The sequence below is a fragment of the Heteronotia binoei genome, chromosome 7 (genome assembly GCF_032191835.1).
Source record: "Heteronotia binoei isolate CCM8104 ecotype False Entrance Well chromosome 7, APGP_CSIRO_Hbin_v1, whole genome shotgun sequence".
NCBI classification, from domain to species: Eukaryota; Metazoa; Chordata; class Lepidosauria; order Squamata; family Gekkonidae; genus Heteronotia; species Heteronotia binoei.
Window position 1 is genome coordinate 127,199,346 of NC_083229.1, and position 576,716 is coordinate 127,776,061.

Sequence of the window (576,716 nt, forward strand, 5' to 3'; positions counted from 1 at the left end):
TACATCATCTTAAAACAGTTTTCTTTAATACTATGACATGTTGCGAGTTTCATAGAATTCTTCCACAGATATTCCCAAGATTCCATCTTTATTTCTTTGTTTACATTAATTGCCCATTTTATCATTTGAGATTTCACTACTTCATCTTCTGTAGACCATTGTAAAAGTAATTTGTATACTTTTGAAATTAATTTCTCACTATCTCCAAGCAGAACTCTTTCCATTTCTGTTTGCTCCTTCCTTATTCCTTCGGTTTTAATATCATTCTCCACCAAACTTTTTATTTGTTGCATTTGAAACAATTATGCTTGTCACAGCCTTGATTTGGCTCTACCTCTAATGTCTCCTGGCTCCACCCCCAAAGTCCCCAGATATTTCTTAAATTGGACTTGGCAACCCTAGATGGTAGTGAACAGGGCTCTTTTTCTAGCAGGAGCTCCTCTGCATATTAGGCCATGCCCCCCTGATGTAGCCAATCCTCTGAGAGCTTAGAAAGCTTTTAGTGCAGGGCCTACTTAAGCTCCAGGAGGATTGGCTACATCCGGTGGGGGGCATGGCCTAATATGCAGAGGTAGGGTTGCCAATCCCCAGGGGGGGCAGGGGATCCCCCGGTTTGGATACCCTCCCCCCACTTCAGGGTCATCAGAAAGCAGGGGGAGGGGAGGGAAATGTCTGCTGGGAACTCTATTATTCCCTAGGGAGATTTATTCCCATAGAAAATAATGGAGAATTGATCTGCAGGTATCTGGGGCTCTGGGGGGGGCTGTTTTTTGGGATAGAGGCACCAAATTTTCAGTATAGCATCTAGTGCCTCTCCCCAAAATACCCCCCAATTTTCAAAACGATTGGAACAGGGGGTCGAATTCTATGAGCCCCAAAAGAAAGTGCCCCTACCCTTCATTATTTCCTATGGAAGGAAGGAATTGAAAAGGTGTGCTGTCCCTTTAAATGTGATGGCCAGAACTCCCTTTGGAGTTCAATTATGTTTGTCACAGCTTTGATCTTGGCTGCACCCCTAATGTGTCCTGGCTCCACCCCCAAAGTCCCTAGATATTTCTTGAATTGGACTTGGCGACCCTATGCAGAGGAGCTCCTGCTATAAAAAGTGCCCTGGTAGTGAACATAGGAGATTACCTTCTACCACATCAGAGCCCTCGGCTAATCTAGCTCTGTATTGTTTATGAAGACTAGCAACAGCTCTCCAAAGTCTCAGACAGAGAAACATCTTTCTCGGCACCTGCTATCCCACTTTCTTTAACTGAAGAAGTCAGGGATTGAACCCCAGACTTCCTCCCCATGATGCTGGTGTTCTACCACAAAGAAATGTCTTGAGCATACAACCTATGACACTTCTTTAAAAAGCATTCTGGTGCCCCATCAAGAGCCCAGGTCAATAGTTCCTATTGAAGCTGATGCAGTAATGTGTTTTAGAGCCATGTGACCTCAATATAGGCGGGAAGTGCCCCTAAATCTGCCCTAGAAATAACTCTCTGATAACAGCAGAACAAATCAGCGTGATTTAGATGCCCCTCAAATACATAAACTACCCTTTTTTATCTCTAATGCCTGGATCGTTACAAGCTGCCATGAGATTTCCCATGCAAGCACTTACCGGGTCGAACAGAGGTGATTTGTGGGGTATCGATACCAGGCATTAATATTTTAAGTTCTGCCAGACTGCTGGTTACAAACTCAAGGCCACCTCAATAATAATTTTGCAAAAGGCAATGTAACCCAGCCTCTTTGAACGGTTTTGTTTTTTGAAAGCAGGTTTGGCAGGAAACAGATTTTTTTTTTAAAAAAAAACAACACGCAGATATCTTATATATAGTTATAGCAGACGGATTATTAAACTATATTTTAATAAAAAGACATTGCTGGGCAGCATGCTCAGGAAATAATCTGTATTCTTTTTAATAAAATGAACTTCCATCACATGCATGCAATCCATCCTATTTGTGCTGTAGTGCTTTAGTTTGCAGGTATTTTATATTATAACCAAATTACGCTTTGTGTCTGCGCACATTTCTTCCTGGGGTTTCATTTTTAGTGCTTCCATACTGTATGAGCCATCTTTTTTTGCTGCTTTTATTGAGTAGTATTTCCTCTTTTTATTAGAATAATAAAGTAGACCCACTGTATATACAAAAGCCATTAGAGCTATATTTTACACTGACATTCACTTTTATTATTATTAAAATACCTTAATGGTTATTGCTGTATTAGCAAGATATATAGATTAACCTTCTAATGGTTATTCTGGTATTAATAAGATCTACGCAGCAATTGTAGAATTCCTATTGCTAATTTAATAAGATATATACAGGAGACTTCTACAAGACTTGAGAGTATTCGATATGTAACTGGCTCACAGAACCAGCTGTTATCATGCACAAAGTAATATGTGTTAATAATAATAAGATACTGAATAGCATAATGGAAATGATGCTTTGGATGTTTAAAATATTGGTGTATTATTTTATTTATTTACTTTACATTTATATTCCGCCCTCTCCGCAAGCAGAATCAGGGCGGCTAACAACAGCTAAAAAGTACATTAAACAGCTGAAAAATTACACTTGCTAACAAAGATTACATTAAAATTGATAACAGTGCCAAACTAAAACATGTTATGATACATGGTGATACATCACCATGTATCATAACTTCCATGGCGGATCACAATGTCTTCAGTAGGCCAATTGAATTTCAGTCAATGTCTTAGTTGATCTATCTGTTGGTAGTCCCATTATGTTCTTTGGTACAATATTTTATATTTGGTATACTATTTTTGGAATAGTACAGTCTTGGAAGGATTCCTTGGAGTTGAGGGAAGATAAGATGCCTTCAGCCATCCTACTTTCAAGGAAATCAAGCCATTGGGCAAGGCTTTTTTTTAAAATGGACAAGTGGAAAAATTGGGCACCAGGACACAGAGTTCCAAAGATCCAGAATGTCCATTCATTGCTGAAAAGGTAGACTATCCTCTCATTTATCTATCGCAGACCACTGGCTCCTCCCTCAGTGTTCACTGGATGGAGCATTACCATGTGATGGGGCAAATGTGCAATATTGATTGTATATGCGAGAACATTTTCCTGAGGCCCCACATAAACAGAATACGTATGTTTGACGACCATAGCAATATATTTCCAAACCTTGCCAGAGAGGATAAGATAGACACAGCTGCAAAATGGAGACAGGACCCCAGTTGTTGTTTACAAAAGGATTTAAGTCCTTTGTGGTAGGATCATGGCCAGCATGTGCAAGTAGGTGAGATAGGTGGTTTCCTGGGGCACCCCCTTGCCTACGTGGTGCCACTAGGCACCCCCTCCTGCTGCTCTCAGCTTTCCAGGTAACAAACGCAGGAAACCGAGAGCGGCTGGACGGTGCGTCAGTGGTGCTCTCCTTCAAGCTCGGAGGAGAATGTGCCCCGCCTGGGGTGTGTTCTTCTCCTCGGAGCTTGGCTTCCCTTGCAAGTGAAGCTGAGCTCAGAGGAGAATACCTGTGAGTGCGCTCTCGGAGGTGCTCCATCTTGGGTTGCTTCCAAGACTGCAGGCGCGACTTGCCCAGAGCCCGCCCTGTGCTCCCCTGCCATGCAGCCACAACTGCCCTCCCCTTGGGCAGGGTTGTGGTGGCGGGGCAGGCACGGTTGAGGAGGGTTGCAGGGGCAGGTGTCGGCTAGGAAACCCAATGCCCTGGCACCAGGCCTGGGTCGGATCCCTGGTATCACTTGCCCTTAAGAAAAAAACAAACACCCTATAGGCACCAGTTAATTGCTTTATGGGTGTAAGGTAACAGAAGAAGGGGACGGCAAAAGGTGAGATGGCTGGACAGCGTTACTGACCTAACTAACACAAATTTGAGCAGACTTCGGAGGATGGTGGACGACAGGAGGGCCTGGCGTGACTTTGTCCACGGGGTCGCAAGGAGTCAGGCTCGACTGTGCGACTGAACAACAGCAGCAATGTATGGGTGTGAAAGTTGGTCAAGACGAAAGCTGACAGGAAGGAAGTGGATTCATTTGAAATGTGGTGTCGGAGGAGAGTTTTGCACGTATCATGGACGGCCCAAAAGACAAATAGGTGGGCTCTAAATCAAATCAAGTCTGAACACCTCCCTAGAAGCTCAAATTACTAAATGGAGGCTATCATATTTTGGTCACATCATGAGAAGATCGGAGTCACTGGAAAAGACAATAATGCTACGAAAAGCTAAAGGCGGCAGGGAAAGAGGAAGACCCAACGTGAGATGATTGACCAAGGAAGTCATGCTCCTCAGTTCGCAAGAACTGAACGAGGCTGTTGACAATAGGACTTTTGGAGGACATTAATTCATAGGGGCACCATAAGTCAGAAGTGACTTGACAGCATTTAAAGCACACACACAGGCATTAGTATTTGAGAACATGTGTCAAACAAATACCTCTACCAGAGGATCTAACTGCAAGGAGGAGGGGGGAAAAACACAAAATCAAGCGTGTAATCAATATGGATTCTCTTACAGCATGATAACAAAGTGGCCTGACAGCTAGCATTACGTTGTTGAGCTGGACGTCTACAAGCCCCAGAAGTCTCTGACACTTTGTGTAATTGGTCACTGAGTGGCTGTTTATCGAAGCAGCCTCTTTGCAGTGCGTTGGCAGACGACAGTCGAACCGTCCTGGGATGACTTCCTGCTGACTGCAAATGCACAGAACACTCCTTGTGGTAACGTAACTGGATGCCCTAGGAGGAGGAACATCTTCGACCTGCTAACCCTCAGCTCTCTTAACAGCCCGTTTTTTATATCTGATTACAACTTGGTCAATTCAAGCAATCTAAAAAAGGGCTCCGAAATGTTGTATTCCAATCGCTTGCTGAGAACAAAAATGCTAGTTGCAAAAGAAGTGATGGACATTGGCACAGCAATGAATATTCAGTGAATATTTATTTGTTTATTTTTATTTATCGTATCTTCCGTTTCACAACTTGTAGCCGTCCCCCCCCCCACTGAGTCTTGCAGTTGCCTTGATTCTTTCCATGACGTAATGTAGAAACTGGAAAGGGCAGGGAGAGAGAAAGGGTGTGTTCACACACAGTCAGGGCCGGCCCTTCCACTAGGCAAATTAGGCATTTGCCTAGGGCACCGGCCCTGGGGGGGGCACCGAACTGGGCACCCCACCATGTGACTTGCAGAGGCCTTCCCTGCTCTCGTGCCGGCTTTCTCGCTCTCCTGCCAGATTTCTTGCTCTCCCGACATCTTCCTTGCTCTCACACAAGATTCCCCACTCTTGTGCTAGCTTTCTCACTCTCGTGCTGCCTTCCCCATTCTCGTGCTGGCTTTCTTGCTCTCCTGCTGCCTTTCTTGTCACCTCCCCTGCCTCCATCTCTCCTCCCTCACTGTGCAGGCACCATGGAAGGGGGCAGCACTATGGAGGAGGGGGGCAGCAGATGGCAGGCCTGCCTAGGGCACCACACACCCTAGGGCCACTCCTGTCAAGTCGGCTGAATTCACTAATGAGTCTTTGGTTGAAACAAAGTTACTAGCTTATTGGAGACAGAACTGTAGACCATGATAGAGATTGAAGGACTGGGGTACATAGACATTAACCAAGCATTTAAGGTATAGATCAAAAGGATTCCTGAGGGAGGGGCACTCTATGCAGGGTATATTCACATCAGGATGTTACTACTTCATTCCCAAGCTGAGGCCTTGGCGCCTTCACACTCCCACAGACACCCTGCCTGAGAAGGCTCCACTATCTTGTTCCCATATCACCATTTCAAAGCAGGCTACACAACAAAGGGACGGTGAGGGGGTGAGGAAAGTTAGCTAGCAGCATTCGGTGTTCAGTGTGGTTTACCCAGGACCCTTTACTTCTGAACCAAAGTTAGGATAATACAGTTTGACCAAAACACAGCAGACTTGACAACTCCTGCACACAGTAAATAACACTCTTTACAACTGGATTTTTATTGTGTAATTATAGCAAAATCCACTTGCAAGCAGTCGTCATGTGAAAGCACCCAAAGATGGTGAAAAGTTGAACCTTAAAACAGAACATGTGATTTCGGAATGTTTTATTCTGCATGCTTGTTTTTAGGAGGTGTTTTAAGTATAACATCAAAATGTTGTGTGGGGCAGGACTGTAAATATGCCTAAACTTTATAGTTTCAAAAAGCACTGGAGATATCTAGGAAATAGCGCAAAATGTTCTAAGAGTCTCCAAACAGAATTCCGTATGCATCCCTGAGATCTTGTACTGATCCCAGTCACTGGTGGTGCAATGTAGGTCACTTCTCAGGTTTTTTGAGTTTACTGGATGAGACCAGGGACTTCAGTGAAAGGGAGAAATTCCAAAACCCCACTGTTCAAGAAAGGACTCCATATTGCATCTTGGTTTTCCTGCATCTAGAATAGAGTTGCTAGGTCCAGAAAATGTCTGGGGACTTTGGGAATGGAGCCTGGAAACTTTGAGGGTGGAGCCAGGAGACTTTCCCATTCCCGAAAATAATAAAAAAGTGCAAAAGTGCAGTTCCTCTAAATATGGTCTTCCATTTCCTTGTCCCCCAGCAGCCACACTTTCACTAAATGAAAATGATCTCTCTCTCTCTCTCTCTCTCTCTCTCTCTCTCTCATACACACACACACACACACACAGCAGCCAAAATAAACACACTTAAGAAACACACTTTTGTGATCTTACTGGGGCAATTTACTCACAGGAGTTGCTGAATGCAACCATCTGCTGTATTCCAACCGACTTCTTCTGACGAACACAGGAAATGAAAGCAGAGCAACCTATGGGGTGAAGTTTCCCTCCAAACAAATGGAGGGACTCTGCTCACTTGTCTTCATATCTTACATGTGTCATGCACTCACCAGGAAGATTCACATGGCTCTGCCTGCTCACCCCACCCATTCAGCTCTCCCCTTGCTAAGATGTAAAGGCAAACACACAGTTGAAAACACAAGCAGTTTGCAGGCTTGTTTTAAGCCTGCACAGATTTAAAGGCAAATGGTGGCTGTTGGGCCAGGGCCAGCTGGCTGGCAGCAGGGAGGAGCTTGCAAAACCAGACTGGGACCTGGGGGCTGGCAAGCCTGATCTAGAATTAGGGTTGCCAAGTCCAATTCAAGAAATATCTGGGGACTTTGGGGGTGGAGCCAGGAGACATTGGGGCGGAGCCAAAAGCAAGGGTGTGGCAAGCATAATTGAACTTCAAGGGAGTTCTGGCCATCACATTTAAAGGGACTGCACATCTTTTTAAATGCCTTCCTTCCATAGGAATAATGAAAGATAGGGGCACCTTCTTTTGGGGTTCATAGAATTGGACCCCCTGGTCCAATCTTTTTGAAACTTGCAGGGTATTTTGGGGAGAGGCACTAGATGCTATAATGAAAATTTGGTGCCTCTATCTCAAAAAACAGCCCCCCCAGAGCCCCTGATACCCGCGGATCAATTCCCCATAATTCCCTATGGGAATCGTTCATGGAGGTGCATGATGGTTGTGGGGACGGGGCTTCCCCCTCCGGCCAGCTGGCTGGGGGAGGGGGGAAGCCTGTAAAACCGGGGGATCCCCCTCTGGGACCTGGGGATTGGGAAGCCTATCTAGAATCTTTGGAATTGTGGTAAAGGATGGTACAGTTAAGAAAAGGTAGATTTTTGGGAAGAGGGCAGCTGCCTTCTGGTGATATCTGGAAATTAAAAAAGGACAACAACACTGAGTTCTTGGAAGAAGATGACTGCTTGAGTTGTTGGATTAGGGCCTTTAGGCCCACGTTGTATTATATGTAAATAAAACTATTGAGTTCCTTCATGAGCAGCTGAGGTAAGATCTTTATGGAACCTGGAGGATCTTTGTAAATCCCTATTATTAAAGAGATTTGCATCTTGGGTCCCCGGGAACCAATTTCTGGGAATTATTATTATGCATTTTTGCCTTTTTTGTTTGTTTGTTTCTTCTGGAAGTTACTGTCTGTTGTAAACTGTTTCATTGCCTTTTGAGGAAACGTAATATGCAAATGACATCTGTTATGCTAAGCCCAGGAAACGTTCACCAGGTATAATGACACAAGTGGAATTGTAAATGCCTGCTCTTTACCAGACAGAGAAATGTAGAATCTGCTAACAGAAATAAATCCTTCTGACAATATTCTGACAAATGATTAGAATATAAGCAGCTTCATATGTTGGTAGCAGTAATGTCAATGTCTTTTACATATGTTTGCCATCAGAATGTCCTTGCTTTTGCTACTTCAGTATTGCACATGCTAAACAATAGAAGTTGTCATTCTTAATTGCCTAGCTAATATTTTCAGGCATCCGATGCTGTCACCTTTGGAAATGGTTCTGAGAAGGTGTGTTCCACTGTGTGGTAGTGCTGAACCCAAAGATGGGGCGCCAGGATGCTAAACATGTCGCTCTTGAGTGGTTTGCTTCACCATTTTTGAGTGAATGAACACAATCCTCTGTATGAGGTGTTAGGGAGCAAAGGTGATATCACCGGACAGCACTATTTAGCGCCCCACAGCACTAAACCTGTTGTCTACCAGGTCCAGAGGGCCTCTGGATGTGCCCTTTGAAGAGTGACCCACTCGCCAACTGATCAATGACAGTTGGCTCTTTAAAGTAGCTGCCTGGTAGAATGACAGATTACTTTAAGGTTATGGACCCTTTGTGGACTTGGCCATAGCCCTGTGGGGTCCCAACATGACTAAGTCGTTCAAAAAGCCTGACTCTGAGGGAGGGAGGGAGGGAGGAGCTCTTGATGAGAACCAGGGGAGAGAAGATCCAGTTGCGTAGCCATGTTGGTCTGAAGCAAGAGAACAAAGTAGGAATCCCGTAGCAACTTTAAGACCAACAAAGTTTTATTTAGAATGTAAGCTTTTGTATGCATGAATACCTCTTCAGACAATGGAATGGGATACAGTGAGCAGAGTTACTTATAGCTGGTGGGCAGTGGTGAAGCATGCAAAGTGACACAAAGTTAGGATCTAATGGCAAAACAGTGCAATTAACAAATTGAAAAAAAACATTTGGTCTGGATAGCATTTGCGTTGGAAACCGATAAAAGGTAATAAAAGCTCCCTGTTAATTGCTCTATTGCTACAAGTCTGGGATAAACAGAGGACATATTTTTCCCTACAGATAGATTCCTGTAGGCAGCTGTGTTGGTCTGAAGCAATAGAACAAAGCGGTAGACAAGTGCACCTTTAAGGCCAACTAAGTTTTATTTAGAATGTAAGCTTTCGTATGCTCTTAAGCAGACTTCATCAGACAAAATGGGAACGGCAAGCAGCAATTCTTAATATAAGTGGGCAGTGTGGAATCATGGGAATGTTTTTAGCAGATTAAAAGAATCACAAATAGGGATCCGTGTTTGTTAGGGTAGGACAAAACCGGGTTGAAAAAACACTGGAGGGTGATAGAAAGCAGACTGCTGCTGTAGGTGCGAAGTGCCATAAATCTAGGTAACATTCTGTCTTTGTTAGTTTAAATAGAGGGCATGGTATCAGGCTCTGTTCATTTACAATATTGCTAAACGCTGTTACTAACCATATTGATCAATGCCTAGAAACGCTCACTAACATAGAGGCCGGGATAGTAAAGAGGGAGGGGGGAAAAGTAGAGAGTAGCTTCCCAGGAATATCAAAGGTTGCCAAGGTCTCTTTGAAGTAGACAGTATGTGCCAGATTCTCACCTCCTCCTCAGAGGCGGCAAGGACATTGCCTCTGGGAAATGTAACCACCAACTGAAACGATAAGGGGGGAGCGTTGGGAAAATTCTCACATGCAAAAGCAACCTTTTGTTTTGGGAAATGAGGGGTAGATGCAATCGCTTTGATGTAGAATGTTAAATGCCAATGATTCAAACTGATCTCCATCAGTTCCAATGCCTGCCAAGTTGGAGTAACTCTGAAGTATCCAATAAATGCAACTTTGTTTCAAAATACCAAGTCTGCTTACTTGTGAGCTTCAATGAATCCCCGCCTGACACATGGGGCGTTTTCGCACAGGGCTTACCCCGGAGCGACGTCCCTCTTCACCGTACAGCATCTGCGCGGATTTTGCACCAACTGCTCCGCAGAACCAGGAAGAGCCACGAAGTGCCGCGGCTTTTGCGTCGCAAATGTAAACTGCCAAAAACCAGTTTACATTTGCGACGCAAAAGCCGCGGCTCTTTGTGGCTCTGCGGAGCAGTTGGTGCGAAATCCGCGCAGATGCTGTACGGTGAAGAGGGACGTCACTCCGGGGTAAGCCCTGTGAGAAAATGCCGATGGTTTCTCAAGTGATTATAACATCCAGATAGTTTGCCATAAGATGGGTTGGTATATGCAATAAGACAAACAGCCAATACCCCCCACCCCATTTAAGTATGTCAATCCAAAAAAACAAAACCCCCAAATATTCTGATACACTGTTCTAAAAGAGAAATAATATAAGTTAGCCTTATGTAGTGAGACAAACAGCCCACATCTCATTTGAGCATGTCAACACATTTTCCCTATTTTTTCCCTAGTGATGTTCCTGTGTTTCACATCTCTCTAAATATAATTCTGTAGTAGTGGTGGTGGTAAGTGGTAGTAGTAGTAGTAGTAGTAGTAGAAGAAGAAGAAGAAGAAGAAGAAGAAGAAGAAGAAGAAGAAGAAGAAGAAGAAGAAGAAGAAGAGGATGATATTGGATTTACGGTATACCCTGCCCTATACTCTGAGTCTCAGAGCTGTTTACAATCTCCTTTAACTTCTCCTCCAAAACAGACACCCTGTGAGGTAGATGGGGCTGAGAGAGCTCTCGCAGAAGCTGCCCTTTTCAAGGACAACTCTATGAGAGCTAGGACTAACCCAAGACCATTCCAGCAGCTGTAAGCGGAGGAAAGGGGAATCAAAGCCGGTTCTTCCGGATAAGAGTCCGTGCACTTAACCACTGCACCAAACTGGCCGAAGTCTTAACCATGCAAAAAATATACGGCATGGAAAGGAATGCTAATAAATCACAATAGAAGTGTATTTCAGAGGGCAGCCATGTTGGTCAGCGGCAGAATAGCAAGATGCAAGTCCTAGAGCACGTTAAGAGACCAGAAATCTTTTCAGGATGTCATAGAAGTTGTCACTCGTTTTAGCAATTGCAAATGCATCAATGATGCAAAGTGATCAATGAGGGGATTAATGTTAAAACTGCTCTAAATCACCTCCCCCTTTGAATTTTGTCATAGCACATCACTGTTGTGGACTCGACTTCTCTGAACTGGCATATGCTTTGAATTGGACAAAAGAGCAGACATTTGTTATGTGTGCGGTGCTAAAATAATGTAAAAATGGAGGGTAAGTACAGAATTTATGAATAGCCTGTGGTCTAGATAGGATGATGGTGCATTCCTGCTTATACAGAGGAGAGGAAGAAGGAAGGGATCTCCTAACACAGGCACAGCTTAACATATTTGCAGCCCTAAAACAGCATTTTACAAATACTACACGAATACTTTATGAGTACTATAAAGAACATTTTATCTTTGGAACCTGGAGGAATGTACTGTCAAGTTTCCATCTTTATGCTCTTGTACAGTCTATTCTGTGCCTTTCAAACGTTTTGTGTCATTGAGGAAATGCAAAGCCAAACTCTGTCCATTCAGTAAAAAAAGAAGTCCTATTTACTCCCACAGTCGAAAGAACAAATGGAGGAAGCTTAACTGAATCCCAAGGTCTGACATAAGCTGTCGTTAAGCTACCACAGACGTAAGATTAATGCTCGGGCTTCAGATGCCTAAGATCTCAAACCAATCTTTGGGGGCCATACAACAAATTTCATCAAAAGGTGGAACCAGCTTTAATTCATTCTGGCTCAAGAAAGGATTAAGCATCAAACAAAGAGCGCAATGTGAATGTCATCTCTGCCTTTCTTCATGCAGTTGATTCAGCTGGTACAGTTGAAAAGGGTGTTTATCAAGACCCATAATCTCCCGCGATGCTTTTCTCCTCCTTAATTTTAATACTGAAACTGTGTAGCTTCCAACGTGATATGAAAGGGAGAGCTGTTGCATTAACATGTACCAGGAAGCTGGCCCTTTCATACAGACCTTCTTGAGATGCACAATCATCATGTTGTCTGAACTGAGGAAATGCACATATTTGGCATGCACATATATGGCTTTGGCATGCACCAATTCGCCGTTGAGTGTTCCAGTGTTCTGGCTTGTGTGCATTGAAGTTGTATGCACATGCAAAATTCATGTGTTTTCAAACAAGATGGAAACCATGCACATTGGGAGCATTGTGTGCAGTGTGTGCTCCCAAAGCACACACGATAATTGGGATCCTGGTATGCATGAATCAAATGTCTGGAAATGACTGAGAGGAGAGTGTAATTGGAGACTTCAGCAGTTCAGGGAGAGAGTCCAAAGGGACCATATAATTACGCTGTACCAAGTTTTAATGCTAACATTAAACATGGGCTAAAGTGATTAAGAAGAGCCCCGTGGCTCAGAGTGGTAAAGCTGAAGGACTGCAGTCTGAACTCACTGCTCACAACCTGCTCACAACCTGAGTTCAATCCCGGCAGAAGCTGGGTTCAGGTTGACTCCAGGTTGACCCAGCCTTCCATCCTTCTGAGGTTGGTAAAATGAGTCCCCAGCTTGCTGGGGGGGGGGTGTAGATGACTGGGGAAGGCAATGGTAAACCACCCCGTAAAGAAGTCTGCCATGAAAACGTTGTGATGCAACGTTACCCCAGAGTCGAAAACGACTGGTGTTTGCACAGGGGACTACCTTTACCTTTTAAAGTTATTAAGCTGGATCTATCTGATGCTGTTTTACACTGAATCAGTATCACATAGACCAAAAGAACCATTCCTAGGCACTAATTATTCCCTGCTGGGAAGTTTTACTTGAACCAGCATTACAATCTCAGCCAAATACTGGACAGCACAGAGTGAGAGGGCTGTGGACGGGATACAGTTTGGTTCCCAAAATTATCAGTAAATGTGGGCTCCAGTCTCAGGGTAGGACACCATTCTAGAAACACTCGGGCCATTTAATTAATCAGTGAGGCACTCCTGTTTGGTGTAGAGCCAATTTGGTGTAGTGGTTAAGTGTGTGGACTCTTATCTGGGAGAATCGAGTTTGATTCCCCACTCCTCCACTTGCACCTGCTGGAATGGCCTTGGGTCAGCCATAGCTCTTTTATCTGGGAGAACCGGGTTTGATTCCCCACTCCTCCACTTTGTAAGCCAAAATGCCCTCAAAACGAGGTTGGGGAATTAGTCAGGTGGGAATGGCCTTGGGTCAGCCATAGCTCTGGCAGAGGTTGTCCTTGAAAGGGCAGCTGCTGTGAGAGCCCTCTCCAGCCCCACCCACCTCACAGGGTGTCTGTTGTGGGGGAGGAAGGTAAAGGAAATTGTGAGCCGCGCTGAGACTCTTCGGAGTGGAGGGCGGGATATAAATCCAATATCTTCTTCTTCTGTTTTTGTCCATCCTTATTTGAAATGATCAAACATCCCATAATCCACCTTGCTGAGTGCCTGTCCTGTCATTGACTGATCAGACAGCTGGGCCTTTGCACATGTGCATAAACAATGCCTCTGATCGGCTCGCCCGCATAGAGACTATTTTCTAGAAGCATGGACTAAATAATGATTGTGTTACTCGTGTGATTCAACCTAAAAAGAAAAAAAAAGAAAACCTGAAAAAAGAAACATTTGCAGTTGCTCAGAATGCATCTATTGTGGTGCTTAAGGCACCTGCGAGCCCCTGCCGTCTTTCACTGATTATGCCATTATGCATGTATCGCTAAGATTTTTTTTAAAAAATGGCATCCATCTAGGATGCACGTTGCAACGACTCGCTAACGCTAGTGTGATCAGACAGGGGAAATCTGTTTGTGGCCCATCAGCAAGCATTTAGGACCAGATTTTCTCCGCTATAAAAAAAAGTCCAAAAGTAAGTCGCGGCATGACGGGTTACCCGCAACTCACCGACTACTCCCAGATGTTTTCATCCGGATGTGTACTTTAAATCTGAAGGGCATCCACTGCTGTGTCAGATAAAAATGGACATCTGACTGCAGCCTCGTGCTTAACCGCATGTGATAGCAATATGGGTCTGCACACGACACTGGTTTTTATCAAGAGTTTGTTCTGGGTGCCCCCGTGTGTAACAGAATGATTTGTGGGATGGAACATTTGCATGTATTGCAAACATGTATTGGGAGCTCTACTCTGAAGAAACCTGTTGGTCTCACCCCTACCTTTGGAATATTTTGAAAGATGGAAGAGACCTCAGCAGGGTATAATGCCATAGAGTCTACACTCCAAAACAGCCCTCTTCTCCAGGCAAATTGATCCATGTCATTTGGAGGCAAGTTACAACCCCAAGAGATCCCCAGGTAGGGTTGCCAAATCCAACCCCAGAAATATCTGGGGACTTTGGGGGTGGAGTCAGGAGACTTTGGGGGTGGAGCCAGGAGACACTGGGGTGGAGCTAGGGGGAGGGGGGAAACAGCGCCGGGGAGCGTGGCGAGCCACCCCGCAGCTGCCGCCTCTTCTCCGCTCGCCGTGGCTGCTGAGATGGTCTCAGCCTGAGCCCATCTCGGAGGAGCAGCCACGGCGAGCAGAGAAGAGGCCGCCGCGCCGCTGCCGCCTCGCCCGCTCCGCCTCTGGAGTGGAAGCGGAGGGGGGGTGGAGGTGGGCCGGGAGCGTGGCGAGCCACAAGTCCGGGTCCTAGAAGGGCCCGGATTCGCGGCTCGCCATGCTCCTGGCCTGCCTCGCCCTCCCCTGCGCTGCTGCCACCTCTTGGCTGCTCCTCCGAGATGGGCTCAGCCTGGGCCCATCTTGGAGGAGAAACTGCGGTGGGCGGGGAGGGGGCGGCAGCGGTGCGGCGGCCTCGCCGGCTCCAGGATCCGGCGGCTTGGCGCCGTTTCCCCCCTGTCCCCCCGCTTCCATTTTTTGGGGGAGCGGGGGAAGAGGGTGGAAATCCTGTGGTCCCCCGCCAGGGTGGGAGGGTTGGGAAGCCTATCCCCAGGGCACACCTGGATATTGGCAACCCTAGACAGAAAGCATAGCTACTAGGCAGCCTTTGTTATGGTGAACAACTGGGGCTCTTTTTCTATCAGGAGCTCTTTTGTATATTAGGCCATGCCCCCTGATATAGCCAATCCTCCTGGAGCTTACAGTAGGCCCTGTATTAAGAGCCCTCTAAGCTCTTGGAGGATTGGCTACATGGGGGGGGGGGGAGTGTGGCCCAGAGGTGGAATTCTAGCAGAAGCTCCTTTGCATATTAGGCCACACACACCCTGATGTAGCCAGTCCTCCTGGAGCTTACAGTAGGGCCTGTAAGAAGAGCCCTGTAAGCTCTTGGAGGATTGTCTACATCGGAGTGTGTGGCCCAGGGGTGGAATTCTAGCAGAAGCTCCTTTGCATATTAGGCCACACACACACACCCCTGATATAGCCAATCCTCCTGGAGCTTACAGTAGGCCCTGTATTAAGAGCCCTCTAAGCTCTTGGAGGATTGGCTACATCAGGGGTGTGTGGCCTAATCTGCGGAGAAGCTCCTGCTAGGAAAAGAGCCCTGTAGAACAACCATGTAATTCTTGAAATAAAATCTAGATGCAATCCCCTTTCTAAGTTCCCAAGATATTTGCTTCTGAACCTATAGCTTCTTAAATATTGTTAGAGACACACATGAAGCTCCCTTATACTAAATGAGACCAATGGTCCATCAAGGTTCGAATTGTCTGCTCAGACTGGCAGCAGCTCTCCATGGTCTCAAGCAGAGATCTTTCACATCACCTAATGTGTGATTCTTTACACTGGAGATGCCAGGGATTGAACCTGGGATCTTTTACAAGCCAAGCAGATGTTCTATCTTTGAGTCACTCCCCCACTAATATATACAAATTCTATTCAGCTAGCTAGGTGTATACTTCAATAAAAATCAACATCCTGCAGTCACAGAATTTGGGTGGTGTGCAGACCCAGTGAAAAGTGAACTGCATCTAAAAAGGTAGTCCCCTGTGCAAGCACAAAGTTGTTACTGACCCATGAGGTGACGTCACAGCATGATGTTTTCTTAGCGGGCTTTTTATGCGGTGGTTTGCCATTGCCTTCCCTGGTCATCTACACTTTCCCCCCAGCAAGCTGAGTACTCATTTTAGCAACCTCAGAAGGATGGAAGGTTTAGTCAACCTCGAACCGGCTACCTGAACCCAACTTCCTCCAGGATCAAACTCAGGTCGTGAGCAGAGCTTGTATTGCAGTACTACAGTTTACCGCTCCGCGCCAAGGGGTATCTAGCAGAATGTAAAAATATTGCTTTTGTCACTCTTTTAGAACACAGTTGGATATAAAAGAACCTAACTGGCCTGCTTCACTTCTATGCTTAGATAAATATGCTGAATTAATCTTTTGACTAAATAGGTTACAAATCTTTTTTTTAAAAAAATATAACCTACTAATTGAAAACATTCATTTTCAGGGAGTTATTCATTCTGCATAGTAATAGGAGCCACTCAGTTTGTTCTGCTGTTTTGTCTTTCCTTGGTGCATCAGACAACTTATATGTTTGGCCATTATTATATATACTGAGAAAAATGCAGAGAGCCAGATTTATGGAAAAATATATTGATTAGAAATGATGAAATATGACATAGGAAACAGTAGGGGGAGGCTGATTTATATTAAAGTATTGATTTAAAATGATGAAACGGGAGAAAGCAGCCAATGCAAAAAGTTCTAGGCCTAACAGCCTTGAGTTGGATTTTTTTTTTTAATTTAGCAAGTCCCTTAAATCATTTAGATATTCGCCTCAGTCCAGCCTCTTCTGTTGTACTGTACATTAAGAAGTCCATAAAAGGAAAAGTAGTTCAGGTTGCCACAGGTGAGGGCAGGGTTTTTGGGGAAGAAAAAGCTAAGCAGGAACTCATTTGCATAGAAGAAGAAGATTATGTCCAGATCACGTGATGTGATTGGTATCTCTTTACTCTGCTCTGGTAAGAACTCACTTCGGGTATTGTATTCAGTTTTGGGCACCACATTTTAAGAAGGATATAGACAAGCTGGAACAAGTCCAGAGGAGGGTGACAAAGATAGTGAGGGGTCTGGAGACGAAGTCCTATGAGGAAAGGTTGAAGGAGCTGGGGATGTTTAGCCTGGAGAGGAGGCGGCTAAGAGGTGATATCAAGTACTTGAAGGGCTATCATCTAGAGGATGGTGTGGAATTGTTTTCTGTGACCTCGGAAGGTAGGACCAGAACCAGTGGGTTGAAATTAAATCAAAAGCGTTTCCAGCTCAACATTAGGAAGAACTTCCTGACCGTTAGAGTGATTCCTCAGTGGTACAGGCTTCCTCGGGAGATGGTGGACTCTCCTTCCTTGGAGGTTTTTCAATAGAGGCTAGATGGCCATCTGACAGCAATGAAGATCCTGTGAATTTCAGGGGGGTGGTCTTTGTGAGTTTCCTGCATTGTACAACAGGTTGGACTAGATGACCCTAGAGGTCCCTTCCAACTCTATGATTCTATGCTGATGATGAAGAATTGCAGATTTATATCCTGCCCTTTTCTCTGAATCAGAGACTCAGAATGGCTCACAATCTCCTATATCTTCTCCCCCCACAACAGACACCCTGTGAGGTGGGTGGGGCTTAGAGGGCTCTCACTTCAGCTGCCCTTTCAAGGACAACCTCTGCCAGAGCTATGGCTGACCCAAGGCCATTCCAGCAGGTGCAAGTGGAGGAGAGGGGAATCAAACCCGGTTCTCCCAGATAAGAGTCCACACACTTCATCACCACACCAAACAGGTTGGGAAACTCCTGGAGATTCAAGGATGGAGCTAGGAAGGACAGGGGACTTCAGTGGGGTACCATACCATAGAGTCCGAAGCATCCATTTTCTCTAGGGGAATCGATCTCTGTAGTCTGGAGAGGAGCTTAAATTCCAGAGAATTCCCAGTTCTCACCTGGGCACTGGCATTCCTAAGAGGAGCCCAGGGATGGCAGGTGTCATTTCAAGCATATAATTCTTTTGGTTCAAATTGATCCGCAGATCCTGGGAACTCCGCTGGCCTCTATGATGTCTACGATTGGGCTATTGAGGACTTCCCTCTAAACATGAAACATGCTTACATTCAAAACAGGGCTGGAAATTATATATGTGGGTCTGTGCACATGGACTTCAATGATTCCCAGCACTGGTTGATCACCTTTATGTGAAGGATGAAGTACAACATAGCTTCTTTCTCCCTAATGTTCCAAATCCATTCGTCTCTGGCTCAAATGTTGAGACTCAATGAGTAAAGTATGGACGAGAAAGGAATGTATCCATCTCCCTTTCTGAAGATCAGGACCATCCCTAAACTGAGGAGAGAATCAGACAATTGGGAATAAACACACAACACAACAGTTTTCTTTCTTACTTCTCTTGCTGTTCTTTTGGCCCAAAGGTCTTGAACAGATCAAGATCCAACCCGCTTACAGGCAAGGTTCGTTTTTTACTCCACGGGAAACACAACTTTGTCACTACTCACGTTGCTTGCTTTTTACAGGTTGCGATCCAAACCAGAGAGGCTTTTACTCATGCATAGCCTACTGCTATTTGATGTCATTTAACTTTTGCTGGTTTTTTCTAAGGTTTTATTATATTCTATAGTGTCACTGTTGGTTTTAAAGTATACTGTATTCTTGTATTAATGCCAATAAAGGTCTATGGAATGATGGATGAAGTACAACGTAGCTTCTTTCTCCCTAATATTCCAAATCCATTCGTCTCTGGCTCAAATGTTGAGACTCAATGAGTAAAGTATGGACGAGAAAGGAATGTATCCATCTCCCTTTCTGAAAATCAGGACCTTCCCTAAACTGAGGAGAGAATCAGACAATTGGGAATAAACACACAACACAACTGTTTACTTTCTTACTTCTCTTGCTGTTCTTTTGGCCCAAAGGTCTTGAACAGATCAAGATCCAACCCGCTTACAGGCAATCACTGCAGCTAAATATTTAGCAACTGCCAGGGCCTTTTTTTTAGAAGAAACTCATTTGCATATTAGGCCACACCCCATGATGCCAAGCCAGCCAGAACTGTAGTCCTGTGCATTCCTGCTCAAAGAAAGCCCCTGCAAACGTTAAGGTAGTTTTTCTAAAAGGAAAAACCGGATGAATTTTGAAAACAGTAAATTAACATAACCTATTAAGAAGGCGGGAAAATCAGAGGGAGGGAGGGCAAAAATATTTCAAATCAGACCAAATTTCATACTCCAATAAAATGGTCTAAGGGCTCAAGATGACCAGATCCACATTTACAAACTCTGTCTGGATACACTCTGCCTGCAAACTGGCCTTCCAGTATGGCTGAGGGGAAAGAGTTTAACTGAACAAGTGTAAATCCTCATCTACAATGAGGGATTGTTACGTCTTTTAAGTCGCTCGGAGTAACATAGAAGAAGGGAATGCCAAAGAACACAGGCGAATGTACAGGCCATGCCCTCAACTTGTTCTATCCAAATTCAGCACTAAGGGCTAGATTTGTTTTTATGATGTCCATATCCACCAAAGAAATTGTGGACTCGTGTCATTTGCGAGCACAGCATATGGTTTTGGAGTTTTACATAAAAACTGCTGAAGTGCAACTTCGCAGGTCTGGTCCCAGAGAGCCATCTGATTCTGACCTTGCCATCGTATAAAACGGTGATTATTTGACAGGTTTGTCATTTGTCTCTGGAACCTTAACAATTCACAGTTGCTTGTTGTGACATATGGACCTCTCTGACAGCTTGCTACTGACACCCAGTGCCTACGAGAACCCAACTAATGAATCGCTCAATTAGTCGCAGAATGTGCAAATATAGCCAATGAATCACTCAGACAGAGGTTTGTATGTCCGGTAATATTTAAGATATGAACGTTTAACCTGGTTTATTGATCCATAAATTCTCTCTTTCTCTCTTTTTAAAGAACTGCTTTAATATACCTTGCAAGCGCCTCTAAGAAAACACACTGGATAATGCTTTCGCCTTATTCCGAAAGGTAATTGCTTATACCGGCGGATAAATTATCCATGTGTGGCTCCTATGCATAATCTAAGAAGCGGGATTTTCTGTTTTATGGACTTCCCTGTTTTTCAAGCTGATCGATATTTTAAATATGATTTCTAAGCAAGACGAGAGATTCAGAATTAATCTTTGGAAACAATGGCCAGGGGCCAAAACAAAACAAAAAGCCTGCTGTGTACAAGTGGAAAAAAAATCTCCATGTATACTCAAGCCAAAGGGGTTCTGGCTGCCTGAATATACAACTACAAGTGGACAAAAGAAGCAGCTCCTACAGAGGCAGCAAAGGAGAAAAGCCTCTTTGACCCAGCCTGACCTGGTGAATGGATGGGGACAAGAGAGGTGATAGGAAAGCATAAGAACATAAGAGAAGCCATGTTGGATCAGGTCAATGGCCCATCCAGTCCAATACTCTGTGTCACACAGTGGCCAAAAAACCCAGGTGCCATCAGGAGGTCCATCAGTGGGGCCAGGACACTAGAAGCCCTCCCACTGTGCCCCCCCCCAAGCACCAAGAATACAGAGCATCACTTGCCCCAGACAGAGAGTTCCAACAATACGCTGTGACTAATAGCCACTGATGGACCTCTGCTCCATATGTTGAGCCAATCCCCTCTTGGAGCTGGTTATGCCTGTAGCCGCTACCACCTCCTGTGGCAGTGAATTCCATGTGTTAATCGCAGGAGGTGATGGTGGCTACAGGCATAAAAGGAGAGCAAGGAGAAATGTCACTTTTGTGCTGAGTCCATTAGAGCAGAGAGAACGTTTAACTAAGGTCTGGAGGAGGCAGGCATTATCATCTGCTGGCTGAGACAGCCGGAAGAAGCTGTAAGGTAATGGTAACCCCTGTAGAGATCTATAACTTTCTAAGCTAAGGCACCTGTTCTATATTTAACATCCAATAGGGCGTGAAAACATTGTGATGCGATGTCACCCCAGAGTCGGAAATGACTGGTGCTTGCACAGAGGACTACCTTTACCTTTACTTTAGGGCATGTAGAGCAACAGGGACAGAGGAATAGTGTTTTACCCAGAGAGGAAGAGAAACATTTAAAACTCAGAATGAAGTTTTTGCTCATTTCAAGCTTCCAAAAAAATGCAATATTTCGCAGGTGCAAAGGTCATAGTTGGTCAGCTTGCCCAACACCTCAGGCCAAGCTTTTATTTATTTATTTTTATTTAATCATATTTATATCCCACCTTCTCCTGATGGGCTCAGGGTGGCTAACAACAAATAAAAGCAAAATAAAATATTTTAAAAAACAAAAACAAAATACACAATAAAATAATTTCCATACATTTTATAGTCATTAAAAGTCCAAGATGCACATTGATGTTCTGGTTATTCTGATGTTTCTGGTTTCAATTATGTGTCACCTGACTAAATAAATTTGGACTTGTGGGGCACCATACCCAAAAAGCTTGGGAACTGCTGCTCTAGGATGCTTGGTTGTCCACTGGGTGAAACACAGATGGATTGGACCTCTGTTCTGATCCAGAGAGTCAGTTTGGTGTAGTGGTTCAGTGTGTGGACTCTTATCTGGGAGAACCGGGTTTGATTTCCCACTCCTCCATTCGCACCTGCTGGGATGTCCTGGGGTTAGCCATAGCTTTTGTAGGAGTTGTCCTTGAAAGCTCAGCTGCTATAAAAAGCTCTCTCAGCCCCACCCACCTCACAGGGTGTCTGTTGTGGGGGAGGAAGATAAAGGAGATTGTGAGCCGCTCTGAGACTCTGACATTCGGAGTGGAGGGTGAGATATAAATCCAATATCATCATAGAATCATAGAGTTGGAAGGAACCTCCAGGGCCATCTAGTCCAACCCCCTGCATCATCACCATCATCAGCATCTTCTTCTTATTTTTCTTCTTCCTCTTCGCACCTCTTAGGTTGTTAGTCACAAAATCCACCATTTGCCATGGCAAGGTCTTGTTGATTTCAGTCAGAATACTCCCAGTTAATACTCCTCAACATCCACTGGAGTGACTTTGTGACCAACACTGAAGTCCTCAAGCGGGCGGAGGTTACTAGTATCGAGGCACTGCTGCTGAAGACGCAGCTGCGCTGGGCAGGGCATATTTCTAGGATGGAAAACCACCGCCTTCCCAAGATTGCCCTGTATGGCGAACTCTCCACCGGCCATCGAAATAGAGGGGCACCAAAGAAGAGGTACAAGGACTCCTTGAAGAAATCCCTTGGCACCTGTCGCATCAACCATCACCAGTGGTCTGACCTAGCCTCAGATCGCAAAGCATGGAGACACACCATCCACCAGGCTGTCTCTTCCTTTGAGAACGCACGCATAGCTGGTCTTGAGGACAAAAGGAGATTGAGGAAGAATCGCACTGCTACAGCACCAACCCTAAATCAGACTTTTCCCTGCAGCCACTGTGGCCGGACCTGCCTGTCCCGCATTGGTCTTGTCAGCCACCAGCGAGCCTGCAGCAGACATGGACTATTGCACCCTTCTTAAATCTTCGTTCGCGAAGCCAAGCCGAGAGAGAGAGAGAGACTCCCAGTTAAGTTTAATGACAATGCTGTGGTACTATAACGTCGTGTAGGTAATTCAGTTTTCAGGGGCTGCACCCTTGTTGCCCTTATGTTTGATAGCTGTGCATTAAAACCCTTGTCCTTGATAGCTTGATACTCTCTCGAGTTGATGTATGATGCCAGAACCGTCTGTTAAATGCCAGTGGTTTTGTTTTCTACCTGAGAGGCCAGGTTAATTAAAGAAGGCGATCCTTTTTTTCCCCCTCAACCCATGTTTTTCAGCATTATCCAAATGTTCCTTTCTCGTTTAGAGTTCAAAACGAGAAGACGAGAGATCCCACCCAGACCAGTACAAGCTGTAAATCAACCTCTTGGAATGTGAATGTTTTATAGCAGGCATTTGCAAACTAAAAAGCCTGACATTTATGCAGTAATACATGCATAATCTTTCTTTCTTATATGTCACATCCTTGAGATAAAAGCAATTTAAAATACAAGGTCAGAGAAATATCTGCCAATGTCTCAAAGAGAAAGAGAGAAACCAAGTTTTTATTTAAAGAAAAACCCTAGAGACATCAATTTGAAGTTTTATCCAGTTTGAAACACATTCATTGTCTTCCGGTCGTGTCTGAAAAGCGAGTAATTCCCCCCCCCCGCCATGTTTCAAATATAAAATCAAGGTAGGTCAATTGTTTCTGCAAGTAAAACGATCGCTGCTTGCTCGTTGGCCAACTGAAGGATCGCATTTATTCTCGAGGGGCTCCCAACATCTTGCTCTAATAAATGGGATCGCCAGAACACCCTAAGTCTCGGCAGGAAAGACGCTGAACAAATTGTCAGCATGATTTACATACAAGTTGTCAACAGCATCTGGGCTGCTATGCAAAAGAATGATGGGCAACAGATGTTCCAGGAAATATTGCCATCTGCCCTCTGAATATATGTCCCCTGCGAAATAGTATGTTTGAACGGCTACAGAAGAGATAACTCTTCCGCAAAGACCATAGCCTACTTGCAACATACCCTGTTACTCTATGCTGCAGAGTCTCTTCTTAGTGTAACAGAAGGAGGAATGCTAGACATTAGAACCAGCCCTGTTCGACAGATGAGTACACCATTTCCACAGTTGACATGGATGGAGCTCCAGAACTCACCACCCTCCAGCTTCAGCAGCTTATGAAGATGATTGGTGGACTATGATGGGTTGGGTTTTATTAGGGCAATCTGGTTGGCTCAGGCTAGTCCAACCTTGATAGATCTCGAAAGCTAAGCAGGGTCAGCCCTGGTTAGTGTTTGGATGGGAGACCATCAAGGGATTTCAGGGATGCTACACAGAGGCAGACAATAGCAAGTTGCCTCTGAACTTCTATTGCCTTGAAAACTCACAGTCAAAGAACCTTTATTGGCAGAATGCCTTGAAAACTCTATGGGGTCACAGTAAATTGTGTTGTGACTTGATGGCACCTTCCATCACCATATTACGGAAGTATAGAAATTCATTTATTTCAAATTATGTTCCTTTAAAAAAAAAAACACCTTAATTTCGTTTCATTACTTTTGTTATTAGAGAGATTTGTTCTAGTTATTAAATTCAATTTCCATTTTCATTGGCTGCTGATTGTGCTTGGGGAGCGCTGCAACTGGCCTGGGGAGATCTCCATTTGTGCAGTCACCCACGATCCAGACAACATGGAGCCAAAACTCCCTCTGAGCTGTGGAGTCTTGTGAACAAAAATTCCAGTTCGTGAGCTACTGATTAAATCAGTTTGCTTTAGGGCCATTTTTTTCCTGAGCTAAGACAAAAATGTGTGAGCCAGAGCCTAAAAAACTGAGCTAGCTCACACTAACTCACCTTAGAGTTTCAAACTTACTATATCCTAAAAGATACTTGAGTAACTATCTGAAACGTTGGTTTCTTCTGAATGATTCGTTTTCGGAAATTACTAATGTTGTTGCTGAATTTCTTGTGGAAGTCCTCAACTTTCAAGGAAATTTTAGATAGTATTGTTTTATCCCATGTAAATTTTTATTTGGAATTTTACACTTGATAGATTTTATATACAGTATTATGGAATGGATATTTTATTTACTCTGTAACTGCTGATATGCCAATAAAGGTCAATGAATGAATGAACGAACTAACTCACTCACTCACTCACCTTAGATGGTCCTACTACTGCATGGAATAGCACATGTTACCATAATAGGGCAGCATGGAGGAAGTCAAGGAGATACTACTGCTTCTAGTAACGCTGTCCAGCCATCTCATCTTTTGCTGTCCCCTTCTTTTGCCTTCTGTCTTTCCCAGCATCAGGATCGTCTTCAGCAAGTGCTCCCTTCTCATTTGGGGGCCAAAGTATTTGAGCTTCAGCTTCAGCATCTAACCTTCCAGGGAACAGTCTGGGTTGATTTCCCTTAGGACTGGCTGATTGGATCTTCTTGCAGTCCAAGGGACTCTCAAGATTCTTCTCCAGCACCACAGCTCAAAAGCATCTATTCTTCTGCACTTGGCCTTCCTTATGGTCCAGCTCTCACAGCCATACATTACTACTGGGAATACCCTCTATTAAACCATATATTCGTTAAATAATTAGGTTGAAGGGAGCCAGATCTGCGTTGGCATAAAAGTTTGGGTGAGTCAAGATAGCTCCTGAAACAGAATGGCTAGTATTGGATGATGGGGGCAGCAACAAAATATTAAGAAACTGCCACAGCACAGAAATAAACAGCTTTAAAAGGATTTATGGAGGGTAAGTTTAATAATGGCTGCTAGCCATGGTGACTGAGGGCACTAAACCTCTGAATCCTGGAGCCAGGAGGCAACATCAGGAGAAGCCCTCGGCCTCTATACCCTGTTGTTGACTGTCCAGAGGAACTGATTTGTGTCTTGAATTAAAATATGTTAATCATGTTGCCTCACCCGGGTGCTCATAAGATGTGCCATGGTGCCTAACCCGGGTGCCGATCAAGATGTGCCATGGTGCCCATAAGATGTGCTATGGTGCCCATAGGAGGTGAAATCAGCTGCCTAGGAAGGTGGTGAGCTGCCCTTCATTGGTAGTCTTCAAAACATGGCTGGACGATTATTTGTCGGAGATGCTTTAGGCTGATCCTGCATGGAGCAGGGAGTTGGACTAGATGGTCTGTATGGCCCCTTCCAGCTCTATGATTCTAAGATTCTAAACTCCATGGTGACTGAGGACACTTATGATTCTAAGATTCTTATGATTCTAATATTCTAAGATTCTAAGCTCCATGGTGACTGAGGGCACTAAGCCTCTGAATCCTGGAGCCAGGAGGCAACATCAGGAGAAGCCCTCAGCCTCTATACCCTGTTGTTGACTGTCCAGAGGAACTGATTTGTGTGTCTTTAATTAAAATATGTTAATCACATTGCCTCACCCGGGCTCTTTGTGTCCATGCAGATTTGGCTCACAAATGCCTAGTCAAGGTATTTCCCCCACTTTTCCTTGCCAGAGTTTTGACAGCAGTTAACTTTAAACCAGTCAGTGAAATTCAAACTTTACCTTTGGGACCCATCAAGTTCCTGGGAAAGTGGGCTGCTATGCCTAGTTATGGAACCCTTCCCCATAAACAGACCGTCCTAACTCAGCGGAAACTGTGACGGGCTTCTTTGCTACATGGAGCAAGAGGTACTTCAAAAGAACCCAGGAGGTTAACTTGAATGCCCTTTTTGATTGAGTAAAAAAAGTGGGGGGAGGGGAGGAACTGGACATTGGTTAATGCAATTGCAACTTCCTTGGTGTGGGTAGACTCCTCTAGGATATGCCCAGATACTCCAATGTTGAGAAGTCTTTTGTTATTGAGAATGAAGTCTTATTGAGAACCCCAAGCTGGAGGAGACTGCACTTAATCCATTTGTGATGCCAGCACACCCATTCCCTCATGTCCCTGGCAATTTACAATGACATGGCAGAACCCAGGTGCCTTAGTTTCAGATCCCCTTGTCACTTAGGCTGTAAAACGGGGTGCCAATTAAAACAAGTTCAAAATGAGATAGGAACCCCACTAACTAACGTGTTCTCAGCTGGAGGAAGGGGTGGAGTCCTAACACATCAAGATGCCCCATGCTGCCCATATGAGGTTATAGCAGCGCCCGCCTCACGGCCTCACTGGATCTCCTTATTTCAGTCTCTTCGGGGTATTTTACTTGTTTTGTTCGATGGGACCACAGCAGCTTTGTTTGTTCTTCCCACAAAATATAGGCTCTTGAGAACTTTAACTTAAACCACAGATTTATTGTAACACAAAGTTCTTAACTTGGGGATATGGGAGATATTTACACAGGCTCATACGTTGTTCAGTTGTTTCAGGCTTTACATTCACTTTATCTTTTCTGTTGGGTTACTCAGTCACACAGTTCACAGTTTCCTATAACTCACTCTCCACCTCTAGCCAAGGTCTGGCCTCTTGGGATTGATGTGTCTAGTCTCACCCCTCGACTGGAGTCTCTCTCTCTCAGCCCTTCTTGGTGTCTCAGACCCACATCCACTCCCTCATCCACCTCTCTAGATCTTCAGAGTAGTCCCTAGGTGTCTGTGACCATTCAGGTCTTGACTGACTCACACACACACAGCCCTCTTGGCTGGTTTTTGTCGAGCTTGCAGCCTCTGGAAGTCTCTCCCGCCGCTGTCTCAAGCTCCTTCACAGGAACAGCTGTCCTCTCAGCCTCTCTGGTAGGCTCGAACTAACCCTCTCAGTCTCTGTCAGGCCACCACACTGACAGACCCCTCTGACAGGCCGCAACTCTGTCAAAGATCAACTGACTGAATCAAAGCCTCCTCAGCTTCTGTCTCTCACCCAAGACTTTTTTTTCTCTCCCTGAGAGTTCTGAGCACTCAGCCTCCACCCTCAGGTCACCTGACGCAGGCCCTGAACTCCCCTTCATTGGCAGTCTTCAAAACACAGCTGGATGATTATTTGTCGGAGACACTTTAGGCTGATCCTGCATGGAGCAGGGGGTTGGTCTGTATGGCCCCTTCCAGCTCTATGATTCTAAGATTCTAAGCTCCATTTTGGGGTCTGCTGATCTAGCAACTGGACACAGATGCCTAAATTTGTCCACAAAACCTAGACTCTTGTATTTGAACCCCAGGAACGAGGGTGAGCCACTGACTAGACCCAGACTTGCTTAGTTTTTGTTTTTGTTTTTTTAAACTAGAAAGTTCTTTCAGGCACAACTAGATCCTCCTGCCAAACATGGTGTCAGTAAAACAAAGCCACACGTTAGCCTGAGTATTATACTAGGTCAGCTCACAGTTAAAATAATCTTGGTGCAGTTGGAAACGTGAAGGTGAAGTTTTGCTAGGATGAAATTCGACGGTGCTAGTCACAGATCAAAGGCTACACAAGACATAGAAGAAAGGTAGTTGCTGGCGATGGGTGTTGACTGATAGACAGATTTTCGTTTTAAAACATGCATCTCAAAGATGCTACAGATGCTCAGAAAGTCACAAGTAGGTTTGATCTTATATGCCAACCTCTGCTTCAAAGATGATTTCCTCCTCCTGGCAACTGAAGTTGGAGTTTCGGGATGATCCATCTGCCTCAGCAGAACGTATGAATTAGGCTAATTACCTTTTTTTCACCTCCTAGAGGGACAGTTCCTTTGCAAGGGGGGCTCTTGCACATTCCAAAATTCAGATAAAGTGTGTGTCGGGGGGTCTCTATTAAGAATTTTTTTTAGAAGTCCTTAGCTGTCTGTTTGACAAGGAAAGAAACCGCTAAGTAACTCGACAGAATGGAAGCAAAAAATAAAAAAAGGAACTTATTGGAAAGAACATTAATTGTGAATTATAAATACTTGCGGCAAGGCTGCTTATTTGAAATATCCAAGAATTTTAACCCTGCATATTATAGTAGTAGCAGGCAAAAGGGGTAAAATTGCATTCATTGAAATATAGGTCGGTGGTTGGGGGGGGGGGGGAGAGATAGTAATCCAGTATACAAAATGATCATTCCCTGTTAAGTTGGAAGAGGTATTTAAGGGATAACTAATCACTGGAAACCAAAAGCCCCTGACATAGTCTCCAGTTTCAATATGTCAGTCAGTTCCTCAAGGAGTGATACTCCTGGATGGCTTTTGACCAAGAAAAATGGTGAGAGTAAAGGTGATAGCAGATGGGCATTTTAAGCCACCCTGGGGACGGGAGGCAGGTGAATCAAAAAAGTGTGTTCACACATGCACATCTGCCTGCCATTCTTGTCCTGACTGCAGCCCACCTGGGGCCGAATCGAAGCCACCTCAGAAAGGAACCACTTACAATTTTTGTGGCTGCTTTGAGGTGCAGCTTCAGGGCACTGTCCCACACAAAACCCACAAGACCAAAAAGAAATTGGACCAGGGGGTCCAATTCCTGGGGCACCCAAAGCCAAACCTAACTTCACACCAGATAATCTCTATAGGACCCAAATGCACTACATCCCTCTATCTACTCTATGAACCCTGCAGTGCAGGCCTGGAACCAATATAAACCCAGTTGCCAACATCACCACCACACAAAACACAATCTGCTCAAGGTCTGCTCTGCAGACCTGGCTGCAGCAAACCCAGATGCCAGCTCTCTAGCCCTGCCCCAAACAACACAGGGAGAGCTGGCCAAACACAACAAGCCTGCTGGTTCTGGGTCTCTCACCCAGGTGCCAGCTTCCCTGCCACAGAACACACAATCTACAGATGCCAGCTCTCCAGCCCTGCCCCAAACAACATGGGGAGAGCTGGCCAAGCACAGCAAGCAGCAACAAATCAAACACAGAATCCTTTTAAAACAGTAAAAACCTTAACTTTTAACAATACAGGAACTTTACCAACCCCTCCCCCCCAAAAAACCCCTTCACCCTAACCCCAAGAAATACAAGCCACCCAAATCAGGAAAAGTAAAAGCACACTGCACTTTTAAAAGTCCTCTCATTAAAGTAAGATATGGGCAAATTGGCAAAATCCCTCCCCCACCCCAGCAGAACCCCCTAACCCCAAATAAGCTAGTACCCACCACCCAAATCTGAACAAGTAAAGGGACTCTGAGTCTTAAAAAGTCCTTTTACCAACTAAAATAAAAACAAGAACCCCAAGACTGTCTTACCTTTTAGATGTGTTCTCTTACACCAAGCAAGTCTGGTAAGGCTGAGGTCAAGGGCCAGCACAGAATAATCTCTCTCACACAGAGACAAAAGAACAACATTGTTGCTGATGGCTGGAGGATCAGCTACACAAAAGCCCTTCAAAGCATGCATTTGCAAAGCATTTTGCAAATGCATGCTTTGGATTGGCTGCTGGGGCTCTTCTTCCCCCTCCCCCCCTCCCTGATCCCAGGGAGGCTATGGGAGAGGCGGGAAAAGGCTACCAAAGGCAGGAAAGGAGGCAAGCAGCTCCCCTGAGGCTGCAGAAGCCGCTTTCCCGCCTTTTGCATTGACATCTGTATACTTCCGAATATTTATATGGAAGTATATGGGGAGCTATACTCGGCTCCCGCATAATGGGCCCTAATTGGAATCGGCTGTATGCGATTCCGCATACAGCCGAATCAGGTGTGATTCGGCGGTTGATTCGGTTCGGCCAAACCAAATACACACCCCTACCGGGAAGTGCCCGGAGAGTGACCAAGAGGCACACAAGCACTCCAGAACCTTCTCTAGGGCACACACAGCCCGTCCCTGTTTTGGGGGTGGGCCATGTGCCATATGGAGGCTTCTGGTCTGCTCCTTTTCTGGCCGGCTTTTTTTTGGGGTGGCTTGATGCCACCCTGAGCCAGCCCTCTGTAATCACCCTAAAAGTTGGAAGGAAAGAAATATTTAAGGAGTTATTGAGACCCAAAGTGTAAAACAAACAAACAAAAATGATCTCCTACTTCCTAAATGTCAAATTGCTTCTAGAAACAGAACACAGCTTGAGTCCAGTGGCACCATTAAGACCAACAAAGCTTTATTCTGGGTATAAGCTTTGATGTGGACATGCACTTACTTGGATTACCACTGAATCTGATACCCACCCGAATCTGCTTCTAGATGTGATTGGATAGCCATGTGGGAGCATACCAGGTGGTAGGGGGAAAACATCACCAAACAAAAAGATAGCGAATTGGTTTTGCTTTTTAGATCAATAGCAAAAAATGTGGCCATTTCTTTTTCAAATCAATATGTGGGCTCCATGAGAACCTTCCTCCTCCTGCCCTTCTCCTATCAGCAGCACACAGCAGTCCATACTGTATGAAACCTTTCCCCCATTTCATTGCTATGTACCCTGGCTTCAAGGTTCTTAGCTACTATCTCTGTCTCTTCTTCTTCACATTCACCTTTCTGACCCTAGACATTTTCTTTGAGAATGTCAGTAACATATATTCGGTTCTTCGGTATTCTTACACAATGGAACAATAATCCCTGGCGGGGTCAGTCTGTGACTTACTCCAGAGGTGTTGCCAAAGGTCTTCCTTTATATGCTTTAGTTGCTAGCCTGACAGAACTGCTTTTCACGGTGGGGGGAGGCTAAAAGTATGCATAACAAAATCCCTGAGCCAGAGATACACACAGAAGTATGGATGAGCGTGAACCAGAAAAATGCAGTTCATGTTAGTTCATGGTTCAAACCAAATTGAACTGGGAGGTTTGGTCATGAACTGAACCAGTTTGTGGCCCTTCAAATCCCACTGAAAGAGACTGCGGAAAGCACAAGAAGCAGCTAAGTGACAGGGAGCAAACCAATGTTCCCTCTAAGCTGCAGAGTCTTGTGAGCAAAAATTCTACTTTGTGAGCTACTGTCATTAAAGTTGTGAGCTACTGCATAAATTATTGTGCTCAGGGGTCATCCTTCCTGAGCTAAGACAAAAATGTGTGAGCTGGAGGCTAAAAATTTGTTAGCTATCTCACGCTAACTCAGCTTAGAGGGAACACTGGAGCAGACCCCATCGCTCAGCTATTTTGGGCTTTGTTGTGCAGTCTCTTGAAACTTTAAAGAGACTGCACAAGAAAGTGCTCCCTACCACTCAGCTATTTTAAAAGAACTGCACAAGAAAGCACGAAACAGCTGAGTTGTGAGGAGCAAGCTGCTCCCCTGTTTTTGCAGCTTTCGCGGGAAACAGAAAGTCTCTTTAAATCCCTGCTTTCTGCTTTATCCATGAACCACCATTTACTGCTTGAAAAGTTCATGGAAGTTTGTGATGGTAGAACCTATCACGAACTTCGGTTCACATACCACGAACAGGGGGAAATTTGTGCTGAATTTTGCTTTGTGGTTCGGTTTGTGCCCATTCCTACACAGAAAATGCCGTTTTAGGTCATTACCACAACATTTTAGAATGGCATTCGAAATCTAGGTTCTTTAATAAAATGAAACTATCATCCCAAAGAAATCCATGTTGATTTAATTGATTTCAACTTTTGGTACTACTGTGCTAGCAAGCAACATGTGTGCCTGTCTTTCTTTTAGTCTACTGATTCCTTGATCAATGGCTTTTCTCCCTTCCAATTACATTTCTGCAAAGGAAGAGCATAAAGAGCTTCGAATCAATCACCATTGGAGACAAGTAACAGAGAGAGATGCAGTACTCTTCCCTTTCCTTCTTGGGGGCAGGCAGAGACCTTTTGGTCTTCTGTGGCTGCATAAATAGAGAGCTGGAGCAGAATGTACTTAAAATGAATGATAGAATTGCCCATTGAGAACAAGACGCCTGAAGGACCATTGCTTTATAATGGAAGCCAGGAATGTCAATTGACTTATATTGACTCCATTGAAATACTTTATAGCAAAAAGAAAGTTGCATCAAAAAATGCAGAACAAATGTAGAGGGACCTGCTCTGGCCGAAGAATGACAGACCCCACAGTAAAATGACGGTACTTGGACTTAGGTAGACTGGAACAATAGCCCCCAGAGTGGGAATGACAGCCCCTGGGACTGATATCAATAGTTTGGAACTGGTTTACTCTGGGGGCTGTCATTACAATCCCAGAGCATTTTATCTGAGAGCAGAGATCATTGTTTCACTCCTGGTAATGGCCATTCCACTTGGGATGCTGTCATTCCAGGCCAAGGACAGGTTTCTCATAATCTGTTCCACATTCTTATATTTTGTAAATCTCTATCAATTGTCATTTCTCCAAGCTAAAGAGCAGATGAGAGCCATGATGTTGCTTCTGGGGGAGGGGCTGTTACAGGAAATGCTTTTGGGTTTCCCTTCGGATGGGGAAATTAGCAGGAACACCCAAAAAGAGCCTTAAGAGCTGAGATCTTTTGTCAATAATACGGAAGTAAGGCGCGTTAGAAAATAACTCCACGCTTGAGTGCAATTTAAAATGTTTTACTAGAAAATGTAGGTGTTGCAATACGATCACTCTTTATATGCATACAGTTATATAGGCACACACACACACAAGACTTAAGAAATAAAGGGTTGAGGAGAGACTGGAAATCAAGGGAAGACACACAGGGCAATACTAACTTTTCTTGAAGCTTGGGACGTCCATGAATATTGGAGAAAAATAAGAGTGGAAGCAAGCACAGCCGACGTAACTTGCCTCAAAAGAGACCCAATAAAAGGGCTTACCAGGGTATTCAAACTGTCAAGGGTGCCATACAGAATGTATACCCTATGATTCCGGAACTGGGCAATTATGAGGTGGGAAAGGGGAAGTTTCATCATGGGCCTTGATGGTGGGGTGATGGGAGATGATGGCCTTATTGAGGATTTACAACAGGTGTCCGGAGGTGAAACAAAAGGTGAGAATTATACCTGTATAGCCTCTCAGGAAGGGCAGTTTGGGTGACAATTTAGTTTCGACATTCTCAGGAAACAAAGATATGACAAGGTAATGGGGTAACACATAGTGTATTGAAAGAAGACAGGGGGAAGATGAGTCATGGGGAAAAGGGAGAGATTGAAGGTATTATCTGGTCACGTAGGCACATTCCAGGATTTTTCCATTGCATCCGCTGAAGGAGAGGTGGGAGGGGAGATCAATTAGAGGCATGCCATGTCTTATGCAACCCAGTCTTCCAGTATGGAGTTTTCCTGGTCTCCCTCTTGGGGCCTTCTAGGGACACACAGGCTAGCTTGAGGGGGGCCCTATGTCTCCCTTCTTTATTCGACAGCGCTCTGGTATCAGGGCAGGAGAGAGCCATGTAAGTCACTTCTGGGAGAGGGGCAGGTTGAAAATTTATGGACCGATAATGGCTGCTGATGACAGAAAACATCTGATGTCTCACTTAAGGAAAGAAAGGAGGGTGTGCGTGCCCTTTTCTTCTCATTACTGAGGGGCTGTAGCTCGCCTCTCCATGCTGTTTCCTCCACCTGAAAATGTTCTATGGAGCTGCTCGGAGTGCCATTTGTGAAATCTTACTCACATGGCCACAATAGAGCCAAAAGTTGTTCCACAATATTTATTCATTTGCTTTATTTGTACTCCACCTTTCCTCCCAATGGGAACCTCCCAATGGCTTGCATCATTCTTCTCTCCTCTGCTTTATTCTCACAACTATACTGTGAGGTTAGTTAGGCTACGAGTGTGTGACAGTTCCAAGATCGCCCAGCAAGACTCCATGGCAGGAATGGGATTTTGAACCTGGATTTCTCAGATCCTAGTCCAGAACTTTAACCAGAACACCACTCTGGCTCTCATATGCTTAAAGGGTGAGAAAACAGTGCAGAGAAGAAGTCAGTTCCCCCTGTCCCAACCAGTGTCTTTTCCCCTGCATGATGCTTATTGATTCCCTTGGGAAAATTAAAAATGCATCCTCATAAGTAGCATGTTTTTGCAAAGGGAACCAATAATGGCTCCGTGGGCAATGTTCCCGCTAAGCTGCAGAATCTTATGAGCAAAAAATTCTACTTTGTGCATAGCTGGCATTAAAGTTGTGAGCTACTGTATTAACTATGGTGCTCTGGGGTCATCCTTCATGAGCTAAGACAAAAATGTGTGAGCTGGAGGCTAAAAATCTGTGAGCTAGCTCATGCTAACTCAGCTTGAAAGGAACACTGTCCATGGGACATTTTAAGGAGGAGAAGACAGCACAGAGCAATTTCTGCCCATGCGCCCTGGTCATGTGAAGAAAGGACATGCATGAGTCTTATTTATTTATTTATTTGATTTATATCCCGCCCTACCCCACCAAGGCGGGCTCAGGGCGGCTCACAATGCAAAGATTCTAATATAAAGTTCAAATTTAAATATAATAACAATTTACATAGTTAAGAAATTAAAACATTAAAAAACATTAAAAACAGTGCATTCGTCCAACAACATGGAGGCACAAAACTTCCCCTGTTGCGTATTTGATTCAAAGTCCTTGCAAAGTCATAAATTGGTCTTTAGATGAAAGTTACATATTCTCTATAATATTTTTTTTTGTCTTTCATTGTTATCTATAATTTTCATTCCTGCAATTTTTTTTGGGGGGGGGGGCGGGGCGGGAAAGACAGTGAAAAAGACAAAACAAACTAGCGGGCATGTAAAATCTCATTATATACACACCATCTTTTAGCACATCTGAAAAGAGTTCTTAAAGGGTTCTTAATCATCTAAGTAACTTCTACAAATTCATTAATCAGTTTAAACAACTCGAGACAGCGCGAATGCTAGCAATGACAGATGGAAAATCAAAACGGCCACCTATGAATTGAACTGCGTTCTATTTTTAATCTGAAATCAATCAGCTGGTAATTGAGTTAATTACGCTGACGGATGAGGCTCCCTTTATTGCCGGATCCCCTTATTTACTTGATTTTCTCATTCATCCCTTAGACACATTCTCATTTAAATTAACACAGATGAAAGTATACAGGAAACCAAATAGCTCAGTGGAATTATGCACATATTTTTAATGAAACGCTCTAGTCTGTAATTCTATCATTTTCAATGGCCTAATCCAGGCGACAAAGCCGGAGATAAACTACAAGTCAAAACCCCGAGGGCGATAGATGTACAAGCCAGATCCATAACAAGCTTCCACAATGGAAATTACGCATGCAGTGGAAGTTTAAATGTAAGTTCTCCAGTGAACTTGAAACAGCAGTTAAGAAGGTTCATTTCCATTTCAGTCTGTGCAGGCAGGGAAGAAAACGAGAATGGTTTCACTGCTCATGACAATATTTGCCAACTGGATAAACATGCATTCATGGAAGAAGGGGGGGGGGGAAACCCATACGCAGAGCAAAATAAATGGCAAAACAAATAAAAAATGTCTTGACCTAAACCAAAACTTTAAAAATGTTTTACAAGGAAGTCTTATCAAAGCAATGTTTACATGTTAAAAAAAATATTGGTTTGGGAACTTAAAAAAGAGGTCTTATTCCTCAGACAAATCTCTACTATTCCAAGGATATAAATAGCGGCCTGTATCTTATCTCTCTGTTCAGCAACCTTCGAAGTCATGTTCCTTCTTTTAAACTTGTGGCTCTTCCCCCGGAGGAAAATTCACTTCCGTTGGATGATGTCTCTTTAGATGAGGGTGTAATGAGGGGGAGTCTTCAAACTTCGTTTGGAAATCATCTTCTCCACCTACCTTAAAATGTGGGAACAGTGTATAACACATAAGATCTCAACCATCGTAGATCACTCTCATACCTGTTCAGCAAAAGCACGCAATAAATTTGTTTCCACATAGACCCTGTTATTAAATTACATGGCAGCACATGAATGTCTACCATCCAACAGTACATACCACTCAAGGTTACATTTCTGAAAAATACTCTTCCTACTTTTTGATTTCCTCTCTCACTTTTAATTCCCACTTCTGAGTGCATAGTTTTTGTTGGGTTTTGTGTGTGTGTGTGTGTGGGGGGGGTTAGAGATTTTTGTTGTTGTTTATTAACCCCTTTCTTTTTAGTAATAACTTCCTTATAATTCATTTTGAATTTGGCTCCCGATAGCTTACTTCCTTTATCTCCCAATAGGTTTAGTATCCTACTTGCAATATTTCAGTGTCTAGAACGCTGCATTATAACTAACTCTTCTGAAGTTTGATACTGTATTATATGTCATAAAATGCATACTTGTTGATTGTATCCAACTTTTAAGATTTAATTAAAAAAATTTGGGGGGGTGGGGGGACTTAGTTGGACTGGTAGGGAACAGGTATTGGTGGGCTGTACCGGAGTGATGGAGTCCAACTTTCTGTTTTCCACAGCAGGTAGCCTAAACCCTCAGAAAGCTCAGGAGGGATATATAAAGCTGACTAGCCCTGTTCTGCTTGCTGCAAACATCCAGTCCCAGGGCCTGCGTGCATCTTGGGCTTCTTACACAGGGTGCTGGGGAGAACCACAAAATGGCCACTAATGAAGGTGGAGCCAATCACAAAATGGCCACCATAGGAGGGGAAGCCACACACCCATACAGAGGAATCCCAAGTGCAGGGGATGAGAGAAGTAATAATAATTAAAAAAAAAACTGGAAAAGAGGAGTGAGACTGAGAATAAAGCCAATACTGTGGTGGCAGATGCCACCAAAACATTATTTTAATCTGTGCAGCCAATCAGGTCTCCACTAGCCTATCAGAAGCTTTGCTGGGGAATAGCCCACTTTGGCCCCACTCACTTTATAAAAACACCACAGGTACCAGGATACATATTGGTCGGCAATGTGGTGTCCACAGATGCCACAGTGAGGATCCCCTGAACTAGACAACTGTCCTGCTTTCTTGAAGGTGATATGTTTTTTCAGTCCAGGAGTCCACACAGCCAGGCAGGTCAAGGCATAGAGCAGCAGCAGCTGAAGCCAAGGGCCAGTTTGGTGTAGTGGTTAAGTGTGTGGACTCTTATCTGGGAGAACCGGGTTTGATTCCCCACTCCTCCTCTTACAGCCACTGGCATGGCCTTGGGTTAGCCATAGCTCTTGCAGAGGTTGTCCTTGAAAGGGCAGCTGCTGTGAGAGCCCTCTCCAGCCCCACCCACCTCACAGGGTGTCTGTTGTGGGGGAAGAAGGTAAAGGAGATTGTGAATCGCTCTAAGACTCTTCGGAGTGGAGGGCGGGATATAAATCCAATATCACCTTCTTCTTCTTCTTCTTCTTCTTCTTCTTCTTCTTCTTCTTCTTCTTCTTCTTCTTCTTCCACAATCTCTGTCAGTCAAGCAGCCAGCCAGCAATGGCATCTAGCCACTAGGCAGCAGGACTCCTTAATGCTCTCTGCCCATGCACAGAGCAATTTCAAAAAATTGGGCTCACTGTTATTGGGCAGTGAGCATTGCAACTTGCAATTCTATTTGCAAGAGTTGCAGTTCCCCCCCCCCCCCCCCCACACACACACAAACAAGGTAAGTGGTGCCAAGATTACTGGCACTGCCCAGCGGTAACACCAGCCTTGCAAAAGTGATGTTGATGATATTGGATTTATATCCTGCCCTTCACTTTGAATCTCAGAGTGGCTTACAATCTCCTTTATCTTCCTCCCCCACAACAAACACCCTGTAAGATAGGTGGGGCTGAGTGAGCTCTCACAGAAGCTGCCCTTTTCAAGGACAAGTGTTGCAAGAGCCATGGCTGACTCAAAGCCATTCCAGCAGCTGCAGGTGGAGGAGTGGGGGATCAAAACCTGGTTCTCCCAGATAAGAGTCTACACACTTAACCACTACACTAAAGAGTTTGTAAATGCATGGCTGTGACTAGCTGTTGGGGACACCTCTTCACCTCCGCCTCCTTCCTCAATCCCAGGAAAGCAAAGGAAGTGGTGAGAAAAGTTCAGAAACTGTAGAAAAGGAGGTAAGTGGCTTCTCTTTCACTTTGAAACCCCCTTTCCCATCATTATCTGACTGCCGAATACTTATTTAGTGGTATTCGGGTGACAGTATTTGGCTTCCAAATAACATCAGAGAATCTGATTCAGCTGTATTTGGCACCAAATACAGTCGAATCAGATGGTATTTGGGGTTGTACTCATTTCAGCCAAACCAAATGCACACCCCTAATTGCCATAGAAAAACTAGGAATTCTGAACGGGGGAGAGTTGAATGAACTTCTTAGGAACTATTTTCTCTTTCAGAATAAAGGGTGAAGTACTTTGAAAATGTTTATTATAAGTTTTTGATTCTTTTTAGACATTCTACATATCACGATAGCCTTCCCACATCCTCCTTGCTCCAATTTTCTTTGCATGTTCCCTTTCCCCTCAGTAAGCAAATTTTGCACCCTTGTGATTAAAACATTAAGGAACTAGTTACTCTGATAAGAAAAAAAGGGGCTGACAATGGAGAAAATAAATTAATGACTAAATAAATATTGGCTTTAAAAGCTAGAGAAAGGATAAAAGGCACAGGGAATATGATTGCTATAGTCTTACTCATGATGCCCATTTTTTAAAAAATGAAAGGTGTTAAAATACAATTAACGATCATTTACTCTTTCAAACTGCTTTGTAATAACCTTGTAAAACAAACTATGCCACAGAGTAATTAGAATTCTTGTGCACTGCAGAGCTCTAAGATTCTCTTGCTTGATTTCTTTATCTTGCGAATGAAATTGGCCTGCATTTGAAAGTATGCAAATCAAATCAAGAAGCAAGCTAGTAGGCGAAAGAACAGAGAATCCTCTTACAAGACACCTGTAATGTCAGCTTTTGGAAGAGAGAAAATCGAAAGTTCAGAAACTGATTCTAATTCAAGAAAGACACTGGAAACAGTAGCGTTTTCAAGGATTTACTTGTTGTATCAATGTCTTGCGAAGGGGTTTCACATTGCTAATTCTGCCCTCCTTTGCATCTCCTTGTTGTTGTGGATTGATTGGTGCCGTCCATGCCTGACCAATGTGAAGATGTCATTGTGATTGGTGGATGTTCATGAAGTTGCCAGGGACATGGTAGAGGGGACTATCAGTTGTTTTCTTCCTTTGCTCTAGTGCAGTGATCACACTATTGACTTCATTGTTAGAGGAACAGAGAAGAAGAAGAAGATATTGGATTTATATCCCGCCCTCCACTCCGAAGAGTCTCAGAGTGGCTCACAATCTCCTTTACCTTCCTCCCCCACAACAAACACCCTGTGAGGTGGGTGGGGCTGGAGAGGGCTCTCCCAGCAGCTGCCCTTTCAAGGACAACCTCTGCCAGAGCTATGGCTGACCCAAGGCCATGCTAGCAGGTGCAAGTGGAGGAGTGGGGAATCAAACCCGGAGGATCCTGAATCTGATATTCTAGGAGAGTACTATTAACTTATTCAGATACTATTAACTTAAACAGGGAAATGCAGAACTGCTGTCCTAAACATCACCAGATCAGTACTTGAGAAGATGATATTACATTCTGGATTTGCCACCGAATGCAAAATCAGAAATGTAAAATATATAATCACACCCAGGCCTGAAGTGCTGGTTAGGATATTCTAGGTCAATACTCTCTTCTTCTCAAAACCCTTTTCTATAGCTGGATTACTACTCAATACTAACTGTGTTTCCCATGCGGTTCTTTGCCAACCTATTAGAATTTTGCAAATCAACCTTTAATGAACAGTATTTTCTATCCGCAAATCCATCTCTGAATTGCTTGCTCCTCTAAAACCCTCCAGGCTTGGGGGGAAATGGCAAATAAGTGACACAGTTCCTGAAAATCAATCAAATCAAAATTTCACAGTAGAGTTTGTGAATGAAAGAAGTGAGGTGGGCCATAATCACTGAAGAAACAGCTGTGGAACCTGGAAACTGAGCTAGTTGTAAGAAAAATCTAAGAATAAACAGGTTCTGTCACAAGAGAGAGGTAGTGATATAGAAGAAGAAGAAGATTTTGGATTTATATCCTGCCCTATACTCTGAATCTCTGAATCTCAGAGTCTCAGAGTGGTCACAATCACTTCTACCTCCCCCCCCCACAACAAACATCCTGTGAGGTAGGTGGGGCTGAGAGCTCTTTTATAGCAGCTGCCCTTTCAAGGACAGCTTCTATGAAAGCCATGGCTGACCCAAGGCCATTCCAGCAGCTGCAAGTGGAGAAGTGGGGAATCAAACCTGGTTCTCCCAGATAAGAGAGCTATGGCTGACCCAAGGCCATTCCAGCAGCTGCAAGTGGAGGAGTGGGGAATCAAACCTGGTTCTCCCAGAGAACAGAGCTATGGCTGACCCAAGGCCATTCCAGCAGCTGCAAGTGGAGGAGTGGGGAATCAAACCTGGTTCTCCCAGATAAGAGAGCTATGGCTGACCCAAGGCCATTCCAGCAGCTGCAAGTGGAGGAGTGGGGAATCAAACCGGGTTCTCCCAGAGAAGAGAGCTATGGTTGACCCAAGGCCATTCCAGCAGCTGCAAGTGGAGGAGTGGGGAATCAAACCTGGTTCTCCCAGATAAGAGAGCTCTGGCTGAACCAAGGCCATTCCAGCAGCTGCAAGTGGAGGAGTGGGGAATCAAACCCGGTTCTCCCAGATAAGAGTCCGTGCACTTAACCACTACACTAAACTGGCTCTTGTAACTGAAGAAGGAAAGAAAGATAAATCATTCTTACAGCACATGCCAGGCTGGCTTCAGGGCTTCTGGCACCCAAGGTAAGGCTCTACTCCCTGCTCTGCCTCCCGCAGCCTTCCTCTCCCCACCCTTGCCCCCCGGGAAAGATGAGCACCACGGCAGCTGCATGGCATGGCTCCTGCAGCCCAGAGAGCATGCGCCACTTAGCTGCTGTCTCTCAACCTGGCCGCCATTGCTTCCAGAAGCTTCTAGAAGTGACAGCGGTTGGGTGGTGTGCATGCTCTGAGGTGCAGGAGCTGCACTGCCATGCTTGCCTAGTTCTCTCACGCTGAGGAAGCGAGGGTGGGCGGGAGGGCCTAAACCAGTGTCCCCCCCGGGCTGCATCCTAGGCAACTACCTAGGACTGCCTAATGGATGGGCTGGGCCTGTGCACATGCTAAAACGACTCACTCAAGTTCTCTTCCAGGGGGAAAGTGAACTTGGCCTTGTCTCATGAGGTTGGATTCACACATGCATTCCCATTTCTCAGCAACTACCACATCACTCAGTGAGCTGCACTTGCGGAACAGTTATCACTAGGGTTGCCAATCCCCAAGTGAGGGCAGGGGATCCCCCGGTTTGGAGGCCCTCCCCCTACTTCAGGGTCATCAGAAAGCGGGGGGAGGGGAGGGAAATATCTGCTGGGAACTTTATTATTCCCTATGGGGATGTACTCCATAGGAAATAATGGAGAATGGATCTGCGAGTATCTGGGGCTCTGGGGGGGGGCTGTTTTTTGAGGTAGAGGTCCCAAATTTGCAGCGTAGCATCTGGTGCCTCTCTTCAAAATACCTTCCAAGTTTCAAAAAGATCAGACTTGGGGATCCAATTCTATTTGCCGCAAAAGAAGGTGCCCCTATCCTTCATTATTTCCTATGGAAGGAAGAAATTGAAAAGGTGTGCCGTCCCTTTAAATGTGATGGCCAGAACTCCCTTTGGAGTTCAATTGTGCTTGTCACAACCTGGCTCCTGGCTCTACCCCCTATGTCTCCTGGCTCCACCCCCAAAGTCCCCAGATATTTCTTGAATTGGACTTGGCAACCCTAATTATCACAGTTCCAATGGCACAGATGAGGCTTTCATACTCTTTCATTTCGCCATAAAGATATTCATACCTTTTCACACATCACACATTCCGGGAAGGAGGCATGGCTCGATGATAGAGCATCTGCATTCCAGGTGGGATGTCCCAGGTTCTATCCTGGTATCGCCAGTTGGAAAGATCAGGAAGTTGATAAAATGATAGACCTCTGCCTAAGACCCTGAAAAGCCAATGCCCATCTGAGCAGACAATACTGACCCTGATGGCCAGAAATTTTGATTCAGTAGAAGACAGCTTCAGGTGTTCGTAACGATCCCAGGTGATAAATTATTAAGTGGTAATACACAGCATGCCATCGTGTATATAATTTGTCATCGATGTTCCCTCTAAGCTGAGTTAGCGTGAGCTAGCTCGCAATTTTTTAGCCTCCAGCTCACACATTATTGTCTCAGCTCAGGAAAAAATGGCCCCAGAGCAAACGAATTGATGCAGCAGCTCACAACTTTAATGCTAGTAGCTCACAAAGTAGAATTTTTGCCCCAAAGCTTAGAGGGAACATTCCTTGTCATTGTGTAAAGCCTTCTTGGTCTACCTTAGATCTCCAGCCTGTTTGAGCCCGCAGGCATTGGGAAAGGGACTGATGAACACCATCCCAAAATGGCTGCCACAGGAGGTGGAGCCAAACTCAAAATGACTACTGTTGTAGAACATCAACATATGAAGCTGCCGTCTACTGAATCAGACCCTCGGTCCATCAAAGTCAGTCTTGTCTACTCAGACTGGCAGAGGCTCTCCGGGGTCTCAAGCTGAGGTTTTTCACATCTATTTGCCTGGACCCCTTTTTAGTGGAGATGCCGGGGATTGAACCTGGGACCTTCTGCTTGCCAAGCAGATGCTCTACCACTGAGCCACTGTCCCTCCCCAAAGTGGCATTAAACTCAATACCTCCTTCCTCACATATCCAAATTCTGGTGTTTATTTACTTAAGAGATTTTTTTTCATCCCACCTTTTATTCAAAGGCAGATTAAATCAAAAACATGGCACGAAAAACATCAGTCTGTTGGTTTGACGAAATCAGACCAAGGGACGGTGTCTCCCAGTCTCTCATTCTCTCTTCTGCAGTGTGCCAAGATAAAGATGAAAGGGTGGATAGCAATGCAGTCTGAGGGAAAGATATATATAGACTTTGCTCTCTCTATATATGTATTTGTTTTGGGCAACTAAGGACTGTACTGATAGATGCTGAGAATGAAGGGGATTGTTGGGCCAGGTAAACAGGTGGAGATTACCTCTTTGCTCTAATTCCCAAAACTGCTCTTTTTGCTAATAGAAGGTTCCTTAGGCAAGCCAAAAGGCACCTTCAGATCCAGCCTAATCTGATTAATATTATTAATGATTATTTCAATAGCAAGTATGAAGATCTGCTGTAAGATGAATGATGATGTCCCCTCTCTCCCATAAGAGCGGTTGTTTGTTCCTTACCTGAGAAATTATCACAAGCATGTAAAATAATCGGAATCTGTTATGCATGCAAAATCCGTCAAACGATGATAAAATATCACTGTAAGTGCGCCTCATCGCAAAACTGGTAAATGTGGCAAAGTCTAGGTATGTTCTTTTGTAGGCCAAATATAGATATACCTCTGAAATAGCAGTGTGCTGATTGACTAGCTTAATTAATAGCTGATCTGGATCCATAAATTAATATAAGCTGTAACTTACAAGCTGTCCACCATGGCAACTATGGTTTTGGGCAAATCCACTTTAGCTCCAGACTACTCAAGGACCAGGCTATTATTTTATATATATCTACAGGACTGCCTCTCCCCATTTGAGCCCTCCTGGGTTCTGAGGTCTGCTTCACAACATTTTCTTGTGGTCCCCGGGCCTAAGGATGCCCGACTGGCTTCAACAAGGGTCAGGGTCTTGTCGGTCCGGGCCCCCTTTTGGTGGAATTAGCTCCCCTTGGAGATTCGAGCCCTGTGGGACTCGTCCAAGCTCCAAAGGGCTTGCAAGATGGAGCTCTTCCACCAGGCCTTCAAGTGATCCGGCGGGCATCCCTTTGAATGCCATCACTCCCCCCCACACACACACAGAGGTCCTTTGCTTGGGTCGTTGTGGCCTGGGAAGGGAAATCCCCCTACCAGTCTTTGACGGGGCGCCGTTGACAGTGGCGCACAGGGTCAAAAGTCTGGGGGTACTATTGGAGCCTTCATTGACAATGGAGGCTCAGATAGCAGCCACTGCCAAGTCTGCATTTTTCCATCTTAGGCGGGCGAGGCAGCTGGCTCCTTTCCTGGAGCACGACGACCTAGCAATGGTGATTCATGCTACGGTCACCTCGAGGATGGACTACTGTAATGCCCTCTACATGGGACTGCCCTTGTGCCGAACTCGGAAACTGCAGTTAGTGCAGAATGCCGCCGCCCGGCTGCTATTAGGGCTCCCTAGATGGGAGCACGTTCGGCCGGGGCTTCGGGATCTGCACTGGCTGCCAATAATATTCCGAGTCCGGTACAAGGTGCTGGTCATTACCTTTAAAGCCCTATATGGCCTAGGACCTGCCTACCTTAGGGACCGTCTCTCCCCACACGTTCCCCAGAGAGTACTAAGATCAGGCTCGCAAAATCTGCTAGTAATCCCCGGGCCAAAGGAGGCCCGTCTGAAATCCACCAGGGATCGGGCCTTCTTGGTAGCGCCTTACTGGTGGAACCAGCTGCCGGAAGAGGTAAGGGCCCTGCGGGACCTAGGGCAGTTCCGCAGGGCCTGAAAGGCAGTCCTCTTCCGGCTGGCCTACAACAACTAACTGACACTGAGAATCTTTGAATGGAGCTAGAATGCATTTGATAGACCGCTGCTTTTTTATGTTTTACGTTTTACTAAATTATTGTTTTAACTGTTGTTATTTAACTGTTTTTAAGCCAAACCTATGTAAGTTTTATATGTTGAAAGCCGCCCTGAGACACCTCGGTGGGAAGGGCGGGATATAAATCGAAATATAAATAAATAAATAAATAAATAAATAAATAAATAAATAAATAATTTTACATTCATGGTGCTTGTATAGAGTTGACAGCCATTGGCCATATGTGCTGTTATATGTTTGCTGCTTATGCCTGAAATAGTGTCTGTCTCTTCTGAATGTGCTGCGCTGATGTATTTGGAATTGTTTTATGATGTTTTTAATTCTGATGTTTGTTTTTACTGTTGTAAGCTGCCCTGAGTCTGCTTGTAGGATAGGGTGAGGTATTAAAAAAAACCCCATTAAATTAAATTTAATTAACACCACTCAGCCAAGATAATGGGCGTTTTTGCACTGACCTTCAAGTGGCGCGACGACCCTCTTCACACCGGAGGATCTGCGCGGATTTCGCACAAGAAGCACCGGCGCACCCAAAAGAGCCGGCTCACACGGAAACCGCCAAGAAGCAGGAAAACGTTTGAGCGGCTTTTGCGACGGAAGTCACCGGCTCTTTTGGGTGAGCCGGCGCTTCTTGTGCGAAATCCGCGCAGATCCTCCGGTGTGAAGAGGGTGGTCGCGCCACTTGAAGGTCAGTGCGAAAACGCCCAATGTGGCACATGTGAAAAAAGGCCACTTTCTATGCTACTTTGAAGACAGATCACAAAAAAATCCTGCTCGGCCCCAATGTGACCAGCAAATTCCACATTGAAGGGGTCTTCCACATTCTCATTTCCTTCACTTGTGTATCCCTCTTGCTTTTTTCCCAATTTCCACATGTATTTTGCTCCCTCCAGTGGTCAGTTTGATATTACATCACTGTATGTCCAAGGCTGACTCAGCCTTCCATCCTTCTGAGGTCGGAAAAATGAGTACCCAGCTTGTTGAGGGGAAAGTGTAGATGACTGGGGAAGGCAATGGCAAACAACCCAGTAAAAGGTCTGTCATGAAAACATCATGATGTGATGATGTGATGTTCTCCCTGCATTTTTCCCCAGCTCTTCTTGACAAAACATGACATATTTATACAGATTTGAAAACAAAGCAGGTCTTGTTGATTGGTTACAAAATTCTTGTTTTTAGACTTTCAACTTCCCTTATTGGCTCAAAGAAACCTGTCTCCATTTTGGGAGATAGGGGATCACTTCAGGATGAAATAATTCCTTTGGGATTTCTTTGATCTGTACCCTCAATTCCTGCCTTCCTGGCATCTAGCATCTGGATGGAACTCTGTGGTTATGGTGGTCCTCTAGGGATATGCAGATGATCAAGGATGTGAAGATGGCGTAGTTCACGTCCTTTGTTTTTGGCTCAGTTCCGGAAAATGTATCCATAAGCAAAATCTGTACTGTGGGGGGGGGCGTGATGACTCTTTCAGACTGGGGGGGGGGTCTCCACAGATAGGAAGAAAAGAGTTTTTTTCAAAGGATGTTTCCAAAACATGATGGAACATGATGGCCTTCTGCTAGAGGAAAAGGGCTTTGTAATATGTAATGTGCTTAGAAGAGAGTTTAATAAGAAATTGACAGAGTGTAGTGGAAACGTCCCGCAGGGGCCACTCTGGTCAGCCCAGCCTCAGCTGATGTTTTAATGAATACACACTCACAGACAGCCAGTTAACAGAATTGTACTGGGGTTTAGGCAATAGCAAAGTCAAGTTACAGTCCAGAGGTCAGTCCACTTACAGTCAGTCCAGCCAGTACAGGTACACAGAGTCCAAAAGAATAGTCAGTTACACAGTCCATCACTATCAGTCCATCCAACAATCCAACAGCATACCACTCCTCTCCGTCCGTTCTCTCCACAGTAGGTAGCATTGTGGCTGCTGCTGTTATACCCCCACCAGCCAATCACGTTCCTTATTGGCTAATGGGTTACACATGTTACTCACATGCTTTCACTTTATCACCTGTATAGCAAGTGTTACATAATCATACCAACAGTACCAAGAAGCCTTAAAGCGACGGATACTGTCAGAAATCATCTTTCTTTGTTCTCAAAGGCTTAATGCTAAGACCACTAGGGGCCTGTGTCCCATAGAGAAGGGCAACTTCATATATATTAAGGCAGGTTCTATGGTTAGAGTTAGTCCAATATATTCTGTGATCAGAATTAGTGCAAATGTATCTGGCACTCTGTGCATGTTCGAGTGCAAATCGGAATCTACATGCTACAGTAGCTTACCGGGGTCAATCAGGTGCTCGTGCCTTTCTTGAAATGTGGCCTGACATGAAACCCAGCGTTGATTGGCAGGAACAAAATTAAAGGAAAGAGCCGTGCTGCAAACTTGGTACAGAAGCTTAAGAGCGGACCTCTTACACATCTATACTGACAGCCTACAGTGTCATTATCAGAGTGCTTCCAACACCTACCTAAAACGTTCAGTTTTGCAGGAAAGAATGAGCAATGTCTTGATTTTAATGAGGCCTTTTTTTGAGGTAAAGATTAACAACTGGAGTCATATTTGCTAAATCAGGAGCTTGCCATGTATAAAATTCATATTTATCACCTCTGTTTTTAATGAAATATAATTGGAGCATTGCTGAAGATGTTATCTGGATGAATCACTAAAACGCGAATTGGAGAAAAACTGGCTAAATAAGGATACATGTACACACCTCTATCAGTGCAAAAAGTGCACTCAGGTAATAGGCAAGGATGTGTGAGTCACAAGGCAAAAGATCTTAATCCTACAATGCTCTCTGAAGCTGCCGGAGAGGTTATTTCTGACTACATCGCCATTTTCTTCTCCACTCTTTGGCCACTGTCCAAGACAGAGTTAAGCTCACTTAAGCCCGGTGATCACAGTGGGCTTAAGCACATTTAAGAACATAAGAAGAGCTCTACAAGATCAGACCAAAGGGCCATCTAGTGCCACATCATGTTTCCCATAGCAGTTTAAAGAAAACCCAGAACATAAATCTCATCCCCAACCCGCCAGCAGGGAGGAGGCCGCTGAGGGGGAGATCCCACCCCCTCCCAAATGAGTCTTGTCCAGCAATGACTCTCTATGCTGTCCTGGGAACCTAACTGACGGGGGCTGGCTTTCATTTGTGCACCTTTTTGCTTGGTGTATTATTGGTTCTGTTTGTGAGTTACAGTCCATTGCTCTGTTAAAAAAAAAAAAATAGTCCCCTGTGAAAGCACCAGTTGTTTCCAACTCTGGGGTGATGTCGCATCACAACATTTTCACAGCAGACTTTACGGCGTGGTTTGCCATTGCCTTCCCCAGTCATCTACACTCCACCCCCCCCCCCAGCAAGCTGGGTACTCATTTTACCGACCTCAGAAGGATGGAAGGCTGAGTCACCCGCTGGGATAGAACTCAGGTCGTGAGAAGAAAGCTCGACTGCAGTACTGCAGCTTTACCACTTTGCACCACTTTACCACTTTGCACTCCATTGCTCTGTACTGAATACTTTACTTTATTTGATTTATAGCCTGCCCTCCCCACTGTAGCAGGCTCAGGGCGGCTCACAACATAAACGCACAACAAACTATTAAAATTCCACAACAATTACAAAAATTTAAAATCCCAAATTTAAAAGTAAAACAATCCAAAACCAGTCTGGTGCTAGTATCCTTCAAGAGAGTTCCAATGGCTTCAGTATTTCTTAAATTTTCCCTACAGTAGCAATGACTCAGCGTCGGTTAAATGCTAACCGGAAGACTCTGGTCTTACAAACCTTGTGGAACTGGGTGAGGTCCCTCGAGGCCCTCACTTCCTCCAGTAGTTGGTTCCACCAGTAGGAGGCTGCTATCGAGAAGACTCTCTCTCCGGTGGGCTTTAATTTGGCCTCCCTCAGCCCGGGAATTGCCAATCAGTTTTGGAATCCAGATCTAAGTACCCTCTGGGGAGGTGAGGAGAGACGGTTCCTAAGGTAGGCAGGTCCTTGGCCATATAGGGCTTTAAAGGTAATAACCAGCACCTTGTAACAAATCTGGTATACTATTGGCAGCCAGTGCAGTTCCCGCAACCCCGGCTGTATGTGCTCCCACTTGGAAAGCCCCAGTAGCAGCCTGGCCGCTGCATTCTGCACTAGCCGAAGTTTCCAGATTCGAGACAGGGGCAGCCCCAAGTAGAGGCCATTAAAGTAGTCCAATCTCGAGGGGACCGTTGCATGGATCACAGTTGCCAGGTCGCTGCGGTCCAGGAAGGGGACCAACTGCCTCACACGCCTGAGATGGAGAAATGTGGATTTAGCAGTGGCTGCTATCTAGGCCTCCATTGTCAAGGCAGGCTCGAGCAGCACCCCCAAGCTTCTGACTTTGTGCACAATTGTCAGTGGTGCACCATCAAAAACTGATAGGGGGATTTCCTTGCTCAGGCTGCCGTGACTCAGGCAGAGGACCTCTGTCTTCATTGGATTCAGCTTCAATCAACTCAGCCTAAGCCATCCTGCCACGGCTTGCAGCGCCAGGTCCAAATTTTCTGGAACACAGCTAGACCGGCCATCCATCAGCAGATAGAGCTGGGTGTCATCAGTGTACTGATGGCAACCCAGTCCATACCTCCAGGCTATCTGGGCAAGGGGGCATGTGTAGATGTTGAACAACATCAGGGAGAGCACCACCCCCTGAGGCACACCACAATTAAGCACGTGCCTCCGGGACAGCTCTCCCCCAGTTGCCACCCTTTGTCCCCGACCATCTAGGAAAGAGGAAAGCCATTGCAAGGCTGACCCCTGAATCCCTGCATCAGCGAGGTGGTGGGTAAGCAACCAATGGTTGACCATATCGAATAAACTACTTAATAAACTACTGTGTCAGGCTATGTTTCATTGAAGTTACCTTTTGCTTCCTGAATTTATTAATTACTGCTTACTAACCTTATTACTGAATAAATTCTCATGCTACTAATCTTGCCCTGCAAAGAAATGTAAGGGGGGGGGGTGAGGAGGAATACTACCAAGGCTCCAGAAGCCTTTGAAGTGCAGAGTGCCCAGCTAGCCTCCCTGGTGCCTCCTGAACAGAGCAAGGACATCACCGGGGGGGGGGGGGGAGGATGTAACCATCAACGGTAAAAGATAAGCGGGCATGTGAAAGTGTTACTTGCAGGGACAACTGTAGTTTTATTATGGGAAATAGTTTAAAGCCCAAATCCTTTGAAGTGTATACATAAATGCCAATGGATCAAGCTGTCTGTTATCAGTTCCAATGAATCCATGTAGAGAGTAACATTGTTGTAATCAATAAATGAAGCTTAGCTTTTATCAAAGACGAGTCTGATCATTTTGAAACTTCATTGAACCCTTTGTTGACACTGACCATATGCACTGACTATATGACCAAAGGCACTGACTATATGCACTGAGTTAACTGGGATTGATAACTGGCAAAACCTCATATTCTTCCCAGATGGGCTCAGGGTGAGTCAGATCAGAATAAAACAGATCACACGAGTGGTAAAATAACTAACTAAAACAGAAAACCAGACATGTTTTTGGCATTAGAAGAAGGGAGCATTTAGGTCAGGGGTGTCAAACATTTGTTACGGGGGCCAGATTTCACACAAATGAGACGTTGTGGGGCCATGCATGTCATAAAATGTAAAGCCAGGTAATGGAGATATAAACGTTATACAGATAAACACAATTAAAGATATTATTTTTTTTTAACTTAAGATACAAACATGTTTAAAACTCTTGTGAAATTTTGTTTAAAATGGAAAGGTGGGGGAATAGTGGGATTTGGCAATGCGATTTTAAAAAATAACGCATGACGAAAAACACAAGGATCGCAGAAGAAACTAAAAATAGAAACTAAAAATAGAAAATGAACATGAACATGAAATGGCTCGGCATGGCAAGTTTCTCCCCCCACCGCATCTACTCAGATTGGCAATGTCTCTCCAGTGTAGTATCCCCCCCTTTGGTTGTGGGTTCCCAGGTTAGAGTACTCACTAGGCACCAGTTCATTCTGCAGAGACAAGCTGGCTCAAATCATCAACCCTTTATTTGCAAGGAGCATCAATTGGCCATAAATGCTGATATTTGTGTGTGGAAGGATTTTTTGGTGACAGTTTCAGAACCTTCTCTGGGTCAGCCCAAAGTGCCGGTCTGTAATCACCCAGTGTGTAGCCTGCACCTTGGTCATTGAGGGCTGTTCTATAGAGCTATACATCTATACTGTTAACCAGCCCTGAGACAGAGATCTGAAGAGCAGCATTTTGTGGGATGCCTTTGAAAACATGGTCAAAACCATGAAAATAATTCTAGGTTGTCACAGACCTTTGGCAATGTCGGCACTTTAAAAATCAGCTCCTCATTTGCATGTATAATCTTTCGAGAACCCGAGCTAAGCTAAAATTAAAACGACTGTCTCCGAAGAGGTGCTTCTTAAGTATGCAGAGATAACAATAGCTCCTAACAGCTTTGAAAATACAATTATATTTTATAGGGATAAGCACTTTGAGACCTCCACTTTTACACAAATGCTGCGGCAGTTGTATTTATATGGGGCAACTCTGCGAAGCCTCGATTAATATATATATATATATTTAACAATTCAAAAGGACAATGCATTTCGCACACAAAAATAGTTAAAGCAAATGTAAAATCACAAGGAGAGCTGGTAACATTTTTTTTTGGGGGGGGGGGGAGCCAAAAGATTTTCAATGAACTCCCTTCAATTTTTCTAATCATTCTGGTCTGCTTCATCACTCACTGCACATCTTAATATCCGGCATTATAAAATGGTGATGGCAACTAAAGTAAAATGCATTGCTCACAATCCAACAGAGTGAAGCTTGCAGAAACTCATTCCTTACTAGAGGGTTTTAGGTTAGAAAAAGTGGCTTGAAGGCAAGACCGGATCTACATGTCTTTTGAGGGGGGGGGCAAAATTAAAAAAAACCGGGCCATTCTATTTTATGGTCCCATAGAATACAATGGAGTCCGTACCCAATTTGGCGCCCCCCCCCCTCCGTTGGCGCCCAGGGCAAGCATCCCCCTCTGCCGCCCCCCCCCCCCAGTTCCAGCCGTGCTTGAAGGCATCCAGGACTCCACCACTGCATTCCTAAATGTTTCCATCTAACCCCATTGACTTTGATGGATGTAACTGTGCTTCGGATCTTACTGTACATTTTTCTCAATAATTAAAGCACTATTCATATCCTCGTTTTCTCAAGCACCGACTGTACATTTTTCTCAATAATTAAAGCACTATTCATATCCTCGTTTTCTCAAGCACCGATTCGTATTTCCCAATATAATTTTGAATCCTACCTCACTCACCACTTCAGCTCGAGAGCCAGTTTGGGGGGTAGTGGTTAAGTGTGCGGACTCTTATCCGGGAGAACCTGGTTTGATTCCCCACTCCTCCACTCGCACCTGCTAGCACGGCCTTGGGTCAGCCACAGCTCTGGCAGAGGTTGTCCTTGAAAGGGCAGCTGCTGTGAGAGCCCTCTCAGCCCCACCCACCTCACAGGGTGTCTGTTGTGGGGGAGGAAAATAAAGGAGATTGTGAGCCGCTCTGATTCTCTGATTCAGAGAGAAGGAAAGGAAAGATCCCCTGTACAAGCACCAGTCATTTCCGACTCTGGGGTGACGTTGCTTTCACAACGTTTTCACGGCAGACTTTTTACAGGGTGGTTTGCCATTGCCTTCCCCAGTCATCTACACTCCCCCCCCCCCAGCAAGCTGGGTACTCATTTTACCGACCTCGGAAGGATGGAAGGCTGAGTTAATCTTGAGTCAACTACCTGAAAACCCAGTTTCCGCCACGGATCGAACTTAGGTCATGAGCAGAGCTTAGGACTGCAGTACTGCAGCTTGAACACTCTGCGCCACAGGGGAGGATATAAATCTGCAATTCTTTTTTCTTCTTCTTCTTCCTGCCCCACAACATCTCTGGAGAGAAGAATATGGGTCTACAACATAAATGGTTCAGAACAGAACTACAAACAGATCTGTTTAACTTGTCTAGGTGGCATCTGCCCTGTGATAACTTTCTAAGCTGTACAAAACCCTCGAAGTATTCATAGCATCGGGCTCCTATAGAAAGGCTAACCCATGCAAGAATTTAAAAATTGAGAAATGACTAGCAAAACATGAGGTCAAGATCCTAACGAACGCATACAGGAAGATGTGCACTAGTTACCATATTGATCTTTGGGTTCATCCTTTTGCTTTGTTTCCTTTAGCGAGGAAAATGAATCTGAGTTTGCCTCTCGGTGGAGTGAGGGTGAGGGAGTAGGGAAGAAACAACCCTGGTACTTGGGTATCTGACATTAAAAATCTAGTCTAATTTAAATTTAACATTTTATATTGAAGGTTTTTTGGCTATTTCAAGTTAACTTGATATTATATAGGGGGTTCAGCCAGCTTGAGGTAAGCAAGAACATTTATTGAACAAGAGCGGAACTGAACACAAACAAGCTACACCACTCCTTATATCCATCTGGCCTGAGTTAACCACGCCCTCTTATGTGGGCAGCAATCCACCCTATTGGTCTCTCCAGGATCCTTCATTTGCATTTCCTGAGAGAAATGCCTTGCATCCTGACTGGCTGATTCTTAAACAACAGCCAATCAGAATGTAGGCATCAGGGTCCTGGAGGACGATGAAGTATGCTTCAAGGTCAACTAACAGGCACAACAAACCAGCAGTCAAAACAACCAATACACAACACTTAAAATGACATATGGACATATGAAGCTGCCTTATACTGAATCAGACCCTCGGTCCATCAAAGTCAGTATTGTCTACACAGACTGGCAGCAGCTCTCCAGAGTCTCAAGCTGAAGTTTTTCATGCCTATTTCCCCGGACGCTTTTTAGTTGGAGATGCCGGGGACTGAAACTGGGACCTTCTGCTTACCAAGCAGATGCTCTACCACTGAGCCACCGTCCCTCCCCATTTATGCCACCTACTCAAACTTTTTGGATAAAGCCAAACAGAATCAAAAGGACATTTCAGTAACTTGTGGGCTCTGCTCAAACACTTTGGGAGGAGGGGGGAAAGAACAGCGTTCTCTACAGGTACTTTCCCCCTGCGAATAATTTAACAATATTTATGGCTTTGATTAAAATAGTGACTACACCCAAACCACAGTGGAAAAATTACTAAGAGGCTTGCCTAATAGCCTAAAGCTCCGTTATTGATTGAAATACTAAAATCTACAGATGTTAGCCAATCTGTTATTTGACTTCAGGGAATATTTAAGCCTAAAGAAACGTTGGAGGATTTTAGGCTCAGTGTGTCATTCCTCCTCTCCTCCCCCTCTGCCATTGCCTCCATTTTGCTCCTGTAATGCAATTAATATTAACTTGAAATACGTTGAATTCGGCACTCCTATGAAATGGCGTTTTGTCTGTTGTGTCATTCTGGTAATTAAAAAAAACAACAACAACAAACAGAAATATAGAAGAATAAATGTTTCACATCTAGTCAGAGTTTCATAGAATTTGATCTGATAGATTTCAGCCATGGGGTAGAGTTATGTATTGTGTTGTACTGGGGTCTTGTTGCTTGAGCTTGAGACAAGAACTCCTTGCAAACCAGGATCTTGAAGCCTGGACAAACTGGCCAATCGGGATGCTAGGCATTTAACAACCTGTAACAGATGCAAATGAAAGATTCTGGAGTGAGCCAATAGGAATAACTGTTGCCTGCCAGGGGGCGTGGTTAACCATGGCCAGAGTGTATATAGTGAGTGGAGTGCCTGAGCTGATTGTGACTGTTCCTTCTTGCAATAAAGTGTTCTTGGTTGATTCAGAGCTGGTTGAACTTACATTATTTCAGGTAGTCTTGAAGTGGCTTACCTCATTTCTCCAAGCTTGGGGACAGAAGGTGATGCTGAGAGAGAGGGTATCACCCATGTACCCCTTACTATGTGGGGTCCCTCAAGGGACAATCCTCTCCCCAATGTTATTTAACATCTATATGTGCCCCCTCACCCAGCTCAGGCTGGGGTGTCACCAGTATGCTGTTGACACCCAGTTTTATCTGTTGATGGTCGGCCAACCAAACACTGTCCCAGAAAATCTGGCAGAGGGTTGGAAACAGTCGTGGGATGGTTAAAGCAGAACTGGCTGAGACTGAATCATTCTAAGATGGAAATTCTGTGGCTGGGTCAGGGGAACTCTGGTGTGTGGTGTCAGTTCCTGATTCTTGATAGGGTGCCCCTTAGACTAGCATCAACTGTTAAAAGCCTGGGTGTGATGCTGGATGCCTCTCGAACAGTGGAGGCCCAGGTCACAAATTTTACCAGACTGGCATTTTTTCAACAGCGCCAGATCAGGCGACTTGCTCCATACGTGTCCCATCCTGACCTAGCCACTGTAGTCCATGCGACTGTCACCTCTAGGCTGGGTTACTGTAACTCACTCTATGTGGGCCCAACCTTGAGCTTGACCCAGAAACTCCAACTTGTACAGAATACAGCAACGTGAGTCCTTACAGGGACACTATGTACAGAACATATCCATCCTGTGCTGTGTGAGCTGCACTGGCTTCCAGCGGAGTACCACATCAGGTTTGAGGTCTTGGTATTGACCTTTAAGGCCCTAAATGGTCTGGGAACTACATACCTTTGGGGCCACTTCTCCTGGCAGGGTTTTTTTTTTTAGCAGGAATGCACAGGAACACAGTTCTGGCTAGCTTGGTGTCAGGGGGTGTGGCTTAATATGTAAATGAATTTCTGCTGGACTTTCCCTACCAAAAAAGCCCTGTGTGAAACAATGGTGATGTTGGGGGTGTGGCCTAATATGCAAATGAGACCCTGCTGGGTTTTTTCCTCTACTTATGCTCAGACCTCATTTAACACCTGTAACTTCTGATGTAAGAAACTTGTGTAAGGATATGGTATTGAGCTAGTGCCTATTGGAAATTTCATTCAGTGGTCTTAGTCAACATCAAAAAGAAAATATTTAGCAGGTATGTTTTGTATTATTTGTATTTTATGTTCATTTTGTAGATTTTTTGATTACTAGGTGTTATGCTTTGTACAACAGATTGGCTCTTCAAGGAAACGTTTAATGCAAAACATGATCCAAGTTGATGGTCGTGTAAAGGGAACTGGGCACATCAGAGGATCACTACATCTATTACTGTGGGCAAGAGTCCCGTAGAAGAAATGGTGTGGCCTTTATAGTTAACAAGAGAGTGAGGAAGGCAGTAATGGGATACAATCTCAAAAATGACAGAATGATCTCGGTCCGTATCCAAGGCAAACCATTCAATATCACAGTAATTCAAGTTATGCCCCAACCACTGATGCAGAAGAGGCTGAAGTGGACCAGTTCTATGAAAATCTACAACACCTTCTAGAATTAACACCAAAAAAGATGTCCTCCTCATCATAGGGGACTGGAATGCCAAAGTAGGAAGTCAAAAGGTAACTGGAACAACTGACAAGTTTGGCCTTGGAGAACAAAATGAAGCCGGGCAAAGGCTAGTAGAGTTTTGACTAGAGAACAAACTGGTCATAGCGAACACCCTCTTCCAACAACCTAAAAGGTGACTCTACACATGGACATCACCTGTTGGACAACACAGAAATTAGATTGATTATAAACTCTGCAGTCAAAGATGGAGAAGCGCCTTACAGTCAGCAAAAACAAGACCTGGAGCTGACTGCGGCTCAGATCATGAGCTACTCATTGCAAAATTCAGGCTTAAACTGAAGAAAACTGGGGAAGCCATCAGGCCATTCAGGTTTGACCTTGATCACATCCCTTATGAATATACAGTGGAGGTGAAGAATAGGTTTAAGGAACTAGAGTTGATAGACAGAGTGCCAGAAGAACTATGGACGGAGGTTCATGACATTGTACAGGAGGCAGCAATCATTACCATCCCAAAGAAAAAGAAATGCAAGAAAGCAAAGTGGTTGTCTGATGAGGCTTTACAAATAGCTGAGGAAAGAAGGAAAGCGAAAGGCAAAGGTGAAAAGGAAAAATTCACCCAACTGAATGCAGATTTTCAGAGAACAGCAAGGAGAGATAAGGAGGCCTTCCTGAAATAACAATGCAAAGCAATAGAGGAAAATAATAGACTAGGAAGGACAAGAGATCTCTTCAAGAAAATTGGAGAAATCAAGGGAACGTTTTGTGCAAAGATGGCCATGATAAAGGACAAAAATGGTAGGGATCTAACAGAAGCAGAAGAGATCAGGAAGAGATGGCAATAATACACAGAAGAATAGTACAAGAAGGACCTCAATGTCCTTGACAACCATGGCAGTGAAATCGCTGATCTTGAGCCAGACATCCTGGAGTGTGAAGTCAAATGGGCCTTAGAAAGCATTACAAACAACAAAGCGAGCAGAGATGACGGTATCCCAGTTGAGCTATTCAAAGTCCTAAAAGATGATGCTGTTAAAGTGGTGCACACATTATGTCAACAAATCTGGAAAACACAACAGTGGCCACAGGATTGGAAAAGATCAGTTTATATCCCAATCCCAAAGAAGGGTAATGTCAAGGAATGTTCAAACCATTGCACTCATTTCACATGCCAGCAAGGTCATGTTAAAGATCCTACAAGCTAGGCTTCAGCAGTATGTAGATCAGAAACTAACAGAAGTTCAAGCTGGGTTTTGGAGAGGTAGAAGAACTAGAGATCAAATTGCCAACATTTGCTGGATTATGGAGAAAGCACGGGAGTATGAGAAAAACGTCTATTTCTGTTTCATTGACTATGCTAAAGTCTTTGATTGTGTGGATCACAACAAACTGTGGCAAGTCCTTAAAGAGGTGGGAGTACCAGACGACCTCACATGTCTCCTGAGAAACCTGTATAAGGGTCAAGAGGCAACTGTCAGAAGGGGATATGAAACAACTGATTTGTTTAGAATGAGTAAAGGAGTTTGACAAGGATGTATATTTTCACCCTGCTTAAATGTATATGCAGAGTACATCATGCAGAATGCTGGCCTGGATGAAGCACAAACCGGAATTAAGATTGCCGGGGAAAACATCAACAACCTCAGATATGCAGATGACACCACTCTAATGGCAGAAAGTTCACCCTCTTGTTGAGGGTGAAAGAGGAGAGCACAAAAGTAGGCTTGAAACTCAAAAAAACTAAGATCATGGCATCCGGCCCCATCACACCATGGCAAATAGAAGGGGAAGACATGGAAGTAGTGACAGACTTCGCATTTCTGGGGTCCACTGCAGATGGTGACTGTAGCCATGAAATTAAAAGATGTTTGCTCCTTGGGAGGACAGCTATGGCGAACCTGGGCAATATAATAAAAAGCAGAGACATCACCCTGCCAACAAAAGTCCGTATAGTCAAAGCGATGGTATTCCCAGTAGTAATATATGGCTGTGAGAGCTGGACCATAAGGAAGGCTGAGTGCAGAAGAATAGATGCTTTTGAGCTGTGGTGCTGGAGAAGACTCTTGAGAGTCCCTTGGACTGCAAGAAGATCCAATCAGTCAGTCCTAAGGGAAATCAACCCAGACTGTTCCCTGGAAGGTCAGATGCTGAAGCTGAAGCTCAAATACTTTGGCCTCCAAATGAGAAGGGAGCACTCCCTGGAGAAGATCCTGATGCTGGGAAAGACAGAAAGCAAAAGAAAAAGGGGACAGCAAAAGATGAGCTTTACTGATGTAACTAACACGAATTTGAGCAAACTTCGGAGGATGGTGGAAGACAGGAGGACCTGGCGTGCCTTTGTCCATGGGGTCACAAAGAGTCGGACTCGACTGTGCAGCTGAACAAGAACAAAAAAGGGAACATCACCTTTGGAGCCTGGATTTGTATGGAATTTGGATACCACACAGAACTGAACAAGAGCTGTGAAGGACTGAGTATCCTCTGGATATTTGAAGTTTTGTTGATCCTTTCTCTTTGTGAGATATTTTTGTATACTGTGTATTTGGTATTATTGAAAACAAACAGAAACAAACAAGAAAGACTATCTATCTATCTATCTATCTATCTATCTATCTATCTATCTATCTATCTATCTATCTATCTATCTATCTATCTATCTATCTATCTATCTATCTATCTATCTATGTCTTTCTGTCTGTCTGTTTATTTATCATGTTTTGTACACAGTTGTTGCTGTTTTCAGGCCTCATTTTGGGCAGAGGCTCACATGACTTGAGCTCCAGAACCTCTAAATGTTATTGTGCTCTTTCTTTCTTACCTTCCCCAAACCCTTGCTTCTGGGCTCCATTGTTCAACATCCCTCCCGCCCCCTGAAAATTTTGCTGAACTATTAAGATTTGACAAACTTCCTAATATTTTTCCCCACAAAAATGGGAAAATAACCAAAAACATATGAAGCAGACAGATGGAAATCTTCATCGTGCCACTCTGGCCACATAGAAGAAAGTCATTTAAAAAGTATGGTGGGAGAGAGGTTGTATTATGACAATGATATTTCAAGAAGCATGTTAAGGTAGATGCTGAGTTGATATAATTTAGTACACCTTCCGGTGCATATGCAAATGAGTTGTGCTAATGAGCTTTGGCACCTCTTTTCCTACTAAATGCCCCTGCTTATGCTAGGCCTTGTTACCTTGCTAGACCTTGCTACCTGGCTCATCAGTTCCCACCCACTTCAAATCTCCTGGCAGAGAGACCGTGGCCCTTCATGTAGCATGGCTCAAAGTCATGTGATGCTTCAAAGGCTAGTAAGAAGAACTCGCAAAAAGTGCTATGCACCCAGTCTGCCTACTAGACCTTGGAAAGTTGCTTTGGAAATGTTTAATGCTCGAAAAAGTGCAGACTGCAAAGCAGTATTTTATACAGGTACAGCAATTCTGCCATGTTTGTTCTCCTCAAAGCACATGAAAGAGCAGAGCTTACAATCACAGAACCACATTTTACCGTGCTCTTGAACTTCTGACCCGTCACCGACTATTTATTATCAAGAGCTAGAAGGGGGGAAAAACACATTTTCTTGAGTTGTAAGTTTCCCTTCTTCCCCGTGTTGCACTGGCTACGAGAAAAGATTAGGAGAAAGATAGTGCAAAAACCGCGCAAGCAAGAGAGAAGCTGGTGGACATTATTACTGTGTATGAGAGTGATAAAGGATTTAAATTCTTGTGGGCATGATGTGGAAAGAGATGTGAATTTCGGCCGGCTGTGAAATAGAGGGTGACGGCAACTTAATAAGAACAAGCCTGTCTGTGTAGACGAGACGGCTTGGTTTTCGGGAGCATTGTAGAGAACTGGATGCTGGATTCTGAGGCGGGGCTGTGGGTCAGAGGGAAGGCATCTTCTTTTCAAGCCGAAGGTTTGGGGATCAATGCAGGTGGGCAGCTGTGTGGGTCTGAAGCAACAGAACAAAGTGGGAGTCCAGTAGCGACTTTCAGACCAACAAAGTTCTATTCAGAATATAAGCTTTTGCACGCATGCACACGCTTGTCTGGGGAAGTGTGGATGAAGTGCGCATGCGTGCAAAAGCTTACATTCTGACTAAACCTTTGTCGGTCTTAAACGGGGCTTTGCCCCCCCCCCCCAGTCGGAATGAAGAGACTGACACAGTGTGTTGGATAAAAACCCGGGCCGCTTTATTGAAAAATAACTTGAACGAATAAGGATGGCAAGAGGTATAGGCCTACAAGAACAAGCCCTGGGGTCAAAACACAGGACCCCGCCTTGTCCTAGAAGGGCGAGCCACCCTGCCCCCAGCACACGGCCACTACCATCTGACCGGTGCTGAGCGGCCAGGCCCAAACTCCACCTCCACCTCTGTCGGCATCAATCACTCAGGAAAGATCTGCCCCGGCGAGGCTTTGTCGTGATCTGCACTCCCAGCATCGAGCCGTAAAGCCCGTCTACCGTTCATACAGACCCCTTGCACCCACTGGTGCAGAGCCATAGGTGCTCCCCTGAACAAACTGTAGCCAATACCTCATCCTGCCAAGCGACCAAATCTATCTAACTTCACCCCATACTCCCTACACTATCATGCAGTACAAGGTAGGCAAAAAACAAATTCACACAGGCCAATTCCGTGAAAATGAAAAAAAATTCCTACCTGGCCCCCAATAAGGCGACCGGTAAAACCTGTACTGCATAGGGCAGGTGGGTGGGCCGAGAGCCACGAAAGAACTGTGCTGAACGGGCGGGAGCCCGGGCTTTATAGCCCCGACTCCACGCCCACTCCTCCAACTCCCGGATGGCCGGGAAGCTGACGTCAGCCTCCCTCCTTCCGGGAGGGCAAAGCACGGCCCCCAGCCTATGACTGGCGTTGCCAGTGCGGCTGGGAAGGGGCCGATTTTGTTGAGCAGGAACAAACAGGAACGCAGTTCCGGCTGGCTTGGCCTTAAGAGGTGTAGCCTAATATGCAAATAGGTTCCTGCTGGACTTTTTCTGCCCAAAAAAGCCCTGGGTGCTACTGGACTACAACTTGGGTCTGGGGATGAGACACTGGCATTGCCAGTTTAAAGGATCAGGAAGAAGGTGAAGGGGAAGACTCAAGTTCCAGAGACTGAAGCCACTGCCATTCAAAAGAGACAATGCTGTTCTCAATAGACCAATGGTCTAAATCAATTTGGAGTAGTGGTTAAGTGTGCGGACTCTTATCTGGGAGAACCAGGTTTGATTCCCCACTCTTCCACTTGCAGCTGCTGGAATGGCCCTGGGTCAGCCATAGCTCTGGCAGAGGTTGTCCTTGAAAGGGTGGTTGAAAGAGCCAGTTTGGTGTAGTGGTTAAGTGTGTGGACTCTTATCTGGAAGAACCGGGTTTGATGCCCCACTCTTCCACTTGCAGCTGCTGGAATGGTCTTGGGTCAGCCATAGCTCTGGCAGAGGTTGTCCTTGAAAGGGTGGATGAAAGAGCCAGTTTGGTGTAGTGGTTAAGTGTGTGGACTCTTATCTGGGAGAACCGGGTTTGATGCCCCACTCTTCCACTTGCAGCTGCTGGAATGGCCTTGGGTCAGCCATAGCTCTGGCAGAGGTTGTCCTTGAAAGGGTGGTTGAAAGAGCCAGTTTGGTGTAGTGGTGAAGTGTGTGGACTCTTATCTGGGAGAACCGGGTTTGATTCCCCACTCTTCCACTTGCAGCTGCTGGAATGGCCTTGGGTCAGCCATAGCTCTGGCAGAGGTTGTCCTTGAAAGGGTGGTTGAAAGAGTCAGTTTGGTGTAGTGGTTAAGTGTGTGGACTCTTATCTGGAAGAACCGGGTTTGATGCCCCACTCTTCCACTTGCAGCTGCTGGAATGGTCTTGGGTCAGCCATAGCTCTGGCAGAGGTTGTCCTTGAAAGGGTGGATTTAAGAGCCAGTTTGGTGTAGTGGTTAAGTGTGTGGACTCTTATCTGGGAGAACCGGGTTTGATGCCCCACTCTTCCACTTGCAGTTGCTGGAATGGCCTTGGGTCAGCCATAGCTCTGGCAGAGGTTGTCCTTGAAAGGGTGGTTGAAAGAGTCAGTTTGGCGTAGTGGTCAAGTGTGTGGACTCTTATCTGGGAGAACCGGGTTTGATGCCCCACTCTTCCACTTGCAGCTGCTGGAATGGCCTTGGGTCAGCCATAGCTCTGGCAGAGGTTGTCCTTGAAAGGGTGGTTGAAAGAGCCAGTTTGGTGTAGTGGTGAAGTGTGTGGACTCTTATCTGGGAGAACCGGGTTTGATTCCCCACTCTTCCACTTGCAGCTGCTGGAATGGCCTTGGGTCAGCCATAGCTCTGGCAGAGGTTGTCCTTGAAAGGGTGGTTGAAAGAGCCAGTTTGGTGTAGTGGTGAAGTGTGTGGACTCTTATCTGGGAGAACCGGGTTTGATTCCCCACTCTTCCACTTGCAGCTGCTGGAATGGCCTTGGGTCAGCCATAGCTCTGGCAGAGGTTGTCCTTGAAAGGGTGGTTGAAAGAGTCAGTTTGGCGTAGTGGTTAAGTGTGTGGACTCTTATCTGGAAGAACCGGGTTTGATGCCCCACTCTTCCACTTGCAGCTGCTGGAATGGTCTTGGGTCAGCCATAGCTCTGGCAGAGGTTGTCCTTGAAAGGGTGGATGAAAGAGCCAGTTTGGTGTAGTGGTTAAGTGTGTGGACTCTTATCTGGGAGAACCGGGTTTGATGCCCCACTCTTCCACTTGCAGTTGCTGGAATGGCCTTGGGTCAGCCATAGCTCTGGCAGAGGTTGTCCTTGAAAGGGTGGTTGAAAGAGCCAGTTTGGTGTAGTGGTGAAGTGTGTGGACTCTTATCTGGGAGAACCGGGTTTGATGCCCCACTCTTCCACTTGCAGCTGCTGGAATGGTCTTGGGTCAGCCATAGCTCTCATAGGAGTTGTCCTCTCTCAGCCCCACCTGCCTCACAGGATGTCAGCTGTGGAAGGGGGGAGGCAAAAGGAGATTGTGACTGCTCTGAGCCTCTGAGATTCAGAGTATAGGACAGGATATAAATCCAGGGCTTTTTTTTTTTTTTTTTTTAGCAGGAATACACAGGAACGCACTTCCGACTGGCTTGGTGTCAGGGTGTGTGGCCTAATATGCAAATTCCTGCCGGGCTTTTTCTTTTTTTAAAAAGGGCCTTGATTCCATCTATATCTTGGCATTTCCAGTATTTTCCTTTGTAGTTTTTATCTGCTTTCTCGATATCTTTTGCAAGAAAGTAGGAGTCCAGTGTTACCTTTAAGACCAACAAAGTTTTATTCAGAATGTGAGCTTTTGTGTGCACGCACGCTTCAGACGAGGAATGAAACTTTGTTGGTCTCAGACGAGGAATGAAACTTTGTTGGTCTTAAAGGTACTACTGGACTCCTACTTTGTTCTATTGCTTCAGACCAACACGGCTGCCCACCTGGAAATATCCTTTGGAGTTATGTACCATATGGAAAAAAAAATATTTTATACCAATTTTATCTTGCTGTCTGTCTGTAAATTTTATATCTTTTTCCATAGTCATTACCATTGTTGCATAGATATCTGTTCTTTGAAATCTTTCATCCATTTAATGATACAGTTTTTCATTTGTTTTTCCTCTGTTTCTAGCTGGAGTAAGAGCTTGCATATCCATCATAGTCAATGTTCTTTTTATTTTATAATTAGCTGTTCAAATTCAGTTGCGCCTCTTAACACTCCACCTTCAGTGTTCATGATCCACTTTAATATTGGGGGTGATTGATAATATAGCAGACGTATGCTTATACCTTTCCTCTCTGATATCTTGCAGTGACTTAATGTTTCTCTAAGCATCATGCCATATGTTTAAAAAAATCATTTTTACTTCTAGTGGTCTTATCATTGTATGCATCTATTTGGGACATAAGAAGAAGAGAGTTTGGGGGGCTCGATAAATGTTGACATGCAAATCATATTATCAAAAGTCCACCTCTAATTATGTGACTTCTGTCTTGTGTAATAAGCTTTTTAGTTATTTTTTTTAATCCATCAGAAGGCCTCAGTTGAGGTCAGAGCGCCCCAAAGCAGTGATCCGGAAGGTCTAAACAACCAGTCCCATCTCTCCATTCTATCCTATGGGCCCACAAGATAGAATGGAGAGATCAGACCGCCTCTGTGGTGCAACTAGGGTTGCCAAGTCCAATTCAAGAAATATCTGGGGGATTTGGGGGTGGAGCTAGGAGACTTTGGGGGTAGAGCCAGGAGACATTAGGGGTGCAGCCAAAATCAAGGCTGTGACAAGCATCATTGAACTCCAAAGGGAGTTCTGGCCATCACATTTAAAGGGGCGGCACACCTTTTCAATTCCTTCCTTCCATAGGAAATAATGAAGGATAGGGGCACCTTCTTTTGGGGATCATAGAATTGGACCCCCTGGTCCAATCTCTTTCAAAATTTGGGGTTATTTTGGGGAGAGGCACTAGATGCTATACTGAAAATTTGGTGCATCTATCCCAAAAATAGCCCCCCCCCCAGAGCCCCAGATACCCGCGGATCAATCCTCCATGATTTTCTATGGGAATAAATCTCCATAGGGAATAACAGAGTTCCCAGCAGACATTTCCCTCCCCCCGCTTTCTGACGCCCCTGAAGTGGGGGGAGGGTCTCCAAACCGGGGGATCCCCTGCCCCCACCTGGGGATTGGCAACCCTAGGTGCAATCTCTGGACACAAGGGGATTGTGGTCTATTTTGGCTGATTCCATCTGGGGATCGCTTGCCCAAAGGAGCTCTCACACTTGAGCTCCACCTTGATGACCACCATCACCACATGGAGCAAACAAAGGACAGACAGCCCAGACCAAGACTCAAGGTAATGCATGACTGATAGAATACTGTAAATGTAAATAGCCAACCTAGATTAACTATGGTCAGGGCAGATATAGCAGAGGAGCAGCGGGATTTCTAGTTTGTCTCTTTTCTCAATCTGTTGCTGTGCAGAGTATGTGCATGGATGTTTTCTTTTTAATAAATGTCTTATTACTTGGAATGTTGGGAGTTTGTTTCAGCCAGAGTCAGCCACACTTGAACATGTCATTAAAAGGGAACTTGGAGGAGCAAGACATTCAGTCAATAGAGCACTAGATCCCACGAGTGCACAAGTGCTGTAAGCCATCCCAAGGGGAGCGAATTGAAGCAAGCAAGAGACACAGGCACTAAGTGGAGCATGTGGATGGTGCACTAGGAGTTCCGGCCCTCCTAGCTGGAGACGCTCTAACTAGCTGGTGGTTGCGTAGATACCTCAAGAGAAACCATGAGCCCCTCTGGGAGTCAAGTGAGCTCACCAGAGGGGTGTACAATTCGGTGGAGACCGAGGACAGAAGCTGAGTGTAATGTACTGAGAACCGGGATGGTTTGAAGGCGACATAGTTTATTCAGTAGCACATTACAAGAGAGAGAACATGCGGGCCGGGCCCCGCTTATATACATTTCCCAGAACAGCCCCCTCATCCGACCAGGCCAATCCTGGTTGGTCAAACTTCCCGCCACAGATCTTGATGGGCGGGGCGACTGGCGAGCTACATCCGGGGACCCAGGGGTCGCCTTCCGCAGCGCTCGACATGCGGCCTGATCCCTTATGTTCATAACACTGAGTGTCTTGAAAATCCTTCCTTCCTTCCTTCCTTCCTTCCTCCCTCCCATCCTTCCTCCCTTCCTTTCCCTTCCCTTCCCTTCCCTTCCCTTCCCTCCCATCCTCCCTCGCTCCCTCCTTTCCTTCCTTCCTTCCTTCCTTCCTTCCTTCCTTCCTTCCTTCCTTCCTTCCTTCCTTCCTTCCTTCCTTCCTTCCTTCCTTCCTTCCTTCCTTCGGTTTTCCTGGTCAGTCCTGCTTCATGTTGATAACCCAGATTAAGTTGGGTTGTGAAACAAAGGTCCCAAATGCCAGGCTATCAAGTACCCTTAAAATAAGCCTAAACCATGTGTGTGTGTTTAATTTCCCTACTGCCATAATAATCAAAATCTCGGCTTTCTATTTTTTCCCCTCTTGAAGAAGAATGCAGAAATAGGGAGTGTATCAATGGCCTCAATTTCAGATTAGATTTTCCCCAAAGTTTTTGCGGCTTTGCATGCCAGAAGTGCCGAACACCTTTCCTTGCGTCAATTACCAGAAGACATTTTTATAATTTTACTGCCCTCAGCAAATGGATCATGCCTGGCATGTAACTGATTTATCAGATACTAGCTGTCTTTGATCAATACTGTCTAGCCAGGTCCTTAACAAAATTATGAAAATGAAAGTAGTCTCTTCAATCAGGTGGAAGGATTTATCCTATCGCAATTTCCGGTAAACCTTTTGCAAGGTTGCACATTCCATACTTCACCTCTGAGTTGAGATCTAAATGAAGGAAGAATTATGGGAGAGCTGATGCAGTTTCCCCCCTCTCTTCAGATATTGTATTAATTCATTTGCAGTAGTGAAAGAAAATTTGGGCAGTGGTCACACATGCTAAATAATGCACTTTCCAACTGGATTGTGCCAGTTCACCCAGTAAAATCTAGTCGGAAAATGCACTGAAAGTGGATTGAAAGTGCCTTATTTAGCGTGTGTGATCACAGCCTTAGTTAAGGTTTTTTTGTTTGTTTGTTTGTCTGGAGATGAGACCTCAGCAGATGAGAGCCAGTTTGGTGTAGTGGTTAAGTGTGTGGACTCTTACCTGGGAGAACCAGGTTTGATTCCTCACTCCTCCACTTGCACCTGCTGGAATGGCCTTGGGTTAGCCCTAGCTATCACAGAGGTTGTCCTTGAAAGGGCAGCTGCTGTGAGAGCCCTCTCAGCCCCACCCACCTCACAGGGTGTCTGTTGTGGGGGAAGAAGACATGGAAGATTGTAAGCCGCTCTGAGTCTCTGATTCAGAGAGAAGAGCGGGGTATAAATCTGCAATTCTTCTTCTTCTTCAAAAGTTGCATGGTGAAGACCATTTTTGTGGAATGGTGAGAAGGATGAAAAAGAAGAGACTCCATGTTGAAGAATTACTGTTAGAGTCATTCATGGCCTCACTCGCTGACATTTTGTGATTGGCTCTACCTCTTGTGGTGGCCATTTTGTAGTTGGGCCCACCAACCTATGCCAGAATTCCAAAGAGGCCCACAGACAAAAAAAGTTGGGGACCCCCTACCCTTTACTCTCAATCCCTGCAGAATGAGTGCTTAGTTTTATCTACGTGTGAAGACCTTTGATTAAATCAATGCCTAGTTTTAGCGGCAAAGGGAAACAACTATGAGGTTTTAAGTATGCTCTAACTGCCTCTAACATCTGATGTTTGGTGCTATACAGGTATGCAATATGTTGGCAGTAGAGATGTTCAAACTCTTCTCCATTCCATTTCCTTCCATTCTTTTTGTGCATATCCCTGATTAGATGGACCAGTCTAACCACCTAAACTACTGTTGGGAATAAAAGGAGGGAGCCGGGTGGCATCCCACATGAGCTTCGCTTGTTCCTGGCCATTGGCAGGGTGGGAGACAACATCCTGTAGAGAGAGAGGGGAAGCAAGATAGTCAAGTTCTGTGGACAGCAATCCTTTCATCCATGAAAAGCCAATATATATGTGAGAACAGTGCCCCAGGAGTTATGCAAAACTCAGGAATTTTCTACTCATTTCTTTGGAACCCCATCTGGAAATGTAACTGCCTCACTTGTCAAGCATGGTGAAATTCTATTGATAATTGATTGTGTAAGGGTCCTGCCTAACCTGGTCTGTGAAACATCATGAAGGATCCAACTGTCTTAGCTTGTTATTCTCCCCCTTCCCCCTTCTTGCTTTATGGCCATTAATTAGAAGTAGTGAGAATTGAAACCAAGTAATCAGCACCTTTCCATACATTCCAGTAAGGGAGTGAGAGACATCTGGAGAAAGCAAGGACACAGTCCTGATAATGCTATGGGAATGTAGACATTTATGATAGTTTATGTGTGAATCCTACTCCGCAACCCCATCTCTTGGAATCCCTTTGAAGTAGGGCTTAAAAGTATTGTGTCAATGTGTATTTGGCATTACTCTCAAGAACCTGTTACCAAAGTATCGGTCTATCAATAAACGTAGTCTTTGTATCAACTTTGACTGTCATTGAACCCGCATGCTTGACATCACTTAGCAGCAAGACTGGTTCCAGACTAGCCTGAAGCCTAAGTTGGTTTGCCAGTCCACAGGTCCCATGAGTGTGTGAAGTTGTAGAAAGACAGAGAGCAGAGTTCCTCTGTTTTGCATTTGCTTCAGAAGTCATTTCTATAGTAAAATGAACAGGAAAGAGTTAACTGGAACATGGTTATGGGATGGAGGAAAGCTCCACCCTCCTAGGCTGCTTTTCCTGTTCCTGTCTGAAAAAGCTGGTTGAAATATAGCAAGATGGTTACATTCCGCAATTCCTGTGAGTAAATTGCCCCAATGAGATCACAAAAGTAGGGCTTGCAAATTCTGGTTTTTTGGGGTTTTTTTGGTTGCTTTCCGAATATGTACGTGTGTCCCTTAAAAAGGCCATCCAGATCAGTTTTCCTGGAGAAAATGGCTGCTTTGGAAGGTGCACTCTTTGAAATTATACCCTACCAATGTCCCTCCCCTCCGTACACCCCACTCCCAGTCTCCACCCCTGAATCTCCAAGAACTTCCCAATAAGGGCTGGCAAATTTAGGTCTATGTGATTGGAACTTTCAATAACATTTCACTATTCTTCCTAGCTAATAACATAAAAGTTTCTTAAATTCCTAATACAACAATTGCAAGATTTCACACATGTTCCTAAAGCAATTTGTGGTTAAAAAGCTAAAGGTAAAGGTAATCCCCTGTGCAAGCACCAGTTGTTTCCGACTCTGGGCTGACGTTGCTTTCACAACGTTTTCATGGCAGACTTTTTACGGGGTGGTTCACCATTGCCTTCCCCAGATATCTACACTTTTCCCCCCAGCATGCTGGGTACTCGTTTTTACCAACTCGTTTTACAGTCGGACTGGCCGCCCATCAATAGATAAAGCTGGGTGTCATCCGCATATTGATGACAACCCAGTCCATACCTCCTGACAATCTGGGCAAGGGGGCGCATATAGATATTAAATAGCATCGGGGATAGAACCGCTCCCTGTGGCACCCCACAACTAAGAGAGTGCCTCTGGGATACTTCCTCCCCGATCACCACCTTTTGTCCCCGATCTTGGAGAAAAGAGGTCAGCCACTGTGAGGCAGATCCCTGAATCCCCGCATCGGCAAGGCGGCTAGTCAGTAGCTGATGGTCAACCGTATCAAACGCGGCTGACAGATCTAATAACAACAGCACTGCTGAGCCGCCCTGATCCAGATGCAGCATGAGGTCATCTATGGCCGAAGGCCGAGTCAACCTTGAGCCGGCCACCTGAACCCAGCTTCCGCCGGGATCGAACTGAGGTCACGAGCAGAGTTTGCACTGCAGTTACCTTTATTTATATTTGCCTTTGCATTTTTTAACCGTTATTTGACAACGCATCACATACTTTCTACCTTGTATACTCTGTAACAAATTCCAGTACTTGGTACAGTCCTGGTATTTCCTTTGACAGAACACAAGACTGAACACTAAGCATTAGGAGACAGTCTGTTACTCCCTCAATTCATAATGGTAGCTTTTTATCCAATGACCCAAGGTCAATTGCATTGTCTTTGGTGAAATATATAGAGAATTTTTCCAAGCTACATTTTACTGGGCAGCAACCTGAAATCTGTTTCCTCTGATAAATGTCAATACCTTTTCAGGCTTCCACATATTTCTTTAAAAAAAAATAGGAACACAGATGAAATTGCTTTTTAAAGGAAAAGCCACTTAAAACACCTCTACAAATCATCAGGCTATATTACAAGGCCTCTGGGGGGAAAAAAGAAGAAGTGCAATGTAAATTACAATACAAGATATAATGTCTGCTGTTCATTATTGCTACCTAACCCAATCAAGTTCGTCACTGAGAAGCAATACATGGTGGGAAAAGGATCCATCAAGAATCTTCATTTTAAAAAAGAAAGAATTATACTTTCGGTCCACCTAGTTGTGGTTTTCAAAGTGTATAAAGCACCTCGTGAAGGCAGCAAGGAGATTTTATAGTGGAGGAAACGCAGAGCAAAGAAGGGAAATCAAAGGAAAGAACCTGAGCCATAACCAGAAAAATAGAATGGACGAGACAGACAAAGCCGAACCATTTTTGTTGCGCTGTTGTCGCTGGATGGAATCACAGGTAAGCATCTAGTCATCTATTTGTGATGTCAAACTCAGCTCTGGACAATTAGGCTGTGATCACACACACTAAATAATGCACTTTCAATGCACTTTCCAGCTGGATTTTACTGTGTGAACTTGCAAAAACCAGTTGGAAAGTGCATTGAAAGTGGATTGTGTGCGTGTGATCACACCCTTAGAATATTCTTTCTTGTACAGAGACAAATGAAGGATCATGTTTAAAAGTTCAGACATTTTGGTAGCTCGTTTACTTAGGGATACCAGTCTCCAGGTTGGTCCTGGGGATCCCCCGGACTAAAAAGATCAATTCCCGAAAAGAAAATGGGTGTTGTGGAGATGCTCTACAACTGAGCCACTGTCCCTCTCCAAAACCAGGCCTGATCATATGAAGCTCCCTTATACTGAAACAGACCCTCGGTCCATCAACTTCAGTATTGTCTACTCAGACTGGCAGCGGCTCTCCAGGGTCTCAAGCTGAGGTTTTTCACACCTATTTGCCTGGACTCTTTTTTAGTTGGAGATGCCGGGAATTGAACTTGGGACCTTCTGCTTACCAAGCAGATGCTCTAACACTCAGCCACCATCCCTCCTGTTCAAACATTCCTAAATTCCAACCTTTATTAAAAAGATATTGGACTGCCCTTTCTATAGCAGTCCACGAGCAAGATACCTAGATGCTCTGCTCTTTGACCATCAAGGCCTCTCTGTCAATGCCAAAGTTCGCTTTTTACTCCACGGGAAACACAATTTTGTCATTACTCACGTTGCTTGCTTTTTACAGGTTGTGATCCAAATCAGAGAGGCTTTTACTCATGCATAGCCCACAGCTATTGCTGGTTCTTTTTTAAAGTTTTATTATTTTCCATAGTGTTATTGTTGGTTTTAAAGTATACTGTACCCTAGGGTTGCCAAGTTCAATTTAAGAAATATCTGGGGACTTTGGGGGTGGAGCCAGGAGACATTAGGGGTGGAGCCAAGATTAAGGCTGTGACAAGCATAATTGAACTCCAAAGGGAGTTCTGGCCATCACATTTAAAGGGACGGCACACCTTTTCAATGCCTTCCTTTCATAGGAAATAATGAAGGATAGGAGCACCTTCTTTTGGGATTCATAGAATTGGACCCCCTGGTCCAATCATTTTGAAACTTGGGGGATATTTTGGGGAGAGGTATTAGATGCTGTACTGAAAATTTGGTGCCTCTACCTCAAAAAACAGCCCCCCCAGAGCCACAGATACCCGTGGATCAATTATTTATTATTTTCTATGGGAATAAATCTCCATAGGGAATAATAGAGTTCCCAGCAGACATTTCCCTCCCCTCTCCCCGCTTTCTGACGACCCTGAAGCGGGGGGAGGGTGTCCAAACCGGGGGATCCCCTGCCCCCACCTGGGGATTGGCAACCCTACTGAACCCTTATATTAATGCCAATAAAGATCTATGGTATGGAATATTAAAAAGATAAGAGGGAAAAAAGGACACAAGCTGCACCAACCTAAACAATTCCCCTTTTCTAAGTCAACTGACTTAAATCGGTTTAGAAATGTGCATTCAGTGCATGTGGAGTTCCAAAATGTGGCAAATGTGGCCCTCCTTTGGCTGTTTGGCTTGGGAAAAGGCTTAGGAGGGAAGGCTCCTATCTCCACATCATGCTCCTGAGTGTAACTGGACCCTGGCACATTGGCAATGCTGGTTTCCTGACCTCATGTCTCTCTGCAGAAAGGACTCAGGAATGTCATTGCACAGACAATGTGGAGGACTGCCCTGTCCGCCTGAGAGAGTGGGCAAAGGCTGGAATGCAACCTCATAAGTCAAGGCTGTGTATTGTCTCGATGCCGCTTCCTTGAGATTCATTGTGAGGGCTGCTGCACCCTTGGTGTGATGTTTGCTGGCTTCTCAAAAACATTTGGTTAGCCATTGTAGAACATGGAATGCTGGACTAGATGGATACCTAGGTCATAAGTTCTCTGTTGTTGTTCGTTGTTGTTCAGTCACACAGTCAAGTCCAATTCTTTGCGGCCTCATGGACCAAGTCACGCCAGGCCTTCCTGTCTTCCACGATCCTCTGAAGTCTGCTCAAATTTGTGTTAGTTACATCGGTAACACTGTCCTGCCATCTCATCTTTTGCCGTCCCCTTTTTCTTTTGCCTTCTGTCTTTCCCAGCATCAGGGTCTTCTCCAGGGTGTGCTCCCTTCTCATTTGGTGGCCAGAGTATTTGAGCTTCAGATTCAGCATCTGACCTTCCAGGGAACGATCAGAGTTGATTTCCCTTAGGACCGACTGATTTGATCCAAGGGACTCTCAAGAGTCTTCTCCAGCACCACAGCAAACATGTGTTGTTTTACACCAGTGAACAGATTCTGGAGACGTTTTTGGAAAGCAATGTATCCCACAATGGGTGAAAGTTAGAACCAGGGGTGGAATTCTAGCAGGAGCACCTTTGCATATTAGGCCACACACCCCTGATGTAGCCAATCCTCCAAGAGCTTGCCAAAAAAGAGCCTTGTAAGCTCTTGGGGAATTGGCTACATCAGGGGTGTGTGGCCTAATATGCAAAGGAGCTCCTGCTAGAATTCCACCCCTGGTTGGAACATAAGTGAAATAAATCAAAACAATTATTTGCACCATTAGGAATTTGGGGATATCTAAAAAAAAAAAAATCACAAACATTATCAAATTTTGCTTTTGAGATTTGACTTTAAAGGATAACTCAGAATTAGATTTAACTTTGATTAAAGTGATAACACTAAACACAATGAAGTTAAATATAAAGATGATAATGTCACATATCAAGATACAAAATGCTTCCTCCGCATGCTCTATACACACACACTACATAACCCAAGAGTTCGTTTTTTAGAAAAAATAGGTGGTGGAGCTCATCCAGGGATCGTTATGCAGCTGCACCTACTATTCAAGGGACAAGGTAAGTGGGGAGGAGGAGGGGGAACCCTCAAAAAGTTTCAGGAGCTGCGCACTTGTGATCTCTTACTGAATCCGAGGTCTGCATAAACCTAACTGCATCCCTAACCGTGTATGCTGGAAAAAGTGAGAATATAAACTGCTATACAACAATTATAAAATATAAACATTTAAATCTTTGTGAGGAAGCATAATTGTGGAGAAGTTGCTTCAGAATGCCCCTTTCCTCTCCAAAAAATTAAAAGGACAGATGGGGTCCCTATGAGATCTATTATTGTTTTCCATATTGCTTTTACTTAAGGATTTCTCAGAGTTTGAGGGCTCACAGCTAAATATGTGAACTGACTGCTTTGAAAGAATTCTGTTGGAAGTCATTTTGACTCGACATCAAAGTTCCATCTGTGACGTTTGATCTGTAATGGCTGGTTCACACATGTAAGTAATCCCCTGGCACTGTCGCCATGAAGGGTTGGGCAACTATGTCTGAACTGACCCCTACATTCTTCATAAATACATGGTTTTAATTTTATTTTATTGTGATAGCCTCTTCCTCTATCTATTCCATCAACAAGACTAATTTAGATGTTCAGAAGAATAACAAAAAATATTAATACAATTTTCATTCTGTCAGTTACTGATCTTCTCTTCCTCCTCTCTGATAATTTGTCTAAAGCATCTCGCCGACTATGATATTCTTCTTTGATGTTACCTCAAGTGAGAAAAAGATTAAAGTCGAGCTAGAATTTATTACAGGTGACACTTCCATGACTTTGGGCCATCCATCCTTTATGAAGACTGGATGTCAGAACAAAGTCATCACAAATTATATAATGTCATTTCACCCAGAGACGGAATGCCAAATGAGGTGATGAAATGTACTGCCATGGAGTCTATAGCCTTCTATAAGGTATATCAGAGGAACCTGTGATTTATGAGTGATTTTGGGATGAAGATCAGTTTTAGGAAGCACAAACCTAACTTGTGGCTACTCTGTACCTAGCCATTTACCCACACTGTCTAGGAAGTGTTGATTGCCCAAGAGCTTAGATGTTGAAACACAAAGTGGAGAGCCAGTCTGGTGTAGTGGTTAAGTGTGCGGACTCTTATCTGGGAGAACCGGGTTTGATTCCCCACTCCTCCACTTGCACCTGCTGGCATGGCCTTGGGTCAGCCATAGCTCTGGCAGAGGTTGTCCTTGAAAGGGCAGCTGATGTGAGAGCCCTCTCCAGCCCCACCCACCTCAAAGAGTGCCTGTTGTGGGGGAGGAAGGGAAAGGAGATTGTGAGCCGCTCTGAGACTCTTCGGAGCGGAGGGCGGGATATAAATCCAATATCTTCATCTACCTCACAGGGTGCCTGTTGGGAGGGAGGAAGGTAAAGGAGGTTGTGAGCCGTTCTGAGACTCTTCGGAGTGGAGGGCGGGATATAAATCCAATATCTTCAAAAAGTGTGGATGAACATGGCCTTCCTTTTCTGGTAGACATCTGCTCCTCAAAACATTTATTTACTTATATTTCTACATCATCCTCCCTCCAAAGAGCTCAGGATGGCATACCTACTTCTCTAGACTGTCTGGCACTGTAGACAAGGCTAACTTCTGCCACCCTCCTGCACTGATAGCATCACAGAGTCACTTGGGGGGGGGGGGGGCAAAAGGCCGGCAATCACCTCGTTTGCCTAGTGGCAGGGTTAGCCCTGGTTCCTTCTATTTTATCCACACAATGGCCTTATGAGGTAGGTTAGACTGCGAGAGAGAAACGTTTGGCCACCTTTTTTGGGTTCGCCTGTGTTCTGTCCCTGCGCCGGCTTAAAATGCAGATCTGGACCAATGTTACTGGAGGACTTTGGTAGTTCAACTGCTAGAGGATAACCAGTGTTCTCTTTCCAAAAGGAACAGTGTGCAGACAAAACACATTGGAATCAGGAACATTAGTACATAAGGGTCCTGTAGGGTCAAGGAGTTGTCAAGCTTCGTGACTGTCCCACTGGGGAAAAAAAATGATAGGTGACATATTTCTCAAGCCGCTACCAAGAGACAAATACCATGGCCTGTGGGACAACCTGAACCATATGAACCTTGACCAGCATAGAGAGTCAAGACAGAGTGTTGGAATGAGGGAATTCAGTGTGCCTGGACACTGGGGTGGGGAATCATGTCACTCTAAGGGTTTTATAGGTGTTATCTCCTTGAATATGATTCCTCTCTTTGTCTTAATCTGGGAGCTGCCCTCTGACCCCTTCTATAGCTTTGTCCTCTCTGTACATGACCTTCCATGGAGACACACATCTCCACAGGTTTCTCTTGTAGAGGCAATGCCCTTACACATACGATGCTGGACAAGCTGGCCAGTTGTGATAGGGAATGTGCTCTTTCGATTACTTTGGTGTCGTTGTTGTGTGGACTCCGATCTGGGAGAACCAGTTTTGAGTCCTCACTCCTTCACATACACCTATTGGAATGGCTTTGGGTCAGCCACAAGTTCTCTTAAGGCTGTTCTGCTTAAGAGCAGTTCTGGGAGAGCTCTCTCAGCCCCACCTACCTCACAGGGTGTCTGTTGTGGGGAGGAGGAGGGAAAGGAGATTTGTAAGCCGCTCTGAGACGCCTTCAGGTAGTGAAGGGCAGGGTATAAATCCAATAATCTCCTCCTCCTCCTCCTCCGCTGCTGCTGCTGCTTCTTCTTCTTCTTCTTCTTCTTCTTCTTCTTCTTCTTCTTCTTCTTCTTCTTCTTCTTCTTCTTCTTCTTCTTCTTCTTCTTCCAATCTGAATGTGAACCAGATCTACTTGAATAAATGCAAGTTTGCCTTTTTTTGCAGTATACTTAGTGGGAGATATATTTACTGAGCTCAGTGTCATGCTTCTATGACTGGGCAAACTGCTGTGTTAACCAAATATCCCTGTGTCTTCTGCATCCCCTGGAGATACCCTGCTACAGAGCCATGAGACCGACCATCTCTTCGCAGTTCACTCATCACTCAGCTCCCCTAGATAGCGGTAGGTAGGTGTGGAAAGGGGCTGCACCTATTCCGGGAATTGAAGGCAGTGTAGAAAACACACACCGGTTGCCAAATCATTCCCCCTGACACACAATCCCTTGCAGGTGTGGTGATTTGGCCTTTGTCTAGGCGAAAGAGGGGGAGACGGAAACTACAGCGAGACTGACAAGGAGAATCTTGTGACTTATGATACATTGCTTTCCCGTGAAGCCCACTCCCTATCAGAGCTGCCAAGAAAAAGAAAAACCTTCCAGGGACAGAGGGAGAAATTCTATTTCGAAATGAGCAATCAAATTATCAGAGTCTCTCCACTGGAAATCTGCGGCGGATGACTAACGGCTGGCTTCTCCTCATTACTCCTATCAAAAGATGAATGGTGCCTCTTTGTGCTCTGCGATAACTGAAGTTTCCATTTTGCCTTTTTCTATTTTTAAGAAGTAGTTACAGATCAAGAGGAAATGTTCTACATTAATAGAGCCACATCAGGACGTGTCTCCTCCCGCAACTGCCTTTTCAGCGGCAGAGCAAAATGCCGTGTATTAACATTTGCCTAGGCTCCTCGTAACATCTCTCAGTGAGACTCTGCTTCAAATGCAAATTTCTTCATTACTCTGAATTGCTTTCAATCCCATCAAGGCAGTTGCCCACACAGGAAACTTCCTACCCCGCCCCCTCCCCTCCAAAAAACAATTTACTTCGAAAATAATATAATGTGGTATGATGGCGTGCATCCATTAGTTAATACCTGAATAAAAAGCCTTATAAACATATTTCATTTTGAGTCGCAACTTAATGGCCCAGATGCAGTGGCTCCGATCGTATCTCGCTGAGCAGAAGAGCCTTCAGAGTCGGGCGCTTTATTATTTTGATTATTAGACCAAATATGATGGGAACTCAGAGGTTTATCGAACAAGATGTGTCGGGAGGAGAAGAGGAAGCTACAGGCTTTGCGGCGGCTTTCCATTCTTCTTCCCAAACTGCTTCGAGTAACCTGAGACTCAGCTCCTTGCAGATGAAGGGACTTATTAGCTGTAATTTTGGAACCAGAGGCTGATCTGTCATGGCAGTTTTAAACTTTTCTCTTTTTGCAGACGAAAAGAATGCACGCCACAAAGACTACTGGTCATTTAACATTCACTGTTGCACAATTTCCAAGAGTAAAGTGCTCAATCAATGCATGGTAGTGAAGTCCCAATTCAACTACAAGCCAGTACGCTCGACATAGATTCAATTTCCCTTTGCTTCTTTTAAAATCATTTCTGCTACTGTTGATCCATCCTTAAGGGTCATTATATTCTTCCCAAAGACAGAGAAAAAGGGCAGTTTCCCACAAAAGGTGAAGGCTTGTTTGTTTGGTTTGGTGCTCTTTCAACGATTCCCTCCTTCCTGACCGATGGTTTAATTGGTTCTCTCTCTCTCTCTCTTTTTTTTTTTGTATATATTTTTGCTCTAGATCAAGATGGGTAGCTGTGTTACTCTGTTTGGAGCAATAGAAAAGCGTAAGAGTTCAGTAGCACCTAAAGGCTGGCTCCAGACTGCCATTTTGAGCCTGAAGACAGACAGGATGCGGGCAGACCAAACGAGTGCAACCAAACCGAAGTAGTAGCTTTTTGTGGTGTGACTGGGACGGGTTGGGGGTATGAGCGGGATGGGAGGTAGATGCACACTTTTTTGGTCCGCTTGCATCCTATCCATCTACCGGCTAAAAATGCCAGTCCGGACCCAGCCATAGATTAACACATTTTACGGCAAGGCACTTTTGTGAGCCCTTCCACCCTATACGTTGGACAAATAGGCCAGTCTCTGTGACAAAGAATAAATGGACATAAGACTGACAATAAAAACCATAACATTTATTTAAAAAAATAACTGGGGGGGGGGCATTTTAACCTTCCAGGACATTCTGTTGCTGAACTAAGGGTAGCAGTTCTCTTACAAAGGGATATCAAAGAGAGATTAGAAAGAGAGGTGAATCGCAATTAATGATGACGCTCAAGACAATGCATTTTCCTGGACTGAATCAAGACCTAGGTTTCCTGTCTCATTACCAATGCTGATTTCTCCATGCCTCCTACTCTTCTGTATATCACACCTAATCCAATCGTGTCTGTTACTGTCATTCACCTGCTATTGTCATTTGGCATCTGAAATCACTCCACTTTCCAAGATATAAAAACAGATGGACTCACGTTCTAGCTGTATCTGAAGAAGTGAGCAGTGATTAACAAAAGTTCATACGCTGCCACAAATTTCATTAAGGTGCTACTGGACTCTTGGTGTAGTTTGGTGTAGTGGTTAAGTGCGTGGACTCTTATCTGGGAGAACTGATTCCCCACTCCTCCACTTGCAGCTGCTGGAATGGCCTTGGGTCAGCCATAGTGGTTAAGTGAGCCGACTCTTATCTGGGAGAACTGGGTTTGATTCCCCACTCCTCCACTTGCAGCTGCTGGAACGGCCTTGGGTCAGCCATAGATCTGGCAGAGGTTGTCCTTGAAAGGGTGCTTGAAAGAGCCGGTTTGGTGTAGTGGTGAAGTGTGTGGACTCTTATCTGGGAGAACCGGGTTGGATTCCCCACTCCTCCACTTGAAGCTGCTGGAATGGCCTTGGGTCAGCCATAGCTCTGGCAGAGGTTGTCCTTGAAAGGGTGGTTGAAAGAGTAAGTCTGGTGTAGTGGTTAAGTGTGTGGACTCTTATCTGGGAGAACTGAGTTTGATCCCCCACTCCTCCACTTGAAGCTGCTGGAATGGCCTTGGGTCAGCCATAGCTCTGGCAGAGGTTGTCCTTGAAAGGGTGGTTGAAAGAGTAAGTCTGGTGTAGTGGTTAAGTGTGTGGACTCTTATCTGGGAGAACCGGGTTGGATTCCCAACTCCTCCACTTGCAGCTGCTGGAATGGCCTAGGGTCAGCCATAGCTCTTTTAAGAGTTGTTCTTGACAGGGCAGCTGCTGGGAGAGTCCTCTCAGCCGCACCCACCTCACAGGGTATCTGTTGTGTGTTGGGTGGGGGGGGGGGAAGATAAAGGAGATTGTGAGCTGCTCTGAGAGTCAGATTTAGAGTAGAGGGTGGGATATAAATCCAATATCTTCTTATCTTTTCTATCAGTATTTTAGCACTGGATTTAATTGTTTTCATGAGTGACTGCTTGTTGGTTTTAATGGTTTTTAAGACACAATTTGATTACGCGTGTTTTGATGTGTTAGCCACCTTGGTGACCCTTATGTTGACAGAAAGATGGAATATAAATTCTGTAAAATAAATATAATCAATAAACAGTGCAACACTAAGAGCCAGTTTGGTGTAGTGGTTAAGTGTGCGGACTCTTATCTGGGAGAACCGGGTTTGATTCCCCACTCCTCCACTTGCAGCTGCTGGAATGGCCTTGGGTTAGCCGTAGCTCTGGAAGAGGTTGTCCTTGAAAGGGCAGCTGCTGTGAGAGCCCTCTCAGCCCCACCCACCTCACAGGGTGTCTGTTGTGGGGAGGGAGAAGATATAGGAGAATGTAAGCCGCTCTGAGTCTCTGATTCAGAGAGAAGGGCAGGGTATAAATCTGCAATTCTTCTTCTAAGAACGCTTTTCTAGGAGTAAAGCCCCGTTGTATTGACCATGAGTAGGACTCTGTGTAGACCTGCTTAAGATAGTACTGTCAAGGCCCAAATTCTGCTTTCTCATGTGTCAGATGGATCCATCCTGTGATCCAATTTGCAGTTTTTTATTTATTTTATTTGTCACACATATTCACTGTGAACATCTGCATCTCGCTTGCTTTCTCAGTTCACTGATTTCTTGTAATGCATTGTAATGCTATTTTAACACTATTTTTTTCCCTGAATGCCATTTCCTCCATTGGTATGTGAACAGGAAACTTTCACACAACACATTGGCATCAATTCAATGTCCATTTTACTAGTTGTTTTGTTCTCATTTTTTTGTTGTTGGGGGGAGCGAGATAATGTCAGCCTCACTCTGAGCGCTGACAAACCTTTTAATGATCTCCAGCTTTTGCTCTAACTCAAGTAGTCGCAACATTTAGCAACGTCATTACATCAGAACTTGAATTCTAGAAAGTGCTGTTCAATCAATCAATCAATCAAATAAACAAACCTTCAATGGCATAATAGCACAGAGTGGTAAAGCTGCAGTACTGCAAACCGAGCTCTCCGCTCATGACCTGAGTTCAATCCTGGTGGAAGCTGGGTTCAGGTAGCCAGCTCAAGGTAGACGCAGCCTTCCATCCTTCCGAGGTTGGTAAAATGAGTACCCAGCTTGCTGAGGAGAAGGTGTAGATTAGTGGCCCCCAAGCTTTTTTGTCCCAGGGACCGGCCCCAGGGCTGGCTGGCCCACTGTGGCCCCAGAGCCGGCGGGTCCCTGCCCCTCCGTGTTGCCTCCTCCCCCCCCATTTCCTCCTCCCTCCTCTGCCCTGCCCCCCCCCCCGCAGCTTTGCTGTCCGCCCCGGTGCAGCCTCACTGCCCTGTTTTTACCACTTTAAGTCCAGGGAAGGTGAAGCGCCTTCCAGATCGATCTCTCCCCCCACCGATCAGCTGATCCAATCGGCCGGGAAAAGCACGGCTGTTTCAGCAGTCGCTTGCCGCTGCTGCCACGGTTTTCCGCACTGATTGCATCGGCTGATCAGCAGGGGGCGGAGGAGGTCGGCCTGGAAAGTGCTTCATGGTACCTTCCCCAGCCTTAAAGTGGTATAAACAGGGGACGGCGAGGCTGGGGGGGTGAGGTGGGCGGGCGACTGCGTGGCCCACTTGGAAACAGGCCATGGACCGGTATCTGTCTGCGGCCTGGGGGTTGGGGATCCCTGGTGTAGATGACTGGGGAAGGCAATGGCAAACCACCCCATAAAAAGTCCGCCATGAAAACGTTGTGATGTGACGTCACCCCAGAGTTGGAAATGGCTGGTGCTTGCACAGGAGACTGCCTTTAAAAAAAAATACAATAAAACAGGAGTAAACAGTCAAGTGCTATTCTAAGTTAGGGCATCCCAGGCTTTAACTGGAGTAACACTGAAGGCGACAGAGTGAGTGTGAGGCAAAGCACTCCGACTCCCCTCAGGGGTTCACATGAGTTCTGCTGACATCATCCCTATCTCTTTCAAGGCTGGATCCAAGAACGTTATAATGGGTTAATTGCATTGTGTTCAACCAATGGCAACCGTGTAATCATCCCTTGCCCAAGAGCAATTTGGCTATCCTCAACCAGAGGCAAGGTCTTTTGGGCTCTGCCCCCAACCTGGTGGAACTCTCTGTCTAGTGAAAACAGGGCCCTCTGGAACTTGAAAAAAATTCTGTAGGGCCTGGAAAATGGAGCTATTCCACCAGGTATATGGTCGAGGATAGAAACAGTTAAATGAGCACCACCCCAATTCTATAATACTGTTCCTCAGACATCCTTTCAGGATAGAATTAACTGTAATTGTACACCAGTTTGGTGTAGTGGTTAAGTGCGCAGACTTATCTGGGAGAACTGGGTTTGATTCCCCACTCCTTCACTTGCAGCTGCTGGAATGGCCTTGGGTCAGCCATAGCTCTCACAGAGCTGTCCTTGAAAGGGCAGATTCCATGGGAGCCCTCTCAGCCCCACCCACCTCTCAGGGTGTCTGTTGTGGGGGAGGAAGGTAAAGGAGATTGTGAGCCGCTCTGAGATTCAGAGTGAAGGGCAGAGTATCAATCCAATATCTTCTTTTTTGAGCAGGAACACACAGGAACGTAGTTTTGGCTGGCCTGGCACCAGGGGGTGTGGCCTAATAGGCAAATGAGTTCCTGCTGGACTTTTTCTACCAAAAAAAGCCCTGATTATCCATCCAGATTCACAAGTCATTCAGGGGCAGACTCTAACCACTGTAGACTAGCTTCCCCACTGGAGATTCTCCTTAGTGTACTCCCCTTTTTGCTTTCCTCCACCTTCATGCTGGCACATCTGTCTCATTCGTGCCCCCACTGGGAGTTTCTATCAGCCATCAGCTTCACACTCTCCTCTTCTCCTTCCCAAAACTCCCCCCACCCAATGTAGGCCAGACTCCACCCTTCCCTTCTTCACCCTTCATTCCTTATGCAACATCTCCCTTTGGTAGCCACGCCCCAGCTGACACCACATGGTCTGGACTCTGGAGTCTAGCCCAGTGCTTCTGTGAAACGTGATGTTGGTGAGGAAGACGGCTTTGCTTGGCAATGGCGATAACATTCATGGACTTGACACCTGCTCTCTTGGCAGCCTGATGTTCTAAGGGTCAGCCCTCCATGACAGCCCCGCTTTTATTTCAGCCTAAGCAGTGCTGCCACCCATCCATAAAATTTCACAGTATGAAACCTCCCAATGAAAAGAAAACATAGGAAAGGAAAGGCCCCCTGTGCAAGCACCAGTCGTTTCCGACTCTGGGGTGAGGTGACGTTGCTTTCACAACGTTTTCACGGCAGACTTTTTACAGGGTGGTTTGCCATGGCCTTCCCCAGTCATCTACACTTTTCCCCCAGCAAGCTGCTCATTTTACTGACCTCAGAAGGATGGAAGGCTGAGTCAACCTCGAGCCGGTTACCTGAAAACTCAGCTTCCGCCGGGGATCGAACTCAGGTCGTGAGCAGAGCTTAGGACTGCAGTACTGAAGCTTTAACACTCTGCACCACGGGGCTCTTCATATAGCATAACACTAAGCTAAACTGAACCATGCCCACAATTTACCTCCAACACACGCACACACCCCATTTAAATGCAGGTGAATCCAACTTCTGGCATTTGAACACAGACTAAAAATTTTACCAACCTTATGATCCTTCTTGCCTTTGCTCGTGGGAATTCTCTACCCATTTCAGATTTTGGGCACTCTCACTTGGGAACATAAACTCCAATCTGGTCAGGTACAGCAAATGGTTTTCTCTCTGCAGAAATACATTCTGCTTTCTGACCTCTTGGTGCCTTTGGTGGCTCTCTTCTCTGGGAAAACAAGTGGCCGACAAGATCCCAGGAACACTCCAGGGCTTGACACTCCCAGTGACCAAAATGTTAGACAAGACTCTCTCCCATTGAAATCATTATTGGTACTTGTGAGGGGTGGAATTCTAGCAGGAGCTCCTTTGCATATTAGGCCACACATCCCTGCTGTAGCCAATCCTCCAAGGGCTTTTGTTGTTCAGTTGTACAGTCGAGTTCGACTCTTTGCAACCTCATGGGCCAAGTCACGCCAGGCCCTCCTGTCTTCCACCATCCTCTGAAGTCTGCTCAAATTCGTGTTTGTTACATCAGTAACGCTGTCCAGCCATCTCATCTTTTGCCGTCCCCTTCTTCTTTTGCCTTCTGTCTTTCCCAGCATCAGGATCTTCTCCAGTGAGTGCTCCCTTCTCATTTGGTGGCCAAAGCATTTGAGCTTCAGCGTCTGACCTTCCAGGGAACAGTCTGGGTGATTTCCCTTAGGACTGACTGATTTGCAGTTCAAGGGACTCTCAAGATTCTTCTCCAGCACCACAGCTCAAAAGCATCTCTTCTTCTGCGCTCGGCCTTCCTTATGGTCCAGCTCTCACAGCCATACATGACTACTGGGAACACCATCGCTTTGACTATACGGATTTTTGTTGGCAGGGTGATGTCTCTACTTTTTGGTAAGCTCTTGAAGGATTGGCTACATCAGGAGTGTGTGGCCTGATACGCAAAGGAGTTCCTGCTAGAATTCCATCCCTGGTACTTGTAAAATCATCATTGGTACTTGGTGAGATTGTACACAAAACTGGCACAAGTACGCAATGATTTGTTCACTACAAAGAAGACCATAAGGAATTGATGTTTGAGGTAAAAATGGTAGTCTATTTACTGAAAAAAAAATCAGTTGCTGAACTACAGCTTTTCATGACTATAGTTTATTAATTCAGCCCTTACTGTGCACAACTGAAACCTTCTCCAGCTGCTGCATGATGCAAGTATAACCAGAACCCCTAGGGGAAGTGCAGATTAATTAAGAGCCTACATCTGCATATTATGGAGTGTTATTTCCTCAGTCCTGGGAATCCTTAATGTCCAATGAAAACTGGTGAGAAGGAGAAAAAGGAGGAGGAGGAGGAGGAGATATTGGGTTTAAATTCCACCCTCCACCCTGAATCTAAGTTCTCAGAGCAGCTCACAATCTCCTTTACCTTCCTCCCCCACAACAAACACTCTGCGAGGTAGAGTGACATGATTCCCCACCCCAGTGTCCAGGCACACTGAATTCCCTCATTCCAACACTCTGTCTTGACTCTCTATGCTGGTCAAGGTTCATACGGTTCAGGTTGTCCCACAGGCCATGGTATTTGTCTCTTGGTAGCGGCTTGAGAAATATGTCACCTATCATTTTTTTTTTCCAGTGGGACAGTCACGAAGCTTGACAACTCCTTGACCCTACAGGACCCTTACGTACTAACGTTCCTGATTCCAATGTGTTTTGTCTGCACACTGTTCCTTTTGGAAAGAGAACACTGGTTATCCTCTAGCAGTTGAACTACCAAAGTCCTCCAGTAACATTGGTCCAGATCTGCATTTTAAGCCGGCGCAGGGACAGGACACAGGCGAACCCAAAAAGGTGGCTAAACGTTTCTCTCTCGCAGTCTAACCTACCTCATAAGGCCATTGTGTGGATAAAATAGAACAAGGGAAGGAACCAGGGCTAACCCTGCCACTAGGCAAACGAGGTGATTGCCGGCCTTTTGCCCCCCCCCCCGCCAAGTGACTCTGTGATGCTATCAGTGCAGGAGGGTGGCAGAAGTTAGCCTTGTCTACGGTGCCAGACAGTCTAGAGAAGTAGGTATGCCATCCTGAGCTCTTTGGAGGGAGGATGATGTAGAAATATAAGTAAATAAATGTTTTGAGGAGCAGATGTCTACCAGAAAAGGAAGGCCATGTTCATCCACACTTTTTGAAGATATTGGATTTATATCCCGCCCTCCACTCCGAAGAGTCTCAGAACGGCTCACAATCTCCTTTCCCTTCCTCCCCCACAACAGGCACTCTGTGAGGTGGGTGGGGCTGGAGAGGGCTCTCACATCAGCTGCCCTTTCAAGGACAACTCTGCAAGAGCTATGGCCGACCCAAGGCCATTTCAGCCGCTGCAAATGGAGGAGTGGGGAATCAAACCCGGTTCTCTCAGATAAGGATCTGCCCATTTAACCACTAGACCAAACCAGCTTTCCCACCCACCTACAAGAAGGAAAAACAGACTGGATACAACCAGCTTTTTCCTCTAATGGTGAAAGAAGAGAAGACTATGCCAGGGATTGTGTGACCTTTATAGGCAAAAAACAGGTGGGAGAGGGGATGTGATTTTCTGGGGAATTGGATAAGAATAAGTGAAAGTGTTGTCTGTATCCAACCCAGTATCGCTCAAGCTGCCTACCTGGTCATACCCCTATGCCTACGTGTCCAAAACCAATTAAGACACTCATTTCAAGGCATTTCTGGTAATTTTATAGTCGGGGGAAATTGGGCAACTGAGAAAACATATTTAATCCCGCTTTATTTTCGATGGCTTTGATTAAGGAACATCCACGGTGTTTAAGTGTGTACGAACTGAATTCCACAACACCGGTGATTCTACTATATGTTCTGGAAATCCCACTAAATTGATCGAAACGCAAGCAGAATGTTATAGCTGAGGTAAAGCTGATACACGTTCACTGTCGTTCCAAAAGCAGCCTCACGCAGATCCGACAATCTGATCCGACAGCGCTGTTAATGTGGAAGAAATGCAGCCGCCAGCATTTTCAGGGCTGCAAAACATCAGTGGATTTCTAAAGTAGGCACAGACACAAAACACTCCAGGGCTACCAACGGGCTCTATCGTATTCTAGGCTTGCAGATATTCAGCGTATTTCTGAGCCAGGTTGGTTTACGCCAAGAAAACAACAACAACACCTGGACCATTTGCCAAATATTGTCTACTCCAATGGCCCAGGAGAGGAAAGGATCTCCGAACACCTGAGGCTCCCATATTTGTTGGGTCTGTGGGCACTTTGGTAATTTTTGAGAACAGAGAATGCCACAAGAAAATGACTTTATGGGGGCTGGGTACTAGTCATAGAATACTGAGAAGTTCCAAGCCCAACATCTTCTTATGACAGAGGTTTCCAACACAATGGTGATGTCTCCTGGGCTCTTCTGAAGTACCTCCTGCTCCAGTGAGGTGGAGAAAAGCCAGGATTGACTCTTTACTTGAAGCAACAAGCACATAAGCACCAAGAAACATACCAGTGGGTACCATAGTACCGCACAGAAGAACCATGTTACCTGAGATACATGTTGTTGGAGATGCCAGGGAATCAATCGGCTTGTTTTTATGGCTTGTTTTTTCTTTAAATAATAAAGATAACTTTTATTGAAACTTTATCATAGATTACAAACCAACAAAGTAAAAAAAAAAACCCTAAATAAATAGATAAATAAATAAATAAAAATCCTAAGCAGAAAATAGTAGCCTTACATTAGAGGTAAACTGTATACAACATAGGCCGCTAGCCAATATACCAATCCACAGTACATTAATATAATTCAAGATCAGCATATTTGAGTGGAATTTTATAGTCTCCAGGACAAATAGAATATGTTAATTCTATTTGTCCTGAAGGCTTGTTTTAATATTTACAATTCTTATGTTGTTTATGGGCACCACATTTTAAGAAGGATATAGACAAGCTAGAACGAGTCTAGAGGAGGGCGACGAAGATGGTGAGGGGTCTGGAGACCAAGTCCTATGAGGAAAGGCTGAAGGAGCTGGGGATGTTTAGCCTGGAGGGGAGGCGGCTGAGAGGTGATAGGATCACCATCTTCAAGTACTTGAAGGGCTGTCATATAGAGGATGGTGTGGAATTGTTTTCTCAGAAAGTAGGACCAGAACTAATGGGTTGAAATTAAATCAAAAGAGTTTCCAACTCAACATCAGAAAGAACTTCCTGAGCGTTAGAGCGATTCCTCAGTGGAACAGGCTTCCTCGGGAGGTGGTGGGCTCTCCTTCCTTGGAGGTTTTTAAACAGAGGCTAGATGGCCATCTGACAGCAATGAAGATCCTGTGAATTTAGGGGGGAGGTGTTTGTGAGTTTCTTGCCTTGTGCAGGGGGTTGGACTAGATGACCCTGGAGGTCCCTCCCAACTCTATGATTCTATGAAGGCTTGTTTTAATATTTAAATTTCTTATGTCTTCTTGTAGCAATTTTATTGCATTGTTTTTGTTTTACTTTGTAAGCTGCTTGAGCTGGTTTTTGGAGGAGTGGCATATCAAATCTCTAAAGAAACAAACAATAGGGACTTCTGTTTACAAGTTCAAGGTTTACCACAGAGGTATGGGCCTTCATAAGGATGGTAGGAGCAGAATGCACCTTCTTGCACCATGCTAAACGTGTGAAGCCATCTTTCTTGTTTCAGCTCACTTATGAAGTATGTAGGTAGGTTTTCTGCCACCCTTAAATTAAGTGTCATGGAAACTAACCCCAAAGCACTACTTCCCACCTAAAAGCCTCTGCGAAGACGACAATGGACACAGAAACGACGAACAGGTAGTCACTTCTGACTCTCTCGCAAACTCTGTAATTAAAATTGAACAGAACTCAACACCTTTTCCAATCTCGTCCTTTTTAAATTTCCCCCCTTAAACTTCACTTTTCTCTAACTAAGGTTATCACTCTTTTCTTCAAGATCTGGCATTTCACCCTTGGATTCTTTAATTGGTTTTCCCGCCTTCTCATCCTAGATTATTATTTTATCCCTCCAAAAAGCCTCACCCAATTAATGATGACCTAGGTTGTATATTTTCCTGTCCGTCAATAAAAGAGCTGTAGGACTGTTTCACCAAAGAGTTTTTCTTTTACCACAGGTAGTTTAATTCTGTTTTTTCTTCTTTTTTTAAGAAAGCAGTATTGTCATCAAAAGTCATCATGTGTAGAGGTTAAGAGTGGCAGACTCTGACCTGGAGAACTGGGATTGATGCTCCACTCCTCCACATGAAGCCAGCTGGGTGACCTTGAGCCAGCCACAGTTCTGTCAGAACTCTCTCAGCCCCACCTACATCACACGGTGCCTGTTATGGGGAAGGGGAGGGAATGTGATTGCAAACGGCTTTGCGACTCATACAGGCAGAAGAACGTGGGGTGTAAAAAACCCTACTCGTCTTATTTGTTCTTTATTCTTCATGAAGCAATGTTATTATACTTAAAAGTGAACAAAAATCCAGCAAACGATGTGCAGACTCCTCTAAATAAGGTATTACTTAGCTGGCTTAAGAACATAAGAGAAGCCTTCTTGGAGCAGGCCAATGGCCCATCCAATCCAACACTCTGTGTCACACAGTGGCCAAAAAAACAACAACACCACACAGGTGCCATCAGGAGGTCCATCAGTGGGGCCAGGACACTAGAAGCCCTCCCACTGTGCCCCCCCCCCCAGCACCAGGAATACAGAGCATCACTGCCCCAGACAGAGAGTTCCAACAATACCCTATGACTAATAGCCACGGATGGACTTCTCCTCCATATGCTTATCCAATCCCCTCTTGAAGCTTGTCTTTAGTCATCCAAGACACAAGGACACTTAATTCCCCAAACGAACAGGTGGAGATTTCTGCCGATTCACTGTTTCCTGCTGAAGACCCCACTTTGCCCTGATGCTGGTGCTGAGGAGCAAAATTTCAGGAAAGTCAAGGGACTTCTGCAGGGGCAAGTGATAGGCCAATGCCAGACAAGTGGTTTAAGCCACGCCCCCCCAAGATGACAGGCGAGCAGACAAAAAAAAAGTGTGCCCAAACACACACATCTGCATGCCATCCCATTCCCGCCTTCAACCCACCCTCACCTCACCTGAAGCTGGCTCAAAAAATGGTACCTAATTGCTGGGGTGCCTCCGAGGCACCTTCCCTGGGAGCTAGGAAGCACCCAGAAATCACCCAGGGAGTGGCAGACGGGGCTCATGAGCACTTTGGACACTCCCCCAGGGTGCTTGCGGCCTATCCCTGTTCTGCAGGCTGCCTGGATGCTCCGGGATGCTCCCGTTTCTGCCAGCTCACCTCCAGGTCAGCATGCTTCTACCCTGGGCCAGCAGTCTGAATCCCAGGACCGGATCTACGTGTTTTTTGAAGGGGGGCAAAGTTAAAAAATGGCACCCCCTTATGAGCCATTCTATCTTATGGTCCCATAGAATACAATGGACTCCATACCCTAAATGGCACCCCCTTATGAGCCATTCTATCTTATGGTCCCATAGAATACAATGGACTCCATACCCTATTTGGCACCCCCCCCTCTGTCGGCGCCCAGGGCAAGAACCCCCCTCTGCCCCCTTAGATCCAGCCCTGCTGGAACCAGTCATAAAGTCTCATTGCGTGAATGAGAAGACAGCACACGATAGTGTCCAGATCACGTGAAGCGATGGTATCGCTTTACTTTGCTCTGGTAAGACCTCCCATGGAGTGTTGTGTTCAGTTTTGGGCACCACATTTTAAGAAAGACATATGCCAGGCATTCACCCTGTTCACTCAATAAACAGTCCATTAATTTCAAAGCTTGGGAACCTCTTAATGGCTTGTCACTTGACAATATAGACAAGCTGGAGCGGGTCCAGAGGAGGGCAACGAAGATGGTGAGGGGTCTGGAGACCAAGTCCTATGAAGAAAGGTTGAAGGAGCTGGGCATGTTTAGCCTGGAAAGGAGGTGGCTGAGAGATGGAATGATCACCAACTTCAAGCACTTGAAGGGCTGTCACATAGAGGATGGTATGGAATTGTTTTTTGTGGCCCCAGAAGGTCGGACCAGAACCAATGGGTTGAAATTAAATCAAAAGAGTTTCCAGCTCAACATTAGGAAGAACTTCCTGAGCGTTAGAGTGGTTCCTCAGTGGAACAGGCTTCCTCGGGAGGTGGTGGGCTCTCCTTCCTTGGAGGTTTTTAAACAGAGGCTAGATGGCCATCTGACAGCAATGAGGATCCTGTGAATTTAGGGGGAGGTATTTGTGAGTTTCCTGCCTTGTGCAGGGGGTTGGACTAGATGACCCTGGAGATCCCATCCAACTCTATTTCTGTGATATGATCATCCTTTCCAACTACCTTTGCTCCATCAGAGTTACAAAATATATTCTTCTGATATTATAGGACAAGGTCTCTCTGCGTTTCCATATGGGAGGTTCCACATCCAATCCTGCCATTTCCAAGGCGAAAAGACCTTGAATTAATAAGGTTAGGAGTATAACGGGACTCCAGAGGCATATTAAAGACTAGACTAACAAAATTTATTAAAGCATAATTTTTAATGCATCGGGACTAATGATGTGAGCTTTGACTCATAGTAACTTCTGCGGCATAAATTTTGTTAGTCTTTAAGGAGCTGTGGAATTTTTGTTTTATTTGGTTGCTGCAGACTAGCCCATCTGATAATGAGAATAAGCTCTGCCTCAGTCCATGTAGAGCAGGGGTGTCAAACATGGAGCCCGGGAGCAAATCAGGCTCCTGCGTAACTGGCTGTCATCTGCTTCCTTCTCCCTCTTGCTTCCTTCTGCTTAATGGGTTGCTTTGCAAGGCTTGCTCAATTGCACAGCAGAGCTACAGAGCAAAATCTCTATTTTCTCCATTGGCTGAGGCTGCTCTCTTGAGAGGGATAGCTTGCTTTGCCTGGCTCTCTCAATCACACAGCAGAGCTACTGAGCCAAGCCTCTCTTCCTTCTGTTGGTTGAGGCTCCTCCCCTGAGGGAAAAAAGGAAAGAGACAGAGCTTCCTTTGTCCAGCTCCCTTGATTGCACAGGAGAGATACAAAGAAAGCACCTTTAAGACCAACAAGTGCTAATGTTTTAAGCATGTTTCATTTTTATGTTTTTGTGTTTGTGTCCTTTATAAAGTTTATATCTCCGCTACCTGATCTTAAATAGGTACAGAGATGGCCTGGCCTGACATGGCCCAGCTCTCATTTATATCAGATCTGGCCCTCATGAGTTTTACACCCCTGAGCTTTTTGCCAATCAAAGATGACTGCCCTGAGCTAGAGGGACTAAAGGACCAAATCAGTACAAGAATCTTTAATCATCCATCTATCTATCCATCCATCCATCCATCCATCCATCCGTCCGTCCGTCCGTCCGTCTGTCCATTCATTTGTCTGCCTTTAATATATCACATACACTTCATTTCTATCTAGCTGTCACTTGTGTTATCTTTAAAAATTAAGATCCTGCTTCTCTCACTCATTTCGTTACATGGTAACAGAGATATTGCATCAGATATTTATTTATTATTAGATTTATGAATCGCCTGATCTGGGTGATGTACAATAATGATAAAAAAACATTAAATATAAATAATTAAAATAACATTTATATTGCAATCTACAAACAGATGTTCATTGAAACATTATTGTCTATAAAAGGAATCACATCAGATATTTATTCTATTTATTATTAGATTTATGAATTGCCTGCTCTGGGTGATGTACAATAAAGATAAAAAACATCAAATATAAATAATTAAAATAACATTTATATTGCAATCTACAAACAGATGTTCATTGAAACCTTCCTGTCTATAAAACCTTACATAGCACTGATGAAAATTATAATCAGAACTTTTAAAATGCTACTTTTCTTGATAACAATGAATTGATTCAATCCTATCATTAACCTACGTAATGTTAATTAACTATAATTTAATTTAATTATTTTATTATTTAATGATTAAGAATTAATTAATTTAATAATTTGATAATTAATAGTTAATTTAACAATTTAATACTTAATAATTTGTATTTTCTATTTTAATTATTTAATAATTAATCTTAATTAATTAATTAATTAATTAATAATGTCAGTTATTTAATGAGGGGAGGGGATGGAGGAGGAGGGAGGTAGAGGTAGAAAGAAATCAACTATAACTTTAAATTCATTCTCCAAACTTCCTGCTGGCTTGGTTTGATTAAATGATTGAAAGATAGCAATGCCTTCTCCAAGCCAGCTGACCGGGTGGTGGGGGCTTCGAGAGCCACACAATATGTGTGTGGAGAAGCCACAGGTGGGTCCCAAGCCACAGTTTGGCCATCCCGGTGCTAGGGTATCCTGATGGCTCATAATATCACTTTTGTTTTTTTTGGGGGGGCAGCAGGGGGAGTGAGACAGCTGGAGACCTGTCCCCACTTCAAGTCATTGTAAGCCATGGGGGGGGGGGAGCTGTTTGTTGATTGGGGAATGGTGGGTGGGAAGGTAAATTGTGTTCCCAAGCCCCTTTCCAAGTCAAGAAAAGCACATAAAGACTTTTTTGAGAGCCAGTTTGGTGTAGTGGTTAAGTGTGCAGAGTCTTATCTGGGAGAACCAGGTTTGATTGCCCACTCCTCCACTCGCAGCTGCTGGAACGGCCTTGGGTCAGCCATAGCTCTCATAGGGGTTGTCCTTGAAAAGGCAGCTGCTGTGAGAGCCCTCTTAGCCCCACCCACCTCACAGGGTGTCTGTTGTGGGGGAGGAAGGTAAAGGAGATTGTGAGCCACTCTGAGACTCTGCGATTCGGAGTATAAGGCAGGATATAAATCCAATATCTTCTTCTTCTTACTCCTCGTCTTCTTCTTCTTCTTCTTCTTCTTCTTCTTCTTCTTTTCCTCCTCCTCCTCTCTTGCTTGTGCTACGTGTTATGATGAGGGAAGCTAGAACTTTTGCTTCTAGTGCTTGCAACATAGAGTGCGAAGCAGGATTCCTAAGGATGTCTCTGAGAGGTATAATTCTTGAATAACTTGTGATCCAAAGTGTCCAAGTATGATGTTATATTAAACCGTTCTAATATTTCTTCATGGAATCAATCGACATTCTGTTAACTTTTGCCATTAAATTAATCCATCAGTCCTTCAAGGATACTGAACAATTACATATTGATCTCTGGGTGTCTTGTGATTTCATGACTTATATATTTGAAGGATGCCCGTGGTATTAAGCACCAGACGTTAGAGGCATCTCTTAATGTCAAACTGCCTACCTCAATCTATGCTATGTAAATGGTTTCTGTTCATTTTGTGAAATCAATGACTTTCAATGAGTCCAGGTGTGAAAGTGCAGGAACAGCAAGCTGGATTTGCGTTGTTTGCTTTTTGCCCCGCTTTCCCGTAATATTTCCTTGCATTAATCCACATGCAAAAACACGCTCAGAAAATAATCTGCAATGGCATGCATCGTAAGTAATTTTGCTCTTATTTGCATCTTATTATAGTTATAAGTTCTTTTTTAAAAATAGGTTTTTAAAAAGGTTAATGTTACCTTTTATTCTTTCTATATTTTAAGTAGAAAGCACCGGGGAAGTCACGGAAGAGGGGGGAGAGAGATGGGAAATGCAATGCAATATTCTGATGTTTATTTTTGGATAGTAATTGATTAATGTTGCTGAGTGATAACATTGTTTAAAACACAAGAAAATAATCTGCAATGTAAATAATCAATAATGCTGCCATATAGTGAATTCTAACCAAAAATGCCAAGGGACTTACAGATGATCTGCTCACAGATATATGAACACATGGTGCTGCCTTCTACTGAATCAGACCCTTGGTCCATCAAAGTCAGTATTGTCTTCTCAGACTGGCAGCGGCTCTCCAGGGTCTCAAGCTGAGGTTTTTCACGCCTATTTGCCTGGACCCTTTTTAGTTGGAGATGCCGGGGATTGAATGTGGGACCTTCTGCTTACCAAGCAGATGCTCTACCACTGAGCCACCGTCCCTCCCCAAACATATATGAACATATGAAGCTGCCTTCTACTGAATCAGACCCTCAGTCCATCAAAGTCAGTATTGTCTACTCAGACTGGCAGCGGCTCTCCAGGGTCTCAAGCTGAGGTTTTCCATGCCTACTTGCCGGGACAGTTTTGAGTTGGAGATGCCGGGGATTGAACCTGGGACCTTCTGCTTACCAAGCAGATGCTCAACCACTGAGCCACCATCCCTCCCCTTTGTGTCTTAGCTAATCTTCCTCTTTAGTACAGCCCCCATGTGGGTTTTGTTCATGTTGGTCCCATGATCTATTGTATGAGGCAAAGCACCCTGATTTCCCCCAAAAAGGTTAGTGTGAATATTATTAGGCCTTCTCCTATTAAAGAGAGCCAATTCGAGTTTGATTCCCCACTTCTTCACATGTATCTGCTGAGTGACCTCAAGTCAGTCACATTTCTTAAAAATGCTGCTTCCTCAAGAGCAGGTCTTGAAAGAGTTCTCTCAGTCCCACCTACCTCATGGGGTGTCTGTTGTGGAGAGGGGAAGGGAAAAGAGATTGTAAACTGCTCTGAGTGAAGAGTGGTATATAAATCCAGTCTCCTCTTCCTCTGTAACTGGACCTCCCTGCCTTTGTTGTTCAGTCACACAGTCGAGTTTGACTCTTTGCGACCCCATGGACAAAGTCACACCAGGCCCTCCTGTCTTCCACCGTCCTCCAAAGTCTGCTCAAATTCATGTTTGTTACATCAGTAACTCTGTCCAGCCATCTCACCTTTTGTCGTCCCCTTCTTCTTTTGCCTTCTGTCTTTCCTAGCATCAGGATCTTCACCAGTGAGTGCTCCCTTCTCATTGGGTGGCCAAAGTATTTGAGCTTCAGCTTCAGTATCTGACCTTCCAGGGAACAGTCTGGGTTGATTTCCCTCAGGACTGACTGATTGGATCTTCTTGCAGTCCAAGGGACTCTCAAGAGTCTTCTCCAGCACCACATCTCAAAAGCATCTATTCTTCTGCGCTCTGCCTTCCTTATGGTTCAGCTCCCACAGCCATACATTACTACCGGGAATACCATCGCTTTGACTATACGGACTTTTGTTGGCAGGGTGATGTCTCTACTTTTTATTATACTGCCCAGGTTTGCCATAGCTGTCCTCCCAAGGAGCAGACATCTTTTAATTTCATGGCTACAGTCACCATCTGCAGTGATCTTGGATCCCAGAAATGTGAAGTCTGTCACTACTTCCTGTCTTCCCCTTCTATTTGCCAAGGTGTGATGGGGCCGGATGCCATGATCTTAGTTTTTTTGATGTTGAGTTTCAAGCCTACTTATGTGCTCTCCTCTTTCACCCTCAACAAGAGGTTCGTTAGGTCCTCCTCACTTTCTGCCATTAGAGTAGTGTCATCTGCATATCTGAGGTTGTTGATGTTTTCCCCGGCAATCTTAATTCCAGCTTTTGCTTCATCCAGGCCAGCATTCCGCATGATGTACTCTGCATATAAATTAAATAAGCAGGGTGACAATATACATCCTTGTCGAACTCCTGTTCCTATTCTAAACGAATCAGTTGTTCCATATCCCATTCTGACAGTTGCTTCTTGACCCTTATACAGGTTTCTCAGGAGACGTGTGAGGTGGTCTGGTACTCCCATCTCTTTAAGGACTTGCCACACTCCCTGCCTACACCATCCTTAACTCTTTCGAGGTCAGATTCAAGAATGTGGTAATCGGCTCATCATGGGAAGCTGTTTTGTAGCTAGATGGGAGGGGGAAATGGGAGTGGATGCCATAATCTTCAGTGAGCTCCCTGACTGAGTTTGGGAGACCACCTGTTGCCAGAGGGCCAACGACTATAATTAAGCCATAGGCAAGAGGGAAGCCATGCTAACTATATGATTTGACTGGAGATTGGCTCTGACTATGCCAGACCCCATTGTTATGGACTGCTACATAGACAACGCTTGAGCTTCTAGCTTTGCTATTCTAAAGGGTGTGCTATCTAAGTCCAGGTACTGAAGTACTAGATAGAAAAGTTAGCTTTAAAAAAAAAAAAAAAACGATTGGGGAAAGTTTCAAAAATACATTGAAAAACAATGGAACGTCAAAGCACATTTGGTGATCTTTGACAATGGTTAATTTTTAAAGAGACGATATATGGATTACAGTTTTAAAAAAATATGATTATTGGATTATAACTCCCCCCCCCCCCCCCCCCAATGATTAAGAAGAAATACTATGAAGATGGATTATAATCATAACCTTTGGGGGGTTTTTTGGAGAAAGATTCTTTACTAGATAGAGTGTATTACCTAATAACTCAATTCCGCAGAACTCTTACTCAGTTCCGCAGGGCCTGTAAGACAACCCTCTTCCGGTTAGCCTACGCCTGACTGGATAAATGTAGTTTATTAGACTTCTGTGAATTGTATTGAATAGTTTTAATGTTAAGAATTTAAGGTTTTTAGGTTTTTAAATGCTTCGACTTTTTAAATGTAATAATTCTGTACTTTGTTTTATTGTTTTATCGTTTGCTGTGAGCCGCCCTGAGCCATTTTATGGGAAGGGCGGGATATAAGTTATAGAATAAATAAATAAATAAATAAATAAATAAATAAATAAATAAATAAATAAATAAATAAATAAATAAATAAATAAATAACAAATTAGATCAAATAGAAATATGGGGACGTTTGCTAAGGGGGTTGGCACTGCTGGGTGTCACAAAAGGGGTGGGGTGGAGAAAATGTTATATATGTGTACTGACACTCAATGACAAATGATGACACATTATTGCAACATATTACATCACAATAAAATGCCCCATTATCTATCAGACATAACCATTCCAAGTCATCGCAGGGCATTTATGTTGACTACATGCGTTTCCCTCCAAAGTTTTACAAGGGAGATATCAGCGAGTCCCTTCAGCCGACAGACTTTGCTCCTGTGGAGCGAATACTCCTGACTCCATCCAGCACATATTGCTTGATTGTTCTTTTTACCACAACCTCCGCAAAGGTTTATTTGGCAAGCTTTCTTTTCCCCCAGATTGGTCTATTCTGCCACCCTGTTATTATTTATTGAGTGATACCGAGGCGGTGGTTAGCGAGGCTGTGGCAAAATTTCTGGCTGACATCCTTAAATTTAATTCTGACCATGTTGGAACGTATCGGTAAGCTCGGTTTCATTTTGATTTTATCTCCAATGTTCAAATTTCTTATATTCTGTGTATTTGTATTTGAATCTATTATGCCATTAAAGGTTTGGTATGGTATGGACAAATGATGACACGCTGTTACAATATATTACATTACAATAAATGGTTTTAAACTAAGAAAAGTTAGCTTTTGTTATTTTCACGCTGCAGGAATCTAAAGACTGTGTTCCCTAGTGATACCTTATTTCTTGAACTGCATGTTTGATGTAAGGGTGGATCTGGAGGAGGACACAGACCTCAGTGGCATATAATGCCACAAAGTCCACCCTGCAAAACATCTCCCCCCCCCCCCCAGGAAACTGATCTCTGTAGCCTGGAGACAAGCTGTAATATCAGGGGATACCCACGCCTCACCAGCAAGCAGGCATCCCTATCAACAAGCAATCAACGGAAAGGTCAGGATAACGTCCCCTGATTCCTCTGGAGTGAAGCACTTAGGTTGGATACAGATGGGCGGCTTGGGGTGGTAGCCACCCATTGCAGAAGGAAGCTGGCATAAAGTAAAGCACTCCAGGGCAGTCAGATGGCATGCAGCCCACTGCCAGAATGGGGACAGGCCACGCACACCCCTGAGGAGTGATCATACCACTCGAGTGCTTGAACGCCACTTCCTTGGTGCTCCCTGATTGTTTAGATGGCTGGGAAAGATACCCTGGATGTGCTTCAGTGATTAGCTACCACTTCCAACTAGGGTTGCCAAGTCCAATTCAAGAAATATCTGGGGACTTTGGGGGTGGAGCCAGGAGTCATTAGGGGTGGAGACAAGATCAAGGCTGTGACAAGCATCATTGAACTCCAAAGGGAGTTCTAGTCATCACATTTAAAGGGACGGCACACCTTTTCAATTCCTTCCTTCCATAGGAAATAATGAAGGATAGGGGCACCTTCTTTTAGGGCTCATAGAATTGGACCCCCTGGTCCAATCTTTTTGAAACTTGGGGGGTATTTTGGGGAGAGGCACTAGATGCTATACTGAAAATTTGGTGCCTCTACCCCAAAAAACAGCCCCTCTGAGCCCCGGATACCCGCAGATCAATTCTCCATGATTTTCTATGGGAATAAATCTCCATAGGGAATAATAGGGTTCCCAGCAGACATTTCCCTCCCCTCCCCCTGCTTTCTGATGGCCTTGAAGCGGGGGGAGGGTCTCCAAACCGGGGGATCCCCTGCCCCCACCTGGGAATTGGCAACCCTACTTCCAGCATGGTAGGTTTCTGGAGTGGCATGGTGATGGTGGGGAATGAGGTAAGGGAGGGAGCAGAACAGGACCAAAATGTGCACATTTGAGCTCGTTTTTTTTTGTCCATACCTGGGCCGTTCCTGTTAGCCATCTGAAAGCAGCCTTAAAATATCTGTCCTATTACAAATATCTACGCTGAGCAAGTATTATATGGGGCACAGCAGCAAGCGCACGCGGCAATGTTCGTTTCAAAACGACGTCTACCTTGGAATAAAAAAGGCTGACTCGGAGCACTCGAGGTCCAATCTGTTTTGCGTGGGATCGTTTCCAAGTACAAACTTAGCTAACATTTTATGTACTGTTGTTCCTAACAGTGCAGGTTCCTGAGTGCAAAACAGAATGAGGTTTTTAAAGACTCCTTGCTCACTAATAAGATTTTTATTGCCCCAATAAACTGGCAAGTTATGGAGATTATTTCAGTATTATGTACCCATATGCAATATTTGATAGGGAAACTATTCCCTTTAAAAGGTCTGTGAGTTCCTGTTCTGGATAGGACTGTTTTAATCAATATCTCAACGGACTCACCCTTGGCTTTTGGAATTTTATGTGATGTGGGGGAGCCAACTTAAGCAGATCTAATTAGAATTGCATCCCATTTGATTTAATTGGCCGTACTCCCAGGGAAGTGTTCTTTTAAGCTTGCAGCCAAACTGATATATCTGAACCTGAAAAGAAAAAAAAAAACTCCAAAAGATTTAGAAAATGATACCGAATTCTCCCAACATTTCAGGGAAACAAGAATAATGCTCTTTAAAAAAATACGCTATGAAATTAAAACGTTTTTGAAGTTCACCCCTTTCCTGAGTGTAAGCCCTCTTGAATCAACTTGTTCTTTAAATGTAAGACAGTTTTCCGGGCTTCTTTGTAAAATAATTCCATGCTACTTTCCCCTGGCCTGACATTAAAAAAAAAAAAAACAACCCAAACAAACAAAAAATACCTCAAGCTATGTTGGTGCCATCAGGAGGTCCACCTGTGGGGTTAGAACTTCGGAAGTCCCTCCACCGTTGCCCCACAAGCACCGAGAATATAGAGCATCTATACTTTGTGGCTAAGAACGTAAGAACATAAGAGAAGACATGTTGGATCAAGCCAATGGCCCATCCAGTCCAATACTCTGTGTCACATAGTGGCAAAACCAACAAAAAACAACAACAACAGACAGGTGCCATCAGGAGGTCCACCAGTGGGGCCAGGACGTTAGAAGTCCTCCCACTGTTCCCAAAAGTACCAGGAATCTAGAGCATCACCACCCCGGACAGAGAGTCCATACCCTGTGGCTATTAGCCACTGACGGACCTCAGCTCCATATGTTTCTCCAATCCCCTCTTGAAGTTGTCTAAGCTTGTAGCCACCACCACCTCCTGTGGCAGTGAATTCCATGTGTGAATTACCCTTTAGGTGTAGAAGGACTTCCTTTTATTTGTTCTAACCCAGCTGCTCAGCAATTTCCTTGAGTGCCCACAAGTTCTTGTATTGTGAGAAAGGAAGAAAAAGAATTTTTTTCTCTATCTTCTCTATCCCATGCATAATCTTGTAAATCTCTATCATGTCACCCCTCAGTCGACGTTTCTCCAAGATAAAGTGCCCCAAGCACTTTAACCTTCCTTCATAGGGAAAGTGATCCAACCCTTGAATCATTCTAGTTGCCCTTTTCTATAGTATCTTTTTTGAGATGTGGTGACCAGAAATGTACACAGTAAAAGGCAAAGGTAGTCCCCTGCACAAGCACCAGTCATTTCTGACTCTGGGGTGACGTTGCTTTCACGTTTTCACGGCAAACTTTTTACGGGGTGGTTTGCCATTTCCTTCCCCAGTCATCTACACTTTCTCCCCAGCAAGCTGGTTACTCATTTACCAACCTCGGAAGGATGGAAGGCTGAGTCAACCTTCAGCCAGCTACCTGAATCCAGCTTCCACCGGGATCGAACTCAGCTCGTGAGCAAAGCTTAGGACTGCAGCTTTACCGCTCTGCACCACGGGGAACACGCAACACAACAGTGCTCCAATTGAGGCCACGCCATCAATTTATACAGGGGCATTATGATACTGGCTGATTTGTTTTCAATTCCCTTCCAGCATAGTGTCGGCCTTTTTTATTGCAGTCGCACACTGCATCAACATTTTCAGTGAGTGTGACTGCAATAAAAAAAAAAGGCCAATGCTATGCTGGGAGTTATTAAGAAGTGAATTGAATGCAATTCCCCTGCTCACTGGAGGATCAGCTTAGAGCTTCCTTGACAAGTGCGCATCCAGCTGCAGCTTGAAGTCTGCCAGTGAAGGGGTGCTTGTCGCCTTGCCAGGCAGTCGATTCCACTGCTGAACTACCCTTACTGTAACCCCCTCCCCCCCATATCCAGCTGGCACCATTTTGCCCGTAATTGAAACCATTTTTTGTGAGTCTTCTCCTCTGCTGCTGACAGAAACATCTCCCTGCCTTTCAAATACTTCAAGAGGGCAATCCTGTCCCACTTCAACCTCCTCTTTTCCAGACTGAACATTCCCAAGTCCCTCATCCTTTCCTCTGAGGGTTTGGTCTCCAGGCCCTGGATCATCTTCACAAAGGCTGAAAAGACTGAGAAAATATCAGAACTCCATGGACGTGTCTAAGAGCCATGCTTTAAAAATCCTGACTGGAAGGGACAGCACCTCAAGTAGGAGAAGGAATTTTCAGACAATGATGCCATTTTCCTTGGCCACATGCTGGGTCAGTGGATCTCAGACATTCAAATGCCTTCCAGTCTGGAATGGGAAAACTAACAGAGGAACTAGGGATGTAGCCTTTAAATATGAGAAGAAGAAGAAGATGGGCGATTTCCCACACAGCTTACCGAGGAGCGAAGTCCCTCCTCACCGCGCAGCGTCTGCTCGGATTTCCCACCAACTGCTCCGCGGATTCAGGAAGTGCTGGACCTTTTGCGTCTCAAATGGAAATCGCTAAAACCCTAGTTTACGTTAGCGACGCAAAAGGTCCGGCACTTCCTGAATCCGCGGAGGAGTTGGTGGGAAATCTGAGCAGATGCTGCGCGGTAAGGAGGGACTTCGCTCCTCGGTAAGCTGTGTGGGAAATTGCCCGATGATGATATTGGATTTATATCCCACCCTCCACTCCAAGTCGTAGAGTCTCAGAGCAGCTCACAATCTCCTTTATCTTCCTACCCCACAACAGACACCCTGTGAGGTGGGTGGGGCTGAAAGGACTATCATAGCAGCTGCCCTTTCAAGGACAACTCCTGCCAGAGCTATGGCTGACCCAAGGCCATTCCAGCAACTGCAAGTGGAGGAGTGGGGAATCAAACCCGGTTCTCCCAGATAAGAGTCTGCTTACACCAAACTGTAGTGTAACCACTACACCAAACAGGCTCTTAGGTATAGATGTGCCTTTAGATACGTTAGGTTTCAGCTGTCTTCATGAACATTTAAGGTATAGAGTTCTGTCAGCGCAGAACCCAGGGAGACCTCTGGCTCATACCCTAAACGCGTGAACAGATCCTCAAAAAATTATATTAAGGAAAAGATAAAAGCAAGTGAAAATGTTTGTTCCCCTTCCCTCATTTCTCATCCGTGAAAGAAGAGCTGAAATAGCTCCCTTTCTTCTGCAATATTTTTTTCAAAATTGCTCCTGACACAACAAGAATTGAGTCTCTGCCAAGCTTGATTTATTGGTATATAATCAGGAGAATAAGACACAGGATACCACCCCTCCCCAACAAAATTCAAATTCCTCACTCAAAGAACCATCACCTCAGTAACTAGGAACTCCATCTGCATAATGAAATCCCTAGATGCCTTTTAAATATCCGAGAAAGGTAATGAGGACAAACATCTCGGAATTAATAAGCAAAGCCTTCCACGCCTAGCCGTAATGTCTACTGTAGTGCCTTCAGCTAAACAATTCTATTTAGCAAAACAGAGCCCAATATTTTAAGAACCAAAATGGCATGACAGCAAACACTAATTTTTTAGCAGGAGCTGGAAGGAACCAGAAATAAGCGGGATTTGGAAACAAATTAATTCCAATTGTGCTAGATGGGAACTCTGCCGTAAGGTTGGAAAACATACTGTGTGGCTGTAATAAATAAGAAGTGATAGGAGAACCAGAATCGCCAATGGATAAGTTTGAAGTGAGTCGCTGAAGGTTTGAGAGGGGTGGTTTCTACACACGGCGTGCCTTGATGTTTTAACTGAATCTCCAGGAGACGAAGGAAACAGCGTGTTATTGAAATTTATCATTTGCTGTAACCCAGAAAAAACTGGAAATAACAAAGGCAAGGAATCGTTATTCAGGAAACAAGACAGAATAGCCACATTGACAGAAAAAAAGGTATCGGAGCAATATCTCAACTGTTAAGGGGGTAGATAATATTCTGTAAAAAGGTCATGAAAGCCATTAATGGGAATCAAATGTGTGTATAACAAGATTTCCAGTTAATGAGGCTGAGGCTCTGTTTTGCGTCAGAACCAAGCAGTAGAACTGGTCACCTCCATGATTCAGCTGTGCACCATACTGGATGACCAAGAGGGGCTGGGGTTAAGGACTGGGCTAGAGGCAACAGAAGGCTCTTTGATCCATCAGGGCATGACCAGGTAGGAGGAGGAAGAAGAAGAAGAAGAAGAAGAAGAAGAAGAAGAAGAAGAAGAAGAAGAAGAAGAAGAAGAAGAAGAAGAAGAAGAAGAAGAAGAAGAAGAAGATGATGATGATGATGATGATGATGATGATGATATTGAATTTATATCCTGCCTTCCACTCCGAATCTCACAATCACCTTTATCTTCCTCCCCCTCAACAGACAGAGGGGCTGAGAGGACTCTCACAGAAGCTACCCTTTCAAGAAGAACTCCTACGAGAGCTATGACTGACCCAAGGCCATTCCAGCAGGTGCATGTGGAGGAGTGGGGAATCAAACCCGGTTCTTCCAGATAAGAGTCCGCGCACTTAGCCACTACACCAAACTGGCTCTCAGGCTTCTTAAAGCTGCTGGAAGGGGGCTTTGTGGCACAGGGGAAGCATAGGCCTCTGAGCAAAGAGTCCTGCATGGCAAGGCAGTCTTGTGGGCCATGAAGGAAGAAGTGGGACTTGCAGAGGCTGTAGGGAACTAGTTAAGCTCCCTCAGTCAGAGGTCCAGGAGGAGTAAGGTTGCCAGGTCTGACTCAACTAATATCTGGGAACCCAAGCAAGGTTGTGACAAGCATGGTTGACGTTCTGGCCATCACATTTAAAGGGATCATGCTCCTTTTAAATGTCTTCCCTGCACTTGAAGTAATGGAAGATGTGGGCACTTTCTTTTGGGGTCCATTAAATTGGACTCTCTGGTCCAATTTTTTTTTTGAAACATGGGGGGCGGGATGTTTGAGGAGGGGCACTTGATGCTATGCTGAAAATTTGGTGCCTTTACCACAAATTAAAAGAGAGAAAAGGAAAAAAGGTTTTTTTAATGTTTGCTGGGCACCCCATAGTATAATGGATAATTGATCCGTGGATATGTGGGACTCTTGGGGAGAGGACTTTGAGATTTGGCCAGAGTGCATGTGTGCATGAACGCATGGCCACTAAAAATGTAAGGGGAAAAATAAACCCAATCTGTGCTATGGGGATGGTGTGCAACAACCATGTGAATGCGCCCATTTTAGGATGGCACAGTTTGGAGTGCCTCCAGTGCGCATGAAGATGTCCTTCTGTATCCAGCCATAGAGTCATACACAAGTATAGGTGAACTTGCCATATACTGGGTGTCTATGAACATGTGTCTCTGTGTGTAATATCCCATAATATTCCTTTGCAAAGGACACAGAAATTCACGTTTATAAGAACATAAGAGAAGCCATGTTGGATCAGGCCAGTGGCCCATCCAGTCCAACACTCTGTGTCACACAGTGGCCACCCCCCCCCGCCCAAGTGACACCAGGAAGTCCACCAGTGGGGCCAGTAGAAGCCCTCCCACTGTGCCCCCCCCACACACAAAGCACCCAGAATACAGAGCATCACTGCCCCAGACAGAGAGTTCCAATGATAAACTGTGGCTAATAGCCACTGATGAACCTCTGCTCCATATTTTTATCCAATCCCCTCTTGAAGCTGGCTATGCTCGTAGCTGCCGCCACCTCTTGTGGCAGAAGAAGTGACAGAAAAAGTCCTAGCTTTTTTATTTTATCTTCTCAGCTCCTTAATCATTCCTAAAGGGACTCCACTATGTGAATATTTACTAGTGTGATTGTATTAGAGAGCGGCACCGAAAGGTATATTCCTGTACTCCCGAGAAACAGCCTGCACAGGACAACACAAATTTGGAAGCAACGACAAAGCTATTTACCGCATTACATATTTATACTGTTTGGACTGGGATACCGCTATGAGATTTCACATCTCGAAATGTTTCAATTTTCCTACTTGCCATGTGAGTCTGAAAAAAAGATTCAATAAAAGTCACAGCGAAATGAGCATTAAATATAATCTTAAAAACCACAGACAGAAATAAATGCAGCAAAGGATCTATCAATTCCACACAAAGCTTCAGAATGGAAAGAAAAAAAAAACACCCACAAACCAAATAGGCACTGGTGACAGGAAATATAATATGTGGATGAACACGGTATGAAGATAAAACATCACACAGAAATAAGCAAGAGAATCTAAGTAAACACGGCTTAGATACTCATATTCAGAGAACATTTCTTTAGACTTTCCTGCTTTATCCATGGGGAGTTCCAGGCAAGAGACAAGCAGAGGGGGTTTGCCATTGCCTTCCTTTGCATAGCGATCCCAGTCTTCCTTGGTGATCTCCCATCCAAATACTAGGCTTCCCAATTCCCAGGTCCCGGCAGGGGATCCCCCGATTCTACAGTCTTCCCCCCTCCCCAGCCAGCTAGCTGATGAGGGGAAGCCCCGCCCCCATAGCCACCATGTACCTCTTGAGCTCAGAAGGTTTAGAAACCTGCAAACAGGTCCCGTTTTAAAACGTGTGTGTGTGCTTCTGTGTGTGTGTGCCTTTAAAGTTGAGCAGGAAGCAGGAAACAGGAAGCACTTCGTGGGGAAGGGTCAGCAGCAGGTTCGGTTTGTTATGCTTTTGTTTTCGGAGCAAGTAACCAGACCCAGTAAGTGTGTGCTAGAAAGAGGGCGGGGGAGGGCAATGTCTACTGGGCACTCTATTATTCCCTATGGAGGGAATAATGGGAAATTGATCTGCTGGTGTCTGGGGTTCTGGGGGGGGGCGGGTGTTCTTTGAGGTAGAGGCACCAGATTTGCAGCATAGCATCTGATGCCTTTCCTCAAAACACCCTCCATGTTTCAAAAGGATTGGACCGGGGGGGGGGGGCAATTCTATGAGCCACCAAAGAAGGTGCCCCTATCCTTCATTATTTCTAACCGAGGGAAGGCATTGAAAAGGTGTGTAGTCCCTTTCAATGTGATGGCCAGCACTCCCTTGGGAGTTCAATTGTAGTTGTTCCAACCTTGCTCATGGCTCCACCCCCAATGTTTTCTGCTCCACCCCCAAAGTCCCCAGATATTTCTTGAATTGGACTTGGCAACTCTAGCAAATACTGACCAGGGCTGACCCAGCTTAGATACTGCTCCTGAACCTTTCTGAGAGTTCCCCCTCCTCCTCCCCACCTGCTATGTCCATTGAATAGAAGGTGCAGCTGCATAACAGTCCCTGGATTAGGAGAACGGGCAGCCAGTCAGCCACCAAGGGCTTTGCCACACCCCTAGCTGCCCTCATTAACCCCTGAAGAAGCCCGCACCACCCTTTCGCCGCTTCTTTTGTGATTTCGGGTGGCGGGTGGCTGGGCCTTTTGACTGGGGGGAGGGGGCAGCCAAGAAGAGCCCGAGGTGAGCAAGGCCTGCTTGGGCTAGCTTTATCTCTAGCCAGCCCAAGCAGGGCTCTCTTGCCCAGGGCTCTCCTTTCTTGCGTCCGGTTGCTTTTTGATGGTGGTGGGGCGGCATATACTAATGAGTTATGCTACTGAGCTCCACCATCTATTTTCCTACAAAACACCCCCTGCAAACAATAATTAGATAATGACAAACAACAATTTAACAATATGCGAATGAACCTGAGGAAACCCGTGAGTCCATTCATGCGGCTTAATAACGCTGGACTTTTGCTTTCAAAACAAATCATGGTTCATCATTACATTTCAACTGCAAATTTTTGCCTGGTTTCCCTGCATATCAGGACTCCAAACCAGTATGGTACTTAGATTTGGATTCCTGCGTTGTAAGGAAGACTGCACATCTCAGCGAGTGGCTTCACTTTTGCAACAAAATATGGTTGCCACAAAAGTCTTGTTCACATAGTGACATATCGTCGTTCATTGAACCATAATGGAGAAATTACGAGAAGAAGAAGACTGCAGATTTATACCCCGCCCTTCTCTCTCAGTCAGAGACTCAGAGCGGCTTACAATCTCCTTTACTTTCCTTCCCCACAACAGGCACCTTGTGAGGTAAGTGGGGCTGAGAGAACTCTCCCAGAAGATGCCCTTTCAAGGACAATTCCTGCGATAGCTATGGCTAACCCAAGGCCATTCCAGCAGCTGTAAGTGGAGGAGTGGGGAATCAAAACCCAGTTCACCCAGATAAGAGTCTGCGCACTAAACCACTACACCAAACTGGCTCTGTTATGGTTTGTTTGGAGTTCTTTTCAATAAGCCCTAAATGCACGTTGCATTCCTTGTGGCTGTCCCTGACTAGGCAGAGAGGTGTGTTTGGAAATTCTGCAATTTCTAGTTATGTGTGAGGTCAATTCAGATTGGGGCCACTGTGTCAAGTCTGCTCTTAACTTTTGTCAGGCCTGCACTCAATCTTTGGTTCAGGAGAAAAGCATCCTGGGTAAAGCCATGCTGTATTCCAATGCTGCTAGCTTGAACTCTCCTCACCCCCCTCCTTTCCTTTGTTATGTAGCTTTGCTTTGAAATGGGAATATGTGAAAGAGTTTATCGGGCCTTCTCAGGCTGGGCATCGGGGGAGGTTGAAGCCAAGAGACGCTCAAGGCCAAAGCAGGCCTGAGAAAGAAATTGTAACATCCATGTGTGAATGTGCCCTGCATAGTACCCCTCCCTCAAGAATCCCTTTGAAGTACACCTTATATGATTGCATTCTACTGTATGATCTTTAGTCTTTCAATTTCACTGTAGTCGAGAACCATGATATCAATAAACTAGCTACTTTGTTATCAACAAGGACTCGTTATTGAATCTGCCGACTTGACACACTGGAGCCATTGTAACTTGGGTTTGTTACCCAAACTGCAGCTAGAGCTAGTTGCCCAGCTTCAAAAAGGGTTCCAGATAGGAATAATGAAGGACCTTGGAGTCTGTTTATATCAGGGTAGATCTTGGTGGAGATACCCCAAAATAAAATTATGAAGAGAATAATTGCACACGCATACACCAACAAGAAAGCATACTTTCTGGCCCCACTAATGGACCTCCTGATGGCACCTGAGGTTTTTTGGCCACTGTGTGACACAGAGTGTTGGACTGGATGGGCCATTGGCCTGATCCAACATGGCTTCTCTTATGTTCTTACTCAGGGATCGTTTTGTAGAAAAATAGGTGGCAGATCTCATTAGCATAACTCATTAGCATATGCCACTCTCCCTCAGCCAAAAGCAACTCGATGCAAGAAAGGAGAGTCCCAGGCGAGTGAGGCCTGCTTGGGCTGACAAGAGATGCAGCCAACCCAAGCAGTCCTCACTTGCCTGGAGCTCTCTTGTCCCACCCCCCAGTCAAAAGGCCAGCATGTCACCCACTGCCCAAAATCACATAAGAGGTGGAGAAAGGGTGGTGTGGGCTTCTCCAGGGGTTAATGAGGGCTACTGTGGAGGTGGCAAAGCCCCTGGTGGCTGGCTGGCTGCCCGCTCTCCTAATTCAGGGATTGTTATGCAGTTTCACCTACTATTCAATGGACAAGGTAGGTGGGGAGGAAGAGGGGGAACCGTCAGAAAGGTTCAGTAGCTGTGTTCCTGTGAGCTCCTGCTGAATCTGAGGCCTGTTCTTACTTATAAAAGGTAGAAAGGACAGGAGGAAATTGGGAGGTTTTAGGGTAGGGATGTACAACCTGAAATCCTGGGCTGGACAGTTCCAGGATCAGATGCTGCTGAGGTCCAAAGAGCAGATCATTGAGGAGAAAAATAAAGGAGCCAGGAGTTGCAGGGGTATTCAGGTAGCAGGAGAACTTGGCACACTTTCCACTAATGGGGTGGTCTTTTTAATGGTTCCATAGCTGGACATGGGAGCTCACTTTCCCAGGATCATGACTGGCCCAAGATATGAAGCTTAAATTTGAGTGGGCAGTTTGAAGGTTACTGCTGTCAAAATCTGGTGGGAAGATTAGTGGGGAAAGACATTCCAAGGCGGGGTACTTGTTGGATGGTTTTAGCATGTTGGCAAAGAACCAGGGAAGCATGACGGATTTGAATATCTTCCTGATGGCCCACCCTGGGTGTTAGGTGTTTATCAATAGCTAGATTGGATTAGCAATACTTAAGAAAAAAGCTTTTGCTCTGGCCAGATGCTCAGTGCTTCCCTCAGCAGTTCTCGAGGGCAGGTACAAGGGAATCCCTTTAGTGCAAAGGCGTTGCCACTGTGGCTTAGGGGAAGTTGAATCCACTATGCACATAATTCTTAGGTGTTCCTGGTATAAAGAGGCCCATGTGAAATATATAGAGCAGGGGTGGCCAACGGTAGCTCTCCAGATGTTTTTTGCCTACAACTCCCATCAGCCCCAGCCAGCATGGCCAATGGTTGGGGCTGATGGGAGTTATAGGCAAAAAACATCTGGAGAGCTACTGTTGGTCACCCCTGATATAGAGGGCAAATTCTGTGCTGCTGGAATCAGAATGTCTTAATCTCATGCTTTCAGATGAAAGCAGTTGCCAAGTTCTGTGTTGCCTGCTATAGCATCCAAAAAATTCATTTTACTGCTTCTCAGTTTTAAGATTTTCTTCTTTAGAAAAAGAAGAATTGCAGATTTATACCCCGCCCTTCTCTCTGAATCAGAGACTCAGAGCGATTTAAAATCTCCTATATTTTCTCCCCCACAACAGACACTCTGTGAGGTGGGTGGGGCTGAGAGAGCTTTCACAGAAGCTGCCCTTTCAAGAACGACTCCTGAGAGAGCGATGGCTGACCCAAGGCCATTCCGGCAGCTGCAAATGGAGGAGTGGGGAATGAAACCTGGTTCTCCTAGATAAGAGTCCATCCACTTAACCACTACACCAAACTGGCTTTTAACTTGTATATTGATATAATCTCATACTGAACCTATTAAGACAATTGTTCATCCTAAGACTTATTATAGTAGAGATTTTGTGCTGAAGCTTTTAAATTCTTGTTTTATTTTTCTTGGTCTGCGACCGTAAATAAACTGAACTGAACAATAGTTAAGGGTTTCTCAGCTGTCTGTAGCTGGACGTGCTTCACCTTGCCTTGATGACGTGTCCCTGAGAGCAAGGGATATGATTGTCATTAGGAATAACTTGGAGCTGGGCAGAAACCATAGTGTGTCAGCTAAAGCTCTCGTAGGAGTGGGTCAGTCATAGCTCTCGTAGGAGTGGGACAGCCATAGCTTCCGTAGGAGTGGGTCAGTCATAGGTCTCGTAGGAGTGGGACAGCCATAGCTTCCGTAGGAGTGGGTCAGTCATAGGTCTCGTAGGAGTGGGTCAGTCATAGCTCTCGTAGGAGTGGGTCAGTCATAGCTCTTGTAGGAGTGGGTCAGTCATAGCTCTCGTAGGAGTGTGTCAGCGATAGCTCCCGTAGGAGTGGGTCAGTCATAGCTCTCGTAGGAGTGGGACAGCCATAGCTTCCGTAGGAGTGGGTCAGTCATAGGTCTCGTAGGAGTGGGTCAGTCATAGCTCTTGTAGGAGTGAGTCAGGCATAGCTCTTGTAGGAGTGGGTCAGCCATAGCTCCCGTAGGAGTGGGTCAGTCATAGCTCTTGTAGGAGTGTGTCAGCCATACCACCCGTAGGAGTGGGTCAGCCATAGCTCTCGTAGGAGTGGGTCAGCCATAGCTCTCGTAGGAGTGGGTCAGTCTTAGCTCTCGTATGAGTGGGTCAGTCATAGCTCTCGTAGGAGTGGGTCAGTCATAGCTCTCGTAGGAGTGGGTCAGCTATAGCTCTCGTAGGAGTGGGTCAGTCATAGCTCTTGTAGGAGTGGGTCAGCTATAGCTCTCGTAGGAGTGAGTCAGTCATAGCTCTCGTAGGAGTGGGTCAGTCATAGCTCTTGTAGGAGTGGGTCAGTCATAGCTCTCGTAGGAGTGTGCCAGCCATAGCTCCCGTAGGAGTGGGTCAGTCATAGCTCTCGTAGGAGTGGGACAGCCATAGCTTCCGTAGGAGTGGGTCAGTCATAGCTCTCGTAGGAGTGTGTCAGCCATACCACCCATAGGAGTGGGTCAGCCATAGCTCTCGTAGGAGTGGGTCAGCCATAGCTCTCGTAGGAGTGGGTCAGTCATAGCTCTCGTAGGAGTGGGTCAGTCATAGCTCTCGTAGGAGTGGGTCAGTCATAGCTCTCGTAGGAGTGGGTCAGCTATAGCTCTCGTAGGAGTGGGTCAGTCATAGCTCTTGTAGGAGTGGGTCAGCTATAGCTCTCGTAGGAGTGAGTCAGTCATAGCTCTCGTAGGAGTGGGTCAGTCATAGCTCTTGTAGGAGTGGGTCAGTCATAGCTCTCGTAGGAGTGTGCCAGCCATAGCTCCCGTAGGAGTGGGTCAGTCATAGCTCCCGTAGGAGTGGGACAGCCATAGCTTCCGTAGGAGTGGGTCAGTCATAGCTCTCGTAGGAGTGTGTCAGCCATACCACCCATAGGAGTGGGTCAGCCATAGCTCTCGTAGGAGTGGGTCAGCCATAGCTCTCGTAGGAGTGGGTCAGTCATAGCTCTCGTATGAGTGGGTCAGTCATAGCTCTTGTAGGAGTGGGTCAGCTATAGCTCTTGTAGGAGTGGGTCAGTCATAGCTCTCGTAGGAGTGGGTCAGCTATAGCTCTCATAGGAGTGGGTCAGTCATAGCTCTCGTAGGAGTGGGTCAGTCATAGCTCTCGTAGGAGTGGGTCAGCTATAGCTCTCGTAGGAGTGGGTCAGTAATAGCTCTCGTAGGAGTGGGTCAGTCATAGCTCTCGTAGGAGTGGGTCAGCTATAGCTCTCGTAGGAGTGGGTCAGTCATAGCTCTTGTAGGAGTGGGTCAGCTATAGCTCTCATAGGAGTGAGTCAGTCATAGCTCTCGTAGGAGTGGGTCAGTAATAGCTCTCGTAGGAGTGGGTCAGCTATAGCTCTCGTAGGAGTGGGTCAGTCATAGCTCTCGTAGGAGTGGGTCAGTCATAGCTCTCGTAGGAGTGGGTCAGCTATAGCTCTCGTAGGAGTGGGTCAGTAATAGCTCTCGTATGAGTGGGTCAGTCATAGCTCTCGTAGGAGTGAGTCAGTCATAGCTCTCGTAGGAGTGTGTCAGCCATAGCTCCCGTAGGAGTGGGTCAGTCATAGCTCCTGTAGGAGTGGGTCAGTCATAGCTCTCGTAGGAGTGGGTCAGTCATAGCTCTCGTAGGAGTGGGTCAGTCATAGCTCTCGTAGGAGTGGGTCAGTCATAGCTCTCGTAGGAGTGTGTCAGCCATAGCTCCCGTAGGAGTGGGTCAGTCATAGCTCCCGTAGGAGTGTGTCAGCCATAGCTCCCGTAGGAGTGGGTCAGTCATAGCTCTCGTAGGAGTGGGTCAGTCATAGCTCTCGTAGGAGTGGGACAGCCATAGCTTCCGTAGGAGTGGGTCAGTCATAGGTCTCGTAGGAGTGGGTCAGTCATAGCTCTTGTAGGAGTGAGTCAGGCATAGCTCTTGTAGGAGTGGGTCAGCCATAGCTCCCGTAGGAGTGGGTCAGTCATAGCTCTTGTAGGAGTGTGTCAGCCATACCACCCATAGGAGTGGGTCAGCCATAGCTCTCGTAGGAGTGGGTCAGCCATAGCTCTCGTAGGAGTGGGTCAGTCTTAGCTCTCGTATGAGTGGGTCAGTCATAGCTCTCGTAGGAGTGGGTCAGTCATAGCTCTCGTAGGAGTGGGTCAGCTATAGCTCTCGTAGGAGTGGGTCAGTCATAGCTCTTGTAGGAGTGGGTCAGCTATAGCTCTCGTAGGAGTGAGTCAGTCATAGCTCTCGTAGGAGTGGGTCAGTCATAGCTCTTGTAGGAGTGGGTCAGTCATAGCTCTCGTAGGAGTGTGCCAGCCATAGCTCCCGTAGGAGTGGGTCAGTCATAGCTCTCGTAGGAGTGGGACAGCCATAGCTTCCGTAGGAGTGGGTCAGTCATAGCTCTCGTAGGAGTGTGTCAGCCATACCACCCATAGGAGTGGGTCAGCCATAGCTCTCGTAGGAGTGGGTCAGCCATAGCTCTCGTAGGAGTGGGTCAGTCATAGCTCTCGTAGGAGTGGGTCAGTCATAGCTCTCGTAGGAGTGGGTCAGCTATAGCTCTCGTAGGAGTGGGTCAGTCATAGCTCTTGTAGGAGTGGTTCAGCTATAGCTCTCGTAGGAGTGAGTCAGTCATAGCTCTCGTAGGAGTGGGTCAGTCATAGCTCTTGTAGGAGTGGGTCAGTCATAGCTCTCGTAGGAGTGTGCCAGCCATAGCTCCCGTAGGAGTGGGTCAGTCATAGCTCCCGTAGGAGTGGGACAGCCATAGCTTCCGTAGGAGTGGGTCAGTCATAGCTCTCGTAGGAGTGTGTCAGCCATACCACCCATAGGAGTGGGTCAGCCATAGCTCTCGTAGGAGTGGGTCAGCCATAGCTCTCGTAGGAGTGGGTCAGTCATAGCTCTCGTATGAGTGGGTCAGTCATAGCTCTTGTAGGAGTGGGTCAGCTATAGCTCTCGTAGGAGTGGGTCAGTCATAGCTCTCGTAGGAGTGGGTCAGCTATAGCTCTCGTAGGAGTGGGTCAGTCATAGCTCTCGTAGGAGTGGGTCAGTCATAGCTCTCGTAGGAGTGGGTCAGCTATAGCTCTCGTAGGAGTGGGTCAGTAATAGCTCTCGTAGGAGTGGGTCAGTCATAGCTCTCGTAGGAGTGGGTCAGCTATAGCTCTCGTAGGAGTGGGTCAGTCATAGCTCTTTTAGGAGTGCGTCAGCTATAGCTCTCATAGGAGTGAGTCAGTCATAGCTCTCGTAGGAGTGGGTCAGTAATAGCTCTCGTAGGAGTGGGTCAGCTATAGCTCTCGTAGGAGTGGGTCAGTCATAGCTCTCGTAGGAGTGGGTCAGTCATAGCTCTCGTAGGAGTGGGTCAGCTATAGCTCTCGTAGGAGTGGGTCAGTAATAGCTCTCGTATGAGTGGGTCAGTCATAGCTCTCGTAGGAGTGAGTCAGTCATAGCTCTCGTAGGAGTGTGTCAGCCATAGCTCCCGTAGGAGTGGGTCAGTCATAGCTCCTGTAGGAGTGGGTCAGTCATAGCTCTCGTAGGAGTGGGTCAGTCATAGCTCTCGTAGGAGTGGGTCAGTCATAGCTCTCGTAGGAGTGGGTCAGTCATAGCTCTCGTAGGAGTGTGTCAGCCATAGCTCCCGTAGGAGTGGGTCAGTCATAGCTCCCGTAGGAGTGTGTCAGCCATAGCTCCCGTAGGAGTGGGTCAGTCATAGCTCTCGTAGGAGTGGGTCAGTCATAGCTCTCGTAGGAGTGGGTCAGTAATAGCTCGCATAGGAGTGGGTCAGTCATAGCTCTCGTAGGAGTGGGTCAGCTATAGCTCTCGTATGAGTGGGTCAGTCATAGCTCTCGTAGGAGTGAGTCAGTCATAGCTCTCGTAGGAGTGTGTCAGCCATAGCTCCTGTAGGAGTGGGTCAGTCATAGCTCTCGTAGGAGTGGGTCAGTCATAGCTCTCGTAGGAGTGGGTCAGTCATAGCTCTCGTAGGAGTGGGTCAGTCATAGCTCTCGTAGGAGTGGGTCAGCTATAGCTCTCGTAGGAGTGGGTCAGTCATAGGTCTCGTAGGAGTCGGTCAGTCATAGCTCTTGTAGGAGTGAGTCAGGCATAGCTCCTGTAGGAGTGGGTCAGCCATAGCTCCCTTAGGAGTGGGTCAGTCATAGCTCTCGTAGGAGTGTGTCAGCCATACCACCCATAGGAGTGGGTCAGCCATAGCTCTTGTAGGAGTGGGTCAGCCATAGCTCTCGTAGGAGTGGGTCAGTCATAGCTCTCGTAGGAGTGGGTCAGTCATAGCTCTCGTAGGAGTGGGTCAGCTATAGCTCTCGTATGAGTGGGTCAGTCATAGCTCTCGTAGGAGTGAGTCAGTCATAGCTCTCGTAGGAGTGGGTCAGTCATAGCTCTCGTAGGAGTGGGTCAGTCATAGCTCTCGTAGGAGTGGGTCAGCTATAGCTCTCGTAGGAGTGGGTCAGTCATAGCTCTCGTATGAGTGGGTCAGTCATAGCTCTCGTAGGAGTGGGTCAGCTATAGCTCTCGTAGGAGTGGGTCAGTCATAGCTCTCGTAGGAGTGGGTCAGTCATAGCTCTCGTAGGAGTGGGTCAGTAATAGCTCGCATAGGAGTGGGTCAGTCATAGCTCTCGTAGGAGTGGGTCAGCCATAGCTCTCGTAGGAGTGGATCAGCCATAGCTCCCATAGGAGTGGGTCAGTCATAGCTCTCATAGGAGTGAGTCAGCCATAGCTCTCATAGGAATTGTCCTTGAAAGGGCAGCTGCTTTAAGAGCTCTCTCAGCCGCACCTACCTCACAGGATATCTGTTGTGGCGGGAGTGGAGGAGGAAGGTAAAGGAGATGGTGATGACTCTGAGACTCTAAGATTCAGTGTATAGAGCAGGATAAAAAATCCAATTTCCTCTTCTTCACAGGATTGGGTCAAAAAGGATATATTGAGGGATATCAACAGACGTATAGTGTCCAGATCACATGAAGTGATGGTATCGCTTTACTCTGCTCTGGTAAGACCTCACCTGGAGTGTTGTGTTCAGTTTTGGGCACCACATTTTAAGAAGGATATAGACAAGCTGGAACAGGTCCAGAGGAGGGTTAGTGAGGATGGTTTAGGGTCTGGAAACCAAGCCCTATGAGGAAAGGTTGAAGGAGCTGGGCATGTTTAGCCTGGAGAGGAGGTGGCTGAGATGTGATAGGATCACCATCTTCAAGTACCTGAAGGGCTGTCATGTAGAGGATGATGTGGAATTGTTTTCTGTGGCCCCGGAAGGTAGGACCAGAACCAATGGATTGAAATTGAATCGAAGGAGTTTCTGGCTCAACATTAGGAAGGACTTCCTGACAGAGTGATTCCTCAGTGGAACAGGCTTCCTCAGCAGCTAGTGGGCTCTCCTTCCTTGGAGGTTTTTAAACAGAGGCAAGGTGGTCCTCTGACAGCGATGAAGATCCTGTGAATTTAGGGGGAGGTATTTGTGAGTTTCCTGCATTGTGCAGGAGGTTGGACTGGATGACTCTGGAGGTCCCTTCCAACTCTATGATTCTATGATTTCCTCATCATCAGCAATTGTTACTCAAACCCTGTTTTCTGTGTTTAGCTTCAGCTCTTCCCATTCTCCTCCAAGTCAACTGTCCTTATTTTGATCCCTAATTCTTAGGGGCTCTGTTAAATAGTCTGGCTTCATGCCTGTTGCTAGCTTAAGTCTGCCAAAACAAATAGTTTTCATTTTTAAATTTATCATTTTTAAATTTATCACTAGCTTTGGGGGTGGGGGGAGGAGATTTTTTTTTTATCTTGTTGGAACAAAGTTTGAGACCTCTCTACTTCAAGTCAATTACTCTTGGATCGGTCTGCTACAATTGTCTCTGAATTTCTCTGCAATGTGATTAATTTCATAATCCTAGCTGCATGAATTCCCTTTAGCTCTAGTTATTTCCACCCAAGATCTCATTATCTTCTGGTTTCCAACTGCCTGGATTCATAACAGCCCTGCTTTGTTTCATGTATTTTATTCACACACAAAAATTGGAACCATATTCTTTTATTGCTTTGGGCTCATTTCGAGAGATTTAAAATATGAGAGACATTTAAATTATGCAACAAATCATCATCTGCCATTTTTTTTGAGGGAGGGTAAATTATGGGATACCAAAATAGCCCTTATTTCATGAAAAAAGGTGTTGGTGTTTCATACCATCAGTTATCCATTTTGAGACAGTGCTAATTGCCCTGTCATTTTACGGATTTTAATTTTCCCAATTAAAAATTGCCTGGGCAGATGGCCTTAAAAAAGCCCTGAGGCCTAATTCATACTAGCCAGAATCTCTTCAGGAGAATGCAACGCTGCCACCATTTTCATGCCCTGGCACTACTTCTACAGGGATGCCATTTGAGTGAATTATACACTTCTATCTGCACAACATCAGTGTGAGAACTGGTAGGGCATACCGGCTAGAATGTCAGACTAGGATCTACTTTGACTTCCCATTTCACCGTGGAAGCTCACTGGCTGTCCAAGGGCCCTAGCCCAACTAGGTTTTTAATAACCTGTGGCTGATAGCAGACAGCCGTTTTGGGGTGGCTTGAAGCCGCTCTGAATACAGATGGCCGGAAAGAGCACCCCGAAGCTTCCGGGTAGCGCTTGCAGAAAGGAGCGGGCTGTGGGCACCAGGGGAGCATCTGGAATGCTCATGCATCCCGTTAGCATCTCCTCTGGTGCTCTTCAGGCACTTCCGAGCCTTCCAGATGGCCGGAAGCCGCCTCGGAGGTGCCGCAGCGAAAAGGTACCACTTTTCACACGGTGCCTTTTTGAGGTGGGTGGAGCGGCCCAGAGGATAGGGTGAGTATGGGATCCGGATGCCCGCCAGATGTTTGCGTGTGGAGGGTTTTTTGGGTTGCCTCCTGAGGCATCCCTGGGTCAGTCCAAAGTGCCAGCCTGTTAGCAGCCTATGTGTCTCTAACTTAGGGAGTCTCAAAGTGGCTTACAATCATCCTCCGCTCAACAGGCACCGTGTGAGGCAGGTGAGACTGAGAGGGTTCTGAGAGAACTGGGACTGGCTCAAGGTCACCCAGTAGGGTTCATGTGGAGGAGTGGGGAACCTAACCTGTGGAGTCCTTGCTAGTCCAAACAGATAGTATTATACAAAATGGGCTCTTAAGCCTAAGGCAGCTGCCTATAGATTCATTGTGATGTAGTGGTAAGTGTAGTTTTAACTAATGGTATGTGTTCAGAATAAACCAGGCCAAATAAATACCCAAATAATACCTTTGTGTATTTGATGTAATCCACCCTGACCCTGCTTGGGGGGGGGAGCAGAATATAAATCTAAATACCTTATTGGTATTATTCAGGTAATTCCTAAAATGAATCAGATTTGAGAATCTGATTTGGCTACCAAATGGACAATCCTGAATAAAAACTGAAATAATTTGGCGGTTATTTGGGTGTATTTGGCAATAACGAAGAGTGGGTTTAAACTTTAAAGGGATAAACCTTTTCTGTTTTGGATTCTTTTCTGCCATTTGGTCTGAGGAAATAGTGTGTAAGGTTTCTCTGAGTTTTCCCTTGGCTTTGGAAAAAAACAAAATTACTGGGCAGGGCTTCCCTGTATTGGGCTGGCCTTAGCTAGGCACTAATAAGTTGGCACTGGCTTCTGCTGCTAGGCATTAGTACATTGCACTGGTTCTGCTGTCTTTGAAGAAACGTCCTCCCACTCAGTTTCTACTTCAGAGATTCTCACATTTGACCTTAGTCCTGTTGGATTTCTGGAGCTGCAATAGTGGCCCTGATTCTGCTGGATACATTGCATTGGTTCTGCTGCTGGCCTTGCAAACATGCCCCCTCCACACACTACTTTCTACTGCAAAGATTCTCTGGGACAATCTGCTGGGCTTGAATGCCTTGCTAATTTTCCCCCTTAGGAAACAATGGAGAACAGAGACATCCTCTTTGGTGTCCAGTGTGGTGTGGAGAGCCAGTGTGGTGTAGTGGTTAAGTGTGTGGACTCTTATCTGGGAGAACCGGGTTTGATTCCCCACTCCTCCACTTGCAGCTGCTGGAATGGCCTTGGGTCAGCCATAGCCCTGGCAGAAGTTGTCCTTGAAAGGGCAGCTGCTGTGAGAGTCCTTTCAGCCCCACCCATCTCACAGTGTGTCTGTTGTGGGGGAGGAAGGGAAAGGAGATTGTGAGCTGCTCTGAGACTCTTTGGAGTGGAGGGCAGGATATAAATCCAATATCTTCCATAGAATTGGACCCCCCAATCCATTTAAAAAAAAAAAAAAACTTTGGGAGTTCTTTTGGTGAAAGGATCCAGCAGCTACACTACAAATTTGGTGCCTCTAACTCTAAATGTGGTGCCTTTAACACCCTCCCCCCGACCACTGAATATATCCTAGGAAATATGCCATTGACTATAGTAGATCCATAGGATACAATGGACCCAAATATATCGTTTTCTTGAATATTTCCTGAATCTGAACACCATACCAATTTTGAATTTTTAAAATAATGAATACCAAATCATTTCAGGTTCAATATACCCAAATCCAGGAAAAAATATTTTTTTTCTTGCACTCTCCTAACTAGGATCAGGTTCCAGGGCTATTTTTGTAGCAGGAACTCCTCTGCATATAAGGCCACACACCTCTGATGTAGCCAATCCTTCAAGAGCTTAGGGCAGGGGCATCAAACCTGTGGGTCAAGGGCTGGATCAGACCCCCCAGAGGGCTCCTATCAGGCTCCCGAGCAACTCATTGTCATTTACTACCTTCTCTCTCCTTTGCTTCCTTCTGCATCACAGCTTGCTTTGCCAGGTTTGCTCAATTGCACAGGAGCTACAGAGCAAAGCCTCTATTTTCCCCATTGGCTGACCAGCACATGAAGCAACTTGTGAACAAAAGCTCACAATGCCCAGCCACATCAATGAACATCAATAAATCAGAAGTAGGTTTGCAGCTTACAGACACACACCTGGACAACACCTGAACAGCATACTCAAGATTGCTACAGCACAGACACTGTCTCCGGATTTTGATGCAATAATTCAGAGCAGGAGGTGTTAAATAAACAAAAAATGTTATGCCAATAAAGGTTTCTTGAATCTGGAATCTGAAATAAAGAAAATATTGCAGAAGTGCTAATCTTTTAAGCATATTTTAAGATTTGGGTTGTTTTTTTATATATCCACAAATATAACAAAATTCTACTATGCATAAAGTACTATGGTATATGTAACATTGTAGAACATCTTGTTTAGCATTTAAGATAATGTCCAGTTTGCCAGTCAATCAATTAATCAATAAATATCTTATTAAGGATAAATGAACTGATAATTGGGCTAGAATTTTTGACTCTTCAGCTAAGAACAATGCCTGGCTCCATCCCAAGCCAAACAAAAGGGGATATTTAAATTAAAAAAAGAAAGAGGGGCTGGCATAAGTTAGAAAGAATGCTAGTGAGAGAAACTGAAGGTAAGTTGTGTTAATAGGTAAGATGTTTTTAGATTCAGGCATTATATTTTATGACACCCCTGGCCTGGCCCAACAAGATTTATGTTGGATCCAGCCCTTATAACAAATGAGTTTGACACCCTTGGTTTAGGGGCTCTTAGTACAGGAGGATTAGCTACATCAGGGGGGCTTGGCTTAATATGCAAAGGAGTTCTTGCCACAAAAAAAAAAGAAAGAAGCCATGTCAGGTTCAAATCCTCATTCTGCTGTGTAGCTCAATTGGTGATCTTTGGCCACTCACTCTCTCAACCCCACATAGCCAGTTTGGGTGTAGTGGTTAAGTGTGCGGACTCTTATCTGGGAGAATCGGGTTTGATTCCCCACTCCTCCACTTGCAGCTGCTGGAATGGCCTTGGGTCAGCAGTAGCTATTGCAAGAGTTATCCTTGAAAGGGCAGCTGCTGTGAGAGCTCTCTCAGCCCCACCCACCTCATAGGGTGTCTGTTGTGGGGGGGGGAGATATGGGAGATTGTGAGCCACTCTGAGACTCTGTCCTTGAAAGGGCAGCTTCTGGGAGAGCTCTCTCAGCCTCACCAACCTCACAGGGTGTCTGTTATGGGGGGAGGAAGATAAAGGAGATTGTGAGCTGTTCTGAGATTCGGAGTGGAGGGCGGGATATCAATCCAATTTCTTCTCCATAGGGTTGCTGTAGGTATAAAACAGAAAAGTCAAGAGGATCGTGTATGCTGCCTTGAGATGTTTGGAGAATGGACAGGAATAAAAATAAAGCGTGCAAAATAAGTCGATCTCTTTTTCTTATAACCAGTATAAATCATGAATCCAGGTATGGGCATGACACTTACCTGGTTTAGGTTTAGGTTTTATTAAATTTATACCCCGCCCTCTCCATCGAGGCAGGCTCAGGGTGACTTGCAACAATCAGCATAAGACAACAGGAGACTAACATGTTATTACATCATATTAATAAAATCACTTAAATTTAAAACAATTTAAAACCGTTGGTGCTAATAACATTGCGATGTTAGTCAAGTTCGATTCTGATGTTATTAAAGTTCGATGGTGTACAGGTATAATGCCCTAAAAAAGGTAAAGGCATCTGTACAGGTAAAGTGCCCTAAAAAGGTAAAGGCATCTGTACAGGTATAATGCCTTAAAAAAGGTAAAGGCATCTGTACAGGTATAATGCCTTAAAAAGGTAAAGGCATCTGTATAGGTATAATGCCCTAAAAAAGGTAAAGGCATCTGTACAGGTATAATGCCTTAAAAAGGTAAAGACATCTGTACAGGTATAATGCCTTAAAAAGGTAAAGGCATCTGTACAGGTATAATGCCTTAAAAAAGGTAAAGGCATCTGTATAGGTAAAGTGCCCTAAAAAGGTAAAGGCATCTGTACAGGTATAATGCCTTAAAATAGGTAAAGGCATCTGTACAGGTATAATGCCTTAAAAAAAGGTAAAGGCATCTGTATAGGTATAATGCCCTATAAAGGTAAAGGCATCTGTACAGGTATAATGCCTTAAAAAAGGTAAAGGCATCTGTATAGGTATAATGCCCTAAAAAGGTAAAGGCATCTGTACAGGTATAATGCCTTAAAAAAGGTAAAGGCATCTGTATAGGTATAATGCCTTAAAAAAGGTAAAGGCATCTGTACAGGTATAATGCCCTTAAAAAGGTAAAGGTAGTCCCATGTGCAAGCACCAGTCGTTTCTGACTCTGGGGTGACGTTGCTTTCACAATGTTTTCATGGCAAACTTTTTACAGGGTGGTTTGCCATGGCCTTCCCCAGTCATCTACACTTTCTCCCTCACCAAGCTGGGTACTCATTTTACCGACCTTGGCAGGATGGAAGGCTGAGTCAACCTCAAGCCGGCTACCTGAACCCAGCTTCCGCCGGGATCAAACTCAGGTCGTGAGCAGGGAGCTCAGATTCAGTACTGCAGCTTTACCACTCTGCCTTACCTAGCAGGCCCTAATTCACACATGCCGAATAAGTGTGGAAGTTGCGAAACGCTGTGCCTGATATAGAAAGCCCTTCTGCATACTTGGCCCAAGGTTTTCCCCTTATTTAAGGTGAACATACCATATGGCAGGAGGAAGACTTATTATGCATAAAGAGAGACGGAGCTGTCAAAGGATGAGGCACCTCAAGTGCCAGACTAATATTTCCAGATGCTCCAGGGAATCAAGCAGAGACTTCAGACGCAGACCAAGGCTGTGATAAATAATTTTCTCCATCAATCACTCTTCAGGTGTCTCCCGATTCTCTTTTGTAAATTACTATTTTACCCGACAGGAAATGATGCTGCATGACTCGCCCCCCCCTTCTTTTTTTACAGCTGGGAGAAGAAAGACTCCCTGGAGAAGCCGTACGTTCGGCAGGAAAAGGAGGCTTTGAAGCTGCAGAGAGCTGCCTTTGGAATCCTGACAAAAACGAATTCGCTTTTTTCCTGTCTGCTGATTGGCACCTTGTTCCAGCTCCCAAGCTATATGGCTACACAGTCTTCCCTTCATCCATATTCTGCCCCTCAGCTTCACTTCTTGGAACGCCTTCCCCCAACAGTCTCTTTTCCATTTGGACTGAGAAAGCGGTGACTAGCCAACTCAAACACAAACAACCTACTTACCGAGTATTCGAGTAAGGGTGCAGTATCCAGACCTCAGATTGAGCAGGAGCTCACCGGAGTGCAGCCCCTGAACCTTTCTGAGGGTTCCCCCTCTTCCTCCCCACCTACCTTGTCCATTGAATTGTAGGTGCAGCTGCATAACAATCCCTGGATTAGGAGAGCGGGCAGCCAGACAGCCACCAGGGGCTCTGCCACACACCCAGCAGCCCTCAATAACCCCTGGAGAAGCCCACACCACACTTTCTCCACTTCTGATGTGATTTTGGACAGCGGATGGCTTGCTGGCCTTTTGACTGGGGGGGGGGAGAGCTCCAGGTGAGCAAAGCCTGCTTGGGCTGGCTGGATCTCTAGCCAGCCCAAGCAGGCCTCACTTGCCCAGGGGTCTCCTTTCTCACATCGGGTTGCTTTTGGCTGGGGTTGTGGTGGCATATATAATAATATAATAATAATAATTTTTTATTTCTATCACGCCCTCCCCGCCGAAGCAGGCTCAGGGCGGCTCACAACATAAAAAGCACATTACATCAATTTTACAGTATAAAAACATGGTTAAAACAGTTATAAATATTAAAATTAATTTAACAATATGGCGTTATAACATTAGTTTTTTAGTAAATTTCAAATAATTAAACCATTTCCAGCAGCATACCTAGCTTTATCATTAATTCTGTCATTAGTTATAGGCCATCTTGAAAAGGTGGGTTTTACAGGCCCTACGGAATTGATCTAAACATCTTAGGGCCCTCACCTCCTCAGGAAGTTGGTTCCACAGTGTTGGAGCGGTGACAGAGAAGGCCCGATCCCGGGTGGCCTTCAGTCTAGCCTCCCTTGGCCCAGGGATATTCAGCTGGTTTTTCCCAGATGACCTCAGTTTTTCCCAGATGACCTCAGTTTTTCCCAGATGAACTCATATGCCAATGAGTTACGCTAATGAACTCTACCAACCTATTTTTCTACATGAAGAAGAAGATATTGGATTTATATCCTGCCCTCCACTCCGAAGAGTCTCAGAGCAGCTCACAATCTCCTTTCCTTCCTCCCCCACAACAGACACCCTGTGAGGTAGAAGAAGATATTGGATTTATATCCCGCCCTCCACTCCGAAGAGTCTCAGAGCGGCTCACAATCTCCTTTACCTTCCTCCGCCACAACAGACACCCTGTGAGGTGGGTGGGGCTGGAGAAGGCTCTCACAGCAGCTGCCCTTTCAAGGACAGAGTCTCAGAGCGGCTCACAATCTCCTTTACCTTCCTCCGCCACAACAGACACCCTGTGAGGTGGGTGGGGCTGGAGAGGGCTCTCACAGCATCTGCCCTTTCAAGGACAACCTCTGCCAGAGCTATGGCTGACCCAAGGCCATGCTAGCAGGTGCAAGTGGAGGAGTGGGGAATCAAACCCGGTTCTCCCAGATAAGAGTCTGCACACTTAACCACTACACCAAACTGGATTTGTACCCCGCCCTCCACTCTGAATCTCAGTGACTCACAATCTCTTTTACCTTCCTCCCCCACAACAGACACCCTGTGAGATAGGTGGGGCTGAGAGGGCTCTCACAACAGCTGCCCTTACAAGGGCAACTCCTGCGATAGCTGTGGCTAACCCAAGGCCATTCCAGCAGGTGCAAGTGGAGGAGTGGGGAATCAAACCCGGTTCTCTCAGGTAAGAGTCCGCACACTTAACCACTACACCAAACTGGCTCTCCGTTAATAAAATGACCCCTGGCTGTATCCATTAATAAAGGTTACCTTTGTGTTGTGCAAATCAAGCACATTAATTTGTGCATTTTAAGCATTATTAAATGGAAGAAGTAGCTGCCCTGAGCCTGCTTTGGCGGAGAGGGATACAAATAATAATAATAATAATAATAATAATAATAATAATAATAATAATAATAATAATAATAATAATAATAATAATAATAATAATAATTATTATTATTATTATTATTATTATTATTATTATTATTATTATTATTATTATTAATCTCTAACCAACTTCCAGGTGGTGGCTGGAGATGTCCTGGGATCACAATTGATCTTCAGGCAAACTCCACATACCTGTGCTGCAGATGGCAAGTCAGGCGATCAGTTTTCCTAGAGAAAATGGCCTCTATGGCTTCATGCCATGCTCGGGTTGAAGCTTCATTGGATGCCCTTGATTTCTAATAGTTTGGGAGAGGGAGAAAAAGTTCTCATTGTCTACTCATTCCATATCATGCACAATTTTAGAAACCTCTACCATGTCTCCCCTTAGTTGTCTCCAGGAGTCATTTTGTAGAAAAAGAGGGGCTGGAGCTCATTAGCACAACACATTTGCACAACTCACTTGCATATGCCACAGACCCCTGACATCATCAGAAGGTGTACTAAATTATATCAGCTTAAAATACTTCTTAGAATCATAGAGTTGGATCTACGGTCATCTAGTCCAACCCCCTGTGCAATGCAGGGAACTCACAAACACCTCCCCCAAAATTCACAGGATCTTCATTGCTGTCAGATGGCCATCTAGCCTCTGTTTAAAACCCTCCAAGGAAGGAGAGCCCACCACCTCCCAAGGAAGCCTGTTCCACTGAGGAATCGCTCTAACGGTCAGGAAGTTCTTCTTAATGTGGAGCCAGAAACTCTTCTGATTTAATTTCAACCCATTGGTTCTGATCCTACCTTCCGGGGCCACAGAAAACAATTCCACACCATCCTCTATATAAGAACATAAGAACATAAGAGAAGCCATGTTAGATCAGGCCAATGGCCCATCCAGTCCAACATTCTGTGTCACACAGCGGCCAAATATATATATATACACACACACACACACACACACACACACACTGTGGCTAATAGCCACTGATGGACCTCTGCTCCATATTTTTATCTAACCCCTTCTTGAAGGTGGCTATGCTTGTGGACGCCACCACCTCCTGTGGCAGTGAATTCCACATGTTAATCACCCTTTGGGTGAAGAAGTACTTCCTTTTATCCGTTTTAACCTGTCTGCTCAGCAATTTCATCGAATGCCCACGAGTTCTTGTATTGTGAGAAAGGGAGAAAAGTACTTCTTTCTCTACTTTCTCCATCCCATGCATTATCTTGTAAACTTCTATCATGTCACCCCTCAGTCGACGTTTCTCCAAGCTAAAGAGCCCTAAGTGTTTCAACCTTTCTTCATAGGGAAGGTGTTCCAGCCCTTTAATCATTTTAGTTGCCCTTTTCTGAACTTTCTCCAATGGTTATTTTCCCATTTTTTTGTGTGGGGGAAAATATTAGAAATTTTGTCAAATCTTAAGAGTTCAGCAAAATTCTCACAGAGGGTTTGAAAAATGGAGGCCAGAAGAAAGTATTTTTTTTTTTGGGGGGGGGGGTTAAGAAAGAAAGAGAATAATAAAATTTAGAGGTTCTGGAGCTCTGCTCCTGTGAGTTCCTGCCCAAAATGAAGCCTGGTTGAGAGCCAGTTTGGTGTAGTAGTTAAGTGTGCAGATTCTTATCTGGGAGCACTGGGTTTGATTCTCCACTCCTCCACTTGCAGCTGCTGGAATGGCCTTGGGTTAGCCATAGCTCTCACAGAGGTGACCTTGAAAGGGCAACTTTTTTGAGAGCTCCCTCAGCCCCACCCACCTCACAGGGTGTCTCTTATGGGGGAAGAAGATAAAGGAGAATGTAAGCCACTCTGAGACTCTGATTCAGAGAGAAGGGTGGGGTATAACTGAAAAGTCCCAGTCTCTTCAGCCTTTCCTCATATAGAAGGTGTGTTCCAATGCGCTCTTCATTTTGGTTGCCCTCCTCTGTACTTTCTGCAATTCTGCAATGTCCATTTTGTGTTACCGTGACCAAAACTGTATAAAGTATTTGAAATGAGGCCGCACCAAAGATCTATACAGAGGCATTACAAAATAGGTGGTTTTATTCTCAATCCCCTTCCTAATAATTGCTAACAGAGTTTTTCATTGTTGCAGCACTCTGGGTCGACTCCTTCATTGAGCTCTCCGTTACGACCCCAAGATCTTTCCCCCTCTCAGTCTCAGCAAGTTCAGACCCCATGAGCCTAGACTTGAAGTTGCTTTTCTCCTAAACCTTGTACGCTTGGCAATTAGGTATTAACAAAAACAAATCCTCCACACATCTTGTGTAGCTTAATCTTAGAAGGAAGCCCCGTGTTCTCAGTAGGGCTGCTAAGTTCCCAGGCCAGGCGGGGGTTCTCCGGCTCTGGAGGTTCCCAACCCGCCGGCCCACATCCTCCCCCAACATCACAGACGTGAGGACGTCACTCAGAAGTGATGTCATCATGCAGGCAATGTCATGGGCTGGCTGCTCTAGGAGCACCTGGGAAAACTCTATGGTTTTCTCGAACACTCTAGCAATTTGGGAGGGAAACTCTATGGTACTTCCGAGTGACATCATTGCGCCACGCGCGCAAAAACAGTCCCCCACCAGAAGCCATGGGGGACTTGGCGACCCTAGTTCTCAGGGCCAATGGGTTTAGATTTACTATTAATGTCGTCATCCCTACATGGCTGTTGCTCCTGTTTCCCACTGCTGGAACCCCTGAACAACTCCCCCAACCAATTTTATCGGGGCAGGCTTCCACATAATAAACCATATTATATAAATACGCCAACAAACAAGTAAACACATAAACCATACTTTATAAAAGTGATTAAAGATTTATTTAACAAACTAAAAACAATAAACTATCAAGCACAGTCTCATCAGGTCGAGGTAATAAGAAAATTAAGAAAGCTGTCTAATACATTGCACACCTGTGTTACAGATCTCTTAGAATACAGAAATCTCTTAGAATACAGAAATCTCTTAGAATACAGCATAGAGACTCAAATCTCTTCGAATACAGCATAGAGAGTCAAGCAACAAGGCACAATAGCATAGTAGCATGCTATTCATAGCAGTCAGCCATAGCAAAGCATCTACATTACTTGCCTATAGACCCCAATTATAATCCTTTCACCCAATCCCCATGGAGTTTTATTGGTTTTTATATGACTGTATTTATTATCCAATATTGTAAATTGCCCAGAGCCCGGCACTAGCCTGGATGGGGCAATTCATCAGATTGAATACATAATAATTAATAATGAAATCAGAGACACCTGTGAACTCAAACAAACAAACAAAAAAGGGTAAAGGTAGTCCCCTGTGCAAGCACCAGTCATTTCCAACTCTGGGGTGACGTTGCAACACGACATTTTCACGGCAGACTTTTTTATGGGGTGGTTTGCCATTGCCTTCCCCAGTCATTTACACTTAACCCCCAACAAGCTGGGTACTCGGAAGGATGGAAGGCTGAGTCAACCTTAAGCTGGCTACGTGAACCCAGCTTCCGCTGGGATCGAACTTAGGTCGTGAGCAGAGAGCTCAGACTGCAGTACTGCAGCTTTACCACTCTGTGCCACGGGGCTCCTCGAACTCGAACTAGGCCTTGCGATAGTCACATTGACCCTTCCAATGGAGTGAGGGTGCTTAAGCATCACAAATGCCCACCTGAGTGATTCCCATTGGGTTTGAAGTGACTTTTTTTTTTTTTTTAGTTTCAATAAGATTTACTCCAAAGCAAATAAGAATAGGATCACAGCCTCAGAAGTCCTCAATTAGAGTTCGGCTTGCAAAGTTTTTGGCTTGCATCTTGCTCACTGGTCATAATCAGGGAGCAGATTGTTTGCTGAACTGCTTGGATGTCTCCAAATGAAGTTGGCTGTGGATGACTAAACTGTTTGCTCTCATAGCTGGACTACAATCCAACCCCGGGGCCAAAAGAGGCCAGATTATGCTTTACAAGGGCTCGGGCCTTCTCAGTGGCAGCACCAGAAATACGGAATGCCCTTCCGGAGGCCATAAGGGCCCTACAGATCTTCCTACATTCCACAGGGCCTGTGAAACTGAACTGTTTTGGCAGGCCTTTAACGTCTAAAGCGGGAGAGAACTGCCACCCGACATCGCTAAAGAGCTACTGTTATTATAGGATCACCATCAGGATAGCCCACCTATATTTGAAATGTACAGCACCACAGAATGCTTTAAAGTATAATTGTATTTTATCATTTTAATTTTATAATTACAATTGTGTTATTAAATTATAATTGTATTTTATTGATTTTAAATTGTAAGTTATAATGGTCTGAACTGAATTGATTGCCAGCTGCCCTGAGTCTGCTTGCGGAGAGGGTGGGTTAGAAATTGAAAATAATAACAATAATAATGACAACAACAACAACAACAACTATAATAATATAACAGTTTGCTCTGGAGCCATTTTTTTATGAGCTAAGACAAAACTGTCTGAGCTGGAGGCTAAAAAACCGTGAGCTATCGGGTTGCCAAGTCCAATCCCAGAAATATCTGGGGACTTTGGGGGTGGAGCCAGGAGACACTGGGGTGGAGCTAGGGGGGAGGGGGGAAACGGCGCCGGGGAGCGTGGCGAGCCACCCCGTCTTGAAGCGGGCGATGCCACTGCGCGGCTGCAGCCTCTTCTCCGCTCGCCATGGCTGCTCCTCTGAGATGGGCTCCTGGCCTGCCTTGCCCTCACCTGCGCTGCTGCCGCCACTTGGCTGCTTCTCCGAGATGGGCTCAGCCTGGGCCCATCTCGGAGGAGCAGCTGCGGTGGGTGGGGAGGGGGCGGCAGCGGCGCGGCGGCCTCGCCCGCTCCAGGATCGGGCGGCTCGCCATGCTCCCCGGTGCCGTTTCCCCCTCCCCCCGCTTCCATTTTTTGGGGGAGTGGGGGAAGAGGGTGGAAATCCTGGGGTCCCCTGCCAGGGCAGGAGGGTTGGGAAGTCTAGTGAGCTAGCTCACTCTAATTCAACTTAGAGGGAACACAGAGCGGAAGAACTTGTTTTCTGCCTGTAAAAGGGAAGGGAATGGTGCAGAGCCCTTCCCATGGCTGTTTTGGCCTTTGAGGGAGGACTCATCAGTATGAACCAAGTGACATGATATCCTGGACTTCGAATGACTCATCCAGCCCCAGCTGCTCATTACTATATCGAGCCTTTTAGAGTTTGGTGCCATTTTGAAATCTTTCTAGAGACTTCCTGTCCCGTTTGTCCATTGAGAATTCTATGTACAGTCTTTGGACACAATGAAAGAAGAACCTTGTGGGTTTTTCAGCTTTTTGCAACTGATTGATGCATCAGAAACACTTTGATATTTTTTTTCTGAGCTTTTGCCTTTGGTTGAGAGATGTGCTTGGAGCGCCCGATGCTAGAAATGGATTCAAAGCAGGAAGAATTGTCGGCTTCCTGTTCGTTGGGGCTCTGATGGAGCTGTGAAACTTTTGGGGCATTGTTATTCCTATTTAGTCTTCTACTGACCATATTTGTATGATTTTGTTTCAATACATTCTTTGTTATTTGGTCACTATAACTTTGGTTATGCCGTCTTTACTCTACTATTCAACAGCAGCCATCCCACAATGAAACTGCAATGGGTGGGTTAGAGGGTTCGAACTGGGAGATCTTCGAGGAGTCCAAATTTGGAGCTCACCTTGCACGTAATGGAGGATGTTCAATCAAGGCAAGTTTGCCGGTGAACCACGGTCATGTCAGAGTTCTCAGCTTGACTACTCAGAAGTAAATCCCAGTGGGATCTATTTCCGAGTTAGTATACTTGGCTATAGTAGCTTCAATTCCCAGCTCCCAACACTGTGGGATATTCTGACGGAGAGGCGATCTTTGTCAGCTGTTAAAAAATGAATGCAGAACTATAGAGCAGGTAGAATCCAAATGTCTAGCTTGTCAATCCAAGCCCACAGCTGGTCAGCTGCACCAGCTTTCCTATCACAGCTGTTTGGTCTTTTTCTGCAGCGTGCAGTTCCATCCTCTCAGTTCCCAGTAAATGAGGAGCTATTTAGTGATGATGAGAAATTGTGCCGCTTTACAAAATAAATACCATCCATGCAGAGACTGGATGTCTGTTCTACCTCAATGACAACGAATTTGCAATCAGTTGGCTTCTAGGAATATAATGGGCAAGAGAAAGAACAGTAACTTGACATCATCATCTGGAACTATTGATATAATTGTATGTACAAATGGTGTTCATGGTGTGTGTTTGATGTAGCCACCTTAAAATGTGGAGAAATCAAAAAATGTAGCTCCAATTATGCCCAATTATCTATCAGATCTAACCACTCCAAGTCATCGCAGGGCATTTATGTTGGCTAGACTAAACGCGTTTCCCTCCAAAGTTTTACAAGGGAGAAATCAGTGAGTCCCTTTAGCCGACAGACTTTGCTCCTGTGGAGCAAATACCCCTGACTCAATCCAGCATATATTGCTTGATTGTTCTTTTTACCATAACCTCTGTAAAGATTTATTTGGCAAGCTTTCTTTTTCTCCAGATTTGTCCATTCTGCCACCCTGTTATTATTTATTGAGTGATACTGAGGGGGTGGTTAGTGAGGCTGTGGCAAAATTTCTGGCTGACATCCTTAAATTTAATTCTGACCATGTTTGAATGCATCTGTAAGCTCGGTTTTATTTTGATTTTATCTCCAATGTTTAAATTTTTATATTCTGTGTATTTTTATCTGATTCTATTATGCCATTAAAGGTTTGGTATGGTATGGTAAAAGTACTTAAAGGGCTGTCTTGTAGAGGATGGTGTGGAATTGTTTTCTGTGGCCCCAGAAGGTAGGACCAGATCCAACAGGTTGAAATTAAATCAAAAGAGCTTCTGACTCAACATTAGGAAGAACTTCCTGACCGTTACAGCGGTTCCTCAGTGGAACAGGCTTCCTCAGGAGGTCGTGGGTTCTCCTTCCTTGGAGTTTTGAAACAGAGGCTAGATGGCCATCTGACAGCGATGAGGATCCTGTGAATTTAGGGGGAGGTATTTGTGAGTTTCCTGCATTGTGCAGGGGGTTGGACTAGATGACCTTGGAGGTACCTTCCAACTCTATGATCCTATGATTCTAGATCTTGGAAGCCATGTAGATTTGTCCCCGTTTAGTATATGTATGGGAGACAATGTTCCCTCTAAGCTGCAGAGACTTATGAGCAAAAATTCTATATTGTGAGCTACTGGCATTAAAGTTGTGAGCGAGCAATTTGGCTGCTGCATAAATTAGTTTGCTCTGCGGCCAGTTTTTCCTGAGTTAAGACAAAAATGTGTGAGCTGGAGGCTCAAAACTGTGAGGTTAGCTCACACTAACTCAGTGTAGAGGGAACACTGGAGGCCTACAAGGAATACCAGGGTCATGACACCCAGGCAAGCAATTGCAAACTGCATCTGAATATCTCTTGCATTGGAAACACTAAGGAGTCACCACAAGTCAGCTGTGACTTGATGGCACTTTTCAATCACTGCTTGTACTTTATTCGGGTCCATCCCCAACCCCCCTCCCCCCTCGTGGGGATACGCATTACTCATAGAAATCATGTTCAACCCATCAGTACATAGCCATAAACTGCTGTCCTTTTTCTTTCGGAAGAGCACGGAGGCGGCATGGGGGGACTTGGCAGGGCATATGAAACCCCGGCGTAGATTCAGTTCCAAGAATTTTTGTAGCTCTTCCCACTCCCCTTGGCTCATTGAATATAGCTTGGCTTTAAGCAATGGCTCCCCCTCCACCAGTTCAATGGCACTGTCCATATCCCGGTGGGGGGGAGCTCATCCACCTCCTGACTATCAAACACCTTTTAGAGGTCTTGATATTTTGGGGGTAGGGAGGGTGCCTCGACTCTGGTGACACACAACTTTTCCAGTTGGGGAGGGGGATGCGGGCCCCACCTTTTGACCTAGCAATGACTCTTGCACACTGTGTCTAGGAAATGTATGGCGCTCCCTCTCCATTGGATGAGCAGGTCATGGTCAGCCAACCACTCAAGGCTGAGAACGGCTTGGAACTTGGGTGCCGGGACTATGATGAAAGTGCGGGGCTCCCAGTGCTCTCCCACCCCTAGGGCGCACACCTCTGCTCTCGTGCTACACGGTTCCCCCTTCATCGGGCTCCTGTCCATCTGTTCAAATATATAGGATTCTTTAAGGGGCACCGTTCTCAGTCCTAGCGCCTCTACTAAGCTAGGTGATAGTAAGTCTTTTCAGCACCCTGAGTCCAGTAAACAGCTTTGTGACGGGGTTCACTAGAGTTATGGGCATATAATACAAAGTCCCAGATAATGTCACCCATAGTGGCATGGCCGTGGCTTGGACCTGCTGTTGCGTGATCCTCACAGCAGGTCGTTGCTGTTTCTCATCGGCTGGGCCTCTCCGTCCTCCCCCTCGGATTCTTCCAGGATCGGCTCCCTGAACTGCAGCACCGCAGACTTGGCTTTGGCAATCTGGGTCCACTACTCCCAGCTTTCTTCTTTACCTCCGGCTTGATTGGTGTGGAGGTTTGTGGTTCCCTTGGTTTGCTCAGGCACTCGCTGGCGATGTGGTTTCCCCCCACACACTTGAAGCACAATTTAAACATTGGCTCTACTGTCTTGGTCCTCTCAGGAAAGAAGCTCGGGGACCCTCTTGGGTAGGTTCCGTCTTGGGGGTTTTCTCCTTGAGGTGCCCCCCTTGCTGCTTTTTGTGGAAGGCGATCATCTTGTTATGGTCCTCTATCTCACAGGCTAGTTGGATCCAGCTGACCAGGTCTCTTGGCTCCCCCATCTTCAGGGCCTCCCCGTAAATGTGGACGTTCAGGCCCTGCTTGAATTGCTTGATCCTGGCCCCTTTGTCCCATTGGTGAGCCTTGGAATACAGCACCCTGAACTCATTGAGGTAGTCACGCACCGACCCAGTGCCCTGCTTCAGGTCTTGCAGGGCCAATATTTCATTGGTCTCCTGCAAGGGATCTTCAAAGTGGCAGCGTACAGCGCTTAGGAGGTCTGTGGCCAAGTTGAGGGCAGGGGATTGACTCTCAAATAGGGTGATATACCACTGGGCAGCAGCCCTGCAAAGGCAGCTCCCAATGTATACCACTCGCGACTGCTCCGTCGGAAAGTTGTGGGCCCACATGCTGAGGTGGCCTTGCACTGACACTATAAAGTAGGCAAGTTCCACAGGATCCCTGTTGAACCCTGCTTCGCTAACCCGCAGCCTGCCTGATACCGGGATAGGTTCCTCTGGTCTGGGTTGAGGCTGGGGACCCGATTCTCCCCCTACGGGTGGTTCTCCCCCCACTGATGGCTCTCCTCCCACTGGGGCTGCCGGTTGGCTGCCCCCACCAGGTCTTGTTGAGGGAGGGGTGCGGCTGCAACCCAATCTGCCACCGTCTGTAGCTGCCAGGCGAGGTTGCCCATCTCCTGGATCAGAAAGGCATGCATGGCTTGCATCTCCTCATGTAGCAGGCTGCGGTGGCTGACGAGGGCTTCTTGCACCCATTCGGCAACGCCATTCCCCATGCTGCTTGCACGGGAGTAGTCCCCGCCACTCTCGTCACCTTGGAATCCCCACAGGTGGTAGGACCTCTGTAGACCCGAGAGGTGGTTGCGATGCTGGGGTTCCTCTTGCAGGTCTCTGATAATACTCTCCCAGAAATCCATGGAACCCCATTCTCTCCTCTGCACCGTCACAGTGGCAGGAGTCACCCTCAGCCCTTCAGGCGTTGGTTCCTCCTCCTTGGTCGTAGTGGTTATGGTTGACACTGTAGCTTGGCCCTGTTCACCAGCAATCGTTGGTCTGGGTTCAGGCCGCTCAGGGGTGGGTACAGTTCCAACAAAATGTCCGACCCAGAGGCAAGGAAAAGACAAGTAGAGTTCAAGATCTTTATTCCAGCTTCATAGGCAGATACAGGCATTGTCAGAACTGGCTCTCCCACCAGTTCCTTGCTCTTATAACCCCTTGCCTCAGCCATTATAATTCAAGCCAAGCATGCCAAGCAAAAGCAGGGATTTTGCGTGAGTTCCCTTCTATTCAGTCATCACCCCAGGTGCTCATTATCATCCACTTGGTTACATCTCCAGCTCCCCTGACTTTGGTTACATAGTAATTAGCAAATTCCCAGACATGCCACCCTCCTTCCAGATAAGCAGCGGGGATGCTTCAAAGCTAGCATAGCAAAGCACAAGCATAAGCATTGTATATATGATACTTGTTTGGATACATATGGCAAGAGGAACAAAGATGGAGTGACTTGACAGTCTCAAGGATCTGTCCTGGGACCTGTTTTGTTCAACATCTTTATAAATTATTTGGATGAAGGAATAGAGGGAATGCTTATTAAATTTGCAGATGATATTAAATCAGGAGGGGTTGCAAATACAGTAGAAGTCAGAAACAGGATCCAGCATGATCTTGACAGGCTGGAAAACTGGGCTAAAACCAATTTTAACAGGGATAAATGTAAAGTTCTGCATATAGGTAGGAAAAATCAAGTTGGTTGCAATTTAAGGACACATTTTTCCTACCTAAATTCACAGGATCTTCATTGCTGTCAGATGGCCATCTAACCTCTGTTTAAAAACCTTTAAATGAAGGAGAGCCCACCACCTCCTGAGAAACAGGCTTTCTTAGGAGGTGTGGGGCTCTCCTTCCTTGAAGGTTTTTAAACAGAGGCTAGATGGTCATCTGACAGCAATGAAGTTCCTGTGAATTTAGGGGGTGGTATTTGTGAATTTCCTGCATTGTGCAGGGGGTTGGACTAGATGACCCTGGAGGTCCCTTCCAACTCTATGATGCTATGTTTCTATGATTCTATGATCCAAGTCGGGGCAAACAGATTCTTCAACAAAACACCAACTGTTAAGACTTTTCCCAAAAAAGAAGAAAAATGTGTCCTTAAGTTGCAACCAGTTTCTGGAGGTAGTATACATAGAAGCAACTTTGAAAGTGTCCAGTTAAAGAGCCAAAGCATTTCAAGAGAAGACAGAATCTTTTTAAGTTGATAGCAGTAATTTTCATGGAGGTGCCACAGTTTGCTAGTTACAATTCATTTGTAAATTTGAAGTTATTATACTTGGAGGCTAAATGACACCTGGAAATGCTTCTTTTAAGGCAGTAACTTGTAATTTTTGACCGCTTACTAAATCAAAAATTGCTGTACTTCACATACAGTTGAAATCTAGCTATGAAACCTATGAAATCTACCAAACCGCCAAGGCCACCCAGTGTATCCGCTACTAGACACCAGGCTTTGAGATGTCCTTACATTCATGTTCTCTTCTCCATCCAAATATGTTCATGCTAGTCTACCAAGAGATCTCATCACTGATTGCGTCATCTTTATCAACATTTATCCTGCTGATCCTCTTGCAATTTCAGCTGTTCCTGTTTTCTACAATACCTTTGGACTTTAATGCAGCAGCAATGGAATCCTAAAACACTTTCTTGGGAGTAAGTTCTACTGAATAGTCTTGAGTAGGATTCTCAGTAGACCTGTTTAGAATTGCTTCCTATGAGTTTCAAGTATTTCCTTCACTTCCTTTCTTGCTTAGAAACATGAGCAAACACCTACACACATGGCTGATCAAGTTGTTTTTCAGAGAAGGGAAGGTTATTTATTTGTTTGTTTTAGCATATTTTAATTCCACTCATTCCCCGTAGGGCTCAGGGCGGAATACAACATATGATATAAAATACAATAAAAACATTTTAAAAACAGACAACTCAACGGCACTCAGTGAAGTTTACCATATCATCCCATATTGCCCAGCCTTGTCCGTCTCACATCATGATATCTCATAGAGATGGCAGATGATAATCCATTTTATAGCTCAGGTGGGCTATAGGGGAGGCCAACCAGATCAAGAATAGATGCCTGCAGCCTCAACTAAAAGCCTGGCGTTACCATTCTTTTATGAGGTTATCATTCTTGTGAGGTTATCATTCTTTTATGCTAGGTTTATGTGATGATCTCCCCCCCCCCCTAATACTCCAGAGCCAGTTTGGTGCAGTGGTTAAGTCTGCAGACTCTTATCTGGGAGAACCAGGTTTGAATCCCCACTCCTCCACTTACACCTGCTGGAATGGCCTTGGGTCAGCCATAGCTCTCATGGAGCTGTCTTTGAAAGAGCAGCTTCTGCAAGAGCTCTCACAGCCCCATCTACCTCACAGGGTGTTTGTTGTGGGGGAGGAAGGGAAAGGAGATTGTGAGCCGCTCTGAGACTCTTCGGAGTGGAGGGCGGGATATAAATCCAATATCTTCATCTACCTCACAGGGTGTCTGTTGTGGGGGAGGAAGGGAAAGGAGATTGTGAGCCACTCTGAGACTCTTTGGAGTGGAGGGCGGGATATAAATCCAATATCTTCATCTACCTCACAGGGTGTTTGTTGTGGGGGAGGAAGGTAAAGGAGATTGTAAGCCACTGAGATTCAGAGTGAAGAGCGGGATATAAATCCAATATATTCTTCATCTTCTCTTTTACTCAATGGGTCACTGCACCATGGAATTCGCTGTGTGGCGGTAGTGATGTCCACTAGCATAAATGGCTTTAAAAGGGGATTAATTAGGTTCATGGACGATAGAAGCATCAATGGCCACTAATGATGGCTACAGGGTACCACATATCCAGAGGCAATAAATCTCTGAACACCAGTGCTAAGAGACAAAGTCAGAGGAAGACCTAGGCCTTTATGCCATCTTGGCGGGCTCTCCAGCACAACTGTATGAAACAGGCATGGACCCTGGGCTGATCTGGCATGGCTCTTGGTATCCTAAATAGTGTTACCAATCCCCAGCTGGGGCCTGGAGATCTCCTGGAATTGCAACTGCTCTCCAGATGACAGAGAGCCATAGTCCTGGAAAAAGCAGCTGCCTTGGAGGACAGACTCCGTGCCATTATATTCTGAGGTATGACTCCCCCCCCCAGCTTCACACCACAAAACCCCATGAATATCACAGTCTGGGACTTCTCTACTTCTCTCTCTAGCTCTTCTCTCACTTCCCATAAATCACATACAGGTGAATTGCGCCTGCCTGATCCCTTCTTGGCTCAAGCTCACCTCTGCCTGATGGATGGATCATGCAGGTGGTACCAATAAATACAATCCTACCCATGAAAATTTTGGATTTATATCCTGCCCTATACTCTGAATCTCAGAGTCTCAGAGTGGTCACAATCTCCTCTGCCTTCCCCCCCCCCAACAAACACCCCGTGAGGTAAGTGGGGCTGAGAGTGCTTTTACAGCAGCTGCCCTTTCAAGGACCGCTTCTATGAAAGCTCTGGCTGACCCAAGGCCATCTCAGCAGGTGCAAGTGGAGGAGGGGGGAATCAAACCCGGTTCTCCCAGATAAGAGTCCGCGCACTTAACCACTACACCAAACTGGCTCTCATGAGAGATGTGACTAAATTTTATGAAAAACTCGGGTTCAGAGTCAAAAGTTCAGGTTGCTTTTAGGAGTAGTTGCTGTTTTACGCGACCATATTAACAAGCAAACAAAAGGCCGGGGCACTCACCTAGAACCTCTTTCTAGAATCCGTTGTATTTAAGGCTTTTTTTTGTTTTAAAAAAGTCTAGAAGGAACTCATTTGAATATTAGGCCACCCCCCCTGACACCACCATTCTTTCACACGGGGCTTTTTGTAGAAAAAGCCCAGCAGGAACTCATTTGCATATTAGGTCACACCCTCTGATGCCAAGCAACCCAGAACTGCATTCCTGTGCATTTCTGCCCCCCAAAAGTGCCCTGAATTTATTCTCAGGCCATATTCCTAGTTGTTCTGTATTTATATGTGTCATTACTTAACATTTTTTTTCTTTTAGCTTTTTGTTGTGTGTATGTTGTTTTTGTGATCTTATTGATAAATGTTTAGCTGTTTCAATAAAGTTTCTCAAAAGCCAGGTATCCTTTTTCCAAACAAATCTTATTGTTAGATGTTATACAGAGCCTGCCTTTCAAGATAGGAAGAAAGAGTTCTCTTTAAAAAAGAAAATACAATACAAACATATCAATAAATAAAGTATTTTTGCGTATAAGTATAGCCACATATTGAGGCAATTGCCCAATTGTGTACTGAACACAGGAGACTTTGTGTATACATGTGTATAGCTGGGATCTTTCGCCCATTTATCAACATGTGCAGAGCACTGGTTTAACGTTCAGGCTACGGTTCAGGGCACTGAACGCAGAAATGGGTTAATTTTGCATTTCCTGGCCACTCATTGAAAGCTGGGGGCACCCATGCCTCGAAATTGTATGTCCCGATCACAAACGGTTTCAGCCATCTTTATGCTGAACTTACATGATCTGGCACGCGCATGCAAAAAATTATTTTCCGCATCTTCTGTCCACAAAGGCTGAGCAATCGCTAAGCCTACTATCTGTCTGCCATCTGGTGCTTGGAGTTTCCCTGCCAGTCGTTCCAGTCTCTGGTGGCCTTTGGGGAGACCAGAGTTTGCCAAAGAAATACACCATCATGTAGCTCTCACCCAACAAAGCTTGCCAAACAGATGGCGTTGTAGTTCCGGTGAAAAGGACAGCTGGGAGGAGTGCGCCACGAACTGCCAAGCGGGGCTGCAAAACCAGCAGTCATAAACAGTCTTGTCGAGCAATTGAGGTTCTGGTCTCTCAGAATTAATCTGCCTCATCTGTTTGCATTAATGTGATCGCCCGCCACTTCCTTAAATATACTTCCTGTAGCAGATCTATTCTCCAGATGCCGTTCCTCTTCCACTATGAAGGCCCGCATCCTAGATATGTGGGAACAGGCCAGCTGTGCAAAGTGCAACACATCAGCAAGCGATGTGCTAAGAGCATGCCCCACCACTCAGTCATCTCTGCATCTCAAGACAGACGTCACTAATTTTTTTTTTTTTTTTGTCTTCCCCTCGCTTTTCTTTCCCTTCCGTGTGCAATACTACCCAGAATCACAGGCAAAATTTCTCCCCTCTTATTTAAGCATTCAGTCTAGGAATGCAGATAGGTATTTACTGAGAGGTAACTCACGGGAGATGCAATCACGACTTGGCAGGGTGACAAATGGCCAACACAAAAGTGGCTACAGGGACGTCATGGAATGTTAGTGTTTCGTAAACAGTTGTCTGAATTTACCCAGTTTTCAATAACCTCTGGGAAGTTACTTGTAATATAGCAGTGGCATGGAGTTCTCTTTTTGCCTTTTCTACACTGTTAAGGTAACACTCGGGAATCAGAACCACATGGATAAAACTCATGTGAAAAATATCCCCAACTACTTACTGTGTACACCCCTGCAGTAATTTATGAAGAACCCATTTCTATGATCTAATACAAAGGCAGAAGGGAGGGATGATAGGACTCGGATCCATCAGCATCCATCCGATTTTTGGAGTCAATTCCCATTCATTTGCAACAGAAATTGTCTCAATTCCAGCACCAAAAAGTGTGATATACTGGGTTCAGTTCATCTTTGGAACTCATTCTGGTTCATATGGAGAAAAAAATACGACGACTCGTATTATAGCTCTGATATACCAAGAGGGGTAAAACAAGTAAATCATGTATGTATGTGCTGTCAAGTTACAGGTGACACATGGTGATCCCCAGGGGTCATTTTGTAGAAAAATAGGTGGTGGAGCTCATCCAGGGATTGTTATGCAGCTGCACCTACTATTCAATGGACAAGGAGGTGAAACTCTCAGAAAGAGGAGGAGGAACCCTCAGAAAGGTTCAGGAGCTGTGCTCCTGTGAGCTCCCACTGAATCTGAGGCCTGGTGATCCCAGTAAAGGGCTTTCAAATCAAGTAAGAATCCGAGATCGTTTGGCAGTGCCTTCTTCTTCAGAGTCTTCTTGGGGAGATCTCCCTTCAAAACGTTTAGCTTCTGATATCTGATGAGATCAGGCTATACCATACCATGCCACATCCTAAAGCAAGTTAATTTTTTTTTTTAAGGTAAAGGTAGTCCCCCTGTGCAAGCACCGAGTCATTACCAACCCACAGGATAACATCACATCATGACATTTTCTTGGCAGACTTTTTATGGGGTGGTTTGCCATTGCCTTCCCCAGTCAGGTACACTTTACCCTCAGCAAGCTGGGTTAATTAAGGGGGTACAAGTTTGGGAGAAGGATGCATTTTACCTACCTTAAAAGTAAAGGTAGTCCCCTGTGCAAGCACCGAGTCGTTACCGACCCATGAGGTGATGTCACATCGTGACGTTTTCTTGGTAGACTTTTTACGGTGTGGTTTGCCATTGCCTTCCCCAGTCATCTACGCTTTACCCCCAACAAACTGGGTTAATTAAGAGGGTACAAGTTTGGGAAAGGGTGCATTTTTTTTGTGGTTCTCTGTCCGTATTTGTTATGTTCATTAGGGCTCCCATTTAGATTAATTTTAACTGGTTTCAATAGAAAAGATGGTGAGGCTGCCTGACAGTCTCCCAGCATTCTCGGTTGCTCGAGGTTCAGCAACGGTTATTGACGTTCGTCAGCAAGGGGACTAAGTAAAGTCAGCTCAACTCATTCATTAGGAATGGTGCTAAGCAAAGGTATTTCCAAGTTTCTCCGCAGGAAGAATCCAAAAAGTGATATCCCCCCTCATTTGCAGTCTGAAGTAGTACCATCTGTTCTTCCAGCTCAGAACTCAGCATGCAGGAGTTTATGTTCTATGCATGCTGCAGAACGGACGCTGATGTGGTCAAAAGAAAATGACAGAATGGGATGCCTCTTAGGGACCTCCATTCCCATCCTGGCTTGTCCTCGTGTAAACACTTCACGGTGTAATTAGAAATGACAGATGCAGCCTGAATCAAAGTGGTATCAAAACACAGTTGAGTCATGCTAAGGCAGGAAGGGACACAGCTCTTCTATCAATCAAATACCCAGCCTAACAGAGATTCAGACAAGGGCTGTTTCACTCCTGGACCCTCTTTCCAGATAATTTGATCCTAACTAATTACCCTGATTTCCAGAAGAATAAGTAATTGGTCGATTCCAGATTTTTTTTTCCATATCAGTGACCGGACAGAAAAATTTCTGCCCTTTCCCAATCATGACAAGTTCTTGGTCATTTTGAACACCCTGAGCCTGCTTCGGCGGGGAGGGCAGGCTATAAATCCAATAAAAGAAATAAAATTAGACACTCTCCATGCAAAAGTGGAAGAAATAAAGAAAAGGACTTCTTTTCTTGCTGGCTCATCCTCAAAAGATCACATTTTTTTTTATTATTGCTACATCCTGAAGCCAACATCCCATCCTTAATGCCAGCAAAAGAAGTTACTCTTCTGCCCCATTCCTCTGCCACTTTGGGACTTATCCTGTTACTCCAACCCCTCAGTTGGCCTCTCATTTCTCTGCTTAACAGACTTGTCTTCACATCTCCACATCTGATCAGTTTCAGCACCCGACAATGCTTCTTCACCGCTGAGGAAAACCTCCCCCATTTCTCTAGGAGCAGACTCATATGTCTCTTTTTCTCACCTTAAAGTTTTGTTCCCCAGGAGGTAAGCAGTTTTTCTAGGGACAGATTTTGTGTTGTATCTACTTGATACTTTCCTTTCTGTAATTTTATTTTTGCTCTACTGTGTTGTTCAGATCCATTGGACTTTTAAATAATAATAATAAAAAACCCCTCTTCTGTTTAAGAGTCTTTTTCTCCCTCCCAAGTGTTGATCTGGTTCTGGACCTTGGTATACACAGGCTTAAGATTCCAAGTATTGAAGTAACCCAACTACATGTGTTCATGTGACCTTGACACATGAAGACCAATGCTAAGTTGTGAGTAAAAATTCTACTTGTTGAGCTACTGGCATTAAAGTTCTGAGAGCCAGTTTGGTGTAGTGGTTAAGTGTGCGGATTCTTATCTGGGAGAACCGGGTTTGATTCCCCACTCCTCCACTTGCACCTGCTGAGATGGCCTTGGGTCAGCCATAGCTCTGGCAGGAGTTGTCCTTGAAAGGGCAGCTGCTGTGAGAGCCCTCTCCAGCCCCACCCACCTCACAGGGTGTCTGTTGTGGTGGAGGAAGGTAAAGGAGATTGTGAGCCGCTCTGAGACTCTTCGGAGTGGAGGGCGGGATATAAATCCAATATCTTCATCTACCTCACAGGGTGTCTGTTGTGGGGGAGGAAGGGAAAGGAGATTGTGAGCCTCTCTGAGACTCTTCGGAGTGGAGGGCGGGATATAAATCCAATATCTTCATCTACCTCACAGGGTGTCTGTTGTGGGGGAGGAAGGGAAAGGAGATTGTGAGCCGCTCTGAGACTCTTCGGAGTGGAGGGCGGGATAGAAATCCAATATCTTCATATACCTCACAGGGTGTCTGTTGTGGGGGAGGAAGGGAAAGGAGATTGTGAGCCGCTCTGAGACTCTTCGGAGTGGAGGGAGGGATATAAATCCAATATCTTCATCTACCTCACAGGGTGTCTGTTGTGGGGGAGGAAGGGAAAGGAGATTGTGAGCCACTCTCAGACTCTTCGGAGTGGAGGGCGGGATAGAAATCCAATATCTTCATCTACCTCACAGGGTGTCTGTTGTGGGGGAGGAAGGGAAAGGAGATTGTGAGGCGCTCTGAGACTCTTCGGAGTGGAGGGCGGGATAGAAATCCAATATCTTCATCTACCTCACAGGGTGTCTGTTGTGGGGAGAGGAAGGTAGAGGAGATTGTGACCCGCTCTGAGACTCTTCGGAGTGGAGGGCGGGATAGAAATCCAATATCTTCATCTACCTCACAGGGTGTCTGTTGTGGGGGAGGAAGGTAAAGGAGATTGTGAGCCGCTCTGAGACTCTTCGGAGTGGAGGGCGGGATAGAAATCCAATATCATCTTCTTCTTCTACTGCATAAATTAGTTTGCTCCGGGCCATCTTTCTTAAAATGCGTGAGCTGGAGGTTTAAAAACTGTGAGCTAGCTCACACTAACTCAGCTTAGAGGGAACACTGGTGTAGACCTACTTGGGTAACAAGTAGTGGGAGAGAAGGTGACGCTCCCCCCCCCCCCCCCACAACCACAAAGCTTCCCTGTGTGGAAACACTCTCTTCAAACAGAAAACTCACACTCCAAGTGAAGCGGTTGAGTTAGATCCTTTATCCTTGATGGGCTAGTCTTCTGTTTTCAAAGATTTATGGGAATGAGTGGAAATCAAAACTGTCATCTCACACCCCTTCAGCACTCTACCAACTCATTCTGCTACATGTATAGATCTGGCGCTAGATCTTATTGAGAAACAGTTTGATGTAGTGGTTAAGTGCACGACTCTTATCTGGGAGAACCGGGTTTGATTCCCCACTGCTCCACTTGCAGCTGCTGGAATGGCCTTGGGTCAGCCATAGCTCTCTTATCTGGGAGAACCCGGTTTGATTCCCCACTCCTCCACTTGCAGCTGCTGGAATGGCCTTGGGTCAGCCATAGCTCTCTTATCTGGGAGAACCCGGTTGATTCCCCACTCCTCCACTTGCGCCTGCTGGAATGGCCTTGGGTGAGTCATAGCTCTGGCAGAGGTTGTCCGTGAAAGGGCGGCTGCTGCGAGAACCCTCTCAGCCCCACCCATCTCACAGGGTGTCTGTTGTGGGAGAGGACGGTAAAGGAGATTGCAAGCCACTCTGATTCAGAGTGAGAGGCAGGGTATAAATCCAATTTCTTCTTCTTCTTCCTCCTCCTCCCCCCCTGAAACTTGACTAGGTCCTTCATGGTTTTCTCAAATAAGCTGCAGTTGGTGAGGCAATTCAGCTCTCTGGCTCTTCTCTGAAAGTCACCCTCAGGCCTCCTCCTCCTTTAGCTGCCACAATCACCTGACTGAACAAAGCACCCAAGGGCTTCCTGAGTTGGCCAATGTATACCGTATTCTTTATATATTGTGTGCTGCTGTGTTCCCCCCCCCCCCCGCTCCATGGAGGGACCCAAAGCAGCTCACATTAAAAAAAAAATCAAAATAAATGAACCAATATCAACAAATAATGCAATTAAAGAAATAAAACAAATGCACCAGAGGCTGGTCCTGGTCTGAGAGTGTCTAACACAAGTGCCAGGCTACAAGTCCAGGGACAAGAGCCCCCCCTTCCCCCCCACACACACCCTTGTATGGGTCCCACCTCAGGGCTCATGATTCAGGCCCTTCTCGGACTTGCAGAGAGAAGAAATCAAAGTCTGCCACAGCAGAGCTCAGCTGCTTTCAGCTCACTGCCTACAAGTCAGCAAGATCTTCCTCAGTTCCCTTATCAGGCTTACCATGGCAGGGGGAACCAGTGTCCTGGATCTACCTAGCTTCCCCATTCTAGCTTCCTATCTTGACCAAGAAAGTGACAGTCCTGATCAGGGCTTTTTTTTTGTAGCAGGAACTCCTTTGCATATAAGGCCACGACCCCCTCGATGTAGCCAATCCTTCTGGAGCTTACAATAGGCTCTGTACGAAGAACCCTGTAAGCTCTTGCAGGATTGGCTACATCAGGGGTGTGTGGCCTAACAGGCAAAGAAAGGAGTTCCTGCTACAAAAAAAACCCAAACCAAACCCCTGGCAGCTGTGCTGCGCTTGTGGCCAAATTTCGAGGCATTTTAAAAAATTCAGTACTCAGAACAGCTCTCCCTTTTCTCATAAACAAGTCCTGTGAAGTCTTACTCAGCGGCCAACTCTTTTGGGGTTTGACAAAGTGAAGGTCAATACAAACCTCTCGGAAGTGAGGACTATGGTTTAAAAAAAAATAAGGAAAAGGAACTTAAAAAGAAAGAAATTACCGCCTGTACAGGGAGACTTAAAAGAAAAGAAACAGTTCAAAATGTCTTTCTGTGACTCCGGAGGCAGAATCACAGAAACGGGAGTGGGGGGAAGTGACAAGAAGATTTGGGAGGGGGGGGACACTTGTAATTTCTAATAGCTGAATTGATGAATCAGTTAAACACAAGACAGTTAATTGGTTCCACAGTCTATTTGTAGAAGACGCGATGTGAGCAAGTGAGAGGGGCTGTGTCTGTGTTCTTCCGCCTGTGAAACGATCCTTAATATCTACCGCTGTGTATGCTTATCCCATTAGTGTAAATGAAGTACTATTAATTACTGATGGTATGAAGTTTAAAAAAATACCTTTGCTAAGCAAATTAGTTTTATTTCATTGCACGATCTCAGAGGGTGTTTTCGCACTCACGTTTTACTGGCGCCACGACCCTCCTGACGCCGGCGAATCTGCATGGATTTCGCAACAGAAGCGCTGGCGCTCCCAGAAGCGCCGGCGCTTTCCGTCGCTAAGCCAGCGCAAACGTTTTCCTGCATCTTTGCGATTTCCGTTTGCGCTGGCTTAGCGACGGAAGTAGCCGGCGCTTCTGGGAGCGCCGGAGCTTCTGGTGCGAAAGCCATGCAGATTCGCCGGCGTCAGGATGGTCGTGGCGCCAGTAAAACGTGAGTGCGAAAACGGCCAGAGAGTTATAGGAGTGTATTTTTTAAAAAAAATTCCTACCTTCATTAGATAAAAGCAAACTTGCATCCAAATCACTGCAGCGTTATCAGGGTCTCGTTTTATCAATACTCCACAAAAAAAACCTGGTGATTGATCAAAAGTTATTAACTGGCTTTGTAATGCTTTTTGCAACAAACACCTGTGCCGATTTACAGAGTGAGCTCATAATGCTTGGTAGCATCTATCAAAAGCCTGGTTTGGACAGAGAGTAGAATAAAGAACAAAATAGGAGTCAAGTTGCACCTTTAAGATCAACTTAGTTTTATTCAGACCGTAAGTTTCCCTGTGCTCTCTAAGTACACTTCATCAGACGAGGAATCTGGTATAGTGAGCAAAGTCACAAGTAGCTGGTAGTCCGTGGCCCAGAATGCAAACTGGGCCACGGACTACCAGCTACGTGTGGCTTTGCTCACTATACCGGATTCCTCGTCTCACACATGGAATTAGAGAGCACAGGAAAGCTTACATTTTGAATAAGACTTGATTTAAACATGTAACACACATATAACATCATTCAAGTTCTCCATTTTTTTTAAAAAAATGCATTAAAATAGTGGATTAATATATGTAATGAGATAAACAGCCAATATCCCTTATTTGAGTTTTTATATGTGTGTTACATGTTTACACAATTAGGAGAGAGCCAGTTTGGTGCAGTGGTTAAGTGTGTGGACTCTTATCTGGGAGAACCAGGTTTGATTCCCCACTCCTCCACTTGCACCTGCTGGAATGGCCTTGGGTCAGCCATAGCTCTAGCAGAGGTTGTCCTTGAAAAAAACCTCACTGTACAACAGCTCAATGGACACATAAGCACCTTAGAGGGCCAGTTTGGTGCAGTGGTTAAGTGTGCAGACTCTTATCTGGGAGAACTGGGCTTGATTCCATGCTCCTCCACTTGCACCTGCTGGAATGGCCTTGGGTCAGCCATAGATATAGCAGAGGTTGTCCTTGAAAAGGCAGCTGCTGTGAGAGCCCTCTCGGCCCCACCCACCTCACAGGGTGTCTGTTGTGGGGGGGAGATGATATAGGAGATTTAAGCCGCTCAGAGTCTCTGATTCAGAGAGAAGGGCGGGGTATAAATCTGCAATTCTTATTATTATTATTAAGCTTCTGAGAACCTTATGCCCTCCTTTGAGCAGAGCAGACTCTGATTTATTGCAGGATACTTAATGGACATCAATCTGCTATTCTGACATTTATTACTGCTTTTGTTGTTTTAGCCCAGTGGACACAAGCTGGCAGTCTCTAGGCCCCAGCTTGTGATTCTTTTAATCTGCTATAAGAGACATTTCCATGATTCTGCATGTCAAGTCACTGCCCACTTTCTCTGTATTTAGGACGGCTTGCCGTTCCATCCTACGGTCTGATGAGGGGCACTTAGAGCACACCAAAGCTTCCATTCTGAATAAAACTTTGTCGGTCTTCAAGGTGCTACTTGACTCCTGCTTTGTTCTATTGCTTCAGACCCACACGGCTTAGGGTTGCCAATCCCCAGGTGTGGGCAAGGGATCCCCCGGTTTGGAGGCCCTCCCCCCGCTTCGAGGTCTTCAGAAAGCGGGGGGAGGGGAGGGAAATGTCTGCTGGGAACTCTATTATTCCCTATAGAGATTTATTCCCATAGAAAATCATGGAGAATTGATCTGCGGGTATCTGGGGCTCTGGGGGGGGGTTGTTTTTGGGGGTAGAGGCACCAAATTTTCAGTATAGCATCTAGTGCCTCTCCCCAAAATACCCCCCCCCCAAGTTTCAAAACGATTGGACCAGGGGGTCCAATTCTATGAGCCCCAAAAGAAGGTGCCCCTATCCTTCATTATTTCCTATGGAAGGAAGGCATTGAAAAGGTGTACCGTCCCTTTAAATGTGATAGCCAGAACTCCCTTTGGAGTTCAATTATGCTTGTCGCAGCCTGGATCTTGGCTCCACCCCCAAAGTCTCCTGGCTCCACCCCCAAAGTCCCCAGATATTTCTCGAATTGGACTTGGCAACCCTAACACGGCTGCCCACCTGGATCTATTCCCTGTCTGAAGTTAGCTACCCTATCAGATGCCCCCCTTTTAACAGTGCCCAGATTACTAGGGTTGGGTGTTCTCAGAGGTCATTTTGTAGAAAAAATAGATGGTGCAGCTCATCCAGGGATTGCTATGCAGCTGCACCTACTATTCAATGGGCAAGGTAGGTAGGTGGGAGGGAGGAGGGGGGCTGTCAGAAAGGTTCAGGAGCTGTGCTCCTGTGAGCTCCTGCTGAATTCAAGGCCCAGGTGTGCTGCACACGTGGATATTAAGCTGGTCCAACACTGGTGGTAGAATCACGAGCACGCCAGAGGTTTGTGCCAGAGCGTGCCAGAGGGGAGAGACAAATTTGTAATACTTCCCTTTGTAAAATTCCCTGCAAATAATTAAAAAAAAGTGTATCAGGGAGGTAGGGTCCCCAATTCACCCGCAGGTCCCATTTGCAGCTCTGTGTGGATGGAGAGAGCCAGTGGGGGTGATGGCGGCTGTGGCTGTGGCTGGCCATGTTCTGCAAAGAGGAACTGGCCACGTGGAAAGCTGGGGGGCGGGGCTACAATGGTGCAAAAATCTGGCCTGCCACCTCTCCGGATGGCCTATGAGTGGGCCTAAACTGGGCCAGGGGGAGGGGCCATGGGGGGAGGAGGTGCCAAGCTGCCCAGCCAGTTCAGGTCTTTGCGAGCTGTCTCAGTTTCTCTCACGCATGGAATTATGCACGGCACCAGTGAGACAGCCAGATGGAAAGGGGAGCAGTTGACTGAGAAGGTTGCAGGGGGTGGTTCTGTAAGCCAGAATCAGGGCTGATCTGCTGTCTCAGCCAAACATGTCAGACTGAAGACCCAGAACAGCCTTGGAGAGGGGAAAAGAACGAAGGGATAGGGCAATATAGCCTCAAGTACAGGGGTGTTGAACTCACTTGTTATGAGGACCGGATCTGACATTAATGAGATCTTTTCGGGCTGTAATGCAAGTTGGAAAGATATAAACTTTATAAAGGACACAGACAAACACAATTACAGGCTTTTAAAAACTTAAAATAAAACATGAACAATACATTAGCACTTGTTGGTCTTAACAGTGCTTTCTTTGTATCTCTCCTGTGTGATCCAGGGAACTGGCCAAGAGAAGCTCTGGCTTTTTCCTTCCTTCCCCAGGGGATCAGGAGGGGGGAGGAGCCTCAGCCAAAAGAAGGAAGAGAGGCTTGGCTCTGCAGCTCTGCTGCTCAATTGAGAGAGCTGGCAAAGCAAGCTCATCCTCCCCCCCTTGCTCCCCAAGGGAGGAGCCTCAGCCAATGGAGAAAAGAGAGGCTTTGCCCTGTAGCTCCTGTGCAATTGAGCAAGCCTGGCAAAGCAAGCAGTGATGCAGAAGGAAGCAAGAGAGAAGGAGAAGGAAGCAGATGACAGGGGGTTGCTTGGGCTGCGTGTTTGACAGCCCGGCTCTAGTAGATTAGAAACAGTATAGCTACAATATGTTGGAGAAGTGTATGAGACTGGCAGGAATCCCAATTAAAGAAATGAAGCTGTAGTTCAAAGACGAGGGAGGTTATTGGCTGGGATCCAACAGACAGACATATGTACGAGAAAATTGTAATCATTATTTTTTTTATATTCTTGGTTGTGATTAGCAGTGCCATTCTCAACCATTACACCATTCTAGAGCCATTGCCTTCAGTTGACTTAAAAGGGCATAACTGTTCAGGAATGCACTGTTAAAGTATCAAGGATACTTGATAGGCTTTTTAGAGGATGCAGAAGTATAAGTGACTTTCTGAGGTGTTTAAAGTTAGCCATAAATGGTTATCTATCAAAAACTATCAATTCAGACAGCCATTGCTGGGATATGAAGTTGAAAACACATTAAAAACAGGATCTTGACTTGGATGACCCAGCCTTGCCCAATATTGTTAGATCTCAGAAGTTAAGCAGGGTTGGCCTTGGCCCCACTGATGGACCTCCTGATGGCACCTAGTTTATTTAGCCACTGTGTGACACAGAGTGTTGGACTGGATGGGCCATTGGCCTGATCCAACAGGGCTTACCTTGTGTTCTTATGTCTAGACGGGAAGTGATGTTCTGCCTTCTTGGTGCTTGGGGGGCAAGAGTTGGAGGGCTTCTGGAGTTCTGACCCCACTGATGGACCTCCTGATGGCACCTAGTTTATTTAGCCACTGTGTGACACAGAGTGTTGGACTGGATGGGCCATTGGCCTGATCCAACAGGGCTTACCTTGTGTTCTTATGTATAGACGGGAAGTGATGTTCTGCCTTCTTGGTGCTTGGGGGGCAAGAGTTGGAGGGCTTCTGGAGTTCTGGCCCTGCTGGTGGACCTCCAGAGGGCACCTGGTGTTTTTGGCTACTGTGTGACACAGAGAGTTGGACTGATTGGGCCACTGGCCTGATCCAACATGGCTTCTCTTATGTTCTTATGGTTAGTATTTGGATGAAAAAATCACCACGGGAATCCACTGTTGCTATGCAGAGACAGGCAAGGGTAAGCTACCTCTGCCTACTCTTGCCAGGAAAAACCCTAATGGGTTGCTGTAAATTGACTGCAACTTCCCTGCACTTTCCGGCTCCATAAACCCAAGAGTATTAGCTGACCTGGAGCATCTTCTTGAAGGTGGTCCTTTACCTACTTACTTTTGGGTAAAGTCATGTCTTCAGTCTTTTTAAATTATCTATGCAGAATCAATTAATGGTATTATGCTTTTTTAAAAAAAAGTTAGTCAGTGGTTAGAACGTAAATAATTAAGTTTTTAATTCTTTTTTTAAAAAAAATTAGAGTGGAAGCAAAGAAGCCCTAGTAATATGTTTAGTTATGTACTATACCGTTACTGTAAAAAAGGTCAAGGTAGTCCCCTGTGCAAGCACCAGTCGTTTCCGACTCTGGGGTAACATCGCATCACAACATTTTCACAGCAGACTTTTCATGGGGTGGTTTGCCATTGCCTTCCCCAGTCATCTACACTCCCCCCCCCCAGCAAGCTGGGGACTCATTTTACTGACCTCGGAAGCATGGAAGGCTAAGTCAACCTCGAGCCAGCTAACTGAACCAGCTTCCACCGGGATCAAACTCAGGTTGTGAGCAGAGAGTTCGACTGTAGTACTGCAGCTTTACCACTCCGCACCTTGGGGCTCTTCGCCCTTGCTGTACAAAATGGAAAACAAAACAAAACATGATCATTGAATTGTCTCTCTTGCTAAGAGATTAATGACCTGCTATAGGAATGCTCACACACTAAGGTTTCTTAAATGCAGGGCTTTTTCCTTTATCATGAACTCACAGGAACACAGTTCCAGTGGGCTTACTGTCAGGGGGTGTGGCCTAATATGCAAATAGGTCCCTGCTGGGCTTTTTCTAAAAAGCCCTGGTTGAAACAATGGTGATATCAGGGGTGTGGCCTAATATGCAAATGAGTCCCTGCTGGGCTTTTTCTACAAAAAAATAAAAAGCCCAGCTTAAATGGGTACCTCTATCTAAATCCACTCTAACCAGAATCATCCAGAACAAATCATCCAAGCAGCTTTCCCTCTGGTGAAAATGGGAGGAGGGGGGATATCCTTTGGCCACCAAAAAGACCGAGATGAGAATCATGGGGCCTGGATATGCAAAAGCCATGTGGGATCAGAGGTTGTGGTGAGGAGGGGAATTAGGTGACTGGGATGGATTCAGCCAAGTTTTCCATTCTTACCCAACCCAGTCCACCACCTTAGCACTTCTTCTTTATTCTAAGAAGGTAAAGGTAGTCCTCTGTGCAAGCACCAGTCGTTTCTGACTCTAGGGTGGCGTCGCATCACGACATTTTCACGGCAGACTTTTTAACGGGGTGGTTTGCCGTTGCTTTCTCAGAGGCTTCATTTGTACCCACTTTCAATAATTTGAAACTTGTTGATGTTTTGAAGCTCTCATAAGTGCTGCTTGGAAATATTGATTTATTTATTTGTGTTATATTTATATCCCGCCCATTCTATACAGGCTCAGAGTGGAGGGCGGGGTACAAATCCAGTTTGGTGTAGTGGTTAAGTGTGCAGACTCTTATCTGAGAGAACCGGGTTTGATTCTCCACTCCTCCACTTGCACCTGCTAGCATGGCATTGGGTTAGCCAGAGCTCTGGCAGAGGTTGTCCTTGAAAGGGCAGCTACTGTGAGAGCCCTCTCCAGCCCTGCCCACCTCACAGGGTGTCTGTTGTGGGGGAGGAAGGTAAAGGAGATTGTGAGCCACTCTGAGACTCTTCGGAGTGGAGGGCGGGATATAAATCCAATATCATCATCTTCTTCTTCTTCTTAACAGCATAAAACAGACAGTAAACAAAAGCAATATTAAAACAATAAAACAACAACAACAACAACAATAATAATAATAATAAGGCGGCTCAGGGCGGCTGACAACATTTTATACATATACAATAAAGGATAAGAACTTTAAGTTTAACAATAAAAACATTAAACATTATAAAAACCAGTTGATATATTTAAAAATTCATGATTTAAATTAATTTAAGTTAATCTGGCAGCAATAATGGTATTCTGACGCTGGTTTCTGCCAGTTTAAATTCCATGATAATGTAGGTCCTTAAAACAGGACCGTGCTGGCGGGTCCTTAATTCACAACAATTCAGCAGTCGTATATGCTCGTTTAAAGAGGACAGTCTTGCAGGCCCTGCGGAACTGGTCAAGGTTCCGCAGGGCCCGCACCTCCTCCGGAAGCTGATTCCATAAGGCAGAGGCCGCAGCTGAAAAGGCCCATGCTCTGGTATTCTGGCACTTGACCTCTCTCGGCCCAGGGATAGTCATTTTATTTTTTCCGACTGACCTCAGTGCCCTCTGGGGTTCATATGGGGAGAGGCGGTCCCTCAGGTAGGCTGGTCCTCGGCCATACAAGGCTTTAAAGGTAATAACCAACACTTTGTACTGTCAGATAAATGACAATGGTGCTACTTCAGGCGGATCATGTAATGTTTTCTTTCTCACGCGCACAGATCCTAGGCAGTTAGTACTAAACCGCGATGGATCCAGATGTGGTGGCAGCCCTCTCCCACTAGATGTTCTATGCCATCTGAAACAGTTCAGTCTTGCAGGTCCAGCAGAACTGCGATAAATCCCGCAGGGCGCTGATGGCTTCTTGGAGGGTGCTCCAAAGTATGGGGGCCGCAACCGAGAAGGCTCTTGCTCTGGTGGAGTTGAGCCTAACCTCTTTTCTTAGCCCAGGGACAAACAAAAGATTTTGAGAGCTTCATCGCAGTGCTCTCTGGGGAACATGTGGGGCAAGGTGGTCCCACAGATAGGTAGGTCCTAGGCCATATAGGGAAAGAACTGATAGGAACAGAAGGCATTTTTCTTCGACGGAATCAGCACAAGCACTAACGCTTTAACCCATCCCAAAGGGGCAGGCGGGCGAAGTTCCTGAAGTGGACATAAGCTACTGAAGTCGGAAACTGACATGCTTACATGGGACTGAATTAATTTGGACTTTGGTTGTTATCTTATGTTTGATTGTGAGAGTTTATGAAATATATATAATATTGTATATGAATCCAATTTTGGACTGTTTCACTTTCAAGAGAGGGGTGTTTTTTTTGGAATTAGGTTTAATAGTAGCTATTTCTTCTGTATGATACATCGTTAATTTTCCACAGTTTTTCTCTTTTTTGGTGGGGGTTGTTCTTGCCTCTTTCTGTGGTTCTAGAGCCAGTTTGGTGTAGTGGTTAAGTGTGCGGACTCTTATCTGGGGGAACCGGGTTTGATTCCCCACTCCTCTGCTTGCAGCTGCTGGAATGGCCTTGGGTTAGCCATAGCTCTGGCAGAGGTTGTCCTTGAGAGGGCAGCTGCTGTGAGAGCCCTCTCCAGCCCCACCCACCTCACAGGGTGTCTGTTGTGGGGGAGGAAGGTAAAGGAGATTGTGAGCTGCTCTGAGACTCTTCGGAGTGGAGGGCAGGATATAAATCCAATATCTTCATCTTCTTTTATAGAGTGATGTAACTCCCATGGATGTTGGCAAACCTTGTTGGTAGCATGTGCACAGATGCAACTGTATGTGCATAGACATCAAACCATGCAATGTGATCTTTATGGAGAGTGTGTGCTTTTGTCTGTGAGAGGGGGAGAGAGTCCAGCAGTTGTTCCATGTCCCATCAGAATCAACATGAAGATGAAGAAGATATTGGATTTATATCTCCAAATCTCAGAGTAGCTCACAATCTCTTTTATCTTCCCCCCCACAACAGACACCCTGTGAAGTGGGTGGGGCTGAGAGGGCTCTCACAGCAGCTGCCCTTTCAAGGACAACTCCTGCGATAGCTATAGCTAACCCAAGGCCATTCCAGGAGGTGCAAGTGGAGGAGTGGGGAATCAAACCCGGTTCTCCCAGATAAGAGTACGGGCACTTAACCACTACACCAAACTGGCCAGGCCACTGTGTGAAGCTGTCCATGCAACGTTAAACGGTTATCTATTATAATGAATCCTGCACTCTTTGTGCTTTCTTGTTGTGTTTGACAGAACACCAATCTTTCCAGGGAACTATCTATCACCGTTATAAAGTTGCCGCACGTCAAGCTAAAATGATAGAACTGGAAATGACTTCAGAAACCATTCATTCAAATCCCTGAACTGTGCCATAATGCGTCTCTCTCCTCCACATACATAACACCTGTAGCATTATTTACAGAAATTAGGTGATGATCAAAACAAACTCATTGTTGGAGATTAATGAGGCTGAGCAGAACTCTGAATGGGCGGTCTATCAGCTCACTACTAATGTCCAAGTATAAACAGCGGTTACAAAATCCCTAGGGCCAACAGATATTTGAAGGACTCATCAGCATTAGGAAGTTCCTGACGGTTAGACCGGTTCCTCAGTGGAATAGGCTTCCTTGGGAGGTAGTGGGCTCTCCTTCTTTGAAGGTCTTTATAGTTCGACTGGTGGAAGCTGGGTTCAGATAGCCAGCCCAATGTTGACTCAGCCTTCCATCCTTCTGAGGTTGGTAAAATGAATACCCAGTCTGCTGGGAGTAAAGTGGAGATGACTGAGGAAGGCAATGGCAAACCACCCTGTAACAAAAAAGTCTGCCAAGAAAATGTCAAGCGCACTTATTTCTGTGACATAATGAGTTCTCAGACAAAGAGCAGGTCTCCCGCTTTTCACTGCTCCCCCCCTTATTTACAACCATTGGGCAAGTAATAAATCCATCTGGCCCAAGGATGTTTATGCTACAGCCTGGCTGGTACCACATTCAAGTCGCCTCTCCCACAGGTTCACACAGACAGCTCTTATCTTCTGCTGGAGAAGTGTGAGAATGGGAGATGTTTTTAGTAGCCTAAATTCCTTAATAGTAAAAGAGATAGTGTTTAGCAACCTTTGAACCCGTGACTCGTATGCTTCTGTAATGTAACCTTTGAAGATGCCCTATATAGCAACTGTGTAATTCTGCATACGTCATTACTCCCAAGGCTTGCGTCCTTGGTACAGCTTCTGAGTTTCTAGAATAAAACAGCTTTGATTTAAAACAAAAGACTGCTTATTGAAAAATATCGACGCTTGACAGAAAATGTCGTTATGTGATGTCACCCCATGGTTTGGTAATGACTAGGTGCTTGCACGGGGGACTACCTTTACCTTTATCTTAGATGGCCATCTGATAGCAGTGCTGATTCTTTGAATTAGGCAGATCATGAGAAGGAGGGCAGGAAGAGTTGAATCAGTGCTTAGTTCTTGTGGTTCTTCCTTGCATGCCCAGGGAAATGCCGATTGCCATTTTGGGTAGTCAGTCAGCACATTTTGTCTAGTCAAGTTTGGCAAGAGATCCTGGAGCTTCTGCCATCTTCTGGGCAGGGGTCACTGGGGATGCATGTGTGGGGGGAGGTATTTGTGAATTTTCTGCATTGTGCAGGGGCTTGGATTAGATGACCCTGGAGACCCCTTCCAGCTCTATGATTGTATAAACTAAAGCTCCTAGTCCAGTACAATTGTTAGTGGACTAGGTTTGGTGTAGTGGTTAAGTGTGTGGACTCTTATCTGGGAGAACCGGGTTTGATTCCCCACTCCTCCACTTGCACCTGCTGTCATGGCCTTGGGTTAGCCATAGCCCTGGCAGAGGATGTCCTTGAATGGGCAGCTGCTGTGAGAGCCCTCTCAGCACCCCCCCATCTCACAGGGTGTCTGTTGTAGGAGGAAAAGATATAGGAGATTGTAAGCCGCTCTGAGTCTCTGATTCAGAGAGAAGGGCAGGGTATAAATCTGCAATTCTTCTTCTTCTTCTTCTTCTTCTTCTTCTTCTTCTTCTTCTTCTTCTTCTTCTTCTTCTTCTTCTTCTTCTTCTTCTTCTTCTCTTAATGTGATCAGGATAACTGAACAGAAGATGGTACAGGTATCTCAGAAGAGAGATACAGCAGGTTTTCATACGGAGAAGACCATATCTATTGTCCAGGCATAGAAACATAAGAAGTCTGCTGAATCAGACCAACATTCCAGCTAATCCTGCATCCTGTTTCCCTCAACGGCCAACCAGCTGGTCTGGAGGGCCAACGAACAGGGATCAGAGACATGATGTCACCTCCTTTCACTGGTATTCAGAGGTTTGCTGCCTTTAAAAATGGGTGTTCCCATTGGTCAACATGGCTAGGAACCACTGATGGACTAAGCTGTCAAGATCCCTTGCCATTTTAGTGTTTTATCAATTTGCTGTTCTCCTATAAAGCACCTGCTATGTTTCCTGGGAAAGCGAAAGTATTTAAGCCCTCTAGCACTGTCTGACTGTCAAGGTCATCGCTATCTGTTAGAATGTTTTGCTAGCGACTTTTGCAGTGTGAGAATGCCCGCCTTCTAACAATTTACTGTTTTGAATTTATCTCGCGCCAGAAAGTTAGGCGCGCATGTAACGGCTAACGGCTTCTATATATATTCCCCCCACCTGCGAACCACCTTGATTCCGCCACTGGCCTTTCCAACGGCACTATCCTGTCTTGCAATGAACACTTATCCTGATGAAATGGAGAGTTGTTATTATTGAAGGTAGTCACAGGCTTGACACAAGCCTCCCGGATAAACCTCTAGGCGTCAGACTAACAAACCCCAAAATTGAATCTAACTCCACAATCGAATTGTGATTCAGCACAAGTGCACTGGTGGTTGTCCATGAAAACAACAGTGATGCACAAGTGATCAGTGCTGAACATCACACTCCGAGGTCCAGTTCACATAAGTGACGTGGCGTCGGGCTGGCTGCCTGCAAACCATCAAGAACTTTCCCCCTGGTAATCACACAGCACTTTGGCACTCAGCTTGGTCACTTGTTCCAGCTCATGGTTGCTTCAGATTGGGAGCAAGCTTAGCATTTCAGAGAAATCTCTGCCATGGGTATCTGCATGGCCTTGAAAATACAAAAGGATTCATGGCTTACAGAAGTGTTCCCTCCTATACATGGACACCTCCGACAATGGCGTTTTCATCATTTGGACCCAGGAGAAGAAGATGCTCCTTGAGACCCACCAGCAACTTTCACCCTCCCATCACCCTGAGTCTGGACCAGTTCATGCAACAGGCCTATTTTCTACACCTCATTGTACAACAGCTCAATGGACACATAAGCACCAAAGAGAGCCAGTTTGGTGCAGTGGTTAAGTGTGCAGACTCTTATCTGGGAGAACTGGGTATGATTCCCCGCTCCTCCACTTGCACCTGCTGGAATGGCCTTGGGTCAGCCAGAGCTCTGGCAGAGGTTGTCCTTGAAAGGGCAGCTGCTGTGAGAGTCCTCTCAGTCCCACCCACCTCACAGGTGTCTGTTGTGAGGGGGAGAAGATATAGGAGATTGTAAGTCGCTCTGAGTCTCTGATTCAGAGAGAAGGGTGGGGCATAAATCTGCAGTCTCTTCTTTTTACAGACAGCCCGCTGAGTGCCACACACATATGCTTCTCACTTCTAGCTGCACACTGTCAGGATGGGCCTGACATGCTATTTCTGTAACATGTCATTCCATGTGAATTCTGTAACATATTCTATAGCAAGGGTGGGGAACCTCTGTCCCGAGGGCCGTATACAGCCCTCGAGGTCACTTGGTGTGGCCCTCGGGGATTGCTGGACCGAACTGAGCCATGTGTCAACCTCCCTGGTGCAGCAGCCTTCCCAGGGCCAGGCAGGGATCACAGGGCCCAGATGTACTGTGCGGCAGCCTCCCTGGGGCCTGGCCGGCCGGCCAGAATCGCTACAGGGCCTGAAAAAGTTACTGCCACAGTTCAGTTTGCACTTGATTATCCCAGAGGGTGTGGCCTAATATGCTAATGAGTGTGTGACCTGATATGCTAATATTAGGGGATGTGGTCTAATATGCTACTGAGTTCCTACAAAAAAGCCCTGGACCTAGGCATGTGCCTAGGGCGGTAGGCCAGGTGTGTGTGTGTCTGCGCGTGCCAGATTAGGCTCTCTTCACATGACTTCAAGTAGAAAAACAATTATTTGCATTAATTTTGCTGCCCTGAATCATTGCCCCTCAGCGGAGCACTGTTTTTTAAGTTGATATATATATATTTTTATGGCCTGCAAATGATGTTATAAATATCCATATGGCCCTTGGCAGAAAAAAGGTTCCCCACCCCTGTTCTATAGGCATCCTGATTCATGGTATTTGCTAATTATGCTTTGGAACTTGGAGCTCTCTCAGTACTACTTATAGCCTGGTAGCTAGCATAACCGTGTAACCTTTAAGAAATGCGCAGGTGGACTGGGGAGGAAACTGAAATAAGACTGAACTGGAACTTATCATGTTGCTTGGTAACCCATAAGAAGGACTTGGCTGTTGACCTTGGTCCTCCAATTATCTCTATGCAGTGCCATCTGTAGGAATTAGCCCTAGGTCTAACTTTTATGTGCGTTTTTTTGACTACAACTGTCTGCTTTGTTCTTGCTTTCATTAGTCCCGGCTTTGATATTAACCTTTTTAAATTAATTTTTTGAAGTAAACAAGTAAATATCAATATTAATATGTATATGCAATTAATTAATCTTATTAAAAGCAAGTTGTAAACTAGCAGAAGTACTTAAATACATATAACAAATATCGAGGAAGGATATTAAGTTACAGAAATGTGACTAGACATGCTAACCATTCTCTATTCAAGAAGAGAGGTCAAGATGAGTATCAAGATACAATCAATCCAAAAAATACTTCTATTATTTTTTAAAAAAAAATTATGTCATATATATTAATTCCTAACTGCCTAAATATATTTTATACGTACAATGCAGGTTATTCCCCAAAAATACTATTAGGTAATTACCATTAGGTGTGATCCACGACTAGCACGGTAAGAGAAAATGAAGGTAAAGAACAAAAGAAAATAGAAAGAGAAAATAATAATTAAAAAAATAGTAATAACTTATAAGTAGAGAAGATCAAGAAATTCTGTTTTGTGCGGTTGAATGTCATTTGGTGTAATGAATTCAATAAAAGGAAACCATTTCTCCGTGAATTTTGAATGTACGTTGTCTGAATTTGATTGTTGGATATATTCAGCAATCTTTTCTATGATGAGAATTAGCCCTGGCTTTGCTTCTTTATGGCAGAAGACCTCATGCTCTGCATCTGAGCTCAATAAACCTTTTTATTTATTTATTTTTAATTTTCCAACCATTTTTATTGTTATAGTCATATAGTTACAGAAGTATTCGAAGTTGCCCTATATTACACGGTAAATAATTTTAAATTAAAACAATTCAAAAATAGATTAAACCTTTGTATACAGAGTTATGCGGAATGACATTAAATGTAAATGTAGTCCCCTGTGCAAGCACCAGTTGTTTCCGACTGTGGGGTGACATTGCTTTCACAACGTTTTCACGGCAGACTTTTTGCGGGGTGGTTTGCCATTGCCTTCCCCAGTCATCTACAGTTTTCCTCCAGTAAGCTGGGGACTCATTTTACCAGCCTTGGAAGGATGGAAAGCTCGAGTCAATCTTGAGCCGGCTACCTGAATCCAGCTCTATTACTTTTTTTTTTTTCATGTACAATGGGCAAGACATAATGGGTTGAATCAACTAGTTTACATAATATAAAATAATCCCAAATTTTCTCTCTCCAACACTTTAGGGACGGTGCGGTAGCTGATTTCCAATTAAATGCTAAGAGCATTTTTGCAATAGATAAAAGAATTGTAACAATTTTCCTTTTTACTAAGTTCTATTCCAGATTGTGTCCAATTTTTCTAGCAAAATAATTTCTGGGTCTAAAGATAAGTTTATATTCAAAATTTGATTTATCCGATGTATAATAAGTTGTCAGTAAGTATGACTATGAGGGCATGACCACCATGAAAGGATGCAAGAAGCAAGTTGCCCACATTGTTTCGTGCGATTTGGTGGTTGTGAAGCTTTGAATCTTTCCATATGAGAACTGGTGAGTTGGGTCAGAACCTGACACACACCTGAGAGCACCCCACAATCCATTGGATACAGTCAAGCACTATGTGTAGTTCAGAGGTGGAACCAGCTGCCTCGGAAGGTGGTGAGCTCTCCTTCATTGGCAGTCTTCAAAACATGGCTGGATGATTATTTGTCGGAGATGCTTTAGGCTGATCCTGTATGGGTTTTAAACAATTTTATTAATAACATATGGTAACAATTTCCGTTAATAACTTCTTTTCATCTATCCCATATGCTTCTTTCTAATCACCCCTCCCCCCGTTATTTGACTCCCGCCAGTGTTATTTACTCAAAATACTAACATTAAAAGGTACAATTGATTACTAAGAACTAAAATTAATATTCTTCTTCCTTCTAAATTTTAATCATTATCAAAAATTGTCCAAAGTCCTTTTACTTTCCACTCGTCTTCTACATAACTTCTAAATTTTTTCCGCTCCCTTTTAAAATCTTCTAAATCATAGTCTCTTAAAGTTCTTGTTAATTTGTCCATCTCACTCCATGTCATAACTTTTACAATCCAATCCCATTTCTCTGGTATTTTTTCTTGCTTCCATAACTGCGCATATAGTGTCCTAGCAGCTGAAAGCAAGTACCAAATTATAGTTCTATCTTCTTTTGGAAATTTTTCCATTTGTAATCCCAACAGAAAAGTCTCTGCAGCTTTCTTGAATTCATATCCCAAGATCCTAGAAATTTCTTGTTGGATCATCTGCCAATACTTTTTCGCTAGGCTGATCCTGCATGGAGCAGGGGGTTGGACTAGATTTGCTGTAGGGCCCCTTCCAACCCTGGGATTCTGTTACCACTGCATTAATGCCAGTTCCCTGTGTATTGACACGCAGACATACATGGAGATTACAGTATCCAACAAATGAAATGTAGAAACGGTAGACAAGACAGGCTGCTGCAGAGCAATTACCTATTTCACAATACCTCCATACCGCCAGTTCTCAACAACGGCTCCCAGCTAGGGATGTCAGCCTCCAGGTGGGACCTGTGGATTTCCAGAAATTACAATTTATCTCCAGACTACAGAGATCTGTTCTCCTGGAGAAAATGGCTGCTTTGGAAGGTAGACTCTCCAAAGACTTTCAGTCACCCAGGAGGAAACATCGATGCTGATTAGCGTTCATCAATAAACAAACTCGATAGAAGATTTTATTGCTAGAAAATAATAGGGTGGGTTAGAAATCTGACATGAACCCAAGGACTCAGCAAGAACCTGAGATTTCTCAGTTATTTCATATGTTTACTAGGTTAGCAAAATTGTGTTATCGCTAGGGTTGCCAAGTCCAATTCAAGAAATATCTGGGGACTGTGGGGGTGGGGCCAGGAGACTTTGGGCATGGAGCCAGGAGCAAGGTTGTAACAAGCATAATTGCACATGTCAAATGTCGATATTTCTCAATAAGTAGTCTTTTGCTTTAAATCAAAGCTGTTTTATTTTAGAAACTCAGAAGCTGTACCAAGGACACAAGCCTTGGGAGTAATAATGTATACAGAGTTACACAGTTGCTATATAGGATATCTTCAAAGGTTACATTACAGATGCATACCTGAGTCATGGGTTCAAAGGTTGCTAAACACTATCTCTTTTATAACTAAGGAATTTAAGTTACTAAAAACATCTCCCATTCTCACACTTCTCTAGCAGAAGATAAGAGTTGTCTGTGTGAACCTGTGGGAGAGGTGACTTGAAAGTGGTACCAGCCAGGCTGTAGCATAAACATTCTTGGGCCAGATGGATTTATTACTTGCCCCATGGTTGTAAATAAGGGGGGAAGCAGTAAAGAGCGGGAGTTCCAAAGCGAGTTCTGGCCATTATTTAAAGGGACCATGCACCTTTTGAATGACTTTCCTCCATTATAAATAATGAAAGATAGGGGCACCTTCTTCTGGGGCTCATGGGATTGGTCCAATCTTTTTGAATCTTGGAGGGTATTTTGGGGAGAGACACTGGATGCTATGCTGCAAATTTTGTTAATTTGGTTTCTCTAACTCAAAAAACAGCCCTCCTCCGAGCCCCAAATACCCACTGATCAATTCTCCATTATACCCTATGGGAATCGGTCTCCATAGGGAATAATGGAGTGTCCAGCAGACATGTCCCTCCCCCCACACTTTCTGATGACTCTGAAGTGGGGTAGGGCCTCCAACCCGGGGGATCCCCTGCTCCCACCTGGGGATTGGCAATCCTAGTTATCACCAGTGCTCTTTTGTAGGAAAAACTCAGCAAGAGCTCATCTGCATATTAGGCCACACCGTCTGGCTTGGGTGCATGTGGCTGCTGCATGGCGGGTTGGGCCAGCTGGAGCCTTGGCCAGCCCAGGTGGAGCTCCACTCCTGTGGGTTCCGGCAGAAAAATAGCCCTAGTCATCACTAATGACAGCCATTTTGAATGATCTCTGTGTTGCAAATGGCAATGATCCCCCAAATTCCCTAACTCCAGAGAAGCTAAAATATGTGGTTGCCCCAGCACCCTACCTCTCCATTTTGGAGGTTCCTGGTCAATGGAGGGCTTTCCCCTTGGCAAGATGGCAAGCCCTCCCATCTGCAGTTGTAGATGGGAGATTTAAAAAAGCTCCCATGAAGGAGAGAACCTGCCCATGTGGCACTGATGAGGTGGAATCTATAGAACATGGTACTGTTTTGTTGTCATTTCTAAGTTTGATCTAATGTAATTTCTCCTCTGCATAATAATTACATAGGTTGTTCTGATGCAGATATTTTAAGGAAGCTTTTGATGGGTGCGAATCCACAGGTCACTATTAGCTATGCAGAATTCGGCGTGAGATTTTAAGTATAGATTCTAAATTTTAGAGCTATATAATAGGTCCAGATTTTAAGTTCTTCTGCGGGGATTTTAAATGTTAAATCTTAGAGATATTCCTGTTATATTTAGATCGATTTTAAATGTTTCATTGAATAGCTTTTGCTTTTGACTTGTGCTGGTCATTGGCTGAATATATCTAATTAAAAATGGCCTTCTTAATTAATCATAATCCTGTCTCCTCTTGGACGTCCAAGTATTCCACGGCCTGTTGACAAGTTTGCAACTATTTTTCCCCCCTTAACTTTGGATATTTTTATCTTCCTAGTTTGCACAGACTACATGAATCTAAGTGGGCTTTAATCCACAAAGTTCACGCTAAAATAAAAACCTGTTACTCTTTAATATGCCGCATTTATCTCTGCTGTCACAAACTAACGTGGTTGCCCTTCTGGAATGTATAAATAACAAGCGGGGGCCCACAACAAAGCACTGCATAACATGCTGTAGTGTGTTTTAAGTTGTAATTACACATATTTGAATTATATTTGAAACTGCAGTGTAGGATTTCAAGTTACTAAATTTGTGCGCTCCTCGTGTCGAGACCCACTCAGCCTGCGATGACGCCACATTCACCAACAGCACCACAGCTGCCTTTGGCAGTGTATTTGCCTGTCAGAGTCACTACAGAACATTTTTAAAGGTAGTGTGTATAAACTGACACTGGATGGAGGAAATCCCGCCTCCTCTCCACCTACCCCCTTCCTCTCAGTCACTGGGTCCACCCGTGCATCGTTTGAGGGTGCGAATAAACCTGGGAAGTACCTGGCCTGGCAGTTGAAAAAAAAAGAAAGAAAATAAAATCATCAATAAAATTATGGTGAATGGAAAAGAAATAGTAGATCAAGACGGAATCAAAAGAGAATTTTTTAAATATTATGCAAAATTATTCAAAGGCGTGACAAATAGAAAAGAAAAAAATGGAAGAGTATTTACGAAATATTCAAATAGCGCCCCTGACTGAGTACATGAAAAAGATTTTAAATGATCCAATTGAAAAGATCGAAATTGAAGCAGCAATAAAAGCAATGAAAGAAGGTAAGGCTCCTGGGCCAGATGGATTTACATCTAAATTTTATAAAACCCTCAAAGATGAGATAACACCCAAACTGCAGAAACTGATCAATATAATAAGAGAAAAAGGGATAATTCCAAATACATGGAAAGAAGCTGTAATTTCGTTGATCCCCAAAGAAGATAAAGATGTCACAAATGTAAAGAATTATAGACGCCTCAGCTGTTCTCAGGGGTCATTTTGTAGAAAAAAAGGTGCCGGAGTTCATTAGCACAACTCATTTGCACAACTCCTTTGCATATGCCACACACCCCTGACATCACCGAAAAGGGGTACTAAATTATATCAGCTCAGCATCTACCTTAAAATGCTTCTTAAATTAGAATTGTCATAATAAAGCCTTACTCCCATCGTACTTTTTAAATTACTTTCTCCTATGTGGCCACAGGGGCAGGATGAAGATTTCCATCTGTCTGCTTTATGTTTTGGTTCTTTTCCCATTTTTCTTGTGGGGAAAAATAGTAGAAAGTTTGTCAAATCTTAGAGTTCAGCAAAATTTTCACTGGGGGTTTGAGCAACAGAACTCAGAATCAAGTATATGGGGCCGAGCAGGGAGAGGCGTTGAGAAAAAAAGAGCACAATAAAATTTAGAGGTTCCAGAGCTCCGCTCCTGTGAGCTCCTGCCCAAAATGAGGCCTGGCTGTCCTTTTGCAACTTCCTCTGACTTCTAGTCAGTCAGAAGAGAGAAGCAAAGGGAAGAAGCAGTGGCCAAGCTCTTGGGGGATGGGGGGAGAAGCAGTTAGAAGCTGGAGAGCATGATTTTTTAAAGGACTGAAAAGCCCGCAGCTACAGAGATTGGGGTGAAAATGATCCTTCTCTCTTGCTTGCAAGGCTTTGCAGTTGCAGGCTCAGATGTCCTCTTAAAACTTCCTCCTGATACTTAGTCATTCATACTTCAGGAGAAACAGTGTTGGAGATGAGTCAGTGGCAGCAAGGAATCTTCCCCAATCCCAACTCTAGTTCTACTTTGCTTTCTCTCCTCTTCCCCCACCCATTCTCTCTCTCTCACACACACACATACACACACACACACTCAACAGTCAGTCTTTCTCAAGTTTATGGAGGGGAAGAAGCAATTAGAAGCCCCCCCCCCCCTAGAAAGTTGTAAGAGGACAGTGGAGCCCACAGCAAAGAGGTAGAGGTGAGAAGCTCAGATGTCCCTTTAAAATGTCCCTCTGATATTTAGCCATTCATTCTGCTGGAAAAATCCTCCCCAATTCCAGATCCAGTTCTTTTTCTTTTTCCCCGCTTCCCCCACTCGTTATATTTCTTTCTAGCTATCAGCCAGTCTAGCTCTCACTGTCAATGTGGCAGGGCCTGGAGTAGATTCCTCTGGTGGCCATTTCAAAAGGTATTGGGTGAGAATTCAACCATTCCCAAGGTTGGTTTTTTTTTTTTTTAAAGTACTTTTTGAGTTTTTCTGCTGACTCACAGAGTTGCCAGAGTCTGTAGACAAACCTTTAGGGGGGAAAGTGCGCCCTCTGTTTGCAGAAATAAGTATCCACAGGCAGAAGGGACGATTGAGAATTAGATATATAGATTGGGAACTCAATATAATAAGTAACTATGTTGGTGATGGAAAGGGCCATCAAGTTGCAGCTGACTCATGGAGACCTCATAGCACTTTCAAAGTCAAAGATATTCAAAGGTGCTCTGCCATTGTTTACCTCTGCATCACAACCCTGGACTTCCTTGGTGGTCTCCCAACCAAGTACTAACCAGGGCCAACCACGCTTAGCTTCCAAGATATGAAAAGATGGGGCTGGCCTCGGCCATCCATTTCAGGGCTACCTCTACGATGATCACAAAGACCTTCTAACCCACCGTGGGTGTCAGAACTGGTAACTTTTCTATCTGCTGTTAGCCTATGTGACTCCATATTGTAACTAGATACTAACCCATGCAACCTTGCCCCAGCAACTAACAAACATCTCTGTGCATTTCAAACAAACGGTGATCACTTAGGGTTGCCAAGTCCAATTAAAGAAAAATCTGGGGACTTTGGGGGTGGAGCCAGGAGACTTTGGGGGTGGAGCCAGGAGACATGGGGGTGGAGCCAAAAACAAGGATGTGACAAGCATAATTGAACTCCAAGGGAGTTCTGGCCATCACATTTAAAGAGACAGCACACCTTTTAAAATGCCTTTCTTCCATAGGAAATAATTAAGGATAGGGGCACCATCTTTTGGGGCTCATAGAATTGGACCCTCTGGTCCAATCGTTTTGAAACTTGGGGGGTATTTTGGGGAGAGGCACTAGATGCTATACTGAAAATTTGGTGCCTCTACCTCAAACAATAGCCCCCCCAGAGCCCCCAATACCCACGGATCAATTTCCTATTATTCCCTATGGGAATCGTTCTCCATAGGGAATAATAGAGTGCCCAGTAGACATTTCCCTCCCCCCCACGCTTTCTAAAGGGGGGGGGAGAGGGCCTCCAAACCAGGAAATCCCCTGCTCCCTCCCTCTCACACACACACACACACACACTTACCAGATCTTCTTCCGGAGAACTCTTGCTGTGGAAACGAAAGCAAAAGAAAGGGCGGGGCCGTTCTCCCAAGCCCTTCCTGCTTCCTCCCCAGCCTTAAAGGGGCAGAAGCAGCCCTTCCTGCTTCCTCCCCAGCCTTAAAGGGGCTCAGGAGCTCTGCAACTTGAAGCCTACAGGTATGTTCTCCCCCCCCTCCACCCCCCACCCCCGCCTCCAGAGTTTTGAAGAGCGGGAGATGAGGCTGTGAAACCAGAACTCTCCCGCCAGAGCGGGAGGGTTGGGAAGCCTATGATCACTGAAGGGTGACGGAGAGCCTCTGGTCAACATCTGCAGGTGGCTCTTTGAAGCCGGCTCTCTCAGCAGGACTCCATCCTCCCTTACTGATAACAGACCCTGGGAAACAGACTGTTGTCTCTGACCGTGTGAAAGATTGTTTTATTGTTGTCACCAGAACCGCATAAAGTGTATCCAATGCTAACTTTCGATATCAGTGTTATCCTGTACCTTCAGCTCTGTAGTTCCCAATAAACGCCTATACTTTGCAACAAGTCTTGGGCCTCGTTTGGAGTTCTTCCAGTTCTGACAGTGGGTTCATCCTCTTATCCCACTCTGCCCGCCAAAACACTCACCTCTCTGTGTGCCATCACGGGTCCTTCTGTCTTCATGTCTCTGTTCGCCTTTTTCTGTGAATAGATACGAAGCTGCTTGATACAGCAGTTAGAGCACTTGCCTCTCAAGTAAGGTTGCCCAGTCCAATTTAAGAAATATCTGGGGACTTTGGGGGCTGGAGCCAGGAGACATTGGGGTGGAGCCAAGATCAAGGCTGTGACAAGCATAATTGAACTCCAAAGGGAGTTCTGGCCATCACATTTAAAGAGCCGGCACACCTTTTCAATGGCTTCCTTCCATAGGAAATAATGAAGGATAGGGGCACCTTCTTTGGGGGCTCATAGATTTGGACCCCTGGTCCAATCGTTTTGAAACTTGGGAGGTATTTTGGGGAGAGGCACTAGATGCTATACTGAAAATTTGGTGCCTCTACCTCAAAAAACAGCCCCCCCAGAGCTCCAGATACTCGCGGATCAATTCTCCATTATTTTCTATGGGCTTAAATCTCCATAGGGAATAATAGATTTCCCAGCAAACATTTCCCTCCCCTCTCCCTGCTTTCTGATGACCCTGAAGTGGGGGGACGGTCTCCAAACCACAGGATCCCCTGCCCCCACCTGGGGAATGGCAACCCTACTATCAAGATCCAAGATTGCCTTTTAGCTGGAGATGCTTGGTGAAAACCTTGGATTTTCTGTATGCCAACCATGAATTCTATCACTGAGCCACAGTGCCAACTATCTGTGGTGTTCCTCCAAGTGCTTTACTACTCATTACAGATCTATTTCCCCCATTGCAGTTACCATTTCTGCTTCCATTTCCCCAGGGCTTTTTTTTTTTTTTGGAGCAGAAACTCCTTTGCATATTAGGCCACACACCCCTGATGTAGCTTACAGGGCTCTGAGCACAGGGTCTTCTGTAAGATCCGGGAGGATTGGCTACATCATGGGGTGTATGGCCTAATACGCAAAGAAGTTCCTGCTACAAAAAGAGCCCTGCATTTTCCCACCTTCTAGAGCTTTCCACCTTCTAGAGTTTCCCATCTTCTACAGTGAGAAAAGTTTGCAAATTTTGGGGGCTGAAATTCCTGTTCAGGGCTATATTTCCTAGGGGGCAAGTTGCAATCAGTCCATGAGCTCTGTGTTGGTCAGGATCTCTGTACTGAGGTGCAGAAATACAACTCTGAGTCTCTTAGGGTTGCCAAGTCCAATTTAAGAAATATCTGGGGACTTTGGGGGTGGAGCCAGGAGACTTTGGGGGTGGAGCCAGGAGCAAGGAAGTGACATCACTTCCAAGTCAAAGGTCAAGTGATGTCACTTCCTGAACTTCACTCCTCTATATCACTTCCAGCACACTGCATCAAACCCCACCTCTAAAACCCTTCATGGGGGTTTAGGAATCCTAATTTCTACATCACTTAAATTGAATGTGTCCATCTAAAAAATTCAAACCCATGGGCAATGGCTATCCTCCTACACTTCAAAATGGGGTCTCTTCTAATACTAAATGTATATATCCCTCCCCAGCAAAAATGATCAGATATAGCAAGGTGCTGTAATTAATCTGAATTTTTTATTGAAGAACTTTTATTAGATACTCCAGCACACCTGATTCTAAAGGGGGGGGGGGGGGAGAGAGACTTTAGTGCTAGACTCAATTCAAATGATAAGATTCTAATTGACAAATTTGGATGAAAGCTTGCTAAATAATGTCACTTAATTCAAAACAGATATGGGCTTCCCTCTTAAACAGTGGAAGCCATTCCCAACCTAGTAAGACTTAGTTACTGCTGTCTTCTCAGGTCAAACACAATTACAAGCCTAAGTAGCTCTATCATACCTCTGGTAATTCTGTGGTCAGGTATTTCTCAATTGCATTCTCTTTGCCACAAAAAAGAATTTGTAGCTCTTTATGCTTCAGGAACTTGGCAATTTGGAAGCTTAAGATAATTCACACCAGAGAAAATTCTTATATGCACACTAGAGCATATTATGTCCTCCTCTATGTCTAGCAATTGGGAGTGGAGGTTTGCATATATCAACCCTACCAAAAATCCTAATAAGCAGCTCTGGTTACCATCATGTAATAGAATAGCTCTAGGGTTGCCAGGACCTGTCACTGACCAGAGGCAGGAGTAGGGTTGCCAGCTCCAGGTTGGGGTATTCCTGGAGACTTGGAGGTGGAGCCTGGGGAGGACACGGAACTCAGTGGATTACAATGCTCCCAAAGTCCACCCTCCAAAGCATCCATTTTCTCCAGCAGAAATTGACTTTGTAATCTGGAGATATGCCATAATTCCAGGAAATACTTTCAAGTATCAGTTATTCATCTTTTCATTTAGTGGGATTAGAAAAGAACACAATATCAAAACAATATCTGCAGTACTGCATTTAGAACACCTGAGACTCAGAAGCAATGTTCCCTCTAAGCTGTGGGGTCATGTGAGCAAAAAATCTACTTTGTGAGCTATTGGCATTGAAGTCATGAGCTCCTGCATAAATTAGTTTCATGTGGGGCCATTTTTCCTGAGCTAAGACCAAAATGTGTGAGCTGGAGACTAAAAACTGAACTAGCTCACACTAACTCAGCTTAGAGGAAACATTGCTCAAAAATATGTTTAAAAGTCATCTAGAACCAACATATTCATAATGCAATAAACTATATTGCTTCCTTTTCACAAAAAATACAATTCCTGTCAAACTATCTGATCTTTACCTGGAAAATCCCTCCCCCCAGTCGTTATAGGATTGGTTTGTTTGGTGTGTTTGTTGTGATAAAAAACCTGCTATATCTTAAGGGGGGGGGGGAAGGAGAGCAGGATAATTAACTCAGCAAAACAATGCTAGCAAATAAAAATAGGTTAGTTTTAACACCCATTTTCTCAAGTGAAAATGACTTCTGTAATCTGCAAATCAGTTGAATAAATATGCTTGCATATGAAAAAATATACCTTGAATTAAACTTTGTTGGTCTTAAAGGTGCCACTGGGTTCAAAGTTTTAGCAAGGTTTTAAAAATTAAGACAAATTTCTTCAGAATGTTCCAGACACCCGGGCCAGCATATACCAAAGTTAAGCTGAACATGGGGTAGCCAAAGGCAATAAAAGCAGAGGAGGCAATAAATCAGATAAGACAATGAAAAAATAAACAGTCTCCACAAGAACACAAGGCTGGGACTGCGCTTAGCCCAGCCCGGCTGAGAAGCACATAAAACGAAAACTTAAGCACTCTAAACCGATACCTTAAATCATTTAAAATCAAGCTTTAGAAAGCACCTTAGTCGCAGAGCAAAACAGCGTCAGAAGACTACTCCTTGCCTGCACTTCCTGTTCTGGAAGAGAGGCTTTTCTTCTTAAAGGCAAAACAACCCCAAAAGTTCTCAATAAGTATTCTACTGCAAAGTTCTGCAGAAGTTGCTGCTGACAGGTTGAGGGCAAGGCAGTTTATCAGTTCATGCATCATTCAAAATCTCATCAAGAACACCTCATGCCTTTCTGTTCTGCAGTGAAGGCACAGAGCAGGTTTGTGTGACGAGAAAATGTTTGCTAGATCTCCTTCTCTCTGTGCCTGGAAGGAATGTTTATTTACACACCAACCACCTCTACAAATCTTCTTTACTAACAGGACAGGACACACACACACACACCCTCCCTTCCCTTCTTTTTCGGCTCTTGCTTAGCATGCCTGGGTGAGGACTGGACTCCAGTGCCGAGCCTTCGGTGGGTGCAGGGAATCAGGCAGGCTCTCTCCGGAGAGTGGCATGAAGTTCCCCCCCTCCCCCCGCTTCTGGACTTTTGGAGACCGGGGGAGGAGGCTATAAATTCTGGAGTCCCCCGCCAGGGCGGGGGGGTTGGGAAGCCTAGAGTCTCTCCAGTCCCCAATCTTTAAATGCAGTTGTTGTTTTTTCCTTCCAGGTTTGGTTTTTGTTTTTTTGTTTTTTTGGTAGAAGGAAGGATTTAAGATTTGGCTCAGATGGAAATTTTTCACTGATAGTAAGCTCACAGATTGTTAATGGCAAGCTCTTAAATTATATTACGGAGCTACAGAAATGTTTATGGGGTACGCATCATATCTCTGGAGTTTGCATTTGCCTGGGTCTAACAGCAGCTACGAACAAATGCGTTCATAAAATTGACCATGCAAAATATACAACAGATACGCGATAGAGCTATCTTGCAAATAATAACACCAGGGGTGGGGAGCTTTGAAAAAAAGCATTCCCATGAATTAATATCAGCATGACTGATTAATCTCATGCCACTGTTTTTGTTTTATCCCGGTACAGTAAAAATAATAATAATAATATTTCCCATCTTAACGTATAGCTGCTCATCCTTCAGGCAGAAGATAATGGATTATGATCATTTCAACACAGTAGCCAATATTAAATGTGAGATTATTGACGAAGTACTACATTTTCTAATCTCTCATGTGGAAATGTTATGCAAATTATTTGTAAATGCAAAAGCCTGGGGAGCGGGACAGGCTCCTATCGCAAAGGTATGCTCAATAATTTACTACTCAGAGGTTTAATTGGATTTAAGCTGTTGTGACACGGGGCCCGGGTTTGCGAATGGGAAGAGCACCATCTTGTGGAGATCGGAGTGCACTTCCGTTGGAAAAAGCACAAGGAAAAATAATCCTTGCAAGTCGCTTTCCTGCTGCACTGACCGGAGCAAAAGCCAATTTGCATTCCGCATATTGAAAACACTTTGCAGGAAGCTACAGTTACCATCAGGGCTTCTTGGGGGGGGGTGGGGGGGCAGCAGGAAGCCCTTTGCATACTAGACCACACACCCCTGATGTAGCCAATCCTCCAAGAGCTTACAGGGCTCTCGGTACAGGGCTTACTGTATGCTCCAGGAGGATTGGCTACATCAGGGAAGTGTAGCCTAATATGCAAAGGAGTTCCTGCTACAAAAAAGGCCCTGGCTACCTAGCTGGAGAAGACCTGGGGATCAGTAGAAGAGCCTCTGTTTTCCATGCAAAAGATCCTAGGTTCAATCCCTGGCATCTCCAGTTAAAAGGGCCAGGTAGGAGGTGATACATTCCTCTTTGGAAGTTTGGCCTGAACAAAACCTTCAACTTGAGTTTTAAGATTTTCTCTCTTTTGGGCAGAAGGCTGGGGGGAGTCAAGTTAAATATCTAGCCATGCCCAAAGCAGCTTCAGAAATGCAAATGGAAGGGCTGACTGGATGCAATGAGTTGGTCAAGTCTCACACAGACACAAACAACTTCAGCTAGAAAGTTGGCATCCATAAGGGAACAGGGTTTTTTCTGTTGGGAAACCCTAGAGAAGTCTTTTCCTGGAGACTTCAGGAGACGTTTCTTTGACATGATCTGACTTTACAATGCGTGACCCAGGGCTCTTTTTGGAGCAGGGACTCCTTTGCATAGTAAGCCTCACCTCGCTGATGTAGCCAATCCTCCAAGAGCTTGCAGTGAGCCCTGTAATAACAGCCCTGTTAGCTGCAGAAAGATTGGCTACATCAGGGGTGTGTGGCCTAATATGCAAAGGAGTTCCTGCTACAAAAAAAGTCCTGGGTGGGGGAAAAGGGTTGCCAAGTCCTCTTCATCCCCCGGCGGGGGACATTCGCGTGGGCAATGTGCGTGCGATGAAATGACGCCATGCAGAAGCGACATCATCAAAATGGTGGTGCCTGTGTGGGGCCGCTCTAGGCGTTTCTGGGAAAACTCTATGGTTTTCTCAGATGCTCTATCCATTTGGGAGGTTAAAACTTTATGGTACCTTTTGTACCATAGAGTTTTACCTCCCAAATACCATAGAGTTTTACCTCCCAAATGCCTAGAGCATCCCTGCATGGGCGCCACCATTTTGATGACATCACTTCCGGGTGACATCATTGCTCCAGTGACGCAGGGGGAGGTTCCCCCCGCTGGTCCAATGTGGGCCGGCGGGTTGAGAACCTCCCGGGCGGGAGATTCCCCCCCCCCCGGACCAGGGGCTTGGCAGTCCTATGGGGAAAATAGAGATGTTAAAACTCCTCGGCATGAGGATGAGGGTCTCTTTTGGTGCTTGTTTTATTGAGACAGGTGGAGCTCTCATCCAGGGCCTGCTGAAGGTGGCTATTGTCATGTCATGGATTGTAGGCCTAAACAGGGACTCCAAGGAAACTAAGGCCTGAACGGGGACTCCTTAAATCTATTATACTTTTAAGTTAAAGAGCCTGCCTTAGATTAACTTCTAGTAGGACATGTACACAGCTAGAGACAGAGGAAGTGAGGCATTATGTGCATTTTGGATCCCTTAATCAATCTGTTGCTGTGCTGAGAGTGTGCATGTGGGCACTTCATGTGTGTTTATGTATCACAGCTTACTTACGTACCATTGCTTCCAAAGCCTTCTTTTCAGAATGTTTTGATAGAGAGTGGGAGCAGCAACACTGTCTCTGTTTCACGTGCCATTCCGGAGATTTAAGAATTACAAGGCTCCTGTGGGAGGAGCAGTTGATTGGACACCACCAATGCCAGACAATTGTTTCCCAGGAACTGTGGTGGCTCCGGCAAGATGACAAGATGCACTGCGGATTACTCCCACTTGATGTATGTCCATCAAACAATGAGTCCTTCTAACTCAACGTTGCCTACAGAGCTAGCAGCAGGCCCTCAGTTTCAGGATTGTCTTCTCAAAGACCTGCTCTTTGAGATCCTTTTCCTGGAGATGCCAGTGGTTGAAACAGAAATCTTTTTCATGCATAGATCACTTTGCCACTGAGCCATGGTCCCTCACCTAGAACACCCTCATAGTAGAGGAAGTAGTTCCATTGTAGCAGCTCCCGTGTTTCTGAAGTAGGGCTGTAAGGCCTGTGTTGGAAGATACCTGGAGACTTTGGGGGGTGGATTCATGAGGGGGTGAAGTTTGGGGAGGGGATGAGATGGGGCCTCAGCATGGTACAATGACATGTCCACCCTTCAAAGCAGCCATTTTCTCCAGGGGGTTTGATCTCTGCCAGCTGGAGATCACTTGTAAAAGTGGTAGATCTCCAGACCCCATTTTGGAGACTGGCAACCCTAGTCTGAAGTTTTGGTAGAAAAAGGGAATGCAAACAACAATGAAACGTTTTTCCAGCCCCCTCCCAACCCCTGACTGCACAATTCATTGACACCAACCACTCATCTACTTTTCCACCTATTTACTTACTTACTTTACTTAGTCTTCTTTTTCAGTGAGGTTGTGGGAGGATTCCAAGATAAATACGGGCTGGTGTTCAGAAGTGACCTGGAAGCTCTGGGACCTGAGGTGGTGTCACTTCCTGCTCCTTAAACTGTGATGGAGAATCTTCACCTCCATCCGTAGAAACTCCAAGTTCATTTAGATGGACAGCGTGAGAAATCTCCCACTGTCCTTACAAAGGACCTGTAGATCCAGTGGTGTCCAGTTTTGAACAGGACAGTCGAGTATTTCTGCTTTCTCTCCAGGAAACAGACTGAGAAAAGACTGGGCATTTCCCAATAACAAAGAGTGCCAGGGCCACCTATGGGGTAATCCAGGATTTATTTTCAATGTCAGTCTTTCCCCAAGAGCAGGGCTGGAGTAAGAATTAGGCCAAGTAGGCACTGGCCTATGGGCCCCCATGCCTTTAGGGGCCACAGGCTGGCTCCCCACCATCCAGTTTCCCTCCTGCTTGCAGCCCTCCCAGCCTGCACGCTAGGGTTTCCAAGTCCAATTCAAGAAATATCTGGGGACTTTGGGGGTGGAGCCAGGAGACATTGGGGTGGAGCCAGAAGCAAAGTTGTGACAAGCACTATTGAACTGCAAAGGGATTTCTGGCCATCACATTTAAAGGGACTGCACACTTTTTAAATGCTTCCCCTCCATTGGAAAAAATGAAAGCTAGGGGCACCTTCTTTTGGGACTCATAGAATGAGACCCCTCCGTCTAATCCTTTTGAAACTTGGAGGGCCTTTTGAGAAGAGGTGTTGGATTCTGTGCTACAAATCTGGGGCCTCTATCCCAAAAAAACAAGCCCCCCAGAGCAGGGCTGTCTTAACGCATGAGCCTGATGGGCACTTGCCCGTGGGCCCCATGAGCGTAGGGGCCCCATACCAATTTTGTTGGAAGTGCCAATAAAATAAATAAATATTTAATTTGATCAACCATTTACATTTTTATTCCGGTGAATAGCTGTGGTAGGAGCTCAGCACACCGCTTTGCCTCGGGCCCATAATGCTGTTAAGACAGCCCCAGAGCCCCAGATACCCACCAATCAATTCTTCATTATTCCCTATGGGAATCAGTCTCCATAGGGAATAATGAGTGCCCACCAGGCATTTCCTTCCCCCTGTCAAGCATGCGGGTTCAATGAAGAGTTGAAGTTGATACAAAGACTACGTTTATTGATAGACCGATACTTTGGCTCAAGCCGTTGCTTGAGAAGAATGAAACCAATACATTGATACACAACTTTTAAGACACACATCAAAGGGATTCCTACGGGAGGGGAAGCAGGGGAACGTTCACACATAGAATATCAAAACTACATACATTCCCAGGGCGTTATCAGGCATTCAGCCTTGCAATGCCCAGATGGCTCATCCTCCCGGAGGAGAATTCATGGGAAGGTGCTGATTGCTTTGTTCCCTCTAATTAACAGTCATAAAGCAAGAGAAAAGCCAGGAAAGAATAATAAACTAACAACATTTGGTTCTCTGGGATCCTACCCAGGTCTGCTTTTAGTCAGGCCCTAAAACCATTAGTTATTGATCAGAATTAGCCAAGCTTGACACCCCCACCGCCCAGTTTCTGATGACTTTGAAGTGGGGGGAGGGCCTCCAAACCCGGGGATCCCCTGCCCCCACCTGGGGATTGGCAACCCTTCCGCATGCACAGCCAGCAACTGAGTCGCTCTTTGCCTAACTTGCCTGGTGTGGCTGCTGCTGGTGTCGTCCCAAAGTTTGCCTCTCTCTGCCTTTCCCCCGTAGCTTAGTCAAAGGGGCTTTTGGGAAGCATCTGCAGGCTGCAGCGGGGGCCCAAGCAGCAGGGTGGGTGCTTAGGGTTGCCAATCCCCAGGTGGGAGCAGGGGATCCCCCGGTTTGGACGCCCTCCCCCGCTTTAGGGTCGTCAGAAAGCGGGGGGAGGGAGATGTCTGCTGGGAACTCTATTATTCCCTAGGGAGATTTATTCCCATAGAAAATCATGGAGAATTGATCCGCGGGTATCTGGGGCTCTGGAGGGGCTGTTTTTTGGGGTAGAGGCACCAATTTTCAGTATAGCATCTAGTGCCTCTCCCCAAAATACCCCCCAAGTTTCAAAACGATTGGTCCAGGGGGTCCAATTCCGTGAGCCCCAAAAGAAGGTGCCCCTATCTATTATTTCCTATGGAAGGAAGGAACTGAAAAGGTGTGCCATCCCTTTAAATGTGATGGCCAGAACTCCCTTTGGAGTTCAATTATGCTTCTCACAGCCTTGATCTTGGCTCCACCTTTAATGTCTCCTGGCTCCACCCCCAAGGTCCCCAGATATTTCTTGAATTTGACTTGGCAACCCTATGGGCGTTCCAACTTTGAGATAATTTGCAAGGGGTTAGATTTTGACTGTAGGGGCCTCCATAGGATTTAATCTGGCGCTGCTCAAGAGAGATGTTGTGGCGGAAACAGGGAGGTGCAAGTGCAAGGGGGCTCTGTTAGGCCAATGGTACAGCTCCTACCAGACTGGAGTTCTGCATTTGTAAATGACAGTGGCTTGCTAATTGGTTGCAGCTTCAAAGGATGGGAACTAATGGCAGCAGCATGTTTTTTTCTGCTCCAAATAACATTCGCTAGGGACAGAGAATCCACCGAAACAGGAGTCATTTCGATTCTCCTGTTTCCATTTAGGTCATTAGCTATACGATTAAATAAATTCTGAAATGAGCACTTTTTTGCTTGCTGTTGGAATCTGAAACGAAGATCAGAGATGTAAAAAAAACAACAAAAAAGTGTGCCATTTTAAAGAGCGACAGCTTCCCAGTTTCTTTGTGGAATAAGGAAGCTGGCTTACGGGAAGGCAGGAAGAAAAGGTGCTTTATTTAGTGATGCTGGAGAGCAGTGATAGCGTTGCAGAAAGTTGGGCTATATCACACGCCGGCTCTAAATCCTGTTGGTGGATTTTCCATCTGCCTGATTACATAGGCCTGGCTTTTTCCGAGAGGGTTGTTCTGAAAATCTCTCCCCTCGACTTTTTCTCCCTCTCTCTTACCGCAAAAACATTGCACAATAATTTGCATTTGCCTGTCACTTTACACTTTGGTGTGTTTTTAAGTCAGTTCTGCATATGAGAGTTTTGCTTCTTCTTTTCTTTTTTTAGTGGAATAAAACATTTCCCAAGAACTAGATGAATTGTTATCTTGCATGAATAGATGGGGAAAGGGCTATTAATGAGGTGTTTTTTTGGAAAGACAGGTGAAGGGTTTAGCAGTTTTGTCTCTGGATTTTGCTCTGAGAAATAATAGTATTTCCTACCTGTAGTCAGTTTTTAATATAATGTAGATTGCTGTCAAACTTCCCATATCCTGGGTGTGCAGGCCTTGAATTCACAGGAGCTCACAGGAGCACCGCTCCTGAATCTTTCTGATGCCCACCCTCCTCCTCCCCACCTATCTTGTCCATTGAATAGTAGATGCAGCTGCATAAGAATCCCTGGAACAGGAGAGTGGGCAGCCAACCAGCTACCAGGGGCTCTGCCATGCCCCCAGCAGCCCTCATTAACCCCTGGAGAAGCCCACACCACCCTTTCTCCTCTTCTTATGTGATTTTGGGCAGCGAGTAGCTTGCTGGCCTTTTGATTGTGGGGGGGTGGCGGCCAAGGAGAGTCCCAGGCTAGTGAGGCCTGCTTGGGCTGGCTGGATCTCTAGCCAGCCCATGCAGACCTTGCTTGCCTAAGGCTCTCCTTTCTTGAGTCAAGTTGCTTTTGGTTGGTGGAGGGGGCCAGCTAGGGTTACCAAGTCTAATTCAAGAAATATCTATGCTGCAAATTTGGTGCATTTACCTCAAAAAACAGGGGGGCCCCCAGAGCCCCAGACACCCACAGATCAATTCTCTGTTATTTCCTATGAGAATTAGTCTCCATAGGGAATAATAGAGTTTCCTCCCCTCCCCCTGCTTTCTGATGACCCTGAAGTGGGGGAGGGCCTCTAAACCGGTGAATCCCCTGCCCCCACCTGGGGATTGGCAACCCTACATAAACAGGTTCCTATACAAAGATTCTGAAAACCATGCAAAACAAGCACAGACACACCCTTTTTCTGGCTCTATAAAGACTTCTGTACTTCTTTCTTTTTCTCTCCCTCTCTCTCTCTCTCTCTCTCTCTCACACACACACACACACACACAGACTTAATTGTCTCTGGTGCCTCCACAACGAGGTCTGAAAGGTACAGGGGCTACAGCTGCTCTCTTTTACACACACACTCACTTGCTCTGAAACGAAAGCAAAACAAAGGGAGGAGTTGCGCTCTGACAACGTCTGCTGTTGCTGACCGTTCCCCATGAAGTACTTCCTGCTCCAATTTAAAGGCACACACACACATTTTAAAACTGGACCTGTTTGCAGGTCCTTGCCGGAGCTCTAGAGGTACATGGTGGCTGTGGGGGAGGGGCTTCCCTGTCAGCCAGCTGACTGGGGGCGGGGGGAAGCCTGTAAAACCGGGGGATCCCCCGCTGGGACCTGGGGATTGGGAAGCCTAGGGCCAGCATATGCTAATGAGTTATGCTAATGAGCTCCACCATCTATTTTTCTACAAACCGACCCCTGTGTGTGTGTATGTAGACAAATGTCTACCAAGCATGTTCAATATTTATGTTGAAGCCATCTGACAACCTTTGCAGATGCTCCAGGGGTTCCTGTACCTCCCCAGCAGGACCTGGCTCCCTCGGTCTTTAGCATGGGGCCTACTGAAGATTCCTGATCCACAAATAGCCCCATCTGCCACTCACTACTAGAGCAATGGCCTTCTTGGTGGCTGCCTCTGCCCACCAGAACTGGCTCCCCAAAGAAGTGTGTGCCCTGTGAGATTTATTAAGTTTCTATAGGACGGGAGTGGGCAAGGGTAGCTCTCCAGGTGTTTTTTGCCTACAACTCCCATCAGCCCCAGCCAGCATGTCCAATGGCTGGGGCTGATGGGAGTTGTAGGCAAAAAAATATCTGGAGAGCAACCGTTGGTCACCCCTACTATAGGACATGAGGACTGCTTTGTTTTATGCAGCATTTAATTAACTATGAGAATGGGTGAGTTTGCTGACTGTCCAGATTTGTTACAGAGCAGAGGACTGATTGAATTTTAATTAAAATGTTTTGTTGTTGTTGCGACCCCATCGACCAAGTCACGCCAGGCCCTCCTGTCTTTCACCATCCTCCGAAGTCTGCTCAAATTCGTGTTTGTTGCATCAGTAAGTAACACTGTCCAGTCATCTCATCTTTTGCTGGCCCCTTGTTTTGCCTCCTGTCTTTTCCAGCATCAGGATCTTCTCTAGTGAGTGCTCCCTTCTCATTTGGTGGCCAAAGTCTTTGAGCCTCAGCTTCAGCATCTAACCTTCCAGGGAACAGTCGGAGTTGATTTCCCTTAGGACTGACTGATTTGATCTTCTTGAAGTCCAAGGGACTCTCAAGATTCTTCTCCAACACCACAAAAGCTCAAAAGCATTTATATTATAATATATACATATTGTAATATATACATAATACATATAATATATGTATTAATTGGTCTTATTATCTGCTTTAAGTTTTAATGCTCCGTTGTGTATGTTGTGAATTGCCCAGAGTCCTCTATTGAGGAAAGGGTGTGGTTGATAAATTAAAATAAAATAAAATAAGATTTAAGAAGTAACGCATTGACAGTGAAGCTCTTCCTTTTTTCACATACCTGCTCATAGAGAAAGAACAGGAATATCTACTCCACGTTGCACTTATGTTGGCTTTATGCATTCTTTTTCCAATTCTGAAAAGAGCACTAAAAGAGAATGTAAGATGGCACTGCGAAAGAAGGATCTGGGAGATTTACAAGATGGGTGCTTTATATATATATCTGTCTATTCCAGCATAACTATTAGATAAATCTTTGGCCTTTGATTTGACATTTCTCTTTCCTGGCTGCTTCTCTCCATTTTCAGAGTGCAAGTAGGAAAGTATAACATTGGAAGAGACTGATTTTTTTTTAAAGTGTGTTTAATTGTGATCTATAATGGAAATTTCAGTGAAAAAAAATTCAAAATTTGGCATAGTTCTATATTCTGGAAGTGTTACACTGAAGCTGGAATTGAGATTTGGACTATAAAATCTCATCCTTAAGTGCTTTACGATGTCCAGTATGAAATCAGATAAGGTACTGATAGTCAAGAAGAAGAAGTAGTAAAATCTCAAATGATTAAATGGGCAATTAATGTGAACAGAGAAATACAAATGGATACATGGGAGTATCTTTGGAAGAACTTGATGAAAATATCAACATGTCAGAATATTAAAGAGAACTGTTTTAAGATGATGTATAGGTGGTATATGACTCCGAAAAAACTGGCAAAGATGAGTAAAAAGATGTTGGAAATGTAAAAACCATGAAGGTTCTTTTTTTCATATGTGGTGGACTTGTGAAAAAGCGAAAAAGTTTTGGCAGATGATACAACAAGAAATTTCTAAAATTTTAGGATACGACTTTTAAAAAGTTGCAGAGACTTTTCTGCTGGGTTTACAAATGGAAAAATTTCCAAAAGAAGATAGGACTCTAATTTGGTATTTGCTCTCAGCTGCTAGGACATTGTATGCGCAGTTGTGGAAGCAGGAAAAAATACCAGAGAAATGGAAGTGGATCGTGAAAGTTTTATTGTGGAGCGAGATGGACAAATTAACAAGAACTTTAAGAGACTATGATTTGGACGTGTTTAAAAAGGAAGAAATGTAGAGGATCTATAGAGAAAGAGTGGAATGTAAAAAGACATTGGACAATTTTTTAATATGAATATGAGAAAAGAAAGATATTGAACTTTGATTGGTTAAGGGTACCTTTATAATTGAACTTAAGTATATAACCTCGGCGGGAGTCTGGTAACGGAGGAAGGGGGGATTGGAAAATATCATATGGGTTAGAGATAGTAAGGATATAATTAGACATTGTTACCATATGTTATCAATAAAATTGTTTAAACAATTTTTTTTTTGGCATAGTTCTATATTCTGGAAGTGTTACACTGAAGCTGGAATTGAGATTTGGACTATAAAATCTCACCCTTAAGTGCTTTACAACTGATTTGGGCAGATGTCCAATATGAAATCAGATAATGTACTGATAGTCAAATGTTGTCAAAAACCATGGCAAATCTTTCAAATCTGGATTCTAAATAATATGGCATGTCATTCATCCAACAGTCAAAATACCACACGCTGAAATCAAATCTCATAGGATGCCATTATTCAGCTAAAACTCAGTAAGTAGTTGGCAAGGAAGAAAAATTTGTCAGTATAGAATCTCTCTAATTTTTATTGAAAATGGATATTGTCTAGTTTTCATGAAGCTTTTCTACCAAAGTCTTGTTGGATATTGCATGCAAGGGTAGGGCTGTCAAATCCAATTCAAGAACTATCTGGGGACATTGGAGGTGGAGCCAGGAGACTTTGGGGGTGGAACCAGGAGCAAGGTTGTGAAAAGAACAATTGAACTCCAAAAGGAGTTCAGACCATCATATTTAAATGGCTGCACACCTTTTAAATGCTTTCCCTCCCCAGGAGAGTGAAGTACTTCGAAATTGCAATCAAAGGCCACCAAAAGATCAGGCTAAAGATTAAAAAATAATTTCTAGTAAGTGTCCAATGTAAACATGGATTTAAAATTATCTATATGATGAGTGCCAAAGGCAAGCAAATAGACCACAGGGGATAGCACTGAGATGAAAAAGCTAATCTGTGTTTCACTTCAAAAAATTGCTTCCTTTGATAAATATACATCTTGGCACCTTTTTCAAACTGCAGCTGAATTTCAATTATTCACTAATTCACAACTTGCCATCCATCACTGATACAATTTATTTACTGAGAAATTTCATGAAATGCATCAAATTTGAATGACATTTCAACCCTAAATAGTTTCATTGGCCCCAGAATATCTACAGTTGCAAAAAGAAAGAACTACCCAGCATTTGAAGCTCCAGGTTTGCAGAAATCCAGAGGAAATGATATGGAAGATTCAGGTTTGCTTAAAAGGAGATTTTAATAAGCAATGATTAAGCTTACAGAAATAGCAGGCTAAGCTTGAAACTGCACAGCAACACTTAGCAAGACCTCAAGACAAGTTACATAGCTAAAACCAAGCGTCCTGTATCCTAAGTGGTGGATACTAGTCAAGAAATCATTACTTAAGCTTTCCCAAAATTTAGATGTTTGGAAACATAAGAACATAAGAGGAGCCATGTTGAATCAGGCCAATGACCCACCCAGTCCAACACTCTGTGTCACGTAAGAACATAAGAGAAGCCATGCTGGATCAGGCCAATGGCCCATCCAGTCCAACACTCTCTGTCACGTAAGAACATAAGAGTGTCAGGCGTAGGTTCATTGAAGCTCACAAGTAAGCAGACTTTGGTATTTTGAAACAAAGTTGTCTTTATTGGATACTTCAGAGTTACTCCAGCATGGCGGTTATTGGAACTGATGGAGATCAGCTCGAGCTATTGGCATTTAACCTTCTACATCAAAACAATCGTTTCTACCCCCTGATTCCCAAAACAAAAGGTTACTTTGCATGTGAGACTTTTCCCAACGCTCCCCCCCCCCCTCTTATCTTGTCCGTTGGTGGTTACAATTCCCAGAGGCAATGTCCTTGGGCCTCCAGAGAGGAGGTGAGAAGTTGGCACATACTGTATGCTTCAAAGGGATCTTGGCAACCTTTGATATTCATGGGAAGCGGCCTCTACTCTTCCCCCCTCCCTCCTGGTTGTTCCCAGCTTCTATGTTAGTTAGCATTTCTATGCAGCATTGAATATGGTCAGTAACAGCATTTCTTATTATCATAAATGAACAGAGCCTGACAAAGAGAAGCCATGCTGGATCAGGCCAATGGCCCATCCAGTCCAACACTCTGTGCCACACAGTGGCCAAAAAAAACAGGCACCATCAGGAGATCCATCAGTGGGGCCAGGATGTTAGAAGCCCTCCCACTGTGCCCCCCCCCCAAGTACCAAGAATACAGAGCATCACTGCCCCAGACAGAGAGTTCCAACAATACACTGTGGGCGTTTTCGCACTGACCTTCAAGTAGCGCGACCACCCTCTTCACACCGGAGGATCTGCCCGGATTTCGCACAAGAAGCGCCGGCGCACCCAAAAGAGCCGGCTACTTCGGTCGTGAAACCCGCTCAAACGGAAACCGCCAAGAAGCAGGAAAACGTTTGAGCGGGTTTCGCGATGGAAGTAGCCGGCTCTTTTGGGTGCGCCGGCGCTTCTTGTGCGAAATCCGGGCAGATCCTCCGGTGTGAAGAGGGTGGTCGCGCCACTTGAAGGTCAGTGCGAAAACGCCCTGTGACTAATAGCCACTGATGAATCTCTGCTCCAAAGGTTTATCCAATCCCCTCTTGAAACATCTCACACCAGGTATCTAGTGGTGAGAGGAAATAAATCAGGTATTGAAGATAAGAGTTCCAAACATGAGACAGAAGAATATTCTCTTGGAAGGGTCCTGATGGCCATCCCCTAACACAGCTCAAGGCAATTAAAAGGTCAAGCACCAGCCTGAAACAAAGATGGAGTTACAGAGGCTGTACACCCAGTAAATTTAGCAGGAAACTGTTCATTTGTTTGCTTGCTATTTCTATCATTGATTAGATGCTGCTCAGTTTCCACTCTCACACTGTGACCAGGATGACTAGCCAACATTTTTTGTCAATAGTTACTCAGTAAGTTTAAATTAATTATTGAAAAACTGGCAGTCATAATTTAGACGGAACGGTAGCTGAAATCAACAAATAGCTTCAATTTATCTCAGAATAGCTGGCCTCTTTCTCGGTGTCAGTTTGGAGCCACCAATAGCTGAAAGTATGGATTCCATCAGAATTAGGACTTGGCAAGGGGGAGGCAGATCCAGGGGATGATGGGTTGAGAGTCAAGAGTCGAATGGCTGTGATCACACACACTAAATAATAATGCACTTTCAATCCATTTTCCATGCACTTTCCAACTGGATTTTGCCAGTTCACACAGTGCAATCCAGTTGGGAAGTGCATTGAAATTGAATTGAAAGTGCATTCTTTAGTGTGTGTGATCATGGCCTCTGTGCCAGGAGATCTGAGTGAAGGAAGGATAGGTCATGGGAATTTGCATTCCAAATTCATATAAGCGAAAACTGATTAGAATATGTGTTATTTGCTAATCTTGGAAGTGCGGTGATTCCAAATGAAATCACCTCAGATGATCGATAAAGAACCTAATAAGTCAAATCTAAATGTTAGAAGCAGCGTACTATCTTCAAACGTAGTTTGCTTTCAGTTTCCATCCTTTTGGGTAGTCTTTCAGTTTTCATTTCCTAAAACTGGTAAGGGACAGGGAAAGGTTAGGGAGTGAAAGCAGAGATACAGCCAAAATGTATCTCAGAGGGGTGTTGTCCAACCAGAACTCTTAGCTCATATTGACACCAGTTACCATTATACCTAATAGATGTCTCTGTGCACAATGTCTTCTGCAGTTACTGGTGACACAGTGGCTTAGGGTAAATTCTCATTCTTTGCAATCTTTGTTGGGGCTATGCATTAGGCATTATTTCTGAATTCCTGAAGAAGTAGCAGGGGGGTGGGGAAGTCTGTAAGTTAAAAAAAAAAAAAAAGCACACATGCAAATAGGGTTGCCAGCAATACTCCCTCTGAGCTGTGGAGTCTTGTGAGCAAAACATCTACTTTGTGAGCTACTGGCATTAAAGTTGTGAGTTACTGCATAAATTAGTATGCTCTGGGGCCATTTTTTCTGAGCTAAGACAAAAATGTGTGAGCCAGAGGGTAAAAAACTGTGAGCCAGCTCACACTAACTCAGCTTAGCGGGAACACTGGTTGCCAAGTCCAATTCAATCAATGTCTGGGAACTTCAAGGGGGGAGCCAGGAGACTTTGGGGGTGGAGCCGGGATCAAAGGTGTGACAAGCATGATTGAACTCCAAAGGCAGTTCTGGCAATCACATTTACAGGGACAGCACACCTTTTAAATGCCTTCCCTCCCTTTGGAATAATGAAGGAAAGGGGCGCCTTCTTTTGGGGCTCATAGAGCTGGACCTCCTAGTCCAATCTTTTTGAGACTTGGAGGGTGTTTTGAGGAGAGGTGCTGGATATTCCATTGAAAAGGTGGTGCCTTTAACTCAAAAAGACCAGCCCCCCAGAGCTGCAGTTACTCAAAGGTCAATTCTCCATTATACTCTATAGAAATCAGTCTCCATAGGGTATAACGGAGTGCCCAGCAGACATTTCCCTCCCCCCTCCTGCTTTCTGATGACCCTGAAGTGGGGAGAGGGTGTCCAAACCACGGATTCCCTGCCCCCACCTGGGGATTGGCAACCCTACATTCATACATGCACACAGCAGGGAAAGAAAAATGTTTATAGGCACCCCTGGGGAACCTGATTATGCCCCAGTGTTCTCATTAGGGTTGCCAAGTTCAAGTCAAGAAATATCTGGGGACTTTGGGGGTGGAGCCAGGAGACATTAGGGGTGGAGCCAAGATCAAGGCTGTGACAAGCATAATTGAACTCCAAAGGGAGTTCTGGCCATCACATTTAAAGGGACGGCACACTTTTTAAAATGCCTTCCTTCCATAGGAAATAAAGAAGGACAGGGACACCTTCTTTTGGGGCTCATAGAATTGGACCCCCTAGTCCAATCTTTTTGAAACTTGGGGGGTATTTTGGGCAGAGGCACTAGATGCTATACTGAAAATTTGGTGCCTCTACCCCAAAACACAGCCCCCTAGAGCCCCAGATACCCGTGGATCAATTTTCCATGATTTTCTATGGGAATAAATCTTCATAGGGAATAATAGAGTTCCCAGCAGACATTTCCCTCCCCTCTCCCCGCTTTCTGACGACCCTGAAGCGGGGGGGGGGGGGGGGCCCTCCAAACCGGGGGACCCCCTGCTCCCACCTGGGGATTGGCAACCCTAACTCTCATTCATGTGCACAATGGGGGCGAGGGTGCTGTGTTTTTACAAAAACCGAATATGTGAATGAAGCAAGGCAGAGCCCTGGCCCTCCCACTCCGAATCTTCTTGCGCTCTGGCGTTTGAAGCATTTAATTTTCTTCAGGCAAGCCTGTCAGCAAGTTGACAGGTAGAAGGAAGTAAATTAAATTAAGTTAGGCATGCTGGGGGTGTGTGTGTGTGCGGGGAGGGACGCCGAAAAGAACAAACCTAGCGAGGGGGTTTGTGCGTACGTGCGCGCAGGTGGAACATTCTGAATCGCGTTCCTTTTTTTAAACAAAATGTCCCCCCTCCCTTCCCCTTCGGATCCCGGAGGTGGGAAAGGATAAAAATAAAATCTAATCCCACACCTCATTGCACCACCGTTTTGCAAGGCGGCATTTTAATGACCTGTAAAACCAAGATGCCATTTCCCTCCCTGTCTGCCGTTTGGCGGAGATGATTCCTTGCAAGGAGGGCACAGGCCCTTAGAATGTCTTCGCCGTCGATTGGGGAACAAGCACAGCGCAGGTGGGAATGTGTTTTCCCTCCCAAAGCATCGCTGGAATGCAATAATGGCCTTAAACATATGTCCTAATGACAGCGCACTGTCCCCATTCAATTTCGAAGCGACAAAAGAAGCCGAATCCTAATCTGAATGCCGGTCAGGCACGAATCGTTCCTAGGAAATAGCAGATAGGGTAATAGAAAACAGGGCCTGTGGAGGCCCCTAGGCAGTCAAACCTTGTGGAGGCCCCTAGGTGGTCAAAATCTTTGGGGGCCCCTCACAAATTATCTCAGAGTCTGAGTGGCCGCCCCACCACCCATGGCCCCCACTGCAGCCTTGCAGGCACCTTCTTAAAAGCCCCTTTGACAAAGCTGCAGGGGAGAGGCAGAAAGAGGCAAACTTGGCGAGGACACCAGCAGCAGCCGCAACAGGCAAGTCCGGCTCAGTTGCTGGCTGCATGTACAGGCTGGGAGTCTGCAAGCAAGGAGGAAACTGGGGTGGGGGGGGGGGAAGCTGGCCCAGGGCCCCTAAAGGCATGGGGGCCCATAGGCCATTGTTTACTTGGCCTAATTGTTAATCCGGCTCTTGGTAGAAAGCTATAAAAGCAGTGTACAGGAAAAGATGCAACAGGCTGAAGGCCAAACTTGATGGTACACTTGAGAGATGTCAAATCAAGGGTGCAACATGAATGGCAGGAAGCGTGGCACACTCGTACCTCATGAAACAGGTTTTCCAGAGGGTGGCAAACAATGGCAACGCTGTTAGGGCTTGTGATTAATAAAGGGGGCACCGGGGAAAAAACACTGTCTTAGTTCAATCAATGAAGGTTTAGAAATGTCCCACAATCAGGGCTTTCTTTGTAACAGGAACTCATTTGCATATTAGGCCACACACCCTGATGTAGCCAATCCTCCTGGAGCTTACAGTGGGCCCTGTAGAGTCAGTTTGGTGTAGTGGGAGAACCGGGTTTGATTCCCCACCCCTCCACTTGCAGCTGGTGGAATGGCCTTGGGTTAGCCATAGCTCTCATAGGAGTTGTCCTTGAAAGGGCAGCTGCTGTGAGAACCCCACCTACCTCACAGGTATCTGCTGTGGGGGGGAGGAGGAAAATGAGAGTGTGACTGTTTTGAGACTTTGAGATTCAGAGTATATAAACCCAATATCTTCTTCTTCTACTAAGAGCCTTGTAAGCTCTTGGAGGATTGGCTATGTCAAGGGTTTGTGGCCTAATAGGCAAAGGAGCTCCTACTACAAAAAGAAAATCCTGCCCTCAATTCATTTGGTAAAATTTATTTGTAATGCATTTCCCCCTATTAGGACTATTTAAATGACAGCCACCATCTCATGACATACATTCAACGTTCTCTTGCTTCTCCCATGGTTATACATCCTGCAATGCATGCGCTTTCGACAAACGGATGTATAGCTGCTTTGTTCATACACAATTTCATTGAATTAACGATATTCTCCTTTTCAGCCCGTCAGCCCGCATAAAGCAACTGGCGTAGGATTAAGATCCAAACACTCATCAAAGAAAGAAAGAAAAAATCAACAACAACAAGTCATGTCAACAAGAACAAGAAGAATCTGCAAAAAGAAAACTGGGAAAAGGAGTTGTAAAGTCTTGGTGCCACTATCAAAAAGGACCCGTCGTATGTATTCATGCACTACAGCTCCAATAGTGCAGGGACACAGAATAGATGATTGAAATGGGCATATTGTAGATGATTGAAATGGGCATATTGGCTTATGTGGTGCCCCCTGCTGGCACCACCCCCCCCCCCGGAGGGGCCTCAGCCGTGATGAAGGAGGGAGGCTTGGGGAGGTTGTGACCTCAGAAAAGCGGCTATTGGTTTCGCTCTCTCTCTCTCTCCTGGCAGCCATACCCATTTCTTCCTCCCTGGCCGTCAGTTTCCCCCCCCCCCCCGATTTACTGCCTCAGACCTCCGTCCCTAACCACTTCCTCATCACCCATTCTCCCCCTCTCCCCCGTCACTCTCTTTCCCCACTTGGTGCAGCCCTTCCCCCTCTCAGCTGGATTCCGCCTCCCTTGTGGATCCACCCTGCCTGGCCTGTCATGGGGAGTGGCTGGCCTGCGAGCCCCAACGCCCCCAGAGGCAGCTTCTGTCCTAACAGCTCAAGCTGGGCTTCTCCCCTGTGGTGGAGCCACCTGCACTGTCATCTTCCCGGCTTCCAGCTTCTCCTTGGGCGCTGCCTGTAGCTGACAAGCCTGGCTGATCGGGGGGGGGGGGGGGCTGTCTCCACTCCAGCGCACCGGGCTGGGTCGTTGGAGAGGGCCATTCACACCCCCTTCCTGGGGCCTCCGGATGCCCCACGCCAACAGGGTAGGGAACAGGGCTGGGACTTGTCGTGGGTGGGGCTGTCAGCTCATGAAGTCTGCCTCCAGCTGGCTGGGTCTCCCTGCAAGGGAAAGGGTTCACGGCGGATTGAGTTGCCGCAGGCCCGGGAGAGGTATAATCTGGAGGTCACTGTGTGTAGTGCATCCGGCCAAGGCCTTCCTAAGTAGGAAAAGGTGCTGCTGGTATGCTAACTGCTGGACGTTTCTCATAATGCTGCTGATATCCAGTAGCAGCGAAGGATGCAAAAGCACATATCCAGGCTTCAGAGCTAGGAAATGTACCCTCGTCCAGAAGACGATTTACTTTCAGATAAACTGTGTTCCTCACCCAGGGGCGGAATTCTAGCAGGAGCTCCTTTGCATATTAGGCCACACACCCTTGATGTCACCAATCCTCCAAGAGCTTACAAGATTCTTTTTGGTAAGCTCTTGGAGGATTGGCAGCATCAGGGGGTGTGGCCTAATATGCAAAGGAGCTCCTGCTAGAATTCTACCCCTGCCACTGGTACTTCCATCATGGTGGATGGAGCTTCCAGTCATCTGCCTCCATTCAGTCCATTCCTGATTCCAATTGATTACACATTTGCACTGCTTCACCAGGATCCGATAAAAAGAGAGATGTACATCTCACCAAACATAATATTCTCCCCAAAAACTGTTTTTTTTATCACGATATGCTCTATTTCTAATATGTTCTGGGCTCGCTTTCTCTCCTCTGGTCTGAATACAAAAAAATTGTGAGCTCTAAATAGTTGAGTCTGATTAACTGGATTTATTAATATAATATTGGGACAATTCTTTGTACATTCCTACAGTAGAATCAGTCAACAGAATGTATTTTCACTGGATACTCTTCAGTTTAATTGTATGACTGCTCGGTTCTCTATTTTATGGATTACTCTTTTTGTTTCTTTTTTTTTAATTGTTAATTATATCCTTATTAAGGCTGCATTCTCTGAGGTGATAGATGACAGTGTTCTTTATTGTAAACTGAAAATCTGTTAATAAAGGGCAGCTTCTGTAAGAGCTCTCTCAGCCCCACCCACCTCACAGGGTGTCTGTTGTGGGGGGAGAAGATATAGGAGGTTGTAACTGGTATGCTAACTGCTGGAAGTTTCTCATAACACTGCTGATATCCAGTAGCAGCGAAGGATGCAAAAGCACGTATTCAGATTGTAAGCCGCTCTGAGTCTCTGATTCAGAGACAAGGGCGGGGTATAAATCTGCAATTCTTCTTTTTCAAAGGGGGCACTGGTGCAGGGTGCAATGTAGAGCGCCAGAAAACCTAGCACCGGGCCTGGTAGCATTCTAGCTGTGGTAAGAGAGGAAGTGCCTACATCCATTCCTTTCTGACCATCTTCTCACCATCCCTGACTCAAAGGGACATTTGCCTTGTCTCGACCAGGGCCAGGGATTTTTCAGCCCTGGCCCGACCTGGTGGAATTAGCTTCCTATGGAGGTTCAGGCCCTTTCAGATATGTTGCCATTCCAGAGGGCCTGTAAAATGGAGCTGTTCTGCCAGGCCTTTGGCTGAGGCGGGTGGGCGTCCTTCTCTTGCTATACCATCTAACTGGCCTCTCAACACTGACTACCATCAGGACTGAAGGAAAATCGGGCCGATATAGTTGACATCTTTTGGACACCAAGCTTTGAATTTAAGTGTCCACACTATCCACGCTGCCTTAAGCCTTAAGTTAAATCTGAGTTAACAGTTTAACTGTTTGCAGTACTGCGGTCGGAGCCCTCGGCTCACGACCTGAGTTCGATCCCAGCGGAAGCTGGTTCAGGTAGCCGGCTCAAGATTGACTCAGCCTTCCCTCCTTCCGAGGTCGGTAAAATGAGTACCCAGCTTGCTGGAGGGAAAGTGTAGATGACTGGGGAAGGCAATGGCAAACCACCCCGTAAAAAGTCTGCTGTGAAAACGTTGTGAAAGTAACGTCACCCCAGAGTCAAAAATGAGTGGTGCTTGCACAGGGGACTGCCTTTACCTTTTTATGTCCTATTTGCTCGATTGTTTTACTGTTTTACTGTTTATTCATTGATTGTTGTAGTGTAATTGTTGGTTTTAGTTGTTTGACATGTTGGAATCTGCCCTGAGCCCGTTATGGGAAAGGGTGGAATATACATCCTCAGAAATGAATAAAATAAATAAATTTCTCCCTCAGTGGGGCACCTTCCTGCATCCGGAGCTGCCGAGAGCCTTGGACAAAGTTAAAACTCATGCAATTAACTGACTAAGATTCCTTTAAGTGGGTGGAGGCCCTATTGCAAGGGTGGCCAACGGTAGCTCTCCAGATGTTTTTTGCCTACAACTCCCATCAGCCCCAGCCAGCATGGCCAATGGCTGGAGCTGATGGGAATTGTAGACAAAAACATCTGGAGAGCTACCATTGGCCACCCCTGCCCTATTGTATGGCACCGCTTTGATCATTTCTAGATAGAGTCAAGTCTGCAGCTATATTTGAACAGTGTTGATTAGAATTGATTTCCTGCCAAATGTGATGTCTTAACTGAGCAAACGCTTGCTTCCCCCCCCCCCCACCTTCTCCTTCAAATGCCCCTCACTCGCTCTTTGTAAGTCTTTCTTCTCAACTGCAAAAGGCTCAGGTCGGAATTCCAAGGAGTAAAAAAAAGGTACAAACATTGACAGACGAGCACACTGCAACTTATAGCACATCACGCCGAACTCTGTTAGCATTCCAGAAGAGTTATGACAGCCATCGCAGGGTGATGTGGAAGAAACAGAATAAATCTCTTCTCTCAGGAAAACCTACTGGAAGCAATTCCAGCAGCATGGAAGCAGCTGTGTTTGTAACATGTCTCCAGCTAAGCGTTTCTTCACGTTTCAGCATGCTCGCAGTCAATGGGCTGTATTCAGCCAAGCTTTTTGTTATGTATATGAATCTATGGCTGATTACAGACCAGCACTTTGGGCCAATGTAGAGACGCCTCTGAAGTCAGCTCAAAAAATCTGTTCAGACGGCAATATCTGCCACCTGTCCCCATCCTGCACTCACCCCATCCTTCAGGCTGCTCCACCCAGCTCAAATTTTTGGGTTGGGTGCCAGGCATCTCAACATCATCTGGAAGTGAAAGGGTGTGCAGGAAGTGACATGGTAGTGTAGAAGTGCCAAGCCACCCTGAGCCGCTTCCAGCTTTTTTTTGCTTTGTAGCCCGGTGGGAGCGCTTTTGCGCATGAGCGGAGGAGCGCAGAACCCATTAGGAAAAAAAACCATAATGGCAACTTCTGAGGCGCCTTCCCGTGCGGTGGCGCCCAGCGGGATGCGAGCCAGATGTGAGTGGCATGCGGGTGATTGTGTGGAGGCTCTGGGGTGGCTCTTTTTGAACCATCCCGATTCGGGACACCTCCAAGATGCCCCAGAATGCCCATCTGTCCTCAGCCTGAGTGTACCAAATGTTGTTCCTGCCTGGCTCACTGGAGCCTGAAGGACTGAGCTTGGGGACTTAGGAACAATGGGCAGGAGGATCCAAATCTCAACTGCCCTGCTCCAATCACAGGCCCCCTGCTGGCTTGAATGACCCAATAACATGCTAGCGCGGGAACCCAGTGTTGTATATAGTTGGCCCAGCAGGCCCTGTTCTTCAGTTGAGTTAGTGCAGCCACCCACCATGCTGTACTCGATGAAGAGCTTCTTATCACTACCACCTTGCCTCTTCAGTGCCTAAGAACCCACTATATTATACTTTTCACCTAATCTTTACTAATTCTCCTCCATACTGCAGCTCCTGTCCCTCATGGCTTTTGTCCATTGAGGTCACATGAACCCCAGCGTAACTTTTTGGGTGGTCACAGGGGAAGAAGAAAAAGAAGAAGATATTTATTTATTTATTTATTTATATTTACATTTATATCCCGCCCTCCCCGCCTAGGCGGCTCAGGGCGGCTAACAACATTTCACATATTTAACAAAGATAAAACTTTAAAATTTAACAATTAAAGAAATTAAACATAAAAACCAGTTAATTAAGTTAAAATAATTAAAATACATGATTCATTACATAGAATAAATCTGGCAGCAATGAACTTGTTTGGCGCTGGTTCTGCCAGTTTAGATGGTTCCATAGTCGTATAGTAGATGGCGGCTCCTTATTCTTAGCAACTCAGCAGATATCAGCATAGGCTTGTCTAAAAAGAGCGGTCTTGCAGGCCCCGCGGAACTGGTCAAGGTTCCGCAGGGCCCGCACTTCCTCCGGAAGCTGATTCCACAGTACAGGAGCCGCGGCTGAGAAGGCCCGAGTTCTGATGTTTTGAAGTTTGACCTCTCTCGGCCCAGGGATAGTCAATTTATTTTTGCCCATCGACCTCAGTGCCCTCTGGGGTTCATATGGGGAGAGACGGTCCCTTAGGTAGGCTGGTCCTCGGCCATATAGGGCTTTAAAGGTAATAACCAACACTTTGTACTGGACTTGGTAGGTAATTGGCAGCCAGTGCAGTTCGCGCAGTCCCGGCCGTATGTGCTCCCATTTTGAGAGCCCCAATAATAGCCTGGCCGACGCGTTCTGCACCAGCTGCAGCTTCCGAGTCCGGCACAGAGGTAGCCCCAAGTAGAGGGCATTACAGTAGTCCAGTCTTGAGGTGACCGTTGCATGGATCACTGTTGCGAGGTCGCGATATTGGATTTATATCCCACCCTCCACTCCAAAGAATCTCAGAGCAGCTCACAATCTCCTGCTGGAATGGCCTTGGGTCAGCCATAGCTCTCACAGAGTTGTCCTCGAAAGGGCAGCTTCTGGGAGAGCCCTCTCAGTCCCACCCACCTCACAGGGTGTCTGTTCTGGGGGAGGAAGATAAAGGAGATTGTAAGCTGCTCTGATACTCTTGAGTGGAGGGCAGAATATAAATCCAATGTCTCCTTCTTCTTCTCTGTTTTCCCCATTGGCTGAGGTTCCTCTCCTGGGGAGGAAGTGGAGGAGAAGAAGATGAAGAAGATATTGGATTTATATCCTGCCCTCCACTCCGAAGAGTCTCAGAGCAGCTCACAATCTCCTTTACCTTCCTCCCCCACAACAGACACCCTGTGAGGTGGGTGGGGCTGGAGAGGGCTCTCACAGCAGCTGCCCTTTCAAGGACAACCTCTGCCAGAGCTATGGCTGACCCAAGGCCATTCCAGCAGGTGCAAGTGGAGGAGTGGGGAATCAAACCCAGATAAGAGTCCGCACACTTAACCACTACACCAAACCGGCTCTCCACACCAAACCGGCTCAAACCGGGACCCCTTCCACCTACTTTCACCAGTGGAAAAAACAGTTGGATCCAACCCAGGCTAATTCTGCACTAACCTTGCTTGCGTCAGGCTTCCATTTCTCTCTGGAGCAAGCTAGCGATTTTGCACCAGTTGCTCTGCACCGCCATCTTGTGCAGGGGAAACCCACAATTTGCTGCAATGCAGTGTAAACCTGTTTTTTTTTTTTCAGGTTTACACTGTGGCGTAACAAATCACGGGTTTTCCCCACGCAAAATGGTGGCGTGGAGCAACTAGAGTGAAATCGCTAGCTTGCTTTGGAGAGAAATGGAAGCCTGGCATGGAGCAAGGTTAGTGCAGAATCACCCCCAATGTATCTTCTACGCTTCTGGACTTATTGGCTGGTTTTAAGGCTTGTTGATTTTTTAAAAACAATTTGATCTTTTATGTTCTGAGATGCCTCAAGCAGGTTTAGGGTCTCCGCCGTGGAAACTTCCTGGTTGACCTTGTGCAGTCACCCACTCTCAACTGAACCTACTTACAGGGTTGTTGTGAGGATTAAATGGAACCTGGGAATTTCTCCATGTAAAGCAGTTACTCCACCACTGAGCTATGCCTCTTCCCCCTCCAGACATAGATTCCTGTAGGAAACAGGCAAATGAGAAGCAGAGGTGGTTTGCCATTACCTTTCTCTGCAACATTTTCCTTGGCAACAGGGATGGATTAACAATTATGCCAAGTAGGTACTGGCCTATAAGACAACTCTATTCCAGCAGGCCTTTAATTTGACATCAAAGGACTGATATGGGGTGACTGAGATACATCGAATAAAGACTGAATGCCATCTGAAGCGTTTATCAGAATCGTGAATACAGCCGTCTGCAGCCAACACCCAAACCGGAAGTTTTATGCACCAAACTGTTTTAATTGTTCTTAACCATTTTAATTGTTTAACTGGTTTTATTGTTTAATTGTTAAATTGTTCTGATTTTGCTGGTTGTGAACCGCCCTGAGCCTGCTTCAGTGGGGAGGGCGGGATATAAATCCAATAAACCTTAAACCTATAGGTCTCCACACCTTTAGGGGCCCCAGGACAGCTTTCTCCCCCAGTCTCCCCCCCTGATTGCAGCCCACCCAGCCTGCATGCACTGTCAGCAACTGAGCCGCTCTTTGCCCAGCTTGCCTAGTGTTGCTGCTGTTGGCATCATCACTAAGTGCTTCTCTCTGCCTCTTCCCCGAAGAAGAAGAAGATGATGATGATATTGGATTTATATCCCGCCCTCCACTCCGAAGAGTCTCAGAGCGGCTCACAATCCCCTTTCCCTTTCCTCCCCCACAACAGACACCCTGTGAGGTAGATGAAGATATTGGATTTATATCCCGCCCTCCACTCCGAAGAGTCTCAGAGCGGCTCACAATCCCCTTTCCCTTTCCTCCCCCACAACAGACACCCTGTGAGGTAGATGAAGATATTGGATTTATATCCCGCCCTCCACTCCAAAGAGTCTCAGAGCGGCTCACAATCTCTTTTACCTTCCTCCCCCACAACAGACACCCTGTGAGGTAGATGTAGATATTGGATTTATATCCCGCCCTCCACTCCAAAGAGTCTCAGAGCGGCTCACAATCTCCTTTATCTTCCTTCCCCACAACAGACACCCTGTGAGGTGGGTGGGGCTGAGGTGGCTCTCACAGCAGCTGCCCTTTCAAGGAGAACCTCTGCCAGAGCTATGGCTGACCCAAGGCTATTCCAGCAGGTGCAAGTGGAGGAGTGGGGAATCAAACCCAGTTCTCCCAGATAAGAGAGCTATGGCTGAGCCAAGGCCATTCCAGCAGGTGCAAGTGGAGGAGTGGGGAATCAAACCTGGTTCTACCAGATAAGAGAGCTATGGCTAGCCCAAGACCATTCCAGCAGGTGCAAGTGGAGGAGTGGGGAATCAAACCCGGTTCTCCCAGATAAGAGTCCGCGCACTTAACCACTACACCAAACTGGCTCTCCTTTGTCAAAGGGGCTTTTGAGAAGGTGCCTGAAGGCTGCAGCTGGTTAGGGTTAGGGACCATGGGTGGCAGGGCAGGCACTCCAACTCTGATATAATTTGCAAGGGGCCCCCCAAAATTTTGACTGCCTAGGGGCCTCCACAAGGTTTAATCCGGCACTGCTTGGGAACATCCCATCCAAGTACCAACACTGCTTAGCTTCCAAGATTGGAAGAGACTGGGATATAACCATGCCACATTTGGACACTTATGGTGTCAAAATGCCTCTTTTTCGTATCACATTGAGAAAACCTGGCTTTGTGCCAGCACTGAATGAGGCTCTGTTTCAACTTAAATAATCCTTACGTTGTATTTTAGCAATCAGTAAGTGATCCTGGGAGCTAACTCCTTTTTATGTAGGTGTAAAATCATTACAATTACAATAGGAGTGCAATAACAACGTAATGAATTCCAAGCAGGAGAAATTCAGCGAAGCAGGAAACCGTTTAGCACAATACTTATATATCCATATGGATTCTTGTTTCCCCCCTTAGAAAGGTTATTTGAGTGTAAATGTGACATTTTGAAATGTGTGGCTGGTGAAATCTAAATCAATCTAAACACGTTTTATCACTTTCTGATGAAATCCCAGCTTTATCTTCTCTTTCATTATCATTTTAAGGGATCTTGATCATGTAATTATTAGCCATTCAGCAAACTTTCCTTCAAAGTTCACCCCCCCTACCCCAAGCAATTGACTTTTTCCCTCCCATGGTCTAAATAAGGATCTGTTCACTGAGAACCAAATATATATATATATATATATATATATATATATATATATATATATATATATATATATATATATATATATATATATATATATATAGATAGATAGATAGATAGATAGATAGATAGATAGATAGATAGATAGATAGATAGATAGATAGATAGATAGATAGATAGATAGATAGATGATGGATAGATAGATAGATAGATAGATAGATGATGGATAGATAGATAGATAGATAGATAGATAGATAGATAGATAGATAGATAGATAGATAGATAGATAGATAGATAGATAGATAGATATGGATATATAGATATATAATTTTTGTGGAACAAAAATAAAAGCAAGAAGATGAAGACAGACAAGTTTCAAAATGATTTGTTTTAAACTGTCTTTCTAAATTGGCCACAATCTGAGGTCCCCTCTCTCCATCTCCATTTTAGATATCCTTTAAAATTCAAGGGTTATTAAATTAGGACGTGACAGAAATAATCCAGGACATGAATTCTAATTGAGATGAGTGAGCTAGGAGAGGAAAAGAAAGAAAAGACAGGTTGTACGTTTAAAAAATAAATTAAATTATTAAAATTGTTTTTAAAAAACAAAAACAAACTGGTGTTTTTGGTTAGAGAAATTGTGACTACCTCAGAGATCCAGTTTGGTGTAGTGGTTAAGTGCGTGGACTCTCATCTGGGAGAACCGGGTTTGATTCCCCATTCCTCCACCTGCAGCTGCTAGAATGTCCTTGAGTTAGCCATAGCTCTCGCAGGAGTTGTCCTTGAAAGGGCAGCTGCTGTGAGAGCCCTCTCAGCCCCACCCACCTCACAGGGTGTCTGTTGTGGGGGGAGAAGATATAGGAGATAGTAAGCCACTCTAGGTTTCTGATTCAGAGAGAAGGGCGGAGTATAAATCTGCAATTCTTCTTCTTACTATAAAAAATATCCATATATGATCACAGAAGCTCAAAACATCATTAATTTTTCAATTCACATTTTATTTTTTAAGCAATTTTTTTTAATTGCTGATATCCAAAGTACTAAACTGAATATTTTGCCATGATCACTCTGAATCAGCAGTACTGGATATCCTGAGAAGAATGCCAACATTCGATACCTGGACTCTAGAACCATTAAGCTGCAAGCATGTGACAGGAACATACATAGCACCAGAGTCACCTGACAGGAAATGAGGGAGCCAGAGTTATGCCCTCACCAGTGTCAAAGCCATCTAAGATTGCCAAGTCTGGGTTGGAAAATACCTGGAGACATTGGGGGTGGTTCCAGGAGAGGGTGAGGTGTGAGGAAGGTGAGGTGTGGGGAGGGGAGGGGATCCAGGAGAGGGTGAGGTGTGAGGAAGGCGAGGTGTGGGGAGGGGATCCAGGAGAGGGTGAGGTGCGAGGAAGGCGAGGTGTGGGGAGGGGACCCAGGAGAGGGTGAGGTGTGAGGAAGGCGAGGTGTGGGGAGGGGATCCAGGAGAGGGTGAGGTGCGAGAAAGGTGAGGTGTGGGGAGGGGACCCAGGAGAGGGTGAGGTGTGAGGAAGGCGAGGTGTAGGGAGGGGATCCAGGAGAGGGTGAGGTGCGAGGAAGGCGAGGTGTGGGGAGGGGATCCAGGAGAGGGTGTGGTGCGAGGAAGGCAAGGTGTGGGGAGGGGATTCAGGAGAGGGTGAGGTGTGAGGAAGGTGAGGTGTGGGGAGGGGATCCAAGAGAGGATGAGGTGCGAGGAAGGTGAGATGTGGGGAGGGGATCCAGGAGAGGGTGAGGTGCGAGGAAGGCGAGGTGTGGGGAGGGGATTCAGGAGAGGGTGAGGTGTAAGGAAGGTGAGGTGTGGGGAGGGGATCCAAGAGAGGATGAGGTGCGAGGAAGGTGAGGTGTGGGGAGGGGATCCAGGAGAGGGTGGGGTGTGAGGAAGGTGAGATGTGGGGAGGGGATCCAGGAGAGGGTGAGGTGTGGGCCTCAGCATGGTAAGATGCCCCAAGTCCACCCTTCAAAGCAGCCATTTTCTCCAGGGGAGCCAATTTCTGCCCACTGGAGATCGGCTGTAACAGCAGGAGATCTCCAGGCCCCACCTAAAGCCCCACCTCCAACCCTAAAGCCTGCACTGTGGGCAGGCAACCCCGATAGCTAGGGGACAGGAAACAAAACCTAAGCACCAGGAAGTGAACTGTAGTGGAGACCAAGCCACAAAAGTGTTCCAAATCACATTCAGCCTTGTCATGACCAGTGTGTAGGAGTAGGTGAAGTAGGCAGCCGTCTGGAGTGCCACCTCGCCTTCAGGGTACCATCAGGCATCCCCTCCCCCTGCTCCACTGCTCCCGGCTTCCCGGGTCGCAAACCCAGTAAGATGAGAGTGGTGGGACAGCGCATCAGCCTGTGCTGTCCTTTGAGCCTGGCTTCCCAGTTGGGTTTGGAGAGCAGCAGCCCCCAAGCCAGGCAAAGCAACCCTGTGTCATGGGTGCTGGGGACCCTGCAGAGGAGGTGGAGCCTGCAGAAGAAACTGTGCCCCTGCCACCTGCACCAGTGCCCCTGCCTCCTGCTGGAGAAGATCCCAGCCCCCCTGCCTCGCCCTCTCGGGTGGCTCGTGTGCGTGACCGCCTCCGTCAGGACCTCAGGGATCGGAGGAGGGCGGCACGCTCACAAGCAAGACGCTCCCTTAGCCCTGAGTTTTGAGAGGATTCTGGCCCTTCTAAGAGCAAGGATGCTGGAGTTGTAACAGGATCCTGGCTGCCTCTCTGAGCCAGCAATTAGCCCAAATGGGCAACAGCCAGCAGAGGGCTATATAGCTGTAGGCTTTGGGAGGAGGCTTTGTGGAAACAACTAGTCATCTCCGTGACGTTCTAGCATCCACTCCGGCTTGACTTTGGTTTCTGGACTCCCTGACTTTGGCTTGTGACTTCTGGACTCCCTGACCTCAGCTTCTGGACCTCGGACCTGTGATACTTGTACAGTGATTTGGATTTGGCGCCTCAGACCCTCCTGCTTACTGGCTACAGACCTCGGACTGCCCCTGGACTTTGCCTGACCCGGCCCCAGCCGTGACACCCCGCCACCCCTTTCACTTGCCGGGGACCCGGGCAGAAGATGGTCGAAATGCTGAAGATGGTAGAAGGAGCAACGGCAGTGACCTTTAATCTAAAAACTGCTGCCAATCAGCTGGTTGGCGGGCATCCTTAAATGGGAGGGGGAGGCAGATTGGCTGCTTCTGCCACCTCGCTGTCTAGCACGGAGGTGGCAAAAGCAGCCCCAGTCTCGCCCCCATTTAAAGACCCCCCAAGGGGAGCAGGGAGGGGGGCATGAGAGGGGGGGCTGCCTGAGTTGGCAAAAAAACCAGTGCCGCCCGCTGAGCCTAGTACTGCTCTTCTGCTGCTCCCTTGAGCATACATACTGTGACTTAGCTCTCACAAGTTCCATTATGCTAGGGTTGCCATGTCTGTGTCGGAAAATACCTGGAGACTTTGGAGGTGAATCCAGGAAAGGGTGGAGTTTGGAGGAGGGAGGGGCCTCAGCAAAGTACAATGCCATAAAGTCCGCATTTCAAAGCAGCCAATTTCTCCAGCGGGATGGAGCAGCTGGAGATCTAGGGTTGCCAAGTCCAATTCAAGAAATATCTGGGGACTTTGGGGGTGGAGCCAGGAGACATTGGGGTGGAGCCAAGATCAAGGCTAAATGACCTCCAAAGGGAGTTCTGGCCATCACATTTAAAGGGACGGCACACCTTTTCAATTTCTTACTTCAATAGGAAATAATGAAGGATAGGGGCACCTTTTGGGGGGGCTCATAGAATTGGACCCCCTGGTCCAATCTGTTTGAAACTTGGGAGGTATTTTGGGGAGAGGCACTAGAATCTATACTGAAATTTTGGTGCCTCTACCCCAAAAAACAGCCCCCCCCGAGCCCCAGATACCCACGGATCAATTCTCCATGATTTTCTATGGGAATAAATCTCCATAGGGAATAACAGAGTTCCCAGCAGACATTTCCCTCCCCTCCCCCTGTTTTCTGATGAGCCTGAAGCGGGGGGAGGGTCTCCAAACCGGGGGATCCCCTGCCCTCACCTGGGGATTGGCAACCCTATGGAGATCAGATGTAAAAAAAGGGAGATCTCCAGGACTCACCTGGAAGCTGGTGAACCTGTTATGCTTCTATGGGAGTGGGGGAGAAGTCAGCCTTCCTGGGTTCTTGATCAACCTGGCTCCCTTTCTTTCTCAGCCCCCTTCCCCCTTTTCTCTGAGGCTGCACCGCTAACTCTCAAAGAATATCTCCTGGTAAATGCTAGAGTTTCAGCAATCTAGGGAGGGATGGTGGCTCAGTGGTAGAGCATCTGCTTGGGAAGCAGAAGATCCCAGGTTCAATCCCCGGCATCTCCAAAAAAGGGTCCAGGCAAATAGGCGTGAAAAACCTCAGCTTGAGACCCTGGAGAACCGCTGCCAGTCTGAGAAGACAATACTGACTTTGATGGACCAAGGATCTGATTCAGTATAAGGCAGCTTTATATGTTCATATAATCTGTATTACTTTGTTATTAAAAGGCTCAACTCCAGGCCTCATTTTGGGTAGGAGCTCACAGGAGCTCCGGAACCTCTAAAGTTTATTGTGCTTCTTCCTTTCTCCCCCACCTTCCCTAAAATACTTTCTTCTGGGCTCCATTGTTCCAACCCCCTGTGAGAATTTTGCTGAACTCTCAGATTTGACAAACTGTCTAATAACCCCCCCCCCCCACACACACACACAAAAGGGAAAATAACAAAAGCATATAAAACAGACACATGGAAATCTTCCTCATGCCACTGTGGCCACACAGGAAAAAGTACGATGGGAGAAAGGTTGGTTTTTTTTTCTGCAGGAACACACAGGGACACGGTTCCGGCTGGCTTGGTGTCAGGGGGTGTGGCCTGATATGTAAATGAGTTCCTGCTGGGCTTTTTCTACCCCACAAGCCCTGGTTATGACTATTATAGTTCAAGAAGCATTTTAAGGTAGATGCTGAGCTGATATAATGCAGTACACCTTCCAGTGATGTCAGGGGTGTGTGGCATATGCAAATGAGGTATGCTAATGATGTCCGGCTCCTCCTCCTACGAAATGATCCCTGCTCAGCTCTAGCTTTGCAACCTGCAGTCAGGCAATTAGATTTCAAAGTAACCAGTCCTTGCGTTGAAACAAAGTAAGGTTTTATTTGATAATCCATATGCAGTGAACAAAGAATTGGGACTGATACTAAGTAACGTTACAGTGCATACTTAAATGTGGCACATCAAAGGTTCTCTAAACAAAGCTACAATTTCTAAACAAAGATGTCTTCACGTGTGAATATTGACATGGTACCTCCCTTGTCTTCCCCCTGTGGTTTTTCATCCTGGGACTAAGCTTGGGAGCTCGTCCCTGGAGGCACTTATCTTCAAAGAGTGAATTCTTGCATTTGTTAGTAACAGTATGAGAGGCCCAAGCAGGGCACCAACAATATTCTACTTTGATGTGCACACACACACACACACACACACACACACGTTCTTGGGATAGTCAGATCGATCTCAGCCTCCCCCACCACACTTCTTCTGGGCCAGCATGTCCCATTTCTACTGATATGGCAAATCACGCGAGGGCTGCCAAGCCCCTGGTCTGGGCGCGAGTTCTCCCGCCCCAGAGGTTCCCAACACACCGCCTCACATTGGGCCAGCGGGGAGAACCTTCCCCCAGCATTGGTGGTCCAATGACATCACCCACAAGTGACGTCATCGCGCCAGCAATGTCATGCGCCGGCTGCTCTAGACGTTTCTGGTACAATAGAATTTTTTTCCTCCCAAACTGCTAGAGCGTTTGGGAAAATCATAAGAGTTTCCCCAGAAATGCCTAGAGCAGCCGGCGTGACCTTGCTGGTGCGATGATGTCACTTGCGGGTGATGTCATCGTGCCATGTGCACAAAGTGCATGTGAAACAAGTCCACCCCCAAGGGGCTGTGGGGCACTTGGCAACCCTAAATCATGCACGATACTCTGCAGAAGCCATCAGATGAATCCCATATACCAGGGGTGGCCAACGATAGCTCTCCAGATGTTTTTGTCTATGACTCCCATCACCCCCAGCCATTGGCCATGCTGGCTGGGGCTGATGGGAGTTGGAGGCAAAAAAACATCTGGAGCGCTACCATTGGCCACCCCTGCCATATACCATTCCCTCTAGCAGCTTTTTGAGCATGGGCTAATAATAATAATAATAATAATAATAATAAATTTTATTTGTATCCCGCCCTCCTGGCCTAGGCAGGCTCAGGGCGGCTAACAACATTTCATAAAATATACAGTAATAAAAAAGGCTTTAAATTAACAATATAAAACTTTAAATTTAACATCACTAAAAACCAGTCAATATGATTAAAATGTATCACTTAGTCTGACAGTGATGATGGCATTTGATGCTCGTTCTGTCAGTGTATACAGTTTACCGAGCGGTAATCGTTAATTAGATAGCGGTAGTCCTTAATTAAGCAGCCTTGTTCAGCCGTCTGTATATACTAGCCTGAAGAGGGCGGTCTTGCAGGCCCTGCGGAACTGTTCAAGGTTCCGCAGGGCCCGCACCTCCTCAGGGAGCTGATTCCATAGGGCAGCGGCCGCGACTGAGAAAGCCCGTGCTCGGGTGTTCTGAAGTTTGATTTCTTTCAGCCCCGGGATAGTCAGTGTATTTTTCCCAGCTGACCTCAGTGCTCTCTGGGGTTCATACGGGGAGAGACGGTCCCTCAGGTAGGCTGGTCCTCGGCCATATAAGGCTTTAAAGGTGACGACCAACACTTTGTACCGGACCCGGTATGTAATCGGCAGCCAGTGCAGTCCACGTAGCCCTGGCCGTATGTGCTCCCATCTCGGGAGCCCCAACAACAGCCTGGGTTGATATAAAGGACTCTTTATTTCAAACCTGACGGTTCAGTTCCTACCCCAGTACTGCAGATGTTCCGCAACAGTGAGCAAAGAACCATACTGAAGATGGTAGAATGACCCAGCAGCACAAACAAAGAAAGATTCACTCTGTTCATCTGCAGATAGAGATCATCCATCTTGTGATGTTCCCTTTTGCTTGCAGATCAGGAACGGAGGCTCCTGCTCTTAGATGTACATAGCAGAGGCTGGTGTGTTCAAAGCAACACATCCATTTATCAGCGAGGAGATACGGAGACAGGAACAACCGGTTTCAGGAGCTCATGCAGTCTACAATTCTTCCTAACAAACAGAACCCAGCAGCAACTCCATCCTATGAGATTAAACCAACTGACACAAATAAAAGGAGGGGGGAAGCGGACTGTTCCATTGTAACATGTGCAATGAATACGCGGGGAGGGATGGCGGCTCAGTGGCAGAGCATGTGCTTGGTAAGCAGAAGGTCCCAGGTTCAATCCCCAGCATCTCCAACTAAAAAGGGTTCAGGCAAATAGGCATGAAAAACCTCAGCTTGAAACCCTGGGGAGCTGCTGCCAGTCTGAGTAGACAATATTGACTTTGATGGACCGAGGGTCTGATTCAGTATAAGGCAGCTTCATATGTTCACCACACGGCAGAGCTACCAAGACCATCCAGGCTGAAAACCAGACTGGAAGAGGTGAAGTAAGCCCAGAAACTATTCATGCAAGCCTTTCATGCATTTATATAATTATAGCTGCAGTCTTAGGCACACTGAAAAGTATATAAATCTACTTAATTCAGTGGACAGTACTTCTGAGTAAAAATGTTCAGGATCACACTGCACATTCATTCCATTATGTACACAGGTCAGAGAACATACACTGAAATATTTCCTTCTCTCCCCACCCCCCTCACCCCGGAGTACTCCATACCCTTGTCAGACATCCTGGGAAACCTTCAATTCAACAACAGAACACATGTGACGTGCAGAACCTGTGAGGACTGTGAATAATGCATTGCGACAGCACACCCCGGTGTGTCTTATTGCTGAAATGCTAAAAAGGTCAAACTTTGACGGCATATTTTCGTGTCTCAGACACACAACCACGCATCATAATTTCCTTTGCTCTGTCTTTCAGCAGAAAAGGAGACAAACCTATCAAAAGGGCTACAATGACTTATAAATGTTAAAAGCAATGAAGAGCGCCAGTAGCTTCAGCGGGCTTCGATTGGAGTAACTCTGCGTAAGAGTGCACCATCAATTAGGGTTGCCAAGTCCAATTCAAGAAATATCTGGGGACTTTGGGGGTGGAGCCAGGAGACATTAGGGGTGGAGCCAAGATCAAGGCTGTGACAAGCATAATTGAACTCCAAAGGGAGTTCTGGCCATCACGTTTAAAGGGACTGCACACCTTTTCAATGCCTTCCTTCCATAGCAAATCATAAAGAATAGGGGCACCTTCTTTTGGGGCTCATAGAATTGGACCCCCTGGTCCAATATTTTTGAAACTTGGATTGTATTTTGGGGAGAGGCACTAGATGCTACACTGAAAATTAGGTGCCTCTACCCCAAAAAACAGCCCCCCCCAGAGCCCCAGATACCTGTGGATCAATTCTCCATGATTTTCTATGGGAATAAATCTCCATAGGGAATAACAGAGTTCCCAGCAGACATTTCCCTCCCCTCCCCCCGCTTTCTGATGACCCTGAAGCGGGGGGAGGGCCTCCAAACCAGGGGATCTCCTGCCCCCCACCTGGGGATTGGCAACCCTACTAGCAACTGGCAGAACTTGTTGGGGAGCAGACTCTTATCAGGGAGAATCGGGTTTGATTCCCCAGTTCTCCACCTACAGTTGCTGGAATGGCCTTGGGTTAACTATAGCTATCGCAGAAGTTGTACTTGAAAGGGCGGATGCTGTGAGAGCCCTCTCAGCCCCACCCACTCCATAGGGTGTCAGTTGTGGGGAAAGAAGATAGAGGAGATCATAAGCTGCTCCGAGTCTCTGATTCAGAGAGAAGGGTGGGGTATAACTCTGCAGTCTTCTTCTTCTTTAGCATTTCTGATGATTTCTAGGGTGAATTTAGGGTTGCCAGCCTCCACGTGGTGGGTGGAGATCTCCCACTATTTCAACTCATTCCCAGGTGACAGAGAACAGTCCCCTGGAGAAAAAATGGCTGCTGTGGAAAGTAGACTCTGTGGCATTACACCTACTGACATCGTTTCCCTCCCCAAACCTCAGTCTCCTCAGGCACCACTCACACAATCTTCAGGTATTTCCCAACCCAGAGCTGGCAGCCCTTAGTGGATACACTCATTTCTGAGTTTTTCCTGGAAACGATGTTGTTGTGAGGATGGCTATTATTTTTTTTCAGCCATTGGAGCAAAAGCAGGAAATGGGAGCCAGGTGCAAGGAATTCCTGACCCACCCACTCTGGGGGAGAGAAAACTCGGCAAGCCTAGTGTTGTGAAGTGAACTCAGCCAGCTTAAGGTAGGCAGCAATGATTCATTGAACGAGAACAGTCACAAACGACACAGGCAACTCAACTCAATCTATACACTGTGGCCGAGTAAAACATGCCCTCTTTCGTTGGCGGCAATCCCTCCTATTGGTCTTGCCAGGGGTCGTTTTGTAGAAAAATAGGTCATGGAGCTCATCCAGGGATTGTTATGCAGCTGCACCTACTATTCAATGGACAAGGAGGTGGAACTCTCAGAAGGAGGAGGCGGAACTCTCAGAAAGGTTCAGGAGCTGCACTCCTGTGAGCTCCCACTGAATCTGAGGCCTGGGTCTCACCAGGATCCTTCATTTGCATCTCCTGGAAGGAACGCCTCATGTCCCCATTGGCCAGTTCTAAGCGAATGGCCAATTGGAATGCAGGCATCAGGATCCTGGAGAGTAATGGAAGCGTGCTACCATTACTACAAGCCTACAGAAACAGCAATACATAGCACCTAGCTGTACGTATTCAGGCATTACAAGAAAGATCACGCGATGGAGTCTTCCCTCCATGCAAAACTAGGAAAGCATGGAGAATATTTGGCTCAATGTGCTTTTTTTTTTTTTTTTTTGGTATGGAGAAGTTGTCAATCATCTGAGCTTCCACTTGCAGTCTATAGTGGTGCAGCCCAGACAAGTAGATCAAGGAAGGGCTAACCCAAGGAACTACTTTCCAAGCAAAGAGGGTAAGCTTCAAATCCCAGCAAGATGCGACACTTCATAGACAGCAAAAGAACTTTGATTAAAACGGACAAAGTGGAGGACTCGCTTAGATGGGAACTCACACAGTCCATTCACAGACACTCTAGATAAGTCTGCAATCCAGGGGTGTGTGTTTTTTTTTAAAAAAAAATAATTGAGGCTGAGCATACCTGGCAAAACGAGTGGGGACTGATCTCCCCCCTGAGATCAAAGAGTGTCCCCATTCCCCTGATGAGTTAAATGGAGCCAGCAAGTCTTAAGCTTTCTGTGTTTGTTCAAAAAAGCCCACATGAGCGATACATTTCAGCTAAAGGTTTTCTTCCTATGGCGCCTACACTCCCTCTTCCTATTTGGTGAAACTCATGGCTAAGACGGCAGTCCTTGAAAAACAAACAAAAGCCAGATTTTTCATGGACCTGTTTAGGATTGGTACCCAAATCCCTTTGGCCTTATTCTCATCTGAAAGAAAGCAAAAGTGTAGGATCCATAGTATGCCTCCTGTCGTGTGTTATTCTTCTTCCTAAAGGTTTTACATACAATCCGGGGTGTCCCTAGCGCATCTGGTGCCCTAGACAGGGCCTTGCCCCCACCCCTGCCGGCCCCACGGGCAAAGTTGGAGGGTAGGGAGGGCGTGCACAGTGGTGCAGCAAGGCCAGGCACCACTCAACCGCCATTGCTTTGCCTTCCGGAATCGAAGTGATGGCTGCTGGGTGGCGCACAGCCTCTCTGTGCAACTCAGAGCCTTGCTGCATTGCCACATGCAGCTTCCCTGCCCTTCAGCTTTTCCCACGGGCGGGGGGAAGGGGGCAGGCAGTGGGGTGGAGCAGGCGCCATGGAGTAGGCTGGGTGGCACTGTGCCTCTTCCTGGCTCTGAGTGGACTTTTTCTCCTAGGCGATATCAATTGCCTGGGAGGCAGGTGTGGGGGAGGGCCCAATTAGTCACCCCAGCCTGCACCCTAGCTAACCACCTAGGTGTCAAGTCCGCTGATTCAATAATGAGACTTTGCTGATACAAAGTTTCTAGTTTATTGTTATCATGATTCTCAACTGCAGTAAGATTGAAAGACTGGCGAGTATACAATAGAAGCAAGCATATAAGGTATACATCAAAAGGATTCTTTGGGGGGGGCACTCTATGCAGGGCACATTCACACATTGATGTTACTATTTCGTTCTCAGGCCTGGCTTGGCCTTGAGTGTCTTCCAGGCTCCAAAACTCCCCCGACACTCTGTCTGAGAAGGCACCGTAATCTCTTTCCCAAATTCCCATTTCAAAGCAACACTACATAACAAAGGAGAGGAGGGGGGTGAGGAGAATTCAAGCTAGCAGCATTGGCATACAGTATGGCTTTACCCAGGATACATTTCTCCTGAACCAAAGTTTGAACACAGGCTTGACCAGAGTTGAAGCAGACTTGACACTAGGTCTGCCTTGTGGATGGGCCACCTCTGCGTTCAATGTAACTATCACTGTCTGGTTATGGGTATATCATGAGATCGTTTTGTCTCTTACACTGAGGCCATTGGAAGCTACCTGAGACTGGAAGGCCTCCCCACTCCTTCCTTTACACCATCTGCAGAGAGAGACTGGAAAAGTGTGCACTGTGAATGGCTGCTTAAAGAATCATGTCTTTGAAGTTCAGGCAGGGGGGAGCCCGTGCTTTCCTGAGATCAGTTAATGCTGCTTGTAGGTTTTGGTTTCACTCCTGGCAAGACCTCTGTAGGGAAACGTCTGAACTAGTAACATATCAATAAAACTCCACCTATGCTTCCAGGAGTAGAAGTCTATCTGAGTGGCAAAACCTCACATTGTGTACCTGCATCTCTTCTCCCATTCATTCCTGATGTTCCTCATCTTTTTGCTTCTACCTGTCCTGCAAGTTTGACTCTTCCAGTTATCTGTACTGCTGACAATTCGTAACACTGTTTCAGCAGCTGTAGTGCTGCGGGGGGATCCAGTATGCAGATAAAAGTGGTTTTCTCATTCACATTAATAGAGGAGTGATTCTGTGAGCATTCTGGGTTGGGCTGCGGAGTGGAGACTTTCAGCTGAAGGAATAAGCTGGGGTTTAGCATTGGCATATATGTGTTGTGTTTGAATTGCTGTCGCTTGTTTTATTGTTGACATTTTAGGGAGACTGTTGCTAAACTGAATAGAATCCCAAAAAACTGAAATGAAAAGTAGGAGGGGGAGAAAAAAAAATTGAGCAGGGGGCTGTAAGAACAATTAGAGAATAACACTCTGAGCTAGGAATCTTGTGTTGTCTCCTTGTCCACACCAAACTACGCAGTACTGTGGTTCATCTGCAGGATCCAGCCCACATGCAATTCCTGTCATCTCTAGTTAGTAAAAACTAGATGCACGCTGAAGAAAAGCATGACTGACAGCAAGACAACTCAGCCTGCATCACAAGGACACAGGACTGGCTAGAAGCAATCTACATGACCTTAGGAAATCCCTTTTGGAGTGTGTGACTCAGCATGCCGGGATATTGCGGGGTGCTACATCACTCTAAGTGTGAATAGGTGTCATTTCCTTGAAGAAGAAGACTGCAGATTTATACCCCGCCCTTCTCTCTGAATCAGAGACTCAGAGCGGCTTACAATCTCCTTTCCCTTCCTCCCCCACAACAGACACCCTGTGAGGTGGGTGGGGCTGAGAGGGCTCTCACAGCAGGTGCTCTTTCAAGGACAAACTCTGCCGGAGCTATGGCTAACCCAGCAGGTGCAAGTGGAGGAGTGGGGAACCAAACCCAGTTCTCCTAGATAAGAGTCCGCACACTTAACCACTACATCAAACTGGCTCCCTTTGTTTGAATGAGATGTCTCTCTTTGTCTGAACCTGGACACTGCCCTGTGACCCCTCCTCTCTCTTGCTTTGTCCTCTCACTGTTTTCACATGGCATTCCATGCAGACATGTGTCTCTGCTGGTCTCTCCTATATATATACACTGCCCTCATACCATCATGCTCATGTAGTCAGACAAGCTGGCCCTTTGTGATAGGAAAGGGGAGGAAAGGAAACTCAGCAGACATGTAGCATCATAGAATCTACCATCTGATGCCGCCATTTTCTCCAGGGAAACTGATGTCTCTAACCTGGAGCTGAGTTGTCATTCTGGGAGGACTTGTAACCTCGCCTAGAGCTTCGCAGCTCTACTGTTGTCAAAGAAATGTATAAAGGTAAAGGTAATCCCCTGTGCAAGCACCAGTTGTTTCTGACTCTGGGGTGGTTGTTTTCACAACATTTTCACGGCAGACTTTTTACAGGGTGGTTTGCCATTGCCTTCCCCAGTCATCTACACTTCCCCCCCAAGCTGGGTACTCATTTTACCAACCTCGGAAAAATGGAAGGCTGAGTCAACCTGGAGCCAACTACCTGAACCCAGCTTCCACCGGGATCGAACTCAGGCCCTGAGCGGAGCTTGCACTGCGGTACTGCAGCTTTACCACTCTGTGCAACGGGGCAAGCAATGTATAGCAGACAGAAATAAATGAAAATGGAGTTGGAGAGGCTAGAATTCTTTGTTAAGACAGAATTAATTTCATCAATTAAACAAACCACTTAAAATCCTCAAATAAATTGGCTAAAATAAATTAAGCATGGACAAAAAATGGAAATCTTAAAATATTTCCTTATCCTCTTTTGTCACAGTGAGCAGCTCTCCCATGCAAGGTAAATATTTAAATAGAGTTAATTAGGTGATTACTTCACTTCAACTCAGCACCACCTCCCAATTCCCTGGAAAACAAAAAAAGTGCACAGAATTGAATGTCACAGACAAGGTCAGCTGAGTAAATTATTTCAGGGTAGTTTTCTATCCTTTCGTGCCCTTTATACACTCGTCTCAGTCTACCGGTTGCTTTCCCTTTTCTTCCCCCTATAATTGTGTTATGGAATTGTTCCAGAAATCATAACTAGTAAGGGGGAAAATTACAGCAAAAAAGCGTTGGACAAAATGCATTAATTTAATGTTTCATGAATAAATGTTAATATTAATAGGGGAGCACTGTCGCTTTTAAATTAACACTGAAGGCGCGGATAGACTTGGCCTTAGGAATGTCAAATGCTTGTTTTCTGAGCTTTCATGGGCCGACTGATTAATTTATTATCAGTTTACAACAAGCAGGGGGCATAATTGGGATTCCCCCCATGCCTTTCATATGAATACTAAAAGCTTGCTGCATGCATCATTGGGGCTCACATACCCACAGAGGTAAACTTCTCGTTTATGGGCTTATTTAAATCTTAGGAATATTCTGTTCAGAATCTAAGAAAGGGATCGAGTCAATTAGCTAACTGTGCTAACTGTTTTTATTTGGTTTTGTTTATGTGTGTGGCCCAGAAGGGCAGATAGGGGACTGGGGCCCATTAAAAGTCCACGGACTACATCAGAGACAGGTTCATTCAAAAGTGAGGGTCTGGCTGGCAGGGTAGGGATGCCAGCCTCCATGTTTGGAGAAGAATAATACATAGAGGGAGCCATGGAGTAAGGACTCAATAGAAAAAAGGCACATGGCAGAAATTACTGGAAAATTAGTGTACTAAAATTCCATATGAAAAAGTGTACGAAATGCATAAAATTGAAACATTCGCAAAGTGTATAAATACACATGTACAATAATCTTTGTATGACAATCAAGGCTTGTGCAAAAGCTGCAATACAGCGGACTATATATCTTTCTGTATCCCACTGTAAGCTATACAAAGACCATATCTGGAACCAGTCCACATTTTAAAGATATCAAGTGGGTAAGTTGCAGCAAACAAACCCCGATGCAAGGGCCAGATGAACTGTATCCAAGGGCTCTAAAAGAGCGTTCAGATGTAATTTCTGAGCCTCTGGCTATTATTTTTGAGAATTCTTGGAGAACAGGTGCCAGAAGATTGGAGGCGGGTGAATATTGTCAAGAAGGTGAAAAGGGAGGATCCAGGTAACTACCGACTCATCAGCTTGACGTCTATACCTGGAAAAGTTTTAGAACAAATCATCAAACACTCAGTCCTGGAACATTTAGAAAGGATGGATGTGATTACTATGAGCCAGCATGAGTTTCTCAAGAACAAGTCATGTCAGACTAACCTGATTTCATTCTTTGAGAAAGTGACTACCTTGCTGGATCAGGGGAATGCTGTAGACATCATTTATCTTGATTTCAGTAAGGCTTTTGATAAGGTTCCACATACTATCCTTGTTGACAAGTTGGTAAAATGTGGTTTGGATCTTGTTACCATTAGGTGGATCTGAAACTGGTTGACAGATTGTACCCAAAGAGTGCTTGTGAATGGTTCCTCATCCTCTTGGAGAGGAGTGACAAGTGGAGTGCCTCAAGGATCTGCCTGGGACTTGTTTTGTTCAACATCTTTATAAAGGATTTGGATGAATGAATAAAGGGAATTCTTATTAAATTAGCAGATGATATTAAATTGGGAGGGGTTGCAAATACAGTAAAAGACAGAAACAGGATGACCTTGACAGGCTGGAAAACTGGGCTAAAATCAATAAAATGATTTTTAGCACGGATAAATGTAAAGTTCTGTATTTAGGTAGGAAAAATCCAATGCATGGTTATAGGATGGGGGAGACTTGACTTAGCAGTAGTATGTGTGAAAAGGATTTAGGGGTCTTAGTGGATCATATGCTGAACATAAGTCAACAGTGTGATGTAGTGCCTAACAAGGCAAAAGCAATTTTGGGCTGTATCAACAGAAATCTAGTGTCCAGATCACGTGAAGTGATGGTATCGCTTTACTCTGCTCTGGTAAGACATCACCTGGAGTATTGTGTTCAGTTTTGGGCACCACATTTTAAAAAGGATATAGGCAAGCTGGAAAGGGTCCAGAGGAGGGCAACAAAGATGGTGAGGTGTCTGGAGACCAAGTCCTATGAAGAAAGGTTGAAAGAGCTGGACATGTTTAGCCTGGATAGGAGGTGGCTGAAAGGTGATATGATCACCATCTTCAAGTACTTGAAAGGCTGCCATCTAGAGGATGGTGCGGAATTGTTTTCTGTGGCCCCAGAATATAGGACCAGAACCAATGGGTTGAAATTAAATCAAGAGAGTTTCTGGCTGAACATTAGGAAGAATTTCCTGACCATTAAAGCAATTCCTCAGTGGAGCAGACTTCCTTGGGAGGTGGTGGGCTCTCCTTCCTTGTAGGTTTTTAAACAGAGGCTAGATGGCCATCTGACAGCAATGAAGATCCTGTGAATTTAGGGGAAGGTATTTGTGAGTTTCCTGCCTTGTGCAAGGGGTTGGACTAGATGACCCTGGAGAGCCCTTCCAGCTCTATGATTCTATGAAAGTCACAGAGTACTTACTGCAGATAACCCAAAAACATTTACAAATAATCAATAATATGAGACAACTGAACCATAAATACAATCAAATTTAGAAATAATAAAATAAAATAAAATCGTACTGAAAACCCCTGCATTTATGACCTCTAATCTCTTTGTTGCCAAAATGTACACAGTACCACAAGGAAAGGTCATTAACTATATCTGGAAAAAAGTCTTGTGAAATGAGATATTCTAGAATAGGAAACCATACAGCATAGAAGTTGGAAGAATAGAGAGGACGTTCTAGTTGGTTAATGTTGTCAGAGATTTTGGCCGTTATATAAGTGCTCCAAAGTATCTTGTGCCAGAGGTTTAGCTCAGGAGATTTAGTAGGTTTCAATCTGATGGACACCGCAGAGTGAGCAGTTGATAAAAGGAAGGAGACTGTCTCTTTTTTTATGCAATGGATGTGTAGAATCAAGCCCCCCAGTTCTCTAACATTTTATGTTGCAGAGCCAGTTTGGTGTAGTGGTTAAGTGTGTGAACTCTTATCTGGGAGAACCAAGTTTGATTCCCCATTCCTCCACTTGCACCTGCTAGCATGGCCTTGGGTCAGCCATAGCTCTGGCAGAGGTTGTCCTTGAAAGGGCAGCTGCTGGGAGAGCCCTCTCCAGCCCCACCCACCTCACAGGGTGTCTGTTGTGGGGGAGGAAGGTAAAGGAGATTGTGAGCAGCTCTAAGACTCTTCGGAGTGGAGGGCGGGATATAAATCTAATATCTTTGACTGTTTTCACACACAGCTTACCGCGCAATCACAATCCTGTTCCCTCCGCAGCATCTGTCGGATTTCCTACCATCTGCACCGGAGTTACAGGAAGTGCTGCGGCTTTTGCGTAGCAAACGTAAACTGGGTTTTAGCCGTTTACGTTTGCTACGCAAAAGTTGCGGCACTTCCTGTAACTTCGGCGCAGATGGTGGGAAATCCGACCAGACGCTGCGGAGGGAACAGGATTGTGACTGCGAGGTGAGCTGTGTGCGAAAACGGTCTTCTTCTTCTTATCCTCTCCCCCCAAACACTGGGCTTTTTGTTTTGGGGTGATCTATGTTTGACTTTGCCCACTGACTTGATGTTACTGCGCACTGTTCTTCAGTATGGTTCTCCTCCACACACAGGGGATAGATGCGGACCACATGGCAGTAAACATCGCCATGATGATAGGGAGCAGCCTGAGAGAGTGGTTGGGTGGCAGACACATCACCAGGTCACAGATGTCAGTGACAACATGTAGGCAGCAGTGAGGGGTGCACTCCTGAGGAACATCATTTGCTTGGCTGCACCTTCTGGTGAGGGATGTCCTGGGGCTGGGGAGCACTGCTAAAGGGGGACAGGATGCTGCCACCCTTGAGATTAGGGCTCTGCTGAAGAACTGACAGCATCTGTCTGGCTACCTCTCATGCAGCATCAAGGCTATGTGTCTGCTGCAAGAGAGGTAGGGGGAGGAGCATGAACACCAGGTCATCCAGGATATGGCCACCCCGTGGAACTCCACCTATACCATGATTGGTGGAGCAGAGGAGCATGATGAAAGATGTCAACTTGGTGTAGTGGACTCTTATCTGGAAGAACCAAGTATGATCCCCCCCCCCCCACATGCACCTGCTGATGTGACCTTGAGTCAGTCACAAGTTCTCACAGAGCTGTTCCTCTCAAGAAGAAAAAGAAGACGGCGACTGCAGATTTATACCCCGCCCTTTTCTCTGAATCAGAGAGTGGCTTACAGTCTCCTATATCTTCTCCCCACCCCCACCCCACAACAGACCCCCTATGAGGTGGGTGGGGCTGGGAGGGCTCTCACAAAAGCTGCTTTTTCAAGGACAATTCCTGAGACAGCTATGGCTAACCCAAGGCCATTCCAGCAGGTGCAAATGGAGGAATGGGGAATCAAACCCGGTTCTCCCAGATAAGAGTCCATGCACTTAACCACTACCCCAAACTGTCAGAGCTCTCTCAGCTCTACCTACCTCACAGGATGTCTGTTGTGAAGAGGGGAAGGGAAAGGAGATTGTAAGCCTCTCTGATGATTGTGGGTAGTGACGGGCAGGGTATAAATTCAATCTCCTCCTTCTCCTCTTCTTCTGCTACCATCCAACATGGGGAAGAAGAGCTCAGCATCAGCTCAGCAACAGGTTAACTTTCTCCCAAATGGAGCATGCCCTAAAGCTGTTCCAAGACACCACCAACATGCTCTGTGCCCACATGGTCAGCCTAAGGCAAGCCATCCCTCTTATTTGAGGGCAGAAACGGTCGCTGGACTCAGCAACGCAGCCAGGCCCCAAGGGGATGCCAGCTCTCCCGCAGGTCAGGAGAGCCAGTTTGGTGTAGTGGTTAAGTGCGTGAACTCTTATCTGGGAGAACCGAGTTTGATTCCCCACTCCTCCACTTGCACCTGCGGAAATGGCCTCGGGTCAGCCATAGTTCTGGCAGAGGTTGTCCTTGAAAGGCCAGCTGCTGTGAGAGCCCTCTCCAGCCCCACCCACCTCACAGGGTGTCTGTTGTGGGGGGAGAAGATATAGGAGATTGTAAGCCGCTTTGAGTCTGATTCAGAGAGAAGGGCGGGGTATAAATCTGCAATTCTTCTTCTTCTTGGCAGACAGGTTGCCAGTGGGTATCAATGAGAGATTGCATTCTCTCTTGGAAGAGTGGGCAGCATCACCCTCCATAATGCACAGCTCATTCAGTGGAAGCATGACCTCTGCCGCAAGGTACGTCGGTTTCAGAGCTGTGGAGGCAGCCAGAGTCAAAATGAGGCAGAAGAGGCTGGGGAGGAGCAAGAGAAGGATGGAAGAAGGGGAGGAGGATGTGCACCCCAATAAGTGACAGGCGAGACAGAATCCCCAGTTCTGGTTGTTGGTTGTGAAGTGGGAGGTCAGGAACAGCACTGGAAGGACTAGGTGTTAGGAATCAGTTCTTAAAATGGCTGAACTGACTCCATTTTAGTACTAGTAATGTTGTTTCTGCAAGTCATGCTGAGGCACGCAGCAGGTGCTTCTTGTTACTATTGTAAGGTGGTACGACATCACCTGTGATTAGGCTTTGTGCTCACTCACGAAGGCTGATGCAACCTCTGTATAGATTGCATGATTGGTGTGTGCATTAAAGGAAGGCCAGTGAGCCTGCTCTTCCTGCCTGCAAGGATTGTGGGTAATGTATTACTTACTTTCCGGGTGGCAGCACATACTGCTGGTGTTAATCTTAGCTACTGTGCTTGGGTTATTCTCTGTATCCTTGCTGATATTACTGTTATCTAGGCTTCCCAACCCCCCCCACCCTGCCGGGGGACCCCTGGATTAGCAGCCTAATCCCCCGCTCTCTAAAAATCTGATAGCGGGGTGGGGGGTGGGGTGGGGGTTTGGAACGGCATCGTGTCTCTTTCCCTGCCTGGCTTCAGGCTTCTCCCTTCCTCCAGCTCACAAAGACCCGCCCACCGCCGGCCTGCTATTCGCTCCAGTCCGGCCTCCCTTCGCGAGGTGCATGCTGGGACTTGTAGTCCTTGCATCCTCTCACTTCTGCTGAGTATTATTCTCTATGTGGAGATTGATTCTCATAGGGTATAATGGGGAATTGATCTGGAGGTTTGGGGGGCTCTGGGGGAGCTGTTTTTTGAGGTAGAGGCACCAAATTTTCAGTATAGTATCTAGTGACTCTCCCCAAAGTATCTCTCAAGTTTCAAAACGATTGCACCAGGGGGTCCCATTCTATGAGCCCCAAAAGAAGGTGCCCCTATCCTTCATTATTTCCTATGGAAGGAAGACATTTAAAAAGGTGTGCGGTTCCTTTAAATGTGATGGCCAGAACTCCCTTGGAGTTCAATTATGCTTGTCACACCCTTGTTCCTGGCTCTGCCCTGATGTCTCCTGGCTCTACCCCCAAAGTCTCCTGGCTCCACCCCCAAAGTCCCCAGATATTTCTTGAATTGGACTTGGCAACCCTACTGTTATCTGCTGTAGTTTGGACTGCTTACTGTGTATGACCCTGGCTTGGCAACGACTTTGAATATTGGATGCTGTCCTGGTAAATATATTTCACTGTAATTACAGTTGTGTCTCTTGTCTGCGAATCCCTGTGTTCCCATTCCTGTTCTTTAGCAGCCCCTTCAGAGAACTGCGTATAAATTCTCTGCCACTAGGCATGCATTGGTGGATGATTCCTGAGCTGCCGATTTTGACCCATTTGAGTACAGGGCATGCAAGAGTATCATATGGTCAGACCTTGCCAGTATGGCCATCAATCTCCTTTCCTGCCCTCCCATGAAAAATGAACCACTTTTTCCTGATTGATGCCCACCCCTAGTTATCAATAGCTGTTCCTAGCCTCCCTCCTATTGGCAGACTTATTAGAGTTTCCAGGTCCCACTTGGCCACTGGTGGGAGATGAGAAGGTAGAGTGACCAGATCCCGGCTGGGAAACTCATCTAGATTTGGGGATGGAGACTGGGGAGAATAGAAACGCCAGTGGGATACAATTGTGCACTTTATTTCTAATAGTTTGGTGTGGTAGTTAAGTGTGTGGACTCTTCTCTAGGAGATTCCCAGCTTCTCCACTTGCTGCTGCTGGAATGGCCTTGGGTCAGCCGTAGCTCTTGCAGAGTTGTCCTTGAAACAGCAGCTGCTGTGTGAGTTCTCTCAGCCCCACCCACATCACAGGGTGTCTGTTGTGGGGGAGGAAGGTAAAGGAGATTGTGAGCCGCTCTGAGACTCTGAAATCCAATGTTTTCTTATTATTATTACTACTACTACATTGTAATATATAATGAAATAATTATACAACTCATGGTCCAGTTGCTAACAGGTCACGGACCGGGGGTTGGGGACCCCTGCCCTAGAGTTCACTCTCCAAAGCTCCCAAGTTCTCCAGGGGAACTGATCTCTGTAGTCTGGAGATGAGCCATTGCTATGTCTTGAAACATAAGCTGATGTACCGCATGGCGATCGCTACAGAGGCGATCCCATGGGTCCCCAGCCCGCGTGCTCTCTCTCTTGTAATGTACCACTGAATAAAGCATGTTGCCTTCAAACCGTCTCACAACTCAGTACATTACAGCCATATTTCTGAAGGATCCCAAGGTCCCAGTAAAAAGGTAGTCCCCTGTGCAAGCCCCAGTCGTTTCTGACTCTGGGGTGATGTTGCTTTCACAACGTTTTCATGGCAGACTTTTTATGGGGTGGTTTGCCATTGCCTTCCCCAGTCATCTACACTTTCCCCCCAGCAAGCTGGGGACTCATTTGACCAACCTCGGGAGGATGGAAGGCTGAGTCAACCTCGAGCCGGCTACCTGAAGCAGCTTCTGCTGGGATCGAACTCAGGTCGTGAGCAGAGAGTTCCGACTGCAGCACTGCGGCTTTACCACTCTGCACCACGGGGCTCTTGAGGTCTCAGTACCAGGTTCCATTTTTCAGAGGGCCCGTGGCAAAATTACCCTCTCTTCCTCAAGGTAAGAGGGAAAGCAGAGAATGCATATTTTGCATGGTCAATTTAAAGCATTTATAGAAAACAGTATATTGATCACGTATCGATGATTGCGAAAAAGAAACGAAAAGAAAGACAACGAAAACCCCGAGTATTGCATACTTAAACCTGTGCAACACAGAAAAATCTCCCTCTTCTTTGTGGAACATCTTTAAAACATGAAATCCCTTTTGGTTTTTGTATTTGATCATCAATTTGGCTTTGCAAAGGATTTCAAGGGAGCTTAACCAAAGGAAGCTGGCAGCTGGGTTTGTTTGTTGTGAGCAGATTTTCTCTGCACTGCCTATTCTTTCCTAATCCTCTCCTTTTCTCAGCATGGTGTGGAATTAGGGACCCCAGAGCATCATGGGAGGGAGGGTGAAAGTTGCACAGAAAATTGGCAGTTCCCACTGCACACACAACTGGCACGGAATTTAAATATAATTAAGTTTCCCTGTCTGGAATGAAAACAGTCCTTCAGATTCCACGGCAAAAACAAGAAATACTGAAGAAAAGCAGCTCTTAGTGGGAATAAGCGTAAATTATATGTCCTGAAAGATGATTGAAGCTGGAGATAAAGATGGATAGGATTACGCAGGGGTTTCAAGGGGAAGGTTGATCACCAAGAGTTCATAGGAAAAGGATTGTCTGCTAAAGGGAACCAGGTAATTTGGGGATGGGAGAGAGGTCTTCAGTGGTTCCCGTTTGCTAAGCTTTCAAACAGCATTTGCATTGCATTTCCTGACTTTGATGTGTGATTTGCATTCATGGCTCACAGATGAGTCAGGATTTGAGCCTCAGTGTCTCAGGTTGTAGTCTGATGCTCAAACATTACACTGTTCTGTTCCCCATCTTTTAATGTATCATGCACATTGACGGTGTATAGATGTTGTATAGATCCCTGTGCAAGCACTGGGTTGTTACCGATCCGTGGGGTGACATCACATCAGGACGTTTTCATGGCAGACTTTATATGGGGTGGTTTGCCATTGCCTTCCCTAGTCATCTACACTCAGCTGCCCTGTGGTGCAGAGTAGCAATTTGCTGTACCGCACTCCAAGCTCTGCTCATAACCTGAGTTCAATCCCAGCAGAAGCTGGGTTCAGGTAGCCAGCTTAACGTTGACTCAGCCTTCCATCCTTCCGAGATCAGTAAAATAAGTACCCAGTTTGGTGTAGTGGTTAAGTCTGAGGACTCTATCTGGGAGAACCGGGTTTGATTCCCCACTCCTCCACTTGCAGCTGCTGGAATGGCCTTGGGTTAGCCATAGCTATCGCAGGAGTTGTCCTTGAAAGGGCAGCTGCTGTGAGAGCCCTCTCAGTCCCACCCACCTCACAGGGTATCTGTTGTGGGAGGAAGATAAAAGTGATTGTAAGCTGCTCTGAATCTCTGATTCAGAGAGAAGGGCAGGATATAAATCTTCAGTCTTCTTCTTCCCTAGGGGACCAGGAGGGGGAGGAGCCTCAGCCAGATTCCTCTCCATTGGCACAGGCGCTAATAGCCTTCTGTCAGGACTTGGGATCTGGATCTTCAGTCCCATCACCCCGTGAGTCAAGTACAGGACTTCCATCTTTGTAGGGCAAGCTGGCCATTTGTGATAGCGAAAGGACTTTTTAGATTAGACTTCTTTTCTTTTCTTTTGCCTACAGCCTGAAAGTGAACTGGATCTACTTGAATAAATGTGAATTTACCTTTAAAAAAAAAAAATTACCCAGGTTTAGAAATAACTTCCTTGCCATTATCCAAAAATAATACTCTCCACCCAAAATCTGCTAACTAGAGAGGACAATGATGTTAATGTGTACATTATATATTTGATACAAAATATCCCCGTGTGTTTGAAACATCCCATAATACCGATGATCAAAATCACGCCAACCCAGTCGGGACGGCAACTGCTAAGGCTAATGGCTCCCTGCGGAACCTCACAGTACACACACAAGACTCATTTGGGAGACTTCCAGCAAAAGGTCACCAGGCGATCCTCGTAAGACTTGAATGTACCAAGTGGCAGCTGCAAAGGTCTTTAGAGCCGGGGAAATCAGTTCCTTCAATCAACCTGGATCCTGCAGGCAGCCCCCTGTCCCCTTGTCCCCCATCGGCTGACTTAATTGGTCTGACTACGGAACCCTCTCTAAATGGCTTAAGGGGACCCCAACATAATGGCTGTATTTTCACTGATGATGCCAGGGTGCTAGAAAGGATATCCATTATCGATTGACTACCAGCTAGGGAAGCCACAAGGAATATCCACATTGTCTCCTGGAACATAGCTGGGTGGAAGAGTAAAGTGAATTACTCTGATTTTTTGGACTTTTTGAAATCTTTTGATTGTGTCTTCCTTCAGGAAACATGGGTGGAAGACAGTTTTAGACTGGCGGATTTTAAAGTTTTTAATCTTCCTGTTTATAGAACCCATTCTAAAGGTCACAGTAAAGCTGGCCTGGCTGCTTTGGTGAAATCCAACTAACCATTTAAGGTGATCCTCTTGGATCCTTGCCTGCCATTTGCCCAGGCTTTATTGCTGTCCTCTCCAGCACTGACTCTAATCATGATTAATGTTTATTTAGCCCCTTCTAATGGAGAGCTGGAGTTTGGTGCTGTCTAAGATAAATTTTCTGATTATGTGATGTCTTTGTCTAGAAAATTCCATACTGCTCAGCTCATGATTTTTGGTGATTTTAATGCTCAGATAGGCAGTAATAATCAGAAATGGATCTCTCATTTTGGCTTTGAAGCGACTGAATCCCTTCCACTACAATTATGTTTGCCCCGTTGTTCTAAAGATACTTTAACCAATAAGGCGGGTCTTAGATTAATTGAATTCTGCACAGCACACAATGCTATAATATTTAATGGTCTCTCCAAATTTCTGGCCACAACTGATTTTCCTTTTTTTTTCCCACACGGGGTTGCAGTGTAATAGATTTTTGTTTGGGTTCACCCAACCTTCTGTCATCTATCGATAACTTTTACATTGATTTGCGCACGGAAAGTGACCATTTGCCCCGAATTCTTTCTTTAAGTTTGGATCTGGAGGTTAATATGGTATCATCTTCCCAATCTGTGAAGGCCTCTGAGAATGTTCTAAAAAAAATCAAGTGGTCCCCGGCCCTAGAAAGGGAGTTTTCTTCCCTCTTCGACTTTGAAGCACTGTGCAGATAAAGGGAGTCAATCATAAATTCCAATTCAGATGATACAATCCTTTCAGGATTCTCATTATTAATTGATTACTGTAGTGCTAAAGCTAAACCTGTGATCTTGTCTAGGTCTAGTTTCTCTAACTGGTTTGATACAGATTGTTTAGCTTGGAAACAAGAACTGAGAGCACAATTTAAAGAGGCCTGTCACTCCAAAGACCCAACAAAAAATTACAGCCTATCTGGAGCTTATTACATCCAAAAAGAAAGTTTTATTTCAGAATAAATGGGACCAACTTTACCACTCGATAAAATCTAATGATAATAAGGCTTTCTGGAGAATCATTTTGGGTAATATAAAAATCAATTCTGTTACTGACCAAATATTTCTGCGCAAACATGGGTTGATTACTTCTCTAACATTTTTGCTGCTCCATGTGTATCCCCTCCTATCTTAGCAAACCCCACAGTTACCGATATGCCAGTCTGGCATCCAGTAACTCTAGAGGAAATCAGTGATTTATTGAAGGATTTAAAAGCGGGTAAAGCACCAGGCCCTGATGGCCTTCCCGCTGAGGTATTCACAAAGTTTGCCGATTGGTGGTTCTTGCCCCTTGCAAAATTGTTCTCTTTCATTGTTCTGCATGGCTCCATCCCAGACTCTTGGCTTGATTCTATAATTATCCCAATATACAAAAAGGGGAGGTTGGAGTTACTAGAAAATTTCCGCCCCATTAGTTTATTATCTATAGTGGGCAAATTGTATGCCAAACATTTAGAACTCCGATTAACTGACTGGATGCGCCTAGGCAACATCATTTGGCTTCTCCAAAGGCAAATCTGCTATGGACCATTGCTGCACTCTGGCCTTCCTTGCTGATAAATATATGCATACCGGGACAAAAAATTTATATGCTGCCTTCATTGATTTGAAGGGCGCTTTTGATTCAATAGATAGAGCCCAACTGTGGATTAAGCTAGGTTACCTGGGAATGGACTCTCGTCTGCTGTTTCTCTTGAGGAAACTTCATTCTAATACTTTTTGCCAAGTGAAATTTTCTTCAAGGGGTGACTTGACTAGCCAAATCCCAGTGTTAAAGGGAGTTAAACAAGGTTGCGTGCTGGGCCCTCATCTTTTAAATCTATTTTTAACTGACCTGGCACAATTTTTGAACCCTATTAATGGTCATCTGCCTAAACTAGCAGGCAGAGCGGTCCCCTTATTACTTTACGCCGATACTACCATCCGCTCTTGCACAAGTGTGGGCCTGCAAAGGTATTTGAATGCCTTCTATGACTACTGTAATTGTAATTCAGTCTCTATCAATTATGCCAAATCTAAAGTAGTTGTCTTTTCAAATTGCTGGCGCCCACAGAGATGGTTTATTGGCAACTCAACAATTGAGCAAACAACATTTTTTAAATACTTAGGGATCACTCTTAATCACAAATTAAGCTGGGTTTCATATCATAACAACACCGTCAACTTGGCTAAATGTTCGGCTGCTCAAATTAAACAGTTTTTCTTTGCAAGGGGCAACCAATTAGTTCCAGCAGCAATTAAGGTGTTCAAAGCCAGAACGTTACCCCAAATTCTCTATGGTATCCCTATATGGATCTCAGCATTTACCAGGAAAGTGGAGGGCATTCAAGCCTCATTCTTTAGACAAATTTTTGGTATGCCAAAATGTATGTCCTACTTTGCTCTCTGCTCTGAAGTGGGTCAGTCTTTGGTGGAGACAAAAGCCTGGATTGCAGTGTGTAAATTCTGGCTCAAAATTCACTTTAGAACAGATCCTAACAGCCTTCTCGATTGTATGAAAAGAGACCCATATATTTCATCCTGGACAGCCGTGCTTATATCCAAACTTAACCAGTTGGGGATAGAGGTTGATGATTTTTTTTTACTTCTGATGAGTCATATATCTTCAGATGCATTAAATTGAGACTGTGGGAGTTGGAGGAAATGAAACCATGGCCAACAGACCCTTATATTTGCTCCACAGCTTCCTTAGGTCTTTATGCTTTCTGTGGCAAAATGCCCCATTATCTATCAGACTTAACCATTCCAAGCCATCGCAGGGCATTTATGTTGGCTAGACTAAATGTGTTTCCCTCCAAAGTTTTACAAGGGAGATATCATCGAGTCCCTTTAGGCGACAGACTCTGTTCCTGTGGAGCGAATATTTCCGACTCAATTCAGCATATATTGCTTGATTGTTCCTTTTACAATAATCTCCGTAAAGATTTATTTTGTAAACGTTCTTTCTCCCCAGATTTGTCTATTCTGCCACCCTGTTATTATTTATTGAATGATACTGAGGGGGAGGTTAGCGAGGCTGTGGCAAAATTTTTGGCTGACATCCTTAAATTTAAATCTGACCATGTATGAATGCATCTGTAAGCTCGGTTTCATTTTGATTTTATCTCCAATGTTTAAATTTTTATATTCTTTGTGTTTTTATTTGCAACTGTTATGCCATTAAAGGTTTGGTATGGTATGGTGTACATTACAAATTGCTGATCCCTCATTCAAACATCATCCATTTCTTTGTCTCTTTCTAACCTGAAAATTCGGGATATTAAAAGCTACCAGTAAATCTATTAAACCTTTCGACAACACTGATCTGTTCTGTAATATATCATCACCTGCAGAAAGAGTCATAGTTACAGTAGATTAAACTTACCATATGAATGATGTACAAACAATAAAGAATATATCCTTCAAAATGCTACCATCCAATTTCTTTCTCTGATCAGAATCAGGTTTCAAAAGTTAAATCATTTTTTTTCTCTCTGTGGACTTCAGAGAACTTCATGTGCACCGACTGAAACCAGCTTCTTTACTTTCATGTTCACTGACTTCGTGATATGATGTGCTTCTAAAACAGAATCTTTTTTTTAACTTGTTGCAGACACTGAAGTAGCTCTAAGTAGGTGAGAGGATTTGAGAGTTATACATGTCAAAAGGGCTTTTTTTATTGCAGCAGGGACTCCTTTGCATATTAGGCCACTCCCCTTGATGTAGCCAATCCTCCAAGAGTTTACAGGGCCCTTCTTACAGGGCCTACTGAAAGCTCCAGGAGGATTGGCTACATCAGGGGAGTTCCTGCTACAATTTTTTTTTAAAAAAAGCCCTGCATGTCAACAATGTACAGAAACTATAATTACCTAATACAGAGCCAGTGTGTCATAGTGGTTAACAGTGGTGAACTGTAATCTGGAGAACAGGGTTCAATTCCCCACTCCTCCCCACGTCAGTCACAGTTCCCTCAGAACTCTCTCAGCCCCACCTACCTCACAAGGTGCCTATTGTGGGGAGAAGAAGGGAAAGGCAATTGTAAACTGCTTTGAGCCTCCTTCAGTTAGAAAAAAGTGGGATACAAAAACCTACTCTTCGTTTTCTTCTACCTAGTAGTGGAGCCTGTTTTTCTAAGTTATCAGAAAGCAATCCCAGGAAGTAAAGGGCTGGGAACTATGGCCAGTATGCTATCACTGCACAAAACAATGCATGACTCCTTTCTCCAGTCTGTCATCTGGCAAAATAAATACTTAAACTGGAGGATGGTTTCGTAGACTAGAGGAAAGTGTTAAGTAGCAGTCCATTCACTATTATTAAAAGTATTTCATAAGAAGGCTCTTCATTTATTCAATTTAAAAAGCTGAGGGAAAGGCCTTTGGAAAAAAAATAATGGGGGGAAATGGCGCCCCACATTTTTGCAGGGTTTCCCCCCCCCCTCGCCAAGAAAGGGGTCTTCAATGTTTTTGAGCCCGTGCACACCTTTGGAGTTCTGATACAGGGTGATGAGCGAAGCCACAAAATCACAAAATGGCCACCAGGTGTAGGAGCACTCAGAGACAGTGCAGTGGACACTAGGATTTATTTAAAAAAAACAAAACCACACATTGGGATCTTCCACTGAAACAATGTGATTTTACTCCACACAGCCAGACAGATCTCCAATCAGAAGACCTGCTAGGCAGGAGTCTCACCTGGCCCCACCCACTTTCTAGATATTGGATTTCTATCCCACCCTCCACTCTGAAGAGTCTCAGAGCGGCTCACAATCTCCTTTACCTTCCTCCCCCACAACAGACACCCTGTGAGGTGGGTGGAGCTGGAGAGGGCTCTCACAGCAGCTGCCCTTTCAAGGACAATCTCTGCCAGAGCTATGGCTGACCCAAGGCCATCTCAGCAGGTGCAAGTGGAGGAGTGGGAAATCAAACCCGGTTCTCCCAGATAAGAGTCCGTACACTTAACCACTACACCAAACTGGCTCTAGAAAACACTGTGGGCACCAGGAAAGTTATCAGGGGGTTCCATGGTTTCCATGAGCAGCACTTGGGAGGCACTGTCTTGGGGGGGGGGGACTCTATCTCTAAGTGACACAAAACATAAAGAAGTCTAGATCAGGGGTGCAAAACTCATTTGTTATAAGGATTGGAACTGGTATAAATGAGACCTTGCCGGACCATGTATGTAGCTATTTAAGATTAGGTAGCAGATATATGAACTTTTAAAATGACACAAACAAACACAATTAAAGATTTTTTAAAAAACTTAAAATAAAACATGCTTAAAACACTACCACTTGTTGGTCTTAAAAGTGCTTTCTTTGTATTTCTCCCAGGGGATCCAGGGAACTGGGCAAAGGAAGCTCTGGCTCTTTCCCTCTCTCCACAGGGGACCAGGAGAGGGAGGAGCCTCAACCAATGGAGAAAATCGAGGTTTTACTCTGTAACTATTGTGCAATTGAGCGAGCCTTGCCAAGCCAGCCGAGATGCAGAAGGAAATAAAGGAGGGGGAGAAGGAAGCAGACAAGAGCCAGTTGCTCAGGGGTGTGATAGGAGCCCTCTAGGGGCCTGATTCACCCCCCCCCGCTGCATGTTTGACACCCCTGGTCTAGATTAAGGCATGTGTGGATTTTCAAGAAGGGATCATTGTGTGCGTGTGTGTGTTTTGGTGGGGAAACAACTTTTGAGTAACAAGAAACAAACTGTGCACTTGGCAGTTATCAAAATCTCCCAGGGCATGGCATCCATCTTTCTCTTTTATCCAGACTTCCCTTTATTTATTTGCTTCATTTGTTGTCTCCCTTTCTCAGAGACCCAAGGCAAATTACACACATTAAAAGCCAATAATAAACTGATTTATCTGTGAAATGTATATGCTGCATCACGAGAGACCTGCTGGATAACAGAAACCATTTACAAAGTTTCCACAAACATCATGTAACGTACTCGAAGCGGAGACGAGAGTAGGGCAACATAGTTTATTAGGAGCACGTTGCAAGAGAGAGAACACGCGGGCCGGGTCCCACTTATATACAATTCCCGGTACAGCCTACTGGGCCGGTCAGGCCAATCCAGACCGGTTGAACTTCCCGCCACAGCTGTTGATTGGCGGGGGATTCCGCGCCCGGCGCTGGGGTGTCTGGGACAGCCCAGTTGCCCCCGCGCCTGGTCGCATGTTGTTACTGATACACTACACCCCTCCCCCCCTGGTTAATGAACATAGTCTTGCAGATACGCGGGAGGACGGCGCTCCCGGGTGGACCGTCTAGGGAGGTCCTGTGGGGGAGGCGCGGCTACCGTGGCTGGTGCTTCGGTGGGCCCTGGTGCAGACGGAGGCGGCGGGACTGGTTCTGCGGATCCTTCGGGCTCTGTCGGCTCCGGTGCTTCCTGCGCCGGCGTTATGGGTGTTGGGGCCGCGTCCTCAGGTCGGCCCCTGGTTGGCTCCTCCCCGGATCTTGCCTCTTCTGTGTCCGCCGGCTCCTCCGGTAGCGTGCGGCGCCGCAACTGGTCTATGTGCCGTCGTAGTACCTGGCCCCCCTCGGTTGATATATCGTAGTGGCGGGACCCGGTCACCCGTAGCACTCGGCCCGCCACCCAATCGGGCCCCTTTGCGTAGTTCCGGGCGTAAACCGGGTCGCCCACAAAGAAACCCCTGACTGCGTCCCGGACCTCGGGGCTCTCGCGGGTGTCTGAAGCCCGGTCGGGATGTAGTCTGTCCAATCGGGTTATGAGCTTGCGCCCCATGAGGAGCTCTGCCGGACTAACCCCTGTGACCGGGTTGGGTGTGATCCTATTATCGAAGAGGAACGCGGCCAACCTGTGGTCCCAGTCGCCCTGTACAATTCGGCTCAGGGCTTCCTTTGTTGTGCGGACCATCCGCTCTGCCTGGCCGTTGGTGGCCGGGTGGAAGGGTGCCGACCTTATGTGCCTAATCAGATATCGCTGGAGGAACGCCTGGAAGTCGGCTGAGGTGAACGCGGTCCCGTTATCGGAGACTATGGTGTCCGGGATACCGTGTGTACATAAGACCCTGCGCAGCGCCTTGATTGCGGCGGCTGACGAGGTGGACCCTACGGGAATGACCTCCAGCCATTTGGTGTAGGCGTCCACGATTATCATGAAGATCTGCCCCTGGAATGGCCCCGCGAAGTCGAGGTGGAGCCTCGACCATGGCTTCCTGGTAGACTCCCACCGTGTCGCGGGGGCGCTGGGAGGCTCGGGCCACGTTTCCTGGCATGTCTGGCACCTCCGAACCCAGGTCTCAATCTCCCCGTCCATCCCCGGCCACCAGACGTAGCTCCTGGCTAACGCCTTCATTCGGACTATGCCGGGATGGGTCTCGTGTAGGGATTCCAGGACCCGCTTCTGCAGTGGGGGCGGGACCACCGCCCTGCTTCCCCATAATAGGCACCCTTTGTGGGCTGCTAGTTCCTCCCGCCTGGTCTTATATGGCTTGAATTCTTCCCCCATGTTCCCTTCTGGCCAGCCCCTCACCACCCAGTCGAGCACCCGTGCCAGTGTCTTGTTTTTCTGTGTGGCCTTGGCTACCTCCGCTGCGTGGAGGGGCTGCTCCGGGAGGCTCTCCATCAGCATGACCTGGTGTGCAGGGGCGGGGTCTGGACCCGTTTCAGGAAGCGGCAAGCGGCTGAGCGCATCCGCGTGACCCATGGCCTTGCCGGCCCGGTGAACCAGTGTGTACATGTATGAGTTGAGGAATTGGTTCCACCTCAACACGCGCTGTGAGAGTATTTGGGGGGTTTGTCGGTCTGGGGCCAGTAGACCTAAGAGGGGCTTGTGGTCCGTGGCAATGGTGAACCTTCTCCCGTATAGATACTCATGGAACTTGCGGACTCCCGCCACGATTGCCAGGGCCTCCTTATCTATCTGCGCGTAGTTGCGCTCGGCTGGAGTGAGTGTGCGGGAGTAGTAAGCGACCGGTACCTCCCTCCCGTCCGGAAGCTGGTGCCCCAGGACTGCTCCCACCCCATAAGGTGACGCATCGCAGGCCAGGATGACGGGGAGGGCCTCGTCAAAATGGTGGAGCACCGCATTGGACACCAGGACGTCCTTGACCGCCTGAAACGCGGCGGCCTGTCGTTTGCCCCAAACCCAAGGGGCTTTTTTGTCCAGCAGCCGGTGAAGGGGCTCTGCCAGGGCTGCCTTGTGGGGGAGGAATGAATGATAAAAGTTGAGCACCCCCAAGAAGCTTTGTAGCTCCGCTTTACACGTGGGGGCCGGGGCTTGCACGATGGCTCGGGTCTTTTCTTCCGTTGGGTGGATTCCTGCCGTGTCTACGGCGAACCCCAGGAACTCCACCCGTGGGACCCCCAGCAAGCATTTCTCCCTCTTAACCTTGAGCCCCGCTGCCTGGAACCGGCGGAGCACCTCTCGAAGGCAGTTGACGAATTCTTCGGGGTCCGGGGCAGCGACTAAAACGTCATCGAAGAATGGCTGGACTCCTGGGATCCCTTTAAGGAGAGTGTCCATTATGCTCTGGAAAATCCCCGGAGCGACGCTAACCCCAAACTGTAGCCTCTTCACCCGGAAGGCCCCCCTGTGCGTCACAATCGTTTGGGCCTCCGCCGTCTTGTTGTCTACTGGGAGCTGCTGGTAGGCCTGTGCCAGGTCTAGCTTCCCAAATATCTTAGATCCCGCTAGGGCGGCCAGGACGTGGCTCACCACCGGCACTGGATAGGGGTTGTCCTGTAGTGCCTTATTAATGGTGCATTTATAATCGGCACAGATCCGCACCTCCCCGTTTGGCTTGATGGGGGTTACGATGGGGGTTTCCCAGGTGGCGTAGTCCACCGGCTTGAGGTCACCTTGGGCCATGAGGCGGTCTAGCTCTGCCTCTATTTTAGGCTTCAAGGCGAACGGGACCCGCCTCGCCTTGAGCCTAATCGGCCTGACTGTGGTGTCTAGTGGTAGGGAAATGGCTGGCCCTTTGTAGCTCCCTAGGGACCCATCGAACACGTCCGGGAACTCTCGGCATATTTCCCAGAACCCTCTGGGGGTTAGGGTTTGCCCCACCCCCTCCAAGCGGATCCCCAAGGGTTTGAACCATGCCAGTCCTAGCAGGGTGGTAAGCTGGCGCTTTACCACCAGGATGTCCAGCGGGCCATAGAAGGGCCCCCGCTCGACTTGCACCCGTGCCCACCCCATGATTTGCACCGGATTCTTCTGGAAGTCCCGGAGTATGAAGTCCGCCGGCCTTAGTTGCAGCCGTTGGCGGGGGCACAGTTTCCTCAGGGTTTCCTCCGTTATGATGGAGATGGAGGAACCCGAGTCCACCTCCATTTGGCAGGGGTTCCCTTCTATGAGGACCGCCATTTTAATTTTGTCGGGGGTGGCGAGGGGCAAGTTCAGTACCTGAAGGGACGTGGAGTCTGTGGAGTGGAACTCCGCCGACTCGTGATGCGTGGTCGGCTTCCGCCGGTTGGGCTTGGCCCGGCAGGCCCGTGCGATGTGGCCGGTCTTCCCGCAGCTCCGGCAGTCCCAGGTCCGGTACTGGCAGTCCCTCCTGTCGTGGGGGTCGCCGCAGCTGGCGCACTTGGTGGCGGGGACCCTCTCCGTCGCTGGGGGTCGTTCAGGCGCTCGGGGGCGTTGGGCTGCTCGGCTGTGTGGCCCGGCTGGGCGGCGCAGCTGGTAGGCTTCTTCCTCCTCTGGGCGGTCGTGGTCCAGCTCCTCGCGGTGGACGGCGTCTGCCCGAGCCTTGGGGAAGGTCCTCTCGGTCCTCTCGAACGCCACTGCTTCGTTGAAGGTGCTCTGGAGGGTGAGTTCTTCTTTGGCGAAGAGCTTCTGCTGGAGCCTCTCGTCGTGGAGGCCCCACGTGAAGCGATCGGCCAGGGTGTCTTCCAGCTGGGGGAAGTTGCAGTTCCCGGCGATCCTGCGGAGGGCCGCCAAGTAGTCGGCGGCCGATTCTCCGGCCGCCTGGTCCCTTCTGTGGAACAGGAACCGGCGGGCCACCCGTGAAGGCTGAGGTAAGAAGTGGCCGGTGAGGAGTCTGCTGACCTCGGCAAAGGACTTCTCCATGAGGCGGGCGGGGGCCGAGAGACCCTTGGCGATCTCGAACGTGGCCGCCCCGCAGACGCTCAGGAGAACGTCCCTCTTCATGCTGTCCTCCGTGACCTTGTTGGCCCTCAGGTAGCATTCGACCCGTTCCAGGTAGGATTCCCAGGCCTCTGGATTCGCAGGGTCGAACGGCTCGACGTGACCGGTGTTTCCGCCCTGGCTGGCCATGGTGGCTGCGGCGGCGGTCGTGGCCGGGTGGTGCCCTTGGTCTCCTTCGTAGCCGATGAGGCTAGAATCCCACCTTCGTCGCCAGTGTAACGTACTCGAAGCGGAGACGAGAGTAGGGCAACATAGTTTATTAGGAGCACGTTGCAAGAGAGAGAGAACACGCGGGCCGGGTCCCACTTATATACAATTCCCGGTACAGCCTACTGGGCCGGTCAGGCCAATCCTGACCGGTTGAACTTCCCGCCTCAGCTGTTGATTAGCGGGGGATTCCGCGCCCGGCGCTGGGGCGTCTGGGACAGCCCAGTTGCCCCCGCGCCTGGTCGCATGTTGTTACTGATACACTACACATCAAATACTACAATAACATCCCTTTATAAGAATACTCTTCTGCCCAGCCCTGGATAGCCCAGGCAAGCCTGATAGGGTTGCCAATCCCCAGGTGGGGGCAGGGGATCCCCCGGTTTGGAGGCCCTCCCCCCGCTTCAGGGTCATCAGAAAGTGGGGGGGAGGGGAGGGAAGGGAAATGTCTGCTGGGAACTCTGTTATTCCTTATGGAGATTTATTCCCATAGAAAATCATGGAGAATTGATCCATGGGTACCTGGGGCTCTGGGGAGGCTGTTTTTTGGGGTAGAGACACCAAATTTTCAGTATAGCAGCTAGTGCCTCTCCCCAGAATACCCTCCAAGTTTCAAAAAGATTGGAGCAGGGGGTCCAATTCTATGAGCCCCAAAAGAAGGTGCCCCTGTCCTTCATGATTTCCTATGGAAGGAAGGAATTGAAAAGGTCCCTTTAAATGTGATGGCCAGAACTCCCTTTGGAGTTCAATTATGATGCTTGTCATAGCCTTGATCTTTGCTCCACCCCCAAAGTCTCCTGGCTCCACCCCCAAAGTCCCCAGATATTTCTTGAATTGGACTTGGCAACCCTAAAGCCTGATCTTGTCAGATCTTGGAATCTAAGCAGGGTCAACGCTGGCAAGTACTTGAATGGGAGATCTCCTTGGAATACCCGAGCTGGAGGCAAGGGCAGGCATTATTCAGCCACCTCTCTGAATATCCCCCAGGCCCCCAGTAGGGGTCAGTCACCAAAAGGTGCCACACCATCCAGGTGTGTGCGCACGTGCACACACACACAAATACAAAAAAATACCAAAAAGAAAAAGAAAAGAATAGTCTCCTGAAAAGTTCCATTTTTCATGGTTTGAAGAATAACCGTAGTGTGGGGGAAAAAAGGTAAAGATAGTCCCCTGTGCAAGCACCAGTCCTTTCTGACTCTGGGGGTGACATTGCTTTCACAATGTTTCGTGTATGCAGACTCAAGTGAGGACTGAAATGGTGTTCCTGCCAGGCTCATTGGAGCCATTCAAACGGAGCTTGGGGACTCGGGAACAATGGGCAGCAGGATCCAAGTCCCTGCTGCCCTGCACCAATCACGGGCCCCCTGCTGGTTTGAATGACCCAATCGCGTGTTTATGCAGGAACCCTGAGTTGTATATAGTTGGCCCCATTGGCCCAGTTCCTCAGTCTCGAAGTGCAGCCTACCTAATGCTGTACCTAATAAAGAGCTGATGTTTCACTACCACCGTGCCTCTTCTATGTGTTGAACCCACTGTATTATACAATGTTTTCACGGCAGACTTTTTATGGGTTGGTTTGCCATTGCCTTCCCCAGTCATCTACACTCCCTCCTCCCCCCCAGCAAGCTGGGTACTCATTTGACCGACCTTGGAAGGAAGGAAGGCTGGGTCAACCTCGAGCCGGCTACCTGAACCCACTGGGATAGAACTCAGGTCATGAGCAGAGAGCTCGGACTGCAGTACTGCAACTTTACCACTCTGCGCCACGGGGCTTTGTGTAGTGAAGTGTGTAAGGCATCCTGATTTCCTCAGGCAAACGGGGACCAACGAGAGAGCATGCTCAGTGGCTGATCTTACCCATTTGCAGAGGGGCACCTTCAAGAAACATTGCTCAGACATCACAGTGAAACATATTGGGAGGAGCTGATAATCAGGTCTCAGGTCAAGAAGATGTTCACCAGCACCTTGAACTAAAGGCATAAACCAATTGGCAACTGATGGAACAATTGCAGAATTATATGCTCATTCCACTGAGCTCCTGATAATAATCATATAATCAATGTTCAGGACCTGCTGAAATTTCTCAGGGCAGCCACTCATGAAGCATATTGCAGTAGTCCAGCCTTGAGGTCACAATGGCATGGGTCGATGTGGCCAGATTGGGTGGGATGAGGTAGGACTAGGGTGTCATAGTTAATCACCAACTCCTGAGAACTAAAAAGAAATGATCAACAAGAGCCAAATAATGCAAACAAAACAGTCTAACTCATTGCCTATTCATGTGTCACTCACACCTTAGTTTAAATGGAACTAAGTCCTCAGGGCCAGATGAACTGCATTCAAGGGTACTAAAAGAGATTGTGGATGTAATTTCTGAACCTCTGGCCATTATTTTTGAGAATTCCTGCAGAACAGGTGAGGTGCCAGAAGACTGGAAGTAGGCAAATGTTGTCCCCGTCTCCAAGAAGGAGAGAAAGGAGGATCTGGGTAACTATTGACCCATCAGCTTGACATCTATACCTGGAAATCTTTTAGAACAAATCATCAAACAGTCAGTCCTTGAACATTTAGAAAAGATAGCTGTGATTACTAAGAGCCAGCATGGGATCCCAAGAACAAATTATGTCAGACTAATCATATCTCCCTTTTGGAGAAAGTTACTACCATGACGGATCAGGGAAATGCTGTAGACATAGTTTATCTTGATTTCAGTAAGGCTTTGTATAAGGTTCCACATACTTTTCTTGTTGACAAGTTGGTAAAATGTGACTTGGATCCTGTTACTGTTAGGTGGATCTGTAACTGGTTGATACATCATACCCAAAGAGTGTTTGTGAATGGTTCCTCATCCTCTTGGAGAGGAGACACAAGTGGAGTGCCTCAAGGATCTGACCTGGGACCTTTTTTGTTCAACATCTTTATAAATGGTTTGGATGAAGGAACACAGGGAATGCTTATTAAATTTGCAGATGATACTAAATTGGGAGGTGTTACAAATACAGTAGAAAAGACAGGATACAAGATAAATTTGACAGGCTGAAAATCATGGCTAAATAATTGTAATGGGAATAAATGTAAGGTTCTGCATTTAGGTAGGAAAATCCAATGCCCTGTTATATGATGGGGCAGACTTGTCTTGGCAGTAATATGTGTGTAAAGAATCTAGAGGTCTTAGTGGACCAGACACTGAACATGAGTCAGCAGTATGAAGCAGTAGCTAAAAAAGAAGATTTGATTTTGGACTCTATCAGCGGAAGTATAGTGTCCAGGTCACGTGAAGTGATGGTATCACTTTGCTCTGGGTAGACTTCACCTATAGTATTGTGTTCAGTTTTGAGCACCACAATTTAAGGATATAGACAAGCTGGAATGGGTCCAGAGGAGGGCAACAAAGATAGCGAGGGGGTCTGGAGACCAAGTCCTATGAGGAAAGGTTGAAGGAGCTGGGCATGTTTAGCCTGGAGAGGAGGTGGCTGAGAGATATGATCACCATCTTCAAGTACTTGAAGGCCTGTCATATAGAGGATGGCGTAAAATTGTTTTCTGTTGCCCCAGAAGGTCAGACCGGAACCAATGGGTTGAAATTAAATCCAAAGAGTTTCCGGCTAAACATTAGGAAGAACTTCCTGACAGTTAGAGCAGTTCCTCAGTGCAACAAGATTCCTCAGGAGGTGATGGGCTCTCCTTCCTTGGAGGTTTTTAAACAGAGGCTAGATGGCCATCTGACTGCAATGCAGATCCTGTGAATTTAGGCAGATGATGAGAAGAAGGGCAAGAAGGATGAATGGGGGAAGGTATTTGTGTTGTTCCATTGTGCAGGGGTTGGACTAGATGACCCTGGGAATCCCTTCCAACTCTATTATTCTATCATTCTACTGTAGAACTAGGGACAAAAGCTTGTTCTCTCAAAATAGCCAGTATTTGTTTGTGATCTTGGATGCTACAGTAATGCATCCAAAATAGGTTCACATCTGTGATTCCCACTTCATGTGTAAAGTCTAAACTTGAGGAGGGAAAGTTGATTGTCACTATACAGCAATATTCAGGGCTGCTAAGAAATACCCCTCCCTGCCCCCGGTCAAATAATCCCTCTGGTCCTTTGTTCTCCCTCCCCAGACCCAAATGAAATAATAAAAGTTGTAGTTAATACTTTTTACAAAGCAGCTACACAATGGCATACACCATCTTCCTCTTGAAGCTGCCTTCGACTGAGTCAGTTCCTTGAGCTATTAAGATCAGCATTGCCCACTGCGACCGGCAGCAGCTCTCCAGAGTGTCAAGGAGAGATCCTATTCAACTATGTCATCTTTTTAAGTGGAGAAAGGAGGAGTTGAGCAAGATTTTTTTTCTGCTTGTAAATTTCTTCCTCTACCCCTAAGCCATGGCCTTTACGTTTATGCTCAACACTTTGGGGGGGGGGGTTGATAATTATGTCCCTTTTGCATACACGAATGGGTACTAGTTGCTCCAAAGCACTATTTCTTTAGGATCAGTAAGTTCTTAGTGCAACTAAGCACCCTGTGTTGTGATTGTTGTTGCTTTTTAGGTGGGGAGATCTTGACGCTATGGTGCATGTCCAGGTAATAACTGGATTAGACTATTGCAATATGAGCTGTGTGGGTCTTCCCTTGAAGTGTCATGAAGCCGTCACTGATACAGGGTGTTGCAACCAAAATGTTGATTGGAGTGGTTTGTGGGCATTGCATCCTTCCAGTCTTGTTTCATCTACACTAGCTCCCAATTCACAGTGCTAATACTGACCATTAAAGCCCTCCATGGCTTGGATCCAATACTCCCTCTAAGCTGTAGAGTCTTGTGAGCAAAAATTCTACTTTGTGAGCTACTGGCATTGAAGTTGTGAGTTACTGCATAAATTAGTTTGTTCCGGGGCCATTTTTCTGAACTAAGACAAACATATGTGAGCCGGAGGCTAAAGAACTGTGAGCTAGCTCACACAACTCAACTTAGAGGGAACTTTGGATCCAAGATACCTTAAAGAGCTCCTACTCCCAGAAGAACCTACTCAACTCCTATGGTCAACTGGGAGGGGCCTGTGAAGCTAGATAGGTTGCAACTTGAGAAAGGCCTTCTTGGATATTACACCAAGATCATAGAATTCTCTCCCCAAGGACATTCATACCCCCCTCTCTTTCCTTTAATTTGTTAGCTTTCTTGACCAATGGTCTTAAGCTCAACACAAAACAAGACATTGAACAATAGAGCAGCAAAACAAAAGTACAAAGTAGAATACAGAAATAATTTGAAACCAAAGTAGATTAACTAAAGAGAAATAAAAGCCAGTAACCATGATCCCAAGACATAATTAAGTAACCTAAAATTAAGTAACCTAAAAAATCCCATAAAACCCCTTAACGTTATAAAAATAAATTTTAAAATCTTGGTACATGATAACAGCACAACAAATTTCAGAGGCGTTTTAGAGAGAACGCTATCGACGGATATTTTGCAACCAAATTAGTTATTTCAGGGCCTACATCTGCCAGCAATAGGGTTGTCACCCAAGATCTCACAGGATAATGTCTATATAAAATAGCAGTAATTCAGAAGGATCTGGGAATGGTCCACTGATGGCAGAATAATATAAGGTGATCTAGTGCATGTCCCCCCTCTATCATTGTCTTCTGCTGGTGGGTGAAGACTTTTCTGTTTTGTTTCGCATCCCCTACTGACTCCAACTGCCCCTCCTTCATGTTTATATTTGGTTTCTTCACCTATGTGTGTTTGTTCTGAAGCTTTTAAAATATTTTTGATGGCTCACCACCCAGAGGACCCTAAGTTGGATGGAAAGCAGGCAAGGAACATTCATGAACACATGTCATAAGAAACATCTGAGCCACCAAAAAACTCCTAGAGTCAACACTACCTCCATGTTCTTCTCCCATGTCTTGAGATAAATTGGCAGCACACTGGGTTAAACCAATGATGAAAAAAGTATCTACAGGGCTTTTTTTGTAGCAGGAACTCCCTTGCATATTAGGCCACACACCCCTGACGTAGCCAATCCTCCAAGAGCTTACAGGTCTTTTAGTACAGGGCCTACTGTTAGCTCCAGGAGGACTGGCTACATCAGGTGTGTGTGTGGCCTAATATGCAAAGAAGTTCCTGGTACAAAAAATGCCCTGAGTGTCCATATTGGGAGGAGAGGTGGCTGAATGCTATAGGAGGAAAGGCAACTGTCCTGATAATCTAAAGAAAATTGTGAGAGGGTTGCAACTAGCATACAAGCCAGAAGATGTCACTATAAAACAACTCTTCTCATCCACGTTTTTATTTTTGGATCTGTTTCCTTCAACTACAAGTAGAAAATTCTTCCCATAATTCTATAGTAACATAGCATTTCAGATACTTTATTTACTGCTGTTTTTAACCCCAGGGAATGTATTGTTATGTTAACTAATTATAATTCATGCAAGGCCAAAAAGAAGAAGAAGAAGAAGAAGAAGAAGAAGAGCAAATATTACAGGACTGCAATTCAGAAAAGCAGGGGCTAGCACTTCAGTCTTACGATGAGGCAGCAACAGCAGGTGGAAGCAGCCGTAAACCTTCATGAAAGATTACCTGACATGATGGAAAATTGTCTCTGAATAAATTATGGGATCTATGTGCCTGCACATGAAGTAATGCCGTAAGGAAAGCGATGAATTTCTTTCATCTCTCTGCTCTCTGTAGCTCCTCTATAGCAATTTCCAATAAATGTGAATGAAAAAAATACAGGCAGATATGGAATCCATCCTGGATTTCAAAAGGAAATGATCCGGAAAACAGAACCGATTCTCACCACTAGTTCCCACCCACCCCCATTTCACAGTGAGTTTTTTTTGCACTCACAGTTGGCTAGAACTCACTGAGGTCTTGTGAAGGAAGCCACTTCCCTGAGCGAACTTTACTTTTTCAAGCTTTAGATAGTGATGAATACCGGTTGAGTGAAGGTGTTTAAACCTGACATAAACCTGCAGGTGCTGACATCAGACATAAACCAGTGTAATATTGAATAGACCACTAGAGGGAGCAAAACACATGAGAAACAAAAAAAACAACAACAACCATGAACGAAACAAGTCAGGAAGTTCTTACATGAAACCTGTATGTTGATGATGGATGATGGATAATGATGAAGAAGAAGAATCAGCCAGTATCATAATGTCCCTGTAAAAATTGATGGTGCAGTCTCATTTGGAGTACTGTGTGCAATTCTGGTCGCCACACCTCAAAAAGGATATTATAGCATTGGAGAAAGTCCAGGAAAGGGCAACTAGAATGATTAAAGGGCTGGTACACTTTCCCTATGAAGAAAGGTTGAAACACTTGGGACTCTTTAGCTTGGAGAAACATCGACTGTGGGGTGACATGATAGAGGTTTACAAGATAATGCATGGGATGGAGAAAGCAGAGAAAGAAGTACTTTTCTCCCTTTCTCACAATACAAGAACTCATGGGCATTCGATGAAATTGCTGAGCAGACAGGTTAAAACAGATAAAAGGAGGTACTTCTTCACCCAAAGGGTGATTAACATGTGGAATTCACTGCCACAGGAGGTGGTGGCAGCCCCAAGCATAGCCACCTTCAAGAGGGGTTTAGATAAAAATATGGAGCAGAGGTCCATCAGTGGCTATTAGCCACAGTGTGTGTGTGTCTCTCTCTCTCTCTCTCTCTCTCTCTCTCTCTCTCTCTCTCTCTCTCTCTCTCTCTATATATATATATATATATATATATATATATATATATATATATATATATATATATATATATAAATTTTTTGCCACTGTGTGACACAGCGTGTTGGACTGGATGGGCCATTGGCCTGATCTAACATGGCTTCTCTTATGTTACGAAGAAAGAGAGAGAGAGAGAGAGAGAGAGAGATGTACTGTATATATATATATCCCAGGGTTTTTTTGTAGCAGAAATTCCTTTGCATATTAGGCTATGCCCTCTGATGTAGCCAATCCTCCAAGAGCTTACAGTAGGGCCTGTAAGAAGAGCCCTGTAAGTTCTTGGAGGATTGGCTACATCAGGGGTATGTAGCCTAATATGCAAATAAGTTCCTGCTACAAAAAAAAAAAAAAGCTCTGTACATCTCATCTTTCTTCCATCATGGAACTCAAGGGTACACAGGATCTCCAGAAGGGATGCTGCAAAGTTTGCCACAAACACGCATTTAACCATTGAACTTACCATGTTCAAGGATGGTGATCAAATATGAGCTGATTACTTGGGTTGTTTGGTCCTTGCCTTCCCCGGGCAATTGTAAAACAAAGTTTTTAAACTGTAGAACTGTGGAAAAGGATGACTTTCACAATGTACCACTCCTGGGACATGACATCCACATTGACAACTTATAGGGGGAAATGATACTGTCCCAACGGAAGATACATTTATGCAAAGAGAGGAGCCAGCTGAAAGCTAGCTGGGCTTGAAAAGCAGATTAATTTAGTGACTCAGTCATGACCCTGAGGGAAAATGTACTTACTTCACTGGTGATTTAATAAGAATGAGTTTAGCAGCTGTGCAGACGCAAAAGAGGCTGGAAGCTTCAACACAGAACTTTATGGTACTTAAGTTACTTTATGATATTTAAAAAGGCATAACCAAGGCATGGCCCTGGGCTTTCCCCAATTCTTATTTACCTCATGTGTGTGTGTTGCTGTTTCTTCTTCTTTTTCTTCTTCTTCTTTGTTCTGCATGTGTTTTGTTCACTCTAGTGGTCATTTTTTTTTCCAAATTAAGTTTTATTGAATTTCAGATACAGGAAAAGGGGAAAGGGAAGAGTCATACAGGGAGATATGGGGAAATCAGGGTTGGAGGGGGGAGAACAAATGTCTCTCTTGCTTACATTTTCTTTCTTATTACAAATATATCTAATTCTATTAATTCTCAATCTACATATCTTCCATTTTGTCTCTTATAGCGTTTTATCTCTTTATAACTCTTTCTTTGGCTTACAAATACACATTTCTTATAATTGCACCATCTTATTCAGTATAATATGCAGTACTCACTCCTTATCTTATATACAAATATGCTGCCAATTTGATATTACATGGGTTTGAACTGATTTGGACTGCAGGTTTTTATGCTGGGCGTAGAGCAATATAGGGATGGAATTCTAGCAGGAGCTCTTTTACATATTAGGCCCCACATCCCTGGAGGATTGGCTACATCAGGGGTGTGTGGCCTAATATGCAAAGGAGCTCCTGCTAGAATCCCACGCCTGGAGCAATGTAACATTGAATCAACCACTAGAGGGAGCAAAACATGCCCAGAACAGGCAGAAATCTACCAACCCCACAAGCAACAGGAATACACAAGCAAGGGAAATAGTCCCCAGACTACAGAGATCAATTCCCTGGGGGGGAAAGCCTGTTTTGGAAGGTAGACTCTGTGGCATTGCACCCCACAGAGATCCCTTCCCTCTCCAAACCCTGTCCTCTCCACCCCCCCCCCCCCGGCAATATCCAGGAATATTACAATTACAGGAATATTACAAACTACACCTGCAACCCTATTTGGGGAAAATTTAGAAGATCAACCAAAGAGTCTAAAGGCAAATGTATTTTTATGTCTCCATGGATGATAACAGATGGGCAGTTTAAGCCGCTCTGGGGATGGGAGGCAGGTGGACCAAAAAAGCGAGTCCACATGCACACATCTGCCTCCTGTCCCCATCCCAACCACAGCCTGCCCAGGGCTGAATCGAAGCCACCTCAGAAAGGCACCACTTACAAAGTGCGCCAAAAGCTCCTCCGGGGCACACGCAGCCTGTCCCTGTTCCGGAGCAGGCCAAGGGCCATCTGGAGGCTCCCGGCTGCTCCATTTCCAGCCAGCTCTCTTTGGGGTGGGTTCATGCCACCCCAAGCCAGCCATCTGTTGTTGGCCAATGATTTCTTCAATAACTGTCTTTCAATACACTTCCGCTCCCCCTCTCCAATATATGATAAAAGTCACCCTTATAAGTTTACACAGAAGCAGTGTCTACCATTAGAAGGTATGTGAAACCTATTCAGTTCCCAGGAAAGGAAAGGTCCCCTGTACAAGCACCAGTCGTTTCCGATTCTGGGGTGATGTCGCATCACAACATTTTCACAGTAGACTTTTTTACGGGGTGGTTTGCCATTGCCTTCCCCAGTCATCTACACTTTCCCCCCAGCAAGCTGGATGCTCATTTTACTGACCTCGGAAGGATGGAAGGCTGAGTCAACCTGGAGCCGGCTACCTGAGCCGGATATCCAGCTTCCGCCGGTATCGAACTCAGGTCGTGAGCAGAGCTTAGGACTGCAGTACTGCGGTTTTATCACTCTGTGCCATGGGGCTTCATCGGACAAGTGAATACTGCCGTGCGATTTTAAAATAATTTTTTTGGGGGGGCAGTGGGAACCCACAACCCTAGTATTTCACAATTTAAATCTTCCATTTACCTCTATATGATTTATGCCCTGTCTTGTAAGAAATTGGGATTGCCGGTTTTCAAGTTGCGTTTGGTGATCTTCTGAAATTATAACTACAGAGATCAGTTTCCCTGAAGCAAAATGGCTTCTCTGGAGGGTGGATTGCAGGGCTTATTTTTTTTTTTTGTAGCAGGAACTCCTTTTTATATTAGGCCACACACCCCTGATATAGCCAATCCTCCAAGAGCTTACAGTAGGCCCTCTAAGAGAGTCTGAGGCCTTCCCCAGATATTGCCTCCTGGCTCTGGATTTCAGAGGCTTAGTACCTCTGAATGTGGAAGTTCTCCTCACTCACCATGGCTAGTAGCTATTGATAGACTGATCCTCTTGCCATGATTCTGGGGAGGGGAATTTCGCTCACACGTTACCTCTGGGTCTTGCTTTGCTGCTCTCACATACTGGTCTGTTATGTCTGCAACGTATCATGCATCCTTTCCACCCTGAGAACCGAGTTCGCGTTGAGTGCCTCCAAGGCCATGAATGTTATCAGGTTCACAGAGACTTTCAAGTGTTTCATTTTCTGCTGGACTAGGGCGACCTGGGTAACTGAAAGGGAGGGGGAACTAACGATTGGTAGATTTTGGAGGGGAAGTGAAGATAACTGGGGAGGGCAATGGCAAACCACCCCATAAAAAGTCTGCCAAGAAAACTATTATGTATGCAGACCAAAATGTAGACCGTTGGAGCCATTCGGACTGAACCTTGGGGACTTGGGAACAATGGGCAGCAGGATCCAAGTCCCTGCTGCCCTGCTCCAATTGAAGAAGAAGAAGACATTGGATTTATAGTCCGCCCTCCACTCAGAGTCTCAGAGTGGCTCACAATCTCCTTTATCTTCCTCCCTCACAACAGACACCCTGGGAGGTGGGTGGGGCTGGAGAGGGCTCTCACAGCAGCTGCCCTTTCAAGGACAACCTCTGCCAGAGCTATGGCTGACCCAAGGCCATTCCAGTAGGTGCTTGTGGAGGAGAGAGGAAGCGAACCCGGTTCTCCCAGATAAGAGTCCGCACACTTAACCACCACACAAAACTGGCTCTCTTAGTCACGAGCCCCCTGCTGGTTTGAATGATCCGATAATGTGCTTGTGCGGGTTGTATATAGTTGACCCCATTGGCCCAGTAAGCGAGTCCTTTTAGTGCAGCCCTATATCATGCTGTACCTAATTAAAAGCTGATTATCGTAACTACCTGGTCTCTTCAGTGCATCAAACCCACTATATTATAAAAAAACCATTGTGATGTGACATCACCCCATGGGTCGATAACGACTCGTTGCTTGCACAGGGGGACTCCCTTTACCTTTCTAGTGAATCATACAGGAAAGACAGAACAAGACAGAACACAGGTTGTTTACCTTGACTTCCAGAAAGCTTTTGTTAAAGGCTCCTTAGTAAGCTCAATAGTCATGGAGTAAAAGGACAGGTCCTCTTGTGGATCAAAAACTGGCTAATTAATAGGAAGCAGAGAGTGAGTATAAATGGGCAGTCTTCGCAGTGGAAGACGGTAAGCAGTGGGGTGCCGCAGGACTCAGTACTGGGTCCCATGCTCTTTAACTTGTTCATTAATGATCTGGAGTTGAGACTAAGCAGTGAAGTGGCTAAGTTTACAGATGACACTAAATTGTTCAGGGTGGTGAGAACCAGAGAGGATTGTGAGGCACTCCAAAGGGATCTGTTGAGGCTGGGTGAGTGGGCGCCAACGTGGTAGATGAGGTTCAATGTGGCCGAGTGCAAAGTAATGCACATTGGGGCCAAGAATCCCAGCTACAAATACAAGTTGATGGAGTGTGAACTGGCAGAGACTGACCAAGAGAGAAATCGTGGGGTCGTGGTAGATAACTCACTGAAAATGTCAAGACAGTGTGCGACTGCAATAAAAAAAGGCCAACGCCATGCTGGGAATTATTAGGAAGGGAATTGAAAACAAATCAGCCAGTATCATAATGCCCCTGTATAAATCGATGGTGCGGTCTTATTTGGAGTACTGTGTGCAGTTCTGGTCACCGCACCTCAAAAAGGCTATTATAGCATTGGAAAAGTGCAGAAAAGGGCAACTAGAATGATTAATGGTTTGGAACACTTCCCCTATGAAGAAAGGTTAAAACGCTTGGGGCTCTTTAGTTTGGAGAAACGTCGACTGCGGAATGACATGATAGAGGTTTACAAGAGTATGCAAGGGATGGAGAAAGTAGAGAAAGAAGTCCTTTTCTCCCTTTCTCACAATACAAGAACTTGTGGGCATTCGATGAAATTGCTGAGCAGTCAGGTTAAAATGGATAAAAGGAAGTCCTTCTTCACCCAAAGGTTTATTAACATGTGAAATTCACTGCCACAGGAGGTGGTGGCAGCTACAAGCATAGCCAGCTTCAAGAGGGGATTGGATAAAAATATGGAGCAGAGCTCCCTCAGTGGCTATTAGCCACTCTGTGTGTGTGTGTATATATATATAATTTTTTTTAGCCACTGTGATACAGAGTGTTGGACTGGATGGGGCACTGGCTTGATCAAACATGGTTTCCTTATGTTCTTACAGGACTGAAGTCAGTAATTCCAAGCAGCCAACACCTCTTTCCTCCAATATGGTTGGGACTAAATATGACAGGTGGCAGCGGGGTTTAATTTTCCCAGTTTAGGTGTAAAAAAAGAAGACCTGGATGTTTATCCTGATATGCCAGGGGAAAGAATCAGGGGTTAAATGGCAATTTTACCCCCTCAGTTGCCTTGCGACACCTTGGCCTGAGCTTTTCGCATCTTTCCACAGATCTGCATCAGTCCCTCCAGTTCAGAGAGAGCCTGCCTCTTGCCTGTCTCCCCAAACTTGCAAAGACACCTGGGTCATGCAACAGCTGTTGATATCACAGCTGTTTGTCCACGCACAGAATTAAATCTCAGCGTGCAAACAGGTCCACGTTTTATTCCCTCCCCAAACATGTTTTGAAACTGCTCAAGATGAGCAAGCTTTTCTCTCTCTTTTTTAGCTTATGCACATTTTTGTGCCAAATTCTAATGAGCAGCTGGGTGCCAAAAACCAGCTGAAGCTGCAACATTTCAGAGGAGGAAACAAGGCCGAATTGCTGCTGTGACTCAGTAGCGAGTGTTCCATCCTTTGTGTGTAGAGACACTTCTTTTGTTCAATGAATCGCCCTTCCTTGGACTTGCATTTGGCATTGTTTGCTGGCATGAGCGACTCAGCATGCCTGGACATCGGGGGTGGGGGGGGTGAGGGGGATGCTACATCACTTTAAGAATGGATCTCCCTGAATGAGGTGCCCCTCTTTGTCTTAAAGTGGGAGCTGCCCTCTGACTGCTCCTATCCCGCTTTGTCCTCTCCTTTTCCTTCAAATGGCCTTCCATTGAGACACATGTCTCTGCAGGTCTCTTCTGTAGAGATGCTGCCCTCATCCTCCCACACACATGATGATGGACAAGCTGGGCAGTTTGGGATAAGGGAAGTACTCTTACGTTAGGCATCTCTCTTCCCTTTGACAGCAACCTGAATGTGAACTGGATCAACCGAATAAATGTAAGCTTTTGCCTTTGCAATATACTTCTTGGGAGATTTATTTACTGCACTCAGTATCATGCTTTTATGACTGGGTAAAACTCTGCTATATTAACTAAGTTTCCCAATATTGTTACGTGGGACATTCTTGTTCATCCATCCATCCATCCATCCATCCATCCATCCATTCATTCCTTCATTTATGGGATTTATATCCTGCCCTTCATACAAGTGGGCTCAGGTTGAAAAGTTGCTAAACATTAAAACCAGTTATTACAACAGATCCTTAAAAAGATGATTACAGGTTTGGAACACTTTCCCTATGAAGAAAGGTTGAAACGCTTGGGGCTCTTTAGCTTGGAGAAACGTCGACTGCAGGGTGACATGACAGAGGTGTACAAGATCATGCATGGGATGGAGAAGGTAGAGAAAGAAGGCCTTTTCTCCCTTTCTCACAATACAAGAACTCGTGGGCATTCAATGAAATTGCTGAGCAGTCGGGTTAGAACGGATAAAAGGAGGTACTTCTTCACCCAAAGGGTGATTAACATGTGGAATTCACTGCCACAGGAGGTGGTGGCGGCTACAAGCATAGCCAGTTTCAAGAGGGGGTTAGATAAAAATATGGAGCAGAGGTTTATCAGTGGCTATTAGCCACAGTGTGTATATATATGTGTGTATATATATATAAATTTTTGGCCACTGTGTGACACAGAGTGTTGGACTGGATGGGCCATTGGCCTGATCCAACATGGCTTCTCTTATGTTCTTATGTTCTTAAGATGGCGTAATCTACATTACATTATAACCCTACCAGCTGGATAAATGGAAAACAGGAGTCAGAAACAAATTAATAATACTAGGCACTCCTCATGGCAAATGTAATTGGGCACCTTTCAGGAGGGAGGCCAAATGAAGGTGATGATGATTTGTTTATTCATATTCTGCCCATTCCCCCGTAGGGGCTCAGAGCGGAGTGCAACATAAATGATAAAATCACAATAAAATCACAACAGCATAGTAATAAAACTCAATTACAATATCCAGTGCACAAAATGATTGGGCATCCACCACCTCAACCAAAGGCCTGGAGGAACGGTTTCATTTTACAGGCACTTTGGAACTGTAATAGGTTCCAAAGGGCCCTGGTCTCAGACAGAAGCATGTTCCACCAAGTGGGGGCCAGGACAGAAAAGGTCCTGGCCCAGGTTGAGGCTAAGCAGACATCCTTTGGGTTAGGAATAGCGGTAGATGTTGGTTAGAGGAGCATCAGGCTCTCTGGGGGCGGGGGCGGGGTATATGGGGAGAGACAGACATGTTGGTCCCAGGTCTCTCAGGGCTTTGAAGGTTAATACCATCACCTTGAAACAGATCTGGTACGCAGTTGGTAGTCAATGCAACTGGCAGAGCACCTTCCGAATACGCGCCCACAGAGATGTCTCAGTCAGCAGGCGAGGTGCCACATTTTGCACCAGCTGGCGTTTCCAGAGCAGGCTCAAAGGTAAGCCCATGTAAAGCAAGTTGCAGTACTCTAGCCTGGAAGTGACCATTGCATGGGTCACTATGGCTAGGTTCTGGGCATAGATTAGGAATCAGTTGCCTGGCCTGCCAAAGATCTTAAAAGGCAGGTCTGGCAACGCTGATGACCTGAACCTCCATAGGAAGGGAGGCACCCAGGATCATTCCCAGGTCTTTAACCCTCGGCGCTGGTACCTGATGCCCAAACCTACCCTGCCCTGATTCAAACACAGGACCTACATCTTTGATGGGTTGAGTTTCAGCTGCGTCTGTTGTAACCATCCAAAGCCCTGCTCACATTTTCAAGGATGGAGTCTGGGTTCAACAGGTAGAACTGAGTGACAAAGCAGCCTACCTTCTGTACCGACTGGGTGAGGGGAAGCAGCAGTGATGAGAGGATCACCCCTTGTGTCAAGCATAGGAGTTTCAAAAGATCCAAACAACGTTTAGAAACAAAGTATCGGTTTGTTGATAATCCATGTTGCTTATCCAAGGACCATATTGAGAGTGATACATTGTATTGTATAGCAGTTGGATTTAAGCAGTACATCAAAAGAATACGAAAGATTGCTAGGAATTCTAACATAGGTGTGTGAAGTGCTACATTCACAGGTTCAGTTATCTGTTGTGGTTAATAACATCCTGGGTCCCAGGCTGAGGCCTGAGAATCTGTCCCGGGAGGCATTATCTTCAAAGCTAGCATTCTTGCATTTGTTAAAAGAGGTGTAAACTAGAGAACGGGTTACATGGCTTTGATATGCACCAGCAAAGAGCAAGGATTAACAATACAGTTCTATACTAACAAGAATACATATGCTTGACATACTGCCCCCCCCTAAGCCTTAGCCCGGGGTTTTTCAGGGTGCGGTAGATAAAACTTCTTCAGTAATCTGGGTGCTTTTACGTTAGATGCCTCCACCCACTCGCCGTGGCTTGGGGGAAAGTGTTTCCACCTTATTAAGAAGTAGAGCACCCCCCTTTTCACCCTGGCATCCAGTATCTCTTGCACCTCATGGTGACTCTGCCCCTCCACTTGAATCGGCTGTGGCGCCGGCGGGCGAGGATGCCAATTTGTAGCCCCCGGATCTCGGCGTAAAAGGCTGCAATGAAAGACAGGGTGGATTTTACTAAACAGTTCTGGTAACTCTAACTCCACTGTCACTTTGTTGATTATCTTTTTTATCTTGAATGGCCCTAGATATTTATAAGCCAGTTTCTTAGATGTTTGAGGTAAAGGCAGGTTTTTTGTGGACAAGAACACCGTGTCCCCCACCTTAAAGTCCCATACCAGAACGTGCTTTTTATCATAATGCTTCTTGTAGGTCTCTTTAGCATTTTCTAAATTCTCTTGTATTACCTTCCAGCCTTCCCCCAGGGGTCGCCACCATTGTTCGAAGGAAGAGGGGGACTCAGTTTGCTCGCCCCCTGGTATCAGGGGAAAAGGCTTCCATTCATATCCATTCACTATTTTGAAAGGGGATGTTTTAGTGGAGGTGTGAATGCTGTTGTTATATCCATATTCAGTGAACGGTAACAATTCTACCCAATTGGATTGCTGGTGGTTAATATAGCACCGTAAATACTGTTTGAGAAGCGCATTCACTCTCTCCGTCTGTCCGTCCGTCTGCAGGTGATAGGCGGAACTCAGTCCCTGTTCCATTCCGGTTAGCTTACAAAACTCCCGCCAGAAGTTGGCAACGAATTGCGGGCACCTGTCACTTATGATCTTATGAGGGAAGGAGTGGACTTTAACCACGGGCTGGAAAAACAGATACACCAGTTTCTTTGCATTAGGTAGTGCAAGGAATGAAATGGGCTTGTTTAGAGAATGTGTCCACTACCACTAATATTACAGTCTTTCCCTGGGATAGTGGTAGTTCTACAATAAAATCCATAGAGACCATGGACCACAGCTTCCCCACTGTCTCGAGCGGTTGTAGTAGCCCAGGCTTCCCCCCCGCCTCCTTTTTGCCATGATGCACACGGGGCAAGTAGAGATGTATTCTGATATATCCTTTTTCATTTGGGGCCACCAGAACTGTCGGTTGACCAGATGTAGAGTTTTTACATAACCAAAATGTCCCGACAGTTTACTGTTGTGGCAAAATTGCAAGACTTCTTTCCGGAGGGTCTCTGGCATGTAGAGTTTCCCCTCCCGATACCAAAAACCCCCTTTGCCCTTTTTTACTCCTTCCGGCTTTGCCTTGCCTTCTGCCTCTACCTCCTCTATTAGGTGTTGCCCTCCCCATTTGTCCTCTACTTTTCCTTTCTTAGATCTGGTGGTAACTATTCCGGTCAAGTGATCGGGCGATATTATTGAATCAATTACCTCCTCCTTTTGACTGTTGTGCTGTGGCAGTCTAGAAAGAGCGTCCGCCAGAAAGTTTTTGGAGCCTGGGATGTGTTTCAAGGTGAAGTCAAATTTGGCGAAAAACCCTGCCCACCTGATTTGTTTTTCGGTCAGTTTTCTGTGTCCCGTTAAGGCTTCCAAATGTTTGTGATCAGTCCAAATTTTGAATGGGACTCTTGCCCCTTCTAACTACGATCGCCATGTTTTTAAAGCGAACGTGACGGCAAATACCTCTTTGTCCCACACAGACCAGTCCCTTTGCTCTTGTGAGAATTTTTTGGAAATGTAGGCACAGGGTCATAACCTCCCATCCTCATCTGTCTGCATTAATATTGCCCCCCACAGCCACATCGGAGGTGTCGCATTGGACCACGAAGGGTCTGAGCTCATTAGGGTGGCTCAAAATAGGCTCGCTAGTAAACAGTGTCTTTAATTTGCTGAATGCTTGCTGACACTCGGGTGTCCAGTTTAGCTTTGCCCCCAGTTTTTTCATTTCTGGACCCTTCCCCTTAGTTTTTAGGAGGTCGGTGAGGGGCAACATTGTCTGGGCGAACCCCTGGATGAAGTTGCAATAAAAATTTGTGAACCCGATAAATGATTGAATGATCGGGGGTTCCCAATCTACTACTGCTTGGATTTTGGCCGGGTCCATGGCTAGCCCTTTGCCGGACACCTGAAACCCCAAATAATCCAATTCCCTCTTATGGCATTTGGACAGTTTGGCATACAGTTTGTGTTTATAAAGGGTGGTTAGTACCTTCCTTACTAATTTCACGTGTGAGTCCATGTCATTGGAATAAATAATTATGTCATCCAGGTACACCCCCCCCCTTGTACAGGTACTCCCTTAGGACTTCATTGATAAAGTTCATGAATAACCCCAGGGCCCCTTGTAATCCAAATGGCATGACCAGATATTTGAATTGGCCCATCGGCGTGTTGAAGGCGGTTTTCCACTCGTCCCCCTCTTTTATCCGGACTCTAAAGTATGCATCCCTTAAGTCCAGTTTTGAAAAAATGTCCCCTCCTAATGTCCGGTTCATGTTTGGCTAACCAGCTGACTCCCAGGACTACATGGAAGAAGGCGGAGGGGGCAATCACAAACAATTCAATGTCCCAGTGGTCTTCTATGCCCACTGGCATCACCTGCATTTGTTCCACACAGGGCTCCCCTTTCATTATGGAACCATCCATCTGCTCAAATTGGATGGGATGGGGCAAGGGGGTTTGCGAGAGGCTAAGTGCTTCCACTAGTTTAGGAGTAATTATCTCCCTCGTACACCCAGAGTCTCGTTCTTCAATGCTCATCTGGGCAGCCCCGCATTGAATCAATATTCAGTGGTTCAGATTTGAGTTCTGCATGCTTGCTTTTAATGTGACATGTGACCACACCCTTTGTGAAATGACATAAGACAACTTACCTAGGAAGCAAGTGTCATTTCCTCAAGCTTGAAAAAGGGCCCAAGATTGTGTGAAGGAAACAGGACCACGAGGTGTATTTGCCCTGACTGGGATGGCCCAGGCTAGCCTGATGTCATCAGATCTTGGAAGCTACGCAGGGTCAGCCCTGGTCTCCAAAACGGGAAGCCACCAAGGAATACCAGGGTCATGAAGTGGAAGCAGACAATGGTTGTTCTTCAGTCACACAGTCGAGTTCAACTCTGCGACCCCATGGACAAAGTCATGCTAGGCCCTCCTGTCTTCCACCATCCTCTGAAGTATGCTCAAATTTGTGTTTGTTACATCAGTAATGCTGTCCAGCCATCTCATCTTTTGCCGTCCCCTTCTTCTTTTGCCTTCTGTCTTTCCCAGCATCAGGGTCTTCTCCAGGGAGTGCTCCCTTCTCATTTGGTGGCCAAAGTATTGGAGCTTCAGCTTCAGCATCTGACCTTCCAGGGAACAGTCAGGGTTGATTTCCCTTAGGACTGACTGATTGGATCTTCTTGCAGTCCAAGGGACTCTCAAGATTCTTCTCCAGCACCACAGCTCAAAAGCATCTATTCTTCTGCGCTCCGCCTTCCTTATGGTCCAGCTCTCACAGCCATACATTACTACTGGGAATACCATCACTTTGACTATATGGACTTTTGTTGGCAGGGTGATGTCTCTACTTTTTATTATACTGCCCAGGTTCGCCTTAGCTGTCCTTTCAAGGAGCAAACGTCTTTTAATTTCACGGCTACAGTCACCATCTGCAATGATCTTGGATCCCAGAAATGTGAAGTCTGTCACTACGTCCATTTCTTTCCCTTCTATTTGCCAAAGTGCGATAGGGCTGGATTCCATAATCTTAGCTTTTTTGATGTTGAGTTTCAAGCCTACTTTTGTGCTCTCCTCTTTCACCCTCAACAAGAGGTTCTTTAGGTCCTCCTCACTTTCTGCCATGACAATGGTAACCCACCTCTAAATGTCTCTTACCTGGAGAACACAATGGGGTCACTATAAGTTAGCTGTGACTTGACAACAACAACAAAAATGTGTAGAGGTGTGCAGAGGTCATCCAGAAATCCCACTTTTTAGCCTAAGTTAAGGAATGAACATATTTCTTGCTGTGTGATTAGAATCCGGGTTGTGTTCACGGTTGACCAGTTTTGATGCAGAGACATCTGAAAGAACAAGCAGTAAAACGGTTCCGGGAGTATTTGAAGACACTGTGCATTTCTTGCGGCTGACTTACAGTCCGTGGCAGTTGAAGGTGACTTCTGTGAGCGGTAGGGTATTAATAGTACTCCAGAGCACCATTGGCCATGAGAAGCAGAGCACAAAATATACGGAGGACTTGACAACTGTGGAGTGTATCCTGGGACAGATAAACATCTCCCAGTCTTGTGAGAGAATGGGGGGAAAAACACTTTATTGGATCCCACAAATACTCTAAGTTCAAGGAGCACAGAAAAGGCAAAGAAACTAAGACAGTGATAGGGCAGGAAGGCATAATTCAGAAGACTACATTCTCTGTTTTTTCCTATATTCACATTAACGAAAGCCACATTAACGAAAGTCGCTTCCTTCCAAAATGTGAAGCTGATTCACACATGCATATTTAAATCAGCTCTGATGAGCACAGCACCAGGTTTTTTAAAATGTGGATGTCATCACAAAACTTTCATCTCGCCTGATTCAAAACGCAATATAGTTTTCCCCCAGCCTCATTGAATCAGTTTGTCCATTCACCTGTGAAACAATAAATGATGATCGACCACGGGATTTATATGCATGAGTAAATCAGCCCTTAGAGGTCAGGCTACATAACATGTTCAGATTCCATTAATTTAGGGAATATACATATCTAGGGCACCACACACACACGCAGAAAAATTACTGTTGTATTTGAAATCATCAAGAGAAGATCTAGAACAGAGGTGTCAAACTCATTTGTTATGAGGATTGGATATGACATAAATGAGGGCTTGGCCTGTGTGTCATAAAATGTAATGCCAGGTAGCGGAGAAATAAACTTTATAAAGGACACAGATAAACACAACATGATTGCGGTCAGTATCAAAACAAGCTCTCTCCCCTCCACTTCCTCCCAGGAGAGGAACCTCAGCCAATGGGGAAAACAGAGAAGAAGAAGAAGACATTGGATTTATATTCCGCCCTCCACTCAAGAGTATCAGAGCAGCTTACAATTTCCTTTATCTTCCTCCCCCAGAACAGACACCCTGTGAGGTGGGTGGGACTGAGAGGGCTCTCCCAGAAGCTGCCCTTTCAAGGACAACTCTGCGAGAGCTATGGCTGACCCAAGGCCATTCCAGCAGGTGGAGTAGGGAATCAAACCCAGTTCTCCTAGATAAGAGTCTGCACCCTTAACCACTACACCAAACTGGCCTTTCTCTGCAGCTTCTGTGCAATTGAGAAATCCTGGCAAAGCTAGCTGAGACACAGAAAAAAGCAAGAGAGAGAAGAAGGAAGCAGACTTGCTCACGGGCCTGACAGGAGCCCTCCGGGGGTCTGATCCAGCCCTCAGGCTGCACGTTTGGTACCCCTGTAAATAATTTCTGTTGACAGCAGCAGTGGCTTGTGTTGTGGTGCGCTTGGAAGACTGAATGACTCCCAAGACTGAAAGAATCAGAAGGCAGAGTGGAATGGGTATTGGGGGACAGTGACAGACTACACATCTGCATTCTCATTTTCAGCTCTTGTGCATCCCTATTGCTTTGGGTTTCTTTTGTTTTTCTTCTTCTTGTGGTTTGCTCCTTCTAGTGGTCAATTTGATATTGCAACGCTGTATTCCTGGCATATCTCCCTGCAGATTGAAACAGTGGCTTTTTATACCAGGCCTGCAGCAATGTCCTATTGAATAGACCACAAGCGGGAACAAAGCATGTATGGAAAATGGGACAAAAGGAAATGACAGGGACACACGAATGATGAAAATGAGACTGCGGAAGAACAAAGAGATGGTGGGGCCTTGGCTTCAATATTGTGCATGCACTCAGCTACTGAATGGATGGCAGAATTCAGGGCCTATAAGCGAAACAATATCCTGCCCCGATGCCAGTTTCATCTGTCCTGCAAACAGAGCAAATGCTCGACCACTCAACCATGACCCTACTCCACTTCGAACATTTGATCTGCAAATAAAAAAAAGTATGAAATCCAGAACTATTTTCCCTTTAAGGTCTGCATAACTGGGTGACACTTAGACCTGAACTCAGCTGACCTGCTTTTGTAGTCTCAGACTGGCAGCAGAACACAAAGATTATTGACCCCATAGCGAGAAGAAGACGACATTGGATTTATATTCCACCCTCCTCTCAGAGCGGCTCACAATCTCCTTTATCTTCCTCCCCAACAGACACCCTGTGAGGTGGGTGGGGCTGAGAGGGCTCTCACAGCAGCTGCCCTTTCAAGGACAACCTCTGCCAGAGCTATGGCTGACCCAAGGCCATTCCAGCAGGTGCAAGTGGAGGAGTGGGGAATCAAGCCCGGTTCTCCCAGATAAGAGTCCTCACACTTAACCACTACACCAAACTGGCTCTATACCACACCACCATATATAGCTCATACCTCAAGTGTTAAGTTTGGTAAGTTGGGGAAGCAGTAGGGTTGGCTGGTCACCTCTGGCCACTGGAGGGGGATGTGGGGTAAGGTTAGATATTGAAGATATTGGATTTATATCCTGCTGTATACTCTGAATCTCAGAGCGGTCACGATCTCATTTACCTTCCCCCCCCCCCACAACAGAGGTAGGTGGGGATGAGGTAGGCAGGGCCAAGAGAGCTCTCACAGAAAGCTGCCCTTTCAAGGACAACTCTGCAAGAGCTATGGCTAACCCAAGGCCATTCCAGCAGCTGCAAATGGAGGAGTGGGGAATCAAACCCGGTTCTCCCAGATAAGAGTCTACACACTTTTTTTCCCAATTAAACAATTTTATTTGGTAATATATGGTAATTATATCCAATACTAATAAAATATTAATAAACACTTACTACCTTCCCCATACATTACGCTTTCCCCTCTTTCCCCCAAATCTTGACTTCTGCCGGTGCCAATTGCCTAAAATTCTAATATCAAAAGGTATCTTTAACTTTAAAAGAATCTTAATAAAAAAAGAATATATATATATCTCATTTTGCAGAGAAATAATAAAAAAAACATTTATTATACTTTATAAAGTCCCACCCAGTTATTATAGTTCATCTTCTTTCTTCTTCTAAAAACCTAAGTGGTATTCTCAGAAATCAACCAATGTCCTTTTACTTTCCATTCTTTTTCTATATATCTTCTGAATTTATCCCAATTCATTTTAAATCCCTCTAAATCATAGTCTTTCAAGATTCTTGTAAGTTTATCCATTTCACTGCATGACATAACTTTTACAATCCAGTCCCATTTTTCTGGTATTTTATCTTGCTTCCATAACTGCACATATAATGTCCTAGCAGCTGAAAGCAAGTACCAAATTACAGTTCTATCTTCTTTTGGACATTTCTCCATTTGTAATCCCAATAGGAAAGTCTCTGGAGTTCTCTTAAATTCATATCCCAAGATTCTTGAAATTTCTTGTTGAATCATTTGCCAAAACTGTTTCGCTTTTTCACAAGTCCACAACATATGGTAGAAAGAACCTTGATGCTTTTTACATTTCCAACATTTATCTGGCATCGTATTGTTCATTTTTGCTAACTTTTTAGGAGTCATATACCACCCGTACATCATTTTACAACAGTTGTCTTTAATACTATAGCATGTCGAAATTTAATACTATAGCATGTCGAAATTGTGCAAGAGTTCTTGCACAAGTATTCCCATGTTTCCATCTGTATCTCTTTATTAACATTAATTGCCCATTTTATCATTTGAGATTTTACTACTTCATCTTCAGTAGACCATTTCAGTAATAGTTTATATAGTTTTGAAATCAACTTTTCATTATCTGCAAGCAGAACATTTTCTAGTTCAGTTTGCACTTTCCTTATTCCTTCATTTTTAATATCATCTTCCACCAAGCTCTTTATTTGTTGCATTTGGAACCAGTCATTATTCAATTCTTCAGCTGTTTTCAACTCTATCTTGCCACCTTGTATTTTTAATAATTGATTATATGACAACCATCTTGCTTCACCCGTTTCCGCCGATATTTTAATTACTTCTGCTGGCACTATCCACAACGGCTTCCTGTCATCTCCATATTTTCTATATTTCATCCACGTATTCAACAAATTACTTCTTATATAGTACACTTAACCACTACACCAAACTGGCTCTCAGATCCAGGTAAGCAGACCCAGGTTGGGAAACTTCAGGAGGGGTACAATCCCACAGACTCCACCCACCAAAGTAGCCATCTTCTCCAGAGGAACTGATCTGTAGAGATGTAGCATTAATTCCAGGAGATCACGTGGAGGCTGGCAAGACTGGGAAGCATATTTTAATTGGAACGGGGACCTTTGCTTAGGCAAACTACCAAGGTTTGAGTTTCCAAATACATTGCTGTAGTAGGAGTCTATAACAAATGAGGTGACATTTTATGGTTACCGAGGCTAATGAGAGGCAACTCATCATTAGAATAGACTAGAAAACAGCTTCTTCTAGCTAGTAAATACTATCTTTAATCATGGCCTCCATGCTGGCAGACTGTTTGTCTGGGGTTCCAGAATTTTCTCGACATGCCTGCTCTTGTATTTTGGTTTAGTGGACTGAAATGCATCATCAAAATATTCGACAAAAGCCTACCGTCCATAACTGTTCTTGCCAGCCCTTTTCTCATTCAGGGGACTATTGTTTCCATCAAGGCAGGCCTTCAACCCTTGTGAGAAATAACTCCCCTCATCACCTGAGCTCATCAAAGGGGTGAAAAGCTACTGCTTTTCAAGAGGAAGAAGAAATGTCCTTCCTCAAATTTCCTCTTGAGATCATTCTTCTCTTCTAAAAAAAAAAAAGAAGAGAAAGGAGAATCAGTTTTCAGAGGTCATCAGAGGCCTAATGATTAAATCAATAGAGGCATTTAGAGACTTAATAGAACTGAAATTGAAACACACTCTACATTTTGAAAATGCTCTCTACATTTTGAAAAGCGCCTTCCAGTCTCCCCCATCATCCGGACTTGCCTATTGAACTTGTTGGCCTAAATCAGTGGAATGACATCTAAAAGATCCATAAAAAGACCCCCCCCCCCAAAAAAAAAATCCTTGGTCCTTGTAATAATTAATCTTTGGTCCCAGGGAAGCAGGGACAGGTGAGGCACCTTTAAGAGATCAATGAGAAAGCCCAGATGGAGGCTATAAGCCCATTGTCCAAGTATATTGCTAACAAAAGCTTGTTGCAGTGAAGAAAAGATACGCTTTGTTTGTTCAACTGATGTTTACACTGGGGCTCTGTGGAAATATTACATAAGAGAAGAAGAAGAAGAAGAAGAAGAAGAAGAAGAAGAAGAAGAAGAAGAAGAAGAAGAAGAAGAAGAAGAAGAAGAAGAAGAAGAAGAAGAAGAAGAAGAAGAAAATATTGGATTTTTATCCCGCCCTCCACTCCGAAGAGTCTCAGAGCAGCTCACAATCTCCTTTACCTCCCTCCCCCACAACAAACACCCTGTGAGGTGGGTGGGGCTGGAGAGGCGCTCTCACAGCAGCTGCCCTTTCAAGGACAACTTCTGCCAGAGCTATGGCTGACCCAGGGCCATTCCAGCAGGTGCAAGTGGAGGAGTGGGGAATCAAACCCGGTTCTCCCAGATAAGAGTCTTCACACTTAACCACTACACCAAACAGGCTCTCCCTACACCAAATGGGCTCTCCGTTTGAGAGAGCAGAGGAAGGCTTTGAAACCACCAGCAAGTTCTAGATGTGGCGAGTTCTCTCCTTCTCTTTTGGACTTATTTTGCCATGAGCTTTCTGTCTCCTTTCAACGTTATTGAAGCCTTTATGACTCAAAACAAGACGAATGTTCTTATCTACATAAGCTGCGGCTTGGAATGTAAAGTGAAACGGTTGGACCTTTAAAGAAGAAGAAGATATTGGATTTATATCCTGCCCTCCACTTCGAATCTCAGAGTCTCAGAGTGGCTCACAATCTCCTTTATCTTCCTCCCTCACAACAGACACCCTGTGAGGTGGGTGGGGCTGAGAGGGCTCCCACGGAAGCTAATCTTTCAAGGACAACCTCTGCCAGAGCTCTGGTTGACTCAAGGCCTTTCCAGCAGGTGCAAGTGGAGGAGTGGGGAATCAAACCCGGTTCTTCCAGATAAGAGTCTGCACACTTAACCACTGCAACAAACTGGCTCTCTAAGAGACAGAAATCCACGGAATGACAGAAGCTATCATTTGTGGACAAACTTTTTGTAGCTGCGTGTATATTATTTGTTTAACCTTGACTTCTTGGAATATAGATTTTTTTATTTTTTATTTTATTTTATTTTATTTATATCCCGCCCTACCCCACCGAGGCGGGCTCAGGGCGGCTCACAACACAGAAATTCTAACAATAGGATATAAGAATTAAAATACATAATAATGTACATAATTAAAACGACTAAAATCAATCGATCAATGTCAGCGTGCTAACAAGATGCTTTCTTATCTTTCTAAAGTGTTGTCTTATTCTGGTGATTGTTTTGCATTTACAGTACCATTGTCCAAGTATGGCCAGAAGGTCACTGGTTGGGAAGAGGGTGCATGCTAGGCAGTGGAGCCATGAAATTGGGACAGGGAGTACTCCTAGTATGGAGAGGCTGCCAGGGGTGATGCAGGCTCAAGCCCCTCCCAGGCTATCCAGGTGCAAGGCCACCATTAGGGGAGGATTCAATGATGGCTGCATGCAGGGCTGGCTCTAGACTGTCTGGCACCCTAGGCAAGGCTAACTTCTGGCACACACCCACCCACACTGATAATGTCACCGAGTTACATGGGGGCACCCAATTTGATGCCCCCAGAAGGCCAGCGCCCTAGGCAATCACCTAGTTTGCCTCGTGGCAGGGCAGACCCTGGCTGCATGGAGGAGGAAACACACAAGGAACTGTCAAGCATGCGGGTTCAATGACGAGTTGACGTTGATACAAAGACTACGTTTATTGATAGACCGATATTTTGACCGAGGCCAGTTCTTGAGAAGAATGAAACTGATACATTGATACAATACTTTTAAGAATTACTTCAAAAGGATTCCAAGGGAGGGGGTTGCGGGAAAGCATTCACACATAAACTATCAAAATGTCTACGTTCCCAGGGCGTTATCAGAACTTCGTCCTTGCTTTGCCCAGATGTCTCATCCTCCCTTAGGAGGATATATGGGAAGGTACTGATTACTTAATTCCCTTCACACTACTCTTAATTAACAGCCATAAAGAGGGATTGGAAAGAGAAAAGAATAACAAACTAACAACCTTGGGTCCTCCATGACAATTTCCAGACCAGACTTTTGTAGGACCCTAAAACAATCAATTATTCATAGCAATCAACCATGCTTGACAGGAACGAGGGGTGTCGAGTGAGGGGCAGCATTTGCACAGGACAGGCAAGGGAGCCTAAAAAGGTCAAGGTAGTCCCCTGTGCAAGCACCAGTTTTTGACTCTGGGGTGACATCACATCACAACATTTTCATGGCAGATTTTTTACAGGGTTGGTAGCAGAGAAATAAGAGCCCCGTGGCGCAGAGTGGTAAAGGTACAGTGCTGCAGTCGGAGCCCTCTGCTCATGATCTGAGTTCGATCCCAGAGGAAGCAGGTTCAGGTAGCCGGCTTGAGGTTGAGTCAGCCTTCCATCCTTCCGAGGTCGGTAAAATGAGTACCCAGCTTGCTGGGGGTGGGAGGAAGTGTAGATGACTGGGGAAGGCAATGGCAAACCACCCCGTAAAAAGTCTGCCGTGAAAACATTGTGAAAGCAATGTCACCCCACAGTCAAAAACAATTGGTGCTTGCAAAGGGGACTACCTTTACCTTTTTAAGAAAGAAAGAGGACAATAAAATTTATAGGTCCTGGAGCTCTGCTCCTGTGAGCTCCTGCCCAAAATGAGGCCTAAGGAACCATTTCAAAGGAAAGTGGAGGATATTCCCAGAGATATATTGTTAGCCTACCACCACACAGATGACTTGTAAGCAGGGGTGGAATTCTAGCAGGAGCTCCTTGGCATATTAGGCCACACATCCCTGACGTAGTCAGTCCTCCAAGAACTTACAAAAAAAAAGCCTTGGAAGCTCTTGGAGGATTGGCTACCTCAGGGGGCGTGGTCTAATATACAAAGGTGCTCCTGCTGGAATTCCACCCCTGCTTGTAAGGGAGAGGATTTGACTTCCCTGATGTGCCATTCATATCTTGGCTTTGTAGGGAATCATCCCAACATTTCTCCCCCCCTTTCCAGACTGGAGCGGTGCAGCCTGGCGTCACACTAATCCACTGATCATGTGCTGAGTTCCCAGTTGGCACAGTAGCATCCCCACCCCAAGCTCCCACTTACCTACTTTACCATAGAGTTTTCAGCAATTCCTAGGACTACTGCTGTCACTTCTGGGTTTGTCCTGAAAGTGACATCACCACGCTTGCGATGCTTCTGCCCCAGCATATTCCCTACCCCACCCCAACCCTCAAACTGGTTGCCAGGTTCTTCTATTGACAAAGTCCAAAATTCCCTCCAATGAGGCAATCAAAATAATTTTTGTTCAATCACACAGTCCAGTCTGATTCTTTGAGACCCCATGGACAAAGTCACGGCAGGCCCTCCTGTCTTCCACCATTCTCCAAAGTCTGCTCAAATTCGTGTTTGTTACATCAGTAATGCTGTCCAGCCATCTCATCTTTTGCCGTCCCCTTCTTCTTTCACCATCTGTCTTTCCCAGCATCAGTATCTTCTCCAGTGAGTGCTCCCTTCTTACTTGGTGGCCAAAGTATTTGAGCTTCAGCCTCAGCATCTGACCTTCCAGGGAACAGTCTGGGTTGATTTCCTTTAGGCCTGACTGATTTGATCTTCTTGCTCCAAGGGACTCTCAAGATTCTTCTCCAGCACCACAACTCAAAAGCATCTATTCTTCTGCACTCCGCCTTCCTTATGGTCCAGCTCTCACAGCCATACATTACTACTGGGAATACCATCGCTTTGACTATACGGACTTTTGATGTCTCTGCTTTTTATTGTACTGCCCAGGTTTGCCATAGCTGTCCTCCCAAGGAGCTACAGTCACCATCAAAGTAATTTCATGGCTACAGTCACCATCAAAATAATACACCGGCATAAACTGCTTTTGTGCTGGAGCTGCTTTTGACCTGCAACGGTTTGTTCTGTTTTGTGCTAAGATGAACAACATGGTGGTTTGAGCAGGGGGTACTTTCATGCATTTCAAAATTCTTTTGTTTTCCAGTGCGATCTGCTAGACGAAAGAGTGCATCGTGCGGTGTCTTGGCTTTGTTTATTTTTAAACACGTCTTTATGCTCCTCTTTAAAGCTCTCACTCCTATTTCTTTTCAACGAGTCTTTGGAGAAATATGTTTAGGTTTTTTGTTTTGTTTTGTTTTTATTGACAGACATGGAAAGGCTGAAAGAGGTCGAGTCTGCCGTTTTTCTCCTGCAAATTTTTTGAACACACTGAGAATCTTGTCTAAATGCCCTTAGCACATGAGGTCGTTTGGGTGGCACATTCAAGGCAAATGTTATAGGTTTTTTAAAAGCGGCAAGAACGAAAAGATTTAAGCATTCAGAAAGAGAACGATGATATTTTAATAGATAATAAAAACAAGGATTTTTTTTTAAAGCCGGTATGTATAGTGGTTAGAGCAGGGGGTGTCGTTTGTTATGAGGGCCGGACCCAGGTCCGTAGCCAGAAAATTCCGGTTGGGAGGGCCCCCCTCTGGCAGCCTCCACTCTCTCCACTGCCACTTTTCTCTCCATGGCTCTGGCGGCCCCCCTCCATGCAGCACCTCCCCCTCCTTCCCTCCCACCCACTCACCCACCGGGAGAAACTGTAAAGAGCGGGCTCCAGGGGCTCTTGCAAGGCGCCCCCCGCCAATCACGTGATCAGCTGGGAAAGCAGCTCTGAAGACGGCAGTATCTACGCTGGCTTTCCAGTGCGATCAGCAAGTTCAGTGCTGGGACGGCCAGCGCTGAACTTGCCGATCACGCAGGAAAGCCGGAGTAGGATCCTCCAGCTTCAGAGCTGCTTTCCCAGCTGATCACATGATCGACGGGGGCAAGGTAGCACCTTGCAAGAGCCCCTGGAGCCTGCTCTTTACAGTTTCTCATGGTGGGTGAGTGGGAGGGAGGGAGGGAGGGGAAGTGCTGCGCAGAGGGGGGCCGCCAGAGCCACGGGGAGAAAAGTGGCAGTGGAGAAAGCAGGGACCGGGGAAAGGAGGGGCCATAAGAGTCTGAGGGGGGTCAGGACCTGGCCGGACCTGACATAAATGAGATCTTGTCAGGCCGAGCCATGGGTGCCATAAAATGTAATCTCAGGTAGCAGAGATATAAACTTTATAAAAGGACACAAACACAATTAAAGATTTTTTATTTTAAAAACCCCCTAAAATAAAACATGCTTAAAGTATTAGCACTTTTGCAATATTGTGATCAGTTTCAAAGCTAGCTCTCTATCTCTCCCCCCCCCCGCCTCCCTAAGGGAGGAGACTCAGCCAGTGGAGAAAATAGAGGCATTGCTCTATAGCTCCTGTGCAATTCAAAAATCCTGCTTTTCAGTGATGCAGAAGGAAGCCAGAGAGGGGTGGGGAGAAGGAAGCAGAATTTCTTGCGGGCCTGATAGCAGCCCTCTGTGGGTCTGATCCAGCCCATGGATCACATGTTTGACACCCCTGGGTTAGAGCATCAGACCAGGAACAGGAAACCAAAGTTCAAAATCCCCAGTCTGTTAGGGAAACTTGCTGGGTGATTTTGGACCAGTAAGGCATTATAAGCTGAATCCAGGATTTTGGGGTTTTTTTGAGCAGGAACACACAGGAATGCAGTTCCAGCTGGCTTGGCCAGGGCTGCAGCTCAAGAAAAGGTCTCTGGCAGAGGGAAGGCACTAGGCAGTCATGTGTTCCCAGACCATGCGCAACGTCCTCTCTGCCTCCTCCAGCCTCCGATGGCCTTGTGAAGAGAGCGAGAGATATGGAGCCACACATGAGCGCCCCCTCCTGGGAGAAGCTGGATCTGTCACTGCCCGCTCTGCCACATGTGGCTCTCTCTGTCCGGCTATGTTGGGTGGGGGGAATAAGGTCTCTCATTGGGCTGTGTGAGAATACGCATCCATGAAATGCAGCTGATGGCACTGGGCTGTCCTGAGGAAATATGTGGAAAGCATCCTACTGAATGGGCGACGGCACTTCTGGCGATGCCAGAGGGTGTGGCCTAATATGCAAATGAGTCCTGCTGGGCTTTGTCTACAAAAAAAAAAGCCCTGGCTGAACCTACCTCACAGTGTCATTGTGAGGATAAAATCGGGGAGGGGGATGAGAATGGTATAAGCCACTTTGGGTCCTAAGTGAGAAGAAAAGTAGTGTACAAATGTAGCATATAAACAAATACCTTCAATTAAACAACAGTGATCAAAAGCTGGGGTATTGGTTAGGAATCCATTGGAAGAGTTATTTGAATGTGGCAGAAATGAAGCCTTCAGTTATCAGAGATAACTCTTTATTTTTTATTTTTATTTTATTGGATTTATATCCCACCCTCCCTGCTGAATCAGGCTAAGAGCAGCTTGTTAAAAATATTGATAAATATTCTAAGGGAATAATCAGGGCTTTTTTTGTAGTAGGAACTCCTTTGCATATTAGGCTGAACCTCCCTGATGTAGCCAATCCTCCTGGAGCTTATGGTAAGCCCTTGGAGGGGGTGTGGCCTAATATGCAAAAGAGTTCCTGCTGCAAAACAAGCCCCGGGAACAATTATAAAGTGAGTTCAGTCAGAGAGTCAGTTTGGCGTAGTGGTGAAGTGTGCGGACTCTTATCTGGGAGAACTGGGGTTGATTCCCCACTCCTCCACTTGCACCTGCTAGCATAACCTTGGGTCAGCCATAGCTCTGGCAGAGGTTGTCCTTGAAGGCGCAGCTACTGTGGGAGCCCTCTCCAGCCCCACCCACCTCACAGGGTGTCTGTTGCGGGGGAGGAAGGTAAAGGAGATTGTGAGCCGCTCTGAGACTCTTCGGAGTGGAGGTGTGGAGAGCCAGTTTGGTGTAATGGTTAAGTGTACGGACTCTTATCTTGGAGAACCGGGTTTGATTCCCCACTCCTCCACTTGCACCTGCTAGCATAACCTTGGGTCAGCCATAGCTCTGGCAGAGGTTGTCCTTGAAAGGGCAGCTGCTGTGAGAGCCCTCTAAGCCCCACCCACCTCACAGGGTGTCTGTTGTGGGGGAGGAAGGTAAAGGAGATTGTGAGCCGCTCTGAGACTCTTCGGAGTGGAGGGCGGGATATAAATCCAGTATCTTCATCTACCTCACAGGGTGTCTGTGGTGGGGGAGAAAGGTAAAGGAGATTGTGAGCCGCTCTGAGACTCTTCGGAGTGGAGGGCGGGATATAAATCCAATATCTTCATCTACCTCACAGGGTGTCTGTTGTGGGGGAGGAAGGTAAAGGAGATTGTGAGCCCCTCTGAGACTCTTTGGAGTGGAGGGCGGGATATAAATCCAATATCTTCATCTACCTCACAGGGTGTCTGTTGTGGGGGAGGAAGGTAAAGGAGATTGTGAGCCGCTCTGAGACTCTTTGGAGTGGAGGGCGGGATATAAATCCAATATCTTCATCTACCTCACAGGGTGTCTGTTGTGGGGGAGGAAGGTAAAGGAGATTGTGAGCCGCTCTGAGACTCTTTGGAGTGGAGGGCGGGATATAAATCCAATATCTTCATCTACCTCACAGGGTGTCTGTTGTGGGGGAGGAAGGTAAAGGAGATTGTGAGGCGCTCTGAGACTCTTTGGAGTGGAGGGCGGGATATAAATCCAATATCTTCATCTACCTCACAGGGTGTCTGTTGTGGGGGAGGAAGGTAAAGGAGATTGTGAGCCGCTCTGAGACTCTTCAGAGTGGAGGGCGGGATATAAATCCAATATCTTCTTCTTAATCCACGAGAATGCTTTATTCAGAAGAAACGGTCACAAACGAACAGACATCAATGACTAGTTATGTACAATTGGAGCAAGGGAAACCACGCCCAGTAAGCAGGCCCTCACCGATCCTGTTCTGCCCTCCAGGATCCTTCATTTGCCTTTCCTTGTGAAATGCCTTGTGTCCTGATTGGCTGTTCTCTTGGAACCAGCCAATCAGAATGTAGGCATCAGTGTCTCAGTTTGCTATGAGTGCCTGGCTCAAGCTCAGTCAACAAACTTCAGTACAAAACGGGAACACTTACACAGCTTTTTGTGCCTGTGGCATGGTAAGCATTTTCAAGATCTTTATTGTGTGTTTGCAGACTAGCGAATAAAGGAACGCATGACCCAGCCAGTGTTGAGCAATTCATGATAAGAACATAAGAGAAGCCATGTTGGATCAGGCCAGTGGCCCATCCAGTCCTAACACTGTGTCACACAGTGGCCAAAAAACTCAAGCGCCATCAGGAGGCCCATCAGTGGGGCCAGGACACTAGAAGTCCTCACACCATTGCCCCTCCCAAGTAGCAATGGCTCCCAAGATCCAATGGCCCCCTGCTGACATTACAGCGGTGTTGTGAGAGAACCACACACCCCGACGCCAAGCCAGCCAGAACTGTGTGCCTGCTCAAAGAAAGCTCTGGCAGCCCTAAAATTATCCTTCCATGGCTCTGTCTGGTGGCTTGATCCTCACTTATGTACCACCTCATGGCCACCTTCCTGGTTATCTTGGCCTGATGCCGACTGTCCTGCACTTGACACAGGAGAAAACACTGGCTGTCCTGCTTTCAGCCATGTGACTGTCATGTGCTTCCAGTTCAGCAAGTTCCCTGCTGCCATCTAGAGGTGAAAAGTAACACTAGAAATCAGAATGCTAGAAGTCCAAGGGCAGAACTAGGAATGTTGGAGACCAGGATATATTTCCAACAGAGTGTGGTTAAATACAGAGCCAGTTTGGTGTAGTGGTTAAGTGAGCGGACTCTTATCTGGGAGAACCAGGTTTGATTCCCCACTCCTCCACTTACAACTGCTGGAATGGCCTTGGATTAGCCATAGCTATTGCAGGAGTTGTCCTTGAAAGAGCAGCTGCTCTGAGAGCCCTCTCACCCACCTCACAGGGTGTCTGTTGTGCAGGGGGGGAGAAGATATATCTCTATAGGATATTGTAAGCCGCTCTGTCTCTGATTCAGAGAGAAGGGTGAGGTATAAATCTGCAGTCTTCTTCTTCCTTGAGCAGGAATACACAGGAATGTAGTTCCAGCTGGCTTGGTATTATGGGGGTGTGGCCTAATATGCAAATGAGTTCCTGATGGTTTTTTTTACAAAAAAACCCCTGTGTGGAACAATGGTAATGTCAGGGGGAGTGGCCTAATATTCAAATGAGTTTCTGCTGGGCTTTTTCTACCCCAAAGGCCCTGGTTAAATGCCGTGTGGACACATTGATGAGGAAATGTCACCAGTTCTGGCATAAACGAATACCTCACTTAATATCCCTTCAAATATTCTCGACACGGCTTCAGGGGAACAAACAGGGTCCTGATGTGAAGCTAAAAAAAGAACAGAAAACGCACCGGGTGCCCTGCCAGAGTGAAATGTGCAAATGGAATTGAAGCCGCTCGAAAGCAGAAGGACACTGAAGTGCTTTTATTCCAGCTTTAAGCACTGTGGCTGATATTCGTCTCCTTTGAGGACACGCCACTTATTATTAGGCACAATGGCTCCGTGGCATAATTCCTGCTTAAAGTAATGACAGCTCGTGGCCACCTGCCATTAGACTAATGCTTCATAGTAAGTAGAATGTGGGGGGGGGGGGAACTTAAGGAATGTATTTCCAATTCAGAAACACCTGTTGAATGTAAGCAGTGTAAGATTGGGTATAATATCATAGAATCCACCTTTCCAAGCAGCCATTTTCTCCAGGGGAGCTGATCCCTGTCGCCTGGAGAACAGTTGCAATCCAAGGAGATCCCCATCTACCGTGTGGGGGCTGGCAACCAATGCTCCCTCTAAGCTGTGGAGTTTTGAAAGCAAAACTTCTACTTTGTGAGCTACCGGCATTAAAGTTGTGAGCCACTGATTTGGCTACTGCATCGGTTAGTTTGCTCTGGGGCCATCTTTCCTGAGCTAAGACAAAAATGTGCGAGCCAGAGGCTAAAAAACTGTGATCTGGCTCACACTAATTCACCTTAGAGGAGACACTGCTGGCAGCCTACTGCTTAGCGACCTTTGGATAGTCATGTATATTATCGCGACCACCTTGGAAGAACAGTGGAATCCAGGAGGGGGGGTTGCAGAAAAAGCCCAGCTGGAACTCATTTGCATATTAGACCACACCCCCGACACCACCATTGCTTTGTCGGCAAAGCCCAGCAGGAACTCATTTGCATATTAGGCCACACCCCTTGACACCAAGCCAACCGGAACTGTGCTCCTGTGCATTCCTGCTCCAAAAAAGCCCTGGGGGAATCAAATGTAATCGATGATAGCCAGTCCCAAATCCAAAGAAAATTTGTGCCCCCAGCTAGATACTCAGTTCCATAACAAGAGACATATGGGAATTTGCACACTTAACTAGAGCGATATTAAGTCATGTGCGTCCTAAAACTGCGAACCAGTGAACATCAGCTTCCAAAACTAACATATGTGCTAAATTTGAGTCCAGTGATGCCTTTAAGGCCAACAAAGCTTTATTCAAAGTATAAGCTTTTGTGTGCCAGCACCTTCTTCAGATACAAACAATGTACACAAACCATAGTTTGTATCTGAAGAAGGGTGCCAGTTGTGCCCGGGGCGGTATTGCCGAGGGTCTAGCCGCAGGCGGTTGCGGGGCTCTTCTCGGGTCAGTCATCCTCAGGATACGGTCGACTTGCCTGTTGAATTCTCCGGCCATCATGGTGGTCATCACTTGCATCTCATCCCGCAACCCCTTGGCGACCTCTTCGACTTCCTTTCTTACCATCAGACAGAATTCTCGAGCAATCTCGTCCTCCTCATCCCCCGGGCCCGCTATTTCATGGGTCCCAGCCACCTCAACCTCTACCAAAGGTGGATCGATTTCCGTGCAGGCCGCTGCTGCTCTCCCCTCCTCTCCAGGCTCGGCCGCCTCACCTGGTCCTGTGGTCATCCTCACCCGACGCATGTGCCTGGTTAGGATGGCATCTCTGTCCACCAGGGCCTCGTCCATCGTGGTGGTCGAGGTGCGCAGCTGCCACTGGTGCGGGGTGACCGAGAATTGTTGAATGTGGAGAGGGCAGCCCTTCCCAGCGACTCTCCGGGTGTCCAGCATGTGCCATGGTGGTGTTGGTGCCCTCGCCCCTTCTTCAGATTCTGGAAGTTCACTGCTCACTGGAATCTTTTCAGCCATCTAGTTACAAAGTTGCCAGGGCTGTTAAACTTCTTATATGATCACTCTCAAAATGTCAAGCATGCGGTTTCCAATGACAAGTCAGGTTTGATACAAAACTACATTTATTGATAGACCGATACTTTCTGTGTAACAGATTCTTGAGAGCGATGCTAAAGATACATTAATACAATACTTTAAAGGCATACTTCAAAAGGATTCCAAAAGGTGGGGGTGAGGGATGCGCTCTCACACATAAACTATCATAAATGTCTACGTTCTCATAGCGTTATCAGGACTCCGTCCTTGCTTTCCCCAGATGTGCCACACTCCCTAACAGGAATGTATGGGAAGGTGCTGATTACTCTTTCTCAAGTTAGTTTCGTTTCTCTCTACTTCTGCTTCGCAAGCAATAAAGCAAGAAGGGAGAGGGGGAAAGAATAACAGAGTTAAAAGACCTTGGTCCTCTAAGATATTTCACAGGCCAGCTTTATGGAGGACCCTAAAACAATCAATTACCAGTGGAATTCTACCATGCTTGACACAGGGGATCCCTTGGTTTGGAGACCCTCCCCTCAATTCAGGGTCATCAGAAAGCGGGGGAAGGGAGGAAAATGTCTGCTGGGCACTCCATTATACTCTGTGGAGACCGATTTCCATAGGATATAATGGTGAATTGATCTGTGGGTTGCTGGGGCTCGGGGAGCTGTTTTTTTGAGGGAGAGGCGCCAAATATTCAGCATAGCATCCAGTGCCTCTCCTTAAAACACCCTCCAGGTTTCAAAAGGATTTGACCAGGGGGTCCAATTCTATGAGCCCCCAAAGAAGGTGCCCGTATCCTTCATTATTTCCAGTGGAGGGAAGGCATTTAAAAAGCATGTGGTCCCTTTAAATGTGATGGCCAGAACTCCCTTTGCAGTTCAATTATGCTTGTCACAACCTTGCTATTGGCTCCACCCCCATGTCTCCTGGTTTCACCCCCAATGTCTCCTGGCTCCACCCCCAAAGTCCCCGGATATTTCTTGAATTGGAGACCTAGTGATGCTATTCTAAGGTTCTTGATTTCAATGGCCCTCCAAGGGTGTAACTCTACTTCGTGCTGCAGAGTTAGTCTGCCAAAGCACAAGCCACGGAGAGGTCAGCATAATATACGCCAGGTAGGATTGGTGAGTCACAGGGTTACAGCACATCTGTTTTTAAAAGTCTGCTTCCTCATGAAAGGAGCATGTTGAACATGACATTGTGAGTTAGTTGATCTGGAAAGGAGCTCGTATTTCATGCACATGTTCCGAGTGGAACAAAAACTTCTCCTCCTTTCACCACCTCCTTGTGTTCCTTCTTGATGTAGAATCGATAACATTAAGACGAAACACGCGTTCTTCGGTACAAAGCTGCTTTTAGCTATTATTAAGTCTTTCCGCTGATTTGACCAGCCGGCTGAAATGCACTTCAATGATATTTCTTTGTTTCCTTGACACATAAAAAAAAAAAAATCAGCTTGTAAATTCCCATATATGTAGAAGGGTATATCTAGGAGAAAGCCATCTATTCACTTAATTAAAGTGTCTGCTATCGTACCACTGCAGATTTATGACGCACAGGGTGATATATTTTGTCAAAGATTTTTTTTTTGTTGAATTCTGACTTTTACGTTCACTGTTCCTTGGAAGATGTAGAGGACGCAAACTGCATAGGATTGGAGCAGATGCCCAAACATTCCAAAAGCCTAAAACTGGCACTTTTGTGTAGGCTCGCCGACCTCCAGGTGAGGCCTGGAGATCTCTCAGTATTACAGTTGATCTGATGAAAAAGAGCAGTTCCCCCGGAGAACATGGCTGTTTCTCGATGACAGGGGTGTCGAACCCATTTGCTATGAGGGCCAGATCTTTTCCTTGTGGGGCCAGGCCATGTGTGTCATAAAAAGTAATGCCGCATCAAAAAGCTAAAGGTAGTCCCCTGTGCACACACCAGTCATTTTCGACTCGGGGGGACGTTGCTTTCACAACGTTTTCACAGCAGACGTTTTATGGGGTGGTTTGCCATTGCCTTCCCTAGTCATCTACATTTCCCCCCCAGAAAGATGGGGACTCATTTTACTGACCTCGGAAGGATGGAAGGCTAAGTCGACCTGGGGCCGGCTACCTGAACCAGCTTCCACTGGGATCGAACTCAGGTTGTGAGCAGAGGGCTCTGACTGCATTACTGCAGCTTTACCACTCTGCGCCATGGGGCTAATGCCACATCAGGGAGATAAAGTTTATTTCTCCCAATGCTGCATCAGGGAGATGTAAACTTTATAAAGGACACAGACAAAAACACAGACAAAAAAACCACACTCAGCCTAATCTCCTAATCTCCACACTTAGCCTAATCTCCTAATTGGAGAAAGATAGTGGCAGCACAGTAGAGAACTGTAAACCAAGCAACTGTGTCAAAAAGTACTAAACGTTTAATTAAAGTAGAAAAGTATCAAAATATTTATAAGTGCATAAGCATCCGAAAATTTCTCTATTTCCTTAAAAATAGAAAGTCCCATAAAGAGTATGTCAATTTCACCGGGCGTCTCCGAAGAAATTCTCAGTCTTCAAAGGGTTATAGTCACTCCCAAATCATGTGCGGAACAGTCCATCCACAGATATCGGCTTCCAAGGAAAATTCGCCTTCACGTGATTGTCAGCTTGATACCGCATTTCACTGCATACAGCTTTTTTCATAAGCCGAACAAATATACTTGTAATGTCATCCTGACTAACTCTTGCACATACCCATTTCTAAATTCTCAAATGACGGCATTGGCTTGCTGAGCCTCAGCCAACAGAAGGAAGAGAGGATTGGCTCCGTAGCTCTGCTGTGCAATTGAGATAACCTGGCAAAGCTAACTCTCCTTCCCCCACTTTGCTCTGCAGCTCCTGTGCGATTGAGCAAACCTGAAAAAGCAAGCGGTGAAGCAGAAGGAAGCAAGAAAGGGAGGAGGAAGCAGACGGCAGTGAGTTGCTCACGGGAACAGTCCATCCACAGTCCTCTGGGGGTCTGATTCCGCCCTTGGGCCACATGTTTGACACCCCTGCTCTATGGCATTGTTCCATACCAAGCTCCTCCCCCCTCCCCAAAGCCTGTCTCCCCCAGGCTCCTCCTACAAAATCTCCACGTATTTCCCAATCCAGAGCTGGTGACTCCAACTTGTATGGAGAGAAATCTGGTCTTGCTGCAAAGTCCATGGAGACCAATGATGGGAAGTCACTCCTCTGTTCAGACAACTGCTTGGATTGCAACAGACAAGCAGTCCTCTTGAATGATCAAAAGATAGTAACTTTTTAGGAAAGAAAATCGCTCTGATTTGTATTTTATTTTAGGCTGCGTCTGGCCCAAGGTCACCCAGTGTGAGTTTCTACAGCAGATCAGAGTATTGAACCTGCGTCTCCCACATTCTAGTTCGACATTCAACTAACATTGCATATATTTTACACATACACATTTCTAAGGCTGATATTCTGTGGATGTCACTATAAATCTGGGCCCCAGGCCTGGCAGAAAGATGCCAGTATGATCACTTGCCCTCCTTCCTTCCTTCCTCCCTTCCTTCCTCCCTTCCTTCCTTCCTTCCTTCCTTCCTTCCTTCCTTCCTTCCTTCCTTCCTTCCTTCCTTCCTTCCTTCCTTCATTTCTCCCTCTCTCCCTTCCTTCATTTCTCCCTCCCTTCCTCCCTCCCTCCCTCCCTTCCTTCCAGTTTGGTGAAGTGGTTAAGTGTGTGGACTCTTATCTGGGAGAACCAGGTTTGATTCCCCACTCCTCCACTTGCAGCTGCTGGAATGGCCTTGGGTTAGCCACAGCTATCGCAGGAGTTGTCGTAAGGGCAGCTGCTGGGAAAGCTCTCAGCCCCCCCCCCACCTCACAGGGTGTCCGTTGTGGGGGAGGACGATAAAGGAGGTTGTAAGCCGCTCTGAGACTCTGATCCAGAGAGAGGGGTGGGGTATAAATCTGCAATTCTTCTTCATCTTCTCCTCCTTCCTTCCTTCCTTCCTTCCTTCCTTCCTTCCTTCCTTCCTTCCTTCCTTCCTTCCTTCCTTCCTTCCTTCCTTCCTTCCTTCCTTCCTTCCTTCCTTCCTTCCTTCCTTCCTTTGCAATTGCTAAGCAAACTGGTAGGCGAGGAGATCTGATAGGGTTGTCAGCTCCAGGTTATTAAATATCTGGAGATTTGAGGGGAGGGGGAGGATGGGGAGGATAGAGCCTGAAGAGGGTGGGGTCTGGTGAGGGGAGGAACTTCAGTGGGATATGATGCCATAAACCTGTTTTCTGCCAGGGGCCATATGGATATTTATAACATCATTTGCGGGCCATAACAAATTATCAACTTAAAAAACAGTGCTTCACCGAGGGAGAATGATTCAGGCCAGCAAAATTAATGCAAATAATTGTTTTTTTCTATTTGAAGTCATGTGAGGAAAGCCTAATCTGGCACACACACACATGCCCTGCCACCCTAGCCAAATGCCTAGGTTCAGGGCTTTTTTGCAGAAAAAGCCCAGCAGGAACTTAGTAGCATATTAGACCACATTCCCCAATATTAGCATATTAGGTCACACCCTCATTAGCATATTAGGCCACACCCTCTGGGATAATCAAGTGCAAACTGAACTGTGGAAGTAACTTTTCCAGGCCCTGCAGCGATTCTGGTCGGCCGGCCAGGCCCCAGGGAGGCTGCCGCACAGTACATCTGGGCCCTGTGATCCATACCTGGCCCTGGGGAGACTGTAGGCTTTCCAATCCCCAGGTCCCAGCAGGGGATCCCCTGGTTTTACAGGCTTCCCCCCTCCCCCAGCCAGCTGGCCGGCGGGGGAAGCCCCACCCCCACAGCCATTATGCACCTCCATGAACAATTCCCATAAGGAATGATGGGGAATTGATCCGCAGGTATCGGGGGCTCTGGGGGGGCTGTTTTTTGAGGTAGAGGTGGCAAATTTTCAGTATAGCATCTAGTGCCTCTTCCCAAAATGCCCCCCAAGTTTCAAAAGTATTGGACCAGGGGGTCCAATTCTACAAGCCCCAAAAGAAGGTGCCCCTATCCATTATTTCCTATGGAAGGAAGGCATTTTAAAAGGTGTGCTGTCCCTTTAAATGTGATGGCCAGAACTCCCTTGGCGTTCAATTCTGCTTGTCCTGTTCCTGGCTCCACCCCCCAATGTCTCCTGGCTCCACCCCCAAAGTCTCCTGGCCCCACCCCCAAAGTCCCCAGATATTTCTTGAATTGAACTTGGCAACCCTAGGAGACTGCTGCACAGCGTGGCTGGGCCCCATGATCCTCACTGGCCAGCCAGGCCCCAGGAAGGCTGCAACGTGGCTCGGTTCGGTCCAGCAATCCCCGAGTGCCACACCAAGTGACTTCAGAGACCATATATGGCCCTCGGGACAGAGCTTCCCCACCCCTGCCATAATGTCCATCTTCCAAAGCAGCCATTTTCTCCAGGAGCAATGCTTGTTGTCGCCTGCAGGTCAGTTGCAATCCTAGGAAAGCTCCAGCCACCAGCTGGGGGTTGGCAACCCTATCTCCTGACCAGGCTGTGCATGCAGTTACTGGTATTGCTCTGTCCTGGGGATTAACTGGGTTGTTCTTTGCACCTGGCGTCAGGTTCATTCTAAGTATGACGCACGTGTTGCAGAGAACAGTTGCCATCAAACACTTCTGTAGCCAGAAGCATAGTGATGCCAAGTCCAATTCAAGAAATATCAGGGGACTTTGGGGGTGGAGCCAAGATCAAGGCTGTGACAAGCATAACTGAACTCCAAAGGGAGTTCTGGCCATCACATTTAAAGGGACGGCACACCTTTTCAATTCCTTCCTTCCATAGGAAATAATGGATAGGGGCACCTTCTTTCGGACTCATAGAATTGGACCCCCTGGTCCAATCTTTTTGAAACTTGGGGGGTATTTTGGGGAGAGGCAGTAGATGCTATACTGAAAATATGGTGCCTCTATCCCAAAAAACAGCCCCCCCAGATACCCGTGGATTAATTCTCCATGATTTTCTATGGGAATAAATCTCCATAGGGAATAATTGAGTTCCCAGCAGACATTTCCCTCCCCTCCCCCTGTTTTCTGACAACTCTGAAGCGCGGGGAGGGTCTCCAAACCGGGTGATCCCCTGCCCCCACCTGGGGATTGGCAACCCTACAGAAGCTATTTAGAATAAAGGCCAGTTTCAAAGCAATCTGATACTCATCAGTGGGCCAAAACCAAGTCCAGTGCAAGCGGCAGATGCCCCAGAGGCCGCTGGTTTAATCTGAAACTTATCTGCACACATGTCTCGTGGCAGCAAGGCCATCATCAGCGGAAGGGGGGGGGGCTGCTTCCGATTTTAGAGCCACACACAAAACAGCAAGCGCCTCTGCTGTCTTCAGCATCCCGCCGTTCCCTTCCACATGCAAGAACTGTACACAGGGGGAAAAAACCCCAGAAAGCTCGAATAGCAACTAGGTTTTTTTTTTATGTGAAGCGACTTGGAAGGGAGCCATCTGGAGAGCTAAATGGTTTTGGAAGTGTTTCCGCAGCACAATCCCCGCTGCCCGCTGGCTGCTGGAGCAAAGGCGACACGGAAGTTTTTAAGAATTAATACGAATTTCACTCGGTGGTGTCTTGATCTCTGCTGCGTGTCGTTTAGATCGGCGTGTGCCAAAGCAAAGACTTCGTCTCACGGATGTCGCATTGATCCCAAAGACAATGGGGGTGCTATCGAGAGCAGAAAGTGTATTGCTACACAGAAAAGACTGTATATTTTGTTTGGGGAGTGGAGGCATGTGAAAAAAAAAAAGTTTATTAATGACTATCCACAGGGGTCATTTTGTAGAACAACTAGGTGTTGGAGCTCATTAACATATCCCCCCCCCAGCCAAAAGCAACCTGATGCAAGAAAGGAGAGCCCCAGGCAAGTGAGACCTGCTTGGACTGGCTAGAGATTCAGCCAGCCCAAGCAGGCCTCGCTTGTCTGGGGCTCTCGTGGGCCGCCCCGCTTCCAGTCAAAAGGAGAGCCAGTTTGGTGTAGTGGTTAAGTGTGTGGACTCTTATCTGGGAGAACCAGGTTTGATTCCCCACTCCTCCACTTACACCTGCTGGAATGGCCTTGGGTCAGCCATAGCTCTGGCAGAGGTTGTCCTTGAAAGGGCAGCTGCTGTGAGAGCCCTCTCCAGCCCCACCCACCTCACAGGGTGTTTGTTGTGGGGGAGGAAGGTAAAGGAGATTGTGAGCCGCTCTGAGACTCTTCGGAGTGGAGGGCGGGATATAAATCCAATATCTTCTTCTTCTTCTTCATCTTCTTCAAAAGGCCAGCAAGCCACCCGCTGCCCAAAATCACATAAGAAGTGGAGAAAGGGCAGTGCAGGCTTTTCCAGGGATTAATGAGGGCTGCTGGGGGTGTGGCAAAGCCCCTGGTGGCTGGCTGGCTGCTCTCTTAATCCAGGGATTGCTATACAGCTGCGCCAACTCTTCAATGGACAAGGTAGGTGGGGAGGAGGAGGGGGAACCCTCAGAAAGGTTCAGGAGCTGCTCTCCTGTGAGCTCCTGCTGAATCTGAGGCCTGAGACTCTGGAATAAAGCAAATGCCACGTAGTCGAAGGCAGATGAACACATGAAGCAACTGCATACGGAGTAAAAGCATTAAGCCATCTATCCTGTTATGTGAGTACTCTGTCCAGCAATGACTGTTTTAGATGTCAGAAGGTCAGGACTCAGTTTGGGCAGGACATCACAGGAATGGAACAGGGACTTCTAAATTGCATTGTACTCTTTCTTTCTCCCCCCCGCCCCCCCTCCCCCCCAAAAAAAAACTTGCTTCTGGGCTCCATTGTTCAAACCCCCTGCAAAAATTTTGCTGAGCTGGATAATTCTGACAAACTTTCTAATATTTCTCTCCCACAAAAAAAAAAAAAAATGGGGAAATAACCCAAACATATCAAACAGAGAGATGAAAATCTTCCTCATGCCACTTTGGCCACGTAGGAGAAAGGCATGTAAAAAGTATGGACATATGAAGCTGCCTTATACTGAATCAGACCCTCGGTCCATCAAAGTCAGTATTGTCTACTCAGACTGGCAGCGGCTCTCCAGGGTCTCAAGCTGAGGTTTTTCACACCTATTTGCCTGGACCCTATTTAGATGGGCCTATATTCTAAAAAGTATGATGGGAGTAAAGTTTTCTTAAGACAATTCTAATTCAAGAAGCCTTTTAAGGGAGATGCTGAGCTGACCTAATTTAGTACACCTTCCGGTGATGTCAGGGGCGTGTGGCATACGCAAATGAGTTATGCAAACGAGTTGTGCTATTGAGCTCTGGCACCTCTTTTTTCTGCCACCCTTTTGAATCCAAGTTAAACAACAACTGTGTTGGTAGACAAAGGATATAATAACCAATTAAAAAGACTCTCATAGATTTTAATGCTCAACATTTTAAAATTTGCAAACTTCCTATCATAATAAATATCCATTCACATATTTCATATTATAAATTAGGCATACTTCATATTCCAATAGAGGTCCAATATTAACATGTCCATATTGGAAAAAAAAATCATGTTTCATATTGTAAATTAGGCATGCTTCATGTTGTTAAAGAAGTCCAATATTAACATATCCATATTGCAAAAACGGTCAATGAGCACCCGGATATAGGCCCATTTCATCAATAGACTTCCTCGGGAGTAATGCCTTTCTATGTTTTTTTCAGGCGTAACAGCCATTAGTACTGATCCATGTTCACGATTCTTCTTATTACATCTTTACTCTCAATCTGGAATAAACCAAAATAATGACAGAACAAGATAGCACACGGCTGAATGGAACCCAAAATTCAAAAGTTAATATTTCAGTGAAAAACTTACCACTCCAAAGCACTTCAGTGTGTATATTTTTCATCTAGGAGCCGCAGCCAGTTCAAACTGATACATTCAACCAGATGCTACGAGCCTTCTGGAGTTTGCTGGCCTAAAGCTCCCTTGAAGCTCTGCGCCACCTTCTCCAGCAGCTCAGTTTAAACTGGGGTGCAGGAGAAGTCAAGCCAGTCCCAGGATTGTGCCGGGGTTTTTTATTGGTATATTTTGGCTCGGGTGTATTGGACCCGAAAAATTTCAGGAGTTTCCCAAAATCCCAGATCCAAATACCATATCAGTATTTGAATCCAGGATTTTTCAGGAGTCCTGATATTATTGTTGTTGTTTCATCTTTGTCATCATCGCCCCATCCCGGCTGAAGCTGGGTTGTGGGCGATTTACAGCAATAAAAAATACATTGATTTTGAAAACATTAAACTATTCCAAATAAAATATCACATCTCATGAACACTTCAGATGGATTCTTCTCAGTTCTGCTGTTTCATCATGGTGGGGAGGGGGTTGCCCAAAGGGATAGCAGAATAAGTTGCCAGCTTGGCAACCATCGCTGTCCTTACTAAGAAGAAGAATTGGAATATAAATATTAGATTTATATCCCGCCCTCCACTCCAAAAAGTCTCAGAGCGGCTCACAATTTCCTTTCCCTTCCTCCCCCACAACAGACACCCTGTGAGGTAGATGAAGATATTGGATTTATATCCCGCCCTCCACTCCGAAGAGTCTCAGAGTGGCTCACAATCTCCTTTACCTTCCTCTCCCACAACAGACACCCTGTGAGGTAGATGAAGATATTGGATTTATATCCCGCCCTCCACTCTGAAGAGTCTCAGAGCGGCTCACAATCTCCTTTCCCTTCCTCCCCCACAACAGACACCCTGTGAGGTAGATGAAGATATTGGATTTATATCCCGCCCTCCACTCCGAAGAGTCTCAGAGCGGCTCACAATCTCCTTTACCTTCCTCCCCCACAATAGACACCCTGTGAGGTGTGGTGGGGCTGGAGAGGGCTCTCACAGCAGCTGGCCTTTCAAGGACAACCTCTGCCAGAGCTATGGCTGACCCAAGGCCATGCTAGCAGGTGCAAGTGGAGGAGTGGGGAATCAAACCCGGTTCTCCCAGATGAGAGTCCACACACTTAACCACTACACCAAACTGGCTCTCACTTAGAAGCCAGGTGGAAGGTCTCTGCCTTACAGGCCCTGCAAAACTGCCAAAGTTCTGCAGGGTCCTGGTGTCAGTTGATCAGAACCAGGACTGAAGAAGCCCTGGGTTTCGCCGAGGACAGCTGGACCTCTTTAGGTCCAGGGATCACCAATAAGTTGTTACCCACAGAGCGTAACACTCTTCCAGGGATATAGCAGAGGAGGTGGTCCTGTAGATATCTAATAGACCAAAACAGAAACATCTGGGGGAGGAGGAATTCACACCGCTAGTTCTGTACTTTTGACCAGAATGGAAAGAGGTTGCAGTTTGTGGTCTCCCGCAACCCTGCAACTGGAGAACTTTTTTAAACCAGAGATTGCAGGCAGTGAACCTGGGACCTTTGGTCCGCTTGTGCTCCACCACAAAACTGAAGCCGCTTCTCGGTTCACCAGCTCACAGCCCCCTGTACAGAATGGTAATAGGCACGGCATACAGCCGCATCTCATTTTGATCCTTATTTTATGCATATATCCCATAGGGTTCAGATTCTCTATTCGTTTCCACCAACTGTTACGCCCAGTGGGAGCTCTGGAGAAGTAGACTTTAAGCATGGCAATGCATATTTTGCACAGCGTGAGGCTAGGAATGTAATGCACAACTTAAAAGGCTGCCTGAGCTCATGCAATGAAATCCGTGAAGCCTCCATGGTTCACGGAAACATTTGAAAATATTTGTAAGTACTAGCATCGGTCTCCCCCCTCCGCCACCCAGTTTATTTATTAAATTTCTATTTCCCCCTTTTCAATAGTGTGGAGGAGGAGGCTGACACAGTCCAAAGTGTGCCCCCTCCTGTACTAAATCAGTGCATACTGCTAAGGATAAAGATACAAATATAAGGAAGTGCCTTCTCTTGGGTCAGACTGTTCATCTGCCCAGAGCATCAGTTCTCCTGAGAGAAGGAAGCAGATGACAGCCAGTTGCTCTGGGGCCTGATAGGAGCCCTCTGGGGGGCTGATTCACCCCCCCCCCCCGGGCCACATGTTTGACACCCCTGCCCTATGGAGATTGATTCCCATAGGGTATAATGGAGAATTGATCTATGGGTATCTGGGGCTTGGAGGGGGGGGTGGTTTGAGATAGAGGCACCAAATTTTCAGCATAGCGCCTGGTCCCTCTCCTTAAAACACCCCCCAAAGTTTCAAAATTATTGGGCCAAGTGGTCCAAATCTACAGGCCTCAAAAGAAGGTGCTCCTATCCTTCATTATTTCCAAATAGAGGGAAGGCGTTTAAAAGAAGTGCGGTCCCTTTAAATGCGATGGCCGGAACTCCTTTTGGAGTTCCATCATGCTTGTCACACCCTTGATCCCGGCTCCACCCCCAAAGTCTCCAGATATTTCTTGAGTCAGGCCTAGCAACCCTATGTACGACACACTGGCTCTGGTCGCACACACTGAATAATGCACTTTCAATCAACTTTCGTTGCACTTTCCAACTGGATTTTACTGTGTGAACTGGCAGGAAGTGCCAGTTGGAAAGTGAAGAAGAAGAAGATATTGGATTTATATCCCGCCTTCCACTCTGGAGAGTCTCAGAGCGGCTCACAATCTCCTTTCCCTTCCTCCCTCACAACAGACATCCTGTGAGGTAGATGAAGATATTGGATTTATATCCCACCCTCCACTCCGGAGAGTCTCAGAGCGGCTCACAATCTCCTTTCCCTTCCTGCCTCACCCCCTGTGAGGTGGGTGGGGCTGGAGAGGGCCCTCACAGCAGCTGCCCTTTTAAGGACAACCTCTGCCAGAGCTATGGCTGACCCAAGGCCATGCCAGCAAGTGCAAGTGGAGGAGTGGGGAATCCAACCCGGTTCTCCCAGATAACAGTCCGCACACTTAACCACTACACCAAACTGGCTCTCCACACCAAACTGTCTCTCTGCATCGGAACAGGATTGAAAGTGCATTATTCAGTTCGAGTGACTGCAGCCATTGTATCTCAAAGAGGTACAAGGACTCCTTGAAGAAATCCCTTGGCACCTTTCGCATCAACCATCACCAGTGGTCTGACCTAGCCTCAGATCGCAAAGCATGGAGGCACACCATCCACCAGGCTGTCTCTTCCTTTGAGAACGCACGCATAGCTGGTCTTGAGGACAAAAGGAGATTGAGGAAGAATCGCACTGCTACAGCACCAACCCCAAATCAGACTTTTTCCCTGCAGCCACTGTGGCCGGACCTGCCTGTTCGGCATTGGTCTTGTCAGCCACCAGCGAGCCTGCAGCAGACGTGGACTACTGCACCCTTCTTAAATCTTCATTCGTGAAGTCAAGCTGAGAGAGAGAGAGAGCAAAGGTGTCCACAGGCTCAAAGGGCAGGGGACCCTCGTTCTATGTGCAAAGCTCCTGCTCTGCCCCTGAGCCTTCCCACCCTCCAGTTCAACACGATCAAATCCATTAGAAAAGTGAGGGTTGTTACCTGCTTAATAATGTCTACTGGTTATAGCAGGAATGATAGATAAAAGGCTAGATCCTGCTTATTCCTCAGCTGCTGCCGATGTTCCAGCAGCAGGGATGACAAATGGAGAGCTGTCCTTGAATGTCCCCCGTTGTAACAGGTACTGACCGCTGATAAGAACATGTAGCCACAGCCCAGCAAGGGGACTAATAAATGGACATTGAAAAATAAACGATATCAAATCAAAGTCTAGCTTGAACACTTATTTTTGATGTCCTATACCAGGGGTGTCAAACTTGTAATTAAGGGGCCATATCAGGGCCCCGGAGGGCTCCTATCAAGCCGCCAAGCAACTGGCTGTCATCTGCTGCCTTCTCCCTCTCTCTTGCTTCCTTCTGCAATACAGCTTGCTTTGCCAGGCTTGCTCGATTGCACAGGAGCTATAAAGCAAAACCTCTATTTTCTCCATTGGCTGAGGCATCTTCCTGTCCTGGTCCCCTGGGGAAGGAAGGAAAGAGCCAGAGCTTCCTTTGCCCAGTTCCCTGGACCCCATGGGAAAGATACAAAGAAAGCATCTTTAAGACCAATGAGTGCTAATGTTTTAAGCAGGTTTTAATTTTTTAAAATATATATTTTTGTGTTTGTGTTCTTTATAAAATTTATATCTCTGCTACCTAATCTTAAGTAGGTGCACACATATGGCCCAGCCCAACATGGTTCGGCCGAACCCAACATGACCCATCCCAACAAAGTCTAATTTATGTCTGATCCGGCCCTCATAACAAATGAGTTCAACACCCCTGTCCTAGACTGATTTCTCACTAGGCTTGGAGCCCTCACCCCCCCCCCCCAGCTCTTCTGTCTGATTTTGCACAACCTGCCACAGGGCCGTGACCTGCCCCACCTCTTTTCCATGGCAAGCAGAAACCAGTTTTCAGAGGATTGTGCTTGCCACGAGAAAGAGGCAAGGCAAGTCACCGCCCCGAGCAGGTTGTGCAAAATCAGACAGAAGAGCTGGGGGGGGGTGGATGGGCTCCAAGATCAGAACAAGCCTAGTGAGAAATGGGTCCTAGTTTTGTATTGGTGAGGAATAGTTTGTCCTTGGGGAAATATTCACATTTATAATCTCTAACCTGTTGTTTGAATGGAGCAGCTCTGTGGCATAGCTGTTAGAGTGTCAGAAAACCACTGGGGTACAAATATCCAAATAAAATAAATGAATAAAAGATTCCTCACTTACCTCAAGTGAATGCATAAACTGGTGCTAAGTGGGATATCAGCACCAGGTAGCAGAACACAAAGGGACTGTTCAGACACACAGACCGATTTCGCACACAGTTTACCCCGCGGTCACGTTCCTTTTCTCTGCGCAGCGTCCGTCCCATTTCCCACTATCTGCACTGGAGTTACAGGAAGTGCCATGGCTTTCGCATAGCAAACGTAAACTGGGTTTTAGCAGTTAATGTTTGCTACACAAAAGCCGCAACACTTCCTGTAACTCCAGCGCAGATAGTGGGAAATCCGACAGACGCTGCGCAGAAAAGAGGAATGTGACCACGGGGTAAGCTGTGTGCGAAATCAGTAACAGTTTAATCAGTTGTCACTGTTGTTCCCCATTGGATTAAAAGTGGATGATCAGACAGCAATTGTTGTGCCCCCTCCCCCAATCCTTCTTTGAACCTGATTATTTTGTTACCTGTTCTTTTGTGGTGTTTTCTGAGTTGTCCAGTTTCACCTCATAGTTTTCTTTGTCTGAATAGTTCTGGTGCTATATTAACCAACTCCCGGATGTCTGAAGGCTGTCCCACAGCAAATGGAGCCTCAAACATCCAGTTTAGAGTCACCATTTTTTTTACTAGTTAGTGATATGTGCATAATCACATATAAAATGTTTTCTGCCCTATGCGCATGCACGGAGGTAGCATTTATGCACTTATGCACATAATACTGGTGGTGGTGGGGGGGGGAACTGCACAGCACTGTTGCGTGGAAGGCAGAGGACAAATTCACCCCGGAGCGATGCAAATTGCAGTGTGGTAGTCTGATCACTAAAATCCGAAACAAAGATAGTCAGGAAAGAACCAGGTCAGTTTAACATGGACTCAACACACTGTGTGACCAAGGCCTTAGAGTGCTTTTACCTTTAATCTTACCTTTTTAGTTGCTTCCCCTCCCCCCCCCTCTGAAATTCAACTGCCCGGAACTGGATGGCCTGGGTTAGCTTCATCTTGTCAGATCTTGGAATTTAAGCAGGGTTGGCCCTGCCTAGTATTTGGATGGGAGATCACTGAGGAATACCAAGGTTGCAATGGAGAGGCAGGAGATGACAAACCACCTCTGGATGTCTCTTGCATTGAAAACCTCATTCGGGTTGTCGAAAACCAGTTTAACGGCTAATAATGAGAATCCGCGTTGAGGCGGGTCTATCATTTACAATGCTGAACCACAAAACTTGGATTTAAACATGCAGCAATAACCACAACAACCGATGTCCCAGGTAAATCTCCATTTTGACCCTTCATCAGGCCGTAATTCTATGGTAAAGCCTGGAGCACGAAGATGAGACTGAATAAAGTAGAATGCATATCAATCCAAGTTTTTGTGGTTCAACATTGTATATGCATGTATAAAAAGGTAAAGGCAGCCCCCTGTGCGAGCACCAGTCGTTTTCAGCTCTGGGGTGACGTTGCTTTCACAACGTTTTCACGGCAGAATTTTTATGGGTGCTTTCCCCCCAGAATTTACATACATATTATTTAACACTATACAGCCATTTATTTGTTACACGCTATCGCATCTTGTGGCTTTGAATTCCATAAGTTAATGGGAGGCTGAATACCAGCTGGGGGACGGAAAACAGCAGGCAATCCGCAGGTTACAACAGATTATGCTGATACTGTTAATACGGCTGCCATGAAAAAAAGATACTTCTATGGAAGTGAAGGCTGCATTAACTCTGTTACTGATCTATAATTGGTAGGCATTACTGGATACAATTTATGCCCCAGAAAAGAGTCATTAGAGCCAGATCACTGACAGGCTAATGGAAACAGTCATGTGCAAGAAAGATCACAAAGATGACAAGCGCCGCAAAGAGCACTGCGAGGTACAGCAGGCCTGTTCAATCATGCCCTTCGGTATATAAAATGTACTTAATGTTATATGGAATAGTTTAAATTCTACGGCTCAGGTTGAGCTCCTGTTCTAAAAGGTGCCAAAGCGAAGACGTCTTCCGTACATGTGACAAAGCAGAGGTTTATGAAAATGCTGTTTTGTGGCGCTAACTAAAAATGAAGTGTTTTTTCTTTAAAAAAATCTAACAAGAGGATTATTTACGAAAAAGGTGAGGACAGGAAAGCGGAGATCAATTTGTCAAAAAGTAAATTACAGCTACAGCTCATGTGAAAAACTTCTTTTTGTGGCTCACAGTAAAAAATGCGGAGGTTGTTAAAGAAACGTTGGCCTCTGTTCCTGGATCCAGGGGGTTTTATCAATACTTCTTGTCAATGTCACAAGTGAAGCTTCACAGCTTTCGGTCCCATTACTAAGGACGATGGAAGAAAATAAGCAATAAATCCGGTGTTCTCTTTACAATGTTTTCCTGGGTGCAGTCTAACATTTGGACTTTTATTGAAGGCGATTTTGTTTGTTTGTTTCCAGTTAGAACATCTGATGTGCAACTTTCCTTTCTCCCATCTCTCATCCTTCCTACAACTACTAATCAATTGTACAAACTATCCGAAACTTTAGTGAGCAAGAAAAGAAAGTAGAGACAAATAGTTAGGAGAAAGGAAAGAGGTGTCCAGAGCATCTTTCCCTCTGAGCCGAGTTAGTGTGAGCTAGCTCAGTTTTTTAGCCTCCACCTCACACATTTTTTTCTTAGCTCGGGCAGGCTGGCCCCAGAGCAAACTAATTGATGCAGTAGCTCCCAACTTCAATTCCAGTAGCTCATGAAGTAGAATTTTTGCTCACAAGACTCCACAGCTAAAAGGGAGTATTGGTCCAGAATCATAAAGCAATCAATGGAAAAGTCGAGACAAATAGTTAGGAGAAAGGAAAGAGGTGTCCAGAGCATCTTTCCCTCTGAGCCGAGTTAGTGTGAGCTAGCTCAGTTTTTTAGCCTCCACCTCACACATTTTTGTCTTAGCTCGGGCAGGCTGGCCCCAGAGCAAACTAATTGATGCAGTAGCTCCCAACTTCAATTCCAGTAGCTCATGAAGTAGCATTTTTGCTCACAAGACTCCACAGCTAAGAGGGAGTATTGGTCCAGAATCATAAAGCAATCAATGGAAAACAGGACTTATAGGTCTCACTCCCTGCTCAGTGCAGGAAATCCAAGCGGAAGCCTTTTTGATGCAATGGTTAAGAGCAGCAGACTCTGATCTGGGAGAACCAGGTTTTATTCCCTTCTCTTCCACATGCAGCCTTCTGGGTGACCTTGGGCCACTCCCAGTTCTCTCAGAACTCTCTCAACCCCACCTAGCTCACAAGGCGCCTGTTGTGGGAAGGGAAGGGGTTGTAAGCTTCTTTGGGACACCTTAAAATACAGAAGCAGAGTATAAAAACCAAGCGATGTTCTAGGTTTTGCTTGAAGACCACCACCGAGGAAAAGTTGCCCTAAGGCAGTGCCAGCCCTGGGGTACATGGCGCCCCAGACAGGCTTCCTGTTTGGCACCCCCCCCACCGCGCTCCGTCTCGCGTGCACCCCCCCGGCTGCTGCTACCACCCTCCTTCTTCTCCCTGCGATGATGCTGGACCCTGCCTGCCTTTCCCCCCCACTGCTGCCAGCCCCCCCCTTCTCTTCCCTTCCACCACTCTTCCCCACCCCAGCTGGGCCCTACCGGCTTTGAGGCAGCCGCACGTTTTTGGGAGGCAGCACTGCAGGAGCCTTCACTCCCCCTCACTTCCGGTTCCAGAAAGGAGGGGGGAGAAGCGTCCTGCAGCACTGCCTTCAAAAAACATGCGGCTGCCTCACCAGTAAGGCCCAGCATCATCGCGGCAAACTGGGCTGGGGAAGAGTGACGGAAGAGAAGGGAAGGACGGGGGCTGGTGGCGGCGGTGGCAGGAAGGCAGGCAGGCAGGCAAACTAGGTGGTTGTCTTGGGCCAATTTGGCACCCAATTTGGAGGGAGATCCCAATTTGGCGCCCCCCTTCTCGGTGCCCTAGGCAACAGCCTAGATTGCCTAGTTGGTGACCGGCCCTGCGCTAGGGAACTGGTTCCATTGTTGAACCACTCATAATGTTAGGAAGTTTCTCTGCTACCTGAAGCCCCTTTTGATCTACTTGCGGCAATCTTTGAGTATATATATTCATGAAGTGACTTGTCCATTTGGATCAGGACTCACTTGCAAGTTCTCTCTCTCTCGCCATTTCTGACTTTGTCCTTTGGCCATAGTAAAAAAAAGAAAGGCTCGTTCTTTGTTGTTTGCTCTTTGATGGAGTTTCTAACTGTTGGAGTCAGCAGGATTACAAGCCGGCATCCCAGTTGGAACTCTGTACTGAAGCAACCAAACTCCATGTATACGAGACATTTCTTTGCTTTAAATTCATTTGCTGGTAGAACACTCCAGGTTTTTATGCCAGACATACAGTGATGGGAATATCAAATCAACCACTATAGGGAGCAAAACAAAGCAACAAAAATGAGAATGCAAAAGAGTCCCATTAATGTACCTTATAGTGTATCTGGTTCCAGAGGTAAACGCTCAGTTACACAGACCTCAAACTAATCCAGTTTACGAAGCAACTGCTGGGTTTTTGGTATAAGGAGAAGGGTAATGATAATCCAAAGGAAGGCAGGGCTTTCACATCTGTTTCAAGGTTTTTTTTTATTTTTAAAGATAAGAAAAAGGGAAAAGGAAATACAAAAGTAATAATACAACTATTGTGAAAATGAGGATACATTCTGCATGTTGCCATATCATTCATATAAAAAAGTCTCATTATATTGTTATACTCTTAACTTCTCATCACAATAGACATCTAGAATTGTATTGTAAGTTTCCATTTAAGTTATCAGTTAAAGTTAAATTCCAAGCATATAAATTGAAGAATATTAACTACAATTCACACCAAAGCAGTTTAAGAGTCTAACCACACATATACTGTAACATCTCTCAATATTCTCTTGCTTCTTCCTTGGATTTCCCAGCAAGCAATATGTAGTCCATCTGGGCTTTCACATCTTGACAGTTTGGTGTAGCGGTTAAGTCTGCAGACTCTTATCTGGGAGAACCGGGTTTGATTCCCCACTCCTCCACTTGCACCTGCTGGCATGGCCTTGGGTCAGCCATAGCTCTGGCAGAGGTTGTCCTTGAAAGGGCAGCTGCTGTGAGAGTCCTCTCCAGCCCCACCCACCTCACAGGGTGTCTGTTGTGAGGGAGGAAGATAAAGGAGATTGTGAGCCGCTCTGAGACTCTTTGGAGTGGAGCGCGGGATATAAATCCAATATCTTCTTCTTCTTCTAGACATACTACTTATATAGGGTGACCATATTTCTTCTAATACCCACCCTATAATTTCACTAGATTTACCGCCAAGGGAGATATTCCTTTGGCTGTACTGGAAAGGTAGATTATCAGTCACTGAAGAATTCAGATAAAGAAGAAGAAGAAAAGAAACCCATTGCATATTTCTAGACTGGAGGACAGACCTCAGAAAACAAATGTAAAGACTCAGAGGTAGCATTTGTGATAGGAACAAGCTCTGCGGCGGATAGTTTATTACCAGAGAGCAAAATGAATACCGTATATGCCTTGCAGTAGCTTTGTGTTAAATTCAATACAACTCATGTGCATTGCAAACAGTACAAAGGGGGTATAACGATTTCACAGGAAGCTTATTTCTGATGCTCAAAGGACTGAGAAAACAGTAAATACCTGCAACTATCGTAATTCCGTAAACAAGCAGCCCCTTATCTGCCAGACTGGAGCCTGAAAGCGGCGTGCCTCAGTAGCCATCAAAACAGTTCATGGTAATAAAGTTTAATAATGCAATTGAAAGCAACGTCCGGAGGCCAAAGAAAGAAGGAATCTATAAAGCAAAGCTGGTAAGAAGTAATGTGCTCAATGTGACGGCCCTCACACACCTCATGAGAGCAGCCTGCCATACCAGGAGAAATGCTGGTAGTTCTTCCGCAAATTGTGGGATTGTTTTCTGTGGCCCCGGAAGGTAGGACCAGAACCAATGGGTTGAAATTAGATCAAAAGAGTTTCCGGCTCAACATTAGGAAGAACTTCTTGACCGTTAGAGCGATTCCTCAGTGGAACAGGCTTCCTCGGGAGGTGGTGGGCTCTCCTTCCTTGGGGTTTTTTAAACAGAGGCCATCTGACAGCAATGAGGATCCTGTGAATTTAGGGGGAGGTGTTTGTGAGTTTCCTGCATTGTGCAGGAAGTTGGACTAGATGACCCTAGAGGTCCCTTCCAACTCTATGATTCTATTATTCTTCCTTCTTCCTATAACACTGAGGATGTTGTCTCTTCCATATCAATTGAAGTGTCACTTTAAGTGAAAACTGATGGCAACTGCAGGTTGTCTCTGTGTCTCCTGCTGCCCAATGCCTGGTCACCACAGGGACAGTCCACTGCCTTGTGAGCCCCTGGAGAAATAACTACTGTTCAACTGCCTGCTTCCTGGTGCTCCTTTTAAAGTAGCATGTCCAAGAGGTTGGAGGTCTACGTGGTACAGAGAACCACCCCAGCATCCAGTTATAAAATATTTGTTTAAAAAAAATGTTTTCAAGCATAGTTTTAGTACTACTTCCATTTGACCATGGGTAGCAAGCAGTGTTCCCTCTAAGCTGAGTTAGTGTGAGCTAGCTCACAATTTATTTTTTAGTCTCTGGCTCACACACTTTTGTTTTAGCGCAGGAAAAATGGCCCTAGAGCAAACTAATGTATGCAGCTTTAATGCCAGTAGCTCACAAAGTTGAATTTTTGCTCAGGAGACTTTGCAGCTTAGAGGGAACATTGGAGCAAGGAAATATGTAAAACACAAATTCTCTTTCCCTCTCTCTCTACATACCCTATCAGTTGTTAAAATATAGGGCAAAACCCTTTAACTTAGGTGGCTACAAATACCTACAGCAATGCCATTACCTTGAATCTCCGTCCAGCTCTTTAGGCCAGCACATGGTAAAAAAGATGACTGCCTTCCCAGAGGAGAGGTCTGTATGTACTCATGGACTCAGCACCCAAGGGAAAAGAGCCCTCCCTTCCGTTGCAAGAAGTCTTTATTGTCTCCCACTTTCCCAGTCTGAATGGTGAGGTTTTGCCAAGTAATACTCAGATATACTATGAAAGAATAGGTGAAGCTTTATTGATTTGGTACTAGTTCAGACCTTTCCCTCCTGGGGCCTTGTCAGAAGTGAAAGCAAAAATCACAAACAGTCTTCAGTAACTCAGGGAAGTGTGAGCTTTCCCCCCCCCCCACCTCCCCAGACCTTGAAAGTCAGTTTGGTGTGGTGGTTAAGTGTGTGGACTGTTATCTGGGAGAACCAGGTTTGATTCTCCACTCCTCCACTTGCAGCTGCTGGAATGGCCTTGGGTCAGCCATAGTTTTGGCAGAGCTGTTCTTGATAGGGCAGCTTCTGGGAGAGCTCTCTCAGCCTCACCTTTACCTCCCAGGGTGTCTGTTGTGGAGGAGGAAGGTAAAGGAGATTGTGAGCTGCTCTGTGACTCTCATTCAGAGAGGAGAGCAGGATATAAATCCAATACTTTCTTCTTCTTAACAGATAACACTTCACAGAACCGTTCAATGGGAATGTATCTCATCTCCTGCAAAGTGAATGCTATTCCCAGCCTCCATCTCCAGACGGTGGAGAAGGAGAGAGGAACCTCTGCATTCCCAGGTGCCACCAACATCTCCACTGTGAGAGATGAAACGACCTTTTACAGACCATTCCAAGAACATTACGTGTTCAACACAGCATACCCCCCTTAATATACTGCTTAGCGAGATGGTGACAGTTACATGTAGAACCACTCATGAAGGAAGACATGACATGAGACATTGTATGGTCAAATAAGTGTTTCCGAGGACTTCTTCCTGAAGATTATTCCTGGATCTGTTCTAGGATAAAATTGTCCAATCTCTGTTCCTTGCTAGTAGAAAGGGGAAGTACACATTATCTCCCCGGCTAGATCAATTCGCACGTGTATGAAGGTGAGCTGATGCAATCTGGGAAGCTATCAAACGGACTTCCGCCTACCACCTGGACCCTACCCAGAGGAGAAAAAAACCTGCTCAAATGCAAAGTTCCTTTCAAACCTCCCAGGACAAAATGCATTTCTTCACAATATATCTAAACATTTTCAAAATGGCATAGCTGATGAAAAAGAGCATTTGCGGCTAGAAACATTTTGGGATGCATTCATCTTTCGTATTGTATTAAATATTCTCTTGCACCCGTAGGCACCCATTTGTTTTTCCCTGCATTCCCCCCTCCCGCTTCCTTGCTCGCAGCTCCCAATCTCATCTTTTATTGTATTTGCCTTTTGAATTCCTCTCCAGAGCACTTCGACAGAAGTTTAGGCTTTCTAAGGAACCCCATTGACCTATTTTTCTTTCATGGAAATAATGCATTCTTCCTGTTCGTCTTCCATTCATTGGTTCAGCTCAACTGAGCCCAGCGTGGGGGTGAAAAGCAGAAGCAAAGGGAGTTTTTAAAAATTTAATGGCTTGAGGCAGAGGGGGAAGAACATTAAAGACAAGAACATCTGGGAAAACCAAAAGCCTGTCTGAAAGCTGAGAGCCAAGACAGTGACCGCTCCAGGTGTTTGTTGAGGGGGTGTGGAGTGAGTGATCCTCAGCACTGATCAGGAAAGAAGCACCAGTGATTCACCTGTGGCTAGCAGTCGCAGTGTTGTACAAGCCACAGCCTTGTATACGCCTTGTTTGTGGTCTAAAGTAGGTGGGAAAGAAACCAGGAATTCGTAAGGGGCGGGCACTTTCCACCCTGTGAATCTTGTGGAACTAATGCATAGAGAGCTTCAAGAGGGGATTGGATAAACATCTGGAGCAGAGGTCCATCAGTGGCTATTAGCCACAGCATATGTTGGAACTCTCTGTCTGATGCTCTGTATTCTGGGTGCTTGGGAGGGGCACAGTGGCAGGGCTTCTATTCTCCTGGCCCCACTGGTGGACCTCCAGATGGCACCTGGTTTTTTGGCCACTGTGTGACACACAGACCGATTTCGCACTCAGCTCATCCCACAGTCACATTCCTCTTCTCTGCGCAGCATCTGTCGGATTTCCCACTATCTGCGCTGGAGTTACAGGAAGCGTTGTGGCTTTTATGCAGCAAACGGAAACTGGTTTTTAGTGGTTTCCGTTTGCTGCGTGAAAGCTGCAATGTTTTTTGTAACTCCGGCGCACGTAGTGAGAAATCCGACGGACGCTGCGCATAGAAGAGGAACATGACCGCAGGGTAAGCTGAGTGCGAAATCAGTCAGAGTGTTGGACTGGATGGGCCACTGGTCTGATCCAACATGGCTTCTCTTATGTTCTTATGTGGACTCACACTTGTACCATATAATATTTTCACACCACAGCTGAAAAAAAAGCCAACTGAATCCATCATAATAGCTGAGTTTAAATATACTGTTGAGGCTATTCGTTCAGAGAGTCATTGGAATGCCCTCTGCTAATTTAGAATTACTTCAGAGTCTTTTGAATGGTAGTCCACTTATTGCTTCTGGGCATATTTGCAAAAACCCACAAAGGCTGAAACCTTCCACAGGGCACCATATCATTGAAGGCAAAAGTCAGGTGTTAATGGATTAACAAAGGGATAAATCAGAGGTCCCTGTCCCTTTATTCGATAACACTTCAGTCGAGGCTTAAATTAGGGGCAAAATGAGGATCATGAAACCCTAATGGCGTTTTAAGGGATGCCATTTTGACGCGCATTTTATCATCGTAACATTGCCATTGGTCAGGCCATCTGCTTGGAGAAATTAGTCTAACTGCCGCTAAGTGGTATGAAGATAAGACTTTGAGAAGGTATAATGTCCTTGAGATTAACGAAGATGGCATAAATCTCGTTAAAACTAATGCATGGACAAGCCATGCCGACGATTCTGTCCGGAGAGATACTGCAGGAATGAAACAAAGACAAATTCCAAAGGACATTCCAAGTATGGAACTGACTAGCAGTTATTGCATATGTGCTCTGTAGAGCTCTGTAGAGTTTGTATACATCGTTTGTATCTGAAGAAATGTGCTTGCACACGAAAGCCGATACTTTGAATACTAACCCTAAGGGCCCCTTGGCAACGCAGAGCCTGTTCACAAGCTAGGTTCAATGTGCTACCATCTGCGATACTTCTTGGAAGATTCCATAAAACTCCCTATGCCAACAGACTGTGCACTTGTGTACGTCCAGAGATAGAAACTTTAAAACGTGTGTTTGTAAACTGTACTTTTTACTTTGACTTGCACTCCATACTCATTGACCCCTGTTTGAGTGAGCAAACAGCAAAGCCCGACAAATATAAAATTGTCTTTTTGTTGTCAACTCGGAACCAATTGGTAATTGAAACTGTTGCATTTTTTTTTTTTATCTAGCATCTAGGAGACGCTTAATGTATTTGCATGTTGCCATTTGATGGATGGATTGGTGCCTTGTTATGTTCGATATCATGCCAATAAAGGTTGCTGTTGTTATTATTATTACTATTGTTGATAACTGGGAGAGCCAGTTTGGTGTAGTGGTTAAGTGTGCAGACTCTTATCTGGGAGAAACGGGTTTGATTCCCCACTCCTCCACTTGCACCTGCTGGAATGGCTTTGAGTCAGCCATAGCTCTGGCAGAGGTTGTCCTTGAAAGGGCAGCTGCTGTGAGAGCCCTCTCCAGCCCCACCCACCTCACAGAGTGTCTGTTGTGGGGGAGGAAGGTAAAGGAGATTGTGAGCCGCTCTGAGACTCTTCGGAGTGGAGGGCGGGATATAAATCCAATATCTTCATCTACCTCACAGGGCGTCTGTTGTGGGGGAGGAAGGTAAAGGAGATTGTGAGCCGCTCTGAGACTCTTTGGAGTGGAGGGCGGGATATAAATCCAATATCTTATCTTCTTCTTCTACTTTGAATAAAACTTTGTTGGGCTTAAAGGTGCCACTGGATTTAAACTTTGTTCTAGTAGTTCACCAATTTGCTTTTGGCATAATGATAATAGTAAGTGAAATATTTCCATTTCTGTAATAGTTCATTAGCGAGGCTGTGGCAAGATTTTTGGCTGACATCCTTAAATTTAAATCTGACCATGTTTGAATGCATCTGTAAGCTCGGTTTCATTTTGATTTTATCTCCAATGTTTAAATTTTTATATTCTGTGTATTTTTATTTGCAACTTATGCCATTAAAGGTTTGGTATGGTATGGTATGGTATGGTATGGTATGGTATGGTATGGTATGGTATTGCATGGTATGGTATGGTATGGTATGGTATGGTATGGTATGGTATGGTATGGTATGGCATGGCATGGCATGGCATGGTATGTAATAGTTCATAAAAGTCTTTCCTTGAATGAAATAAGCTGGCTGCTGTGAGAAGCATCTGACACAGCAGTGATTCACAAAGTGCTAAATCCGGTAGGAGGAGCCGCTCTACAAACTAGTCTCCAGGCACACGAGAAAACAGGATTACAGCTTTGAGAATCTTCATCCTGCCACTGTGGCCACAGAGGAGAAAGTCATTTTAATAGTCTGCCGGGAAGAAGGTTTTATTATGACAATTAAGAACATATAAGAACATAAGAGAAGCCATGTTGGATCAGGCCAATGGTCCATCCAGTCCAACACTCTGTGTCATGCAGTGGCTAGAAAACCAAGGTGCTGTCAGGAGAAGAAGAAGAAGAAGATATTGGATTTATATCCCGCCCTCCACTCCGAAGAGTCTCAGAGCGGCTCACAATCTCCTTTACCTTCCTCCCCCACAACAGACACCCTGTGAGGTGGGTGGGGCTGGAGAGGGCTCTCACAGCAGCTGCCCTTTCAAGGACAACCTCTGCCAGAGCTATGGCTGACCCAAGGCCATTCCAGCAGGTGCAAGTGGAGGAGTGGGGAATCAAACCCGGTTCTCCCAGATAAGAGTCCGCACACTTAACCACTACACCAAACTGGCTCTCCATCAGGTGCCATCAGGAGGTCCATCAGTGGGGCCAGGACATTAGAAGCCCTCCCACTGTTGCCCCTCCCAAGCACCATGGAAGGGAAGGGAGGGAGGGAGGAAGGAACATAAGAGAAGCCATGTTGGATCAGGCCAGTGGCCCATCCAGTCCAACACTCTGTGTCACACAGTGGCCAAAATAAACCAGGTTCCATCATACGGTCCACCAGTGCGGCCAGGACACTAGAAGTGTTCCCACCATGTCCCCCCCCCCAAAAAAAGCACCAAGAATTCTAATTCAAGAAGCATTTTAAGGTAGATGCTGAGCTGACATAATTGAGTCCACCTGCCGTTGAAGTCAGGGGTATGTGATGTAAATGAGTTGTGCTAATGAACACTGGCCCTTCAGGTTGCTGTTACACTGCCATGGTGAACGATGTCGATGCGTGGCAAAGGAGGAGGAGGAGGAGATTAGATTTATACCCCACCCATCACTCGGAGTCTCAGTGGCTTACAATCTCCTTCCTTTTCCCCTCCCCACAACAGACACCTTGTGGGTAGGTGGGGCTGAGACAGCTCTCCAAAAACTGAGAGGAACAGCTCTGAGAGAGTTATGACTGACCCAAAGTCACTCCAACAGATGCAGGGGTGGAATTCTAGCTGGAGCTCCTTTGCACATTAGGCCACACAGTTTGCAAGGTTCTTTTTTATAAGCTCTTGGAGGATTGGCTACATCAGGGGTGTGTGGTCTCATATGCAAAGGAGCTCCTGCTAGAATTCCACCCCTGAGCAGATGTATGTGGAGGAGAAGGGAATCAAACCTATTTACGCAAAACTGCCTTTCAGCTTTTTTGTATCTAGGGGCTTCACTGAATACTCCCTTTATTTATATCCTCCTGCTCCTCCCGGGAGCTCCATAGTCCTCCACTTCCCCACTATCCTCACCAGGGATTCAGCTGACTGGAGGTGGCTGAGCCAAAGTAATCCAGTAAGCTTCAGGGTTAGCCACTGAGAGCCAGAATGGTAAAGTGGATAGATTGTTGGATTAGGATTATTCAGAAAAGATCAGGGATTATTAGGAAAGGGACTGAGACTCAGACAGCTGATATTGTAATGTCCCTGTACTGATCTATGGTGCAGCCTCATTTGGAATAATGTGTGCAGTTCTATTTAACTGCAAGCGCCAGTCGTTTCCAACTCTGGGGTGACGTTGCATGGCAACATTTTCACAGCAGACTTTTTACGGGGTGGTTTGCCATTGCCTTCCCCAGTCATCTACACTTTCCCCCCAGCAAGCTGGGTACTCATTTTACTGACCTCGGAAGGATGGAAGGCTGAGCCAACCTTGAGCTGGCTACCTGAACCCAGCTTCCGCCAGGATCAAACTCAGGTTGTGACTCGTGAGCAGAGAGCTTGGACTGCAGTACTGCAGCTTTACCACTCTGCGCCATGGGACTCCTATATTATTCTATTATACAGGGCTTTTTTTTTTGTAGCAGGAACTCCTTTGCATTTTAGGCCACACAGCCCTGATGTAGCCAATCCTTCTGGAGCTGACAGTAGGCCCTGTACTAAGAGCCCTGAAAGCTCTTGGAGGATTGGCTCCATCAGGGATGTGTGGCCTAATATGCAAAGGAGTTCCTGCTACAAAAAAAAAGCCTGGTTCTATACATTGCAGAGCTGTGAAAAGTACAGAGGAGGGCAACCCAGATTATTAGGGGGCTGAGGCACCTTCCCTATGAGGAAAGGCTGAAGAGCATAGGATTTTCTGGTTTAAAATTATGCATGGGGTGGGGAGAACTCTCTCTAAACACTAGAACAGGGGTGTCAAACTCATTTGTTATGAGGGCCTGATCTGACGTAAACGAGACCTTGTTGGGCCAGGCCATGTCGGGTTGGGCCGAGCCATGTTGGGCCAGGCCATGTGTGTACCTGTATAAGATTAGGTAACAGATAAATTTTATAAAGAACATAGACAAACACAAACATACACTCGTTGATCTTAAAGATGCTTTGTTTGTATTTCTCCCATGGGATCCAGGGAATGGGGAAAAGAAAGCTCTGGCTCTTTCCTTCCCCAGGGGACTGGGGGAGAGGAGCCTCAGCCAATAGAAGGAAAAGAGGCTTGGCTCAGTAGCAATTGAGAGAGCCTGGCAAAGCAAACTATTCCTTCCTCCCTCCTCAGCCAATGGAGGAATTTGATGATTTGCTCTGTAGCTCCTGTGCAAGCCTTCCAAAGCAAGCCGTTATGCAGAAGGAAGCAAGAGAGAGGGAGAAGGCAGCAGTTGACAGCCAGTTGCTCGGGGGCCTGACAGGAACCCAAGGGGGGCCTGTTGGCCCCAAAACTGCATGTTTGACACCCCTGCAGTAGAACTTGAGAGCATCCACTGAAGCTGATGGGCAGCAAATTCAAGACCGACAAAAGGAAATACTCCTTTACACAGACAGTGATTGAAATGTGGAATTCACTGCCAGAAGACGAAGAGATGGTCAATGGAATGAACAGCTTTCCGAGAGGGCTAGATAGGTTAATGGAGGATAAGTCAAATAAATCAGTGACTACTAGGCATGGTGACTGAAGAGAACCTTCACATTCAGAGGCACTAAGCCTCTGAATCCCAGAGCCAGGAGACCACATCAGGGGAAGGCCTCAGCCTCTGTGCCCTGCTGTTGACCCTCCAAAGGAACTGGTTGGCCCCTGTGTGAGACAAGAGGCTGGACTAGATGGACCACTGGTTTGATCCACAAGGGCTCTTCTGATGTTCTTAAGAAGGCCTTAGCCTCTCAGCCCTGCTGTTGGCCCTCCAAAGGAACTGGTTGGCCCCTGTGTGAGACAAGAGGCTGGACTAGATGGACCACTGGTTTGATCCACGAGGGCTCTTCTGATGTTCTTAAGAAGGCCTCAGCCTCTCTGCCCTGCTGTTGGCCCTCCAAAGGAACTGGTTGGCCCCTGTGTGAGGCAAGAGGCTGGACTAGATGGACCACTGGTTTGATCCACGAGGGCTCTTCTGATGTTCTTATGAAGGCATCAGCCTCTCTGCCCTGCTGTTGGCCCTCCAAAGGAACTGGTTGGCCCCTGTGTGAGACAAGAGGCTGGACTAGATGGACCACTGGTTTGATCCACGAGGGCTCTTCTGATATTCTTATGAAGGCATCAGCCTCTCTGCCCTGCTGTTGGCCCTCCAAAGGAACTGGTTGGCCCCTGTGTGAGACAAGAGGCTGGACTAGATGGACCACTGGTTTGATCCACGAGGGCTCTTCTGATGTTCTTATGAAGGCATCAGCCTTCTGCCCTGCTGTTGACCCTCCAAAGGAACTGGTTGGCCCCTGTGTGAGACAAGAGTCTGGACTAGATGGACCACTGGTTTGATCCACGAGGGCTCTTCTGATGTTCTTATGAAGGCATCAGCCTTTTGCCCTGCTGTTGGCCCTCCAAAGGAACTGGTTGGCCCCTGTATGAGACAAGAGGCTGGACTAGATGGACCACTGGTTTGATCCACGAGGGCTCTTCTGATGTTCTTATGAAGGCATCAGCCTTCTGCCCTGCTGTTGACCCTCCAAAGGAACTGGTTGGCCCCTGTGTGAGACAAGAGGCTGGACTAGATGAACCACTGGTCTGATCTAGCAGGGCTCTCCTGATGCTCTTATCCAGGTTCAAATTCCCACCACGTCAAGGAAGTTTGCTAAGTGACCTTTGGCCAGTGACCTTTGACACCCTCGGTGACCTTTGACACCCTCAGCCTAACCATTCTCACAGGATTGTTCTGAGGATAAAATAGGGGAGAGGAGAACCATGCAAGCTGGTTGAGGTTAACTGGGAAGCAAGGCAATGTCTAAATGAAACATTGATGATGATGATGATGATGACGACGACGATGACAATATGATGGTGGTGGTGGTGGTGGTGGTGGTGGTAGTGGTGATGATGTTTTTTTTGTAGCAGGAACTCTTTTGCATATTAGGCCACACACCCCTGATGTAGCCAATCCTCCAGGAGCTTATAGTAGGCCCTCTAAGAAGAGCTCTATAAGCTCTTGGAGAATTGGCTACATCAGAAGGTTGTGGCATAATATGCAAAGGAGTTTCTCCTACAAAAAAGCCAACAACAACAGCAATAACTATTGTTGTTGTTGTTGTTATTCTCACATTTCAACCTTCTATCTGTCCCACTACCAGCTGTGATTCCAAGTCTACGGGTTTGTGGAAAGTATTGACTATTCATAAGCTTAGAAGGAGATCAAAAAGCTTTTGGTTGAAGAAGAAATGTGGTTGCACAAATTCACTCAACAAATTGGAAAAAAAAGGGACAAATAAAGGAAAGGAAGTTAACATCAGCTTAACTTTTTAACTGCATGACTGGCGTCAGGCATAATCAAAATCTATTCATTTCCAGCAGGAAACGCCTGGTGAACCAAAGCAGCATGATGATTGGTATGAAAAGAAGAAATCAATTTTCAAAACAAAACCCTTTTTTAAAAAAAAGCAACAAATCCTAGCAATGCTCACAAAACTTGCATTTCCTCCATCTGGAATAAAAGCTTTGACAGTTCATAATAAACACCTTCCGTGCAAAGGTGTACTTTCCAGCCCCCAGAAGAACTGCCTTCCGTCTCCGTTCTGTCTTCAAGATGGCTGTGATCAGATCAGCAGGTGGCTCTTTGACAGTCCATGGAGCCCTGTTGGCTTCCCTGCCTCTTCTCCCTGCATTCTGGCACTTTGGCTGACCGCCAGGTGGTCTCAGGCTGTTGGGGATACATTTCTCCCACCCTCACCCTCCTTCCGCTATGGCTGCTGCCCTGGTTGGCTCCCAAAGTTGAGTTGCTCTTTGGTTCACCTTCAACAAGGCTGTGGCCAAAGAACATCTGTCAATCTGCAAATGATGGCCCTTCCAGGGACTGCAGGCCATAACTAGACTCAGAGCCAGTTTGGTGTAGCGGTTAAGTGTGCGGACTCTTATCTGGGAGAACCGGGTTCGATTCCCCCCTCCTCCACTGGCACTTTCTGGAATGGCCTTGGGTGAGTCATAGCTCTGGCAGAGGTTGTCCTTGAAAGGGCAGCTGCTGTGAGAGTCCTCTCAGCCCCATCCACCTCACACTGTGTCTGTTGTTGGGGAGTAAGATAAAGGAGATTGTGAGCTGCTCTGAGACTCTGAGATTCAGAGTGGAGGGTTGGATATAAATCCAATATCTTCTTCTTCTTCAGTATCAGGTTGTGCTGGGCAGCAGAGACAGCCTGGCTATCCCGCTTTCTGAGCCTGTTTTCCCTCTGCTTCTTATAGGCAGGGGTGAAATTCTAGCAGGAGCTCCTTTGCATATTAGGCCACACACCCCTGATGTAGCCAATCCTCCAAGAGCTTCCAAAAAAGAGCCTTGGAAGCTCTTGGAGGATTGGCTACACCAGGGGTTTGTGGCCTAATATACAAAGGAGCTCCTGCTAGAATTCCACCCCGGCTTATAGGTATTTAAGTCCTGGAAATGCCCAGAGTTTAGGGTTGCCAGGTCTGTGTTGGAAAATACGTGGAGACTTTGGGGGTAGATCTGGGAGAAGGCAGGGTTTGGGGAGGGGAGGGGCCTCAGCAGGGTATAATGCCATAGTGCCTACCCTTCAAAGCAGCCATTTTCTCCAGGGGAGCTGATCTGTGCCGGCTGCAGATCAGCTGTAAAAATGGGAGAACTCCAGGCCCCACCAGGAGGCTAACATACTACACAGTGCCATGATCAAACAAAGCCGCCACTCTCTTACAAATTATTATATACTGTTTATAAAACTTGACTCTACTCACATCTCACTATTTATGTTACTAATCAAAAATCGCATAATTCCTAACAATATAAAGTGGCACAATTATTATAGACTAGGAGTAAGGCCCATTGTGGGGAAAAAAATACAACAGGCTCTAGAAGGAGGCTCTGGGTGAGTGCCTGCCACCCTTGCTTTTTTCCCACCCACCCAAGTGAAGGCATTAACTTCCCCCCACCTCAAGAGGAGCTTATCTCTGCTATCTAGAGAGCAGTTGTAGATCTGAGTGATCTCCAGTGGTTCCCTAGGAGGAAATGGCATTGTACCTGTCTGAGGTTCCACCCCTCCTCAAACCCCACCCCTTAAATATCCATGGATTCCCTAACCTGGAGTTGGCAACCTATCTCTTTCCCTTTATCTGCCCCTCCGACTTCAGCTTTCCATCTCCTTCCCCCTTCCTGTAGCTTCTACATAGGTTGTTTTCTCCACGGTGAGGGGTGGGGAACCAAAGCAGCTTACATAACTATCTTCTGCCCCCTTTGATCTGAACAACAACCCTGTGAGTCAGTTTAGGCTGGATGTGTGTGACAGGTCTGAAATCAGTCAGTCAGCTTCCACAGCAAGGACCTGGGTCCAGCAGATCCCACTCTGAAGCCCTAACTCCTATGCCCTCCTCAAGTCCACCACAGAATCTCCAGGAATTTCCCAACATGGAAAGATACCAGTGAAGGCCTCTGGGCAACTGTCTGCCATCCTTGCTGTCTTTCCATCCACCCAAGTGAAGGCATTCACTCCCCACCCCCAACTCAAGGGGAGTTGATCTTTGGCATCTGGAAAGCAGTTGTAATTCTGAGTGATCTTCAGCCCTCACCTGGAGATTGGCAACAGTGGTTCTCAAGAGGAAATAGTTGGTTTGGAGTCTATGGCACTGTAACTCTCAGAGGTCCCACCCCTCCTCAAACCCTGACCTCTCCAGGCTTGGGCCGTTAAATCTCCAGGAATTTCCTAACCTGGAGTTGGCAACCTTATCTCCTTCCCTTTATCTTCCCCTCTGGCTTCAGCTTTCCATCACTTGTGCCCTCCCTGTAGCCTCTATTTAGTAAAATTAGTCTTTCTTTACAATGGGGGGTGGGGAACCAAAGCAGTTTACATCATTCTCCCCCCTCCGTGTGGTCTGAATAACAACCTTGTGAGGCATGTTACGCTGGAAGTCTGTGACTGATCTGAAATCAGTCAGTCAGCTTCCACAGCAAAGGACCTGGGTCCAGCAGACCCCACTCTGAAGCCCTAACTCCTATGCCCTCCTCAAAATCGATCACAGAATCTCTAGGAATTTCTCACCAACCTGGAACTGGCAGCCATAGTCAGCACTGGGCCCAGTGAGTTCTGCCTCAGAGGCCTGTAGTGAGACCTTTCAAACCAATAGTTTATCTCTGACAAACTGTTTAATAGTGAGGAGTCATCAGCCATTACATCAACTTGCAGCATTCCCCTCTCCTCTCCCTTTTGATCTGAACAACAACAACCCCATAAGGCAGGTTAGGCTGGTTTGAAATCACCCAGTCAGCTTCTACAGCCCTCACCTGTAGATTGGCAACAGTGGTTCTTCAGGAGGGAAGGCCTCTCCCTCAGAGTCCATTCTGTCAAACGAGCCCACTGTAGCTTGATTGGAATAGAAAGAGTGAAGAGTATTGGCAGGTGAAAATGGCCCCTCCCTGCTGTGAATGAGCATTCCTTTTGCCTCAGTTGAAGAGAAGGAACCCTACTGTTTTCTCATGAACACAGGCCCGTAGCTGGAAGAGGGGGGGGGGGGCAGGCACCACAAATCTTTCCCCTGTTTTACACCCTCACACCTCCTTGCCCGCTCTCAGACGGACTGTCCTGGACTTCCCACAACAGGCCCTGAGGAGAAGCAGTCCTGCTCAGTAAACTCCCTGTAAGCAGAGAACTGTCCCCCTCGAAGGTCAGTGGCCTTCTGCTGGGGTTCTTGCCTGATGGGGTTGGCGGTGGGCGGGGGAGAGCAGAATCAGCCAATGGCACGGCAGAGACAGTGTGAGCCAATCCTGTGCAAGTCACATCTAACGAACGAAAATCCTCAGAATTGCAACCACGGTTGGACTTTTATTTATATAACTGATTCAATGTCCCCCCAAATTCTCTTAAAGTCCAGACTCCATACTTGAAAGACAAAAAAAGGTGCTTGTACAAACATGCTTGTAACAAACAAACTTCCTTTTTTTTTTTTTACTGGATAGAGAGTCTCCTTGTTCCTCCTCCAGTAGAACTCCATTTCCAAGGAGGGGTCAGGGCTTTTTTTTGTATCAGGAGCTCCTTTGCATATTAGGCCACACCCACTCGATGCAGCCAAGCCTCCAAGAGCTTACAGGGCTCTTAGTACAGCTCCAGGAGGATTGGCTACATCAGGGGTGTGTGACCTAACATGCAAAGGAGTTCCTGCTACAAATAAAAGCCCTGGAGGGGTCAATATGTCTTATATCATTCACTATTACAAGCACCCATTCTTAGGAGGAACCAATTTTGGTCTCTAGAGATCAATTGTGAGTATGAGAGATCTCTAGTTGCTACCTGGAGATTGGCAAATCTTGAAATATGTCACGTTGGTTTCCCATTGAAGAAAAATAAGTCCCTTTAATTACCTATTGAGGAAAAATGAGTGAATGGGGGGGGGGAGAATTAAAATCATGTGAGAAGGTCTGGGTTCTGGATGCAAGTATCAAGGAATAGCCACAGCCCACTCCAGACAGACAAACTGGCCGTAGCTATTCTCCCAACCCCAAGTCTTGGCAACCTAATAGGTGTCAAAGCCATTTCCCTTGTAACTCGGAAGCGAGAATACTTTCCTCTGTCTGATCTTCATTTTGCAATACAGGGCATGTTTTGTTTCCTCATTTCTCTCCTCAGTACATCAGAGGACTTGACATTTTCCTGCAAGATTTCATCAGCCTTTTGACAGGTACATCTGATCTTGACAGGCCTTCATGCAGCTTACCTTATGAGGGGGAAAAATAGTTTTAATAGTTAGCTGAGAGGGAGAGTTACTCTTTAATCTCTTAGTTACAGGGGGAAAACTTGAGAATGTGATGTGACTCTGTGGAAGGCTCAGGCGTGGGGAGGAGGGAGAGGAGCTTACTAAATGTCAATGCATTCCAGGGACTGGAGGCTACAGATGATTAATCTTCAAGTCTGGACTTCAGACTTTCCCCGGGAAAGGAAGAGGGTCACAAAACACAACATTTGACTTCTGACTGACAAAGGTTCTTTCATCCTGGTTCAACCAGCTCCCCAAACTGACATTCTACACTACACTAGAGTTCGCCCTTGCTCTTCTCCCCCCCCCCAATTTTTATACTACACTAAGTGTCAAGCATTGTATACCCCTTCTATCTTACAGACCTTAGAATTATTATTTTTATGTTAGAGAATTCAGATTGTAGAACTGTTACTAACCCAAAGTTAAAATGTGAGCACATCAAAGTAGCAACCCCCACCTTTCTTCTTTCACTTTTACTAACAGATGCAGGAATGTCCTCTTTGAAGATAAGACCTCCTGGGACTTGTTCCCAGGCCTAGCAAGGCCTGAACCCAGGATGTGCTAGTCGCATTATAGATAAGGAGCCCAGCGTGTGAATTTCACATGTGAATGTAGAATTGTTTATAGAACCTTTGATGTGCCATTTTAAAGCTTGGATTCTAGTGTTACAAAGTATCAGTCCAAATCTTCAGCTCAAATAAGCCACATGGATTATCAATAAACCTAACTTTGTTTCAAAATCCAAGGACTGGCTATTTTGAAATCTCATGCTTGACACTAAGTTCACCCCAGTTTTGCCCCACAATTGTCCCAGGATATATGGATGCTGTTTCATCCAGTTTATTTTCTTCCCAGCAAGGTAAATGAATGAGAGTTGAACTCAGAGGAAAACCCAGGTGGAGGTCCTAGTGTAGAAAGGGCCTAAAGAAGTTTTCATTGTCAGTAAGTCCACACATGGCAAAGCCCTCCATACACATAACTTCTAAAAGAATACTGTCATAAACCTTCAAAAGATATTAGGATAGGATGCAGAAGGAAAAACCAGATCATCCAACAAGCACAGCAGTAATGAGGGGTATCAAAAATAGGGTTAGAATTGTCTTTGGTTAAGCCTGTTGAGAGGTCCCTTCACACCATCAGTCCTAGAATGAGAGAGCCAGTTTGGTGTAGTGGTTAAGTGTGCAGACTCTTATCTGGGAGAACTGGGTTTGATTCCCCACTCCTCCCCTTGCAGCTGCTGGAATGGCCTTGGGTCAGCCATAGCTATCTCAAGAGTTGTTCTTGAAAGGGCAGCTGCTTTGAGAGCCCTCTCAGTCCCACCCACCTCACAGGGTGTCTGTTGTGGGGGGAGAAGATATAGGGGATTGTAAGCTGCTCTGAGTCTCTGATTCAGAGAGACGGGTGGGGTACAAATCTGCAGTATTCTTCTTCATCAAGAGTAGAATATTGCTGAAAACATCTCAGGAAATGTTCATAATATTGAGACGGGGTCTCATCATCCCTTTGTTTACGGTCTCACCTTAGTCCAGTCTACCTTGGCAGGAAAAGCTTCAATTATTGCCACAAATTGTCACCTCAAATCTTCTAGGAGATGGGTGTATTAGTTAGGAATTGTGGGTGGCTCAAAAAGTCGGTGTGGCCATTGATTGCCCCCATGGGGTGGATGATCATTTGCCCTTCTGCAAGATTGTGCCATAAGTGTGTTACAGTCAGAGAGTTAGAGGCCTCCTCTCAGCAGTCAGTCAATGTCAGTATGGGTGATATTGAGCCATGAAGCAATCTAGTTCCTCCCTGAAACAAATGGAATCTCCATGAATGAGTGGAAAGTTGTTTTTTTTTTCCTGAATTGTGGCTGGGTCAGTAGGGAACTATGGAATATGAATGCATTGTGGCTGACTACTGGCACAATCAGGAAATATGCAGAAAGGTTACGAGCCCAGGGAATATGGAGGAAGGGGAAACCTGAACTCAATGGAACACTCCCAGACATCAGATGGGAGCACACATAATTCCTTAGGGAAGGAGTGAACTATATAGTCCAAGTTACAAAGACCCCCTGTTGCATCCTTGACTATTATTTTGACATTAGGGTAATCAGTAACTTGAATCTGAACCACCACATTTTTTTGTTTCTGTATTCAAGGTACATTGGAGAAGTTGCAGTCTTCAATGGGTTGAAATTAAATCAAGAGTTTCTGGCTCAACATTAGGAAGAACTTCCTAACCATTCGAGTGGTTCCTCAGTGGAGCAGGCTTCCTCAGGAGGTGGTGGGCTCTGCTTCCTTGGAGGTTTTAAAAGAGGCCAGATGGCCATCTGACAGCAATGAAGATCCTGTGAATTGTGGGGGAGGTATTTGTGCAGGGGGTTGGGCTGGATAGCCCTGGAGGTCCCTTTCAGCTCTATGATTCTATGATTCTACATTCAGTAAGAGGATCAGGCCAATGGTCTAACCAGTGAAAGTAGCTCAGATTTTGGGAGTAGACTGCTAGGGATGTTTGGGGCAATAGGCAAAGGGGACCAATGAGAAGGAGAAGCCACAGGAGTCAGAGTTGCCTGAGTGGGAGAAGAAATTGCAGGCGAGGTAGCAAGAGAGACAGGAGAATCAGCAAAGAGGTTAGGGGGAGAAGGAGAAGCAGCAGGGATAGGACTCATGGTGGGAGAAGGTGCTGGTGGAACCTCTTAGGCATTGGGAAGATTTGGGGGACCCATGACTTGAGGTTGTTGAGTAAAAACCCAGGGTGGTATCATTTCCAACAGGTCTTCTTCAAGTTCCTGGAGAGCTGAGGGTCCTGCTGGCAAGATAGGGAGGAAGAGCTGTTATTTGTTTCAAATATTGAGACTAGGACTCTTATTTTTTTTTTTAGCAGGATCCCCTGCCCCCACCTGGGAACTGGCAACCCTCTGATCCAGATTTTGGTTGTTTTTGTGTTTTACAGCAATCACTGACTTTCATGTGGGTAATTTAAAAAAAAAAATCATTTGTAAGATACCGGAAGAGGAGTAAGGTTTAAAGAGATAACTACAATGAATATACATTTCTGTCAAGCATGTAATTTTCAAAGTAACCAGTCCTTGAGCTGAAACAAAGTATGGTTTATTGATAATCCATGTGGCTCTATTGAGCTAGGTATTGGAACTGATACAAAGTAACAGTAGAATTACATAAAGATGGCACATCAAAGGTTTTCTAAACATAGCTACAAACTCTAAACAATCCTACATTCACGTGTGAAAATTCACAGTAACTTCCTTATCTCTCCTGTGGTTATTCTTCCTGGGCCCAGGTTTGGCCTGGGAAACTGTCCCTGGAGGCTTTGTCTTCAAAGAGCAAATTCCTGCATTTGTTAGTGAAAGAGACGCGAAAGTGGCGCCTGCTATTCTCTACCTTGATGTGCCCAAGCTTAATTCAGGGTTAGTAATATCTTTAAAACATGGCAGTTACATTCAGACAGCAGTAGACAGTCAGAGAAGGATTAAACATTGCTTGACAATTTAGCTATTAAAACTATCATGTTCTTTCTTTTTCAATCAGTCCTTATTTAATAAAGATGTTTTATTTGTGTGCTTGGAGACGTGTGCCATTTGAATGCTCTGCATGATTAATATTTTATAAATACTAACCAATAAATCCATTTGACAAAATGCAGATCTAACATTTTAAAGGCGATTCCTTCTTGAATATGTATTTTAGACGCAATCTCTTCTCTTCCACATTTCCTATCCAGACAGAGCAGTTGCAAAGTTAGCAGAGGCCCCTTAACAAGAGCGTTCAAATTTACAGAGCCCGAAAGAACATTTACAAATAAATTTATAGAGTCCAAGGGCTGTTTCTGGTGGAGGAGAGCAAGTTACACAGATAAATTGTAATATAGTCTTGGGTTAAGTTATTAGTGGAGGAGAGCGGAGGCATATTCCTGGAAGAATCATAAACTAAACCAATAACTGCAGGCAATATAAAACAAGGGAAAGTGAAATGCAAAGAAAATCAGGCAGAGTGCCTATTAACAACAGGGCAGTAAGAGTAGCAGCATTATTATTAATATTTAGCAATATTAAAGATGTTTTACAGAGTAGTGGCAAGCTCATCCGATCATGTCAGATCTCGGAAGCAGTGTTCCCTCTAAGCTGAGTTAGTGTGAGCTAGCTCAGTTTTTTTAGCCTGCAGCTCGTACATTTTTGACTTATCTCAGGGAAAATGGCCCCCAAACAAACCAATTTATGCAGTATCCAAATCTCTTCCTCACAACTTTCTTTAATGCCAGTAGCTCACAAAGTAAGATTTTTACTCACAAGACTCCACAGCTTAGAGCAGGGATGGGGAACCTTTTTTTCTGCCAAGGGCCATTTGGATATTTATAACATCATTCGCGGGCCGTACAAAATTATCAACTTAAAAAACTGTTCCGCCGAGGGAGAGCGATTCAGGCCGGCAAAATTAATGCAAATAATTGTTTTTTTTTCTATTTGAAGTCATGTGGGGAGAGCCTAATTCAGCACACAAACACACACTGGCCTGCTGCCCTAGGCAAATGCCTAGGTCCAGACATATTAGACCACATCCCCTAATATTAGCATTTTAGGTCACACACTCATTAGCATATTAGGCCACACCATCTGGGATAATCACATGAAAACTGAACTGGTGGTAGACCTCCCACCCCTGCCATCCCTTCCTCCCTCCCTTCAGCTGCTCCCAGCAGACCTCTAAAGGCACCCACATACCCCAGCAGCAGTCCTTCACAACATCCAAGAGAGGGAGGCGGACTTGGCCCAGCAATCCCTGAGGGCCAGACCAAGTGATCTCAACGGCCATAAACAGCCCTTGGGCCTGACGTTCCCCACCTCTGGCTTAGAGGGTGTATTGCTTGGAAGGTAAGCAGGATTAGTATTTGGATGGTGTCAAGAGACCTTGCCGTGAACACTCATGAACATTGTTGGTTCCTGCACTTGCTACTACTGTAGTGGGAATGTTGGGGGAGTTATGCTCTGTGATGCCTTGCTTGCTTGCTTTCATTTCCTTTGTACCGTATAGAGCAGGGGTGTCGAACTTGTTTCTTACGAGGGCCGGATCTGACATAAATGAGATGTTGTTGGGCCGGGCTGGGCTGTGTTGGGCCGGGCCATGTGTGTACCTATTTAAGATTAGGTAGCAGAGATATAAACTTTTTAAAGGACACAGGCAAACACAACTAAAGGGTTTTTTTTTTTAAACAACAACAACAACAACCTTAAAACATGCTTAAAAGATTAGCACTTGTTGGTCTTGAAGGTGCTTTCTGTGTATTGCTCCCAAGGGATTCAGGGAACTGAGCAAAGGAAGAGGCTACAAGCGGGGACTGGAGCAGAGATCCATCAGCGACTATTAGCCACAAGGGGTCCAGGAGGAGGAGGAGCCTCAACCAATGGAGAAAACAGAGGTTTTGCTCTGTAGCTCCTGTGCGATTGAGCAAGCCCGGCAAAGCAAGCTGAGATGCAGAAGGAAGCAAGAGAGAGGCAGAAGGAAGCAGACAATAGTCAGTTGCTCAGGGGCCTGATAGGAGCCCACCAGGGGCCTGATTTGGCCCCCGGGGCCACCTGTTTGACACCCCTGATATAAATTATTCTACTCAGGTGGGGAGGTTTGCTTCTGGGATGCAAGGACATGGTATCTCCTTTTCAGAGAAAGTCTTGGCACCTGCTTGCACGCTTTTCGCTCTGAATTCTGGTGCGCTTGTAACGGCCCGGGGAAGGGTCAAAGTCAGAACTGACAAAAAGAGTCACACTGCTGCATGTGTCTATCGATAAAAGTAAACCTTTTTTCTGAATACCAGAATGAGGCCTGCTTATTGAGGACTCCTCAGGAGCTGACAGGTGGGAGACCTCCAAGAAATACCAGGGTCATGGCATGGAGGCCTCCAGGATATTCTAAGGTTGCCTTACTATAGCCTCCTACAATGGCCAATCATGGCAGTACAATACTAGATAAAAGTTGAATGAAGAATCCCACTTGTTTCCGTGATCTCATCTTGCTGCTGTCCTAACAAGCAGTGGTTTTGGCACACAGCCCCATTGTATGAAGCAGAACGTCACCCTTTTCTTCTCAGAGAGAGATGGAAGGACACAGCAGGGATGGCTGCATAGCCCTCTGGAGGCAAAGCTGAAGGCTAAAAGGGACAAACCAAGCAGAGAATGCTATATTTATTTGGAATGGGAAAATCTCCAGGCTCCACCCAAAAGGTATCCCAGCGCCAGTCCCAAAGTCCCCAGATATTTCCAGAGTTTGGACCTGGCAGCCCTGTCCTCCCCAGGCTCCACCCCCCAAATCTTCAGGAGTTTCCCGTTCTGGAGCTGGCAACTCTAACCCCCTCTTCAGGAAGACGTGACAACCCTAAAGGAAGAAGAAGAAGTTAGATTGATATCCTGCCCTCCACTCCGAATCTCAGAGTCTCAGAGCGGCTCACAATCTCCTTTATCTTCCTCCCCTACAACAAAAACCCTGTGAGGTGGGTGAGGCTGAGAGGACTCTCACAGCAGCTGCCCTATCAAGGGCAACTCCTGCGAGAGCTATGGCTAACCCAAGGCCATTCCAGCAGCTTCGAGGAGTGGGGAATCAAACCCGGTTCTCCCAGATAAGAGAGCTATGACTAACCCAAGGCCATTCCAGCAGCTGCAAGTGGAGGAGTGGGGAATCAAACCCGGTTCTCCCAGATAAGAGAGCTCTGACTGACCCAAGGCCATTCCAGCAGCTGCAAGTGGAGGAGTGGGGAATCAAACCCGGTTCTCCCAGATAAGAGCCCACACACTTAACCACTACACCAAACTGGGAAAGGTGATCGTAAGCTGCTTTGAGATTCATTATATGTAGAGAAAAGCAGGGTATAAAAACCTATCCTCCTTCTTTGGCATTCCTCCCATCTGATTGTGGCTCCTTCTCCTGTCTGCTCACAAGCCGCCCATCTGCTGTGCTCACAGTTGCCTGCAGATTTCCCCCCAGTGGCACCAGACAGGGCACGCAGCAGGCAACATGAACACTGCAGTGCCAGAGAGGAAGTGGATGTGGTGGGGGGTTGGCAGAAGTTGCCCCTTCTTGAGGATATACTGCCACCACTTTGCTAGTCAAGCCTCATTTTGGGCAGGATCTCACGGGAACTGTGCTCATTCTTTCTCCCCCCCCCCCAAAAAAAAACAAAAGCCTTGCTTCTGGGCTCTGTTCACCCCCCCCATGAGAATTTTGCTGAACGCTAAGATTTGACAGCCTTTCTAACATTTTTCCCCACAAAAAATGAGAAAATAACCAAAACATATAAAGCAGACAGATGGAAATCTTCCTCATGCCATTGTGGCCACACAGGAGAAAGTAGTTTAAAAAGTATGATGGGAATAAGGTTTTAACACAAGCACATAAGAGAAGCCATGTTGGATCAGGCCAATGGCCCATCCAGTCCAACACTCTGTGTCACATAAGAACATAAGAGAAGCCATGTTAGATCAGGCCATTGGCCCATCCAGTCCAACACTCTGTGTCACATAAGAACATAAGAGAAGCCGTGTTGGATCAGGCCAATAGCCCATCCAGTCCAACACTCTGTGTCACATAAGAACATAAGAGAAGCCGTGTTGGATCATCAGGCCATTGACCCATCCAGTCCAACACTCTGTGTCACATAAGAACATAAGAGAAGCCATGTTGGATCAGGCCAATGGCCCATCCAGTCCAACACTCTGTGTCACATAAGAACATAAGAGAAGCCGTGTTGGATCAGGCCAATGGCCCATCCAGTCCAACACTCTGTGTCACATAAGAACATGAGAAGCCTTGATGGATCAGGCCAATGGCCCATTCAGTTCAACAATCTGTATCACAGAAGAACATAAAGAGAAGCTCTGTTGGATCAGGCCAGTGGCCCATCCAGTCCAACACTGTGTCACATAAGAACATAAGAGAAGCCATGTTGGATCAGGCCAATGGCCCATCCAGTCCAACACTCTGTGTCACACAGTGGCCAAAAAAATTATATATATATACACACTGTGGCTAATTGCCACTGATGGACCTCTGCTCCATATTTTTATCTAACCCCCTCTTGAAGCCGTCTATGCTTGTAGCCACCAACACCTCCTGTGGCAGTGAATTCCACATGTTAATCACCCTTTGGGTGAAGAAGTACTTCCTTTTATCCGTTTAATCCAAGAAGCATTTTTTAAGGTAGATGCTGCACTGATGTAATTTAGATCCAAATGGGCAGCCGTGTTGGTCTGAAGCAGTAGAACTGAGTAGGAGTCGAGGTGCACCTTAAAGACCAACAAAGTTTTATTCTGTTTATTGTAAGCTTTTGTATGACGAAGTATGCTTAGAGCACACGAAAGCTTACATCCTGAATAAAACTTTGTTGGTCTTAAAGGTGCAACTCGACTCCTACTTGGATATAATTGAGTCCATCATCCAGTGATGTCAGGGGTGTGTGACATATGCAAATGAGTTGTGCTAATGAGCTCCGGCACCTCTTTTTTCTACAGAATGACCCCTGTTCCTAGATGACAGCTACCCCTACTCCCTGCCCCCCCCCTCCGTGTTCAAATGGGAAAATGCAGGCATCTTTCTGTTCAAAACTCACTCGCTGCTCACCATTCGACAACCCAGCTATTGTGCGCTGCATGTTGTCTGTCCCGCATCGTTTCCTTCTCCGTTTGAGAACTTACTTCAGCTCAAAAAGTAACAAAGGATTTGGGGGATTTACGAGCAGAAAGTTGCCACGTCGCGAGAACCTCAGCCATCCCTTTAACGGCATGCTCAGATGAGCAAAAACTCCTAATGAGCCAGAAAGTCATAGATGGGTGGACATGGCAGCAGCCTCAGGATCAAATGAAGGTCGGGGGGAGGGGAGAGAAATGCCAGAGGAAACATCTTTAAGCTCAACATCCTTACAGTACAGTCGCATTCTGTACAGATTCCACCCGATACATTACAGCCTATGCATTATTAACCTGCCGCCTCCTGGGACCAATTGAGTCTTACACGCCTTGTATAAGATGCTAAAATGGCAGGCCGCTCTGGCTTTTTATGCCAGGTCATTCCAGGACATAATTAGCCCTATACAGCAAATGATTCCTCCACAGCCCAGATTTGCGTATGCCAACGCACGGCACCAGCTCTCTATAAAAAGGGCATGTATACCATTTGCCGCCAGCTGCCTCTGCTAGCTGTTCTGCAGGTTTCAGCTATCATAAAACTTTTTTGCATTAGGCAGGGGGGAAATTAGATGAAGGTCTGGATTTTTTTTTTTAATGCATTCGCCAATGCATCGTAAGAAAAGTTTGCCAAAAAACTGGCACTGCCTCGCCTGGGCAGGTTTCTTGCTACCTGCATTTCTCCCCCTTGAGCATCAGTTTTATCAGTTCGGTGTAGTGGTTAAGAGTGCAGACTCTTTTCTGGGAGAACCGGGTTTGATTCCCCATTCTTTCACTTGCACCTGCTGGAATGGCCTTGGGTCAGCCATAGCTCTGGCCAGTGTTCCCTCTAAGCTGAGTTAGTGTGAGCAAGGTCACGGATTTTTAGTCTCCGGCTCACACATTTTTGTCTTCACTCGGGAAGGATGACCCCAGAGCACACTATTTTATGCAGTAGCTCACCACTTCAATGCCAGTAGCTCACAAAGTAGAATTTTTGCTCACAAGACTCTGCCGCTGAGAAGGAATATCGACTCTGGCAAAGGTTGTCCTTGAAAGGGCAGCTGCTGTGAGAGTCCTCTCAGCCCCACCCACCTCACAGGGTGTCTGTTGTGGGGGAGGAAGATAAAGGACGTTGTGAGCTGCTCTGAGACTCTGAGATTCAGAGTGGAGCGCAGGATACAAATCCAATATCGTCGCCATCGTCATCGACATCATCATCACCATCATCATCTTCTTCTTCTTCTCACAGTGAATAATAATAGCAGAAAGATAATACTGTGATAGAAGACACACAAGAATTGGAGGGGATAATAAATCCACAAATGTCTTTTATTGGCAAGAGTTCTTAGAAAATCTTGAACTGAATATTTTGACTACCCCCAAAACTCAGAAAGAGACCAGACATGGTAATACAAATTTCAGAGATGTTTTCTTGTACCCATCTGTACCACACCAGTGCCAGGGTGTTGTTTAGGTCTAACTCCACCATGTGGTATCATATGGTTTTAGCATCTGGTCAGTCTTGGTTTTGCCTCCCGAACAGATGATGTAATCCTGAATACACAGATTCACAATTATGCCAAAGACCATAGGTTAAAACCAAGCAGACATGATGGATTTACTCAGTCTTATCTAGGCTGTTGGAAACCAACAGCCCTGTTGTCTCAGGGAGAGAGATGCAAAGGTCATCGCTAGCAGTTGGAGCTATTTGAGTTTTGGACGGGCTGCTGACTCACTGCGGCCAGTGCCAAGGAGAAAGACAACTGTGGTGACATTCACTGGGATGGCTTACAGTGTAAACTGTAGCTTGGTTACGGAGACGGGTGTGTGGTTGAACTTGTTGGTCAAATAAAGTGAAGCCCTTTATTTAATTATGGGCCCATTCAGATTTATGTAGGTATGTAGCTATGTTCAGAAGGAACCTAGGGAAGTGAGGGAGGGAGGGAGGGAGGGAGGGAGGGAGGGAGGGAGGGAGGGAGGGAGAGAGAAAGAGAGAAAGAGAGAAAGGAAGGAAGGAAGGAAGGAAGGAAGGAAGGAAGGAAGGAAGGAAGGAAGGAAGGAAGGAAGGAAGGAAGGAAGGAAGGAAGGAAGGAAGGAAGGAAGGAAGGAAGGAAGGATGTATGTGGGGGGGAGAAGCCTAACAACAGGGTGGATTCTAATGTGCTACGGTATGTTAAATGAATAAAGCTTTAACAGATCACAAATAGTAAATAGTTCAAAAATCCCATCAAAACGAAATGTGTTTTGGCCACATGACCTTCCTCAGCGGTACACATTACTATGAATTTAAATGATCAAAATACATCTGACTTAAGTTTGAAAACACGCATAGCAAGAAGGACCACTTCATTATTGGAATAAATGTAAGCAGCCTTGAGCCCTGTTTGCAGGGAAGGATGGCCAAAAAGTCTAAATAATAAATAAATAAATAAAGACCACCAAAAATCAGGGGGGGGGGGGGTTCCCTTTCAGATTCTTCTTGTTCCAAATATCCAAATATCTCTGTAAGCAAGGACATAGTGAACAGTAGCTCTATGGTGTATACGTAACCCGTTCAAGTAGTAAAATACCTCTTTTGGTTACCTGAAATTTGGGGAAGAACACTGAGTGTGTCATGGGTGCTGGGGACCCTTCAGAGGAAGTTGAGTCTGATGAGGAAACTGTGCCCCTGCCACCTGCACCAGTGCCCCTGCCTCCTGCTGGAGAAGATCCCAGCCCCCCTGCCTCGCCCTCTCGGGTGGCTCGTGTGCGTGACCGCCTCCGGCAGGACCTCAGGGATCGGAGGAGGGCGGCACGCTCACAAGCAAGACGCTCCCTGAGCCCTGAGTTCTGAGAGGATTCTGGCCCTTCTAAGAGCAAGGATGCTTGAGTGGTAACAGGATCCTGGCTGCCTCCCTGAGCCAGCAATTAGCCCAAACGGGCAACAGCCAGCAGAGGGCTATATAGCTGTGGGCTTTGGGAGGAAGCTTTGTGGAAGCAACTAGTCATCTCCCTGACATTCTAGCATCCACTCCGGCTTGACTTTGGTTCCTGACTCCCTGACTTTGGCTTTGGACTTCTGGACTCCCTGACCTCGGCTTCTGGACCTCAGACCTGCGATACTTCTACAGTGATTCGGATTTGGCGCCTCGGACCCTCCTGCTTACTGGCTACAGACCTCGGACTGCCTCTGGACTTTGCCTGACCCGGCCCCAGCCGTGACAGAGTGCACCTCAGGATATGGACCTCTGAACCACCGGTTCATTTATGTCGCATCAATGGATTTGCTTATCACGGCACTTTAAATGAGCTACATCGGTGGACTAGCCCAAAATGCCAATTACAGCATTGTTTGTTTGTTATTTCTTCTCTTTCGCTCCCCCCTGCCCCCGTTTGCTTATTTAAATTATATTTTTGGAACTAAAATGGAGTTTCTAATTTCATAATTTGTAAGTGGCTTGGTGTCCTATTTGGGTGGTGGGGGGGAGAGGGTTGAAGTGGGATAAAAATACCAAGAATAATTAAACTTGTTAAATACGCAGGGCCGTTTTTAATGCTCTGGTTGGCTTTTTATGGTTGGCTTACTGATTGTAACGATGTCGTTCTGTTCTTCTTTTTTTGCCCTGACCTGGAGAGTTCAGAGCAAAGCAAGAGTCAAGTTGCAGCTTGAAGACCAACAAAGTTTTATTCAGAATGGAAGCTTTTGTGTGCTCTAAGCACACGTCATCAGACAGCAGGATGCTATATTTAAGCAGTCCTAAATATAGAGAAAGTGGGCAGTGAGTTAGTATGCAGAGTCATGGAAATGGGTTTTTTTTAGCAGATTAAAAGAGTCACATGTTGGGGGCCTGGTGTTTGTTAGTTTATGTTAACTGGGCTGAGACTAGGGTTGCCAAGTCCAATTCAAGTAATATCTGGGGACTTTGGGGGTGGAGCCAGGAGACATTGGTGGCGGAGCCAGGAGCAAGGGTGTGACAAGCATAATGGAACTCCAAGGGAGTTCTGGTCATCACATTTAAAGGGACAGCACACCTTTTAGAATGCCTTCCTTCCATAGAAAATAATGAAAGATAGGGGCCCCTTCTTTTGGGTCTCATAGAATTGGATCCCCTGGTCCAATCCTTTTGAAATTTGGGAGGTATTTTGGGGAGAGGCACTAGATGCTATACAGAAAATTTGGCACCTCTACCTCAAAAAACAGCCTTCCCAGAGCCCCTGACACCCACAGATCAATTCCCCATCATTCCCTATGGGAATTGTTCCTGGAGGTGCATAATGGCTGTGGGGGTGGAGCTTCCCCCGCCGGCCAGCTGGCTGGGGGAGGGGGGAAGCCTGTAAAACCAGGGGATCCCCCGCTGGGACCTGGGGATTGGGAAGCCTAGCTGAGACAACAATTAAGTTGGAATAGCAGATTGATGTCCATGTACGTATCCTGGGTGTGAAGTGCAATAAATGAGAGCTCTCGGTTAAAATGAGGGCATAGCTTCCCCCAGGGGGTTGATTTAAACATATAGCACATATAGAAACATAATTCTAGTTTGCCATTAGAAAAAAGAATACATTAAAATATAGTGGAAGATGGGTTAGTATATGTTCAGGCTAGCCGTAGCTCATCAGATCTCAAAAGATAAGGAGAAGCAACCCTGGCTAGAGTTTGGGTGGGAGATCACCAAGGAGTACCAGGGGCATGAGACAGAGGAAGGCAAAGGCAAACCAAATAGCGGGCTCACTATAAGTCAGCTGGGACTTTCCATTAGTCATTCCATAAACCAGTCCTTTCCCCCATTCTGTTTTTATTGTTTTGCCATATTTTATTTCGTGTGCAGTCTCAAACAGATCGATAGAGAGGTGGCATGTTAATTGTCTAAATCAGGGGTGTCAAGCTAATTTGTCATGAGGGCCAAATCTGACATAAATGAGACCTTGTCGGGCCGAGCCATGTCAGGTTGGGCCAGGCCATTTGTGTACCTATTTATGATTAGGAAGCGGAGATATAAACTTTATAAAGGGCACAGACAAAGAAAAAGATTTTATAAAAACCTTAAAACATCCTTAAAACATTAGCACCTGGTCTTAAAGGTGCTTTTTTGTATTTCTCCCATGGGGCCCAGAGAACTGGGCAAAGCTCTGGCCCTTTCCTTCCTTCCCTGGGGAACTAGGAGGGGGAGGAGCCTCAGCCAATAGAAGAAGAAGAAGATATTGGATTTATATCCCGCCCTCCACTCCGAAGAGTCTCAGAGCGGCTCACAATCTCCTTTACCTTCCTCCCCCACAACAGACACCCTGTGAGGTGGGTGGGGCTGGAGAGGGCTCTCACAGCAGCTGCCCTTTCAAGGACAACCTCTGCCAGAGCTATGGCTGACCCAAGGCCATTCCAGCAGGTGCAAGTGGAGGAGTGGGGAATCAAACCCGGTTCTCCCAGATAAGAGTCCGCACACTTAACCACTACACCAAACTGGCTCTAGAAGGAAGAGAGGCTTGGGTCAGTAGCTCTGCTGTGCCTGTCAAAGCAAGCTCTCACTCCCCTGCTATATCCCCAAGGGAGGAGCCTCAGCCAATGAAGAAAATACAGGCTTTGCTCTGTAGCTCTTGTGCTATTGTGCAAGCCTGGCAAAGCAAGCTGTGATGCAGAAGGAAGCAAGAGAGAGAAAAAAGGAAGCAGATGATAGCCAGTTGCTCGAGGGCCTGATAGGAGCCCTCAGGTGGCCTCATTTGGCCCCCAGGCTGCATGTTTGACACCCCTGGTCTAATTGAATAAATAAATGTGAAGGACTGATTCTGATGATCGTGTTCCGCTTATCAAGAGGGGGCAGGTCTGGGCCCACCACTTCAGCCTACGCTTCAGTGGGCACAGGGGTCCCCCCCTGCCAGGCCCCATCTCTCTGCCACTGATCAGCTGGGACCTTCAGTTGTCACCTGTAGATCTCCCACTTTGACAACGGTTCTCCATCTGGCAGAGCTCAGCTCCCCTGGAGAAAATGGCAGCTTTGAATGCTGGGCTCTCTGGCCTTGTGCCCTGCTGAGACCCCTCCCCAACCCCCGCCTTCCCCAGGCAGCATAGTTTCAAAGAAGAACTTAGTTTAATAGTTAGGTTATTTCTCTGTCTGAAGCTGCAGTGACACCAGGTTCCTTTCTCCCTCTTCCTGATGGCAGCGAATCCTGGAATGGACCAAGGCAGCCTAAAACACCAGCCTGGGCTAAAGAAACAGCTTTGTCAAAATGCCACAAATGTTTTCTTAGAGAGAAGATGATGATGATGATTGGATTTATATCCTGTCCTATACTCTGAGTCGCAGAGTCTCAGAGTAGTCACAATCTCTTTTACCTTAGGGACTGTCTCTCCCCACTTGTTCCCACATGTACCCCACAAGTACCCCCTGTGAGGTAGGTGGGGCTGAGGGAGCTCTTACAGCAGATCACAGAAACTACAGTTCTCAGGGTTCCCCGAGAGAGGATGTCTAGTGAACCAACTAAGCTTCACAGTGAATATGTGTTATAATTTGGCATATCAGACCCTCATCTCCATTCTAAGTATTTATTTATTTTCACATTTATATCCCGCCCTCCCCGCCAAAGCAGGCGGCTAACAACATTAAATATCCACAATAAAACAATAAAACCATAAAACACTAAAAACAATTACAGTAAGATCAATTAAAATTAACAATTGCACTTTAAATATTGAACAATTTGTGAACAATTTGGGTGCTAAGTTCCATACCATGATGTTAAGCAGCTTTATACTTTAGTTGAAGGCCATTAGAAAAAGTGTTGCTTGACAAGCCTTGTGGAATCGGGCAAGGTCCTGCAAGGCTCTAATATCATCAGGGAGTTGGTTCCACCAATGGGGGGCCGCAATAGAGAAGGCTCGTTCTCTGGTAGTCTTCAATCTCACCTCCCTCGGCCTGGGGATTTCTAATAGATTTTGTGATCCAGATCTCAGTACCCTCTGGGGAATATATGGGGAGAGACGGTCCCTAAGGTAAACAGGACCTCGGCCATATAGGGCTTTCAAGGTAATAACCAGAACCTTGTAGCGAATCCGGAATGCTATTGGCAGCCAATGCAGTCCCCGCAGCCCCGGCTGCACATGATCCCGAATAGAGAGACCCAGTAACAGCCTGGCTGCAGCATTCTGCACCAGCTGCAGCTTCCAGATTTGAGACATGGGCAGCCCCATGTAGAGGGCATTACAGTAGTCTAGTCTCGAAGTGACTGTAGCATGAATCACTGTTGCTAAGTCGCTGTGCTCTAGGAAGGGTGCCAGCTGTCAAGCCCGCCTAAGATGGAAAAAAGCAGATCTCGCTGTGGCTGCTATCTGGGCCTCCATAGCCAATGTGGGCTCCAGTAGCACCCCCAAGCTCTTGACTTTAGGTGCTGATATCAGTGGCGCCCCATCAAAGGCTGATAAAGGGATTTCCCTTCCTAGGCCATCACGACTCAGACAAGGGACTTCTGTCTTCGTTGGGTTCAGCTTCAGATGACTCAGCCTGAGCCACCCCACCATGGCTTGTAGCACCGGGGCCAATTTTTCTGGGGCGGAGGCAGGCTGGCCATCCATCAGCAGACAAAGCTGGGTATCATCCGCATACTGATGGCAACCCAGCCCGAATCTCCTGACAATCTGGGCAAGGGGGCGCATATAGATATTAAACATCAGGGAAAGCACCGCCCCCTGAGGCACCCCAATATTAAGCGGATGCCTCTGGGATGATTGTCCCCCAATCGCCACCCTTTGTCCCCGATCATAGAGAAAGGAGGAAACCCATTTTGAGGCTAACCCCTGAATCCCCGCATCGGCGAGGTGGTGGACCAGCAACTGATGGTTGACCATGTTGAATACCGCCGACAGGTCCAACAACAACAGCACTGCTGACCCACCTCGATCCAGTTGTCGCTGGAGATCACCTACTAAGGCAACCAGCACCGTCTCCATCCCATGGCCTGGGCGAAAGCCGGACTGGTGTGGGTCTAAAAAGGAAGCATCCTCCAGGAAGCTTTGCAACTGTAACGCTACTGCCCTCTCAATAATTTTATCCAAAAAGGGTAAATTTGAGACCGGCCAATAATGCGCCAATTCGGCTGGGTCTAATGTTGGTTTTTTCAAGAGGGGATGGACTACTGTCTCTTTAAGAGGTTTTGGGAATAGCCCATCCTAGAGGGACCTATTTACCATATCCCGTACAGGATATTGAAGCTCTATCCAGCAAGTTTTAATCAGTCAGGATGGGCAAGGGTCCAAATTGCATGTTGTTGGGCATACAATTGCGAGGATTCTGTCAACTTCCTCCAAGCTGAGTGTTGCAAAATGGTCTAAAGCCGACCCCGGAAACAGGCACGGAGCCTCGAGTTCACTTACTGTTTCAATTGTGGCAGGGAGGTCACGGCGGAGCAACGAGACTTTATCCGTGAAAAATGTTGCAAAAGCCTCACAGCCTATTTCCAATTCCCTATAGTTTGGTCTGCCTTGTGGCAGAGTTGTAAGAGTCCGAATGATACTAAATAATTGTGCTGGGCATGGATTCGCGGATGCAATCTTGGCTGCAAAGTAAATTTTCTTTGTGGCCTTGACTGCCATCTCATAGGATCTCATATACTCTCTATAAGATGCTCTAGTTGCTTCATCGTGAGTCCTCCGCCATCGCCTCTCTAGTCGTCTGGGCCTCCATTTCATCGATCGCAAATCCGCATTATACCATGGTGCCATCTTTTCACAGGGGCACAGAGGACGCCGAGGAGCGATCTCATCGATGGCCATAGTGAGCCAATTTGGCCATAGCTCAACCATGTCATTGAGCGAGTCGCCAGGGGGCCAGGGATCCCTCAGTTCCCTCTGGAACCGTAGTGGGTCCATTAGGTTCCTTGGGCGAGCTAAAATACGCTCGTCACCTAGGCAGGTTTGGGGTGGAACATCCATGCGGGCCTTCAGGGCATAGTGGTCCGACCATGGCACCGCATTAGCAGTAATTCAGGTCCCTGTAACCCTTGATGCAAAGATCAAATCCAGCATGTGCCCGGCCTGGTGAGTGGGTGTGGCTATAAATTGAGAGAGTCCTAGCATCGCCATGGATGACACTCGGTCCGTCGCCCAATTGGAGTCCGTGTCATCGGCATGGACGTTGAAATCACCCAGGATTAAAAGCCTTGGGTGTTCCAACGGCCAGCCTCTTGCGGCCTCCATCAATGAAGGTAAGGCGCTAGCTGGTGTGCTAGGTGATTGGTACACCAGCCAGATCGCCAACCCCTCTCCCACATCCCACTTCAGGCCCACACATTCAATGCCGGCGATCTCTGGCGTTGGTAGCGCTCTGAAGGAGTAAGCCTCCCATATGAATAATGCCCCCCTTCTCCTCCCCACCCACTAGTCCGTGACTGGTGAAAGTCTGAGTATCCTGGGGGGGGGCTACCTGCGAGAGGGCTACCATCTCCCCTTCGCGTACCCAGGTCTCAGTCATGCATGCCAAGTCCATATCCTGTTCACACAGGAAGTCCCGAAGGATCGTGGTCTTATTGTTTATGGACATGGCATTGCATAACACTAGTGACGGAGGTGGGTAGTTCAACAGGTCCCCACCCCCTGTCACCCTCGGGATGGGACGCAGACTAGAAAGGGGCCGAGCACCAGCCTAGGACCCATATTATGCCCTCAGAGAAATCAAGGTGCAGAGGCAGATGGACAGACCAACTTGAACAAAGACTGAAGGCAACTTTAGCAACTGAGAGTGCACGAGAAGATCAAGCAGCCCTGATGGCTCCATTGCCAGGTAGTGATCTGACAATTTCTTATGACAATTTGCTCTGGATATTAAGTCCCCTATTGTTATATGAAGCTGGAACTCATTTGAACAAAACATGTAGGCTTTCAGTGCTGTGGTTTGACAAGGAATGCCTGGATGGAAAAAAAAGCCCTTCCTTTCAGTTTACTACACCTATAATTTTGCCTCTGGGACAGATCTACAGGGATTACATCACTATCTAGATTTAAAAAAGGAGAACTTATAAACAGATAGTAGCACAGAAGAAGAAAAACTGACATAAAGGCATTGTGAGACCATTTTATCATAGAGTTGGAAGGAACCCCCCAGGTCATAGTCCAACCCCTTGCTTAATGCCAAGTAGCAAAAGACAATAACTCTTTGAATTTCTGGAAATTGACATCAAAATTTTCATATAAGGATATTTCTCTCCCCCCACCCCCAGGTTCCTTAATTACAGTGGACTTCTGGGAAGAATACCTCCAGAAGCTATATGAAGGAGGCCCTTCTGAATCCCTTCTGCAGAGGACAGTCAGTCTACTCAATTGGCCCCCTGTTTTTGTCAATGAAATTAAATCATTGATTTATAAGCTTAAGAGGGGTAAAGTCCCAGGAATTGATAACACCTCCCCCCAAACCCCTTAAAAAATTAAACTGATCGGTGGGGGCCTCCTCTGGCCTTGTTACAGAGAGCCAGTTTGGTGTAGTGGTTAAGTGTGTGGACTCTTATCTGGGAGAACCAGGTTTGATTCCCCACTCCTCCACCCGCAGCTGCTGGAATGGCCTTGGGTCAGCCATAGCTATTGCAGGAATTGTCCTTGAAAGGGCAGCTGCTGTGAGAGCCCTCTCAGCCCCATCCATCTCACAGGGTGTCTGTTGTGGGGGGAGAAGATAGAGGAGATTGTAAGCCGCTCTGAGTCTCTGATTCAGAGAGAAGGGCGGGGTAGAAATCTGCAGTCTTCTTTTTCTTCTATATCAATTTCACTGGGCATATTCCAGAGGAACAGAGGCAGGCAATAATAGTTCCTTTCTTTAAGAATAGGAGGATCCATCTAATTAGAGACCAATTAACATACTCAGCACAATTGGAAAATTTTATGCAAGGCAGACAAATTTAAATCTTGGACCAAACACAAACATCTACTAGCTGAGGAGCAGGCAGGATTTTGGGAGGGTGGATATATTCTGGGACAATGTTTGATAATGCAACATCTGATAGATAAATATGCCGCTAGCACTGCGATATGCTTTTATGTTGCGTTCATAGATTTTAAAGAGACTGCCTTTGACTCCATATCTAGGAAAAGACCTTGGGGGAAATTAGAGAATACCACTGTATATAAAAGGCTTCTTCATTTAATGTGAGCATTATATCCTAATACCTCAGTGCTTCTGGGTAGGAATCGTTTGGTCACAGCCCACCAGCGCAGAGATGACTTTGGCTGCTCGTCTTTGTAGACATCTGTCGAACAGGCACTGAGCTGGAATAGAAGGCAGGGTGGCCATTTTGCCCTGGCTTATCTGCTGGAATGGTTTTGGATCAGCTATAGCTCTTGTAGAGCTGTCCATGAATGGGCAGCTTCTGGGAAAGTTCTCTCAGCCCAACCTGTTGTAGGGGAGGAAGGTAAGAACATAAGAGAAGCCATGTTGGATCAGGCCAACGGCCCATCCAGTCCAATACTCTGTATCACACAGTGGCCAATAATTTATACACACACACACACACACACACACACTGTGCTAAAAGTCACTGATAGACCTCTGCTCCATATCTTTAGCCAACCCCCTCTTGAAGCTGGCCATGCCTGTAGCCACCACCACCTCCTGTGGCAGTGAATTCCACATGTTAATCACCCTTTGGGTGAAGAAGTACCTCCTTTTATCCGTTCTAACCCGACTAAGTTAAAGGAGATTGCAGTTGCTCTGAGATTCAGAGTGAAGGGTGAGGTATAAATCCAATATCATCATCTTCTTCCTCCCTTTACCAAACTGGGAATGACACAAAAAGGGAACGTAAAAACAAACAACCCAATTTCCCCACAAAGTAGGATTATCGACCTCCAGGTGATGGCTGGAGATCTCCTGGAATTTCAACCAAACTCCAGGCAACAGAGCTTGGTCCACCTGGAGAAAACAGTCACTTTGGAAAATGGACTCTAAGATACTATACCCCACTGAAGTCCCTCCCCCCAAACCTCAATCTCCCCAGGTTCTACCCTAAAAATATCCAGATATTTCCCACCCCAGAGCTGGCAGAAAAAGGTCTTACAACGTTTTGGATAAGAAGGACTAAACCATTAAAAGAGATGGGGTATTTATGAAACATGTCCAAGCCAGGGAGGGAAGCACCATATAAGATAGGGATGAAATAATTGTGTGTGGATTTATGTTTCAATAGAAGAATACTGATGAAAAACTGAGTTTCAGAGACGCATCGCTGTACTGTGTGCAAGGCCTTGATGTGACACTGTTGCAGAAGAAGAATTGCAGATTTATACCCCGTCCTTCTCTCTGAATCAGAGACTCAGAGTGGCTTACAATCTCCTTTATCTCCTTCCCCCACAACAGACACCCTGTGAGGTGGGTGGGGCTGAGAGAGCTCTCCCAGAAGCAACCCTTTCAACGACGGCTCTATGAGAGCTATGGCTGACCCAAGGCCATTCCAGCATGTGCAAGTGGAAGAGTGGGGAATCAAACCCAGTTCTCCCAGATAAGAGTCCACGCACTTAACCACAACACCAAACTGGCTCACCATACTATAAAAGTATTATACTATAGAAGTGTAGCTTAGAAATATGGGTTCCTGTAGTATTTCCCTAATATGACATTTAACTTTCTTCCATTATCGGAGTGGTTAGATAGATGATGAGTCCCCCACCCCACCTCAGTCCACCGGTGAATGTGCGGACCCCTGAACTCGATGAAGTTATTCAGACAGTGAGTACATCACTGATTATTATCGAGAGGCGACTGCACAATTCATAAATTCCAGACAAACTCATTTTATAGCTTGTCATCTTTTGTAAATCACGAGTCATCATGGAAGAAATAGCCAGTTGCTTAAAGCATTAAAAATGAAAACAAGGCTATATTTCCCTTGCCTGTGAGTAAAAATGCACTTCCCCTGTTCTACAGATAACAGAATCATGGGCCAGAAATATGGCTTAATTTTGCGAGAAAACACTCATGCCATTGTCATTAAATAACATGGGGGGGGAAAACCCTACACAAATTATTTTTTTTTGGGGGGGAGTGACTGTTTTTTATAATGCCTAAGAATCCTGGATTCGTGTGACCGTCCTGGGAAATCATGGCAACAACCCCAAACAACATTTTTTGTGTATATTTCCAACTTGGGAATTCTGAAATGCACACCCCTTCCTCCAGCCATACTTCCCTATACCGCCTTGAAAGTTCTTACTATGCGTACCTTTTTTTGGTAGAAAAGGTCCAACAGGAACTCATTTGCATATTAGGCCACACCCCTGACACCAAGCCAGCCAGAACTGCATTCCTTTGCGTTCCTGCGCTAAAAAGCCCTGCATATCTTGCCATCAGTGTTCTTTCTAAGCTGAGTTAGCGTGAGCTAGCTCACAGATTTTTAGCCTCCATCTCACAGATTTTTGTCTTAGCTCAGGAAGGGTGACCCCAGAGCACAGTAATTTATGCAATAGCTCACAACTGTAATGCCAGTAGCTCACAAAGTAGCATTTTTCCTCACAAGACTCTGCAGCTTAGAGGGAACATTGCTTGCCATGCCATCTTAAGGAGATTAGATAGATGGAGGATAAGTATATCAGTGGCTACTAGCCATAGTGACTGAGGGGAACCTCAACATTCAGAGGCATTAATCCTTTGAATCCCAGAGCCAGGAAGCAATTTAAGGGAAGGCCTTGGCTTCTATGCCCTGTTCTTGGCCCTGTAGAAGAACTGGTTGGCCACTGTGTGAGACAGGGTGCTGGACTAAATGGAGCACTGGTCTGATCCAGCAGGCCTTTCTATGTTCTTATGAAGGCCTCGAGCCTCCATGCTGTTGACCCTCCAGAAGAACTGGTTGGCCACTGTGGGAGACAAGATGATGGATTAGAAGGACCACTGCTCTGATCCAGCAGGGATCTTATGAAGGCCTCGGCCTCTCTGCCCTGTTGTTGGCCATCCAGAGGAACTGGTTGGCCACTGCATGAGACAGGATGCTGGACAAAATGAACCACTGGTCTGATCCAGCATGACTCTTCCCATGCTCCAAACAGAGTCATCATGTGAGACTGATCAATCTCAAGGTTGCCCAGTTTGGTTGGGAAATCCTGGGGATTTGGGGTAGTGACCAGAGAGGGCAGGGAGCTCATCAGGGATATGATGTCACAATCTGTGATGTCATATCAAGGGTAAAGGTCTAGGGTTGCCAAGTCCTCTTTGGCTGCCAGCAAGGGATGCAGGGTAGGGTTGCCAGCTTCAAGCTGGGAAACTCCTGAAGATCTGGAGATGGAGAGTGGGGAGGACGGGGACCTCAGTGGAGCACAATGCCCTAGAGTCCACCCTCCAGAGCATCCCTTTTCTCCAGGGGAGCTGATCTCTGTAGTCTGGAGATGAGCTGTGATTCCAAGGGATCTCCAGGACCCACCTGGAGGCTGGCATCCCTATTTAGCTTCCCCAACTCCTCCCCTTCTTGTGAGGTCATTTTCAGCAAAATTTGTATTTGAAATTGAAATCCCTTGCCTCATAACACTCAATATAAAAACTATTCATTTTCCCAGGTTTTACCTTAGTATTAAGGTTTTTCCTTAGTGCTGAGAAGTCCCACCCTTCTCTCAATCACCAACTCGCCTTTAGCAGTCGGTGTCTTTATTTGTGTGTGTGTAAAGAGCCTTCGATTTGGTGTAATGATGAAGTGTGCAGACTCATATCTTGGAGAACTGGGTTTGATTCCCCACTCCTTCACATGCAACTGCTGATGTGACCTTTGGTGAGCCACAAGTTCTCACAAAGATATTCCTCTCAAGAGCATTCTGAATGAAACGTTGTTGGTCTTAAAGGTGCTACTGGACTCCTGCCTTGTTCTATTCCTCTCAAGAGCAGTTTCTGTTAGAGCTCTCTCAGCTCCACCTACCTCACAGGGTGTCTTTTGTTGGGCAGGGAAGGGAAAGGAGATTGTAAGCCACTCTGAGACTCTTTTAGGTAGAGAAGGGTGGGATATAAATCTGCTCCTCCTCTTCTTCTTCTTCTTGTGGCAACTGTCTTTTGGTGACCCCATAAGATTTCTAAGGCAAGTTATTAAGCAGAGATGGTTTGCCATTGCCTTCCTTTGTGAAATCATTCTTGTCTCCCATCCGAGTACTGACTGCTGAGTTTCCAAGACATGATGGGATTAGGCTATGCCATACAATTCTACATCCCCCAATGTTTTTATGGGTGACTGTTCATCAGTTTTTCTCCTACAGCATTCTCTCACATAGCCACTCTAGAACTTCCATTTCTCCCAGAGTTTCATGGTTCTTTCAGGGGAACTGGTCTCTGTTTGGAGATTAGTCATAATTCCCAGAGAACTCCAGTTCCCACCTGGATGTGGGCAACCTTGGTAGATACTAAGCGGCTTGAAATTACCAAGAGAGTGTGATGGTGAAGATCTGAATCCAAGTTGTCCTACCTAAAATCCAGCAATGCAACTCAGCTAAAGGAACTTCAAAGTAAAACGGACCATCATTTGTAGCAAAGTAAATCGATTTATTTGAGAATTCGTGGTCTGGGGTAGAAGCAAGTTGACATTGATACAGTTGACAGCGGAGCATATCATTTTAACCTCTAACATCAAAAGCTAAACAATAAAACCATTCTCACACATTTGGGAGGCAATTGCCGGTTCCCATAACTCCTTATCTCTTTCCCAAGGAAGGAACCCTGCTGGTTACCTCGGGGCATGCTATCTTCAAAGGCTTGCTACTTTTGTTAGTACTATGCAAGGAATTCCCTAGGGAGTTAGTGGCTGTTACAAGAGCCTTTGAAATGCAACCCTTTATTCTCAGAGCTAGTGACACCATTCAAGATGGAGTCAGCTAGGGCAAAGGAACAGGGAGGGCTAAAGCACATTTAGACAGTCAAGTTACAATGTCTGACAATAAGATTTCTAAGGCAAGTTGTTAAGTAGAGATGGTTTGCCATTGCCTTCCTTTGTGAAATCATTCTTGTCTCCCATCCAAGTACTGACTCTGCTGAGTTTCCAAGACATGATGGGATTAAGCTATGCCATACAATTCTACATCCCCCAATGTTTTTATGGGTGACTGTTAATCAGTTTTTCTCCCAGGGGAAAATGGAAGTCCTACAGCATTCTCTCACATAGCCACTCTAGAACTTCCATTTCTCCCAGAGTTTCATGGTTCTTTCAGGGGAACTGGTCTCTGTTTGGAGATTAGTCATAATTCCCAGAGAACTCCAGTTCCCACCTGGATGTGAGCAACCTTGGTAGATACTAAGTGGCTTGAAATTACCAAGAGAGTGTGATGGTGAAGATCTGAATCCAAGTTGTCCTACCTAAAATCCAGCAATGCAACTCAGCTAAAGGAGATTAACACCTAATCAGGCTTACATATGTGGGTATCACTTGTGGGACAGAACCCCCTGACTATAAATCAAACACACATTTACTGTATATGCTCATTGGAATGCAGAAGTAAGTGAGGCTATATCCACATTGTACATATTTGAATAGGATGCACATTAGGATGTGCCTTTGATTGAACATCAGAAGCTATGTTCTTATGTAACTATTTTTTATATATTTAAAACCTTTCACCCAGCACTTTTACCCAAGTTAGGGGCCTCCTATACAGAATTTCACAACTGACTTCAAACTCTGCTTAGGAGCGCAATGTTGGATCAGGGCTCGGCACTGTCTCCATTACACCACACTTCTAGGCAGGGGTCGTTTTGTAGAAAAATAGGTGGTGGAGCTCATCCAGGGAACTTCTATCATGCAGGGTGACATGATAGAGGTTTTCAATTGAATGCATGGGATGGAGAAAGTAGAGAAAGAAGTACTTTTCTCAGTTTCTCACAATACAAGAACTTACGGTCATTCAATGAAATTGCTGAGCAGTTGGGTTAGAATGGATAGAAGGAAGTACTTCTTCACCTAAAGGGTGATTAACATGTGGAATTCACTGCCACAGGAGGTGGTGGTGGCTACAAGCATAGTCAGCTTCAAGAGGGGATTGGATAAACCTTTGGAGCAGAGGTTCATCAGTGGCTATTAGCCACAGCATATTGCTGCAACTCTCTGTCCGGGGCAGTGATACTCTGTATTCTTGGTGCTTGGGGGGGGGGGAGCAACGTGGAAGGGCTTCTAGGCCCACTTATGAACCTCCTGATGGCACTTGTTTGGTTTTGTTTGGTTTTGGCCACTGTGTGACACAGAGTGTTGGACTGGATGGGCCATTGGCCTGATCCAACATGGCTTCTGTTATGTTCTTATGGATTGTTATGCAGCTGCACTTACTATTCCATGGGCAAGGTGGGAAGGAGGAGGCAGAACCCTCAGAAAGGTTCAGGAGCTGTGCTCCTGTGAGCTCCTGCTGAATCTGAGGCCTGCTTCTAGGAAATGCTATCAGCGCTTGTGGGAATTGCACCGCATGGACCCTGCTGAAGTTCTGCTTTACAGAACACTCCCTGTTTAATTACATGAGTCTCATGGACTTAAACTGTATTGGGGCATTTTTGTGTGCAGATTGTTTATTTGCACCTAATGGTTTAAATTAGACCTTCGTATGTTGGATATATATATATATATAATCATAGAGTTGGAAGGGACCTCCAGAGTCATCTAGTCCAACCCCCTGCACAATGCAGGAAACTCACAAACACCTCCCCCCTAAATTCACAGGATCCTCACTGCTGTCAGATGGCCATCTAGCGTCTGTTGAAAAACCTCCGAGGAAGGAGAGCCCACCACCTCCCGAGGAAGCCTGTTCCACTGAGGAATCGCTCTAACGGTCAGGAAGTTCTTCTCAATGTTGAGCCAGAAACTCTTTCATTTTATATATTTCATTTTATTATGCCTCCATTCTTTTGGTATTGGATTAGGAGCTGTGTGGAACTTGTTTTTTTCAATGTGCTCCTGAACCTTTCTATCTTCCTTGGGGGGGGGGAGGTTCTGTAAAATCTTATTGGGATTCGATAAAGCATTTTTTTGTTTTTTAAAAAATTGTATGATTTTCAATGCAGAGCTAAAGCAAACCCATGGCCTCATTTTTGTTCCTGCCACAGTTTTCCACTGAAACTAGGTGCTGCCACCTTCTCTGTGGGGTGTCCCCCAAGTCTTGCACAAGACATAAGACCAGTCAGATGCATTTCCATATCTCGCTCATTATTTTGAGAATTGTGCTGCGTTTTGACTTTTTACAAATGCCTTCTAATACAGGTCATCGCTTTTTATATGTCAAATGCAGCGAAGAAAGTTCCATAGGCTTCAATGATATTGGCTGAGGGAAAAATCAATGTCTATGATCCCTTTTCCCCTTTTCTTTTTCTTTTTATAATGCCGTGTCCATTACTTATATGGATTCCAGAAAGAAAAGTGCCAGTTCACTTAAGAACGGAAAAAGATTTTATCATCCCATTCTGTTTCTCTTGAGACTTTCTATTTGGGGCATAATTGCTAGCCTTATGGGAGGAAAAAAAAAAATCCACAGCAGAAGAAAAAAAACTTCTTAAACTTTGAACAAGCACCCGAGTTTCCATGCTTATAAGATGCAGTGCTCATCTACTTGATGAGCTATGAAGAACGGTTTGGTAGATATTGAAGTTCCTCTCACGGTGGGATTTGCAGTTCTCCTGGAATTACAGCAGATTTCCAATTTGCAGTGATCAGTTCCTCTGGAGTTGCCAAATTCTAGATGGTATTTATTTACAACAGAGAGAGGCCATTGGTAAATGAATAAACACACAACCACACATGGTTATAGTGACCAACAATTACTAAGACTATATAGCAATACAATAATGCGATAATGGTGAGAATACACAAATACATAGAAACAGAGACAAAACTCTCCAAGAGTGCATTCATGGAAGATAGTAGAGCACCAAAGTACAGGAAGTCGACTTGTAGCTTCAAGCAATGGAAAGCTCTACTCCATTTTCCTCCAATTCAAATAATCCACGAACCACAATCCATACGGCTTCACAGTTAATCAGTATCAACAACCTTTTCCATATAACACTAAAGTAATCTCACAATGTTTCATCACAGGACATAAAGTCTCAACTATTTTTCCTCCAATTCAAATAATCCACAAACCACAATCCATACAGTTCCACAGTTAATCAGTATTAACAACCATATAACACTTCCATATAACACTAAAGTAATCTTCCATATAACACTTCCATATAACACTAAAGTAATCTCACAATGTTTCATCGCAGGACATAAAGTCTCAACTAACTTCAAACAGGCACCAGCTCAGAAATGGCTCAAGGCCAGTTTCGTCTATGTCTCTATGTATTTGTGTATTGTCACCATTATCACATGGTATTGCTATATAGTCTTAGTAATTGTTGGTCACTATAACCATTTGTGGCTGTGTGTTTCTTCAAATTCTAGATGGTGGCTGGATATCTCCTGGTATCTGAAGAAGTGTGGATGATGATGATTGATGATGATGACGACAATGATGATTATGATATTGGATTTATATCCCACTCCAAATCTCAGAACGGCTCACAATCTCTTTTACCTTCCTCCCCCACAACAGACACCCTATGAGGTGAGGCTGAGAGAGTTCTCCCAGAAGCTGCCGTTTCAAGGACAGCCCCGCGAGAGCCATGGCTGACCCAAGGCCATTCCAGCAGCTGCAAGCGGAGGAGTGAGGAATCAAATCTGGTTGTCTCACGGACTTAACCACTACACCAAAATGGCTCTCAGTTTGCACTTGAAAGCTCATACCTTGAATAAAAAATTGTTGTTCTTAAAGGTGCCACTGAACTCAAACTGAGTAGAAAGAAGTGAGTCAACCTGAGCATAGCACAGCCCTTTCACAGACTGAAGACTAGAATGGCCAAGATTACCCAGGCAATCATCCTGTGTGACTGAGGCTTCCAGACGCCTGCTGGGGGCAGAGATTCCCCCAGTTTGGAGGTCCCCAACCCGCCAGCACAGAGCGGGTCACCAGGGGGGTCCCCAACCCCAAAGAGCTCCATCATTGTACGACATGCCCGGCATGATGATGTCATCCAAAAGTGATGTCATCATGCCGGGCACATTGCCGGGGGGGGGGGCGTGCTCCAGTATTTGGGGTAAAAACTCTATGGTATCATGGAGGTTTTAACCTGAATCCTAGAGCATCCCTGGTGCGACATACCCAGCGTGATGATGTCACTTCCAGGAGATGTCATCGCGCTGCACATGTTTTGCACACACAAGAAGACTCCCCCGTCATAGCCAAGGTAGGACTTGGCAACCCTATGTGTGTCACTGAGAGGTTCCAAGATGGCTGCTGAATATTGATCCAAATAATGGATCCATATTGCTTGCATTGGGAGGAAATGAACTACGCCCATGCTAATCATCAAAGGGGACTGCCAGTAACTAAGACCTAGCTAGTAACCTTCAGGGGGGCTGGATTTGACTCCAGGGGACTTAGTTCCAGACTTCTCTCCCCACACTTTAATCCAATAGAGCCAGTTGGTATGGAGTGGATGATCATCCCTCCATTTCATTTTTCAGTCCTCTGACCGAACTCATTATGTAAAGTAAACTCAAGCACATGCACAATCTCTCTTACAATCTTCTAGCGTTTATAGTTTGGAAAGCTCAGGATTGCGAGCTGAGCATTCCATCAAGATGCAATGTGTTTTAGAGGCAATGTGTATTCGCCTTGAATTTTTATGACTTGGGAAGCCTTTTAGGAAGATAGAGATCATTGATGAGTGCTGTTAAAATGTGGCCTTTTATTTCTTTGACATACAAAAACGAGTTACGGCCCGTTCCAAAAAGGATTCCCTCCCTTCTCGCTGGAGGACAAAAGTATGAAAGTGAGAAAGAGACGAGATAAACAATCTCAAGATACTGCATTTTCTGCGGGAAATGAAAGTAAGATATTGGTTATAGAACTTCCCACAAATTGAACATTAAATCATGTTTAAAATGAAGCTGAACATAGCTTGATGGTTATTGCAAATGGAGGTTTAATGAATTTGTGTCTGTTTCTGAACTAGATCTCAGCTGGCCTCCAGTGAGCGATGAAGAGAATAGAGTTGCTAGATCCAAGTTGGAAAACTCCTAGAGATCTTGGGAGGGGGGGGGGTAGAGCCAGGGGAGGACAAGGACCTCAGTGGGGTACCATTTCCCCACCCCACCCCCAGAGGAACTGTAGTCTGGAGATAAACTGTAATTCTGTGGGATCTACAAGTTCCACCTGGAGGCTGGTATACCTACTTTGAACACAGTGTACATACAATGGATAAGATCCATCCACCGTTCCACTCTGCCTTGCCCATTTTCCCTTATTACAGTCCCCACGCTGCTTGGCTTTTGCCCATGCAGGTCTTTTGATCCCAAGCATAAACTTTGTAATGGTCAAAAGGGACCCTTATTTTTGCAAGCAGGGAAGATTATGAATTAATGCAATTATGACTTAATGCAATTATGAATTATTAATGCAATTATGAATTAATGCAACCCATTTCACTTGATGCTGCTATGACATGACCCTGATTACTATTATTAATAATGTGTACTCGAGTATGCACTGCAGACGGTGATTGTAGTCATGAAATTAAAAGATGTTTGCTCCTTGGGAGGACAGCTATGGCCAGGGCCGGTGCGTGGGAGTAGGCCAAGTAGGTGACCACCTAGGGTGCCACTTGGCCTAGGGGCACCATGAGGCACCCCCTCTCTCTGCAGTCACTGCCATCCATCCCCTCCCTTTAGCCTCCCACCGCCGTTTGCTTCCCCACGGTCACCCACTGCCGTTCACCTCCCTGCCCGCTGTTTGCCTCCTCATGGCCACTCGCCACTGTCCCCTCCCTGCGGTTGCCCGCCCACCACCATTTGCTTCCCCGCCCACCTCCATTCGCCTCTCTGCCCACCGCTATTCACCTCCTTGTGGCTGCCCGCCACTGTCCCCTCCCTGCGGCTGGACACCAGCTGCCATTTACATCCCCACTCACCGCTGTTCATGCCCCCATGGCCGGCTGCCGCTCTCCCCTCCCTGTGGCAACCCACCTACCTGCCGGCACCTAAGCACCGGCCACCACCTGCTTCCCCTCAGCCACCACTGTCCAGCTGCCATCCACCCCCTGTGCCGGCTCCCAGCTCGTGGCAGTTATGTCATTATGGAAAAAAACAATGGGGCGGAGGTCGGGAGTTTGGCCTAGGGGCACAGGCACCCCTAGCCCCGGGCCTGGCTACGGCAAACCTAGTATAATAAAAAGTAGAGACATCACCCTGCCAGCAAAAGTCCATATAGTCAAACCAATGGTATTCCCAGTAGTAATGTATGGCTGTGAGAGCTGGACCATAAGGAAGGCCGAGTGCAGAAGAATAGATGCTTTTGAGCTGTGGTGCTGGAGAAGACTCCTGAGAGTCCCTTGGACTACAAGATCAAATCAGTCAGTCCTAAGGGAAATCAGCCCAGACTGTTCCCTGGAAGGTCAGATGCTGAAGCTGAAGCTCAAATACTTTGGCCAACAAATGAGATGGGAGCACAGGGCTTTTTGGAAAAAAAAAATCTGGCAGGAACTCATTTGCATATTAGGCCATCCCTTATGCCAAGCCATAACTGCATTCCTGTTTAAAAAAACCCCAAAAGCTCACAGTATACAATTTTTGTTGTTTAGTTGCACAGTCAAATCCAACTCTTTGCGACCCCATGGACAAAGTCACACCAGGCCCTCCTGTCATCCACCATCCTCCGAAGTCTGCTCAAATTCGTGTTAGTTACATCAGTAACGCTGTCCAGCCATCTCATCTTTTGCTGCCCCCTTCTTCTTTTGCCTTCTGTCTTTCCTAGCATCAGGATCTTCTCCAGGGAGTGCTTCCTTCTCATTTGGTGGTCAAAGTATTTGAGCTGCAGCTTCAGAATCTGACTTTCCAGGGAACAGTCAGGGTTGATTTCCCTTAGGACTGACTGATTGGATCTTCTTGCAGTTCAAGGGACTCTCAAGATTCTTCTCCAGCACCACATCTCAAAAGCATCTATTCTTCTGCACTCGGCCTTCCTTATGGTCCAGCTCTCACAGCCATACATTACGACTGGGAATACCATCGCTTTAACTATACGGACTTTCGTTGGCAGGATAATGTCTCTACTTTTTATTATACTGCCCAAGTTCACCATTGCTGTCCTCCCAAGGAGCAAACATCTTTTAATTTCACGGCTACAGTCACCATCTGCAGTGATCTTGGATCCCAGAAATGTGAAGTCTGTCACTACTTCCACGTCTTCCCCTTCTATTTACCAAGGTGTGATGGGGCCAGATGCCATGATCTTAGTTTTTTTTTTTTTTATGTTGAGTTTCAAGCCAACTTTTGTGCTCTCCTCTTTCACCCTCATCAAGAGGTTCTTTAGGTCCTCCTCACTTTCTGCCATTAGAGTAGTGTCATCTGCAAATCTGAGGTTGTTGATGTTTTTCCCGGCAATCTTAATTCTGGCTTGTGCTTCATCCAGGCCAGCATTCTGCATGATGTACTCTGCATATAAATTAAATAAGCAGGGTGACAATATACATCCGTGTCGAACTCCTTTTCCTATTCTAAACCAATCAGTTGTTCCATATCCCGTTCTGACAGTTGCCTCTTGACCCTTATACAGGTTTCTCAGGAGACATGTGAGGTGGTCTGGTACTCTCATCTCTTTAAGGACTTCCCACAGTTTGTTGTGATCCACACAATCAAAGGCTTTAGCATAGTCAATGAAGCAGAAATAGACGTTTTTCTGATACTCCCATGCTTTCTCCATAATCCAGCGAATGTTGACAATTTGATCTCTAGTTCCTCTACCTCTCCAAAACCCAGCTTAAACTTCTGGTAGTTCCCGATCGATATACTGCTGAAGCCTAGTTTGTAGGATCTTTAAGATGACCTTGCTGGCATGTGAAATGAGTGCAATAGTGCATTAGTTTGAACATTCCTTGGCATTACCCTTCTTTGGGATTGGAATAGGTTTCCACTATAGCAATACAGGTGAAGTTTTATTGAGTTGCTACAGATACATAATCTTCATTGTTTCAAAGGCATTGCTAGGAATGAAACTAATTGATACATGCTGTCCTAAATATCCCCAGGTTCCCCCTCCCAACCCATTTAACATAAACAGTCAAAAAGCAGTCACTTGTAAGAGAAACAAAGCAAGCTGTACTCCCAGGGCTTTTTTTGAGCAGGAACATAGTTCCAGCTGGCTTGGTGTCAGGGGGTGTGGCCTAACATGGAAATGAAGAAGAAGAAGAAGATATTGGATTTATATCCCGCCCTCCACTCCGAAGAGTCTCAGAGCGGCTCACAATCTCCTTTACCTTCCTCCCCCACAACAGACACCCTGTGAGGTGGGTGGGGCTGGAGAGGGCTCTCCCAGCAGCTGCCCTTTCAAGGACAACCTCTGCCAGAGCTATGGCTGACCCAAGGCCATGCTAGCAGGTGCAAGTGGAGGAGTGGGGAATCAAACCTGGTTCTCCCAGATAAGAGTCCGCACACTTAACTACTACACCAAACTGGCTCTCCGAGTTCCTGCTGGGCTTTTCCTACAAAAAAGCCCTGTGCGAAACAATAGTGATGCCAGTGGGTGTGACCTAATATGCAAATGAGACCCTACACAAAAGGTCCTGTGTACTCCAGAGACATTACAAAGTGCTATCTGGAAGAACAGGTCTCCCCTTTCTCTCCTGGAGCACGAGGGAGCAATTTGCACAATGGTATAGTCCCAGGTCTAGGCCCCATAGCAATTTATAAAGGAATGCTTTCTTGCTCCTTCCCAAGCACTTCCAAGGACAAAACACTTCATTTCAGAATCAAGACAACATTATATTAATCAAACACAAAGAAAAAAAATGTGGCAGAAGACATTACATGGATTCTGACAATTTGTACTAATGGGAGGGTTTGTTGTCTACAGAGCTTTATTCTCCCCTTTTCCCTCCTGCTACAGCTAAAATGTCCCCTGAAGGGCTGCGTTCGGGGAGGGGGGAGGCAGGGGACCCCTAGGATCAGCCCAAGGAAGGGGCTGGACATCTCGAACAAGATGGAGAACTGGCCAATATCACACACCTCATCTGTGGAGCTCCTCTGCTGGATCGCAGTCCATGTTTGCAACCTTGATGCGATGTGGATACACTTGGTTACATGTTTTACATTATTATATATTTACTATGTGTAAGTCTACCATACAGTGAATAAATAAAAATAAACAACTTTGATGCAAAACCAGAAATGGGCATCAGCCGGTAAGGCTTCTCAGAAGAAGTAGCGGAGCCTGAATTTCTAGTCTTACATCCCATAAGAACATAAGAAGAGCCCACTGGCTCAGATGAATGCGCCAGCTTGTCTAGCATCCTGTCTCACACAGTGGCCAAACGGGTCCTCTGGACAGCCAGCCACAGAGCAGAGAGGCCAAGACCTTCTCCTGAAGTCACCGCCTGGCTCAGAATGCGGAGGTTTAGTGCCTCTGAATGTGGAAGTCATCATGGCTTGTAGCCATTGATAGACCGATCCTCCATGAATTTATGTAATTCCCTTTGTTATTCCCATCACTACATCCTCTAGTAGTGAATTCCACATTTCAATCACTCTTTGTGTAAAGATGTAATTCCTTTTAACTGGAGATGCCAGGAATTGAGCCTCGGACCTTCAGCATGCTAAGCAGATGCTCTATCGCTGAACCATGGTCCTTTCATATTTCCAGAAACCAAAATACAGTGTGTGTGTGTGTTTGTATATACATACACAAACGGACAGCCTGCATTGCAGGTTCCCCATGGAATTTAGGAACTGCGCCCCCAGATTTCCATTCCATGGACCAACCCTGATGGGATTATTGTGTGGCAGTATCTTTCTGAGGTCGGTGAAATGAGTACCTAGCTTGCTGGGGGGAAAGTGCAGATGACTGGGGAAGGCAATGACAAACAGAGCCGGATTAAACCCTGTGGAGGCCCCTAGGCGGTCAAAATCTCACGGAGCCCCTCACAAATTATCTCAAAGTTGGAGCACCCACCCTGCCACCCACGGTCCCCACTGCAGCCCGCAGACACCTTCTCAAAAGCCCCTTTGACAAAGCTGCGGGGAAGAGGCAGAGAGGCAAACCTGGCGACGAAGCCAGCAGCAGCCACACCAGGCAAGTCTGGCAAAGAACGGCTCAGCTGCTGGCTGTGTGTGCAGGCTGGGAGGGCTGCAAGCAGGGGGGAAAGCCAGCCCGGAGCCCCTAAAGGTGTGGGGGCCCATAGGCCAGTACCTATTTGGCCTAATTGTTAATCCAGCCCTGGTGGCAAAGCACCCCATAAAAAGTTTTCCGCGAAAACGTCATGATGCGACGTTACCCCAGAGTCGGAAACGACTGGTGCTTGCACAGGGGACTACCTTTACCTTTTAAGAGAGCCGCCTTTTCTGCAAGGCGCACACATGTTCTCAAATCAACAAAAATGGTATATACTAAAAGCAGTGTTCCTCTAAGCTGAGTTGGCATGAGCTAGCTCAAATTTTTAGCCTCCAGCTCACACATTTTTGCCTTAGCTCAGGGAAAATGGCCCCAAAGCACGATAATTTATGCACTTGCTCATAACTTTAATGCCTGCAGCTCGCAATTTTCATACCAGTAGCTCATAAAGTCGAATTTTTCCTCACATAGGCTTCCCAACCCTCCTGCCCTGGCGGGGGACCCCAGAATTTACAGCCTCTTCCCCCACTCTCCAAAAAAACGGAAGCGGGGGGAGGGGGGGAAATGGCGCCAAGGAGCGTGGCAAGCCGCCCCATCTCGGAAGAGCAGCTAAGGTGAACCGGAGAAGAGGCGGCAGCAGCGCAGCGGCATTGCCCGCTCCGCTCTACCTCTGAGGTAAAATCAGAGAAGGGGAGGGTGGAGGAAGGCCAGGAGCGTGGCGAGCCACGAATCTGGGTCCTTCTAGGACCCGGACTCATGGCTCGCCATGCTCCTGGCCTGCCTCCACCCTCCCCTTCTCTGATTTCACCTCAGAGGTGGAGCGGGCGACGCTGCTGCGCTGCCACCTCTTCTCCGCTTCACCGTAGCTGCTCCTCCGAGATGGGCTCAGCCTGAGCCCATCTCGGAGGAGCAGTTACGGTGAAGCGGAGAAGAGGCAGCAGCAGCACAGCGGCGTCGCCCCCTCCATTCTGCCTCTGAGGTGAAATCAGAGAAGGGGAGGGTGGAGGGAAGGAAGACATTTAAAAAGGTGTGCCATCCCTTGAAATGCGATGGCCAAAACTCCCGTTGGGGTTCAGTGATGCTTGTCACACCCTTGCTCCTAGCTCCACCCCAGTGTCTCCTGGCTCCACCCCCAAAGTCTCCTGGCTCCACCCCCAAAGTCCCCAGAGATTTCTTGAATTGGACTTGGCAACCCTATGCTCACAAGGCTCTGCAGCTGAGAGGGAACATTGACTGGAAGTAGCCAGAACTCTGGGGTGTTAGTCCAAATAGTAAAAAAATAAATAAAAAATAAGCCAAATTACATAACACTTTTCTGTGTGATCTTTCTGTAAGTGGGAAACCCAGAAAGAGCCCCTTCTAGCATTTCCTAGCTGGTTTCCCTGTTCTGTATCTAATTCAGTTTATTGGTTGTTTAAACAAATGAACTACTTACATGTCTATTTTTATAATATACTAAATGTTATTAAAGGCCAGTGAATTTGTGGAAGGAGATTTCCTTAAACCATTATCACTTATATCTGAGATATCCTAGGGAACCTTTGAAATCCTCTGTGAAATTTTAACTACCATGGAAAGGACATTATTGCAAGTCTCAAATGCCTATTTATTCGGCATGAGATATAACTGAAACAATCAGTGCCATTAAAGAAGTGTCCTTATATCATTTCTTTCAACAAGCAAACGTTAACAGTCCATGAAATAAATGGAAGGTGAGAAATTAGTAAATGTAACGGAATAATGAGAAGGCTGTTAACACGGCTTTCATTCATATCAAAGGAACACCAGCACACTTGCCTTTCTCCCAGTCAGATGGCTTGACATAAAGGGAACGAGCTTTTGTTTCTCATATCTAGCCAATCTTCAGGGGATCAATTAACTGAGTAGTCATACAAGAAGGCCACAAGGTTTAATATGGTGACCAAAAGAATGAGTGGCAGGAGGAATCATAGAATCATAGTTGGAAGGGACCTCCAGGGTCATCTAGTCCAACCCCCTGCACTGTGCAGGAAACTCACAAATACCTCCCCTAAATTCACAGGATCTTCATCGCTATCAGATGGCCATCTAGCCTCTGTTTATAAACCTCCAAGGAGAGCCCACCACCTCTTGAGGAAGCCTCTTCCACTGAGGAACCGCTCTAACGGTCAGGAAGTTCTTCCTAACGTTGAGCTGGAAACTCTTTTGATTTAATTTCAACCCATTGTTTCTGGCCCTACCTTCTGGGGCTACTGAAAACAATTCCATCCACTCTATGACAGCCCTTCAAGTACTCGAAGATGGTGATCATATCACCTCTCAGCCGCCTCCTCTCCAGGCTAAACATCCCCAGCTCCTTCAACCTTTCTTCATAGGACTTGGTCTCCAGACACCTCACCATCTTTGTCATGCTTTACTGGACCCATTCTATATCCTCCTTAAAATGTGGGGCCCAAAAATGAACACAATACTCCAGGTGAGGTCTCACCAGAGCAGAGTGAAGTGATACCATCATACTTCTGTTGATATAGCCCAAAATTGCATTCACCTTTTTAGCCACCACATCACACTGTTGACTCATGTTCAGGGTATGGTCCACTAAGACCCCTAGATCCTTTTCACACATATTACTGCGAAAAGGATACTACTGGTTTCATGTGTTCCAGGGAACATCCTAAACTGGCTGTCTGGGGGTCACACCTCCCACTCCCACACTTACCTCCAAGGAGACGGAGGCCTCCAAACCAGGGGTGTCCAACTTATCTGTTATGAGGGCTGGATCTGACATAAATTGGTGCCTCTACCTCAAAAAATAGCCCCCCCCCAGAGCCCCCAATACCTACGGATCAATTCCCCATTATTCCCTATGGGAATCATTTTCCATAGGGAATAATGGAGTGCCCAGTAGACATTTCCCTCCCCCCCACGATTTCTAAAGGGGGGGAGGGCCTCCAAACCAGGGAATCCCCTGCCCCCTCCCTCTCTCTCACATACAAATACTTACTAGATCTTCTTCCTGCAGAACTCTACTTGCTGTGAAAATGAAAGCAAAAGAAAGGGAGGGGCCGTTCTCCATGGAAACTATTACTGACCCTTTCCAATGAACCCTTCCTGTTTCCTGCGCAGCCTTAAAGGCACACATTTTACAAACGGATCAGGAGCTCTACAACTACATGATGCCTACACGCATGTTCTCCCACCCCCCACCCCACTTCCTCATTTTTGGAGAGTGGGGGAGGAGGTTGCAAAATCTGGGGGTCCCCCACCAGGGCGGGGGGGTTGGGAATCCTACAACAGCATAATAATAATAAAAAAAACCAATTACAATATTCAGTACAACAAAATGGTCCGGCAGGACAGTATAATAAATGATGTAGCAGGACAGTACAGCAAATCAGCACAGTAGGATAGTGCAGTAGTGTGGTAGGGTAGGCCAATCGATCTAATGAATAGATACCCACTGCCTCATCCAAAGACCTGGAAGAAGGGCTCTGTTTTGCAGGACCTATGAAAGGCTAACAAGTCAGGTAGGGCCCAGATCTCCATAGGGAGCTGATTCCATCAGGTTGGGGCCAGGACCAAAAAGGATAAAACATGTTTAAAACATTTCAAGGACAACTTTGTGAGAGCTATGGCTGACCCAAGGCCATTCCAGCAGCTGCAAGTGGAGGAGTGGGGAATCAAACCTGGTTCTCCGAGATAATAGTCTGCCCTTTCAAGAACAACCTCTGCCAGAGCTATGGCTGACCCAAGGCCATTCCAGCAGCTGCAAGTGGAGGAGTGGGGAATCCAACCCAGTTCTTTCAGATAAGAGAGCTCTGGCTGACTGAAGGTCATTCCAGCAGCTGCAAGTGGAGGAGTGGGGAATCAAACCTGGTTCTCCCAGATAAGATTCCGTGCACTTAACCACTACACCCAGGTGAATTTACTGCGGCACTATTTTAAATTTGCATTTGTGTGAGCATGAAAGCTTGTACTTTTTTTTTTTTTTAAGTTTTCAAAGATTTTATTAACTATATTGACAATACAGAATAAATATAAGAAGAAACATTTTAACAACCTCCAATATAAATTATTGAACATATAAAACACAATATATCCTATATAATACAACTAGAAAAATTCAACATAATGATATCGTCAAGATGTAACCAAGTTTACTAACCAAAATAATACTCAAAATATTTTTTTCCCAAAAACTGAATCTGTGGTGCTGTCTGACTGCACTACAAATCTGATGATGATGATGATGGAAATGATAATGAAAAAAATATATAGAATGAAAAAGAATGTAAACTAAAAATAACAGAAAAAATCATAAAAGAAATAAGATATAAATAAGATTAATAATAAATCCTATTCAAAGATTCAGAGAGAAAGAATTTAGTTAGAAGTTGAGTTGCTTGGTAGGATATTGTGAGCTGAAATATCCTCCATAAATGGGAATCATTTTTCTTCAAAAGAAGGAGATTTAGGGTAAATATCCAATTGGGCTATTTGGACTGTGGTTTTTTTTCCCATAATTAATTGGTCCCATATTTTTGTGAACAATAATGAGACTGAAAGTGTTGCGTTGGACTTCCAGAGAGAAGTTATTGATGTCTTTGCTGCCATTAATAAGCTATCAATTAAGGAGCGTCTGATTGTAGGTACCACTGTATCTCTCCAGTATTGCAGAAAAAGCATCAGAGGCTGAAATGGTATGTTATAGCCAGTCATTTTAGCAATGTGTTCAAGAACTGTGTTCCAGAAAGCCACAATAAATGGACATTGCCACCAACAATGTGCAAAAGACCCAATGTCTCTACACCCTTTCCAACATAAAGAGGAGTTAGATGTTGAAAATTTAGCCAGTTGTTTGGGACTAAAATACCAGTGGGTTAACATCTTAAAATTTTGAAGTTTCATGTGTCGTGAAGATGAATTGACGAGCATAGAATGCCAAATAGCAGGTCAGTGTTCTTCCAATTGAGACATTATTACAGCGTTTATTCCAAGATGTTTGATAAGTCTTGATGGTGAGTTTTTTAGAAGCATTGCATATATTTGTGACGCAAGACCACAGTATTTCGTTTCCTTACTCTCAAGCAATTTTTCAAAGTCTGTTTGTGGGGCTTGCAATACTGAATTCAGTTTCAGTTGAGTAGTCATATGCCGAAGTTGAAGACAGAAAAACCAGGGAACACCTGCGTGTAATTTTTCGTTCCAGAAGTAGCTGAGGGAGAAGACTTTGTTTCGAAGATATGTCTATTAGACGAGTGGTTTTATCTTTCCTCCAGATTGAGAGGACATGTGGATCACAGCCCGGAAGGAACCAATCTTGCCATGCCCCCCCCCCCCCCACACACAGCTTGTACCTTGAATAAAAATTTAATCGTGATCCTTATTGCATGCTAAGAATATACCCCTTTTATTGGCAGACAAACTTGTCTTGTGCTCACAAGCAGGGAGGCATTGCTGGCTTTGAAAGTGATGCGAGTGAGCAACAGTCTTGGGCTGTCCTCTTTTATGTCAGTGATTAAATGCAGGCTCTCACTGTTTCATATAGATGTTTCAGTAGGCCATTTGAGTGGGAAATGACCCTCTAGGCCCAAGTGGGAAGCTATTATTCCCGCTATCTCTTAGAAGCCTTTGGAAGGGCCTTCGGCTTTTTTGTTCCTCTCTTAATAGCTTTTATTGTCGCAGCTGCATTTCACGCCGTCGTTTATAAGCCAATAGTGATAATGATTTCACCTTGGATTAATCTTCAGCAGTCATTTGACAATCGCCAATAAGCGGAGATATAAATTACTGATAAAAAGAAATAGAAGCCCTGCACTTGGTGGATGAGTGTGATTTGGAGACTCCATAAAACATTTAGCTCACAATAGATCTTGGCACACTGGAAATATTAACCCCCCCCGGTTTGATTGTGAACAACGAAATCGTTGCTAGATGTAAATTTGCGGCTCTATGTAACCTCACATGGAAGGGAGATTTATGAAATGTTCAGGTGGTTTGGAGTCTGTAGAAGAAATATTTAGAGTATTTATTCCTGAACAGTAAAAAAGGTCTTAAAAGTTTGGGTAAGCATTTACTTTAGGAGAAGCTGATATGGCCATTTTAGTTTCTTCATTCTTTTGAGTGTTTTCATTATCATGGGTTTGGCTTCGCTCCATCTTTTTTGCTGAGGTTGCTGATGATTCTTGCATCACTCACTGTTGACATGCCATATTTATGCCCAATGTACTTGAAGATCCCCAGGGCTTTTCTTGTAGCAGGAACTCCTTTGCATATTAGGCTACACCCCCCTGATGTAGCCAATCCTCCAAGAGCTTACAGTAGGCCCTGTTAAGAAGAGCTCTGTAAGCTCTTGGAGGATTGGCTACATCAGAGGGTGTAGCCTAATATGCAAAAGAGTCCCTGCTACAAAAAAGCCCTGAAGATTTCCCCTCCTCCTGTACTTTTCAACCCACAAGTTTTGCCTCTCAGACCTTGCTCTCAGTGAGTCTGCCTGCTGAGGTGAGGAAAGTGGTGATCAGAGACAGGGCTTTTTCAGTGGTAGCACCTACCATTTGGAATGAACTCCTCCTGGAAGATCACTTGGTGTCTACCTTACTGTCCTTTAGGCTCCAGGCCAAGATATTTGCTTTTACCTAGGTCTTTCACTCAGCGGTTCCATCTCCTCCACGTGCAGCTGCTGGGTGACGGTGGACTGGCCACAGTTCTCTCAGTGCTGCCCTCTCAAGAGCAGTTCTCATAAGAGCTCTCTCAGAAGGAGGGTGTCTGTTGTGGAGAGAGAAAAGGAAAGGCGGCTGTAAGCCGCTCTGAAACTCCAAGTGAAAGGCGGGGTATAAATCCAATCTCTTCTCTATTTTCTCCTCCTCCTCTTCTTCTTTCTTCCAAATTGTGACTGCTTATGTTTACTGCTTTGTATCCTTGAAAGTTTCCTGTAAATTTTTTTAAGCTTTGTTCTTACACCGTGATCCCAGTTTTTGTATTGACTTAAAGTTCTTGCAGTCACCAGGCAGAGATAGAAGATTCTTCTATTGATTTGTTGATGGCAGTGTAGAACATCCCTATTTGTATAGGAGAATATTGAGAAAAAGGTTGAAAAGGTAAATTTGCCCTATGGTCTAGCAACTTGATATCTGGGACTGCTGAGTAAATCCTGACTGATTTCCCGCTAGCCTTACCTCGCTCTCATTCTCCTCTTCTCCTCGGGGCTTAACATAAGAGAAGCCATGCTGGATCAGGCCAGTGGCCCATCCAGTCCAACACTCTGAGTCACATAAGAGAAGCCATGTTGGATCAGGCCAATGGCCCATCCAGTCCAACACTCTGAGTCACATAAGAGAAGCCATGTTGGATCAGGCCAATGGCCCATCCAGTCCAACACTCTGAGTCACATAAGAGAAGCCATATTGGATCAGGCCAATGGCCCATCCAGTCCAACACTCTGAGTCACATAAGAGAAGCCATATTGGATCAGGCCAATGGCCCATCCAGTCCAACACTCTGTGTCACATAAGAATATAAGAGAAGCCATGTTGGATCAGGCCAATGCCCATCCAGTCCAACACTCTGAGTCACATAAGAACATAAGAGAAGCCCTGTTGGATCAGGCCAATGGCCCATCCAGTCCAACACTCTGAGTCACATAAGAACATAAGAGAAGCCCTGTTGGATCAGGCCAATGGCCCATCCAGTCCAACACTCTGCGTCACATAAGAACATAAGAGAAGCCCTGTTGGATCAGGCCAGTGGCCCATCCAGTCCAACACTCTGAGTCACATAAGAACATAAGAGAAGCCCTGTTGGATCAGGCCAATGGCCCATCCAGTCCAACACTCTGAGTCACATAAGAACATAAGAGAAGCCCTGTTGGATCAGGCCAATGGCCCATCCAGTCCAACACTCTGCGTCACATAAGAACATAAGAGAAGCCCTGTTGGATCAGGCCAGTGGCCCATCCAGTCCAACACTCTGAGTCACATAAGAACATAAGAGAAGCCCTGTTGGATCAGGCCAATGGCCCATCCAGTCCAACACTCTGAGTCACATAAGAACATAAGAGAAGCCCTGTTGGATCAGGCCAATGGCCCATCCAGTCCAACATTCTGTGTCACATAAGAACATAAGAGAAGCCCTGTTGGATCAGGCCAATGGCCCATCCAGTCCAACACTCTGAGTCACATAAGAGAAGCCATGCTGGATCAGGCCAATGGCCCATCCAGTCCAACACTCTGAGTCACATAAGAGAAGCCATGCTGGATCAGGCCAATGGCCCATCCAGTACAACACTCTGAGTCACATAAGAACATAAGAGAAGCCATGCTGGATCAGGCCAATGGCCCATCCAGTCCAACACTCTGAGTCACATAAGAACATAAGAGACGCCATGTTGGATCAGGCCAATGGCCCATCCAGTCCAACACTCTGTGTCACATAAGAACATAAGAGAAGCCATGCTGGATCAGGCCAATGGCCCATCCAGTCCAACACTCTGAGTCACATAAGAACATAAGAGACGCCATGTTGGATCAGGCCAATGGCCCATCCAGTCCAACACTCTGTGTCACTTAAGAACATAAGAGAAGCCATGTTGGATCAGGCCAATGGCCCATCCAGTCTAAAACTCTGTGTCACACAGTGGCCAAAAAAATTATATATATACACACTGTGGCTAATAGCCACTGATGGACCTCTGCTCCATATTTTAATCTAATCCCCTCTTGAAGCTGGCTATACTTGTAGCTGCCACCACCTCCTGTGGCAGTGAATTCCACATGTTAATCATCCTTTGGGTGAAGAAGTACTTCCTTTTATCCATTCTTACCCTACTGCTCAGCAATTTCATCAAATGCCCACGAGTTCTTCTATTATGAGAAAGGAAGAAAAGGACTTCTTTCTCTACTTTCTCCATCCCATTCATAATCTTGTAAACCTCTCTCATGTCACCCTGCAGTCGACATTTCTCCAAGCTAAAGAGCCCCAAGCGTTTTAACCTTTCTTCATAGGGAAAGTGTTCCAACCCTTTAATCATTCTAGTTGGCCTTTTCTGGACTTTTTCCAATGCTATAATATCCTTTTTGAGGTGCGGCGACCAGAATTGTACACAGTATTCTAAATGAGACCGCACCATCGATTTATACAGGGGCATTATGATACTGGCTGATACTGGCTTCCATTGGATTTCACACTATTTGGCCCGGGGTTGCAACCTGCGCTGCCTCTTTCACTAGGGTTCCCAAGTCCAACCCCCAAAATATCTGGGGACTTTGGGGGTAGAGCCAGGAGACTTTGGGGGTGGAGCCAGGAGACAATGGGGTGGAGCTAGGGGGAGGGGGGAAACGGCGAGCCGCCCCTGCGCAGCTGGCGCCTCTTCTCTGCTCGCCGTGGTTGCTCCTCCGAGATGGGCTCAGCCTGAGCCCATCTCGGAGGAGCAGCCATGGGGAGCGGAGAAGAGGCCACCGCGCCGCTGCCGCCTCGCCCGCTTCGCCTCTGGGGTGGAAGCGGAGGGGGGGTGGAGGCGAGCCGGGGGCATGGCGAGCCGTGAGTCCGGGTCCTAGAACGGCCCGGATTCGCGGCTCGCCATGCTCCTGGCCTGCCTCGCCCTCTCCTGCGCTGCTGCCGCCTCTTGGCTGCTCCTCTGAGATGGGCTCAGCCTGGGCTCATCTCGGAGGAGCAGCTGCGGTGGGAGGGGAGGGGGCAGCAGCGGCGCAGCGCGGCAGCCTCGCCGGCTCCAGGATGCGGCGGCTGGCCATGCTCCCCAGCACCGTTTCCACCCCCTCCCCCCGCTTCCATTTTTTTGGGGAGCGGGGGAAGAGGGTGGAAATCCTGGGGTCCCCCGCCAGGGCGGGAGGGTTGGGAAGCCTATCTTTCACCCAGCAAACAAGATCCTCTAAAAACCAGTTTCTGTTTGCCGCATGAAAAAGACAAAGCAAGTTGCAGCCTCAGGGCAGATAGTGTGAAATCTGACAGAAGCCCCATGGAGAAGAGGAATGGGAGAGCGGCATAAGGCTAGTGAGAAATCGGTCTCTGTGTTCCCTGTCGTAAAAATGGATGTCTGCCCATTTAGACAGATGGTCCTGTTTGTGAAAAGCGGAGTGTGGCTTTTTCCTGAAATTACATTAATAGCGGGGGGCGGGGGGGGGACACTGTTGACATTATGTTCAAGTGTTAGAGAAACAGTTGGCTTTTTGGTGTCTGGATCTGACCCTTTCAGTGGCAGCAGCAAACCAAGAGGAAGAACCAAGAAATGAATTTCATAAACCAGTTTAAAAATATCTGCTAACGTAGACAAGGGGGGTCACCAAGAACTAAATCTTGAATGTGGTTGTTCCAGAGACACAATCTCTGTGGAACAGAGAAACTATTGAACTGGACAATGTTGGAGATTTGGGGTTGGAGGTTGGAAAGCGTCAGGTTTGGAGAAGGAATGGGCGTCAACATGCAGAATATAATGCCTTAAATTTCCCAAGCACCCATTTCAATCCCTGTAGATATCCTGGCCCCTCCTGGAGGTTGGGGAGGGATGGTGGCTCAGTGGTAGAGCATCTGCTTGGGAAGCAGAAGGTCCCAGATTCAATCCCTGGCATCTCCAAAAAAGGGTCCAGGCAAATAGGTGTGAAAAACCTCAGCTTGAGACCCTGGAGAGCCGCTGCCAGTCTGAGAAGACAATACTGACTTTGATGGACCAAGGGTCTGATTCAGTATAAGGCAGCTTCATATGTTCATATTAGGGGAGGGACGGTGGCTCAGTGGTAGAGCATCTGCTTGGGAAGCAGAAGATCCCTGGTTCAATCCCTGGCATCTCCAAAAAAGGGTCCAGGCAAATAGGTGTGAAAAAGCCTCAGCTTGAGACCCTGGAGAGCCGCTGCCAGTCTGAGAAGACAATACTGACTTTGATGGACCAAGGGTCTGATTCAGTATAAGGCAGCTTCATATGTTCATATTAGGGGAGGGATGGTGGCTCAGTGGCAGAGCATCTGCTTGGTAAGCAAAAGGTCCCAGGTTCAATCCCCGGCATCTCCAACTAAAAAAGGGTCCAGGCAAGTAGGTGTGAAAAACCTCAGCTTGAGACCCTGGAGAGCCGCTGCCAGTCTGAGAAGACAATACTGACTTTGATGGACCAAGGGTCTGATTCAGTATAAGGCAGCTTCATATGTTCATATGTTGGCACCCATAATTGGTAGATGGCAGTAATGCTTCCAAGCTTTATTATTCCATTCTCTTGAAATAAAGGATTGGCCATTGTGTGAAACACGATGCCGGGCTAGGTGGGCCTCTGGTCTAATTCGGCAGGATACTTCTTATGTCCTTTGAAAGCTGCTCCTTCCCATAGCTGAAGGTGATGGGTGAGATAAAAAACAATTCTGGCCTGGCCCAAGACCTGACTACCTCTTTCCAGGCCAAAGTAAAAGCAGTGCCCTGTGCAAGCACCAGTGGTTTCCGACTCTGGGGTGATGTCACATCAACAGTTTCATGGCAGACTTTTTACAGGGTGGCTTGCCATTGCCTTCCCCAGTCATCTCCACTTTCCTCCCAGCAAGCTGCGGACTCATTTTACCGACCTTGGAAGGATGGAAGGCTGAGTCACCCTTGAGCCGGCTACCTAAACCCAGCTCCTGCCGGGATCGAAGTCAGGTCGTGAGCTGAGCTTGACTTACTACAGTACTGCAGCTTTACCACTCTGCGCCATGGGGCTCCAGAAGCCAACAAAAGAGTCACAACAATGCCAGGGGTTACTAACCTCCAAACGGTGCCCAGAAATCTCCGGCTATTACAATTTATCTCCAGGCAATATTGATCAGTTCCCCTGGAGAAAATGGTTGCTTTAGAAGTTGGCCTCTATGGCATTATTCCCTTCTAAGGTCCCTCCTCTCCAGAAACCCCAGCCATCTCAGGCACCCCCTCACACAAACACAAATCTCCAGTTATTTCCAACCCAGAGGGGGGCAACCTGTCAAGAACCTTGCCATTAAAGGGTTACTGTCTTATTGTACTTATCTTTCACCTGCGTTGCGCTCTAAGACCGAGATCACGCACACTAAATAATGCAGATGGATCCAAGTGGGCAGCCGTGTTGGTCTGAAGTAGGAGAACAAAACAGGAGTCAAGTTTCACCTTTAAGATCAACTTAAGTTTTATTCAGAACGTAAGCTTTCGTGTGCTCTCTTAAGCACACTTCGTCTGACGAGGAATCCAGTACGTTTGAACTTATGAACATATGAAGCTGCCTTCTACTGAATCAGACCCTTGGTCCATCAAAGTCAGCATTCTCTTCTCAGACTGGCAGTGGCTCTCCAGGGTCTCAAGCTGAGGGTTTTCACACCTATTTGCCTGGACCTTTTTTTGGAGATGCCAGGGATTGAACCTGGGACCTTCTGCTTCCCAAGCAGATGCTCTACCACTGAGCCACCGTCCCTCCCCTGTTTGTTTGTTTATGTTTAATTTGATTTAACCCCGCCTTCCCCGCTGAGGTGGGCTCAGGGCGGCTTACATCAGAATCATAGCGTGCTATGATCACAGTCATAAAAAAGATAAAACCATTGAAATATATAAGTTAAAACACATCGATCAAAACAATATACAGCTTAGTGCTAACGCATTAGATGTTCCTCATAGTTGCAAGATGGCAGTTATTCCAGAATTCTCCTACGGTAGGTTGAAGGCTTGTTTGCTTATGTTACCTTTTGACATATTATTGTTTTATTGCTTTTGCATGCTCACGCTACTCGGATCAAAGGTTTGCTCGATTTGTTAATTTTACTATTCTGTCATTGAAGCTTAAATTTGCACCATTTTGCATTCTAAACCACTCCCTACAAGATAATTGTACTATACTGCCATCGGATCTTAAATTTGTACCAGTTTGCATGCTGAGCCACCGACTACCAGCTATATATGGCTTTGCTCACTGTACCGGATTCCTCGTCTGATGAAGTGTGCTTAGAGAGCACACGAAAGCTTACGTTCTGAATAAAACTAAGTTGGTCTTAAAGGCGCAACTTGACTCCTTTTTTGTTCTACTAAATAATGCAATTTCGATCTGCTTTCATTGCACTCTCCAACTGGATTTTACTATGGCCGTTTTCCCACTGAGCTTACCTCGGAGCGACGTCCCTCTTCACCGCACAGCGTCTGCGCGGATTTCCCACCAACTGCTCTGAGGCTGCTCCGAGGAACCAGGAAGTTCCCGACCTTTTGCGTCACAAATGGAAACGGCTAAAAACCAGTTTACATTAGCGACGCAAAAGCCACGACTCTACTTGGTTACTCGGAGCAGTTGGTGGGAAATCCGCGCAGACTCTGCGCGGTGAAGAGGGACATCGCTTCGAGGTAAGCTCAGTGGGAAAACGGCCTCTATGAACTGGCAAAATCCAGTTGGAAAATGCATTAGAACTGGATTGAAAATGCATTCTTTAGGGTGTTTGACCACAGCCTATGAATGCTATCCGCTAGTCCTTTTCCAGGCTCTCACACACCTGCTTGCTGCTAAGAGTAGCCCAGGATGTTATGTTTAGGGCTATCGCTTGGTAACTCATTGTATCAAAATTGTAACCTCGGTACCAATGGGAACAGAAAGCAAAGTTCCCAAAGAAATGCTTTGGGAGACAGTAAAGGGGGGCTTACCACTGCTTGCCATGCCATGTATTGAACCTATATTAATCCCTGACCTGTTGAGCATATTCAGTTCTCAGGCCACGTCTGAATCTCTTAATAAATGGAACTTATTGATAACCAATGGACTGTTTATTGAGTACTCAGGGGGGAAGCGTGACGCAACCCTAACAATAGCCTAATGAAATGAGTGATTTTTGCAGTTACCGGGGTTCAGAATATAAGACTCATCTCTTTTTGGGCGCAGTGACATCGGACGGTTCTTTTTGGCCTGAGGAAGTCTGGACAGGACCATCGATGTGAATGCCAAGTTAAATCTTTGCCAGACCCCTCCTGTAAGTCAAGTAAATAGCGAATTAATTCTCTTGAGCTGATAGAAAGAGATCCAAACGGCGTCCACAGCTTGACTTGCTAGCAAATCAAAAGAAAAAGCAACAGACTGATTTGCACCCCCTCTGCTGGCTGTGTTATGTAATGACATTTTGCATTGTTAAAAGGGGGAGGGAGCTGGCTTGCCGAAGAACTCTAGAGTAGCCTTGGAATCAGTAGCATTCTTCCACAAATACAGCTGAGCTTATTTTCTGTGCCAGCTGGGAACCAGCTATTGAAAAGGAAGCATGCTTTTCTATGCTGTTCCCTGTCATGTGAATATGCACCTTTGTGTGAATAGCCTTGAATTACTGGCAGATACCTATGTGAATAAAGGTATGCTGTCTACTGTAAAAACCCTCTGGTATTTTCTCTTTCAGGAGTGTCTATGAAAGGTCTTGCTTGTATCAGGGCTTCAGTTATTGCTAATGACCCTTCTGCTTAGCTGCAAGCAACTGCAATGAAATACACCTAATTGCACAGGGTCACATTCTTTCCTCTGTCCCCTCCCTCCTGTTCTAACTGGAAGGAAGGAAGGAAGGAAGGAAGGAAGGAAGGAAGGAAGGAAGGAAGGAAGGAAGGAAGGAAGGAAGGGAGGGAGGGAGGGAGGGAGGAAGGAGGGAAGGAAGGAAGGAAGGAAGGAAGGAAGGAAGGAAGGAAGGAAGGAAGGAAGGAAGGAAGGAAGGAAGGAAGGAAGGAAGGAAGGAAGGAAGGAAGGAAGGAAGGAAGGAAGGAAAAGGAGGGTTTCATACGGGATACATTTTGTAGTAATTCAGTGGCTTGTCTTCCCTTGTAGCATATGGTATGGGTGTGATCTTCATTTGTTTCACTGTGCTTTAGGGCTGAGAAAATGTTCTCTTATTTTTTGCATGCCATTACTGACATTCTGTCAGGGATTTCAGTTCTCTGCTTTTCAATGGCAGTTTTACAAACTGATATTGTGTAATGTTGTACAGGGCTTCTTGCTTGTTTGTTTGTTTCAATACTTAATGGATAATAGTTTGTGTCAGAGGTGGCCAACGGTAGCTCTCCAGAGGTTTTTTGCCTACAACTCCCATCAGCCCCAGCCAGCATGGCCAATGGCTAGGGCCGATGGGAGTTGTAGGCAAAAACATCTGGAGAGCTACCGTTGGCCACCCCTGGTATGTCATGCAGTCAGCCTACTGTAGTGAACCAAGCATAGCAGTAGGATCTGGGAAGCCTACATGAGAATCCTGATCTGCCATGGATCGGCCTGATTGACCCTGACCCCATCCTGGTGGAATCAGCTCCCAGTGGAGATACAGGCCCTACTGAAATTGTTACCTTTCCGTAGGGCCTGGAAGATGGAGCTGTTCAGCCAGGCGTTTGGTTGAGGCAGGCGGATGCCCTTTGCTTTGTTGCCAATACTACGCTATCGGCTATCCTCCCCCACAGTGATCTGCTATTGAACGACTGTATCTGGGCCACTGATTATACTCCAACCTGCACTATGAGCCCGCCCTCCTTTGTATACTGAACTGTGTTGTGTTGCTGTTTTAATTGTATTTTGTTGGTTTTATTGTAGAAGAAGATATTGGATTTATATCCCGCCCTCCACTCCGAAGAGTCTTAGAGCGGCACACAATTTCCTTTACCTTTCTCCCCCACAACAGACACCCTGTGAGGTAGATGAAGATATTGGATTTATATCCCGCCCTCCACTCCGAGGAGTCTCAGAGAGGCTCACAATCTCCTTTCCCTTCCTCTCCCACAACAGACACCCTGTGAGGTAGATGAAGATATTGGATTTATATCCCGCCCTCCACTCCGAAGAGTCTCAGAGAGGCTCACAATCTCCTTTCCCTTCCTCCCCCACAACAGACACCCTGTGAAGTAGATGAAGATATTGGATTTATATCCCGCCTTCCACTCCAAAGAGTCTCAGAGCGGCTCACAATCTCCTTTACCTTCCTCCCCCACAACAGACACCCTGTGAGGTAGATGAAGATATTGGATTTATATCCCGCCCTCCACTCCGAAGAGTCTCAGAGCGGCTCACAATCTCCTTTACCTTCCTCCCCCACAACAGACACCCTGTGAGGTAGATGAAGACATTGGATTTATATCCCGCCCTCCATTCCAAAGAGTCTCAGAGCGGCTCACAATCTCCTTTACCTTCTTCCCCCACAACAGACACCCTGTGAGGTGGGTGGGGCTGAGAGAACTCTCACAGCATCTGCCTTTTTAAGGACAACTCCTGCAAGAGCTAAGGCTGACCCAAGGCCATGCCAGCAGCTGCAAGTGGAGGAGTGGGGAATCAAACCCGGTTCTCCCAGATAAGAGTCCGCACACTTAACCACTACACCAAACTGGCTCTCCAGTTTTGTATTGTATTTGCTTGGTTTTATTTGAATGCAATCCGCCCTGAGCCCGTCTGGGAAAGGGCGGAATAGACATTAACCAAAATAAAATAAATAAATAATAAATAATAAATAATAAGATCACTCTGGGTGACTTTCTCTCAGTCTAGCCTACATTAAAAGTAGGGTTGCCAGGTCCAACTGAAGAAATATCGGGGGACTTTGGCGATGGAGCCAGGAGACTTTGGGGTGAAGCCAGGTCAAGGGCGTGATAAGCATAATTGAACAGCAAAGGGAGTTCTGGCCATCACATTTAAAGGGACCGCCCACCTTTAAATGCCTTTGCTCCATTTGGAGAAATGAAGGATAAAAGCACCTTTTGGGGGGCTCATAGAATTGGACCCCCTGGTCCAAACTTTTTTGAAACTTGGAGGGTGTATGGAGGAGAGGTGTCAGATGCTATGCTGAAAATTTGATACCTCTACCTCAAAAAGCAGTCTCCCCAGAGCCCAGGCCCATAGCTACAGTGGGGCCTTGGGAGGGCAGGCCACCCCATTCAAACACCCCTTCCCTTCCATCTCTATGGCCCTTCTATTGGAGGGCCTCCAATTGCCCCCCTTTGCTCACTGCCATTCTGATCAAGTGCAGCATGCTCCTACCAGGCCCCTGCGACTGCTGTGGCTGCTGCGGCGGCTGGCCGTGCCCCAGTGCTCATGCCCCAGGGATGGGACTCATGCCTGGGATCACCTTGCCACACCAGCGCAGAAGAGCGCCAGGAAAGAGAGAGACCCTTCAAGCGCTGGGGTGCTGAGGGAGAATAATATAGTGGGTTCAATGCAGGGCTCTTTTTCTAGCACAGGGGTGGGGAACCTTTTTTCTGCCAAGGGTCATATGGATATTTAGAACATCATTCACGGGCCATGAAAAATTATCAACTTAAAAAACAGTGCTCCGCCGAGGGAGAATGATTCAGGCCAGCGAAATTAGTGCAAATAATTGTTTTTCTATTTGAAGTCATGTGGGGAGAGCCTAATCTTGCACACACACACCTGGCTCGCCACCCTAGGCAAATGCATTTGCAGAAAAAGCCCAGCAGGAACTCAGTAGCATATTAGACCACACCCCCTAATATTAGCATATTAGGTCACACACTCATTAGCATGTTAGGCCACACCATCTGGGATAATCAAGTGCAAACTGAACTGTGGCAGTAACTTTTCCAGGCCCTGGACCGAGGACCGGCCAAGGACCGGCCTACCTGAAGGACCGTCTCTCCCCGTATGAGCCCCAGAGAGCACTGAGGTCAGTAGGAAAAAACAGACTGACTACCCCTGGGCCAAAAGAAATTAAACTACAGAACACTCGCACACGGGCCTTTTCGGCTGCGGCCCCATATCTTTGGAACCAACTCCCAGAGGGGGTGCGGGCCCTGCGGAACCTTGATCAGTTCCGCAGGGCCTGCAAGACCACCCTCTTTAAATTAGCTTTTATGAACAGCTGAATTATAATTTTACAACGAAGAAATATCCGCCATCAGCATTAACTAGAATATAGCGTCAATGATAATGTTATGGTTTGTTTTAATTAATGCACGAACTGGTTTTTAAGGTTAAATTAATGCTCAATTTTAATGTTCTTAATGTAATTGTTTTATTAATGCACCATTGGTCATTGTGTTGTTTATTACTGTTCTATTTATTAATGTACCATTGGTCATTGTGTTGTTAGCCGCCCTGAGCCTGCTTCGGCGGGGGAGGGCGGGATACAAATAAAATTTTACTTACTTTACTTACTTACTTACTGCAGCAATTCTGACCGGCCAGCCAGGCCCCAGGGAGGCTGCCGCACAGTACATCCGGGCCCTGTGATCCCTGCCTGGTCCTGGGGAGGCTGCTGCACAGTGCAGCTGGGCCCCACGATTCTCACTGGCCAGCCAGGTCCCAGGGAGGCTGCCACATGGCTCGGTTTGGCCCAGCAATCCCCTCGGGATGGAGGATCCCCACCCCTGTTCTAGCAGGAGCTTCTCTGCATATTAGGCCACACTCCCTGATGTAGCCAATCCTCCTGGAGCTTACAGTAGGCCCTGTACTAAGAGCCCTGTAAGCTCTTGGAGGATTGGCTACATCAGGGGGGCGTGGCCTAATATGCAGAGGAGCTCCTGCTAGCAAAAGAGCCCTGGTTCAACGCAATGAAGAGCTGAGGTGGTCGTGGACATCAGCTCTTTATTAGGTACAGCATAGTATAAGGCTGCACTCTAAGACTGGAGGACTGGGCCAAAGAGGCCAACTATATACAACTCAGGCTTCCCGTGCAAGCACGCGATTGGGTCATTCAAACCAGCAGGGAGCCTGTGATTGGAGCAAGGCAACAGGGATTTGGATCCTGCTGCCCATTGTTGCCAAGTCCTCAAGCTCTGTTCTAATGGCACCAATGAGCCAAGCAGGAACACCGACGTCAGTCTTCACTTGAGTCCTCATGCACAACGGAGAGGAAGCCTTCCTCAGAACAGAAACAAGCCTCTGCTAGCTGGATCCTCGGCGGCCAGAAGCAGCAGGGGTCTTGGAATCCGAGGGGGGTGGCAGTTCCTTCTGGGAGGGCAGGAAACAGGCTTGGCTTTCACCTGGCCACAGACACCAGCAGGAAATAGGCTTCCCAACCCTCCCGCCCTGGTGGGGGACCCCCAAATTTTCAGCCTCCTTCCCCGCTCTTAAAAAATCTGGGGGCAGGGGGAGAGAGAACATACCCGTAGGCATCATGTTGTTTTACAGCTTGGGATCCGTTTTTAAAATGTGTCCCTTTAAGGCTGCACAGGCAACAGGAACGGCCCCTCCCTTTCTTTTCCTGTGCAGCTTGCTTTCGTTTTCACAGCGAGCAAATTCTGCTGGAAGAAGACCAAGTATGGTAAGTATTTGTGTGTGTGTGTGTGAGAGAGAGAGAGAGAGGGAGGGGGGATTCCCTGGTATGGAGCCCCCCCTTTAGAAAGCGTGGGGGGGAGGGAAATGTCTGCTAGGCACTCTATTATTCCCTATGGAGAACGATTTCCATAGAGAATAATAGGGGATTGATCCATGGGTATTGGGGGCTCTGGGGGGGGCTATTTTTTGAATAGAGGCACCAGATTTTTAGTATAGCAGCTAGTGCCTCTCCCCAAAATACCCCCCAAGTTTCAAAAATATTGGACCAGAGGGTCCAATTCTATGAGCCCCAAAAGGTGGTGCCCCTATCCTTCATTATTTCCTATAGAAGGAAAGCATTTAAAAAGGCGTGCTGTCCCTTTAAATGTGATGGCCAGAACTCCCTTGGAGTTCAATTATGCTTGTCACATCCTTGTTCCTGGCTCCACCCCCAATGTCTCCTGGCTCCACCCCCAATGTCTCCTGGCTCCGCCCCAAAGTCTCCTGGCTCCGCCCCTAAAGTCCCCAGATTTTTCTTTAATTGGACTTGGCAACCCTAGCAGGAAAGGGCTTCAGATCGGCACTGCGGTGGGGTGGGGGGGGGGGGAGAAGCCTACTTGCATCTGGATCGTCCTGGAAGATTTACTGAGTTAGACAAATGCGGGGTGGGGTGGGGTGGGCTGTTGCTTTACTTGAGAAGCAGAGAAAGTGTTTCGCACCAAACTGCTGCGGTGGGGCCCACCAAACATGAAATCCTGGCTACCACCCTGCCAGAGCCCCAAATACCCACGGATCAATTTTCCATTATACTCTATGGGAATCAGTCTTCATATAGAATAATGGAGAGTCCAGCAGACATCCCCCCCACACACACTTTCTGATGACTCTGAAGCGGGGGGGAGGGCCTCCAAACCAGGCGATTCCCTGCCCTCATCTGGGGCTTAGCGAAACTATAGGATTTTAGCATACAGCTATAGAAATAAAAAAAACCGCTAAGAGACATACATTTTAAACAACAAAACAGTGTAATGTAGAGGTCAGTGGTGTTCTGACAAAGCTTGCACGTAGAACTCCAAGAGCATGTAGCAGAGAATTCACAGAAGACAGTTCAAAAACAGTCTTTCCAAGGAGTAACAATATTCTAATATTTAGTTCGTGGAACTACAAGAAGCCCTTCCAAAGACGTCTGTTCTAGATATCAAGACATTTCATCCGTCTTTCTTCAGTTTGGAGGCTTATTTATCACTGGAACCCAACCTTTCCAATCCACTCACAGGAGACCAACAAGGTTCAAAACATGTCTTTTAGATGAATGAATGAATGAATGAATGGAGATGTTCAGAGCCCTTGGAGGTTGCCCATCCAAATGAGAACCAGTTGAGAGCCAGTTTGGTGTAGCGGTTAAGTGTGCGGACTCTTATGTGGGAGAACAGAACCGGGTTTGATTCTCCACTTCTCCACTTGTACCTGCTGGAATGGCCTTGGGTCAGCCAGAGCTCTCCCAGAGGTTGTCCATGAAAGGGCAGCTGCTGTGGGAGCCCTCTCAGCCCCACCCACCTCACAGGGTGTCTTTTGTGGGGGAGGAAGGTAAAGGAGATTGTGAGCCGCTCTGAGTGGAGGGCAGGATATAAATCCAATATCCTCTTCATCCTCCTCTTCTCCTTCAAGTACTAGCCAGAGCCAGCCCTGCTTAGCTTTCGAAGTCTAGCCTAGTCCAGCCATCTCAGGGCTAATAATGTGTGTGATGCAGATTGATTGACACACAGATCCTGCTGAAAAAAACAAATGTGGTCTAGTCACATGGACAGCCAGTGTGATATAGTGGTTAGACATGGACTAGGCTTCTGGGAGGCCCAGGTTCAAATCCCTGCTGTGGCATGGGTTGATTATTCTATCTTGATTTAGCTGACCTCACTGTTAACTCCTCCTTCTCCTCTTCTTTCTTCTTCTTTCCCCTACAGGTAAGCATGTGCTCTATTTTAACCGATGGGCAAACGTATCTGCTGTTCTTCTCTGTGGGCAAGCGTGCCTTCCACTGCTCCCTCTGTCCAAGGATCTCATCCATTTTAAACTATGGTCAAGCGTGCCCTTCATTCTTCTTTAAGGGCAAGCATAGTCTCTATTTTAATCTATCAGTAAACCTGGCCCCATTGTGCAAACCGTTGTTCCCTGTTGGCAAGCGTGTCCTCTGTTTGTACCTATGGGCAAGTGTGAACTCTTATTTGTGAACTGTTATTTTCTGGGTAACACATAGGTCTAATCAGGGCTTTTTTGGTAGCAGGAACTAGGGATGTGCAAAAAAAAATAATTCGGAATTACACGGATTCGGAAGTATACGGGGAAAAAAATTCGGATTCCCCGTATACTACTGAATACCGTATTCGGAATAGCCGCATATACGGTAATGCGTGGCTATTTCCGAATATACGGCCCTATTGAAATCAATGGCAAATAGGGTATATTTGAAACCGCCTGGAGGGGGGGGTTGAGGGAGAGCCCCCAAATTTGCAGGGGACCTGCAGGGAACTCTCCCCTCCAACCCCCCCAAGTCCCAAAAAGATTGGGCCAGGGGATCCCATTCCAGGGGCACCCAAAGAGGGTGCCCCTATTCCATCATTATACCCTATGGGCCATTGAAATATTAAGCCACACAGCCCTGATGTAGCCCATCCTTCAAGAGCTCACAGTAGGCCCTGGACTAAGAGCCCTGTAAGCTCTTGGAGGATTGGCTACATCAGGGGTGTGGGGCCTAATATGAAAAGGAGTGCCTGCTACAAAAAAAAAAAAGCCCTGGGTCTAATTCGTTACTAAATATAGTATCAGATGTGATTTGCCGCTCTTGGCTAGGAATCTGTTTCAGAGGCCAGTAGGTGGAGCTGCAGGAGAGACATGAAGTGAGAAAATCCCCAAGATCCCTGAATTTCCACCCTTGTTTATGCACGCTGGTTCCCTTACAATATCTAGCTATACGGTGTTTTTGGTAGCCTGTGATGTTACAACAGCACGTAAGATATAAATGATTGTTTGGTACAAAACTGCGCCCTCTCAGAAACAAAATTCAATCCCGTGCAGCGTTACTTGGGTCTTGGCATGCTGAAGTCAATGGATTTAGACAGAACAGTCACTTTGCACAGGATTGCACTGTGTTGAACCTACATCTATATCCCTCCAGTATTTTCAGCTGAGCAGGGACCTCCGCATTTATCTTTGCTTGGGGGGGGGGGAATCAGGCAAGCAACGGGCTGGTAGGCTACCCCCCATCACCTTTTCTGCACATTCACTTGATTTAGGAAAGTGTTCTAGTCAAATGAGCCGTGCGTCATCACAGGAAAATACTTCTATAACATCACAAGGCAGACTCAGTTTCAGTTTATTATTATTATAGTCATTGACCAGAACATGTACGTCATTTAGAACAACCTTAAAAGTACCTTATAAAAACTCCCACAAAGAGTCTACATCAGGGATGGCCAATGGTAGCTCTCCAGACTTTTTTTGCCTACAACTCCCATCAGCCCCAGCCACGAGCCATGATGGCTGGGGCTGATGGGAATTGTAGGCAAAAAAAACGTCTGGAGAGCTACCGTTGGCCACCCCTGGTCTACATGTTAAGATTAGATGACGGAAGGGTTAAAACAGTAAAAAAAAGAATATAAAAGATTATTGTTTAACCCTGTAAACCTTTTAAAAAGTCACTTTAAAATTTGTTAAAAGATTTACAGTTTGGCCTATTTGTCTCACTTTTTGCATTCTTTATAAACCTGGGAACAGAACTTAGCCACCTGTCTTGTTGTCGGGTGGTTCCTATGAGACAGAAGATAATCTAATTTGAGTTTATTTGACCTGCCGGGGAACCCTTCCATCAGTGGGCTGATAATTTCCCTTTGGCTTGCCGTATGAAAAAAAACGATTAAAGAATATATGCTCCAGAGAATCTATTTCAGGTTGGGAACAGAACCTAAGTGCATAAGGAGCAGATTCGGGGCTGTGATCTGAAAACATCTAAGGTTGTCAGGTCCCCACCCCTCAGCCACCAGCGTAAGGGGTGGAGATAGGGTAACCACTTCCTGGATGGGAAACTGGAGATTTGGGGGTGGAGCCAGAAAAAAACTTCAGTGGGATGCCATGCCATAGAGCATCCATTTTCTCCAGGATAACTTATCCCTGGAGATTAGCTGTCATTCAGGGGGATTCCCAGGTCCCACCTGCAGTCTGGCACCCCTAAAAACACTTGAGATTCCTCCTAAAAGGTGATTTATGATCTCTAGCATCACTTATGCTATTGTTGTTGTTCAGTCGCACAGCCGAGTCCGACTCTTTGCGACCCCATGGACAAAGTCACGCCAGGCCCTCCTGTCTTCCACCATCCTCCAAAGTCTGCTCTAATTCATGTTTGTTACATCAGTAATGCTGCCCAGCCATCTCATCTTTTGCCATCCCCTTCTTCTTTTGCCTTCTGTCTTTCCCAGCATCAGGGTCTTCTCCAGTGAGTGCTCCCTTCTCATTTGGTGGCCAAAGTATTGGAGCTTCGGCTTCAGCATCTGACCTTCCAGGGAACAGTCTGGGTTGATTTCCCTTGGGACTGACTGATTTGATCTTCTTGCAGTCCCAGGGACTCTCAAGATTCTTCTCCAGCACCACAGCTCAAAAGCATCTATTTTCTGTGCTCACACAATTATTAATTTATCTACATTTGGTTGTTGTGAGCTGTACAATCAACCAGTTCTTAAAATACACCAGCTTGGGTCCACTGGGAATTTCTGCTGACAGAAGGAATTTTTGATCTGAAAACAACAAATCAGCAGAGGTGTGTGTAGAAAAGAAGGATTTTATTTACAGAGTAGGGGAATAATAGATCATATCCAACCATCTATTTTCTTGCATTTTGTTATGGAGAGCAGTAGCTAGAATGGACTTTAGCATTACAGAACTATAGAAAGTGCTTTGAAGAAAGGTCATAGGTTTCGTCTTCTGTTAGGTCCTTATTCTTTATATCTTTTAAACAAATGCCTTATGAAGTAACAATACACCACTTTAACAATTGAACCTTCGGAGTATCCACGAATGTGCTTTTGAGATCGCTGTAAATCGCTACAAATCTGAAACAGCCTTGTGATCTTCTCGGACAATACGCTACTTCAAAATTCAGAGTAAGTGACTCTTACTGTCTCTTGTGATCCACCATCTGGAACTCCCATTACTTGTGTAGATAAAACACAGTGGGTTGGCTCTCACAGTAGCTATCTGACAGAAAAGGTCAGCATTTTCACTGATTCCCTCCTTCAGTTTCAGACTTCTTCATTCTAACTTCTCTGGCCTCCAAGAGAAGCAGTTCAAGGACCATTTGGGGGCTGCAATGGGTGGAAAGGTGAGGAAGTCCCATACCACTACTTTGTGTTTCCCCTTTAAATCTTAAATCAACAGTGATCCCCTTTGAATTTTGGGAAACCTGGGACAGAATTGCAGCATACCTGAGGTCAGGCCTCAGATTCATCAGGAGCTCACAGAAGCACAGCTGCTGAACTTCTCTGATGGTTTCCCTATTCTTTCCCACCTACCTTGTCCACTGAATAGTAGGTGCAAGCTGCATAACAATCCCTGGATTAGGAAAGTAGGCAGCCAGCCAGGCACCAGGGGCTCTGCAACTTTCATTAACCTCTGGAGAAGCCTGCACCTCTTCTCCACTTATGTGATTTTGGGCCTTTTGACTGGGGTGGGGATGGCCCAGGAGAGCCCCAGGCAACTGAGGCTTGCTTGGGCTGGCTGGATTGCTAGCTGGCCCAAGCAAGCCTTGCTTACTTGGGGCTCTCCTTTCTTGAATCGTGTTGCTTTTGGCTGGGGGTGGGGACAAAATATGCTAATAAGTTTTTTGGCCACTGTGTGACACAGAGTGTTGGACTGGATGGGCCATTGGTCTAATCCAACATGGCTCCTCTTATGTTCTTATGTGACCCAGAGTGTTGGACTGGAGGGGCCATTGGCCTTATCCAACATGGCTTCTCTTATGTTCTTATGTGACACAGAGTACTGGACTGGAGGGGCCATTGGTCTAATCCAACATGGTTCCTCTTATGTTCTTATGTGACCCAGAGGGTTGGACTGGAGGGGCCATTGGCCTTATCCAACATGGCTTCTCTTATGTTCTTCTGTAACACAGAGTATTGGACTGGATGGGCCATTGGTCTAATCCAACACGGCTTCTCTTATGTTCTTCTGTGACACAGAGTGTTGGACTGGATGGGCCATTGGCCTAATCCAACATGGCTTCTCTTATGTTCTTCTGTGACACAGAGTATTGGACTGGAGGGGCCATTGGTCTAATCCAACATGGCTTCTCTTATGTTCTTCTGTGACACTGAGTGTTGGACTGGATGGGCCATTGGCCTGATCCAACAGGGCTTCTTATGTGACTCAGAGTGTTGGACTGGATGGGCCATTGGTCTAATCCAACATGGCTTCTCTTATGTTCTTATGTTCTAAGTTATGCTAATGAGCTCCACCACCTATTTTTCTACAAAACAACCCCTGGCTGAGACAGATGTTTTTGAAAAATATGCTTAGATCTTCCCTTCTTTCTCCCTATGCCAACTGCTCAAACTGACATATATGATTACCTTCTCTTGCCTGTGAGGACAGGCTGAGCTGTGATAAATATATCTCAAAAGTGATCTTAGACATTTGCAAACAGGGGCCACTATGGCCCAACACTGCCTTCTGGCCACAGAGCAACAGAGCTCAGATGGCACTAGCCAGGTCTATTTGCTGGAATGGGAGGGAAGGCAGTCTGGTATAATCCGATCTCAGAAGCTGAAGCAGGGAGACTTCCAAGAAAATCTCTGCAGAAGAAGATTGAGGTGGGTAGCAGTACTGATTTCTCCACACCTACTTCCCCCCTCCGCATATCACACCAAATCCATTCACACCTGCTATTGTTTTTCACCAGCAATGAAATCACTCCATCCACTTTCCAATATATGAACTGATGGACTCACATTCGAGCTGTATCTGAAGAAGTGAGCAGTGACTCACAAAAGCTCCTCACCTGCCACAAATTGTGTTAGCCTTTAAGATGCTGCTGGACTCTGGCTCTTTTCTGTTTCTACAGAGGAAAGGAAGGGCAATCCATTTCTGCTTCTCACTTGCCTTGAAAGCCCCTAGCCGAGATTGCCGTAAATCAGATGCGTTGTTGTTGTTGCTGTTCAGTTGCACAGTCGAGTTTGACTTTTTGCGACCCCATGGACCACATCACGCCAGGCCAGGCCCATAGCTAACCAGGGGCCTACAGGGCCTGGCCCCTCGACAGTTTTGGGGGGCCCTCATCCCCCATCCCAGGGCCACCCTCTCTCTCCCACTCCAGTGCAATTTGATTGCACAGGAGGGGCACCCTAGAGCAGCCGCTACCTGACTTCACCATTTAACGGGCAAGCCAGTCATCTTATTGGGTGACTCTAAATCACACCGTGGGGGGGGGGGGAGGAAGAGGGGTGGCCCCCAGCCTCTCCAGCTTCCTGCTCTCACCCCCTTGACTCCATCCCCCATAGCCCTCCCATGACCCCTCCCCCCGCAGCCCCTAGCTATGGGGCTGCACCGGGCCCTTCTATCTTCCACTGTCCTCCTAAGTTTTCTCAAATTTATGTTCATTGCATCAATAACACTGTCTAATCATCTCATCCTTTGCCATTCCCTTCTTCTTTTACCTTCAATCTTTCCCAGTGTCAGGGTCTTCTCCAGTGAGTGACCTGACTGCACACACGCACACTGTCAAGCATCGATATTTCGAATAACCAAGCACTTGTTTAATACAAAGACTCGTTTTGTGGATAATCCGGTACTTGCTCCAAGGTCCGAAACCTTGGAAGTGATACAGAGTTTCACACAGTATAGATTCTTAAAGACTACTTCAAAAGCAAACGGAAGAGATAGCTTCAAACCATAACATGCAGATGTGAATTGTTCCAGAGGTTCAAAGGGTACTACCAGCTACCATTATGTTACTACAATTTCTCCCGGTTCCCAGACATTCCTGTCTTTCTGATAAGACGTATGTATGGGAACAGATCAGGGAGGCACCCTTCTTCTAGCATCAAGGTTACTTGCATATTCTAAATCTTCTATCAAGAGGTGAGAAAGGAAGGAGAGGAAAAAAAGGGAGGGGGGAAGCAAGCTTTGAAATGCAACTAGGAGAGAGAAGAATTTTGAGGCAGCTAGGAAATGGCTTCCAATACTCACATTGATTCAATACAGAAATAGCATGCTTGACATACACACACAAACTGGACTTCCGCCAATCAGCTGTCAGATGGGGAGGGAGCAAGTGGGGCTGCACCTATCTCTCCCTTCCTGATGGCTGATTGATGGGATTCTAGTTTTGCTTTTTGTCCTATCAGTGCAAATTCCATTTTTCCCCCATAGAGTTCCTCCTCCAGCTGTTTACTTTTGCTTCCGTCCAGTTCTTGCCTAGATCCAGATGTCCATCCATTTAGTGAAGTCACTTGCTTTAAAATTCTTACCAAAGCAAAGAAATGTTTCAGTTGAAATCGGGGGAAAGGAAGCGAGCAAAATGCCATCTCTGGCAGCATCATTTTAAATAAACATCTCTTAATTACCGCGCTTCATTAGTATGCCAGACTCATCCGGAAACAAGCTTAGTTTAATCCCTTTCATGCTATTGTTGGCTTTAACCTGCGCACTTCTCTTGATAAATCAGCTAATCTCCTTATTTGAGGAGATTATTTCATTAATTGATGGCCTGCTGCTGAAAACAAAGGAAAACAAAAAACCAAAAATGTGTTTTGCCCCCGGTAGGGGGAGGGGGGGTTAGGACATTTTTGTCTGCATTTTGACAACGGAATCTTCTTTCTTTATGGCTCTAGCTCTTGTAAAAAAACATTCAGCATTTGGGGACGAAAACTAAAATGTCCACCACCCCGGAACAAAATGCAGTGATGTCAGAAAGAATGCCAAAAAAGCAAATTACTACCTTAATTATAGTGGAATTTTTGTTTAAGAAGAAGATATTGGATTTATATCCCGCCCTCCACTCTGAAGAGTCTCAGAGCAGCTTACAATCTCCTTTACCGTCCTCCCCCACAACAGACACCCTGTGAGGTAGATGAAGATATTGGATTTATATCCCGCCCTCCACTCTGAAGAGTCTCAGAGCGGCTTACAATCTCCTTTACCGTCCTCCCCCACAACAGACACCCTGTGAGGTAGGTGGGGCTGAGAGAGCTCTCCCAGAAGCTGCCCTTTCAAGGACAACTCCTACGAGAGCTATGGCTTAACCAAGGCCATGCTAACAGGGGCAAGTGGAGGAGTGGGGAATCAAACCCAGTTCTCCCAGATAAGAGTCCGCACACTTAACCACTACACCAAGGATGGTGCATGTGGTTACATTCTACATACACACATAGCATCTATACATATGAGATTGACATATGAGATTGTCAAGTACTGCATGTTCTTCGCCAATCAAAACTCCTTTGGTTTTACAAAGGTGTTTATTGAATAAGCAAAAGACACACAGGCAAGCAGGTCTTGCTTGAAACGAAAGGCAATGGCTCCAGCCCACCTCGATATACCTTGGGTCCGTCTGTTACGTACTTTGAAAGCTAAACCGCTAAAATCTTCCAATTGTTGTTCCTCCCATCAGTAATGCAACCGCCTCTCCCCTCCCCAACCTAGTAGAAACGAAACCATGGAAAGTCTCTGTGGACCAGACAATGCTTGTGACCTTGAAGGCTCTCAGCGCTAGTTCAGTTCTCGGGGTGGAAGGGATATATGATATGTTGCAGAGATGACAAACCAGTGTGTGAGAGCAAAGAGATATTAAGAAGATATTGAAGAAGATATTGGATTTATATCCCACCCTCCACTCCGAAGAGTCTCAGAGCGCCTCACAATCTCCTTTACCTTCCACCCCCGCAACAGACACCCTGTGAGGTAGATGAAGATATTGGATACATATCCCGCCCTCCACTCCGAAGAGTCTCAGAGCGCCTCACAATCTCCTTTCCCTTCCTCCCCCGCAACAGACACCCTGTGAGGTAGATGAATATATTGGATTTATATCCCGCTCTCCACTCTGAAGAGTCACAGAGTGCCTCACAATCTCCTTTATCTTCCTCCCCCGCAACAGACACCCTGTGAGGTGGGTGGGGCTGGAGAGAGCTCTCACAGCAGCTGCCCTTTCAAGGACAACTCCTGCAAGCAGAAGCTGGGTTCAGGTAGCCGGCTCGAGGTTGACTCAGCCTTCCATCCTTCCGAGGTTGGTAAAATGAGTACCTAGCTTGCTTGGGGAGGGGGGGCGTGTAGAAGACTGGAGAAGGCAATGACAAACCACTCCATAAAAAGTCTGCTGTGAAAACGTTGCGAAAGCAACATCACCCCGGAGTCGGAAACGACTAGTGCTTGCACAGGGGACTATCACAATACAAGAACTTGTGGGCATTCGATGAAATTGCTGAGCAGACAGGTTAAAATGGATAAAAGGAAGTACTTCTTCACCCAAAGGGTGATTAACATGTGGAATTCACTGCCACAAGAGGTGGTGGCGGCCACAAGCATGGCCACCTTCAAGAGGGGTTTAAATTGGCCACTGTGTGACACAGAGTGTTGGACTGGATGGGCCATTGGCCTGATCCAACATGGCTTCTCTTATGTTCTTCTGTGACACAGAGTGTTGGACTGGATGGGCCATTGGCCTGATCCAACATGGCTTCTCTTATGTTCTTCTGTGACACAGAGTGTTGGACTGGATGGGCCATTGGCCTGATCCAACATGGCTTCTCTTATGTTCTTATGCGACGCCAAGTGTTGGACTGGATGGGCCACTGGCGTGATCCAACAGGGCTTCTCTTATGTTCTTATGCGACACCGAGTGTCGGACTGGATGGGCCACTGGCGTGATCCAACAGGGCTTCTCTTATGTTCTTCTGTGACACAGAGTGTTGGACTGGATGGGCCATTGGCCTGATCCAACATGGCTTCTCTTATGTTCTTATATTCTTATCTTTACCTTTATAGTGGGAGACCTGGGAACCCTTCCTCGTTCATTTCATCCTAAATGGAGAAAGTGGGTCTGGGAGTACCAGTCAGGTACACCCGCTCCCCCATCAGTACAAGTATACAGAATCGAAAGTTAGCTTCTCAGGCTAAAGTGATAATGGGTGACCTTTGCAGCTGTGTTGCAGCCCCCAGGAATCCATTGCAGCCCACAGAAGGACCCTTCTGTAGCCAGGGCAGAAAGGTAGTACTTATTACATTATTTCAAAGATATAACAGTATAAATGGCAGAATTACCCCAAACACATTTGGCTAGAAGTAACTATAAGCAGTGGTTATGGATGTTATGTAGAACATGGGCAAGATGCAAGTCTTGACAGGGGGACTCTAATCTGGAGAACCAAGTCTGGTTCCTCATTTCTCTTTCATATGAAGCCTGCTGGGTGACCTTGGACCAGACCCAGCTTTCTCAGAACTCTCTCAGCTCCAGAGCCAGTGTGTGGGAGCAGGTGGGGTAGGCAGCCGCCTTGGGGAGTGCCGCTGGGTGCCCCCTCTCTCTTTTGAGCAGAGCTGAGTGTCATGAGCCCTGACGAGGAGGAGCTGGAAGGGTTAACAGATCTGGAAGAGTTGCCAGCCAGTTTCTCAGCCGAACAAACAGCAGCTGGCCCATCAATCACTCTCCAGGCACCAGTGCCAGCTGTTGATGATCAATCTCCTCCTCACATCTCAAGAGTTCAAAGCAGGCTCCGGAAACAACTTCCAGAGCAAAGACATGCGGCACACTGATGCTTCAGATCTCTCAGCCCTGAGTTCTAGCAAAGTCACTGCCATCCAGGGAGCAGGCTGATTGAGACTCCCATATATCTCCCACCCAGGACCTGGTAACCTTGTGGAAGCAACAAGCCTATTCTCTGGCTTGCATCCACGCTGCTTCTTGATCCTGACCTGCTTGATTTCCTTGGCACCCTGACCTTTTGGCTTTTGGACACTGACTTCTGATTCCAGTTTGTGATTCTGCATTGGTGACTTGGCTTCTGCTTGACTTCCTGAACTTTGACCTTGGACTGGCTTTGGGCTCCTGCCTGCCTTCACCCTGAGAATGTGACACTGGGGCCTGGGGCCAGTGCTTGCATAGCACACTCCTTGCAAGGGGCGTGGTACACATGCACTGTTTTAGTGGTGTCTAGCCACTTTTGGGTTGAAATTGGCCGAGGGATACCTGATGAGTGCAATGTAAACCTCTGAAATACATAAACCAAGTAAACCTCTGAAATACATAAAAAGGTAAAGGTAGCCCCCTGTGCAAGCACCTTTTGTTTCCGACTCTGGAGTGATATTGCATCACAACGTTTTCGCGGCATACTTTTTACAGGGTGGTTTGCCATTGCCTTCCCCAGTCATCTACACTTCCCCCCCTGCAAGCTGGGTACTCATTTTACCAACCTCAGAAGGATGGAAGGCCGAGTCAACCTCAAACCAGCTACCTGAACTCAGCTTCTGCTGGGATTGAATTCAGGTCATGAGCAGAGAGCTTGGACTGCTGTACTGCAGCTTTACCACTCTGCACCACAGGGCTCTTTCTGAAAAGCATACTGCAGGGGAAAGTGGCCGTGTCGCAGCGCTGTTGTGCACTGCCCGTCACTCCCTCGTCCCCCACTTGCCTGACCTGCACGATGACATCACTTTTGATGATGTCATCGTGCACATGCACCATTTCTCCCATAGGAGCTTGGGGGGGGGGGCAGTGCAAGGGTCTGCCTCAAGCAGAAGAACGCTTAGGGCTAGGGCTGCTCAGCTCCACCTATCTCACAAGGTGCCTGTTGTGGGAAGAGAAAGGGAAAACAATTGTAAGCCACTTTGACACCCCTGAGGGTAGAGAAAAACGAGGTCTGAAAATCAACTCTTCTCCTTCTAGTGGCTAGAATCTGTGGGAGCCTTGACGGAGTTCCACCTGCAGAACATGTCTTTCCAGGCCTGTAGTCACAGGGGGGACTGTGGGGGCACTGCTCCCAGACTTCCAGGCTAGGCCCCCTGACTCCCAGGGGACCTTCAGGGTGCAGCCATTGTTTTCTTCATAGAATCATGGAATCATAGAGTTGGAAGGGACCTCTAGGGTCATCTAGTCTAACCCCCTGCACAATGCAGGAAACTCACAAATTCCAACCCCTAAATTCAAAGGATCTTCATTGCTGTCAGATGGCCATCTAGCCTCTATTTAAAAACCTCAAAGGAAGGAGAGCCCACCACCTCCTGAGGAAGACTGTTCCACTGAGGAACCTCTAACGGTCAGGAAGTTCTTCCTAATGTTGAGCCGGAAACTCTTTTGATTTAATTTGAACCCATTGGTTCTGTTCCTACCTTCTGGGGCCACAGAAAACAATTCCTCGCCATCCTCTACATGACAGCCCTTCAAGTACTTGAAGATGGTGATCCTATCACCTCTCAGCTGCCTCCTCCCCAGGCTAAACATCCCCAACATTATGAGTTTGGAAGGGCCCTCCAGGGTCATCTAGTCCACCCCCCTGCACAATGCAGGACATGAGTGACAGCCAGAGCAGGGACAGCAGAGCTGGGCACCGTGCACTGAAGCAGCAAAAGCAGCAGGTGGAAAGGAGGGAGGTGTAGGTGTGGGAGGCAGAGGAAGCTGTGTGGGGTGGGCTGGGGAGAGGGGGGTGGATGGTGCTACTGGTCCAAAAGGTGAGAGAAAGGAAGAGATGGAAGGAGCCCCCCTGCTTGCACTCAAGGTGCAGTCTCTTCTTGACTCTAAAGTTTTAAGGCTGGCTGCCTTTAGCCACTTTCAGAGCCTCCAGCTTTTGTCCCTACCCCAGAAAGCTTCTGAGAAGCGGCAAGCCCCATAGTGGATGGGAGAGGGTGCCCCCTGACATTTAAAATCCTGGCTATGGCCCTGTGTCTTTCTTATCTCCCCCCTCTCACTGCATCCCCACATCCGCCTCCCTCAATGCTGCAAAATTTAGGGGGTGGACTGAAGGCACTTTGGGAGATGAGAAAGTTGGGCTCTTCAGGTACATATTCTTCCATCCACATAAATGCTCCAATGAATCTAAACGGATGTGTGTTAATGACAGCCCCCCTGCCCTGTATCCGTAAAGAATACATTTACAAATAGCAGTAGTATAATGCTCCCTTCGCTTGTCAAATGTGTCCTTGATTGCTGTTTTTCTTCCCCGAGCTCTCTTCCCTGTTTTTTATTGAAAGAACGTCTTTCCCTCATGTTGTGTATCTATTTTATTTCTATGGCAAACACCCTCAACCCCTTTCTTTATGTAAGGAAGACATATGGGAATAGTTAGGTTTTATCTCTTCTAGCAACCATGAGTTGTACGTGGAATTTTGCATGTATATTTCGCTTCATAAACATCAAAACCTCACCCATTCCTTTATGGGAGCAGTAGCATTTATTGCCAGTCATATTTATATGTTCGTGGAACAATGAAGAGTACTTCCCATCACTTATAGTCTGCAATTTGGGGGGCTTTACTTATTATAACAGAATTCTATTTCACATGGCTGTCTTTGTTTTATGTAGATGCTTCTCTGTCATAAGGTGACACCCCGAATGAATGGCAGGAGAGACGTGCGGAATTGCATGCTCTGTTTTTATTTCAGTTTGCAAATCTGTTGAGGCACTGAATAGCATTTTTGAGGGTGATTTCCCCCCCCCCTCTCCCTGCTTCCTCGAGATATGTAATCAAAGATTTCTAGCAGATAAATGTGACTGGTGAGATACAGCTGCAAGCAAAAGAAAGAGAGAAACGGAGAGAGTGGAAGCAGACATTTAAAAAAACCATCAGGCTGCCACCCGAAATGGTATCCCTAAAGGTGCCACTGGACTAACTTTATTTTAAGTCTCCCTATATTATGTATAATCCTGCCCACTTGTCAGTTTAGAATCAAAGTCTGGGAACAGATGAAGGTGACTAATGCAATGCATCTGTGAGCAAAAAACGTGAAGCCAAAAGTGGAAATCAACGTTAATGAAAAGCGCAGGGTCTGTGCATGGATATGTATATCCTTGCCCCTTCCACTAGCATCACTAATGCGTATCATAGGTCTAGTGCTGGTTACAGGCTATTAGCCACCCAAAGCAACCCCCCCCACCTCCCAGTCTCTCCCCCCACCCCAGCTACAGGCAAAGAGTCCCCCGCCTGCAAGTTTTTAGTTTTGAGTTTTCTCATGGTTTTAGTTTTGACATTTAAAACCTTACACGGCCTGCAACCGACATATTTATGGGACCACTTCTTCCCATATGTGCCCTGGAGATCACTACGATCCAGCACACAACATCTGCTGACCGTCCCTGGCCCGAAGGACGTCTGACTTGCCTCAATCAGGACCAGGGGCTTTTCAGCCTTGGCCCCAGCCTGATGGAATCAGCTCGCTCTAGAGATCCGGGCCCTCACCGAATTGTTATCTTTCCATAGGGCCTGTAAAACGGAGCTATTCCACAAGGCCTTTGGTTGAGGCAGTGGGCGTCCTACTCCACCAGCTGGCCCTATGTGGCGATCCATCTCTACTGTAACGTCAATTTATTTTATTCAGTATCTTCGGTTCATATGATATGTACCCAACTGAGCCATCGTTTATAATTTGTATGACCTGTCAAACTGTTTTGTCCACATTATGCTGGTTTTAACTGTTCTTTTTATACTGTTTTTAGAATGTTGTTATCCACCCTGAGCGGCTCACAATCTCCTTTACCTTCCTCCCCCACAACAGACACCCTGTGAGGCGGGTGGAGCTGAGAGGATTCTCACAGCAGCTGCCCTTTCAAGGACAACCTCTGCCATAGTGGCATCTCTAGAAAAAGAAACTAAAGCTTTTTTCCAAATAAATGACAACCAAGAGGTACAATTTCAAACGGTTTGGGATGCCTATAAGGCTGTGATGAGAGGAACATTAATTACATTGAATAATAAGGATAGAAGGGCAAATGAAAAGCAATTGTTGGACTTACAAAAGGAAATAAGTAAAAAAGAAATTGAATTAAGAAAGAGACCGAGGAAAAAGAAAATTTTGCGAGAAATTACAATTTTACAGAGTCAGTTAAATCATTTACTGAATAAAGAAGTGGAGTGGAATTTGAAAAGGCTCCAACAAAAATCTTTTGAAGGGGCAAACAAACCTGGAAAGTATTTGCCGTGGCAAATGAAGAAAAGAAGGGAAAATAAATACATAAACAAGATTAAAACCGGTGGCAAAGAAATTGTAGATCAGGAGGGCATCAAAAGAGAATTCTACAAGTACTATGCTAACTTATTTAAAGGCCAGCGAGTTGATAAAGAAAGAATAGAAGCTTATTTACAAAATGTGAAGGTAAATCCAACAACAGAAATTATGAAAGAAACATTGAATGATCCAATTGAAAAAGGTGAAATAGAAGCTGCAATCAGTTTAATGAAAATAGGGAAAGCACTAGGACCAGATGGCTTTACAAAGTTCTTATAAATATATTAGTTCTAATGCTCCAAAAATTGATGAATAATATCCATTTGGATGGGCAAGTGCCAAATACTTGGAAAGAAGCAGTTATTTCATTGTTAGCAAAAGAAGACAGAGATGCTACAAATGTGAAAAATTATAGACCAATTTCATTGCTTAAGAATGACTAAAAAATCTTTGCAAAAATTTTGGCGGAAAGGCTAAAACAATACCTGCATAGGTTTATCTGTGAGGAGCAAGCAGGCTTTCTCCCAAAGAGACAAATTAGAGACAATATCAGAATAGTGGTGGACATTGTAGAGTATTATGAAAAACATCCGGAAAAAGAAGTGGCACTCTTTTTTGCTGATGCGGAGAAAGCCTTTGACAATCTTAATTGGGACTTTTTGTTTGCTGTGATGGAAAAAGTAAGAGTTGGGAAAAGACTTTATAAGAATGGTGAAGGCGATATATACTGAATAGCGAGCTAAGCTATGTTTTAATTCAGATTTAACGGAGCAAATGGTTATCAGCAAAGGTACAAGACAAGGTTGCCCTCTATCTCCATTGCTATTTATAATGACTCTAGAGATTTTGTTGTTGCAAATAACAGAAGATAAGGAAATAGAGGGGCTAAAATTGAAAAGATGTACTTATAAATACAGAGCCTTTGCAGATGATGTGATGTTTATTACTGAAAATCCAATACAAGTATTATCATTGTTATTGGGAAAAAAATAGAGAATATGGTGACCTTGCTGGGTTTTACATAAATAAAGAAAAATTGCAAATTTTAAGTAAAAATTTATCATTGTGCAAGCAGAAAGAACTTCAAAATGCAACTGGATGTGAAGTCACCTCGAAAGTAAGATATTTGGGTGTAGAGATCATGATGAAAAATATAGATCTGTTTAAAAATAACTATGATAAACTTTGGCGTAAAATTGAAGCTGATATGTTGAAATGGAATAAACTGAACTTGTCTCTTTTGGGCAGGATAGCTGCCGTGAAAATGAATGTCTTACCCAGAATGTTGTTCCTCTTCCAAACAATTACAATTGTGAAAAATGTTAAACAATTCAATAGATAGCAAAAAAAGATTTCTGAATTTGTATGGGCGGGGAAAAAAAAACAAGAATCAAAAGGAAAATACTAATTGATGCGAAAGAACAAGGAGGTTTTCAACTGCTGGATCTTAAACTATATCATGAAGCAGTATGTTTAGTATGGCTCAAGGACTGGATAACCTTATCCAACCAGAAGTTATTGGCGATAGAAGGTCATGGAAATCTATTTGGTTGGCATGCATATTTGTATTATGGGAAGGAGAAGATGGATGGTTTCTTTTGGCATTATTTTATAAGAAATTTGTTGAATACTTGGAAAAAATATTTTAAATATGGTGATGAGAGGAAACCAATGTGGATTGTACCAATGGAAGTTATAAAATGGATTTCTGACTCACAGGAAGACAAATGGGTTACATAAAAACAATTGCTAAAAATAAGGGTGGCAAAGTAGAATTAAAAGTGGAGGAAGAACAGCAAGACAAATTTAATTGGTTCCAGATGCTACAAATTAAAAGTTTAGTGGATAAAGATATCAAGACTACAGATATAAGGCAAGATCAGACAGAAATGGAAAAAGTGCTATTAAGGGAAGACGAAAAGTTGATTGCAAAGATGTATAAATTGTTATTGAAATGGTCTACAGAAGATGAAGTAGTAAAATCTCAAATGATTAAATGGGCAATAAATATGAATAAAGAAATTTCAATGGAGACATGGGAACACCTATGGAAGAACTCTATGAAAATATCGACATGTAATAATATAAAAGAAAACTGTTTAAAAATGCAATACAGGAGGTATATGACACCTAAGAAGTTTGCAAAAATGAACAAGCAGGCATCTGATCAGTGTTGGAAATGTAAAAAGCATGAAGGCTCTTTTTACCATATGTGGTGGACATGTGAAAAAGCGACACAATTTTGGCAAATGATTCAACAAGAAATGTCGAAGATTTTGGGATATGCAGTTAAAAGGGCACCAGATACCTTTCTGGTAGGATTACAAATGGCAAGTTTTCCGAAGCAAGACAGGACTTGGTGTGGTATATGTTGTCAGCTGCAAGAACGTTGTTTGCACAAAGGTGGAAGCAAGCTGAAATACCAGATAAATGGGACTGGATTTTAAAAACTTTACATTGGAGTGAAATGGATAGACTTACTAGAATCTTGAAAGACAGTGATGCAGAAAAATTAAAGATGAATGGAAAAAGTTTCAGGACTACATTGAAAAGCAATGGAGAGTTAAGAGACATTTGGTGGTTTTTGAAAGTATAACCTGAAATTGGGGAAAATGCGGGAGATAGATGATTAGAATTTTTTGAATCAATATATGATAGCCATTTTTATTAGCAGTTAGAAAATATAGATAATTACAACAAACAATTGGTGTGATAATAGATTGATGAAAGATAAGTGTAATACTAAAAAGAATTAAATAGCTATAGCTGGTGTGATAATAGATGAAAGATAAGTGCAATACTATAGGTGAACTAAAAGGTTAAGGTGATATGATTTAGTATATTGAAATAAATAAGTTCAGGATGTGTTAACAATGTCCTGAAGGAAAGCTAGAAGACCGAATTATAAATAGAGTTATAGATATGTTATTAGACTATATGTAAGTTTTATAGAGCAAGATTCTAAAACGGATGGTTCCTTAATTGTTTTTTTCTCAACAGCTTGAAGAACGGACGGAGGTCAAAGAAAAGAGGTGGGGGAAGTGAGAAAAAAAAGAAAATGTGTAATGTATTTATAAGGATTGAATTATTATTTTTTCTTTTTTTCTTATTTGAAATGCATTTCAATATATTGCAAAAATTAATAAATTTGGTTAACATAAAAAAAGGACAACCTCTGCCAGGGCTATGGCTGACCCAAGGCCATGCTAACAGGTGCAAGTGGAGGAGTGGGGAATCAAACCCGATTCTCCCAGATAAGAGTCCGCACACTTAACCACTACACCAAACTGGCTCTCCAGTTTGGTGTAGAGATCTAGTCAGCCCAAGCAGACCTCACTCACCTGGGGCTCTCCTTGCCCCCCCTCCAGAGTCAACAGGCCAGCAAGCCACCCACCACCCAAAATCACACAAGAAGTGGATAAAGGGTGGTGTGAGCTTCTCCAGGGGTTAATGAGTGCTGTTGGGGGCGTGGAGCCCTCAGAATGGTTCAGGAGCTGCGCTCCTGTGAGCTCCTGCTGAATTCAAGGCCTGGATAGGAAGCCTGTAGATATGTGTTCTCTGATGCTGCTCCCACTTTGTGGGATGGTCTGCCCAAGTCAGTCAGGTTACTAAATTGTTGGTCCTGTTCCATTGGCTCAAGTCTATCAGCTTAGAGACATCTTAGGGTTGCCAGGTCCAACTCAAGAAATATCTGGGGACTTTGGGGTTGAAGCCAGGAGACTTTGGGAGTGGAGCCAGGAGAAAAGGCGGGACAAGCACAGTTGAACTTCAAAGAGAGTTCTGGCCATCACATTTAAAGGGACTACGCCCCTTTTAAATGCCTTCCCTCCATTTGGAAATAATGAAGGATAGGGGCACCTTCTTTTGGGGCTCATAGAATTGGACACCTTGGTTCAATCCTTTTGAAACTCAAGAGGTGTTTTGAGGAGAGGCACCAGATGGTGTGCTGCAGATCTGGTGCCTCTACCTCAAAAAACAGCTCCCCCAGAACCCCCAATACTCCCAAATTAATTCTCCTTTATACCCTATGGGAATCAGTCTCCACTCTCCATAGGGAATAATGGAGTACCCAGCAGACATTTCCCTTCCCCCCCCCCTCTACCGCCATTTTCTGACAACCCTGTAGCAGGGGGAGGACCTCCACACCAGGGGATCCCCTGCCCCCAACTGGGGTTTGGCAACCCTACTCCCATATTTCTGTCATTCTGAGAATGATGTAAAACAGCATTTTGAGGACAGCCTTGGATCAGGATGGTATTTTATATAGAAAAGATGACTGCTCATGGTATGTAGAACAAAATAGGAGTCAAGTGGCACCTTTAAGACCAACTTAGTTTTATTCAGAATGTAAGCTTTCGTGTGCTCTCTAAGCACACCTCATCAGACGAGGAATCCGGTACAGTGAGCAAAGCCACACATAGCTGGTAGTCAGTGGCTCAGAATGCAAACTGGTACAAATTTAAGATCCAATCACAGCATAGTAAAATTATGTGGTAGGGAGTGTTTTAGAATGCAAATTTAAGATTCAATGGCAGAATAGTAAAATTAACAAATTGAGCAAACCTTTGATCTGAGTAGCATGAGCATGCAAAAGCAATAAAACAGTAATACGTCAAAATGTGAGAATGTCTGTTAATGACTATATTGTATTAAGCCTGGGTCAAAAGGAAGGTATTTATATCTCAGATGATTTCCCATCCAACTAATTTACCTTTTAACTTGTAACATACATATAGTTTGCCATTAGGAGAAGAATTCTCCTTCTCTGAGGGGCACCAAAGAAGAGGTACAAGGACTCCTTGAAGAAATCCGTTGGCACCTGTCGCATCAACCATCACCAGTGGTCTGACCTAGCCTCAGACCGCAAAGCATGGAGGCACACCACCCACCAGGCTGTCTCTTCCTTTGAGAACGCACGCATAGCTGGTCTTGAGGACAAAAGGAGATTGAGGAAGAATCGCACTGCTACAGCACCAACCCCAAATCAGACTTTTCCCTGCAGCCACTGTGGCCGGATCTGCCTGTCCCGCATTGGTCTTGTCAGCCACCAGCGAGCCTGCAGCAGACGTGGACTACTGCACCCTTCTTAAATCTTCGTTCGCGAAGTCAAGCCGAGAAGAATTCATTAAAATTAGTGGGAGATGGATACAGTATATGTAATATACTGACTACTTGGATTTGTTCATGGTATGTGTTATCAGTTTCCTTGCCTCCTTTCATAACTCCATTTTCTGCGCTTTTTGACCGATTGTGTTTGATAAGTCTTTGCATTGTTTCTGGCCTGTAATCCTCATCCTGTTACATTGTGTATTAGATGTCTTGTGCTTTCAGTTTGCATTGTTTTAATCCCTCTTGAGTCTAATTGGAAAGTCAGCCTATAAATAGAGTTAATAAACAAATGGATGTCAGGGAGGAAGCTGAGAGAAGGCAATACAGAATCTCACGCGCAGAATTGTCGTTTCCCCACAACTGGGTGCATTCGTGTTATCCAGATGCAGACAAATAGACCGCCAGGTGGGGCCTGGCCCCCTTGATTGCTACCTACAAGCCAGACATGAGCTTGACCAAGAGGAAATTGAGCATTTCACCACTCAGTAGAGTTTCCAGACTCCAGATCGGCTGTAAATCAAGAAAAAAAACGTGTTCCTAAACAATACAAAATCACTCAAAAAATCTTATAAGAATTCACAATTACACTCTCTATCACAATTACACTCACTAGCTATCAAGGAATAAGTTTACTTGAAAATTAATTAAAGCTCTGCAGAGTGTGCTGAAAGCATTAAATATTCAAATAGAACTAATATTATTGCCCAAAATACATGTCAAAAGTTGAACTAATACAAAATTTGAGAGTCCATCAGTTTTAAAGTCCACCAGGACGGGCTACTCCAGTGTAGCTATGTTGACACGCAGATCTCTCCGTAGAGAAACAACATAACTGTTTAAAGATCTTCCAAAAAAGATTCAGTTGATGGAGAGAAGTATGTTTGATAATACGTTTCCTAGGTTGAATTACATGTTTTGATGCCAACTTCCTCTGATCAAAATACCTCAATGATCTGGAACCAATGCTTAAAGACAATATACATGCAGTTAGTCAATTTCTCAAAGTACCATTAGCGGTTCTAGAGAAGGTTCTTCATCAACTGAATGAAGACTGTACACTCTACAGAGCTTTAATTAATTTTTAAGTAAACTTATTCCTTGATAGATAGTGAGTGTAATTGTAAATTCTTATAAGATTTTTTGAGTGATTTTGTATTGTTTAGGAACATGTTTTTTTCTTGGTTTGCAACTTTCTAGTGTTTCGGTTTACACAGACTCCAGGTGGGTCCTGGAGATCTCCCGCTTTTACAACTGATCTCCAGCAGGCAGAGATCAGCTCCCCTGGAGAAAATGGTTGCTTTGACAGTGGGACTCTGCAGCATTGGACCATGCTGAGGCCCCTCCCACCCCAAATCCCACCCTCTCCCAGATTCAGCCCCAAAGCCTCCAGGTATTTTCCAACACAGACCTGGCAAACCTACCACTGAGAATAGGGCTACCAAGCCCCCGGTCCGGGTGGGGATTCCCCTGCTCGGGAAGTTCCCATCCCACCGGCCCACATTGGGCTAGTAAAGGAAACCTCCCCCTACATCACAGGCATGATGACGTCACCCAAAAGTGATGTCATCATGCTGGTGACATTGTGCACAGCTGCTCTAGGCATTTCTGGGGAAACTCTATGACAGGGGTGGCCAACGGTAGCTCTACAGATGTTTTTGCCTACAACTCCCATCAGTCCCAGCCAGCATGGTTGATGGCTGGGGCTGATGGGAGTTGTAGGCAAAAAAAATCTGGAGAGCTACCGTTGGTCACCCCTGCTCTATGGTTTTCCTGGATGCTCTAGCCATTTGGGAGGGGAAACTCTATGGTACCATAGAGTTTTCCCCTCCCTAATGGCTAGAGCATCTGAGAAAACCATAGAGTTTCCCCAGAAATGCCTAAAGCGACCATGCACGACATCGCCAGTGTGATGACGTAACTTCCAGGTGACGTTGTTCCCCCACTGGAGAGCATAGGGGACTTGGCAACTCTAACTGAAAATGAGGAGTGCAATAGGATTTGGCTGTATTTCCCTGTTTTAGCTCTTCAGCGTCTTGCATACATGAGTATTATATCGTTTTGAAATGTGGATTTTTCATACTGCATCTCTCTTTTCTTCTGCTAATAGATACTTTGAGAGACTGCCATTTATTTCATTTTCACAATTAAAACACTCTGTACTTCTAATACGTAAGCTATAACAGCACAATAATGTATTCATTATCTCTGAGCTAATTACATTTGCAGCAAGACAGGTCTTCAGACAAAGCTGTTAAATCTCAATAAGTATGTTTTAATAATCATTTGATGTTTAATTAATAAACAGTACCCTTCACATTAAATGCAAATTAAATGCTCTTGTGAGACGCAGAGATGAAAGTTGTAATGGGATAATAAAGGCACACTCAAAAGGAAATTGTATAGCAGCTCTGTTAATCTAAATGAAACTTTGTAAGGAATATATATATAATGGCTGCTGCCAATTCCATGTATATGCACACTTAAACTTCCTACCTAGAAATCTTTAGAACTTCCTTACTAATAAACTCAACTGAGATTCTCTTTCCAGTCTGTTCCCTACATTCCAGCTAACAGAGTTGAGGCAAGAGGCAACAAGAGCCTTTTCGGTGGTGACACCTCACCTGCCTCCGTTCCTGAGGACTGGAAGGTAGCAAATGTCACCCCCATCTTTAAAAAGGGTTCCAGAGAAGATCCAGGAAATTACAGGCCAGTCAGTCTGACTTCAATACCGGGGAAGTTGGACTTCAATACCGGGGAAGTTGGTAGAAACCATTATCAAGGACAGAATGAGTAGGCACATTGATGAACACAAGTTATTGAGGAAGACTCAGAGCCAGTTTGGTGTAGTGGTTAAGTGTGTGGACTCTTATCTGGGAGAACCGGGTTTGATTCCCCACTCCTCCACTTGCACCTGCTGGAATGGCCTTGGGTCAGCCATAGCTCTGGCAGAGGTTGTCCTTGAAAGGCACCTGCTGTAAGAGCTCTCTTAGCCCCACCCACCTCACAGGGTGTCTGTTGTGGGGGAGGAAGGTAAAGGAGATTGTGAGCCGCTCTGAGACTCTTCGGAGTGAAGGGCGGGATATAAATCCAATATCTTCTTCTTCTTCTTCTTCTTCTTCTTCTATTGAGGAAGACTCAGTTATTGAGGAAGACTCAGCATGGGTTCTGTAGGGGAAGATCATGCCTCACTAACCTGCTACATTTCTTTGAGGGGGTGAACAAACATGTGGACAAAGGAGACCCGATAGATGTTGTTTACCTTGACTTCCAGAAAGCTTTTGATAAAGTTCCTCATCAAAGGCTCCTTAGAAAGCTTGAGAGTCATGGAGTAAAAGGACAGGTCCTCTTGTGGATCAAAAACTGGCTGAGTAATAGGAAGCAGAGAGTGAGTATAAATGGGCAGTCTTCGCAGAGGAAGACGGTAAGCAGTGGGGTGCCGAAGGGTCGGTACTGGGTCCCATGCTCTTTAACTTGTTCATAAATGATTTAGAGTTGAGAGTGAGCAGTGAAGTGGCCAAGTTTGCGGATGACACAAAATTGTTCAGGGTGGTGAGAACCAGAGAGGATTGTGAGGAACTCCAAAGGGATCTGTTGAGGCTGGGTGAGTGGGCGTCAACGTGGCAGATGTGGTTCAATGTGGCCAAGTGCAAAGTAATGCACATTGGGGCCAAGAATCCCAGCTACAAATACAAGTTGATGGGGTGTGAACTGGCAGAGACTGACCATGAGAAATATCTTGGGGTCATGGTAGATAATTCACTGAAAATGTCAAGACAGTGTGCATTTGCAATAAAAAAGGCCAACGCCGTGCTGGGAATTATTAGGAAGGGAATTGAAAACAAATCAGCCAGTATCATAATGCCCCTGTATAAATCGATGTTGCGGTCTCATTTGGAGTACTGTGTGCAGTTCTGGTCGCCGCACCTCAAAAAGGATATTATAGCATTGGAGAAAGTCCAGAAAAGGGCAACTAGAATGATTAAAGGGCTGGAACACTTTCCCTATGAAGAAAGGTTGAAACGCTTAGGGCTCTTTAGCTTGGAGAAACGTCGACTGCGGGGTGACATGATAGAGGTTTACAAGATAATGCATGGGATGGAGAAAGTAGAAAAAGAAATACTTTTCTCCCTTTCTCACAATACAAGAACTCGTGGGCATTCTATGAAATTGCTGAGCAGAAAGGTTAAAACGGATAAAAGGAAGTACTTCTTCACCCAAAGGGTGATTAACATGTGGAATTCACTGCCACAGGAGGTGGTGGCGGACACAAGCATAGCCACCTTCAAGAGGAGGTTAGATAAAAATATGGAGCAGAGGTCCATCAGTGGCTATTAGCCACAGTGTGTGTGTGTGTGTATATATATATGTATATATGTATTTGGCCGCTGTGTGACACAGAATGTTGGACTGGATGGGCCATTGGCCTGATCTAACATGGCTTCTCTTATGTTCTTATGTTCTTTGAAATGCCATTTCCCTTGAGGCTCCCTTGGAGCTCACTTCATTGTCCTTCAGGTGCCAGGCCAAAATATCTCATGTTACCCAGGCTTTTAACTGAAGGGAGCTCCACCCTTTCAATTAATCTTTATAGCTTGTTTCTAACCTGAAGACTTGTTTATGGATATCATTTTGGTCTGTTGTATGCCACTTTTATGCCACTACTTTTATTTTGACAGCTTGATTTAATATTGATATTTATTATATGCAGGCTTCAGATTCAGCAGGAGCTCACAGGAACACAGCTCCTGAACCTTTCTGAGGTTTCCCCCTCTTCCTCCCCACCTACCTTGTCCATTAAATAGTAGGTGCAACTGCATAACAATCCCTGGATTTAGGAGAGCGGGCAGCCAGCCAGTCACCAGGGGCTTTGTTACACCCCCAGCAGCCCTCATTAACCCTTGGAGAAGCCCACACCACCCTTTCTCCACTTCTTATGTGATTTTGGGTGATGAGGGGGCTTGCTGACCTTTTGCCAGGGGGGGGGGGGCAGCCCAGAAGAGCCCCAGGTGAGAGAGGCCTGCTTAGACTGGCTTCACTCACCTGAGGTTCTCCTTTCTTGCATCAGGTTTTTTTTTTAGCTGGGGGCGGTGGCAAATGCTAATGAGTTATGCTAATGAGCTCCACTACCTGTTTTCCTACAAAATGACCCCTGATTATATGATTTTTTTTTTCATTTTGTGAGTAGTGCTATATTTGTTTAATATAGCAGAGTTTGTCTCAGTCATAGAAGCATGATACTGAGTGAAGTAATCTCTCAAGAAGTATATTGCAAAAGAGGAAGTAAACTGATATTTATTCAGGGGTCATTTTGTAGAAAAAGAGGTGCTGGAACTTATTAGTATAACATTTGCCTATATCACATACCCGTGACATCACCGGAAATTGTACTAAATTATATCAGCTCAGCATCTGCCTTAAAATGCTTCTTGAACTAGAATTGCCATCATAGAACCTTATTCCCATCACACTGTTCTTCTATCTTCTATGCAACCACAGTGGCGTGATGAAGATTTCCATCTGTCTCCTTTTCCCCATTTTTTTTTGCTGGGGAAAAATATTCGAAAGTTTGTCGAATCTTAGAGTTCAGGAAAATTCGCCCAGGAGGTTTGAACAATGGAGCCCAGAAGCAAGTATTTTTGGGGGCGGGGGAGGAGGGGGAGAAAGAAAAACTACAATAAAATTTAGAGGTTCCGGAGCTCCATTCTGGTGAGCTCCTTCCCAAAATGAGGCCTGCATTTATTCAAGTAGATTCAGTTCACATTCAGGTTGCAATCAGAAGGAGAGAAAGAACCCTAATCTAAAGAGTATTTTCCCTATCCCAAATGGCCAGCTTGTCCAGCATCATGTGTGTTGGAGGATGAGGGCACTGTATCTACTGGAGAGACCTGCAGAGATGTGTGTCTCCATGGAAGGCCATGTGAAGGAGAGGGAGAAGACCTTTAAAGGAGAGACAGGAGAGGGTCAGAGGGCAGCTCCCAGGTTAAGACAAAAAGAGGCATCCCATTTAAGGAGATAACTCTTATGCACCCTTAGAGTGATGTAGTACCCCATCCCTCTCCATCAAGACATTTTGAGTCACTCATTCTAACTGTGAGCCACCTTGAGCCAGTCTCTGGCATGACACCATATACATTTCCCGTTCTATATAATTGAAATGAGATTTTGCACTCTATGTAATTGAACTGAGCTTTTCTGGTAAATATTGGCATTTACAGTTCACTGATCTCACTGGACATGCACTTCAGTTTGCACAAGGGTTGCCAAGCCTCCAGGTGGTCAAAATATGAAGAAAAACTATGGTCTAATAACTTTGTTGTTGTTCAGTCGCACAGTCAAATCCCATTTGGCTTCACACTCCGGGATGTCTGGCTCAAGATCAGCGATTTCACTGTCATGGTTGTCAAGGACATTGAGATCCTTCTTGTATAATTCCTCTGTGTATTCTTGCCACCTCTTCCTGATCTTGTCTGCTTCTGTTAGGTCCCTACCATTTTTGTCCTTTATCATGGCTATCTTTGCACAAAACGTACCCTTGATTTCTCCAATTTTCTTGAAAAGATATCATGTTTTTCCCATTCTATTATTTTCCTCTATTGTTTTGTATTGTTCCTTCAGGAAGGCTTCCTTATCTCTCCTTTCTGTTCTCTGGAAATCTGCATTCAGTTGGGTGAATCTTTCCTTTTCACCTTTGCCTTTCCTTCTTCCTCAGCTATTTGTAAAGTCTCATCAGACAGTCACTTTGCTTTCTTACATTTATTTTTTTCTTTGGGATGGTACTGTTGCTGCCTTCTGTACAATGTCACGAACCTCCGTCCATAGTTCTTCAGGCACTCTGTCTATCAACTCTAGTTCCTTAAACCTATTCTTCACCTCCACTGTATATTCATAAGGGATGTGATCAAGGTCGAACCTGAATGGCCTAATGGCTTCGCCAGTTTTCTTCAGTTTAAGCCTGAATTTTGCAATGAGTAGCTCATGATCTGAGCTGCAATCAGCTCCAGGTCTTGTTTTTGCTGACTGTTTTTGCTTAAAAAAAAAAGCCCTGGAAATGTTTTCTCTAAATAATCCTTTCATTACATCCCTAAAAGCTCATAGTTCAAGGATCTTCACCGTGTGACTGAAGGTAAGCTGCAACTAAGGTTGCCAAGTCCAATTCCAGAAATATCTGGGGACTTTGGGGATGGAGCCAGGAGACTTTGGGGGTGAAGCCAGGAGACATTGGGGGTGGAGCCAGGAGCAAGGGTGTGATGAGCATAATTGAACTCCAAGGGAGTTCTGGGCATCACATTGAAAGGGACAGCACACCTTTTTAAATGCCTTCCTTCCATAGGAAATAATGAAGGATAGGGGCACCTTCTTTGGGGGCTCATAGAATTGGACCCCCTGGTCCGATTTTTTTTCAACTTGGGGGGTATTTTGGGGAGAGGCACTAGATGCTATACTGAAAATTTGGTGCCTCTGTACCTCAAGACACAGCCTCCTTAGAGCCCTTGATATCTGCTGATCAATTCCCCATTATTCCCTAAAACTGCTGGAGATCTAGAGCTGTGGGGGCTGTGGGGGTGGGGCTTCCCCCACCGGCTAGCTGGCTGGGGGTGGGGGAAAACCTGTAAAACCAGGAGATCCCTCGCTGGGACCTGGGAAGTCTAGCTGCAGCAGACCTTTTATTAGCTATTTCCACCTCCTGCAGCAGCCATTTTGTAGCAGCAGCAGAAGGGCCCATGGGCACAAAAAGGTTAGGGAGGCCTAGACTAGCCTTTATCACTCGTGCTCTTTGTTTGTTCATGGTCACTTTTACCCTGAACTCTCTTCCATATGACACTTCAGGGAGTTTCACAATCATTTCTCTGATTTTCAAAGAGAGAAAGTTACACAGGTGCTTACATCTCTTCCGGGTATGGACCGCTATCCTATGTTTACTCAACAGCAGGGCTTTTTTGTGTAGGAGGAACTCCTCTGCATATTAAGCCACACCTCCCTGATGTAGCCAGTCCTCCAAGAGCTTACAGGGTTCTTAGTGCAGGCCTACAGTAAGCTCCAGGAGCATTGGCTACATCAGGGTGTGGCCTAATATGCAAAGGAGTTCCTCCTACAAAAAAAGCCCTGCTCAACCATAAGCCCTTCAGAGTTAATGGGGCTTACTCCATGATAAGTGTGCATAGGACTGCGGCCTACAATGAAAGGTGACTGGTACTCAAAGTTGCCACTGGATAGTATGTCCCAAATTCCACTTGAAATTCAATGGAATATTCCTAAATAGGCAAGATGACAGGCCAATCCTAAAAAAGATTTACACCCTTCTGAGCCTATTTGCTTCACTGGATTCAGGAGTGCTTAAGTCTGCTTTGGATTGCACCATAAAACTGCAGTTGAGCTGGTTTGACAGCGACATAAGTACACTTTTTTATTACAGGTGGAGGTCAATCACCCTGAGTATTCAACTTTTTTTTCCCCTTGAAACATTATTTTCCTAATTAAAATCAACTTCCAGTGTAAGGTTATTACTGTGTGTGTGTGAATATATATATCCTTGGGATTTATTTCTGGGCAAGCAGGCAAGAGAGGATGTCATGCAAAATGATAGCAATAGACTCTGAGATATAATTAAGAACTGTCCCATTGTTTGCTGCATACTTCTCGGCAATTAAATGCATTGGATGGGCCATTTCCCTTGTTGCACAAATACGCTTTGCTATAGAGTGTGAAAATATATAAAAGTGGATACTTCCTACCATTCAACAAACAGGTGGTCACAGATGGAACTATCGGTGAGATGTCGTCAATGCTGGACAGATTCATAGCACTCAAAAACCAATCCCCCAGAGGCAAGCCGTAAGACCTTATGACTTGAAGGAAATAGAGTCTGTGGACAGTGAACATCTGTGCTTTTTGTGTCCTTGGACGGTGTCAGCTCTTGCTCTAGAAGGTAAAGGCTGCTTTCTCCTCTGATTTGAAAAGTTACGAGCAGCACCATAAATAATTTTTCTTCCCAGGCATGCAGCCCATCTGACCCAACTCAATCGAAAATGCCATGTCTGCTTTGGCCCTGAAGGACAACGGCACTGAAGGAATTAAATGCATTTTCTGGACACAGCTCATTTCTTTCTCTTTTTCACATGATACTGATGGTTTGAATACTATATTTATTAGTGGCCTCCAGTTGGAGAGCCAGTTTGGTGTAGTGTTTAAGTGTGTGGACTCTTATCTGGGAGAACCGAGTTTGATCCCCCACTTGCACCTGCTATCATGGCCTTGGGACAACCACAGCTCTGGCAGAGGTTGTCCTTGAAAGGGTGGTTGAAAGAGCCAGTTTGATGTAGTGGTTAAGTGTGCGGACTCTTATCTGGGAGAACCGGGTTGGATTCCCCACTCCTCCACTTGCAGCTGCTGGCATGGCCTTGGGTTAGCCATAGCTCTGGCAGAGGTTGTCCTTGAAAGGGCAGCTGCTGTGAGAGCCTTCTCCAGCCCCACCCACCTGACAGGGTGTCTGTTGTGGGGGAGGAAGGTAAAGGAGATTGTGAGCCGCTCTGAGACTCTTCGGAGTGGAGGGCGGGATATAAGTTCAATATCTTCTTCTTCTTCTCCAAGGATAGGGAAGAAACATTTGCGGCACTCACAAAATCCAGAATGCTTCACTTCGATAACATCTACATAGTCTTGCCAACCTCCAGAGAACTTTTGTTACCATTGTCAAAACTTTTTTATCGTTCAAAGTGCTTGTAATATTTTGCCTGTGGTGGGACACCTAAATTCAACCTCCCAATTTTGCTCTAAGTGAAATTTAAGCACAGATTATTGTTTGCCCTAAGAGACAAACTCTAGGCATATAGTTAGTAGACTCTATCAAAACATGATCCCCCACCCCTCAATCATATGCCATTTGTTCTAAATTTAGTTAATTATACTAAGAAACCTCGCTTCCCCTGAAATACTCAACACCGTTCTGACTAGGGAAATCACTCCTGATGCCGCCGTAATATCGTCTTAAAAAGTAAATGATTAAGTAGATGAGCACTAGGTATGTCAGTATGAAGAAGGATTATAAACTAATTAAACATTTGCCACTGGAACTTCTGTGTGATTTAATCACAACTCCTCAAATAGTTAATCACGGATATTACAACTGACAAAATTAATGAGTCTAGAGTTTTCTACTTCTCTTTGATTTCACTAGGGAAACACACAATTACCTGTCTCAGCCATAAAAAACCTGATGTCTGACAAATAAATATAAATGAGGATTCTGACTGTACACTGTTTGTTTGTTTGTATGGGTGGCCTAACAACACATTTGAGAAGAAGCAGAAGTTTTAATAATACCCTGTTTTTCTCTACCCTAAGGAGTCTCAAAGAGGCTTACCATTGCCTCCCATTCCTCTCCTCACAACAGGCACCTTGTGAGCAACGCTCCCTCTAAGCTGTGGAATTTTGTGAGCCAAAAATTCTACTTTGTGAGCTACTGGCATTCAAGTTGTGAGCGAGCGATTTGGCGGCTGCATAAATAAGTTTACTCTGGAGCAATGTTCCCTCTAAGGCAGGGGTGAGGAACGTCCGGTCTAAAGGCCGTTTACGGCCCTCAAGATCACTTGGTCTGGCCCTCGGGGATTTCTGGGCTGAGCTGAGCCATGTGGCAGCCTCCCTGGGGCCTGGCTGGGTCGGGTTGTGTGCCAAATTAGGCTCTTCTCACATGACTTCAAATAGAAAAACAATTATTAGCATTAATTTTGCCAACTTGAATCATTCTCCCTCAGCGGAGAATTATTTAAGTTGATAATTTTGTATGGCCCGCAAATGATGTTATAAATATCAAAGTGGCCCTTGGCAGAAAAAAGGTTCGCCACCCCTGCTCTAAGGTAAGCTAGTGTGAGTTAGCTCACAAATTTTTAGCCTCCAGCTCACACATATGTGTCTTAGCTCAGGAAAAATGATCCCAGAGCACAATAATTTATGCAGTAGCTCACAACTTTAATATCAATAGCTCACAAAGTAGAATTTTTGCTCACAAGACTCTATAGCTTAGAGGGAACATTTCTCTGGAGCCATCCTTCCTGACTTATGCTTCACTTTTTATGGAGGGAGAGATATATACTAAATTCCACCAGTGATTACATTTTAATGGTTTTACTCTGGAACTGATTCATTGATATTTTATTTAATTTATTGTATGCTTTAGTCTGTTGTACACTGCCCTGAGCCCTTTGGGGGAGGGTTCTTTAGACATTAAATAATGTCAATGGCAAATCACTCCGAAACAATCTCTTCAAGTCTTTAGCTTTGGATTTCAGAAAGCTTAAAACTGAATCATTTCTCATCGGGTACTGTTTGGACAACACCCTTCTTGGGACGAGCGCTTGAACGTTTACAGTTTTCCTTTCCAAAGGGCTAAAACAAATTGAGCGCACTCAAAATTCTTATCATTTGTGCAGTAAGTAATTTTAGCCTTTGTTTCAATGCCGGGGGGGGGGGGGGGTGGAGGGTTAAGATAGTAAAGTATATGTCAAACTTGGAGCACAGAATGAATATTCATCAAGAATTCATCAAGAATATTCATTCACTCCATATCTGTAGACAAGCACATTTCATAACTTGCTTCTATGCCTGGTACTCAAACATAAGTCCTGCTGTGCTCAAGAGGGCTGACTTGCTTGCATTTAGGGAGCAATCACACTAGAGATTTGAGGTGACAGTACCCCAGCTCTGAAAAAGCCGGTTCTTTTTTTATCCATGCCCTGGCATTCACACAGTCCCCACCCTGCTTCCAGGAGAGGCACAAGTGAAGAGGAGCATTCAGGCTGCTCATGCACATGCCAGGCAGATGCCAAGTGTGTGCCCAGCCATTCAGCCAGCTGGGAAATGCACCGTACATATGGTTTAGAAGTCTGCTGCTGGGAAGTCCCTGGTAGCTATTTAATCTGTTCCTTACCCAACTTCAGACGAGGTAGGTGTCAAGTCTGCAGATTCAATAACGAGTCGATGTAGATACAAAGAAGCTAGTTTATTGATACTGGATACTTGTGGCCTGAGCCAGGGTTTGAAGAAACTAAAACCATACAGTAAATACATTGCATATAAAGATCACTTCAAAAGCATTCCTACGGGCAGGGGAATTGTGCAGGGGACATTCACACATAGATGTTACTAGTACATTCTCATGTTGATTAGGCGTTGTGGCCTTGATGTTTTACCAGGCTCCTACGACTCCCACAGGCCTGGGCTGAGAAGGTTCAGATAAGACTTTTCACACATCACCATTTCAAAGCAGGGAGAGCTTCTAAAGAAAGGGAGGGGGAATAGTGGCGAGGCACTGGCAGCATTTGGTTCTACTTTGGTTCTACCCAGCATGCTCTCTGGTTGAGCCAGAGATATACTCAGACTTGACAGAAGGTATGGGCAGGACTCAAGAGGCAGATATGCGTGTGATTGAGCACATTGAATTTGGATGAGAGGTGTGGCTAGGTCGGGCTAAATCTCTTGTGTGATCACACTCTTAGAGTCTACCTGCTGAGCCATGAGTCGAGGCCCTGGACTTCCACTCAGAAGTTAAGCCATGGTGGCCACGACTGCAAAGAACACAGGACTGCTGCTGAAAATTGCAGTCCTTTGTAGCTCCCCCTGACACACACACATTGTCTCATTCAGTCTTCTTGGTGTCCTGATGTGCACTAATGCAGCAGCAGCAACCGGTGATACAGAACAATGAAGTGGAAAATGTATAAGTATTGAGATATGTGGCTGATACCACAGGATCTGCCCGCTGATAGAAGTGTGATATTTAGTGCAGTAAATAAATGTACCGAGAAGTATATTGCAAAAAAAGTAAAACTAACATTTATTCAATCAGGTTCAGTTCACATTCTGGTTTCAGTCAAAAGTGCGGAGAAAAGCATGATCTTTTCTCTATTACAAAGTGGCCAGCTACATTTGGTGTCATATGCAGAAGACTGTAAATTTTTATACTCCACCTTTCACTCTAAATCAGAGTCTCAGAGCATCTTACAATCTCTTTTATCTTCTTCCTTCACAACAAGCACCCTGTAAGGTGGTTGGGGCTGAAAGGGCTCTCACAGCAGCTGCCCTTTCAAGGACAACTCTGGTAAACCTATGGCTGACCCAAGGCCATTCCAGCAGCTGCAAGTGGAGGAGTGGGGAATCAAACCCACTTCTCCCAGATAAGTATGATTGCATTGTTTCTAGAGAGACCTGTAGAGACATAACTCCATACAGAGAATGGGGAAGAACAAAGGGTGCACAGAGAGAAAGGGTCAGAAGGCATCTCCCAAGTTAAGACAAAGAGAGAGAGATCCCAGTCAAGGAGGTAACAATAGAAAAGAGCAAAAGTCCATTGGCACCTTAAAGACAAAAAAAATTGGTAGAATATAAGCTTTTTTGTGACTCTACTCACTTCTTCATGTAAGGGGATTCAAGAGGGGTTTGGATAAATATATGGAACAGTGGTCCATCAGTGGCTATTAGCCACAGTGTATTGCTGGAACTCTATGTCTGGGGGCAGTGACACTCTGTATTCTTGGTGCTTGGGAGGGGCAACAGTGTGAGGACTTCAGGTGTCCTGGCCCCACTGATGGGCCTCCTGATGGCACCTGGGTTTTTTGGCTACTGTGTGACACAAAGTGTTGGACTGGATGGGCCATTGGCCTGATCCAACATGGCTTCTCTTTTGTTCTTATGTAAGAAGAAGCAAGTTGTGAGTAACAAAAGCTCATTGTCAGACAACGGAACTTCAAAGTAAGCAGGCTTCCATTGGTTACAATGTTAAGACTTTATTTGATAATCCAAAGGTTCTGAGCACAGGTACATTGGAACTGATACTCTGTTCCTGAAGCATAGATGTTTTAACTAGAAGCACATCAAAGGTTTTCTAAGCAAATCTACATTCCCACCCTTAGAGTGATACATTTCACACGTTTGTTTTCCCTTATCTATTGTGGTTCCCTTTCTCACAGGAACAGCTCGGCAAGCTGCCCCTGAGGCATTTTATCTTCAAAGGATTGTTGCTTTTGTTAGTACCAAGGACAGGAATTCACAGCGGGGTTAGTAACAGTTGCATTTCTACTTTGATATGCAAGGCTTCTATTTGGGGTTAGTAGCAAATGTTAGAAAATGGAGTCAGTTATGTCAAGTAACTCATTGCAGTTTGCACACAATATTATATCATAACAGTAAAGCTTTCCAGTGTCTGACATACTGCCCCCCCCTTTAAGCTCTTGCTTGGGGTTTGTCTGGGTGCAGTAGGTAAAATTTCTTCAGAAGGGAGGGGGCCCGCAGGTCTGATGACTTGACCCATTCATCGCAGCTTGGAGGGAAGTATTTCCAGCGGACTAGATAGTACAACACCCCCCTTTGTAATTTTGAGTCCAGCACCTCCTGCACCTCATGGTGACTCTGACCCTTCACTTGAATAGGACTGGGCTCTGGAGGGTGGGGGTGCCATGACGTCATTCCAGGGTCTTTCTGAAGAAGACTGCAATGGAAAACAGGATGAATTTTACTAAACATTTTAGGCAGTTCCAATTCTACTGTCACTTTATCACCCGTTTTATTTTGAAGGGTCCCAGGAATTTGTATGCCAGTTTTTTACAAGTCTGTGGTAATGGTAGGTTCTTGGTCGACAGTAACACACTCTCCCCCACCTTAAAGTCCCATTCTGGGGAGTGTTTCTTGTCAAAGTAAGCTTTATAGTCCTTTTTAGCCATCTCTAGGTTTTCTTGGATGGCTGTCCAGCCTTTTCTTATGCTTTCCCACCATTGTTGGCAGGAGGTAGGTGGCACTGTTCCCTCGGGACTAGGTAGCAAGAGAAAAGGCTTTCCTTCGTAGCCATTCACAATTTGAAACGGCGAGGCTTTGGTGGAGCTGTGCAAGCTGTTATTGTACCCGTATTCTGCAAACGAGAGCAGCTCCACCCAATTAGACTGCTGGTAGTTTACATAGCACCTTAAATACTGTTCGAGAAGACTGTTTACGCGTTCTGTCTGTCCATCCGTCTGGGGGTGGTAGGCGGAACTTAGTCCCTGTTCTATGCCTGCCATTTTGCAAAACTCCCACCAAAAGTTGGCAACGAACTGCGGTTTGCGGTCACTAGTGACCTTATCAGGGAATGAGTGTAGCTTAACCACTTGTTGGAAAAACAAGTAAGCTAGCTTTTTAGCAGTGGGAAGTTGCTTGCAGGGAATGAAGTGGGCTTGTTTTGAAAAAGTGTCCACCTCCACCAAGATCACAGTTCTCCCTTGTGAAGCCGGGAACTCCACTATAAAGTCCATTGAGACCACTGACCATGGCCTAGCGGCCGTGGGAGTGGGTTGAAGTAGTCCCGGTGGTTTCCCCCCCCCCTCCGCTTAGCCATGATACAAATAGGGCATGATCCCACAAATTCAGAAATGTCCTTTTTCATTTGTGGCCACCAGAACTGGCGATTTACTAGGTGCAGTGTCTTCACATAACCAAAGTGGCCCGCCAGCTTGCTACAGTGGCAGTGCTGCAGTACTTCGGATTGGAGGGTCTTGGGCACATATAGCTTTCCCTCATAGTACCAGAAGCCCCCTTCTCCTTTGACAATTCCCTCCGGCCTCCCCTCTCCCTCTCTTTCAGTCTCTTCAATCAGACCTCCCTCCGATTCCGTCTGCCCCGTTCTTTTCAAGGAGTGAGTGGTCACTCCACTAGCGACTGTGGAGGGAGGGATAATAGAGGCATTTTATCTTCAAAGGATTGTTGCCTTTGTTAGTACCAAGGACAGGAATTCACAGCGGGGTTAGTAACAGTTGCATTTCTACTTTGATATGCAAGGCTTCTATTTGGGGTTAGTAGCAAATGTTAGAAAATGGAGTCGGTTAGGTCAAGTAACTCATTGCAGTTTGCACACAATATTATATCATAACAGTAAAGCTTTCCAGTGTCTGACACTCATTCCCCTGCCACAAATTTTGTTAATTTTGAAGGTGTTACTGGACTTTTGTTCTTTTCTACTGCTGACAGACTAACATGGCTACCCATCTTGATCTATCTCCCAGGAGATAACACTTAACACACTCTTAGTGTGATGTAGTAGCAGTATAGAGTATGAGTCCAGTAGCATCTTAAAGGCTAACAAATTTTGTGGTAGAGTTTGAGCTTTCATGAGTCACTGCTCACTTCTTTAGATAATTTTAGAGTGGTGTAGTTTCCCCCAATATCCAGGTTTGCTGAGTTGTTCCCTCCAACAATAATTACGTCAAGGCACGGAAAAAGTGGACCATCACATAACGAAAAGAACAAGGAACTTGTCATGGGACAGCTTCTTTTTCCAGCAGCCTTGTTTTCTTTGTCACATGAAATTCCTCCCTTAATTGTCTCTTTTTGGGAGCAGTCCCCAAAAGTCAACGGTCTTATTCCACTGGAAATTGTTTCAGAAATGAAATCTAAATCCTTAGCAGAAGCAGCAACTGAGTTTGTTTGTTAAAGGAGGAGAACAAAGACAGCAGAATGTGGCAGTCTATGAGCAATGCCAGTACATAGATAATATGGCATTAGAAGAATCTTCTGCCTGGGGAGTTCTGAATACTAAGCTGCGGCTGAGCTTTGCGACTGTTGATGTGACAAAGCGGAAACAATATCCCATAACACTCTTCTAGTATTTTAAGCTGAGATGTATTTATCTGATGACTGCGTTTGACAACTGAATCTCTGCCACACAGAAAAATCCCCTGTCGTACAAGGTGAACGATCCCAACACGTTTCTATATTTGGTGGTAATTCCACCAAATCATCTGACGACAAGCTGGCTTGACATGTCGTCACCAGTATTATATCTGTCCCAGCCAAGATAACCTGCAGAGTCTCCGAAAGGATATCCTGAGACAAGGTTTTTTTTTAAAAAAAAAAATATTGCCATCTCCATTCATAAGGAATCAAAAGCTAATCCGGCCCTTAGCGGCAAAGAATAAACTTTGGCAGCAAATGTCTTTTCTGTGTAGTGGGACGGCTTTCCAATTTCCATACATTTCGAGTCGTATATCCGGTAACTTAAGCTGCACGGCCTTCTTCAAAGCACAGTGGTGTTTCCTGATAATGAGAACTTATGGGAGCAAGTCGATATACAAATAAAGCTCATTAAAGGGAGGAAGCTGAACTAATTTGATTTGGCAGGATGAGGTGGATGGAGCAGTGATCCTCACCCCACCGTTCCCTTCTCCAGTGAAAAGGTTTGTCACGGTGAGCCATGCAGTCAAGCTAAATCAGTCTCTGTATACTGAGATGCAACTTTTAAAGCACGGCATTGCATATACAGTATGCAGGGCTTTTTAAAAAATAAGAATCCCAGCAGGAACTGGGATGAACAATAAGATGCCAGACAGATGTTGGAAATGTAAAAAACATGAAGGTTCTTTTTACCACATGTGGTGGACTTGTGAAAGAGGGGGAAAGTACTGGCAGATGATTCAACAAGAGATTTCTAAGATCTTGGGATACAAATCTAACAAAGTTGAAGAGACTTTTCTGTTGGGATTACAAATGGAAAAATTTCCAAAAGAAGCTAGACCTTTAATTTGGTACTTGCTCTCAGCTGCTAGGACATTGTATGTGCAGTTGTGGAAGCAAGAAAAAATACCAGAGAAATGGGATTGGATTGTAAAAGTTATGACATGGAGTGAAATGGACAAGTTAACAAGGACCTTAAGAGACTATGATTTAGAAGTATTTAAGATGGAGTGGAAAAAGTTCAGAAGATACATAGAAAAAGAGTAGAAAATAAAAGGACATTGGACAATTTTTGATAATGACTAAGTACAAGAGGGAGGAGGATATTAATTTTGTTTCTTATTAATTAAGGGTACCTTTAATATTAAGATTTTAAGTATATAACACTGGTGGGGGTCAAGTAACGGGGGGAGGGGTGGGTAGAAAGTAATATATGGGATAGATTAAAAAAAAGGTAATTATTAATGAAGTAAGAAATTGAAATTGAATTATTTAAACAATTATTTAATTGTATTATTTAAACTTTTCTCCATGTATTTTGGGCAATAATATTAGTTCTATTTGAATATGTAATGCTTTCAGTACACTTTGCAGAGCTTTAATTAATTTTCAAGTAAACTTACTCCTTGATAGCTAGTGAGTGTAATTGTGAATTCTTATAAGATTTTTTGAGTGATTTTTGTATTGTTTAGGAACACGTTTTTTTTCTTGATTTACAGCCGACCTAGAGTCTGGAAACTCTACTGAGTGGTGAAATGCTCAATTTCCTCTTGGTCAAGCTCATGTTTGGCTTGTGGGTAGCAATTAAGGGGCCCAGACCCCACCTGGCGGTCTATTTGTCTGCATCTGGACAACACGAATGCACCCAGTTGTGGGGAAACGACAATTCTGCGCGTGAGATTTTGTATTGCCTTCTCTCAGCTTCCTCCCTGACATCCATTTGTTTATTAACTTTATTTATAGGCCTCTGTGCCTCAGCCGTTTTGGCGTCCACCGGGAGCTGCTGGTAGGCTTGTGCCAGGTCCAGGTCCAGCTTCCCGAAAATCTTTGACCCCGCCAGGGCGGCCAGGACGTGGCTGACTACTGGCACCGGGTATGGATTGTCTTGGAGCGCTTTGTTAATTGTGCACTTGTAATCTGCACATATCCGCACGTCCCCATTGGGTTTGACCGGAGTCACTATGGGGGTCTCCCACATGGCGTAATCGACCGGCTCCAGGACCCCTTGTGCTACTAGGCGGTCCAACTCTGCCTCGATCTTGGGCTTCAAGGCGAAGGGGACCCTCCTTGCCTTGAGCCGGATCGGTCTGACCGTCGGGTCGAGCGGTAGGGAGATGGCCGGGCCCTTGTAACTACCCAGCGACCCATCAAATACGTCGGGGAACTCTCCGCACACCTCCCCGAACCCTCCTGCTGTGGCCGTGCGCGCCACCTCTATTCGGATTCCCAAGGGGCCAAACCATGCAAGACCCAACAGGGTGGTAAGCGGCCGCTTGACCACCAGGATGTCTAGGGGGCCTCTGAAGGACCCCCGCTCCACCTGCACCCGTGCCCACCCCGCTATTTGGACCGGGTTTTGCTGGAAGTCCTGCAATATGAAATTTGCCGGTCGCAGCTGCAGCCCCTGGCCGGGGCGTAGCCTTCTCAGGGTCTCCTCCGCGATTATGGAGATGGAGGAGCCCGAGTCCACTTCCATGACGCAGGGGGCCCCGTCTATGAGGACCGCCATCTTAATCTTGTTGGGGGTGGTCAGGGGCAAACTCAGTACCTGAAGTGAGGTGGAGGCTGTTGAGTGGGACTCTGTGGCCTCGTGGTGCGCAGTCGGTCGTGGGCGGTTGTGCTTGGCTCGGCAAGCTCGCGCGATGTGGCCAGTCTTCCCGCAGCTCCTGCAGTCCCAGGTCCGGTACTGGCAGTCCCTCCGATCGTGGGGGTCGCCACAGCTGGCGCATTTGGCCCTTTCGTTAGTGCGCTGGTTCGGCCGTTCGCTGGCTCGGGGGCGCTATGGAGCTCGGGCAGCTGGTCCTGCGGCGCGTCTGGAAGGCTTCCCCCTCGTCCTGGTGCTCGGGGTCCAGCTCCTCGTGGTGGGCGGTCTCGGTCTTGACCCGGGGAAAGGTCCGGGCAGCCCTCTCGAACGCTACCGCCTCGCTGAAGGCGCCCTGGAGGGTGAGCTCTTCTTTGGCGAAGAGCTTCTGCTGGAGCCTTTCGTCGCGGAGGCCCCACGTGAATCGGTCGGCCAGGGTTTCCTCCAACTGGGGGAAGTTGCAGTTCCCGGCGAGTTTGCAGAGGGCCGCCAAGTAGTCCGCGGCTGACTCTCCAGCGGTCTGGTCCCTTTTGTGGAACAGGAATCTGCGAGCCACCCGTGAGGGCTGCGGCAAGAAATGGCCCGTGAGGAGCCTGATGATCTCCTCGTAGGATTTCTCCGCGAGGCAAGCGGGAGCCGAGAGACCCTTGGCGATCTCAAACGTGGCTGGCCCGCAGACGCTCAGGAGAACATCCCTCTTTGATCCGGCGTCGGTGATCTTGTTGGCCCGGAGGTAGAACTCGACCCGTTCCGAGTAGGACTCCCAGCCCTCTGGGTTTGCAGGGTCGAAGGGCTCGATGTAACCGGTGTTTCCGCTCTGGTTGGCCATGGTGGCGGCGGCGGTCGTGGCCGGTCGTTCGTTGCCCAAGATCTCCGTTGTAGCCGATGAGGCTAGGATCCCATCCTCGTCGCCACTGTAAAGTACCAGGCTTGGAGACGCACGTAGGGCAACATAGTTTATTCCATGGTACAATACAAGATGGAAGAGAGAGAGCACGCGGGCCGGGTCCCGCATATATACAGTTGCCGGACTATTCTTCCTGCTGGCTGGTCCAATGCAGACCAGCCGTATTTCCCGCCACTGGCTGTGATTGGCGGATAGTCGCGTCCAGCGCGGAGGCACCTGGATGTTTCTCAGTTACCTCCGCGGCTGGGGTGGACTGATGTTATTTCGCTGTTGTGGCCTTTATGAACTGGTTGCGTTCTGCGAACGCCATACACTACAGACACCATAAAAAGTGTCAGTGGGTGCTATGTTGCCTCAAAGGCACTGTGTAGGGGATCCCTGTTTTAGTCTTTTTAGGACAGGATAGACAGACATGTAAGTGGAGATTCGCTTCTGGAACAGTGTCAAATCCCCCTTTAGTTATGTGTTTCTTCTAGGCTTCTTTGATGTAGACGGTGGAATGTGTGAGTAAAATGCTTAGTCTGTTGCAGAAACAAGTTAACCGGCTCACCTCCTGGGCACTGGGAAACCAAGGTTGTTCTTCCCTCCCGAGGATGTTTAGTAGAAAGAAGAAGAGGAAGATATTGGATTTATATCCCACCTTCCACTCAGAATCTCAGAGAGGTCACAATCTCCTTTAACTTTCTCCCCCACAACAGACACCCTGTGAGGTGGGTGGGGCTGAGAGGACTCTCACAGCAGCTGCCCTTTCAAGGACAACCTCTGCCAGAGCTATGGCTGATCCAGGGCCATTCCAGCAGATGCAAGTGGACGAGTGAGGAATCAAACCCGGTTCTCCCAGATAAGGGTCCGCACATTTAACCACTACACCAAACAAAGCTTTGTAGAGAATGTGTGTATGTGACCTATAGCCACGAAATTTGAACTGTCTTTGCATCCTAAGATTAGGCGCACTTTTAACGACCATTGCAAGGGTATATAATCTGAACTGCAATTGTTATGGAGCGCATTGCTTTCGACACTGATTGACCCGGTCAGTGTCTATGTATCCTGCCTTACAATGAATGCTTATCCAAATACATGGAGAGTCATCTTTATTAAACGCAAAGTGGGAACTTCACAAACAGATCTTTCCTATATCCCCCTTTTTGGGTTACAATCCAGACTAGATTTTTCTGCTAATGGGTTGTATTTCTGTCGGTGAATTTCCCTGCTTCCCCCTCTCCCTGAAATGCCACTCCTTGAGGGACAAGGGACCCTGAGGTATGGCGTGCGGAGGAAACGGAGGGTCCTGAAGCAGGGAGAATTGGTGCAAATTATACCTCCCCTTCCATCACTGAAAAAAAAAAATTGTCAGTAGCTTGCAGCAACAGTTTGTCAGTAGCTCCATGAAGCCTATTTCCCTTGCAAAGTCACTGCTGAGGAGAATGGGACTCTTGGGAGCAGCATGGAGCAAGGCCCAATAGGCCTGAGGCGAGAGCTGTGGAAACTGCTGACCCACCCATCCTGCCTCCGCTTGACTGCAAATTTCTGTACATGTATGTGCTAATTTGGAGCCAATCCTAATTCCATAACCTTCTTTTAAGGTAAACCCAAGCAGCGTTGGTTGGCTGGTTGGAGTTTCAAATTAAATCGTCATCAACAGGGGTCATTTTGTAGAAAAATAGGTGGTGGAGCTCATTAGCATAACTCATTAGCATATGCTGCCCCCCCCCACCAGCCAAAAGCAACCCAGTGCAAGAAAGGAGTGCCCCGGGCGAGCGAGGCTTGCTTGAGCTGGCTAGAAATCCAGTCATCCCAAGCAGCCCTCGCTCACCTGGGGCTCTCTTTGGCCACCTTCTCCAGTCAAAAGGCCAGCAAGCCACCTGCTACCCAAATCACATAAGAAATGGAGAAAGGGTGGTGTGAGCTTCTCCAGGAGTTAATGAGGGCTGCTGGGGGAGTGGCATAGCTCCTAGTGGCTGGCTAGCTGCCCGCTCTCCTAACCCAGGGATTGTTATGCAGCTGCACCTACTATTCAATGGACAAGGTAGGTGTGGAGGAGGAAGGGGAACCCTCAGAAAGGTTCAGGAGCTCCTGCTGAATTCAAGGCCTGAGCATCACAATTTAAAAATAATTCTGTGGAACATGCAGCATCTGAACAGTAAATATTTAACCCATTCGAATATGGCTTTGGGACAAGGCAAGATCAAAAGAAACACAGTGCATGTAATCCAGAGCATAGTACAAAAATACAGCATAAGGAGGGAAAAGGCAAACATGTTTTAAAATCTGTGCATTTCAGTTCTCTTGTGCTCATCCCTGCATTGAACTCTGGTCACCATCTGTAGTAGGGTTGCCAATCCCCAGGTGGGGGCAGGGGATCCCCTGGTTTGGAGGCCCTCCCCCTGCTTCAGGGTCGTCAGAAAGTGGGGTAGGGGAAGGGAAATGTCTGCTGGGAACTCTATTATTCCCTGTGGAGATTTATTCCCTAGAAAATCATGGAGAATTGATCTGCGGGTATCTGGGGCTCTGGGGGGGACCGTTTTGGGGGGTAGATGCACCAAATTTTCAGTATAGCATCTAGTGCCTCTCCCCAAAATACCCCCCAAGTTTCAAAAAGATTGGACCAGGGGGTCCAATTCTATGAGCCCTAAAAGAAGGTGCCCCTATCCTTCATTATTTGCTATGGAAGGAAGGCATTGAAAAGGTGTGCCGTCCCTTTAAATGTGATGGCCAGAACTCCCTTTGGAGTTCAATTATGCTTGTCACAGCCTTGATCTCGGCTCCACCCCTAATGTCTCCCGGCTCCACCCCCAAAGTCCCCAGATATGTCTTGATTTGGACTTGGCAACCCTAATCTGTAGAATTCAGATATGCAAAAACGACCACCGCTTTTTCCAGTTTAAAAATGTTCTTTCTGGTCTTGCTGTTGGAATAAGCAATGTCTGGTGTACAAGAGGAAGAGAAGACGATTCTGCAAGGGGCAGCGAGAGGGGAGGCCAGATAGATAGGCTAGGAGATCAACACTTTCCGGTTAAGTGTCGCACCTTGACTGTTTCCCAGTTGCTACTCTTAGGGCAATATCCTGCATCTTCTTCACAACTCTCCATCTTCTCTTTCTCAGCTCGTGATGTTGCTAAGAAGCTGTCACCATCTCGCCTCTACAGTAAGTTTGTTAATTCCTAAATACTTTGCACCAACGCGGTGTAGTGGACAGAATGTCAGCCACGGAACCTGTGAGACTGGGGTTCGAATCTCCACTTCTTCCATGGAAGCTTGCTGAGTGACCTTGGACCAGTCATATGCTGTAAGCTCAGTCCAACCTATTTCACAGGGCTGTTGTGAGAAAATAAAGGCAAGGAGAACAAAATTTTAAATTCCTTTGATTCTTAATTGGGAAGAAAAGTAGGATATTAGGAAGCACATGCGTCTATCCCGTTTAGTTGGCGATGATGATTGATTATGATGATATTGGATTTATTTCCAGCCCTCCACTCCGAATCTCAGAGTCTCAGAGCAGCTCGCAATCTCCTTTACCTTCCTCCCCCACAACAGACACCCTGTGAGGTGGGTGGGACTGAGGCGGCTCTCACAGCAGCTGCCCTTTCAAGGACAACCTCTGCCAGAGCTATGGCTGATCCATGGGCATTCCAGCAGGTGCAAGTGGAGGAGTGAAGAATCAAACACGGTTCTCTCAGGTAAGAGTCCACACACTTAACCACTACACCCAACTGAAGAAGAAGAAGATATTGGATTTATATCCCACCCTCCACTCCAAAGAGTCTCAAAGTGGCTCACAATCTCCTTTACCTTCCTCCCCCACAACAGACACCCTGTGAGGTAGATGAAGATACTGGATTTATATCCCGCCCTCCACTCCAAAGAGTCTCAGAGCGGCTCACAATCTCTTTTACCTTCCTCCCCCACAACAGACACCCTGTGAGGTGGGTGGGGCTGAGAGGACTCTCACAGCAGCTGCCCTTTCAAGGACAACATCTTGCAGAGCTATGGCTGACCCAAGGCCATTCCAGTAGTGCAAGAAGAGTGAGGAATCAAACCCGGTTCTCCTGGATAAGAATCGACACACTTAACCACTACACCAAACTGGTGCTACATGTGCAAAACATACAGTGAGCCACAGCTTTACACATTTTTGTTTGTATACAGCATAGACAATGAATGGCTAAAAAAGACATTTTTACTGAGACTTCATTTGTCTTCCATATGAGCGTATTAGTTGATTTAAAGGACTGGCAATTGGTTAATTGATGGAAAGCAGAGAGTCAATTAAGATTTCTCAAAATGGAATGAAGTAGATAGTGGGCTTCCTTGGGAATCTGTACTATGGCTGATTTTTTTTTTTTTACGTGTTCATAAATAATCCACAATTTGTGATGAGCTTTGAAGTGGCCAGGTGATTCTAAATTAAGGATGGGCACAAAGCAGCTGATAAACTAAAATTCAGCACAAATTTTGGCTGGTTCATGAAGCAGTGTTCGTGAACTGAATAACTGCCACAAACTTTTACAAATTTTGACACCGTTTGTGGTGGTTCGTGAAGAGCAGAAAGCAGGGCTTTAGACCCCCTGCTTTCTGATCTTCACACACGCACACAAAGCTGAATGTCTGGGAACCATTTAAATCATTTCCTTCTGCTCTCCACATAAAGCCATGGGGAGCAGAAAGCAGGGGTCTAAATGACTCCAAGCCTGGGGCTGGCTGCCCAAGGAAGCCCCTTTAAACAGCTGAGCTGTACTTTGGGTGGTGTTGGCCATTGCTGCCACGGCTCAGCTGTTTAGAGCCCGAAACGATTGAGCTGTGGGAGCAGGCTGCCCGAGACACAGCTGTTTCAGGCACGAAACTCACAACTTGGTTTGTATGCAAGGTTTGTGGTTTGGTTGACGGTTTGCCCGTGATCCACAAACCATACAGAACAGCTTTTTTGTGGTTTGTGTCCATTCCTAATCCAGACCATTCAACATGATGAAAGCCAAAACTGATAGCAGAGAGTGAACCATCAGTTAGGAAGACAACTCTCATGCTAGGGATGCAGTTGGTGATTGAACATCCCCTTTGTCAACAGTCAACAGAGCCTTGTCATTGCTTTCAGTCACTGGAAGGCTTTCCAGGAACACCTTCTTAAGGGGGAAATCAGATACCCTACTAAGCTGCAAATCACCAAGAAACTGGAGTAGTTGGTTAGAATGGCCTCTAACAATGAAGTGCAGCAGAATTTGTTAGAATTCTTCCCCTGTGCCTGTTTTCTTGTACATGCTACTTAAATTAGTAAGACTTTTTTGGGACAATTCATTGTTGTAAATAATGCATTTAGCTCAACACTGGGTTAAGCAATAACCACTTGAAACTTGTGGTCTCCTTAATATCCCACAGCACATTAAATGGCCGCCACGGAAACGGAACATTGAGTATATAAAAATGCAAGACATCCAAGACAAATTTTTATTGCCTCTTTTGTTTTTTTTTAAAAAAGTACACATAGCTGAATTATACGGGGAGAGGGGCCGTTATTATTACTAACTTCCTCGTGAAATCTACACAAGTATCAGCAGCTACCAACAAACCTTAAGCAATACAATTTCAAATGCCGAAAGATTAAATTAATCTACAACTCATAAACACACTAACTTTCTCCTCAGTGTCTGCCTTGAGTAATTAAATTTTACAGCTTTTTACTCAGTAGCATCTGTTTCATATTTTTGCACTGTAGTTAAGCTATCAATTTTTTGGCACCGTAATAACGCCATTGAGTCAATAGTTCCTGTTTGCCGTGGCGTTATTGACTCAGCAGTCAGTTCCTTGTTTGTTTTTTCGTAACACATCTGCTTCCTGCGCACAGCCTATTCCTGGCTAATGCAGGATATTAATAAAAACCTGTGGCGTGAGTCTTGACAGCCAAACCTTCTCCCTTACAATTGTGGGGAACAAGTTTCAAATTGGCAAGGTGTCTGAGATCATATAATTCTAGGCAGCTCAGATCAAGCACTTTACTCATTCACTTAGCAGTAATTAAAAAAAAAAAAAAACACCCCCCCCCCCTCATTCATTTTTCTGAGTGCTTAATTAATTTGCTATCAGGACATTCAGAAATTGTTACACCTTGTTTGCATTGTATATAATAGCAATTTATTTAACATTGTTAAAGACGATTCTTTCTTTCTTTCTTTCTTTCTTTCTTTCTTTCTTTCTTTCTTTCTTTCTTTCTTTCTTTCTTTCTTTCTTTCTTTCTTTCTTTCTCTCTCTCTCTCTTTCTTTCTTTCTTCTCTCTCTCTCTCTCTCTCTTTCTCTCTCTCTCTCTCTCTTTCTTTCTTCTCTCTCTTTCTTTCTCTCTCTCTCTCTCTTTCTCTCTCTCTCTCTCTCTCTCTTTCTTTCTCTCTCTCTCTCTTTCTCTCTCTCTCTCTCTTTCTCTCTCTCTCTCTCTCTCTCTTTCTTTCTTTCTTTCTTTCTCTTCTCTCTCTCTCTTTCTTTCTTTCTTTCTTTCTTTCTTTCTTTCTTTCTTTCTTTCTTTCTTTCTTTCTTTCTTTCTTTCTTTCTTTCTTTCTTTCTTTCTTCACCCAAATTGCGATGTTACCCTGCCATCTCTGCAAAGCGACGATGCCTGCCATCTGTGGATGGCTCTGTGAATGAGAGAGAAAACCTGAGAAGGGAAATGCTCAAGGCTTTCCATGTATTTTTTTTAAAAGTCCAGAAGGGTGGCGAATGTAATGTCCTCACCTTTTTGTAACCCAGAGCTAGACAGAGAGAGAATGGTTTTAGGAGTGATAGGTAGGACTTTTTTTGTAGCAGGAACTTCTTTGCATATTAGGTTACACCCCCCTAATGTAGCCAATCCCCCAAGAGATTGCACGGCTCTTCTTACAGGGCCTATCATAAGCTCTTGGAGGATTGGCTACATCAGGGGGGTGGAGCCTAATATGCAAAGGAGTTCCTGCTACAAAAAAAGTCCTGGGATTGGATTGCCAGATCCAGGTTTAGAAGCTGCTGGAGATTTGGGGATGGCCCTGGGGGAGGACAGGGACCTCCATGGGGTACAATGCCTCAGAGCCCATCCTCCAAAAACTCCATTTTTTCCAGTGTAACAGATCTCTGTAATCTGGAGTTGATCTGTAATTCCTGGGGATCCCCAGTTCCCACCTGGAGGCTGGCATTCCTCATGCACAGCTAAATAGGCAATAATTTTGTATGCCCAGGAGCCTACTGAAAATGGCTCCTAGCAGGCCTTTTTTTGTAACAGGAACTCCTTTGCATTTTAAGCCACACACCCCCTGATGTAGCCAATCCTCCAAAAGTTTACAGGATTCTTCTTACAGGGCCTACTGTAAGTTCTTGGAGGATTGGCTGCATCAGGGGTGTGGGGTCTAATATGCAAAGGAGCTCCTGATACAAAACAAACAAACAAAAAACCCTGGCTCCTAGGCAAATTAGGGTACCATTTTGACAGCTACGCTGGTAACACTCCCTTGGTGGCGGCAGCAACAGGTGAGCCCATGTTTTTTCCTTTCCTAGTACTCTGGTTTTTAAAAAGGTTTTTTTTCCCCCTCGAGGAGAACAGGTTACAGAAGCCAAATGCCAAGACAATGACAAATGCACTCAAGCACTTAGGGAGAAATCCTCCACACGCTTGCACAGGTGTAGCTCATCACTCACTGTGAGAATGTCGCCAGTGCAGACAATGTACCCTTGTGGCTCTTTGGCATTGCGCTCAGTGGAACAGACAATGTAATAAAAACAAGTCCTTGAGCCAGGCAGCTTTCAGGCTAACTTGTTCCACGCATCTAAGCCTGCTTAATATTACAGCATCGTCCCACACAAGGCTGAAATGGGAGTATTGAGAGTTTTGCCCATATACAAGAACTCATTTATCTATTTAAGATAACTGAACAACTAATGCCGGAGATGTTATTTAAAGAAAAACGCAGCTCCGTTCTGGTATGTACAATATTGAGAAGCGGCTATTCACTGAGAATAAATCTGCGGTAAAGCATCGTGGCCAACGATATCCCTTGGCTTTGCAGCAAAAAGGCTTTAATTAATAGTGCTTGGTTTTGGAGATCCAGTTTGGCGTAGTGGTTAAGTGTGAGGATTCTTATCCGGGAGAACCGGGTTTGATTCCCCACTCCTCCACTTGCACCTGCTGGAATGGACTTGGGTCAACCATAGCTTGTCCTTGAAAGGACAGCTGCTGTGAAAGCTCTCTCCAGCCCCACCCACCTCACAGGGTGTCTGTTGTGGGGGAGGAAGGTAAAGGAGATTGTGAGCCGCTCTGAGACTCTTTGGAGTGGAGGGCGGGATATAAATCCAATATCTTCTTCTTATATGCAGGGCTTTTTTGTAGCAGGAAGTCCTTTGCATATTAGGCCACACACCCCTGATGTAGTCAATCCTCCTGGAGCTTCCAGTAGATCCTATAATAAGAGCCCTGTAAGCTCTCGGAGGATTGGCTACATCAGGAGGGTGTGGCCTAATATTCAAAGGACTTCCTGCTACTCAAAAAACCCCTATGGACAGGCATTTTTGACAGATGTCTTAATAGAACACTACTGCTTTGCAGTGCCAGATTAAACCCTGTGGAGGCCCCTAGGCAGTCAAAATCTTGGGGGCCCCCTCAAACATTATCTCAGAGTCTGAGCACCTGTCCTGCTACCTAAGGCCTCCGCTGCAACCTGCAGGCAATTTCCTAAAAGCCCCTTTGACAAAGCTGTGGGGGAGAGGCAGAGAGAGGCAAACTTGGTGATGACGCCAGCAGCAGCCGCAACAGGCAAGTCCGGCAAAGAGCGGCTCAGTTGCTGCCTTTGTGTGCAGGCTGGGAGGGCTGCAAGCAGAGGGAAAGCTGGGGTGGGGGGGGGAGCCAGCCCAAGGCCCCTAAAGGTGTGGGGGCCCATAGGCCAGTGCCTACAAAGTCTCAGAGCAGCTCACAATCTCCTTTACCTTCCTCTCCCACAACAGACACCCTGTGAGGTGGGTGGGGCTGAGAGGACTCTCCCAGCAGCTGCCCTTTCAAGGTCAACCTCTGCCAGAGCAATGGCTGACCCAAGGCCATTCCAGCAGCTGCAAGTGGAGGGTGGGGAATCAGACCAGGTTCTCCCAGATAAGAGGTCAGTAATAATCCGGTGCTTGCACAGGGGACTGCCTTTACATTTTTACAGGAGTAACATTTCAAAACGGTACCAACCTAAAGTGCTGCACCAGGTACTTTTTCTGAATATTAAGTTCTGTAAAGCGTTCATATTTCAGTGCAATCAAGAGGGCATTCAGATTGATGGGGATTGCTCACCCTACCCGAACTGTACATGTGACCGAAGGTTACAGTGCAATCCTCCCCAAACTCTGTGCGCACAGGTAGTTTTGATCAGCATGGAAGTAAACGGGCTGACGTTTTACGAGCATAGCAAATAGCCAGAGGAGGCTTCGTTGTTAGTTATGCAGGCAATGAAACTCGAATTGTCTCCTGCAGTTATTTCCTTTGATTTTTTTTTTAAACACCATTATTTTTGAACAGACAGCACAGAAGAAGAAAAACCCAACACATACAAATGAACTGATAAGATCCCTATTAGGTATAATTCTCTTTCCTATTCCATTTGCTGCATTTGAAGTTTGTTAACGGAGCAATCAGTACAGAGGTTCTCTTTTGTTTTGTTTTGTTTTCTTGACGCTGAATAATGTTCTTTTAATGTAGGAAATGTGAACTTTTTAATGTTAGCAAATATTTAATGAGAAGCGTAGACTCTGTCAAAGGCGGAAATTGATGGATTGCACATCTGAAAAAAAAAATGCATAATGTGATGAGAAGGAAAATTCCAGAGCCAGCTCTCCTATAATTAAGAGTGCTTTTCTTAGCAAAAGAGAGAGATTTGCATAACATTTGTAATGTCTGCTTACCTTGGAATTAATCAGATATGGCGAGCAAAGTGGATGATTCTCTGGAATCTGGAAAGGAGAAATTTGTCACAAATCCAGATTTTTGTGACTTCTTTAAAGAAACACTACAAATGCTACCTCATCAGCAAAAGGCAATTAATGTTAATAAAGCATACTGGAACAGACATTAATAGTAGGTTAACATGGCGGTTCCCAACTTGTTCAGTATAGTGACCCACAAGTTCAAATTTACTTGGTGTGGTGCAGTAATCCACCCAGTACTGCCACCCTAGGCAAACTCTGACTTTGCCTCTCATAGGCTGTGGTCAGACAAACAGTTTGATCCGATATTATTCATGTACATTTAAAGAACACAATCAGACATGAGTATATCCTTATATATTGTTGGTGGACTTCTAGTATATGTGACTGGAGCCTCTGGACTAAAGAGTGAGCCTAATTTTCTTCAGGGAGAATTTTTGGCATAAATTGTGGGCAGTCTCCGATTATGGAACAATGTCCTCAGGAAGGTGCACCTACCCCCCTCACTTTCGATCTTCAAGATACAGTTGAAGGGAGCTTTATTTAGGTTTGTATTTGATTAATTTAGTCTTTATTTATTGACAGTCCTAATCGGAGATTTTTACATTGTGGTCTTTTTCACTTAAAAAAAAATGTTTTATTTGCATTACAAGCTGCCTTGGGTTCCACAAAGTAGAAAGGTGGCTAACAAAAAGTTCTAAAAAAATAAAATCAAAGAAGAACCTGTTTGTGTGTGTATGTGAAAGCTTTTTGAAAGACCTTCCCCATAGTTATGTTTTTTTTTTTAATTGACACTAGCAGTTTCTGCTGCCCTGATCTGTTACTTTTTCGGCACTTGTTTCTTCACCTGAAAAATGGCCTTTTTTTCTTTCTTAGGTCACAGAAGGCAAACCTATTTCTGAGTGGACCAAAGGCCTATTCAGGAAGTGCTGTTTTCCTACTAAATTACATTACTTCGCTTGAGTGATGTCATGGTCATGAGTGGAGATTCTGAAACTGTGACAATTATTAATAAGGGACGGTCAGAGAAATAAGGGACAGTCATAGAAAACAGAAACTTGTGCCAGCAGGGAAAACCAGCCCATTTGGCCTACCTGCCAAAGGAACTGATGAATGGGCATCATAAAAACCTGATCAGGGGAGAACAGTGTGGGCTACACGCCAAGGGATCTCATTGACAGAGTTCAGAGCATCTCCCATGAGGAGTGCGATTTCTAACTCTGGATTGGGGGAGGGGGGCAGAGTTCATTAGCGTAACTCATTTGCATAACTCATTTGCATATGCCACACACCCCTGACATCACCAGAAGCGGTAGTAAATTGTATAAGTTCAGCATTTACCTTAAAGTGCTTCTTGAATTATAATTTAACTTGTTTATTAACATGCTCTTTAACTTGTTCATTAATGATCTGGAGTTGGGAGTGAGCAGTGAAGTGGCCAAGTTTGCAGATGGCACTAAATTGTTCAGGGTGGTGAGAACCAGAGAGGATTGTGAGGCACTCCAAAGGGATCTGTTGAGGCTGGGTGAGTGGGCGTCAACGTGGCAGATGAGGTTCAATGTGGCCAAGTGCAAAGTAATGCACATTGGGGCCAAGAATCCCAGCTACAAATACAAGTTGATGGGTTGTGAACTGGCAGAGACTGACCAAGAGAGAGATCTTGGGGTCATGGTAGATAACTCACTGAAAATGTCGACTGTGGGGTGACATGATAGAGGTTTACAAGATTATGCATGGGATGGAGAAAGTAGAGAAAGAAATCCTATTCTCCCTTTCTCACAATACAAGAACTCATGGGCATTCAATGAACTTGCTGAGCAGTCAGGTTAAAACGTATAAAAGGAAGTACTTCTTCACCCAAAGGATGATTAACATGTGGAATTCAGTGCCACAGGACGTGGTGGAGGCTACAAGCATAGCCAGCTTCAGGAGGGGATTGGATAAAAATATGGAGCAGAGGTCCATCAGTGGCTATTAGCCACAGTGTGTGTGTTTGTGTGTGTGAGTGTGTGTGTATATATATATATATATATATATATTGGCCACTGTGTGATACAGAGTGTTGGACTGGATGGGCCATTGGCCTGATCCAACATGGCTTCTCTTATGTTCTTAATTGTCATAATGAAACCTGATTCCCATCATACTTTTTAAATTACTTTCTCCAGTTTGGTGTAGTGGCTAAGTGTGCAGACTCTTATCTGAGAGAACCGGGTTTGATTCCCCACTCCTCCACTTACAGCTGCTGGTGTGGCCTTGGGTCAGCCATATCTATCATTGGAGTTGACCTTGAAAGGGCAGTTACTGGAGAGCCCTCTCAGCCTCACCCACCTCACAGGGTGTCTGTTGTGGGGGAGGAAGGTAAAAGAGATTGGGAGCCACTCTGAGACTCTTCGGAGTGGAGGGCGGGATATAAATCCAATATCTTCTTCTTCTTCTTCTTGAATATCAGCAATGGGGTATTTTACCAGATAGTAAATTTTTAATAACCTGCAATAGTTTGCATAGGGAACATTTAGGCAGTTAAGAATTCATAGCAATGCATAATTAATAGTTTAATGATAATACGGGTTCGATTAGATTAACTGTGTTTTGATACAGGAATTATTGTCTTAATCTTAATTTTGTTGTCATCTTGACCTCTCTTCCTTGGCTAGAAAATGGCCTACATATCTATTTACATCTTTATAACTTAAAATCCTTAATCGATATTTTATGGTATTTATGCGTGTTTACAACCTGATTCCATAAGTGTAACTAATCGTATATGAATAAAAATATTGATATTAACTTGTATATTTTTTAAAAATTCAATAAAATATAAAGGTTCGTAATGGGGTATTTGAGTAGTGCTGTTGCCTGGCAACAAGTGGGTGTCAATGCAACATGACTTTCAGGGGAAAAAATCCAGAAGTGGCATCATGCCTCTCTAGATAGGATTCCACTTCTAGCTTCTTCCTTGAAACAAGATCCTAATGGCAATTATTATTTTTTAACCACCCAATTTTTGCATTGCTGGCCAGCCATGGGAGCCAAAGACTGGACATTCCTTATCCCAGTGGAAACCTGACAGCCCTGAATACCGTACAGTCCACCCCCTGAAACTGCCATTACCTTCAGGGACACTGATCCCTATCATCTCTCTATTGGAATTCTGGGAAAACTCAGTGGCTCTATTGGAAATCTGGGAGAACAGAAGTGACTCAGCTGCAGTAGAAGCAGCTGTTTGGATCTAGAACAGAGCTGCTGGTAAGGTGAGTGAGACCTGATTTGCTTTTCTAAAACTGCTGGTTTTAGAAACATGAAGGTTCTTTCTTCCATATGTGGTGGACTTGTGAAAAGGCGAAAGAGTACTGGAAGATGATACAACAAGAAATCTCCAAAATTTTGGGTTACGATTTCAAGAAAACTGCAGAGACGTTCTTGCTTGGATTACAATTAGAAAAATTTCCAAAGGAAGACAGGACTCTGATTTGGTACTTGCTATCAGTTGCTAGGACGTTGTATGCGCAGCTTTGGAAGCAAGAAAAAATACCAGAGAAATGGGACTGGACTATGAAAGTTTTATCGTGGAGTGAAATGGACAAACTAACTAGAACGCTAAGAGACTATGATTTAGAGATATTCAAAAAGGAGTGGAAGAAATTTAAAGGATATATGGAGAAAGAGTGGAATGTAAAAAGACATTGGACAATTTTTTAGCATTAATGCGGAAATATATATATATATATATATTGAACTTTGATCAGTTAGTAGTACCTTTAGTATTGAACTTGAATCTATAACTTTGGGGAAGTCAACATTGGAGGGAGGGGGGATTGAAATGCCATATGGGTTAGTACTGAAAATTTATAATTAAGATGTGTAACCATATGTTATCAATAAATTGTTAAAACACCTGATTGCTTTTGTGTGTCTTTTGTGTAGCTGTTGCTGAGTGAGGAGAGCTTGTTTGCCTGGGAGTAATTGCTGGCCCCACCCTCTGCTGTTGCTCTGGCTGTTGAGTCAGAGGTAGGTTGGAGCTTGAGCCTTTCATTTGCAGGGTTCATCTTTGCCAGAGGCAAGAGCCAAAGGGCAAGAGGCAAAGGGCTCTTGGCCTGTGGCTCTTAGCCTGGGGGGTCTAGCCTAGGGGTTCTGTTAGGGTTGCCAAGTCCAATTAAAGAAAAATCTGGGGACTTTGGGGGCAGAGCCAGGAGACTTTGGGGGTGGAGCCAGGAGACATTGGGGGTGGAGCCAAGAACAAGGATGTGACAAGCATAATTGAACTCCAAGGGAGTTCTGGCCATCACATTTAAAGGGACAGCACACCTTTTAAAATGCCTTTCTTCCATAGGAAATAATGAAGGATAGGGGCACCATCTTTTGGGGCTCATAGAATTGGACCCTCTGGTCCAATTGTTTTGAAACTTGGGGGTATTTTGGGGAGAGGCACTAGATGCTATACGAAAATTTGGTGCCTCTACCTCAAAAAATAGACCCCCCCCAGAGCCCACAATACCCACGGATGAATTCCCTATCATTCCCTATGGGAATCGTTCTCCATAGGGAATAATAGAGTGCCCAGTAGACATTTCCCTCCCCCGCACGCTTTCTAAAGGGGGGGAGGGCCTCCAAACCAGGGAATCCCTTGCCCCCTCCCTCTCTCCCATACACAAATACTAACCAGATCTTCTTCCGGAGAACTCTTGCTGTGAAAACGAAAGCAAAAGAAAGGGAGGGGCCATTCTCCCAAGCCCTTCCTGCTTCCTGCCCAGCCTTAAAGGGGCATACATTTTACAAACGGCTCAGGAGCTCTATAATAACATGAAGCCTACAGGTATGTTCTCCCCCGCCTCCACCCCCCACCCCCTGCTTCCCGATTTTTGAAAAGCGGGAGATGAGGCTGCGAACCCAGGGGTCTCCCGCCAGAGCGGGAGGGTTGGGAAGCCTAGGTTCTGTAGAAAGGTGGGTAGTTACTCAAAAGTAGTTTCAAGTGGCAGTTGGTAGTGAGATTTAAAGAGAAGAGAAGGGAAGATAAAGAAATGTATGAAATGGATTGCAGCAGTATGGCTGGTGAGGGAGCAGAGGCAGTGATGTGTAAAGACTGTGGGATGTTTGTATTTCTACTTGAGGGTAGCACAAATTACACTTGCAGCAAGTGTAAGTTAGTGGCCCTGCTGGAGGAAAAGATACAGGGACTGGAGGCACGATTGTCCACACTGCAGTGTATAAAGGAAGGCTGAGAGGTAATATGGTCACCATCTTCAAGTACTTGAAGGGCTGTCATATAGAGGATGGTGTGGAATTGTTTTCTGTGGCCCCAGAAGGTAGGGCCAGAACCAATGGGTTGAAAATAAATCAAAAGAGTTTCTGGCTCATCATTAGGAAGAACTTTCTGACCGTTAGAGCAATTCCTCAGTGGAACAGGCTTCCTCGGGAGGTGGTGGGTTCTCCTTCCTTGGAGGTTTTTAAACAGATGCTAGATGGCCATCTGACAGCAATGAAGATCCTGTGAATTTAGGGGAAGTGTTTGTGAGTTTCCTGCATTGTGCAGGGGGTTGGACTAGATGACCCTAGAGGTCCCTTCCAACTCTATGATTCTAGGGCCTATCTGGGGGTTGTCAACCATACTGGGTAGCCTGAACTGTGATGCAGCAGCACAGCTTCTCCCTGAAATTAATTTCTTTTGGGGGGAGAAACAATGCTGAAAATAGAGTTGCCGGTCCCCCTATCTGGGTGGGGTTTCCTCCAATTTTGGGGGCTCCAATCTTCTGCTGGCCAGCTGGCTGGTGGGGGAAGCTCCACCCCTAAACAGCCCCCTCCTGCATCAGCATTGTTGGTGTGATGACATCACACATAAGTGATGTCATCACACCACTCATGTCATGCACATATGCTCTAGCATTTTGGCCAAAACTCTATGGTTACCATAGAGTTTTTAGTCAAACAGCTTAGTGTCCATTTGTGACATGTCCGACATGACATCACACCTGTGTGAGATCATTGTGACCTGCAAGCAAAGCACACATGTAGGATTATCCCAGAACGGACCCAGGAGCCCCCTGTTGGAAGTCAGTTAAGACCCAGCAACCCTAGTAGAAAAGCCCCCCCACCAAAAAAAAATAACCCCTAAAACACAGGAGTGCTTTTAGTAGGAAAAGAATCATGAAAATTGACTCACTCTAAGTGACTCACTTTAGACAGTGCATGAGTCCTTGATGTGGTTAATATGATTGTCTGAATGAGGGTGAATCCGCTATTGGTAGGAAATCAGGAAATGAAACCAGGATATAAAGCCAGTTTATTAACTATGCTGTGGAGTAATGCATTTTAATTTGGAGGTGTAGGCTGTACAACACCTCCACATTTAGCTATGCTAAAAAAAAAAAAGTCTCTCTCCTAGTAGAGGACAGTCAGGAGGGGAGAAATCAATCACTCTCAAGCCTGGCCCAAGCAGTGACATTCAATATTTTAGAAATGCTAATGGACATCCTAGCTGGAGATAATGAAAATGGTCAATGCATACCTGCGATTGGAAGCTGATACCTGGAAGGGAGACAGAGACATGGGAGTGAAGAGACCTTAAAATATATCTTCCTGGATATTTCAGGAAAGGTTTTTTTTTTTTTTTTTAAAAAAAAACAATCCATAAGGGGGCAGGAAAACAGAGATAATAAAATACTTTGGCACAGAAGAACAAGGGCCATTTGGGTTGATTCCCTCTGTAGCTTTGCCTTTCTCACATCTGAGCTCAATCTGATGGCCTCCATTGCCTCTCGGAGAAGACAAAAAGCTGACTTCATGAGCAAAAACACCAAAATAATAAGAAAGCTTTAGGAATGTTATAACATCTAAACTTAAAAGGCCTACTTTAGAACAAGACCAGCTAGGGCAAGGCTCCCCGTAGGCAACATGCTGCCTGCCAATACCTTTTCCGACACCTGCCAAGTGGGCAGGGCCAGGTAGGGTTTTTGTCCACCAGGATTTCTGATTGGGTGTGCAGATTTTTAACACATTCTGTTAAACAGAGCTTATTCCTGAAACATTAAAGAGTTAGTATTAAAGTTATACACAGTTTTGCTCACTGACGTTTTGTGGTTGGCTTCGCCTTGTGCGGCAGCCATTTGCAATTATGCCCATCACCCTCTGCCAGAATTCCAACAGATCCAGCAGGCTCAAAAAGATTGGGGGACCCCAAAACTATGGAATGTACAGCGTGAGGGGTACATGTGTTTATAGCTTTCTTTTGTATTCCTCGCTCAGTCTGTTGGTATGTGTGTGGCCATTTTACTTCAGTGTTTTGAATGTAGGTAGAAAACTCAGATGGTTGCCTTTGCCTAGGTTCCTCAGAGGGCCTAATGGATAAGTTTTGCCTCTTATTTTTATTAATTTAATGTGTCATCTTTTTTTAAAAAATGTTATGGCTAAGGGCCTCAAAAACAGGAAGCGGCCTGGCCCTCTCTGGCCCTCTGAGAGAACCTGCATGACTGTAAGTAATGTGACCAGCAAACAGGCCATGAGGTGAACTGGTGGATGTCTGAATGTTTCTCTTCTCTGCTCCTCCAACATAAAGACTTTTGACAGAGTATAACATCATAATGTCAGAACTGGAAGAACTTCAATCGAGGCCCAAGACTTCGTTACAAAAGTATAGGTGTTTATTGAGAACTACAGTACTGAAGGCACAGAATAACACTGATAACGAAGTTAGCATTGGTTACATTTTTATGTGGTCGTGGCAGCAACAATAAAACGATCTTTCACACGGCCAGAGACAACTGTCTGTTTCCCAGGGTCTGTTATCAGCAAGGGAGGATGGAGTCTTGCTGAGATGTCCTGGCCGGCCGGCTTCAAAGGGCACCTGCAGATGTTGGCCAGAGGCTATCTGCCACCCTTCAGTGATCACAGTTTGTTTGAAATGCATAGCGGTCTGGTTAGTGGCCTGGCTGAGAGCACATTGAGTTAGTATCTGGTTACAATATGGAGTCAGTCAGGCTAACAGCATATAGGAAAGTTACAAGTTCTGACACTTAATACCTTGGAAACTGGGCCAAGATTTCACACCTTTGTGCCAAGCCGCTACATGACAGAAATAACAATGAGAAGGAAAGATTTGACCTAAAAATTCAATAATATTGAATTTGAGCCACAACCTTCGTCAAGGTTAACATTTACTTTGTTACATTAAGAGGATAATTATCTCCGCTTACAATTCCCATAGAGTATTTTTGTCCCCACTCTGATGACTACATCAAACATACCTTTAATCCTTTTTGTGCTGTCATTTCTCTCCCCCCCACCCCCCAGTATAACCTGTGGTTATCCTGCATCTTAAAACAAAGCGCTAAGATGCAAACTGTCTTATTGCCAGCTTAAATCAAAAGGTTTGGGCTGCAATTCAAGGTGCTGATTCTGCTGCAGAAAAAAATATATAAGCCTTTAATCTCCCTTTAAGGTTCTAGTGTCATCATCGCCAGCACCGGATCAGCTATCATACTCTGTCCAAAAGAATGTTTTGTACGCTGGTGTAATATCTAATCCCTCTTGAAGGCATCTCTTCATTTTCTGAAATGCTATTAAATTTGAATCCATTTCCTTCACTGCACATACCGTCTTTGGATAACTGGTGGGTAATTTTGGTGCAGTGGTTTTGGTGTACTAAGTTTGGTGTAGTGGTTAAGTGTGTGGACTCTTATCTGGGAGAACCAGGTTTGATTCCCCACTTCTTCACTTGCAGCTGCTGGAATGGCCTTGGGTAAGCCATAGCTCTCACAGGAGTCGTCCTTGAAAGGGCAGCTGCTGTGAGAGCCCTCTCAGCCCCACCCACCTCACAGGGCATCTGTTGTGGGGGGAGATGATATAGGAGATTGTAAACCACTGTGAGTCTCAGATTCAGAGACAAGTGCAGGGTATAAATCTGCAGTCTTCTTCTTCAACTATTATTTTATGAACCACATGTTCCTTTTAACATGCATTCTGCTACCGTACCATTACATCGTCTCCGGGAATGCACAATGAGGATGTACGATCAGACGCCCATCCCACGGGAGCAATCAACTCCCCCTCTTTGTCAATATATTCACTTTGTAATTAGCCTGTTATAATGTAAATGTTTATGGCTCTATGTGTGGAACTTGGTGATGAGTGTGCAATAAGGGGAGGATTTATGTCCATTTTCCCACATTCAATTTGTTCCCTCGTTAACATGTTTTGCAATGAAAAAAATTAATAAATCTGTAAGGTGTGGAAGCATGACTATAATTCTGCTCCAGAAACATATAGCATCATTATAAGTACTAAAAAAAACCTGGAAAGGCATATTGGCGGTATAATTAAATATAATCACACTGACCTAGAAACCCATCTATTCTGCTGTCTTTGTATGTCATTCCCTTTGCTTTGTTGAATTAATGCATTTATTTAAATAGTGTTATCTTTTCTTTCTGCTCTCTGGGGACAAACAGTGACAGTTAAACAACTACTGTGATGAATGACAAAATTTATTATAACCATTTAAAAGCCTTCATATATTTCAATGCTCCACATTTGAAATCTTGCATAGTTCATGTTATAATAAAGGTCCAATTTAAACATCCATTCATGTATTTTAATACTTCATATTATAAATTTTGCATACTTCATGTTGTAACAGAGGTCCAATATTGACATTCCCATATTGCAAAAAAAAAAAAAAAAAAGTCTATGAGCACCCGGATATAGGTCCATTTCATCAGCAGACTTTGTCAGGAGTAATGCCTTTCTGTGTTTTTTCAGGTTTAACAGCCATTAGTACCAACCCAATGTTCATATTCTTCTTACCACATCTTTTCTCTCATTCTGGAATAAACTGAAATCATGACAGCGAAAGATAGCACAAAGCTGAATGGAACTAAAAATTCTAAAGTTTTTATTTCAGTAAAAAAAAAAAAAAACTTACCACTCCAAGACACTTAAGTGCGTATGTTTTATACAGGAGTTAGAGCCAGTTCAAACTGATTCATTAAACCAGATGCTCAAGCCTTCTGGAGTTTGCTGGCCAATAGCCCTGTATGAATACATTCAGCAAGCTGTTCTTTAGATGGCCATTAGCTCTTATTTTCTTTATAATTAATTTTAATGTCGAGCAAGCCCTTCTTTATGCAGCAATTTTAGCTCAGAACACTTAAGTGCATGATTTTAACCAGGCCGGTACTGTGCCTATACTGAATCCAAAACCTACATCAGGGGTGTGTGTGGCCTAATATGCAAAGGAGTTCCTGCTGCAAAAAGCCCCGATTAAGTACCCCCCCCCCAAAAAAAATCACCTGATGAATGTTGCTAAATCCAAACCAAAACTATAGAGGCCCCCCAATGTGGTGCTTGGGCCCACCATACTGCCCATAACACCTTTCCAAGTGCCCACCCAGAGTTTTTAGAAAGTAGACCTAGCCAGGGGAAACGTCTGCCTATCAGGGCTTCTGATTGGCAGTTTGAGATTTGATTGGCTGTGTAGATTATTATTTTTTTTAAAAAAAATGAGGCCTGGATACAAGATTTCCTACTTCAGTCTGAGGAAGGCCTCAGTATACCTATGATTTTTTATACACAAAATGCCAGAAATTGAACCCAGGATCTTCTGCTCCTCTTGTTCTCTACTATTCTAGCTGCTGCAGTAAAGCGCTTGGCGTCTCCCCTAGATGCTCTTCTCCCCTATCTGAAAATCATATTATTATATTCCATCTCCCTGAGTTTACACAACTTTACACATGCCATCTTCTACAGTTTATGCTGACACTCTGATATCGCCATTAGCTGTTACTCCATACAAGTTCAATGCTCTGGTCTTGGAACGTTTTCAGCACCTGCCGTGTTCACCAACCCAGTCTGGTCATTACAGTCTTCCGTTACTCCACAGCTCAAGGGTGGGAAAAACATTACAAAAAGGAAATGAAAGCCGAAAGGGTGCAGAAAAGGGCACAGAGGGCAGTAACTCTCTTAAATTTATAAACTGCTTTCTCCCCGTTTACAGCAAAATAATATGCCAGCAAGAATTACCAAGAGAAAATATGATACGCGGAACCCCAATTGAAACCTAATTTAAACTTCAAGCAAATGGTCTCCCTGGAATGCACAGTACTTTAGGGCAAACTACTAAAACCTCCGTAACTAAATAAGTATGCTCAGACAGCGAACAATAAAAAAAAGGAAGCCCAAGGTCACCTTTATGTTAAGGCCTGCTTTTATGCTCTCAGCTGGTGCTAGGTGTGTATGGGGGAGTAGGTCTAACAACAAAGACAAAATCCTGTGCTGAAAAATGGCACATTTTAACAGGCTGGTGGTAAAGTAACAATCCTCACCACACTCTCATCAACTTCCATTGTATTTAGAGCCGCTGTCTATCATGAGAGGTTATATTTATGTATTCCTTTGTGCAAATGAGTCAGCCCCTCATGCCTTATGGGAACACTTTGACTAGGTTTATATGTATAAAGAGGCATGTGTATGCATATCCAGTTAGCTGATACATTTTACACGCGCTTGAGATCCTATGGCATCCCTCCCAGTGTTCCCTCTAAGCTGAGTTAGCGTGAACTAGCTCACAGATTTTTAGCCTCCAGCTCATACATTTTTGTCTTGGTTCAGGAAGGATGACCCCAAAGCACAATAATTAACGCAGTAGCTCACAACTTTCATGCCAGTGGCTCACAACTTTAATACTAGTAGCTTGCAAAGTAGAATTTTGGCTCGCAAGAATCTGCAGCTTAGAGGGAACGTAACAATAACCAGGGCTTTTTTGTAGCAGGAACTCTTTTGCATATTAGGCCACACACCCCTGATGTAGCCAATCCTCCAAGAGCTTACAGGGCTCTTCTTACGGGGCCTACTGTAAGCTCCAGGAGGACTGGCTGCATCAGGGGTGTGTGGCTTGATATGCAAAGGAGTTCCTTCTACAAGAAAAGCCCTGCCTGTTACTTAGGCTACGATCACACACACTTTCAATCCACTTTCAGTGCACTTTTCAACTGGATTTTACTGTATGAACTGGCAAAATCCAGCTGGAAAGTGCATTGAAAGTGGATTGAAAGTGCATTATTTAGTGTGTGGGATCTCAGCCTTGAAGACCTGCAAAATTATCCACCATTGACATCATTGACATCACAATACAAGAATTCGTGGGCATTCGATCTCACAATACAAGAATTCGTGGGCATTCGATCTCACAATACAAGAATTCGTGGGCATTCGATCTCACAATACAAGAATTCGTGGGCATTCGATCTCACAATACAAGAATTCGTGGGCATTCGATCTCACAATACAAGAATTCGTGGGCATTCGATCTCACAATACAAGAATTCGTGGGCATTCGATCTCACAATACAAGAATTCGTGGGCATTCGATGAAATTGCTGAGCAGACAGGTTAAAACGGATAAAAGGAAGTACTTCTTCACCCAAAGGGTGATTAACATGTGGAATTCACTGCCACAGGAGGTGGTGGCGGCCACAAGCATAGCCAGCTTCAAGAGGGGTTTAGATAAAAATATGGAGCACAGGTCCATCAGTGGCTATTAGCCACAGTGTGTGTGTATATATAAAATTTTTTGCCACTGTGTGACACAGAATGTTGGACTGGATGGGCCATTGGCTTGATCTAACATGGCTTCTCTTATGTTCTTATGACAGCCTTGCTCAAGTTTTCCAGCCTGAGGGCCTCAGCTTCCTTGACGGCGTCCATCCATCTCATCTTGGGTCTTCCTCTTTTCCTGCGGCCTTCAACTTTTCCCAGCATTATTGTCCTTTCCAGTGAGTCTTGTCTTCTCGTAATGTGACCAAAGTACAATAGGCTCAGTTTAGTCATCTCAGCTTCTAAGGAGAGTTCAGACTTGATTTGATCTAGAACCCACCAACTGTCTTTTTGGCAGTCTACAGCATCCATCAGAGTCCCCTCCAACTCCACATTTCAAACGAATCAGCTTTCCTTCAAACCATTTTTTTTTATTGTCCAAATTTAACCCCCCCCCATGCATAGTAAAGGGGAATACTATGCCATGAATTATCATGATAGAGGCTCAATTGACTCTTGCTGATCAGGAGATGTTCTTGATCTCCGTGCTATTAAAAGGTCACTTGCTCTTTTCCATATTAAGCCTCTATTAAAGGGGCAATTCCCAGTAGTAATGTATGGCTGTGAGAGTTGGACCATAAGAAAGGCCGAGCACAGAAGAACGGATGCTTTTGAGCTGTGGTGCTGGAGAAGAATCTTGATAGTCCCTTGGACTGCAAGAAGATCCAATCAGTCAGTCCTAAGGGAAATCAACCCAAACTGTTCCCTGGAAGGTCAGATGCTGAAGCTGAAGCTCAAATACTTTGGCCACCAAATGAGAAGGGAGGACTCACTGGAGAAGAACCTGATGCTGGGAAAGACAGAAGGCAAAAGAAGAAAGGGATGGCAAAAGATAAGATGGCTGCACAGTGTTACAGATGTAACAAACACAAATTTGAGTGGACTTCAGAGGGTGTGGAGAACAGGAGGGCCTGGTGTGACTTGTTCCAGGGGGCTGCAAAGAGTCGGACTCAACTGTGTGACTGAACAACAACAAAAAGGGGCAAAATATTTTTCCCCTTCCAGAATGACAATCCTAACAGAGACCCAAAACAGCTGCCAGTATAATTCTCCCTCCAACTTTTTATCCTCACAACAGCCCTGTGAGGTAGGCTAGGCTGAGTGGCTGACCAAAGAGCATCCAGAGAGTTTCCAGGGCACAGTAGAGATTTGAACCTGCATCGATGAGCTGTTTCTTACAAGGAGGCTAGATCTCATAATGACTCCCCCTTCCTGGTCCCTAGCAATAGCCAAAGATACATTCTGAAGACTGGGAAATTTCATTTTTTTTTTTTACCCACTCCCTTCTCACAGTCCCCTTGGTTCTGGACAGGAATACTTCCCTTTAGATTCCTAAAGAATGCATAGTTTTACTAATCTAATTGCAATAAGAAACGGATGTGAAGTAACTAGAATGGTTCTGAGCAGGGCTTTTTTTTTTTTTGCTGAGAAAGCCCAGCAGGAACTCATTTGCATATTAGACCACACCCCTGACACCCCCCATTGTTCCACACAGCAGGGACCTATTTGCATATTAGGCCACACCCCTTAAGGCCAAGCCGGCCGGAACTGCGTTCCAGTGTATTCCTGCTCAAAAATGCCCTGGTTCTGCGTAAAGCGGTGTTAATGATACGTTGTCATGGTGTTTGTCAGGACTGACAGCTCTGGGTTGGGAAGTACCTAGAGATTTTGGGGGTGGGGCCTGGGGGGCAGGGTTTGGGAAAGGGAGGGAACATAAGCTAGGTATAATGTCATAGAGTGCATCTTGTTCTAATTGTGCCCGATATGAAGTCAATGAGATGTTGCCTCATGCTCTATCGTGAGGGACCATGGCTCAGTGACAGAGAAGGTCCTAGGTTCAAACTTCAGCATGTGCATGAAAAGAACCAGGTAGTAGGAGATGTGAAAGACATCAGCCCACGTCCTTGGAAAATCTCTGTCAATCAGAGCAGACAATATTGAGCTTGGTAAACCAATTATCTGACTCTGTATGAGGTAGCTTCATGTTATCTGGGTGTCCTTTCTGGAATTAACATAATGTTTCAGGGAGCTGTGATAGACTCCAGACTTCATTGTTATCCTATGCTTTGTAGCTGAGGCAGAAGGCAGACTGGTGGAGATGGGATTTCGTTTTTCACTCCCAGTCTCCCATCAAATTCAGTGTGGGGGGGAGAGAGATTGGATTTATACCCCGCCCTTCACTCAAGAGTCTCAGAGTGGTTGACAATCTCCTTTCCCTTCCCCTCCCCACAACAGACACCCTGTGAGATAGGTGGGGCTGAGAGAGCTCTGACAGAGACTGCTCTTGAGAGGAACAGCTCTGAGAGAACTTGTGATCAGGGGTGACCCTAGACTGTCTGGCACCCTAGGCAATGCTAACTTCTGCCCCCCCCAATAATGTTACTGAATCACATGGGGGGGTACTGAATTCAGTGACCCCAGAAGGTCGGCACTCTAGGCAATCGCCTAGTTTGCCTAGTGGAAGGGCTGGCCTGCTTGTGACTGACCCAAGGTCAAGTGCAGATGGAGAAGTGGAGAATCAAAGTGGAGAGAGCCAGTTTGGTGTAGTGGTTAAGTGAGTGGACTCTCATCTGGGAGAACCGGGTTTGATTCCCCGCTCTTCCACTTGCAGCTGCTGGAATGGCCTTGGGTCAGCCATAGCTCTGGCAGAGGTTGTCCTTGGAAGGGCAGCTGCTGTGAGAGCCCTCTGAGCCCCACCCACCTCACAGAGTGTCTGTTGTGGGGGAGGAAGATAAAGCAGATTGTGAGCCACTCTGAGTCTCTGATTCAGGGAGAAGGGCAGGGTATAAATCTGCAATTCTTCTTCTTCTTCAAGTCCAGTTCTTCCAGCTTAGAGACGATGCACTTAACCACGACACCAAACTGAAGGATTTCAGGTGTTTTTACACTGACAGTTTGTGACTTTCTGTCACTGCATTGGAAACTCACCTTTTTCACTACCTAACGTTCTCACAACTGTTTTGCATCGTTGCTGCCCGTAGCAGCATTTGTTTCGGTGAGATGGGTTCTGGTGCTGCTGCTGCAATGTTTTTCTTGAAACTAATTTTGATCCAGTCATTTTTCTACAGGCATTTCAAACTTGTATTGTAATCCGTTTTGAAAGACTCCTTGCCAACAGTAATTTGCCTGAGAACTGACAGCTCTTGAAATTCTTGCATATCATTGTTTACCTCATCTTGTAATTGAAATTTGTATTGTTTTTTGCAGTGTTGACACGATTTCCAAGCAATCGTATACTTTTAACTAAGCACTGGTCTTCCGGCTGCCCTCGGATCAGAGACACTCCCTCCCAAACTGAAACGCTTTCAGCAGGAAAGATAGAAGCTTGGCTACACAAAATGAGCAAAGCAAATCCACAAATGCAAAAGGAAAATAATGAAAGCGGAACTGTGGCAGGCGATTCGAAGACTCTACAACTCTGGATCAAACTGAATGTAAAAACACCCTTCAAGTTGCCAGGATGTAGGCTGGGGAACCAGCCAAGGCCCACTTCTCCCCCAGCATACCCCCGATCCCACTCATACCCTCTTTTTCCACTGAGGTGGCTGCACTGTAGCCAAATACTGTCAGGACACGACGCCAGCTTGATTTATTTGTATTTACTTTATTTATCCCCCAAGGAGAGCCAGTTTGGTGTAGTGGTTAAATGTGCGGACTCTTCTCTGGGAGAACCGGGTTTGATTCCCCACTCTTCCACTTGCACCTGCTAGCATGGCCTTGGGTCAGCCATAGCTCTGGCAGAGGTTGTCCTTGAAAGGGCAGCTGCTGGGAGAGCCCTCTCCAGCCCCACCCACCTTACAGGGTGTCTGTTGTGGGGAAGGAAGGTAAAGGAGATTGTGAGCCGCTCTGAGACTCTTCGGAGTGGAGGGCGGGATATAAATCCAATATCTTCATCTACCTCACAGGGTGTCCGTTGTGGGGGAGGAAGGGAAAGGAGATTGTGAGCCACTCTGAGACTCTTCGGAGTGGAGGGCGGGATATAAATCCAATATCTTCATCTACCTCACAGGGTGTCTGTTGCGGGGGAGGAAGGGAAAGGAGATTGTGAGCCGCTCTGAGACTCTTCAGAGTGGAGGGCGGGATATAAATCCAATATCTTCATCTACCTCACAGGGTGTCTGTTGTGGGGGGAGGAAGGTAAAGGAGATTGTGAGCCGCTCTGAGACTCTTCGGAGTGGAGGGCGGGATATAAATCCAATATCTTCTCCATCTTCATCTTCTTCTTTTCTCACTGAGACCCAAGGCAGCTTCAACATAGTGAGCACAATCAACTCAGTGGGACTTTGAATAACCAACACCTGAGGACTGTAGAAGTCGGGCACCATCAGACAAAACTGAAGCGTAGCATAAATATTCAAAAGGACATATTAGGCAATATAGAAATTACATTTATTTTATTAGATTCGTATCCCGCCCTTCCTGCAAGCAGGCTCAGCGGGGGTCTCAGCATATGTTAATAACAATTAAAATCATAACATTCAAAATTACAGATTAAAACAGGGGTGTCAAACATGCAGCCCGGGGGCCTAATCAGGCCCCCTGAAGGCTCCTATCACCCCCGCCCCGAGCAACTAGCTGTCATCTGCTTCCTTCTCCCTTTCTCTTGCTTCCTTCTCCATAACAGCTTGCTTTGCAAGGCTTCTTCAATTGCACAGAAGCTACAGAGCAAAACCTCTTATTTTCTCCACTGGCTGAGGGTTCTCCCTTGGGGAAGAAGGGGGGAGGAATAGCTGGCTTTGCCAGGCTCTCTCAATTGCACAGCAGAGCTACTGAGCCAAATCTTTCTTCCTTCTATTGGCTGAGGCTCCCCCCTCCCCAGTCCCCTGGGGAAAGAAGGAAAGAGCCAGAGCTTCCTTTGCCCAGGAAATAAAAAGAAAGCATCTTGAAGACCAATGAGTGCTCACGTTTTAAGCACGTTTTAAGGGGTTTTTTTTAAATTGTGTTTGTGTTCTGTATAAAATTTATATCTCTACTACCTAATCTTAAATAGGTACAAACATGGCCCGGCCCGATATGGCTCAACCCAACAAAGTCTCATTTATTTCAAGCCAGAACGGGTCCAGAGGACGGTAACAAAGATGGTGAGGGGTCTGGAGACCAAGTCCTATGAGGAAAGGTTGAAGGAGCTGGGGATGTTTAGCCTGGAGAGGAGGCGGCTGAGAGGTGATATGATCACCATCTTCAAATACTTGAAGGGCTGTCATATAGAATTGTTTTCTGAGGAATTGTTTTCTGTGGCCCCAGAAGGTAGGACCAGAACCAATGGGTTGAAATTAAATCAAAAGAGTTTCTGGCTCAACATTAGGAAGAACTTCCTGACCGTCAGAGTGGTTCCTCAGTGGAACAGGCTTCTTTGGGAGGTGGTGGGCTCTCCTTCCTTGGAGGTTTTTAAGCAGAGGCTAGATGGCCATCTGACAGCAATGAAGATCCTGTGAATTTAGGGGGAGGTGTTTCTGAGTTTCCTGCATTGTGCTGGGGGTTGGACTAGATGACCCTGGAGGTCTCTTTCAACTCTATGATTCTATAACAGATTTGGCCCTCACGAAAATAAATTTGACATGAATTAAAACCCCTGGATTTAATCCCCTGGATTAAAACATCTAAAAAATCAGCATGGTAATCAGTACATATATTGGCTCCTACTTAGGATAAGCTAAACGCAGCAGTCTAGACTACAGCCTTCAATTGTTTGTTCAAGCAAATTTGTAAAACCATTTTGTGCAGTGCTGCGTTTTGCCATCATGGGGTGTAGCCGATACCTAAAGGAACTGATGTTTTGGTTTTCCAACTGCACCACTGAGTGGGAAGAGCAGTGTACAGGAAGAGCAGTCATTTATCTTTCTCCCCTGTACAATTTTCTCCTCAAAATCAGCACCTCCAAGCTGCTTTTACCACTGCTGGTGAAAATTGATTTCTACTCGAAAGATATCTCATGGAGTACCAAAGCCATTGTGTGAGGTGATTTTCAGTGGGGAAAAGGGGGAAGTGTCTCTTTTTTTACATGGGTGTTTGGAAATCCTTTTTTTTGGGGGGGGGGGAAGGGGGAATCGACATGATAAATAAACTTTTATCTCAGTTATCACTCAGGGTCTGTAAGAGCAGAATAGAATTCTTCATGTTGGTGATGGCACGTTCCAGCCTTTCTTTTCCTTTGAACCCTAGAAGCTCCTACATATATATAATCTTAAGAAGCAGAGCATTTCTAGATATTATCTTTGAAACCTAGAACTGAAAGGACTGATACATATTTAACCACACTCAGCATAAGTTTTGGATCATTATGCTCAAGTGAGACCAGAAGAGTTTCCAGAGAGTAGATGGGTGACTGCTTAATAAAGGCATCATACTGTGGTTCCTGAGAGTAACAAATCAGTCATTTGCTAGCCACAAGATTCTGTCAGAATATAACTGGATGTTTGTTCATGTTTACGTTTAATTCGATTTATGTCCCGCCCTCCCCGCCGAGGCGGGCTCAGGCCGGCTTACATCAGATCATAGTATACTATGATCGCAATCATAAAATCAATAAAACCATTAAACAATATAAGTTAAAAACAATATACAGTTGGCGCTTACAAATTAGATGTTACTCATATTCTCAGGACGGCAGTTGTTCCAGAATTCTCCTTCGGTTGACCGAAGGCTTGCCGGAAGAGAGCGGTCTTACAGGCCTTGTGGAACTGAGCGAGGTTTTGATTCCCCACTCCTCCACTTGCACCTGCTAGCATGGCCTTGGGTCAGCCATAGCTCTGGCAGAGGTTGTCCTTGAAAGGGCTGCTGCTGTGAGAGTCCTCTCCAGCCCCACCTACCTCACAGGGTGTCTGTTGTGGGGGAGGAAGGTAAAGGAGATTGTGAGCCGCTCTGAGACTCTTTGGAGTGGAGGGCGGAATATAAATCCAATATCTTCTTCTTCAATATCTTCTAACCTCTTCCAGCAATTGATTCCACCAGGAGGGGGCTGCCACTGAAAAGGCCCGATCCCCAGTGGTTGACAGTCTTGCCTCCTTCAGTTCGGGGATCACTTGACATCAAGGCAAGAGACATTCAAGCAATGGTTTGCCATTGCCTGGCTTTGTTCTTTGGTATTCTTTGGTGGTCTCCCATCCAAGCGCTAACCAGGGCTGATCCTGCTTAGCTTCTTAGATCTGATGAGGTCAGGATAGCCTGGGCCATCCGGGTCAAGTCATTCTTCTTAGAGAGCCAGTTTGGTGTAGCAGTTAAGTGTACAGACTCTTATCTGGGAGAACCAGGTTTGATTCCCCACTCCTCCACTTGCAGCTGCTGGAATGGCCTTCGGTTAGCAATAGCTCTCGCAGGAGTTGCTCTTAAAAGGGCAGCTGCTGTGAGAGTCCTCTCAGCCCCACCCACCTCACAGAGTGTCTGTTGTGGGGGAGGAAGATATAGGAGATTGTAAGCTGCTCTGTGTCTCTGATTCAGAGAGGAGGGTGGGGTATAAATCTGCAGTCTTTCTTCTTCTTCTTCTTCTTCTTCTTCTTCTTCTTCTTCAGTGATTAATGCTTCTTATTTTTTAGAGATAAGAGACACAAAGCTTGGAACCACCAGTCACTTTCCCAATATTTTTTCTCAGCAAAACATAAATGACATTTAGCAACTTTATTTCACACTTTCTCTGCTGAACGTAATGAACCTGGCATCTGATCCCCTTGATGGCATGACCCGTTGTCATGTTTAATACCTTTCTTAGCTCCGGAACCGGATTTAATTATTTCACCTCATTGTCCTAAGGAGCCATCATCAAAAGGCAAAGCAATTATTGGCAGAGCTCTAGTTTTCAGATCGATATTCTCACTGACATGCGGCACACAGAAATGAGTCACTCAAGAGAAGAAGGGAGAACTGCGGCACTTCAAATTAGTCCTGCAGTGAATTTTTACATAAGGTGTATTGCTGGTCACTGAAGCATGCATATGTCAGCTTGCAGGAGGCATCTGGGGGTGTGGAGTAGAATTCAATCAGGCAATGTCAGAACAGGCACGTACAATACGCCTGTTGTGCTGTACTGTGTAACTGGGAAGGGACACGCTGAGGCAAACATTCATGAGCAGGTTGACAAATTAGTCACACTGATAATGGAAAAAAAATCATCTCCCTTTTTGCAAAAGGCAAACAGGACAACAGCTGAACTTGAGGAATGTTCAAGAATCCCTGAGGGCACTCATATTGTTCTCTGATCCATCATTGGGAGGAATCATCCATGTGGCTAATGTAAAAAAGGTCGCCCCCTGTGCAAGCACCAGTAGTTTCCGACTCTGGGATGATGTTGCATCACAACATTTCCATGGCAGACTTTTTACAGGGTGGTTTGCCATTGCCTTCCCCAGTCCTCTACATGCTGGGTACTCATTTTACCGACCTCGGAAGGATGGAAGGCTAAGGCAACCTTGAAGAAGTTAGATGAAGATATTGGATTTATATCCCGCCCTATACTCTGAACCTCAGAGTCTCAGAGCGGCCACAATTTCCTTTACCTTCCCCCCGCCACACACAACAGACACCCTGTGAGGTGGGTGGGGCTGAGAGAGCTTTTGCAGCAGCTGCCCTTTCAAGGACAACCTCTGCCAGAGCTATGGCTGACCCAAGGCCATTCCAGCAGCTGCAAGTGGAGGAGCGGGGAATCATACCCGGTTCTCCCAGATAAGAGTCCACGCACTTAACCGCTACACCAAATTGGCTGAGCCAGCTATCCTGACCCAGCTTCCACTGGAGTCAAACTCAGGTCATGAGCAGAGAGCACAGACTGCAGTACTACAGCTTTACCACTCTACACCACAGGGCTCTCTGTGACTAATGTAGGAAGATTTAAAAAAAAATGGTCCAAATAGCCCTTTTTAAAAATAGTGTGTGAGGGGCAGGTTAGTTTCCGCCTCTCTGTACAACTACACATGAACACATGAAACTGCCTTATACTGAATCAGACCCTCGGTCCATCAAAGTCAGTGTTGTCTACTCAGACTGGCAGCGGCTCTCCAGGGTCTCAAGCTGAGGTTTTTCACGCCTACTTGCCTGGACCCTTTTTAGTTGGAGATGCCGGGGATTGAACCTGGGACCTTCTGCTTACCAAGCAGATGCTCTACCACTGAGCCACCATCCCTCCCCTAAAGTAGCCAATGAGAGCTGAAGGAATAGTTAAGGACAGCAGTTGGAACTGGTAGTTTAGGAGCTGGGGTGGGGGTGGGAGAGAGACGATGAATGTTTTTACACTGACAGTTTGTGACTCTCTATCACCACATTGGAAACTCACCTTTTACATTACCTAATGTTCTCACAACTGTTTTGCATTGTTGCTGCCCAAAGCATCTACATTTCTTTCAGTGAGATGAGTTCTGGCGCTTCTGCTGCAGCAACATTTTTCTCAAAACTAGTTTTGATCCGGTCATTTCTCTCCAGGCGTTTCAGACTTGCAATGTAGAAGTTTTCATGTGTTTTAAAAGACTCCTCCAAAAGCCACAAGGTACAGTAATTTGCATGGGAACTGACAGCACTTGAAATTTTTTACATATCATTGCTTGCCTCATCTTGTAATTTAAATTTGTATTGTTTTTGCAGTGTTGACACGATTTCCAAGCAATCATATGCATTTAACTAAGCACTGGTATTCCGGCTGCCCTCTGATCAGAGACAACCCCCCCCTTCCCCTGCCAAATTGAAACGCTTAAATGTAAAAGGAAAATAATTAAAGTGGAACAGTGGCAGGCGATTTGAAGACTCTAAACCTCTGGATCAAACTGAATGTAAAAACACCCACAGTCATAGTTTGGCTTTATTGTCACAATGCTAAACTAGTTTTGATCCGGTCATTTCTCTACAGGCATTTCAGACTTGCAATGTAGAAGTTTTCATGTGTTTTAAAAGACTCCTCCAAAAGCCACAAGGTGCAGTGATTTGCATGGGAACTGACAGCACTTGAAATTTTTTACATATCATTGCTTGCCTCATCTTGTAATTTAAATTTGTATTGTTTTTGCAGTGTTGACACGATTTCCAAGCAATCATATACATTTAACTAAGCACTGGTATTCGGACTGCCCTCTGATCAGAGAGAACCCCCCTCCCCCCGCCAAATTGAAACGCTTAAATGTAAAAGGAAAATAATTAAAGTGGAACAGTGGCAGGCAACTCTGGATCAAACTGAATGTAAAAACACCCACAGTCATAGTTTGGCTTTATTGTCACAATGCTAAAGTGGTTGTCATTTTCTAAAAAAAACCAACAAAAAAAACCCCAACAGAATTACTTCTGTGTGCCTGAGGGGGATTTGGGTTTGTGTTTCTTGAACATGAACCCCACAGAGCAAGCCGCATGGCAAACTCGTAGGAAACAGAGAGGAACCGAGACACAACAATGCCTTACCTCAGTGTCAACAGACAAGCCTGCCTAGTGGAAAAAAAATAGCACAGCTGCTTTTCCCTCAGATCACATATCATCTCTTTTCCTGTGGTAACAAAACATGTCTTGTCTAGATTTGTGCCTCAGCCAGTACACCTGCATTCGAGCCCTTAACTTGGATGAGCAATGAGAAATATTGCAAAAATAATGGGGGATGAAAAACTGAAATGTGTGTAATTACGGTTGTGAGAAAAGGCGAGCACAGAGGTAGCGTAAGTGATTTCAAGTCCAAAATAAGCTAAACCAAAGGGGAACGTCAGGCTTGAAATACAACTCATTTTGGGGGTGAAAAAGGAAAGAGATGCATTAGAAACAAGAATTACACACTACTCAGCACGTCCATGTCATTATTTACTGAATTGTAGTGCTCATAAAAATCACATTAGTGCAAAAAGCAAAACACATGTATTGCCCGCAAAAAATGTGCATATATTGAATGGCTGCATATTCATATTCTCATTTGCCTTGCTTGAAAGTTCCTGTTCCTTCAGGGGGGATAGTACTGTTTTGCACATATTTTGTTCTAATAGTTTGTGTCCAGCATACAAACCTGCAGTTTAAGTCTGCAAGGAGATATGCCAGACATAAACCAGTGTAATATCAAATTGACAACTAGACAGAGCAAAACACACAGTGAAGGGGTGGGGGGCAAGAAACAGGAATTTATAAGTGATGAAAATGAGTGCTAATTTGGCCCCCACCCGATCAAGCAGCCATCAGCCACTAAGGTCGGGGGCCATTTTTTGCCGCCTCGGAATGATATGGGCAGGCGCGGCTTCCCAGGCATCCAGAGAACCAGGGGGGCGGAGTTTGAGGCTTTAAATGAGCCTGCTCTGCCCCCAGTGGTGCAGTTGCTTCACCGCACTAGGCCCACCCGTCCACCCTGTCTGCAGTTCAAGTTTATGCTGGTCATCGGTTTTCTGGGGCCGGGTAGAAACTTTTCGCCACTAACCGATTGGCAAATGTTGGGGGTGTTTTCACGTACCTGCACCGGTGAGGCAGTGGTTGCGGCAATTGGCAGGGTGGTGTCATTTAAATAGGTTGGCAGGCGAAGGTGGGACGCAAGTTAGAAATGGAATCCGGTGAGTACCAAGGGAACAGCACCACTGGTGGTGTGACGGTTGGTCTGGATTGGCAACTGAGCTTCACCGTGCAGGGCTATGAATCCAGATGGCCAGGATGCAGTCAGCTCTCAAGCTGTATGGCATAGGGAGGGTGGAGCTTCCGAAGGTAGGGTTCATCATTGCCTAGCCGGCCTGGTGGGAACCAGTGGAGACTGGCTTTCACATGGGGCTTGGTGCTCACCCAAAGCAGGACAAGGAGGGGTTTAAGGGATGACCCCTGGCTTGCCCTTGTTGTTTTCTTTGAGTTAAATAAAGTGGCCCTTTAGTATACAAACATAGTCTCTGTCTCATTATTCTGACTGGGGAGGGCAGTAAGAAAAAGCCCACAGTGAGAAGTGATTGTTAGGTCTCTGTCTGAATTTATAACGAAATATAGACTTTTTGAGTAGTTAATACAGAATGTGAAACACAGCGCTGAAGTTTATAGAATCACAGAATTGGAGGGGATATCACAGAATCATAGAGTTGGAAGAGACCTCCAGGGTCATCTAATCCAACCCCCCTGCACAATGTAGGAAACTCACAAATATCTCCCCCTAAATCCACAGGATTCTGATTGCTGTCAGATGGCCATCTAGCCTTTGTTTAGAAACCTCCAAGGAAGGAGAGCCCACCACCTCCCGAGGAAGCCTGTTCCACTGAAGAATCTCTCTAACGGTCAGAAAGTTCATCCTAATGTTGAGCCGGAAACTCTTTTGATTTAATTTCAACCCACTGGTTCTGGTCCTACCTTCTGGGGCAAAACAACAACAACAACAATTCCATCCCATCCTCTATATGACAGCCCTTCAAGGACTTGAAGATGGTGATCATATCACCTCCCAGCCACCTATCAATGGTCATCTTGTCCAACTCCCTGTACAATGCAGGAAATTCACAACTTCCTCTCCTCACACATCCCAGTGACCCTTGTTCAATGCTCAGAAGCTGACAAAAAACCTCCAGGATCCCTGGCCTGGAGAAAATCGCTTCCTGACACCAAAGTGATGATCAGCATTTCCCTGGGTGTGTAAGAAAGGGCCATGATAACTAAACACTGTTGCAACTATTCTGGGGCTCCCTCTCATGATCTGCCTTAAATTCACAGGATTAGTATTGCTGTCAGATGGCCATCTAGCCTCTGTTTAAAAACCTCCATAGAAAGAGCTCCCACGACCTCTCAAGGAAGCCTGTCCCACTGAGGAACCCCTCTAACTGTCAGGAAGTTCTTAATGTTGAGCTGGAAACTCTTTTGATTTAATTTCAACCCATTGGTTCTAGGCCAATGTTCTGGGGCATAAGAAAACAACTCCATACCATTCTTTATATGACAGTCCTTCAAGGACTTGAAGATGGTGATCATATCACTTCTCAGCCACCTCCTCTCCAGGCTAAACATGCCCAGCTCCTTCAACCGTTCTTCATAGGACTTGGTCTCCAGACTCCTCACTATCTTCGTCGTCCTCCTCTGGACCCGTTCCAGCTTGTCTATATCCTTCTTAAAATGTGGTGTCCAAAACTGAACACAATACTCCAGGTGAAGACTTACCAGAGCAAAGTAAAGTGATACCATCACGTTTTGCGTCTTCTAGTGGCTCATTAATATTACACCACTGTATGTCTGGATTGCCTGCCATAAAGTGATATTATTATTATTATTATTATTATTATTATTATTATTATTATTATTATTATTATTATTATTATTATTATTTTACAGTCAAAGTAGTTCAGAGGTGGAACCAGCTGCCTAGGAAGGTGGTGAGCTCCCCTTCACTGGCATTCTTCAAAACGTGGCTTGTTGATTATTTTTTGGAGATGCTTTAGGCTGATCCTGCATGGAGCAGGGTTTGGATTAAATGGTTGGTATGCAGGGGTGGCCTGACACCCTATAGTGCTCTAGGCAGACTCGCTGTCTGGCGTCCCCCCCAGCACTCCCTCACGCCTCCTCCCCACCGCCTCCTCCCCACCGCTAGCTTCCTCCAGCCAGTCAGTGCCACCCTGCCGCCACCCTCCCACCACCATGCTTATCCCCTCCACCCCAAAGCTCACTGCGAGTAAAAGTAAGCCCTGGCGGCTACTCGCAACCCATGCCTGTGATATCCAGAAAGACACCCCTGTACTGATTCCCAAGCCATGCACCCCTGGAATGTGATATTGCAATGTAACCCTAGAATATTAATATGACACAGCAATGCCCATTTGAATTAGAATGGTCTTTCTTGTGCATAAGGGAGAAAAATCCAGTTCCTTCAAAGCCCCAGGCAGGCTGGAATGATGTCAAGTCTGGTTCACAGGATGGACAGACGTGGTGGCCAATGCTGAACGGCTAAGGAGCATCCATCTTTCTGCTCCTGGAAATGAAGAATTCCAGGCCCAGAGAGGGACACGTAGTGGGTAGAGCTGTAAAAGTATCCTCACTTCTTTTGGCAACCTTTTAAGTCCTGTTATCAAAACGTAAAAAAAATAAGGGTTACCAGGACTCCTGCAACACAAATAAATGGCTTTTATATATATGTTCTATTATTCTTCAGGGCAAGACAGCAGAAACACAAAGGCTAAAGGTTAAGTGGCCATCTTGTTGTGAATGTGTGGTATACCTGTAAACTGGTCTCACATTTCTGCCTGGGAATCTGACTTTTAACAAAATTTCTATTTTTCTTTAATTACTGCTATGGCTATCAAAGTCAACCAGTCTCCTGAACACTTGATGGATGACTATCCATGTTTGACATTAAGGGAGAAATCTATCACTTTTGGGGAGCTTCAAAGGAATCAGTTTGTAAAAACAGGGCCATGAAAAGTCATTTGGCCAGTGTAATTAAAATTCCTCTATTGGTGGTATGGATCTATGACACAATGATCTCTGATTGGATATTCCACATATGACACTCTGATTTTCCATTGGTTTGACATTAAGGGAGAAATCTATCACTTTTGGGGAGCTTCAAAGGAATCAGTTTGTAAAAACAGGGCCATGAAAAGTCATTTGGCCAGTGTAATTAAAATTCCTCTATTGGTGGTATGGATCTATGACACAATGATCTCTGATTGGATATTCCACATATGACACTCTGATTTTCCATTGGTGTGACATTCTGCTTCCTCATTGGGTAATTGAATTGCTTGATGTGACGTAATTTACCCTAGAAAACAGGCAATCCCACCTGTCAGGATTGGGAATTCCTCCATCCTCTCTTCCCTTCATCCCTTCCTGACCTCACTCCCCTCCCTTCTCAAGAGAAATCTCCCTCCAGAGGCCTTGTGTTTCCTCTGACTGAGCCTACTCTGCAAGATCTAGGTATTGTATCACCTCTCCTCGCATCCATACTTGTTCAGCTAACCACTGTATTCCTCTTGTATGCTTGAAATTGTTTGATTGGGATGTAACTATTTGAAAACCCATACCTATAATAAAATCCATTATTAACCAAAGGATTTTCAGTGGTCTATCTCCATAAACATTGACAGAGATCCTTGCTTACCTCACCTCTCGTAGACTCACCATTTTGAGCTAAGAAATATTAATATTCTCCAATAAAAGGTTAGTTGAGGTGTAACACCTGCGTGTTTTATTAAGCGACGTCTCTTAACAAAATGTGCAGGCGCAGGCTGCGAGAAGCCGGCAGGGCTTACTTTTACTCATAGTGAGCTTTGGCGGGGGGGGGGGGGAGGGAGCAAGTGCGGTGGTGGTAGGGGGTGGCAGCGGGGCAGCATTGGTGGGCCAGAAGGGGCTAGTGGTGGTGAGCTTCGGGGGGGAGGGAGCAAACATGGCGGAGGCGGTGGGGAGGGTGGGGGTGGCAGTGGCAGTGGCAGGCCAAAGGGGGTTAGTGGCAGTGAGCTTCGGGGGGGAGGGAGCGCGGCAGGGGGGCGAAGGGGCTAGCAGCGGCTGTGGCAGCGGCAGGGAGAAGGGAAGCAAAGTAGGTGCTTGCCTGGGGTACTGGAGGGGGCAAGAGCCCAATTCCCCCCCCCTGTCTCCCAGTGCTCTAGGCAACTGCCTAGTTTGCCTAGTGGGCGAGCTGGCCCTGTCTGTATGGCCTCTTCCAACTCTACGATTCTAAATCCCTTTCCCCTGTTCTGTGTCCAGGTGTGTTAAGATCCTTTTACTTCAATGTTGCTCTCTTCTGGACCCATCCTTCATATTTTGTGGGATTAAGATTGTTTTAATGTCTATTTATGAACAGATGTCTGGGAGGGGGGGCAGGTTTGCTAGGCCCAGAAGGATGAATGTTTCAGGAATCTGTTCTACCAGACCTTAATACCGATGAATCAAATGAAAACCTAATTAACTTCCATATGACTGTGTTCCGAAACGAACGACTGAACCGATAGTGTCTGTCGAGGTTCTCTCCGTCTCTCTGTGAATTAATTGAAAAACGATTAAATGTTGATTAACTGATCTGGTGTGATATTGCCATCTTAGGGGTAAGAACCAAACTTATATCAGTACCATTTTTGGAAGCTCACAACTTTGAGGTGGGTTTCAGTACCTGAATCCCCCTTGGTGTCAAGTACTGCAAGTTCTTCACCATTCAACATGCCTTGGTTTCATTATTATTATTATTATTATTATTATTATTATTATTATTATTATTATTATTATTATTATTATTATTATTATTATTATTATTAGTTTATTTATATTCCGCTCATTCCCCGTAGGGGGTCAGAGCAGAGTACTATACAAATAATAAAATTATGATAAAATCACAATAACATGACAATAAAATCCAATTACAATGTTCAGTACAACAGAATGGTCCAGCAGAACAATATAATAAGATGGTGTAGCAGGAGAGTACAGCAAATCAATGCAGTAGGATAGTACAGTAGGGGAGGCCAACTGATCTAATGGATAGATGCCCGCCGCCTTAACTGAAAACCTGGGGGTCATGACTCAAGGGGGTCTTACCAATTGCTGCCACCACTCTGGGTTAAGGGTCTCCCTTGAGAAGGCCCAGAGTACCCTCCCAAGCCCTTCCAGTCCTCCCTTAGCTTAGGCCAAATAATGGGTGTGAGGACCAGGCAGAGTTAACAACGGGGGGGGGGGGGTTATTTAAAGGTCAGTGCAATATAACAAACAAGGTGCATAAAACAGTAAAAGGGTGAAGGGAAAATAAACAAATGTGTCTATCTCTATTGTCCCTAAACTGTCACTCAGACCTGACCTACTCACCCTTCCTCTAAGGGCAAGGGCCTCTTCCTGGCTGCAGCTCCTCCTCAGCTCTGCCTCCTAAGAAAAGAACACCCCTTCCTGGGATTGGCCCTTTTATCTTCTCCTCCCAGGCCCCACCCCTCTCTGGGCCAGTTTCCCTCCAATCAGAGGGATAGAGGAGATCCTGGGAAATGTAGGCTCTTCCCAGTACTCCTAAGCAGGCTTCCTTGGGGCCTGCAGGCCTCACTAGCCCCAGGATCATGACACCTGGAGGAACAGTACTGTTTTAGAGACCCTACGAAAGGCTAGCAAAGGTTTTTACTAAAGGGAAAATATGGCAGGCAACAGTATCCTTGCTAAAATTGGCATTGGCGGGCAAAGTCCTCCTACATATACCTGGGGTCCATCCGTTACACAATTGAAAAGCTTAAGCACCAAAACCCACCAATCACATTCCCTCCCCTCTCATTTCAGTGCAGTTGCAGTGTTCTCAAAGAAGGGGGTGCGTTCTCTGTGAACTAGATAAGTCGACCTTGGTTTAATCTAGTACAGGGTCGAGAGATACTTAATGAATGGTACAGTGTGTGAAGCAGACAGAGCAGGCAAGCTGAAGCCCATAAGGTAACTACAGGTCATAGCAATGAAGAATACACATCATGGCAAGAGACACTCTTGACACTTGGGTTATGGACTGCTCAGCTCAGGGCTGAGAGCCAGTTTGGTGTAGCGGTTAAGGGTGCGGACTCTTATCTGGGAGAACTGTCAAGTCTGTCTATAACTCTGGCTCAGTAAAGGGCATTCTGGGTAGAAACCAAAGTATATTCAAATGCTGCTAGCTCATACCTTCCCTACCCCTCCCGTCCTGTAGTGAGTGTCCTTGCTTTGAAATGGAAAGATGTGAAAAGTCTTATCTATGCCTTCTCAGGCCTGGCTCTTGGAAGGGAGTCAGGAGCCCACTATGATCAAGGCCATGCAGCCTGAGAACGAGTTGGTAACATCAATGTGTGAATGTTCCCTGCATAATCCTCCCCCCCTTAGGAATCCTTTTGAAGTGTCCCTTATATGCAATGTATCTACAGGTTGGTCTTTAGTCTTTTCAAAGCTGGCATAGCCTCAAGTATCAGTATCAATAAAGTAGTTTCTTTGTATCAACAACAACTCATTATTGAATCTGCCGACTTTGATTCCCCACTCCTCCACTTACACCTGCTGGAATGTCCTTGGGTCAGCCATAGCTCTGGCAGAGGTTGTCCTTGAAAGGGCAGCTGCTGTGAGAGTCCTCTCAGCCCCACCCACCTCACAGGGTGCCTGTTGTGGGGGAGGGAGATAAAGGAGATTGTGAGCCGCTCTGAGACTCTTGAGTGGAGGGCAGAATATAAATCCAATGTCGTCGTCTTCTTCTTTATTTGTAGCAGGAAATCCTTTGCATATTAGGCCACACACCCCTGACGGAGCCAATCCTCCAAGAGCTTACAGCGCTCTTAGTACAGGATCTACTGTAAACTCCAGGAGGATTGGCTATGTCAGGAGTGTGTGGCCTAATATGTAAAGGAGCTCCTGCTACAAAAAAAGCCCTGGTCAGCCCCATAAAACTGGGCTGCAAACTGAGCACAACAAGCTTATGCTAGCCACAGCATAAGAAAAACATGAGTTGCCACCAGGGTTCTTTTTGTAGCAGGAGCTCCTTTGTATATTAGGTCACCCGCCCCTCCCCATGTAGCCAATCCTTCAAGAGCTTACAGTAGGCCCTGTGCTACGAGCCCCGTAAGCTCTTGGAGGATTGGCTACATCAGGGGGTGTGTGGCCTAATATGCAGAGGAGCTCCCGCTACAAAAAGAGCCGTGGTTGCCACCTTCCTGTGGCTGAACTGCTTTTGAATGCAAGTGGGGGAATTGCTTGGTTGAAGACTCTTTCATGAAAACACTGGTTCTACTGTTTAAGCTCGGGGGCTCTTCTCTGACTCGTGAGCATCTATCATTAAAGCTCATGTAAGTTAAAATAAAAGCATTAAAGCACGCCGACCATTTGCAGTAAGTACGACGGCTTAGGTTGCTTCCACATGAAGGCAATTTGCTGCTTTGATCTCATTGATTCGCCGCAGCAGGAGAGCCTCCATACAGACTGATTCCCCGGTCTTCTTCCTTGCACCTGCTCTTCCTCTCTAACCGCTTCCAGCAGGCTTTTTATTGCTGTTGTTTTGTTGGCAATCAATAGTTCATATGTTGCTGCAGAGTTTTAACACTACACTGATGCACCTACTGCTGATAACTTAGAAAAGGGTCAATGCCATCTTCAAGTACTTGAAGGTACTTGAAGTATAGAGGATGGTGTGGAATTGTTGTCTGTGGTCCCAGAAGGTAAGACCAGAACCAATGGGTTGAAATTAAATCAAAAGAATTTCCGGCTCAGCATTAGGAAGAACTTCCTGACCGATTCCTGAGCGATTCCTCAGTGGAACAGGCTTCCTCGGGAGGTGGTGGGCTCTCCTTCCTTGGAGGTTTTTAAACAGAGGCTAGATGGCCATCTGACAGCAAATGAGGATCCTGTGAATTTAGGGGGAAGTGTTTGTGAGTTTCCTGCATTGTGCAGGGGGCTGGACTTGATGACCCTAGAGGTCCTTTCCAACTCTAGGATTCTAGGATTCTATGATTCCTGATCATTAGAGCGGTTCGTCAGTGGAACAGGGTTCCTTGGGAGGTGGTGGGCTCTCCTTCCTTGGAGGTTTTTCAACAGAGGCTAGATGGCCATCTGACAGCAATGAAGATCCTGTGAATTTAGGGGGAAGTGTTTGTGAGTTTCCTGCATTGTGAAGGGGGTTGGACTAGATGACCCTAGAGGTCCCTTCCAACCTTATGATTCTATGATTCAATGCCTGCCAAAGTTCAGGAGGGGGAACAACACCTGATGTGCTCAATGTTGGTGGGGAGGTTTGGATATCTCCACTTTCCCATTACACTTTCCCTAAAATCCTCTTTTGGTATGGTCTTACAGAATAAAGCCAGAGAAACTCTGAAGACGGATGACTACATGACAGCGTCATCAGGAAGCACCCAGAAGAACTGCATAATATTCAGGTCCATTTGATATTCTGTAATAGTTCTGTTGTGTATGTGGACTCATGCTTATGTTCCTTTATCAGTATTCTTGCCTGGCTCATTGGAGCCTTGATCTTGGGGACTCTAGAACAATGAGCAGAAGGATCCAAATCCTTGCTGCCCTGGTCCAATCAGAAGCCCCCTACTGGTTCAAACGATTCAATGGCGTTCTAGCACGGGAACTCAGGACTGTATATAGTTGCCCCCATTGGCCCAGTTTAGCAGTCTTCTAGCTTACTCGTTACCATGCTGTAACTCAATAAAGAACTATGATCACTGCAACCTCATCTCCTCCATGCATTGAACCCACTATATTATGTTCCAAGGTACCCAAAGCTGAAAGAGATGTTATGGCATCAGAGAGTTTCCCCCTCCCTAGACTCTGCTTCCCAAATGCTCCCAGGGTTGCTAGTAGAGGGCAGAAACCGTAGTAAGCTGGCTAGACAATATGCTATGAAGGACTCTGGTAGGCCTTGTATCCCTTCCTTTGTTAAGTCTGAAGAAATGTATATTTAGTTTACTTAAGGTGGCCATCAGTATACTTCTGAGTGATTATGACATCTTACAGCGGTATTTTGGATGGGTGGAGGAGCAGGGGAAAACCTCAATGTAGATACAATTGTAGAGGTGACACCAGTTCTCCACTTCTCACCTCCCCTTACCAGCACATACTTTCTGCAAGAACGTTCTTTCTTGTCCTTCCCTATTGGCAATTATACGATGTACCTAATGACCTACTGGCAACTATTGTAAGTGCAAGAGCAAAAATTTCAAACAACGGTTCATTTTAGTGACATAGCTACAAAACACCTAATAACTCACCTTTAGCTTCTCAATACAATGGGTGTTTTCGCACTGACCTTAATCGGGAGCGACGTCCCTCTTCACCGCGCAGCGTCTGCGCGGATTTCGCACTAATTGCTCCGCAGAACTCGGAAGGGCTGCAAAGTCCTGCGGCTTTTGCGTCACAAATGTAAACTGGCCAAAAACCAGTTTACATTTGCGACGCAAAAGCCGCGGGACTTTGCGGCTCTTCCGAGTTCTGCGGAGCAATTAGTGTGAAATCCGCGCAGACGCTGCGCGGTGAAGAGGGACGTCGCTCCCAATTAAGGTCAGTGCGAAAACGCTCGATATGAAGACTTTTATTGCTTTGGTAAGCATCAAATACATCCCCCAACCTATTTAAATTTATGTTAAAGCAACAAAAAATGTCTTTAAGAAGTGACATGTGTCTCCCAAATTAATATAAGAAGCTCTGGGAGTATCTACCTAATCTAAGGGCTGTTGTTGCCATTTTTGATATTCATTAAAAAGACAGCAGCTGAGCAGTATTCTGCAACACACCACTTTACTTTGCAAGGGGCTCCCTGGAACAACTACTGGGACACCTACAAATCCCAACTCAAGCCAGTTCAATGCATCATTAATGACCCACAACCCATGCTGGATAGCAACACTTCCCTCACACAGGCACTTGCTTACAGACATTGGACAAACAGACCAGTCCTTTCGACAAAGAATTAATGGACACAGGTCTGATGTCAGAAATCACAACATTCAAAACCAGTGGGGGAACATTTTAACCTTCCAGAACATTCAGCTGCTGACCTAAAAGTAGAAGTTATCATACAAAGGAAATTCAAAGGGAAATTAGAAAGAGACTGCTGAATTGCAACCGATAGCGGTCAAGACAATGCAACCTCCTGGACTGAACTGAGACACAGGTTTCCTTTCTCATCACCAATGCAGATTTTTCCACACCTGCTACCTCTCTGCATATCACACATAATCCAATCATACCTTCTATTGTAATTTCCCTGCTAATGCCATTCGACATCTGAAATCACTTTACTTTCCAAAATATAAGAACATAAGAACAAAAGAGAAGCCATGCTGGATCAAGCCAATGGCCCATCCAGTCCAACACTCTGTGTTACATAAGAACAGAAGAGAAGCCATGTTGGATCAGGCCAATGGCCCATCCCATCCAACACTCTGTGTCACATAAGAACATAAGAGAAACCATGTTGGATCAGGTCAATGGCCCATCCCGTCCAACACTCTGTGTCACATAAGAACATAAGAGAAGCCATGCTGGATCAGGCCAATGGCCCATCCAGTCCAACACTCTGTGTCACATAAGAACAGAAGAGAAGCCCTGTTGGATCAGGCCAATGGCCCATCCAGCCCAACACTCTGTGTCACACAGTGGCCAAAAAAACAAACAAATAGGTGCCATCAGGAGGTCAACCAGTGGGACCAGGACATTAGAAGCCCCTCCCCCCCCAAGCACCAAGAATACAGAGCATCACTGCCCCAGACAGAGAGTTCTAACAATACCCTGTGGCTAATAGCCACTGATGGACCTCTGCTCCAGATGTTTATCCGTATATTTATAGTACAGATGGACTCGCATTCCAGCTGTATAGAAGAAGAGAGCATTGATTCATGAAAACTCCTCCCCAGCCACAAATTGTGTTAGTCTTTAAAGTGCTACAGGTTTCTTACTGTTTTCTACTGTCCCTTGTTAATTCAGGTATGGCTTTTATAAGCTTTTTCGGGCAACATTTGCAAGGGAGGATATTGTATCTTGTCTGATGGTGATTTTTAGTAAACCTTATTCATATAGTCCATCAACCAAAGGGGTCCTTACTCCTATATAGGCTAACCAGCTAAAGTCTTCTTTGGATAAAGTCACCAGCTTTGGGTTGAGAAATACCTGGAGATTTTGGGAATGAATCCTGGGGAGAGCAGGGTTTGGGAAAGGGAAGAACCCCAGCAGGATAGTATGTCATAAACTCCACCCTCCAAAACAGCCATATTCTCCAGTACCAACTTTGCTTAGCTTCCATGATACTGGAAGAAGAAGATGATATTGGATTTATATCCCATTTTATACTCTGAATCTCAGAGTGGTCACATATAGATCTCCTTTACCTTCCCCCCCACACACACACAACAGACATCCTGTGAGCTGGGTGGGGCTGAGAGAGCTCTTACAGCAGCTGCCCTTTCAAGGAAAACTCCTACGAGAGCTATGGCTGACCCAAGGCCATTCCAGCAGCTGCAAGCGGAGGAGTGGGGAATCAAACTTGGTTCTCCCAGATAAGAGTCTGCACACTTAACCATAACACCAAACTGGCCAAACCGCTCCACCAAACATGATGAGATCAGGCTGGACCTTGTTGCCTTCCCTTTCACCTGTTGCCCTAATTCAAGGAAAATGTTAAATACTGACGATTTAGTACAAACAAAGGGATAATCATTGCTGGTAATGCTCTCAACATTGAGCAGCTCTTGGGGACAATCTGGAAACCACAGTCAATTCAGATTGCGGCAGCCTAGGGTTGCCAAGTCCAATTTAAGAAATATCTGGGGACTTTGGGGGTGGAGCCAGGAGACTTTGGGGGTGGAGCCAAGATCAAGGCTATGACAACCATAATTGCGCCAAAGGGAGTTCTGGCCATCACATTTAAAGGGACGGCACACCTTTTCAATGCCTTCCTTCCATAGGAAATAATGAAGGATAGGGGCACCTTCTTTTGGGGCTCATAGAATTGGACCCCCTGGTCCAATCTTTTTGAAACTTGGGGGGTATTTTGGGGAGAGGCACTAGATGCTATACTGAAAATTTGGTGCCTCTACCTCAAAAAATAGCCCCCCCTCCAGATACACACAGATCCATTATTTTCTATGGGACTAAATCTCCCTAGGGAATAATAGAGTTCCCAGCAGACATTTCCATCCCCCCGCTTTCTGACGACCCTGAAGCGGGGGGAGGGCCTCCAAACTGGGGAATCCCCTGCCCCCACCTGGGGATTGGCAACCCTACGGCAGCCTGATTATTGTCAGAGGCTGCTGGTTGATGGGTATATATTTCACTACCTTAAAATAGCCATATTGGCAGGCCTCAGATTCAGCAGGCACTCGCAGGAGCACAGCTCCTGAACCTTTCTGAGAGTCCCTCCCCACCTACCTTGTCCATTGAATATTAGGTGCAGCTATATAACAATCCCTGGATTAGGAAAGTGGGCAGCTAGCCAGCCAGCAGGGGCTTTGCCACACCCCTGCAGCCCTCATTAACCCCTGGAGAAGCCCACGCCACCCTTTCTCCACTTCTGATGTGATTTTGGACTACCAGTGGCATGCTGGCCTTTTGGCAGGGGGGGGGGTGGCCCAGGAGAGCCCCAAGCAAGCAAGGCCTGCTTGGGCTGGCTAGATATCTAGCCAGCCCAAGCAGGCCTCGCTCGCCTGGGTTTCTCCTTTCTTGCATTGGGTTGCTTTTGGCTGGGGGGACATATGCTAATTAGTTATGCTAATGAGGTCTGCCACTTTTTTTTTTTTTTTTTTTTACAAAACGACCCCTGTATATTGGCCATCAGTTTGGCAGCCTAGTCCCCACAGGCAGTCTCTTCACATGTTCATGCTCCACTTGTGTTCTTCATGTTGCCACCTATTAATTGTGCTACTATTAGGGTGGCCTACCTAGCATCAGCTAGATTCTGTGCCTTTTCTGTCGTATCACCCACTAATAGGAATGGGCTCCCTGAAAGGTGATGAAGGTTCTCGAGGGTGACCACGTTTCCCCTGGCCAGTGGCAGGAGAAGGATGGAGAAGTAGGGTTGCTGGATCCTGTTTGGGAAACTCATGGATATTTGGAGATGGAGCCTGGAGAGGACAGGAACTTCATTGGGGTACAAATGCCATAAACATCCGTTTTTCTCCAGGGAAACTGATCTCTGTAGTCTGAAGATGAGCTGTAATTCCAGGGGATGGCCAGAAGCTAGCATCATCTCAACACTTTCAGACACTGCTACAAGTCCATTTTATTGGTCATGGCTTCTTATGGACCATAGATTACAGGTGCTTTTTAGAGCCATGATTAATTATCCATAAAGTTCCTGCAGCCCAAACACTAGCTCTTGCAAGTCCTTTATTTAAAAGATATACATGACAACCCAGCTGCATTGTTTAGTGCATTGGCATACATTTTTGGGCATGGTTTGCATTTGGATTTCTGGCAGCTGTGCCTCTATCATTTATCTGTGAAGCATCTCAAAGAGCCTTTTAGTCCCATAAAAATCCTGTCCTGGCATTCTCTCCGCATACCAGTTATTCTAAAATCCCACCTAACCCTTTCAATATATTTCCACTTGGAGATTTCATGTTCTTTTCTCAAGAGCCATATTTGATTCCTTAGCAGACACATTTGGCTCCAGAGCCATAAACCACAGTCCTTTATTTAAACCAGCCCATCTTTAATTCTGATGTTCAAAGGCAGTCACTGTGTTCGAATCATGTTGTCCTCTAAGCAAGGGAAGATTATGGGAAAAACTGTAAGAATTGTGAGTCTAGTCAACCCAACCGTCCATCAGGTCCATCAGTGGCTATTAGCCACAGTATGTGTGTGTGTGTGTGTGTGTGTGTGTATATATTTAATTTTTTTGGCCACTGTGTGACAGAGTGTTGGACTGGATGGGCCATTGGCCTGATCCAACAGGGCTTCTCTTATGTTCTTCTGTGACACAGAGTATTGGACTGGAGGGGCCACTGGCCTGATCCATCATGGCTTCTCTTATGTTCTTATGTGACACAGAGTGTTGGACTGGATGGGCCATTGGCCTGATCCAACAGGGCTTCTCTTATGTTCTTATGTGACACAGAGTGTTGGACTGGAGGGGCCACTGGCCTGATCCATCATGGCTTCTCTTATGTTCTTATGTGACACAGAGTGTTGGACTGGATGGGCCATTGGCCTGATCCAACAGGGCTTCTCTTATGTTCTTATGTGACTCAGAGTGTTGGACTGGATGGGCCAATGGCCTGATCCAACATGGCTTCTCTTATGTTCTTATGTGACACAGAGTGTTGGACTGGATGGGCCATTGGCCTGATCCAACATGGCTTCTCATGTTCTTAACTGATAACTGCTTTCTAGTTGCACAATGAAGACTCCATCAACTCCTTTCCCATTGGCTCTGTGCTTAATCAAAATTATTATTTTTTTTAGAATCCCTTTGATGCCCGCGCTCTTGCAAACAAAGCATTGCCATCGTCGCTATATGCTAAGTGAAATGAATGAACGTTTGCTTGATGTTTTATGAAAATGTCATTCCCTGTAGAATATGAGAGTTTTATTGGCTTGCAGTCCTAACCTCTGCCGTGTTTACCTCTTTATGTAAATATTTCTATTACACAAGAAAGAGGATTTTAAATTCCAAACGCTTCAAGCTTTGCTCAATTTGCTGCTTGCAGATGACTCAAATGATATCCATGCATTTATTCTTAGCGAGTTTTAATGATGTAGATGAGATTGAATATACAGTCTGCATGAAATTTCACTGGATTTTTTTTTTTTAATGTTTGGCACATGTTGTTTTCTTCATTCGTTCTTGTATGGTAGCAGGGAAATGCACAGTCTGTCTGCCTGATTTGAAATTAGAAAATGGAAGCAAGCGTGGGGGGGGGGGGCTGGGTGTTGGTAGCAGGAACTCCTTTGCATATTAGGCCACACAACCCTGAGGTAGCCAATCCTCCTGGAGCTTACAGTAGGTCCTGTACTAAGAACCCTGCAAGCTCCTGAAGGATTGGCTGCATCAGGGGTATGTGGCCTATTATGCAAAGGAGTTCCTGCTACAAAAGAAGCCCTGGAAACAAGGGCAGGGATCTCAAATATAACCCATGAAGAGAGGAACGAGGAGGACAAGTGCGATGTAGTGGTTAAGAGTGCCAGTCTAGGATCTAGGAGACGTGGGTCTGAGTGTCCACTCATGTTATGGAAGCGTGCTGGATGACTATCATGATCTACTTGGCCTCTGACCAGGGGTTCCCCTGTGAATTGCCCTGCAGAGACTTCCCTCCCCTGTTCTTCATTGACCATAAACACTTACAGTTTTCATTTTTACCCAGCTTAACTTCTCAGTCCCCACAATACAGCTCTTACACCACTGGGCCCCAAATCTCTTTTCTTCATACTGTTTTCTTGTGGCAATGGGGGCTCCCTTAGAGCCAGCTTGGCTCTCCTGAACCAGTGAAGCTCTTGCCTGCCTGCTCTGGTGCCCCCTCCCTGAGCCCACAGCCTCCTCTGTCGCATCCCCCTGGACCAGGTGCTCTCTTGCCTCCATGCTGGTCCCCACATCTCCAGTGCTTTCCCTGGAGACTAGTGTTGCCAAGTCCAATTCAAGAAATATCTGGGGACTTTGGGGGTGGAGCCAGGAGACTTTGGGGGTGGAGCCAGGAAACATTGGGGGCGGAGCCAGGAGCAAGGGTGTGACAAGCATCATTGAACTCCAAGGGAGTTCTGGCCATCACATTTAAAGGGACAGCACACCTTTTAGAATGCCTTCCTTCCATAGAAAATAATGAAGGATAGGGGCACCTTCTTTGGGGGCTCATAGAATTGGACCCCCTGGTCCAATCCTTTTGAAACTTGGGAGGTATTTTGGGGAGAGGCACTAGATGCTATACAGAGAATTTGGCACCTCTACCTCAAAAAACAGCCCCCCCCAGAGCCCCTGACACCCGTGGATCAATTCCCCATCATTCCCTATGGGAATCGATCCTGGAGGTGCATAATGGCTGTGGGGGTGGAGCTTCCCCCGCTGGCCAGCTGGCTGGGGGAGGGGGAAAGCCTGTAAAACCAGGGGATCCCCCGCTGGGACCTGGGGATTGGGAAGCCTACTGGAGACCACTCCCACCAGTTCCTGGTCCTGGGTCCATTTGTGCCACCACTGCCATTTCTGTTGCTACTGGGCTCTGACTTTCCTCCTCAGTCTCCATTCTTGTTGCTGTTTCCTTCTCCCCCAAGCTAGTTTGGTGTAGTGAGAGCCACTTTGGTGTAGTGGTTAAGTGCACGGACTCTTATCTGGGAGAACCGGGTGTGATTCCCCACTCCTCCACTTGTGGCTGCTGGAATGGCCTTGGGTCAGCCATAGCTCTCTTATCTGGGAGAACCGGGTTTGATTCCCCACTCCTCCACTTGCGGCTGCTGGAATGGCCTTGGGTCAGCCATAGCTCTCTTATCTGGGAGAACCGGGTTTGATTCCCCACTCCTCCACTTGCGGCTGCTGGAATGGCCTTGGGTCAGCCATAGCTCTCTTATCTGGGAGAACCAGGTTTGATTCCCCATTACTCCACTTGCGGCTGCTGGAATGGCCTTGGGTCAGCCAGAGCTCTCGTAGGAGTCATCCCTGAAATGGCAGCTTCCATGAAAGCTCTCTCAGCCCCACCTACCTCACAGGGTGTCCGTTGTGGGAGATTGTAAGCGGCTCCGAGTCTCTGATTCAGAGAGAAGGGCAGGGTATAAATCTGCAATTCTTCTTCTTCAATCCCTCTGCCTCCCTTATTTCCCTAGAAGCAATTGATAAGACCAACAGGAACACACAGTGTGCAACAGAAAGGAAAATAAAACAACTGTGTACACAAACTGTAAAGAAACAAATCTGTTTTACACACTAGATGAATTCCATTTCATTGTTTCATAAAACATTATTGAGTATCAATCATTGAATCCTACAATTCATAAATACAATCTAAAGCACAAAAGAAGAATCTGAAGACACTGTATGGTCTCAGGTATGGGGATTTCACAAAAATGTCATGTTTTTCCAAAAGTCATTTAAGGTCCAAGTCAAAGTTTTTTGTAGGAATATAACTGCAATTCCAACTTGAGGTATGAAGCTTACTCCAGGAACGGTAGTTTGTGCAAAAAGTATCACTCACTCGACACTTCCCTCAACTCAGGATAGTGTTTCACAGGTGGGGTTCCTCAGGAGTTGTTCCTTAACATAATTGCAACATTTCAAAACATTCACTGTTCAAAGCACATGTGCCAGAGAATAATTGAATTCCTTTATGTGCATTGGACTGTGAATGTTTTGAAATTGTTGACCTAATCCAGCAGGGCAATTCTCTTAGGTTCTTATATGCATTGCAATTTGAGTGAGATAAACAAGGAAGGAAGGAAGGAAGGAAGGAAGGAAGGAAGGAAGGAAGGAAGGAAGGAAGGAAGGAAGGAAGGAAGGAAGGAAGGAAGGAAGGAAGGAAGGAAGGAAGGAAGGAAGGAAAATGGAGGAAGGGAGAGGTGGAAAGAAAACGATTTTAACTTTAAATGCATTCTCCAAGCTGGCAGCTGACTTGGCTTGGAGAAGTGATTTAAAGAGAGAGATGCTTTCTCCAAGCTGAGGAGAAGGCTGGGCTGTGGGGGCTTCGAGAGCCACACAATATGTGTGTGGAGAAGCCACATGTCACTCTTGAGCCACAGTTTGGCCACTCCTCATTTAGCATTATGATGCAGCAAACCAACTACAATATTACAGTGGTATGGATCAGCATAGCTAGACTGGATCAGTCTTGGTAATGAGAGAGCTGGCAAATCAGATGCAGCAGCTAGACGGCACTCCTGACCACCGAGCCAACCCTCTTTGCAAAGAGCAATGTAGGTCCATGAGCACCCTCAAGCATTTAAGCTGCTTTGAGAAAGCCAACATCACTCCATCTAGGAAAACTAGATTCAGTCCCTCTGGAATATCAGCCTCTTGCTATGATCTTCAGAAAATAATCTCAGGAATTCCAAGGGTATTATATAGCTGAGTGAAGTAGCACCTTTAATTCCAACAATATTTTATTCAGATTGTAAAACTTATGAGTGCTCTAAGCACACTTCATCAGACAGTAGTAAGAATGTTCATTGAACAAGAGCAGAACTGAACACAAAACACACAACACTGCTCCTTCTATCCATTTGGCCTGAGTTAACCACACACCCTTATGTGGACGGCAATCCATCCTATTGGTCTCTCCAGGATCCTTCATTTGCATTTCCCCGAGAGAAATGCCTCGTGTCCCAATTGGCTGGTTCTAAAAGAACAGCCAATCAGAATGTAAGCATCAGGATCCCGGAGGACAGTGAACTATGTTTCAAGGTCAAATAACAGACATAACAAACCAACAGTCAAAACAACTGATACACAACAAAGAGAATAATAAAAAAGAGACCACTGAACATTTTCAGGAACTTTCTGCAGGTTCCTCATTGCATTAATTCCTGCAAGTTCTGTGACAATCGGCTTCCAATCTTTCCCTGTTAACAAAAAAGAGTTTTGTTTCTTGCTAGAATGACTGGCAGGAGTTCACCACGGGGGCAATGCTTTGCTTGAGTTATACTTACTGTCTTTTCCGAGCTCTCATCTCTCTCTCGATTGTTAGCAAATGATTCAGGCTTCCAGTGGTTCTTGCTCCTCCAGACATTTTTGGAGAGCGCTGATTAGCATCATTCTTTGAATTTCTCCATTTTGCGTAATCATCTCTCCATTATCCCTTCCCTTCGTTCCAGTGGTTTTTAACACCAACCCTGTGAACGCATAAGAAAAGGTTAACTCTGAGAGGAAGAGGCATCTGAGTTGTGCAAACTGTGGAAATTATTAGTCAATTCAATGAAATTAGCTTTTCACGCCTGAGAAAGGCAGAGGAGAGAGGCTGGCACACACTTCTGTCGGATAAATATTGAATGTCTGCTGTCAGTTGCACCTTTCACCTTTACAAGGTGTACTTTGCTTCTGTACATTTTTCACACCTAAACGGGGCCAATAGAATTTGCTTTTGGCTGGGCACTGATACATGGACATTTATCCTCTGTCTTTGCCTTGCATTATCCGCTGCATGCTGACCTGCATAAAAAAATGATGCATTAAATGACTGGGAGATGGCTGTGATTTGTAAAGTCTTTTGCTTTCATCCGCTTGTGCCTATGCCAGTATCATAGCGATCTTCAACAAGGCTGGATATAAACAAGCAACTTTGCATGCACCAGAGACATCCCAAACTGTGCCACCCTAAACTGGAACAGCCAAATCCCGATCAGATGCTCCCACGCAATGAATCCCTATATCATGCTGGGGGGAACTTTTAGCTCATTCACATGCATTCACCCCCTTAGCTCAGTTTGGGTTTCTTATTCCCTTACGTTTTAGGGGCCATGTGCTCATGCACTCTGGGCAGTTTTTTTGGGTTTTTTTAGAAGAAGAAGATATTGGATTTATATCCCGCCCTCCACTCCGAAGAGTCTCAGAGCGGCTCACAATCTCCTTTCCCTTCCTCCCCCACAACAGACACCCTGTGAGGTAGATAAAGATATTGGATTTATATCCGCCCTCCACCCCGAAGAGTCTCAGAGCGGCTCACAATCTCCTTTACCTTCCTCCCCCACAACAGACACCCTGTGAGATAGATGAAGATATTGGATTTATATCCTGCCCTCCACTCCAAAGAGTCTCAGAGCGGCTCACAGTCTCCTTTACCTTCCTCCCCCACAAAAGACACCCTGTGCGGTGGGTGGGGCTGGAGAGGGCTCTCACAGCAACTGCCCTTTCAAGGACAACCTCTGCCAGAGCTATGGCTGACCCAAGGCCATGCCAGCAGCTGCAAGTGGAGGAGTGGGGAATCAAACCTGGTTCTCCCAGATAAGTGTCCGCACACTTAACCACTACACCAAATTGGCTCTTTTTTAAAAAAGAGTACTGGTGAATGCCTAGAGCGGATTGGCAGGTTCACACCGCCAATCTGCCTTGCTTGCGCACTCTCACATTCAGTCGCCCGGAAGGATGGATAGAGTGCAGCAGAAGAATTTGCTACCATTTCCCAAGTTTGGTCCATATCAGAGATGTCAGAGGATGGGGTGAGCACAAGAGCAGTATGAGTGGCAGCTTGCTTTTTTAATCTGCCTGGGGGCCGTGCGTATGTTGGCTCAAATTGGCCGTCTGAATTCAGCCCTAGAGCTGCCAGCCCAACGCTTGCAAACAGTAGGGACTTTTGAGCTACTTTGATGCTACAATGTCATTTCTGGCATGAACCCAGAAGTGATGTCATTATGTTGGGAGGACCCTCTAGGATTTCCTGAAACCTTACGGATTTGCCTAAGCTTTATGGTTTCCATTGTGTCAGAGCGATGCTGTAAAATCTCACCAAAACGTTATGGGTTTGCTATAGGGCTTTGATGGAATCTTAGAGAGTCACCCTGACTGGAAGGCATCGCTTTTAGGTTTGTGCTAGATTGGATGTCATGATGTTGGAGTCCATCCACCCCAATGCCACCCTACTGAATGGTGATGTGGAATTAAAAAAAACCCCGCACCTTTTTTTTTAAGTTTGTGTGTATTTGGGTGGGCATATCCAAGCCTAGAGTTGCCAGGTCCAGTTCAAGAAATATCTGGGGACTTGGGGGTGGAACCAGGAGCAAGGTTGTGACAAGTATAATTGAACTCCAAAGGGAGTTCTGGCCATCACATTTAAAGGGACCACACACCTTTTAAATGCCTTACCTCCACTGGAAATAATGAAGGATAGGGGCACCTTCTTTTGAGGTTCATAGAATTGGACCCCCTAGTCCAATCTTTTTGAAATTTGGAGGGTATTTTGAGGAGAGGTACTGGATGTGATGCTGTACATTTGGTGCCTCTATCTTTAAAAAACCAGCCCCTCCAGAGCTCCAGATATCCCCAGATCAATTCTCTATTACAGGGGTGGCGAACGGTAGCTCTCCAGATTTTTTTTTGCCTACAACTCCCATCAGCCCCAGCCAGCATGGCCAATGGCTGGGGCTGATGGGAGTTGTAGGCAAAAAACATCTGGAGAGCTACCAATGACCACGCCTGCTCTATTATACCCTATGGGAATTGGTCTCCATAGGGGAGACCCAAAACAAAGTAAAAATTATCCCCGAAGTCTGATATGTATTTTTCCAAGTGCCTCCACATAAACACTATGAGGGGAACAAAAAGACTAATTAATCCAAAAGCAAAGTAGTGAAAAGCGATCCAGTTCTACTTTATAGACTTGTCATTTGATTTGCTTATGAACCATTACTAAACCTTCAAAAAAAACCTTTCTTCTCTATATTTTAATTGGCTGCTAATAATGTGTTTGTTTGTAATCTGAGGATAATAACAAGAACATCATAGACGTATCAATAGCTCTTAGGAGAAAATCCAATTAGGAAAGATCTTTTCAGCTCAGTTTATTATGATTGAAAGAAAAGCAATCAAAGGATGTTTCAGCTTTGCCGAGAGAGTCTCCAGTGCCTTTCTTTTAAACCGTTCCTCTCACAGTATGCTGTTTTATTGAAGAAGTACTATTTGAAATGACTGTGGATCTTCCGATTAAGGAGAGTGAATGCTTCATAGATTTAAAACATTGGGCAAAATCCAGCCAGATTTAAGTACTTTTAAAAGCACATTATTTTAGTGGGAAAGAGTTACACACATACTTAATTTTTTTCATTGAAATCAATGAAACTTTGCAAAGTCTTTCATTTTGCATGGATCATGACCATCCCTGGCATAATCCATAAACTACTTGAATTACCTTCACCCCCTGGTGTGTGGTGTCCTCCCACAAGCTAGAGATGACTGACTGGCTGTTCCCCAATTCATTTCTTTTTATGAGAGATTCCCATTTTGTCAATGTGTTTGGCCTCTTACTGTTGGTTTTGTGGATTCATTTGGATGGTGTGCACAGGTGATATGGTTTTATATGGTACGAAGACAAGCAATTGTAGGCCACTGCTGCATATAATATACATTTGAAGTGCCTGCTGATTTACTAATCCATAAGTAGTAGTGGAAAATGGGCATATCTTTTGTGGGAAATTAAGGATGAAGCCAGCATGGTTTAATGGTTACAATGTCAGACAGTATCCGTGAGAACACAATTCAAATCTACACTCTGCTTGGAAGCTCATTGGGTGATATTGCCCTTCACAGCTTTTTCTAAAAAAAAAAAGCCCAGCAGGACCTCATTTGCATATTAGGCCACACCCCCAGATGCCAAGCTGGAACTGTGTTCCTGTGTGTTCCTGCAAAGAAAGGAAGGCAGGAAGGCAAGAAAAAAAGAAAGAAAGGCAGGAAGGAAGGAAGGAAGGAAGGAAGGAAGGAAGGAAGGAAGGAAGGAAGGAAGGAAGGAAGGAAGGAAGGAAGGAAGGAAGGAAGGAAGGAAGGAAGGAAGGAAGGAACATAAGAGAAGCCATGTTGGATCAGGCCAATGGCCCATCCAGTCCAACACTCTGTGTCACACAGTGGCAAAAAAAATTATATATACACACACACTGTGGCTAATAGCCACTGATGGACCTCTGCTCCATATTTTTATCTAAACCCCTCTTGAAGGTGGCTATGCTTGTGGCCGCCACCACCTCCTGTGACAATGAATGCCACATGTTAATCACCCCTTGGGTGAAGAAGTACTTCCTTTTATCCATTTTAACCTGTCTGCTCAGCAATTTCATTGAATGCCCACGAGTTCTTGCATTGTGAGAAAGGGAGAAAAGTACTACTTTCTCTACTTTCTCCATACCATACATTAGGAAGGAAGGAAGGAAGGAAGGAAGGAAGGAAGGAAGGAAGGAAGGAAGGAAGGAAGGAAGGAAGGAAGGAAGGAAGGAAGGAAGGAAGGAAGGAAGGAAGGAAGGAAGAATCACAGAGTTGGAAGGGGCCACACAGACCATCTCGTCCAACCCCCTGCTCCATGCAGGATCAGCCTCAAGCATCTGCGACAAACAATCATCCAGCTGCATTTTGAAGACTGCCAATGAAGGGGAGCTCACCACCTAGTGCAGGGGAGCTCCATCTAGTGCAACATCCCATGCCACACAGTGTGACTCAAATCCTTGTTTCAGGAGAGGAGCCCCTGAGCTATCTCAAAAGTACAGCTACAAAACAATACATCCCCCCACCCCCAACACACACACAGAAAAGCATTTGGGATGTGTGCCATGCATATGTCCTTATCTGATATCTGCTTTTTATATTACACAAGACCATTACCGTTTTCGCACAGAGCTTACTTCGCAGTCACAATCCTGTTCCCTCCGCAGCGTCTGTTGGATTTCCCACCATCTGCGGCGGAGTTACAGGGAGTGCCGCGGCTTTTGCGTAGCAAACATAAACTGGGTTTTAGCGGTTTACGTTTGCTATGCAGAAGCCACGGCACTTCCTGTAACTTCAGCGCAGATGGTGGGAAATCCGACCGGACGCTGTGGAGGAAACAGGATTGTGACCGTGAGGTAAGCTGTGTGCGAAAACGGTCCATATTTTTCTTTATTCTGAATAATTTAGTGCCATCTGAAAACTTGGCCACTATGCTACACTACTCAGCCCTAGTTCCAGATCATTTATGAATAAATTAAGACTGATTTTGCACTAGGGCTTGTTCCAGGCGGAGAGTCCTTTTGCCCCTGGCACTTCAATCGGTTTTTGCACAAGCTGTCTCAGAGCTGTGAGTTGGTGCACCGCTTTCCTGCGGCAAGCAGAAACCGCTTGTAAGAGCATCTCGCTTGCTGCGGAAAAGCAGTGCACCAACTTGCAGCTCCAGGGCAGCTTGTGCAAAAATGGAGAGAAGTGCTGGGAACGAAAGGGCTCTCCACCTGGAACAAGCCTAGTGCGAAATTGGTCTAAATTAAATACTACCAGCCCCAATACCGAATGGCAAAACAGGAAGTTTGGGCAAATTTCTAACCATTCTAAAGTATCCCCTTCAGCTCTATGTGTGTCTTGGCCACCCATCAGTTCATTTTCAATCAGAACACTGTCACAGGTTTCCATTTTGGGAATGTTTGTCGGGTCAGGATCTAGGAAGCCATCAAACCAGGGCTCTGGTTGTCAAGTCTGTTTTTAAAAATTCCTGGAGACTTTGGGGGTGGATTCTGTAGAGGGCAGGGTTTGGGGAGGGGAGGGTCCTCAGTATGTTACAGTGCCCTAGAGTCCACCCTTCAAAGCAGCCATTTTCTCCAAGGGAGCTGACCTGTGACACCAGGAGATCAGTTGTAAAAGTGGGAGATCTCCAGGCCCCACCTGGAGGCTGGCAATGCTAACACAAGCATTTTCAGAGTCAGAACACACAGTTGCTTAACGGCCTGTGATATGCAATGCTAATTGTTGGGGATTTTCCAGAATGTCATGTTGCCAGGTCTTCCTGCTACAGAAGTAGAAGAAGAGTTGGTTTTTATACCCATCTTTCTCTACCCTAAGGCATCACAAAGCAGATTACAATCACCTTCCTTAAATATATTGTACAATGTATGTGTTGCTTTGTGTTGTTAGCCGCCCTGAGCCTGCTTCGGCGGGGAGGGCGGGATATCAATAAAATGATGATGATGATGACCTTCCCTTCTTCTTCCCACAAGAGGCAGGTGGGGCTGAGCGGGTCCTGAGAGAACTGTTTCTGTCCCAAGGTCACCCAGCAGGTTTCATGTAGCGGTGAGGGGAATCCAACCCAGTTCTCCAGATTAGAGTCCACCACCACCAGGGCTGTAGTCAGAAATTTTTTTTTGGGGGGGGGGGGCAGGGGAAAAAATTTAGCTGGAGGGACCCCCTCACTCTGGCAACCCCCACTCTTTCCGCTGCCGCTGTTTTGGTGGCCCCCAATCTCCCCATCGCTTCATCAGCCCCCCCTCCTCCATGGCCCTCCCTCTCTCTCCCTCCCACCCTCCTACCTGGTAATGTGTCGGCTCCCGAGGCTCTTTCAAGGAGGCCCCACTCTCCTCCAATGTGCTTCTCCCTCCCACCCACCTGGTAAAATGCTGACTTTCAGCTCCGGGCTCTTTCAAAGAGTGCCCCCCCTCCCCCCGGTCGCCGACCAGCAGGAAAAGTGGCGCTGAGGCCGGCGGCTTCTCTGTCAGTTTTCCAGCACTCTCAGCACATTCAGTGCTGGGGCACCGGCAGCGAGCCTTCCCGTAGCCAGTCCTCCCCACTGCTGGTGCTCTAGCGCTGAATGTGCTGAGAGTGTCAGAAAGCTGGCAGAGAAGCCGCCGGCCTCAGCGCCGCTTTTCCCGCTGGTTGGGAGCCGGGGGTGGGGGAGGCTTTGAAAGAGCTTGGAGCTGAGAGCCGCACTTTACCAGATGGGTGGGAGGGAGGGGGAGGGAGGCACCACAGAGGAGGGCAGGGGTCAACGGAGTGGTGGGGAGATCGTGGCCATGAGACCAGCGGGGTGAGGAGGAGAGCAATGGAGGGGCCATATAGCTGGAAGGGGGGGTTGGGTGGAGGGGCCTAGTGCCCCTTCCCCCCCTCCCTGTGGCTATGGGACTGACCACCACACCACCCTATGGTGGCAACCTTCCCAGAAAGTAATCTCACCTTGGGGACTGTGTGGAAAGGTCAGTATCCTACTTTACCTCACCATGAGATTGTGCTTCAGCCGCGATGATTACTCCAATTAGAAAGCCAGAACAAATGCGCTTTTAATGATAGACGACTGTGTGCACTGACTGGTATTGCAGATTGTAACCCATCAACGTGATTGTTCACTAGTCATTAGGCATCAGCGGGCAGCAAGCCCAGAGAGGCCTTCTCTAGCTATGGATGCCTTTTGCTGTTCGAAAGCAACAGCGAACTGGTACTCGCTGGCTTTTGTTTCATTTTCTTTATTTCCTAAAAATAAAAATTAAAAAAAAAATCCGGGCATCACCCAGCAGTTACAGTCAGGGGAACAAAGATATCTCGATGTCATTGTTTCCCTACAATGCGATGAATTATTTTCCCTATGTGCTGCTTTAGAAAACAGCGTTGTTTATCTGCTGATGAAAACACAGTAAAACTGTTGAACCACGATTTTCTCTAGAGTTCAGACTTTCTACCAAAGGAGTCGCAGAAGTCAATAGATGGCTCTTTTGTAAGCTATTTTAAAAAAGGCTGAGGCCTAATTGTTTATAAGCCTTTGCTGTGTCTTTATTTTGTAAAGCAATTTATTTGCATCTGAAAAGCTTATAGGTATCTGCTGGGTTTCATCTAGTCTCTCATGCTATTTAACATTGGAAGGGAAAGTTCAGGGATTTGCTATGATGTGTCACCGCTATTCTTTCTTTCCCCTTTTTACCAAATGCATGGGAATCATAGAACCATAGAGTTGGAAGGGACCTCCAGGATCATCTAGTCCAACCCCCTGCACAATGCAGGAAACTCACAAACACCTTCCCCCCACATTCACAGGAACCCCGCTGCCATCAGATGGCCATCCAGCCTCTGCTTATAAACCTCCAAAGAAAGAGAGCCCACCACTTCCCGAGGAAGCCTGTTCCACTGAGGAACTGCTCTATTGGTCAGGAAGTTCTTCCTAATGTTGAGCCAGAAACTTTTCTGATTTAATTTCAACCCATTGGTTCTGGCCCTACCTTCTGGGGCCATAGAAAACAATTCCACACCATCCTCTCTATGACAGCCCTTCAAGTACTTGAAGATGGTGATCCTATCACCTCCTTTCCAGGCAAAACATCGCCAGCTCCTTCAATCTTTCTTCATAGGACTTGGTCTCCAGACCCCTCACCATCCTCACTAACTCTCCTCTGGACCTTGTCTATATCCTTCTTAAAATGTGGTGCCCAAAACAGAATATAATACTCCAGGTGAGGTCTTACTAGAGCAGAGAAAAGTGATACCATCACTTCACATGATCTGTACACTATACTTCTGTTGATGAAGCCCAAAATTGCATTTGCCTTTTTAGCCTGTTAACTCATGTTTAGCATATGATCCACTAAGATGCCTAGATCCTTTTTGCACATACTACTGCTAAGACAAGTCTCCCCCATCCTATAGCCGTGCATTGGATTTTTCCTACCTAAATGCAGAACTTATCCCTGTTAAATTTCATTTTATCGGTTTTAGCCCAGTTTTCCAGCCTGTCAAGGTCATCCTGTATCCTGTTTCTGTCTTCTACTGTATTTGCAACCCCTCCCAATTTAGTACCATCTGTAAATTTAATAAGCATTCCCTCTATTCCTTCATCCAAATCATTGATAAAGATGTTGAACAAAACAGGTCCCAGGATAGATCCTTGAGGCACTCCACTTGTCACTCCTCTCCAAGAGGATGAGGAACCATTCACAAGCAGTCTTTGGGTGTGATCTGTCAACCAGTTACAGATCCACCTAATGGTAACAGGATCCAAACCACATTTTACCAACTTGTCAACAAGGATAGTATGTGGAACCTTATCAAAAGCCTTACTGAAATCAAGATAAACGATGTCTACAGTATTCCCCTGATCCAGCAAAGTAGTCACTTTCTCAAAAAAAAGTGATCAGGTTAGTTATTAGTTAGATCAGGGAGACTTTGGTTTTTCATGTTTTTTGGATCAATATTGCTATTCATGGCTCTAACGGATTCTTTACATTCAAACTGGCAATTTCCAAACACATTACATGAACTTTAAAAGAAAACAATGTAAATGCATAAAATGTTGTTAGCCGCCCTGAGCCGCCTAGGCGGGGATGGAGGGATACAAATAAAATCTATTATTATTATTATTATTATTATTATTATTATTATTATTATTATTATTATTATTATTATTATTATTATTATTATTATTCAAATTTATAGTCTGCCATCCCCACAAGCAGGTTCAGGGTAGATTACTGACAAATAGTTGAGCCAAATAGTTGAAGGATATAGACAAGCTGAAACGGGTCCAGAGGAGGGCAACGAAGATGGTGAGGGGTCTGGAGACCAAGTTCTATGAGGAAAGGTTGAAGGAGCTGAGGATGTTTAGCTTGGAGAGGAGGCGGCTGAGAGGTGATATGATTACTATCTTCAAGTACTTGAAGGGCTGTCATATAGAGGATGGTGTGGAATTGTTTTTTGTGGCCCCAGAAGGTAGAATCAGAAGTTAAATCAAAAGGGTTTCCGGTAGCAAATGTCACACCCATCTTTAAAAAGGGTTCCAGAGGAGATCCGGGTAACTACAAGCCAGTCAGTCTGACTTCAATACCAGGAAAGTTGGTAGAACCGTTATCAAAGACAGAATGAGTAGCACATTGATGAACATGAGTTATTGAGGAAGTCTCAGCATGGGTTCTATGAGGGAAGATCTTGCCTCACTAACCTGTTACATTTCTTTGAGGGGGTGAACAAACATGTGGACAAAGGAGACCCGATAGATATTGTTTACCTTGACTTCCAGAAAGCTTTTGATAAAGTTCCTCATCAAAGGCTCCTTAGTAAGCTCGAGAGTCATGGAGTAAAAGGACAGGTCCTCTTGTGGATCAAAAACTGGCTAATTAATAGGAAGCAGAGAGTGAGTATAAATGGGCAGTCTTCGCAGTGGAGGACGGTAAGCAGTGGGGCGCCATAGGGCTCAGTACTGGGTTCCATGCTCTTTAACTTGTTCATAAATGATTTGGAGTTGAGAGTAGGCAGTGAAGTGGCCAAGTTTGCAGATGACACTAAATTGTTCAGGGTGGTAAGAACCAGAGAGGATTGTGAGGAACTCCAAAGGGATCTGTTGAGGCTGGGTGAGTGGGCGTCAACATGGCAGATGATGTTCAATGTGGCCAAGTGCAAAGTAATGCACATTGGGGCCAATATCCCAGCTACAAATACAAGTTGATGGGGTATGAACTGGCAGAGACTGACCAAGAGAGAGATCTTGGGGTCATGGTAGATAACTCACTGAAAATGTCAAGACAGTGTGCGATTGGAATAAAAAAGGCCAACACCATGCTGGGAATTATTAGGAAGGGAATTGAAAACAAATCAGCCAGTATCATAATGCCCCTGTATAAATCGATGGTGCGGTCTCATTTGGAGTACTGTGTGCAGTTCTGGTCGCCACACCTCAAAAAGGATATTATAGCATTGGAAAAAGTGCAGAAAAGGGCAACTAGAATGATTAAAGGGTTGGAACACTTTCCCTATGAAGAAAGGTTGAAACGCTTGGGGCTCTTTAGCTTGGAGAAACGTCGACTGCGGGGTGACATGGTAGAGGTTTACAAGATTATGCATAGGATGGAGAAGGTAGAGAAAGAAGTACTTTTCTCCCTTTCTCACAATACAAGAACTTGTGGGCATTCAATGAAATTGCTGAGCAGTTGGGTTAGAACAGATAAAAGGAGGTACTTTTTCACCCAAAGGGTGATTAACATGTGGAATTCACTGCCACAGGAGGTGGTGGCGGCTACAAGCATAGCCACCTTCAAGAGGGGGTTAATAAAAATATGGAGCATAGGTCCATCAGTGGCTATTAGCCACAGTGTGTATATATATGTACATATATATATATACACAAAAAAATTTTGGCCACTGTGTGATACAGAGTGTTGGACTGGATGGGCCATTGGTCTGATCCAACATGGCTTCTCTTATGTTCTTATGGAATATCACAGTCTGGGGACTGATTAGTTTTCTCCCCTATTTAGGGTAGCAACAGTGTGAATCACTTCTGGGGAAAACTGGAAGTGATATCATTCCTTTCTAGGAATCAGTGGGGACTGTACGGTAAAACTGCAGAATTTCTGATGATTCCTTGAGAGGACTGGTGTCACATCTGGCTCTGAGCTGTTGCAGGAAACAGGAATCTAGTGCTTCCACACTGAGGTTTTACTCCCATTTGGCATCCAAATTGAAGCTGGGTTTTGGGAACGTCCTTACCACTTTGTCCCCTAGTTTTCAGTGTTCCATATTTCCCCCTGCTTTGCTTTTTCCCAAAGCAATTTACGCATGATCACTGCCCTACCACTGGCTTCCACTGATTGCTTGTATTGGGCTGGCAAACCCAGTTGCAATTAATAGTCTTAATTCAGCATGGGGATTCTTCACCAGCAGAGAATTTGGGCCCAATGAATAGGGTTGCCAGATCCTCGAGTAGAGGCTATCCATTGCTCTCTCCAGGCTCTATCCCCCCCCAAAAAAATATCCAAGTATTTCCAAATCCAGCTGACAATGCTGATGAGTCAAGCAGGCGCCTAAATCAAGGGAATGCCCCCTTCCTTTCTGACCGGTGGTGCAGAGAGAGCAGTTGCCACCTAAATGTCAGCCTAGCCTGCTGCCATCCTCAGTACATTTTTTCTGAGCTTGTTTAAATCCCTCGAGAAATATATTTACAATGGAATTACTGGCCCAATTTTAACTGTAGCTGCACAAATGGCAACCTTTCTAATATAAAAACGAAGACAATCAGCATCTATCTCGATAAAGCAGGAAAAGTAAGTGAAACGCATAGATCTTTACTTGTGGCTCCTGAGGGGATATCTCAGCTGTTGGGTACCACTGAAGTAGGTCATTTTTCTTGAGATCTGGCTTGCATTAAAAAAAAGACCGGAGTTGCTTCCTGTGTTTTTAGCCCTATTACTCAATTTCTATTCACAGCGCATAACACTATGCCTGTCACAGAAAATCATCACCAGGCAGTTCCAAAGTATGTTTATAAGATTCTTTTATGGGCCTCTGCTAATGGATGGATGTCATCAAGACAAAAGCATTTTGGCGCAATTCCTCCCTCTCCACGTTTGAGCTTTGCAATGGTTTTTATTTTTATTTTTTTCCTTGCCTTATGTGAGACTTTCCCATTTGATGAGACGTCAAGAAATTTGCATATATAGTGGGCTTTTTGTGCCTCACCCACCCCTCCCCAAGTGCCACATCATTAAGGCAAATTGCTACAGCCTATGCCCATTAGTTTAAAATGGTGTGCCTTTCTCTGACAAAAGCGAGCACTGTGCAATATTGTGTTTGGTGGAGGTTTAAGGGTTGATCGTTTCCGAGAGAGAAAGAGGTTTTCGGTTGTTGGGGTTTTTTTTTATCCCTCCGGGAAGCAATTGTTTTTATTTTCTCTAATGTTCTCGATGCCTGTTCACTTTGACCCTTAACGAACGAGACTAGGATGGCTCTCAAGCAGAAGAATATGTTTTCGAAAGCAGAGGTACATTTCAGATACACAAAGTTTGATTTCAACTAAAATAGATATGGTTTTGAGCCCATCCCCCACACAGAGTTACGCTACGGCAGCCATTTTGAGTGGCAAACTGCTGAGCTTTGAGGCCGACCTCACTTCCTCTTGAATCTAAACTCACTTCCCCTTAAACTAGGCTGCCTTCTTCCAGAAGAGAATCAGGCAAAGTCACCATGTATAAACATCCAAAAAATAGCTTGACAAAACATTATCTGTTTCTCAGCAAGGGACATCAACGTTGCAGGAAGATCTTCTGCTCAGTGATAGCGAAGACAGCGAAGATGACCAAGTTTCTGATAAGCCATCTTCCTCATCCACTCCTCCAAGCGCCCCACAATCGCAGCCCGAGAGTGTGGCATTGGCACATTCCAGCAGCCCAGAGTCTGAGAGCACGAGCGACTCAGACAGTTCCTCAGACTCCGAGAGCAGTTCCAGCGACAGTGAAGCCAATGATCCCCCCACAAGAGCCTCCACGCCTGAGCCCAGTCCTCCGACATCCAGTAGATGGCAGCTGAACAACTGGATAGCTTGACAAAAATTAACATACACTTAATGCACCAACAATAGTTTCCCTCCAGGGACAAGGTATGCTAGCCCCCCTCTTCTTAAGGGTGTCACTTTAACGGAATGCTAGGATAGAGCAATTAATTTCACCTGGGGCACCAGACTCTGTTTAATTAGGGATTTTTCAGAGTGCTTTTCTTAAGTCTTGAACCTTATTGGAGGGAATACAGAGTAAGAAGCATTGGATTCTGAAGAAATATTGTCATATGAATTTGAAGATATGTCTATGGGTGGGTTCCCAAGGTTAAAAAAAAAATGCTAGAAATACTGGTACTTAAATAGAATATTTCCTTCTATGGTTTAGACAAAGCTTTCTGCAAAAATGAGGTCCTACTATCCAGAGATGCTTGTTTAGCGGCTTCTTGCAACGTGTTGGACTTTGGTCCATAGTGGATTCTAGTCAGCAGCAGCTTGGAACAGAAGATGTCCTCCTAAGAAACGATGTTGGTGACTGCATCACTAATTTGAACTTTACCAGTTGGACTTTTGGCTTGGACTGTTTGTTCTGCACTGTATTTGTTTTGTGCTTGTATGTCATCAAAAAGAATTTTGGTATTGCATATGATTGTTATATTGTGAGTTCATTAAGTGTAAGTTAATTTTTTCAAGGTATTTTTGGGGTGTTTATACACAGTGGCATTGCCTTATTCTCTTCCTCATTTTTCTGTGTAATTGACTTTTCTTGCCATACCTTCCAGGTGGCACCTAAGAACATAAGAGAAGCCAAGTTGGATCAGGCCATTGGCCCATCCAGTCCAACACTCTGTGTCACATAAGAGAAGCTATGTTGGATCAGGCCAATGGCCCATCCAGTCCAACACTCTGTGTCACATAAGAACTTAAGAGAAGCCATGTTGGATCAGGCCAATGGCCCATCCAGTCCAGCACTCTGTGTCACAGAAGAACATAAGAGAAGCCATGTTGGATCAGGCCAATGGCCCATCCAGTCCAACACTCTGTGTCACAGAAGAGAAGCCCTGTTGGATCAGGCCAATGGCCCATCCAGTCCAACACTTTGTGTCACAGAAGAACATAAGAGAAGCCCTGTTGGATCAAGCCAATGGCCCATCCAGTCCAACACTCTGTGTCACAGAAGAGAAGCCCTGTTGGATCAGGCCAATGGCCCATCCAGTCCAACACTTTGTGTCACAGAAGAACATAAGAGAAGCCCTGTTGGATCAAGCCAATGGCCCATCCAGTCCAACACTCTGTGTCACAGAAGAACATAAGAGAAGCCATGTTGGATCACGCCAATGGCCCATCCAGTCCAACAATCTGTGTCACACAGTGGCCAAACAAAAAAGGAGATTCACAAGTGGGGCTAGAAGCACTTCCACTTTGCCCCCCCCCCCAAGCACCAAGAATACAGAGCATCACTGCCCCAGACAGTTCCAATAATATGCTGTGGCTAATAGCCACTGATATACCTCTGCTCCATATTTTTATCCAACCCCCTCTTGAAGGTGGCTATGCTTGTAGCCGCCACCACATCCTGTGATAGTGAATTCCACATGTTAATCACCCTTTGGGTGAAGAAGTACTTCCTTCTATCCATTTTAACCTGACTGCTCAGCAATTTCATCGAATGCCCACGAGTTCTCGTATTGTGAGAAAGGGAGAAAAGTACTTCTTTCTCTACTTTCTCCATCCCATGCATAATCTTGTAAACCTCTATCATGTCACCCCACAGTTGACGTTTCTCCAAGCTAAACAGCCCCAATCTCCAACTATTACTACTGATTTCCAGATGACAAAGATAAGTCCCCTGGAGAAAATGGTTGCTTTGGGGGGTGGGCTGTACCCTGCTGAGGTCCCTCTCTTTCCCAAACTCTGTATTCCTTAGGCTCCACTCCCAAAGCTCCAAATATTTCCAAACTCAGAGATGAGAAGTCTACCTTTAACCCTGCCCTGTGGCCTCAGCCTTTGGGTCTGGTTTGTCCTGTCTTCACCAAGGGATATAGACACACTTTTGGATGGATGAACCTCATGGATGAAGACAGCTTGTCTGCAAGTTGAATGAAATAAACGTTGCCAAATTTGAGCAGCTAAATCAGAAAGGACTGCTCACCAGAATTCCGTTCCTTGGCTAATTAATTGAGGGGAATTTTGCTAAACCTGACTTGCTGGATAGGTGATATCTATGCTCTGCGAGTGACAAAATATTGTTAGTGGAATAATGGCAACATTTCATATCCCTGAAACAGAAGTGTTTCTTGAAGAAGGACATGGAGATCCAACACAATATACGGGAAGTAGAAACACAGTTACTGTAAATTCACAGTTACTGTCAATTCATTGATTTGCTGAACTACAGAAACACCATAAACACCTTTCATTATCTGAGTTTTTGTTATCTTTGCCATCAAGTCACAGCTGACTTACAGCAACATTATAGGGTTTTCAAGGCAAGAAACATTGAACATATGAAGCTGCCTTATACTAAATCAGACCCTCAGTCCATCTAAGCCTGTACTGTCTACTCAGACTGGCAGTGGCTCTCCGGGGACTCAAGCTGAGATTTTTCATGCCTGTTTGCCTGGACCCTTTTTAGTTGGAGATGCCAGGGATTGAACCTGGGACCTCTTGCCTACCAAGCAGATGCTCTACCACTGAGCCACCATCCCTCCCCTAACAGCTTGTCTGCAAGTTGAATGAAATAAAAGTTGGCAAGTTTGAGCAGCTAAATCAGAAAGGACTCCTCACCGGAATTCAGTTCCTTGGCTAATTGATTGAGGGGAATTTTGCTAAACCTGACTTGCTGCTGTGCTCTGCGAGTGACAAAATATTGTTAGTGGAATAATGGCAAAATGCCATATCCCTGAAACAGAAGTGATTCTTGAAGAAAGACATGAAGATCCAACACAACATACAGGAAGCAGAAACACAGTTACCGTAGATTCAGTTATTGTTGATTCATTGATTTGCTGAACTACAGAAACACCTTTCATTATCTGAGTTGTTATTTTTGCCATCAAGTCACGGTTGACTTACAGCAACCTCATGTCAGAACTTGTAACTACTGCTGAGGCTTAACTGTAATGTAACCAGTACCTGCTTTGTACTTTCAGTATTGCTCGTGCTCAGATTGTAACTGAACCAAACTGACTCCATGTTGTAACCTCTTAACAACCCCGAGTGCCTATGTAGCAATTAACCTTGCCCTACTGGTATCCAAAATATTTAGGGCTGTAGATTGAATTATGGTGTGTCTCTGCACATTCTCACACTAGTGCCCTTTGAAGCCAAGCCGTGTGGCCTTCAGAACGAGGAGGCAACCTCCTTACTGATAGTGGATGGTGGGAAGACAGATGTGCTTGCACTGGTGTGAATTGTGGCTTTGTGATGTGTTTGCTTTAGTGTATAAAAACTGTGCTAGTGGTGGCCCTTGCCATCACTGTTATCTCGTCTCTTCCAGTACTTAGTTCTCTCTAATAAAATCCTAGCTTTGAAACCAGTACTTAGTTCTCTCTAATAAAATCCTAGCTTTGAAGTTCTTAAGTTCTGACATTATAACAGTGATCCCATTGTTTCGTGGCTTATCTGAACTGGAAACCTGGTCCGATGGCGGCAAAAGTTCCAGACAGCGGAGAGCCCACCACCCCTACAGACGATCCGCCGCTCGACCCGAAGGTGACGGGGGTCCGGCGAAAAATTAAGGTCCCGGCGCCTTTCTCGGTCGATGCGTTCCCTGCCCCACGACCCTGGAGCCCGCGGAAGTCCACGGCCGCGATCGACGCCGCGGAGCAGCGCTACCGGAGCATGTTGGGCGAAGGAGGAACCGGAGACGACGACGAGGACCTGGGAGAAGGTCCCGGGGCGCGAGGTGGGGACGACCCGATCCGAACCCTCCGCAACGACTTATTCGACTGGGTGCGGGAAATTCACGACGACGTGCACAGGTCCCGCGTATCGATGGCAGAGGACATGCAGCAGAACCTGGGCGCGATCTACGACCAGCTCCGAACCCTGCAAACCACGGTCCTGGGGATCCCGCCGGTAGGAGGAGGTCTGCCGCTGGGGCTACCGCCCGCGGCTCCACCGGCCCCGCCAGCTCCAGCACCACCGGTGGTACCCGCCCCAGCTCCGCCACCACCTGCACCGCCTGCCCCGGCGCCACCGGCACCACCCGTTCCGGTGCAACCGGCGCCACCCGCCCCGGTGCTGCCTGCCCCGCCAGGCCCGGTGCCGCCGCCGGCAGTACCCCAGGCCCCGCTCCCAGGGGGACCCCCGGCGATCCCTGGCCCTGCGGCTCCCGGGGGGGGGCGACGGCAGGGGCAGGGAGTTGAAGATTACATTCGACGGGAATCCAGAGGACGTGGAGTATTTCACGATACAATGCGACACGTTCTTCACCCATTGGGGTGCCGACTACCCGACGGAGGCCAGCCGAGTAAACCATATTTCGTCCCGCCTGAGGGGCCTGGCCCGCAAGTGGTGCGTGGGGCTCTACACGGGAAGGAAGCCCGAGCTGGCAACAGTCGCAGGTTTCTTGCACGCGATGCTCCGCCAGTACGGCGACCCCCTTCGAGAGGAGAAAGCCATCGCTGCCCTCCAGCGCATCGAGCAAGGCAACCGCACTACTCGCGAGTATGCTACTGAGTTCCTGGGATATTGTGCAGCGGCCCGGGGGTGGAACGAAGTCATGAAGTACACCGCGTTCCGCAATGGTTTGAACCCGAACATCCTCGACCGCTGCTACAGCCAAGGGAGACCCGACACCCTGGTCGGATGGATCCAACTGGCCGGGGAGGTGGAAACCAACCTCCAACATGTGGGGATGCTCCGGCAGCAGTTGGGGAAGAAGGGGGCCAAACACACTCCGACTAAAGCAGAAGGGAGGAAGACCCCAGCGACCTCAACCCCCGCCGCCGCGCGCAAATGCTTTAGATGTGGAGACCCGGATCATCTCGCCGCCAACTGCCCCGTTAAAGCAGGAGCAACACCACCCTCGGCGAAACCTGCCGCCTCGGGGCCGAAGAAGAAAAAGAGTAGCCGCTCGAAGGAGCCCAGTCGGGGCTCCGTTGCCACTTCCTTGGCGACTGACGAGGATTTTACCACCGACCTGACGGCCGTGGAGGAATCAACCGAAGAGTCGGACGAGACCGAGTCGGCGGGAAACGACAGTGACCTGCTTTAATGGGTGCCGCAAAGCAGGTCCAACAACAGCCGGCACTCCTCACGGTGAGAGCCACTGGGGGTTTATTGTTTATGGCAGTCACCCTCCTTAATCCAAACTTAAAGCAGTTCATGCACGCCCGAGCGTTAATCGACTCAGGGTGTAACAGAGACCTAATTACCCCCCGCTTAGTAGAGGCATTGGGATTAGCCACCTCGCCTCTACCGCAACCGATGCAATTTCAACAGATGGACGGGGGACCCATGAGGGGGGAACCGTGTACTCTTGAGACCCAAGCGGTCCCGGTAGGAACCGAAGAGCACTGGGGGATTGAAACTTTCGTAATCGCCCCCTCTTGCTCTTTCGATGTGGTGGTGGGCTCGGCTTGGCTCGCCCGCCACCAACCCGACATAAGGTGGGTGGAACAGATCATCCGATTCCCCGATTGGAGGTGCGAACACCACCACTGGCGCCCCAAATGGGGGCAGCACGCTCCCCCCCAAAACGAACGGGCTTGCCTCACACTCGAGGAAGTCGCTTCGATTCCCAAGGAGTATCGGGACTTAAGACTAGCTTTTAGCGAAAAGGAAGCAGATGAGCTACCACCCCATCGCCCCATGGATTGCGCCATTGAATTGATCCCGGGGCAACAGCTCCCCAAGGCGAAACTATACTCCATGGGTTGGGCAGAGAAAGCGGAACTCCGAAAATTTTTGGACAAAAACCTTAAGCGTGGGTTCATACGACCGGCCACAGCCCCCCACGCCGCCCCCGTCCTCTTCCGAAAGAAGAAGGACGGGACGCTTAGACTTTGCACAGATTTTCGTGCGATAAACGGGATTTCGATGTCCAACGCATACCCGATCCCGTTGATAAAAGACTTGTTGAACACTGTAGCGAAAGGAAAGATATTCACCAAACTTGACCTTCGGGACGCGTACTTCCGCGTCCGCATCAAGGAGGGGGATGAGTGGAAAACGGCTTTCAACACCCCTCTAGGACAATTCGAGTACCTAGTTATGCCCTTCGGACTACAGGGGGCCCCAGGGGTATTCATGAACTTTATCAATGAAGTGCTACGTGACTTCCTCTTTAAGGGGGTGGTGGTGTACCTTGATGACATCATTATCTATTCGCAAGATCTCAAATCTCATGTTCCGCTAGTCAGGAAAGTGTTAAGCACCCTTTGTAAACACAAATTGTACGCCAAGTTGGCAAAGTGTGAATTTCACAAAACTGAGCTTGACTATCTGGGTTTCCGAGTGTCGGGGGAGGGACTGTCAATGGACCCCGCAAAGGTCCAAGCGGTGCTGGATTGGGAACCCCCCAGAACCCGCAAACAACTCCAAAGTTTTATCGGGTTCGCAAATTTCTACCGCGAGTTCATCAAAGGGTTCGCCACAGTCATGCTTCCCCTAACCGAACTCCTAAAAACCAAGGGCAAAAGTGAAGAGGCGAAAAAGCCAGGCGCACGCTTAACGTGGACGCCGGACTGCCAAAAGGCTTTTACCGAGTTAAAGCGCCTCTTCACCTCAGAACCCGTGTTAGCACATCCTGACGAGTTGAAACCCTTCGTGGTTCAATGCGACGCCTCCGACGCCGCAATCGGAGCCATATTGATGCAAAGGGGAGAGAACGGGGTGCTTTGTCCGTGTGCCTACATTTCTAGAAAATTTTCAAACGAACAAAGAAATTGGTCTGTCTGGGACAAGGAAGCGTGTGCAGTCATGTTTGCCCTTAAAACCTGGCGCTCCTGGCTTGAAGGAGCCAGGGTACCTTTTGAAATATGGACCGACCACAAAAACCTCGAAGCCCTCACCGGGCGCCGCAAAATGACTGCAAAACAAATTCGGTGGGCGGGCTTCTTTGCAAAATTTGACTTTGTGTTGAAACACATCCCAGGCTCAAAAAATTTTTTGGCAGACGCCCTCTCACGCATGCCCCAGCACGACAGTCTCCGAGAGGAAATTGTAGATTCACTCATTCCCCCATCAGCTATTTCGGGCGGAGTCACCACCCGCTCGGGAAAACAGACCACCCCTCCAGACGGAGACCTTCTACCCCGATTTCTTACTGAATCAAACCTAGAATCTGACCGTCCACCTAGCCTAACTAAGAGCGAAAACGGTCTCTGGTTGCACAATGACAAAATCTATGTGCCCGGCCCCCTCAGAAAAGAAGTCCTCCAACGCTGCCATTCTAGTCGCCTAGCAGGCCACTTCGGCTATGTCAAAACGCTCAACTTACTCACCCGACAGTTTTGGTGGCCAAAAATCAAAAAAGACGTCTCCGAATTCGTTCTCGCCTGCCCCACTTGCCTCATGGCAAAACGAAGGGGGGGTAAACCCCCCGGCCACCTGGTCCCCCTCCCCACGGCCAACCGGCCTTGGTCAGTAGTCTCCATGGATTTCATTGTTGAGCTTCCTCCTTCACAGGGAAAAACGGTCATTCTTGTTGTAGTCGACACTTTTTCTAAGCAAGCCCACTTCATCCCCTGTAAACAACTCCCCACAGCAAAAAAGCTCGCTCAGCTCTTTTTCACTCACATTGTACGCCTACACTCGTTCCCCGACAAGGTCATTAGTGACCGCGGAACGCAGTTCGTTGCCAACTTCTGGCGGGAGTTCTGCAAACTGGCTGGCATTGAACAGGGTCTCAGCTCCGCCTATCACCCCCAGTCGGACGGACAGACTGAGAGGGTTAATGGCCTTCTAGAACAATATCTCCAATGTTTTATTAATTTCCAACAGTCCAACTGGGTGGACCTCCTCCCCTTCGCTGAATATGGCTATAACAACAGCCTCCACAGCTCTACCAAAACTTCTCCCTTCCAAATCATTAACGGCTACGAGGGCAAGCCGTTTCCCACGCTCGCCCTCCCCGCCAGCCCGTCCGAGCCCACTTCTTGCCAACAATGGTGGGAGGGCCTTCGTGAAGGCTGGAAGGGTATTCAGGAAAATCTGGAGGAAGCGAAAAAAGCATACAAAAAGCAGTTCGACAAGAAACATTCCCCCGAGTGGGAATTGAGGGTGGGGGATACGGTCTTCTTATCTACAAAGAACCTCCCCCTCCCACAGACGTGCCGCAAGCTTGCTCTAAAGTTCCTGGGGCCCTTCAAAATCAAAAGGGTCATAAACAAGGTAACCGTAGAACTCGACCTGCCCAAGTCTCTAAGTAAGATCCATCCTGTTTTTCATTGCAGCCTTCTTCGGAAAGACCCTGGTGCTACGTCATTCCATCCCAGGGCCCCGCCGCCCCCTCCGACGACAGTGAGGGGTCAGAGTCACCATGAGGTCCAGGAAATTCTGGATTCCAGAGTAAAAAGGGGCCAGTTGTATTACTTGATCAGATGGAAACACTTCCCTCCGAGCTGTGACGAGTGGGTCAAGTCACAGGATGTATCTGCTCCGCAACTGCTGAAAAAGTTTCACCTACTGTACCCACACAAGCCCAAGTTGGTTCCCCGTGGGGGGGGCGCTTAGGGGGGGCAGTATGTCAGAACTTGTAACTACTGCTGAGGCTTAACTGTAATGTAACCAGTACCTGCTTTGTACTTTCAGTATTGCTCGTGCTCAGATTGTAACTGAACCAAACTGACTCCATGTTGTAACCTCTTAACAACCCCGAGTGCCTATGTAGCAATTAACCTTGCCCTACTGGTATCCAAAATATTTAGGGCTGTAGATTGAATTATGGTGTGTCTCTGCACATTCTCACACTAGTGCCCTTTGAAGCCAAGCCGTGTGGCCTTCAGAACGAGGAGGCAACCTCCTTACTGATAGTGGATGGTGGGAAGACAGATGTGCTTGCACTGGTGTGAATTGTGGCTTTGTGATGTGTTTGCTTTAGTGTATAAAAACTGTGCTAGTGGTGGCCCTTGCCATCACTGTTATCTCGTCTCTTCCAGTACTTAGTTCTCTCTAATAAAATCCTAGCTTTGAAACCAGTACTTAGTTCTCTCTAATAAAATCCTAGCTTTGAAACCAGTACTTAGTTCTCTCTAATAAAATCCTAGCTTTGAAGTTCTTAAGTTCTGACATTATAACAGTGATCCCATTGTTTCGTGGCTTATCTGAACTGGAAACCTGGTCCGATGGCGGCAAAAGTTCCAGACAGCGGAGAGCCCACCACCCCTACAGACGATCCGCCGCTCGACCCGAAGGTGACGGGGGTCCGGCGAAAAATTAAGGTCCCGGCGCCTTTCTCGGTCGATGCGTTCCCTGCCCCACGACCCTGGAGCCCGCGGAAGTCCACGGCCGCGATCGACGCCGCGGAGCAGCGCTACCGGAGCATGTTGGGCGAAGGAGGAACCGGAGACGACGACGAGGACCTGGGAGAAGGTCCCGGGGCGCGAGGTGGGGACGACCCGATCCGAACCCTCCGCAACGACTTATTCGACTGGGTGCGGGAAATTCACGACGACGTGCACAGGTCCCGCGTATCGATGGCAGAGGACATGCAGCAGAACCTGGGCGCGATCTACGACCAGCTCCGAACCCTGCAAACCACGGTCCTGGGGATCCCGCCGGTAGGAGGAGGTCTGCCGCTGGGGCTACCGCCCGCGGCTCCACCGGCCCCGCCAGCTCCAGCACCACCGGTGGTACCCGCCCCAGCTCCGCCACCACCTGCACCGCCTGCCCCGGCGCCACCGGCACCACCCGTTCCGGTGCAACCGGCGCCACCCGCCCCGGTGCTGCCTGCCCCGCCAGGCCCGGTGCCGCCGCCGGCAGTACCCCAGGCCCCGCTCCCAGGGGGACCCCCGGCGATCCCTGGCCCTGCGGCTCCCGGGGGGGGGCGACGGCAGGGGCAGGGAGTTGAAGATTACATTCGACGGGAATCCAGAGGACGTGGAGTATTTCACGATACAATGCGACACGTTCTTCACCCATTGGGGTGCCGACTACCCGACGGAGGCCAGCCGAGTAAACCATATTTCGTCCCGCCTGAGGGGCCTGGCCCGCAAGTGGTGCGTGGGGCTCTACACGGGAAGGAAGCCCGAGCTGGCAACAGTCGCAGGTTTCTTGCACGCGATGCTCCGCCAGTACGGCGACCCCCTTCGAGAGGAGAAAGCCATCGCTGCCCTCCAGCGCATCGAGCAAGGCAACCGCACTACTCGCGAGTATGCTACTGAGTTCCTGGGATATTGTGCAGCGGCCCGGGGGTGGAACGAAGTCATGAAGTACACCGCGTTCCGCAATGGTTTGAACCCGAACATCCTCGACCGCTGCTACAGCCAAGGGAGACCCGACACCCTGGTCGGATGGATCCAACTGGCCGGGGAGGTGGAAACCAACCTCCAACATGTGGGGATGCTCCGGCAGCAGTTGGGGAAGAAGGGGGCCAAACACACTCCGACTAAAGCAGAAGGGAGGAAGACCCCAGCGACCTCAACCCCCGCCGCCGCGCGCAAATGCTTTAGATGTGGAGACCCGGATCATCTCGCCGCCAACTGCCCCGTTAAAGCAGGAGCAACACCACCCTCGGCGAAACCTGCCGCCTCGGGGCCGAAGAAGAAAAAGAGTAGCCGCTCGAAGGAGCCCAGTCGGGGCTCCGTTGCCACTTCCTTGGCGACTGACGAGGATTTTACCACCGACCTGACGGCCGTGGAGGAATCAACCGAAGAGTCGGACGAGACCGAGTCGGCGGGAAACGACAGTGACCTGCTTTAATGGGTGCCGCAAAGCAGGTCCAACAACAGCCGGCACTCCTCACGGTGAGAGCCACTGGGGGTTTATTGTTTATGGCAGTCACCCTCCTTAATCCAAACTTAAAGCAGTTCATGCACGCCCGAGCGTTAATCGACTCAGGGTGTAACAGAGACCTAATTACCCCCCGCTTAGTAGAGGCATTGGGATTAGCCACCTCGCCTCTACCGCAACCGATGCAATTTCAACAGATGGACGGGGGACCCATGAGGGGGGAACCGTGTACTCTTGAGACCCAAGCGGTCCCGGTAGGAACCGAAGAGCACTGGGGGATTGAAACTTTCGTAATCGCCCCCTCTTGCTCTTTCGATGTGGTGGTGGGCTCGGCTTGGCTCGCCCGCCACCAACCCGACATAAGGTGGGTGGAACAGATCATCCGATTCCCCGATTGGAGGTGCGAACACCACCACTGGCGCCCCAAATGGGGGCAGCACGCTCCCCCCCAAAACGAACGGGCTTGCCTCACACTCGAGGAAGTCGCTTCGATTCCCAAGGAGTATCGGGACTTAAGACTAGCTTTTAGCGAAAAGGAAGCAGATGAGCTACCACCCCATCGCCCCATGGATTGCGCCATTGAATTGATCCCGGGGCAACAGCTCCCCAAGGCGAAACTATACTCCATGGGTTGGGCAGAGAAAGCGGAACTCCGAAAATTTTTGGACAAAAACCTTAAGCGTGGGTTCATACGACCGGCCACAGCCCCCCACGCCGCCCCCGTCCTCTTCCGAAAGAAGAAGGACGGGACGCTTAGACTTTGCACAGATTTTCGTGCGATAAACGGGATTTCGATGTCCAACGCATACCCGATCCCGTTGATAAAAGACTTGTTGAACACTGTAGCGAAAGGAAAGATATTCACCAAACTTGACCTTCGGGACGCGTACTTCCGCGTCCGCATCAAGGAGGGGGATGAGTGGAAAACGGCTTTCAACACCCCTCTAGGACAATTCGAGTACCTAGTTATGCCCTTCGGACTACAGGGGGCCCCAGGGGTATTCATGAACTTTATCAATGAAGTGCTACGTGACTTCCTCTTTAAGGGGGTGGTGGTGTACCTTGATGACATCATTATCTATTCGCAAGATCTCAAATCTCATGTTCCGCTAGTCAGGAAAGTGTTAAGCACCCTTTGTAAACACAAATTGTACGCCAAGTTGGCAAAGTGTGAATTTCACAAAACTGAGCTTGACTATCTGGGTTTCCGAGTGTCGGGGGAGGGACTGTCAATGGACCCCGCAAAGGTCCAAGCGGTGCTGGATTGGGAACCCCCCAGAACCCGCAAACAACTCCAAAGTTTTATCGGGTTCGCAAATTTCTACCGCGAGTTCATCAAAGGGTTCGCCACAGTCATGCTTCCCCTAACCGAACTCCTAAAAACCAAGGGCAAAAGTGAAGAGGCGAAAAAGCCAGGCGCACGCTTAACGTGGACGCCGGACTGCCAAAAGGCTTTTACCGAGTTAAAGCGCCTCTTCACCTCAGAACCCGTGTTAGCACATCCTGACGAGTTGAAACCCTTCGTGGTTCAATGCGACGCCTCCGACGCCGCAATCGGAGCCATATTGATGCAAAGGGGAGAGAACGGGGTGCTTTGTCCGTGTGCCTACATTTCTAGAAAATTTTCAAACGAACAAAGAAATTGGTCTGTCTGGGACAAGGAAGCGTGTGCAGTCATGTTTGCCCTTAAAACCTGGCGCTCCTGGCTTGAAGGAGCCAGGGTACCTTTTGAAATATGGACCGACCACAAAAACCTCGAAGCCCTCACCGGGCGCCGCAAAATGACTGCAAAACAAATTCGGTGGGCGGGCTTCTTTGCAAAATTTGACTTTGTGTTGAAACACATCCCAGGCTCAAAAAATTTTTTGGCAGACGCCCTCTCACGCATGCCCCAGCACGACAGTCTCCGAGAGGAAATTGTAGATTCACTCATTCCCCCATCAGCTATTTCGGGCGGAGTCACCACCCGCTCGGGAAAACAGACCACCCCTCCAGACGGAGACCTTCTACCCCGATTTCTTACTGAATCAAACCTAGAATCTGACCGTCCACCTAGCCTAACTAAGAGCGAAAACGGTCTCTGGTTGCACAATGACAAAATCTATGTGCCCGGCCCCCTCAGAAAAGAAGTCCTCCAACGCTGCCATTCTAGTCGCCTAGCAGGCCACTTCGGCTATGTCAAAACGCTCAACTTACTCACCCGACAGTTTTGGTGGCCAAAAATCAAAAAAGACGTCTCCGAATTCGTTCTCGCCTGCCCCACTTGCCTCATGGCAAAACGAAGGGGGGGTAAACCCCCCGGCCACCTGGTCCCCCTCCCCACGGCCAACCGGCCTTGGTCAGTAGTCTCCATGGATTTCATTGTTGAGCTTCCTCCTTCACAGGGAAAAACGGTCATTCTTGTTGTAGTCGACACTTTTTCTAAGCAAGCCCACTTCATCCCCTGTAAACAACTCCCCACAGCAAAAAAGCTCGCTCAGCTCTTTTTCACTCACATTGTACGCCTACACTCGTTCCCCGACAAGGTCATTAGTGACCGCGGAACGCAGTTCGTTGCCAACTTCTGGCGGGAGTTCTGCAAACTGGCTGGCATTGAACAGGGTCTCAGCTCCGCCTATCACCCCCAGTCGGACGGACAGACTGAGAGGGTTAATGGCCTTCTAGAACAATATCTCCAATGTTTTATTAATTTCCAACAGTCCAACTGGGTGGACCTCCTCCCCTTCGCTGAATATGGCTATAACAACAGCCTCCACAGCTCTACCAAAACTTCTCCCTTCCAAATCATTAACGGCTACGAGGGCAAGCCGTTTCCCACGCTCGCCCTCCCCGCCAGCCCGTCCGAGCCCACTTCTTGCCAACAATGGTGGGAGGGCCTTCGTGAAGGCTGGAAGGGTATTCAGGAAAATCTGGAGGAAGCGAAAAAAGCATACAAAAAGCAGTTCGACAAGAAACATTCCCCCGAGTGGGAATTGAGGGTGGGGGATACGGTCTTCTTATCTACAAAGAACCTCCCCCTCCCACAGACGTGCCGCAAGCTTGCTCTAAAGTTCCTGGGGCCCTTCAAAATCAAAAGGGTCATAAACAAGGTAACCGTAGAACTCGACCTGCCCAAGTCTCTAAGTAAGATCCATCCTGTTTTTCATTGCAGCCTTCTTCGGAAAGACCCTGGTGCTACGTCATTCCATCCCAGGGCCCCGCCGCCCCCTCCGACGACAGTGAGGGGTCAGAGTCACCATGAGGTCCAGGAAATTCTGGATTCCAGAGTAAAAAGGGGCCAGTTGTATTACTTGATCAGATGGAAACACTTCCCTCCGAGCTGTGACGAGTGGGTCAAGTCACAGGATGTATCTGCTCCGCAACTGCTGAAAAAGTTTCACCTACTGTACCCACACAAGCCCAAGTTGGTTCCCCGTGGGGGGGCGCTTAGGGGGGGCAGTATGTCAGAACTTGTAACTACTGCTGAGGCTTAACTGTAATGTAACCAGTACCTGCTTTGTACTTTCAGTATTGCTCGTGCTCAGATTGTAACTGAACCAAACTGACTCCATGTTGTAACCTCTTAACAACCCCGAGTGCCTATGTAGCAATTAACCTTGCCCTACTGGTATCCAAAATATTTAGGGCTGTAGATTGAATTATGGTGTGTCTCTGCACATTCTCACACTAGTGCCCTTTGAAGCCAAGCCGTGTGGCCTTCAGAACGAGGAGGCAACCTCCTTACTGATAGTGGATGGTGGGAAGACAGATGTGCTTGCACTGGTGTGAATTGTGGCTTTGTGATGTGTTTGCTTTAGTGTATAAAAACTGTGCTAGTGGTGGCCCTTGCCATCACTGTTATCTCGTCTCTTCCAGTACTTAGTTCTCTCTAATAAAATCCTAGCTTTGAAAGCAAGTATGGGATCCGTTTGAAGTTCTTAAGTTCTGACACCTCATAGGGTTTTCAAGGCAAGAGACATTGAACATATGAAGATATGAAGATGTCTTAAACTGAATCAGACCCTGGGTCCATCAAGGTCAGTATTGTCTACTCAGACTGGCAGTGGCTCATTTTCCCAGCTCCTTTGGTACTTTAGATACGTTATGGGAGAAGGTACTTTATACAGGTACTTTAGGGAATAAGAAAGGATGGTAAATATGCATCATGTAAGTTTCACATATTAACATGACTAGTGATAATAAGGGGAATATTTCCTTGCATGGGAGGCTTTGGGGATGAATGTTTTTCATTTCCCCAGATGCTAAATTGAACAGGAATATAGAGATTGAGGGAACTGCAGGATATTGCATTGAGAACCTTCTCATAATGTGGCCAGAGAAAGTCAGGGACTGCAACACTTCTTTTCCCTTTAGAAGTTCTTTGGGTTTTCTAACAGTTCCTTTGGTGAGTGGTCTTTACTTAGCTTGGTTATTATTACTGTCCACAGTTTTGACCCCCTCCCCAATTAAATTAAAAGCACATTCTGTCATCTTTCACAATCTCATTTCATATCAAATAGGACGTCCTTGAGGATTTCCCAAGCATGTTTATCACTGATTAATTGATTTCTAAAATTAAGGCAAGGCAGAGCTTATCCATCATTAATTTTAAGGGATGGAAGATTTCTTAACAGAGGTAGGTTCCCTGGGGGAAAGCTGCCCTTCCTGACATCCATTCTGCATAAATAGGGTTTCTACCTGTTCATTTTTCACCTGTACAGTATGGTAATTTAAGATCTATACTAGGATCTGGATACTTAAAAGCTGGAAATGGTTGGGAAAGAGAGTAGATTAAGTAGGAGTACATTGTTTCTCTCTTGTCTAACCTTCCATCCTTTGTTCCTGAAAAGAACACCACAGACAGCACATATTCTACCTGTGTTATGCCAGCTACACTGGTTGCTGGCTGAGTACTGGGTTAGATTCAAGGTTTTGGTTATGACCTTTAAGATCTTGAGTGGTCTGGAACTGATGTATCTATGGGACCGCCTCCTCCACTATGTCCCTGGAAGGTCATTATGCTCCACTGTTTGAAATTTGCTGGTGATCCCTGGTCCAAAAAAGGTCTGGCTGTCCTCAACAAGGCCAGGGCTTTTTCAGTCGTGGCCCCGACTTGGTGTAACGCTCTGCCAGAAGACATCAGGGCCCTGCAGGATCTTTTACAATTTCGCAGGGCCTGTAAGGCAGAGATGTTCTGTGACAGTAGGATTTTTCCACCTGGCCTTTTTCACTCACACGTTTATGTCTGGCATAAAAACCTGTAGCTAAACGTGCAGGAATGTATGACAAACATAAACTGGTGTAACATCTTATTGACCACTAGAGGGAGCCAAAACACATGCAGAAAATCCCATGCAAATGAAATCATTAGGCCAAGTTTATCACCCCCAATGTGGTGCTCATCATGGTGTCTGCTGATGTGTTTCCTGTTGCTAATGTCTTTCTTCACCTATGGAAGAGCCAGCCCCATTTTTTTCTCCTACCTCATTGAAGTAGGAAGTGCTTCAAAAAAGCCGAGAATGCATCACTGACAGGATGCAATCCAGTTTAATCTGTCTCAGTTCCATAATACACAAATCAACCATAATAGATCATGGAACATAAGTAAAATATTCTGTTACATAAACCCTTTTTAGTTGCACTGTAGTTGCAATAGATAACAATTTTGCTACTAGTAATATACTTCTCATTTGTAGCAAAAAGCAAATATGAAACCACTAATTTGGATAATCTGCCAGCAATCCAAGGTGCCAGAAAAATCAAACTGAGGTCCTGAATAAAGAATATAAGATGCAAATGAAACAGTCTCTACATACACCCACAATAATATACAATTTCAGATAGAGGAATTTGCTTATATCTAACCTCAAACTAATTGGCAGTAGGGCATTGTATTTTGCTAGAGTAATATCTGTTAATATCTGGGGAGAGTCAAAAAAGTCAAAAGTAAGCTCGACAATTTATTTGATAAGGATTTAATCCACAAAATCATGGAGAGCATGAATTTCTTACTGACTCTAAGCTTTTATAATCAATATTATTAATTCTCTGCTATATTTAAAAAATGCTTTTGAACCCAATCACTTCAGGAGTTAGATCTGCAGGGAACACCACATTGTGTGTGTGTGTGTGTGTGGGGGGGTGCTATATCCTCCATAAAGAGGATTTTTGGCTTTGAACCTCCCAAGATTTTGTTGACAGGCCCCTGCCTTCTGAAGCCATTGGTAGTTTAGAAGTTGCACCCACTACATGTTGTCAACATTCCAATAATGCCCTCAGACTCAACATACTTAGGAATTAGGGTTGCCAGCTCTTGGTTGGGAAATACTTGGAGAAAAACATAATATGCTAGGTATTAAGAGTCGAGAAATAGCCTATAATTCATTGTATTAGGAGAAGAAAGAAAGAAAGAAAGAAAGAAAGAAAGAAAGAAAGAAAGAAAGAAAGAAAGAAAGAAAGAAAGAAAGAAAGAAAGAAAGAAAGAAAGAAAGAGAACTGGGGCCCAAAGCAAATCATAATCTATAGCCAAATCAGCATCCTTATTGAAGAAAGGGTTATCCATTGTCCTTCCCATTACATAACTGGCCCCATAACTTATCATACCACATTTCAATTATGGGGGTATGTGGAGGTTTTTAGCAATCGTCATGTGAGCTATCGCCAATACTGTCGAGATTAAAGATTTCTGATCTTTACTTGCCAACTTATCAGGCCAGATATCAAATAAAAGAAGTTTAAAATCTACTGAAATGGTTAGATCGGATATAAGTTTTATTTGCTCTACCACTTTATTCCAAAAAATTGGCACTGTTGGACAATCCCACCACATATGATACGGGGAGCCTTTAGTCTTACAATTCCTCCAACTATCTGGACTTGAAACCCTAGAGATTTTACACATCATGACAGTGTTTAAAAAACCAAAGTGAATACATTTTTTTTAAATAATTGGCGTTGGATACCAATGTTTTTAGTGTTGTTCCAGATTATTTCCCAATTGTTTTCATCTAGACTTTGAGGTAGCATTAAATGCCAACATTTAATATAAGAGGGTGGATTTGAGTGAAGAGAGTCAATTAAGTAATGATATATTTTAGAAAGCAAACATTTCTTGCCTTTGCCCTCCTCTTTAAGAAGGACCTCAAATGGCGTCAATTCATATCTAATAGCTTCTTCCCTCTGAAGAGAGTGGACCATATTCTGAACTTGAAGGTATTGATACCAATCAATATTAGCTCCTAATTTCTCTTCTGCTTGTTCCTTAGTAATAATAATATTTCCTTGAATTCACTCCCCCAATTCTACCCAACCCCTTAATCCTCTATGGACTGGTGCAGTCCAAGATATCACGTGGTAAAGAAGATGTGCAGTGGTGGAAAGAACAGTCTAGGTCCAGTCCTCTGTCCTCCAAATACTGATATGCCAAGTAGTAAGCATTTGGCTCCCTGATCTGAATGGCCCAGGCTAGTCCAGCCTCATGAGACTTTTAAAGCTAAGCAGAGTTGGCCATGGCCCGCATTTTGATGGGAGACCCTCAAGGAAGTGCCAGAGGCAGGCAATGGTAAACCATCTCTGAACATCTCTTGCCTTGAAACTCTACCGAGTCACCATAAATTGGCTGTGACTAAAGAAGAAGAAGAAGATATTGGATTTATATCCCGCCCTCCACTCCGAAGAGTCTCAGAGCGGCTCACAATCTCCTTTCCCTTCCTCCCCCACAACAGACACCCTGTGAGGTAGATGAAGATATTGGATTTATATCCCGCCCTCCACTCTGAACAGTCTCAGAGCGGCTCATAATCTCCTTTCCCTTCCTCCCCCACAACAGACACCCTGTGAGGTAGATGAAGATATTGGATTTATATCCCGCCCTCCACTCCGAAGAGTCTCAGCGGCTCACAATCTCTTTTACCTTCCTTCCCCCACAACAGACACCATGTGAGATGGGTGGGGCTGAAGAGGGCTCTCACAGCAGCTGCCCTTTCAAGGACAACCTCTGCCAGAGCTATGGCTGACCCAAGGCCATGTTAGCAGGTGCAAGTGGAGGAGTGGGGAATCAAACCCGGTTCTCCCAGATAAGAGTCTGCACACTTAACCACTACACCAAACTGGCTCTCCAGAGGAGGAGGAGGTGGTGGTGGTGTTTGGCATGTTGTGGCACAGAGTGGTGAAGCTGCAGTACTGCAGTCCTAAGCTCTGCTCACAAATTGAGTTTGATCCCAGTGGAAGCTGGGTTCAGGTAGCCGGCTCAAGGTTGACTCAGCCTTCCACCCTTCCGAGATCAGTAAAATTACCCAGCTTGCTGGGGGGAAAGTGTAGATGACTGGAGAAGGCAATGGCAAACCATCCCATGAAAAGTCTGCCATGAAGGGGAGGGACAGTGGCTCAGTGGTAGAGCATCTGCTTGGGAAGCAGAAGGTCCCAGGTTCAATCCCCGGCATCTCCAAAAAAAGGGTCCAGGCAAATAGGTGTGAAAAACCTCAGCTGGGGACCCTGGAGAGCCGCTGCCAGCCTGAGAAGACAATACTGACTTTGATGGACCAAGGGTCTGATTCAATAGAGGGCAGCTTCATATGTTCATGAAAATGTCGTGATGCAACATCACTCGAGTCAGAAATAACTGTTGGTTGCACAGGGGACTACCTTTACCTTTTTTAATATATCCACATTTCCAAACATTCACATTTTATTCAGGTCAGGGTTTTCAAGTGTTATTTTTTTTCCTCCTAAAATCCAACCAACAGACTCCAGTTTATGATCCTGTAGCCTCTGGATTTAGAAGGTGACGTCAGACATTTGAAGTCTCACCATGCACTTTGTTTCACGGGCTGCTGTCAAAACTCGTCTGAACCCCTTTCTTTGTAGGCAGCCAAACAGTCACCATCTTCTCCATGTGCCGTGATCAGCCTCAGGAGAACACACTGGGGTTTTTCCTTTGAAGTTTGGACTGTTGAGTAGAACTGATAGATACATTTCAAAGCAAAGCTTTACTGTCTTTCCATAGCCAATTTCCTCTTTTACAGATTGCTTGTGGCTGCTTTAGTCTCATTAGGAATACCTTTCAAAAAGCTTCTTTTACACCACCACCTCTGAAAAAGAAAAACCTGGTCCTTTTGAAAATCGTAATCTTACAAAACCTCTGAGTGATATTGACCATTCCTAAATTTCCACTCTTGGTCGAAATTAAATTCTTGGGGCTAACCATGGGTTTGAACATTCAGCTTGAATGCTGGAAAAAATGTTTTTCATGTATATCTTAAAGAATTCAAACAGAAATATAATCCAGTGCTTGCTGTACATTTCATCAGAAGAAGGAGCATGTATTCCCTTGCTCGATCAAGCTAAGGGTCTATCTAGTCCAGCATCCTACTTTCATCGGCCAGATAATTTCAGAGGGTAACCATATTTATCTGCAGTAAAACAATTAGAATTGAGTCCAGGAGCAGTTTAGAGACCAGCTGTTTAGAGCTCAGGGTATGAGCTTGACAGTTACAGCTCCATAAGTAGAAGTGGAGGTCTCTTTGTGTAATTTTGTATCACTGAAATGTGTATCATTTAACATGTAGCACCTTGCTTCAGTTCTGTTTTTTTAGACCTGGTTGGATCTTCCACCCAAATCCTATTGCATTGTTTACTCAATGTCCAATCCTGTTGAGTTACCATGTAATCTGCCTTGAGTCCCCATGAGAAAGGCAGACTACAAATAACAGAAATAAACAAGGAATGCAAGATAATGTTGGGTTTTGACCCAACAAATCCATGTGCATATGAATATGGCTAGGTTTATTAGAAGTCAGATACAGAGCAGGGCCTTCTGCTTAGAAAGCCTTTGCCAAGGATGGCTCATTGAATGCATTAGATACTATTATAGACAACAAAAAAGTGTGCACAAAAGCCTCTCCACTCCCAGTGTCCATTATAGTTCGCATGAGTTGGTACCAGACACCATAACACATCTTCTAGGCATCTCTAAGGTCAGAGCTACCTCCTCCAGCCAAACTGGCACGTTACTATAGTTACCAGATAAGCAAGTTCCCAGTGATAGCCAGCACATATAGGAAAGTCTCTGTCCTCCTTTCTCCCTCCTCCATCCCCTTGAATAACCCATGGTTACATACAAGCAGTTCAGAAGTATAGTTCAACACACATTGGAAATAGATCATGGCAGGGAACCTGATAATCTCCTCCCCTGGGTTATATGCTGCCTGGATGCTGCCCTGGACCACTGCCTTCTCTCTCATGATACCATTTTTGGTCTCTTGTCTCCCCTCTTCTTCTCCATCATAGATTCGTGACTTCTACACAATCTAGTATAGAAGTATATAGAAGTGTGACTTAATGCAATGTAGTATAGAAGTCTATGGAAGTATGACTTAATGCATTCACATCAATAGAAGTATGGGGTCACAAATGCTTAGAGATGAGAGGCAAACCATTTGTTTGTTTGCTTGTTTGCTTTTAGAATATGTCTATGCCTTCTCTTCACAAGAAGAGGTCAGCTGGATCAGACCAATAGTCCATTCTAGTCCAGCATCCTGTCTCACACAGTGGCCAACCAGTTCCTCTGGACAGCCAAAAATAGGACACAGTGGCTGAAGCCTTCCCCTGGTATTGCCTCCTGGCACTGGGATTCAGAGGATTAGTGCTTCAGTCACCTTTTATTTACTATTTATTTTCACCTAGTAGGTGATGGTACTGACATGACTGCCCAGTATGTGCCGCATAGATCAGACTTGGTGCCAGCATCCATGTACTGGTGAGAATTATATGCAATCAAACATGAAGTTGCTATATATGGAATCAGACCTTTGGTCCACCAAGATCAATATTGCCTACTCAGACTGGTAGTGGCTCTCCAAGTCTTAGACAAACGTCTTTCACAGCACCTCCTACTTGGTCCTTCTAATTTGAGATGTTGAGGGTTGAACCTGGAACGTTCTGCATGCAAAGCAGAGGCTCTTCCACTGAGCTCTGGTGGGAATGTGTCTAACTACACATTATGTTGAGGATTATGACCCAAGCCTTAAAAAAAAAAAAGTAATCATAGGAAGTTCTGATATCCTTCAATATTTCTAATGTAAGGAAGGCATTTAAATGGTGTGTGGTTCCTTTAAATGTGATGACCAGAACTCCCTTTGGAGTTCATTTGTGTTTGTCACAACTTTGCTTATGGCTCCACCCCCAATGTCTCCTGGCTCCACCCCCAAAGTCCCCAGATATTTCTTGAATTGGTCTTGGCAACCCTAGGCCTATCTCTGCATAGTGACTTTAGGCTTCCTTGGTAGTCTCCCGTCCAAACACCAACCAGGCCAACCAGCCTTAGCTTCTAAGATCCGGTGACATCAGACTAGCCTGGGCTAGACACACACGAGCACAAAAAACATATTGGTAGTCAACTCAAATAAAGATTTCACTTCAGAGGATTTCCAAGAGTTATTTGGGATGAGTCCGTTGCAAAGGTTTCATGAGGACAACGTCTGCTGGGTGTCTCTTTCTGTTTTTTTGTTGTTGTTTAAAATTGAATTGATTATAAGCACCGAGGCTCCTTGACTCTGTCACATCTTTCGTGACATCAATCAGTGGATAGAAATGGAGCCATTGTTATTTTCAGTGAGGCATGACAGTAGCTGACTGACAACAAGTAGAACCGCTGACATGTTTGAAGCGTTTAGAATTCTCATTAAATCCCAGGGGACATTCTATTCCTGATGTTATCTTTTCAACGAAATATATGGAAAGATTGAGTCCTCGTAAATCATCCCTGTGACCCCCAGGATGGATCAGGGAATTCCCACCAGCATGCTTCCCGTATCAGTCAGCAAAATAATACAAGAACTCGTGCTTTTATGAAAACAATGTCATGCTGTAGTTTGGAACAAACACACTTTGAAGGATGAAGGGTTTTTTTTTTCATATTTTGAAGGAAGTGGAACAAAACTGAGCAACTTCTTCCCTACTACTTCAGAAGTCATCTGTCCGTTCCGAGGCAGCTCATGGTCAAAAGCGTGGAGTGATTATCCTTGTTCATGGACCCTAAATGGTGAACGATCAAGTGTGCCATCTTCCCTGAAGCACGTTCTGGAGATCAATCTGGATAGAGTGTTCTAGTGAAACGACTATGCCATTATATTTCTTTCTCACTTGGCTGGATAAAGTACTGGACCAGAACAGAAGGGCCTTGGCGTACGATCCGAGAATACAAGAAGCAGAGCTTCTATGAGTATTTCCTTTTAGGAAAAGCAATAAAACTGACCATAGGACAATGAATGCAAGAGTCACCAGGGCTTTTTTGTAGCAGGAACTCCTTTGCATATTAGGCTACACCTCCCTGATGTAACCACTCCTCCAAGAGTTTACAGGGCTCTTCTTACTGGGCCTACTGTAAACTCTTAGAGGATTGGCTACATCAAGGTGTGTGGCCTAATATGCAAAGAAGTTCCTGCTATAAAAAAAAGCCCTCTGAGTCACCATTATGAAGCGTCAGAGTTATGGGTGCTCTTGTAAAAGAGAACAAACATTTCTCAACATATGATTTAAAATAATAATAATAATAATAATAATAATAATAATAATAATAATAATAATAATAATAATAATAATAATAATAATAATAATTATAATTTTCTTAATTGATAGAATCTTCTGGAAGTTTTGTCTGGGTCGAATACATCTGGCACCTTGGTGTTTTTACAAGAAAGCAAGATTGCTTTCTCTGCCCACGAAGAAGAAATGATAACTGTAGGTGGCATTATTGGCAATAATATCCTGCATGATGCTTCTGCAAGTTGTTTGATTGAAAGTACAGAAGAGATGCTTAATTGTTGCAAAAAGGATGTCAAAAGCAGAACAGCAGACTCCTGTGAAGTGAGAACTTTCTTTTTTATCCTTCTGTTTCTTCAAGGAACACAGTGGTTATTTCTCTCCCCTTTCTAGCCTCATAACAACCCTGGGAAATAGGTGATGGCAAAGGGAGAAGCAGTGCCTAGGCCAGAATCACAACAGTTGGGTGCTTCACAACAGAATGGGGATTTGACCTTTGTCTCCCAGATCCCAGTCCAGTACTCTGACTGCTACATTATTCTGGCTCTCCCAATACTCATAATATGTCTGGCTGTCAAGCTTGATATTTCTAAGTGCTGGTTTATCCATACCTTTCTTCTCTTCACCCTCCCCCTCCCCCTCTCTCCTGCGAATGCATAATAAATTTCTCTGCTTCCAGGATGTGTTGGGTAACCTTGTATTTGCAATGTAAAATGCCTCTCCCCCAAATTCTCACAGCCATGTCTTATCAGCTAGCAGAGAATGTGCGAGAAACAATGTTCGCATTCCTTCGTCATAAAAGAGATAATAGCGAGTAGCCTTTGAACCTTCAACTCACTTTACATCTTTATGTTATTCTTTTGAAGTTATCTGTAACCCTTTCCTTTGAAGTAACCTATAAGATACTATGCAATGCTGTGGCAAGTATTACTTCCAAGGTATCTGTCCTTGGAGCAAGTCATGGGGTTTCAATAAAACAAGTCTTTGATTTAAAACAAAAGCTTGATTATTTCAAAATATCGATGCTTGACATTGGCTTCATCATGCCTGCCAATTACAGAGGCAGATCTTTCATAATTACATTTGTACTCATTTCTTCATCTATATTGCCAGGTCACAATATAGGTATAATGTGGGGTTCCCAGTTCAAGGTCACATAATACCTATGGATTTGGGGGGAGTAGAGTAGAGATGGTGAGGTTTGGGGAGGGGAGGAACCTCAGAATGGTATAACGCCATAGACCCCATGCTCCAAAGCAGCCATTTTCACCAAAGGAACTGATCTGGGTCATCCGGAAATGAATGGTAATAGCACAAGATCTTCTGGTGCCACCTGAAAGTTGGCAACCCTAGAATAGTGACCATGAGACATTGTTAGCGCTGAGCTCTTGATCTCCTTTTCCATCTACCTTTTCTCACTCTGAAAAGAAATAGATGTGTCTGGTGGCAACCATCGCACAGACGGTCAAATAATACAGTTCTTGGTTATAACTTCTGAATATAAAATGCCTAAACACAGACATTGTCTTTGAAATATTCAGGCAAATATGCACAAAACATACATCACAGGTACATTTATTATGGAGACAACTTGTCCGGTTGACATCGTCTCTCTATTTATGTAAACAAAAGTAATATTTTAAAGAAATACTGTTGATTTCAGTTGTGAATTAAGAGCCTCGTCCCTTTTAAAGCCTTTATCTTGGTTCATGTATCTTGGAAGCGCAACATGCAGGGAATTCATTACGCGCAAAGCAATGTCTATCTGCGCATTCACCGAAAATGGCATTGCAAAGAAAAGATCAGCACAACTTTTCCGGCTTATTGGATAATTAGCAGCAGGCATTTGCATTCCACACGGAATTTGTTAGCTCTTTTGTTAAAAGGTTAACACGCTTTAAACGATGTGTCCCAAACACAGTTAGCAAGGCATTTAATTTAAAACAAACACAATAAGCTCTGTGAAATATACATTAGCCTGTTTTAAAGAATAATATTCATTAAGTCTTAAGTGCGAAACAATGTAAGAAGGTGAGAATAAAGGTCTCTCTTTCATGCGTCTGCAGCCTAAGAATGGACAAATGTGGGAGTGAAATCAGGATGAGATGGCCAGGTTTTATGGGGTCTTCTGCTTTGCATTAGTTTATTTACATGAGGCCCCACAACTGCCTTTTTAAGTAGCTCCATGCTGAGAAGTACCTGGAGATTTTGGGGATGAAGTTCTAGTTCAGACGTGTTAAAACCAAGGGTGGGATTCTAGCAGGAGCTCCTTTGCATACGAGGCCACACCCCCTAACATAGCCAATCCTCCAAGAGCTTACAAGGCTCTTGAAGGATTGGCTACATCAAGGAGGTGTGGCCTAATATGCAAAGGAGCTCTGGCTAGAATTCTACCCCTGGTCAAAATTGTTTCTTTCTTAGAAAACCTTTTGGATTACGGCTGACAAGACAACCTCCAGGTGAAGCTTGGGATTTTCCTGGAATTACAAGTAGGGTTGCCACCAGTTATATTTAAAAAAACAACAACAACTAAAAATTTTTAAAGCCCACTCCCACCTAAAAAAATCTATGCAGCCCCTCCAGCGATTCAAAACATTCAGGAGGGCTGGTGGAAGCAGCCGCAGCCCCCCTGCATGGTTTAAAGACCAGGCTGACCAGCTGGGTCTTTAAATGGCACGGGTGAGGCTGGCCAGCTCCTTCTGCAGCCTCTCCTACACAATTTGGATCACTCAGTGGCAGCATAAGAACATCAACAGAGCCCCACTGGATCAGACCAATGGTCCATCTAGTCCAGAATCCTGTCTTCACACAGTGGACAACCAGTTCCTCAGGACGGCTAGCGACAGGGCATAAAGGCCGAGGCCTTCTTAAAAGCATATGAAGAGCCCTACTGGATCAGACCAATAGTACATCTCGTCCATCATCCTTCCCCTGATGTCCCCTCCTGGTTCTGGGATTCAGAAGCTTAGTTCCAATGAACATGGAGGTTCCCCTCAGTCAGTAGCCATTGATAGAATTATCCTCCACGAATCTATCCATTCCCCTTTTAAAAGCTGTTTATTCCGGTGGCCATCACTACATCCTGTGGCAGCAAATTCCACATTTTAATCACTCTCTGTGCAAAGTAGTATTTCCTTTTGTCCGTTCTGAAGCTACTGCCCATCAGCTTCTCTGGATGCCCTCAAGTTCTAGCATTTTGGGAGATAAAATGTACTGGGTCCGAAGCATGAGGGGATAGTGAGTTCAGCTCTTTATTCAGTGATTCAGCATAGTGAGATAGAAACAGAACTGCATGGCAGGACCAACGGCCCTGCTTATATGCATGCAAATAACCCCACCCCAAACCCAATATACACAACTATAGGTTAATAGCTGGCCCAACGATCCCTGATGGGCCTCCTTCCTGAATCCAGGTGGCTCTTGTTTTAGGGTTTCAAGCGCAGCCAAGTCTCTGTTGGCCCTAAGGCCAAACTCCAGTCCCAATACGTAACAGGAAAGGAAGAAAAAAAATGGTCTCCGTCAACTCTTTCTGCCTCGTGCAATATTTTCTAGATCTCTGTCATGCCCCACTTAGTCATCTCTTTTCTAAACCGAGAAGTCCTAGACTCTTCAGCCTTTCCTCATCAGGAAGGTGCTCCAACTCCTAATCACCTTGGTTGCCCTTCTCTGTATTGTTTACAGCTCTGCAGTGTCGTTTTGGAGATACAGTGACCAGAACTGTACACAGGATTCCAAAGGAGGCCGCACCCAGGGCTTTATTTGTAGAAAAAGCCCAGCAGGAACTCATTCGCATATTAGGCCACACTCTTATGACACCATTGTTTAGCCCAGGAACACAGTTCTGGCTGGCTTGGCATGAGGGGATGTGGCCTAATACACAAATGAGTTTGTGCTGGACTCTCTTCAAAAACCCAGCAGGAACTCATTTGCATATTAGGCCACACCCCCTGATGCCAAGTCAGCCAGAACTGTGTTCTTGTGTGTTCCTGCTTTTTTCTTTTTCTTTTTTAAACTGGCTGCACCATAGATCTATACAGGGTTATTACAATATTGGCCATTTTATTCTGAATCCTTTCCCTAATAATCCCTGAAGCAGAGTCTGTCCTCAGTCTTCTTGTCAGTTGCTGGGCTTGGCCTGTGAACTCTAAGCTTAATATTGTTTACTTCGGCTGGCAGCAGTTTTCCACAATCTCAGATGGAGGCCTTTCCAAGCCCTGCTACCTGAGATGTTCTTAGCTGGAGATGCCAGAGATAGAATCTGTGCACATGTATTCTGTCACTTGGAGCTGAACCTTCAGTTGCTTAAGAATTTTAGAACATAATAGAAGCCATGTTGGATCAGGCCAATAGCCCATCAAGTCTGTGTCACACAGTGGCCAAAACCCAGGTGCCGTCAGGACGTCCACCAGCAGGGCCAGAACTCCAGAAGCCCTCCCACTGTGGACCCCTGGTACAAGTCAAAAACTCAAATCGAGTCAGTTTCACACTAGAAGTAGAAAACCCAGGGAGGTCAAATTCACTCAAATATGCAAAAAAGTTTCTTCTTTTCATAATGACGATTATGAATTCCATACCATGGCAAATGCTTTCCAACAACAAACATCAGCTCATTACATCCTCTCTATTTTTTTTTGTTATGCGCTATTAGTTTATATGCTGTTTGAAATGCAAGGCCAAATTAAACGCCACTGAAATTTTCGACGTGAAAGGGAGCCTTTTATGAATAATGGTATGAAGGGCATTATCACACAATCTGGCTTTTTAGATTCACATCTCCCATTTTAAAACTTAAAAAGCTGCACCTGCAATAAAAAAGTTTTTACGGCACACGAGAGCTCAAATTGTTCCTCTATTACAGCCGCAAACCGATACGACGGTCTTGGCGCATTCCGTTTGATGGGTCTCATATGTGGTACAAATAAGAAGCATCCTCAGTTAACAGCAGAAGTATTCAATTACTGGGCCCACTGACTTGTTGAAAAGATTTCCGAAGCCCTGGGGATGCTGTACGAAACAGATCATTTTTAGGTCTGGCATCATAACTGAAGAGGCTTTTATTGGAAAATAAAGCAATGTCAAATCAGTAACAATGCTGAATATGTATCCCATTATACAAAGTACTGACTTGTGAATACCAAAGTAAGGGAAAACAAGATGTGAACATTGTGTGATAATGCAGTGCTCAGAAGAGATGTGAGTCTAGTCTTTCGGGGCTAGACCACCTGCTCAAGGCTTGTTTAGAGCAGGGATGTTGAACTCATTTCTTATGAGGGCCGGATCTGACATAAATGAGACCTTGTCAGGCAGTCTGACATAAAGGAGACCATGACCATTTTCCCACTGACCTTACTCCGGAGCAACGCCCCTCTTCACCGCGCAGCGTCTGCGCGGATTTCGCACCAACTGCGGCGCAGAACCCAGAAAAGCCGCAAAGTCCCGCAGCTTTTGCGTCGCAAATGTAAACCGCCCAAAACCAGTTTACATTTGCGCTGCAAAAGCCGCGGGACTTTGCGGCTCTTCCGGGTTCTGCGAAGCAGTTGGTGCGAAATCTGCGCAGACGCTGCGCGGTAAAGAGGGACTTCGCTCCAGGGTAAGCCCTGTGCGAAAACGCCCCATGTCTGTCATAAAATGTCATGCCATGTAGCAAAGATGTAAACTTTATAGAGCACACAGACAAACACAAGTAAAGATTTTTTAAAAAAAAAAAACCCAAACCTTAAAATATGCTTAAAAGGTTAGCACTCTTGCAATATCTTGTTTATTTAACAGTCTCTGATAGCTGACACCTCTCGCTCTGAATTATTGCATCAAAATCTGGAGACAATGTCTGTGCTGTAGTAGTCTTAAGTATGTTGTTCAGGTGTGTGTCTGTAAGTTGCAAACTTATGTTTGATTTATTGACATTCATTATAGAAATCTCGTGGTCAATGCTTTGAGCCTAAAACTCGGGGGGGGGGCATGAAATGGCTGGGTATTGCGAGTTTTTGTACGTAAGTTGCTTCAGCTGGGTATTGCGAGTTTTTGTACATAAGTTGCTTCAGGTGTTGGTCAGCCAATGGAGAAAATAGAGGCTTTGCTCTGTAGCTCCTGTGCTATTGAGCAAGTCTGGCAAAGCAAACTGTGATGCAGAAGGAAGCAAGAGAGAGAGAAGGAAGCAAATGACAATGAGTTGCTCATGAGTCTGATAGGTGCTCTCCGGGGGCCTGATCCGACCCTCAGACTGCACATTTGACACCCCTGGCTTAGAGGATTGTCTTTAGTAGGGATGGGCATGACCCAGAAAAAAATGTGGTGAATGTCAGTTCATGTTTCGTGGGCAACCTACAAACTGAACCATGAACCAAACTGAACCAGGAAGTTTGCAAACTGACCTGATTTGTGACCCCACAAACCCCATTGTAATTGTCCCCAGACCCTTTAAATGGAAATTGCAGGAAGCCCAAAAAAACAGCTGAGTGGCTCCCCACACCTCAGCTATTTCAGACTTTCTTGTGCAGTCACGTCTAACATCAAAGGGACATCACAAGACAGTCCGAAACAACTCAAAAGCTGGGTCTCTTTAACACCCTGCTTTCTTCTCTATCCATGAACTGCCACAAAATGTTTAACAGTCTGTGGATGTTTGCGATGGTAGTCCCATCACAAATTTCAGTTTGAGAACCCTGAACAGGGCAAAAATTTTGATGAATTTTTCTTCATGGTTCGGTTTGTGCCATCTCTAATCTTTAGTATATGAGTTCATACGAGACAGAGGCTGTCCTTGAGTTATAGAGATCCCTGGATCTCATACACAAATATCTATACTTGGGGTATAGTTGCCAACTTCCAGTTGGTAGCTGGAGATCTCCTGGACATATGGACATATGAAGCTGCCTTATACTGAATCAGACCCTCGGTCCATCAAAGTCAGTATTGTCTACTCAGACTGGCAGCGGCTCTCCGGGGTCTCAAGTGAGGTTTTTCATGCCTATTTGCCTGGACCCTTTTTTGGAGATGCCAGGGATTGAACCTGGGACCTTCTGCTTACCAAGCACATGCTCTACCACTGAGCCACTGTCCCTCCCTCTGGGATTACACCTGATCTCTAGGTGACAGAGATCAGTTCACCTGGAGAAAATGATTGCTTTGAAAGGTGGATTCTATTTCATTGTACCCCATTAAAGTCCTTCCCCTCTCCAGGCCTTGTCCTCCATAGTCTCCACCCTCAACTCAGAGCTGGCAACCTTAACTGGGGGTCTGTTCTACAGTGCAACATTCCCGAGGTCTGTTGGTGAAATACAAGGACATTCAAGGTGACTGGTAAGCTTTGTATTCTGGTGAACCTTCTGAGGAGAACAGAAGATTCTTAATAAAACAAGTACAATTATTTAGGGAGGTGCCCTACATCCTTGATAGCAGCCAAAGTATCTGAAACACATTATCCTTCAAGAGGTATTCAAAATTGCCTGACAATAGTCATCTTAAGTGTTATCTAGATGATGATGAAGAAGACCGCAGATTTATACCCTGCCCTTCTCTCTGAATCAGAGTCTTAGAGCAGTTTACAATCTCCTTTATCTCCTTCCCCCACAACAGACACCCTGTGAGGTAGGTGGGGCTGAGAGAGCTCTCACAGCAGCTGCCCTTTCAAGGACAACTCCTATGAGAGCTATAGCTAACCCAAGGCCATTCCAGCAGCTGCAAGTGGAGGAGTGGGGAATCAGATCCAATTCTCCCAGATAAGAGTTCGTGCACTTAACCACTACACCAAACTGGCTCCAGAGTGTGGGGATGTGTCATTTGGGGTAATCCAAAAATTGCTTTGGGGTGCAGCCAGGCCCTTTCTGTGTGATTGTCTTGGAAGCACTCTGCTTTAGAGCATCTATAGAGAACTTACTGGAGTGAAGATAGCACTGCATGCATAGGCACTGGAGGTGTGTATGCACTGCATTTCTCTTTGCGCAAGAACCAGGTTGTGTCTATGTGTTATCTTCCTCCTGAATAGGAGGCTTCTCCTTGTGTGAACTGGGAACTCCTCTGACTCCTCCTTCTCTTCTGGTGCTCTGTGTTCTCTTTACCGGGCCCTTCAAGTGCCTCTCTTCTCATGGTCTTTCAACAGTCAGGACATTTCTGCAGGTGTCTCTTGTGAGAGTTGAGGATGCACAATTTCACACTGAGTAGCTGAATTGTCTGGCCACTTGTGCCAGGTTAAAGTATTCTTTAGATTAAGCCTTGTATCTCCTTTCTACTACATCATGGATGTGAATGATAAAAGTGTCCCCCCCCCCAATATACTTGATTGAAATATATTTACTGCATGCGTTTCCACACTTTCCTGACTGCTCAACTCACTATTGGTGAGGCAGCATTATGTCTGCTGTAGGAATTACTAGTCCAGGATTCCTAGGCCAGAGAGACAGCACTTCTCGGTTTTCCCTGGAAATGACGTGAGAGCATCATGGTGATGGCGCCTCCATTTCCCTTACTCTGACTAGTTGCCACCTGGAGATTGGCCATTCCTAACAGCTAGGGGGGCCATCTTCCAGGTGATGGCTGGAGATCTGCTGGGATTACAATTCATCTTCAGGCAACAGAGATCAGTTCACCTGGAGCAAATGGCTGCTCCAGAAGGTGGGATCCAGGCAGGATCCTGGCTACCGATAGGATACCGGATTCGCTTCAAGGTGCTGGTCATTACCTTTAAAGCCCTATACGGCCAGGGTCCTGCACGCCTTAGGGACCGGCCTTTCCCTGCACATGCCCCAGCGAGCACTTCGGTCCAGGTCTCGAAACCCGTTGACAGTATCAGAGAAGCGGAGCTCAAAACAATAAGAACCAGGGCCTTTTCCGTTGCTGCCCCAGCTGGTGGAATGAGTTGCCAGAGGAGCTTTTACAGTTCCGCAGGGCCTGCAAAACGGCACTCTTCCACCAGGCATTTACATGAATGGTAACATCTGCAGCAATGGGACTGGCCCATAAGAACACCGCCAATGGCCTACTGCTCTACGCTATAATCAGACCTCAGAAATTATGATAGTAGCACATGCAAATGTTTTAAATTGTTTTTATGTTCTATGTTTTTATTGTCGTTTATTGTATCGGTCACACTCATGTGTTAGTGTCAACCCTTGCGAGCCGCCCTTAGCCTGGCTTTGGTGGGGAGGGCGGGATAGAAATTAAATCAATAAATCAATAAATATTAAACCATGCCAAGGTCTCTTCCTTCTCCAAACTCTGCCCAGCCCAGTCTCGAGCTGCCCAAATCTCCAAGTATTTCCAAATTTAGAGCTGATAATACAAAAAAGCACCCAAAAGTTCAAGCTCATTTAATGCACAAGAATGTGTCCCTTCGTAACAGAAGAATTTGTCTTTCCCACAAAAGTTCTGGTATATGAGGATTATAGCATAGTCTGCATGGGGCAGGACTTAAACATGATTAGGGGAGTGGCTGTGGAGGTGGATCTGAGCCCCGTGGCGCAGAGTGTTAAAGCTGCAGTACTGCAGTCCTAAGCTCTGCTCACGACCTGAGTTTGATCCCTGGCAGTAGATGGGTTTTCAGGTAGCTGGCTTGAGGTTGACTCAGTCTTCCATCCTTCCAAGGTTGGTAAAATGAGTACCCAGCTTGCTGGGGGGAAAGTGTAAATGACTGGGGAAGGCAATGGCAAACCACCCTGTAAAAAGTCTGCCGTGAAAACGTGAAAGCAACATCACCCCAGAGTCGGACATGACTGGTGCTTGCGCAAGGGACCTTTCCTTTCCTGTGGAGGAGGATCTGAGACTGGTTACCTCAGCAGCCTTGATACAAAGTGCAGAGGAGACAAGGACCTAAAAATGATAGGAGATGGCTGCCTGTTGTGGTTCAGCAGTTCCCTCATGCACCTCTCTGGTAATAAGAAAACATGGGATATGACATCACTGTGCACAGCATTTCTCCACCTTCAATCAGTTGGGAAGTGGAGATAGTGCATGTTCCAGAGATAGATTTGCCTGCTTTGGGTCGGGAAATACCTGGAGATTTTGGAGATGGAGCTCGGGGAGGGCAGGGTTTGGGGAAGGAAGAGACTGCAGCAAGGTATAATATCCTAGAGTCCAGCCTCCAAAGCAGCCATTTTCTCCAGGGGATCTGATCTTGGTTGTCAGGAGATCAATTGTAATAGTGGAAGATCATCAGGTGCCACCCTATCAAATAAATGCTTAATGAAGCTCACAGGAAAAGTTTGGGCGTTTTCGCACTTACCTTATGCCGGAGCGACGTCCCACTTCACCACGCAGCGTCTGCGCAGATTTCGCACTAATTGCTCTGCAGAACCTGGAAGAGCTGCAAAGTCCCGCGGCTTTTGCGTCGCAAATGTAAACCGCCCAAAACCAGTTTACATTTGTGACGCAAAAGCCGCAGGACTTTGCGGCTCTTCCGGGTTCTGCGGAGCAATTAGTGCAAAATCCATGCAGACGCTCCGGCGTAAGGTAAGTGCAAAAACGCCCTTACTCTTTACAAGATTATGCATGGGATGGAGAAAGTAGAGAAAGAAGTTCTTTTCTCTCTTTCTCACAATACAAGAACTTGCGGGCATTCCATGAAATTGCTGAGCAGTCAGGTTAAAACGAATAAAAGGAAGTTCTTCTTCACCCAAAGGGTGATTAACATGTGGCATTCACTGCCACAGGAGGTGGTGGCAGCTACAAGCATAGACAGCTTCAAGAGGGGGTTAGATAAAAATATGGAGAAGCGGTCCATCAGTGGCTATTAGCCATTATATATATATATATTGGCCACTGTGTGACACAGAGTGTTGGACTGGATGGGCCATTGGCCTGATTCATCATGGCTTCTCTTATGTTCTTAATCTCTAAACTATATGCATATCTACTGCAGATGAAGACACAAGATAAAGTTGTAAAAGATTGTATGGTTCAATGGGCGAAAGATTTTGGTCACAATATTACGTTAGAAGAATGGGAGAGATTGTGAACGTTCAATGTCAAATTAACTAGGTCAGTAACTTTTAAAGAAAACGTATAAGGTGTTTTATAGATGGTACTTGACTCCACAGAAATTGTGTAAGATCTATACTAATATGTCTAACAAATGTTGGAAATGTACTAAACAGGTTGGTTCCTTTTATCGTATGTGGCGGACATGTGAGATGGTGAAGGACTATTGGAAGATGGTTCATGAACTATTACAAAAGATTATGAAGACACAGTTTCAATTCAGACCAGAATTGTTTTTATTGAATATATTTCCTGGGGACTATTCCAAAGAAATGAGGATTCTCTTGGCGCAGAAATGGAAATCTCAGGAAATCCCCATGAGAATGGACTTGGTGGGAAAAAATTCTGGAAGTAGTAGAGCTGGACTTCTTGTCCAGCTGTTGGCTGGGAAATCTAAGGAAGAAGCAAGAAAATATTGGGTGAAATTTTATGCCTGGCTAGACACTCAAGACTCTTAAGATCCTCTGGTGTGAACTTATATCTCCTTTTCTCCTGTATTTTGTATTATAAGATTGCCTTTATTGGGATTGTCAAAACTAATAGATATCTTAACAAAAAGATTCCTAACATAAAATAAAACGTTGATGATGCATAGTTGCGAGATAATAATATGTGACAATTTATGTATTTTAAGAAAGTATTGCAGATGTAGACTTGTACTCTTTGAAAGTATTTTTTTATGCAGAATAAAATTAATATGTACTTTTGTTTTCTATCCTCCCTATTCCCTACCCCTAATTTTCTGAAACTAATTAAACTTTTAAAAACTGAGAAACGCTTCGTGAAGACCAACGTTGGCAGGAGCCATTTTTAATGTCAAGTTAGGCTTAAGTGCAGCTGACTGGGGACGGCAATGGCAAAACATCCCGTAAAAAGTCTGCCACGAAAATGTTTACCATTTTCGCACACAGCTTACCTCGCAGTCACAATCCTGTTCCTTCTGCAGTATCCAGTCGGATTCCCCGCCATCTGTGCCGAAGTTACAGGAAGTGCCGCGGCTTCTGCGTAGCAAATGTAAACTGGGTTTTAGCGGTTTACGTTTGCTACACAAAAGCCGCGGCACTTCCTGTAACTCCGGCGCATATGGTGGGAAATCCGACCGGACGCTGCGAAGGGAACAGGATTGTGACTGCGAGGTTAGCTGTGTGCGAAAACGGTAGTTGTGAAAGCAACGTCACCCCAGAGTTGAAAATGACTGGTGCCTGCACAGGGGACTTTTCCTTTTCCTAGACTTAAAGGAGGCTCAGTTTTGGCTGGAAAAAACACAGTAATTTGCACATTTGAGACAGAAAAACAGAAGCGAGTGATGATAGCTTAAAGGGGAGATGATCGTCCAGGGTGCACTACATCTGAGTGGAAATGAAAGAAGTTGCTTTATAGAAAAGGCAAATATTGGGCACCAGATTGTAATGAATTGCAAGATGCCTGCTGATCTGGGACTCCAGAGGCGAATGGCAATACATTTGCGGTATTAAATAACTATGCAAAGGCCTTGGCCTCACCATATGTCTTTCAGCCCCATTAATGCCATTTAACCCCACATCTGTGGTTTCGATCTTCCCACCCAATTCCCCTTTCAAAGGAATCTTTCTTTCGGGAGCTGCCAGAGCAACAATGTGTTTGTATTCCAATCTGGATTCTGAAATAGAATAGACAGCATCCCTTTATGGGAGGCAAATGTATGCAGAGAAAGGAAATAAAAAAAAACACCCCAGCAAAATCATTTTGGATCTCACTGAGGAGCATAGGTTTTGATGTAAATTGTGACAAGCAAATCGCTTAGCATCTATCTCCGAAAAATTGAAGTGTCAAAGACTTCGACATTGTGTTCTGTTCTGAAAGGATGAGAAAATCACATGGCCCTTAACTAGTTTAGCAGCATCCTCCGAGCAGACAGTAGCTCAGATTCTATTCTAACACATCTAGACAACATTTGCCTTTTGATGGTGGGCGGCCCAAAAAGGCTGCCATGAAACTCTGGTTAATCTCAGTCAATTCGGGAGCCCCCAAGGCTTTCAGACAATTATAAGGCGACATACCTGGAAATGAGAGGGGACCCTCAGAAAAATACTTACGGAAATGCATTTGTTTCTCTTCCTTCTCATGATGATGATGGTGGTGGTGGTGGTGGTGGTGGTGATAATGATGATGGTATGATGACGATGGTGATGATGATGATGTGGTGCAGTGTTTTGAGTAGTAGAACAAAATCTGCCATTTCAGGTGCTATATGTATTTTTAGTTTGGAGCAAGTTAGAGGAATACAGGTGCAGAACAGATGGTCTTATGTAACTCAAGGCTGCTGCTTTCCACAAAGCTACCAATAGGGTTGCCAGCTCCAGGTAGGGAAATACCTGGAAATTTTGGAGGTGGAGTCTCCAGGAGAGAGACTTAAATACCATAGAATTCACCTTTGAAAGCAGCTCTTTTCTCTTGCATCTGGAGATCAGTTGTAATCCCAGGAGATCTCCAGCCACCACCTGGGGATTGGGAACCTTATTACCGTGTTTGTGTGTTTGTGTGCGCATATATAGTATAGTATAGGCCTCAGGCAAGCAGGATAACTATGCCTATTGCTAGGGTGGCCCTTTGGTTATCTTAGGGCTTAGGCAATGGGGAGAGAACTGTCAAATAGCATTAATTAAATTGTCAAATTGCAGTTATTCGTTGCAAATACGGAAAATCGAGTTTTGCCACATGATATGCCAGTTTTGATGGTGAATTGGGGGTTGGGTAGATCAGAGGACAGAGGTTTGCTTGACCCTGCACAGTTAAACCAGAGCAGTACTGCCTAATCAGTGAGTTTCCTGCCTTCTCCTTCCACCTTAAGCATCTGAGTTTCCCCAAATCTTGTCTCCATGTTTCAGTGGGCCCTCAGGAACATCATTGCCCTGTTGGTGGACCTCCAGAGGAACTGGTTGCCCCCCTGTGTGAGACAGGATGATGAACTAGATGGAGCAATGGTCTGATCCAGCAGGTCTCTTCTTTGGTTCTTATCAGGGAAATGCTTTGGCCACTATGCCCTGTTGTTGGACCTCCATAGGAACTGGTTGGCCCCTGTATGAGACAAGATGCTGGACTAGATGCATCACTGGTCTGATCCATCAGGGCTCTTCTGATGTTCTTCTCAGGGGAAGGCCTCGGCCTCTCTGCCCTGTTGTTGGACCTCCAGAGGAACTGGTTGGCCCCTGTGTGAGACAGGATGCTGGACTAGATGGACCACTGGTCTGATCCAGCAGGGCTCTTCTTAGGTTTCTATTGCAGGTTTTAAATGGAAGGCTGAATCCTAGGAAGTGGGAAATCAGATTCCGGTTCCCTCTCTGGCATGGAATCTTACTGCTGATCTTGGAGTTGTCATACACTCTCATCCTAACCTATCCCACAGAGCTGTGGTGGGGATGGAGGAGAGACTCATGATGTAAGCTAGAGAGGCACGACATAAATGAAGGGAAAGAAAAGAAAGAACCCAAGATAGAATCCCATAAACCAGGGGTGGGGAATGTCAGGCCCGAGGGCCATTTACAGTCCTTGAGATCACTTGACTTGGCCCTCCGGGATTGCTGGGCCTAGCCTCCCCCTCCCCCTCCCTTTCATGGGCATTGTGAAGGACTGCTGCTGGGTTATGTAGGTGCCTTTAAAGATCTGCTGGGAGCAGCTGAATGGAGGGAGGGAGGGCTGACAGGGGTGGAGGGTGGGATCCAGCTACCACCAGTTCAGTTTGCATGTGATCATCCTAGATGGTGTGACCTAATATGCTAATATTAGGGGATGTGGTCTAATATGCTCGGACCTAGGCATTTGCTTAGGGCAGCAGGCCAGGGTGTGTGTGTGTGTGCTGAATTAGGCTCTCCCCATGTGACTTCAAATAGAAAAAAAAACAATTATTTGCATTATTTTTGCTGGCATGAATTGTTCTCCCTCAGCAGAGCACTGTTTTTTTAAGTTGATCATTTTGTGTGGCCCGCGAATGACGTTATAAATATCCAAATGGCCCTTGGCAGAAAAACGGTTCCCCACCCCTGCCCATAAACAGAGCCCGAACAAGTCTCTACAATCAGGAACTACCTCTCTTCTCAGCGACTGGCATCATGGCAGCTTATTAGACTTCCGCGAATCATATTGTATAGATTTGATGTTAAGATATTAAGGTTTTTAGGTTTTAAATGTTCTGATTTTTAAATGTTTATATATGTAATGTTAATTTAAACTCTGTTTTATTGTTTGCTGTGAGCCGCCCTGAGCCATTTTTATGGGAAGGGCAGGATACAAGTCATAGAATAAATAAATAAAATAAATGGCGGGGAAGGAGTAGAGAGAAGGGTTAGCAGCCATTCAGAAATAAGCTCTGTTTGCGTCACTTTATTTTCTCCCGTATACTTTGTCAATTGTTACTCGGTGAAGGTAAAGCACTGTCCTTGAAGAATGTCTAGTTTCTCTGGAGAAGGTGTCAACTTCAGAGGGTAGATGTCGGGGCTTTTTTATATATAGAAAAAGTCCAGCAGGGACTCATTTGCAAATTAGGCCACACTCCATGATGTCACCGTTTCACGCAGGGCTTTTTTGTAGAAAAAGTCCAGCAGGATTCATTTGCATATTAGGCCACACACCCTGACACCAAGTCAGCCGGAACTGCATTTCTGTGCGTTCCTGCTTTAAAAAAAACCCCCTGGTATATGCTATGACATCACATCATTGCTCCTTCCCCTCCCCAAATTCCACTCTACTCAGGCACTCCCTTCAAATGCATCTCCAGGATTTTCTTTGGGAGTAGTTGGCAACCTTTGTCCTTTCAGGTTCTCTGCAATTCCCCGATTTTCTTTGAAACCCAAAGCTGTTGACAGAGAACACGTTAAAACCGTCTGACTTGCCCAGCCTCAGTTCTTGCTCTCTCTCTCTCTCTCTTTCTCTCTTTCTCTGTGTTGTTCTCATTTGCCAATTCCCCAGGCAGCGTGTGTGTATATTAAAATAAAATCTTAGGTCTTGTGCAAACATAATTCTTAAAAAAGAACAGAGTTTCCCCTCAGCACATCATCCGTATGCACTGGCAAGGCCTACATGAGAGAAACAAAGAAGATTAAAGAAGAGCCTCTTCTGGCTTCCATCTGTGGCAGTTTCCCTTTTGATTACACCATCAATCCTATTCAGTCAAACGGCTGGCAAAAAAAAAAAAGTAATATGAAACTCATTCCAAAAAAAAAGTTATCGGGAGAGGCGTAGCTTATGTGCGAGCTGTCGCAGAGAGAGAGAGAGAAAAAATCATATTTGTTGCTCCGAGTCATCTCTCCTTCTGTAATCTCCAAACGTTTTTATAAAATTAGATCATGGAAGAAGCTAAATGCATTTATTGAGACTCAGGAGGTGGCAGAATTAATATCCATATTTATTGTAAATAAGCTTTGCCGTTTTTCCCCCCAATTCCCAAGCTGCCTTTCAACGCTTAGTTCCGCCCAAGAACAACTAAACATGAAAAGCTGACAAATTACATTAAAGAGGATAGAATCAATTTCAGATTATTTTCCACAGAGTGATGAAACCGGCCCGTGTCTTTACTGCATACATATTACATATTTTCACATCTCGTCACTGACAAGTCCGCACTCAATTTTGACAAATGAGTCAGATTTTTCTAGTGAAATCTTAATGGAAGAAAGGCGACCGGATGCCGTGCCTTGGATGAATTATGATTTTCATTACTGGAGAGAACATTGTTTCCTCCGTTCTTTTCCCTGTTTCTTTTAAATCGGCAGTGAATAGATAATACTTCATAGAATCAGGTAACATTGCCCTTAAATGTAAGGGAAATGTCCAAAAATCTGGTTTTGATCACAGCAGGTATGTCAAGAAAGAAGTGGGTAAGGACATCTTCTTAGGGTTGCCAGCTCTGGATTCAGAAATACTTGGAGATTTTGGGGGTGCAGCCTGAGAAGGGCGGGGTTTAGGAGGGGAGGGACAGAGAGTCCAGCTTCCAAAGCAGCCATTTTCTCCAAGGGAACTGAACTTTGTCACTTGGAGAGAGTTGTAATCCCAGGTTATCTTCAGCTATCCCCTGGAGGCTAATCCAGAGAGTGATACATTATCTAGTGGGTTTAAGTCACAGAAGGGGTAAATTTCAGTTGCATTAAGAGAAACTTTCTAATGGTAAGAACAGTCTGATGAGGCATACGATTGAAGAGAAGTAGGTTCTCTCTCACTGGCTGTGTACAGATGGGTAGCAAAAGTCACCCCAGGGACGGCAGGCACACACACACACACAAATCCCCTCCACATGTGCAAATCCCCTGCCATCTTGATCCTGCTGCGCTCCATCCCTGACTCACTTGGAGCTGGCTCAAAAAGGTACCACTTGCAAAGTGGTAACTAATCGCTGAGACACCTCCCTGGCTGTTTGGACAGCTGGAAATCACCTGGGGAGTGGTGGACAGGGCGCATGAGTGCTCTGGAAGCTCCCCTGGGGTGCCCGCAGCCTGTCCCTGTTCTGTGGGCTGCCTAGACACTCCGGGGCACTCCTCCAAGCTGGCAGTCTGGACTCAGCCACTGAGATATTCAAGCAGTGGCTGGAATGTTCTCCTATCGATTATTTGCACTGAGCAGAGTTCAGACTAGGTCAGTGGTTTCAATGTTTTTTTTAGTACGGTGGCCCACAAGTGCAAATTTACTTAGTACGGTGACCCACTGCAAAACAGCAAAACAAAGCTTGTACAAATCAATAAAACCACAAGGATTAAAGGCCTTCCTCTAAAGCATTCATTTTCTCCAGAGGGACTGATCTTTGTATCTACAGAGGAGCTGTAACACTAGGGGGTCCCCAGGTCCCACCTGGAGGCTGGCATCCATTTCATAAGCTTTGTGACCCACTTTTGGGTCAGAACTCACCGGCTGGGAGGTGCTGAACTAAATGAACTTAAGGCCTTTTCCTGCTCTGATTCTATGAAACCAGGAGTAGGAAACTTGTCCTCCATCAGTAGCCAGAGGTCCACGGGCTGCTAGAAGATTCGACCCCATCCTTTCCAGGAAAAAGGAAGTTTAAGCCTACCAGTGACAATGAAATTGCTCCCCATTTCTTTCCAGAGGTAACACTATTGAATTGTCTGTTGCCCTTTTGCTACACAAACCATGCAAAGCACCAGGGCTTGAATTCAGCAGGAACTCACAGAAGCACAGCTCCTGAACTTCCAGCCAGGGTCTGCATGCAGCGGGGAGTTCTCTCCCTGCTACGCACAGATCCCGGGGTATATGCAAACGAGAAATGCTACTGAGCTCCTGCACCTTTTTTTCTCTACAAAATGACCCCTGCAAAGCACAACGTGACATTGATTTGCCAATCACAAGGAGAAAGGATCTGGGAGGTTTTGCTTCCTTGATTAAAGAAGGCAAGCAAGAGGAAAAACAACCTGACCCAGAATGAATTTAATTGCCTTCTGAAAACTCCGCTCTTTCTTAATCTATGGCCGTTTTCCCACTGAGCTTACCTCGGAGCGACGTCCCTCTTCACGGCCCAAGATCTGCGCGGATTTCCCACCAACTGCTCCGAGGCTGCTTTGAGTAACCAAGTAGAGTCGTGGCTTTTGCGTCACTAACGTAAACTGGTTTTTAGCAATTTCCATTTGCGACGCAAAAGGTCGGGAACTTCCTGGTTCCTCAGAGCAGCCTCGGAGCAGTTGGTGGGAAATCCGCGCAGACGCTGCGCGGTGAAGAGGGACGTCGCTCCGAGGTAAGCTCAGTGGGAAAACAGCCTATAACTCATCAGACAGTGGGACCTCTGTCCTCCGTCCTTACCCACTAGGCATAACAACCACCTCAATTCTCAGTTTTTCTCCCTCTCTCCAAGAGCCTGCTTCAGCGGGGAGGGCGGGATATAAATAAAATAAATACTAGAACCCGAGGATATCTACTGATACTAGATCCAAGTGGGCAGCCCTGTTCGTCTGAAGCAGTAGAACAAAGTAGGAGTCCGGTGGCACCTTTAAGACCAACAAACTTTTATTCAGAATATCAGCTTTTGTATGCATGCATACTTCTTCAGACAAGGGGATAGGGTACCGTGGGCTGAAATATATGTAGTTGGTAGGTTAAGAGTGTAAACTGATACAAAGGGTCAAACGGCAAAATCGTGTCATAAATTGGAAGGCCATTTGGTCTGGATAGCAATAAAAGGTAATAAAAGTTGCCTGTTAATTGCTGTGGCTGAAAATCGAGGTTAAACAAAACGACATATATTTCCAAGTTCTTGTCCACCTAATTTACTTTTTTTATCATCATTCTATACATTATAAACATCATTCTAGTTTGCCTTTAGAAAAAAAGAATACAATAAAATATAGTGAAAATGGGTTGTTGTTCAGTTGCACAGTCAAGTCTGACTCTTTGCGACTCCATGGACAAAGTCACGCCAGGCCTTCCTGTCTTCCACCATCCTCCGAAGTCTGCTCAAATTCGTGTTTGTTACATCAGTAACGCTGTCCAGCCATCTCATCTTTTGCCGTCCCCTTCTTCTTTTGCCTTCTGTCTTTCCCAGCATCAGGGTCTTCTCCAGGGAGTGCTCCCTTCTCATTTGGTGGCCAAAGTATTTGAGCTTCAGCTTCAGCATCTGACCTTCCAGGGAACAGTCTGGGTTGATTTCCCTTAGGACTGACTGACTGGATCTTCTTGCAGTCCAAGGGACTCTCAAGATTCTTCTCCAGCACCACCGCTCAAAAGCATCTATTATTCTGCGTTTAGCCTTCCTTATGGTTCAGCTCTCACAGCCATACATTACTATTGGGAATACCATCACTTTGACTATATGGACTTTTGTTGGCAGGCTGATGTCTCTACTTTTTATTATACTTCCTAGGTTCACCATAGCTGTCCTCCCAAGGAGCAAATTGTCAAGCATGATATTTCTGATTATTGAATCAATATGTATTCTGTGCTCATCCTTCCCCCCTCTCTTCCCTCTCTTCTCCTTTTCTGCATAAGACTCCTCTTCAAAGCCTCCCCCTACCTGGTAACTCTCCGTGATTCAGGGTAGTAATCTTGTCCGTGATTCAGGGTAGTAATCTTGCAAGTAATCTTGTCATTGTAAAGCAAAATGCCTCTTCTCCGAGTTCCCATCCATATGCCTTATCAGTAAACTAGGAATGTGTGGGAACCAGGAGATGTTGTAGTACCCAAATGATATTACTCTTTGACCCCTCCATGCAATTCACATCTGTATGTTATGCTTTTGAAGTTATCTGAAACTTTGCCTTTTAAGTAGCCTTTAAGAATCTATTCTGTGTTCACTCTGTATCACTTCCAAGGTTTTGTTCCTTGGAGCAAGTATTGGATTATCAATAAAACGAGTCTTTGATTTAAACAAAAGCTTGATTATTTGAAATACCAATGCTTGACACAAACGTCTTTTAATTTCATGGCTACAGTCACCATCTGTAGTGATCTTGGATCCCAGAAATGTGAAGTCTGTCACTATTTTCACGTCTTCCCCTTCTGTTTGCCAAGGTGTGATGGGGCCAGATGCCATGATCTTAGTTTTTTTATTCACAGCAAAAGCCAGCAAAAACAATACAGATAAAACCAGTGCCGGTTACAGTAACCCATATAAATTGTGCTGAGAGAACAAAGCTAAAATTGCTACAATCAGTTATAAAACATGCATGCATACATACATACAGTTAATAATGGGATTAAACATTTTAAAAACTACCACCTAAGAGAAAGAGAAAGGCAATGCATCTGTATGTTATTTCCCTTCAGAGCTATGAGTGACTTTCTAGTTCTGGTGGCAAGCCAGCCAAATTGAGCTAATTTGCGTATAACCCTAGGGTTCCTGTCATTCAAAAGATCCTTCAGTTGTTGCATTTTTTTGATTAAGAGTGGTAGGCAAGATTGCAGGAAAAGGAAGGATTTCACGGTGAATGCTGTACACCTTGCAGTCATACAGGACATGCACTAAAGAGTCTGTCCCTTCATTACAGCAGGGGCATATACGATCTTCAAAAGGTGTTTTGTTATATCTGCCCTCCAAGACTGCAGAAGGGAGGGTATCCCACCTCGTGAGTTTTTTTATGTTGAGTTTCAAGCCTCCTTTCACGCTCTCCTCTTTCACCCTCAACAAGAGGTTCTTTAGGTCCTCCTCACTTTTTGCCATTAGAGTGGTGTCATCTGCATGTCTGAGGTTGTGGATGTTTTTTCTGGCAATCTTAATTCCGGCTTGTGCTTCATCCAGGCCAGCATTCTGCATGATGTACTCTGCATATAAATTAAATAAGCAGGGTGACAATATACATCCTTGTCGAAGCCCCTTGCCTATTCTAAACCAATCAGTTGCTCCATATCCCGTTCTGACAGTTGAGTTAAGTATATGTAGTGGGTCAAGAATATGTAATGAGATAAACAGCCAATATCCCAATTTTGAGTATGCCAATACAAAAAAAAAATTCTGATACACTATTCTAAAAGAGAAATACATTGGAATACTGTGATGTATAGCTATAAATGAGAGTGGGCTTAGCATATGTAATGTGATAAAAAAAACAACCCAATATCCCTTTTCATTCCTGAAACTTGGAACAAACACCTCCCCAAGACAGTTGTGGAGGGCAGACACTACAGACTTCTACCCTGCTGAGGTCTTTCCCCTCCACAAACCATGCCCTCCCCAGGTTCCACCCCCAAATCTTCAAGAACTTCCCAACCTACAGTTAGCAACCCGACTTTACACTGCAGTACTGCAGTACTGCGGTCTGAACTCTCTGCTCACGACTTGAGTTCGATTCTGGCGGAAGCTGGATTCAGGTAGCCGGCCCAAGGTTGACTCAGCCTTCCATCCTCCTGAGGTTGGTAAAATGAGTACCCAGCTTGCTGGGGGGAAAGTGTAAAAGACTGGAGAAGGCAATAGCAAACCACCCCGTAAAAAGTCTGCTGTGAAAATGTTGTGAAAGCAACGTCACCCCAGAGTCGGAAACGACTGCTGCTTGCACAGGGGACCTTTCCTTTCCATTCCTCTCTCAGTTACAACTTCCCCACATCTTTTTGCTTTTTAAGTTTGGTTACAAGTGCTTGTAAAATGGCTCTACGCTCCATGCATGTGATGAAATCTGACTCATGAAATGCTACAATGAAACTGAGGGCCCTTTCGCACACACTAAATAATGCACTTTCGATCCACTCTCAATGCACTTTGCAACTGGCTTTTGCTGTGTGAAAGGGGAAAATCCGCTTGCAAAAGGTTGCTGAAGGGGATTGAAATGGCATCAGTTGGCATGTGCAAAAGAGCCCCATGTCTCTAAAGTGCTACAAGTTCCTGTTCAGTTCCTTAAACTCCCTGCTCTGTCTTTTCCCTTTAGTTCTTGTTAATTGTCTAATACATAAAAAAGGATTACAGCATTTCCCGCCCACCCCCCCCCCCCCGATCTGGATGGCCCAGGCAAGCCCCATCTCGACAGATCTCAGCAGCCAAGCACGGTTGAGCCCTGGTTAGGATTCAGATGGGAGACCACTCAGGATGTCCAGAGCGGCAATTGCAGAGGCAGGCAGCAGCAAGCCACTTCTGACCATCACAGCATTTGCACAGCTGACATCCCGTTAAGCCTCTGGTAAAAGAGCAGTGCATTTATTTTTGTCCTTGTCACCCCCTCTATTCCCTCCCTGCCGTCTTTACTTTGTCCTTCTCTGGCTCGGAAAAAAAAAGAAATGAAGCACGTTGCAGCCAGGTATCTGAAGTGCAGAGGGTCCCCTGTAGCCCTTCTCAAGGGGGACTGACAATGAGAAATGAGTGCCCTGTGATCTTATACTGTGGTTTTCTGAAGGAGGGGCGGTGGCTCAGTGGTAGCCTCCGCTTTGCCTGCAGGTTCAAACTGGAGCCAGTTTGGTGTAGTGGATAAGTGCACAGGCTCTTATCTGTAAGAACTGGGTTTGATTTCCCCCCCCCTCCTCCACTTGCAGCTGCTGGAATGGCCTTAGGTCAGCCATAGCTCTGGCAGAGGTTGTCCTTGAAAGGGCAGCTTCTGGGAGAGCTCTCTCAGCCCCACCCACTTCACAGGGTGTCCGTTGTGGGGGAGGAAGATAAAGGAGATATGTAAGCTTCCCTGAGACTCTGAGATTCAGAGAGAAGGCCACGGTATAAATCTATCTTCTTCTTTTTCTCCTTCTCCTCCTCCTCCTTCTTCGAATCATAGAATCATAGTGTTGGAAGGGACCTCCAGGGTCATCGAGTCCAACCCCCTGCACAATGCAGGAAACTCACAAATGCCTCCCCCTAAATTCACAGGATCTTCATTGCTGTCAGATGGCCATCTAGCCTCTGTTTAAAAACCTCCAAGGAAGGAGAGCCCACCACCTCCTGAGGAAGCCTGTTCCACTGAGGAATCACTAACAGTCAGGAAGTTCTTCTTAATGTTGAGCCGGAAACTCTTTTTATTTCATTTCAACCCGTTGGTTGTGCTCCTACATTCTGGGGTCACAGAAAAAAATTCCACACCATCCTTTATATAACAGATCTTCTTCTTCTTCTTCTTCTTCTTCTTCTTCTTCTTCTTCTTCTTCTTCTTCTTCTTCTTCTTCTTCTTCTTCTTCTTCTTCTTCCAAAAGGGCCAGGCAGTAGACAAAGTGAACAACCTCAGCCTGAGACCCTGGAGAGCCACTACCAGTCTGAGTAGGCAATACTTGATGGACCAAGGGTCTGAATCAGTATAAAGCAGCTCCATGTGTCTATGTGTCCAAGACAATTCAGCATTCTGAAGACCCAGCACTCAGGAGAAAGTAAGAAAATCATCAGCCATAATTAGAGGCTGCAATTCTGAACAACAGCAGAGAGTAAAACTGATTCCGCATTAGCCTTTGCCTCAGTCCCATTTTCAGCTCTCAAGTTTGTGCAGGGCAAAGAGCAAACAGGGAATACCTGCCAGTGCAGAATCCAGGAAAAAGAGCCATCATGAGGTGCTCTACACAGAAGGGAGGGAAGCGTTAAACGTAGAATTGGTCTAAACGTAACTCAGTGACTGACAAGGAGGTTTTATGAACTACCCTAAACTGCCAAGAGGAGGATGTGGTGAAATGACAGAAGGTGGGGAAGACATTCACAGAGCCCAGATTGAGAGTTTTCAACCAGTGTCCAGTTCACTGGTACACTTTTCTGGCAGTTCAGCTGTGAAGGCAGAACAGGTAAATGAGCCAGTTTGGTGCAGTGGTTAAGTGTGCGGACTCTTATCTGGGAGAACCACGTTTGATTCCCCACTCCTCCACCTGCAGCTGCTGGAATGGCCTTGGGTTAGCTATAGCTCTCATAGGAGTTGTCCTTGAAAGGACAGCTGCTGTAAGAGCTCTCTAAGCCCCACCCACCTCACGGGGTGTCTGTTGTGGGGGAGGGAGATAAAGGAGATTGTGAGCCACTCTGAGACTCTGAGATTCGGAGTGGAGGGCAGGATATAAATCCAATATCATCATTGTCATCATCATCATCATATTCATGCGTTCTGTGTCCATGGGACATTTTCATATCTACTCTTTCAAACAGCAGTCGATTGCACCAGTAGTGAGTTCAGCAAAAAAAAAAATAATAATGTTATTCACTCCACCAGTACAAAGTTGGAATAATTATCAATCTCCATCTGCCTGAGGTGAAATACTCCCCTCCCTCAAATTACTTCTGTTTAAGGTGGGAGAGTGCAGAACGTAGGAAGAAGAAGAAGAAGAAGAAGAAGAAGAAGAAGAAGAAGAAGAAGAAGAAGAAGAAGAAGAAGAAGAAGAAGAAGAAGAAGAATTGCAGTTTTATACCCCGCCCTTCTCTCTGAATCAGAGACTCAGAGCGGCTTACAATCTCCTATATCTTCTCCCCCCACAACAGACACCCTGTGAGGTAGGTGGGGCTGAGAGGGCTCTCACAGCAGCTGTCCTTTCAAGGACAACTTCTGCGGAGCTATGGCTGACCCAAGGCCATGCCAGCAGGTGCAAGTGAAGGAGTGGTAAGTATATGTTTCGTTTTTAAAAACAAAAGTAATGTAAGACATTCAGTTGACCATCATTAGAAGTATAGCATTTGATTGTACATCGGATCCTTAGGAACGATGTCTAAAGTTGCCAAATATTCCACAACGGGAAACCAAATTGATAAAAATGCTTTTCGTATTTGTCAACGGAAGAAGAAACCATTCCATTGGAAACTTTAGCCATTCTAAAGTGTTCGCACAGACGTTGTTGCCAGTCGATAATTGTTGGCTTATAATGGGATATCCATTTGGCTGCAATGTTGGTGCGTGCTACTGAAAGCAAGATGGGTAGCCTTATATTTTCAATCAAGTTATCATCTGAGGGAGACCATTTGCTCAATAAATAAAACTTTGGAGTCAAACAGAAGTTTGATATTGGTAATCTGCACCATACGTCACCTCTTACCTGATGGTATTTTATTTATTTACCTTAGATTTATAGCCCGCCCTCTCCGTGAGCGGACGCAGGGCGGCTAACAGTCATGTTAAAAACAACAATTTCCAATTACATTTTTTAAAAAAATAAACTTAAACATTTTAAACCTACATATTTGGTGCTATTCAAGAATTTTGGTATAGGCAAGTCAGATTACGATGGTGACATAGTTCTTCTGTCGATCTGTTAGTGATCCTTCTGATGGTATTGCTCAGCAGCGTAGAGTGGCAGCTTTCGCCCACTTAGTTCTTATAGGCCTGTCGGAAAAGTTCAGTTTTACAGGCCCTGCGGAATTGGGAGGGATCCTGCAGGGCTGTTATGGCCTCTGGGAGAGCATTCCGCAGCATTGGTACTGCTACTGAGAAGGCCCTGGCTCTTGTAGAGCTTAGGCTGACCTCCCTTGGTTCGGGGATGGAGAGCAGCTTTTGAGCTCCCAAATGCAGTGCTTGCTGGGGAAAGGCGGTCCAGTAGATAGACAGGTCCTCGGCCATATAGGGCTTTAAAGGTCAATACCAGCACTTTGAAATGGACTCAGTACACAGTAGTATTAGATGGAGATGCTGGGGATTGAACCTAGGAGCTTCTGCAGGCCAAAAAGATGCTCTATCGCTGAGCCACTGTCTCTCCCCCCTCCCCCTCAAAAAAAAAAAAGAGAATTATGTTAGGAAAAGTTGAAGACAGCAGGAAATGAGGAAAAACCAAGATGAGATGGATTGACTCCATCAGCAAAGCCACGGCCCTCGGTTTGTGAGACCCGAGCAAGGTTGTTGGCGGCAGGACATTTCAGAGGTCATTAATTCATAGGATCGCCATAAGTCAGAAGTGACTTGACAACACTTAGCACTCACGCATAAAATCAAGCCAATCAAAAAACCCCATCAATATAACAGGGCACTGTTCTGCTGGTTGTCATGCCAATGTAGTTTTCTGCCAGCCCTAATAAGTCAAGCAAAGATTACTGCAAGTGATTTGAACCAGTTTTCATCGAGCCTTTTATGTCTATTGAAACGATGAGTGTTGTCAGATGAAACTTTAAGCAGGAGCAGCAAAGAAAAGGTCTGAGATTCTTGCTGCTATGTTGAAAGGCAATGTTACTTTTGATTCAGGGACGCACAAAGCGAGTTCAAAATGTAATTGTATTCAGGGTATGAAACACGAAACAGGGAGGATATAAAGATCTGTCTGCTGATCCATGCTTTGGTTGTATTTCACTTTCCCTTCATCCATCCTCACCATTAATCTGAAAAATCTCTCCGTTCTCTTCTCACTTCCAAGTTCCAAAGGATACCAAGCCACATACTGTCAGTGTTAAAAGCTGAGAGTAGTAGTGTGGAGACTATAAGGCGAACGGGCAGTATGTAGGGTTGCCAGTTCCGGGTTAGGAAATACCTGGAGATTTTGGAGCCTGAGAAGGGTGGGGTTGGAGGATCAGAGGGACTTCAGCGGGATATAATTACACGGAGTCTACCTTCCAAGGCAGCCATTTTCTCCAGGTGAACTGACTTTGGTTGCTGGAGATCAGTTGTAATCTCGGGAAATCTCCAGCCACTACCTGAAGGCTTGGTTACACAGGTGAGAAACACGGAAGGAAGTGAGGGAATCAAGACTAAGCTTCCGTGTAAAGAAAACAAGTGGGAAAGAAATATTTGCTTTAAACTTGTGTAAATTTATCTCAAACATCCATCACACTTAATAGTAAGTAAGTAAGTAAGTAAAATTTTATTTATATCCCGCCCTCCCCCGCCAAGCAGGCTCAGGGCGGCTAACAACAGCAAAATAACAATACATTTAACAAAACATTAAATTAACCCCAAACCGATTAATACATTAGTTAAAACAGTTACTAAGTCTAAAAACATTAAGTTAAATCTGACAGTACCATTATTAATCGACGCTATGCCTGTCAATTTGTGTAATGATGGCGGATCTCCAGACTGGACCATTTTGATGTTTCTTTGTGGACTTGGTCAGCCGTTCATGAATGCCTGTTTGAAAAGGGTGGTCTTGCAGGCCCTGCGGAACTGATCAAGGTTCCGCAGGGCCCGCACCTCCTCTGGGAGTTGATTCCACAAACATGGGGCCGCGGTAGAGAAGGCCCGTGCATAGGTAGTCCGAAGTTTAACTTCTTTTGGCCCAGGGGTGGTCAATCTGTTTTTACCTACTGACCTCAGTGCTCTCTGGGGCTCATACGGGGAGAGACGGTCCCTCAGGTAGGTCGGTCCTCAGCCATATAGGGCTTTAAAGGTAATCACCAGCACTTTGTACTGGACCCGGTATACAATCGGCAGCCAGTGCAGTTCGCGTAGCCCCGGCCGTATATGCTCCCATCTTGGGAGGCCAAGCAGCAGCCTGGCTGCCGCGTTCTGCACTAGCTGCAATCTCCGGGTCCGGCACAGAGGCAGCCCCATGTAGAGGGCGTTACAGTAGTCCAATCTTGAGGTGACCGTCGCACAAGTCAAACATTCCTCAACATTAGGAAGAACTTCCTGACCATTAGAGTGATTCCTCAGTGGAACAGGCTTCCTCAGGAGGTGGTGGGCTCTCCTTCCTTGGAGGTCTTTAAACAGAGGCTAGATGGCCATCTGACAGCAATGAAGATCCTGTGAATTTAGGGGGAGGCGTTTGTGAGTTTCCTGCATTGTGCAGGGGGTTGGACTAGATGACCCTGGAGGTCCCTTCTATGATTCAATATACATGGAACAAAAAAAGTGAGAACAGGAAGATCCCAAGGTATTCCACCATTACAGTTCACAAATTAAATCACAGTCACTATAATTTTCACCATTTCCAAAATTCCACGTAGCAGGGATGTTCTCTGTTCCAAATAATGCGGAAATAGTCTCAAAGACAACTGGAAAAAAAACTTCCCAGAGAAGTGGCTAGAAAAGCAAATGAGTCTCCGGATGCCAATGCCCTTGTTTTCATGGTGAGCTTCGTCCTGGCTTTCAACAATATCCATACACACTTCAAGAACCTGAATAATCCAATGCTTTCACTGTCTCTATCTCTCGCGTAGGATAGAATACCTTGGGACATTCTTGTTCTCACTTTTTTTGTTCCTAAAAGAAAGTCCCCTTTTATTCAATGGGGCTTGCTTCTAGGAAAGTGTCCATAGGATTGCAGCCATACTAGGTACACAGATGAAGTGACATTTCAGTCCAGAAATTCCCCAGATCACGACTCACATCCTTCATTGTTACTTTACCATAATATCGATATAGTAAATCCCAAATGAAAAATAAGCCTGGTTATATATTAAATTTATTTCTGGGAACTGTAAGATAAATTTGATGCAATCCCTGGGGAAACGTTACTACTGGAAAGAAATAAATAGGATGATAAATTGTAGCCTCAGAGAACATTATTAGTACAGTTAGTAATAGAGCAATTAAATTGTGTTGTAAACTGTGTTCAGAAATAAATGCTGAGCACATGCAGAGGAAGAGAAAGGCAATTGCTCTGAGCCTGCTTCCGTGGGGAGGGTGGGATATAAATTGAATAAAATAAATAAATAAAATAAATCCCCGCTGCTTTCGAAAGCACGAGAAAAGGTGGACTCCTTCACAATTTGCGTTTGTGTCAAGGGCCACCAAGTTTTTCTGGAATTATGGCAACTCTGTGAATGAATATCCTTCAGAACATCTATTTTGGACTATGCAATTGTTTTCAACAAATGCAATTATGTTGTATAACCAAGTTTTTTCTTTCCCTTTTTCTTTTCTGCATTTCCTACTGTTCTCCTAATTTTTTTTAAAGGCCTATCAATAGCCTTCCTCTGGTCTTGCAAACTGAGGATCCGTGGCTTATCTGATTGAGTCAGTCCATCTCATGTTGAGTCGTCTTCTTTTCCTACTGCCTTCAGCTTTTTCTAGCATTATTGTCTTTTCCAGGGACTCTTGGGAGCTCTAGAAAAATACACCACAAGCAAAAACAGTATATTTAGAGTATTCATTTCCCCCCATACCGTGCTAACCATACCTGTATTTTTTTTCCTGGCACCTTTAAGACCAACAGAGTTTAATCCCGGGTATAAGCTTTCATGCACAGTCTATTATTTATTTTATTTTATTGGATTTATATCCCACCCTCCCCTCTGAAGCAGGCTCAGGGTAGCTCACAATATATTAAAAAAAAGGTAAAGGTAGTTTCCTGAGCAAGCACTGTCATTTCCGACTCTGGTGTGACATTGCTTTCACAACTTTTTCATGGCAGACTTTTTACGGGGTGATTTGCCATTGCCTTCCCCAGTCATCTACACCTTCCTCCCAGCAAGCTTTTTTACCGACCTCAGAAGGATGGAAGGCTGAATCAACCTGAACCTGAATCAACCTGAAGGATGGAAGGCTACCTGAACCAGCTTCCACCGAAATTGAACTCAGGTCATGAGCAGAGCTTTGGACTGCAGTACTGCAGCTTTACCACTGTGCCACGGGGTTCTTTTGTCACAATACACAGCTTGCAATAAAAAAAAAAACATTTACACTACAGTTTTAAAATACTTTGGTGCTAGTTTCGATACAGATTCAAGATGGTGTTCAGTGGTCTTAAGCGTCCATTGGACCCAGCATCTCGGTGGGGTCAGCATTGCAGTTAAATGCTGACTGAAACAGTGTCGTCTTATGAGCGTTGCAGATCAGGGCAAGGTCCCGTAAGGCTTGACCTCCTCAGGCAGTTGGTTCCACCACAAAGGGGCGGTGAGTGAGAAGGCTCTTTCTCAAGTTGTTTTCAGTCTTGCCTCCCTTGGCTCAGGGATTGATAACAAGCTTTGTGTTCCCGATCTATTAAAAAGGTTTAATATAATACTAAGTAATTAAACATGTGGAATCATAAACGGTATGCAAAAATTATCACAACGCTGAAAAGTGATGTGTCTTTTGAAAAAGCATACAGATACTAAGAGTAATTTAGATAACTGAGCTGAGAAGAGAAATGTTTTGATTATTCTACTCTTGATTTATGTTTTATCGATTAGAATTCTGTCCTTTTAAATCAATGTCAAAGTTTTTGATAAGTAATTATAATTAATACCCTCTCCCCCCTTCTTTTTCTGTACTTTTCATTTATATATTAAGATAACATATTTAAAAATAAAATAAAAAAAATGTTGGTCTTAAATGTGTCACTGGACTCAGACTGTGATCTTTGCTTCAGATTTAACACAGCTACCCAACTTTTTCTGTTATTTTCTGTTATTTCCAGGGCTTTTTTTGAGTAGAAATGCAGTTCTGGCTGGCTTTGCATCAGGGTGTGTGGCCTGATATGCAAAAGTAGCCTTTGTTCCTTACACACACACACACACAACTAAGTTTGGCCCTTAATCACCATAAGGAATGTTGCCAGGAAAAACCTGGAGTTTTTTATTTGAGGAACAGCCTTTAAAGAGAGAGAGAGAACAAAAACAGAGATAGTTTAGTTGCTCAAAAGAATGAACTGGCATATCTGTACAAGATTCCAGTGGCAACAATTTCTTGCTGATCTCTCATTGCGGCAAAGGCAGCCTCTGCCACTAGTGTGAAAAAATGTGTTAAATGCCCTATTTACATTTATTACATCAGTTGTGTGTATTTACTTTCACTGAGACCGGCACCTTTAGCATAAGCAATTCAAACACCTTTGATGGGCAGAAATCAAATCAAGATAATATTCTCTGTCTCTCTCTCTCTGTCTCTCTCTCTCTATGTTTTACACCTTCACTGAGTTGTCAGTGGTCCGTTTCATAGTGCCTTAATGGCTGACGAGTTCCGTGAGCATCACGTGGAGCAAAAAAAGTCTTAGAGAAGAAAGCACTTCTAAATGTGTCGACATTTCGTGTCTTCCGTGACTGAATATTAATCATAGTTAATCTCTCAAAATTACACACTTTCTTCTCCCTTGATTTACAGTCTGCCTTCATACCCCAAGATTAAAAGCATTTACTCTCATGGTTCTGTAACATAACGACATCATTACAAAAGAGAAGAGAAGTCCTTTTGTCACAGATTTATCATTAAAGTATGCTGATGAAGGATAATACGCGGATTTTGTAAGAATTTGTCTCAGTAAGCATGTTTAACTGCTGCGGGGGATTGAATGGATATTCTTCTCTCCCCCATCCCCAAAGTACTGTAAAAAGTTAATGTAGACCATCTAAATCAGCAAAACGACTGTATTACTGTGCATTTTGGTTGCCTTACGGTCAAATCAACACCCACCTGGTGCAGGCTTAACTACGGCTGCAATCACACACCCCAACGTTGCACTTCCAATCCACTTCCAGTGCACTTTTCAACTGGATTTGAGTGAACTGGCAAAATCCAGTTGGAAAGTGCATTGAAAGTGCATTATTTAGTGTATGTGATTGCAGCCTAGGGCTAAATAAAAACTGTCCCCCTAGTTGGGCAGCATATGGTTAAGCTCTGCCCTTCCACACCACAATCATAGCAGAGAACACAGTTAAAATCACTCCATGTGGATGCCACTATACATGAAGGGCTGAACTGCGTGATTCTAGCCTTTCTTGTCTTCCTCTTTGTCTCTGTCTTCTTTTTGACAGAATTGTAACATGTGGCCCCCTTCACATGTAGCCATTGAAGGAGAATGGGATTGGGTTAGAGGTGATCTAAGTAGAAAGCATGTGGATTGGTGTAAAAGTTCTGCAAGAGCATGATGTCCATTTGCCCACATGCACACATGTGATAGATAGATAGATAGATAGATAGATAGATAGATAGATAGATAGATAGATAGATAGATAGATAGATAGATAGATAGATAGATAGATAGATAGATAGATAGATAGATAGATACATGCATGGATGCATGGATGATAGACAGACAGATGATAGATAGATAGATAGATAGATAGATAGATAGATAGATAGATAGATAGATAGATAGATAGACAGACAGACAGACAGACAGACAGACAGACAGACAGACAGACAGACAGACAGACAGACAGACAGACAGACAGACAGACAGATAGATAGATAGATAGATAGATAGATAGATAGATAGATAGATAGATAGATAGATAGATAGATAGATAGATAGATAGATAGATAGATGCATGGATGCATGGATGATAGATAGACAGACAGACAGACAGACAGACAGACAGACAGACAGACAGATAGATAGATAGATAGATAGATAGATAGATAGATAGATAGATACATGCATGGATGCATGGATGATAGACAGACAGATGATAGATAGATAGATAGATAGATAGATAGATAGATAGATAGATAGATAGATAGACAGACAGACAGACAGACAGACAGACAGACAGACAGACAGACAGACAGACAGACAGACAGACAGACAGATAGATAGATAGATAGATAGATAGATAGATAGATAGATAGATAGATAGATACATGCATGGATGATAGACAGACAGATGATAGATAGATAGATAGATAGATAGATAGATAGATAGATAGATAGATAGATAGATAGATAGATAGATAGATAGATAGATAGATAGATAGATAGATAGACAGACAGACAGACAGACAGACAGACAGACAGATGATAGATAGAGATAGATAGATAGATAGATAGATAGATAGATAGATAGATAGATAGATAGATAGATAGATAGATAGATAGATAGATAGATAGATAGATAGATAGATAGATAGATAGATGATGGATGGATGATAGACAGACAGACGACAGACAGACAGACAGACAGACAGACAGACAGACAGACAGACAGACAGACAGACAGACAGACAGACAGACAGACAGACAGATAGATAGATAGATAGATAGATAGATAGATAGATAGATAGATAGATAGATAGAAAGATAGAAAATTTGCTTTGTTAGAACAGAAGTTTTACACAGTATCCCTGATCCACCACGTTTCCCAGTTAAGAGGAAAATGCTGTTCAAAGAAACTACAAAGATTATCTGACTCCAGGGGTAACAAGAGAAAGAAATTTTACTTGCAAAAATAAAAGCAAATCTTACAGGACATTTTTATGTAAGTACATATAACTTGTTTATTTTGCTCCACCTCCAAGCCCAGGTGAGAGAGAGAAGAGGAGTGTCATGCAGGATGAAGCAAAAGGCAAGCAAGGGTCAAAGAGGTTCAGAAGAAGAAGAAGAATTGCAGATTTATACCTCGCACTTCTCTCTGAATCAGAGATTCAGAGCGGCTTACAATCTCCTATATCTTCTCCCCCCACAACAGGCACCCTGTGAGGTGGGTGGGACTGAGAGGGTTCTCAAGCAGCTGCCCTTTCAAGGACAACGTCTGCCAGAGCTACAGCTGACCCAAGGCCATTCCAGCAGGTGCAAGTGGAGGAGTGGGGAATCAAACCCGGTTCTTCCAGATAAGAGTCCATGCACTTAACTACTACACCAAACTGGCTCTCCATCTAACCAATGAGAGCATCTTACCAATCTAACCAATGAGAGGGTGGGGCCAACTGCCAGGTGTAGCCCAGTGAGAGAATCCATTAATGCTTTCCTTCCAAGATCCTCTTGCATGCAGAGTCCAATTTTCAACAAACCACTGGTCTTTTAAGTTTAGTATTGTCTACTCAGGCCAGCAGCAGTTCTCCAGGGTCTCAAGCAAAGTCTTCCACATCACCTACTGCCTGAGCAGGAGATCCTTTTGACAGGAGTTATCTCCAGCTCAAGGTTGACTCAGCCTTCCATCCTTCTGAGGTTGGTAAAATGAGTACCCAGCTTGCTGGGGGGAAAGTGTAGATGACTGGGGAAGGCAATGGCAAACCACCCCGTAAAAAGTCTGCCAAGAAGACGTCATGATGTGACATCACCCCATGGGTCAGTAATGACTCGGTGCTTGCACAGGGGACTACCTTCACCCTTTTACAGGGGATGGAGCTTGAGGTCTTCTGTATGACAAGCATGGGCTCCATCACTGAGCCAGAGCCCTTTCTCTTTTGGTAGTGACACAGGACCCCTCAAAGAAATCAACAGACCTTTTGAGACCTGCAAAGCTCGCTCTTGCCAACACCATCCAAGAGCAAAACTCAGACCAATTTCTCACTAAATGTATGCCGCTCTCACTCTCCTCTTCTCCACAGGGCTGCTGCTGGATTTTGCACAAACTGCCCCGACCAGCGAGTTGCCCTGCCTCTCTTCACGTTCCCTCTGCATCAGGCAGCATCCTCAGAAATCCAGTTTCTGTCTGTCGTGAAGGGGATTTGAAAAGGGGCGGGGCAACTCGCAGGCTCTGGGCACCTTGTGCGAAATCCAGCAGCAGCCCTGCAGGGAAAAGGAGCAATGAGACGGAAACAAGGTGAGTGGGAAATGGGTCTCAGACTTTTTCCTCTCTCCAGTTTATATTGCAATTGTCAACCTATTTCTCTCCATTGGTTTATCATACTTAATAGATGCAGACAGCAGAGAGAAATGAAAACCTAGCCAAAAGAGTCACCACCTTTTTCTGCCCTGGCCATAATAGGATTATGCTAAAGCATTTGGGAAGAGCTATATGGAGTTAAATGTCTCTGGTCGTTTTCGCACTCACCTTCAGCCGGCGCGACCCCCCTCTTCACCGCGCAGGATCTGCGCGGATTTCGCACTAAAAGCCGCGGAGCAGCCTTTTGCACCGGAAACTCCCGGCGCAAAAGCCGCTCAAACGGAAACTGCTTTTTGGCGGTTTCCGTTTGAGCGGCTTTTGCGCCGGGAGTTTCCGGCGCAAAAGGCTGCTCCGCGGCTTTTAGTACGAAATCCGCGCAGATAAACTTAAGAATCTGGTGTTACCTGAAGATTCTGTTCCAGGCTGCAGTCGAAATTAACCCAGCAACATCTATAATTCTCCTTAAACACCACATGCATTCCCGATCCTTTCCTAATATTTATGAGGATTCATAAACCCACAGTGCTTGGAATTAAATCATCATTTTATGAGACAATGATAAAAAATAAATTATTCGCTTATGCTGCAAACATTCATTTCTGCGGGGAAGGTAAAAATGGATTTTCAGTCCTCCAATTTATCCAAAAGGTAATTTTGATACATGGCTATTGAAGCAGAATGCAAGTACCAATTTGCCCAAAAATTCAATTTGCAAATTGTGCTTTGGATTGCAGTGAGCTTTTGTTCCTATCAGAGTTTTCAGGGAAAACTAATTTTGCAGAAGAAACTTAAATATTCCCTATATAAAGTTTATCATCATCATTCCTTATATAAACATGAGAAGTGAGATGGGCAGATGGGAACAAAACCCCTAATCAGTGGGTTTTGCAAATACGGGGGGGGGGGGGGGGGGGAGAGAAAGAGAAGAAAATAACAAAGGCAATAAACACCCAGTGTAACTAATCTCTTCCTTTACGCTAGATGGCACACCTTTGCAATTAGAGAGGATATGCCAGAGGAAGGGAGCCTGCTGAAAAGCATCCACTTCTTGAGTTTTCTCCTTGATTAATTGGCCAGTGCAATTAGCATGAGGTTTGTTCTGAATGGCATGACGGGGAGACTATTTTGCCTGCTTATGCTGCAACCGTTCCTTTCTGCAGGGAAGGTAGACAATGGATTTGGTTGGATGTGTCGAACCAAATGTGCATTTTAGGAAGACATCAGATCCAAATCAAGGGGACTGAGTGGAAGCAGGCAGGGGGGTCTGCTGACATGCAGTGACGTGCCTATGTCAACTGCCCGCGTGACCCAGAAGGGACATCACACCAGGGATGGTAGGCTGACCCTTTGGTATTTGGGCAAAAAACTCTATGATAAATCTGGCTTCCACCATAGAATTTTGGGCCAAATAGCATTGTGTCACCCCAATGTGGCATCACGTCTGCGTTATGGGAAATGATCTATGTCCATCACTGCATGTTGTCAAAGCCTCCCTGTTTTTGGAGGGTAAGTCCTACTGGGCAGCTGGCAGTGGGGTCTGGCAACAAGGAACCCTCACCTCCAGGTTGGGGAGGGGGCTGGCAACCCTATCCAAAGCAGATGTCACGGAGGTCAAAGATCTCTGTCAGTCTGGACAAAAACTGTGTGTGTATGCATTTACACAGGGCTTTTTCTTTTTTTGAGCAGGAATGCACAGGAATGCAGTTCCGGCTGGCTTGGCATCAGGGGGCGTGACTTAATATGCAAATGAAGAAGATGAAAAAGAAGAAGATATTGGATTTATATCCCGCCCTCCACTCTGAAGAGTCTCAGAGCGGCTCACAATCTTCTTTCCCTTCCTCCCCCACAACAGACACCCTGTGAGGTAGATGAAGATATTGGATTTATATCCCGCCTTTCACTCCAAAGAGTCTCAGAGCGGCTCACAATCTCCTTTACCTTCCTCCCCCACAACAGACACCCTGTGAGCTGGGTGGGGCTGGAGAGGGCTCTCACAGCAGCTGCCCTTTCAAGGACAACCTCTGCCAGAGCTATGGCTGACCCAAGGCCATGCTAGCAGGTGCAAGTGGAGGAGTGGGGAATCAAACCCGGTCCTCTCAGATAAGAGTCCGCTCACTTAACCACTACACCAAACTGGCTCTCCAAATGAGATCCCACTGGACTTCTCCTACAAAAGCCTTGTCTGTTAATGTCAGTGGGTGTGGCCTAATATGCAAATGAGTTCCTGCTTGGGCTTTTTCCTATAAAAATGCCCTGCATTTATAGTTTGCTTCAAGGACTCCTCAGGAAGGACTCCTTGGAAGCACATGCACTCAGCTTACCCTTTTACAGACAGGCGGAGATCCCGTACCCCCTAGTTATAAAATGAGATTCTTTTTTAAATACAGCTGCTGGCTCTTGGAATAACAGTGACACTTCTGGAACAGAACCCACAGTGGGTCTGGAACCAGAGTGAAAGCCGAGTGCAAGCCTCATCACTAAAGTCCTATACCCAAAAGTCTGTGTGTGGAGGGATGACTTCACTTTAGCCAGGACTTTTTTAAACCTGTGACATACATAAAGCCATAAGACTGGGACCAATTTCGCACTAGAGCTTGTTCCGAGTGGAGAGCCCTTTTGATCCCGGCGTTTTCGCACAAGTTGCTCCAGAACTGCGAATTCGCATGTTGTTCTCCCGTGGCAAGCAGAAACCGCTCCGGAGCAACTTGTGTGAAAATTGAGAGAAGCCCCAGGATCAAAAGGGCTCTCCACTTGGAACAAGCCCGGTAAGAGTGTGTTTACAGATTTACAACATGAGCCTAAGATTTTATTTATTTATTTATTACTTTCAATTTATATCCCGCCCTCTCCGCAAGCGGACTCATGTCTAAACTTATGTTTAGAAGTTCATTTCATTACACTCAGGGGGGATATTCCCAGATAAGTGCAGCCTTGTTGTTTAAGTTCATTAGACTTTTGGGCTGAATCACATATGAACGCATATGAAGCTGCCTTACGCTGAATCAGACCAGTGTTTCCCATTTGCAGGGTCACGACCTGGTGTCAGGCCATGGAAGTCTCAATACCGGGTCTCCAGGGGCGGCCCGACAGCCCCCTCTCCCCTCCCCTCTCTATTTATCTTTGGCGCTGCACGCAATACTGAGTGATATTGAGACTGCGTGCTGGCCAGGAGCCCTCCCCCATCCCTCTCTGATGTTCAGAACCATCAGAGAGGGCGGGGAAAGCTCCTGACTGGCATGCAGTCTCTGTATCACTCCCTGAGCGTCCTCCGCCCGGACCAAGGGGAAAGAACCGGGCAATGGGGGGGGGGAGTTTGGGAAACCTTGAATCAGACTATTGGTCCATTAAGGTCTGTATTGCCTACTCAGACTGGCAATGGCTCTCAAGGGTCTCAGGAGCCCAGCAGGAGCTCCCTCGTGCCTCCCCTAGTGCACCCATCACAGCAGGTACACTGAGAAAGGATGAAGCCATTGGAGAGGCCTTCAAAGCTGCCTCCCCATGCCTTCCCCAGTGGGCCAGTTGGAGCCCTGGCCAGCCCAGGTGGTGCTCCACTCCTGTGTGCTCCTATCCAAGAAAAGCCCTGCCGGTAACCAATGTCAATTTGCAATATGATCTCTAGTGTCTCTTCCTTTTCTGAATCCAACTTGAACATCTGGCACTTATTGTTCCATATGTGGTAACATTCTTCGTTGTAATATTTTGAGCATTACTTTACTTGTGTGAGAAATTAATTAGTTGCTGTAATCTTTGATAATGGAATGGAATGTAGATTGAGTGTTTCCCACCTGTAGTCCATCGTTTTGACACCTGTAGTCCATATGTGTTGACATACTCTTATTAAGATTTTGATGGACTCCATTTTTGTGCCTTGGAATAGCTCTATTGATATCCCATCTATTCCTAATGATTTTGTTTCTCCAAGTTGCTTTCTGTGCAGTTTTCACTTCACTTTCTAAAACTGTAGCTTTTTTCTTCAAATGATTATTCTTGGAGGAATTTGTCATGCTAAGTGGTGTTAAATAGCTGAAGTCATACCAACTGCTGAACTATGGCCTTTGGCTTGGACTATTGTTGGAGTTATGACTCTCTATTTTATGAATTATGTTTATGAGATATTTTAAATATGCTGCATTTAATTAGATATGTTTTTTTAATTGTTATTGCAATGTTTTAAGCTGCCCTGAGCCCACCTTGCGAGATAGGGCGGGGTATAAATCGCAAATTAAATTAAAATTAAATTAAATCCTTTCAGTCTCATCTATATTGTTCTACAGTGTTGTTCCCGTGTTGTTGTTGTTTTTTGTCCTGTTCAGTTAATGTGTTTTCATGTTGATTTTTCAGCATGCTTAACCAGGCGTTAATTTTCCTCTTGATTTCTTGGATCTTGCAGGACAGATCTCTTGTTCTTTCCTTTTTTTGTTGCTCTTTTCTATCTTTAGCAATTTTTAGAGTGCCATCATCCATCCATCAAGGTGTTTAATTTCTTATGGCTATAAGAATAGTCTTTCTGCATTATTCCTTGATAATAGCACTGGTTTCAACCCATACCTCTTCCAGTTCATATTTACTTGAACTTAGTAATGTAAATCTGTCCTTTACATGCCCTTTAAACCAGGGGTGTGGAATTTATTTGTTATGAGCGCTGGATCTGACATAAATGGGATCTTGTTGGGCCGGGCCATGTCGAGTTGGGCCAAGCTATGCTGGGCTGGGCCATGTGCGTACCTATTTAAGATTAGGTAGCAGAGATATAAATTTTATAAAGAACACAGACAAACACATATATACATTGTATCCAAGTGTCATTTTTTCAGTGTTGTCACATGAAAAGATATGCTTAAATATTTACAAAATGTGAGGGGGTGTACTCACTTCTGTGACATACTGTATATATATATATAAAACTTAAAACATGCTTAAAATGCTAGCACTCATTGGTTTTAAAGATGCTTTCTTTGTATTTTTCCCATGGTATCCAGGAAACTGGGCAAAGGAAGCTCTGGTTCTTTCCTTCTTTCCCCAGGGGACTGGGGGGAGGAGCCTCAGCCAATAGAAGGAAGAGAGGCTTGGCTCAGTAGCTCTGCTGTGCAATTGAGAGAACCTGGCAAAGCAAGCTCTGCCTCCCCACCTTCCTCCCCAAGGGAGAAGCTTCAGCCAATGGAGAAAATAGAAGCTTTGTTCTATAGCTCCTGTGTGATTGAGCAAGCCTGGCAAAGCAAGCTACTATGCAGAAGGAAGCAAGAGAGAGAGAGAAGGAAGCAGATGGCAGCCAATTACTCGGGGGGCTGATAAGAGCCCTCCAGGGGTCTGATTCGGCTCCTGAACTGCATGTTTAACACCCCTGCTTTAAACTCTTCAGGAGCATTGTTTAGATTGTGTTTTGGCACTATGAATGTTTTAGTGTGTTTTTCAACTTTATTCTAATTTTCAATATTAACAATTCATGGTCTGTACCGCAATCAGCATTTTTTTTTATTTTTTTAGTAAAAGAAATAGAGCTTCTCCATCTTCTGTTTCCCATTGAGTAATATATTCGATGTCTGTATTGGCCATCCAGTGACGTCCATCGATACCAGGGGTGGCCAAACTCGCTTAACATAAGAGCCGTATAGAGTAAATGTCAGATGTCTGAGAGCAGCAAAACGTGAACATCAGATGTTTGAGAGCCACAAGACGTGAAGGTTGGATGTTTGAGAGCAGCAAGGAAGGAAAGGTGGAAAGAAAGGTGGAAAGAAAGCAAATAGATGGGGGAAAGGAAGAAATGGAAAGAAAGCAACCTTAACTATAAATGCATTCTCCAAGCTGCCAGGTGACCTGGCTTGAAGAAGCGATTGAAAGAGACAAATGCCTTCTCCAGGCCAGCCGATGGGGCGGTGGGGGCTTCGAGAGCTACACAATATCTGTGAAAGACCCACATGTGGCTCCTGAGTTTGGGCACCCCTGATCTATACAATCACCTCTTTGTTTGCCTGAAACATTATTTCAATGAACAAACTGCTGTTTTTGCAGAATTCTATTAGATGTTCTTCTGCTAACATTTGTGCTCCTGGCCCAAGTCTTCCGACAATATCTGATTCTGCTTTCTCTCCTACTTTTGTGTTTTCGTCACCTATGGCTAACAGAACATCTTGTTTAGGCGTGTGATCAACTTCTCCCTAGGCAGTTGCATAAATGCTTCCAATTTCTTCCTCATCGGTATCTGTAGCTGGGTTGTAAACCTGAATGATTATGTTGATAGGCTTTCTATGAAGTATGATTGATATTATTTGTTCAGACTTTGCACTGTAACCCCTGACTGCTTGTGCTTCATTGCAGCCCATTGTTAGAGCAACTCCATTTATTCTGTGTTTGGCATTTCCAGAGGAAACACTTAATTATTTTCTGACTGAAAATGTCCTCATCCAGTCCCCTGTAGTTCAGTCACTCACAGGATTGCAATCGTTGAACATTTCATTTCTTCTTTAACAATTTAATGATTTTGAGCTTACCTTGATTCATACTGTTTACATTCCATGTTTCTATTATATGAGCCAAGCAGCTTTGGACTTTCCTTCACATCTGCATGTCCTTTCAGCTTTAGTCCAGTTGCGTCATTATGAAGAGCACTCCTCATAATTGTCCTCAGCATTTCCTCTGTAGCTGATTGAGTGAAACCTGAGGATTCCACCTTCCAGCACTGCATCTTCTTTATTGGTTTTGGATTGTCTCACCATAAGGTTTTCAAGGTAAGAGATGATCAGAAGTGGTTTACCATGGCCTTCTGGATAGCATTTACCAGGTTTAGCTGAAACGGCACTGTTGTTGTTTATACAATGTCATCTTCCAGTGTCACCTTCCACTACTGCTGTTGCCCAGTAGCTACCCTTCAAAGATTGCTCTGCCCCCATCCCCACTAGAACTGTTCATTTTCTTCTGCTAATGTGGACATTGATTCCTGTAAGGGGTGGATGCATTTTAGTCTGGTGAGGACAGCTATGGAAAACCCAGGCAGTGTAATAAAAAGTAGAGACATCACCCTGACAACAAAAAGTTATAGTCAAAGCGATCGTATTCCCAATGGTAATGTATGGTTGTGAGAGCTGGACCATAAGGAAGGCCAAGCAGAGAAGAATAGATGCTTTCAAGTTGCAGTGCTGGAGAAGACTCTTGAGACTCCCTTGGACTGCAAGGAGATCAAATCAGTCAGTCCTAAGGGAAATCAACCCTGACTGTTCCCTGGAAGGTCAGATGCTGAAGCTGAATCTCAAATACTTTGGCCACCAAATGAGAAGGGAGCACTCCCTGGAGAAGACCCTGATGCTGGGAAAGACAGAAGGCAAAAGAAGAAGGGGACGGCAAAAGATGAGATGGCTGGACAGCGTTCCTGATGTAACAAACACGAATTTGAGCAGACTTCGGAGGACGGTGGAAGATGGGAGGGCCTGGCATGACTTGGTCCATGAGGATGCAAAGAGTCGAACTTGACTGTGCAACTGAACAATAACAACCCAGATTGGACCATTTTGTTTTGAGTGACTCTGCTAGGAGTATAGCTTCTTGATAGAATCCTGTCCCCTGGCGGTATTGCTCACAGGTTCGCATGACACACACAAACCACCTTATCATAGGGTTGTCCTGGTTTGGAGGTGCTCCCCCTGATTCAGGATCATCAGGAAGTGGGAGGGGGGATTGTCTGCCTGGCACTCCATAATTCCCTATGGAGACTGATTCCCAAAGGGTATAATGGAGAATTGATCCATGGGTATCTGGGGCTCTGTTTTTTGAGGTAGAGGCACTGAATTTGAAGCATAGCATCTGGTATCTCTCCTCAAAACACCCTCCAAGATTCAAAAAAGATTAGACAAGGGTGTCCAATTCTATGAGCCCAAAAGAAGGTGCCTCTATCATTCATTATTTCTAGTGGAGGAAAGGCATTTAAATGGTGTGCAGTCCCTTTAAATATGATGGCCAGAACTCGCTTTGGAGTTCAGTTTTGCTTGTTTCTGGCTCTATCCCCAAAGTCCCCAGATATTTCTTGAAATGGATTGGCAACCCTACCTCACCAACTTAAAGTGTGTCCAAGAGGGGACATGTATACATACTTGAAATCAGTCACCTAAAAGAAGAAGAAAAAGACTGCAGGTTTATACCCCACCCTTCTCTCTGAATCAGAGACTCAGAGTGACTTATAAACTCCTATATCTTCTCCCCATACAACATACACTCTGTGAGGTGGGTAGGGCTGAGAGGGTTCTCACAGCAGCTGCCCTTTCAAGGACAACTCCAGTGATAGCTATGGTTAACCCAAGGCCATTCCAGCAGCTGCAAGTGGAGGAGTGGGGAATCAAACCCAGTTCTCCCAGATAAGAGAGCTACGGCTGACCCAAGGCCATTCCAGCAGCTCCAAGTGGAGGAGTGGGGAATCAAACCCAGTTCTCCCAGATAAGAGAGCTATGGCTGACCCAAGACCATTCCAGCAGCTGCAAGTGGAGGAGTGGGAAATCAAACCCAGTTCTCCCAGATACGAGTCTGCTGACTTAACCACTACACCAAACTGGCTCTCACCCAATGGAACGATGTAATGCCATCAGGATAGAAAGGTTGCCCATTCGACCCCCATGCCAATCACTCCTCCTCTCCCCTGCAAACTGCAGTAGTGTTTACTTGTGCAATGATATTATGCAATGGCTCCAGAATTCAGGACACTTCATCTTTCCAAGGGGGCTTCATTTAGTTACCTGTCTAAAATCTACCAAGAGGCCTTGTCCGCCATGAATTCTTCCGTCAGAACAAAGGGAAGAAACTTGCTTTTGTCAGGTTTACATGACCAGTGGAGAAGGAAGAGACTCTGATTCCTGTGGGAGGTGGAGGAGGTCAAAAAGGTCAGTTTGTAATTTTTCCAGCCTGTCAGATTTGTACATCCACCCCCCACAACCAATGGATTGTCATTCAGCCAGTTTTTCCTGCAAGCCAGTCTTTGTGATAGGGGTGGGAGTATGTGTTTCTGTTTTCATTTAGCTCCATAATTCTGAATTTAAGTATGTCTTTTAAAGCCATCCTTTTGAGGATGGGGAGCATGATATTTTTCCAAGAAATGTCCCGTTTCAAATCGTCTTGGGGGAATGAAATGTGATCTTGTAGGAGTCTGCAACAAATGCTTTGAAGGAACTCTGAGGTAAAAAAAAAAGAAGAAGAAGAATGTCTAGGCTAAGCACCTCACAAAAGACATGTCAGTGCTTTCCACGGCTAAACCAAATAACTACCAGCCTTCAGAAAAAGAGGGAACAACATGACATACAGTGTCTATCTATCTTGTATAAAAACCCCTCTCAAATCATTATGGCATTAGTAAGAAGTTTATCCGTAATGCATGGTTGTCACTTCTGTGGGATTAGCAGAGTCTCTTGTACATTTTAGCTTAATGTAAAGGATTTGCGTGAATACCCTCGAGGTTCAAGCTATAGCTTGAATTTCTTTCATCGCCCACCCCTCCAAATTCCACTGCTGACAAAAGTCTGCTTCACTTTGCTTAGGTTAAAACCATTTTCATACAAGGAAAATGGCCGCAGGAAGGTTTGGAAGGATTTTAATTCTTCCACGTGTATTCCTTGTGTCTGCATTGGTTCCCTGCTGCCTCCTGGATGTGGTTGCGGAGGCTGAGAATGACCTATATAAAACTTAACCATGTTTTTAAGTAGAGATCCCTTTCACCCTTATATTCTCTACCTCACAATCTTTATGATCAACGTGGAGCAATTTCGTAATGTACTCCTGATGTGGCATCAGGGCTGTATGAGCACGTGTAAAAAGGTCTGCCTGTTGAGTTTAGAACTCTTTTTTTCTTTGGAAACCCAGGTCCCCAACAACTTCTCTACTTTAATATTGAGAAGGCTGTAGAAAAAGAAAAGAACCAACCAACCAAGCCAAACGTACCACTGGAATAAACCAGTTTCTTAGTTGTTTTCATGCCTCATTTTGGGCAGGAGCTCACAGGAGCGGAGCTCTGGAACCTCTAAAGTTTATTGTGCTCTTTCTTTCTTATCCTTTCCAAAAATACTTGCTTCTGGGCTCCATTGTTCAACACCCCTATGAGAATTTTGCTGAACTCTAAGATTTGACAAATTTTCTAATATTTCCCCCCACACACACACCAAAAATGGGAAAATAGAGGCTTCCGGTTTCAGCGACCCGTGCTAAAGAGCAACTCGGACCGGCTGGTCTAGAGCTGCTCTTTAATCGAGCAGTTGAGGGGTCTTTCTTGTGGGGAGACCTGACTCTGGGACCCAGGAAAGGTCTCAGAAGGCAGACAGCTTGAGCTGAGGGTTGTGATCAACAGCGGCGGCTGTCTCCAGAGCCCGACTCACTGCGAGCCTCGCTGCCTCAATCGCCATTTCTAAATGGCATCGGGGTTGACTGCCGGACTTTTTCTTCTTTCTCCACCAAGCCCTTCTGCGTGTCCTGATCAGACTGCATTATATCTGCGAAGATTGTAAGTTTCTCCTCTCTTTTTATATTTAACTTTGAAGCAAAATTTGTGGAACCTGGGGACTGGAGAGTCGGAAGTGAAGTGGAGCATGGACAGAGTCAAAGACGATGAGAAAGGGCGGGGGGGGAGATACCCAACTCTCTCCTTTTCTTTTCGGAGGCTTCAAAAAGTTCCTGCCTAACTTGGTGACTTTTCCAATGGTGCCCTGGAAAATATGATTGACTCGTACCAGTTTCTAAAGATATGAAAGACTTGATGACTGAATTGAATCGACTGTCCTAAACTTTTTTGGGGAAGAAAATCTTGCTGTTGGAAAATTGCCTTCAAGCATATGTGGAGGAGAAGAACAGTTAAGAATTCTCAGCTGCCAATGAATACTATAAAGAACTGACTCTTAATGGACAGATACAGTGTTATATAAACCTTTGTGACTCTGAAAGATATAAGAAAAGGAAGGGGTTTGATGCCTATGTTGAAGTATATTGAATAAGTCTCTGTGGGTCCTAAATATACATTTAAGGTCACACTGGGTTTGTGCAGTGGATTATAAAACGCAGCTATATTGCTGACTGTTGGAAGAATAGCTGTGAAGTTTCCTAAGTGGATTATAATTTTTTGATGGTGGGTATTGTGGATATGATTTTTCAACTTGGGTTCTTTCTTTTTCTTATTGTGTGTCTATCATATGTGGTTTTTTTCCTGGATGACTCATTTTTAAACATAGTTTGAACATTTTTTCTTTTCACCTTTTTTCATTTATTTCTCTCCATTTTTCGTTTTCTCTTCTCTCCTTGTGGGATTTTTATTTTTTATTTTCATTTTGGGTTCACTTGGATTGTTCTATTTTTTTTTTTTAATCTTTTTCTGGTTATTCTTAATTTTTGCTCCTCCCTGTGGATTATACAAATTGGACACCCAGCCCTGGATTACAATTTATAGCTTGGAATAGTTAGACAAACTTGTTAAGACTTGGACTCCATTGAGCCACTTATTCTGAAAAAGCACAACAGTGAACTGTTTCTGTTTCTGTGAGTAGAACTGTTTATGCTAGGTGATACTAAAGATTGTTGTGGTAAAAAGGCTTTGTTTAATATAAGGCTTATCGCTGTTTGGGGTCTGTCAAATTGTTGATAGAAGTAAGAAGGTTGTATTTTTAAACCAATGATTATCTTTGCATAATATTGATACTGTTTGTTAGGTACTAGCTCAACTAATATAAATAGGAACATCGTGTACCAAAACAGACTACTAGAAGGACAGTACACAAAATCTGTGGCTGTGAGTGCAAATATTAATAAGGATGGAAAATAAAGCTGCTATTGGCTTTAAAGAGGTACCAAGGAAAAAAGAGAACCGAGAAGGTAAACCACCAGCTCCTTCGCCCAGCTCTTCGTCTGGTCTAGGGAAGTTTATACCTCCAGCCATGCAGGGGGACATGAAAGAAATGCAAAATACTCTACTAACTGCCATAGCACAACTGACTGGTAAAGTAGACAATATAGGAGAGCAGATGGCAGAAATCAAACAAGAGCTTCAAGAGAACAGAAAACATACAGCAAAGACCATTAAAGCTTTAAAGGTCCTAGACACACAGGTGACAGATAACACATAAAAGGTGGAACAACTGGAAAAAGAACACAAAGCATATGACAGTAGACTTCTACAGTTAGAGATAGATAGAGCAGCCTATAAGCGGAGATTTCAAAATGTACCAGAAGAAAAAACTGAAGATTTACAGAAAATACTAAGTGAAGCCCTGGCAGAAATTTTACAGGTGACACCTGATAAGATGGAGTAAGAGTTTGATCAAGTTAAGCATGTATCATCAAGTTTCACGAGGCAGAATAAACTACCTAGCAAAATCCATTTGAAGCTCACGAAAGAAGACTAGAGACAATATTCTGAAGCAAGTGAGAGATAAATCAAAGATGATAGCAGGAAATATAGTGAAAATTTTGAGAGAGGTACCAATGCCAGTTAGACAAAGGAGAAGAGAATACCAAACCTTGACAAATTTCCTGAGAGAAAGAGAAATACCTTATACATGGCTAATGCCGGAAGGCTTGCTCTTTACCTATGAAGAAAACAGATATAGGATAAATTCTATTTTTAAAGTTCAAATTTTTTTGGAGAAAGCTGAGAAAAAAGAGGGGAAGAAAAAGAAGGAAGACGAAGAGGAAGAAGTCTCAGATGAAGAGGATCCAAGTGGATCAAGGAAATACCCAACAATATTTTGGCAAAAGATCAACATTTTTTTGAAAAATAAGAAACTTGGCAATTTGTTTACAGCAACAGATACAAAGAAAAAGAAAAGAGGACTGGCAATATATATTAAGGACAAATTTAATCTACAACTACAGTATGCTTCAGAAGATGGAAGAATTTTACTAGTGGAAGTTGTGGTGGATAATAAAAAAAAATTATTGGCAAACATTTATGCTTCGAATGATCACCAAGAACAATTCTTCAAAGATTTACATCTTAGGTTATCAAATTTGGACTATGCAGAATGCTGTCTAGTAGGAGACTTCAACGCAGTTCCTGATAGACAATTGGATAAAAAATACACAAGCACATTAAAGCTAAAGGTTTTCAACTACTAACAAGTTTTTGGAAGCTTGTAGAAGAATTAGAGTTAGTTGATGCATGGAGAACAGGATACCCAAATTCGAAAGATTTTACATATTACTCTGCCAGCCAGCAAACGTGGTCAAGAATTGATATGTGTTGGCTGTCTATAAACCTGGTTAAAGATTTCGCTGAGACCGAAATCCAAACAAGAGTTATATCAGATCACAGTCCCATAATGATAAAACTCAAAGGTACTCAACTGAGAAGAACTTGGAGGTTAAAGACTTCTGTTTTAAAAGACACAGACTTTCTTAAAGAATTCAAGGTAGAAATGGAATCCTTCTATAAACAGAATATAATTCAAGATGTAAAGATGCAAGTGGTCTGGGATACCGCTAAAGCATATTTTAGGGGTCTTGCAATCAGATACAAAGCCAAGAAAAATAAAGAAAGAACTGAAAATTTCCAAAGATTGATGTTGCAAGCAGAAGAAGCTGAAAAGAATTTAAAAGCACAATCCACAAAACAGGAGTTTCAAAATACAACACCAACTTAATCTACTGCTTGTAGAGGACACAGAGAAAAAATTAAGATTTGCCAGACAAAACTTTTTTGAACATGCTAACAAACCTGGAAGGTGGTTGGCCTATAGACTGAAAAAAAGAGAATGCCAAAAGAATAATTCCGGTATTGAAAGATGAAAATAGTAAAGAGAAATTTCAAAGACAGGAGATACATCAGATTGTAGAACAATTTTATAAAAGACTATATAAAGACAAACAAGTCCAAAAGGAAGGCTTAGAAGAATATATTAAACAAAATAATCTTAATAAATTCACAGAACAACAAAAAATTTTAAATGAACCAATAATGATAAGAGAAGTGGGAGACGCAATGGCATCTCAAAAGAATGGTAAAGCACCGGGTCCAGATGGCTTACCAGCAGAGTTCTATAAAGCTTATGAGGATTCCTTATTGCTGCCATTTAAACGTCTTATTGAAAGGATTCAAGAGGAAGCCCAAATACCAGTTTCATGGCAAGAAGCGACAATATCTTTAATTCCAAAAAAGGATGCAGATTTGAAAGATATAAAAAAATTCCGGACAATTTCTCTTTTAAATGTGGATTACAATTTTTTTGCTGCAATATTGGCACAATGCTTAAAAAAGATCTTACAGACCACAATACACCAAGATCAGGCAGGATTTCTTCCTAGAAGATATCTGAAAGATAATGTTAGGACAGTATGTAACATAATGGAATACTATGGGCGTTTTCGCACAGACCTTAATCAGTAGCGACGCCCCTCTTCACCGCGCAGGAGCGGCGCGGATTTCGCACTAATTGCCGCGGAGCACCCGGAAGAGCTGGAAAGTCCCACGGCTTTTGCGGCACAAACGGAAACCGCCAAAACCCAGTTTCCATTTGCGCCGCAAAAGCCACGGGACTTTCCGGCTCTTCCGGGTGCTCCGCGGCAATTAGTGCGAAATCTGCGCCGATCCTGCGCGGTGAAGAGGGGCGTCGCTACTGATTAAGGTCTGTGCGAAAACGCCCTATGAGAACCATCCAGAGAAACAATTGGCACTAATTTGTCTGGATGCAGAGAAGGCCTTTGACAACGTTCATTGGCAATTTATGTTGCAACAATTGAAGGGAATGGAATGTGGTGAGAATTTTTTGAGAACAATACAACCAATATATTCCTCGCAAAAGGCAAAGGTGAGGGTGAATGGTGAACTAACAGAAGCAATTGCTATTCAAAAGGGTACACGACAAGGTTGCCCACTGTCACCACTTTTTTGTTTTGTGCTTAGAGATACTGAATAACCAAATAAGAAAGGATACAAGTATTAAGGGAACGGTGATTAAAGGAGAACAATACAAATTGAGAGCCTTTGCAGATGATCTGGTCCTTATATTAGAGCAACCAATAGACTCAATTGATCGTTTGATAAATAAGATTAACCAGTTTGGTCACTGGGCAGGACTGAAGATTAACTATCATAAAGCAAAATTCTTGACAAAGAATATGACAGGACAAATTCAATCTCTCCAACAAAAATCAGGATTCTCATGAGAAAAGAATTAAATAATTAGGTGTACTCATTTCAAACAAGTGCAGCTGCTTAAATATGGATAGCTATGATAAACTGCTTAAAGAAATTAAAAAAGACCTGGGAAAATGGCAAGATTTGAATTTATCCCTAGTGGGAAGAATAGCCTCAGTAAAGATGAACATTTTGCCAAGACTGTTATTTTTATTTCAAACTATTCCAGTACTTCTAACTAGTGTGTTTTTTTCAAGAACTGAATAAGATGGTTTCTAACTACGGTATGTTTGGCAAGGTAAAAAACCAAGAATTAAGCTAAAGATATTGCAAGACTCTAAACTGGGAGCAGGCTTGGGCCTCCCAGATTGGCAATTGTATTACAGAGCTTCAGTGCTCTCTTGGGTAAGAGACTGGGTGCTACTGAATCACAGGAGACAGTTGTTGTTAGAGGGTCACGACCTCAATTTGGGTTGGCATATGTATTTATGGTATCAAAGACTAGAAGGACACTCTTATTTTAAAAATTACTGGTTCTGGAAATCTCTGTAACACACATGGTCATGGCTAAAAATGAGAATTTATCAGAAAATTCCAAGATGGGTGTCTCCAGTGGAAGCATTTACTCTGCCAAATCTTATGAAACCTAACCAGAGTTATAGATATGAAGAATTGTTGAAAAATGATAACCAACTGAAAACCAGGGAAGAGTTAGAAAATATGGACATTAAAATGAGTTCGTGGTTGAGAATACAAGTTGAAGCCAGATATGCCAAAGACAAGACAACAGACTTTAATATAGAACAATATTCATTGGACAAAATCTTTTTAGAGATCAAGAAAAACAAATTTCCAAGCTATATTCATACTTATTACAAATGAAGATGCAAGACGAGATTGTAAAAGATTGTATGGTTCAATGGGCGAAAAATCTGAGATGTAATATTATGCTAGAAGAATGGGAAATGTTGTGGAAATTCAATATCAAACTAAGTCACTAACCTTTAAAGAAAATCTGAACGTTTTATAGATGGTACATAACTCCGCATAAATTGTGTAAGATGTATACTAACATGTCTAACAAATGTTGGAAATGTACTAAACATGTTGGGTCCTTCTATCATATGTGGTGGACCTGTGAGGTGGTGAAAGACTATTGGAAGATGGTCCATGAACTACTACAGAAAATTCTGAAGACACAGATTCAATTTAAACCAGAACTATTTTTATTGAATATATATCCTAATGACTATTCCAAAGAGATGAGACATTTGGTAACACACATTAACACAGCAGCTAGAATTCTTTTGGCACAGAGATGGAAGCTCCAGGAGATCCCCATGAGATTGGACTTGGTGGGGAAAATTCTGGAAATGGCTGAGTTGGACTATTTATCCCAGTTGTTGGCTGGGAAATCTAAGGAAGAAGCAAACAAATATTGGGTGAAACTCCATGGGCATTTTTGCACTCACCTTAATCAGCAGCGACGCCCCTCTTCACCGCGCAGGATCTGCGCGGATTTCGCACTAATTGCCGCGGAGCACCCGGAAGAGCCGGAAAGTCCCGGCCCTTTTGCGGCGCAAACGGAAACTGGTTTTTGGCGGTTTCCGTTTGCCCCACAAAAGCGCCAGGACTTTCCGGCTCTTCTGGGTGCTCTGCGGCAATTAGTGCGAAATCCGCGCAGATCCTGCGCGGTGAAGAGGGGGTCGCTGCTGATTAAGGTGAGTGCGAAAACGCCCTATGTTTGGCTAGACGCCCAAGACTCTTAAGATTCTATGGTGTGAATTTCTATCTCCTTTCTCCTGTATTTTATATTATAATATCATTTATATTGGAAACGTAAGCTTAAGTAGACATTTTAATAAGAAGACTTGCAATCACTAAAACATACTACTTAGATGCTGATGATTTAATGTGAAGAGATAATAACATATGATAATATTTGTATCTTAAGAAAGTATACTGCATGCAGATTAGATTATTATAGCACTGATATTTGTAACTCCATTTTTCTATTTCCCTTTTACCCATTCCCTTTAACTTTCTAGAAAACCAATTAAAAAAAAATTCAAATCAAAAATGGGAAAATAACCAAAACATATAAAGCAGACGGATGGAAATCTTCCTCATGCCACTGCGGCCACATAGGGAAAAGTAATTTTAAAAGTATGATGGCAGTAAGTTTTTATGATAACAATCAGGGCTTTTTTTGTAGCAGGGACTCCATTGTATATTAGGCCATACCTTCCTGAGGTAGCAGATCCTACAAGAGCTTGCAGGGCTCTTCGTACAGGACTTACTGTAAACTCCAGGAGGATTGGCTAAACCACGGGTGTGTGGCTCAATATGCAAAGGAGCTCCTGCTAGAATTCCACCCCTGCTTCCAAGTACTTGCCAGGGTCAGCCCTGCTTAACTTCCAGGTGTACCCTGGTGTAGCCAATCCTCCAAGAACTTCCAGAGCTTTTTTTTTGTAAGCTCTTGGAGGATTGGCTACATCACGGGTGTATGGCCGAATATGCAAAGGAGCTCTTGCTAGAATTCCACCCCTGCTTGGAAGGGAGACCTTCAAAGGAATACCAAGACTGGAATACAAAAACTAGAGATACAAGCCACCTCTCTGAAAAACGTTCAAGCCTCAGTAGTGGTCACCAGAAGACACCATGACTTCCAGGCATGTAAGCACACCTACTCACCCACCCACAAAAAATACTTTAAACAAAAACACAGGCCAAGTGTATGCCAAATGCCATCCTGAGTCCAAGCATTGCCTTCACAGAGGACCAGAAGACTAAGTGGTCCCCAAGACCTCAATTATATTTAAAAGTATATTAAAAGACAAAAAAAAGAGAAGACATTTGTAGGGTATGAAATGTGCTGTTACCACTGGTTGAAATTGGTTGCACAGTGCCATGGGGGTTGTGGGGGTGTTATGGGACAAGGGTGCATGAGGTAACAGCATACCAGTCATAGAATCATAGAATCATAGAGTTGGAAAGGACCTCCAGGGTCATCTAGTCCAACCTCCTGCAAAATGCAGGAAATTCACAAATTGTTGTTGTTCAGTCATACAGTCGAGTCCGACTCTTTGCAACCCCATGGACAAAGTCACGCCAGGCCTTCCTGTCTTCCACCATCCTCCGAAGCCTGCTCAAATTCATGTTTGTTACATCAGTAATGCTGTCCAGACACCTCATCTTTTGCCATCCCCTTCTTCTTTTGCCTTCTGTCTTTCCCAGCATCACGATCTTCTCCAGGGAGTGCTCCCTTCTCATTTGGTGGCCAAAGGATTTGAGCATCAGCTTCAGCATCTGACTTTCCAGGGAACAGTCTGGGTTTATTTCCCTTAGGACTGACTGATTTGATCTTCTTGCAGTCCAAGGGACTCTCAAGATTCCTCTCCAGCACCACAGCTCAAAAGCATCTATTCTTCTGCGCTCGGCCTTCCTTATGTCCAGCTCTCACAGCCATACATTACTACTGGGAATACCATCGCTTTGACTATACGGACTTTGGCAGGCTGATGTCTCTACTTTTTATTATTCTACCCAGGTTTATTAAACTCCCAAGGAGCAAACATCTTTTAATTTCATGTCTACAGTCACCATCTGCAGTGACCTTGGACCCCAGAAATGTGAAGTCTGTCACTACTTCCCCATCTTCCCCTTCTATTTGACAAGGTGTGATGGGGCCAGATGCCATGATCTTAGTTTTTTTGATGTTGAGTTTCAAGCCTACTTTTGTGCTCTTCTCTTTCACCCTCAACAAGAGGTTCTTTAGGTCCTCCTCACTTTCTGCCATTAAAGTGGTGTCATCTGCATATCTGAGGTTGTTGATGTTTTTCCCGGCAATCTTAATTCCGTTTTGTGCTTCATCCAGGCCAGCATTCCACATGATGTACTCTGCATATAAATTAAATAAGCAGGGTGACAATATACATCCTTGTCGAACTTCTTTTCCTATTCTAAACCAATCAGTTGTTCCATATCCTGGTTTGACAGTTGCTTCTTGACCCTTGTACAGGTTTCTCAGGAGACATGTGAGGTGGTCTGGTACTCCCATCTCTTTAAGGACTTGCCACAGTTTGTTGTGATCCACCCAATCAAAGACTTTAGTATAGTCAATGAAGCAGAAATAGACATTTTTCTGATACTCCAGTGCTTTCTCCATAATGCATCAAATGTTGGCAATTTGATCTCTAGTTCCTCGACCTCTCCAAAACCCAGCTTGAACTTCTGGTAGTTCCCAATCGACATACTGCTGAAGCCTAGAGGGAAAAAATTCTAGAGTCCTTCTTCCTGAAAGATTTCCACATCTTAATTAGCTGGCTGGGATGCACCTTCTCTCTTCTCAATATGGCCTGCCCTTTCAATAATGGGAAGAAGAATTCTGAGCCATTTCTTCCTCTCAGCATACCTTCACTCAATCTTGTTTTGTAACTGCGCCATAAGGTTCTCTTTTGGTTCTCTTTTGTTCATTTTGGAACAGATCACTTTCCTATTCTAATTCCGCAGATGTCACCAGAATCTCTTTAGCACTCAGCTCATGTAGATTTGAATGTTCACTAGCTTTCAGCATAAAAGCTCCCATTTGCTTTCTAATCAGCTGCATTAATGAGCCAAGATCCTTTTTCAGAAAAGTAATATTCCATAATATATCTTTTTTATAAGATATTTCGCTTGACAGTGCCATTTTTCTCTGTCAGCAAGCTCAGTCTCTAAATCCAAGTTTAAAAGTAGCTTAAAGATCCTGTTAAATCGTCATTCCAAATCAGCTCCAGCTGAGATTTCAAATGTTATAATTTCAATTACAGTCAGACAGGGACAGATCTCTCTAGAATATATCACATTTATGTTCAGATCATATTGCAGCCAAATAATCTCTTTAACATATGTCCAATCTCTTTAACATATGTCCAATTATAATCCAGGTCGATTTATGTATTTGTATTCAATCCAATTCAAGTAATTATCAATATTTAAGATTGCTCTTTGACTTTTCGAGACCTCATTCACAGAAGTAGGCATATAATCAGCCTCTATCCCTTCCTTTGAGCTAGCCGCTCGTTGTTATGTAAATAGACCCATTAACCAGTGGTATTGAAAGCTCACTTACTTGCCAAGTAGAATTGCCACACTAGAAGTAGAAAGGCGATACAGCAAAAGCTTACTGAAAGTAGCGAAAGAAAGCAGTCGGGCGTTCAACTTTTTCTGCTGCTCCAGCTATCATGGCGGCAGAGCCTCGGGACATGCAAGAAGCACAGGAGCAGCCACCGCTGTACCCCTAGCTTCCCGCAAAAGTTCCATGCTGAAGAAAAACCCCTCCAGGGTTTTCCTTTGGGGCGCCACATGTGATGCCCCTCCAACTGCCTGATTTAAAGCTGCAGCAAGAGGACAATCTGCAGACACCCCTGAAGTCAAGATGACGTAACTCGGAAGCCTGCATAACTTTAACAGCATCATCTTTTAGGACTTTGAAAAGCTCAACTGGGATACCATCATCTCTGCTCGCTTTGTTGTTAGTAATGCCTTCTAAGGCTCATTTGACTTCATACTCCAGAATGTCTGGCTCAAGGTCAGCAATTTCACTGTCATGGTTGTCAAGTACATTGAGATCCTTCTTGCATAATTCTTCTGTGTATTCTTGCCACCTCTTCCTGATCTCTTCCGCTTCTGTTAGGTCCCTACCATTTTTGTCCTTTATCATGGCCATCTTTGCACGAAACGTTCCCTAGATTTCTCCAATTTTCTTGAAGAGATCTCTTGTTCTTCCGATTCTATTATTTTCTCTGTTGCTTTGCATTGTTCCTTCAGGAAGGCCTCCTTATCTCTCCTTGCTGTTCTCTGGAAATCTGCATTCAGTTGGGTGAATCTTTCCTTTTCACCTTTGCCTTTCGCTTTCCTTCTTTCCTCAGCTATTTGTAAAGCCTCATCAGACAGCCACTTTGCTTTCTTGCATTTCTTTTTCTTTGGGATGGTGCTGATTGCTGCTTTCTGTACAATGTCATGAACCTCCATCCATAGTTCTTCAGACACTCTGTCTATCAACTCTAGTTCCTTAAACCTATTCTTCAACTCCACTGTATATTCATAAGGGATGTGATCAAGGTGAAACCTGAATGGCCTAATGGCTTCCCCAGTTTTCTTCAGTTTAAGCCTGAATTTTGCAATGAGTAGCTCATGATCTGAGCCACAGTCAGCTCCAGGTCTTGTTTTTGCTGACTGTAAGGAGCTTCTCCATTTTTGACTGCAGGGTATATAATTAAACAGATTTCTGTGTTGCCCATCAGGTGATGTCCATGTGTAGAGTCACCTTTTAGGTTGCTGGAAGAGGGTGTTCGCTATGACCAGCTTGTTCTCTTGACAAAACTCTATTAGCCTTTGCCCGTCTTCATTTTGTTCTCCAAGGCCAATCTTAAATTCACAGGATCAGCACTGCTGTTAGATGGCCATCTAAGCTCTGTTTAAAAATGTCCAAGGAAGCCTGTTTGACTGATGAACTGCTCAGGAAGTTCTTCTTCCTAATGTTTGGTTGGAAATTCTTCTGATTTAATTTCAACCCATTGGTTCTGGTCCTACCTTCTGGGGCCACAGAAAACAATTCCACACAATCCTCAATATGACAGCCCTTCATGGACTTGAAGATGATGATCATATCACCTCTCAGTCACCTCCTCTCCAAGCTAAACATGCCCAGCTCCTTCAACCTGTCCCGGAGAGCTAAGGTACTGGTAGCATTAGAGAAATGGTGGACAAATTGGTAAACCATGTCCCTTTGATTGTATTACTGAAGAATGAAGGTCTGAATGTGCCCCCCCCCACCATGTACTAAAACTCTCTGCACATCAAAAACAAGAGATCAAGAAGGGTGCCTAAACTGGCGTACCTGTTTTCTCTCCTATAAGGGAGACTTCAAAGATGGGATGCCTCCGCCACCAGTACTGCAGTCTGAATGATTTCTCTAATGCATGGGTGTCAAACATGCGATCCGAGGGCCGCATCAGGCCCACAGAGGGCTCCTATCAGGGCCCCGAGCAACTGGTTGTCATTTGCTTCCTTCTTCTTTTATCTTGCTTCCTTCTGCATAATAGCTTGCTTTGCAAGGCTTGCTCAATTGCACAGCAGAGCTACTGAGTCAAGTTTCTCTTCCTTCTATTGGCTGAGGCTCCCCCCCCTGTCCCCTGGGGAAGGAAGGAAAGAGCCAGAGCTTCCTTTGCCCAGTTTCCTGGATCCCTTGGGTGACATACAAAGAAAAGCACCTTAAAATGAGTGCTAACATTTTAAGCACGTTTTAAGTTTTTTAATATATATATATATATATGTAATTGTGTTTATGTCCTTTATAAAGTTTATATCTCTGCTACCTAATCTTAAATAGGTACACACATGGCCCAGCTTGACATGGCTCAGCCCAACCTGACATGGCCCGGCTTGACAAGGTCTCATTTATGTCCAAACCGGCCCTCATAACAAAGAAGTTTGATGCCCCTGCTCGAATGCATCTCTAGACTATGGCTTTAGGACATTTTTGTAGCAGGAGCTCCTTTGCATATTAGGCCACACACCCCTGATGCAGGCAATCCTTCAAGAGTTTACAGGGCTCTTAATAAAGGGCCTACTGTAAGCTCCAAGAGAATTGGTTGCATCAGAGGGGTGTGGCCTAATATGCAAAGGAGTTCCTGCTACAAAAAAAAACCTCCGGGCTTGGTCAAGATAATTAAAACTGTATCTCAGCGTCAATTCACAGTGTTATCTTCATCCTTTCTGCCCTCATCGGACAGTTTAAAAAAAAACAAACATCTTTGGGAGTCTCTGATAGACACACATGGGAAAAAAAAAATCTCTTCCTGCCTTTCCATTGTTGTGTTCATCCACAGACCATGATAGAAGTTGGAGAGAGAATGCTCCAGCCAATTAGAACTTCAAAGCAAATGTGCATCCTCTAATGTCAGCAGAAAGCTGAACTATGACTTTTGGAATGAAAGGTAATAATGCTTTGCTCGCACCTCTTTGCTATTAAGTCCCCCCCCCCCCAAAAAAAGCTTAATTGGGAGCGCTAAGAACAATCAATTAAGTTTTAAAAAAATAAAAATAAAAAATTAACTGTAGAAAGGTCTTGGCTATTATGGATTTTTCTAGAAGGGATATCCATCTATAAAGGCTAAGTGTTTAAATTGTAGTTGTAATTATCTCCATCACCACCCCCAGGTCTTCTCTCTCTTTTTCATGTCTCTTTCGCTCCTCCGTTTTCAGTGAAGCAGAAAGACAAAGATCTGCTACTGTACTGAAATGCTTTTAATCACCTGCACCACCGTGTATGCCCTGCACCTTAAAGACTAACAACATTTGTGGTCGGCTATGAGCTTTTGTTTGCCATGGCTCACTTCTTCAGATGTCTGCTGAAGCGAGCAATGACTCTTGAAAGCTCCTCTCCTGCCACAAAGTTTGCTAGTCTTTCAGGTGCCACTGGGTCTTACTCTTTTCTATTGCCACAGACAGACTAACATGGCTACCCTCAGCTCCCCTAAGGTGCAAGCAAGGAAACCCCTGTCGCCTGGTGTCCCGGTAGGCCAGGTGGCACCCTAGGCAGCCACCTACCTGTCCTAGGATGTGCCAGGCCTGGCTACTCAGATCAATCTGTGCTCTGCGGCCACTGCATTGCATATCCATCAAACCTTGGCATTCTGAGACTCTCTACTTGCACTGCTAAGCAGGTCTCTCTAGTCCTCATTGCTGCAAAGATAGTTTTGAATGCCTGGGAAGTTTACGATCAGAATTTTCAGCTGCTGGGAGGTTGGCTTCCTGACACAGAAGTAATGACACAAATCCGCATTTAACAAACCCGTTGAATATGCATAATTGAAGCAAGGTCCCTAATTTGAATCTTCTTCTTCTTCTCTGGATCAGGTGGTGCAGTTTCTCATAAAAAGGGGGTGGGTACAATAGAGAACAGTACTGGTTTGCGTATGTGTTTTTTAGTGACTGAATTCAACGGAACAGCAAGTACACTTCTTGGTATCATTCCCTTTCCTGGTTTCAAATGCTAACAGAGGCTGGTAACCCGCCCCCCCCCACACACACACACACTAGTCAACTCTGCACAAGACAGTCACCAACAGACACTCATAAAAGCAGAGATCTGGACTTACCCTGATCCCCATTTGTGGGGCCGTGGGGAGGGGTAAGAGGCAAGGCAGCCTATTGCTGGTGGAGAGGAGTGGGGCTGGACCAAGCACGGGAAGCAGGGGCCCGCCCTAACTTGATGCGGGCCCTATAGGATGTATTTGGGGAGGGTCAGAGGGCAGGGGGCGGCCACCAGCTACTTAGGACGCAGCACCGCCTCCTCCTGCCCTCTTTGCCCATCATTTGTTCATTTGTTGTATGGATATCTGGCTACACAGAACTGAGGATTCCCTAGGCTACAGCTGTAGGAGTAGTGGCGGGAGCCGGCTGAGGCTCAACTCTTGTGGCGGTATCAGCATGGGGCTGGATCCATTCTCTGGAAGATCAGCCTGCATGTCCAGTTCCAGAGTATGGGGATCCTCTCAAGGGATCTTGGCGTGAGGGGCGACTGAGGTGCCCAACCCGGCGGCATGTAAACCGGGGGATTACCCTCACGCTCAGGTGGCAGGGGAGACCACCCCTGGGCTTCCGCCCTAGTGGAATCCCTAACCCGTTATCCCAAGGTGACCAGCAGAGCACCGACTGGCAGGCGGGCCAGTCGATGAGCGTGATCCTTACCCCATGCTGTGCCAAGGCTTACTACAGCTGTAACCAATAAAAGTTGTGGCCAATTTTATTCCACTTTTTCTGAAAACGGTGTGGCTGTGTGTTATTTCGGTTGAAACTGTAAACTCAACTAGAATGTGTTAGTAGGGAGGAATTTTGCCCGGGGTGCCCGCCTCAGCCCCTCCCCTTGACTCTGGAGCCACAAATTCCCTTTTCGTGCCACCTCATTACTGGCCGATTTGCACCAGCACTTTGAAGAACTGGAGTTCTTTGTCTTTCGGTGTACATAAGCCAACCAATCAGGAACCACCTAATCATGGTTATGATGTCATTAACACCAAGTCGCTAATCAGCTATTTGAGTAGTGCAGAGCAGATGGAGAGAAGGCAACGCCTCCTTCTATATGAGCAGCAACTAGATATGTGACAAATATCAGAACACCAAGAAATAGCGGCATGTGTGGTGCAAAGCGATACATTCTGAATTGTGTTAAATGAATATCATGAATTATTAAAGTCATTCCTCGAGACGCTGACTCAGATCTGGCCAAATCAAACAATACTGCTAATTAAATTTTATTCATGAATTTAAAATAAAATTAGCCCCCAGAAAGAGGTTTATGGAAATTCTCTGTGGTCCAGATTCAAAAAAAAACCTAGGAGAGTTTTTACTACCTCAGAACTTGGTATTTGTCTTAATAACGTCACAAGTCAGACCAATTTCCCCCGGATGTGTTATTCTTGATGGCTTTACAGCCTCTTTTCCAAAGAGCACTAGATAGATATGTGTGGCTAGCTACTCTGTAGTAAGAAAAAAACACTCTTCACGTGGGCAGAGTGATGTATCTGAAAAAGTTAGTTTTGACTCACGAAAGCTTATATACTGAATACATTTTGTTGGTCTTTAAGATTCTACTGCACTCAGATCCTGGCCAGAATTGTATTGTAAATTGACTTCATTTTCTCCCTTTCTCACAGTGCGAGAACTCATGGACACTCAATGAAATTGCTGAGCAGTCAGGTTAGAACAGATGAAAGAAAGTCTGTGCACACACTTCTTTTCCCTTGGACACACAGCCCACAGTGTTTATCGAAACAAGAAACTTTTATTTATGAGAACAAAACACTGAGGAAAGTAAAGTTTAAGAAACAACTTTTCACTTCCACTGAACTTTTGAACTGAGATACTTTGGTTACAATTAGATTATTTCCCGCCTGCTCTAACCAGATCTTGTGCACAGTTCTACTCTGCCAGAAATCCGTTTTTCTCCCCTTCCCTTCAGTTCCTAAGCGATCACCTCCTCTGCTACTAACCCCATCTGTTGTTTTTCGGCGGCAGTTTATTCAAGTTTCCTCTCTGCTTTCCATCTGCTCTCATTGGTCGCTCTTGGAGAGAGGTGAAACCCAGCCGTAATGGTATCACCGGACTCCAACTGTGTTCCGTTGCTTTAGACCAGCATGGTTACCCACCTGAATCTAAGGCAATGATGGATTTTCACCTGATTTAAAGTGAACATTTTTCAGTTCACAAAAGTTTGGAATTTTGCCTCTTATCAATAGTACCCTCCAGCATGTCCTTTGAACTATATACTTTTGAATATTTCCTAGCTGAGGAAGTGGAAACTTGTTAAGAACATCTGGGAAGTGTTGACTTTGGTCGTTTTCGCACTTACCTTATTCCGGAGCGACATCCCTCTTCACTGCGCAGCGTCTGCGCGGATTTCACACTACTTGCTCTGCAGAACCCGGAAGTCCCGCGGCTTTTGCATCGCAAATGTAAACTGGTTTTTGGCGTGGTGAAGAGGGACGTCGCTCCGGAATAAGGTAAGTGCGAAAACGACCAAAGTTTCACCTGTGCTCCAGAAGCGTGAGTGTGGAGACTGCATTTTGCTCCTGAAAAGAGAGTTTCCTGTTCTAGGATATAATTAATACAATACAAACTGACAGCATATGTAAAGACTGGATCTGTGTTTTGTATCTTTTCGATAGGTATCTGATCTTTCATGTACCTGTGTATATCTGAAATTATAGCACATATTATGTTTGATGGGTTTCTTATATGCAAGCAGGGATGGATTGTTTAAAACCTATTTTAATAGGTCTGTCTGTCTCTTTCCCATTTCCATGGATCTTTGAGCCAGTTTGCCGTAGTGGTTAAGTGCGCGGACTCTTATCTGGGAGAACAAGGTTTGATTACAGCTCCACTTACAGCTGCTGGAATGGCCTTGGGTTAGCCATAGCTCTGGCAGAGGTTGTCCTTGAAAGGGCAGCTGCTGTGAGAGCCCTCTCAGCCCCACCCACCTTACAGGGTGTCTGTTGTGGGGAAAAGAAGATATAGGACAGGGGTGGCCAATGGTAGCTCTCCAGATGTTTTTTGCCTATAACTCCCATCAGCCCCAGCCATTGGCCATGCTGGCTGGGCTGCTGGAAGTTGTAGGCAAAAAACATCTGAAGAGCTACCGTTGGTCATCCCTAATACAGGAGATTGTAAGCCGTTCTGCGTTTCTGATTCAGAGAGAAGGGCGGGGCGTATATCTGCAGCCTTCTTCTTTCCCTTCAAGCTGAACCTATCTTTTCCCATCACAATTCAAAATATTTGCTAACCTTTGCCCCCCTAATCAGGTCCCTACAAAGGTATAAGGAAAATAAACTGATTCCCAGAGACATGAGTTACTTGTGGACAAAGAATGCCCAAGGAGGTGGGAAAGATTCATCCCTCCCAGCCTGGTTGAGACTGACAGGAGAAAAAGATTGCCTTCTCTCAAACCCCTGCCTCTCACAATGCAGTCTCGCTGAAGAAGAGATGAAGAGAAGAGCCGGGTTTTATACCTGCTTTTCTCTACTCTAAGGAGTCTCAGATTAGCTTACAATCATCTTCCATTCTTCTCCCCACAACAATCACCTTGCGAGGTAGACAGGGCTGAGAGAGTTCTGGGAGAACTGTGACTAGCCCAGGGGTGGGGAACAGTGGCTCTCCACATGTTTTTTTGCCTACAACTCCCATCAGTCCCGGCCATTGGCCATGCTGGCTGGGGCTGATGGGAGTTGTAAGCAAAAAAACATCTGGAGAGCCACTGTTCCTCACCCCTGAACTCGCCCAAGATCACCCATCAGGTTTCATGTGGAGGAGTAGCAAGGAATTAAGCCCAGCTCTCTAAATTAAAGTCTGCTGCTTTTAACCACTATGCTATGCTGGCTCTTAGGGCCAAATGAGATAAGTGTGACATGTGGGACCTTCCAGTCACACATAACACTGGAGAATATTCCAATTTGAGTGTCTGAATGGTACACCTTTTGTGGGCGTCTTCCTTATTATCTTTTATTTCCAGCCTGACAAAAAGTGTGCATCATGTATTGAATCCTGAACACATTATTGTCCTTGTAAGTGAAAACCTTGAAGCAAGATTTACTCAGGTGAAGCCTGAATTGATTTTTAGTTCTGATAAATATACTTCACACCTTAATGCTTCACACATCCCAAGATGGTTGAGCCCATCTAAAACTTGATCCTCAGCCTATGATAACATTAATCTGCTTCCACTGAACTGGACCACAGAAATATCCCATCTGTAAAGACTCCAGAATTATTATTATTATTATTATTATTATTATTATTATTATTATTATTATTATTATTATTATTATTATTATTTAGTACTACTACTACTACTAGTAGTAATTACATGACTATTACTGATATAATAATTATCAATAATTATTTAATTATTCGTAACATCTCTGATATTATTTATGATGATGAGATGTTATTGTTGTTGATGATGATGACAATGATAAAGAAACAAAGATTCATTGGGACCACCAATTACAAAAATATGAATATATGAAGCTGCCTTATACTGAATCAGACCTTGGTCCATCAAAGTCAGTATTGTCTTCTCAGACTGGCAGTGGCTCTCCAGGGTCTCAAGCGGAGGTTTTTCACACCTCTTTGCCTGGACCCTTTTTTGGAGATGCTGGGGATTGAACCTTGGACCTTCTGCTGACCAAGCAGATGCTCTACCACTGAGCCACCGTCCCAGTTAAACATCTGGAGCATAACTCCCCTGATATCACAATTTTACAAAAAAGTAAGGAATAGGGTTTGGATAATTAACACTGCAATCCAAGGAGACAGCAGAATTGAAAAGAAAGAACAGGAGAAAACCTTGAAATACCAAGACCTACGAACAAAGTTAGGGTGCCTATAAGAGAAGAAGGTGACCATTGTGGCAGTTGTCATTGGAGCCCTTGGAGCAGTGCTTAGAAGCTTCAAGAAACACTTGGACATCCTGGTCCTGGACACTGAACAAATAAGGCAAGCTCAGCTCCAGAACACAGAGTTGCTTGAAACAGCAGGGATACTGCAAAGATGTATCTGTGATTCTCAAGAACTTGGGTAGATCTTGAATTGCAGAAACCAGTGCTTTTTTTTTTTTAGCAGGAATGCCGTTCCAGCTGGCTTGGTGTCAGGAGCTGTGGCCTGATATGCAAATTAGTCCCTGCTGGACTTTTTCTACAAAAAAACCCCTATGTGAAACAATGGTGATATCAGGAAGTGTGGCCTAATATGCAAATGAGTTCCTTGTGCAATTGTTCTACAAACAAAGCCCTGGCAGAAACCATTTACCAGTCAAATGTCTGAAATTGACAATTCACACTACTGCTAATAATAAAGTAATAAAATTAAATGGAGGCAATGAGGTAAAGGCAATTAATATGTGGGCAGTCCCAGTTCTAAGATACACAGCTGGCATTATTGATTGAAAACAAGCAGAATTAGAAGCAATAGATCACAAAACTCATAAGCTAACGACAATGCGTCACTCACTACATCTTAGAAGTGATGTTGATCATCTTTACTTACCAGGAAAATTAAGTGGGCAATGTTTCCTGAAAGTTAAGCAAGCAGTTAAAGAAGAAAAACGAGTACCAAATGACTAAACTAAGGAAAGCAAGGAGAAGCTTCTAGCTGAAGTATACAAGGCCGACTTATTTAAGGTTATAGAAACCAAAGGACATTACAAAGAGACCGAAATCAAAACTCACTTCAACAACTGGAAGGAAAAGCACTTGTATGGACAATATTTGAAAGACTTAGGTCATTTTCGCACTCACCTCCAGCCGGCGCGACCCCCCTCTTCACCGCGCAGGAACTGCGCGGATTTCGCACTAAATGCCGCGGAGCAGCCTTTTGCGCCGGAAACTCCCGTCGCAAAAGCCGCTCAAACGTAAATCGCCAAAAAGCAGTTTGGCGTTTGCGCGGCTTTTGCGACGGGAGTTTCCGGCGCAAAAGGCTGCTCCGCGGCATTTAGTGCGAAATCCGCGCAGATCCTGCGCGGTGAAGAGGGGGGTCGCGCCGGCTGGAGGTGAGTGCGAAAACGACCATAGAGAAAAAAGTTGACAGTGAAAATACCTGGAAGGGGCTCCAAAAGGATCATGAAGGGAAAAAAAAGGAGGGCTTATTTCCCACTAGCTTTATGCTGCTCTCACACTCCTCTTCTCTTGTCAGATTTCACGCTATCTGCCCCGAGGCTGCAACTAGCTTCACCTTTTTTTGTGCGGCAAACAGAAACCGGTTTTTAGAGGATCTTGTTTGCTGCGTGAAAGAGGCAGAACAAGTTGCAGCCCTGGGGCAGAGAGCGTGAAATCCAACAGAAGCCCCGCAGAGAAGAGGAGAGTGAGAGCGGCATAATGTATAGCAGCGCCCGCCTCACAGCCTCACTGGATCTCTTGCTATCAGTCTCTTTGGGGTATTTTACTTTTGTTCTCTGATGGAAATAGAATTCACTTCATAGGGGACCACAGCAGCTTTGTTTGTCTTTCCCAAAAATATAGGCTCCAGAGAAACTTTAACGCAACCCACAGATTTTATTTTAAACACAAAGTCTTTCACTTGGGGATATGGGAGATATTTACACAGGCTAACACGTTGTTCAGTTGTTTCAGGCTTTACACAAACTTTTTCTTGCTTTAAGTCTCTCAGTTTCAGTTCACAGCTTCCCTATATCTTGCTCTCTCCACCTCTAGCAAAGGCTGGCCTCTTGGGTATGATGTGCCCAGGTCTCACTAGTCGACTGGAGCCCCCACTACCAGCCCTTCGGACTTCTTAGACCCACATCTGCTCCCTCAACCACCTTTCTAGTTCTTCCGAGATGTATATAGGTGTCTGTGACCGTCCAGGTCTTGACTAACTCACACTTGTTCCTCACACACACAGCCCTCTTGGCTGGTTTTGTCGAGCTCGTGGTCTCTGGAAGACTTTCCTGCCACAGTCTCAAGCTCCTTCACAGGATCAGCTGCCCTCTCAGCCTCGGTCAGGCATGAACTGACCCACTCAGTCTCTGTCAGGCTCCAACTCTGACAGACTTCTGACAGGCACCAACTCTGTCAGACACCAACTGCCTGAATGACTGCCTCAGCAGTTTCTGTCCCTCAACCACTTTCCCTCCCTGAGAGCTCCGAGCACTTGGCCCCCACCCTCAGGTCACCTGACGCAGGCCCTGTGCCTCTTCAGTTTCTGCTTAACCCATGGCTTACTGTCACATAAGGCTAGTGGGAAATCGGTCAAGGACTCACTCACTCTTAGGGGAGGGACGGTGGCTCAGTGGCAGAGCATCTGCTTGGTAAGCAGAAGGTCCCAGGTTCAATCCCCGGCATCTCCAAAAAAGGGTCCAGGCAAAATGGTGTGAAAAAACCTCAGCTTGAGACCCTGGAGAGCCGCTGCCAGTCTGGGAAGACAATACTGACTTTGATGGACCAAGGGTCTGATTCAATATAAGGCAGCTTCATATGTTCATAGTTGCATAACAGCAGACACTCAAAACAAATAGTATGAAAGTCGAGCTTTAGAAGGCCAAGGATGACAGTAAATGTTGACTTTGCAAGACAAAATATAAAACAGTTGACCGCATGGTCGGTACCTGCAGAAAATTTGCTTAAACTGACTATAAACATGTCACAACAGAGCTGGAGCTACAGTGTACAGGAATCATTGCAAGAAGTATATCCTACCATCAGCCAGAAATTCATGGGAGCACAAACCAGACATGGCACCGAAATACTGAGCTGAGACCATTAGTCTACCCCACAGGCTAGGACCCACAAATGGGGACCAGGTGATATGTATGTATTGGTATATACCAGGGGTCCTCAAACTTTTTAAATAGGGGGCCAGTTCACTGTCCCTCAGACTGTTGGAGGGCCGGACTGCCGTTACTGTACAAGGCCGCGGGCCGTCAGTTCTCTGTCTTCTGCATCTCTCTCCCTTCCCCACACCACACACCCCGGCCTGGGAACTCACCTCACCTCAGTATCACCTCACACTCTGTCTCCGCCGCCTCAGCCCAGTGCCGGAAGTGTGCGTTGCTAACGCGGGTTTAGGTCGAACGTCACTTCCGGTCTGATTTTGCCATAACCCGTCGGGCCGCATAAACGTCCTCAGCGGGCCGCATCTGGCCCGCGGGCCGTAGTTTGAGGACCCCTGGTATATACCAAGGGTGACCAACGGTAGCTCTCCAGATGTTTTTTGCCTACAACTCCCATCAGCCCCAGCCAGCATGACTGATGGCTGGGGTTGATGGGAGTTGTAGGCAAAAAAACATTTGTAGAGCAAAGTTTCTATGCAACCTCCAATTATGAACAGATAAACACCTGGAACATAGCACCTCTATTATAACTATTGTAGAAGGAATCTCTCTCTCTCTCGGCTTGGCTTCGCGAATGAAGATTTAAGAAGGGTGCAATAGTCCACGTCTGCTGCAGGCTCGCTGGTGGCTGACAAGACCAATGCGGGACAGGCAGGTCCGGCCACAGTGGCTGCAGGGAAAAGTCTGATTTAGGGTTGGTGCTGTAGCAGTGCGATTCTTCCTCAATCTCCTTTTGTCCTCAAGACCAGCTATGCGTGCGTTCTCAAAAGAAGAGACAGCCTGGTGGATGGTGTGCCTCCATGCTTTGCAATCTGAGGCTAGGTCAGACCACTGGTGATGGTTGTAGAAGGAATAGGGTTTGGATAATTGACATTATAATCCCAGGAGACAGCAGAATAAAAAAGAAAGAACAGGAGAAGACCTATGATATAAAAGCCAAGCCATACTGGTGATGACTCATCTATCCTCCCTTTGACTATCACTAAATCCCTCCAGCCCCAGGACAGATGAGGATTGGGCCATTGTGAAAATTGCCTTTGCATTCTATTGGCCCATCTCTCCAGGTCCTCCATTTTCCCTCAGTGGTTGTTGCTAGGCAACCATAATATTCCAAGCTTGGTTCAGTCAGTAAAAGTTGGGGGGAGGAGACAATTTCCAGGCCTGTTTTGGCCTTTGAGGGAGAACTCCTAGAGGCCAGTCCTGGCTAGATTTGCCACCTTCAGGTTGTATTGTAGCAGTTAGTGCTTCAGAGCAGGGTCTGCCAGATCCAAGTTCTTGCTGTGTAAACTGACTGGGTGATTTTTGGATCAGTCACAAACTTTCAGTCTAACCTACCTCAGAGGGTTGTTGTGCAGATAGAGGGAGAGGAGACTGATGTAAGCTGCTTTGGTCTTCACTGTAGAGAAAGACTGTACTTTTCCTAGGTAAAGACTGCAGGGAAGGGAAAGGAGATGGAAAGCTGAAGTCAGAAAGACAGATAAAGGAGGCTGATGGTTGTCTGTGAAGTAGATGGGGTTGCCAACTCCAGGTTGGGAAATTCCTGAATATTTAAGGGGTGGAGCCTGAAGATAGTGGGGCTTGAGGAGGGGTGGGGCCTCAGATAGGTACAGTGTCATAGACTCTACCCTCAAAACCAGCTATTTCCTCCTGGGGAACCATTGTTGCCAATCTTTAGGTGAGAGCTGAGATCACTCAGAATTACAACTGCTCTCCAGATGACAGAGTTCAGCTCCCCAGGAGAAAATGATGGATGCTGTGTCATTATACCCTGCTAAGGTTGCTTCCCTCCTGCTTTGGTCCACACTGTAGAGAAAGACTATCCTTTTCCTTAGTAGAGGCTGCAGGGAGGGGGGAGGAGATGAAAAGCTAAAGTCAGATCATTTACCCTACAGATAATGGCCACTTTGAAGTACATACTTCGTGGTACACCATAGTACAACCAGGCCAGGCCATAAAAGACAGATCACACCGCAAGCACACACTGGTATGAAACACTGAAAGGCTGAATACAACAGGAAAAGGCAGTAACAACATGTTGCAGATGAAAGGAATGCTGAGCTTCAGCATCTGCATGATCATTGTCATGCTATAATGCCACAGCAAATTGACCCTCAGCGCCCAAGGTGGGGCACTCACTCAGAGCCTCTTTTTAGAGGCTCTATATTTATTTTCCCAATGGGCCTTATTCCGTGTGTGTGTGTGTGTGTGTGTGATATTTAAGCACCTGTCAGAGATTCTGTGAGATCTACTTGAGTTCTCTGACATAGAAACATGAAAGGATTGATTTGTAACAGTGAGTTGTTATGTGGAGTGGGGGGGGGGGGACCTGTCCTCTTCTTGGAGAGCCTTTTGATAATACTTAATTTCTCAGCAGGGGAAGTCTATTGCTCCACATGGTGCAATGCCAGGAAGTGTGATAGCTTCTGAGTACTGCAGAAAAGAGGCAATTGACTGGCTGAGCAATGAGGACCACACTAGAACACATGGCACCGAAATACTGAGCTGAGACCATTATTCTACCCCACAGGCTAGGACCCACAAATGGGGACCAGGTGATATGTGTGTAATGGTATATATCAGGGGTGGCCAATGGTAGATTTCCAGATGTTTTTTTGCCTACAACTCCCATCAGCCCCAGTCAGCATGGCTGATGGCTGGGGCTGATGGGAGTTATAGGCAAAAACATCTGGAGAGCTACCGTTGGCCACCCCTGGTATCTATCTGTGTAATGGTATATATAAAAGAATGTTAATTAGATTTTTTTTGGTTTTTATTTGGTTTTATTTATTTAAGAAAGTACTGGGAATAATTGAACCCTGTTATTTCCAGTAGTGGAAATAATTGAATCCTGGTTTTATAATATGGGGTTTATAATACACTCTATATGCTTTATTTAATGATGATTTAAATGTTCTTCATTATTATTATTATTATTATTATTATTATTATTATTATTATTATTATTATTATTATTATTATTATTATTATTATTATTATTATTATTATTATTATTGTTATTGTTGTTGTTAGGTATTTTATTTAATTATCCTTCTGGTTCTTGTGATTTCTTATGTTCTTTATGGTGTAAACTAGATATGACAGTGTTGGAGATGGTTGCATGCCGCTGATGAAGGCTTTGTGCCAAAATACATTTGGCATTTTGTTTTATTTCATTTGGCATTGTGAGTTATCTTATTCTATGCAAACAGTTGTTTCCTGTTTTTTGAGCTGAGTTGAGTTGTTTTCTGTTTTTGAGTTAAATTACCAGTTTTATGTTTTATGCATATAATTGGATTGATTGATTTGTATATTGCATGATACAATCCCCCCCCCCCCCCTGATTTCTGTGTTCTGTTGTGTTTTGGTGTTCCCCGTCCTACCCTTCCTCCAAGTATTTGAGAGCATCAGGGACATACGTGGTGGCCTTAGCTATTCTCAGACCACAATTTTTCAATGCATCACAGAAAACAACCCCGTTGCAATATTTAAAGAATGAGACGTTTAAAGGAAGTTCAGTTCACCAACTAGCATACTTCTATCTAAGCCAATTCTAGGTTTTCCAGCTATATGCAGTTTTTCATTTGAATGTTCATCTAGATGTGCTATGCATTGCTATTTTTTTTTGTTCTTGTTCTAATATTTAATAAATGCCACTGCTATAAACACTGGCCATATTTATAGTCGTTCCTTTCGCAGGTTTTGCTTATGCATGAAAAGTATGTTCATCAACATTACAAGCCACACCTCCCTAATCTGTTCCTGAATGTCTGATAGTTAACTTTCAAGAGTGCACAATCAAGATCCCAGCTGCTATAAACATATTTAATACTAATCCATGCACCCTTCTTAGCACTCTGGGCATAATGCCAATGAATGCAAGTCCTGGATCCTTACTGAAATGGATAACTACAGTTTCTGAAATGATAGTGAATACCTTGGTCCACCATTTATGCTCAAGTGGACACTTCCGCCAATTATGAAGCTCATGACAACAGCCTTAACAGAACTCTGGCAAATATTACTTGCAAAAATTGTCTTGGAAAATGTGGGCCAACTTTGGTGGTGTATTGTGCTATCTGTAAAGAAATGTATACCCATTTTCATATATACCAATGTTCAGTGAAATATTGTGGTATTTTTATGTAGGTTAAGCCACACCTTGTCAGAGAGAGTTACAAAAATATATTACCCAGCCCAATATATTCTAGAAGAGATTTCTTACTGTTATAGAGCCTGCTAGAGCTAGAAGAAGAACTACTTGTCTTACTACTTGTCTTAGCTGTAGTATGTGCAAAAAGGATCTAGGGATCTTAGTGGATCATCAGCTGAACATGAGTCAACAGTGTGATGCGGTGACTAAAAAGGCAAATGCAATTTTGGGCTGTATCAACAGAAGTATAGTGTCCAGATCACGTGTATGTGATGGTACTGCTTTACTCTGCTCTGGTAAAACCTCACCTGGAGTATTTTGTTCAGTTTTGGGCACCACATTTTAAGAAGGATATAGACAAGCTGGAACGGGTCCAGAAGAGGGTGATGAAGATGGTGAGGGGTCTGGAGACCAAGTCCTATGAGGAAATGTTGAAGGAGCTGGGGATGTTTAGCCTGGAGGATATAGAGGATAGTGTGGAATTGTTTTCTGTGGCCCCGGAAGGTAGGACCAGAACCAATGGGTTGAAATTAAATCAAAAGAGTTTCCGGTTCAACATTAGGAAGAACTTCCTAACTGTTAGAGTGATTCCTCAGTGGAACAGGCTTCCTCAGGAGGTGGTGGGCACTGTCACTCTACCCTTTTTCCTTATTTTCTCTTTTCATTCAGTTTCCCCTTATAAAGTGTTAGACATGCTTTCTCTGACTACTGAAAGAGGAGAGATCTTCCAACCTCTGGTCCTTATGCTTTCATACAGCTTTGAATTATTTCAGACGTATTTAGGTTCCACATTTATTTCTGTACTCTGTGATTTGTTTTGTTTTGTGTGTTTTTTTGCTTAAATTGCATGCTACAACTTGTGTTCTGTATAACATTATTTATCTCAAATAAACTCCTCAAATGTTAAAAATACAAGAGGCCTGACCAAACACAATCTTGTACAATTATAGCAACCAACTGTAGTGTTTTTGAGCCTGTATACAGTCAATCTGTGCTTCTAGCTATATATTGCCAGAAAGAAGTCAAGAAGACATACTGGAATTTAGTGCACTTCCATGCAGAAAGAGTATTCAGGAAGTCCTACTGCATTTGTAAAAAAGCTATAATGCCACAGAAAACTCAAGAGTCAGCAAAAGCCAATGAAATTTCTTGCTGATGAAGATATTGGATTTATATCCTGCCCTCCACTCCGAAGAGTCTCAGAGCGGCTCACAATCTCCTTTACCTTTCTCCCCAACAACAGACACCCTGTGAGGTGGGTGGGGCTGGAGAGGGCTCTCCCAGCAGCTGTCCTTTCAAGGACAACCCAAGGCCATCCCAGCAGGTGCAAGTGGAGGAGTGGAGAATCAAACCCGGTTCTCCCAGATAAGAGTCCGCACACTTAACCACTACACCAAACTGGCTCCAAACTTGCTGATAGAACTGAGGTCTCTGGAATCCCAAATTGCTTCCAGAAGATAACCTGGAACTTTGTCTCAATGTAGTCCTTAGAATATATTTTTAACATTGCAGCTTGTGTAGAATATTATCAAATCCCCAATCTGCTATAGAAGGCTTGCTGGATGACCTCGTGCAATCATTCTCTCTCTTAGGATAAATTACCTACTCACTGCTGCTCAACTGGGTAGCAGGAAGGAAATCCTGGAGGAAAGTATGTGTCACACCAGTGCCATAATGTCATTTCTTGCATGTGACGACATCACATCATGGCATTGCGAACATAAGAACTCAAGAGAAGTCATGTTGGATCAGGTCAATGGCTCATCCAGTCCAACACTCTGTGTCACATAAGAACATAAGAGAAGCCATGTTGGATCAGGTCAATGGCTCATCCAGTCCAACCCTCTGTGTCACATAAGAACATAAGAGAAGCCATGTTGGATCAGGTCAATGGCTCATCCAGTCCAACACTCTGTGTAACATAAGAACGCAAGAGAAGTCATGTTGGATCAGGTCAATGGCTCATCCAGTCCAACAATCTGTGTCACATAAGAACGCAAGAGAAGCCATGTTGGATCAGGCCAATGGCCCATCCAGTCCAACACTCTGTGTAACATAAGAACATAAGAGAAGCCATGTTGGATCAGGCCAATGGTCCATCCAGCCCAACACTCTGTGTCACATAAGAACATAAGAGAAGCCATGTTGGATCAGGCCAATGACTCATCCAGTCCAACCCTCTGTGTCACATAAGAACATAAGAGAAGCCATGTTGGATCAGGTCAATGGCTCATCCAGTCCAACACTCTGTGTCACATAAGAACGCAAGAGAAGCCATGTTGGATCAGGTCAATGGCTCATCCAGTCCAACACTCTGTGTCACATAAGAACGCAAGAGAAGTCATGTTGGATCAGGTCAATGGCTCATCCAGTCCAACACTCTGTGTCACATAAGAACATAAGAGAAGCCATGTTGGATCGGGCCAATGGCTCATCCAGTCCAACACTCTGTGTCACATAAGAACATAAGAGAAGCCATGTTGGATCAGGCCAATGGCCCATCCAGTCCAACACTCTGTGTCACGTAAGAACATAAGAGAAGCCATGTTGGATCAGGCCAATGGCCCATCCAGTCCAACACTCTGTGTCACGTAAGAACATAAGAGAAGCCATGTTGGATCAGGCCAATGGCCCATCCAGTCCAACACTCTGTGTCACGTAAGAACATAAGAGAAGCCATGTTGGATCAGGCCAATGGCCCATCCAGTCCAACACTCTGTGTCATGTAAGAACATAAGAGAAGTCATGTTGGATCAGGTCAATGGCTCATCCAGTCCAACACTGTCACATAGTGGCCAAAACCAAGGTGCCATCAGGAGGTCTACCAGCGGGGCTGTCAGGCGATGGGATCTCAAGGCAGTATTCATTTGAAACAAAGTAATACTTTATTGGAAACTCATAGCTGGATACAAAGATTGAGACTAATGCTTGGAACTGGGCGGTTTCTACTCTTAAAGATTCTACATCAAAGGCTTTCTAAACAAAGCTCTCATTCCCATAACATCAAGGGGTTGACGGTGCAAACTTTCACACAAGGCTTCAGCTTATCTCCTTGCCCTGAGAAGATGCCTGGCAGCCGTGTTATCTACCGACGGCTGCATTCTTTTGTTCTTTGGTAACATCAGCAAAGTTTACACATCACTTGTTGTCCTTTTTGATATGCACAGTAACTACGTTACAACAAAGAGCTTGGGGTTAGTACAAAGAGTCCATATGGTTAGTATTCTACATTTATTAGATATGAGAATTACAGAGCCTGACGGGGGCCCATAGAGCCAGTTTGGGGTAGTGGTTAAGTGTGCGGACTCTTATCTAGGAGAACCGGGTTTGATTCCCCACTCCTCCACTTGCACCTGCTAGCATGGCCTTGGGTCAGCCAGAGCTGTGGCAGAGGTTGTCCTTGAAAGGGCAGCTGCTGTGAGAGCCCTCTCCAGCCCCACCCACCTCACAGGGTGTCTGTTGTGGGGGAGGGAGATAAAGGAGATTGTGAGCCGCTCTGAGACTCTTCGGAGTGGAGGGCGGGATATAAATCCAGTATCATCATCTTCTTCTTCATACTCCAGGTGCATTAGCATGGCACTGAAAACATAAGTCATTTCTTCCCATGATCTCCTCTCAGTTGCCAGCCATGGGAACCCTATGCTACAAGCCCAAGCATGCTTACACTTTTCTAAGTCTATAGGCAACGGGATTCAGAAGAGTATACCTTTGTTTAGGGTGTCACTGCTGGTCCCTCCACTTCACACCAGCTCTGATGTGACTTGCCACATCCTTGACAGCCTACCTGTTAATGAAGATCTGGGCCTTGTTAATGGATTGCTGTCTGACTTCGGCAAAATAACATTGCTGGTGACTCTTTGTGCAAGCCTCTCTTATTCTGTAGGGGCATTATGAGCACCAACTAAACAACGCTTTGTGTATTGCTTTAAGCTGGCGCATCAAGCCAGTAATGAAAAAAAAAAAAAACCTCTTCGCGGAGCCCTTGTTCAAAGAGCCTTGCGCAGCTGGGTCATGCGAGTAATTCACTTCTGTAAAGCCTTTGTGGTTTTAGAAGGAGAGCAGCTAATATAATTGCAGCAGGTAATTGTCTCTTTTCTTTCCCAGAGATTGCCTTATGCACTTCCTCCCAGCCTTCTGGTTAAGGTGCAAGAAACATTGTACAGAATGAGACAAGAACAATGCTGTTCCGATATCTCTTTTGGAAAGAAGGTAAAGCTTGAGAAACGAGAAGTCTTCCAGAAGTGCACTAATATGCAAAATGGGGGCATAATTCAATAATCTAAGATTTGGGAAGAAGGTAAAGTGTGAGAAACAAGTAGCATTCCAGAAGTGCACTAACATGCATAATGGGGCATAATTCAGTAATCTAAGATTTGGAAAGAAGGTAAAGTTTGAGAAACAAGTAGCATTCCAGAAGTGCACTAACATGCATAATGGGGGCATAATTCAGTAATCTAAGATTTGGAAAGAAGGTAAAGTTGGAGAAACAAGTAGCATTCCAGAAGTGCACTAACATGCATAATGGGGGCATAATTCAGTAATCTAAGATTTGGAAAGAAGGTAAAGTTTGAGAAACAAGTAGCATTCCAGAAGTGCACTAACATGCATAATGGTGACATAATTCAGTAATCTGATTCCTAGATTTCAATTAAAAATTTATTTACTTTTTAAAAAGTCTCTAATCTTTGTGGCTAATGTCACAACTTCAATTGGAATGGGTTCAAGTAAGTTGAATTCTTTCCAAACAATTAACAGGAAACGGTTTCAGCTAGATTCCATTCCATTTTGGAAGGACGTAATTAATGTCTTTCTGATTTGGATAGCCCAGTCTAGCTTGATCTGGTCAGATCTTGAAAGCTAAGCAGGATAGACCCTGGTTAGCATTTTGATGAGGGACCTTCAGGAAATACTAAAGTCTTGACCTGGAGGCAGGCAATAGCAAACCCTGTCTAAATGTCTCTTGCCTTGAAAACCCTGTCAGGAGTCATCATAAGTCAGCTGTGACTTAACAACAAAAAACAAACCCAAAAAAACCCTCTGTAATTTGCAGTGTTCCAGATGAGGTCATCATCGGAGGATCTCTGAGGTTTATTGATAGTCAAATACAGAGCATGACCTCCTGCTTAGAAAAATGTGGAAATCTAAGGCAGTCCCCTCAATCCGTAAATGGTACTCAACGATATGGGATATAGTCATGACGGATAAAATAGCATCAAATTTAGTTAAAATGGATTCTCCTGGAAACAAGGAAGACACATTTCTAGAAAAACGGTTTGTTTGTTTTTTTTGAGTTTATACAATCTAATCAAATACCTGAGCTTAAAGTACCGCATAAGTACTTAGACTTTGCTTTCTATTAAGTGTATATATTTAACTGTATTCCTGCTTTTCTTTAACTAAATCAACTATGCAATCGGTTTAATGTTGCCAACAAATGTAATCGTTCTAGTTGTTCTATTTGTTTACTAGTTTGTACTGGTTATTGTCATCAATAAGCTTGTCATGTATGTCTACAAACAAAGATCTTCCCTTTTAGGGGATCTGACATTATGTGGTGTAAGCAGCTTGAAACTTCCATCTCATAGCTTTGGATGGGACTAGAATGTGAAAACTCAATAAAGCTTATTTTAAATTTAAAAAAAGAAAAAAAAGAAAGTCATAGCCAGGAATGGCACATTCAAAATGGATGGCTATAGTTACAGAAAACCCAAAGCATGTGCAAATGAATCCCCACCGTGTCCGTTGGTTCTCAGGGAAGATGAAGTCCAAAAGTTTATAGACCCTCAAGGTCAGAACCTGCATACTCCAATTCTGTTGGCATGACAACCTGATAAGTCTACTAATTTCTATTATGGCACAGAAAAGAACTAAGCATCTTCCTCCCTCCCTCCTGCACAACTTAGACAGTACAATATATGGTTCCCAAGGAAGCTGCAAGAAATGAAAGTTAACATACTTCAGGTAACAGAAACCATGGCAGATCCATCCTGGCAATACCCTGCCACAAATTTGTCAGTCTTTAAGACTGCTACTGAAATTTTACGCTTTTCTACTAGAATACAGGTAAAGGTAGTCCCCTTTGCAAGCACCAGTCATTTCCGACTCTGGGGTAATGTTTTCACAACGTTTTCAGGGCAGACTTTTTACAGTTGCCTTTTCCAGTCATCTACACTTTCCCCCCAGTAAGCTGGGTACTCATTTTACCGACCTCGGAAGGATGGAAGGCTGCGTCAATCTGGAGCCAGCTACCTGAACCAGCTTCCTCTGGGATCAAACTCAGGTCGTGGAGCAGAGGGCTCCAACTGCAGTATTGCAGCTTTACCACTCTGTGCAACGGAGCTCTTATCTACTAGAATAGTGCAGTAATTTAATACTGTGTGGTTCCCCTGTTAGCTATTTTATTGCCCCCTTTGTATATTCATTTCAAGTGGAAAAGCAGTTTATAAATATTTTGAATGAAGTCATAAATACACTGAGGACACAGTAAGGCATGATGCCACTAAACTCTGCTTCTGGTCCTCTATGCCACCACTGCAATCCCTTTTCTAACATCAGTCTGCAATTTGGAGGCAAGAATCACTTGCATGAAAGGTACAATCCCTGGGAATTTCTTCATAAACGAGGGGGAGGAGTTACAAGTGTAAATGTGTTATGGATATAATTGCGCAAATGTATATACCCTGCTTTTACCTTGTGGCCCAATCTGGATCACATTTCTAAATCAAAATCATATATAATGCAGCACAATTTCAGTTAAACCGCCCCCTATGAAAACAGCTGCAGCTTAATTTTCGGTAATTTTAGTTTAGTGAGGAAAAAGATATTTGATATATTCCGGGTCCTTGGCCCAGATGTGGACCAGCCCAGGGGGGGCAAGAGACAAAGACAAAAGCTCGCACTTTATTCGGCTAAAAACCAGGATAACCAATCGTTTAAAGCACAATTCTAGCAGTGTGCGCATATTTATCAATAATAAAGATATCTCTTGGATACCAAAGCAGAGGGCACAACTGACAGAAAAGGCAAAGCCCAGCATCTAAAATTAACACATTTCCTATCCTTTCATTGCTAACCATTTCGAAGGTGAGTGTCACAAATAGCAATGTGCAGCCCCTCCGTACTTACAGCATCACAGACCATACACACCTGTGGGACAGATCAAGTGTCATTTGAATAGCCTTGGTTGGCCTGTCCATAATCTATAACACTTGGCACTGGTACACTCCATTTTTGAGGAACAGAAACAATCTGGAGGGTACCATCTGGCTAGTTTCATAAGCTCTATCTGCTTATGGACGACCGACCGGTCTGCGCCCCAGAAAATCTAGATCGGGCACTACAGGCCGTGGCTGAGTGGCTCAGACTGAGTGGACTGACACTGAATCCGGCGAAGACAGAGGTCCTTTGTTTGGGTCGCCGAGGACCGGGGGGGGGAAATCCCCCTGCCAGCTTTTGACGGTGCTCCGCTGATACCGGCGGGCAGGGTCAAGAGCCTGGGGGTGCTATTAGAGCTGTCCCTAAAGATGGAGGCTCAGATAGCAACCACTGCCAAGTCCGCGTTTTTTCATCTTAGACGGGCAAGGCAGTTGGCTCCCTTCCTGGACCGCGACGACCTAGCAACAGTGATCCATGCTACGGTCACCTCGAGGTTGGATTACTGCAATGCCCTCTACATGGGGCTGCCCCTGTGCCGGACCCGGAAATTGCAGCTGGTGCAGAATGCCGCGGCCCGGTTGCTATTGGGCCTCCCAAGGTGGGGCACATCCGGCCGGGTCTTCGGGCTCTGCACTGGCTCCCAATAACATACCAAGTCCGGTACAAGGTGCTGGTTATCACCTTTAAAGCCCTATATGGCCTGGGACCTGCCTACCTGAGGGACCGTCTCTCCCCACACGTTCCCCAGAGAGTACTGAGGTCTGGGACTCAAAATCTTCTCACCATCCCCGGGCCTAAGGAAGTCCGTCTCAAGGTGACCAGAGATAGGGCTTTCTCTACAATGGCCCCAACATGGTGGAACCAGCTGCCGGAAGAGGTGAGGGCCCTGCGGGATCTTACTCAGTTCCACAGGGCCTGTAAGACAACCCTCTTCCAGTTAGCCTACGCCTGACTGGATAAATGTAGCCTGCTAGACTGCTGTGTTTTATACTGTGTAGTTTTAATGTTATAATGTTATAGTTTTTAAGTTTTTAAATGCTTAACTTTTTAAATGTAATAACTTTGCTTCTGTTTTATTGTTTTATCATTTGTTGTGAGCCGCCCTGAGCCACTCTGTGGGAAGGGCGGGATATAAATTACAGAATAAATAAATGAATGAATGAATGAATGAATGAATGAATGAATGAATGAATGAATGGTGTTGATGATGCACAGACGGAGCTGGGCTGCAATGCCTTCTGGGGCAGAACCAGAGTCCATTATTACTTGAATATGAATCTTGACATCTTTAGAGAGTACCCTGAGAGGAACAGATCTTCTCATGTCTCCACCTAAGCCGAAATTCTGCCACATTTAGTTAGGACATTTTAGCTTTGAGTTTCGTTACTCTTCTCATAATTACTGTCAAGTGCTCTAAGAACTGCAATACCCAGATTTATTGCGCTTTAGCCTACTTATATATGGATTTGTATTCTGCTCTCCCCATACAGGTGGATTCCAACAAAGAAAGGAAAGGTCCCCTGTGCAAGCACCAGTCATTTCTGACTCTGGGGTGACGTTGCTTTCACGTTTTCATGGCAGACTTTTTACGGGGTGCCTTCCCCAGTCACCTACACTTTCCCCCCAGCAAGCTGGGTACTCATTTTACCGACCTCGGAAGGATGGAAGACTGAGTCAACCTCGAGCCGGCTACCTGAACCAGCTTCCACTGGTATCGAACTCAGGTCGTGAGCAGAGGACTCCGACTGCAGTACTGCAGCTTTACCTCTCTGTGCCAACGGGCTCTTAAAGGTAAAGGTAGTCCCCTGTGCAAGCACCAGTTGTTTCCGACTCTGGGGTGACATTGCTTTCACAGTGTTTTCACGGCAGACTTTTTACGGGGTGGTTTGCCATTGCCTTCCCCAGTCATCTACACTTTCCCCCCAGCAAGCTAGGTACTCATTTTACCAACCTCGGAAGGATGGAAGGCTGAGTCAACCTCAAGCCGGCTACCTGAAAACCCAGCTTCTGCCGGGGATCGAACTCAGGTCGTGAGCAGAGTTTAGGACAGCAGTACTGCAGCTTTAACACTCTGTGCCACGGGGCTCTTTGGATTCCAACAAACAACACAATAAATTAAAACAGTAAAACAGTCAAATTCAAGGTAGCAGTGATTTTAAAAGACCTATTAATATACTTGGAGGAGTGGAGGAATAATGATGGACAAGGAGGTTTTTTTTTTGTAGAAGAGCCCACTGGGAAATTATTTTCATATTAGGTCACACACCCTGACAACTGTGTCCCTGCGTATTCTTGCTCCAAAAAAGCCATGATGATGGAGATGAGCTGAGAAGAGCTTGCTCAGCTCTGGATACAACCTGTATATTCCTTTGCCTTATCCTATGTCATTGTGGTTGAGATCCTAGACTTTCACCCCAGACTCCAGATGCGGTGACACCAAAGACTGTCTTCCACATGATTTGTGGCAGGGGTCCTTATCCTTTTCCAGCCTCTGGGCTTCTCTGGACTTCTGACACATCATTGTGGAGTATTGCCACAAAATGGCTGCCACAAAACAGCTGCTGCAGGAGGTGGAACCAGCCACAAAATGGCTGCCACAGCTTACTTTCAGTCCCACAGTGAAGAAGAAGAAGAAGATGAAGATATTGGATTTATATGCCGCCCTCCACTCCAAAGAGTCTCAGAGCGGCTCACAATCTCCTTTACCTTCCTCCCCCACAACAGACACCCTGTGAGGTAGATGAAGATATTGGATTTATATGCCGCCCTCCACTCCAAAGAGTCTCAGAGCGGCTCATAATCTCTTTTACCTTACTCCCCCACCACAGACACCTCCAAAGAGTCTCAGAGCGGCTCACAATCTCCTTTACCTCCCCCCCCCCCACAACAGACACCCTGTGAGGTAGATGAAGATATTGGATTTATAGCCCGCCTTCCACTCCAAAGAGTCTCAGAGCGGCTCACAATCTCCTTTACCTTCCTCCCCCACAACAGACACCCTGTGAGGTAGATGAAGATATTGGATTTATATCCCACTCTGCACTCCTAAGAGTCTCAGAGAGGCTCACAATCAGAGCGATGGCTGACCCAAGGCCATTCCAGCAGGTGCAAGTGGAGGAGTGGGGAATCAAACCTGGTTCTCCCAGATAAGAGTGCATGCACTGAACCACTACCCCAAACTGGCTGTTAGTGCTATGGAAGCAGCTGCTGCCAAACCAACATTTTAAAAATATCTGCCCACCAATCAAATCTGTAACAGCCAGGCAGAAGCCTTGCTGGGAAAAGACCTGCCTGGCTCTGCCTACTGTCTAAAACCATTTTGAAGGCACAAGGAAAGGACACCCGGGGCACAATGTTGGGGACTCCCGCTTTGTGGTATTTTGTACCTACGATTCCTCCAATTGTAACTTGCGGTCGGTATCATACGATTAGTCGCTGAAGGAAAAGCTAGGAAAATATCTGCTTTTATGATCTTTTGTGGATCATAAGATACAATCTAGGGTTGCTAGGTCTTACCTGGCTGCTAGTGCAACTAGAATGATTAAAGGTCTGGAACACTTTCCATATGAAGAAAGGTTAAAACGCTTGGGGCTCTTTAGCTTGGAGAAACGTCGACTGCGGGGGTGACATGAGAGAGGTTTACAAGATTATGCATGGGATGGAGAAAGTAGAGAAAGAAGTACTTTTCTCCCTTTCTCACAATACAAGAACTTGTGGGCATTCAATGAAATTGCTGAGCAGTCGGGTTAGAACAGATAAAAGGAGGTACTTAACATGTGGCATTCACTGCCACAGGAGGTGGTGGCGACTACAAGCATAGCCAGCTTCAAGAGGGGGTTAGATAAAAATATGGAGCAGAGGTCCATCAGTGGCTATTAGCCACAGTGTGTGTGTGTGTGTGTGTATGTATATACAAAAAAAATTGGCTACTGTGTGACACAGAGTGTTGGACTGGATGGGCCATTGGCCTGATCCAAAATGGCTTCTCTTATGTTCTTATGTGACGAGTGTTGGACTGGATGGGCCATTGGTCTGATCCAACATGGCTTCTCTTATGTTCTTACGTGACACAGAGTGTTAGACTGGATGGGCCATTGGCCTGATCCAACAGGGCTTCTCTGATGTTCTTATGTGACACAGAGTGTTGGACTGGGTGGGCCATTGGCCTGATCCAACAGGGCTTCTCTGATGTTCTTATGTGACACAGAGTGTTGGACTGGATGGGCCATTGGCCTGATCCAACAGGGCTTCTCTGATGTTCTTATGTGACACAGAGCGTTGGACTGGATGGGCCATTGGCCTGATCCAACATGGCTTCTCTTATGTTCTTACGTGACACAGAGTGTTGGACTGGATGGGCCATTGGCCTGGTCCAACATGGCTTCTCTTATGTTCTTATGTCCTTAGTGTGGGGGTGGGAGGATCTCCCTTGTGTGCGATGCAATGACGTCACCCAGAACTGATGCAATTGTGTGAAGCAGGATGCACTAGCATTTTGCTTAAAAACTGTATGGTGCCATAACTAAAATACTAGAGTGTCCCTGGACTATGGCATTGCACCGGGCACATTGGGTGCTGACAGAGCTCTTTGGGGATGGGGCTCCTCTGCTTTTCAATCCTGTGCCAGCAGGTTGGAGACCAAAAAATTAGGTTCCTAACCTTCCCCCAGAGGGAGGTTGGGAACCCTAATACAATCCCATATCCTGAATTGACAGAAATGGCAAATTCACTATTATAATGTGTCATCCAATGAAGTTGATTTCCTGAAGCTCCAGGATGGATTGTGGGTTCAGCAAACCATGCCTCATTACTGTATGGGATTTCTTTCCATGTTATGTGATGCTATCTTGAAACATCTTAATGAATCAGTCTTGGAGGGATGGGGTTATCCATGGCTACTCAAGATTATATTTGATGGAATACTGATGTACAAGGGAGATAATAACTCTGAATGATAAAAGGGAAAGGCTATCACATTCAGACCAAGGTTGCAGCCTTCTAGAGACATCTGTCCAGCTGTTCTTGGAAACTGAATGCTACGTTAGATAACTTGGATCCAGCAACTGCTCATGACCTCATAATGACAATGTGGTCCCCCAGTGAACCCTCTTTTGTGACTTGAGCTGGAAGCATGCTTCAAGGATTAATGAGACACCTCAAATTAAGCTCCATTCAATGTCCCCATACTGTGCTATATTATCCCATTCTGCATTCCACCAGAACTCTCTAGTGTGTTCTGACTGATGCAGAGGGGGGAAATCTTCCATGTGTGAGTTATACCATGTGAAACAAGGGAAATGTGATGCAACACTGTCGAAGGTCCTCCTGATACTGAAGTTTTGTTATATAGACCAGACCTACCTAATCTCAAAGTGTGTACTCCCTTTTTAGAAGAGACCCCTGCAGGTGAAGGAATAGCATTTACAATATGAAGCTCACAATACCTCTTGCCCTGAAGAATTCCGCATATCATAGAGACAAATTTGTATTCAGAAAATGCACTGGAAGCTCCTGGAGAGGGATCTGAAGACATCAAGGAAAGAATCTTTACACTATTTAACAGTTCACAAACTTTAGAACTGAGATGCAAACCAGCAGTAGATGAAAGGTTCAGACATTATATAAAGTCAAATCCATTGAAAGACTTTTAGTACGCCATTCAGAATACAACAGGGAAGCCACCTAACTTTTAGGATGCTTCTTTATATACTGTTTCGTGTTAACAGCTTTTTTTCTCCATTGGTTTATTTTGCTACTGCATATAATATTCTTTTTTCTAAATAGTTTGTATAGAGTTGGGTCCTGTTGCCAATGGAAGTTTCTCCTGAAGTTCTTCTTGACCAACAGAAAGTAGATTCTTGAGGATGTAAGAAACCGATGCATATTATTTTGGGAATCAGTTCTGGGTAACTTTTTTCAAGTTTGGGAAGAGTTATTGGTAGACCTGGCCTCCATTCAGATGCCAATGTGATTGGAAACAGTGATGGTTGACCTGGTGTCCACACCTGAACATCAGGTCTTCTTCTGATAATTCATAGGAAAGACAAAGTATCACCCCTCCCCCCAAAAAAACCCTAATAATTTTAGGATATAAATTTATGGAACCCTGACATTTGGTGAGTGACTTTTGCCGCTTCAGATACCCCTGAACCAAAATGAAACCACATATTTAAGGCATAATTTGAACTCAGGAATATTTGAATACTCACATGTAATCTTGGATACTACTTTAGTCTTGGATACTACCCCTAATTCTCTTCTAAGTTTGTAAGTATGTTTGGCAAAGAACAAACCAGAATTTTTGGTAATAAGAAGAAAAATGTTCATTTTAATTGTTCTTTGTGCAAATCAATCCATTTAGCTGAGTTCTGTATAGCAAATTATCAAGAGAAGATTTTAGGCTAAAGGTGTGATGCATTGCAGAAGTTTACTTTCTGTTTTCCATTTGATCTTCTGGGACAATACTTAATACTAGGCACTAAACCAGGTAGTTTTCTGGTCTGGTGCTCAGAGGGTCATCAAGAAACATTAACAGCCATCAATGTTCTCGCAAATCACTGTTTGGCTCCAAAAAAACCATCAAGCTTTTGTTTTGGGAGCAAACATATCAGACTGTCCCAGGGAGCATTTTCCCCTATAATTGCAGCACTCTATAGCAGTCTGTGTGTATTCTCAGCTCAATACTTCACACTCCCACTTCCAGGTTGACCTTCTTCTTTCCTGCATTAAAACCTGGTTGTGTTGTTGTTGCCTATGTAGGCCTTGTTCTTCAAGACTGGTAATTATAGCCTTCCCTGAAATTGCTTTCTCCCATCTCCTCCTTGATTTCCTCAGGTCTCAGTGGGGGATCCGCCAGTTTTTCAGGCTCCTTTTCACTTCCCATCAGCTGGCCAGTGGGGGAAAGCCCTGCCCCAACAGCCACAATGTGCCTTTTCACCTCCAAAGATTTAGAAGGCTTGAGAAGGGCTTGTTTTTTGAAGGGTGTGTGTGCCTTTAAATCTCCAGAGACAAGCTGAATGGGGGCAGGGTGAGCCTGCAGAACAATGTGGCTGTTTTGAGAAAGGGAAGGGAAGCAGCTCCCTCCCTCCATTTGTTTTACAGCCTCTTCAGAAGTTGTTTGCACAGAAAATAGAGAGAACCTCTGGTTTCCCTGTGTTAATCTGAAGAAATTGGTTGAGTATACAGCATTCAACAACTCCCATGGTGAATAAATTGCCCCAGTGACACCACAAAGTTTGTGCTTCCAAATGGTGCTTATTTTGGCTGCTTTGTGTTTGAGTGTTAGTGTGTGTGTGTGAGAGAGAGTGCAAGTGCAAGTGCAGCCAGCTACTGGGGGATGAGTGATACTTTTATTTGTTTAATTTTTTTAAAAATGGGAAAGTCTCCTGGCTCCACCCCCACCCCCCAAAGTACCCAGGTATTTTCTGCATTAGACTTGACAACCCTAGAGCTAGCTTGTGTGTTTTCTGTGTGACGGTATGTGTGTTTTGCCCTTTTATTCCTATTTTATTAAGGCTCTTTCCAGTTGAAAATCTGACTGGTTCATTTAAGAGTTCTCTTAAGGGAACCCCAACAAACATTGGTGGAGAATCTTAGTTACCCCCTCTAGCTTTGTCTCCTTAAAGCTAATTCCCCCAACTAATTAGGGTAACAGTATGACTCATAGAATCATAGAGTTGGAAGGGAACCCAGGGTCATCTAGTCCAACCCCCTGCACAATGCAGGAAACTCACAAATACTTCCCCCAAAATTCACAGGATCTTCATTGCTGTCAGATGGCCATCTAGCCTCTGTTTAAGAACCTCCAAGGAAGGAGAGCCCACCACCCCCTGAGGAAACCTGTTCCACTGAGGAACTGCTCTAACGATTCTTCCTAATGTTGAACCGGAAACTCTTTTGATTTCATTTCAACCCATTGGTTCTGGTCCTACCTTTTGGGGCCACATAAAACAATTCCACACCATCCTCTATATGACAGCCCTTCAAATACTTGAAGATGGTGATCATATCTCCTCTAAGCTGCCTCCTCTCCAGGCTAAACATCCCCAGCTCCTTCAACCTTTACTCAGAGGAGTTGGTCTCCAGAACCCTCACCATCTTCGTCGCTCTCCTCCGATCCAGCTTGTCTATATCCTTCTTAAAATGTGGTGCCCAAAACTGAACACAACGCACCAGATGAAGTCTTACCACAGCAGAGTAACGCGATACAATCACATCACGTGATCTGGACACTACACTTCTGTTGTTACAGCCCAAAATTACATTTGACTCATCCTCAGTCATGAAAACTAGCAGCAAGTTGTGAGCGTGAGGGGAACAACAATTCAGCGAAAGACCAGTTTGACACAAAACTTTCAGGGATGCCTAAAACTCAGTAGGCTTGAGGTTCCACGATCTGATGCAGGGAGGGAATTCCATCATATAGGTACCATGATGACAGAAAAGGCCTTTCTCCTGATCACCACCCACATAACTTCAGACTGTGGCAGAACATGGACATATTTGCTTGGGAGCAGGTGGTCCTTTTTGCATGCAGAAGCCCTAAACAGCAACAGGGAAAGGAAAAGAAAAGGTCCCCTGTGCAAGCACCAGTCGTTTCCGACTCTAGGGTGACGTTGCTTTCACAACGTTTTCATGGCAGACTTTTTACGGGGTGGCTTGCCCAGCAAGCTGGGGACTCATTTTACCAACCTCAGAAGGATGGAAGGCTGCATCAACCTTGAGCCGGCTACCTGAAATCCAGCTTCCGCCAGGATCGAACTCAGGTCATGAGCAGAGCTTAGTTTCTGCAGTACTGCAGCTTTTAACACTCTGCGCCACAGGGCTCTTCAAACAACAACAGATAACTCATCTAATACAATGCAGCCCTTGACCAGGCTTTGGGATCTGCTAGGTGTTAATCAGGAAGCAGATGGAGGAAGTTTATAACTCCTTGGTATACTGTTATAAATGATTGGTGAGCTGCACTGGACCATTCCACAGCAAAAGGAACTTAAAAATCTCCAGTGCTTAATGCAGTTGGAAGTACGGACTCCTTAAACGGCTTTCTTGACAAAGGACTTTTCAAATTGAGCTGGAACCTCTTTCCAGGAGAAAGAAGAGTCTCTTTGCTGATGGTCAACAGGATTCATTCGGAAGCGTCAGAAGAACTTACTTGAGCAAGGAAACATGTGTATAACAGTAGCTGCATCAGCAATTTCTGCGGCAGACGTAGGTTAATGAGGCTGGATCTGGAAAGTGATCGACTGAGTGCCTATGCTAAAATTTTGTACTACTCAAGTGATTGAATCCCATATCGGGGGGGGGGGGGGAATGGCATGAATGGTCCCAACTATCTTGATTTATGCGAGGAAGTTGAAGAAAAAATTCAAAGAAAGACCTCAAGGCACATAGAATATATATATATATATAGATGCCACAAAGAAAGTGAGTCTCCAGCAGAGCTTATCCTCTTCTCATTTTTCACACTTAGTTCATATTCAGGGCAGTCAGTCGAACACATTTAGGATGATACGGTTCATGGGAAACTATAGTCAAGGAAAAAAATGGCCATCTTTCATTTACCGCAGAGGAAGGGTTGAATGCACCAGCTTTTCTCCGGGAGTGAAAAGAAGCAGCATTCCCCGTTGACCACCCAAAATGGCTATGATGGAGTTAAAGGGGTTGCGCCCACTCGGCATCCATAGGGGATGGGAACTGTTAAGGAGATTAATTGGGTGAGGACCTATGAAAAGTTCTGTTTCAGATTCTAGGGTCCTCGTGCTGCATGAAATATGTACTATAAGAACATCAGAGAAGCCATGCTGAATTAGGCCAATGACCCATCCAGTCCAACACTCTGTCACATAGTGGCCAAAAAACCCAGGTGCCACCAGGAGGTCCATCAGTGGGGCCAGGACATAAGAAGCCCTCCAACGGTTGCCCCTCCCAAGCACCAAGAATACAGATTTTTTTTTTCTAATAGATGCAAGAAGGAAAAAAAAACCCACAGCAGCAGCAAAGCCCCCCCCACACACACACACAAACCTTCATGGCTGGAGTAGATTGCTCCTGCTGCTTAGCTGTGGTGTTTGTTTGTTTTTTGGAGGGGGAAGGGGGTTATCCACAGTCCTTTTAAATGTGCTCCATTTAATGGGACTGTAGAAGAAAGCCCGATAAACAATGGAGTGGTGGGAATCATCTGCTCCAGCCCCTCAGTTGTTTTTTATGGCTTTGTCAATCTTTCTAGTTATCCAAAAATATATCCAGGATTTTGTTTCCAATTTTCCCCCGAACTGGAGATACCTTTGGGATGCCAAAATATACCAGAAAAAATAACAATAAGCTGTTTTTCTGGTATATTTTCAGCTCGGGTAGGTCTGAATGCATACTCTCATCTCTCTCTCAATACCCAACTGGGCTCTAGCCTTTAATATCTTTAAAGGTAAGCAATAGTTGATCAATTTCTCCTAGTTTCTTTGGTAGATTGAGAGACCTATTGGCCTCCTCATGCTCTGTCTACTACCATTCAGCTGGTGATGAGGAGAAAATCTGGAAGAAAATTTCCAGCAAATGCCTAGAAGTGATGTCACTACATTACCATGATGCTCTCAGATTTGTCCAAAACATTCCCCAACTTCTTCCTCTGCTTGTCAGCCAATGGCTGGGAGTCCTACTGATATACCATAGGAGAAGCATCCACCTTAGATGTACTGTAGCACTTCTGTTTCTCCCAGATATCCCTAATATGGAGGCCTTATGTTCCATGGTGCTTGCAAGTCTGGTTAAAAAGAGGGTGGACCCCAGTGGCACTTTTGCTCAGCAGAGCTTCTGATTGGTCATCAGAGATCTAATCAGCATGGCAGATTTTTTTAAAAGTTGCTTCAGCAGCACCTGTCAGCATGACACAAGGTTCTTCACTGCATGGCTGACATATGTGTACTTGCGTGAAAATATTTTAAAACAATATGTAATTTTTTAAAAAAAAAATCATATTGGACATAGCTTCTACCTGACATGTTGAAGAGTTGTTATTGGTTTGGGGGGGGGGCAGTGGGAGGGCTTCCAGTGTCCTGGCCCCACTGATGGACCTCCTGATGGCACCTGTGGAGTGGATGGGTCATTGGCCTTATCCAACAGGGCTTCTCTTATGTTCTTATGTGACACAGAGTGTTGGACTGGATGTGCCACTGGCCTGATCCAACAGGGCTTTTCTTATATTCTTATGTGACACAGAGGGTTGGACTGGATGGGCCACTGGCCTGATCCAACAGGGCTTCTCTTATGTTCTTATGTGACACAGAGTGTTGGACTGGATGGGCCATTGGCCTGATCCAACATGGCTTCTCTTATGTTCTTATGTGACACAGAGTGTTGGACTGGATAGGCAATTGGCCTGATCCAACATGGCTTCTCTTATGTTCTTATGTGACACAGAGTCTTGGACTGGATGGGCCATTGGCCTGATCCAACAGGGCTTCTCTTATGTTCTTATGTGACACAGAGTCTTGGACTGGATGGGCCATCGGCCTGATACAACAGGGCTTCTCATGTTCTTATGCATAACTTCACTCACCGGCATTTGTGGTTTGCTCTGCCTCCCGGGGCAATCGTTTTGTAGTATCCCCCATCACATGTGTCAGAATTTGCCTCCAGGGGAATTTATCTCATAATTTGGGGAACAGTGGTAAGCCAGGAAAAAGTCCAAGGCAGTTGGTAGCCCCTGTTGGGAAGGTCCTTTGCCTAAGATTCTGGAGAGCTGCGGTCTATTAAATTTGACATCATGACATCATGTGTTTGATGGACGAATGGTCCAGCTTCATAGTAGTCTTG